We start from the raw sequence: 576,716 nt of genomic DNA, 5'->3' as shown, positions 1-576,716 counted from the left end.
AAATCGGCAAGGAGGATGCAGAGAGGAGGACAGCACTTCCGAAATGATTTTTCTTGAATAAAGTCGCGTAAATGCAGCAAGAGTGGTCGATACATGGCCTAGAGACTCGAGAGTATAAAATTTGCTCTAGTAGTCGCGCAATGTTCGCAAATCTTTTCTGTGTTCCTTTGAGTATCCTCTTATTGGGCCTCTACCAAACATCCATCCGTACGATGCGTGTGATACACGTGTATTGCTGGCATTGCCAGAAATGCGGATCTCGGCTTTTCTCGTCATCGCCGAAGGGCGCATTTACGACCCACACAGATATATGGAAGTTCTCGCAGCCAGACGACAACAATCTGAAAAAGCACAGCCGGGTTCTACGGCCAGGCGACTTTGTTCGTCCGTGACAGAACTGGGCCGGCACGGATGACCAGTGACCGCGACGCGCTCTCCCGAACGGCGGAGAAAACGGAGAGAGAAGTCCGTTCGCCTCTCCGGCCGCTGCTGCCCGTTTTCTCTATACGTTCGCGCACTCCTTCTCGTCCCGGGCCCCTCGGAGACGGGCGCAGAAGAGAACGCCGCCTCATGCTCAAGGTGCACGCACCGAGCCTTTACCGTCCGTCACCGAGTGGAGGAACCGTGTAGTGCAGCCCAAGAAACCAAGCAGCTCGGCAATGGATAGCAACTGCAGTAAGTGCCCTAACTGCGTGCACCCTATCTGATGATCCCCGTGTCGCGCTGTCACTAATTGCCTGCTTCGGAAGTTGCCCTTCATCGTACGCAGCGAGCAAATCACTTACGGAGAAATTGGCATAGGAGAAATTGGTCGGAACACGAAGTGGGTAGGTTTTCTTGCAATGCAAGGAAAATAATTGCTGTTCCTTTGAATGCGACCACACGCATTCAATGGGCAGGTAATTATAGCCACTTTGCAAAGAGCTTGCTCCACCAACCCTGACATTTCGCCTAAATATTCCGCGAACACCAGTACACCAATTTTAGGGTTGCAATTGTTTAGCCGTCGCGTAATAAGTGCGGCCGGCTTCGCGGTTAACTGTGTTGACAGAGCTGCTGTCATAAATTGCCGATGACCTCAACCCTTCAATAGGGCATTTTCATCTTTTCCTGTGCGGGTTTTCACAAAGCTGCCTAGCTATCTTTCGTCACGTTCTGGCTTCATTTTGGCAGACGATAGATTTTCCCTTAGACATTTGCTCCCCGTTACGGTTATTTCCTAAATATCGAAGTTGTTGTAGTTTTTGTATTTCGATGTGCAGTGATAAATTAGTTGCATTCGTTGTAGACGTTCGCTTTGAAAAGTTAGAAACGTGTTCGGCAACTTTCATGTACGCCGCTGGATAAATTACGCACGACAGAATTGTACGCCCATCGCGTCGCACTGACCGTGTCCTCTCGATTAGATAAAAGTAATTAATTTGCTCACTTATTTATTGGGTGGCGATTTTTCAAACAATCATTAGTCATTCAGCAGCGTAAGGCTTATATCAGGCAATCCAAGTAATTGATAGGCCTTTCGTTTTATCGCATACGCCGATAAAACACACTCTCTAGCAGGACGTCTCTCGAGCAGATTCGTCTACTTACACAAGGCCCTTTTATACAATCGGCTTACTTAGAGACAATATTTTGCACATCAGGCTCACTGACTTAATAAACCGTGTCTAAGCGAACATTCTTTTCCCAACGAACGCGAAGTTTCTTTGATGAAACTTCAAAGGCGGCCGCTCGTGGTAGTTGCGATACATTTCACACCCTGGGTGATGGGCCGCAAAGCTTGGGTAGACTGCGTCACACTGGTTAGGCATTCTCCTGTTGATCCTCCCGGTTTTGATCCCGGCCTTGGTGGTTAGACAACGAAAAAATAAGGGGACTACTACGGCCATCTAAATTTCTACTGGAATTTAAGGATTTGCAATAGGCAGAAGAAGTTACAGCGTGCAGTAACATCTCGTGAAGAGCTTTACGAGCAAAACGACAAACGATGATCATCGCCCATCGGGGATAATGTCAGTACCTCTTTTTATATTCCGGCTACTTTACTAATATAACATTTTATAGTCAATTTATTTTCTCGTCTAGTTCGCGCTGTTAATTTGATACACTTTTTTTTCACGACTAAAGTAAAGATTTATACGGTCGGCAGCTGTTCAGTGTCATTGACGGCTGTTCCGAGTTTGAGAACTATTTGAAATTGTGCCCAGGTATCCACATAAGCATGTGCACTGAAAAAAAGTATTTCGTGTAATTTAAACTCAGCCTTATTTAGGGCGCATTATCGATCTTCTTCAAGCTCGAATATACGAAATTGCAAGGCACTCTTGAGCGCGAGATTAGATAGCGCGACACAGGTGGAATTGACGACGTGTACAAGGAACAAAACCAATACGTGTGTGTCCAGCTGCTTCCGATCCGTGAAAAGTACGAGCTGTACGCATTAAAGAAAGTTGCCAAGCTTACAAGCATTGCTTGCAGAACGTATACGGCGACGTGCGTACATCGTCAACGAAGTCTGAGCCCTCCGCGGTTGATAAGTGGCTCAGGCATTGCTCTGGCCGTTTTTCTCAGGAAAACGAAAAACGATGCAGGCAAAATAAAACTGCCTGTCTCTTTGCTATTTCCCAAAGACGTTCATACTGCGTGGCATATATAGGGCCTCCGGAGGCTGAAGCAATGAAAAGAGCTAAACGTTTTGCGAAAAGCACCCCGGCGAACATTATCTCTATGTGCTGTGCCTTCCCCCTCAGCGTTTCTGTAGCGGGCGCGTACGGGAATTTCATGCTCGTTCTAGTCTCCATTGGTCGCATGGTTCCGCTGAGAAGGGGCGCAATAATCATACGGATCAACGCCCATTGCAGGAGTGGGGGCCTTCAGCGGAGTTACTTGTCTCGTACCCACCGCTGATTGTTTGCGGGTGGACTGACCACGTGATAAGGATTCAAGTGAAAACTGATGCAGATCACGCCTCCGACAGTCTGCGGCGAGTCCGTGACTGATCATAGATAGCAGCTGTGCTGTGTTTACGACCGGGTCGCAACACCACCGTGTGTTCCTAATTAAACCAATTAAACCAACTGTGAGATGAGTGGTGCTTCACTGCACTGCACCAAACTGACACCAATTGCCACCACGCGACGTCTCCTACGCGGAACCTCAGTACGACAGTACGACTATACGAGTTGTTTGCGCGGGCCTACAATGCTTCTTTCCAGTCACAAGCCCACCCCCACCGGGAGTGGTGGACAAAGTTATATGCGCGCAGATCAACGCACCACAGCGGGTAGAAACTTTTTTGGCACGAGAGGCAGTTCGCAGTTGTGTGCGCGCGTGCACGGATATTTTCATTGAAGCATGAAATGGAACACTGCTCCCCCTCCCCCCCCCCCCCCCCCCCCTCTAATTCACTCTCATTTACGGACCGGTGATCGCAACTCCTGTATATAGGCGGCCCCTTTTGGTTTGTAGGTACGACTTCGGCTATTTATACTGAAGTTTTGCATGCACTTAAAATTATGGGAGGAAGATTCGTAATTTCTCTTGATTCGTAGATTTCGGCTTAAATGAAAATAGCCCTTGAAAACTGCCGAAAAAAAAGACCTAAATATGGGGGTGATTTGGCGCAAAAAAGTTGTCTCTCGCCCTGTCGTACGCGCCGTTCACCGCTCGCAAGTTAGGCAATGAATTCGCTTCTCTTCGACGCTTATTAGTTTTCTGCACGTATGTTTAACATATTTGCTGCATATTTTAACACCACTATGTTTTATTCCCGGATACACAAAGATTTCACTGACGTCATATCCGCCCCGGAGGTGACGCCAGTACAACGGAGCAAGCGGCCTGTAAAGGGTGCCCCCCCCCCCCCCCCCCTGCACACAGGGTCTTCTTGCGGGGAGGCAAGCTTTAATACTAAAGAGTACGTTATACTTAGGGTTGTTCGTTTTCGAGTTTTATATTTTAACACGAACGTGTTTTATGCAGCGATACTCCAAGATTTCACTGACGTCATATCCGTCACGGAAATGACGCCAGTACACCTTTGCAGAAGCGACCCGGCAGCAGGACGTCGCTAGCCAGGGCACACCCACAAGACAGCCGCCTACCCGCCAATCATGCTCAGCTGCAGATTTCGCTGCACATTTCACTTTTTTTTTGCCGATTCCTATGACATAGAAATTAACCACAGTTTTTTGGGGTAGTTCTGGTGCCTGCCGCGATAAATACTAGTACTGTCGACATGACGGCGTTATCCCCCGTGCTCCCCCTCCAGTACTTCACGTATGCGTGCGACGCTGGATAGTGATCCTGCGCGTTCTGTCTTACTAGACCATGTTACTACTTAAACTGCATGTCGTCACTATAAGCGTGCTAAAATGAGCCGAGAGTTCTTCATATGTTTGCCGTTGCCTCGTCAGTAATTTATAACTAATCGGCGTCATAGTCAGCGAACACCTAAACGTATCGCCTCAAATCGCCAGAGATAAAGCAGATCACTGGCGCTGCAGTACCCGGTTGTGGCCCAGAACGTTAGACCACAAATGCGATTTTCAGCATAGATCAGGTTCTGTATATAAGAAAAGGTACAGCTAAAAAAAAGCTGTCATACTGTGTAATAACGCATACAAGACTTCACTGTTGCCTTCCTGTAAGGACCTGAACCGGATAAATGAACACAAGACCCGTCATTAATACTTCAAGATATATTCTAAATATAGAAAGTGCACAATTTGGAAGCGAGATGGCTGCCCATTTCACAAGTTCTCTATGGCTAATAAAATTAGGGGAAAAATTAATCTGTGCGGGTTTTACACGGCGAAGTTGCACCTGTGCTATGAAAAGCGCCGTGGTAAAAGGCTACCTATTAATTTTGACCACCTGGAGATGTTTAACATACATGGCTGAAATATAGACATACGGGAGTTATTGTTTTTCGCCTTCACCAGAAAAAACGGCCGCCGTGGCTGGTATTGAACTTGTAACCATTGCGAGAGTAACGAAGAGTGTCTCGGGATGTGTTACATGTTCCTGAATTAATAAAGACACCGACACCTTTTCTAAGGGCAGATTTCTAGGCTACGCAGGTGTAGACTTGGCACATCACCCGCATTAAATGAAATAAAAAGTTAAAAAATAAATTGAACGGATGGTAGCCTACAAACCAACCGAATTTCAGAACACGTGAACAATCGTCCTGTTCATGTATTCGGGACCCAGAATACTGACGTGTTCACGGGTCACAAGACAGAAACTACAACGCACTTTTATCATCGAAATGGATTCTGCTCGAATAGAAGAAATGTAGACTACCAGTTTTCAATGTATTTTTTCTGTCTAATGTACGGTATATATGTTTATAACCTTTAGTTGATTCATGCTCGTACCGACAACAACAAAAAAATGTCGCTTCATCAGCATGTCTCCCCCCCCCCCCCCCCCCCCACTCCTGCCAATTTGTTGTTTTCGACACTCCCTCAATTACATCGTACTTATTAAAAATGTCAACTAGAACACACAAATAGCGTGATTTGTTTCCATGCAAGTCAAATTGACACGTGGCCTAATTACAGCAACAAACTTGGGAAATGTAGCTTTGCAAATACAGCATATTCCACTAACAGCGAACCCGGTTTTAACGAAACAGCGGCTATAACGAACAAATCTTCGTTTCCCGTTACCATTTGTATACGCAGGTTTTGTGTCCAGATATAGCGAAAAGCGGATATAACGAACTGATTTCAGTTTCCCGATGAGTTGGTTTTGAACGGGCTCGACATATACCAATACCGTCGCCATTATTAGGCATCAACGAACAGTATTGTTCAATTTTTCGGATTCTGGTTTATATTTTCATGTTTACATTTCACTTTTCCTTGACTGTACATATTGCGTCTCGTGTTGCTGCAAAGCGAAGATATACAAATCAAAGCTATGAAGCATATAAAAGGCTAGCTGTGATTTGAATCGAACAATCCGTCTCCGTGCCATCCCGCTTGGGAGTTCGAGCTTGCCAGCTCACATACGGCGCACCAAGCGTCCACATGAAGCCCTTAAAATAGGCAGCACATTGCCGTACGCGTCTATCAAACAAAACTGAGCTTGGAGTATACTTTCAAGCCATGAGAAACTTCCGGACCTACAGGCTGATGGCCGCCGACACGAGTGCAGCTCCGCCAACACTTTGATTGATAAATGCCTTTTCGCCTCCCGTCATCGCAGCGATCCGACGCGCACAATGAGTGCGCGCGCGCCCGCGCGTACCCTGCGATCAGCCCGAGGGACAAAATGAGCACTGCGCGTTCAGTGAACCGCGACGAACGCCGGCGTTGTTGTTTTTGGCGCGCGCTGCTAACCTTACACTGGCTAAAGCCGCTGCAACCTTTTCGACGCTGGCCTGGGTGATGTCTCGGCTCATAAGCGGCCTTCTTACGTCAGCCGCTTCGGACGGCGCGTTGTGCGCTGACCTGAGATACATCCGGCCTATATAGGCCTGTGACTAAAGTAGAGGGTGCGGGAACTTTAAGGCTGTAATCCGGCTGGGGTCGCCGTTTTAGCTCTGGAAAAGATTGCTGGCTCTCCTTCGGCCTCAAAAACCCACAAAACAGACAAAATGCAGTGAATCTGTAAAATAAATTAGGGGGATGATTATAACTTGCTAAGAAGTTGAGCGTGAGTTCGGTTGTTCTGCTGTTGAACTTTTTGGTGAGCTTTGCGGCCGCGACCGTCACCAGTTAACCAGGCCCCTGAACAGCGCCCTCCGAAGCTCGTTCCGCTCACGTGCCATCGCCAGGAGCCTCCTGTTCGCCCCCATCGCTACCTTCAGCTCTCAAGGCTGCTCGTATTGCACGTGCGACAGCGTTTAAGTTACTAGTTACGCTGACAAAATAATGGAGTTTCGGTACAGCGCTCTGTGCCGTTGCGCACGCTAAACGTTAAATGTTTGCGGCACGCTACGTCGGCACCGCGCCTGACCGCGTGGAGTTTTAGCGGTTTTAGTACAGCGTTTCTCCGGTTTTGCTTTGCGGCACGATAACGTTTATGGCGCCATCTGTTGAACCGAATGGGAAGCGACACTCATCAGGCCGAACGAGCACCTGGAATTTTGCACTACCCAACCAGCGGAACCAAACGCTGTCCCATTAATGCACTGAATTCAAAACGTGCACAAAATGATAAAAATATTCTCCTACATAACCACACTCTATAACGGAAGCATCGAAGTCCCGAGGTTACTTTTTGTTTTGGCGATCGCACACAACGCGCAGAACCAAAGGACCGGGTTTTACGTATTCGACTCGAAAACAATCCAGAAATATGTTTCGAACAAACGCGACGTGATGACGTAACTGCTTGAACTGCGAAGCGGTAATACAATATTAAAATGCGATCTTTTGCCCCCAGCTCGTCGTAAACATAGTAATTACTTCACGCGATTTGCGGGGTCGAACATCAAATCACTTCACTCTGGGGGAAACCGAGAAAGCTTTTAACCGCACTCTGGGTTAAGCCGTCGCTAGGGGTAACTAATGCCGAACTCCCAGGAGGACACCGTCGCCTTCCACAGTGAGGCGAACGCTTCAACAGCACACACATATAGCATCGGACGCCAGCCTGCAGGAGCTTTGTTCGGGCAGTCAGCGGTCGAACGTTAGTTTGGCTCACCGCGAGAGCAACGTGCAAACCACGGGACGTGTTTAAAGACAGGAGCAAACAACTTGTTCAGTAAGATGCAAAGTACTGCTCACAGAGGAACGAAAGCGTTGAGGTACTCCGCTCTGCCTGCCACCATGTAAACACAGGGACACGCAATCGCCTCAACGTACGCTCGCTATTTTGCGGAAATAACGTACGTATCACGAACGTACGCTAAGCGCAAAAATAACGTAGCGTACTGCGCATACGCAGTGCAGTGACGTAACAAAATAACGTACGCTATTTCTTTACGTAGTCCTCCGTTTTACTCTCTAATGTCGAGCTTTGTCAACGGTACCCTCAACAAGTCAGGGCATGCCACGCTGACGTGTCCGGCATTTCCCCGATTTATCTTGCGTGCAAATTTAAAGTTATCTTTAAAATCCGACATCCAGTTCCCTGCTTGGACCAAGAGTTAAACGAAAACGCTGAGCATGCAGCGACCCCGTACGCTGGAAGCTTTTGATTGGGGGCCATAAGAAGAGAAGGAAATACAGGCTTCGATTTCAACTCCAGAAGGTCCTTTAGGCATTTCTTAATTGCCTATACTTGAGTCATTACACTGGTAATGTTCGTGCTGCCATTGGTGCATGACGGTACCATGCGATGGGGGACGCACCGCACTTAGCGGTTCTCGCGCGAACTCACCGGTGTTCCCGTCTCTCCGAATTGTGTTGTGTGTTCAGTGTTGAAGCCGCGCTGGGCCGCTTTGGTCGGGTACTTCGATTGTATTTTTAATGAATAGCATTCCTTGCAGAGTACCACTGCCAGGACAGTGTAACGCCCTGCATTTCTACAAAAATGCAGATTTCGCTCAAGTTTCACCTTTAATAGTTATATTTGCGTAAATGGAGATAATTGGCGGGACAGAATTTTGAAAAACCGCAAAATAAGAAAAATACAAAAAAGGGTGAAAATGGCGAACCATGTGACGCCCTGAATTTCCACAAAAATTCAGATTTCCCGGAAGTTCCACCTTTAATCGTTATAATCCTAAATAGAGATAATTGGTCGGTCAGAATTCAGATTAACCCCCAAACATTGTCTCTAGAGAACTTACACTAGACAAGCGGCATAAGAATGCTACGCATTAGTACAATTCTTTGAATTTCTGCAAATTTTATGTTGGTTGAGTTTACAATTTTGCAGTGTACATGTACGCTGCTTACTTAACTCCGCACTTAACATGTTATGTGTGTGTGTGTGGTGTCTGGAGCCATATACTGCTTCAGACCGTATTATAACACTCGCGCAGAAACCTTTGCAAAGTTACCAATAAAAGAAATCAGTTTCTGTATCGACTATCGGTCGACTATCTTGCAGTTAAGGTCATCTTCTGTAGAAATAAAGACTACGTCAGGTACCAAAAATTATCCTTTCGCACACAATTATACTAAACCCTGCTTATATTGGAATCGCGCATCTAGTTATACCACAAATGTTATTATTTCCACTCACTACTTTTTGTTATAATGAAGTCCGGAACAAATATTTGCGTACAAAAGATTAATTGTTCATGTTATTCTTATTCCTTCAGACTTCGCTGAAGCCGGGTTCAATATTAGCAGCCCCAGACGCGACGTAGCGATGTCCAGCGGGTGCTGACGTTCACCGCACAATAATGCGCCGAAGCCGCATTCAGTATTGCGAACACACTTTCCACAAAACATTTCAACCACTTTGCTTGTATGGCGCAAGTGGTAGAGCTGTCAAATGCGAATATCGCGCAACTAAGGCAACTGCACACCGCTCGCGGGTCAATGTTTTGAAGCAATGTTGAAAACTGGGCCTGATGGTTCAAAATTTCAGGAAATTAAAACCAGCTAAACAAGATGCAGACACGAGAACATAGCAAACAGGCCGATGCAGGACCTCTTAAAGCACCGTCCTGTCTACTCCTTTTTTTCACAATTATTTACCCGGTTTTAATTTCTTCAAATGCTGCTTTTAAAGCCAGCAACCACAATCACATGTGCACGCAGAGCCCGTAAGCCCGCATTCAATCTAGATTCGAGGAAACAACTCGATCGGAACGGAGCGTCCAGGGAAGCAACAGGTGCACCGGCGTGCAGATTCACTCGGAGCCGGTCAGTGGCCCCCAAAACTGGCTCTCGTCGGCATCGCGCGCACGAGAGAAAGTCCCTGAACTCGCGTTTTCTCCAAAGACAAAACGCGCCGTTTTAAATGTTGCGCGCCTGTTTCCTACACAGAGGAAACTTTTCTCCCATTCCCGTTCCTCGGGCAAAGCAACGGAATAAGGAGAGGGGGGCTCGAAATGAAATGACCGGGCGCCCGCTGCGCCAGAGTCAGATGCTCTCTCTCTCTCCCGCTCTCTCCATTCTCGGCCGACCACGCGTATCGCGAGTTTGTCCCTACAAACGCGTAGTCGAGGAGTCGAGGAACCGAGGCGTATCGCACTACTGGGACGGAGTATCTGGGTTACCACGGGACTTTTCTTGGCCGGTCGTATAAGCCGCGACGCGCCCTACAGGCTGCATCTTCTTTTGCGGCTGCGCGGTGTCTGCGGCGATTCCAGCGCGTTGGCTGCGCCCACTCGATGTGGTGCGCCAGCGCGGGCCATGCCAGGCTGGCCCATCCGTCACAGCCGGCCGCACAGGGCGCCTGCACGTGAGGGCGAAGCTCGGTGCCGAGTGAGCCGAGAACACCGCTGGCCACGCCTCCGACGTCTACTATGCGGACCCACGCTGCTTTGGTCACCGCTTATGGTCGAGAGATACAAAGAGAGAAGGGATCCAACGACTCAAAAGGTCCAATCTGGGTCAAGAAGCACAAAGAGTCAGAAGATGAATCGAGCCAAAAGATCCAATTTGGGTGAATAGCTTCGAAAAATAATAATAAAAAAATTGGCGCAGCTAGCACTACTATTGCGAGGCTGGAGAAACAGCAGAGCTGGAGGCCCCCTCCCCTCATCGGAGGCCCAGCTGTTGCACCTCACATGGATTTCCGAACTTGCCGCTGAAAGTTCTCTATGACTTCAGGCCCGGATCGTTTTGTCCGCAGCCTTTCACATCTCTCCCAAAGCGGACCGCGTTAGCACGCGCTAGAACACGCGGCAACTGGCTTCGCGAACGCGGCGTCTGTAGCGCTATAGTGCCTAGAATATCTAGGCACTGTAGTAGCGCGAACTCGGAGTATGTGCTCCCCACTTCAGCCGGGAACGTGAACTGACGAAGAGAGAGCACGCGAGAGATCTCACCCCGAACGCTGGGCAGTGTTCTCGAAGGTCGAGCCGGCGGACGCCGGGCGCTCCTCTCGAGGCGCAGGTTAACGTGCTCTACGTATTCTCCTTGGTATTTTTTCCGAGCTCCTCACGTGGCGAAAGCCCACGTGCAAGCCTGGTCAACGCCTGGCGCTCCTCACGAGGCGCGCTCTCACGTGCGCTCGGCCTTTTTTGTATTTTTTTTTTCTGGTTGCGCTATACGGCGGGACTAGAATAGCGCTGCTATTAAAAGAAGTGTGACGAGTTACGAAATGAGTTAAGAGATCCAATCAGTAAGAAACGCCGCCAAAACGTGCAACTATCCAACGAGTCAAAAACAAATCAGTCGATATTTCCGGCGAGTAAAAAGGTCCAACGAGTCCGGGGACACAGCTCTGAAGTTGAACAATACGGAGAAGAGCAGGGCAGTTGAATCAAAATAATTCACAGCAGAAAAAGAATTAAGAGAATTAAGATACAGAAGACAAACATGGCATGATGGCTTTAAGCGGGGGTGCGAAAGCGATGTGTTGCAGAGCTTGAGTGAAAATGCAACAGTTTCAGTGTTTCAACGTGTTTATTCACACTGCTTTCCGACGCTCGCCGGCTGACTGCGCATGTGTCAGTGTCGTGGTCTTGAAGCTTTCGTCTCCAGATGTTCACGTGCGCTTCTCTCCGGCGTATCAGGCGAAGGAGGGCAAGGAAAAGACGCGTCGCTGTGCTTTGCGTTGTGTTTTATTTCCGAGGAGCGTTCGCTTTGATCTCGAGCGGCCCGAGTAATTATTTTCGCCTTCTGTTGCTGTTGCGGTGAGTGCTCTTGCACCTGCTGCCGTAGTTTTCGTTTCGGATGCGATGGCGTTAGTTCCTGGCACGGCTGACAGGCACAAAAGTCACTGCAGAACAGAAATGGAAGGAATTTTCGAGGGTATATTTTGATTTCAGTGTTCCTGTTTCGGGAAATTTAGTACACTAAATTGCTAAGCTCCATTATTCAAACGTCGTGTACGATAACAACCCCGGCGTGAAATAAAATGAACGCCCACCAATGTGTCCTGATTTTCTCCCGGTACTGATTGATTGATTGATTGTAGGGTTTAACGCGCCGACGCAACGCAGGCGATGAGGCGCGCCGTAGTGGAGGGCTCCGGATTAATTTTGACCGCCTGGGGATCTTTAACGTGCGCCGAAATCTCGTACACACGGGCGTTTTTGCTTTTCGCCTCCATTAGAAAAGCGGCCGCCGCGGCCGGGAATCGAACCCGCGACCTTGTGCTCAGCAGCGCAGCGCCTTAGCCACTGAGCCACCGCGGCGGGTCTCTCCCGGTACTTCCTTAATTTCTCAACTATTAATAAATACGTTAATACTGAACAGGTAGAGAGGGGGAGGGGTCGCCAAAGTTACAACGTTCGGTGCGCGGTAAAATTAAAACTTGCATGCGGACCTTTGGATAAGGAACAGCGTTGGGAAAATAAGGCTTGCGGAAGTTAAAGAGAAGAGTTGGGCTAGCGGGTGCAAATGATTCTCGAAAAATCAAGCTGACCCAAAAGGAGGAAGCGCGCGTTCATAAAAGTTGCGAAGTCAACCGGGTGTCAATGACCCCATTCAGGTCGGGAACAACATTTAGCAGGCATGAGAGGCGCCGAACCGGCGCCTATAACAGCGTGTGGTCGGGAACGAGTTAGGCGTAATTATTTCTGGCGCACCGGCGGCACACGAAGCAAAGAGAGCTTCACAAAAAAAAAAAAACTCCTCTCCGGTCTCATGCACACTAGTTTCAGTGGCCAGATTCGCACAGGGTCCGGTTATCGGGCTCCCACGCAAAAGCCCAGATGCTCTCTGCGTGGGAGTAAGCGATGGCGGCGGCAGGAGGGCGCGTAATGGGATAATTGGGGCTCAGGGCCGCTGCGCGATAACGCACCCTAGCCGCGCAAGGCAGGCCGCCGTTTCGCGCCTCCGCTGCTCTGTAGCAGCACCAGTTAGATAAGCAGACCCGTCCCCGCTGTCCGGACTTACTTTTTTCTTGTCGTTGCTGTGAAACCTGCGGTGATCCCACGCCTTGGTATATTCGTAAGAGTTTCTTTGTCTTTTTTTTTTATCCTGTCTCTGCCGCGTTGAAGCAACTTCGCTTACAGCAGGCGTAGCTGACGTCATATAGCGCGCCTGCCTTTCGTATAGGTGGCGTTTGCCCTGCACACAGTTACGACAACGACGCAAGGCGGCCAAGTACATCGCGAGGTCCCGCATTCGGCGGGCGACTCGGACCCCGTTAAGAGTGCGAGTCTGGGCTAGTTTAGTCATCACCGAACATCGGATACGTCGCACTTAAAGGAGCCCTGCAACACTTTCTATAAGCGCTTTCTCTCTTTTCGTCGCCTCTAGAACCACTGCGGAAGTTAGTTATATCGCCAGCACAGAGAGGCACTGCGTGATTTGTTCGTCGTACTAGATGCGGCTTCCAGTTCTGCTTTGTTTTTGTGTATTTTTTTAAGTTGCTATCGAAAAATGTTCATTGCTGCAACTGAAGGAAAACCAGCCAACAGCCGCTACATGGCCTTAGTGACGTAATTCGTCAAGACGGGGAAAGAGAGAAAATTTTTTTAGCGAGTTTACAAGTTATCTGATGGTCATTGTGCAGTAATTTTTGGCTTATGTACTTCGCGACCTCTAATCTAAGTACTGGGTGCGTTGGGTGACTACGTTCTGCAAGCATTAAGATTTCAAAAAAAAGTTTTAAAAAAGTATTGCAGGGTCCCTATAAGAGGGAAAAAAGCGCGCGTGTTCCTCGGTTGGACGGACATCCTGCGTGGGATCGTGGAGGGGAGAGTGCCGAGGTGTTGGCGTAGAATATCAGCTGCTAAATGATGCGTGAAGCGATGGGGCTTTGCGCAGTGAACGCGAACTCCAGTCAACGTGAGTCAAGTTAAGCCAAGTTCAGTCAAGATAAAGTGAAAAGCAAATTAGCCAATAAAATATGCTGTCATATAAACAAGACATCGTCGTGCTGTGTGTGTGCGTGCGTGCGTGCACGAGGACCGGCACATGCAGTGTTACGTACTGTTATGCTTAACGCAGCTCACTCCAAACGAAGAAACTATAAATTCCAACACATGGACATCCTCGTTGTCATGCTTGAACTTTTCTACAAAGAGCAAAAGCGTCTGCGAACTTAGTCCGTCGCCTCATGTACGCGATCGCTGCACCACAAACAGTGTCTTGCCAGGGTTATAACTCTGGACGGGAAACCCCAGCTATAAAACAAGACTTCCATCAGCGAAACACTACACGGCCGTCTGAAGCGTACGAGATGAAGAGTAAACAACCGCGGCGGTGATGGCAATAATGACTGTGGGAGCCCCATACGATCACCCGTTGAGGTATGGCGTCTACCGTAAGCAACGCACTGGACTTCGAAACCCTCCATACGTTCCCTTATGCGCACTTATTAAGGTTACGTACCCAAAGACCATAGCCTTACTTTATTAAAAAGGCTCATGCAAAGACGCTCTTCCCGTACCGCCATATAACGGGTAAAAAATACATTCAACTTGTATATTCCGATTTCAAATCGATAAGCAATGCAAACAAACAAGGTAATTAAACAAGATAATTACAGGAAATAACCCAGTATAAACACAGTAGATAATTGAGCGCACTGGATAATTGAGATCAGAGCCTGTGGTACTCATGCCGTAATTCTAGAAAGCGGCACCATTTTTCAGCTGCCGGAGGTGGCAACACAGGCAATGTCATTGTGCGAAGCACACGCAGAAGCGCCTGCATGGCTCACGCACAACACAATAATCTGGATTTGAATCGTCTTCCTCCAGATGGACGAACCCGATAAATGAGCAGTTCAGTCGATTTCCACAAAAAGGAGTGTTTTTAGCCAGTGCTTAAAAACACTGAATCGTACCCCTAAACCATCGCGTCAGGATGTAGGGTTGTATGGCTGCCCAATCCTTTCTTTTTTCCTAAACAGAAGAGAAAAAAATTAAAGCCGGGCTCGTCCGGGATTTGAACCCGGGACCTCTCGCACCCGAAGCGAGAATCATACCCCTAGACCAACGAGCCAGGACAGTTTGTGCGAATGGCTGCACCACTTTCTTTTTCCAAAAATTACCGGTAAAAAAAGTACCGGGGTCGTCCAAAATTTGAACCTGGAACCTTTCATTCGCTGCACAGCTCCTGCCGAACAAGCTGGTGCGGATCTTCTATATGGACGTGCCTTTCACTACACTTAGCGAAAAGTCGACACCTTACAGGCACAGGACTCCATCCTGCAAGACTCCCCAACCTCCAGCGGTGGTTCTGGCATTTCTCCGTGGTCGTGCCAACCTGAGCCTATAGAAATACGTTCTTTTTATGCCATTTGGCATATTATAGCACCTAAATTAGAAGAATTCTCTGATACTAAGATGTGCGCGAGCGGATTGTAAATGATGTCTAGGAGAGCGGTAATGTTGTTGGGTGATATCTTGAAATGTAATCGGGTGAACGATGCTCCTTAGAGGAATGGGAGGAAAGTTCGCAGGCTTGTCTATCGGCAACGTTATGGAACAGTACGGTGGGACTGAAGAGTCCGAGTGGAACCCTTCCTGCTTTGCGGTGGGTATAAAGGCATTGGCGAAGGCTTTTGAGGAGTGGTACAGGGAAAATAAAATATTCTTATACCTTTCCCCTAAATTCTGCACCCCATCTATGTCGTGTGCTAAAAAGCTTCGCTGGCCATCCACCGTCACTGAGTGGAATGGCTCATGATTTGTTCAAAAGGCGAAAGCCTTAAATCTCCGTTTCAATCACGCGCGTTGTGAGGTTCAGAAAATAGATGGGTCAAAATAAGTTCCGTGAGAGAGAAGCGTGAGCCCGGGATCGCACAGCAGGAAAGGCAAACAGCAGTGCGGAAGGAAGGTCGGAGGGGGGCTCTGAGAAAGGGCGACGCAGAGCGCGCCGGGAAATGGCGATGACTAGCAAGCGGAACGAGCTTCGGAGGGGGCTGTCCAGGGGGTCTGGTCGAGTGGCAGCGAAAGTGGTCCCAAAATTCGACCGAAAGTTCAGGAGAAGATCAACAGGAGATCCAACTACGCTTTCGTTTTCCCATTCTTGGAAACTCCCAAGCATCCCAGGAATTTTTTTTTTCGCTGAGGAGAAACAAACAAAAAGTAATTGATCGCGTATCCTCTTACTTCACTGCAAGTGTAGACGAAAGACGATAGTCGTCTGCCATTCCTGCCTCGTCACTCCTTGTCGATCCTAGACCACCACGAGAGGAGTTAGACCTTGTCCATAACCAAAAGTGCTAGAGGGGAAAAATGCAGCGCTTTTCTTCTCCTCTAGCTCCTCTCGTGGTGGATTGAATTAAGCGTTGTTCTGTGTCATTCAATTTTCCCGCTTTCCCACTTCTCGCGGGCCATCTGTAAGAACATCGCGCATCTTTTTTTCTTTATCTTTGTTTCTTGCTCCACTCGTGCTGTTCCAGAATTCTGGAACAGCACGAGTGGAAGCTCTGTTATTTTAAAGCGAAGCTTTGTACCTCTACCAGCCAAGGGTTCTGTCGCGACAGTCGGCGTCAACAGAAAACTCCCGCGAACAAATAAAGAAATTACTGGCACCACCAGAAATAAAAGTTGGACCGAATAGAGAACGGGCACGAGAGCCCGCTGTCTTACCAATTGAGCTACGAGCGCACACGGAGACGCGGGAGACAGACGGGGTGCTCACCGGGCACAGCTGCGGGTTTACCCCCTGCGTTCTCGCTGAATGCCACGTGATAGCGTAACGCGACCTCTCGTGCCACTGTGCACTCCTCTCACGGCACGCGTAGCGGCCTCGTGCGCGACCTGCGCATGGGTTAGGAGTTAGTAAATAAAAATTCGTCCATACTTTTCACCTGAATTTTGTGTCACCTCTATTTCGTGTGCTAACAAGTCTCGCTTGTCATCCGCATTAACACAGTGGAACAGCTCTTATTTTTTGTGCTTGCTTTTATCTCGCACCAACTGGAGTCTTTTTGTGCCATTCTTAACGCGTTGCTTTTATTTTCATTTGTCATCGTACAAAACAACTTTAAAAGTACTTTTAACTAAAAGAGCGCGGGTCCTGCCGGTTATGAACTTACACTTCGACTCAAATAAATGTGACTGGGGTTTCCTTTTTGCTGTATAATAGGGGCATTATAAAACTGCTGCCATGACTTACGCCGGAAGTTTCAGTAGTTTGGAACGGTTCAGCTGCATGTATGTAACAGTCAAATCTCGGTACAACGAACACCACATTAACGAACTTTTCAGATTAACGAACATTTAAGAAATCCCACGCTGACTGCTCATAGTTTTAATGCAAAATTATTTCACTACTACGTACTTCAGCATAGCGAACTTTTCAAAATTACGACCGTTTTGTTTAACTCCGTGCCATATTAAGAACACCTCAGTACTACGAACTGATATTTTCAAGGCCAGAGATTCTTAGATTTCAGTGAAACAATTGCGGCAACCGGAGCCGTATGATAGCACACGGCACGGCAAAGCACAGTAAGCGGAAGCCTTGCAACTTGCTCCACAGAAAGCGCAAGCCGATGCGAATGGAAAAGAAGTTTAAAAAATTAAGGTAAAGTTAAAAGCAGAAAAAAAATAAAAAATTGAGGGTGCGCAGCCATTTCAGGCGACGATGGTGCAGGTTTTACGGGTGCCATGAAGCGCGGAGGCATGCGCAGAGGCTATCGGAGGTCAGAAAACCTGGTGCAATGTGGGAGGAGAAAAAATAAACGCAGAAAGGAACTTTTCTTACTTTTTTTTTCGCCTATCATTTTCAGATGCCGCCGACAGGGCAACAGCCCGGCAACGTGATAAGAACGTAAACCGGCTAAATATTTTTTTATCTGTGACTTCCGTTCGCGATGCCGAAGGTGGTTGCTTATCAGCCAACGTGAAGGTTGTGGAATCCTCCTGCGTTGCTCGGCTCGCTATCTCCACCTGTTCGAAACGGGAAAAGGGTTGTTGCTTATCTACACAAGGTTGCAATCCCAACAAATTACTGCGCCCAAGGGCGGGGACCGGGCTCGCCATCTTCAGAGGCGTGTTGAGAGCAAGGGCAGCTGTGGTTATCACGTGAGTGCAAACAGACATCGCCTCCTGTATTTCTACAATGCCAAACGCATCGCGCGCTTCTCAATGCGAGTGAGTGGTACGCCTGCAGTGCCCACATGTCGCGAGGTGGAGACCGAGCTGAACCGCTATCATGCAACAGTAACTGACTTCGAGAGCGGCTTGTGCCTGGTTGCCAAGGCAACCGATGTTCGAGATTGTCAAAGAAATGGCGCTCGCGCCAGCGCTAGAAAGTTCAGAGCCGCGGCGGAGCATGTTTTGCCAACGTTGTCGCTCTCCAGCACGCGTCGCACCAAGCTGAACTGGTCACATGATTGAAGCGCTGGGAATGCTACCGATTGGGGGAGAGTGGCCGGAGTAGGAGAGGGCTTGGTTGGCCGGTCCGGGCTGATGCATTTGGCATTGTAAAGATGCAGGAGGCGATGCAACAAAACACACGAGCTAAAGAGTGCCTATTTCTTTTATTTTCTGTGTCTGCGTTAGAGGAGACAAGGGAGCGCGGGCTGCTTCAGATGGCTGAATCCGTCTTTTTTCTTTCTTCTTTTGCGACCCTAAAACGATGCCCCAGCTGCCCCGTTAGATTATCGTATCCGCCCTAAAACCGCACTATAAGCAGTATTGTGCTTCAGCACACCGCATTATGACTGGTAAGCTTATGCATTGATTTCTATGGGAGGCCTACCGAAGTCCCGGAAAACCCGCGTTATATCCGCCCTATGAGCGGCTATGTTATAAGTGGTGTACACTGTAATTTTTTGTCTTAAATTTTGCGATTTTCACTACAACGACATTTTAGAATAACGAGCAAATTTCCGCGGCCCCCTGAAGTTCGTTATACAGAGATTTTACTGTATTGCTTTTGGCGAATCGTTTCAACTTTTGGCTGGAAGGCTAAATCGAGGAAGAGACACGCCTATAGAATGACAGATCAAAATTTTCGCCTTTAAGTAGGCCAAGAAAGAGTGCAGGGTTTGAAAAAAAAATAAAAAGCCGGGCTCGTCCGGGATTTGAACCCGGGACCTCTCGCACCCGAAGCGAGAATCATACCCCTAGACCAACGAGCCAGGACATACCCGGTCTACGCCTTAACGGCTTATGGTGTTTTTTTTTTAAAGGCATAGTAAAGATTTCGCAGGACCCCCTAAAACTTTCACACTGTACACAGAACCTACAACACGGTGACGGGCTATATGCGCTCACAATGACCTCGCGTCAATTCAAAACTGCTCTGCCCGATTCACATGTTCACATTCGTTATATTTTTATTACAGCGTTTCATCCTTAAAAGCCCAATCTGGATTACCGCCGCATGGCTACCCTTTCTCTGTTTCACAAGCTGTTTCACTCGCCCCTCAACCATGCACCATACGTCACCCCCCCCCCCCCCCCCCCCCCTCCGGCCCAGCCGTGCCGTACCAGCCACCCCTTCCAGTTTCCCGTTACCGCACTAGAACCGGTACCTACACGGAGTTCTTTCTTCGTGCAGCGACGGACTGGAAAGACCTTCCAAACCACATCGTCGCCACCACCTGCCGATCAACCTTCACTTCACCGCGGTCAGTGATAATTTGGGGCAGTGTTCTTTATACCCTGCATATCCACCCTTGTGCGGCAAATAATCTTTATATTCTGTATATCCGCCCCTTATGTAATACCACGTTGCCGGGTTTTTAAGCAAATGAAATATGATATGATGATGAGGATGATTATAACAATGTGCTAAGATATCTGCAATTCCAACGGACATCGCGCTTACGTTTGGCGCCCACGGATACCCGCGGCCCGATCGTCGTCGGTGGTCTCCTACCACCGCGTTAGCACCCATTCCCATCTGCTTTTTTTTATGAATATCGTGTACTGTTCAACGCAAACTGTGCAAAAGACGGTTACAAACTCAAGTTAACACAGCTAACACCAATCTCCTTAAAGTCCGCTTCACTGAAAACACAAATACATTACTAGGAAGACACCTTTTCAGGAGCAACATACGCCATTTTATATCAAAATATGCAGCGCCGGGGGAGAACCAGTGGCTGAATAGAAAGGGTGTGCATACAGAGCGAGAGGAGAACACGTGCGGACAGGCATGGCACGTGCAGAGAGCACCGGCCAGGTAGCTAAGAGAACGAAGGCTTTTCTTGACCTTCGGACGCAAATTGATTGATTGATTGATTAAAAATGTTTATTGATATACAGGGGATGGGGAAGGAGGGAGAAAAGAGAATGAGTTGAGGGTGGCCATCCTAGTCCGTGTGCCTTCGCAGAAGTCCTGGCCCGAGATATCAGGAACTCCTGGTATTCAAGCCGACTGGTGCGCAGCAAGCTCTCGCACTGCTCGAGGGAGCGGGGAAAGGGGTGTGGGAAGTTAGCGGGACAGAGCAGTACGAGGTGGGGCGTTGTGTTACGGGTATCGGGGCAATGAGGGCATTCGTAGGGGCAGCTAGTTGGTGAGGTTCTATGGGGTTGAGAGCGATGGTAGTACGTGTGGGTTTGCAGTCGGCGCCAGATGCGAGCGTCCGCCGTGGAAAGGGATGGGCGAGGAGGGCGAAAGGTACGGCGGGAGGCCCTGTAATGGTGGAGGACGTCCGTGTATGTTTGAGGGAGGGGATGCAGGACCGGGGGGTCGCAGAGCGGTGCGTCGTCCTCCCATTCTGAAAATGCCCGGTGGATAAGGTCGCGGGCGGTGGCATGTGCCACCTCATTCCCAGGAAGGGATGGATGGGCAGGAATCCATACGATGCGCGTCTTGGGTAGTTCAGGCCGTTGAGAGAGTAAGGTTGCTGCGAGGGTGGATATGCTTCCTGACGCAAAGCACCGACAAGCCGCTGTGAGTACGGTTATATAGCAGGAAGGGGCGTGTATTATTGCTAGAGCAATGGCTGCTTCTTCGGCTGGGGTGATGGAGGTGGTGAGGAGGCTAGCCGTAGCGAGAGTTGTGCCATTGGCTTGGATGGCTGCAGCCGCGTGTACGGGGCGAGTGCAATAGCGTGCGGCGTCGTATAGCAGGCCTCTTGGTCCCTGGCGTATTTTGTAGTCAGGAGGCGGGCCCGATGTTGTCGTCGGCCTTCTGTAGATGGGGTGCATGTACCTGGGTATCGGGAGAACGTGCATGGCGCTTCGATGAGCAGCCGACAGGCGTTGTATAGTATCCGCAGTTTGGAAGGGGGGGGGGGGGGGGGGGGGGGGGAGGGAGGGGAGGGACTATCCTAGCTTGGCGAGTACTCGTCACCCGGTTGCTGTGAGTCGTAGGCGTTGCAACCAGTTGTTAATGTGCGCCTCTAAAAAAAAAAAGACGAGGAGTCTCCGCTGTAAAAATGGCACAAGGAAAGCGTTCCGATACTGCTCTTCGATCATATACCATTAGGGCGTCGCCTCTGTACCCCACGTGGGACACAGGGGCGACGCACATGCAGGCAAAATACCCTTGATGAATAGCCCTGCAATTCTTCTAGAATTGGCAAAAAGTGAGCTTATCTGCAATTACAGGCCTTTTGTTTGGTGCGAGGAAGTCTGTGTGATCATAAAACTAGACATACACTGTGACGCATCCAAAGCTGTTGGCTTTCTCACAACCACGCGCCGCAGCGCAACAATGTTTCGTCTAGATACAGTTCGGTGGGTGGGCCGTGGTATCCTCAAGAAACACGAAACCAGCGAAGCACGCCCAAGTTATATTACACCATCTTACGTTACGCTTTCAAAGGCGCAGCGAGCGTGTCAAACAAAATGGAGAACGGAGTGGTCACGCGCGGGCGATCGCCGTATGCACACGCGACTGACTGCTCCGCCGTCTCATTTCAGCATAACGTCGTCTGCGCGAGTTTTCTCCTTCACGCCTGAGCGCCGAGCAGGAGGCGTGTGCGCGTATTCTAAGAAAGGAGTGTCACTCAGCGGGACGGGCGGCGGATGTCGTAATGGTAGAGCGCCTTCGACGGCGACACGGTTTCAAGGCTTTTACACGCGCCGGTCCCTTCTTCCGGCATCACCTCCGGCGAAGAGTCGCGCGGGCGGGCGAAGCTGCGCAGTTCCGTCTCATCGAAAGATAAGCGACACGGTAAAGCGGAAGAGAAGCGACGATACAAGGGCAGGGCTAAGAAGGGCGCGTCGGCAAGAGTCACGTTGATGCACTTTTGAAGATGCGCGCCCTGGAAAGCGATAGCTCGCGCCTAATGGCTCGCTCGCCCGTTCCCAGAAGGGGTGGCGGCGCCCGATGGCGACTTGGCTTTCAATTCAGGGTCAATGAACGGGCCGCCTTCTCCTATCTCGAGCAGTGTGTGTCCCCCGACCCAGTGTGGGACAGCGCGCACGCGGTCCCGTTCCGCCGTGTGTCCCTCCGCAGAGTCGACCGAAACGATGACAAACCGCAGACCCGCGCCGCTGCCTCCGCTGGCTACACGCCGGAGTGCCGCCACGCTCGGTGGTCGCGACGAAAGAGAAACGACCGCCTTGTGTTTCCCGCCGACGACGCTGCCGATGCATACAGCTTCGCTAAAGTCCGGCCAGAGTTGGGTTATACCGCCGCGAGGTAAACTGCAGTGCTTGCAGCGGTATTATAGACGTCAATGTCTGGACACCTTTTGTTCAAGCTAACCTGACAGGAGCCTGTGGTTCATTAGCCCAAGAAATTATGTTGACAACTCTGAGCTGTGAAAAACTAGCAGCTTCTGACAGAAAAATGTGCGTGTTGGCCCCGACGGCGCATAATTATCGATTGGTGCCCTCAATGACACAGTTCTGACATCTCAGAAGCTGACCCCATTTTTTGGCAAACCTGCGGCTTTTGTTTGAGCACATAAAGCGTCCAGGGAAAACAATCTGTTTCATAATACAAGACAACGCGCCGTCGGCACAGTCCCCGTGTGATACCGGACGTCTGCAGGCAAGCTGCTCAAAGCGGTTCAGGCCATCGTCCATATATTCACAAAGTGTCTGTACGCAAAATTGCTTTTGTTCATGGTTGGCCACCGCTCCATTGTATGTCTCACCCTTGCCTGGTGCCTACAATGAGCCCTCTCCTCTTCTTTCGGTTATTCGCAAAACGGGTCTAGCGGAATGATTATGGTCGCACTCGTAAGTTTGTCAACTTCAACTTCGAAGCGAAATGCATTCCCGAAGGGAATCGTACGGCCACTGATGGACTTGTGGCTGGCGCAAAGTGGCCAAACGCGAGGCCCAGAAAGATGACATGGTGGTGGCCGAAGCGCTATCGCGGACGATCGATGAGATTAACTACAGCCGCTTACGGATCGTTGGTCTGAATAACATATTTACGGCTGTTAAAAGTTGACTCGACGCTTGAGAAGATGCGCATGGATAACAGCAACAACTATTTCTCCGCGTCGCCTGTACACAAGGGAAAGGTGCCGTACCGTTAATCACATGTCACCGGACACGGTCACAAGTTGGCTCCGAACGTTGGATTGCGGCTGGGCATGCTGTGATGGTGACACTGACCGGATTTTTGGTAGAAACAGGCACGCCCACAAAAATTAGCTGACGTTGGCACGAAGCTACAGCAGCAACAAAATGTGGCAGTGTGTGACCGTGTATGGCATTGCCAACTACGAAAGACCAACCATACGCAGTACAGAGCAGGTAGCAATGAGTGGGATAAGGGCTTGTACGTGCAACGGCGGAGTTATTACTTGTGCGCGCTATAATTTATGATCCTTCCTTTCGCTTTCAAACGGACAGGGCGTAATTATTGTAATCGCAAGCTTCGAATCATTGAACAGCGCTCTCTATACGTGCAGTGTGAAACGCCGGAGTGCGTGTGGTGATGGAAACTCTAGTTATTAGCTGTAGATGGAAGCTTTAGAAGCCAGTTGTTATAGGCGAAAATCTTATGTAGACCTTTGTGTTTTTTGGAACTTGTTGGTAGGTACAGAGAGAGAAAAAAAAAACTTCTATTGAGCGACGTTATAGGGAAGCGTGGTGGCCGCCGGTTAGAGGTCGGCGGCGACGATGGCAGCTCGTTCCACCAAGGCGATCTGAACCAGTGAACACCCGGGTCGGAGCTACCCAGCGCACCCTCCCATTGCTCGTCACGGGTGATTAAGGGAAGGGATTGGAAGGACAGACCCACGTGGAGTGGGGAAGTGTGGCGTGCTTGCCACATGCGGGACAGTGCGGTGAGGGGTAGAGGGAAGGGTGGGTGAGATGGAGCACTACTCGGCAGGGAAAGGAATGAACCTGCAGAAGTCGCCAGGTGCGCGCTGCTCATTGCTGAGCTGGGCTGGGGATGCGCCGGGGGGTATTTTCGGCGGGCTCGTAGGTACAGAAAATCGTGATCTAGAGAAAAAAGGATCACGATGGCTGCCACGGAGGAGGGTATAGGCCGCCTCCGCACGTGCGATACGAGCTGTGCGATACGAGGGTATTTACCGAGATGAACAGAAGGATCGTGGCAATGGCGAACGAGAGGAACGAGCTTCGGAGGCTGCTGTCCCGGGTGCTGTCTAGTGGCGACGGGCGCGGCGGGAAGTTCGACAGAAAGTTCCGCAGCACATCAACAAAACGTCCAACTAGGCTTTCGCCTTTACGTTCTTAGAAAGTTCTGGGAATTTCACGTAAATTTTCGTTACATGTAAGTGAAGTCGCGTGCGAGCCCGAACACTGCTTATCTGAAATTTGATAGTACGCACCGTTTCTTTTTTTTACATACCAAAATGGGCTGCTCTGTCTTGTCGCTGTGGTGCTAACTTCGTTGTTTATTTACCTTGAGCAGTTATTATAACGATTGCATGGGCTAACTTTGGCGAGTATACCCGCCGCTAGGGCTCGAGTAAGACGTTGTGCTTCTCAGCCCCAGGAGGCTGGTTCGATTCCCGGTCACGACAGCCGCTTTTCTGGTGGAGGCGAAAAGCGAAAACTCTCGTGCGTCGAGTGTTCGGCGGACGTTAAAGATCCTGAGCCCTTCCCTAGCTACGGCGCGCCTCATAGCTTAAGTGTAGCTTCGGAGCATAAAATCCCAAAATTAAAGCTTTTAAACTTTGGCGATTATGCAGTTTTGTGCAAAAGCAAGGCGTTACGCGGTTGGGGCCATGGGGTACTCGGCAAAGGCTGCTTACGCATTAATAGCAATTTTGTCGACATTACAATGAACGTTTGAAGTGCTCTGAAGAGGTGCTGGGATGCTCAATCAAAGCCAACACGACAGCAAGCGAAGATAAGGCCTTCTAGCAGGGCGCTCGTAGGCTCGATAATACGGGCCTATGGGTCATGCGATAAACTCCATGGCATTTATACTCCTCCCAAGCTTCAAATACACTCCAGAGAAAACGTGGCACTTCCAGCGGGCCGCCTTAATTTCTGGCTAACAGAACAGTTCTTGATTTTTTATAGTACTCTTTGGTTCTAAATAGAACGCTATTATCAGGGCGAAATGCTTTCTTGCGGCGTTGGGCGATAACGTATTGACTGCGCTGGGCGCTTCTCCTGTATCACCGGTTAATACTTGCCATGTTGTATACCTATGAAGAACGAATAGCTTGAGAAAAATGTGCAATATTTACGTGATTTTAATGGCCTTGCAAGAAAAAAATATACCCTTTATTGTGAGGGCAATTTTGGGTGAATTTGTGCGTAAATTTTAACGAAAGTGTTAAGCTCTGGAAGTAATGCTCATACAGTTGACGGTCATGATCAGGCCGTTTACATGCCCTGTCCATATATGACGCATTACTGCATAAAAAAATTGCTCGCATCAACAGCAGCAAAAATTATATCAATCTAACCTGATCTACCCGAAATTTTTATCATATGGACACCGGCTCATATGAGGCGGCTCATGCCGCTGCCCGAGCTCATACACATCGGGCGCCTCCTTCTGGGATGTCAGCCAGTCCTTCCATGATCCCAACACGAGAAATAATCCCCAGAAGGTAAAGTAACATCCTGGCCCACTACCGTTTGGGTCGAAGAACCTTTCGCCTCCACATCCCAACATGTCTCGCGAAGACACGGTCATCAACAGACAGTTACAAACTAACACATTTCCACATGGTACATTACTACACTCAATGCATTCGACATTATACACATACACTTGTAAATTCTACATGGAGCCATGCAGTCTCTACCATATGGGGTGTGAGAGCCGCCACACACTATCACTTGCCCCAAATCTATATCACACATTTGAGCAGTGGGAGGTTCGGTTGACCAGTTCCAACCCAAATCACCAACATCTGGTCGACAGGGCGAGACAGGCCGCCAAGATCCAGGGCTTCCTAGATTAAATAGGCCCCCCACCCGGCGGTCAACCCAATAACATTGACCGCTCTATTAACCATTTATTGAGAACTAAGAAAAACTAAGAAAACTAAGAAAAAATGTGTGAAGAAAAAGGGTGTAAGAAAAGACCGCCAACTGAGAAAAAGCGTGTGAGAGACCTCTAACTTTGGAGGTATTTTGTACCTGTTTACACGGGTGGGCTGAACATTTTCTACAAGCCGGGGTATGTTTTTACTTCGCGATGTTTAAAGCAATACAAATTGGCATAATTTATTACCAGTGAAGCTGTTTAAGCTTGAGCTAGTTTCGGTGGCGTTAGCAAAAAATACTAAGAACTGCGCGGGCTGCGCCGCCTGTAAAGGGTGCACCACCGCAGACAGGCTATTATAACAGTGAAGCCGGCTTTCGAGCCTGTTCGAGTGTGAGCACAAGGGGCGCATGCGTATACGCCCCTCTTATTATACCATTTCAAAGGTAGTAGTATTTTTGGGTTTCTAAAAAACAGAAAAAAATGGCGCAGCTTCCACAGGTGGTGCGTGGCTGTAGAAACAGCACAGCTAGGGGTCTGCCTAGCTTGTTTCCACCTAGAATCTGTTTTCAGTGTAAAATCCTCGAAATATCCGGCTAAACTTGGCCTCACCCTTCAGCACTTAGTGGGAACTTGCAGTGGAAACTTAGCAGCACCGGAAGAAGCTAGGTCAACCCCCAGCTCCGCTAGCCTCTCTCTGCTCTCTCTATCTCTCTCTCTCTTGCGACTCACCACCTATTTCACGCCCTTTCAACACCCTACAGAAAGCCAAGCGTGTTGCGGTCGGTGAACACCCTTTTCGCCACAGAAATACAGTCTTTTTTTTTTATTTTAAAAGTTCAAATTGATGCTCCACGTGCCAAAGCTAAACTTGGGCAATGAGGCGCACCGTATATGGAAACGAGCGATCATTGCACGCGAACAATCTTTTAATGCGTAGCATTCTTTGCCGTGTACCCCCACAGCCAGCACCGTGTAACTCCCTGCATTTTCTCAAAAATGCAGCTATCGCGGAAGTTCCACCTGTAATCGCAATAGTACCATATATGGAGATAACTGGTCGCAAGAAATTTAGAGAAACTACAAAATAAGAAAATAACAAAAAATTAAGAAAAAAATTCCCCCGCATTTCCCCGAGGGGGAGAATGTGAAAGTGCGAATGCACGGTTGTCGGCCCGCTTGCGGCGCTTGCGCTCGGCCCCCGCAGCCCACCGCCTCGCTGCCTTCTCTTCCATCTCTTCCATCGGGTTTGTAGTATCACGTGTACACCACGCAGTTATCAAGCCGCTATAACGCCGCTGAGTCGCCAACGCACGCCGCTGACGACGTAGTTTGAATGCGTTAAAGATATAAGGCGCGTCTAACACTGATATCACCGTCGCGGCCGTGGCTTGGTCGGTAGCGCGTCGCGCTGCGGCCCGCAAAGTCCTCGGATCGAAACCTGGCGCCGGATGCTGTTTTTTCTTTAAAGAGCACTGCGGACGCCGCCGCCGACGCCGGCGGTGGATGGTTTGGGGTCGCTTATAAAGAGCATTCGCTCTTAAAATGGCGAACCGTTTAACGCCCTGCATTTCCAAAATAATGCAGATTTCGTGAAAGTTCTACCTGTGATAACTGGTGGAACGCAATTTTGAAAAACTAAGAAAAAAAAAATCATGGAAACTGGCGAGCCGTGTAACGCCCTGCATTTCCACAATAATGCAGATTTCGGGAACGTTGCAAATGTAATAGTTATAATACCGTAAATGGAGATAATTGGTCGGACAAAAATTTGAAAAATAAAAATAAGAAAAATATTGAAAAATTACGAAAAATGTCAAAACGTATAACGCATGGCACTTCCACAATAATGCAGATTTCGCGAAAGTTGGACCTGTAGTAATTTAATGGCGTAAATGAATATAACGATTCGAACGAAATTTTGAAAAACTACTAAAAAAAGAAAAATATAAAATAATTACGGAAAGGTCGAACCGTGTAACGCCTTGCATTTCCGCAATATTGCAGATTTGGAGAAACTTCCAAATGTAATAATTATAACAACGTAACTGGAGATAATTGATAAGGGCAAAATTTTGAAGAAATAAAAAAATAAGAAAATACTAAAAAAATACGGAAAATGGCGAAAGGTATCACGCATGGAATTTCCACATAAATGAAGATTTCGCGAATGCTCCAGTCCTAATAATTATAATAGCGTAAATGGAGATAATTGGTCGGACAGGAGCTAGAAAAACCGAAAACTTTGGCTGTAAAAAACTCACACTCAAGACAAGCGGCATAAGCGGCATTAGTAGATAAATCTCTGAATTTCTGCAGAATTTTTTTTGCTTTTGAACATTTCTCACGAGGTGGAGATGAGGGTATGAGGGAATCTCTTGCACTTCACAGTGAAATTATTCATGCATGCATGGCGTTAATCAATCAAAAGCTGAGTGCTTTTTCTCACCCTTTCAACACCCTAAGAAAAACCAAGGGTTTTGAAGTTGGTCAACACCCTTTTTTCATCACAAAAAGGGTGTACAGCTAAAGAATGGTGTTGAGATCCAAGAAAAAAGGTGTGGTGGCCTCCCAACAGCCTTTTTACACTTGTGCTACACCCTTTTCGGCAAAGGTTTTTTTTTTTTTAATGGCTTGGCTGAATAACGTTTAGTCCGACGGATGTCATTAGCACACTGCGGTACGCTGCGGTATACACCGACAACAAAAGTTGTGTATCTTTCAGATACATCAGAAAGAGGCGTCTTACACCCCTTTATTGGGCCCGAAAGCGTCGGTATGATGTCCACTCGTCACACAGACACTACTAGTTTCCTGTACCCAGAAAAGAGCACCATTGTAAGCCCATCAGGCAGCAGCCGTTTTGCGCGAAACAAACAAATAACGGCGAAGTATCTAAACAAAGCATTTTGAGCATTTCCGCCGTATAAAACTTACCCTTGAGCTACTTTTCTACTGTTAGTTTCTATTGCTGTTTTATTACTATTCGATTCTATTACTTTTCTATTACTATTCTATTCTATTACTTTTCTATTACTATTATATTTCTTTCTACTACTGTTACTTTCTACTGTTACCCTTGCGTTTCTTTTCTACTGAGTCAGAAGGTGAAGGAAGGAAGGGGAAGAGCTTAAAGAGAACGAGGGGTCAGAGGAAGCTTTCGGCCCAGCAACGCCTTGAGAAAGACAATGCCCACGCACTAAGTGCTCTTGCAGCGCTCTAAGCCATCTTGCACTCGTACGGGAACTCCAGATAACAAATAAAAATACACAAAAGCAACCTGTATTCGTCGTGCGATGTGGCAGCCGCTCGCTTGAAGCGGCAAGGAGGTGACTTGTAGCAACGCCTGCCACGCGAAGAGAAAGCTTTAGCGTTGGGTCGTTACCCTGGGGTCAGTTTCCGTAAGCAAGCAGTTAGGTTTCAGTACGGTTAGTATGTCCCAAAATCAAAGCTCTCTACGCGGTGCTTACGCTAGAGTTAGGCTGCCTCGTTAACTGGACCGACGGTGTTCCTCGCAAGCCTGCACGGGACATTGGCGGCGGCGTCGGATTCAGGCAGCGGCTGTTGTGGTTGCGGCGGCCATTGAGCGTGATGAACGAGTGCGCGCAGCAGGACATCCCTATTTGGGCGCGCGTGAGAATTACGGCCGCGGTCCTTGGTGCAGCACGCGCCGCCGGTGCGGCACATGCAGATGCTAATTCGGTCGACCCGTTTCCTCTTTGGGGCGGCACCTTCGACCCTCCACTGTGCGCCGCGCTGCGAGGTGTGCGATGAGGAATTCCGCGCTATCGCGGAGCACGCGGGTCTGAATAAACATCGGCGTCTTCCGCGCTAGCTCTGTATAGTGGCATTGAACTCGGGTGACCACGAACTCTTCTCCGCTGGTGCTTCTGGTGGACTATCTGCGAGGCCTGACGAGGTTTCTACCAGGAAGTGCATAAATATAAACCCGGGAATCGCGAGGCGTTCGCGACTTGTTCGATACGCGGGGAAACGTGTAGCAAGAAATCCGCATCCGGCATACTTCGCACGGGAACATTCTATTCTCGCCTTGTCTAAGAAGGCTCACCGGCAAATGCTATAGCATTTTAAATACTCGAGTTCGAAACTCATATTATACAGATTCTTAGAGTGTTTTTTTCTCTCTGGAAATTCGGTGTTTTAGTTGTTGGTCAATGCTCAGTATTCTTATGAATCTTATCTAAAGGGCGACTGAAGATCAATTGTTCTGAAAGTGTTTCTTTTTTATAAGCGCCCGAGTGGGATCTGAACCCACAACGTTGTGACTTAGGCGTAACGTTTGCCTTTACTGGAACGGGTTCACAATGCGTCCGATCAACAGTTCTATTACACTCGTTACACCTCGTTCGCATCTTCCTCCAGTAGCCCATGGTTTGGTCCACCTCTCCGTCTTTGCGTCACGCCGGCTTCCCCTCTGTCGTCAACCCTCCTGGGGATGCATACTTCTCACAGACGCAACTTCCACGGTGTTATTAGGTCGATTTTAGTGTATGTATTTCAAGATTCCTTTTTTTTTAGTGGGCTGTCTTCAGTAAAACTCAGTTGTTAGTAAGCGCTTGTCCCGTGTAGTTGTTCTCTTTGTCTTGCGTTTTTCTGCGCTTTTAGTCCCTATGTCTCCATACCAACTTGTCCACTTGTCGGTGCTCCATAGTAATTGCCAACACCGGACGGGATACTATTAATGTTGTGGGCCCTTGGTAGGCGCTTTCGTGCTCAGTGGTTCATTCAAAGGGGACATTTCTCTGATTCAGCTCCCTAAGGCATCTTGACTTCGCTGCACAACTCTTGATGACTGCCCTGAAGTGTCCGGAAGGTCCGAAGGGAACGAGCGGAAAGTGTACATATGAGGTCTTGGTAGGTGCACGATCCATTTAATTAGACTCCTTTTTTGCGCTTTTTTCGCCCTGTCGAAAACTCTGTCCAAGAAAACAACATATTTCTTAAAGAACAAGCTCTTTTTCCTGTGTTTGAGATTTACAAAGAGCTTCCACCGCTTGCGAAAGTTCAAATAAACATGCCCGCGTCGATTCCTAGAATAAATTACTATACAGTCGGTGCATATAATCCGCAAAAATGTCTTATGACGTCTTTGAAGATAGCGTACATAGTTTTCTGAAACCGCGCTCCATAATTTTTCAAACTGAGCGGAAGCCGGCCGTTTTTGTCGGCAACAAACGGTTGTACGAAAGTGCTTGCAGCCTTCCTGATGTGGTACCTGCCAATACTTTGTGCACGCAACTATTTGAGAGAACGAGGAGCAACCACCTCTCCTATTTATGCGAACAAAATCGTCTGTAGATTCACAAGTGTGTAAACCGTGCACATTCGGTACGTACCATCGTCCTGGAACACTAGCGATTTGTGACCTAAGTGTCGATACGTTTGGACAGATACTGCGCAAGTCTGACCGACATCACATTTGGAATCGCAGACGCTCCTTTTTCCATTTTCAGTTATGTACCAACAAGCCCGCACCAACACACTTTTTCAGTTCATGTCACGCTCCAGCGCCCAGTCTTGTCACGTTCTTTGTCCCGTTTTAGCGCTGTTTTTCCATTTTCAGTTATGTACCAACAAGCCCGCACCAACACACTTTTTCAGTTCATGTCACGCTCCAGCGCCCAGTCTTGTCACGTTCTTTGTCCCGTTTTAGCGCTGTTTTTCCATTTTCAGTTATGTACCAACAAGCCCGCACCAACACACTTTTTCAGTTCATGTCACGCTCCAGCGCCCAGTCTTGTCACGTTCTTTGTCCCGTTTTAGCGCTGTTTTTCCATTTTCAGTTATGTACCAACAAGCCCGCACCAACACACTTTTTCAGTTCATGTCACGCTCCAGCGCCCAGTCTTGTCACGTTCTTTGTCCCGTTTTAGCGCTGTTTTCCCATTTCCTTTTTTTCGTATGGAATGTTGTGTAGTTCATACGTAGAGCAGTAAAAATCACACAGTGTGAACGGCACTTCCATTACTGCAGCCGATAAGCGCCTGCACATCTAAGTTCCGGGTATTGTGAACAGACGTGTTCGCTATCTGTATCCAGCCAAAGTGGCGGCTTTGTAACTTCCGTCTCTTTTGTCGGGGTGGGCCAGTGTGATGTTAAACTTGGAGTCATCCACACATAATGCTTTTTTTTTTAGGGCTTTGGTCACTTGGTACTTGACCTCGACTCTTGTCCACCGATCAAACACTCTAGCTCTTCCGTTGTAGTCGTCTACCTGGACACCTCTACAAAAATATGTGACAATCCTGTTCCCATGATGCTCGCCGATGCTCTAGTGTCCACTGAGACGTTTACTAATCGTCCACTTACGTCATTTGTGCGTAAGGCAAATTAAATTCAGATTTCATTACGCATACAGTCTCGCTTGAGGTTTTTTCGTGGGACCAGACACCCTCTCTCTTTTTTTTTTTTACTGGCGGCCATCAATAAGAGTTTAGGCAGATGCTTCGTGGGGAGCCAAGTTCACCCACTCGAGCAGCGAAAGATGGGGCCACAGGGGTCACAGAAGCTGGCTGGTCAAATGCTACCGCGCTTAAAATACACCAATGGTAGCGCGCTTATGTCGCCCCGTCGCAGCACGCACGTGTGTGTCAGGACAACAGCGTATCCCCGCAAACGACGCGGATGGTTCTGGAGACTGGGCGGTGCGTGCGGGCACACACGGCGGCCGGGTGACGGAGCGGAATAGCAGTGGTGCAGAGAAGCCCCGCGCCCCGAAAGACGACAGGCTTGTTTTGGCACCTGCGTCGAGCTGTTTGCCCGGGGCCTCGCCGCAGGCGTGTCGCATCCGGTCCCCTCTGCGCTTGGTCGCACCGCAGCCCGCCTCGGATGTCCGCACGGTCCGACGAGCTCGCTTTCACGCGCTGGTCCGGGAGCCTGGCAGAGAAAGGCCTCGGTCCCGTCATCTGTCGACGGTGCGCTGAGCGCTTAGTCCTGCGACGGAATTGTGCCGGGCAGTCCGAAATAGCCGGGATGTGCGTCTGACAACCACTTCCACCGTCATTTTTTTCTCTCATTAAGTAATTGGCTACGGCAAACTCGGCAGTAGGTGGCCTTTCTGTAACCAGTGTGCCCACTCTCAACCTCGCTTGCACTACATTCTGATGCGTGTTCGTTTTGGCGTGCTATACGATTGATTGATTGATTGATTGATTGATTGATTGATTGATTGATTGATTGATTGATTGATTGATTGATTGATTGATTGATTGATTGATTGATTGATTGATTGATTGTAGGGTTTAACGCGCCAACGCAACGCAGGCGATGAGGCGCGCCGTAATAGAGGGCTCCGAATTAATTTTCACCACCTGGGGATCGTTAACGTGAGCCGAAATCTCGTACACACGGGCGTTTTTACGTTTTGCCTGCATCAGAACGTCCTATACGATCACGACGTTAGTGAAAAATATAGAAAAACTCAAGTTGTTCTTGGCCTATTTGAAACACCATAGAACATAGCAATTTAATCGGCAGCACTTGTAACCCCCTGATATCGATTGAGTATTGGTTAAAAAACAGGGAAGTAGAGAATCGAGTGCCATTACAGCCATACCTAGGGCAAAATCGAAAACGAAATACCAGTCCGAGTTACAAAAGAGATACAAGAAGGAATGGGTAAGTAAATTACATTGTCGAGGTGCGTATGTCATTGCCCGATTAGTCGCCGCCATCATCATCATGACCGTCATCATAATCATCATCGGACTGCGTTCACACGTTCATCTACCAGTGATGGACGTGTGGACGGACGTGTAGATGTGGATGGACATCGACCTGCTGCAAGAGCCCCCCACCCATCAGTTCAGCGCACTGCTAGAGTCCACAGGACGCGTAAAGAATCAGGTTACGAAATTCGGCTATACAGTTATGCAATATTAGTGAGACGAAATCGGCCGTATACTTTCTGGCAGTCCGAAAGCGTGCGTGGAAGCGTGCACGGAATCGTGCGTGGAAGAGTGCGTGCGTGAACGGACAGCGCACAAAAGCTCATGAGCTTAGGCGGGCACGTCACACACTATTACAGCAGTGCCACTTGCCTGCGTTGGGTTTAAAGGGACACTGAAGTGATTTGTAAACATTGCAGGATCACGAGCGCAAATTGTAGTCCGGAGTCCCTAGGCCCTATTTCGACCACTCTGAGCGCGTTTACGTGAATTTATTTAGTAGAAAAATCAATTCGAAAATGCTGTCCTCCTCTCTGCACCCTCGCCCATTTTCTGTGGCGTTTTCGTGTGACGTCGGGAGGAGATGAGCTGGCAATTGGCTGCGCTACTGCACGGCTCCCCGGCCTTCAGACAGAGTCAGTCGGTCCAGCGCTTCGTCCGCCGGTCGCCGACGGGTCGTCGCAATTCGTTCGCTCAGTTGAAACGAAGCCAGGACACGTTTGTGAATGGAAGAATGTGCCTTTCTTTACTTTTCGTTAGTTTGTACACTGTATCTAGCTCCAAGTCAAGGTCGCTTCACACAAGCGCTGCACAAGCGCACATGCGACGCTTCGCTGACTGGTACGCCAGTAGGAAAATATAAGGTCTCTTGAAGGCGGGAGAAGAGTCAGCGAAGTGAATATAGGTACCAAGGAAATAAAATCAACTTATATGTACTTTTACCGTACAGCGTAAAACTAGGGTGCGGGAAGCACTTTCTTGAGCTGGGCGAACAAGCACAGCGGTCGGCAGCACGACTACGCATCTGCGAACGCTTTTCCGTCTAAGAAATGCAATTGCTAGACGTGAGATATTGTGGAAACTTGGGGGACGCTTACTGCACGAGCGCAATACAACAAATAGTCACCTAAGCTGCTTGAAACGCTAAAAATAAATGAAAGGGTACACTGGTTATACATTATATACTTATATTTCCACTCTCGCATGTGGCCGTGTGGTCTGGAGCGCCATGTATTTTCTTGCAAGTGTTTTGCGAGTCACGAGTTCGAATTCCCGCGGGTACATTCTTTTTTTTTATAAGTTAACTTTTTCGTTTTCCGCCGATGTTTTCTGTGCTGAGTTCACCTTTTTTGGGGCCGCAACGTTCATTGCTCCACGAACTAGTTCACAGAACGCGCGCAGGCTGACACTGGCGCGCTAGCGAGTTCTCGTTGGCGTGCTGTTGCAATAAGCACCGACTGCTTGCGGGCAGTGGGCACAGGGCAGAATCAACAGACCCTTGGCCTGGTGCGAAAACGCTTTTTACGATACAGGCATGAGTGAGGCAAGCTCCAAATATGGGGGAAAAGCGCATGGCATTTGAGCGTCTGCGGGGACGCGGAGGGCGTTCATCCACTGCGTAGGCCTCGGCTAGTGGTTGCTACGATTCCAAGCCGTCCTGGGAGGCTTATCTTATGCATATTGCAGCCGACAACATGGCAGAAGCACGGGACGACGATTACTGAGGTATTGAGAATGCCCATCCAACGATGCCGTCGGATGTCAAGCACGTTGTTTTACAGAGCCGAAACAGAAACTTGTTTGGTTGCTAACCTTGGGCATCGTCCAATCACGGTGCGTCTCTTCTCGTCGTCACAGCCGTCGTCACAGTTGGTGCGGCCGCCGAAAACCGCGCATGGTAGTTTTTCTTCTTTCGCGCTTTGTAAAATAATTACCGACTTGTCAACTGGATACACAATGAAAAGTGTGCTAATTTGAGCCAGTCTACGCAGTGCAAGCAAAAACGGGAGCTTGACAAATTCACTTCAGTGTCCCTTAAAGAGTCATCCCCTGATTGCATTGTTAAGTGACGTCAGTCAGCCTGAAAGCATGTTCAACAGGCAAACAATATGCTGATCATGCATGATCGGGTTTCGATTTATATCCGATGATGCGGCAGAATCAGTTCATGCAGTGCTAATCTTGTAAGTCTTCTTCCATGTGGTACATGTTCAGCTCTGTTTGCTAACCGTTGCAAATGCAACGTCTTGAAATACAGCGCTAAAACGAACAAGGCGCAGAAATGATGGAATATTTGCGCACAGCGCCTAATCGTAGTAATTTTCGGTTGCGCAATCGACGGACGGTAATTAGGTTTATTTTCCTTTGTTGCCCACGCAAATGGGGATGGAGCAAGGACATAAAAGATGTATAGCAGTAAGGACGTAAGAGTATGGAGGAACAATGAGCAATAGACCGATAGATGGACACGAAATTCAGGGGGTCAGAAGTGCTGGCTCGCTAAATGCCATCGGGTTTTGAACAGACAAGGAGCAACACGTTTATTTCATTATTTTGCCGTTGCGTCGCGAACACGTTCGTCAAGACGGCTATGCACACAGCCTGGCAGCGCAAGGGAGGTTGAAGGTGTGCTCTTTGGCTCCTGCATGCGTCGTCAGTTGGCTTTTTAGGTTGGGTATTTGAGCATGGAAAATGTCCGAATCCAGAACGCGTCGGTGCACAGAAATCCTGGTAGGGAATGAGGGCGGGGCGCGGGAAACGTGGAGGGAGAGCTGCACCGGCGCTAGGTGTCTCATCAAAGCCGTGGATGGGGTTTCGCAGCGGGGCAGTAGCCGAGGCGCGGGAGCGAGTGGAAAGAGTGTGACGTCGGTGCTGCATTAGAGATTCGGAGAAGCGGAGAGGGCGGGCCGCAGCAGAAAAGCGGGGGCAGTGTGGAGAAAGTGTGGTGTCTCACGCGACACAGCCACTCCCGCTCCCGTGGACAACACCGACCGGCAAAAAGCAGCAGTTTCGCGCGCTCTTTTGAACTGCGCCCCGGTAAGTCGCGCTGTTTCGTGAATGTGCGGAACCCAACGAAAACGAAATATCTTCACTGGGTTATTTGCCGCCATATGAATGGTGCGGCCCACCGATTTTTTGAACTGCAGGGGTGCCATGGGTGAAGATGAAATGCGGTGTGCATATGTACATATGCGGCTTGAAACGCTCCGAATTTATGGGTGAAAGAAGGGTGAAAGAAATTCTAATGCAGTTAACCAAATAACACCAGATCTCAGCGTCTTCATCCTCCAACTGTTGCAGCATTGGTACAAGAGAGCTCCGCCGAATGGCTATAACACTTAGGTGAGAAGCTCTTCAACATGATACTTATTCCAAGTAATACCTCCCCTCTCCATAAAAGTTCCACTCCACATCGACATGTAGAGATGGGTGGAACAAAAATCCCTCGGTGGGTGCCAATACGAACCATTTTGACTTCAATATAAATTAACACTGCCCCAGCGTGCCCGTCTAAGGGGTTTTATTTCGGACAACCTGCAGCGGGCAAACTCCTCGTAAGCAATTCTGCTTCGGCCACTCAGCTCGTTGATCGTGCAGCAAATGAAATGGCGCCGCGCGGCTGTTTTCGCCTATGTCTACGCGAAGCGTCAATCGACAATTCTGAAAAAGGAAGCAAGAGTGCAGCCACGCGTATACATGTCAAATTATTATTTTAAGCCCCTTTGTTCTTCTGCGAGCGCGGCGAGATTGTTAGCGCTTGCCGTGTCTCCTTGGCCTCTCACAGCTCTGCGACAAAGCCTTGAGAGAACAAGAGAGGGGCATTGTTTCAAAAGTAAACAAATGCAGTACGCTAGTGCAATAATAGAAAGGAAATTATCAAGGTCAGTATCGCCATATACCTGGCGTAACTCTCGCACGTTTCTACAAAATGAAGTTAACAAAGGCTTGTTTAGGGGCTAGTTGGTACAGTCCAGAATTCAATATTAACGTGTGCTGCATATTTGGGCAAGGAAAAAGGACAGTGAAAAAGACAAAACCAAACGATGGTGCGCAATTTCTACAAAACTCTGGCTATGAAAGGAAAGAAGGGGGTGTTCTAGCAGGGGCGTTGAATCCGTCACGTAAACAATTATTGTGGTGTTTAAGGTTGCAGTTCTTTTGGAACCTTTTTCTCACTAGAATGCCATTTTTAAGAATGAAAGAGTTTTCCCCATAATTCCCAACGTGTTTGTTCTAAAGTCTTTGGGGCATCCGCACCTCTCTGCGGCTTCGCGCCTGAGCCACGACTGAGCCTAGCCGGTCTATAGAAAAAACGCGCATTGAAGAATCATACGGTATACTAATAAAGCGGGGTAGGGTTTATAGCCGAGCATGTATATACCAACTCCAAGGCCCTTCGTTAAGGCAGAACGTCACGTGTCGCCTGAGGCGGAGACGACGTCAGCAGTCCCGTCTTGACAGCGATGCCTGCTATTCTGCTTTTGCTCCTTACGTATGTTTTTTTCGTGAAGCCGTTGATTATGCCCCACCATTTTTTTATTCGCTACGCTCTTTTTCTTTCTTTTTTTTTTCTTCAAACCGTTTAAAGTGACCGGATTCGGGCAATCAAAGCGTTGATGCTGATGCAACGCGCCCGCCGTCTGCCTGGCTGGTCTAGAAGGGGCAAGGAAGAAGCAACGAGCCAGTAAAAAAAGCCGGGGGAAAGTGATTTCTCGAGCGTGCCGGAGCGAGCAGAAAGAGCAACAGACAAGACCCCCTCGCAAACACGGTCGCGCCCCGAGCGCCGCCCATCGGGCTTGCAGCGTGAGGCCCCCCGTTCCCTCACCGCCGGGCCCGCAAGTCTACGCGTCCAGAAGCCGTGCACTACCACGAAGGCTACAGCGTGCCCGACGCCGGATGCTGCGGTCCGCGACGCCCTCGCCGAACGGCCCCGCTGATCGTCGTCAGCAGAGCGGGCCCCCCGCTGGTGCCGTTGCCGCCGCACGTCGTCGCTCGCCTCGACCGCCGCTCAGCTGTGCCTGTGGGAACCGAGGATGCCTCGTGGTCACGCGGATGCTTTCCAGACGACGTCCTGTCGAAATGGACGAATGTCGACCTATCGACTGCTCTGAGGATTGACGACGACGACACGATTGCCGCTCGGAGGGACGTACTACGCGCTACTGCGCAAAGTAGGTGAGCACCCAGGCCGTATACCTATCACCATGGTGTACGTGTCGGCAGAAAAACGTGCCTACATTGACTTCCACCGGAAAGTTGAATTGAACGATTTCCTGGTGTCGGGTGATCGGAAACACCCCGACCAGGTGTTTCCTGGTGCTCAGCGGCACCTGAGCACCAGGTAGCGAGTTCGATTCCAGTTCCTGGTCGACGCTTCCGGCCTCCTGGTGAAAGCCGAAATTTCAAGGACTGATCTGGCGCCCTACGCTCTTGCAGTCCTTGTAGTCACGCTGCTGCTCCAGTTCCTGAAGATCGTAAAATAGAATGGAGACCGCGATGATGATGGATAGCTTTTCAGCTATGTGCAAAATTTTCAGTATTCTGTACTCCACATGCTAGGGGGAATTTATAGGGTAGAGTTGTCAGCACGCATTATGTCGTGCTGGTAACGTAAAGAGTAAGAACCCACCGATGGCTTGGATAACGTCCGAATGCTGTACGCAGGGAAATAGTCGTCCCGGACGCGTAGTACGCGTAGTGTATATATGAAACGTCTCCAGTATATTTTATGACCTCAAAGAAGCCCGTTCACCGAGAAGGCATTGGTGCGAATAATCTTTGCTGCTATGCGCCGCGAATGTTTTAGGACTTGCAACCAACAGCTATACTACCGATCATTTTACGTCAGCAGTGGCGTCGCGTTCAAACTTCCAGGCCGTTGAAGAAATATGAATGTTTTGGCAGGCATGAAAACATCCGCGGAGATAGGATTCAGTAAGTGATTCAAAGCTAACAAAAAACAGTAGACATAGCCCTGTATTCTTTTTTTGTTATTTCTGTGCCGCAATCCAAGAGCGCGTTCAGCGCTCTTTCATGTTCGTCCGTAACAGTGAACGTAATTACTGCGTACGTGCTATGCGTCAAGGTAACTCTTCGCCAACGAGGCCCCGCTATAGATTGCACTAAGGCTGATGTTCTGGAAAATGATCTTCTATTATTAGGGGCGAAGGCCCTTGGTGGCTGGGGCTGTTGGCGTCTCCTGTCGTCGTCGTCGTCATAATCGCCTTTCGTCTCGTGTAGTTACGATACTAAAACACCGGGAAACTCGCTTACGCCTCGCGCTAGAAGGTAACACGTACTAAAAAATACCGGGACACTTGTTTACGCTTCGCGCTAGAGAGCTTCATGCCTCAAAGACAAGAGACCTTTACAGCAACACACAATGGTTTCATCTCAGTTGGCAAAAACGCCAAGGCGCCAAGAATTACACTTACACACTGATGCTTCGCCCCTCCCCCGATTTCACGTTAGCCTGGCCCGGGATTTTTTTTTACTGTATTGACACCGGATACGGTTGCATGTCGTACGTGCGGAGACGTATATGCAACTTCACTCAAATCAACCTGTCAGTGAGAATGCGCTGATCACTAGCTGCAGTGGCGTAGCGGGAGAGTGGCCGGCTGCCACACACGTGACGCCGTGCATTCGTTGTGTATTTCGGGAAGCTGAAATACTAATAGCTCCGTAAAGTGTAGAAAAATAATCCTGAGAATTCCTCCAAGACGTGTGCCATGGTCCAGCCGCTGTCGCATGGCGCGTAGAACATCAAACATGAAATAGTAAAACGTTCTATTCACAGGCGTACAACACCATGCACTGTAAATGTAAAGCAACCAGACGATATTCGAGCAAAATGATTCTTCTGGAGAATGGTAATCCTATAATGACGCAGCAAGCTACAGCACCGACAGTATGTTACTGTCATATATGTTAGTGTCAGTGTTGCGGAATTCCATTCCAATTCCATTCAAAGGAATTAGAACTTTCCGCAATTATATTCCTCTCAATTCCACGAAATGCCAAAATATTGCCCATTCCCACTCCTGGACTGACCAGGAAGCCCATTTCCGTTCCCTTAAATGAACCCTGCAACACTTTTTTCATTTTTTTAAACAACTTAAATGCTTGCAGAACGTAGTCACCCAACACACCCGCTACTTAGATTAGGGGGTCGAAAGTACCTCAGCCAAAAAATTGCTGCTCTATGCCCATCAGATAACTTGGAAACTCGCTCAAAATATTTTTCTCTCTTTCCCTATCTTGACGTTCTTCGACGGCCCGAATTACGTCACTGAGGCCATGTAGCGGCTGTTGGCCAGTTTTCCTTCGGTTGCAGCAATGAACGCTTTCGATAGCAACTTCAAAAATAAAGCCACAAAAACAAAGCAGAACTGGAAGGCGTATCTGGTGCGACGAGCAAATCACGCAGTGCCGCTCCGTGCTGGCGATAACTGTGGCTTTCGCTGTGGTTCCAGAAGCGAAGGGGGGAGTAAAAGCGCTTATCGAAAATGTTTCAGGGTCCCTTGAATTCCTCAACGTAGAAGCTACCTCCTGGTAAGTGCATCGAGTTACCTATGAATGCATCATAGAGGTGACGTTATCAGACGCGTTGCGAACTGCACAAGTAAACATATACGCCTCCAAAGTCGAGGAATGGCAGCTTTGTGGCCTCTCTTGCAGGACAAGCACATTTCTAATTCATAAACAGCCGGTATTCCCAACCCTTCATATTATGTTTGCATGATCATCATGTTGTAATAGCTTGATCTTGCGCTGTGCTAGAGGACGGATACCGTATTTGTACGATTATAACGCGGCCCCGATCGTAATGTGCAGGTACGTTTACTTAGGAAAATTCGAAAAAAAATACCCACTTTGAAGATTCCTAGGCATTCAGAAACAATCCGGAGCCCTCCACAACGGCGTGCCTCATCTCCTGCCTAGCATCGGTGCGTTAAACCTCATAGCCAATCCAATGAATTCCACCACGCAAATGTAAAAGACATGAAACTACGTATACCTGCATGAAGACATTTTATTTGACGCAGCAACTGTGGAAACAAAAATTCTTTGTGCTTCATAAACTTGCTCCTCCATGGCAGCTACTGCTGACATCGAAACTGGAGCGGGGAACATTTAAAGTGTTTGCGATTCCAAGCGCCTTCACCACCTTAGTTTTAGAAGTGACGGGCCGACGGTTCATTCACTGATAATATATGCATTCCATCTGGGAGTCTTCAACTTCCGAAAACGTCTATGACCTGGGCCGGTAAAGCCTTGCATAAAAGTATTGCTCTGCTTTGTTTACGTCAACCACGCATTCATGTCTCCGGGACACACAGTGCACATGATACTGTTCGGCTTTTTCGCTGTAAACAAGTATAATTATCTTGCGCTCAACGGACGCTTCTCACTGGTACCGCTTCGAAGCCATAGTGACTGAAACGAAGAGCTAATTGCAGCAATTGAAATATGTGCAAAAGCTGACTAAAATATGTTAATTGAGGAATGGGTGCACCGAAATTTACTCACGTGGTGTCGACAGATTATTTTGGATTGAATAGAGTGGGCGTTTGGGGGAATTCGTGTCAGTGACAATGCAGGTGGCCGCCTATATACAGATTTTGGTTTTGAGCCCGATTTTAACGCGTGCACAAATTTAAAGCCTTCGTTTAGCAAAAAAAAAAAAAGTGCGCGTTAGTATCGTGCACATTCGGTACGTTGCTGTCGGCTTGTTTCGTTTTGCACCAGCTGTAAGGTGTTACATGGCTATGCACGTCGCGTATCATCACACCGGGGCAATTGCACTGCTGTACCTAGCTCACAGGCACGTCTTCCGTATCTTGCTCACATCTACATGCACTCATAATCCTTAGCTTTGCAGAGCACTGAGAAGAATTGCTGCGATGCCAGCGCGAGGGACAGAAAGTATCGCAAAACAGCGTTGTTTGGCATTCACCGTACGAAAGTCGCCACCTCTTCCACATTAACCTCCTTAATGATTGTCTGGGCATTAACACTACCTGTTTAAGACTGCTCTCGTTCCCTGACGCAAGCTGGCGCATTTTCCCGCGCGTCTCTGATGCTAGTGCAATGCTGGTAAAAATGCATGCCGCGAATCCTTAACGGACAATTTCGGAGCAAACTGTCGCGTTAGTTTTTTTATAGATTCGTTTGATTTGTACCTTGGCGCACACAGAGGGAATCCCAGGTAACCATTTAGCGCACATGACTGCCCAAGAGTGTCCCTCACAATTCTTCATTGTTTCCATGGACCCACCCTTACAGGACACAAAAGTACCACTAAGCAAATATCCTCAGCCGTCAACGCCTTCGGGATACCCCCCATCCCTCAGGATTTGGCGCTAATTTTTTTTTTTATTCATGGGTTTAACACGCCGATGCGACACAGGCGATGACGCGCGCCGGAGTGGAGGGCATCGGATGAAGTTTGACCACCTGGGGATCTTTACATGCGGCGAAATCTCGAACACACGGGCATTTTCGCTTTTCACCTCCATCAGAAAAGCAGCCGCCGCGGCCGGGATTCAAACCCGCGTCCTTGGGCTCGGCAGCACAACGCCTTAGTCACTGAGCCACCATGGCGGGGTAATCACCCAGGGTTTCCTCACAGCCCTAAAACACCTCCCTTGAAAAGAAAAAAAAATATTGCAAGTTCTGTGAAAACTCTACTAGTTCAAGAGCCAGCTTGGCTGTAGATTCTACCTGAAAATCGACACAGCTTGCCTAAAAACCAGCCCATTTCGTTACCATTCCATTCCGGGCAAAAGGAGAATAATTCCATTTCCATTCCATTCCTCTGAGCGTTGGCGCGCCATTCCATTGCCATTATATTCCTGGGTCTGGAAAAAGTGGAATGAATCCGGGGTCACTCCTACTCCGAACTGGTAACTCCGTAACAGTGGTTCCTGGTATGGGCACAGGCTTATCGATACTGATGACAGAGATGGACTCAATGTGGGTGTTTTGTGAAGGGCAGAGTGAAAGTAAGCGCAAAGGGTGACGTCGTAAATTGTTGAATTCCTTAAAATGGTAGACATAAACAGATTAGTCTATGAATATAATTACTGATAACAAAACGCCGCACGCAGAAATAATAATCGCTTAAAGATGTTAGGTGACCAACTAACTTTCTTCAGAGGAGGGAGGTAGAGTTCAGTGCGCAACATTTACCAAACTGAGCTTTCGGCATACATAAACATTATTCGGCGATGTAGACATTTTTTGACAAGTCTCGGCATGTAGTGCTCGAGCTCTGAACAGCGACTGTTCGTGACACACGTAGAGGCGACGAATTGTTGCTAGCGCCGCGTTTTTTGCGAGTACGTCGGCGACGCGGAGTTTGTGGCTTCAAAAAGCAACTTGAGTGACACAGTAGCTTCCTTCAACGGAGGTGCCGCCTGCAATTGCGTTCTAGACTGTCACGGGCCTCACGGCGCCAAGGCGAACGGTTCTCGTCGTCGTCGGCAGGCGAGCAGATCGCGGGTCCGCCGAGGAGGCGGCGGCGGCGGCGGGTCGGTTGTGCAACGGCCGGCCGGCGAGGGCGGCTGCAGCGGGCTGCTGTTGAGCCAAGCGAGAGCAAATCGCTCAGGGAAATCATCACTGTCGCCGCCATCTCTGGGCGCTTCTCCGGTGACACGGGGCCCCGCTCTTCCTTCCTAGCAGCTGCGAAAACGCAACCGAAGGCGAGCACTTTCCCCAGAGCGTAAATCTGCCACGCTGTGTTTCTCGAGCCGTCAATAAGCGCCCCTGAGCGCTTCACCAGAACTGGGGCGCTTTCGCGTGTGTGTGTTCTTTCTTTCGGGCAATAGCGCTTGCTGTGAGCCGGCCACGATCTCAAAGAGGTGGTCTTGTTTTGTTTTTGCGGAAACAGTTACGTCACCAGCAATCATCGTCTGATGCTAGCGCGAGTGCTTTAGCAAGATATCCATTTTCCGCTTAAGGCACGAGCGGGAAATGGGCAGACCTTTCACTTCCACTTATGCCAACGCTTTTTAACACAAATCGAGTTCCGGAGTAATGTCTCTTTGCTGATGGCATATTACGTGGCCTGCGATGGAAGTTGGTAAGACGCATGTCGCTGTAGAACTAGGCAGGATGCTGTATGGTAATGAGTATTTATTTTTTAGCCTCCTCACGTCGTTTCAAATTGTATTTTACCGACTGAAAGACCACTCACTCTGACATGCCGCTCTTTGGCCTCGATGCTCTTGTGCCATAAACACATACATACAAATACAAATGGCATCTTTCCTGGGCGCCGCGGAGCTTAGAGAAGACTTAGAGAAGACATCTCCCGTTTATTCGGGCAGCGACTATATATACTGGGGCACCGTACTAACACCATACAATGTTAACTCTAAGGAACATAAAGTAGCGTGTCTGCATATTATAATAGTAGGAGAGCTACCACTGTCATCCCTCAATATATTTCGCTTTCTGAGATACTTTTCTTTCGTGGTTGTGCATGCTGAAAGCCATAAATGACCGACTGAGCAGAAAATCCGCCGTTAGTGCTACTAGCAGCGAAACGGCATGATACAAGTTTAGGTAATTTGATTAATAATGCTATTAGAAAAATTTGTGACTGGGTGCGAATGGATCCTAGGGCCTCCGAAGTACGAGTCGAAACCGCGTCCCCGACGTCCATGGAGGAAGTAAAATGCCGACGCCACTGTGGCTTCATGACTCTAGTTGACTGTGGCCTTCGACTTAAATAACGGCAGCAACCAGGTGCGCGCAGCTCGACGTACAATGAGCTTGTCGTTGCTTGGTCCATCGTTAGGTGTGACATAAAAAGACCATATGTTGAGACTGAAAAAAGGCCTAACAACATGCCCACTCGGGTGGATTGGCCAGCGACGCTAACAGCCGCTGGCAGAAGCTAAGGCCTATTTATCGATTCCTGTTTGGGTATACCAGCAATTCTCACACCTTCTCTGGAGGGGATCGGCCAATGACGATGAAAGCTCAGGCTCGATTAACGGAGTGCCGTCCGACGGCGCTCTCGCTGGTCGCTGCAGCCATGGCTAGAGTACCGTCCGACGACATTCGAATATTCCAAACTAGGCTGGCACAGCACAAAGCATCTGTCATTGTGGCGTACAGGTTCCGTCTTAGCTTCCTCATGCCAATTGGGCGGGTATTCGATACCGGCCTCCTCCAGTTTTTTTTTTATTCAGTTACAATTTTTATGGATTAGGTTAGTTTTTCGGTGTTTTAAATCATTGTTCTGTGTTTGTTAGGTTATATTGCGTTATCTTAGGTTAGGTTACCTTTCGTTACATTGGGGAGAACGATGTAGTGCCAGGCGCGGCCTTTCTTTCACGAAACGCCGGTGGACATCGCGTCGGACGGCACTCTAGACACAGCATTCGCATATTCCCATTTGTCTGCGACGTCAACTTAACAAACCAATATTCTAACATACACACACAGTGCGATTAACCAGTGACGCCAGGGGCTCGTGGCCGCGATTCATCAGTTCCCATTGGCTGCGTCTGGCCCTACATCGACGACGTTCAATTGGACAATACTGCTATCGCACTCATAACTCATAATAGATGCATGGTTATGGTGTGTGCGTGTGTGCGTGCCCGACCCCTTCTCCAAATAGGTATCATCATCGAGCTACATGTGTCCTCTGGCCCGCCACGGTGGCTCAGTGACTAAGGCGTTGCGCTGCTGAGCACGAGGACGCGGGTTCGATTCCCACTCGCGGCGGCCGCCTTTTTGATGGAGGCGAAAAGCAAAAACTCCCGTGTGTACGATGTTTCGGTGCACGTTAAAGATCCCCAGGTGGTCGAAAATAGTCCGGAGCCCTCCACTACGGCGCGCGCCTCAATGCCTGCGTTGCGTCGGCCGCGCAGCGACCCAGGGCCGGCACCAGCACCTCCGCGCGACGCGGCGACCGGCCGCTCGCTAGCTGGTGCTTGCGCGCATCGCGGGCCGCTGCACATAGCTTGTTATCGCCTGTACGAATGTAAAAACTACGCTACACATGCGAGGAAGGGGATGATGGTGTGTTGAAAAATTGTGCTAGGAATTGTGACTAGCGCTGCTAGTGAAAGCGGCGAACCAAAATCTGCACAACTTCCCTGCATCCGAGAAACAGAAGTCGGCCATGAGCCGTTGGGGGAGTACTGCCCCTTTCTAAAGCTCGCCGCGAGCCAACTTGTTACATTTATACTTCCCTCAGGCTCTCCTATTCTAAGGAAATATTGTGTGACTGTTCCATTCACCAGAGGACTTTCTGGCCCGTACCTGAAGGGGAACAGAACGAGCTCCTCAGGCCGAGCGGTCACCGCAGCGCCGGCACTTCCGAATATGACGTCATCTGCCGCCAGCCAATCGCGAAAGGCAGCCAGGGCTCTCGCAGTGCCCCCGGGCAGGGGTCGTTTATTTTGACGAAAGAAGATGGTTTGGGGGTATTTACACATAAAATAAACATGTTTTTCGAATTCAGCGTCAAGAAAACCATAAAGTAATGCTCCCAACAAAATTTTTTTGAAAAGCTCTTCACCAGCCCTTTAAACCCAACCGTGGCCTCCGCGATCGGCCGGTAGCCGATCGCTGAGGCCACGACCCAACAATCAATCAACCTGTGTCCTCTGCAGGATGAAGCCTTCTCTCAGAAACTTCCAAACACTTTCGGCACGAGTTTACCGTGCCCAATACTTTCCCCCGAATTTCCTTATTTCGTCCCCCTGTCGAGCCCTTCATCACACCCCATTACGTTCACCGTCTACTGGCAGGCACTCCGTTCAAAAGGGCTATAAGCACTGTACTATATCCACATCCACCGGCGTTTCGTAAAATAAATGTCGCGTCTGGCCCTACATCGCTATTCCTGATGTCATCCCCATTTTACATGACCTGCCCAAGCCCACTTATTTCGCTTAATTTGAACGAAGGGACCCGAGTCTGTTCTCCAATCCACGACCCCGCTTCTTTACCCCTAAGTTTTACCCCTATTCTTCATTCCGAGCACATACCAGCCCATGTCATTCCTTGCTTTTAATTTCATTTTATTGATAACTATAATCATCTCTTCTAGTATTTTATTACCTACCTTGAAGGGGGCTTCTCCGTGTCGGATTCTAGCGTTTATTTTTAACCCTGCAACTAAGCTTTCCGAGTACAGTTCTCCGGCTGAAAAGATGATGTCATCCGTCAATCGAGAGTGCAACAACGCTTTCGCATTGGAAGCCACTCGAAGACCCGCAACAGGCTTTGGCGGTCTTTCCCGCCAATGTTTAGTCGACCTCAACTGAGGCCCCAAGCGTAATGAAGTCGCCAAATGTTCTCTTTCACAAAGCCTGTTACAAACGGTTATGTCCCCTCCACGCGACCACCACTTACGTAAGAGCGCGCGTCCCTTGGCAATCCTCTAGCAAGGACAAGACAGGCGAGAGGGCGAGGAGTGGCACAGACGTTCGGCTGCGATTCCTCCGTTGCCGTTTGCGAGCACCAGCCTCGTCGCGCCGTCGATCGGGGTCGACAAGGGCGGGCCGCGTGATGGACGCGGACGAGCCGGAGGACAATATTATTGACGCGACGAGCAAGCCGATCTGGTCTAAACGGCGGCCTTGGCGCCCGGGTCCCGGTGGCCTTGCGGCTTTCTTTGTGCCGCCCTGCAATGGCGAGGACCTTGCTACTCGACTGTTTACTTCCTCGGGACGCGATCAATGCGCGCAGAGGTTTGAGACGAGCAGCAGAGCGGATGCGGTGTCCGTCTTCGGACCATAAAAGAGGATTACCAGCTGCCAGGACTGGCGCGAGTGTGTTGAGCACAGGGTTAGCACTCAACCCCCCCCCCCCCCCCCCCCCCTTCTTCCACTAGTATCCATTTGCGCGCGAAGCAGCGGCTTAGCAACGAGATTGCAGCTCAGGCCATGTCATGGTGAACTGTGCATAGTATAGGCATTCGTGTTTTAGGGGCTCGGGCTGCCGGCGTCTCATGTCGTCGTCGTCGTAACCGTCGTCTCATGTAGCCACGGTACTAAAACACCGGGACACTCCTCTACGCCTCGCGCTAGAACGTAAAGCGTACTAATGAAACGCCGGACACTCACTTACGCCTAGCGCTAGAACACTTCGTGCTTCAAAGACACGAGACTTTTGCAGCAAAGCTGTATACCCCTACCCCCTAACGGTTTCATCTCCGTGGTCAAAAACGTCCAAGCGCCAAGAATACAATTTTGCACTGCATGCTTCGCCCTTCTCCAGGTTTCACGTTAGTGGAGATGGCCGGGGATCTTGTATGTTAAAAATACTCTCATCTCGTCGTCCCACCCGTCCCCCTCTATCCACGCTCTTTTTTTTCTCAGCTTCTCTTCTCTCATACAGAGTATCAGGCTAGGACTTCTACCTCAGGCCGACCTCCGTGTGTTTTCTTTACTTCCACTGAAATTACTCTCTCTCCCAGCATACCATGCAAAGCTATAAGTGGGCGTGCCCGGCTGAATTGCTCTGAAAGGCACTCTGCAACACTTCCGATAAACGCTTTCACTCTTTCCTTCGCTCCTGGAATCATTGTCAAAGCTATAGTTATCAATAGCACGGAGCGGCACTGCGTGGTTGGCTCGTCGCGGCAGAACTATCCGTCTTCCGTTTCTGCTTTGCTTTGTGACTTTTTTCTAAAGTGGCTATCGATTGTGTTTATTGCTGCAACAGGAAAGCAGCAGCCAAGAGCTGCTACATTAATGTAACGACGTAATTCGAGCGCTCAAATAATGCCCAGACTCGGGAAAGAGAGAATAATCTTTTGAACAGGTTTCCAGGTTATCTGATGGGCATAGAGCAGTAATTTTCGGCTGAGGTACTTTGAGACCGCCTAATATAAGCACTGGGTGTGTTGGTTGACTACGCGTTCTGAAAGCGTTGAAAATTTAGAAAAAAATGTTAGAAAAGTGTTGCGTGGTTCCTTGAAGAGTCGTATTTTTTATATGCTAGGGATGTTTTGGTGAATACGGACAAGTTTTTTATTTTCTTTGGCGCCTCCTTTCTGACCCTGTGTTCAGCTCTCGGTGACCGTACGCAGTTGAAAAGGCACATCCGCCAAGACAGTGCGTAGGGAGACTAATACCCCGGCTACACTAAAGTCCGAAATGTTATTTGAACCAAATTTCATTTGACTCAAATGGGGTGCTTCGAATGCCATTCGGAATCCACCGTGCTGCACTACAATTTCGATGGCATTTGAAAACTTTCCCAATTGCTCGCTGTGCTGTAGTGGCGCTGTTGTCGCCCCGTTCCGTTTTCGCACAATAATACAATAATCAAATTTAGGAGCAGTCTAAGGCAGTAAAATGATATCGAATTAGAAGAGACACCAGGTTTGACTAATGTGGTGGCTGTTTGCGTAGTTTAATTTTTTTGAAACTGACCCACTGGTTCTGAGAGTATGAAAATTAAATATGTTGATTTTATATTTTAAGTAAATAAACAGTGGACAACTTTCCACAGCCAAAAATTTTGTTTGTGCGAGAGTGCTAGAAATGTCATTTGAAATCCCAAATGTATCTCTCGGTGCTCATTTGGCTCGAATGTCATTTGAGCCGAATGGCATTTCAAAACCTAGTGTAGCAGCACAACTTGGCATTTGAGTCAAATGACATTTGGTTTAAATGACATTCGGACGCTAGTGTAGCAGGGGTATAAGTTTAAATCGGAAAACAACTATCACAACTACTAGATCTGTGGCACGGTTCATAGATGTAAGAACAGTTTAGCGCAAGGAAATGGGGCATATTTAAGGCAATTAATACACGCAGATAAGCGAGCCTAGCACGGTTTCTTTAATTCAACATACGCGTTGAGAAGGTTGTTACCAAAGAGGAAACAACACCAGAGCATGTAGTCTAAATAACCCCTCCGTGCCTGATGGCGCGGGTTGATTGAGCGCCGTTACTATGAAACCAGAAAGATTTTAGTCGCCCGCTGATGGTTATATAGCCAAATTTTGAAGCCTAATGGTGTGCAGGTTTCGCCATGGTTTGAAGCGCCGGGAATTCGCTAGCCCGTGTTTTTTTTTTTTTTTTTTTCTTACTTACACGCGCGCGCGTTGCAGAAATTACCTAGAATACGAAGAAGGGCGCAACGCTTGGATATACCGGAAAATGTTTAAGCTTGATGCCGAGCATAGTGCGATGTCTGACGCAGCTCTAGCCGAACGCTGGCGGGCTAGGTGAGTGCCAAGTCGTGTCGTGGAAGGGCACTTACCGACCTCCTCACTAACGCTGGGCGCCTGAACCGAGCAGCTTATCGCGCGTGTTTCGCGTTCCACAAGTTTGAACTCAGGATTTTAATTTGAACCAGCGACGCGCGAAAGTGGCTGTAGTAGTCGACAAAGGGGAAGTGAAGCAGAAACGAGGGGTTCTCTCTGATCAGAAAAGAGAGCAAGAACAAAAAATTGGCCGCGTATCTGCTCCTTTAGTTGCAAATGTCGTCAAAAGACGATAGTCTTTATCGACTTTTGCCAAGTAAATGCCTCCCTTCGCTTTCCCGCTCACCTCTTATGTTGCTCCTGTTGCGTCGCGCTCCTCCCAAGGTAAAGACGCCAAAGGTTTGCTTAAATCATTTTAAATTTCCCGCGTTCCACTGCTCCAAACCGGGTGTCTCGATGCCAACGCTGCCGTACGGCGAAGACGCGTGTGAATCGAGGCGCCCTACTTCAACGTTTATAGAATCAACGTTTCCCTAGTCCACGTGCGTTCCAAGCAGAACGTGGAACCTATCTAGTGGAACCTTTCGTAACTCTTGCCACTTGATTTCTTCAAATGCCGCCAGAAGCTATATGGCGCGGGCGACAGCAGGCGACGGCGGAGTGATATTTTTTTCTTCAGTTGATGAAGTATTTAACCTCGCCAAAATCAAACATCTACGATTTTTTATAAAGGAACGCTGCAAAAAGTTCGTCATGGCCACGCTGTCGTTTTTCCCTCCACCAGAAACAACCGGCCCTTCTCCGGGCTCAGTGGCAAAGCCTTCGGCACTTCTATATATGAGCGCACAGCGTCAGATCGGAAGTTCGGAAGCGTGAAAGAAAAGTGCGGGTGAAGCTCGAGAGGGCGTCACTTCGCACCTACGATGTTATTGTTTGCACCCCCTCGCATCCCTACCACGCTCATGTAAGTTTCAGATGATTGAACACAATTTTATTTTATTTTGTATCATTTTGTGGCCCAACCTTTCCTTCTCACATGTCCTATTCCTCGCAGATGCCCATTACATACACATAACAAAAAGCAAGAAACGCAAATGCTTGCGGAGTTGTTAACTAACTAACTAACTAACTAACTAACTAACTAACTGACTGACTGACTGACTGACTGACTGACTGACTGACTGACTGCAACGGCTTACTTGCACGAATGCTTTGCTCTGTGGACAGCCAACGCACTCGCCATTTATACAAGTGCGGCACGCACACACACAGCTGGCTGGCGCCGCATCTTTTCAAAGTGCTACGAGTTGTGCCGCGCCTCCGCCAGATGGCGCCACGGGTCCCGCGACCGAGAGAAGACGCAGTGAAACATCCTCCTCGCGAGGGGCACGATCAAATGCAGAGCATTTCCGGGGGCGCACGACGTTAAGTAGTTTGCGTTACGTTAATGTTGTTGCACTTGTGGCAACTGCTGACGAGAGAGCGCTCGTCAGCAGTAATTTGAATGAGTCAACGATATAAGGCGCGTTCGTAGCGTCCCATTCTGTCGGCTTTGTGGCGCAGTGGGTAGGGCACCATGTACATTGCGTTCCGCCCGCAGGGTCGAGGGATCGAAACCGGGCGCCGGATAGTATTTTTTTTTATATAGTAGGGACAACGACGGTGCGGACTACGGACGTCAACGCGGGTGACATCGTGAGTTACTGAAATGCTCTGCATTTAAAATAGCGGCGCCGAAAAGAGATGAACTAAATAAACAATGAAAAGAAAAACACGTCAGCACCACCATGTGAGTAGCGGTCACGCTGACGGTGTGGCCATGTGGTAGAGGACGCCACCGCCGAGGGGCCTGTGGTGGGCGGATCGGCTGCGTACGTAAAAAAAAACAGTGAAAGGCAGTCTTCTACCTGCTGTCCCGGTGACGGGGTCTGGCCCCTGCAAAGGGGTCAGCGAGTAAATGCGTCCACGGCCGGACTCGACTTCTTTTCCGCGCTCGCGGAAAGGGAGTCGAGTCCGGCCGTGGTGCGTCCAAGTATACACCGGCGTCGGGCTCCAAGTTCCGGTTGTGTCTGCCCGGGTAGCCGTTTTCTGTCTGCGCGTTCGTTCGCTCGGTCCCAAGAGGCATCGACGTAGACTGGGACTCGTGGAAATAAGCACCTAGTAGTAGTCCCATCATAGATACTTATTTTGTCAAACGACATGAACGATCACTCAGGGCGAGTATCATTTGGCTAGAGAGTAAATATAGGCTTCGAAACGCCTGAGCGGCATTCAGGGGATCTCTCTCTCTCTCTCTCTCGCTATTCTGGGGCCAGAGTTCATATGGCAGTTTTGTAACGGATTACGGTGCTACGGAACTGCACAGTATACCTTACCGCCCTCAGTCAGGGGTCCTCATGGAGGTACATTGAGGTCAGGAGGTCCATGAAAGCATTCAGGATCGTTAGCCAAGGCCTCCGGGAAAACCCATTCCTTCTGTTTCAGTCAAACCTTGGAGACGACACAAAACATTCACTCCGCCACGTGACCGCACCTTTGTTCAACTGTTCGCATGGACCATGTTAAGTTGGCTCTTTTGCGCAACACTCAAGCGTCGCAAAAAAGCCAGATGCACAAACGGCGTTCCTAAAACTTGGGTTCGCGCAATTCCAACTACAAGGGCTGGTTGATTTGACAGTATCGCATGTCAACATCTCCTATCTACTTCACCATGTGGACTGCGCCAGTTTTGAAATCCAACAGCCCCAGCACGTTCAGGGCTGAGAGTCACCCTTTCAGCCCTGAGTTTTTTTTTTTTTCGAGCAAAATAAAATTCTGCGTACTGCAATATTTTAGGGCACCACGTAAGTCTACGAACTAGAAGTAGAGCTGGTAGTAAAAGTAATAACTTATTTATTAATGTAGAAATTAATCAGGACATCTGGCAATTAAAAATGTTACGTTGAGCAGAAATTTTTACTTCATGTTTTCCTTAATTTTATGACAACTTGAGCCTAAAACAAAAAATGAGTATGTAGTGCACATATTTTTGTATTTGAAACCTGTGGAATAAAACTATAACCTCTGTTTTTGTAGCCTCAGCATCGTTGTTGTTGTTGGTCCAAAAAAAAAAATGGCTCGTCGTAATTTTGTATTCACTCGAGCTTTTCCTTCTTTGTAGCATCCAGCTCCGCTAAAACGCGACAATGGGTGACGCCTATCGCAATAGGCACCCTTGACGGACAATTCCCCAGAAAACTTTCCGTTTTGGTTTCACTCTGTATTCTCTAGAGGGACTTCTATGTGGTGGCGTCAATTGACACCGCCAGGGCCGAAAGGGTTAAGTTAATTGTCGTTCGTTGATTAGGCCGAGAGAGTTTACGCAGAAACACAGGAACAAGCTGCAAACGATTATCTCTGGTGCGACAGTAGTCGAATAGTTGAACAGTAGTCGAATTTCTCCCTCACTGGTGCTGCAGTAGTCGAACCAGTGAGGGAGAAGTTGTAAAGAGAAGAGGCTAAGCTAAATGCAGAGAGTGATATCGCTCCGGAGAACGCAGTCGCGAGCGTTCTCAAAACACAATCAGTGTATGTGTTATTTAGAGCCCGGTTCCAATCTGCAGGGATGCAATGCAAATACAGCTAAACGGTCAGACCAGTGCTGCGTGAATCCTGCACTGATTTCTATAACAGCCCGTATATGTAATTTCGAGGTCCAACATGACCCTAAGCGTACACTCTTAAAAAAAAAAGGTCGGAGCATTCACTAATGGAATACTAACAAGTTACTTGTCCCAGTATACGCTAGGTACTTAGTAACTGGAGGTATAGTAAATGTAGCACTTGTCATAATTACTAACCGAAGCAGGCAGTAAGAACCACTACCCCAACTAGTAAAGTCCCAGCGATAGCACTTTTCTGAGCTACATGCGTTTACTAACTGGCCATGCACAACCTAGTCATAAGCACGACCTAAATCTAGTGCTACCACTTCCTACACTCAGTTAATTTACTAACCATGCAGTTGTTAGTGCCAGAGCCTACGTACAAAACCGCGGGGTAGTAAGGTTCGTAAGGAGTTAGTAAATACGGCCGTTACTACCTTTTTACGACCTTTTTTATTAAGAGTATAGGTGCCAATTGATGATGTTGGGGTCAGTAAAAAACCAGGGATATTCAAGATAAAGATCGGGAAGAAAAACAGTGGATGTCTACCTTCCCGTGAGACTACAGGTTCGCTCAAACTAGAAGTTTTAAAACGAAATGAGCAAAAATCAAACGCTTCAACTAGAATTTTAGTCTCTTAAATCCTTCTAAGCCGGCTCGCAGGCCGCTCAAACGCTTGCAGCGTTCAGTGTGTTGTGCGGCCTAATCTGAATAAGCCCCCTTCCGAAGCATGCAGAACTCCGCTTGGGCACGCCTCATAGCGCACGTGGCGCTTGAATGCGCTCAATGCAAAACTTAAAGAAACCTGCGGCGAACCAAGAAAAGGTCCTGGGTGTGTCTTTTACTACTCTGTGTCTAAAGGTACGTCGCACGCAACCCGATCCTGCAGAGGCAAAAGGTATACGTCGGAGGTACTCCAACTCTAGAAGCTAAAGGTATATAATACGCGGCAAATGAAACACGAACACGAAAATGTGAATCAGAACACGCAAATAGCGCGATTTCTTTCCATACAAGTTAAAATGACGCGTGGCTTGGTTACAAAAACAAAGTCCGGAAATGTGGCTTTCCGAATATGCAAATAGCGCGCCATCACGTCAGACCACAACGAACAGTATATTTCAATTTTGCGTGTTCTGACTCAAATTTTCGTGTTCGCGTTTTATTTGCCGCGCATTGTACGTCGGAGGTACCAGGATCCTAGAAGCTAAAGTTTATTTAGTGGCCGTGCTTGACAATCATTGATAGCTGTACCTCGCACTCGCTTCACAAGTCACTGGGAAAGCAGTATGCCTTGATTTTGACCCATGCAGCGAAACCGCTGCCGCTCACTGAACCCACAGCTGACGTAGCCATCGCTAGAGCTACGTTTGGTCATCTGTAATTAGTAAGAGGGATCAATCGTTAACACCACCTGTGCCAGAGCTAGTCAGTGAGCGGAATCGGTGTAGCCGTTTGGGTAAAAATAACGACATAGTGCTCGTTTCGTGGGTTGTGAAGCTGGTGTGACAGTGACTCTGACTATAGTCAATTAGCGGAAGCGGTTTTGCCGGTTGGGTGGAAATCATCACAGACTGCTCTCGACGTGAGTTGAGAGGCGGCCGGCGAGCGTGGAGCGCGTCCACTTTTAGACAAAGCGTTTCCACTATTTTCACGGATTGCCCCGCCAGCGAATAATAAAAAAGGAAAATAAAGGAAGGCGCCAAAAAATAATCTGGCTTCAACACTTCCTTACACCGATGTAACCAGGGCGACGCGTCGCGTGAAAACGCACAAAATTACCATTTATCTTATCTTCAAAAGCCCAAGGGAAACATCACTTGGGGAGGGGGCACGAGCATTCGAACCCATGTTATACAAAGATTCGTCTTTATACAGACAAGATAAAAAGGTGGGGATGTAACGTGAGCATCGTTAAGTGGCGCTTGAAACAGGACGAAGGCAGAGAAGACGCACATAACGGCGCTAGTGTGCCTTATCTGCTTTCGTCCTGTTTCAAGCACTACTTCACGACGTATCAACACCAACTAGCTTAACTGTCGATTTTACCTTTTAATGTGCCACAAACACTTACTCAATAATGCCACCCGTACATATATAATGCACGTAAATGCTTCGCAAAAAAACGAAGTAAATCTACACACATAATAAAAACACACAACGGAAATTGGGTGCACTAAAATTAAGAAAAGTCACGCACATATGTCCCCTCAATGTATACTTGCCCTCTCAAGTCTATGTATCTGCCCAATCAAAGGCGGCGGGGGGGGGGGGGGGGGGGTACAGCTTACGGATTGATGTTTAGGGCTGGAAACGATTGCGATGCCATTTGAAAGAAGTAACTTTGGCCTGTTATACAGCGGCGCCGTGGTAAATTATATTCCGCGATTGACAGAGTAGCGCAAGCTCCGATATTTTGTGTGTGAGTGTTCACGACGACAGCGGCGATCTATGCTTATGGCCATTGCTGGGGGGACAGGAGATGTGGTGACGTGGTGACGACAATGACGACAATGGTGACATATTTGATGGCGACAAAACTCAATCAGCATTATAAATAAAATGTAAAAACGATGAACGCATGTGCGAGCGAGGGCGCACGCACGCACACAGGCACGCACTACACGATTTTTTTCCTGAAAGGATTGAGGAATTGTCATTTATTCTGGTTATTTTTCTGAGCCGTCACAAACGATGATTTTATAAGTAACATTCACGCACGAAGAAACGCCAATAAGGCTCTTGACACCTAGTTGAAACGCCTTGTCGCAAAAATGAGCGTCTTCTCTAACCATCGAAACCATGATTGCTGAGCGCAGGTCACGCCAATCGTTTCGCGAACGTTACAAACTGTACACTCACCCGGTGCCCGAGGCGTTGCGATAACAAAAGGGTGAGTCGAGTTCCAAAACTCAAACTGACGTGTGAAATGTGCGGCCATCTTCACGATTCCGGCACCTTTCACCCCACCCCAAAGAAACTTGCCTTCTTTTTTTTTATTTTTGCAGAATACACGCAGAAATGAACAAAAAAAGTTACCCTCAAAAGTTTCGTGTGCAAAGTATCTTTTCCTAGAGCTCACTCGACGGTAAGGGTAGGCTTCACTTCGGAGTGGAAGAACGCCGCGCTTCCTACAAAGTTTTATTTTATTTTGAACAACTTGGCTGGCTTCGCGTCCAGCTGCGCCCAACATCCACAAATAATTTCGCCTTTTTTTTTGTTTCTTTCTCTTCTCAGTTCACGAAGCCATAGCAGCGAGCGTCCTTTCTTGGGGAAACTGAAACTTGTTCCCGTCTTGATACCAACCCGAGAGGGATTCATTTATTATCGTCCCGTGACCGTACAGCAAAGCGTCCGACAAGCCCCATTTCGAGAAAGGAATTGCCCTTCACACCCCCACCCTCTTTTCTTGCCTTGGGGGTGGGAGGCGAGCAGTGTCAGACTGTACGCTATCTTTTCGCGTGAGCTGCGCGACAAAAGTAAATCAAAAGTATGCTCGTAAACTCCCAGCAGCGTCCCGCCTGTAGTGACGGCGATTTTTGTCTCTTTACACTCCGGTCAAACGATGCGTGGTACGCTGTGTTCGTTTCAAGCTCGCAAATAAAGTAAGACAAAATAAAACAAACCCTTTGAGGTCATCTGGTAGCATTCGATATAACTTCGGCGTTCTTTCTGCCGTCCTAAAACAAAAAAGAAAACAACAAACAAAAGCCTTCTCAATGTCCAGCCGCTCGGTCTTCGGAGAGAAAATTACGTTTTACGGAAGCTGTAGCCAATGAATTTTGTGATACTTTCAGTACGGCCTTATTACTGCTGTACTTTCCTCCCAAAAGCTAATGCTCCCTACCCAATCTAAGTACGCCAGTGTTAGCAATACGAGCAGCCTTCTTTTCTGGCTGCGAAAATTCAATGAAGTGGTCTGCATTTGGAATCGATAAGACTATGCGTTGTCTTTGAATGCAAACAAAGAGATGTTGGCGCTTGTTCACAGCCCCGGTTACTTGCTCTAGGAAGAAAAAAAGAATAGAACTATCATCTGGAAACTAAACACCCAGGAAACACAACTAAAGCACTCTAAGTACACTGGGCCAAGAGCGAACACACACTGTATGGTGCAGTAAAGAGGAGACAAACTGCAAATGAATCCAGTCATAAAACAATTGTGTCAGGACACAAAGAAACAACACAAGAAGCAAGACGAGGTAACGAAAACTGTATAACAACCAGGGCAACGGCGACATTCAGAACATAGCACTATAACGGCTATTGATTACAGCGGTAATAGATAGCGGCGGCTTTGAAAAAATGGTACCAAGGTCTTAATAATAACAGATATAGTAGCCACCTAAAAACGTTCTTCTTTTTTCCTCAAAAATTGTGTGGCAGTTCAACTAAATCTGACTTGACTTTCCTAATCTTTGATATCTATGTCCATATTCTACTTTTTCTCTACTTAGACCCATTTACTCCCTATCCGGCACGAACGTTTCCGCTCCTTGTCTTGGAGACACAACCTCTTTCTGCTACCTGCTTCATTAGTCTGTCTGTCTGCCTGCCTGCCTGCCTGCCTGTCTGTCTGTCTGTCTGTCTGTCTGTCTGTCTGTCTGTCCGTCCGTCCGTCCGTCCGTCCGTCCGTCCGTCCGTCCGTCCGTCCGTCCGTCTGTCTGTCTGTCTGTCTGTCTGTCTGTCTGTCTGCCTGTCTGTCTGTCTGTCTGTCATTCGTAGCTTGGACTGCCCTTAGTGTCTTTTTTAACCTTCTGCATCGTTTCTCATTAACGAACCGATTCCTTAAATCGCTCACGAGACACTCAAGTAGGCTTACTCCTCACCCGCTTGCCTTTCGCCTTGTCCTCTTTCGTAGCGGCGCCCGAGCGCGCGGCCGGAGCGTGTCCGGAGGCGTGGTGTCCTGCGCATCAGCATCATCATCATCAGCAGCAGCAGCGGGGTCCCGTAGCGCGCGGGCGCCATGCTTCGCACCGGGGTGGCCCAACCGGCGGACGACGGCTCCTCTGAGCCCCTGCACCAGTCGTCGACGCGCAACGGGGACCTGCTCAGGGCATACCACGAGGAAGACGGCGGAGACGCGTTCGAGATGCCCACGGCGCCTCTCCCGCCCCCACCGCCGCTGCCGCTGCCGCCGCCTGTCCATGACGCCGAGCCGGACTCGAGCCTGCTGCGGCACGGGGGCAGCAGCCTGTCTGAGATCCGTGCGCCCTTCGCCATCCCCGACGACGACTCGTTCGGCCAGCCGCGAAAGGCGTCGGCCGACTCTTCGCAGGGCTCCAACAAATGCAGGTAGGTACACACATAAAGTAATCAACCTCGCTACTTCGGAGCCACCTGACAGGAAATTAACTGACTTCGTTAAAAGCGGTACTTTGATAAAAGCAATATATATATATATATATATATATATATATATATATATATATATATATATATATATATATATATATATATATATATATATATATATATATATATATATACAGAAAGATAGGTCAGCAGTCTACAACGCCAAAGGAGGCATAGGGGTGTGGTTAGGCTCTTTTTCTTTTTCACTACGGTTAATGAAGTAAACATTTTTTTTTTAAATATACAGAAGAAAGAAAGAAAGAAAAACACGCGCCCAGAGTGGGGACCGAACCCACGCCTTTCGATAACATGTCGAATGCCTTACCAATTCGGCTATCTGGGCGACTGTGTTCTCCTTCACTTTCTGGGCTATTTATATTTACTAGAATTGTATCTGACGCTTGAGGGTGCTAGCCAGCGCCACTCTGACTACACGGGGAGAAGGGGACCTTCTTTTCAACCCCCGGGGCGTGACTCAAACGTCTACAGCCTGTCATGAGCGGGTAACTGGCGGGAAGCCCTCTTATGCGACCTAGGCATCAAGGCTGCCAGAACCGAGACCCTCGCTAGGCTTTCGCAGAATAATATAGTAAGGAAAATGAGGGGCTCGTTGAGGAAATACAGAAAGATAGGTCAGCAGTCTACAACGCCAAAGGAGGCATAGGGGTGTGGTTAGGCTCTTTTTCTTTTTCACTACGGTTAATGAAGTAAACATTTTTTTTAAATATACAGAAGAAAGAAAGAAAGAAAAACACGCGCAACATCGAAAAACATCGAAAAACAAAGAAAAACATCGAAAGGCGTGGGTTTGGTCCCCACTCTGGGCGCGTGTTTTTCTTTCTTTCTTTCTTCTGTATATTTAAAAAAAATGTTTACTTCATTAACCGTAGTGAAAAAGAAAAAGAGCCTAACCACACCCCTATGCCTCCTTTGGCGTTGTAGACTGCTGACCTATCTTTCTGTATTTCCTCAACGAGCCCCTCATTTTCCTTACTATATATATATATATATATATATATATATATATATATATATATATATATATATATATATAGAGAGAGAGAGAGAGAGAGAGAGAGAGAGAGGCAGAGAGAGAGAGAGAGAGATTAACTTTATTTTGAAACCTGTGTCCAAAGGACTGCTCGGCTTCTTGTTTGGGTTATAGGGACTATAGTCCCAGCTATAGTCCTGGCTGTCTACGGTCCTGGCGTGTTTTTAATGTGGTTCACAGGTGTGGTACAACAGAGCTCTTCAAGCTCCTTAGGGGGTGTGACCCATGCCTCCCAGAAAGTAGGGCGCTTTGTGGCCGGAATAGGTTGCAGGGAAGATCTCAGGGTGCTTTGTATGTTTGGGCATGTCCAGAGGGTGTGTTCATTGTTGGGGTATTGGTCGCAGTGGGAGCATTTTGGTGTGCCTGGAAGCCCGTCTATGTAGTGTTGTATGTGTTTTGTTGTTAGCGTGCCGGTTTGTGCTCGTCGAATGAGGACAGCGTCAGGGCGGGAGAATTTTCTGGGGTAGGGGAGGGTGGTTCTTTGATCTCTGACGTCCCGTAAGTACTTTCTGCGAGTCTGATGCATTTGTCGGCGGTGCTCTTTTGGGTCATAGAAGCGAGGCCAGGGTATTGGGGTGCCAGGATCATAGAGAGCAGCTCGGGCTAAGGCATGGGCCTTCTCATTCCCCTTTACACCTGCGTGTCCAGGGACCCATATGAAGCTCGGGGTGGTTATGTGTGATGCTGGTGAGTGTGTAGCGCATGTGGGGGTACATGTGATTCTCTCGTAAATTGCGAATGGCCGATTTGCTGTCCGTGATGATGACCAGTTTTGTTTGATCTTGGTATGCTTCTATGGCGTTGACAATAGCCTGAAGCTCCAGTGATGTCGACGATGGTGCGGGTGCGTACTTGGCTACTGCGGAGAGGACGTCGCTATGAAAAGCTGTCGTTCCGATTTTGGTGTCTTTGTTGTACGCAGCGTCGGTGTAAATGACCGTAGTTCCTGGGGAAAATGTCTTCCTGTTGTAGCGTTTTGCCCTTTCAGCGAGGCGACTTGCTTGGTCTGGACCCATATTTTTGGGTATGGGCTTCAAGGTTATGTTGGCTGGACATGACCATGGTGGCGGCTCTGGTGGAATATGCTGGAGCTGCGAGATGTTATGGCCCAGATCAAGGAGGATGAGACGACATTGAGGCGACGTTTGTAGTCTTTGGGTTTGGGCGAGGTGGTGCGTGTCAATCTTCTCACTGAGTGTATTGAGCGCGCCTGTGGCATATAAGAGGAAAAAGTGTGGGGGTGGGGGTAAGTGTGGGGAAAGTGTGGGGGTATATATTTGTACGTGACTTCCAAATAAAGTTAGTTGAAAGTGCGCTCCGTGTTGTCTCTCCTCTTCTCTGTCCTTGTTTTTATGCGCTATGAATTTTTCGTCAAAGCATCACCAACTAGCCCAGAAATCCGTACTCGTGCATATAAGAGGTCATTTTGGGGGAACTTTGGGGTGCCTGTTATGATACGAGTGGCGTTGCGGAGAATTACTTCGAGTTTTGTGTGCTGAGTTTCTGTAAAATAGTAGTAAGGAAGGCAGTACATTATCCGGGAGATAAGTAGTGCTTCCACCACCTTGCAACTTTCATGTTCCTTTAAACCATAATTGCTGAGGGACACCCTATTTATCATGTGGAGGATCTGGTTCGCTTGAGTAGTGATGGTTTTCAGCCACGTTGTACCTGTGCCGTCCTGATCGACGTGAAAGCCGAGGATCCGTATGGAGTGCAAATCCTCCTCGCTTTTCTATGCCGTTTGGGTGGGGACTCATCAGGCTACACCTAAACGGCAAAGAAAAGCGAGGAGGATTTGCTGTCTAGGCACTGCAGTGGGAACTGGAAAAATTCGAGTAAAGCGACCATTTAAATAAAGCGATTTCGCCATAACGAGTGTTTAGTGTATGGTATTCGTGGCGGGACAAGTATAAAGTGCGTGCAAGCGCACAAAAAGGAAGTTCTCCAAGTAGAAGAAGGGGGCCAGTTTTGAAAATTGTAATTATATCGGAATACGGAGGCTATCCGAGGAGTGCGCCAATAGCCTGATATATAAAACTGATAGAAGGAAATAGGAATCGGCAAAGAGAGTAGCATCGACAAAGCAAGGCAAGTCTTCAGAGGAGCTAGAGAGGATTTTCATGAAGAGAGTCTCTCCTTTTTCTGTGCTGCCTTCCTTCTCACGTCCTATCGGGCAATGGAGCGCTGTAGAAACGTGGCCAGTAAGGCCTAAACATTGCGTGCGATAGGCAACGGAAAAAGTAAAAAAACATGCCTCGTCTACATTCTGCCGCATCTCTACGCAGATGTACAATTTTCACTGTCTTTTAATTAGCCTCCTCTGCGAAAATTTCCGACCCACGCAAACTTGTCACATCCATCTCGCCTTCCGTTCGTATCGCACCAGGAGGCGTACGAAGTCGATGACGTGCAACATGGTGAGCGCACTGTACGGGCGGATGGCCGTGGTCATCACGACGGTCCTGGTGCTCACCGAGGTCATGGACAACTCCGTGCCTCTACTTCGCTTCCACGTGAGTATCGCCAAACTGGAAAAACTAAAGAGACGCACGTTGCATTCCTAGGTAGCGTGTTCACATTTTTCGAAAGATTTGTTATCGAGGGAGCAGTTAATCCATGCGCAAGGGAACACGTTGCAGTTACTGCAGAATAACTGCTTCAGAAATAAGGAAAACATGCGTCGCTTTATCGATGTTCTATTATTTCCCGCTGTAAGAACAAGTGTAGCACACGAGAGAGCTTTGACGTAAACATGGGCCCGAAACTTACGCGGGGTAACTGCACAAGTCAGCTGATATTTATTCGCTGTCATAAATATAAACTGTGTTCACCATCGTTCAAGTGCATAGAAGCCAATCACCATCCTATTCCAAGCTGCACAAGTTACAGCGTAGAGGTATTTATGCAGATTTATGCGTGTCTGTAAGAGCGGCTTGGGCAGCTTTATTTACGCACCATCGACAGACTCCAAACGAGTGGTGGGGGAAAACCTCCGTAAGCTTGGTCACCCTAACGTGGCTATTTTATACCCAATGCCGGACGATGGAATGCTGAACCGTTATGGGAAGCGCTACCTAGGAAGAGCTTCTTTCCTCATCTTATCGTTCACTTTCCAAGATCTCAATGCTTTGCCATTTTAGAGGACTGTAACTCCACGGGTTCATGTTGCACTAAGAGTTAGCTTGTGCCACTTCGCAGGGGTGTATAGCAGTGAAGCCGCAGCAACAAATCCGAAACGGGCCATGTTTGTTAGGCGATTGAATCGGGGCGATCCGAGACTAGGCACAAAATAAGTGTATAGAAACTTTCACTAGCTGAAGGCAGGGGTTTGTGAATACATATATTCTATGATCACATTTATTCACTCATTAGTTATGGAGGATAGTGAGAAAGACGCAGGCAGCGATAAACCTTCAAAGCAAGTAAGGCTACGATTACAAGGGGAAATTTCTGTGAGCCAACGAACTGGGCAACTCGTAAATAAGTAACACCAAGAGAGAAACTGAGAGAAAAATAATCTTCACCCATTTCATCATGCCGGTAACATCAGCAAAACAACGCACCTGATTTCAAAAAGCCTCCACGAAGTTCAGCCAGCTACGTTACTACTGACGATAATTGTTAGTATCTATAGGAAAAACAGTAAAGTTTCAAAAAAAAATACTTCGAGCCACTGATACGTAGTGACACCACGGTCATTTAAGGGTTAGTCATCCCGCACACTATGACTGCACACAAACCCAAACTTAGAACTCCGCTTTTGTACGTAGTTTGCCCTGCAGGTCAAAATGAAAGAAAAAAAGATCACAGAAGCACTAGAAGAAATTCTTCCGATGGTTGATCAGGGGATGCGAAGCATGTAATTAATAATCGCGTCAAGACACCTGTCCTGAGTGACCTCTGCTTTCGTTTGAATAAACAAGTATGCATGCTTTGACTAGTATGAGGTTACTTTCCCGAGCTCCAACTCCGCCCAGAGTTGTCTGCTAATGCGGAGCCCTCTGAAAAGGCGCAACCCGTGCCTCCTTTGTCGCCCGAGTTTCCGACAGGGTTGGCGTACGAACGCCCTTTTTCTGCGTGTCTTGCGGCGCAGGGGTACCTGTACGCGTACCTGCTGGGTGGCTCGGTAGTGTGCCTGCTGGGCGTGTACGTGAGCACCATGGTGGACCGGTGCCCCGCGCTGACCGGACAGCCGCACTCAAACTCTTCCCATGACCCCGAGGCCGCGCTGCGCCGCGGCCGCGTCATGACGTCCTGCTCGAGCGTCAGCATCTACCTCCGGATCGGAGTCATCGGTGAGGCGCGTCTTCTACGGCCCAATTAACGATCAGGCACCAACATATCGCCAATTCAGCGCTAGCAGAAGTTCTGGGTCGCTGGTAGAATGAATTCGTCGCTTTATTGGTGTTTTTCAATAATGCGCAATATGCGCGCCAATACCGTTTTTACTGAGCCCCCGCATAAGTCGCGGACATCGAGTTTCATTTCATATGTTCAAAGATAATCGTAGCTTTGAAGTTCATAATTAGATATAATTCCTAACTGAACATGCGAAATTTGTGATACACACACAACATTATTTTTACGAATTCCCCCTACAGCATTAAAATTCTGAAGAAAAAAGCAAGAGTCTTATAAGAGCAGGGTGAGTTTAGGTGACCTCGAGTGGATTTCGAAGCGCTTCTCCGTCAGCACACGTCTAGCCAGAATGCATCGACGACATGTCAGAGGGCCCTTGTAGGTCATCTATTGTGAAATGTTTCAGCACTAACGATATTCAAAAAAGAAAAGAGGAGATGAACCATTCAATCCATCTTTCAATGACATAATTAGCGACAAAAACACTTTCACACAGCTTCTCCTTCATGCACAAAATCGAAGTTAGGTAGTATAGAGCCGTCGTTTTGTGCAGCTTATAGTTACGAGCTGTGTAGTGACGATAAGCGTCGTGACGCCAAGAATGGGTAGAACATTCCTCTTTGGTTAAAATACATCGTCCGCGATCGGGCTTAGTTGGAGCGTCGCCTTCAGCTGACGCATATTATTCTGCTCTCCCTATCTAGCCTAAGGACCATTAATGGAGAGTTTTGGCTTACCGTGTTACCGTACCGTTTCCGTTGTACCTGGACCCAACCGCGCATGCGCATGCGGACACCATGAGGCGGACCACATTTCACCGGAACGAATGCGCGGTCACGGCGAGGCGGGCCAACGGTCACCGGAATTATAAGCCACCTTACCGGAACGAATGCACCCGTGCCCAGTCTGGTCCCGGTACAACGGAAGGTGTACGGTAACACGGTAACACGGTAAATGAAAACTCTCTAATCACTGCACAGTAAAGGTGCAGCTAGTGTACGATTTGCACTGCTGGAGCATCGGGGCGCAACTGCAGTGGAGCGGCCAAGGGCTAACCGTGCTCGTTGTGTCCCCCCTCTTCCTCCGCTCCCCATTTCCCAGTGTTCGGCCTGGGGACGCTCATGTCGTGCGGCCTGGAGATCGCCACCATCTTCACGCTCTCCAAGCCGTGCACCGACCCGGTGAACCTGGCCATGCCCGTGCTGCACGCGCTCTTCACCTTCCTGCAGATGCACTTCGTCTTCATGAACGCGCAGGTCGGACACTCAGCGCGCACGCTCCGCAAAGCGCCCACTCCCCGCGGAGTTTCTGATAATTACAAAGATTATTTCTGTCTAAGCAACATGCCTGCCTTATTCGGGCTCTACTAAGTTATGCTGATTTTTCCCTCGGTCTGCAAACTGGCATACATCATAGGATTTCCGCAATAAGCGTGGAACACACATGGCAGATAACAAAGAAGCTGCACGAAGAGTGGCTATGAGCCTATGGCGCATACGAATCTAGGGCCGCTTAGATGCTTGGCTCTGATAATTGTGGCAAATGTGACCGAGCGCCCGGGTGTACGGAGAGCCCAGCCTAACTACAATGCACCCTGCCCTTAAGTGACCTTAGATTTTCTACAAGCATGCCAGTCGCACACGCGTACGCAGCTCACAACTCCAATGATGCACAGTTATCGAAGCGTCGTATAAGTCAATGTGCGTATCGGATTTGCGCTGGTGTGGAGTTATTAAGTGCAGAGCTCCTATAGGGGCTCGCCTTGTCATCGTAGCTCACTTGCTGGACCCAATTAGAGCCACACGGCGCACTGTCGTCGCGGCTTCCCACACAGGCTTTGAAAGCCAAGCGGTCTATATAGTCACAAGCGTTCGAAACTCGTGAACCGCTGGCGTTTGTCATACATCTCCCCGTTGTTTAGCGCAAAGAAAACTGCAGGTACATTTGAGGCAAAGTATGTGTAATTAACCGCCAGCGCCCACGTTCATTTAGTTAGGAACGCTCGTTGGGTTGGTTTTTGCTATAGTAAGCGAAAAAAAGTGGCATTGCAATGCCGGAACGTGCGGGAGGAAAAGCGAGCACAAAAAGAACAGAACGCCCGCTGGCGCAGTTTCAGGCAGGGGGCGCGCGAGCACTGCGAAGGCGGAAATTTTGAATAGTATTGGGTGGTAACATTGAGCGGATAACAGCGCTATGCAGCCCATTATGACGAATCACTGCTCTGCACTTCCGACAGCCTTCACGCGGAGTGGAACGACGTTAATTTTTTCGACTTATCCGACTTTACTATAAGCTTGATACAGTTTACCAACTAACAAAATGAAGCCGCATTCTTCAGGACACAAGTCTTGTCGGGGCTCGGTATTCACAGCGTGATTGAATCGCGACGACCCGCTGGCGGCTAAAAAACTGATCGCGACCCGTTTCCGTTCCCTGAATGGACATAGCGCAGGGGACCCACAAAGCGGTTGTTATCTGAACGCATTCAAAATTGTGCCAGAAATGTGAAAATGTTTATTAGAAAGGAGGCAAGAAGGCGCGCTGCTCTCATTTTCAGCATCAGATTTGCTGCTGTTATATCGTTTTCTGAAGACAGGCAGCGCAAATGTTCTAGCATTGTGCAGGACACAATGAACCGGAGCAAAGTATTAGCGGTATCGTACGGAACACATGTTAGGTCTCACATTTTCACGTGTTTTGGGGTGGATAAAGAAATGAGGGAAGCTCACACTAACGCGTAAGACTTGAAGGTAGCGGAGCTGCCCGTAACCTAATTCACGACCATCACGAAAGTTTTAAGTCCACGACTGCAGCCGATTTGCTGCTTCTTCGCTACCGCAACCACCTTCACCCCATCATTGTCGCTCCAAGTGTCAGCTTCTTTCAATTTTTTTTTTTTTTGCAAGTAATGATCAGTGGACATCACCTTGGAGGGGCGTACGCTATGACCTGCCTTCCTCGTTCCCAGCAAATGTTGCCACGATTGCGGTGATCGCTGGAGTCTTCCGCGTTCCGAAAAAGCGTTGCCACGATTACGGCGAACCAGATCTCCCTAAGTGGCTATGCTTCGCTTGACAAACGTGTGCAGGGGACGCTGGGCGGTCGCCGCGAGGCACGTACACACGAGCGCTCGGCATTTTCTTGGTTCAGCCAACCGCCGAACGGTCGCCGCTAAGCCCGCGCTCACGTGCGCGCTCGGAAATTTCTTGGTATTTTTAACTGCGGACACGAAAAATTACGATTTGCTAAAGCTCTTCACTGTTAATCATATCTGTCTATCAAAACGCATAGGAAACTGTGGGGCAGTATACGCGCAGTCCATGCTGGCGAAGCAGGATTGAGCCAGTGCGCGGTATGCCAATGCGCATGTGAGCAGCAAATTACACGCTGAAAGTCTACGGTCGTATAAGGAAAGTTGATGTCGCAAATTGCTTACGAAACCCATCGCACGCTGGAGGGTTCCCGTTTCACCCGCTCCAGTTGTCGTAAAAAAAGTTTTCGCGGCGTACCAGACAATGCAGAGTCAAATTTCCCGACGACTATAGTTATAATGTAGCCCTATTTTCACCTGCGGGTCTGCGTCTCTGACCATTATATACTGGAGTCGTTAGTAGTAGTAGTGCATTGCAGAGCGCTGCAGAAAGTGGTGGCCACGAGCCCTCTGTTCTTAGCAATGTTCCTGCCAAACTTTTTAGCCAGTAACGTATCTCCCGAAAGGCTGAAATCCACCCCGAAACTACATTATTTTACGATGTAGTAAATGAGCCGCATTTTCATCCCGGGCGGATCATGTCTATTGGCTGGTTAAAATGAAGATATGTGATGCTTACTTATTGCGTCCGTACACCGAACATTAACTGCACAAAATATTCGGGAATGAGTCGTTAAGAGTTCTGGCAGTCCTAGCGCGGTGAGCTGTGCTCGGTCGATTCCAATGCGCGTACGCACTAGGCATGCTGTTTGCGCAGAGCTACTGGCCGGTGAGAGTGGCTGAGCGCACTGCTTTTTCGGGAATCCCATTTTGTTCATTCACGGAGGGTATAGTTAGTGTAGCGACACCTGGCCCTGGTCTCTGACCTCCCCGCCTCTCTGGTCTCTGGTCTCCCCGCAGGGCGTGGCCCGTTCGCTGGGCTGCCTCCGGCACCTGGTGCTGGTGCACCTGGTGGTGACCAACGTGGCCGTGTGGCTCAAGCTGCTCCTCTGGGAGACGGCCAGCGAGTGGCTGCGCCAGAGCCACGTGCTGCAGGACGGGGAGTCCACGTGGCCGCCCAAGGACTTCAACTTCACCACGCACGTCATCGACGAGCAGGGCGAGCACAAGGCCTACTGTACGTCCCCCTCGCCTGCGCGCGTTTTTCCACACTGGCCGGTTCTTCTTCATCCACTTTTTGGAGGCGGTAAATAGGTAGCACGGCCTTTTGGTGACTGGTGAAACTGGCCGTGACAATCCAGTTTATAGTGAGAGCCTTCATGGTGCGGTCCTGTTCGCGGGCTCCCGCAACACCAGAGCGGGTGGCCCCGATGAGCACGCATACAAAATCCTGCTCAAAAACCGAAACTAAAGAACTACGCACGCCTCATTAGGCTTCCTCTATGCGTGTTTTTTTTTCAGAGTGCCGGCTGTAAGGTGATGTTGGCTGTTGATGTCCATAAAGGTGGGCTTTTAAAGGGTGCCGCACAGCAAGCACACCAATGCTGCAGTGAAGTTGGCAAAGGAGGGTTACTTACGAGGAAAACTAACAGAGCTGGCTGATAATCACACTCATGAGTTACTATAGCTATAATGGTAATTCGTCCCTGAGGAGGTAGGGTAAACTAAGGCAAACCAGCACGATAATTTTATTGTTTGTGTAATTGTCAAGTTATTCCTATTCTCCTCGCCGCGATGACTTCGAGGCTAAGGCGCTGTGCTGCGTGGGAAAAGGTTTAGGGTTACAATCCCGGCTGCGAAAATTGTTTTTCTGATGAAACTGAAACGCAAGCACACTCTTATGCGCGCAATTCCGGCTGATATTATATAAAATAGCTTGAAATAGTCAAAATATATTCATTGGTTACCACTGCGGTGCACCTCACGGCGAAGGTGATGTCCGCCCGTAAAATGTCCATTCGAATTCGATTTTTGAATTCTACTAGCCTCAATGTATAGGGCGATAGAAGCAGGAAATGCTGCCCTGATAACTCCAGTGAGCATAGGCTTGAATGAATCTGTCACCAACCACGCCCATACCTACATTTCTTTCTTTGAATGATAGTGGAAACAAGAGGCTGTTAATACAAAAAGTGGCAATATTTCTGCTTCATAGTGCAAACCATGAGTTAATTCCCACGCGTTTGAAAATTAAATGTAGCCTGGATGTCTTTCTTGTATTTATGTGTATGTTAGCATTTGCTTCCTTAGGAGGGGATGACAAAATACGATGTTCACGAATGCCAAAAACGCAGAGTATTTGAGTTGCACATTGCTAGAGAGGTTGTACATTCTCGTTAATGAGTAGATATTCTCATCAATGAGCCGATCCAATTATCAGTTTCGGACTGAAAGCGGTTTGCCTTGTACGCAACACGCAACTAAATTTTACCACGTATTCCTACGGGATTTCCGGTCCTATAAGGCAACCGTCAGAAACAGGACTGGTAATTCGAGAAAGCCCATTACTGCTTGTGAAATCAGCGACGTCGTCATTAATGCGGACAATTTTGTATGCAGTCACGTCTGACTGCCTGTGGCGGTCCCACGAGGAGATGCCCATGGAGCGCATGCTGACGCTACAACGGTGCCTGCACAACTCCACCGTGGGCGCCATCTGGCAGAAGGCCTCCCCTTTCCTGACGCCCTTCGTCGTCCAGTACAGCGTCGTGGGCGCTGTGGTCGTGTACACCATCTGGGACAACTACTCGTACTGCACCAGGGGCAAGAACCACAACGGCCGCAGGCCCTCCCCCACTTCCGACCAAATCGAGCTTCCCAGCTCCGAGCGCATCTTCGACTGCCAGAGCTCCAGCAAGGGCCTCTTCCTCGGACTCCTGGTTCTCGTGGCCGGCATCATAGTCCTCATCCTCTTCTTCGTGCTGAGCAACGAAAACATGGAAGTGGAAACCCTGTCGGCCGTCACGACGCTCCACTGCGCCGTCCAGGGTCTCTCGGTGATGGCCACGGCGATCGGGCTCTGCAAAGTCGGCGGCACCTACCACAAGCGGGGCAGGTTGAGCCAGCTGAACTCGATCCTACAGGGCATCGGCCTGCTCGCTGTCTACACGTACGGAGCCTTCGGCGTGGTCGCCGGCGCCTCGAACGTGCTGCGCGGCTCCGAGCACCTGCTTCTGCTCCTGGACGGAGCATTCATGGTCCTGTTCGCGAGCCTGCAGTCGCTGTTCGCCCAGCGGCTCGCCATGCGCTGCCTGCCCAAGAAGAACGGCAAAGCGGGGCTGCAGGTCGTCACCTTCCTCATGTTCAGCAACCTGGTGCTCTGGCTGCTGGAGACCTTCACGAGCCACAACCACATCTCCAGCCAACAGCAGCTGGCCATGTACGGCACCGTGTCCTGGGGCATCATCTCCAGAGTGGCCCTGCCGCTGGTCATCTTCTACAGGTTCCACTCATGCGTGTTCCTCATGGAGGCCTGGCAGGTGCCCATCAGCCTGGCCAGGGGAGAGTGATTGGCCCCGGCGCAGCGACGTCACGCGGCCAGCGCGCCTCTGTGTTCCCCTTCTGTCGTCCATTCGATGAACTGTGTTGACCAGCCGGAATGTGTTGAGAGGATATGGATGCTGGACACGGCTTTTTGAACAGAACTGTACGCCTGCCACGAATCCATGCACAAAGTTGACGTCGGAGCAGGGACTACCGTCTACACACGTTGCGCCCCGGCATTGAATGCGCGCTAAGCGTAACATTGAAAACGCAGCTGAGAGTGTGCGGAGCGCCGTTACTTTCGTGCGGCAATGGTAACTATATAAGCGAGTGTATGATGTGGCAACAAACTCAAACATCCCACATAAGCGGGCTTATGTGCGCAAAAATATGCATGCTATCGTTGCTTTGTACAGAGCGTGATAATCGCCATTTTTCTTGCTGCTGCTGACGATGGTTACGCATAGGAATCAAATTTCTTCCTTCTTTGTGAGCTCTTCGCTCACAAAAAAAGTGGAAAGACGCGCAAAATCGACACGGTAAATCTGTTACAGTAGCCAAACACTGCACATCTGGTGCTGATGATTTGGTAAGATCTTTCAGCAGACTATGAAGTCTGCGGAGCAAAGCATGAGGGTTCGGATTTAAGAAGCACCCTTTATAGACCGTAAGTTGCTTCCATCCAGAGCGGCCTCTCCAGCGATGCCACAGACCGTTCTTTGAGCAAGGCTGCAGGATCAAGATGAGATGGCGACCTGCTTATTCCACAAGCCGACCAACGTTGTAATGGTATATGTGTTTTCTCAATGGGCTTTTACTGTGTGACCTGGACGTGTTGTTGTGATGAGACGCTTTATTTTTGTCCCATGTACTGAAGTGCTGAGGTAGCACTGTTAATTCTAAAGCACTGCCAATCGTTTCAGACATTTAAATGAATCAGTCTTGTGGTGCCCATGCGTGTAAAGAAGACTCATCGCAGACGAGGCCACGCGGGGGCTGCAACAGGTCTCTACAAATGCCAAGTGTATCATGCGAACACACAAGCATCTAACAATTGTGCGGAGGTATGAAGTCGAGGCTTGACTAGCGCCGTTTGCTTTGACACATATCTCTCGGTTGACACAAATGGCGTACAAAGAGATGAAGGAAATAAACTATATGCAGTTTCATTACTGGCATCTATCGCATTGAGCCCTTTCTTACTACAATTCAACAATATTGATATTCCTTTTGTGTCCACTGGTGGGCAAGCCTCTGTGGGGCACCACACTGAAACCGGGTGGCTGCATGTACTGTACCCAAGTTAAACAGATACAGCGGTGTGGGATCGGCCTGACGGGAGATGGTTAACACAGAGTGCTCAACAGAAACACGTATATAACTGTGAGTAGTTATCGGCAGGCAGTACAGAACGATGGCGACGCATGCAGCCATCGACTAGGTATGGCTCCGGGACTGAAAGTGCACTCGTGAGTAACGTATCAGAGCCCACCAGAATACGTGCGGAACGGGCAATGTAACCCACACGAGTGAAAGCACAATTTACACCAAAGGACAAGATAGTCAGGACAGTGCCGGCACTCTCCCTTTCCGCTCTATCGTTCTCCCTCTCCCTATTGATTTGCAGTGAAACGCTCCCTCGCGCCGAACAAACTTCCCTAGAACGATATAATCTCATCGCTCGCACGACGCTAAGCGGTCACCGTAAGGTTTCAAGGTCAGGATAGCAGATAAGTGAACACCTATATATTTATCAGCTACTACTTGCAGTTAAAGGATTTTTATGAAGTAGGATGGCGAGATGCTTGGCGTGCGAGTGATGCGCATTGCCTTACATAGAGATACTAAAAATCAGTATCCAGTTGTCGCTCCAAGTATACATGCTGTCTAGGTCTGAATGCAGCGCATGCATTGTTAGCTTTTTTCTCTAAAGTTAATCTTGTATAAAAACGCAATTACGTGTAACGCTGCCGTGTATTACGAGCAATAATGAGCCGAGCAGGGAACCTTACGGAACTCCAAAGGTGCTTATTGAGGGGAACTCGTAGTTGTTGATAGTAACATACTGCTGCTGGTTAAATAAAAAAGAATTAAGCGGGCCATCATCAACTTTAAAGTGACTTAGTTTACAGAGAGGTAGTTTGGGAGCCTTTAACGAACACCTTCGAGAATTCTGAAAAGATGAAATCCACAGTAGAATGTATGGTTATCAAGAATAGCGTGAATTTTGTGCGTGAACGATACACCCGCGTATCTAGTGCTCCCGGAAGCCACATCGAGTTGCACTAAAGAAAAATTTTGACTTGAAATATTTAACCAGATTAGTAGCGCAAATTGCACGTTTAAAAATTTTGCAAGGTGTGTTGGAGTGATATTTTACGGAACTGTTTGTTGCTGGATTAAACATTAGAATGACCTTCCCAACGGCCCAGTCGTCGGGCACACGTCATGGTTCCCAAGATAGATCAAAGGTTTTAACACATTGAAGAATAAGCGTCAATATTTTTGGAAGCTGAGCACGAGGTCGCGGGTTCGATTCCCGGCTGCGGCGGTCGCTTTTCTGATGGAGGCGAAAAGCAAAAATGCGCGTGTGTACGAGATTTCGGGGCACGTTAAAGATCCCCAGGTGGTCAAAATTAATCCGGAGCCCTCCACTACGGCGCACCTCATCGCCTGCGTTGCGTCGGCGCGTTAAACCCTACAATCAATCAATCAATCAATCAATCAATCAATCAATCAATCAATCAATCAATCAATAAATAAATAAATAAATAAATAAATAAATAAATAAATAAATAAATAAATAAATATTTTTGGAAAATCTTTAGGATATTTTTTTAACAGAAAACATTTTTGTCCGCAAAGCGGCACCACTGATATGAGGCGGCCGTCTCCGCGTTGGTGGTTGATCGTAGCAGATAACAGTGTCATCGGGGTCTCCCTTGGGGCTCTGTAGCTGTGATTCCCTTCTTACGCCTGTGTACTACTTTCTAGAATACTGGCACGGGTTAAATATTAGCTATAGTGATAAACATACGTATTACACACTAGATTATGCCCCAGAAATGATAGGCGTCGGTTGACGTGCTGTTAAGTTCAGTTAACAATAACGTAAACACCACCAACCATTTCCTGAATGGCGTGCCTAAATTGTCCCAATCGACCTCAAAACAAACAAACAAAAATTGCGTTTTTTTGGAATTCCTAGTAACTTGGGCGGGTGAGGGTGATAAGGCAGTAGCATTATGGTTCGAAGCAGGGAACTATTTGCGACCCTTGTACTCTCGCTGCCCCAAAAATTCCACCATCCGCTAGCCTTGGCGCTGTGGCTGCCCAGAGATGCACAGGAGCTGCACAGAGATACGGCCACCGCGGGGTGAGGGGGAAACGACGCTGGCGGAGGCCTTGGGATTTGGGGCGAGGGGGAACCTCAACTTCAAGGCCATAGAGGTGACGAAGAGGCGACTGGAGTGGTGGTGGAGGAAAAGCAGGGAAGGGATGGGTACGCAGGTGGAGTAATCATGCGGACGAGAATTTAGAACAGCGAGGGGAGAAAAAAGGGGGGTGGGGGCGATGAGTTTAAAACAGAAAAGAGGGAGAGATGGGAGGGAGGAAGCAAATCTATAGGTTAACCTGGGAGTAGGGCATGTAAACGTAATAAAAAAGGCAAGTTGGTTGCTGACAACCGACGCCCCGATTCAAAGGGAAAGCCACTAATCATCATCATCATCATTGCGGTCAACGGCTGCACTATACACTTAGTGATTTCGTTGACCTAAATTTTCGCCATTGGCTGTATAGCCTTGGTGATTTGGCAGTCCCAAATTTTCCGCCTGCGGATACCCTTTGCAAAAAGGCGGGAAACACTGAATATTCAGCGGTGGCAACACTGGTGGTTAACGCGACGACGCCATGATAAAGGAGGCGTCGCGCAGGAGCGACGTCGCGGTTACGCGTTTTGGCCCATCGCTTCACCATTGTGCAGCCTCGTAAAGCGATTTTTTTGGTTATTTTGTATACGCTACGAGTGCCCTTGCAGCATTATAAAGACAATGCTCACGCACTGCTGCGTACCTCTTTGCAAGTACTAGTTTGTTTACGTGCAGTGATGCTGGGCGAAAGGTAGGTACAATGCGCACCTTTGGCGTCTCCCGTTTTAATTTGGAAATCTCCAGGGCAATGCGTCTTTTTTATACAAGTGCACTGTCTTGAGAGCTGCGTTTCACGTGCCGGCCCCGACTTCCGCCGTTATTAGCGCCGAACATTTAGACAGCAAGGTTGTTTCGGTGCAGGCGAATTCGAGCCTGCGTTCTCTGCCCGCGCTGATCGATGTTTCTACATCTGTGAACCGCAAACGCGCCCGTTTTACTTTTTTTTTTTTTTGAGAACTGCTTTGTGGTACAGTTTCAAGTGCGCATCATGAGTGCCGAAGTTTTAACGCGAACATTCAGTCAGGAGAGTTGTGTTGGTGCAGCCAAAAATTGGAGCCTGCAGGCATGTTTCTCTCTGCTTGTTTTGACATTTCAACGGCAGTAGATCGGGAATGCGGTCTAGAACTTTATTTCTTGCATTTACATTGTGCGAATTCCGTTCCCTCATGGTGTTAACGGCGCATACCGTGCAGCGACCACGCGGTATATAAATACTCCAACTCAATCACAATCCCGCTTTTCTATAAATCTCGGTGTAGTACAAACCACCTGACGCAGTGCACGAATTGTATACTGCTTATGTGATACAGGCGGAAGATGCATCAAGTGTTTATAACTCGCATAACTTATTTGCATGTGTCCATGAGTTCCCAACTGACATACAGAATAAAAAAAAGAGATCGCAGCAATCAAGAGATATGAAGGACAATATGTTACTGTCTGCCAGGCAACGAAAGTTTGCTAATAACATTTCGTGGAGACAAGAGCAGTGTCTTTATGTATGCTTTCGCCCGTTCCGCAAATGGTTTAGAAAGCTATAACAGTCGAAACGTAATCGCTCAGCAAAGAACGGACCCCTCATAGCCCGTTCATAGCGGCCAACCGCCACTACGACGGGGCAGTTGGCCCATCGAATAAACACAATTGGAACCGGACGACTAAACAAGCAGGCAGCGGTGAGGATATTCGTTGTTAGCAACAAATCCTGCGTTCGTTTTGCTGCTGTTAGTTATCCCAGATGACAGTATTCCACGCTGAAATTGTCGGATCTAGTAGGGTTTGTCAGTTGACGAGCTCTTCGAATAAAAGTCCAGAATATGCTGCTCTTCAACCAAACGAATAGCAGCAAGGTTATTTTCCCAACCAGTTCTGGGAAAAACCACTTTACGAGAAGCGCATGCTATATTATTACGCCGCGGTGGACGTTAGCTGATCTGCGTTTGCTGCCTTTTCGCTACTTTCGCTTCCTTCATGATGGCGGAGCACAGTGTTGCCAGAATGGTCTACTGCTCCTCCGCTAGCGCTTGGGCCACTTTGCAAAGGGTCTGTGTCTGTAGGCTTAGTAGTTTAGCTGCCCCAAAATTTCTGCCACCATCTTGGTGCTGTGGCTGCGCCAAAACTTCAGCCATAATATGCGTCATAGCCAGAGTATTTTCGCTTCCAAAAACTTTCGCCATCGGCTGCAGGATAGCCTTGGCATTCGGAAGTAGCAAATGTTACCTCATCGACTTGAATATAGCGTTAGTACATTTTACTGCCCCCAAATTTTTCCTCTTCGGCTGGACTGTAGCCTTGGCGCTGTGGCTGCCCATTCGGCCATCGGCTGGATTATACGCGGACTACTAGCGCTGCGCCCAAAGTTTGGCCATTGGCTAGACTAGTGTCACTAGATAGACTATATAGCCTTACTCTTCCACTGCCCCGAAAATTCGGCCATCAGCTAGAGCGTTGCCTTGGCACTTTCACGTCCCCATAATTTCCTCCATCGCTGGACTGTAGCCCGAGCACTTTCACTGCCCCAAAATTTTCGCCACCGGCTGGACAATAAACTGCCCGAAATTTCTGCGTTTGGCTGGGCTATAGCCTTAGCTGGGCTGCCCCATATATCACCTAGAAGGATTTCGACACCCCCAAAAAAGGTTCCACAACCAAGGGCCCCCTCCCCCCCCCGCCCCCCCACCCAGAAAAATTTTGACGCCTCCCCAAAATCGCAATTCTGGATAAACCCCCGACTATACCCATTATTCAAGTACAGTAGACTTTCGATAAACGAAAAAAACGGAACAGTTGCCTGGAATTTGGTTGGTTTTGTATTCAGATAATGTAAAAAAGCTCTCGGTAATCGGAACTAAAATTTCCGCATCACCGTGTAAACGGAACCAGAAATGCAACTTCTTGTGAAATCCACTGGCATGAGAATCAGCTTTTTACGGTTCCGGCTGTTTCGTTCTTGTTTTTTTTTTTTTTCTTCATCCATGCTTTTTTAGCCTTGTTGGCCTCGTAAGCCTCGTCTCGTAAGTGGTTAGCCGTGTTAGCGCAACGGATGCAACACCGCAGTTCTTGTTCCAGTCGTTCGGTCTCGATAGGCGCCGAGGCTACAGGGCTCACCTCCTGTCGCCTCGTTGGTGCCATCGTTGTGCTATTCGTCCTTCATTACCACGTTGCCGTCTTCTAAATTCGGTGGCTCGTAAGCACTCGCGAAGTTGAGGCCTCTAGCCTCCGTGAAGATGCAGTTGCAAGGACTCAAACAAAAATAATTGACGCATTTTGTAGTAGACAGCGACTCATTGTTGCCAAATCAACTATGTGAATGCTGTGCCTACGCTTCTTGTAGTTTTCTTGCTTTCTGCAAACTATCAGCTACAGTCACTTTCTAGCGGTTAAAGTTCCATGAAGTGCCCTTAGAAGTGTGTACGCACATAAATTTGCACCTTAGAACATCTCTCTCAGTAAACGGAACTCCTGTTAAACGGAACTAATTTTTCCGGTCCCTTAAAGTTCCGTTTATCGAGAGTACTGTACATTGTACCCTTGGCGCTGTGGCTGCCCCGAATTTCCACCATTGGCTGGACTATAGCCTTGGTTCTGTGGCTGCACATTCGGCCATCAGCTAAACGTACGCGGACTATCAGCGCTGCGCCTGAAGTTTGGCCATTCTATATTATTCCCCTGTACCAAAAATTCGGCCGTCGGCTAGAGCATTGCTTTCACGTCCCCAACATTTCCGCCATCGGCTGGACTGTCGCCTGAGCACTTCCACTGCCACAAAAATTTCGCCACCGGCTGGGCAATAACCTGCCTTAAATTTCTGCATTTGGCTAAGCTATAGCCTTAGTACTTTAGTTGCCCCAAAATTTCGGCCATCTATTGAACTATACCCAGGGATTTATACACCCCCTAGAAGAATTTCGACACCCCTCAAGGAAACTTTTATTGTCCATAGTGAAATAGACTGCGTTAAGCGCCCGATGGGGTGGCTCCCTCTTCACGGGTTCCATATGCTTCCAGGGCCGCCTGGCCCCTGTGGATCAGTCGGAGCTGGTCTTCCAGGACGGGCTGGATAGCAAGATCTCCCATCGCTCGTCAAGGGTAAGGGTAGTAGGGGGATTACTTATCGGTAAAGGGGGGGGGGAGGGGGGCTTTGGAGAAATTGCACTCTCCTATGACGTGCCGGAGGGTGCCTAGTGCATTGCAGTGAGGGCATGTGTTCTCGTGTATACATTCTGTTCTGGAGACAGAGGTAGGGAAAGGAGCCTGCATGCCTTTATTTGCATCGCTTGTTCGGCTCTAGTTGAGGAGTGGTGGGGGTGCTGGAATGCCTTCCCACCGTCCCTGTAATACTTGACTATATCTGTGTAACTGGTGATGGGTTGCCATCCCCTTCCCTTCTCCTGGGTGGCCTGGGAGTTGAACGCTCGGGCCTGTTGATGAGCATATTCGTTGCCCTCAACTGAGGAGTAGGCCGGGACTCAAACTAGTTCGATTTTTTGTTTAGGAGGCGTAGCTTTTTCGAGGAGTAGAGCCCACAACCAAGAGCACTTCGGCGATTCCAGGAATTTATACCCCGAACCCACCCGCGCCCCCAGGAGGATTTCGATGACTCCCCAAAATCGAAATTCTGGATAAAACCTCGAATACACACCATTGGCTCTGTGGCTGCCCCAAGAAACTATGTAAACCCGCCGTCAACTCATTTTTTTTAAAAAGCGCATTTCCTTTTCTATAAAAAAAGCTAATAAAAGTACGTTTGACCTATTGTAAAGTGTCAACACCACACAGTACACCCACTTATAACTCAGAGCGTCCTCATTCTCATCCCGTGGTTGGGTGTTGAGTAATAACAAGAGCGAGCAAGCTGCCACTAAACGTGCCGCACCCAGACCTTGCTTCCTCACCTTCTAAGGGCCTGTGACAACACCTCCTAGGAGGATGAATGAAGGCTGGCAGCAGGCGGAGCAGCTCGGGAAGCAGGATCACAACGCTGTTTGGCAGCAGCTTTGGAGAGTTTTGCAGCAATGCACGTCTGTTTGGGAGCAGATTTCTATAGTCAAACATAAATTACTTGCAATTCTTTTATTTCTTTCAACACACTAAAGAAATTTGTTCTTACTCAACATTCGATCAATTCTGAGCTGACCGGCCGCATTTTCAATGGGTTAGAAAATAAATGTTCCCATAATTAAAACATAACAGCTGAAAGAGCAATAACTCAGTAAAAAATTAGAGATAATCGATGATTTGAAAAGTTACATTTAACTTGACTTCAGTCCAATGAAAAAAAAAGAACTACGAGAAACCAATAAAGAAAGAAATTGAGAGAGAAAGGAACTAAGCGGAAACAAGATATGATACACTGCATAACTAAACCCGACTAGACTCCACATAAATTAATAATAAAAGATAATGCTCAAAAACCCCACAGAAAAAGAATTGGCGCAGGTCGCACTAATGGTGCAAGGCTCGAGAAACAATACAGCTGGGGTCGACCTAGCTTTTCCCCACCCTGACAGCGGATACCAGGAGATGGAGAGAGGAAGCAGCCGGACCCCAGCAGTGCGAAGCCGTTTTGGACGGCACCCTAAAGCAAAGACCATTGAAGTATGTACCGTGTTTTATTCAGTACATCAATCGTCGTCTTCCGACGGCGCAGCTGCATAGGGAAGATCCTCTTTTAGCGCGTCCTCAGATCGGTAGACCTCCACTTCTTCGTCGGCTGGTCTGGTGGCCGTCTCCACGTGCGGATTGTGAAGGCTAGACAGATTCATCGCCATGTTGTCTTTGGCGGGGCGAACCCGTGGCGCGCCGGGGGCTACCCGACGACGATGACAAAGGCGGGAGCTCCTCATGTGGTGTAAGCCCATGCGCAAGCATGGACGATGCCGGGAGGTCGCCGCGAGGCGCGCGCTCACGTGCGATAGGTATGTATTTATTTTTTTTAACACGAAAGTGTTTTATTCACGGATACACCAAGGTTTCGCTGACGTCATGTACGTCACGGAAGCGACGCCAGTACAGCGAAACAAGTAGCCTGTAAAGGGTGCACCCCAGCACACACGGTCATCTTGCGGGGAAGCAACCTTTAGTACTAAAGAGTACGTTATACTTGGGGTTGTTCGTTTTCGGGTTTTATATTTTAACACGAAAGTGTTTTATGCCTCGATACCCTAAGAAATCACTGACGTCATATCCGTCACGGAAATGACGCCAGTACACCTTTGCTGAAGCATGGCCTCCGAGATTCCGCCGCGGGGGAATCTCGGGGGAGGCCATGGCTGAAGCGACCCGCCAGCAGGACGTCGTTCGCCAAGCACACCCACAAGAGAGCCACCGACCCGCGAATCATGCTCAGCTGCAGATTTCGCTGCACACTTCACCTTCGTGTTCTACCGATTCCTATGACAGAGGAATACACCACAGTTTTTCTTGCTCAAGCCACTGCGCGACGGTTGTGCCTGATAACTCTTTCCGGGGCCGCCGGGAAGTCGCTGCGAGGCACCCGCTCACGGATTTGTGTCGGTTTAAACACCTTTGCTATTAAAAAAAATGCCCTATCGTACTATTACCCGTTATGTTGACCAAGTAATCTGCATAAAATACCGCGCCTGCTTATCCAAATAATGAATTCATATAAGTGTCTATCAAGCCTTTTATTTTCGAGCGTAAACGGAGGGCTTACTGGAAGCTTAGGGGTACACCCTCCCCCACTTCCTTAAAGGGACCATGCAGACAAAATAAAAGTTTATTTTATTTGAAAGATTTCGTGTTTTATAATGCCTCCAGCGCTAATCCGGCAGCAAACGATTCCGTATTCACTGAGAAATAAGTCAATTTAGGTGAAAATTTTGATTCTGACGCGAAATCGTGTGCTTTCGTGCCGTCTGCCATAAAGCCACAAGGGGGGTAATGAAACGAACTTTCCAGTGCGTCGTTAGGCTTTGCCATGGCCTCCGAGACTCCCCCACGCGCGTTTTGCTCCGGCCGTCCCAATCGGCCGGAGAGAGTGCAAGTTGAAAAGGGGGCGTGGCCGCGTCTTTTGCAGCACCGCGGCGCTCGCCACCGTTGCATCAACCATTCCGCGGCAGCTTGGCGCAAGCGAGGAAACGCGCGTCATCGCAGCTTGCAGTGAAATTGAGTCGAGCAGCCAGGTTTAAAATGACAGGTACAAGACCATAACCAATAACTTTATTATGGTTAACTTAATCACCCGAACGAAGCACAGTCGGTTCTGGCGCTCTATGCTGCGGTTTCGCGGCCTTATTTTGTATTTTTAACATTTTTGGATGTGTATTTACACACGGTGCCCCTGAAAAAACTCTCACGTCCTCACCCAACATTATCTGCAAGAGTGGCGACGTGCATAAACATCTGTCGCGTAAATACAATATTAAGATTGCTTCTGATTGTTATGCTTAATAGGTCTTTCGTAAGCATGCAAGTCCGACACAAGCCAACCGTGGTACATTCAAGGCACCACCGTTCATTGCAATGCGGTGCACTGCTGTTCATTGCAATGCGGTATTTGGGAGGTTTTAGTAAGCGCTTTGTGAACTGAGATAGTGCATATGCGCGGCAGTTAAAAAATGCTAATCATGTGGTCTGCAAAGAACTACACGATACATCATATCATATGAAGCTGCATAATTATCGCGTGATGTGCGGCTTATTTGTCTGTGTTTGCCTTTTGCTTGTATACCTGCGCATGTGCGCGCGCAGGAAACTCAGCTAGGTTAGTGCACTAATCTAGCTGAATTTGGAACTATTAATTGTGCTAACTCCGCTATTTCTTTTATTTTGTAAGATCACTTTTAAAGGTTATTTATTATTGTTGTCTTTTCTGTTTCCAAGTTCTGTTCAATTAATTAGCTCGATTTTAAACATGTTATCTTCTATGCAAAAAAAGGGGTTTAGACGGTTCGTTTTCACGATATTTTTATACGCGTTTTCGTTGTTATTTTCAGCGCTTTTTTCAGTCTTCCTTTTTTGGAAGAGGTGTATAAATGTACATTTCTTATTTTGTAAGGTAGCTTTTATAAATTATCTTCTTTTTTTGGTTCTTTTAAGATTCTGTACGACCAATTATCTCGATTAACGCTATCATAACAATTAATTAAATGTGTTAACTCCACCAATTATACATTTTTCAGCAAATGCGCAGGTCAGTTTTTATTTTTTTATTCGCGTGCCCAGCGTTAATTTTTGTCGGGGCTTTTTGTTCTTGTCTTCGCTTTGCGCGGGAGATGTATAGAACTCAGTTTTAAATTCGTAAATGTACCTTTATAAATTATTTGTAGCTTTTATGGTTTGTAATATCCCGTTCGATCAGTAACATCCATTCGCGCTATTATAACAATTAGATCTGTGAGGCTCGACAATTATGAATTTCTGTGCAAATGCAGGGCGTCACAAGGTTCAACTGTTCGCGCGTTTTTTTATTCACGCTTTTGTCCTTACTTTCGCTACTCCTTTATTTTTGTCTGTTTTGTTTGTCAAGCAGCTGTATAAAATGTTTTTGAATTCGTTAATATCACTCCTATATTTCTTATTTTTCTACTTTCTGTACTTTTGTTTTTTGCTAAATACATTCGACTAATTATCGTTATCCACCCTTTGTAGCTATAATTAAATCATATTAACTCCGCCAATTTACATTTGTGTGGAAATGCAGGGCTGCACATTTGGTGCCGTGCGTGGGGTACTTGGCGGTTCTGCACGTTCGCTCTAGAATCGGGGGAATCTCGAAAGCCCTCTGCAGCCTTGCTTACCGTCAGTTCACCCAGATGGCAGTGCCATACGTAGCCACGGACGATTGTGCACCGTTGCCCTGTTTTTGACCGCATTGGCACATGGCTTGCTTTTGATACGGTAGAAAGTTTCGCGAAACATGGGACATGCTCAACAAACAGGGTCACGTAAGACGCCACATACGCTAATCGCCCGTGTCGTGCAAGGCAGCTCCAAAGTATAGTGTACTAGAATAGGGATTCTAGTACACTGTATCCAAAGCGGCGGACTCCTGTGCAGCTAAAACAAGCATAGTGCACCCAGTACCAACAGAAGTGTGCATCGGTACTTCTAGATTTACGTGTATATTCGTAACTTTTACTGTTTACCCCACCATCGATCTTGCTGCTATAAAAAGAATGTGCCCTAAATGTAAGCGCAAATAGCTTGTTCGGCAAGCTTATAAGCCCTGCAAAATTTGCGTTTGCTTTTGCCGGTCTCGGCCAACCGCACAGTTGGGCCCATATGACATCATAAGTTCTGTTGCGGGAAATGAGACAACTTAAGGACGGCACCGAAAGTTGCCGCTGTGCCAATTATCACCGTAGCCGGATGTTTCTCCCCGCGGCGCAAGTAGGGCGTTACTGGGAATATTTTGAACATGGCGGGAGCCGTTCCCGTGATTTTTTGGACTTAATATGCTTATAAACGACTCCAGTGAGACAAGGCAGACGATATCACGCATTCATAGCAAACCCCTTCAAAACGCGCGCGCACCGACGTCACCGGTCCGGCGCTTTGGCGGAGTGATACACTACTTGAGGTGGTGCCGTTCTTGAGTTGTAACCGAGTATAGTGGGTCCTATTCCCTTTTAGGGGTGAAGCTCCTTAAGTCATGGGTTTGTCCATCCCTTGTCTCGTGGTACGTGACCGCCGCATGCTTTCGGAGATGTCGCAAAGTGGGCCGCGTTGCACGCGCAAGAACCGGCTGCAACCGGCAGCGCAAACTCGGCACCGGGAGCGCGAGCTTGTCTGTGTTCGCCAACGGAGGCGCGAGCGCACGTGCACTGCGAGGGGGAGATCACGCAAGAGATCACGCCACGAACGCAGGCAGTCGTTCTCGGAGATCGAACGAGACGCAAGGACCTTTGCTCGTTTCCTCTCGTCTTGTTCGGGCACAATTTCGCCCTAAATAAAAGTTCTTTTAAATGCAGAGCATTTCAGTAACTCACGATGTCACCCGCGTTGGCGTCCGTAGTCCGCACCGCACCCCTCCCTACTATATAAAAAAAATACTATCCGGCGCCAGGTTTCGATCCCTCGACCCTGCTGGCGGAACGCAAGGTACATGGTACTCTACCGACTGCGCCACAAAGCCGACACAGAATGCGGCGCTACGGACGCGCCTTATATCGTTGACTCATTCAAATTACTGCTGACGAGCGCTTTCTTGTCAGCAGTTGCCACAAGTGCAACAACATTAACGTAACGCAAACTACTTAACGTCGTGCGCCCCCGGAAATGCTCTGCATTTGATCGTGCCCCTCGCGAGGGGGGTGTTTCTGTGTGTCTTTACCGTTGTGTCCCATCCTACATGACAAATTGTGGTGGAGGTGCGGGGTAGTCCTCGATGGCGCGGGGTCTTTCACCAGGTCTGGGCCTGGGAGCATTGACTCCGAAAATAAAAGTTGATTTGTACAATGTACGCGCACACAGTCTCACGTCTTTCTTAATGATGTAATGGGCGAACTTTCACGGGAGAGTTACGGTTACCGATGATCTCCCCCTCTCGAGCTTCGCCCCACTTATCATCATTCATTCCGTGGATATGGCGTGATTTTTTCCCTAATTATATAGCTTATTTCAGCGAAGTGTGCGTTAAAAGTGGCATCAGTATGATTCTAACGAGGCAGTCTTTCGAATGAGCCAAATATGTGTTTGTCTGCATGGCCCCTTTAAGAAAAAAATTCCTGCGGTTTAGTTTTGGTTAACCCTATAGTTCATACCACAAGCTACGTGCAGCACTGTGGAGACCACATTGTTGTCAACAGTGCGCCCACTGAGAGAGCCTAACTCGCCGTGAAGGGGGTCCTGAAAGGACATTCCCACCTCCCCTCTCGGCAAGTGGAACCGCAAGACCCCGGCACCTGTTGCCGCTTCCTTCGCGGTGAGTTAGGCGCCCTGAGGGGGCGGGCTGTTGAAAACAATGTGGCCTCCACAGTGCTGCACCTAGCTTGTGGAATGAGCTATAGTTGATAGCAAAAGCTTCGCTGCCCTGGCTAGACCCAGTCGAGGTGTGGTTGAGGCATAGGTCGGCAGGCTCACTCCCGAATGGACTCACACACTCACCACTCATGAGTGTGTGGTGAGCGAGCCTCACCATCGATTTGGACTGGCAAGTGTGAGTGCGAGCCCCATGTGCAGTGAGCCCCGCTCACCACTCCTGGAGTTCCTAACCACTCCCGAGTGCGAGCGCCACTCACGGCAAGCCCCACTCACCACTCGTAAGTGCGAGAATAACTCACGGGAAGCCCCGCTCAGCACTCATGAGTGCGAGTGCCACTCGCCGTGTGCCCTGCTCACCACTCGCGCCATTTGAGAGGCTTACCACGGTGAGCGCCCTTGTTGCGCTTGTACTCTCGGTTGGTTATTCGCCGCTCGCTGTGATGCTTGTTAATGGCGGGATCGGTTTTAGCTTCGGAAATATGTCGTCACTGAGCTCCTGCTATGGGGCACAGTAAAATTATTTTCTGGTTGCGTGTTGATTTAGGTATATGACGCCGTAATGCACTAATACTGTTCGGTTTCATGACTCACGGAGGATTCGCTGCACACACCCGCATGCGAGAGGAGACGATGAGTGGTGAGCGCGTGCGTGAGTGAATACGAACAGTGAATAGCGAGCGTGAGCACGAGTGGTCACGGCGAGTGGTGAGCGTGAGTGAGTGCGTGAGGAAAAATATATTTGTGTGTGTGCGTGGCGCCCAGTTTAGCCGAGGTATGGGTTGAGATGTGGTTTTGCAGTGATATACAGGCATGTTTGCAATGCATACACTGCTTATGGATAATTTTTTTTCACCTCACGGAGTTGTTTAAGCGTCGCTGCTGTACGAGCAACCACAGCTGGATGTTAGTCTTTCTCCGTCGCACACAGCTCTGCGCCGCACATGGCCTCCTGGCCTTCTTTGTGGCGCATGCTTATCGCTGCGGTGGCCTTGCCTTCCCCTGCAAGGTGGCACCACCGCTTCCGTGCACGTCTCCTGCGTTCCTTTCTCACCTATCTCTGCCCCCCCCCCCCCCCCCCCCCGCTTTCCTCATCGGGCCGCTGCTCCGTGCCGGGCGCTCCGCCAGGTGGGGCCACGAGTCCCACGCACGGCTCCGTTCCCTGCTGGCGTATCTCTCGGCAGAAGGGTTGCAAACTGGGCTAGTTGGAAAGACATTCTTGGATGACACCACCAGCACGAACTTAAAGGGGTCCTGAAATACCTTCCGCCGATGCATGGATGTACATCTACCCAAAGAAAGCAATGTATTTGCAATCTCCCCCCGCAAAAATTTTGTTAAAGCGATGAGTATTAGCTGAGAAATCGTAAATCAAAAACTGCGCATTATCGTCGCTTCGTGTTTCCTCCTCCTTTCGACTTACTCTCCGCTGTTTACGGCGCGCGAGCCTTGCCTCCCATGATGCTGCGCTCCGCAGCGGTGACGTACTTCCGCTATTGCGCTGATCAGACTGTCGTCTGCTACGGGCAAGCTTTGTTGACACCATGAATCCCGCACTCCGCCGCTCAAGGCTGGAAAAGCGAACGAAAAATCTGGCCGCATGTATGCGGCGGCCTCGCCTTGCCCTTTAGCGGTGTACGTTGCTGGCGGCACATGACTTGTTATCGGCGGCGAACTCGCAGCCGCACGGGGAGGGTCGTGCGCTCTAAAGTCCCTCGATCGGCGTTTATCGAGGGACTTTAGTGCGCTCGTTCCCTTGATGCACCGCGCACTGTTTATCCAAAAAGCGCCCTATCAGATGTGGCCCCGCTGGTGCCGGGTCTTATTTTGCGGCGGTGGTAATTCCTGCCGGCGGCATGTGAAAAAGTCGTATTAAACCGATACAGAACCCGTGCACAAAAAGCTTCAATAATGTGACCAGTTCAGCTTGGGGCGACGCGTGGTGGAGAGCGGCGACGTTGGCAAAACATTCTCCACCGCGGCTCTGAGCTTTCTAGCGCTGGCCGCGAGCGCCATTTCATGGACAATCTCAAACATCGGTTGCCTTGGCAACAAGGCCCAAACCGCTTAGAAGTCAGTTACGGTTCTGTGATCCCGGTTCAGCTCGGGGCTCCACCTCGCGACATGTGGGCACTGCAGGCGTATCATTCATTCCCATTGGGAAGTGCGAGATGCGTTTGGCATTACAGGAGGCGATGGTGTGTGTGCTGTGGACGCCTTTGTTTCGCGATGAAATGCGCCGCTGTGCTTCTGCGGGTGGATAGTGCTTCCCATGGTCTGGATTATCTTTCTCGAGCGACGTACGACTCAACCTCGCATGGGGTATGTGCAGTGTGCGTGGCTAAAAGCCATCGGCTTGCGCGCCAGAGTTAAGTGACTTGCTGTTCGGGGTGTCCGTCCCCGTAAAGCGCGTGCGAGGTGAGTACCGAATTTACGACGGGCAGGAGGCAACCCATCCTCTGTCAATCGTGGTTCAGACTTTCAACGCATGTTGTGACGTTGTGTTCGTTAGAAACGCATCTCTGGATTGTTTTGAAGTTGAATAAAATGTATGCGTCAAACCCGGGAATTCGGCTCAGGGCGTTCTCTGCGATTGCACGAAAGAAGTGCCACGGGGCTTCAACGCTTTCTTTATGGAACGTACTCAGGTAACAGAATATCAATGTCGTGTTATGGCCGTGTTGCATTCAATACAAACGGTTAAGCGTTTGTTTTACACTTGTTTCGTTTGTCGTAAAATGCCCAAGCACTCCGGCACTCCGCTGGCAGATAAGCCGGTGAGCCGACGCTGAGCAGACGACTCATCTCTTTGCCGGAAGTGCGTGAAAAAGCCGCCCAATAGCAGGGTGTCTAGCTCATGACGAACATCTGGGAATCGATGATGTAGACATGTGAAGATGGCGGCGTCCAAAAACACGAAGGAAAGGGTAAGAAAAAAACGACAAACTTTGCAACAAAAGTGTGAGCTTTCCGCTGCGCGTAAAAGAGTAATACTTGGCACAGAGGACGTTGACGACCCAATCTAGCGGTTGCGCTAGTTCATTTAGTGTGCTCAAAATGCCTTTCAGGGCCCCTTTAAACAAAGACAAAGAAAGTGGAACACAAGTTGAATCAACATGCATTTGAGAGAGCATGCATTTTCATTAAAGAGCCCCCCGTCATCCAATCTTTCTTCACATTGTATTAAGTGCAGCGGATGTAAACCTAATTTTCCTGCCACTGACATTATTTAGGCCCCACGAACCAACGTCCCACGAAATTATGGAAGCGTTGCACATAGCAGAAAGAGGAGACAATTGTGTCAGCCAAGCAAGCGTCTTCATCCCAGAGATAGCATATCTAGGTGGGCCTCGACTGTAGCAGGTGTCTATCAAGTTGTCTTATCACCGTGGCTTTTGTAAACTTGTTTTGCTCATGTGCAGTGTTTTAAGTTTTGTGTTAAGGGGGACACTGGTCTTGAAGACATTTTTGTTATTTTTGAACCAATCTCCTTGAAATTCGCACATTAAGTGTGTTTTAACATCCTGAGCACAAATATGCAGTCAGTTTTCATCTATATAGTCTAAGTTCAGAGTTTTGCAACATTTTATGTCATTCCATTTCGGGCAATTTTTTAATTATCTGCTTATGATATACTTGAATAATTCTTGTTCCTTTGTGCTCTCGAAGGACCAGGGAGTGCAACTATACCACAGCAGTAATTTTATCACTGTTTCTGCAATTGCTCTGAACTTATGAAATGTCAGGTCATCAATTATCAATGCTTTCGTAAAACAAAAGGCATAAAAAATTGTACTAGTACAAAGAAATTTTATATTTTTCTGGTTTTATTGCACTGTTCAGTTCTTAAGCTTTCAAATACAGCAAGAATGTCTCAAATCTGACCAGTACATCCCAAGATATTGTACCCGACAGTTGACCTCATGGGAAAAAAAGTGGTTTTGAGAAAACAAGGCACAAAGTTCGGAAATGCAGGGAAAAATGGCCATTTAGTCAACTTCAAATGGTGACAGCTTTGTAAATACCTATGGTACAGCTATAATATTTTCCAGATTCATTCTTTGGGACCTGTAGACTGCAAATAAAATTAATACAGAAAATTGATTTTTTTACAAACTGTTGGTCCTCAAGACCAGTGTCCCCCCTTAACTGTTTATATACACCCTTCTTGACATTAAACTTTACATTTTAGACCAGTGGCTGCCCTTGTGTTCCATTTCCTTTGTCTTTGTTTAACTTTGGGCTGTTTTAATCCAAGAATAAGTTTATCTCTCCCCGCCATTGGGCCTCTGCTCCGTGCCGGGCACTTGCGCAAGGGGGCGTGGTTTGCTTTCTAGCTCTCAAGGTCGAAACTGGTCACACCGCGAAGACTGCCCGAGGTAGCGTAGTGTAGCTTTCACTACAAAAAAGCTGTGCTGTACGGCAAGACAGGCCTACTGAGCGGATTACTTGTCGAGAACCTACTTGTGCCAGGGCCACATCTATTGTCGCATCCTTTTCGACACAGCATGGCAGCATTGAACCTTTGGAAATGACAAGCGCACTTGCGCTTCAGATAAAATGGCGAGGGTCTGACTGAATGGTAAAACTACCTTAATCTTTGTTTTTGACAATAAGAGAGAAGATTGCAACGACTGCTTGTGACAACAAATGCATCACAGAACAGCGTGCTGTGCGGTAAAGTACATTTCGGAGCCAAGGTTGCGCATTGCCTTCACCCCAAGTCCACTTCCACCCAAACCTACATGGAGACCAGGAAATTGTGACGTGTGACTCAGAACGTGTCCTGTAGAGAGTCCATCGGAGTGCAACAATAGTGAATGACAGCTCATAGAAATGAGTCCCTACTGCTCCCTGCGCATTGCGACTCGCATTGAACATCATCTCGCAGCTGCCTCACATTTTGCGGCTTCGCTTGGGAGCAGTTTCGGTGAAAAACCGCCTTTTGGAGCAGGATGGCACAAAAAAATCGAATTGCCGCACCGTGGCGCGAGTGGCACAGGTCTTCCAGCCCTGTAAGTGCCACCATGCAGTTGGAAACCAAGGTAAACCTTTTATACAAAACGTTTATTCAATATGAACACTTTTAGAGCAAACTGGAAGTGAAGGCACATTAGCCATTGTCATAAAAAACAACCAAAACACATTACAAACTCCGCATTTTGGCAACACTATTTCTTGCCCCTTTTATTTCCTGGCGGCGGCTTTTGAAGCGGGAACGCTTGACTTGTTGATGTTCCAAAGGAGTCCGATCCTGGGAGAAAAAGCACGCAGTGGCAATGTTAACAGGATTTGCCCTGGTTCACACAAGGCAGAAATTATAAAAGGTGATTGCATTCTTTTTTTATAATTGAGTGCGCCCACCTTTGTTATTCCTTTTATATCGTGCATATTTCCACACCCGCTCGTTGAAAGCCTTCTCTGGTGCCTTCTAGCTTGATTTTTATGCTTGCTATACCCACATTTAGAAAACACCTTTCACTTCAGGTGCCACAATGCTGCTGTGTGCTAAGCACACTAACACAACATATTTTCCAGTCTATTCGTGCAGTACAAGAGGCATCGCCATAAATATTTAAAAATATTGCACACCATAAATTGCAACAGTAAATGATTCAGTGGCAGCCCTTGTATAAATGTAAGTTCTCTTATGCAGCAAAGGCTCAACCCAAAGAACCCTTTTGAAAATACGGTCGAATACGGATATATCGAATTATGTATTGCCTATATCGAACAGTCTTGACACCCCCTAGGAAATCCTGTGCGAAAGTATAGCGCTGCTGTATGCGTGTATCAAACTACCGATCACGGGCACATCCGATATATCGGACGCTGTGCCGGAAGTGCCCCTGCAAGTGTGCTTCTCCTGATGGGCTGGTTGTGATGATGATGATGACTTATCGCGGGAACTGCCGTGCCGGAAGTGCCCCTGCACGTGTGCTTCTCCTGATGGGCTGGTTGTGATGATGATGATGACTTATCGCGGGAACTGCCGGAAACGATCGGCAAGGAAGAGGTGCCATTGCGTCGCTTCCATGGCCTTCAACACTTGCTAACATGCTAGCATGGGAGGCAGCCGCATGGCAGCGAGAACACGGGGTGGTTGGGTGCAGAATGCAATAAAGGAGGAGGGGAAACTGAACGGACGCACTCGGTCTCGGGCATTTCTAACAGCGAAGCTGTTTAGCAAATCGTAATTTTTCGTGTCCGCAGTTGAAATGGCTAGCGCTCGTGTGTGCGTGCCTCGCGATGACCAGCACCTTGGTCCCCTGTGCACGTTTGTCTAGCTAAGCATACCCACTTAGTGGCCAAGACTGCGGTGTCTGCCGGGCACTTTAAAAAATCCAAGAGAATGCCGAGCGCTCGTGTGTGCGTCTCGCCACGACCCCCCAGCGCTTCCGGTGCACGCTAGTCAAGACAAGCATACCCACTTAAAAATTTTTTTTTTTAAAAAAAGGACTCCAACGTTCGCCGTAAATGTGGAAACAATTTCTCGGAATGAAAGACTCCAGCATTCACCATAATTGTGGCAACACTTGCTCGAAACGACAAAGACATGTCATAGCTTACGCTCCTCCAAGGTGATGTGCAATGATTATTTCTCCGAAAAAATGCAAGAAGCTCACACTTACAGCAACAATGACGAAGTAAAGGTCGTTGCGGAAGCGAAGAAGAAGCAAATTGCAATCGTGGACTTAAACCTTCGTGATGGTCGTGAAGGTTGCGTACAGCTTCGCTACCTTCAAGTCTTGCGTGTTAGTGCGAGTTTCCTTCATTTTCTTCTTTGTGCTTGAGTGGATTTCAGTGGTGGATCGCACAGGGGGACCTATGTGGCGGGGTGAGTGTTTGTATTGTTCACAACACACGTTTCGGAACCACGGTCACGGAAAAACGGAAGAATTTGGGTTTAGCGACGAAAGCAGACATTATTTAAAGGGTGCAGGCCGGTGAAACGATGTCGGCTGCATTTGTAGCATCATTTTGGCATTTTGGAGTGCGATACTATGCATCAAACCTGACGTAAAGGCGAAGGCAGAGCGGTCACGGCCCATCCGTTTCGGTGCGTGTTGTGTGCAAAGTAGCTTTGTTGCGCGGCTACAGACGAGAGGTGTTCCGATACCGACAAAGATGGTGCTGAGAGCCTCGAGAGTGAATTTAGAGAGCTGTCAGCATTCCCATGCGCCATTCTGAATGACACAACGGCACACGAGTTTGCAAGTGCTGACAGCGACGTGCAAGCTGTTGTGGACATCACTGATGCCGGAAAAGCGAACACCACTGGCGGCCCTGACAACGCTCTCTTAATCGCCTACTGCTGCTGAGTTGTGTCAGTGTTCAGATTTGCTACTGTGGTGACACAGTGTACAACGATGGATTTTCTTATTTGGACTGAGTTATTAAGCTCAAAGACAGCCTTGTGAACGTTATGACGCACAAGAAGAAACAACCAAATCTCACAGACTTTTTTCATGTTAAATTAAGTGTGGTGATCGTTGCGGTGTGGTTCGAATTTTCTGTTCTGTCAGGAACAAATCGTACGCTACCGCTTGTTGCAACAGTGAAAATCTACCAGTGATGTGCAGAGTTTTCAGACAAGCTCCAGATAGGAATTTCTTTTGTTTTTTTTAATTATCACTATACTGAACTATTTTGTGATCCCCTTCAAGTTCGATATATCCGTGTTCGACTGTGGCTGCAGTGCAATTCTCGTTGAAATTTTGTCATTAATCACATTTGTGATTAATGTTTGTTTCTAAGCTGATGCACAATGTGAGTGAGATCATTTTACATTATGGACCTAAAGACATAAAAATTGTTACAGTTGAACTAAGGACACCATACACTTTTTTTAGACCTGCCAATTGGCTGAAGCCCACAACAACAAAAAAATGTGCCGTCTCATTAGCATTGCTGCAACGGAGCGAAAAATGTTACAGCTCTAAAGAAATGCACAGAGAAGGTTGCCAAGACCCCCAAAAAATGTATTCCAAGAAACCTTCCACGGACATTATTGCACTTCAGCACAGGTGGAGCTTGGCTGTGCGCAGCAAGGTAGAGGTAAGTGAATTTGTAGCAAAATGGCCCAACTGGCGCAACCGGATCACCCCCAGAATCTTCTCTTACACTGAAGCAACATGACACCAGTAACCTGCTCTCCAGCCATATAAGCGCATAAAGCACTACAAAAACACACTGAGGCCGGAGCCAAAGCTAGCCTCAAGCCTTCAGTCAAGTGGACTAAAGACTCAAACAATGGCGGCACTGCAGACGGAGAGCGAAGTGCTGCCAAGCTCAAGCAAGAGGTCAGCTCATGCACGGTGGTTCTGGCACAAGCCACCTGACACGCCGGGCAAAGCAAGAAGCGGAGAGCTGCCCAACGGATCAAAGCAACTCTTACCGCTATTTACCTAAAGGTTTGAATGGGGTGGTCGCTCCAAACATCAGCGACCCGCCGCTGCCCAGGGTGTTCGTACTGCTGCCAAACATCATGGAGCTGCCCAAACCTGCACACAGAACGGTGGCAGGTTAAGAGCATGGGGAGAGACCAGTGCGCTCTCCTAGTTATACCTTCCACAAAGTAGGCAATCAGAAGTGCGACCACACCTAGGTGCATCAAACTCTGGAAACACTGCAATCCCATGACACACCTGTGGCTTTCATGTAAAAAATTATAGGGAAATACACGTTCCACATGGACTGTAATGCCAGTACACACAGAAGCATAAAATGCAGAAGTTGCTTCTATGCAGACTCGTGTTTGAGCACAACAAAAACAATGATAAAAATTGTATACAAATAAACTTGCTTACAGTTAGCACCCGTCCCATCTCCTCTTGCTTTTGACTTGTAACGAACGGAGCTAAAAGTGAAGCACGATTACAAGCACGAAAATTACCAGTGCCTTGGCATTTAGGTTCCTCAATGCAATGAACTTCAAACCAAGGAACAAAGCAGAGTGCAAATAGTGGTGATTTTTGTAACATGCAACAATGAATCTTTGACAATGCCAATAATCAGGCTGTCTGATCATTTACTCATCAGCATATAGGACGTAAACAAAGATTCAGCAGGACGGTGAGTTCGTTTTTATCCATCTCCAGTTCAACAGCACAAATTGAACGAGAACAAAGCAAAGAAGACGACACGGGCGGTGACTCTTAACTAAACTTTAGTTTGAAAGACAGAACTTGTATATATATACTCAGTGCATATACATATAGCATATATATTTTGTACAGGACATCCCATTCCTGCTGGCTAGCTAAGTTGTGCTACCTCCCAGGGTTTTGTATCTGTACGTATACCCAGTGATTTCATTTGATCTATTCACGTAAGTTACGCACTAAGTGTATATGTAAAGTCTCTCTTTGAAAATAAAATTTTGTTGAGAGTGAGGGCCCGTGTCGCTGTTTTTTATTTGCCCTCACCCAACATGCGCTGGTGATCCAAAACAGTAACCAAAGATGGAGAGGAGGGATCAGACACAATTGCTTCAGTGGCCTCACCAGTTAATCCCATTCCCTATCTGTTTCCACACTGTGCAAAAGAACAGAAAGTGTGAACACTTGTTTACTTCTCTTCCAAGCCCCTAAGATAAGTGGATCGAAGACACCCTTTCCGCTTGGTAGCACTGATACAGCGGTCAATGATAGCACTCGCTGTTATGATTACAGGGTGCCTACCAAGTTGACATTTTCAAATTCCCCGAGTTTTCCAGGTTTTCCCCGAGTTCTTTTGCTAAATTATCTGAGTGACATGGAAATTTGTTTTAGGTCAAGATGGGCTCACACCATGTTGCCAAAAGCTTTCACTCTCTAAAAAGCATGTTATATATATATAAAAAAAAATGACATAACATAGCTTGAATGGTAACAAGCAACTATTATTTTCTTAAAAGAAAACAGAACGAAGTGGTTAGCAAAATTCATGGAGAATGAAATATCGAAAAAAAAAAAAATGGTAAGACCGTGCTGTCATGCTGTCAGCTCAAGCACAGTGCCTCAGTGCTGTACTTCACTGCTTCAAAGAGTTTATTCTGGTTTGGATGAGAGACCTGCATCTCGGCCTCGGCGAACCCTGTTTTTTGAGCTCAACTTTTTTCGAAGCAGCGGCAGTGGCACATTCCCTTTCCTGTAAATTCTTTTCTCCCCCCAGCTCTTCCTTCCACCGACCGTTTGCCCCCCACACCATTTGAAGCATCTTCTTGGTCAGCTGCACACTGGCAACTAGGGAGTGCAAATACCAAATAGCAGCTCCCAAATCGAATATTGAATGGAATTAGGAAAAAAAAGCCAAATATCGCATAGAATATCGAATATTTTTTTACAGACCTTGATTTTCCACGTTTTTGTGCAAAAATAGAAGCTACTTCGCATGTTCAGGAGTTGCGACTATCTCTTTACTACTCAAAGAACAATCTTTTAAACTCTCCTTCGCAGCCGTGCAGTCGCCCAACCGCTATGAGGCTCCAGGAATCCAGAGCAAACACAATACACATTTGAAGAGCGACTGACACTAGAGTTGCTTTACTGCAATCATAGCCAATGACTACACAGCACCTCTGAACTCCTAAGCGAGCCCTTTGTAGGCATGAATAATGATGCGAAAACACGGCACAACCACCATCTTGGACTACGATAAGCCCCTTCTTCGGAAGCACAAGACGAGCGTGGAGCATGAATGATACGAGGCGGAAGAAAGGCTCGCACTACAATCAGCGTGCTTGAGCCTGCACTACTCTGTGTAAGGGCGGTTCACTACTGCGGTAACACGATCAGAGAACACCATGAGGCAGAATATGCGGCAAAGAGATGGCTTGCACTGACTGCTCATTGGTTCAACGTTGGAGTAGTAAAACAATTGTCCCCTGGGGGGGGGAGAGAGAGGGCTACATCAATTGCATTTAAAAGCACAAAACCTCGTTCGTATTTAAATTAACGGAGATGCTTTCAAAACACAACAAAAGCGGCGGCGATTGCTTTCGGAAGCTTCACTTCCCTAGCACGTAAACATTTGGTCGCAGAATTTAAAATAGCAACCAGAGCATAGAGAAAAGCTCTTACCTACGCAACTGCAAATTACTGCGTGCTGTGTGATAAAATTCAAGGCCTCTACAAGGCGTGCTCATTGAAAGCGCGATTTGGATGAAGCTTGCCGAGTACACGGAAATAGAGCACACGGTGTAGCAGCCAGCGTGTTAAGTGTGCACCCACATCTCTCACTTTCGCAGAGCCGGGCCCATTCAGAAAATCTACTTGACTATTCGAAAAATCGAATAGTAGATATTCCATTCAAAAACTGAATTATTCACAGGGGCACTATTCTTTCGTATTCAAACATTTGTGCATTCACACACACCTATTGGCAACTCCTCCAGCCGTAGACATGGCATCAAAGATGATTGTTCCTTCTGAGTTTCGACAAGCCAGTCCTTTGCAGCTAATTTGCCCTGATAGAAGCACAAATTCCCCGAGTTTTCCAGACTATTCAAAATCCTTGAGAATTCCCAGTTTTCCCAGTTGGTAGACACCCTGTGATTAGGACACACTGAGCTGTAATCTGCTGTGAAAGGGAGTTGTTGAGCAGTGTCGCACTTGAATATGAGAGACATTAGCCCACTTGTGCTAGCTACGCCCCAATGATAAACTAGAAATGTCCACGTCAGGCCATGCATCTTTGCACTGCTTTTTTTTTTTTCATTGTTCATAAATAATAATTGTAAAAGATGATTTCGGACTCAAGAAGGGCCACGGGAGCTTCATTGGCAAGTAAACGTTAGTGTACACATGCACCATGGTGTGGGGCAGTTTACTGGCATTTCCTTGAAAATATCACTGTGGCAAAGTTCTTAGTTCCCCCTGCTAAATATCCTGTTCCACTGTTAAATATCCTACTCTTTTTAAGCCTACAGTGCCTATTATTAGTTGCTGGATTAGCAGTGTTATACGCTTGCTTTACATATTATTGTTCCATCATGAACAATAGTATGTAAAGGATTTTATCTTTGAAATCTTGACTCAAGGCATGGATTTACATTCCCATTATGTATACATATATATTTTTTAAGCCTGAAAAAAAGAAGCATCTATGCAGATATTCAATGTAAGTAATAATAAAAGAAACAATACCAGGTAGTTCCTGTCAAGAGTATCTGTATGCAGTCAAGCCCACTTATAAGGATACCGTTTATAATAATATATCGGATATAACGATGAAATATGCACTGTCCACTTCTGTATGCTTTCTGTGGTAAAATAAACTGCTTATTGGAATACTCCAGTGCTGAAATTATAACCGATTGAATCTGGTCACAGCGTACACCGACAATGTAAACTGCCAATGGCATGTGCCACGAGCCATGATGTGCCTCGTCCCTTCCATGCCCCCCCCCCCCTCCCCCCCTTCCCCCCCTTCCCCCCCTTTCTTCACAGGAAAACGAGTTGACTGCACCGCTTACAACGAAGAGCGGAGGAGGACGAGAGCAGTTTTCCTTCCGTACCCCCCCTCCCGGTGCCGCTGTTTTGGCATCGTCCCCAATCCTGCTTGCTCGCGTGTTCGGTTGTTGCGTCCCGTGCGTGTCACTTTGAATTCGACTGGGTGTCTCCTCAACTGCCTTCATCTTTCCACAGATTGGACATCACGGCCGATGTTTTGGAAATGTCCGAGTGCCTCACTGAAGTGGCAATGGTTCCGCGGATACCTGCTGTGGACAATGGTGACAGTGAAGGCTCTGACAACGTGGTTGCGCAGCCTGCTCAGGTAGTGTCTTCGGATGAGGCCCAACACGATACAGTCCCTCAGAAACTTCGTTTCTGCTAAGGGCCTTTTTCTCAGCTAGGTGAAGCACCTATAGGTACTCCTGAAAAAGATGTGCGCCAGCTTTGCATGCAGAAAGCAAAACTGACTGACTATGGCTTCTTTTCTGCAAATAAGTAGTAGTGCAACCTTGCTTGCGTGCGAATAGAATTGTGTAAGCTCTGTTTCGTCTTTTTTTTTTTCACACCCCGCTTATAACAATTATCAGTTATAAATGATGGGATTTCCTTGGCACTTGGATGTTGTTGTAAGTGGAATCAACTGTATGCATTAAGCCGGTGAACTCACAAGGGTAATCAAGGTGCTCAGTTTGAAATGAAGCACCCAAATCAATTCTTTGGCCCGTGCTTTTGTATTTGGTCCTTCTGTCGAGTTTCTTTCCTTCCTCTGCATCATGGGAGTTCTGTTCTGTTCTGGTCCACCTGCTGTCCATCTCCTCTGAATCAAGTGTGCACAACTGGGACAAACTCAATTCTCCCCTACAATGCACTTACACTTGTGTCAAATGATTAAATCACTTCAATGAACACAGCATAGTCAACCATAGGAACCAGTAACAATGGCCCGTATGAAGTGAACCATCTCTACATAGCAGGCTTCAAAACAGCAAGAAATGTGCACTGCTAACGGGCACTGCCATAAGCATTGCAAGGTCCGCAAACCAACTTGCCTCCTGTTGTTCCCAGCGATGGCTGATTGCTGAAAGCACCAAAGGGAGCAGTTCCTGCACGATAACAAGAAGGTGCGAATTTTGTGACGCCAAGTTTCCATAATGCCGCCCATATGCTTAGCAGTGGATGACAGAACACCACTTTGAGAACGGTCCAGCTACATAAACGCAATGTTCTCCCGGCCAACATGCTACTCTGAAGAAAATGAGTGGTATTACTCCAGCTTGCTTAGTGCTGATACATCCTGTCTCTGCATGCGTATGAGCACACATGCATGTATTAAAAGTGCAAGCTTCTCCTTGGGTAGCAGGGCATTTAAACATGGCGCATGCAGATGTGGAGAAATTTGGAGTGAAGGGGTCATCTATCAGTGTTGGATATGTGGTGCACCAAGCCAGGTGTTGTGGATGGCCTCAAGTATATGCGCCACACTAAAAGCACAGGGGCGAATGCACTGCTGGTGCTGCACATTGTATGTGCTAATCACGCACGCTGTTACGCTGGTGTCCCAGCACACAGAGCACGTACACTTGAACTCTGCCCCTGTCGGCAATGTGTTCTCCGTGCACATTAGACAGCATTTAAGTGGTCCACGTGATGCTCTACATTTAGCGTAGTCAGTTTAAAAACAAGACCAAGAAGTTGGCTCATACATGGCTCTGGTCAGTACGATGCTGGTGACCACCTCTGCGCATGTGTACAACGAATGCATCCACTTTTCCTGTGCGTCTATGGTCGTCATGGGAGACTTCAGGGTGAATGTTAGACACGACGCCAGGAGGTGGCTGCCACAACTCACACTCGAGACATCTGACACTGTGCGACTCGGTGACGTAGGAACCGTTGCAACACAACTTCGTACCGTAACTTACTCAGCATTCCCGAATGAGCGCACTCAAATGGCTTGAAGATGTGAGGATCAGTAACATCCCGTTCAAGCATGCTGCTCCGCTTGCTTACCTCCCATAGTTGGTTGGCCAGCACGAGCCATAGCCGATGCCATGGCTTGCGCAGCGTCGCTCTTAGTGCTGGAGAACGGTGTTGGGCCGAGGGTGACGGCTGTGCTGCTAGACCAGGAACGGTCGTCCACTTTCTTGCTGCCCAGGTCGCCAGCGAGGCCAGAGCCCTGCTGCAAGCTCAGCTCATTTTTCCGCCGCTGGTTAAAAGACAAGCGCACAGACCCGCTTTATGCACTGCTCCAACAGCACATAGGACTGCAACGTTGTGACATTACAGGGCTTCACAAACAGACTGCAGGTGATCGGCCTGAGTGGAGAATGCGAGCACAGAAGTTGCAGACCTTTTACTCCAAACTTTACAACCACTGCCAACAGATGGCGGTATGAGAGCGGCCAGTAGCCCAAAATGTGCTGGCACAAACAAACAGGTACAGAAGAAAACGCTCAAAATATTCACAACTGTGAGTGTTATTGATTCACCTCTTGAATCTGAAACCGGGAAGATGCTGAGCATGACCTGCACATGCAATCTGTAGAACAGCCTGTGAAATGTAATTCGTAGTTCAGTGTGAACCAGCGATTCGGTCTATCATGTAGATGCAGCCAAACTGATTTATAGCAAAATCTGATTGTCACATCCTACAGTTGGTTTAGTAACCTCACCGCACACTATCAAGAACAACAGTATGGGCAACAGTAACCGTAGGAGGAACAAAAAAAATGCGTAAAGAGACAAACAAAACTCACTTGTATGGCGTCATGTATGGTTTGTAACTGCGCAGCCAAGGACACAAATGATGTGTGCAGCTTCTTCACTGTTGCAGTCAGCTCTGAAAAGCAAAGGTAGGCCCCCTCTCATTGATCAGCGACACTGTAATAATACCACAAGACTACACACGTTCAGACAGCTGCGCAAAGGCCATTGATAGTAAACCAAACAAAAAATTCTCTCTGTAGTCAAGCTGGCAATGTTCCTAGGATTAATGTTCTTTTCACCAATGAACTCTTTCTGCCATTTAACCAGGCAAAATAATGCACAGGCATTTGCACCATGGTGTGCATACGTAGGCGAGAATGCCACAAAAGGCCACCACGCACTTGATAAATGTTTCAATGAACACATACTACCAGTGATAATGGATATGATATGGGGCTGAGGGCTGAGGTGCTGGTATTGGTCAAAATTTGAAAAACTGTATGATTCAAGACATCAGCAACGCATGTTAACTTAATCTTTGCGTAACCCAATTTACAAATCCTAAATTTTCTTTCTTTCCTGTTTATGTATAAGACTGCATGCATGTGGCAGCCAGGGGTACCTTAGAACAGAAAGAAAGAAAGAACACAAACATGCACATACACACATAGTATTACAGTACTTTTAAGCAATGCAGTTTAAGCCCATACGAATATGCTCTGCTGATGACTAATGAAATGCCTGCCAAGTACACATTGAAAAAGCATGCTTCCATTTGCAATTGAATTGATGCATTTCTATTTCCCAGCCTTCTCAAGGTAACGCAGCAAATGCAAGCAGCAGTGCACAAGAGTTCACATCACTGCGTGGCACACACAGGTGTGAACGAGCACTGCATACCTGCTGGTGTGAAAATGAATGTACTGGAGAGGGAGGCAAAGTGCTGCTCCAGCTCTTCAATTTGCTCCTTGTACAGTTTCATCTGCTGGTTGAACTTCTCAACCAGCTTCTGGAAATACCTGCAACCACCACAGAGCGGTACCATGAGACAAACCCGGGCCCACAAAATGCTGAATGGGTGCACACGCATGTTTCCTATGTGAACAGCCTTACATCTAACGGCTATGCAAAGCCTGTTTCCTAAGTGGCTTACTGCAAACACGAGCACAGAGACTTGAACCCATAAAGAACTGGCGAGATGTTCCCTCGGAATATCACAATATAGGACTCTATCAATGATCTCCCAGTGCATGCAATTCCATCGCTGATATGCTCACAATATGGAACACTCCCAATAGAAATGCACCATGGAGACGCACTGTTTACCCCCTAGGTTAGTGCACTCCTCGATAATAATCTAATTTTGCAAAAATAATTTGGAATTTTGTAAAATCTGGGTCGGATACATTTTCCAGTTGGCGTATTCATGGGAGGTTGTGGCCATTACTGCATCAGGGTGGCCAATCCTGCTCTGGTGAGGGAGTGCGTTACCGGCAACATTAAGGGACAAGAAGAGAACGGAGCGGGTCAGGGGACAAACGCGTGTTAGTTAAGGTCATATTAGTAGAAATCAAGAAGAAATGGGCGTAAGCAGGGCATGTAATGCGAAGGCAAGATAACTGTTGGTCATTGATGGTAAAAGAGTGAATTCCTAGAGAAGGCAAGCGTGGCAGAAGGTTAGATGGGCAGATTACAAGAATTTGGGGGGATAAATTGGTCGCAGTTAGCGCAGGAATGGGATAATTGGAGGTCTACGGGAGAGGCCTTTGCGCTGCAGTGGGCGTAGATAGGCTGGTGAGGATGACATTTTGCAGCCAACATGCGAGTGACCGAGACGCGCATCCAGCACGACCCCTTTGTTGGGAAGAGGGTGCGGAATAGTGGCACAGCCACATTGGAGCATGGTGAAGAGGAAAGAGGGAATGAAATGTGCCCTGGAAACTTGCTGGTGCTTGTCAAGGGCCACTGGCCTGATCCTCAACCAGGGAGTCTTCGCATGTAATAATGCCAGCACATACTCGGCTGACTTCAGTCATGCTGGGCCCACTGCAACTGTACCCTGTTGGACAGCTTGGGTTCCCCCTTTCCCAGTATACAAGGCGGTGAAAAGAAGGTTGCTGTGGCAGTGGCCATAACGGCACCCCCTCACTGGCAGAAAACAAACTGAGACAGATCTGGTAATGCTGTGCCCAGCACTTCATTCCAGAAGACAGACCGCAAACGAGAAAAAGAAAAAGCGGCCTTGCTACCGAGTGTAATGCTTATTTAGGCTGCATCCCCATCTGAGTCGCATCATTTTAGTTTCACCAACTAAATCATTGTAGCATCATGCTTCCATTTATGAATTTCTCTTACTGTTTTCTTTTCCTGATATTTTTTTTTCTGGGGGGGGGAGGCATCACCTCCAACTTTTTACCATAGCACCACACTCTAAAGTTTCGTTGAAGTGCAACTACAGTGCTTTTCCCAAGATCTGCAAGCTACAACCACTTCAGCTTTCAACTGGTGTTTCACTGCAGTTTGGTGCTTCACTGCAACGAAGCCACCCCTGGTTACAACCCTCACCCCACATCAAAACCTTCAGTGAACCCTCCTCCCAGAGAAAAGTGGACAGAGTTCTCCAAGATGAGATGCTCCTAGCAGAGGAGCCGTAAACCGAGCGAGAGCACAACTGGTGCCGCTGCACACCCGTGTCCTCCCCATTGCCACAACCCATCCACCATGTCACCATGCTTGAACCGAGTGACTCTGGGACTCACACAGTAGGTGCTGTGTTCTCGTACTGCAGCGACATTGGAGTCTCCTTGGTGTGGTGGGCTATCTCGGCATTTTTCAGGTCCTGAAGAACAACAGCGCGGGTATTAGGCGAAACAACGTCACGCATGCGTAAAAGCAGACTCCCCGAACTGCCCAAGGCGCTCACTTCGGAGGTCTCCCTCTTGAGACGCTCCACAGCGACGGCGTTCCGCTGGATGCCGTTCTCCACAGTGGAGAGCAGCTGCTGCAGGGCCGCTGTCTCCTCCTGCACCTTGGCTATGGTCTGCGAGGGCACCCGGAAGATCTCCTCCCGCACCTCCTTCTGGGTCGTCACATACTTCCTGCAAAGTGGGCCCCACACAAGTGAGTCGTCGTGGCATGTGCCTGGCTAGCATTTACACCACACTGGTTTAGCGCACCCAAGAACAGGCTTTTTGGGCGTCTTTGAGAAACCGTACGAAGCTCAAACATTTCCTACTACGGTTGTCAGTCATCCGGACTACTGACACGAATGTGCCAGAGTTGTTTGAGCATAACATCGGCAAAAGTGTACGAGCCTAACAGCAGGCGTAATGGAGAAAGGCAAATACCAAAATTGCAAAACGTACAGGGGCAGCTGTTTCAAGTATACAAGTGACAGCATTTACCATTTAAAGAGCCATTAAACGGGCACTAAAAGCTGAATAATTTTGTGCTTTTGCTGAGATCACATCTTTCGTAGTTTTTCCAATCTTTGTTCCATGAAGTAGGTATGACACCTTGTTTGATAGAGAATATAAAGTGGACACTTCTCTCTTCCATTTTCCTTGCGGGAATTTGCCTCTCACTGCAGCTCAGCATTGCCAAAGTTAACCACACTCGTTTGTTTCATTCGCAAAGTCTCTGTTAACACAAGAGAAACTCATCTATCATAACACTGAAAGAGGGCCTGTACTAGTATAACAATAACTTTTTGTGATGCTAAAGCAGGTCACGCCCTACCTAACTGCTACCATTGAGTGCTGTTATCTAGGAGGTGTAGAAAATGCCTGCACCGAACTGTGCTAATTGTCCATGACTTCTGCAACTCCCTGTTGCATATAAACATATACAAATGTATGCATTGGCAGTAAGTCGGGTTGATAGCTCTCCCATTCACCTGCATAATTGCTTTTAGCACACATGTCTTATAACATGTTTTATATTATTTACAAGCCAAGTATGTCTTTTAAACGGAAGCTTTCTTAGTGCAACCGATGGCGTTCTGTCAAAAAGCTAATGCATTTCCTTATAGACTGGTTGGGCGACCGAAAAGCTCTGATGAGACCTCTGGACACAAAGCACGTGCGTGAAACGGGGCTTCCTCTGTGCCAAAACGGTTAGTTGACAATTGCGAAAAAACAACGGTTCCAGACAAGACAGTACATGCATCGATCATGAAGAACAGGTACAATAGTATACCTTTACCTCACAAACAACGTATCTGCATACATCTAGATCGTTCGCAGATGCGTTTACTTGGTGTGCGAAAAATCGCTGCATGGGTTCACTCTCCGTTTGCGATTTGGGTATTTGAAGGCTTGGCGATCGATTGGACGCCGCACTTTCTGTGAAGGTAGGACACACTTTTGGTGAAGTTTCTGATGCACTTCTGATGCAGTTTTCATGTTAGAAATCTTTTGCGCTTCTCTCAACTTGCGTTAGGAAAGGATGGTAAAGTTTTTTGACAACATATGCTGACCAAAAGTTCCCACACACATCCACCTCACATACTTGCATGTCCGTACCTTAATGTTTCCCATCTTTTTTTTTTCTTAATTAAAAAAAGCCTGAACACACTCTGCCAAATCCGTTTCCCTATTCGTATCTTGTGGCGCCACAAATCTAAGTGCGAAGAAAGTTATGGAATGGCGATGGCCGTTTTCCCACTTTTCGCACTCTCTCCATCAATCAACAACTATTGATGATACAACAAATGGTATTATTCGTATTGAAAGCACTGTGCTCCGTCGACGTAGGCCAACTTACTTTTATGCATTAGTGTTCCTTAAAACACTTGTAGTCTGTCACATTCTATGCTCTAAAATTTAAAATATAATGTGGTAGTGCCACAAAATACCTGGTTAAGAAATAAACCATGGGGAAAACTCACAAAAAAAGCAGAACTTGTATTGCAAGGGTAAGTATAAATAAGGTTTCAGATGACCATTGAAAAAGGTTGCAATGCCCGAAAAATGTTTCTAGTAGAAAGTACTGTGAAAGTACTGTGACAGACAAAACAGCAATTTGTAGCAGTCTCCCATTTTCGTCACAGATGTCTATAACACATAACACACAAAAAATTTACACATTCCTTACTACTCTATCTGTGGTGGTGTGCAGAGGGCTCTTTGGCGAGACATTTTTATAACCCCTTGTTACTACCGTATAAACCGGATTATAGGTCGAGTGGGAATATAGGTCGACCCCCTACCCTGAGGTGGGAAAAGTTGACAAAAAAAAATAATTCGGCACAGAAGCGCACTCACAATGTCTATATTTATTTTCGACGCCCGTCTGTCACTGCCACTCACTATGCCTATGCCTGCCGAAGTCACTCGTCCGAGCTCTCAAAGTCGTCCAAGAATGACTGCTTCGCAGTCATCTTCCATGCCATCAGGCGCGTTGCTGATGAAGCACTTCCTGAACGCTCGTGTAACCATGTCGTCGGGCAGCGACTGCCAAGAGGAGGACACCCAGCTTGACACGGTCGCAACCGGCCCGTATAGGTCTTTTTGTTGTCGCCGGCTATCCACTCATTGTACAGTTCGCGGAGCCGGTCCGCGCATGGCCTCCGGAGCGATCGTGAGCGAAGTTCCCGGACGAAGTCCGCCACTTTGTTCTCCAACTCGGGGTGGACCGCTTGACGTCCACGGAACGATCAGTTTCGGGGGTTGCACGCGCACAGCTTGGCTTTTTGGCTCCGCCAGTACCGCACACTTTTCTTCGAAACGCCTAACTGGCGTTGCGCCGCCATATTCCCATTCTGCTCGGTGACTTAATCGCCGTAAGCTTAAACGCCGCGGTGAACTGGCGTCAACTGCCGCCACTCATCTCGGAACAGAGACGTACAGAAATGTATGCACGCACGCATAATAGACGAGTAAAAGACGAAAAACTAGAGAAAAGCGAAATCAAATAAAAGCCTGATAGTGCGAGAGAGCAGTCCGACACGAATGGCAATGGCGACGGACTGCGCTTGCACATTGTTGCCAGACAACGATTTACATTCTGCCAATGACCGCTATATAAGACGAGGGGTGACTTTTGTGCGGATTTGTTTGGAAAAAAACTCGACCTATATTCCGGTTTATACGGTATCTGTGCCATAATGTTGCCTAATACTGCTCCAAATAAAATGCAGCAATATTTTTCCTTTACGTACTCCAAGTGTACAAATGTGAAAAAGGTGAGTGCATAAAATTTAGGTGCACGGTTTATTATGTGCTCCCCCTTTTATTTTAAAATACAACTTGCCAACACACAGTACCACCTTTCTCAAATGTTTTAGCCTGATACAAGGCAATTATAAGACCCAACTACGGCAGCACCAACCATAAATATGCACAACACAGTCGGGCATAGAGTGCGGTTAGCGGTGCCCGCAAAATGCAACAGTGACTCACTTGAAGGCCTCGACAGTCTCCACGATGGCAGCCGGCAAGCTCTCTTCCTTCACCGTTTTGTCACTAACAGAAAAAAAGTGCAAGACGAGCAACATCTTCCTCATGCACATAGCATTACGACGACACAGCGAAGACATGGGTAATGTCCGGCACAAAGACATTGGACGCAGTGCATTCGCAAATCTTGCAGTTAACACATGGAGGCCACATTTATCGTACGAGATTCCACGCCTGTCAAAGAGGCTAGTATTTGCGGAAGTATGAGGCCTAATGCTCCTTGTCTGTCACTATGAACAGTACTAACAGGCCCTCGCGTGTGCACAACACAGCCACTAACGTACAATGTGAGCATAAATCATAAACACGAAAATTAAGGGCATAAATGCACACAGGCAAAGAGAACAGCACTCACGCTTTCCCAGCCACAGAGCCTAGAAGAGAGAGAGAGAGAAACAGAGGAAGAAAGTTATAAAATGTTCACTGCAAGGCCTCCTCGTGCCCGTTACAAAACAAGTTTCATGCAGCATGTGCATTCGCACTTTCCCGTGTCACACACCTATAGGAAGGAGCAAAACAAAAAGGAGTTTGTCTGAAACAATGGTTCTCCAGCAGTGCCCACAAAGAAATTTTTAAAATCTTGGAACTTCAGTCTTTGCAGTTTTGTGGGCCTCTTTCCCAGTTTGCTAATGACATAATGCTGCTACACATATTACAAAATTTTGCCAAGTTTCTTCTTCTTTTATTTTTTACCTCGGCTTTGACACCCGCTTTGACAGCAGATCGCATGGTGACATTTCGGGGGTCCACAGGGGTGTTTTGATGCACCCACAGTTGAGCGCCACTGCTCCAGTGCAAGTTGCCCGAGGACAATCTCTTGTCACTAGCTCCTCTTGGTTTGGGCAACACACCATTGGCGTCGGCAGAGGGGCGCAAAAGGGGCACTGGCACCCCTCAAGCCAGAACAGCATGTGCCCCCCCTCCTCCCCACCTCCTCAATTTTCCTCAGCCCCGCCCCACTCAGGCTTGTTTATTTTCCCGCTGACATTGGTGCTCACACACTTTCGACACTGCTGCTCAGAAACATTCAACCACGTAGTTTATTGGGAACCCAATGTCCAAAACGTGAACAAGGGACGTTTCTGTTCATCTTTCTTCAGCCACTGCACAAGTAGACACTTTCCAACAAAGTTGTGTACCAGCCACTGCCTTAACTGTGCAAACTCTGCCTCTAACACTTCACTTCACTTGGTTTCACTTTGAACGAATTTGAGGCCAACCTTGCCCATCCCAGGATTAGCTATGCCTTGCTTTTCTTTTGACAACCCCCTCGCCCAACGGCAGGTGCTGAGCCACTCAAGGGCCATGACAGATGTGTTCGAAAGGCTGGCTTGTGTGCACGTCACTCTTCCGGCACATTCTGGTCAGAAGCTGGTTGGAGCTGGAACGTACATTTACTTTTTTTCGTGCACAGCTTTGATAAAGCTGCAAGGCCATGGCTACGAGGAACGAGGGCATGGTAATTATGGAAACCCGTTCCGCCTCTGCATACACCCACCGTGTTCAGCCCAAAAGGTCACAGGAACCACCAGCACCAACAAAATAAATCGTCGGTCATTTGCAGGGTGCTCGGATGTATTCATTCCCTTATGAAACTCAGGCCCGGTGCCTCTGGGAGCGTCCTGAAGGGCATTTGCTGACTGTCGCAGTTGTAAACTCTTTTGGCCACAATTGCCACCTCTCGCTACCACTTTTCCTCCGCAAGTAGAAGGGGAACTTTGCTGCGTCGCCCAAAGTCGTAATTGCCACTTTCGTTCAAAAGGTGAATTCATGTTCCCTCTCACCCCGCCCCCCTTTTCTCTGCTGATAGGTGGCAGCGACAGGGTGACATCGGCCGCACTAACGCTCAACCGTTCAGCTGGCGTAGCATGCAAAATTTACTGCCTACTCTAGCAACATTCTCACGCAAGCTAAACGCAGCCACAATGTGTACCTCGTAGATTGAGCAGAACAAAGAAGAGGAAAGTCCGGCTAGGGCTCCTCACAACTCCTGTGCACCAAAGGGAGTTTGCACCAGTGAGCTTCGCCGAGCTGTTTCAGACAAGCGTGGTGCCACTGCAAAGCTAAAATATTACCGGAAGCTTCTTAAACAGGGGAAAAACCTGATACCGATTTGAACGTTGCGCCTTGTTTGATAAAGAAAACTTTCCGAACTGGTTAACTATCCAGAGACTCAAGGTATTTACCACAGCTGCTGCATCCACCATCGAAAGACCCTCTCAAAATTGGTTCACTTTCAAATCATCCCTTGTAGGTGAATTCCCTCAGACGCAATACTATGGCAGCTGTCTTTTGCGTTCAAAACCATTACGTACACCAACTTTTTGATTAAAACACTAATCAAAGGTGATATCATTACTAAATGTTGGCATCTGTTGCTTTTTTTGTTTAATAGCATTTGTGGACAACATCCTTGTTCTGCGACGCTCCTATGCAGTCAAACCGTTAGCCTGCGGTACACATGCTTATTGACTAAATTTTTTAGTGTGCTTGTTCTTAGCCTTTGCAAGGTAAAGCGTTCTCAGGTTCTCAACTAAGCGTTCTCAACTAAGCGTTCTCAACTAAGGGTCCTGAATTATAAAAAGTTGCAGATAGATGGCGTTGTGCTTATTTTATTGTATAACAAATGTTCAAACCCAGCCCAAATGAGTGAAAATTTCATTGAAGTGAAAGCAAGCCAGACAAATGGTTCGTTGTGGCTGGAACTTTCCCACAACGAATGAATAACCTAAAATGTTGAAGGAACGAGCAAGGCTTCAAGATGAAGCTCTGCAAATACTGCCATATTGATAACTTTCACCCTGACGCTGAACTTTCGCACCGATCGTGAATGACTATTCCACTATTGTTCCCTCTGCAAATGTAACTGAGCTTGAATCTGTGCATAATGGTAGCAGCACAGACACAGAAGACGACTTTGATTCGTCAGAGTTTCCTACGGTCAGTGAGAGTGTGTCAATTGGCCCCGGACCATCACCAGGTGTGCGCCCTTGAGTTTCTCTTTCTTCTCTTGTTGCTCTATCGCGGGCGCGCGCTATAGTAAACACATCTGGCCCTGTTCTAAAGGCCACAGCTTTAATCAGCCGGGTGTCGACTTCATTCGGGCAAGACCATTTCACGCCGACTGCACAGAGAGTCGAGTTTTCTCCACAAAGACGGCCCGGAGTTGACCTTGGCGCAGCGCTCCGGAGCAGCACGCGGCTGTTCATGTTTATATTTATATTTTTGTATGTAAATAACTTTTAGACTTACACCGCTCATATTTTCAGTATTATTCTATAAGTCTTTTATGGCAAAAGTGTATATATCAAATTGTTTTTATGTCTACCGTGTGCAAAGTAGCATTAAGGTTATCATCAATTTTTTTTCCTGTTTGTTACTTTTTGTTTTTGCAATTTTTTTTATAAAATTCCTAATATGTCTGTTTGAAATTATTACTGTTGGAAAGCCCCATTCTTCTTCTATCATATTATCATAACCTACACTTTTGTATCCATCATTCTCTGTGCAAGAAAAAAAATATTTCCTGGACTACCCAAAAACAACCGGTAGGCACTAGTGTTTATATAATTGTATATATATTGTGACGGGGATGTTCAGCTATGTACTGAGCCGACGGGTATGCGTTAGTGTCTGTGCTGGACAGAGGGACTGATGAAAGCTGAGCAGCTAGAAGAGGAAGTCGACGACGATCGCTCTCGACTTGGTTCGTGCATGAATCTGGACACTCTGCTCTTTCTTCCCCTTGTAAATACCTTTGGTTAATACAATACCTTCCCCGTAACAATATGTAAATAACTTTTGTACTTATAGAGCTCATTTTTGCAGTATTACTTTATAATGCCCATGTCCAAATTGCATATTTCATAATTTTTTTTTAATGTGCACCCTGTGCAAAGTGGCATTGATGTTCCCGTCATTTTGTTTTTCTTTTTGTTCCTTTTTTTTATTTTGTTAATTTTAAAAATAAAATTTGCATCAAATCTGTTGTTTGAAATTACTGCTGTTAGAAAGCCCTATTCTTTCTCTATCGAATCGTATCTTACACTTCCGCATCACTCATTGTCTGCGGCAAGAAAAACATATTTCCCGGAAGACCCAAAAACGACAAATTTTTCCGCGTTCCCCCAAAAGTGTTAAGAACAGAAACGAGCTTTGCCCCCCTCAAGACAAAATCCTGCCGACGACCATGCAACCCACTGCTTAGCCCTCTCCCGTCCTCACAGGCAGTTCGCGGCTGCAGCAGTCATTTTTTGGAAGAAGGTGAAAAGCTTGCCTGGCACGGATGAATTCGGCAGCAGGTCCACCCCGCCGAGGCCCACGGTAGTCGTCCTTGTTGCAGTGGACGGAACAGCTGTGGTCGGAGCTGCCTGGCTGAAGCTTAGCGAAGGGGTGGAACTCAGGCCTCCTGCAGGGAGCCCAGTGGCAACTTGGCGCTGAAGCTGCAGCTAAACTCTTTTTGCATTGTAATTGTAATATACATTGTAATAATAAACATTGTAATATACATAGATCAGTGTCCCACGTGGCGGTAAATTATTACAACGAATAAACACAAACAAAACGCAATCACTAATCGGTCTGCACATGTGTAGTATTTTTGGTTTACTTGGTCATGCAAGGGTGTCACTCAGATAAGCGTATTCTCGGTCATGCAGCACTATTGAGGGCATACTTTGCGTTTTTTGTTTGTGTTTATTCGTTGTAATATAATTTACCGCCACGTGGGAGACTGATGTATGTATATTACCAATGTTTTCTTCAAAATAAATCACCAGTGAGTGCAGCGCTGTCCTGTCTACTTCTCGTTCCTTTTTTGTGCCGTGTTTTTTCTGCGCTGGTTTGTCAATCATAAACAGAACACTGCTTCGTGAAATCAGAATAATTTTTATTTTATGCGGCAGCCAGCATAAACAGAATATGTGCAGCCCGATTTTATTTCAGATTGACTTTCTTGAACAGTCACTTGGAGGTTTCTGGCTACGCACATGGCGGAGAAATCCCCTCAAAATCTGCGACCAGTGCTCCATTTACATTTCGGGGCAAATATACATCTTCCCGTTTGCTTTCACTAGTTTCTTGTGATTCGCCTTCTTGCCTTGCTCTAACTGCTGTAAGAAAACGGTATTCGCTGATGTATTAACCTGTGAAGGGGGCCGGGAATTCATCAGGCGGTATTTCGCATTGAGCGCTGGCCTCCACTGAAACATGTACACTGCGTAAGAAATAATAAAGTGAAAAAAAAAAAAAGTTTAACGTTACAATGAAGCATGCGGTGGTGAAGGGCTATGGGTGAATATACACCACCTTGTGCCAAATTGTACACTAGGGCGGCACAAGTACGGGAGATTCCAAAATCAAGATCAATATTTTCCAATATACCCACCGACCAATTCTTTGACTTGCCTTACAACTCGGACGTTTTTGCTGGAACTGCACACTAACATATAAACATTCTTTGAGACTCAATTTCTCAGACTGCTTAATTATCTAAATAATTATCCATTTTAGTGAATCATCTAAATAATTTGGAACACTACAAATACTCAGTTCTGCATCCAAAAACTAAGACTGTGAGGTCTGGAGAAACAAGAAAATGACTTAATATCTTGAATTACATTATCAGTATGCAATTTAACCAGGACCCAATGGTGCCTTTGTTTTTGGTTAGCACCTTTCATTTTTTCTCTTTATATTGTACAGAGCAATGAGCTGTCTAATCTTTACAATAAAAAAAGAGTGGTATAAAGTCTTTACTGCCTGTATATGCTACTCTCCTACCATAAAATGCATGCAGAGACCGTACTGTGGTGATATGAACAATATTTTCGACACAGACAGTTTCATGTATTGTAAATTCTCTGCTATGGAAATAAAAAAAACTGTTAACGATGCAGTTTGCTTATGACACACAATAAAACCTTACAAATTCTTAATGAATAGTATTTGTACATTAGTTTTGCTACTTTAGTTTCATTACGCCAGTAGTTCCTGTTACAAGAGCTAGAGCACACATCTGCGGCAGGCGATGGGTAAAAGGAGCCATGAAGAGAAAATACAACTTCGTGTAATTTGAAAGAACTAGGATTCAGTATTTCACTCAGCTCCATTACAGCCCCAAATAGGGTTGCCACCTGCCCGGTTTTGGACCGACCTGACCAATTTTTTAAACAGCGGGCCGGTTGCCGGTCCATATCTAAAACCGGCCGTCATTGGCCGGTTTTTTGGCCCTTGTGCCTTGATTATGTCCGTTTTGGCGCTTTATAAGCGTCAATTCAACAACTAACATGATTAATATGTGTCAACAAGCTGCGCAACGACATGCGAGCAGAGAAAATACGCGGGCGAGTGCGCTGCCTGAGATGGAGGGGGACCTAAGGGAGGAACAAAACAATGAAATGCTACCGCCGCGGTCAGTAATTGCGGTTACTTTTCAGTGAAATCACTTTCAGTACAAACGTTATGTTGATTTCTCTCTAAGAAAACACTACAATAAATGGCACTGCGTGTCAAAAACATGGCGTCTTTTTTTCAACACAAATTAAACATTCTATATAGGGACCGGGCAGCTGGACGGGTGGCGCCACCACTCGGCGCTCCCCTCGTCAGTGGAATGAGCCGGTGCATTGGACTACACAGCCTACCATTGTTTTTGTCGTGTTTGCTTCGGTGCTTTGAATGTGTTGGTGGTGTTGTGAGCGTATATGTGCGGTGAAACAAAGTCTAGACAGATGTGTAGGGTTATTAGATGCAGTAATGACTACGTAAACTTGTCGGACGCTTCTAAAGTTGGGTATCGGCTGCAATGGCATGAGCGCATTTTGCAGCGATCTGCGCTTGGCTACACCCGTTCTGAGTACGAATAAAACTACTATTAGTAGTATTATTTTCTTCTTAAATGCACTCACGGCTACGCAAACTTATTGGATGCTTGTAAGATTGGGAATGGTCTACATTGACACGAGTGCTTTTTGCAGCGCTCTGCGCCTGGCTCCGCGCGATTTGAGTAGGAATAAAATTACAGTTGAACCCCTTTATAAGAGACACGTACCGGGGAGCAGTTTCTGTCTCTTATACGAGATGTCTCTTATAAGCAGGGTACCATGTTTTCACTTACTAATCAGACCCTAGTTCAATGTGGGCACCCTATGACTAAAACAATCTCAAAAGAATGCTACAGCATGTTTCAAAAGATTCATTCTAATATATGTTTGGCCCCCAGAATTTATGAAACAGTTCTGAATCTTTGTTTGCTTCATGACTGTATTTACACTGTATATTTTACAACCGATTCTGCAAGCTTTTTTTTCTTTCCTCGTTTGTGGAAGATGAATCGTACATGTTGAGTTCACAAGCCTGATGAATAGGCGGAGCGCACACCTTCTTCCACTGTGTGCTCAGGCTATTCATTATGCTTGCAGGACTCAACATCTGCGATGCTTTTTGATTGGGAGCTATGCCAGTGGGAGAACCCGCATGTGCGATCGCGCTCCATCCAATGGATGGCAGTAAGCTTCAACCACTTCTGTAAGCTGCATTTCCATTGGCAGGGCATCTCATCGTCATTTCATAGCTGACTGAACCACTGTGTGTTTGCTGAAGTTATAATAAATAGCGACTGCAGGCGTCTGTCGTCCACCTGTGCTTCCAGGATGGAAGCAACTGCAATTAGTGACTGGTGGCACTGCGTCTGAAGTTAAAATGTCTATTACAAGCGAGATTATTGATTAAAGTTCAAGGATGACTTGTCCCTTATAACCAATCTTCTACATCCGATGTCTGTTATAAAAGAGGTCGATTTAATGGGAAAGATAGGGCAGCCAACCATGTGGGTCAATAGTGTCTCTTATACCCATTTGTCTCTTACATCAGTGTCTCTTATAACGAGGTTCAGCTGTATTAGCAATATTATTATTTATTTCTTCCCCTTTAAATTATCTTCGCTGGTTTCAATGACTACGGTTTGCACGCCAGCCTTAGCGCTGGGATACGTCGATATGTGTGTTTTAAATAGAAAGGCACCTGCATACGAGATGGATTACCGTGTAGCCGTAGAAATGTTGCGGTAGTTTACACTTTCTGTAACCGTGAGCTTTGTGCCTTCGGTTTTGGTGAGCGACACTGTGACAGCATGGTAGCCTGAAAACCGAAGTGTAAATCCCATATTTCTTGTGGTTATTTCATCAAGAGCCAAAGTTATTCACCAACTCAACATCCCAAGCTACAAACCATCCACCATCCCTCCTCCCCTTCCCGTTTTACCCCCTGCGTAGAATAAAGGCTGGCACCGATAGTTAAAAAAGCTGGCAGCGTTAACGCCAGTCGGTGTTTTTTTAATTCTTAAGTATTCTTTACAGAGTACCTAAAAATCGTGTAATGCCTGGTGAAGACACCAAAAACGCGCGATTAGTTGCCTCAAATATGGGTGCATCAGCCCGAGTCCTCCAGCACAGACACATTTCCGACACGCTGGACAAAGTTTAGATTTGGAGAGGGGGGGCATGGAAGTTCAAAATTAAACAGCAATATCACCTAGCCCCCCGTCTAATGATTATGATGGTTGAACACAAAGCTTTCTTCCTGAAAAATCGAATGGGAAATGCTCAAAGTCAAAGACTCTGCGATCAAAAGACCAAACTGCGTGCTGGTCAAATTCGACGCTCAACTAGTCAAATTTTAAAACCAGAAGGTAACCAAAGAAACCCATACGATAGAGCTTTGCGATAAACCCTCATCGTCGTTACACGAAGGTGTGCATGATTTTTCAAGTGTAGGTGGCAGCTTGTAAACCGACCGCAGCATTCAGTTGTGAAGCTGATTACAGGTTTCGGGCACCCTCCTGTCTTGCGTCGTTCAGCCACGCAGGAATTGGTTTTTGAAAAACTATTTACCAACTAGACAGCAACCATTGCAATTCTTGTAAAGCAATGCTTCTCCACGACAAGCAATAACGTTCTACTATCGTGCGGTATTTATTCTATCAACGATTCCCGATCACTGTAGTAAGAACATTTCTGTGAAATTAAACACGTTTCAGCCGTAGGTAATGAAGTTACGGAAGCGTCGTCCATCGCAATTTCTGTTTTGAGGTAAATCTTAGAAGACACCCCCCAACTTTGTCTTTCGCTTGTGCACGACGTTGACGCCGTTTCGCCATCAACTGCCCAAGGCCAGCGCCGCAGCATTCATAGGTCGGTTGCACACACCGGCTTTGTGGGAGCATTTAGCTGCAGTATACTCCTCGATACGCGAAACTGCATGGAGGCATTAAAAAATTGCATGAAGCAACAAACTTTCACTTCCAGTTTGACTTCCAGCTTGGCGCATTGCGCGTCGTCTGCTATTTGTAAATACTGAGTATGGGCGTAAATCACACACATGGCATGCCTCGTAAAGGTCACATCCACGCTCAAGATTTACCGATCTGAAAAATGCACGTGGGGTTACGTACGCTTTGCAAGCCACACCGCAGAAAAACGACAGAAAGCCATGCAGAGTTACGCTGCGCTGACCGCCACCGGCATTCCACTGACGAGCGGTTCGCCATGGGCGGCGCTGTTCGCTCAAGCGACAGTGGCGCCATACAACGGCCGCCCGGTCCCTATACCCCCTCCCCTCCCGAAGGGTCGGTTTTTTTTTCGGGGAAAGGTGGCAACCCTAGCCCTAAAAGATGTTTTTTTTTAACGAAAAAAAAAGCAAGAAGTATTTAAAAACTTTCAAATTTTGCGCCACAGTGACGTGTTATGAGCAAGAATGACGTCATACGGGCCAACAACAAAACATAATTTTCAGTGCGTTAACTGCACGTTAGTATTCAAGGGATGCGGTCAAATGGAACTAGAGGCCCCATAGGGACGTCCAGTCATGTGTCGTTGCGACAGGTCAGTTAGGTGGCCTCCAATTGCACAAACAAGTTTCCGTGACGTCATAGAAAAGTTGCGGGAAACTGGCTAGGGAGTCGCGACTGCTTCACACGTTTTCTTTAATATCTCCGCTATTTGTGCGAAGATTGCGATGATATTAATATCATTGTTATCGGGACTAAGCAGTCTTCCTAATAAACCCAACTTGTATTCTGTCTTCATGGCTCCTTTAAAGAAGACATCAGTATTGTGTCATGTAGGAGACCTTTGCATAAGACGCCCTTTAGTGCAGCACAGGGCCTTTCGTCCAAATGACCTCCAGCATTCCCACGTGTCAAGAGGTATAAACCCTTTCCCACCCATAAACCATAATACGTAACATGAGTGAATGGTTTACGGAGAGACAGCAGCGCATCGAGAGACCAGCATGCCAAGAAGAAGCTAAATACTGCCCCACCAACCTAGCGACAGGCCCGTAGACGTGGTGCTGGTCTGGCCGAAGACTGCCATCCCCGGCGCCGCTGCCGTCGTCAACGGGGTGCTTCCAAATAGGCCAGCAGTGGTGGTGGTGGCGGTGGTGGGTGCACCGGTTGTGGACGCTGTCGTGGCCGCAGGCGTGGCCCCAAAGCCAACCGCAGTGGGAAGCAGGCTACTCGAGGTGACTGCAGCCGTCATGTGCGTGGACGAGGGAGCGGTGCTGCCAGCCAAAGACGGCGCCGCAGCCGTCGAAGCTGGGACAGTCATGGACGCCGTGGTGGTGCTCGTAGTAAGTGTAGCTGGGGTCTGCCCTGGCACTGATGATGCTGTGAATGCTGCATGGGGGAGACGACAAAAACCGTAGGCCATGCTGACGAGGTGATCACAACAGCTTTCCTGTTTACACTCCTGCACTTGTAAGCAAGAATGACGAAAGGTATCGCACATTTGCAATGCACAGGCAGTGCTATAACCTAATCACATCCCGTTCATCACAGCTTCACTTTGAAGACAACTGTGAAGTACCATTATCAAGAAATGAAACAGCTAAAGGATGAAGAACACAAACGACACAGACATACGCCGGCTTGCAAATGTATATTCAAGTAGATGCAACCCAACTACTTATACATTAAACATGCTTTCATATAAACCGTAGTGTGCCATGTTTAAGCAACAAAGAGCACAGGCTTGTTACTTTAGAGCTTGAGGGTTAAGGATAAAAAAATGCAGCAAATTCTGGCAAATTAAAAAAACCAATGGCTATCAGATTTTCTCCACTACACTGTCCATTGCATCGCAGCACCTCCACACCTCACAGAGTGGTGCCCACGCGTGATGACTTACTGGGAATGCTCATGCTGGGTGCCGTCACGGTAGCTGTTGCGGTAGGGGCGGCTGCCCCGAAGCTTATGGTGGCCGATGGGGTAGTGCTGAATGCCGGAGCTGAGGTGGATGCGGGCACTCCAAACTGAAACCCCCCGGCCGCAGGTGCCGCTGCACTCGTCGAAGGCACTGTCGTCGGCATCGGGGCAGCTTGGCCAAACCCTCCAAACACTGCCGGCCCGGGGGTGGCAGTAGTGGTGGCAGCTGCACTTGTCGGCGCAGCAGCAGCAGTGGTGGTGGCGGAAGTCCCAAAGCCAGGCAAAGCCGTCGTTGGAGCAGACGTCTGCAGCGACCCAAAACCCCCAAATGTGGCAGTAGCAGCCGTAGTTGCAGTAGTCCCTCCCGTTCCGCCTACTCCAAAGCCTGTTGGCGCAGTGCCGGTCACCGTCGCTGTGGCACCAATGTTGCCAAAACTAGGCAGGGATGGAGTGGTGGTGGTGGTGCCAGTGCCAAAGCCAGCGGCAAACCCTGTTGGGGCTGCTGAGGTCGTGGCCGTGGGTGCTCCGAAACCAGCAAACCCGGCTGGTTGTGCCGCAGTTGTAGCCGTTGGTGCCCCAAAGCCACCAAATCCAGCTGGTGCGGCTGTGGTCGTAACCGTTGGTGTACCAAAGCCACCAAACCCGGCTGGTGCAGCTGCAGTTGTGGCCGCAGGCATTCCAAAGCCTCCGAAACCAGCTGGTGCCGTAGAAGTTGTGGCGGCGGGTGCCCCGAAGCCCGCAAACCCAGACGGTGCGACGGAAGCTGCAGTTGTGGCGGTTCCAAAGCCACCAAAGCCAGCTGGAGCGGCCGAAGTGGCGGTAGCAGGGGTTCCGAAGCCGCCAAATGTAGCTGGTGTGGTTGCGGCTGCCAGCGTCCCGAAGCCGCCAAATCCACCTGGCGCGGCCGCAGTTGTGGCTGCTGGAGCTCCAAAGCCGCCAAAAGTGGCTGGCGCGGCTGTGGTGGTGGCCGCAGTTGTTCCAAAGCCAGTGAAGCCTGTTGACGTTGCAGCCGCAGGGGCGGTGCTACCGAATCCGCCAAAGCCGCCCGCCGGTGCTGCGGCTGCTGGGGTGGCCATGGTGGTCGAGCCGAAGCCCCCAAATGCAGTGGGTTGTGTAGTCGTGGTGCCAAAGCCGCCAAAGGCAGACGGCGCTGCTGACGTCACCGCAGTGGATCCGAACGGGCTGCCAAAGGCCGACGGAGCAGGCGTGGCAGCTGCCGCTGTAGGCTGTGCGCCAAATGCAAATCCAGCTGCAAAGGAAGGATCCCTTATGTGGCCACATGCTTTCATTGGTAACCTGCAGTGTAATGAAGCAGTTACCAAAGGCAGTTCAACGTGCCCCGCCACACCACACTCCATGCAACCTTACCTTTACTGTGCAGATGTGGCAATGTAGCCATGCTTGGAAGCTAGCAGGGAAGCTCAGGGCACAGTGATTGGGTAAGTTGGGCACAGTGCATGTTTATCAACACGCAGCATATTCAACTCACCCAGATTTCCTGAACAGTGTCCTAACCCTTCAGCCTATTTTTGCATGTCAGCTATTCTTATTACAGCACTTGTGAGTGCAGCAACCTGTAAGTTCTTTCTTTCTGCTGCACCTTCTATTTTTCTAACTCTTCTCACATGTGGTGCTGCTGAGTTCTTAACACTTTACTGCCCACACCTGTATATTCAAATCGACAGTAGTTTACCGACACTTTCAAGTTCAAATTTTGACGTTTTCTTATTCAAGTTTGGTTCGTTCCGAGCGCGCTCTGAGAGCTGGCGCCATCTACTGTGTAGTAGAGACTCTTACATCCTCTTTGCATTTTTTTTTATTTTTTTTTTTGAGCAGCGTCATTTTTTTTAAGTGCTGTCGGAGTCTTGTGATGGGCGCTCTGAAGATAGGGCGATGATATCGACATTGCGCGCTACTGCGCCGTAGAAACGCTGCTTTTCTGTGATTTGGACAAGCTCACACACGAATTTTTGGATAACATTTGCAGCATTGACTTCGGAACAAATTGCAGTCATCGGATTTCGGTATGGAAAGCGAAAATGCGTAAAACCAGCCCAGACCTCATACCCCTGCTTAAAACACAAGCCCCCAAAAATGCAAAAGTGTCCAAACTGTATATTATGCCACAAACAAAAAATAGTGGAGCAGTAAACCAATCTTTTTCTGCAATGCATGTGTGGCCAACCTATGTTTCACACGTTCGAGGAAGTACTTTCCCCAGTCGCAAGAAACCCACTAGGGCTGAATGTTTCCTTTTTGTAAGTCAGGAAATTTTACAGTTAGGCATTTCTTATTAGCAGGAGTCTTACACTGCTAGTATGTGTATAAAATGCATATCTTCAATTTTTTGTTTTTTCTGTGTGAAGCAACACTGACGTCTCTGCTTATTTTTTGTTTGTCACAAAATTTTTCTGTGCAGCTCGTTGTTTTTTTTCACGTAAATACCCTGTTCGAAACAATTGCCATTGCAAAGGAAATCTCCCCTACTATATTTAGATACTATACACTTATATTTTACATATTTTTTTCAACCGGGAAAATGAATTATTTACTATACTACCCAAAATCACTGCTTTTCCCGTGGGCAGGAAAGTGTTAAAGCACAGAATCAGAAGGCAATGCATGCAAGATACTGATTTCCACAACTTCACCATCACAGCGCTACATACAAATGACCATTACTTTACAACTGAAAATTAAATGCTGCCCAAAATACCAGTCAATGCAAATCATAGATGCACAAATACTGCTTGGCGCCCTTTCACGAAATGCCACCAGTTCAGCTGTGCAGCTTAACCTCAGAATATGGAGTATGTCCACTTCCTTTTGAAGCAGCCAGCAAGCTTCTTTTAAACACACTGGCTGGATTTCTCTAACCGATACGTGTGCACCGAGATCCTGTATTGGTGGCAGAAATTGGTTTCAGGTAACGAAACTGAGCTAAAATTATGCCCTTTCCTGGCTGAATTAACCAGACAACGGAAGAAGGAGAAAAAATTGTCGCAGTTTGCACTAGTGATGCATGGCTGGAGAAACAGCAGAGCTGGCGGCCCCTCTCCCTCCGTCGGGGACCCGGCTGTGGCACCGCACATGGATTTCTGAACTTGCCGCTGAGAGCAGGCCTGAATCATTTCGTCCGCAGGCTTTCACATCTCTCCCAAAATGGACCGTGTCAGCATGCAGCAGAACCCGAGGCAACCGGCTTCGCAAACTCAGCGTCAGAGCTCCCCACTTCAGGAGCGAACGCACGTGAAATTCGAGGAGAACAGCACATGAGAGATCATGCCACGAACGCTGGGCAGAGTGTTCTCGAAGGTCGAGCTGGCCAACGCGAGGCACTCCTCAAGAGGCACACGCTCCCCTGCGCTCGGTATTTTTGCTTGGTATTTTTTTCTGCGAGCTCCCCTTTGTCTAACTGGCGGCTACTTTCTTGCAACACAATTTTACATAAGCAAATTTTCTAAGCTGCTTTTTCTTCGCATTTTATTCCCAAGAAGTGGATGTGAGCAGAAAACCTCTAGGAAGCTTGACGCCCTTTCGCTTCTTCTTTTCCTTTGTCTTAACAAGCTTTTGGTTAAACACAAATTAATGTGAAAAAAAAAAAAAAAAGCCCGTTACAAGCTTGGCCCATTCACGTGTGGCTAGACAGAGCCCTTTACCTGTCTGTGGAGCTGTTGTGGAGCCTGCGATGGCAAAGGGCTGGGCAACACCTGTAAAAGAAAAGCAGCAGTAACCACATGTGTTCTGAAAAAAAATCTATTCAACATGCACCTTAGTTAGCACAAAACCATGCGTGACAATATAAAAACACAAGGGGCATCAGTGAGTATTATATTGGCAGAAAACAACACATAATTATTGTTATTGCTTGCACAAAAAATGTTAGTACAACAAGAGGGATAACTGCAACATACCAACTTGTGGTGCGCCAGCTGATGGTGCACCAAATGAAGTTGGCTGTGCGAAGGCTTAAACGAAAAGCGAAGAAAGAACAGATTCTGTGAGCAGGAGCAAATGAGGAATACCCGTGTGTACAATACACAACATGCCCCCAAAAGTACCTCACTGTTTATTGCACAGGCAACATCAACGGCCATTCTAGTGAGCACTTGTGGACTTGTAAAGGCACCTTGGCTTTGGTGAAACCCTCTTGGAATAAGCAGTACATTCTATTTATCGCATAAAGCAATGGGCTAGTACTGAGCTATACCATACCAGATATGAGAAGTACAACAATTCTGTTAATGAATTTGGAAATTGCCTTGGCACTACTCTGATAGTGCCACTATGCCCTGCAACAAAGCTTTGAACAATTCTACTTCTTTAGCCATACAACAAAAACAAGGTCAGATTCTTGATAACAAGAACTGGTAGAGCAGAAGCACCGGTACATAAAAGTGGATTGAGAACCCGCCGAAACTGAAAATCATTACAATTATCACCTTGAGGGGAAACTTAAATGTGACTTCAAGACACCAGAGAATCTGCAAGTTTGAACACTCATTAAGAAAAATAAACCACCTCTTCATGCAAGTTCCAAACAGTGTTTGGGGATGGGAATAAAGCTGAAGTCTTTTCCTTGCTTGGTAGAGTCCTCAGAGTTGATACCACGGGGCTTTCCGGCATCATTTAGAACGCTTACTATGGACTTTAAGCTTTGACACTTCTCGTGTACTCTCAAAAGAACTCTTAGCGGGCATTTTTCTGCTTTGCATGAACCATATATGACAAGCGTGGCTGCCAAACAAAGCCATTCACCGCAGGAGAGCTAATGAAACCAGAATTGAAACCACTTTTTGAGTCATTTAGCACTAACTGGAGTTGAAAAACACTACAATCAAGCCCCCTTCTCCAGGAGAGAGCGTGCAGCTTTCGTCGCGCTGTCCTCAATCGAGTTGAGACAGAACAATAATGCGCAATTTCTCATCGCGCGTAGTTTCGGTGATAGTGAACGGATCTTCGTAATTCTTGTGGCAGGAGATTGCTGGGACAAGACTTTACTCCAAAATATATTCCAAGTAGTCGATGGTAAGTGCTGCAGGGTCCCTTTAATGTCTTCTCTTTTCTCTTCAATCAAAAGATTCACTGATGCTATATATATTCATTTTTAACGTCCGCCTTTCCTGTTCAATCAATACATTCACTGAGCAGATGTTTCAAGAGTCACGTGATGAACAACAGAATGAGAACAGAAGCTCTCGAAAGAACACATAGAATATTTCCTTTACCGTGAACTCTCATAAGTCCCAAACAATTATAAACGTACAGGTATAATTCAAGCCATGCTGATATTCTCAAGGAGCCAAGCCACAGCACAGGTGGTGGTTGCGATGGTTATTGCAGGTTCGGCAAAGTCGCATGTCTGTTACCTCCTTGTTTACATCATGGCGGCAAGTAGCGTGTCGGCCTTCCATGGCTCCGCTCTTCTGTGGACAGTAATTTGCATCTGATAGAACAAGTTTTTTGCTCCGTCACGTAGAGCTGTCTGCCCGAACAAAGTTTTGCACGCAGACCAACAGTGGCCGAAGCTGTGTGTGTGTTGTGGTTGCATTTGCTTCGCGATGAAACGCGATGGCATGCTCCTGCAGGTAGACTGTGCTTACTACGCTGAAATTATCACTAGCGACGATTCAACATCGCACCGGGTATGCAGAGTGTGCACGAGTTTTTTCGCAAAACCTTCTCGGCTCGCGCCGGGGTAAAGCGACTTGTTTGCACCCGTACACCGCAAGAAGCGAGTGCTACCTTTACAATGAACAGGAGACAATCGATCGCCTGTAAATTTCACACTTCAGCCTCAAAGCGCATGCCGTGACAATGTGTTTGTTCGAAACCATTTCTTGGTTGTAGGGTTGCCACCTTTCCCCGAAAAAAAAACCCGGCTCTTCGGAAGGGGGGGGGGGGGGGGGGGGGGGGGGCGTGGTATATAGAATGTTTAAATTGTGTTGAAAAAGGAGGCCATGTTTTGGACATGCAGTGCCATTTATTCTAGCGTTTTCTTAGAGAGAAATCAGCAGAAAGTTTGTACTGAAAGTGACTGAGAGCATGGTAATTGCTCTATGTGCTTCACTGAATAGTAACCTCAATTGCCGACCGTGGCGGCAGCATTTCGTTGTTTTGTTCCTCCCTTACGTCCCCCTCCATCTCAGGTAGCGCGCTCGTACGCGTATTTTCTCCGCTCGCGTGTCTTTGTGCAGCTTGTCGACACATATTTGTCGTCTTCGCTGTTGAACTGACGCTTATAAAACGCAAAGACGGACATAATCACAGCATGAGGGCCAAAAAACCGGCCAATGACGGCCGGTTTTGAGCACGGACCGGTAACTGGCCCGCTGTTTAAAAAACCGGCGGGGCCGGTCCAAAACCGGGCAGGTGGCAACCCTACTTGGTTGTCTTGAAGTTGAATGCGTCAAACCGGGTCTTTTGATTCAGGGCGTCGTGTGCTGCTATGTTTCTACTACGGTGCGTACTTAGGCAAAATGATATTTGTATCACGTGATGCACGTTTTTAATTCCATACTGGCACCAAGGCATTTGTTAGTAGTGGTTTGGGTGCTCGTAAAAGCTCTGGGCACACTTCTGGCAGATCGGCTGATAAACAACTCGTCTTTCAACAAACATTCAACGAATGGCGCAATAAACATTACCATATCGCGAAGGGAAATATTTAGCATTGCACGCTGTTACAAGTTATACTAACGGACAGCACCACGTTGTTAAGCCGAGTGTATTGGAGCAACTAAAACCCAACCATCTATAACAACAATGCAAATCAAAACAGCATCTCTGTCGTCGTTCTCACTGTGGTTGCGCTGTCCTCTAGAAGTTTTGTAGGTAAAGTAAAAGGCCGCGCGGCACATTCACATTGTTTAACCACCATCTCACGTCCCATGCGGCACCAAGATTGATGCACAGAGTGCAGGCAACGGAAGTGTGGGGCAAGTAACTTGTTTTGTCCTATGTGCTGAGTGCGCAACCAGTGGCTTCTGTGGCCACGATGGTTCACTCGGTAGGTTTTAGTTTTCCTGCTAGACAACACCGCTGTCTCACTCACTTCCGGCAACCGTTGACGTCACACGAAACATCATAAAAAGGCGCGAGGAATGAAATGCGTTTGTCCATTGCGAAATTCCAGGTAATTGAAGCATCTTTTGCCGTCGAATAAACACCGAGAGAGCTTCGGGGCGGTTGAACTTTCGTTTGAGCCAAACTCGCTATTCGCCTTCAGTGTCCTTTCAATAAGGCCACAAAGCTCGTTTTAGCTTTAGAGCCCCAAACAAAACAAAAAATTAAGAAAAATGCCACAGCACTCACCAGATTGTGTGCTTGGTGTACCAAATGAGAAAGGGGCCTGGGCTATTTTATTGAACACACACACACACACACAAAAAAAAAAAAGAAAAGAAAAAGAAAAGATTAATGAGACACAAAAAGCACTGAGTAGCGAAAGGCTGCAGGGCCAGTGTAACTACTGCCATGCCTCACATTACTCAAGTAAACACAACTGTGAAATACCACATTTTTCGAGGTACATTTATGTTCGTGTGGTTAAATAAGCTCAAATTCAAACTTCGTTCCTGTTGATTGGTCAGAACTCCGAGGACAAATACCGATCTATCCCCTTGCTGCCCTTCTACTTGGGTGTGGGTAAGAGGGGGGGTGCACTGATAAGTACTGAACACCCAAGAAGATCCCTAAAAAACAAAGGCGGATTAGGAAGTGGATCGCCGGCCCAAAGGAAATTTTCACTTCTGTGATTCACTGCTCTGACGTACTGCTTTTAACAAATATTTTAATGCAAATCAGTGGCCACTAAAGATGCCTTAGGAAAAGCTGTTTGGTATGAGTACCAACAAAGATTACATCCTTATCCTCCCTTGCTAGTCGCTAGCTCAACTTTATACGCAAGTAGTTCATCCAACTTTTTGAAGGTGCAGATAATTTTTGTGCGTTTACTTCGCATTAAATGTCATTGCAAAATAAATTGCACAAAAGTACTACTCAGGCCACATTTGATATACTTAAGCACTTTAATATGCTAGGTGGGAAAAAAAAAAAAAAACAGAAAAAAAGGGTGGAGGGGTGGCTGGCTTTTGTTACCTGCTGGAGCTGCAGTAGCTGCCGGTTGCCCAAATGAAAAAGGCTGCACAACACCTGAGGGAGACAACAAATGCATTGACGTAGCACAGCATCATTTTTACAACGAGCACAATTATGCAAAACACCCACAGTTGCAAATTCTCATACCTGTTGGCACCGTCGAGGTCCCGAATGTTGGTTGGGTGGCTCCAGCAGTGGTTTGAGCACTGCATGTGTGAACAACAAAGAGCAAGTAAATTCCCAGCTGACAAGCATACCATTTTCCATTAGTTGCTATTCCAAGTTACCCACTATTTGAATCCTAGCGTTGCCTGCACTGGTCAGTGCTGTCTACACTTTGAGTAACCTTGGCCTTTTAGGAGTACTGACATGAAATTTTCGTGTTACCTTCTTTCCACTGCTATGGGTGCCTACCAGCCCACTAATCATAGAATGAATCATTGGGTGGCCAATCACAGAGTAAATAATTATTTGTAGCCTTGTTTACTCGTGTCAGCTTCAGTTTTGATTAGAACACACAGGCGGCCAGACGGGCCGTGGCTGCATGCGTCCCGGCAGCATGACGTCAGTCCCAAAACTGCGATGTGATGCACACTGCGAAAAAGCGTGCGCCAACGGCAGCAAGCGGTTTGGCTATGTCATGGGAGCCCTGACGCCGGCAGTTTGGGGCCAGGAGGAGCAGATGGCGTCACGCTCATGCCAATGTCGAAAGCATATCCGTTCTGAGCTTTCTCATATGTGCGAAGATTAAAATTGATTCAAAATATGTTATACTAAACGGATAGGGTTGAAAATTACTGAAAGATATTTGCCCATACAGAGGAAGCTATTTACATAGTTATGTCAGCTTTGAAATTTCGTGCCCGTACTCGCACATTCCCGTTTTTGTCGTGTTTTAATGGGCACTTCATTCGATGTCCTCATCTGATGTCCTCATCTGTCAGCAAACCACACTTCACTGCGCTCAAATCTACAACGATGTAGTAAGCAAAGAATATGCTTTCCGAAACGTCTGGCCATAGGAGTTTTAGGTTGGTCTTACTTGATTTTACCTTTTATTTGTTCTCATTTGCTTTTGGAAGGTAATAGAGCCTCTTGTGCAGGCAGCTGGTGCTTCCCTCTAGCACTGTGCTAGGCGTCAAGCCGCCGATGGGGTGATGCGTAGTTTGAATTATCCGTGACAACAGCCATTTGTGTTTGAATTAATGGCTTATTATTACACAGGCTTCTATGGACCTTCACTGGACCAAATCCTACAGTTTGAATTATCTGTAAGTTCGAATGACTGAAGTTCGAATTAACGATCTTTCATTGCATCTTTTTCGTAATGTTGAAAGCTGCTTTGCTTGCACCGTTTTGAAAGCTAAGCCGTGAACTATTATCAGACAATGATGACAAGAAGGGCTCCTCTGACTAACCAATTCACCAATGTGCAGCCGAAACTGCTGGACCAAGGCTCTTGGAAGTCTGGAAGTACATCTTATCATGACCTAGGGGCTTAGTAAGGCTGGACGTTTGGGAATTACAGTTATTAGAGAGTAAATGCCGGTAAATTGTGTATTCACGAGTTCCTAATTGTCTTGTGGGCTGCTTCAGACACTGTGCTGATTTGTCCTATACATGCAACCCATGCAAATGTCTAAAAAAATGTTTCGGGTTCCACTAACCAATCTCTATGGAATAAATCTGAATTTATGGTATACTGCGTGTTTTTATGGATTCTTCATAATATGTTTAGTCCATTGATATACAGGGTGTTGTGACGATAATTGGAACACTTTAAAAACTTTTCCTGAGCGAACCGCCGCTCTGTTCGCTCTCAAAATTGCCACGAAGGTCGCATTTTGTGGTCTGTTTTGTTTGACACTGGGAACACCGACGGTACTTACCTGGTTTTCTGAAAATAAATAAAAACAATTTTCGCCTGTGGAAAAATGGCGACTGATTTGGACGTGCGAAGCAGCACAAGTTGATGTTGGAACGACGGAACCACCTGGGGTATGCAGAGCGAAACGCCCGTTTTGGATTCACGGTAGGAAGGAGCCAAATGGTGCAGCAGACGATCAGAAAATGCACCTAGAAATGAGCTAGCAGACTATCAGAAAACCCGGCTTTCGGGCTCACACGTCCAAATCATCCGCCATTTTCCCATAGGCGAAAATCGTTTTTATTTATTTTCAGAATAACAAGGTAAGTACCGTCGTTGTTCCCGGTGTCAAACAAAATAAACCACAAAATGCGACCTTCGTGTGAAGTTTCAGCGCGAACAGAGCGGCGGTTCACTCAAGAAAAATTTTAGAAGTGTTCCAATTATCGTCGCAACATCCTGTATGAAGCTTGTTTGCTGATTCCTGGAAATTAAGCCTTAAGTGAGTAAACAGAGCTAAAATGTTTTTGTTTTCTTTCCACCATTCCTCACTGAGATATCAAGCTCAGATATCAAACTGGTTTTTGCTGATATAGGTAACAAATACAAACCCCTAAAAACTACTTCACAGGGTTTCGCCCTAATCAAACACTACTGGGGGCGAATTGGTATTCGACGTAAAATCCGTGTTTTTACACACTCCTCAATATGTGTTAGGCCGATTGATATATCTTATTAGTTTTAGCTAACAAATGCTAAAAAACCTACTTCGGGATTTTGTGCCAATAAAACCTGTAAAACGGCGAGCGAGATTGTTTAAACCACACACCCAACGACGTCAAAATGACAAGATGCAAATCAACGTCCAGCCCAAATTGGCGGACCTACTTATTTGACATTTCACATTCCTAAAGCTGCATTGTATTTAATTACACCCTTATGTGAGTGTAAAAGGCAAAAAAAAATATGGTTCTTTTCTTCATTGTTAAAAAACCGGCCCTCAGATTCATGTTTAATTTTTAGACCGGAGCAAGTAAACTGCTAGACCACAATGCGGGCAGCACACTTTAGTGGACAGCTAAGCTTGGGGCGCTCTCTCACAACTGCACATCTCCCGCGTGACATCACGCATGCTTTCTAAGTCTTCTGATACAGCTACAACAAAGCTACAACTAAAAGGCAGGTCAAGCTTTGATGTTTACTAGTGAACGAACTCATGTACTTACTTCTGATTGAAAACGAAAGGCGAGGTCTGCGTTTGTGGCGTGCCAAACGTGAAGTTTCTAGTAGGGTCCATTTTCTTGCGGTTGTTGACGACGCAGTACCAGGCTTTCAAAAGGCAATTTCACATTCAGATATGAATTTTCATGCAAACTAAACGTTTGCTACGATGAAACTTGCTCAACCATTACATCCGAACAGCCGCCATTTCCAAACAAGACTCCTGATGCGCCTGTCGCGCCTGTGTTGGTGTACTACAAAAAAAATATATAAAATTAAATAGGTCCTTAAAGAATAAAAAGAACAAATACGCAAAAATAAATCTTTGCAGCAGCATCTTTGGAAACGATAGTAGACTAATGATGCTGTTGACCGGCGTTTTTCCGCTTCCCTCATAGTCACCGTCATCAGCGCCATTGCACATTCAAACGACTTGCGCGGTTACAGGTTACAGTGATTACAGCTCCGGTTTTACGGATAATTGCACCTGAACGCGTACAGTGGCTATTACTATCACCACTATTACAGACAACAGCTGCAGCAGCTCCGGCTTTTGGCTGTTCCACCAGGTTCCGCTGCTCGGGACCGCCGCTTCGTTGACACTGCAAGACGTAGTAAGAGTTTCGGATCGTAGCTTTGACGTACCCGCTAAGCTCGGACCGCACCACAGCGCCGAGATGTCCTCTGCACAGTTCGCCGTCGAGAAGTTGCAACGGGTATTCTTCGTGAAGGAAGCCGAACTGGACAGCATCATTGCCAGGGCGCAGCAGCGCGCTGTGGCAACGGCCGACCTCGACGTCAGCCAGTTTGCCAGCACCATGATCTCACTCGAATCCTCATCGCCGGGCGAGCAGGTCACGAAGATTGAAAGCGACCATGCGCATGACACTGCGTCGACGGAAGCACTGAAGGAGAAACTTTCAGCCGTCATGAAGGACGTTAAAGCCAGGTGCCAAAACCTCTGAAACGGAACTGCTCACTTCGTCGCCGCCGCCGCCCTACTGTGTTGTATATTTAAATCACTACGAAGCACGCTTCGAGAGGTAATAAAAACTACGTTTTATTCGTGTCTTTGGGATCCCGCGGGTACTTTGTTCATACACTTGTGCAGGTACACGTATTACTTTGCAGCATCCAGTGTGTGATCAACATGGCAACAAACGAACAGCACACTCGGTTACCAGCACAAACGGGACGAGGCGATGCTGACTTCTCTTCCGGCCTGTCAGGACAATTGCAAGGTGAAGGGACTGCGCAGTCACTTTAGCCAACTGCTGCTGTTGCGGGTTCGTGCTAAGCAAACCCCCACATCTGTAGGCGAGCCACCACTGACGGCCGTTTCATCTGCTTGCAACGATGCATGGTTAACGCAGTAAACACACTACAACCATGCCTTGCCTTGGCGAATGTATGAACCTACTACGTTTTTTACCCGCATCAGTAGTAGTAAACAAAGCAGCTGCACACCACAAAACCCAATTGCTTTGTTCGAGCGATGAAGACCTGAGCCTGAAGAGCGACTTGAATTTGGGAATATTTGCCACAACCTTTCTAGAGTAATTCAATGCAAGCAGATCAAACGCATACCAGAGGCAACCCTGCACATTATGGAACATCGAGTAACTATGGTGTAACAGAACTCTTTGCATAACAAGTGCATGTTTTCCTTTCAGATAATACGGAGGAAGGTGAAACGGTACTGTATTTACAATATTCCTGCATGCGTACCAAGGCTGCCCACCACACACAATGGAGAAGAACAAATCTTATTTTACAAGCACCCTTCTGGAATGTCTGCAAATTCCTGTGAGAAGCAAGTTGTGTAATGTGCATTTACGACGTTCATGACCACGAGTAAATCAAAGCAGGCTGACAACTGCCCTCCCACTGCCGCTTAGTAAACTAGGAGGACACGACTGCAGTCGGCATATTTTAAACTACTAACAGTTTCTTGAGGCAGTGAACTAAACTTTCTCAGAAGGCATAAAGACCAGGCAAAAATTTAGCATTCCGCCAAAAATGAGCCTTCAAACAGTGAATCTAAAAAGTTTCCTAATTAACAACTCTCCTTTTTTAGGAACCAAAAACTTGCATGGTTATATAAAATCCTGCAGACCATCATACAGTGTTTGCAAGAATAAAATTTTATTAAAAGTGCAGACTAAAGCGGTAAGTTTCAAAATAAGTCAGCAACTAACGCAGGTCTACCCAAACAAAATTCTCGAACTTCACAACTTAAACCCTCTTACTACACATGATTCAAGACATTTTTTTATTACGATACAATAACTTAAAACAATCACAGTATGGGCCAAGGGCTATGCAGACACAAACGCACAACTGTCGCCCCCGGGTGGAGACAATTTGCAACGCAGCGAAATTATTCGCAAAAAAAAAAAAAAAAAAGCGTGCAGTGTCCGACTGCTAGCCCTGAGCAAGGACAGCAGCCCTTGTTATTTGCAAATAGGGCGCTCCGTTTATTAAATGGGTAATATTATGGGGTGGCGGGGAGGGCTTAGTAATTCCTTCCAACCGGCTGCTGCCTGATTATGCCGCCCTTTCAACTTTGGACAAGTGGGCATTGTAGCAACGCCCTTGTCGCTGGCAGTGAGCCTATATCAAAATCCACGCATCCAATTCACACAGCGGCAGCACCACGCGAGGTAGGCTGTGGTGGGATTCAGCCCAGCGCTGCCCTTGCAGCAGCAACATTGAGTGCCTTCGGGTGCAAGCCCAAAATTTAAGTGCTTGGTGGCCTAGACTGGGTGGTCGCCGACTGGAATACGCATCTTCTCGGCGCTGGACAGCCTTGCTGGCATTCCTTCTGGAAGTGCAAAAGACGGACGGAAACAAAAGTTACAATGCACGTAGCTACGTTTCCCTAAGCCATCGGCTTGGAGCAGTGCAACACAGACAAGCACAGTACGGTGGGTGCTATCTTTGTCTGCAGTTAAAATTGATGCACTCAACTGTTATTTCTAAACAGCCTAGTTTGAATGCATGCTCAGTGCAGCACAGGCTTTTAACACCACTGCGGCTGAAAGCTTGGGCTTCTTATACTTGATAAATCAACTGACTGCTGTACGAGTGAGCTGGCTACATGAATGGGGGCTGCCAATATCAATCGCCATAGGCATCATGAGCAATGTTTCAACAAAATGGCAATTTACGAAAAGGCTCAACGTTCCACGTGTGCAAGTAAGACGCTCTTCCGGCTTAGTCACACATAGTAGCTGACAAGATTTATGCCAAGACACAGCTTCACTTCATACGACCTTGAACCAAGAACCAATGTCGCAGGCTATGAGCTTTTAGATGTGCCACTGTAAGCACAGTTACTGCTCTCAAAACCATGCCAACGTGCTTTGGTGTTGAGCCCATTGCAAACCATTTTACTATTCCATGTAGCTTGCACTACAAGAGCTGCTGGTGCATCATCTGGGGTACATTTAATTTTCATAGAAAATCAAAAGCTGTGAGAGTGTAGGAAGTAGATCAATGCTACGAGTTATAAACACTAATACAATGACATAAAGCTCTCCTGCTGCTGTGTACCACTGACAAGCTTGCTTATTAGAACACATGCGCACAAAATACAACAAATTTGTCAGCTTTATGTTATGTGCTGCCAATGCTCTCAAATGGGGTTCGCGACTAATGTAATTCCGACACAAATCAATGTGCCCTGACCACTGTGGAAAGACATCTGGAACAACATGAACGCCCTCCAACTTTAAAAACTGCAGTTTTTATCAAGAGCACCACTGTTATACCCTTCAGCAGAACAGCCTCCCATATCAATCAAAATTGGATTTTATGTTTCCCGCCATAGTATGCAGCCTGGCCATGGCAACAACGCACCGCAACCACGGCAGCCATAGGAGAAGCCTGTCAGCTCAACTGAGAAAATCAATGCATATGTGAAATTTGGACAGGTGCTATTATCAATCCATCTGCCACCATGGCATGTCTACTGCCTGCTAACTTCAGTCCCACTACCACGATTTATGGAGGCAGTCATGCATGCCCTAAAAACCTTGCCTCCCTGTGAAGTGAGTAATTTATGCGTGTGTAATTGCAAGCCACATCCTGAATCAAGCTTATCACATATGTACTATTCTTTTTTTAAACTACTGCCAGGCACGAACACCAGATGCCCATTTGGGCTTTTGTATATTGTGTACAGCATGCCCATCTGGTGCACTGTAGAGACTCCAAGCAAGCTCTACTGTGCGTAAACACCAGCATTGTGGAAAAGTTAGTTCAGGCAGCCCATGGGCTCTCTTAAAACAAGCCCCTCGTCTTGCAAGATCTGCATGTGCGCATCATGGTCGGAGGTGTCAGTGGTGCAGAGCAGAAGAGAGGGGTGAGAGAGTGAGGAGGGGAGCGCGTGCATGCAGTTAGCCACTAGTGGGGGGAGAAGGGGAAGAAGAAGAAGAGGATGAGAAAAGAGCGTGGGAGACGTACATCACGGGGCGCAGCGTTACCGCACGCATAGGTACACAGACAGAGGCGAGGGGCAGCTCAATCAAGCAGTGCTGTGACCTCGGCATTCACGCTATTCCCAGACGCTACAAGAGACAGGACAGGGCCAGTCAGAGCCACCACCACTGTGCACCACAATACAACCGCCCTTCTCCTCCTCCAAACAGCAAGGCCCTGCCTCAGCTCAGCATTTCCCAAGCAGCACTCCTTCGATGCTTCATGACAATACCTGCTATGGGGTGCGTTCAGAAGGACCTCACATAGAATGAAACCACAATGTGGCCTCCTGCAAAGCTAAATTTACAAGACGAGAGCGTAACTTGAGACCAACCAAACAGGGAAAGAGAATTAACGTGCTATAGACTTGATAAGGCAACTGGAGCAAGAATCTTTTTAGGCCACAACTGTAGCACACGATAGTGATTGGTTTTGAATATGCTGCCATATGAAAATACAGGCCACAAAGTTTACAACCACAACGTACACAGAAACAGCTGCAAGTTAATCTCAAAACTTTCGCTGTATCTCATTCACACAGTAAAATGTTCAAATACTGCCCCATGGGTCTGAGGAAAAAAGTGATCCTGTAAGTTGCAACTCGCAGCATTCGAAGTTCACAGTGCACTAAGAGCTTGGCTTGTATTGTGTCAAGACATACCCCATTGGTTGAATGCTAATATGTCTTTAACAGAGACCATAACACAATTGCAAGAGGAGGGCCAAATTTGGCTTTATGGTCCCAAATGTGCTGCAACTGGCAAAGAACAATTCTGTCACCAAGCTACACACACACTGGTTCTGGGGTCCAGCAAATTTGCAACCAACTGACCACGGCCTCCAAGACTTGCATATTACGGGCCAGGAAGCAGGGGACACATTCACAATTAGTTGCAGCTGTGTGCTACGTAGGCATCCTACACCGTTTTCAAAGTCAATGCAAAGCTGGGAAATGGCTGAACATTAGCATAAGGCAAGGTGCTCAATGGACACCAAGTACACGGCATTTCTGTAGGCGAAGCTAACAAACGTGGATGTATTCATGGTGAAACAATGTGTTGTTAAAAAAACTTGTGCATTAACAGCTTACTGTCTGTAGTTTTTGGAGTGCCACCAAATGGTCTCATGAACACTCATTTGGGAAACGCTGTTGAAAGCCATTAAAAAAAAACCCAGCCAAGAGCTTTTGGAAGGTTTTTAATATTCAGAAAAGTAATTGTACCAAAAATATCACTGCATATGGATAGTTTTCTCTTCTCTCCAACAATACTTGTCAAGTGCATTGCTATTCTCAGTGCAGATACCAGTAGCATAAAAAATAATTAACGGACAAACGCTAAATTTGTGTGCAATCATACCATGAAACACAGAAATCCACTGCCAAACAATTACAGCATGAAAACAAAAGTCAACGGTTAAAATTACTAGAGGTAGCAATTCTGGTTTTATAGCTCACAAATCAAGCATGTACAGAATGACAATGTAAAAAAAAAAGCCAAAGAAGCATTTTGAACCCAACATACTAAACAAGGTTTGTTGAAGTTAACTTAAAAGTTAAAAATTTAATAGAATTTAAATTGATGCCGTAAGCAAGCTAAAAAGATGAGCTATAGAATTTGAAATATAGAACAAGCTATTTCTATAAAGCTTTGCAGAAATAACACAATATTTCAGGCCAATGCCTTTACATATTTGACGAGGCATTAACAACTGCTGTGCTCTAAATGTGTAACTGCAGCACAATATTTACACAAAGAGAACATTCCAGGAGAGAACACTATGCAACTGCATTGCTTCAAAGTTTAAATTGTTGCTTCATAGAAAACAAAGCGCAATGTCCCCACCAAAGCATAGTTCACAATATCTTTTGTATAACACTGTGAAATTGAGTAAAAATGTCACTATACCTCATTGGCACACACCCCACAGTCAGTCCTTTGCTGATACAGCACAAGCCATCCCCAGATAACAGCTATTCGGTTAAAAATGTCAAAATGCAGACAAACTGTTAAGCAGAAAGCGTTAAACTTCCTGCAGCTACTTTAAACATTAGAATAATGTGGCGCAAAAAAAAATAATAAAAGAAAGAGGCACATGAGTGATTATGCCAAGGGAGTAGAGAAATGAGAGGTTCAATCAAACGGAGATTAGCACCCTTTAAAGACTGGCAAGAAAAACCGGCAAGTTATCTCATAGAAACACCACAAGGGCCTCACGAGAGAGGCCCAAGATGACTAGGACAGAGGAAGGACTCGCCGGGTGCTACTGACCATCGGATTGGCCGGCTTCTTCGTCCGTTTCTGCCCATCTCTGCCTCTGGTTGAGGAGGCCGTCCGTGTCCTCATCCACTATCTTCTGCGGGAAGGTCACACCGTCTCCCATGCTTCGGGGCACAAGACAACAGGAGGAGGGAAAGCGTTAGAGAAGCCGCCCACCGAGGGGGCTCACACGGCGAGTGCCAGACCAGACACAACACGACATGTGATGGAGAGGAGGAGCGCAGTTAAAGATTAGTGACAGGTTCACCGCACGCAAGACACACCCTAGCAGTGCAGGAGGCACCACTTGGCACAGAGTTGCAGTGCGTAGACCAGGTTACTTCACAGTCATGCAGGCGTTGCCGTTCACACACACAGCTGGTTTGTAGAGATGGCCGCATTGCTGCTCGCTTGAATTCTGCCCATCTCTTCTAGGTGCAAGAACAATGAAGGGTACGGTCACTGGAGTATAAATACGGGCTAGGAGGTTTCGTCATGCTTCAGCCATTTTCAGTACGAAGACTCACCCACAATTGATGGAGTGCACTGTGTGTGTGTGTGTGGGTTGTATGTTGGTGCCTAGACTTCTTTTACGGAAAAATCAATTAGGGACCAGAGCAGATTCTCTTCTCATTACCCACGAGCTGCCACTCCCAGCCGATATTGCAGCTGACTTTCAAATTCTAGTGCATCACATAATTGTTAGAACACTGCATCATTTTTTGCAATGCTATCCTATTGTCTCTTAGTAGCAATGTCTGAATAATTTGCAGATAATACCTGCTAGTTGAATAAATTCACATTACACTTTTACGGCTTGAAAAGTTTCAGTTAAATGTAGTGAATAAAACAAATAAATACTGGCTTTGCCGAACGGACAAGCCGTTACACTGACTTTTTCACGCAGCACCACAATTGTGCAGAAAAGCCAGACTCAAGCTAGGAATCTGAAGAGACTAATTCCTTGCACAGAGACTAGTCATAACACAAAGCACCTCTAACAACTGGGAAAAGGTGGCTGACGATTTCATCCCTGGCATATAGCATACCCACTAAGAGGAACAAAATTCTTTGTTCAGACTTCGCAGAGCCACTCTGCGAGTGGACATGCCATGTTGGATGCCTTTTAGAGCAATGATGTGGCAAGACTGACCACCTAACCAAAAATGGGCAGTACACAGTGCCTTATGCTTTAGCTGAAGTGAAAGCTATGAGCTTGTAACCATTACTGATTATAAAATAGCGTAAACATAGGCAGTGCTATTCACTATGCCTACACTGAACAAAGTACTAATCACTTCAATGGCGAGCGTTTAGTGACCATTCAAATTAAAAAGAAAAACCAAAGTTTATGCATAAATAATGTTTGCGCAAGTGCTTTATGAGAAGCAAATGGCATATTCAAGGAAGGATGAAACACTAAATTGTTTTTTTTTATTCATTTGTGAGAATAAGAAAAATAAAACACCAAATTTCATAGCTAGATGCAAACAAAAAACTGGCTACTAGAACCTTACTGGTGCCTATTAAAACTAAGCACTTGTGCACTAATGGATGTAAATTCAGTCGACTAAAAGGAAGCACTAGTTTTTACTTTATCATTGCTATTATTTTTTTACATTTTATTCTATTATTATGCTATTATATATCATGCTACATTACACTCCTTACCACACCTTTTATTATGCTAGTATTATCTATATTTTTGTTATGCTATTATCTTGACAACACAAGTTATAATGATCGATCACAGCACCTACCACCCTCGTAATAAGGAAAGTTATCTGTGCTCTCTAGATTCGAGAACAGCGCAAAATTGGTTGTCTGACTTTTGGTTGCCTGATTCTACAGTGTCTTTAACACAGTCCTGCAGAAATATGCCACCATCACAAATAATTTCCCTGAAATTTAAATTTAAATTGTTAAGTGGGCATTTCATCGCTTAAAATTACGGCGCGTGTGTCAACAGCATGCAAGTGAAACCACCAGACCTGGGCTCCCTTTCTTTCATTCAGCTCACATGTCTGGGTGGACACATAGCTGCTGATAAGCATGAGCTGATAAACAAAACAAAACAAAAAAAAAAAAAAAAAAAAAAAAAAAAAAAAAAAGCAAAAAAAAAAAAAAAAAAACAGTGCCCACTTAGTTACAAGGCACGTACCACGCGAGCACACTCACACCACAAGTGCAACATTACAGTGGTTGTGACTTGTGAAACAACAAGTTGTGATGCAATACATTGTAAAACAATAAGAAAGAAAACAAGCTGGGTACAGTAATCTCCGTTCCTTTCAAAGCAGCATACAATGCACGGTTTTTAGAGATGCAAGAATAAAAGAGGAAGTTTTTGATACCTGTGTGTGGTTACGGGCACAAACACTCGTGTGCTTACACTTTGTAAGACAGTTTATTCAAACGTTAATCCGCTTATGCTCTTTTATATCTGTCAATCGTGGAACGTTGGCAAAATCCCAGTTTCTTTCTCTCACAAGTCCTTCGCAGTGTTCCTCTAAGGCCCAGACAAAACAAGTTCAAATGAGCATTGGGTAACGCAGTACTGTGTGAAAGCATGCGCAGGTTTCGAAAAGTGCGACAAGTGCAAGCGTGCCAAACGTGCATTTTACACGGAACAGCCGAGTCAATGCAAGCCACCAACCCTTCGTCCAAGAGAAGAGCCTTGCTTTCTCTTGTTGACCGATTTTTTCGCCTGACAGAGAGGGAAGCAGATGGCATGCAGCAAACAGCACTCTTCAAAGCCATGCGCGGTTGGCCGCTAAAGCAGCCGGCAGCAAGAAGCAACTCGGGTTTGCGGACAGATCACATCAGCCACGCAAATAACGACTTCAGCTGAGTTCATTACTTCTATACAAATCAGATGCAAAGATGTTGCCCAGGTACCCCCGTTTCATGCTTGAAAATCCCTTCCAGTAGTACTGGTAATGTTTGAGCAATTTCGTCCCGTCAAATTTAGTTTGTTATGACATCAGTAATGCATTATATGCAAGTTAAAGGAGCCATGAAGAGAAAACACAAGTTTGGTTCATTCAAAAGATTGTCTCGTTACAATCAGACTGACACCACTTTTAACGTAAACTTCGCTCAAATAAGCTACATAATTAGGAAAAACGGGAATGGTCATGCGACCCACCAGCTCATTTCCCGCAACAGAACCTATGATGTCACATGAGCTAAGCTCTGCGATTGGTGGAGGCTGGCAGAAGCAGACGCAAATTAGGTAGAGCTTACAAACTAGACGAACGAGCGATTTGCGCTTAAATTTAGGGCACATTCTTTACAAAGCAATAAGAATGATGGGACAAACAGTGGAAGTTACGAAAGCACGTGTAAACATAGAAGTACTGATGCGTTCTGCTGTTCGTACTGCGCACAGCATGCTTGGTTTAGCTGCACAGCACTACGGGGCTTGGGGTTGTCTCAGACGACACTGGCCGATTGACGCAAGCAACGGTGTCTTACGTGACCCCATTTGTCGAGCGAGCACTGTTTCAGGGAACGAATATTTTCTCCCAGAACAAAAACAAGCCAGGTTTAAATGCGGGCAAAAACAAACCAAACGCTTGCCACGGTATGGTGGCGCCATCTAGGTTACGGAACGTAAAGAAACGCGGGAACAAACCAACACCGCTGTACAGGGTGGAGACAACCTTTGAACGGTCCCGTGCCGCCGCAATCGGGCCAACGGGCTCAACGCGTTATTCTTTTCGTTTCCCACGAGACCTAGCAACGCGAAACAGACAATATGATTCAAACTTCTTCAGTAAACCGCGTTGCGGCGATAATTTTAGCGCGGTTTTGGCACAATGACTTGCTTCGGCGGCGAGCGAGCAACCGAAAATGGCGGCGCCAGCGTATACGTGTCTCTACCCTGTACGGCGGATGCGTGAATGAAGATATTCTAGGCTGCAGAGCGGTCGGTTCCTGTGATGTCATTTGGGACCACGAAAACGCACGATTGAGCGGGAAAATCAAAATTTTAACCTAAATTGTTTAATTTCTCAGTGAATAAAGCACCGTTTGTATCCGGACAAGCGCTGGGGGCACTATAAAACACGAAATCTTTCGAATAAAACCAACTTGCATTTTCTCTTCATGGCTCCTTTAAGTTAAAAGCTTGGCACAACTGAGCACGTGTAGAAACCCCGCCCCACCTCATACATTGGCTTAGCCACTACACTACCTGTTCAAACTACCTGTTCCAGGTAGGCCATTGGTTTTTATAAAGGATCAGTACCACTACTTTACAGCATGATTGATTGCAAAAGCAAGACAGTGATAAGGCGCAGCAAGTAACTGGTTTCTCTAAGAGGGGCGCAAAGCATCAGTTGCTGGCAATTTGTAAGCGGCTAGAATAGAAATCAGCAGCAGCAAGCGCACAAGCAGAAGTTACAGCCATGCAACTAAAGAAGGCAGGATAATGGTCTTGGCAACCGCCCCAGTTCCCCAAAAATATTCACCCACACACACACACACACACTGATGGTCACTAACCAGGCAGACAAATATTTTCAGGCTATACCAAGCATAGTGCGACGCTGAGCAATGAAGCAACCAGGCCTTTGTTGAACCATGTTTTGCACCTCAATATAATATCCTTGTTCACAACAGAAAAACAGGTCATCGGCTCTTAATCTTTCTCAAACGGGTGCCCAAAGCTCCGTGCACTTTCTACCAGAGGAGCAGCCGCTAGCAACGTAACTACAGCTACAGCTAGCATAACCACGGCTAGCGTAGCTATAACTATAGCTAATGTAACCCATAGTTACTTTGAAGCATGAACTGTCCCAGCACTCTTCCCTGCACGCTCCATGCTACAAACATCTGCACTGAACAATAGCAGCGCTGAGAAAGTGGAAAGTCTCTATTAATGGCCAAAGGCTAGCATGCAGGCATTGTGTACTGTAGGGGCTACTATGCAAGGTGTATGACAATTACACTACCGACTGCCCCGCCAAGGTTGGCTCCAGACAAGCCAAACTGCTCTCGCTCGCGAGTTGGCTGCAACAGAAGGCACGCGCCTGGCCTGCTTGCCGCTTTGCTCAGGCCGCACTACGGCCGGTGCTTTGCTAGCAGGCAACGCTACGGGGGCCCCGTCTCTGGCCCTCGGAGGAGGGGGAGAGAGGGCAAGGCAGGCAACGAGAAACGTGTGGCTAACCTTGCCTGCGCCGTGCTCCCCATGGAGTTGTACGAACTGGCCAGTTGGGTGCGTGTTGGATAAGTCACCCCATCACCCAGGCTGTGTCATGCACAGAGAAGAGGAGATTGCAAATGCCAATGGTGCCCTCGTCCAATCGGGCGAATCATGCCCACTTCCCCCCAGACCCTCCTGAAAGACTGCCTGCACACCCTGCCCAGCAAAGTGGGGAGGGCACTAGCATTAGAAATGAAATCCGAGACATTAGAAGAAAAATTTTTGGTGGTCACTTGCAGGCTTGGCTGATCAGCTTCACCTTTGTGAATTTTTGCTCAGACTCAAGCATATTTTAACGTCAACAGGCTGGCTCAAGCTTTATAAATCTCTGCTCTGATTCACACACAGGCATCATTGCGGTGCAATGCCTACCTGTGCTTATCTAAGGGCAGCTCCAAGATAGCCAGAACACACCTTAATTAGTTGTTTGATAAGCCATGTTGCAACCACAAAGCAACTAGAATGCAATAGGCACAGATATATATAAAAAAAAAAGTTCCAATCACAGGCTGACTTCCGGCGCAGACAACTCAAAAACAAGCAGAGGTGACAAGTACATACAAGAAACAGTGAAACAAAAGCGTACATCTATTCGGCAAAGCCTGCAGCATAAACAAGCCGAGAGCCAATGCCGAACACCTCTATGTTTTTTTCCCTTCCTGCAGGACTGTGTTTTTCCCTGGCAGCTTCTTTAACCCTAATGTTATCACCTGTACCGTATAGTACTATGTGACCCATTTTCCCAACTCTTATAGAAGTGCTGCTTCGCTATGGCTAAGCTGCTCTCAGCCCAAATTCCACCTCTCATTAAAGCAATGCTAGCCTGCCAATACACTAGCCAGTGCCAAGCTGTGTGGTCGTTCTACCGTTGCACGTATAGTCCAGCATGCTTATAACGAACACATAGGGGAAATGGAAATCAGTTCGTTGTATCCACTTTCCGCTATATCTGGGCCTAAAATCTATGTACACAAATGGTGACGGGAAACAAAGATTTGTTCGTTACAGCTGGACTTTCGTTAAAACCGGGCTCATTATAAGTGGGCCATACTGTATCATCACTACAATCACAAGCACTGCCGAAGTGACTAGCATTTTCCGCTCAGCTTGAAGCATACCAGTTTAGTACTAGATACGAACTAGAGTTTAGTTTAGTATAGTTTAGTACTAGACGCATACTAGATACCCGACAGTTCTACCTTGTGGTGGGTATGCAAGCGAAACCACAAAACGGTGCCTGGCTGCTTCGTTACCAAGTCACTCTGCACCTATGGCAGCCTGCTCTGTTTGAAATCCAAAGAACAAGATACTACCAGTAAGAAAACAGATGGTTATTGATATTTGCGGTAACACCTTACAATGAGCACCATCTTACTAGCGATATTACAAACGGCATTTCTAGCTCCAGGAATGTGCTATCAGCCCATGCACTTCCACGTTGTCCGGGACTAGGTCCAAGAACGCAGTTTCACGAGCGACAGTAGCAGCTTTTCCTAAAAATGCCTTGGCACTGATGTAATTGCAGTGGTCATCACTTCACCCTGGCTGTTGTGTGAAAAAGCATGTGACAAATAGTGCGAATCCGATTCGAGTAAAAGTCATCTACTGGCAAGGGAGACAGAGTGAAGGTATGCACTTGCACTTATGCACTGCAATAACTTGGTAAACTCAGTCATGTACAAGCTATACAGAGTGCTGTGATCCCTTCTGATTAGTGCAGCCATCATGTGTCCCATGTGTGGCAAACTCGCTCCACTATTGTGGTGCAAAGCATATTTTCACATTCTCACTTTCAGAAAGCAAAGACACAGCTGCACATAAAACACATACGTAATTGGATAAATTTTAAAAATATGCCTAGATAGACAGCTCTGACAGTGCTGCAAAAACCAATGTCCTAATTGTGCGCATGTTGACCTCTTACAACAGCCAATTTTGAAGCAAAACAAACACTGGAGTTACCACCAGCTGCTGGATCTTTCGGTGAGATGTTGACTGCTTGCAAGGCATTTTATAACACCACTCCCACAACTTGTACCGAACAATATGGAAGTGTGTACTGGTTGATCAGCCATAACTGGTTCTTGCAGTGCATACACATAATCTTGTTGGCAGCTATCGTAAGGCACCACCAGAGGTCACGCACTCACAAACGGTTGTCAACAACTGTGACATATCTATGTCAAAGCACTAGCTCTTCCAGCAGTACCAATACTAAAACCTTGATGTTCCCTGTGGGTATTGGTGGTGCAATGTGCCCACACAAGAGAGGAAAAAAGGAGACCATTCCTGCTCTGTAGCACACGTTAAGTCACACTGCTGCATGCACCATCACCCACCCCCTGTCCCCCCCCGGAGCTAGAGTCCCACGCATGCCTCGCAATTCCACAGAGAGAGAGAGAGAGAGAAGGAGAACGACGTGTCAAAGCACCTTGTGAAGACAGGCAGGAACCAGAGACGGCGGTTGTCACCAAATACTTCGGCCACATTGGCCTGGTGGCCAAGACTGAAGCCATGCTTGTCTGGGCCGGTGCGAAATATTGGCGGGCGGAATGCCTCTGAAATGGCAAACAGGGCCCCACATGTAAGTACATTCAAACAATGCTGCAGCACTGTTAGTTACATATTAACCGTTCAGCCAAAGCTTCACACAAATCCTGAGTACAACAGGCATATGGTATGTACATGTAAGATGACTCGTACGTCATCTTTGCAGCATTAAGATGCCTATAAATTGTATTCCCTGGTGTGGTCCACAAATAGGCAACCATGTGTGCGCATTGACAAGCGTCTGTGTTGCTAAGGTGACGCCACCAAATCACTTGTCACTCGTTCCGTCTGGCTCCACTAGATGGCGGAACGTGTCCGTGCTGGCATCCGATAAAGTACAGAACATGACAACAGCAAGAGCTGTTTCATGTTTCATGTTCCAAACTGCGCCCCACCAAACACAAAGTAATACCTTGATTCCAAGTGGCAACCTATGATCAACTATGCCACAACCTATGTGTGGCAACCTATGATCCACCTATCACCAGACACGGTTGAAACCGTCGCACCGCTAGGTAGAGTGGTAAGAAGTTCGAAGCCTATGTACTCGTGTAACTGAGTCATGATAGACCAAGTCACGCGCTTATGTTAGTAAAAGCCGATCGCCCCATCAAGGTCTGTCACCTGTTCAAGGACAACAACAGAAATATTGCTGCCAAAAATTTTGCCGTGCAGAAGCCAAGCTCAAGTGATTTGTTCAAAGGGCGCTTGCAATTCACCAGCACTTGCCCCAACTAATTAGTGTGAGCACTGCCCGGCTCAGGAGACTGCTTTGCATGCACTAGCTGCTACACTACCATCGTAACTAAATCAGTGTATGCCTGAAGCATTCCTTCAAAACCAATATTTGGTTTTTGTACTCAACCATGCATTGGAGGCCACTTGTGTCAACATTCGCAGTTGCAGGCGGCTGCAGCATCGGCATCTTGCGCGCCGAGTCTCTTTCGTTTGCAGCCACAGTTTCATTCTCTGGTGATGTTAGTTCTTGAGAGCAAGGAGAGCGCCACCACCTAATGCGAGTGCGTTTTTTAATAGACCTGTTGACGCCACAGCTGAGAATCGGGTTGAAGCAGGGCAGATAAAACACGCCGATGCTTTTTTTTTTCTGTGAGAAAAATTGCGCCCGCATGCATGGTGCCTGCAATGTGCATGCGGGCACAATGCACATTGCACAGGCATAGCGGGCACAGACATGGCGGTTTCCAGTGTTGCCAAGCAAATAAATCAACCGCTAAACTTTTCAGTGAATACCATCTGTAAGATGTGGCCAACAAGTTGTAGACACAGTAAGTGAATAGGCATTCAAACACTGACAATAGAGGTGGCCAAATAGTTTGGATGACTTGTTGTTAACTGTGACCCTATTATTAAAATACTTGTGTAAGCCGTCATCATGTGTCAAAATCTGTAGTAGAAAGAATTGTGTTAGTATGCGGGTAGTTTGATGTTGATACATATAAGGACAATTCACAATTCCCAACCTCTTCACCTCAAGGTTGTTACAGTCGAGCCCACTAATAATGATCTTGATTGTCAGAGTGAATGCATGATAAGGACACATAGCTGCACTTTTTATGACATAAGCTTCAGCGCAGTTTCTTTTTCCTGCAATATCAGTGTAGCATGGCTTTTGGAGGAGATTAGGATGGTGTGGCTCCTAGGCAGCTTTGTCATGGCAAATCTCACATCGCTGGTGCGAAATTGTGCCACCCCACTGTTCAAGGGAAAGCTAGCCACTACCCTGGAGAAGCCTTGAACCTTTAAGGTCAAGCTTCACTTGAACAGACTTGAAAGAGAGGAGGGAGTAGATGAGCTATAGTTCTGCAGCATTCCTCACCACGTTCACTGTGCACAAAAAATGTACATTACACGGTGAAAATAAATTCGAGACTCAAACAAAGAAAAATGCATTAGGAATAAGTTGGAACAAGCTAGGGTGGCCTGCTATCAAGAAATAGGGCGAGACTCAAGCTATGTACATCCCTTCTGTATAAATGCTTTCTTTCTGCAAAATTTTAACAGCCCATTCAGTTCTTAAAACCTGTGCTGGCACAGCCAATTTGGGCCTTCTGCAACTTTTTGAAAAGAATGTTTGCTGCAAGCAAGATTTCCAAGTGCCCAATTCATTCAGCTGAGTTTTAATCCTTCTGCATTAGGCCCAATGATATCTTGGTAAAGATTTTTCAAATTCATGAGCGAGATACTGCGGTATTCAGAATCATAAATGAATAGTCCTTGTTTTTATTATTACGTTTATATCTTGTCTTATATACAAGTGCAGTTCCAATAGTGTTTAGTTCACTGCCATTTCCACAGTCTGCCACATTCGTCAGACCCTCACCACATCAGACGGTGATTGAGATGAGAGAAAACCAGGGTAACATATCAACCTCGCAGATAACAGGAACTGTATCCTGGAAGCAGGAAGACAGCACTTCATGTCGCCTACTAGCTATTAACAACGGACATCACACAGCGGCAGCAATTGTGGTTCTGCAAAACACTGCTTTTAGGCGTGCTCTGTGGGAAATTCTTTTCTAGTAGCTCACAAAGCAGACGGGCATCTACTACCCCGGAGGCAAAAAAAAAAAAAAAGACACTTCACGGTCAAATTAGAGGCAGTGCACATTACACTATATAAGGAAATACTGCAAGTCATGGAAGACAGCTACATTCTGCAAATAACAAATGCTTTTGAAATAAGCAAGAGACACGCAAAATCAACAACACACCCCAAACTTCATTTGAAAAGGACGACCCTCATGAACACCTGGACAATTCATGACATTTACCTTTCTAAACAGCAAGGTTTACCTATACTTCACACCTACCTTATATTGTACAGAGAATGCTGACAGGTTAGTTCATAATGCCACAGATATACCCGTCGTGGTGGCTCAGTGGCTAAGGCGTTGTGCTGCTGAGCACGAGGATGCGGGTTCGATTCCCGGCCGCGGTGGCCGCTTTTCTGATGGAGGCGAAAAGCGAAAACGCCCGTGTGTACGAGATTTCGGCGCACGTTAAAGATCCCCAGGTGGTCAAAATTAATCCTGATCCCTCCACTACAGTGTGCCTCATCGCCTGCGTTGCGTCGGTGTGTTAAACCCTACAATCATCAATGCCAGAGATATGCTGTTACAAAGCCCTCCCTACCACGAGTCGCCAACATCTTGGTCGACAGGCATGACAAGGGTGGACTGCGGTCTTTAAAACAGATCTGTGTGGCTAACAGGCAGAATTGAATTTTGTAAAAGCTCCTACTGTGCATGGTGCAACCCGTTTCAAAGAAAATGGGGACATCCAGGAAAAGGCAGAAAACATTTCTCATCACGAGCCATTTTCTCTTCTGCAGGGAACAGTTTTCTTTTTGTTGACAGAAATGAACCCATCGTAAATAAGAAGGGGCGAGGTTTTGATAAAAAGCGTGTACTACGCACCAAGTGTGGAGCGGTTCACCAGGACCAGGAAGCAGTGATAGCCAAACAATGAGACCAAGCTGATGGCAAACATAAACGCGACAAAGAATAGGAATAAGATGTGGAAACGCCCCCAGCCTTCCAGGTCGTTCTGAAAGAAAGAAAACAGGCAGAAGGGTTATATTTCCACTTTAGAAGCACCCATTTTTTAGTAATATTTGTTGGCGTATGATAATAGAAATTGTTACGCGTCTTTCTGACCAGATGGGGTTCTCCCCAACTCTTTGTTAAGTAAAGCATACACAATTCAACAGTTATAGGGGAGCTCTGAGTCCACGACCTCGGAAATAAGTTAGCAAAAAAGAGTCACCCTTGTGTACTGCTTATAAATTTGTTTCGATGACTCTATTCGAAGGCATCATAAACTTGAAATGTAGTTGGAATAAAGCAAGTACGCTTTCGATGCACTGAAACATCACAACATGGAAATTTCGAACACAGGAACTGCTGCCACACGCAAGCCCAGTGTAGAAGATAACAATTGAACAATACTAAATGATTAATTATGAATATTGAACAATATCGAACATTGAATAATGAAGATGCCGAGTGCCGCAGTGGTTGCACTACAAACATGAATGCTGTTCACCCAGCAGTTTACAGCCCCCACTGCAATATTCCATTGCTAAAAAAATCGAGAGCACAGGAAAAGCTGGCCCATGCATCAACATGTGACAGTTCCAAGCACTGTAGCAACATCTAATGATAGCAGAAAAAACTACTCTCCTAACATATCTGGCTTTACACAAATTACGAATATGTTGTGGTATAAAACACAGGCAATTAAAGGAGAACATAAAGCTCTGGCTGATGACAGTCGCTAGACCTTGAGGTGGCTAAAATTTTTTGCTCATAGGAATTATGACCTGCACCTCAACACTTAGCAGATCATACTTTTACAACACTAATAAAATTTAAGTGTGACCCTTTTAGTGCAAATACAAAACAAGGTTGACACACTATATTTCTATGGCACACAACTGCCACAGCCACAGGTTTAGGATACCTGCAGTATAGGCAACACTTTTTGGTTCATTACAAAAATTACTCCACGAACGTCCCCACATTAATAAATTAAAACTACTATATATTACACGTTTTGGTTAGAAATGTAATTTGTGCTGTGAGGATAAAGCAGAAATTAAACATTAGAGGGTTTTTGAAACAGCAAAAATCCCAGCGGAAGCACTAGGCCTGGAGCCAGAGCACTGGGACAATACAGTGCGGTGGGGGGGAGCCCCGTGCCGTACCGTCCAGAACTTGATGAAGAACTGCAGCGTAGTGGCGGCCACGTAGAGGCAGTAGATCAGGGAGTAGGCCAGGAACAGAATGAAGTACTTGTAATTGGTGAAGGACACGCAGTTGTTGACCCAGGGACAGTGGTGGTCCATCTTCAGTATGCACCTGGCAGCACGGGGAAGGGCACCATCAAGCCCTCCACCCCACTGGGGCAACCGCATGGTGAACATGCAGATCCGCACAAAAGCTGAGAGTAGTAGTAGTTAAATGGTAGGCACACTCTTGCTTGGGTGCCATTGAGAGAGAGATGGACCAAGCCACCTTTCTGTTGCCATCTTCCCGAGCAGCAGCAAAAGTGGAGAACGTGCCAAAATGAGAGCGGAGAGAGAGTGAATCCTTAAAAGCTGCCACAACATGAAAATTAAACTATCCCCAACGCACAGGGAGAGGAAGGTGAACACAAAAAAGAATTCTGTACCCTGTCACGCTCTTCTCATTTTAGCTTTTGTCTTATTTTATTGAAACATTGAAAGACATGCACTTTAGCCCACCACGGTACTGAAAAATATTGTTTCGAGATGACAAAGAAGCAAGCACTTGGACATGAGCCGGTGGCTTCAGCCCTCCACGACGAAGCTACAGTATAACCTCGTTACAAGAGACACTGTTACAAGAGACACTTGGTTATAACAGACATTTGAATGAAGGCAGTTTGGATGGTTTTCCTATGTTCGCCATGTTAGCAACATTGCATACAAGAGACCTTGGCTACAAGAGACACGTTTTTTGGTTCCCTTGAGTGTCTCTTGTAACGAGGTTTGACTGTATGTGTGAACGCAGCCTGTGCGGGCTCGCCCATGGCCGCTTCGTAAATAATAGGAATAGATCGGTCGTCACCCTCAACCACGGCTCACGCCCTTTGTTCCACCGGCCCATAAAAATGTTGTACAGATGGACAACGACAGCACAAGTATGCAAATTTCATTTACGGAGTGGCGAGACTGTGTAACCAATTGCCACCATTTACTGCATCCTTGGGTAAACACACGAGTGACAACCATTTAGTTCATGTAAATGGCTACCAGGATAGCTAGCCAGTTTCGTTACTTTAACCAATGGCAGGGGGCTGTGAAGACAAGAGAGATTGCAGGTGGGTGATTTATTTATTAACTTCCAGGTTAGTCAATTCATGCTTTAACTGCGGTTCAAGTTTTTATACTATTTAGCTATTCACTCACGTGTGCAAAATGAACCAAGCGTGAGCTTGGATGAAATAATTCCCACATTCATATAAGCCGCTTCGCACAGCATGATGGCAGCATGTTAACTAACTGTAATGATGAAGACACCAAGCCTGCAGAGGTAGCAAAGAAAAACTAAAATACAGCTTGCCTTTCCTTTTTTTTTATGTTAAGTTAGGTAATCTAACAAAAATGTGCCAATTCAAACAGAAATACAATTGCTTTTTCAGTGTATGATAAACTAGCTGTGGCAAGATTACTTGAACACTCGCAGTAATGACGAGCTTCTATAAATAGTGTCAGCTTTGAAAATGAAAATGTGTCCCAGCCACCTTGGGAACAACTGCAAACAGGCACAGAGATGCCTACATTGTGAACTGTGGACAAACTCTTTTGCACCCACAAATGTATCAAGACTATATACGAGATGATTTCAAGTTTACTGTGTTAATGAAATGACGCTAGAGAAACTTAAAATACGACATGCAAGCCTTTTTAGAGGTATTAATATAGCCCACCTGACTAAGTGATTATCGGTACACTTTTAAATGGACGAAAATTTTAAATTGACCCTAACCTAGTGTTGAAAAGACTGAAAGGTTGAAAAACATCAACGCATTTCCTGATACACAGTAAAAGCTTGTGAATTCAAACCACAAGGGGACGCCGTCTCAGTTCGAATTAATGAAAGTTTGAACTAACGAAAGTGAAGAATAACAAAAGTGCACGGCGATATTGTAGCAGTACATGTCAATAATGCATTTTTTGAGGAACTCCGTAATTGCCACCTGCCTTTTGCCTTATAGGGCAATAGCAAGCACTTTTTGCTCTAAGTAGCAGATATGATGGAAGGCCTCCTCTTCACGTTTTTTGAAACTACTATAAGGAGACTGGTGGTATACCATCCGACCCTGACATTGAAATGTACGACCGCACTGGTGCTGCGTCCTCTTCCTCTTCGTCGTCACTGCCAGCGGCAGGTTTTGCGTTTCTGACCTAAGAAATTATGTTCTTATCTGCCATCGCACCACAAAGCACTGCACTTGCGTTCCCACCACCAATGTAGTCCGCAAAGAAAAAATGAAGAACAGCAGGAAAGCAACTGCATTAGCGCACCGTCTATCAGCCTCAGCGATAAAGAAATCGGCTTCCTTCAAACTTGAGTGGTGTTGATACGAAAGTAGAGGTAGTTAGTAACAATAGCATTTTCTTTCGTTTCACGCGTACGTGTTGGCGCATGCGTTGACTTGGTTGTTCACAGAGTGTGTCGGTTTCTTCTTTAAATTTCAGTTGTTAGTCCATCATTGTGTTGTCTCGTCTTTCCTTGTGTTTTGCGTCCTTTTTCGCTGGTTTCCGTTCCTTTGATATATACCAACGGGCCCAGCAAGCTGCACTTCGAATTATTGAAGTGTGAATTCCTGAGCTTTTGCTGTATTTCACTAAACACCAGAATGAAAAAATAATGTGAAATGCTTTGACTAAAGTTTCTTATGTGGGTTAGTGTGTTTGTGGGATAACAGAGGCCACCCATTTTCTTGGTGCACTTACTTGCCACATACTGAGCAGTGGTGCGCTCTGTCTGGCTTGATGAGGTGGCACTTCTCACAGTATCTCACCACTGGAAAATTCACCGCAAAAACAGAACAAATCGTTTAGCCCACAGCAGGACCAGCAAACCATATCACACGCACGCTACACGCACAGTGCCACTAAGAAATGTGTGGAAATTCAGTTCCTGTTTCGATTGCTACATTTCTTTTTAGCTGAAGTGTACCTGTGTATGGACAGCCATCGAACAAGTTGGTAATACACAGTGATGGATATAGGCAATTATTTCTTCATAGTCTTAGCGAGCATGAAGGAACACCATAAAAAAAAAAAAGGGACTTTTCTCTAACCACTAAAATTCTCAAGGGAAACACGATGCAACATCATTATGTTAGCCCGCAATTTCAGCTAAAGCACATTCATTGTGTTCATAAAACAAACTCTGCAAACACACATGCTGAAATGCAAACTGGTTCTCTCAAATGCGGTGAAAAGGGGCCCTTCCACCGCTTGCCTCAGTTTGACGTCAAGTGGTGAAGAAGTTGAGGTTTCATGGCACTGCACCTTTTCAGTTATAATGCGCCACACATGAGGTGAAATGTATCAGTTAAGGCTAAAAAAATACATCAAGATACTATGAAGATTAAAACTATTGTTTTAAAAGCATTCAAAGGTGTAAGTACGTAAAACTGGTGTATAAGGCCAGTGTCTTACAAAAATTCAAAAACTTCAGTAAACTACCATTCATTGGATTGTTGCTAAGTAAGAACATAGGATGTAAAGGAATGCAACGGTAGTTGTTCTACAAGAAGCGAAGTACAAGACAAAGCAAAGAACAGACACATGCATTGTTTTGGCAGCACAGTCCATTAAGATTAGGACCACTATGTAGTAGGCCCTTTGAGGCATTGCATTAGTTCTTCCTCACTAATCACATTAATGAAAAAATACCGGATAACTTAGTGGGTGATTATGAAAGCAGCATTGTCCCCCTGATAGACGCAGGCCTACTGATTTTGGCAGGGCACTGAATCTGGTTCTTGGTGGTGCATTTCGAGGCCACGAGTGTTTTGGTACTCAAACATTGTGATAAGCCTGCCAAAGGGGGGAATGCTATCACAACCTTATCACACTGCAAAGTCTTCCACAACCTGTGCTGTAGACAGACCCCTTGTCTCAGCGCACATGGGGTTCGTCTTCATTGATAGCTGCATCACTTGACTGGTGATAATCTATCGCTCAAGTTTCTGCACTCGTGTGTTGCTTTCCCATGACATGCACTGTTTCGTGCATTTGTTCTCCCTGTTTTCTGCTTGTAGTCTTTCGCTAACATTTTCAAAAATTTCCTCAGCCCCTTGTGTAGTTTCCTGTCATGGGGACGAATCCTATCGAGTGTCGGAAAAGTTATGGCGGGGTTGATTTTTCACACGGTCCCACGTGATTGGCTGCATGCGCAAAAACATAACTCACTGCATATCCAATTACTTGAGATTGTGTGAGACATCAACTCCGTAAAATTTTCGGCACACCTCAGGATTTGGCCCCAGGCACGAGCGGACACCAGCTTTGCCCTGATTACAATACTTCCGAAACAGATGCTTGGGTTCTGTTACAAGACGGCAGAAGTAGTCAACAAACAGAAGCCTCACTGCCTTTCATCCATAACTCCGGGGAGGCACGACATTATAGCTGGGCAGCAGCACATGAATCGGCTGTGAAACAAAACGGGCTCAAATGACAGGCCAGGGCTGGCGACTTACTCCCATTCATGGTCCTACACGAGACGGGCAGATTTCTGGCGAGCCGATCCAGTATCTGTCTCTGATTATCCTCGCTGGGTTCTTTCTCCAAGTGCTCAGCCTCTGCTGGGGGCAGGTAAAACTGGAGAGAGCAAAAATGTGTTAGCATCAAAACGCGCCAAAATATTTTTTCGCTTGTGTAACTTCTGCAGCGAGAGCAGCAGCACCCTGATGTTAGCATTTACTTAAATTAGCAGCAGTTGTTCAGTACATAGATACTAATGAGATGAAAATAAGTGGTCTTACTTGCTTTGGAATGACACCTGGCTCCGTAAATATGGTTTGCCAGTACGACCAAGCAAACATTGCGAAACAGGCATGAAAGCCGATCAAGTAAAATACTGAAAATGAAAAGAATGTGAACGGTTACAAACTTTTTTTTTTTTTGGCGCATATAATGGGTGCTTGTACGCACGCTTACAAAATTATCCGATGAAGTAACGCAATGTGCACTTACTTTTTTGGATTACATTCTCGATGGTAACTGTAAAGGAAAAACGTTTAAAGGAATGAGGGGGTAGCGAAATATGTATCAAGATTCGTAGCACTCGGACATCGTCCAGAGATTCAGAGCAAAACACACGCAGGTTGAAATCTCGCAGAACTTTGTTTAAACACGAGGCTGAAAACACGTGCACATTTCAGGGTGGGGGAAACGCCGGAATAATGCGCAGATGCTTTTGGGAAGGTGAATCGCTCGTAGAAGCGAAAGCAAACACCACACACCTTATCAATGCGTTAAGGCGCGTGAAGTAGTTCACGGCACCTTAACATGTGATCGGCTAAGACGCGCATTTAAGTCTCATGACCATAATCAGGTTACAGTCACAGGAAACAGCATAAATTGGCGCTTCTTGGCGCTTCCAGATGAGCGAGAAACGAAAATGGCTTACACAAACATAGCTGGATGACATAAGCGTAGTATGACCAGGCTACTATGGTCGTGATGAACAACACGGGCAGCCACTTGAAGACACGATAACAGACGGAACACACCGTTCCTTGCATTTTGAATAATCCGGGGGGCATCTTAACCCATCCTAAACGGAACCCTCTGCCTAATGACGCCTGCAATAGGCTTGGCCGAGGCGTACACAACGCACTGACGTCAAAGGATAGCGGCCATTTTCTGCTGCTGATGTCCCCGCCTCGAAATTCTTGAGCCTTGCAAGCGAGCGAATATTTTAACTTTGCTGAAAGCAAAATAACTAAAAAAATACTTTTGTTCTAAGTTATCGGTGTTAGCTCCCCGTTTCTTGTATCTAATTGCGTATTTTAAAAAAGGAACCACAGGCACCCCAGCAAAGTTTTCCAGTCGCTCCGTCGGCTTCTGGAGAGCACATCCGCAGCCGGCAGGAAAGCGAAAGCAGTTCAATCGTTCGGTTGGGTAGGTTTGTTCACGACAACCTTTGGTCAAACAAAGGTCACCGGTGGATCACAGTACCGTGCAAATATGAGTTTCAACAAGCTGGGTGTCAAAGATCTGGACGTTAAAGACAAGAGAGTCATCATAAGGTAAGGTGTTTGGCTTCTCGAGGCAGCTAACTAGAACCGGCGAACTTAAGCCGCACCCCCCTGTCAAAGGGAGCCCATGGATCGAAACAGAGGATGTCAAGAAGTTCATGCCGTGCAGTGATAAATTCAATTAGAGTACTTGTAGGGTCATTTGTGTTGCAGATTTTATCTGTTCGCTAAAATGTTCGTAGTTGGACCTGCAAACTGTTAAACCAGCGATCTTAAGTTATTAAACGCCGCGTAAACGCACAGTTGCACCGCTTCATGGCGTAACAAGAAGCTTAGTAGTAATACAGCTTTTTCCTTGCACTAGTGGGTCTGATAATAGGCAGTCAAACTTGCTGTTACATTGGCGTGACCTTCCGTAACCTTGAGTATTCGATCACTAACCGCACTTCGCGGTTATTGCTTTGTTTAGGAACATTAATTTGATCTATCCGGGGTTCTTGCTGAGGGTATGTTTGCTGGAACTATCCCCCGAACTCACTGAGGCATGAAAGGCGTGTATTATTTGCACCGCTTTGCCGACTGCCCATTATTGACATTTACGTCGCTGTACGTGCGTGATTACTTCATTTTTTAATTAGTTCGCAAATTTTTACGAATTTGAGTCGCGCTATACCTTACGTCGTGCGTACGTGTAGAATAATTATTGTTTGCTTGTGATAGAATGTTGATATTTTTCGTTGGAATTGTGTTTTATCCAAAAAAGGGGGAATGAGAGATTATGGATTGGGGAGGGTCGATTTTGTGTATAGGTTACACTAAAAGTGATCGAGATATGACAGAAATCAAAGCGGTGGCATCTGTCAGTCGCACAATATTCTCATCACTTCTGTGCCAGATTTAGCATCTGCAGCTTTCCGAGACGAACGAACCTTTCTTTTTCATTTTTGCAGAGTTGACTTCAACGTGCCATTAAAGGATGGAAAAATTACGAATAACCAAAGGTAAATATTGTTTACATCCTTTGTATCTCTAATGACACTAGCAGTCGGTGTAACTGGTTTCCCACGGCCATTTCTTTCTTTTTTAGAATTGTTGCTGCTTTGGACACAGTCAAGTATGTTCTCGACAAGGGCGCAAAATCCGTGGTGCTCATGAGCCACTTGGGCCGCCCAGACGGCCATGTTGACAAGAATTACACCCTTGCCCCAGTCGCCGAAGAACTGAAAAAACTGCTGAACAGGTGATGACACCCGCTGCGGTAGCACTACTGTACAGTAGTGGCGTCTAGTTCCGTGTCCGTCGTGACATCTATCCGCATTTGCGCAGGGATGTCAAATTCCTGCCGGACTGTGTGGGACCTGAGACGGAGAAGGCCTGTGCCGACCCTGCACACGGTTCCGTTTTTCTGCTGGAGAACCTCAGATTTCACGTGGAGGAGGAAGGAAAGGGTGTCGATGCAAACGGACAAAAGGCGAGTGGGTGTGCGTAAAAACTAGAGGCTTCAAAGTCCCCAGTGCATCACAATTTCAGCAAGGCATCACCCTCCTGAAATGTATCATGACCATGTATTAGTTGATGCCTAGTTGCCAACTGGCTTCCTGCACATGCACAAAGAGGAGGCAAGAAACAGAGGGAAGAAAACTAGAATGTTTTCCTATTGTGCCGATGCTTGCACCGTACTATGTCCAAAAGGGGCAGAGCAGAAAAATGGATTGTCGTAATCACACACAGAGTACTCGCTATGTGGCATTTGTGTTTGTCTCGTATGAACGGGATGCATTAGCCAGGTCCAATGGGAAATCCTCCATCTGGGGTGCCTTGATGGTGCGATGGCTGAAGAACTCTTTGGTCATTGCAAAACCAGGCCACGGCTGCTGTATATTTGATAGAAGGTAAAATACAATAATGCCTCTGTGCACAAAATTGGGTCACATTGCAGAAAAAACAAATCAAAACGGGTGGTCCAAACTAATTTGGACTGATATCTCTCTGACACATGTCATCAAAGCCCAGGTGTAGGTTTGGCAAGTATTCAACTGGACTTTTTTTGTGTGTGTCTATGTGCTGTTTTGTTGCTGTGCAGCTTTGTTTGCAAATGATGTATTTGGGCACCGCTGCCTGCAAAAACAGGTTCCCATTCACTGCCCGGTGTGAAATTGCTGCTACAGTGAAAGCTCAGTAATTTGATTCTGATTGTAGAGTTTAACACTCCTACGTAATGCAGGCGATGAGGCGCGCCTTAGTGGAGGGCTCTGATTAATTTTGACTGCCTGGGAATCTTTAATGTGCGGGGAAATCTCATATACATGGGCGTTTTCGCTTTCCGCCTCCATCAGAAAAGCGGCCGCCGCGGCCGGGAATCGAACTCTCGTCCTCATACTCAGCAGCACAACGCCTTAGCCACTGAGCCACTGCGGCGGGTGGGATAATTCGTAGTGTGCGATTTGGTCCCGCCAAGCCTCAATAGAATCCTATGTATGAAGGAGTCCGTTAATTCGAACATGAGTAGGTTACGCCATGGATAATTGGAGCTACACACCACCGCACCGGCGGCTTGGTGCCTGACAAAGGGCCAGAGATTACACACACCCGCTGCCTGCACATGAGGCATGGCAGCTTATGGAATGGAGAAAGAAGGTAAACTCGGGTAAAAATAAACTCAAACTCCCATGGCGTGCATTATGGAAGACGTATTTCTTGCAAACTCCTCTTATCTAGAAATTTTCAGCGGATTTTACGACTTCGAGTTAATGAGGGATTACTGTATATATTCTAAAAATACTGCATACTTTCTTTCAGGTCAAGGCATCCCCGGAGGCAACTGCAGCCTTTCAGGCGTCCTTGACTAAGCTTGGAGATGTGTTTGTCAACGATGCATTTGGAACTGCTCACCGAGCTCACAGGTATTGCCTATCGTTATTGCAATGTGCGCCCGAAACTTTTCTCTACGAGGCTGCAGTGTATAGACATGTGCAGTGGTCAAGGTAAAAGCGATGCCAGTCTGAAAAAACCACTGGAAGCCCAATTGGACCTGTCCAAAACACCATTGAACCAATTGGAAATTAGTTGGTTCCAGTTGGTTCAATGGTGTTTTGGATAGTTTCAGTTGGACTTCCAGGGTTTTTTTTTTCTGTTGGGATACATGAGCCTTTAATGCATGTCATTTGTACTACAGTACACAGCTTTGGAATACAGTCTGTTACGTTAACGTGCCGTGGTGATTTGGACATCACCAGACTGTGCCCTTGTGAGCCTCAGTGATGAGAAAAAAACTGTGGTTGATTCCTCCGTCATAGGAATCGGTAGAACACGAAGGTGAAATGTGCAGCGAAATCTGCAGCTGAGCATGATTAGCGGGTCAGCGGCTGTCTTGTGGGTGTGCTTGGCGAGCAATGTCTTGCTGGCGGCTCGCTTCGGCACAGGTGTACTGGCGTCATTTCCGTGACGTCAGTGAGATCTTGGGGTATCTCGGCACAAAACAATTTCGTGTGAAAATCAAAAACCCGAAAATGAACAACTCAAAGTATAACGTACTCTTTAGTACTAAAGGTTGCTTCCCCGCAAGTACACCCTGTGTGCAGGGGTGCACCCTTTACAGGCTATTTGCTTCGTTGTACTGGTGTCACTTCCGTGACGGATATGACATAAGTGAAATCTTGGTGGATCCGGGAATAAAACACTTTCGTGTTAAAAGCGCAGCCTCCGTGACTGTTGCTGTTACTACTGCGTTTCCGTGTGTAGTTCCATGGTTGGGGTGAAGCACGACAAGAGGGCTGCTGGCCTGCTGATGAAGAAGGAACTGGAGTACTTCAGCAAGGCCCTGGATAACCCAGCTCGCCCATTCTTGGCCATCCTCGGAGGGCAAGTAGTAACCATTCGCAGTGGGCCACTTTTCCTCGCTCTTTTTCTGAACAACCTGAACAATTGTTGAAGCTTTTTGACCTCATGACCTTCTCTTTGAAACGAAATGGAAGAATTCAGTCTTCTAGTAGATGCAGTGGCATCTGCTTTGGCACTAATAATCACTATGTTGCTAGGGTAAATATTCTTATTCCACTGCCTTCAGTCATCTAAAGTTGTGTTAGAACATCATGATACCTCTACAAGTACTACCTACAACAGCAATGTACAGTTGTCGGCTGTGTAAGGGAACGCTTATATTGAGTACACCTATTCTTGCTGTTTTGTGTAGCTGACTGTGTCGCTGTGAGTTGTTATCATTATGGCATCACTTTACTGACATTTGCTACTGCACTTTTGTTATGAAACCAACCAATGGGGAACACAAACTGCTACTGTGACCACTAGTGATTCTCAGATCTGTTTGCTTATAGGCTCTCCCTCTCACAGTTGTTAAATGCTGTATCTTTTTCAGAGCCAAGGTCAAGGACAAGATCCAGCTCATTGAGAACTTGCTGGACAAGGTCAATGAAATGATCATTGGTGGAGGCATGGCATTCACGTTTCTGAAAGTTACGGAAAACATGGAGGTTAGTGTGTCCCTTCCCAACATGCTTACTGCTATCCCTCCCTCCTGCGTGTGTTGTCGCTCACGGGCTGGCTCCTCCTTTCCTGACAGATTGGCAAGTCCCTGTTTGACAGCGAGGGTGCGGGCATTGTCCACAAGCTGCTGGAGAAGGCCAAGAAAAACAATGTTCAAATTCACCTGCCTGTTGACTTTGTCACTGGTGACAAGTTTGATGAGCACGCAGCTGTCGGGAAGGGCACCGTAAAGACAGGAGTGCCAGCTGGCCACATGGTGAGTGCATTATTCGCTGGTGCCCTCCGCTTCCCTGTGTGCATTTTTATCGTACAATATGATGTGCGCTTAGCTTCAAGCAAAATTTTGTTTGTCACACAAAACATTGTCGCACAACTTTTGTCATCCTCAGAAAAAAAAAAAAAAAAGAGTGCGTGTGTACATGTGAACACATTTGTCACCTGTCATCGTAGTTTATGTTGTCCCTGTTTAACTTGTCATGTTCAGTATGGTTGTGTTGATGTTTAGTTAGCTTTTCTTCTTTGTTTAGTATTTTTGTACACTTTATGCAAGACTCTTACTGCACGGGGCCTATCAACAGGATGCCCATTTCACCTCTCCCCATTCCTTTTTATTTTTGTTATTCTCGCAACAAAATCCTGAAGAATATTTAAGGCATCTTTCCTGGCATTTAGCCAAATACGGTGTTGCCATAGTTCTGGGATAGCAAGGCCAGCCTCCACCTGTAGTGAGTGATGCAGTCCTGCCAGTACAGTCAGAATGGAACAAAGCACGAACACTGAATGTTTTAATGTGGCTGTGTAACTTTCAGAATTATGAAAAGCAGGGGACAAAGTATGTAGTCTCACGTTTTATTTAAGCATTCAGTATGGTATTGAATACACTATAATCATTGCGTTCTTTCACTATTTCATTCGGGCTTGACTGTTTTTCTTGCAGCACAGTGGATGTATTTGTTGTTTGTTTGCTTTTGAACAGGGCTTGGATGTGGGACCAGAAAGCGTCGCCATCTTCCAAGCGGCCGTGAGGAGGGCTAAGACAATTGTGTGGAATGGGTGTGTACTCTTTTTGGGGCCTCTACTTGCTAAATTCTGTTTAGTTGTTTCCTCGTAATTATGCTAATTTCTTGGAAGCATTGCCACAGAGAGGATCACTTGGTCTTCTTTTTTTTTTGCCAGGCCAATGGGCGTGTTTGAGTGGGACAACTTTGCTGCTGGAACCAAAGGTGTCATGGATGCTGTTGTCGAGGTCACTGGCAAGGGAGTCATCACCATCATTGGTGAGCAGCCTTTTTTTATCTAAATAAATTCAAGAGTATTGAACTGCAGAGCACTTAACTTTTTATTTGTGTGTGTAAATACTAGTACTTTTTTTCTGATCAAGTTTAGAAAAAAATTCCTCTATTTGCTTAACATTACATGGTACGTTGTCTTAGTAACCGAGAGGTCTTTTTTCCATTCCAAAAGCTATCAGTTGTACTTAAGTAGGGAATTTGCAATACTGTGGTCTAGCTTAATTAAATGTGGCTGATGCAACTAGGTTATCCTGCTGTTTGCTTGTCCAGGGAGCCACAACAGAGCCAGTGTTGTTGTGGAGCATGCTTGCTCAAGCAGTCATGAATCAGGTATTCCCTGAAGATTGGCTGAAGGTTGCTTTGTGATAGAAAGAGTGTGCAAAACTTCATAGTTTGCCCCCTACCTCTACTGCACTACTGCTCACAGGGAACAGGCCAGAGAAGCACATTAACCTGAAAGTGGCCTGTTTGCCAGGAGTTCAACTACACACTCCGAGGCTTTGTTTTTTGTTTTTCCTCTCCCTTTTCAAACAACTTTGCAAGGCCCCACATTGTGAGCTGTCGGTTTTGTAACTGTCAAGCCTCGGCAAGTTGTCGGTGGCAAAGCCTTCCCGAGTCCTAGAGGTTCAATTTGGATTCTGTCGTAGGAGCAGTGCCCTAAGCTAAATGCAGGGTGTTTTTATGCATTGTACATGTCCACAAAGTGTGTTCCTCAATGCCATGTTCCATTTGTTGCTGTGTGGCTTCCGTGCCACGCGATGCCCAGATTGGGGCACATTTCTCTAAAGGCGAGCATAGGTTGTGGGACGTCTAGCCTTTGTGGTGGTTTAGCCCGAGTGATGACCCTGGGATGTGGCGCCCCACGCAGGTGGTGGGGACACGGCCACCTGCTGTGCCAAGTGGAAGACCGAGGACAAGGTGAGCCACGTCAGCACTGGCGGTGGAGCCAGCCTGGAGCTGCTCGAAGGTGAGCCCGCTGCGTTTGAGAGTGCGCAGAAAGAACGCCTCTTCCGCCTTCGCGCATTCCGTGTTTACTTCTTGGCAGCATGCCTATCAGGTCGATGCTGTGAATCGCCACTAGCGGAGCGACATTTACTGCAACACTGCTTCACTCAGACTCCACTGACTTTGGTATTTAATGCTTGGACGTCGTGGAAATTTTGGGTTCTAGGTTGGTAACGAAAGCGAGGTCAGGGAATGCATTGTGCCTTGTGCGTCACGTCTTGGTGATGATCTCAGCTGACAGTGGAGGGGAGGGGTGGGTCCAATATGCGAACCGTTGCTGTATATCAAGGGTGCCCATAGGTGTTCCAAGCTGTGTGTCACTAACTTTGTTTTCACCGGGGTGCATTGGTGATGAAAGGCCAACTACTTTCCCATATCATTGATGCATTCCTGGGGGGGGAAAAAAAAACCACTGTGGTAAGAAAATGATGCACATAGTGAGCACGCAAAGCTCAGAGTATCTACTATCTACAGGCATTTTTTCTAATTGTCAGCACTAGTAAAGTTGAGACCAGCTGACTTTATTATCGCCGCATTCCTGCCAGCTGTAGAGTGTCACGTGATACAGAGATGGGTGTTGTGTAGTTATACTTCCTCGCATTCATTTCCTATCATTGAGTCTTTACCATACACCAGGCAAATTTTACATCAATTTCAATAGTGTGTAGGTATTAATTGCTTGGATCATTTCCCCATGTGCCCTCCTTACCTCTCCTGCAAAAGTTGGAAGGTGACTGTTCTTAATATTGTAATGACTGTTCTTAATATCTTGTAGTATTGCTTCTGTCAAAGTTGACATACTTTCAGCCTTTCCTTCCTCCATTTACTATCAGTCTTCCACTTAGAATTTGTCATAGTGTATACCTACAGGAATATTGATGTGAGAAGCAGTCAAACAGCACTTGCATATTGAGCAACTGCCATGTGTACGCATTGAGCATTAAAGGAGGAGCTTTTTGGCTGCTGTGCACAGCATGGGTGCACTTGGAAAATTCATAAATATGCCCAGAAAGGCTTTGTTAATTCAAATATTGGCAAATAGTAGTCTAAGCTACACACAAGTAGTGCCGAAGCCTGTTTTTAGAGTTTAATGTCCTGTATTACTGTAAGGCCATTTGTTTTCAACCAGCTGTGTTTTAAGATGATAGAGCTGCTGGAATATAGGGAAAAAAGGAGCAGCAGAGGAAAATAGAGGAAGTTTTTTTACCATGCGGTGATAACTTGGGAGCGTTTATGCTGTCCCACATTGCCCATCGCATCCCAGTTGTGCAAGCAGTAGCCAGCCTGTGGTTTTTTTCTTCACTGGAATACTGCCCTCTTTAGTGGGAATTAGGAAGGTTCTTAAATGCTGGTAAGCAGTAAGACTAGAGCCACTAAATAAGCTACTTATGTAGTGGCAACAGCTTAAAAGAGTGGATTTGGTATCGATGGAGAAAAGTCGTTAAACTTGGTGTTGTTGACAAGGCTGAAATTGTGTGGTTTTTGTTCATTGTTGTACCGAATTTTTAATTGAGGAAATAACAAGTGGCTCCCACCAACCTTGTAAAATCACATCAAGATGTAGTGCATATACAGTAGTGGTTTTGGCATTTCGCATACACATAGGTTAGCTGAGCCTTTCCCAAAGGTGTTCCCACAATATAAGCCTTGCAAGGAGCAGAGCAGATCCGAGGTATTGATAGGCTGTATATGCCGGCACTGCTGTATCGCTATTGGTGCGTAATAAGTGCGAGCTGTTGAGCACTGGTCGCCTTCAAGTCCTCTGCCTCCTTCCTGACAAAAACCTATTTCCCATTTTGCAGGGAAAGTTCTGCCCGGCGTTGCAGCCCTGTCAAATGCCTAAAACGCAGTCCCTGGTGCATACACCCGTCTCTAGACGTTTTGCCATTGTCTGTGGTGTGCTAAAGCAGGAACTGGAGATCCTCCGAGGCCCTTTAGATGTGCTGCCATTGGCTCTGTGTATTCACACATAAGTCGTTTTCACTGTGACCTAGCTCCGTGCCCCAATAAAAAGCTTCAAAAAGCACTGCTTTTTTCTTTTTTAACGAGCCAATGCCTGCTGCTTCGCTGGTGGTTGTTGGGCCGCCATACAAACTGCACAACAAACGAGCCGTTACCTTTTCAGGCTCTATTTGATGCATGCTTGTTAATTTCGTGGCAAATGCTTCCTTGTACGCAAAGGAAAAGCTTTTGGTGCAACAAGGTGTGCATCGTGGCAATGTGTTTCAGTTGCTGCACCAAATTTAACACCAGGCGCTTGGGAAATATTTCGTTTGCATGCCTTGCACAGGTCAGACGCGTCTGCTCCATGCACAATTGTAACTGCGCATTTGTGAATTGCAAGTGACCACAGCAGCTGTGTGCATGGTCTGCTTTTTTGCCTTTACTGCATTTAAGATACAAAAATTTGCCTCCTGGTATATGCTACAGCTGAGGCTTTTTGAAGAAGCTTGACTGAAGCGAAACACCTTTGCAATGGCAACGGATTTGTATCAAGTTGGGTGGAATAAACTGCCACGATGTGTTGCAATCTTCAGAGCATAGTTGGAATACTATATGCATTCATTCGCCTTTAACAAAGTTCTGCATGCAAGCATACCACACTCGTGGACCAAGTCTGACAGATATTTCCAGGCAGCGAGTAGGTCTGAATCGTGGAGCAGTACTACTAGTTGTGTTACTGACAGAGGTAAAAACAGACAGGAGGATATGATGCCTGGTGCGCACTGGAATTATACTGGGGTTGCCTCTATTATATTTTGTGATTGTAACTGCAGTTTGTCAGTAAATGGTTGGCACAACTAAGACGATTGAGCACGCTAAAAAAAGCAACTCGGAATGACGTACAATAATATTGCATAAAATTTAGCGCTGGAACCAAAGGGTAGGTGTTTGATACCATCCTACGAAGTCGTTGCAAATGAACTGCATGGTGGTATCAAATCATGTCGTCGCAACATTCTCATGCGGCATTTTTATGGAAGAATTTGTGATGAATTTTGGACAGTTGAAATGTGATTTAGCAAAGTTGGTGGGCGGCCAAAATTTTTCGCTCAATTGCTCATTTCATTTCATGTAGAAAAACAAAAATATATACTTGATGACAAAACTGTAAGTGGTTTGCACTATTGTGCCTAGCGGCGCCACCATTGTATCTCGTAGCACTTTGCGCTTCTTTTGCTCCCTCGTCAGCCGCCACCAATTCAGCCTGGAAAGTCGATGGCGTTTATCAGCTGCCAAGGTGTGGGCACAGAACCTTGACTCGGCACTGCCTCCTGCTGACACAAAAGCATCCAGCAGAGTGCAAAAATAAAACTTGAAGCGCCATGGAAACTGCAGGTTCACTTCACACTCTGTAGCACAGGCCCATCTGTTTTCGTGTTCTACCTGGGCAATCACTTGGGGTCTTACAAGGTACAGTCATGGGCAAATGAAATGTCAACCCGAAAATATGAACCAGAACACGCTAAATTGAAAAATACTGCTCGTAGAGGTCAGATAATGGCGTGATATTGGGATATTTGGAAGGCCACATTTCCCAACTTTGTTGCTGTAATTGAGCCATTCGTCAATTTGACCTGCACGGACAGAAATCGTGCTGTGACTGTGTTCTGGTTCATAGTTTTGTGATTGCGTTTCACTTGTCCATGACTCTACATACTTTGAAGGAATTAGGTTGGCCCACAAGCCGTGGAAATAAGATTGCTAGGGGTAGCACTTATGGGTAAGAAAGCTGCAATATGGATTCAGAAACTAACGTTAGTTTAAGCTGGGTAAGCTGGGAAAGTTGATAAGAATTTAGCACAGCCTGGACGAGGATGAAATAAAGGAGACATCAGGTCAAAGACATTCTAGCTCTGATTATACATAAGAGGTGGGATTAGGCAGGTGACAATGTGAACGATGTACAACGATGCACAACCAGTAGATGATTCATTTGATGAAGTGGCTACCAAGGGAGAGAAAATGAAATAGGGGAAGCCTTCAGACCTGATCGAGGGATGAAATGGGAGAATTTAGGCCATAGAATGGACTCTGAAAGCCTGTGAGAGGAGTGGTTGCAAATGTTTGGGAGAGGCCCTGCATTGGACATGAATGGGCTGTGGATGAGGATGATGATGTACAAACAACGTAGCAGTAGTTCTTCTTAATATATGCTGGCTGGCATGGTTACATTTTGTTTTAGTCAAGCTGTTAGTGTTGAGTTTGCCAGGATTTCTTGTGACCCCTTGGTTGGTCATCGAAGACTGCCTCCATAATCTGCTCATATCCACTGAGGGGGATAAGAAGCCGAAGCAGTTAATGGCTTCCGGGAAGTAGCTCATGGCCAACTCATGAGTGCCTCACTCGTATAGGGTGAGGACTAAGGTGAAGTAAAATTTGTTTCTGTTGAAATCCTCAGTGGTCTTTGAAGATTTCATAATGCATGACATTTTTCTTCTTTCTTTACTCCAGATTGCTTCTTTACTCTAAGAGACTGATGACCAGTTTTACTTTGTGTGGGAGCGTGTTCATGAAAATTTCAAATCAAATTAGTTATTTTCATGGGAAAGAAATTGGTTACAAAATATATATCCACATAATAATGAAATTCATTTGCCTAGCTGATATATTTCGTGTAGCTATAGAGTTTGGTGCAGCGCTAACTAACATAAGCAACACAGTCGAAAGAAAGTAATCTTAAAGAGAAAAATTGATCCATCAGTTTAAATATTGCAATACGTTGCAAAAGCTTCCCCTCGTATAGTATTCCGTTGACAGTTCATAAGCACATTTTTATCCAGTAATGTAGGCTGTGTCAAGGGTACTAACCGTCTTCATGGCACAACATGGAAATAGAAGAGTGGAAACGATATACCTAAATGCTTCTACCATGTCTTTTTGTATATGCACCTGCAGCGCTTTGAACAGTGCTGTGTAGAGTACCAACTTGCTGAAACTCACACTTTACACTTGCTCTTTGTACAGAATGCAATAAACACATGGGCCGAGAGAATATACATTTGGTTTGCACAGCAGCTCTGTCTCATAGTTAGTTCCCCTGCTTTGTTGCTCTCCCGCTCTGATATTCATATATCGATGCCATTCGCACTCATGGGAATGCCTGAGAATGGCACTTGAGGTGCGAAACGGACATGTCCAAATGAGTCTTTCCCTTGTAGCAACACCATGACTTGAGATCGGGTTCCCTTTCTCCGCTCCGACATTCTCACGGTTAGGGAGAAAGTGTTTGCAAGAGCAAAGAGCTGCCCAGTGCATGGTGGTTCTTGCTGGCCCTGCAGGCAAGGTTCTCCCAGGGGTTGCCTACCTGTCGGACGACAGCCCGAGTTGGGGCGCTTGCCTCTGCCCCGTGGTTATGGCCAAGCGGTACCCGGCACAGACAGCAATGGTCTTGCTGCTGAGCCTGGGGGTGCTCATAGCCATCTACAGGGCTCGCCGACAGCGATGAGGCAAGCCGCCCCTGCTGCAACCCCCGGCACGCTTTGTCACGCGGCACCACCCAAGGTCAACCAGCAATAACCCCCATCAGTGTTGCTTGTGCCGCAAATCAGTATGGATGTCTCTGCTAGATCAGCGCTTAATTGGAACTCTCATTTGAATGGGACCACATGGGCTACGCACGCAAATAGAAATTCTTTTTTAGTGAGCAACGTGGTGCTACCTAGTGCATGTGAAAATTAATATTGTGGGTTGTATTTGAATAAAGATCACTTAAAGAAAAGTTCAAAAGTTTTAGAAGTACGGCAAGGCCAACATATTTGTAGTTGTGAAGTTTTGTGCATTTACTGTATCACTGTCGACACTTAAGACGGGTTCGTGTTGTCAGTATGCATTTTGAAAGCAAAATTAGCATGGCAGGCTTGTAGACAAGAATTTGCTGAATTAACGTCTCAAGTGGGGCCAGTTGGTTCATTCCAATCAAGGAGATAACGTACTTGAATGGGTGACGGAGGGCACAATATGCAAGACTGTAGTGACTGCTCGTTGTAATTGTGTTGTTTACTAGTTAGTTTTCGGTTCCTGTGTTTTTTGTTTTGTGTAAAAAATGTACTTATTTGCGTGCCGCAATAAATATGCTCAGTTGTTTGTCAACGCTGATCTGCGTATTTCTTGACTGTCAGTCCTTGTTCTTTGTGCGCTCTTTTCCCGTTAAGAATTTGCTTTGAGACAGGAATCGCAGAGAAAAAAATATACCCGGCCAACTAGCGGAATTCTAAACTCCCATCAAGCAGTGTACAAACTCTAGCCGAGAGATCAAAGATGGAGCAGATTATTTATCCGGGCGCTGCACTAAAATGACCACAAAACAGTTTCCATTGACCACTGTATGCACTGCTTGTAATTGATGTGCTCACGAGTGGATGAATTAGAATTGCATCGAGTGAATATAATTTGTATTCCTGGATTTACTCATACTGCGTATATGAATCGAAAGTAAATATGTCGTGCTCTGCAAAGTGCTGTTTGCATTATTTCTTAGCAAATGTGAAGCGGGAAATTGTACGAAGTAAATGTGAGAAGAGGGGTTGCCATTGAGGATGATTGTGCACAGGCATCAATTTATACTCACCTACATAATTTGAGTGGGACCAAAAGTGAGGTCAGGAACAAGGGAGAACAAATAATTGTTTTAAAGCGCCCATGCAGACAAAATGCAAGTTTAGTTCACTCAAAAGATAGCCTCATTAGAATCGTGCTGATACCACTTTTAATGTCAACTTCGCTCAAATAAGCTATATAATTAGGAAAAAAGGGAATGGCCATGCGACCCACTAGCTCACTTCCCTTAACAGAACCTATGTCATGCCAGCCAGCTCTGCGATTGGCACAGGCTGGCAAAAACAAACGCAAATTAGGCAGAGCTTATAAGCTTGCCGAACGGGCTATTTGTGCTTAAATTTAGGGCACATTCTTTTTATATCAGCAAGAACGGTGGGACAAACAGTGGAAGTTACGAAAGCACACGTAAACATAGAAGTACGATGCGTACTGCTGATGGTACTGCGTGCACTATGCTTGGGTTAGATGCACAGCACTGCGGAGCTTTGGGCACGGAGCAAGAAAATTTATTGAGGAGGCACAACAGGGCTTACTCCAGCGGTGTGATAAAGTCACGGCGCTGGGCACGGCACTGATGTGCCCTCTGTCGCGAGGCGCCAAAGGAAAAAGGCTCGCCGGTTCAACGTCAGTCAGTGGATAGCAGGCTGCTGTCATGGGCAGACGGGGCTGACGAATCCCTTGCGCAACTGGACTTTCATTAAAGTCGGTTTGCGGCGAAAGATATCTTCACGTTTCAAACGTCGAAGGGGCTTTGGTTTTTTTTAAACGTGAAATCTACAATAAAAAAAAAAAACATACGGTTGAGAATCTAGGTATGATTAGTTCCAGTGAATGATAGTTATTATCCTCTACACCATTAGTTCATATTTAGGCTGCCCTAACTTTCCCGCCCTGCCTGTGCAACATGAAAAGCGTGCGCAAATCTGAGAAGCCCGCGAGAGGCGAGAGCGGCAAGAGTGAGTGAACCACTCGTGGCAAGACGGCGGCGTCAGCAGACGTCATCTGCTCCGGGATTCCTTCTCGTGCTTCGTTTCAAGCGCGGTACGGCTTGTAACTAGGGCAGTATTAATAACTGCAGCTAAAATGTCCAGCACTTCTATTTATTTATTTTACAGAAAGAAATCGGGCAATTTTCACTATATATTCAGTGATATTATGATTTTTGTACTTCGCATCCATAGAAGAACATGTAAACTATGGCAATGCGCTTGACGCGTCATCTGTTGTGCTGCTCCGCAAGCTGCATTTCTTCCTCGCCCAGGGGCGTCGGAACAGGGGGAACAGGGAATTTTGGTGTTCGAAATGGGCATTCGATATGGTCCATTACCACTGGTGCCACCAACATTTGACGAGCTGTAAAATTAGTTCCAAGTGATGTATCAAAGAACCGCTTTCCTATTGCATTCACCAGGGTTCATAGTATTGGAAAATATATTAAGACTACAGTTTTATGACTAACACTGTTGTGTCAATTGTTTCTCCAAAAATGACTAATTATCACTGATTATCTTGGGAACTAATTGACTGACCGAAATAATACTGGCATATTTGAAATGAGTGGGAAAAAATCAGAAAGGCTGATAATTGTTTCACAGTTTACTTAAAAGTTAAAGAAAGTTGATTTAAGAGCCATGTCCCCCAAAACATCCGAAGAGGTGGGTTCCTGCTTCTCATCCTGAAATGGCAAGCTGTGTTCTGAGCCTGAGCTTCAATTGAAATTATATAGTCAGAAGGGCCCATAGGTCTTACATTCCTGTACCAAATGCACCCACAAGGTGGAAATTTCGCCTTTCTATGCGGCCCAAGGCAGGTACGAGTGAAAGAGAGATGAAAAAGAGAAATGAATGATAGGTAAAAAAAGAGATAAAGGAAAAGGATGAAAAACGGATCCAAGAAATAAAAAAATGCCTGACGATTACTATAATTTGTGTGCAGCGCGAACTGCAGTCTTCTCGGTCACAATGCATAGTTGCTGCATCTCAGGAAGCGATCGCGTGATCAGTGAATGCACGGCGCCGCGCGCTTTTCTGCCATTATCTCACAGTGCGTCGTTGCCGCTGAGCATGCTGTAAATTGTGTTTGGACTGCCTGCCCAAATGTCACGTGGTTCGGATGAGCCACACAACGAGGAGGACATCGAAGGACCGATGTACGTGCAGCACATAATGCGTGCTGGGTTCCTGTGGCGCGGCCTCGGCATACTGCCCTCCCCCTCGCACTTTTGCCATACTTTCCTCCTCTGTTTTCCGTCTGTCTTCGGTGTCCCTTTCACTTACTCGGTTACAAGGCTGGGAACGCCGTCAAAACACAGTAAGTAGCAGACACTTAAGTGCTGTGCGCTACAAAAGTTACGTCCCCCCGAAGAGTGTTCTGGATGCAGACTATGCCAGGGAGAATGGCTTCGAAATTGGAAGCTTTGGACCACGTAGCGGAGATAGCAAGAGACAAGAGTTAAAAAAATGTCACTACAGTGATGCAAAAAATGGCCGTCCTGCCCTATGGACAGAGGCATGATGCAGCGGCATGAATTTTTGAACAGGGCATCGCCAAAGAAGGCGGTACTGCATGCAAACTGAGCAGTCAAGCACGCCCCTACAATGCGGCAACCGTGCTCGCGGAAAGTAGTTATCTACACAAAGGAAAACAGTGAGGGGTGAATAAAACGAGCTTACAGGGAGATAAAACAGATGGTGGGATCCTCCCAAGCATAGCAGCTTCGCGTCTTGCCACAGTCTTTGAATGTTGAATGCAAAATGAATGGATACGTCAGTGACACGGCTGCAAGGAAGAGCAGCAATGTGCCAGTACGCCATTGATACTGAAAGGGTTAAATGTTCCAATGATCGTGGTTTCTGCATTCCAACAATGTCAGCAACGGATAACAATTCCAGCAAAGGTGCAATGATTTACCTTAAAAGTCACTGCCCAAGCAGTGACATCTAGTGGCGGGTGCCAAACAGCGCAAGCGCGAAAAAATCTCATTGTTAAGCCGCTGAGGGTGGTAGGCAGTTATTCATGTACATTTAGGTGCAAACAAGTATTCGAAAGATACTAAGGGCTTGACTGCTGAGCATACCAAATTTCGGGAAATTCTGGTTTCCGTGCGACTCAAGGCCAATGTATTTAAGGATTTCACAATAAAATGAGCTAGTTCAGACACACAAGTAACACGATGCACTTGCTGTTAAGACACTGTGCCCACATGTCTCTGCTCATACAAAATTGTTTAAAAAGGCTGTTCTCAAAGGAAGTCCATGCATGGCCTCATTTCAAGCGTTCTCTGTGCAGTACTTTTTTTTGCAATGGTGTTAATAAAGTGCTCATATATCATGTATGTCGTTTCTGTGCAAAATAAAAAGTGTCCATACTTTGGGAACCCCCGAAGGTAGCTTTAGAATGAGACATCGTGTAGTGTGTGCACAGGAAGAAGAGGGTTTTGCTTGGAATATTTTACTTATCTTGAGCAGGATCTTGCTTGTCTTGGCCAGGAGGGGGCAATCACAATTGTACTCCTGGTAAGTTGCACAACTAAACATCAACACTGCACTTGTAATTTCACGTCAATCCTTTTTGATAGACAGAAATGCTTGTAAGTTACAATTTATTTAAACGTTATACATATACACCTAGCATACGAGACTCCAGATGCGAAAGGTGCTACAACAAGCACTGCACACACAATAGACAATCTCTCAGTCATCCCATTGCAAACTGTGCTCAAGACGTAAGCACATGCCTCAGCCATTTGACACGTTATTAACACACACAGCTACTCAGCACCACAAGTGGTCATCTTGCGTCAAAAGTGTGGGACCGGTGCAGTAGGTCTCATATATAGTATAAACAAAACTTGGCGTAGTATTCACAAATGAGATCATTGTCAGCCAGCAACAAAATTAAACCTTAATGCCTGCTCGCACCAGACCACATATACCTCTCTACTTATATTCATCACAGTTTAGCAGCTCAAAACCTCTCGTGTTTGGGTCCGTGTCAAACAAGTCCACAAACACCGGCAGATCAGAACACAAAGCAATCACTCTTAGTTTGGTGCTGCCAGAGGGGCCACACAATCGAAGAAAGTCTATCTATACTACACGTGCACTCTGCATCAGCAAGATTGTAAAATCAGGGCAATTAAAACTCCAAAAGCTCGCGTGCATCTCCTCTGTTCCTTTTGGAGACTTCTAAAAGCAACGGCAGACACTGGTTCCCCACCCGAAAATGGGCCGCTAGTAACTGCACACCTACTTAATATATACTAAGCCGTGGCCAAATTATTTCACCAACTAACATTCAGCCTAGTGCGTACTCTCACTCAATTCTCGTTCTCCCCACCCCCAGCTACTAGCATCTGGGTGCCTGGGGAGGGACGCGAAAGCGCACGCACTACACAGTCCAGCAGGCCCTCAGACTTCGCTGCTGCACTCGTCGGACGCCCCGCCCAGGGACTCGACGGCGGCCCCCTCGCTGTCGCTGGTGGCCAGGCCTTCCTCCATGGCCAGGTGCGGCATGTCGTCCACAAACTGGGCAGCCCCGCAGCTGGCCAGATCGATGTCGTCGTCAGCACCAAGGGCCACGCGGGCATAGTCGTCCGTGTCGATGGACTTGCAGAAGTGGATGGCGTACTTGAGTTTCTCGCGGAGCACGGCACGACACGAGTAGCGCGGCATCTTCAGCAGAAAGAAGCAGGTGTAGCTCTCAGGAAGGAAGTGGTCAGCGGGACTGTACTTGTCCAGCACCTGCATTGAAAAAAATCAGTACAACCTGTCGGTACTGATCGACAAAAATCGACAACCTATAGCCGGACCTGCCGACATCGTTCTATGTGCAGAGGCAGGAAAAAAAGTACCCTCAGGGATTTGAACTTGCGACTTGTTAAAATAACATACCTAGCACTCCAGACCACTCGGCTACAGGCCAGCGCTGCCGGCGTCGGAAATATAAGGTATATAATGTATAACCAGTTTAAACTTTTATTTAGTTTTATCATTTCAAGCAGCTTAGGTGACTGTTTGTTGCATAGCGCTCATGCAGCAAGCGTCCCCCAAATTTCCACAATATCTCACGTCTAGCAATTGCATTTTTTAGACGGAAAAGCGTTCACAGATGTGTGGTTGCGCTGCTGACTGCTGCACTTGTTCACCCAGCGCAAAAAAGTGCTTCCTGCTCCCTAGTTTTACGCTGTACGGTAAAAGTTTCAGTTGATTTGATTTCCTTAGTACCTATATTGACTTCGCTGACTCTTCTCCCGCGTTCAAGTGGCCTTAGATTTTCCTACTAGCGTACCAGTCAGCAAAGCGTCGCATGTGCGCTTGTGCAGCGCTTGTGTGGAGCGACCTGGACTTGGAACTTGATACAGTGTACAAACTAACAAAGTAAAGAAAGGCACATTCTTCCCTTTACAATGTGTCACGGCTTAGTTTCAACTGAGTGAACAAATTGCGCCGACCCTTCGGCGGTCCGCAGACTAAACGGTCGGCGAGCCGTGCAGCAGCACAGTCAAGCCAAGTCATCTCCTCCTGATGTCACACGAAAACGCCACAGAAAATGGGCAAGGATGCAGAGAGGAGGACAGCATTTTCGAATTTATTTTTCTACTAAATAAATTCGCGTAAACGCACTCGGAGTGGTTGAAACATGGCCTATGGACTCCGGACTACAATTTGCGCTAGTAATCCTGCAAAGTGCCCCTTTAACTCTTTCACTCCAGCGCCATAGGTAATCGGAAGCCGGCTTCCGATGATTTCAAATCTCCCGCAAAATCTGAAACCCGCGCTCCACAGACAACTATCGCCATCTGGTGTGTTCATTGGCAACTTCTCTTTCAGTTTTGGTTTCATTTGTTTATGTGTCGCGTGTGGTGGTGGTGTAGCAAGATATATTTGAACCGAAGGTAGAGGGGATTAGGAGGAAAATGGCGTCGGGTTCGCGCCGCGCTCCGCACAGTCGGACTGCTGTAGCAAGCACTTTGGCAGCTCCTGCTGTTGATTTTTCTGATTCCAGCAGCAGTGATGGGTCAAGCAACGATGTGGGATATTCAGATTTCAGTTTGGACGACGAAGCTCCGGTTCAGGTGCCTCGCACTTCAACAAGCGCTGGCAGGTAATTTCGTTGTGACTCCACGCTGTATTTATAAACAAAACATTCTTCTTATCTGATGACTGCGGTTTTGATTGATTGATTGATTGTGGGGGTTTAACGCGCCGACGCAACGCAGGCGATGAGGCGCGCCGTAGTGGAGGGCTCCGGATTAATTTTGACCACCTGGGGATCTTTAACGTGCGCCGAAATCTCGTACACACGGACGTTTTTGCTTTTCGCCTCCATCAGAAAAGTGGCCGCCGCGGCCGGGAATCGAACCCGCGACCTCGTGCTCAGCAGCGCAACGCCTTAGCCACTGAGCCACCGCGGCGGGTATGACTGCGGGTTTACTTTTGTGTTTAGGGTCTCGACAACGTACAGCCAGGATATTTTGCCAAATGCACCAGGCCGTATCGCGCTATCACCTTCAAGATAACCTGGCGCTTGTGTCAGATTATCGCTGCAGGGCGATGCGCAACGCTTCTCGAGAGTGCTGGATTTTTTTTTCTTGTTTTTTACCACCGAACTGATAAGGATTTTGTGCGAGAATAGAAAAGAGTATGCTTGGATGCACATTTTGCAGAGACTCCTCACCCTTCAGTGCCTTCGCGGCGTGGCACAGCCGTCAGTTCCGCTAGGTTGACGGGCCCTCAAAAATCCAAAACTTGGTGTACACTGTTGATTTATATATTTAATCATAGCCAAGGAACGCAGGTACAATTTGTATATCTTGCAATTCCTGAAATAATTTTTAGTCTCGGTAAAATTTCCGATTTGTGTTTTTCGTATACTTTTCTTGGGGGCTTTTTTCTGATTACTTGACGAAGAAACTGTAAGTAATCATACCTGTAACAAAACTGCTGCTTTGTGTTTGGAAGAGCAATCTATGAGCTACAATTTCATGCATAGCAAGGCTAAGTGCGTCCAGTAGCTCAAGAGAAAAAAAAAAACATTTTGTGGAAGCACTCAAAATCTGCCGTTTTTCCGCCGTAACGAAAGTGTTAACCGCAGATAGTAACAAGGGCAGACCTTACTTCCTGCTTCGAGCGCTTGTAAGCCCTTTCAAGCCATGGTACCAGGTGTTACCATGTTACGATGAGCTGCTTTCTATTCTCCCAGCATCACCCGACGTCCGGCGTCTGCACGCTTCGCTAAAATGCATGCGAAATTGTCCGTCTGTGTTCCATATTACGATGCCTATGCTAGGCGGATATCAGTGTCGACGCCAGAAGTGGCGTAGTCAGCTCGAAAAGCGGACGGCAGATGCAGATTCGGTGTTTTCAGTGCGCCTCGACAACTGGGGACGTGCTTTCGCAAAAGTTGCATCTCTCTCTCTCTCTCTCTCTCTCTCTCTCTCTCTCTCTCTCTCTCTCTCTCTCTCTCTCTCTCTCTCTCTCTCTCTCTCTCTCTCTCTCTCTCTCTCTCTCTCTCTCTCTCTCTCTCTCTCTCTCTCTCTCTCTCTCTCTCTCTCTCAAAAAAAGCAAGCGTCAGTTAGAAAATTGTGTAACAAAGAGAGAAGCTCTTCCGTCAACCCACACGGCGGCTCTACTATGACCGATGCTCCCACAACAGACGTGTGCTCACGGTATGCACGGTAGATGTTAAAAAAAGAAAAGCTTTTGTACTATAAGCACCTGGAATAACCACGCGCTGTGGGTTGAGCGGGAAGAACACATTTGCTGCGAGATGACAACCATCAAAGCAACCGGCAGCGGCTACTGCCCCGCGATACCAAAACAAACAACATGGCGGCTGATGGAAGCAGCCGCGCGTGATTTACTTTTGAGCGACTAACCTCCCACCATCGCGTTCGGAAGTGTACTGAACAATGTGATATGATTTGGGCTACGTTAAAGCTGCGCATTGAATCAAGGGATTCGCTAATACTGATTTTGTTTATTAGAGACGAATAAAACGCTTCTTGACGCGTTTTTGCATGCGATTCGTGAGCGTCGGCGTTGCGCGGGCAACTTTTTCACACCCGCGTCGCAGATTCCACCAAGCGGCAGCTTCTAAGTTCTACGTCGGGATGACGCGTGACGAGCGCGGCAGTGGGAGGAGCCTGACGACTTGCCCCAATGGGGAGGCGCGCTCTTCATGGCGGCAGTTTGAAAGCGCTTGGGACAGCCGGCTGGCACCGCCGGAGATGTTTAGGCTTACCACGGTGGCAGATATTTGATTGGCCCTTTCCCTAGCGGCGCGGGTGATACTTTATAGTGTCATTTTCGACCACATTATCAGCTCCTTTCCCGCACAAACGCCTTCGTTTGTGCCTTCAGTGATATCTTAAAGAGCGGTTAGAAGCGGTCACTGGAGCTACGCGCACCTCTTAGCTGCTGGTGACGCCGCCATGTTGCCGCCGCCGATCGCGTAGCATGCGGGTGGTATTCGTGGCAGCGTCAGCGCGGCGCATTTTTGTGAGCAGAAAACGCCCCACGCGGTTCACACTTTAGACCATAACCATGCGAACGAGGGTGCAAAGCTGTCCCCCCCCTCGTAGCACCCCCCGATTTCTCGTTTCTCTTGCCATTAATAGCGGTAGGTGGTTCGATTTCGATTCTAAGCCGACCCTCCAACATCGGATAGTCAAATTTGAAAAAAAAAGGGTCGACCTACAATCGTGTAAATATGGTAACAGCCGAAGTAAGACAGTATTATACTCGCTCTCCCGTATGACATCAATACGTCGTAATCTGCACATGCATGATGACCGAAGACAACACGTTCCAATGAGCCCAAGCATAAAAGCACAACCACATTCCAGCCCTCCCATGGCTATGGGCTGAAACAGGCAACCAACCTGGCCACAACAAACATGCACCTCGCTTGGGCCTCGGTATAGACAGAGCCCCCCACCAGAATGGGCGTGTCCCTCACCTGCAGCACAAAGTCCCTCCCTCGGAAGTCGGCAATGGCCCTGGGCAGCCGCGTCCGTCCCCACACAAAGCGCAGGAAGAGCGACCGCTCGGCGTTGGTGAACTCCTCCATGACGTCCCAGAACCACTGCACCAGCAGGCTGTCGGGCTCCACACCTTTGTACGTGGCCACAGCCTTCAGCAGCTGGATTGGGATGTCGGGGCTCCCACAGATCTGCAGTGGGGGAGAGGGAACGTTGCGGGGGGAACACCAAAACAAGACCCTGCATGGGCTTTCTTCCTCTTCTGAATTCAAGTGAGAACATTGTCTCAGCATGGAGTGCGTCTAGCTACTAGGTGTGGCCAAACAGCCAATTTTAAACTCAAAGTGGATCTGGAGTAAGCAGCCATTCTTTCGAGATTAGTTATAATGTCCAGGTTATTGAGGCCATGCAGCCTGGCCAGGTATTATAAAGATACGTAGCTTACAGGACATGTGTAAGCAATACATGATTCAATAACTGCATCTGAACTATGGTTCAGCAGTGCCTTGCAAGTGTTCTGGCATTTCTTGTAAAGAATGAATGAATGAATGAATGAATGAATGAATGAATGAATGAATGAATGAATGAATGAATGAATTTAATGCAGAGAGGAGGCCGAAAAGCCCAGAGGAAAAAGGGATCAGGAAAGGCGTCACAAATCAGTTGTAATAAATGTAACACTGTAATGTTAAAGTGTCCTTATAAAAGAAACAAAATACATATAAGAGGATTGTTCATAGATGGGGTAAATGATGTATTAAAAAAATACGAATTTTTTTAACCCTTGACAGCTGCAGCAGTGAATGAAATGAAACTCTGCACAGTGACAGAGTTGTCTTAGCAGTCAAGTATAGTATAACCTTTTTTAAAAATAGATGTGTCATATATAGACATGAGCCTGAGCCATTTCCCCAAGCCTACCAAGCCTATGCTATTGCTGTAAAAACCCTTGCCGATTCATATCCATCAATTGCAGCGCAAAAAATGCATTCGTAACACCTCAAATTTAGCCCACTACACGCAGAGGAGGTTGCAAGAGGTCGTGTACACCAATTTCGAGTAACTTTCACAATTCAGATGATGTCTTACCATGGTTTCTAGTTCATAGCCTGTGAAGAGAGAAAGCATGGGAACTGGGATGACCTTGGACATGCCTTCTCTCACCGCTGCCACTTGTTCGTCAAACTCGTGCAGCCTGCAAGAGAAGAGAATCAGGGGCACTTACACAACACGCACTTTCAAAACATTTGGCCGCACCCACACATCATGCGACGGCCCATCCAGAAAATGGGGAAAAGGTCTAGTGCGCTATTTCTGTTACTATGTATGCCAATGATTTTTAACAATACTAGCACTTTTTTTTTTTTCCCTTTACAGCTCACAGTTGTTTGATATGTGCACACATTCAGAGAATGGTGCATGTGTACATGCTGTTGGTACTGCATGTGTGTTGGTACAGAATGGTGCATGTGTACATGCTGTTGGTACTGTTGGTACTGTTCACACATGGTGTCTGTACTGCTGCATTCCTTATGGCCTGCATTGCTAACATCACCCCACAAAAATGAAATTGCCGTGTTTCTAGCTTACAAATCTATGAGCACCAATGAAGCTGCCGTCAACACTATCAGCAAAAGAAAAGGCATGACTTGATGCAGCCGAACTGCTGCTTCTTTCAATTAATCTCATTTGTGATGTACACACCATCACCTACTCATACTCATACTCAGTCCAACTCTTCGCACTCCAATAAAGCAGTCCATCTATAACAGGACAATAAACTAGCACTTGCCTGTAGTTGAGGGCAAGGCGCACGTATTCAGCACGGTTCTCCACAGTTGTCCTTTGGTACTTTGCACTAAGGCGAACTTCCTGGCCAGTTGCACTATGTGTTGCAAAAGGCATGTCCAGCTTTTGGAAGGCCTCGGGCTCCATATCGCGAATGCACATGAGGCCTGTTGCATTTCAAAGACATACAATTAGCAACTAGAAAAACCTACAAGACCACGAAAAGAAATTTTCACAAAGGCTGGAGAGACAATTCTAACCTGGAACATAGTCTCTGTCAACTTCGTTGAGGTCGGCTGGTGTGAGAGGAAGGCCAACCAGTTGCTTCCACACAGGTTCGGCTAAGTTTAGGCTAAGCGGGCTGCCAGTTCGAATCGCTATGCCCATGAGTATTCCTGAAAGAGGTGCGTCACATCTGAGAACGCCGTTTCAGGCACATGCAAGAATCAGATGCACAAGGAGAGCGAGGGAAAGTGGGTTACCTAGAAAACGAAACATGTTGAGGTGGATAGGCAGCGTTGCTGCCGGATTCAGCAAGAAACAGTCCCGATTGGTTCCAGCTTCGTCGCGGCCATTCGGAGTCAGAATGAGCAGAGGAAGAGAGCCGTTCTGGAGCTCATCACACATCTCGGCAATCGACTCGCTGTAGCCTCCTCCACAGTCGTCCACACTCTCCCCGACAAACTTGACCTTCCAGACGCGGTGAGGCAGCAGCAGGTTTTCCTGGGTCAGCAGTGACATCTTCGACACCATCTGCCCGAACACTGACTTGGTACCATGGGGCCCAGCCAGGCCATTCTTGGACCTCGACCGCTTGACCTGGATTCGGTTCAGCTCGACCACTGGCCCGTGCTGTCGGTCCCGAACCATGGTGGCCTGGACCACTTTCCGGAAGGCGCCCTCTTTTCCTGAGAGCACCAGCAGGCCCCTGAGCTGATTGAGTCCCTCCTGCTGAATTTCACTCGAGCCGGAGAGGTCAAACATGGAGAGCGATGGGCAGAACAGCTCGGAGAAGTGGTAGAGCAGGGCGTAGCGGTTGCGCAGCGTCGGGATGGGGATGTCTTGCAGCAGGTCGTACTCGAGCGGGATGGCCGGCGGCATCCGGCCGCAGGCGCCGGCTGAGCTCGGGTTGCAGGTGGACCAGGCCACGGTGTGCGCGGAGCCACAGGACACCCGGTTGATCTTCTTGCCCTGCAGGGCCGCCACCAGGCGAGGCTTGTGGATGGCATTGACGCTGCCGTCGCCCAGCTGGCCCTCGTCATTGTCGCCCCACGTGTAGACCTCCCCAGCGTCCGTGCAGGCCACACAGTGGAGCGAGCCCACCGCGATGCAGATGACCTTCTTGCCCTGCAGAGCAGCCACCCGCTTGGGGCGGCGCACGTGGTCGTCCGTGCCGTGTCCCAGCCGGTGGTAGTCCCCCTTGCCCCAGGTGTACACTCCGCCGGCACTTGTCAAGGCCACCGAGAACTGGGAGCCGCACTCAACGCGCACCACCCCCATGCCCTGCAGCAGGTCCACGCGAAGGGGCACCTTGCAGCCGTCGGAGCCTCCCCGACCCAGCTTGCCATAGTCCCCGTCGCCCCAGGACCAGACACAGTCATCGTCGGTCACGCACAGGGTCTGGGCGTCCCCACTGCCACAGGCCACGCAGCGGACCCGCCAGCCGGACAGGGCCTCCACCTGCAAGCATGGTCAGGCGATTACATTAAGACTAATCCACACTTGCAAGCATAAAACTGCAGCATTCTCTTTCCAAACTGGTGGGCCAAAAAGGAAGCCACTTGTTGGCAAAGAAAAGTCACCTTCTTGGGCTTGAGCTGGTCGTCGCTGTCTCCATGGCCGAGCCGTCCGTAGCGGCCCTTGCCCCACGTGTAGAGCTCCCCGCTGGCGGTGATGCACGCGCTGTGCGCCCCTCCGCAGGCCACGTCCACGACCTCCTTTCCCCGGAGCAGCTCGATGACGCGGGGCCTCTCGCAGGAGCTCTTGTTGCCGTGGCCCAGCTTGCCGTCGTCGCCCTCGCCCCAGGAGTAGACCTCCCCCTCAGCGGACAGGGCCAGGCAGTGCTTGCCGCCCGAGTTGACCACCACCTTCTTGATGAAGACGTGCTGCAGGCTCTCGAGGAGCGTCGGGCAGGACACTGAGTCAGTGCCCCCGATGCCCAGCCGGCCGCCCGCCCCGTAGCCCGTGGCGTAGACCTTGCCATCGGCGGTGACCGCAAACAGCGTCTGCTCGCCCCCGACCACCTGCACGGGCCGGAGGGCGCTCAGAGCCTCGCAGGGCATGGGCAGCTTGACCTTGGCCCCCTCGACGCCCCCCAGCTGTCCCCGGTGGTTGTGGCCCCAGCCCAGGATGGTGCCGCTCCAGCCCCACGACAGGGTCCAGTCCTCGGGACGCCGGTTCACCCAGTGGATCAGCTGCTCGTCATGCTCCTGCCTGCAAAAGGGGGAGAGGGCAACAGGTGACCACCAAAGTCGGGGAAGGAAAAAAGACGGGGAAAGTGGTACTGCTCCTGTGGTACTGGCATACATTTTAGACAGATCACAAAGGACTGCAGGCAGCAGATGCTAGTGGAACCCTGATGATGTGTCACCCGGCCTCACGACGACCCGCTACTTACGATGGATCACTGTGCACTGTGGTCCCGGCAAACTCCCCATCGAAATAATGCATTAAAAACCCTGATGACATGATGCTCGGGTGCACGCGGCCCGCTTCACACGACAGACTCTGGCAAGGACAAACCGGCGTTTTTCCCATCTTTCACACCACTTGGCTGCCTCTTCCCGACCTTTCTTTATTCTTAACCTTCGTTTGACGCTGCTTGATGTGTGAAGGTCCGCAGGTGGGCCAGAACACTCGCTAAACAGTCGAAATCAAGCAGGCAGGTACTGGCGGACAGGAGTGAATTTTTGACAGCCCGTTGCTGCAGCGAAACGCCAATGCGTAAACCACGAGAAGTCACAGACCAGACAAGTGGCCCGCAGAACCACAAATTCGAAGCTACCATCGAGCCAGTTAATGTGAAAACACATACGATGCAACCGAACACCCGCTTTCCTTGCCCGCTCTATTTGTGTTTCTTCCTTTAACAACGCTCTCTTCCCTTCCTCGCCCTGCTCTCTGCTTATCAATGTCGTTCGAAGCCGTGTTGTTGCGGGATCCACTTCCTTGTTTGCCGCCTTCTTTCCATCGCCACCTTGCAACATCGGTCGTTTCGCTTGGCCTTGGCAGTTTCACACTCCTGCCTTTTCCCCTCTCAATTTGCTCAACCACGTCGGCCTTATGGCCATATCTCAAGCCTAGCCTAGCGAGTGGTGCATGGCTGGCGGGCTAGAGCAGATGCCATGGAAAGGAGGGGGGCACAAAATAGGTGTTTTATTTTTAGAAACTTTGGATTTCAGATAAGAGTTTGCAAATTACACCAGAACGCGCTAAATATAGTATCTTACATAAGTTAGTTGCCCACCTGTTGTGTGAGACCGTCTAACAGGCCAGCATTTACCCATACCCCCATCATACGGCACCCCGGTTATACGGTGCTTTTGCGTGGTCCCTTGCGTGGTTCGAATGCAATTTAATGGACAAAAATAAAATGCAAGCTTCACTTGAAGTGGGTTGAGCAGCGTTAGGACTAGGCTGTACAGCGGCCGGCGCGGTCACGGCTGCTGCTGTAAGGTCACTCGCCCTCGCCAGCATAGGGTGCGGGTGTGCGCGACAGCGCTTACTTCTACGCATGCTTACGTGACTCGCGAGTAGATCAGTAATTATGAGACCATGTAATTGGGCCTTTCTAAGAATGCGTGCCATACATATTTCTTTACTTGCGCTGGTATTAGCCGCTTTCCCAGAACATTCAGTTATTACTAAATACTCGGGAACTTTCGAATATGCATTTCTCGGATTGAATACAGTTTGAATAAAGAAGATATTCGATTCATATTCGAAAAGTAGAATATTCACACACCCCTACTAATAACTGAAATGTCCTCTCATATGTTGTAAGCAGAGTGAGGCTGTTAGATCCACACTCAGCCAAGAACAAATATTGCACTGATCAAACCAAGGAGTGCTTAGAATTCCCCGTTTCCTAAAATCAACGACCAGCAGTCTCGGCGCTGCCCACCTGAAGAGGGAGTGGTGCTCGTGGTCCCTGGAGGAGGCGCCCCCGTCGTCCTCCCCCTGGTCCCCCAGCAGCAGGGCGGCCCCCGGCGCGTCGGAGGGCTCCTGGGCCAGCTCCTGGATGCGCTGGCGCACCTCCAGGCAGAAGCTGGTGGGCAGGGCGGTGCGGTGCACCAGGGCCTGGGCCACCCGGGACGCGGCACAGTAGCGCCGGAACCAGGTCCACCGGTGGCCGTCCCCCGAGCAGGGCAGCGAGTCCAGCCCCAGGTCGCACGCCAGCGCCGCCAGCACCTGGGGGGGAGGCCACAGATGGTTAGATGATCAGCTTACGTGCTCAGAAGGCCCGGCGAAAGACTTCTCCACTGCTACACCGTGTTTGGACTTCGCTATGTGCAACTGTCTCGACGCACACATCAGGCGTACGCTCAAAAAGATTCTGGCAGTGTGCCAGGTTATTGCTGTGGTTACAGCACCTGGCTGCTGCTCTGGTGGAACGGGTTCAAATCCCCCTCAAATACCATTTATGTTCTTCCTAACAACGGCCACCATTCGTGTTGACACCGACGACGGTGACTATGACTACAGACAATTCTCGCATCTGATGAGACATCCAAGGCTTTCACCTTACAAAACAAGTGGAGGAGCCAGATGACCACCGCTGCTGGGTGCACTGTGCAGACCCAACCTGATGCACACAGCAGAGACGCGCATTGCTTTGAAATGCTCTTATACAGGACCTGCCTTTGCTTGACAGGTAGCTCCTGAGCCAATCTCTAGGAGGGCACGCGCTGCTATAGGGCATTGTTTGCAAATCTCACCAGGCATGGACTCCGTGATGGGCACCAAGAACAACACCAGCAACTTGCTTGCATGCAACAATGCTCCATGGAACTTGCACACTGACCCCATCACACCCTACTCAGTTCGATTTTCCTTCTTATGCACCAGCTTGCAGTTAGACATTCTTGCAGACACTGCAAGGGCGTGAAATTGTGGAAACTTTCTACATACGACTGTCGGGGTCCGAAATGGCAAGTCCACCCCTCAGAAAGCAGGTATGACTGCTGCTCTTTTGGGTTGTGTAAGCCTCTTTGCAAACATAAAGTGACCCCCCCCCCTTCCCTCTTCCCCCCCCCCTTCCCCCTTCCCAAAAAAAAATTACATACCCAAAGAATGACCTGACCAAACACATACAGCCATGCTGGCACCCAGAGAGTATGCTTTAGGCAGTCTTAGAGTCAGAAAGGACACACATTTATTCCGAACCCTAACTGGAGGTGTGACATAATTCTTGTAATGCAACACTACTGAGCCTCCCTACACTAGAATTACTACTCTACATGAATGCCTGCAGGTTAGGTGCCAGTTATTAGAGGTGCACAACATACTAGTATGCACTGCCAGCTGACACTCCTCACCGGACAGGCATTAAAGTGCACACATTGCTTTTCATATAATGCAATCTTTCATCACAAAAATTCATGCCATCAAATGACACCTTTAGTAGCCTTTATGCCTTAAGTACTCACAATAATGAAGCTTCAAAACATTTGAACTTAAAGCCCTGCATGTTAACTTTGTTTTGTATTTGAAGGAATAATTTTGATTGCTTTTCAATATCTGGGCACCTTCTCTGCTCCAAATGCAAATAAATGTCAGATTTGGAGGTTTTGTGCACGGAGACAACTTGCATGCATGTGCACTGTTGTGGAAGGACTTGAATCGGCTCCAACCTGATACTGCTTCTTAATGTGCGCTTAATTAAATCTACAGCAGATCCATGTTCTGTCAATTCCACCCAACAGAGCAGCTCCTGCCATTGTCGGAAACCAAGACTGCGAAGTGCACCCAAGTGCAGGTTCGTTTTTTGTACAAAGAACAGTGGGCAGGCCCTCGTACCTTGAAGAAGTTGCTGTGCATCAGGTGCTTCCCCCCACGGACTATCGGGTCCTCGTACTCAAACTGGCGAAGCAGTGTTTCAGGAAGGGCCTTGAGCAGGCACACCAGGGCAGTGTCACTGGAACCCTGCATACGGCGAGACGACCACATCACACTGATGCATCGTGGGAGCTGCTGCGTGCAGCCTCGCCCCCCCGTGTAGTGGCCTACGTACGCCTGGATTCACAGCAGCAGGCTGGTCGGGCGACAGATCAGCACTGCTGGGTGTCTGCACGAGGAGCTGGGACACGTTCAGCGACCGTCCCACCCCAGCCGTCATGAGCTGCCGCAGCTGGTGCAGGATCCACATCCTCTGCGAGGGAGCTGCAACAGAGGTCCAGAGCACTCAGCTATTCAGTCAAGAATACCCACATGGATACAAGAGAAGTTTCATCCAAGTGTGTGCGTATTCTACGACAGCAGCTGTTTGATGCACGAGTATGCTCCAATGGCTTCCGCCTGCCAATTAATGCATTGCAGAGTTAGTGAGACCACATTGGTCAAGCCATAGACATTTCCTACCCAGACCGTCATACGGATGTGTGCTGCTTTCATACTGCATCAAGGCATACAGGCTGTATTTTGAACAAAGCCAAACAACCAAAAATTCTTTCACTTGAATTAACCAGACTGTCTTTGCCTTGGCACACTCCCATTCACACAGTGTGTAAAAGCCCATAGAAAGCGTGGTTTGATTGCAGATTTCATTCACATTTTAGTGACCCTTTCTACTAACTTCATGAATCGTCACTGCACCTCAAATACATAGAATGTTTTTGAAAGGAAGTAGTCCTCTGAAACCGTTTTTATATTTCTCATGCATAGCAATAACAAACTAGGCTTCGCGATTTCAACTTGCAGATTTAGCACGAGCGGTTTGTGGGACTTCATCAAAGTTTGCAAGGGCACATGTCGCACATTTAGCAATGCAGTTTTCCCAAGAGCTTTGGACTATAAGGATACAACTAAGACAGCATAAGCTGAGTTGTAGGCGACGGGTTCTGCGGTACCGAAAGTAGTGCATTCAGAGTAGATAAAGAATCTGGGACCTTTCATTTATGTGTACATCAGAACACTTTTAGGACTTTCTATGTATTTTATGAGAGTATGGGTTTGAATCTTGTGGCCACAAAAACACAGCCAGGCAACGGAAGTGCTTCTATGAATGTAACAACAGGTCTGACACTCCCGAACAGCATAAGCAGGAAAATATTTATTGACATTGACCACTGATCAACTGATTGTCCACAAATTACTGACTGTGATGATTAGAGACTGGAACTTAGGCATGAAAAATCTAGGTTTTAGGCACCTATAATAGTCACAAAAAAGTGTCATGTAGGCATATATAGGCGTGAAGAACTCTAGTTTAGGCATATATCGGCCCAATTCATATTTATTTCAGTGGCGTATTTTAGGACCAATTCTTCCCTAGCAATCGAAAGAGCAGGGAAGTCATGTGCTCTGGGAAATCATGTGCTCTGTACATCACATTAGTGAAGTGTGGGTAAATCACCTTGAAGGGTTCTGGGGAAATCATGTGCTCTGTACATCACATTAGTGAAGTGTGGGTAAATCACCTTGAAGGGTTCTGAGGAGCCATTAACCACTTCTTCAGCCTGTGATGAGTGGACACATGCAGATTGTAGAGGGGTTTTTTCGCTGACAAATGGCGCAAGGTCAAGTTTTTTCAAATTAAAATTTTGGGGGTTTTTCGCGCCAGAGCTACACCTAGGCTATGAGGCGTGCCATATAGTGGATGGTTCTGGAATAAAGCTTAATGTTTGACGATGTGGGGATCTTTAACGTGCGCCAAAATCTCGACACACGGACGTTTTCGCTTTTTGCCTCCATATAGAAAACAGGCACCCTGGCTGGGATCGAACTCGCGTCCTTGGGCTCAGCAGCACAACGCCTTAGCGCTTGAGCCACTGCAGCAGGTACGGCAGCATGGTTATGAAGGATCCCAGTGAAAATGGTACCAACAGTTTCAGCATTAAAAAAAAAGGGGGAGCCACAGTGCCCAGCACTAGACCTTGCGGGCACATTTTGCACTATCACACTGCAAGCAGCCTAAACGAGAAAGAAGAGCGGGAGAGCACCACTCACCGAGGTAGCTGAGCTGTGCGCAGGCAGCGAGTGCTGCGGCCAGGCGTGATGCGATGGCCCGGTCGGCGCAGCTGCGCAGGTCCAGCAGGCAGACGACCAGCTCGACGGAGGGCCTCGACAGGAAAGCGCGATCCGACAGGCCGTCCCCTGCTCCTCCTGACGCACCACCGGGCGACACCACGGGGTGCACGGTGAAGCGCCACCCCCAACCGTTCACCGAGCTGTCGCTGGTGAACTTCCAGTGCAGCTCGTTGCCCGGTATACGCAGCTCGGGGGACCAGTTGCACCACTCGCGGCCTGCAATCATGTACGACGAAGGCCTCATCCACAGTCTTCCAAATGCTCCCACCCTCTGGTCCACGAAGTTCCCTAGTTGCCCTCACATGTTTTACCAGGCCCTGGTAGCCAACCCGGTATTCTACTGGTCTACCTGCTTAACATCACATCTCCAGTGCAACTCTACTTAATCTGAGCTAGGATGTCTGATATCGTTCCCTAACTGATGACACTGGCTTACAATTTATAAGCATTGCATATGTCGTGCCTTTTTTCCATTGCTCTTTGGCCCGACTGAAATTTGCTTTCCAAATGCTTAGTAAAGACTTCAGCTTTCTCCAAGGTTAATATATGCATAGCAAGTTAGTGAATCTCAGCTAACTAAGCACTGTGATGGGCATTCTATTTCAGCCATGAAGCCTAGTCGGCACAGAAGGAAAACAGTCTTTTTGTGACTGTATCTTCCATCTTTTTAAAACTGATCGGGTGGTTAAAAAAAATCCACCGCATTCTTTCTCAAGAAGCGGGTGAGCTCACCGGATCTGGTTGCCACGGTCCTCCCCAAGCCATCCATGATGAAGAGTGGGTCGTTGCGGCGCTCGGTCGAGCACTGCCTGTCAAACTCGACCTGAAGGCTTTCGGCACCTGCGGACAGGCTGCCCTTTAGCTCCTCCGCGCACGGGTGCCCCACTTCAGAAACAAACACGAGGAAGCGACCGACTCCACCGAGCAGTCCCCACCTGGAATCCTGACGTGTCCCGTCAGTGTGGTGTCGTCGGTGTAGGGGTGGCTGGACTCTTGCACCACGGGAAGGGGCACCGAGCGCCTCGACTCAATGTCCGAGGCCACGTCCTCCAGCTCGGTGACGCATATCTCCAGCAGCATCTCTGCCACCTTGGTGGATGGGAACGGGAAGAAGGTTACTTCCAGGCCAGCTGAGTGTGAACAAACTGTTATGCCGTTAGTGTGTGCTTAGGTGCAAGCAACATAGCCTGTATAATATATTCCCTGTCGTGTCACCCACTTTCCAATGGGAAACGAAACGACGCCTAGTTTAGCGGCTCATCTGTGGTGCGGAGTGCAGAAGCGGATGTCCCGCACTTGGGCATGACACACAGCTAGCTGGACAAACCCTGTATAATTTGTTTCTTATAGTTTCTGCAAAGTCGCGCGGCCTCCTGACCTCTTATCACAAAAGAAAGTACGAGAACAGCGTACGCGTGTTCCAAGCCAATGGTAAGGAACCTAGCATACCTGAAGGTTAGCTTGTGCCATTGCCTTGAGAACATCGGCAATTGCGTCCTTGGCCTTTTCACCAGCACGCCCAGCAACGGCAAGTTTCAGAAGGTCGACGAGTGCCCGGGCATCTTCAGCAGTTAACCGTGCAGTAAACTCATCCAGGAGAGAGTGAATAGCTTCCGGCTCAGCTGGTGTCACCTACAGGAAGGGGGGGGGGGAGGAGGAGGTAAGTTCACGGTCAAATTAACTGATGTCCCCACACTCTGCAAGACAAATGGTCAATATCCCAATGGTCCCCCTACAGCAAATTTTTTTTTTTGACCCAAGTTCAGTCATTTGTGCATCACTGCCTGCCTCAGACCAACTTTGCTCTGGTGGGGAACAACCCATCTCCTCCAGTGAGAATCATCGGATAGTGCTCCGCTAGTCCATCCAGATCTTGTTAATATCGGAGGAATTTAGTGCCCCTCCAAACCAACTGGCAGAAGCCACCGTAATGCCACACACCATGCTGGCCTACCTGCTCCGAAGAAGAGAAAGTGGCTGCGAAAACACTGGCAGCTGCCGACGACATCCGCGATGACAGGCTTCCGGAGCTCGGCAGTGAAGGGACGGACGAAATCATTTCAGCCGCCCGGGTCTCACTCTCATCAGACCCGGAGAGGACCTCCTGCACGAGAAGGCACCACGGATAAAGGCACAGGCCACAGAGTCACTAATTACAGCTGCCCTAGGGCAGCTAGCGTAGGTAGCCTGCAATGTATACACTAGGAAGGCCAGCTGAAATGCTAGTTCTCTTCATGAGAAGCCAACGACAGGGATAGCGAAAAGGTGAGAAAGAAGCTGATACAGTAAAATCTCGTTACAAGAGACACTCAAGGAACCCAAGAAACGTGTCTCTTGTAACCAAGGTCTCTTGTATGCAATGTTGCTAACATGGCGAACATAGCAAAGCCAACCAAACGGTTTTAATTCAAATGTCTCTTATAACGAAGTGTCTCATGTAACAGTGTCTCTTGTAACAGTGTGTTTTACTGTGGTGGCACTTGGTGCTGCACACCATGCGAGGGAAGTGTCACTTCTGGGCAACACTGGGGGCTCACTGCAAAAAGGAGTGTGAAGCAGCCGCACATCACTCTTCTTCCTCAATGCAGAAAAAGAAGAAAAAAAAAACAATAATGTCATGATAAAGCTATTCTGCCACATGTTCAGCACCTGTCCCATGGGCAAGGAATGTAGCCAGATGCTACGGTGCTGATGGTGTTTGTTTTGCTCAAAGAAAAATAAATGGCACACCTGTGTTCTGTAATTGAGCACAGTTTGGAGGCCCTTGTAGAAAGAAAAAGGAGGGCTTGATGCAGAGATCTGCTTGGACCTGGGCTGGCCTGTGAGCCTCGACCCAGATTGGCGTGTAGCAAACTTTGGCAACCCGGCAGACTTCCTCTTGGGCCTCGAGCCCCGCTCAGGCGGATTTGTACATTTTGTCAGGTGGGTAGGGCCAGCACTGAAATTTTCGTGGTGCACCGCTGCAGGTGCAATGTACAGAAACTTGAGCCGCATCACAGGGCCCCGAGCAAACGAGCTCTTTGCCTGCTATTTCTACCTTTGTTGGTGACCAAATATGATGGAGTGTAAACGCCCTTTAAGTAATGATAGCCGGAACAACTACGTGGCTCCGCCCTTCGGTTGCTGTTTTTTTCTTTTTCTGTACAGTACTACTAACAGCAACTGTTTCCATCACTAAAACTGCAGTAGGGTTGCAATGGCAAAGCACATATGCAGAGGTGGAAACTAGCCTTCTAGCACCTACTCTGAAATAAGTGGTTAGATGACACCTAGAATTTCACTTCTGGTGCCTGCATTTTGCACTTCAGAGTACAGCACTTTCAAACCTGAAACCAAAGAAATGTGCGAGCGCTGACTACACCTCTGTGTCAGCCAAGCAGGTAGCGAGTGAGAACTAGAGCAACTGTGTGTTCAGTGAGAGCATTTTCTCCAGTGCATTGACATGTTGATGGGTAGCACTGAACAGCTGAAAGCTGAACTTGAAGCAGATTGCCATAAACTAGTGTGAAAATCTGACGTCAAGAATGTTGTGCAGAAAAAGTTTCCCATCCGGTGGACAGGGCAACACTGGCATCATGTGATGCACGCCATGCAAATGCCTCGTTGTTTCAGCAGGTTCAGCAAATGCTGCTGCATTACGCCTACAGAGATACCCGTGCAAGCCAGTCTGTAGAAAGCCCTTAATAAGCAAGCATGAGTGCATTTTTGGAATCTCTGCATGCACATATTCCAGCAAATGCGAAAAAAAAAAAAAAAAAAAATCCCGGGCCATCTCCACTAACGTGAAACCTGAGGAGGAGCAAAGCATGCAGTGTATAAGTGTATTGTTGGCGCCTTGGCGTTTTTGCCAACAGAGATAAAACAGTTGGGGGGTAGAGGTATACCGCTTTGATGTACGAGTCTCTAGTCTTTGAAGCACGAAGCTCTGTAGCGCGAAGCGCAAACGAGTGTCCCGGTGTTTTTTTAGTACGTGTTACGAAGCGCTGCAGCGCGAGGCGTAAACGAGTGTCCTGGTATTTTTTAGTACGCGCTACGTTCTAGCGTGAGGCGCAAACAAGTTTCCCAGTGTTTTAGTACCGTGACTACATGAGACTACGATTACGACGACGACAGGAGATGCCAACAGCCCCAGCCCCTAAGGGGCTTCACCCCTAATTTCTTGCTTAGCATTCCTCACTGAGGATTTCCACTCCTATGGCGTAGTAGATATCGCGCCAATGAGCCATTGCTTTCGTACGTTTTGGCATATACAGTTAAACCTCGATATAACGAAGTCGTACTTGCGGGCAAAAATTTCGTAAAATCGAGGTTTCAATTTTACAGTTAATTTAACCAGTTATTGAGGTTTCAAAACCTTGTCCACCGCTCAGAAACAACTGCTATGTAGTTACCTCTCCACTTAAACCGAAATTTGTACTAAAACTGGCCGCGAAAATTGCGTGAATTAAGAGCTTCAACACTTCGGCAATGGAATTCGGATAGCCGACAGCAGTTCGTGTCATCGTAAAACCAGTGCTTTTTCCGCAACGCCTCATTAAATATGATAGCAGACTAGGTTTCCACTTTTTCTTTTTTTTCATTTCGGTCACTACTAAACGCCGCTGTTAGTCAATTGAACCCGCGTCCATGCCCCGTGAACTACACCCCGGCGAAGTGCTGGTTCGAAGTTACGCCTCTTTTCATCCGTTCAGTGGTAGGCTTAGCGGCGCGGCGTTGAGGGGTGCGGCAGGCCAACAGCGGAAGGGTGCTATAAAGCTTTCAAAAGACTTTTTTCATGCACAAAGGCTCTGCAGTATGGGCGCGTGATGCAACCACGACACTCGAGATAAAGCCATGATTGAGAGTTGAGCGGAGTACACACGGACTGCTTCACTTTGTGGAGCAGCGCTTACATGCTCCCGCTAAAGCGGAAAGCTTACATTAAATATCTTATGGCCAAATTTGATTAAGCAATTACTTTTATGCCCGCTGAGCCCTAAAGAAACCGATTTCTCCGCATTGCAGCTGTCTAATGAACACGTTTTGACCACGTTCGGAGAGCAATTTATTGCCACCAGTACGCGATGTTCAAGCCGTAGTGAAGAAGTCCGTAAACAGTGCTTGATGTTTCTTGACCAGGGTGGGCTTTACGTGACGTTTGTATGCTGACAGCGCTAACAAGGCTTGCTCTTCAACATTCGCGTGCGCCTGCGTGCCTCCGCAGATTGTCGGTGGCCTTCGGTTTCACCGACACTTCCTCAGGCTCTTGTTCAGAACACTTTTCTTTCCCTTGGAGTGCTCATGCTGCTTATAAGACTCATCTAATGATGGACTAACAAAATATTAATGTGGTTATCAGCGAGCACAACCTAGAGCAGCAGCACCGTGAGCAAGGACGCGTAGACAACACTTGAAGTAGACTTCGGCCTTCGGCAGCCTAAGCATAGAGGGCGCTGGCGTAGGCAACGATGGAGACGTCAAAATGGTGGCCGCACTATTACACCGTTCATGACCACTAGCAGTTTTTGAGCAGCTTCTTTCATTGCTTTTAATTGTTGTCAACCGCATAATTCACCGCTTTTCTTTCATTTTAGCCTTTTAAGAGTTTATGTGAGTACCGAATGTTTTCAATGTAGGCTCTGAGAGGCAAAATAAAACGTGCCTCGACCGGAATTTCGTTCTTCCTTTCTCACCATGACTTCGTTATATCGAAAGCACCGCACGAAATTACTTCGTAAAATTGAGAAAAAAATACACGGATGTAGCAAAATTTTGATAGACAACTTGAAAAAATTCGTTATATCGCGAATTTCGTTAAATCGAGGTTCGTTATATCGAGGTTCAACTGTAAAGCCATTGCTGCTAGTCTCGCTCTCTCAGTTGACATTTAGTGCTTGGAAAGTGTGGATGATGCATTCAGTAGATTTGTTCCAAAGCATTCCGTCAACGATGAAGTTACCCTACAGCATCTCACATCTTAAGACCTAGACGTAGGTGTCCTCTATAACGTCTGTATTTCCCCAAAAGAGCAATGTCTGGCTTAGACACCCTCTAGCATGCAGCCACACAACTGTGCCAGCTGCGATTCCTCCCAGAGACTGTCCTCCCCACCTGCTGCTGCGGCCCAGGGGTGAACGGCTTGCCAGGTGGCGGCGGGCTCTCATTCCCATCTGCACTGGTGGTGGCTGCTGCGAGGTGGTCCGCGGAGCCCCCCGCAGCGGCAGCGGGGCCCTCCGCCGGGGCGGGGGGCTGATGAGGGGGCGGCTCCTCCGGCTGGCCGCAGCTGGGGGCCTCGCAGGAGGGCGGCCGCACCGACGACAGCTGGGCGACCCCCGTGTGGGGGAGCAGCGCACTCACCACTATGCTCCTGCACCCACACAAGGGAAGGGGAGGAGGGAAAGAAAACGGTGTCCTCAGCGGTGATGTCTCCGATAAAGGCAGACTTTTCCAGCGAGCAGTGCCACACTGCTCCTCCTTACCTTGCGTGCATGATCTGTAGAGCCTGCAACACCTGGTGCAATGCCTGCTGCTTGGCCTCAGTGCCATCGAGTGAGAGCAGGATCTTGGTCAGGGATGGCCGCGTCACCTTGCTGCGCTTGGACTGGCTGCTGCTGCCTTCCGGGCTGCTCTCACACTCTGTCGACACCTCGGACGTAGGGTCGACCGGACCTAGACAGTGGTGCCACAATCAATAAAAAAAAAACGCCGTGCCAAGTCAACGTAGTCGGCAGTTTACTCAAAATCTAAACGACACAACAGTAAAAGGGTTTAGAGAAGAGCAGCATGGGTGAAAAGAAAAGCGGATGATCTTGGAGTAAGAAAGCAAAAATATCCTCCTAAAGTTTGTGCCTGCAGAGAATCTTGACTAATATAAGTGCTAACCGTAAACTGACTAGCCACAAACAGAAACCCGGGAAATAGACTGCTGTAAGCAGTGGGATGCTCACTATGGTTACATGACGAGCATTACAAATGTAATCACCTGAATACCAGAAAGCACAGAAATGCCACCGTTTGATTCTTTGCCCCTCAACAGCTGAGGACAAAAGGTAAGTTACCGCAACAACAAAGGTACCAGACATGCTCATTCACTCAACCACTCTCTCTTCCTAGCTGCATTACAGTAACATCCCTCCAGGTCCGTGCAGCCAATGGAGCGCACCGACATGCCCACTGACCCAGTGCGGAGGCTCCGAGGGGATCCTTGGCCACGACAAAGAGTACTGGGTTGTGGCCACTGGCCCGTGTCGACTCCGAGGTCATCCACGCGACGCTGTGCGAGGAGCCACAGGCGACCCTTGTGACCTTGATGCCGTCCAAGCCGTGCACCAGGGCGGGCTTGCGGTTTACGGTGGTGTTACCATTGCCCTGCTGCCCGTGGTCATTGTCACCCCACGCATACACCTGCAGCACCAAGAATGGAGGGGCGGCCAACGTTAATCGTGCACGTCTCTGCATGGAACCATGAGCTCTTATGCACACTTCCAATATTAAACCATAAAAAATTATTTGTAGTCAATATTATCGTACACGACGCAGAATTCTTTTGCAAATTCAAATGAAGGATTGCCTGTCAAAGAGCCCCTACTGTATTTGCCTGATTCGAAGGCCTAATTCTAACACGCAGGAAAGTTTACTTCAAAATTTCTAAAAAAAAAGTTTGTTTTGATTGGATTGAATTGTATTTTTGGAGTCGTTTGTGTACACGGAAATGCTTCTGGCTGTTTTGAAGCCAATTTCGGCTTTGAGCTCGATTGTAACGCGCACACAAATTTGAAGGCTACTTTTAGCAAAAAAAAAAAGGTGCGCGTTAGAATCGTGCAATTACGGTACTCCCTAGGCCTGCAAGCACATCTGGTCAGGCAATAAATGGCTTGTGTCAGGAAACAGCTACTTTGCTAAGTTAAGAGAGCAAAGCTGATGCCATCTGTGCAGTTCAAGGCAAAAAACAAAAAAAAAGAAGAAAAAAATTGGAAAGATATAAATGCACTGTGCAATTGTTTCCAGCCTGTTCCATATGTTCTTTGCTTTTAGCAGAATGAAAAGTAACAAATGTCAACAAACAAAAGAAGCAAAAGTAGCATATGTTGCCTCAATGCCTTTCAGCAGTTCTTAGCTTGAAGCTGCCACACAGACAATAAGAAATCTGTTTCTATGGTAATGACGGGCCACATTATAACAGCAGATTCACAGCTGCACAACAGATAGAATAAGTACAGTAAATCCTCATTATAATGAAAATGAAGGGGGGGGTCGTAATTCATTCGTTATAATTATTACTTTGTTATAGCCAATGCCTATTGCTACCGACAATTTACGAGCAAGACAGGATGTACTAACCACCGAAACTCACAGCAGCCTGCGAAATTTAAAAAAAAAAAAAGAAAAAAAAAACTACCAAAGAATCGTTACTTTATTCACACCACACGGCTAATACATGAGCATTCAACAGCACACAAGCTGGTGGCTCATTTCTCAGAGAAGAAGTCCTTGAAAGATTTGTTCCACGTCTCCTTCAGGCAAATGACAGCTTTTCCAGCTGCAGCCGCGATTTTGAGTCTGCCCTCGTCGTCATCGTGAGCACCAGAGAAGTGGTGCAGCAGGTCTGCCGCATTCCTTCAGACTGGCTGGAGGAACACCCAGGCACGCTACCGGAGCTCCGGAGATGTGCACCCTCGCACATGTTGCCAGGTACTTGCAGCCATTCTAGTGCGCTTGAGTTGGCAGCCCCTAGGTAGCACTAGTTTTGAAGTGCCGTATTCGACATGCGACAAAACACGTCACGTGCTACAAGACATTGACATAAAGGGCACCGAAATTGTCCGCTGTGAAAAAAGAAGGTTCGTCATACCCATTGCAAGGAAATTTTAGCCTCATCAAAACGATGTCTTAAGTACATCGGTGCCTATAGGAATTTCAAGGGGAATTATGATTGCTTTGTTACATCGTTTCGTTATAACGAGGTTTTGCTGCATTTCCTAGTGAAAGCACAAAACTTCTCTCGCACATTTGCAGCCCCGAGTAATTTCAACAAATGCAGGACAACAACTGTTCCCCTCTAACACCAGAGACGTAAATAATGTGGCTGGGCCACCCACTTGTCCCTGGTCAGTGACTGCCAGGCAGTGCAGGGCTCCGACCGACACGTGGATGACTTTTTTCCCCTGGAGGCCTTCCACCAGCTGTGGTTTGCGAACATGGAAGTCGGAACCGTGGCCCAGCCGGAAGTAGTCCCCTTTGCCCCTGCACAGTGGGGAGGGGGGGCAAAGAAAAGCGACCTCAATCAGCACTGGGTTCCAAGAACTCGGGATCCATAAAGCAACAACAAAACTGCCAAATGAAGGACCCCCATTCCAATAATATAAGTGCAATTCTCTGGCACTGGCAAAAAAATTTAGGGAAGCTTCCATTCAAGCACAAGATTCGAATGGCGAAGCTGTTGTAGGTGAGCATTGCCAAACACATAGTCAACTTTCAGTATCATCGTTTACTTGCATAGCTGCGGTGCTAGTAATCGTCGTCATATGCACTGAAGAGGTCATCCCCTTCTTCGCGGCGAGTGGTCGATGCGAAGTCATCCTCAGCATTCTAGACTTCCACCAGCTCAACTGGCGAAGCCAGCACTAAGTTCAGCAAGGCTTGAATCACAGCAACGCTGCAGGATTTCTTTATACGTAAGCGCACTGAAGGACACATCACCACACATTTGTACAGGTTTGAAATTGTTTATGTACATGTTGTGGGGACCAGGGTTCTAACGGCGGCCTAGCTCGATCCTCGAGATCCGGCCGCAAGGCTAGCTCCACTGAACACCGCCGCGGATCACCAACTTGGCGTATCGGCAGCGAACAGCAAGGAACACAGGACACAGAATTCGCCCACTCCGACGTTTATTGCAATGCAATAAAGGAGACGTCGGGCGCGTCGTTCTACACCGCCGACCACCTTAGCCGGGCGGGAGAGACAGGCGCGAGGGCGGACAAAGGAAGGGCAAAAAGGAGCGAGTCGTACTTACGGCCGCTCCCGACGATGGTTCGTGTCCAAAAGAGGCCGTACCTCCGTCGCCCACCTCGGACCAGCCCGCCGGAGCTTCCGGCCAAACCTGTCACGTGAGGGGGTCGGCCGCGCCCCCTCGCTCTCACGGGCATCCTCCCGGAGGGGAAGCGCGCGACCGCGGAGAGAGAGGTACCACCCCTCTCGCCTCCGCGGCGGGCCGAGAGGGATAGGCAAGATGGCGGAGCTCCGCAATTCCCACATCCCTCCCCCCTTTGACCAAAGCCGCTCGACCTCGAGGGCTCCGGCGAACGATGACCTCACCGTTAGTTTCGCTGCCTGGCACACCTCCTTGAGCAAGTCCAAGAAAGTCCGATCCCGAACATGCGCAACTGCGCCAGCGTCCGCGTTGCACCGCACTGCCACCACATAGTTCGCCACAATCACCACATAGTTCGCCACAGTCCGCCGGTTGACCTGATTTCGTCGGCCGACCCAAGGTCCGCAGGCCCCGCCGGAGAAGTAGGCTGGGCCGGTTGAGCACAGGGCCCGGGCAGCCGGCTGCTCCCAGGCGGTCACTTCCCGCAGCGGTTCGCCCCGCGCCGACGGGGCGCTTGCCTGCCGCACCGCCGGCGGCTTCCGCTGCTTGCGGGTTCAGCAGTGACCACCTCTGATGCCCGGACCCGGGGTGGAGGCCGCGTTCGTAGTGCTGCCTCCCAGGTGGCCAGTTAGCCCAGCGCTCGGCGATGGCTTTCGCTCGGCGCACCTCGGGCGAGCGCCTCCGCCACCATAGAGAAGGGGGCGCGATCAGCTGACCGCAAGAGCCGGCCCGCCGCGCAGCTCACTCGCTGTACGGGCTGCGGGGTCGTTTTGGCATACAGCTGGGCTCTCGTTCATCCCTGGGGTGGCGGCTGGCCCGGCTGGCTCGCTGCAGGCGTGGCGTGGTGTGGTGGCGTCGTGGTTGGAGGGTCGCTCGAACCCTGGGCGTGCGGGCTTGAACCCTCCGGAGATGGTGGCCCACCTGGTCAGCGACCTCGCCGATCGCGGATGTGGGGCGGTGCGTCGGGAACCTTCCCTCCGCACCTCCTCCCTTTAGCTCGCGACCTCGCGAGCCCGAAGTGGGAGCGTCAGCAGTGGCTTCCTGCCGGCTGGCGCCCTCTGGGGTCACCCCGTGCAACGCATTGCCGGACCTCACGGCGTAGGCTGCGCGTTTCGTTGGCGCGCCTCGAGGAGCTTCCTCTGGCAACCCTTCCTGTGCGCAACTTTGCGCGCTGGAGGGCGGTGACCCGGTCAGCGATCTCGCCGGTTGCGGGTGTTGTAGCGGTGCGTCGGGAACCTTCCTTCCGCACCTCCCTCTAGCTCGCGACCTCGCGAGTACGAAGTGGGAGCGTCGGCAGTTTCTCCCCGTGGAAAGTACTGCTTCAGCTCGCCCACGTGAATGGGGCCGCTTATTCGACCAGACCTCGGGTCTTTCAGCTTGTAATTCAGCCGCGAGATCTTCTCGGCGACTACGAACGGTCCTACCCACTTGGGTGCGAGACCGGCCGCGAACCCTGCGCTGGCATCGCTCAGCGCGTGGTTACGTTTCAAGACAGTGTCGCCCACTTGGTACGCCACGTCTCGATGAGCTCGGTCGTAGGCCGCCTTTTGGTCGACCCTGGCCTTACCGCGGCTGCGGTTCGCCTCCTTGATGGCTTCTGCCAAACGCTCGCGCAAGCGCCGCGCGTAAGCCGCATCTGCTGCTTTCGCGGGGGCTGCGGTCGACCTCCTGGCCAGAACCGTGTCCGTCGGTGTGTTCAGCTCCCTGCCGAACATCAGGAATGCGGGCGTGAAGCCCGTGCACCGATTCACGCTTGTGCGCAGAGCGAAGGAGATCGAGCTCAAGTGCTCATCCCAGTCTTGTTGCCGCTGGGCATATGCCCCAAGCAGTGGCTTTATGTCTCGATTTCGGCGCTCCGTCACGTTAGACTGGGGGTGATAGCACGATGTTGTTTGCTGCCTGACACCCATGGCCGCGCACGCTTCACGAAACAACCTTGATGTGAAATACGTGGCGTTGTCGGTAATCAGCCGCTCCGGAAATCCGTAGCGACAAAACACCTCGGACAGCTTTTGCAGGACCTCCTGTGCTGTCGCTTTGCGCAGCGGATAGAGTTCAGCGATCCCACTGAAGTGGCATGTCACCACGAGTACAAACTTGTACCCTCTCTTGCTGCGCGGCAGCGGGCCCATCAGATCGCACGCCAGGACCTCCCACGGCTTTGTGCTCACGATAGGCTGAAGCAAGCCTGGCGCCTTACCGCCTCGCGGTTTGCGCTCTTGGCAGACGTGGCATGTGCGTACGTACCTACATACTTGTGCCTTCATGCCGGGCCAGGTAGCATACCGACAAAGCTTCCGCCATGTCTTTGGCGCGCTACCGTGGCCGTCTGCGTCGTGGTAGTGTTGCAATGCAGCACACCTGAGCTTGCTCGGGATAACGGCCTTAAAACACTCACTTGAGTCATTTTTGCCGGGCACGTATTAAGTGCGAATGCACTTTATAAGCGACCCCAAACCATCCACCGCCGGCGGCGGCGGCGGCGGCGGCGGCGTCGGCGGCGTCCGCAGTGCTCCTCTATATTTAAAAAAGAAACAGCATCCGGCGCCAGGTTTCGATCCGAGGACTTTGCGGCCGCAGCGCGACGCGCTACCGACTAAGCCACGGAAGCCCCGCTGATATCAGTGTGAGTAACGCGCCTCATATCTTTAACGCATTCAAACTACGTCGTCAGCGGCGTGCGTTGGCGACTCAGCGGCGTTATAGCGGCTTGATAACTGCGTGGTGTACACGTGATACTACAAACCCGATGGAAGAGATGGAAGAGAAGGCGGCGAGGCGGTGGGCTGCGGGGGCCGAGCGCAAGCGCCGCAAGCGGGCCGACAACCGTGCATTCGCACTTTCACATTCTCCCCCTCGGGGAAATGCGGGGGAATTTTTTCAGCAGAGCTCCATCGGCGTCAAGCAGGTAACTTTCCAACTCGCTCGCAGCAATACCAGCTGCATTAGAGCCCGCGCCAGCCGCAATACCAGCAGCTTCCCGGCGCCCGTCATTCACCGGTGTTCGATTTGCCTGAGGGTCCGTCTCTTCATTAAGACTGGCGATCACCTCCCGACAAAACAAGTCCTCCTGCTGAGCCTCGACTAGCTCTTCCCGACTGAACGCAACCTCGAGCGGAACTCCTCCCCCGACGAGATGCACGTGCTCTGAGCTTCCGAAACTTGGGTCCTCCCGCGTTCCGCGCTCTCCCCGCCCCGAGAAGGGTCGCTGACCTACAGCGTCCTCCTCGGCCTCTCCGGCCGGTTGGGTGTCGTCCACCGGCGCCCGTGACAGCGCGTCCGCGACCACATTCGTGGCACCTTTGCGGTAGCGAACTTCGAATTCGAAGCGTTGCAATGTCAGGGCCCATCTTGCGAGCCTCCCGCTGGGCTCACGGAGGCGGGAAAGCCATGTGAGGGCCATGTGATCCGTCTCGATCGTGAATTTGACCCCCTCTACGTACATCTCGAACTTTCGAAGTGCGTAGATTATGGCCAGACACTCCTTCTCGGTGACCGAGTAGTTTCGCTCTGCCGGTGTCAGCGCACGGCTCGCAAAAGCCACGGGTCGCAGTTGTTCTCCATCCACCTGGAGGAGCACTGCCCCTACGCCGAGGTCACTCGCGTCTGTTTGGATCACGAATGGCCTGTTCAGATCCGGCAGTTTCAGCGATGCAGTGTCTGCAACAGCTTTCGCCAGTTGGCGTAGGCTGCTCTCCTGCTCCTCTCCCCACTCCCAAGGGGCGGATTTCCTCAACAACTTTGTCAAGGGTGCTTGCAGGCGCACGCAAGCGGGGATAAACTGGCGGTAGTAGCCGATCATCCATAGGAAGCGCCGAACTCCGGCGACATCCTTCGGCGTAGGAAACTCCAAGATCGCCCGGAGTTTCTCGGGATCGGGGGACACCTGTCCGCGTTCGATCCGATAGCCGAGCAGGCTCACTTGAGCGCTGCATATTTGCACCTTGGCAGGATTGATGGTTATGCCCGCCGCCCTGAGTCGTCCCAGGACGTCTCTCAGGTGGCAGAGGTGCTCCTCGAAGGTGCGGGAGTAGACGACAATGTCGTCCAAATAGGCGAGGGCATACTGCCACTTTGCCTCACCGAGCACCCGGTCGATCAGGCGTTGGAATGTGCTCGGACTTCCGCACAAACCGAAGGGCATACGTACGAACTCGTACAGCCCCCGATGGCAAGTGAACGCCGTCTTGCATTCATCGCCGGGACGCATCTCGACCTGAAGGTACCCCTTGCTGGCGTCCAAAATGGAGAAGTATTTTGCGCCACCGAGATTTGCGACGATTTCGTCAACGCTCGGGAAGGGGTACGCATCCTTTTTCGTGACCGCATTCAGCCGCCGATAGTCGACGCACAAACGCCAGCTACCGTCTTTCTTTCGTACGAGCACCACTGGAAACCCCCAAGGGCTCGTCGAGCGGCGGATAATGCCTGCTTTCAGCAGTTCCTCCAGCGCCTCGTCAGTTGCCTGCCTCTTGGCCGGGCTGACGGGCCGGGGATTGCATTTCCATGGTTGAGCATCGCCGGTGTCTATGCAGTGCTGCACCAACCTTGTGCAACCTGCTTGCTCAGTGAATATCTCGCCGAAGTCACCTAACAACGACAAGACGCGGTCACGCTGCGCTGCTGTCAGCTCGCTAGCACTTGCTAGGAGCGCGCCCAATTCCTCGCCCTGACCTCGGGGTGGAAGGCGCGCAGCGCAGAAGAAATCAGCCGCGGCAGCGGCAACGACCGAGCCCGGAGGTTGCTGCTCGCGCCGGCTACCGGCAGCGCCTGAAGCTTCTGCTTCCCGCGGCGCGAGAGACGTTTCGGCGGCGCGCCCATGCAGTGACTTCTCTGCGGGCGGCGGCTCGGAAAACGGTTTTAGCGGCATAAACGGGCCCTCCCGATAGCCTCCGTTGCCGACGTCCACGACGCGATAACGCTGCGCCGCTGTCAGCTCACTAGCACCTGCTAGGAGCGCGCCTAACTCCTCGCTCTGATTTCGGGCTGGAGGGCTGGCGGCGCAGGAGAAATCAACCGCGCCGGGAGCGGCATCACCCGAGCTCGGAGGGTGCCGCGCGCGCCGGCTATCGGCTGCGCCTGAAGCTTTTGCTTCCCTCGGCGCGCGGGACGTTTCGGCGGCAGCCTCACACAGCGACCTCGCTGCCGGCGGCGGTTCGGCGAACGGTTTTAGCGGCGTAAACGGGCCCTCCCGATAGCCTCCGTTGCCGATGTCCACGACCAGTCCAACCTTGGACATAAAGTCTCTCCCCAGAATGACTGGGACCGTCAGTCCGGGCAAGTGGACGAAACGCATTCGCCGTACACGCTGACTCCAACGCACGACGAGGCGTACGTCACCGCGTGACGTAACATCACCACACGCAAGCTGGAGCGGCAACTTCCGCGCGCGCAGCCGAATAGCTTTGCGCTCGAGATGGGAAACGACCTTGTCCCCTACGAGTGAAGTGCTTGCCCCGGTGTCCAGCAGTGCCTTAAAACTCCGCCCCGCAATTGCGAGGTCGAGAAAGGGCGCAGGCGCGCTGGTCGGAACTCCGACTCTGAATGCGGCGGGCGCGGTGATGTTTTCCTCTCGGGCGCGTTGATCAGCCGCCGGCGACTTCACCGGCGGCCCGCTGCGTTTCCCTGTCCACCTGGGCAGATTCGCATCATGTGACCAACTTGGCCACACCTGAAACAGCGAACAGAATTCCGTGCTGCTTGCTGCGCCGATCGAGGCTGCTCGTACGCTCCGCGGCCAGCTGGCCGCATCCGGTTCTCCGGGGGAGAGTTGTGAGCGGGTGCCAGCAACTGCGGCAGCGCCGATCCCGTGTAGGGAAGCCCACTTGGGCGTGCGTTCGCCGGCCGATCACCTGACCGGTTTGTTGTGTGCACAGCGCGCGGGGCTGCCAGGACCTCCGGCCGTATCGCCTCCGCGTTGCGCAACCCATACGAGTAGGGGTCCAGCGCTCGGTCCCCGAGACCGAGCGTTTCTCGCTGGCTGGGTATCAACGTAGAGCCGACCTCGACTCGTTCGCTGCCCGTAACGCCGCGCCAAGCACAGCTTGGTTCCAGTGTTTCCACCGGAGGCGGCGGTGGCCGATACGCGCGTGCAGCCGCAATTGCTGCTTGCACAACACGAGATTCGGCCGCCAGCTCGTTGAGATCTCTGCACCTGCAGTTCCTCAAGTACAAGGCAAAGGTGGGGTGGCATTGCCTGATGACCCGATCGACCCGCTCCGAGTTCGGGGCATGTGGGTCGGCGTACTCGTAAAGCTCCTGCATCGCACGGACATACTCGATCATCGATTCGTCCGGAGCTTGGGTGCGCATTTCCAACTCTCTACGCATCCGCGGGAGGTAGTCGACGGGCAGGAATTCCTCCCTGAACATCGTTCGGAAGTCATCCATCGTGCGCGCCGTGTGGCCTATCACTCGATACCACCGGGCAGCATGGTCGACTAGGGCTGCGGGCAGAACTCTGTGCAGCACCTCGCTCTCGCTGATGCCGGTCGCCTGCTCGTAACGGCTCAGAGCCAGCAGGAAAGCGTTCGCGCTCACTTGATCGCTATAACCGCTATACGTCGGCATCGGTAGCTGCACCCTGGGAGCGGGTGAGCGCGCCGCCTGCAGCACTTGCTGCATGGCGCTTGCGAGAGCGTTCGCGATGGAAGCTGCATCCACAGTCATTCCTTCGCTTACGGGCGCCTGCGTGCTCACTTGCACGAGAGGCGCGCCGCATGGGGCTTCAGCATTTGCGCAGGCCCGGCGCATGGTGGTTGAAAGCGCGGCGTCACCTGACGTAGAGCGCTCGTGGAATTCAGAACTTCCCGAAATTCTCGTTGCCGCGCGAGCCGCAGCATCTGCGTAGGCCCGGCGCATGGGGGTTGAAAGCGCGGCGTCACCTGACGTAGAGCGCTCGGGGAATTCGGAACTTTCCGAAATTTTCGTTGCCGCGCGAGCCGCAGCACCTGCGTAGGCCCGGCGCATGGGGTTTGAAAGCGCGGCGTCACCTGACGTAGAGCGCTCGTGGAATTCGGAACTTTCCGAAATTTTCGTTGGTGCGCAAGCCGCAGCATCTGCGTAGGCCGGGCGCATGGTGGTTGAAAGCGCGGCGTCACCTGACGTATAGCGCTCGCGGAATTCGGAACCTTCCGAAATTCTCGTTGCCGCGCGAGCCGCAGCATCTGCGTAGGCCCGGCGCATGGTGGTTGAAAGCGCGGCGTCAGCTGACGTATAGCGCTCGCGGAATTCAGAACTTTCCGAAATTTCCGTTGGTGCGCAAGCCGCACTCGCGGTTGCGTAGGGGCCGTGGAGAAGGGGGACCCGAGCCGCTCCTGCGGCTGCGGTGGGCGCTGTTGATGCAGAGCATCGCGGGACCTCCCGGGCATGATCACAAAGGTCAGCCAACAGCATCAAATCCGCCAACTCATAATGCTGTGCCATGTTCCTCGGAGCTAGCGAACCTCGAATTCACTTGAAAACGAGCCCCACGTTGGGCGCCAAAAATGTGGGGACCAGGGTTCTAACGGCGGCCTAGCTCGATCCTCGAGATCCGGCCGCAAGGCTAGCTCCACTGAACACCGCCGCGGATCACCAACTTGGCGTATCGGCAGCGAACAGCAAGGAACACAGGACACAGAATTCGCCCACTCCGACGTTTATTGCAATGCAATAAAGGAGACGTCGGGCGCGTCGTTCTACACCGCCGACCACCTTAGCCGGGCGGGAGAGACAGGCGCGAGGGCGGACAAAGGAAGGGCAAAAAGGAGCGAGTCGTACTTACGGCCGCTCCCGACGATGGTTCGTGTCCAAAAGAGGCCGTACCTCCGTCGCCCGCCTCGGACCAGCCCGCCGGAGCTTCCGGCCAAACCTGTCACGTGAGGGGGTCGGCCGCGCCCCCTCGCTCTCACGGGCATCCTCCCGGAGGGGAAGCGCGCGACCGCGGAGAGAGAGGTACCACCCCTCTCGCCTCCGCGGCGGGCCGAGAGGGATAGGCAAGATGGCGGAGCTCCGCAATTCCCACAATGTTCCGCCATTGCTTGGCACTGTGCTAGTAGTAGTCATCGTCATATGCATTAATATCGTTGTAGTCCTCATGCCGAGCATTAAGTGCGCGGCAGCACTTTCTTTTTGCTAGAGGCATTGCGTGTGCCGGGAACGCTAGGCGGTCGCCGCGAGGCATGTGCTCATGAGCGCTACGCGTTTTCTTGGTATTATTTCCTCAACTTACAGTTTGTACAACAGCTCCACTGATAAAATAGAATCTTATCCCCTCCCCTCAATTCAAAAGAAAGGGCAAAACCCACCAGGTCCAGACCTGCCCCGAGCGGGTCAGGGCAAGCGAGAACTGCGCGCCACACTCGAGCTGGCAGACGCCGAGCCCCTGCAGGCGCTCGACGGCGTGGGGCAGGCTGCAGCCCTCGCTGCCCCCCCGGCCGAGCTTGCCAAAGTCCCCGTCCCCCCAGGAGTAGACCGAGCCGTCCTCGCACAGGGCCAGCGTCTGGGCGTCCCGGCTGCCACAGGCCACCTGCACCACGCGCTGCCCCGACAGGGCCGCCACCTGGGAAGGACGGGGGAAGGCACGCAAATGAGCCCCTCACGTGGGGCTGTGCAAGATACAACCCAGCATACATTTTACACGTGTACTCCCATAGAGAGGAGGGTCCGAGACTACCGTCATCATCTTTACTGCGTGGGCTGGACAGCACAGTATCTCTACCAGGAAACAGAGCGTGGCAACAGGTGGTGACAAGTTGCAAGGGAATCGTGTGCAGTAGTGAGTGGCACAAGATATTCAGTACCCAACTCTAATGTTGGATGTTGATGGATGGGGAACGTGCAGTTAACACACCCAAGCAAACAGGCCCTTGTTACAGCTGGGAGGGAGGGAACAGTGAGAAACCAGCATGGCCACTGAACAACCGTGCGTACCCCCCGCCTTCAACCGGGCACCAGCAAAGAACCAAAACCTAACTTTGCTGGTCACAATGGGTAACTGCATGTGCACACCAACACACAATCGATTGCAGAATGCACCACTCGCCATGCGTGCCCCATTGTATGTCCCCCACATTGTTTCAAGCAGGAAAGGGCCCTCGCAAAACGTCAGCGCCAGGCTGAGGCTCCCCCATGCTCAAAGTGTTTGTCGTTATCACTTGACTTAGCAACCGACAGGCTTTCTCTCCTTACTTTTCCCCTGCTCCCTTTTCAGCGTCCTGTATGCACGGTGATTTTTTCCTCCCCTTCACTTGGCCATCATTTGCTTTCCCAGAAGACCTAAGCGGTGTTAGAAACCTGCACAAGTTCTTCCAGCACTGGGCACATGTAAAGCCACCAAAAAAGTGGCTGCACTCTTGCTAGACAATGGAAAGGCATAGCAGGCATGGCCCATAAGGGTGCTTTTCCGCTAGCTGCAGGGCACAACAGTCCCAGCACCCCTTCCATCTCACCTCCTGACATTCATGGCCTGACCAGCTTACATCCGAACGATTCCTATGCGCATTGCCACACAAACTGGAACACACCTTGCTTAATGCGCACACACCTTGCTTAATGCGCCCTCCTGAGGGCTCATGTTCTCTCTGGCACTCAAACGTTTCCCTTTCCCAAGTGGTGCAACACTAGTCTTGCATAGGTGAAGTGCACAAGAATACCGGTGCACCCATTTTTTCTGTTTTTCAGTCCAGGGGAACCTCTTTGGTGCCGCTCTCCCACAAGGGCACTGACCAAAGAAGTCCCGGGCCATCTCCACTGGCACGAAACCTGGGGAGGGGCGAAGCATGCAGTGTATACGTGTATTCTTGGCACCTTGGTGTTTTTGCCAATGGAGATGAAACTGTTTGGGGGTTGAGGTATGCAGCCTTGCTGTAAAAGTCTCTTGTCTTTGAAGCACGAAGCTCTCTAGCGCGAGGCGTAAACAAGTGTCCCGGTGTTTTTTTAGTACTGGCTACGAAGAGTTTCAGCGCGAGGCGCAAACGGGTGTCCCGGTGATTTTGTAGCACACGTTACAAAGCGTTCTAGCGCAAGGCGTAAATGAGTGTCCCAGTGTTTCACCACCGTGACTACATAAGACAATGATCACGATGACAACATGAGATGCCGACAGCCTGAGCCCCTAAAGGGCTTCACCCCTAAAGTAATCAAATGCATGTAGGAATAAAAACCTTGGGGGTGCTTTTGCCCAACCAAAGGACCTGTAACAGAGCCACCTCTGCAGATAGACCCCCCGAGGGATGCCCAGTCACCTGCTTGGGCCGCAGCTGGGTGAGGTTGTCCCCGTGGCCGAGCCGGCCATACTCCCCGAGCCCCCAGGTGTACAGCTCCCCGCTGGAGGTGATGGCCGCACTGTGGGAGCTCCCACACGAGATGTCCCGCACCCGCTTCGACTTGAGGGCCTCGATGAGGCGCGGCCGCTCACAGCTTCTGCACAGCGGGCAAGGGGGGCGAAGCAGCTTGTCACGCACGCACAGCACTACTTTACAGCGGGCACAGTCGCTGCACTCCCAATCCGATGAAAGTGCCGAGCCATAAAGGGATTGAGGCACCTGATGCCTGCACCCTGGTTTTACTGTTTAGATTGTAGACAGCCATCGGCTCCATAATTGCCCCCCATAAAATGAAAGATCATACACACAGCTGACCACAAACAGATCTCCATTAAACAAGTCACTGCATCCAGCTTCCACACACTGTGCCCTTTGTGTGTGTACAAAGACCTTACATTATTCTCTCTTACAAATGAATCAGATATAGGGTGACTATCAAGGTTTGCAACCCACAGCACTATTCTTGCTTTGTCACCTGCTACCAGCTTCAAAAAAACAGTGCATAGCTGAGCTGTCATCTTTGCAGAGCCGTACCACAGACTTGTCTTCTCTTTCCCGTTTTTGCTATTAGTAAACCTTTCTGTTTACTCAAATCCTAACTATGCTATCAAGGTTAGCACTGCCAGCAAGCGCTCTTTGATTTCACTGCATACGTAACTGCCGCCTTGAATCAATCAATTCGGACACCTATGCTGCATTTGCTGTCCCACTGTTTACCCCTTCCTTTCCTGGCTGTGCAAGCATCTGAGCAAAGCAAAAATGAAATAAACTTCAGATGTTGTTGACACAGAACCTGTTTTGGGGGCTTGTAAAAAAGAATGTTACTGGTTTGCAGTTGCTTATACCAGTAACTCAACCGGCAGCAACCATGATGAAATCTCATTAACCGAAAGGAATCGCGAGTGGTCCACTTTCATTTTGTACTTCATTCCCCGAAAAAATGCATAAGATTTTTTATCAGTTCCCTTAGGTATAGTTTGACATGTGCATTTTCAATTCAGTCCAAGGGCTACAATCTAGCATACAGAGTGAGCGGCGTGCAATGATACGGAGCAGTCACAAAAACTAGACCCAAACGGACGCTTACATCCTGGTGCCATGGCCCAGCTTGCCATCATCACCTTCACCCCAGGAGAAGACCTTCCCATCCACAGTCAATGCCAATGCGTGCCTACCACCTGCAAGGAAAAAAGACCCCAAGTGACCCATCTGCTCAGCTGTAAGGTGTCAAACTGCACACACGTCCCTGCTTTTCCTCTTTTGCACAGAGCTTGGAATTAGGCTTGTAGCAGTTGTATCGAAGGTGGTTTCGGACAACTTTCAATTTCTCTGTGTTGCCGTAGGCTTGATCTAGCGATTCGAGCGGCGTTTAAGTCGTAAATTGCGTTTCCTCACTGTCGCTGCTGGCACCCAGACAAAGCACATTGCTTGCCACGGTCCCAATAATAGGAAGAGCCCACAGTGAATCAGAGGAACAGCAGAAACCCACCACAGTGACAAAGGAGGAAGGGAGCAATACAGTTCAGAGAGTGCTCGCATGCGCAGAGAATGCAGTGTAAGCAAACTCCCTCGGTCGAACGACCGTGTCGGCAGAGCACGAGTGCCTGAAGCATCGCATCACCCACCTGAGTGGACGGCCACTTTCCTGACGACATACTGGCCCAGTGCCGTCATCTGCCGGGGCACCGACACGTTGTTGCAGTGGCCGAGACCGAGCCGCCCATTGGTGCCTTCTCCACAGGCGTACACTTTCCCATCGTGAGACACTGGAACGAGTAGACCAGCAGCTGCGCTGAGCTTCACAGGGTCATCACAAGGCACGTTCAAGGACAGTTACATGCACACACATGGCGTGCCAAGGTGCCTCCCTATTCAGTAAGCACCAATATTGGCCTCGTAAAGGACCATTATGTACGTCTGCATGTGCTTCACCCTCTCCTATCCTCTGCACAGCTTTTAATGAAGCTCCTTTTCTTTGGTCAGGACAAAGCCACACCACAAGAGCATTCAAAGTACTAAATTTCTTCCTTGAGACAACTGTGACAAGCACCACTGAATTGTTTGTGAAGGAACAGTGCATATTAAGATGGATAAAACAGATACTGAAGCTATTTGGAGAGATGTATCAGCCAGTGAAACCCTGCTTTTGATGGTAGAAACTAAATTTAAACTAGTTGTAGCAAGTTTTGAGAGACACATTGCAAAAGAAGCGTTTAAGGGACACTAAAGGCTAAGGGACACTAAGGGACACAAAATGGAATTTTTTTTAACTCAAAGGTCATACGCTTCGTAGCAATCTTAGCTTTTGTTCAACATGCAACGATGCGTTATTTCCTGAGAAATCCATAACGAAAGCTGTCATTTCCCTCTCCCACTTTCCTTTCATTTTTTCGTGACGTAAACACCGCATCAAAAAGTAGGCGCGAGGCACCAATTCAGTCTCTCTAGAGAGTAAACGGTTGGCATTAATATGAAACTATATGGTGCTAGGCGCTTTCAGCCTGGGAACGGTAGCTTTTACGTCACCAAGCCATGGCCAACCTTGTAGAACGTTTCTTTGACCGAGAAGGCTGGCTTTCACTTTTATAATAACAGCACAAGCATAATAACGGTAGAACTTTGCACACACGATTTACGGATTATCAATAGCAGATCACAGCGAACAACAAAGCACAAGTATGGATCATTCAGATAACCCCTGGCAGTAAGTACCCGAATCTTTCATGGGCGATAAGGTTTGAACAGGGCACGCTTCCTGCTGGAGATATTGCTTGTAGAAGCTCAAGCGTTCACCGTGGTAGGTTATTGACTTTGCTAATTGCGCACCAACGCTTTTCTAAAACGAAACTGAAAACATGATGGCCGACTCTGAAGCATGAGGGAAGCAGCCTGCCTCGCAATGTATAACATCTGTAGTCTGTGTTTTTTTAAATTAGGTCAGCTCAAGGAAAGTTCTGATTTACATTTATTTCACGCACTCAACCACTTAGGAACTGTTCATTTGAGGAAAACTTTTATAGATGCTTCTCCAATGAGCTCTTGCTGTTCACAACTTTTGTGACATCCCAAAATGTAGTACCTAAAAGCATATGGAGTATCATCGCCTGTTTTTATGCTTCTGGCATTTTCTGCCTTATTAAACAACTGCTGGTAGCGAAAGTGGTGCATTTAGATTCTCAACACCGTAATCTACCGATACAAGGCGAACTTGTTTCCACCCTTTAGCGTCCCTTTAATAAACACTGATGACAATAAAACCAGCAGCTAGACAATAAAACCAGCGGCTAAGCAAGTCAAATTTCAGAACCTTACCAATAAAGAGGCTCTTTGAGCCTCCAGATATATGCAGTGGCTTCAGACAGGAAATGGCTTCAGAAAACTGTGGCAGTTTCACCTATGAGAAGAAAAAGAATAACAAAAACAATGCTCACACTAAAAAAAATACAAGCAAGATAATCAGTTCAACATCGCCTACAATTTGTTTTAAAATGATCGCGAACACAGCAAGTAGGAACGACAAAGTTCTGAAAAAGACTGAAAAGAAAAGCTAAATGTGATACAAATACGTACTATAATGAAACAAGAAAAAGAAATATCTCGCAGTTTATTTCAGAGGACAAGGCAAAGTCTGATTCTCAGACCCTACATTACAATGCTAACTGACATTGCAAGTTGTAACGTTTATGCCTTCCCATTTTGCGGTCTGAGCAAAGTAAAAACCTCTCCCGACTTCCCAACAGACCATAAGGGCTGGAAACAAACGCCCGAGGCTAGAAAGTGGCCGCTTCATGACAGAAATGACCTGTAAGCTAGGCACGAAAGGAAAAGAAAGAAGTTGCACCTTTTCTTGCACAATGCTAGCAACCAAAAACAAGTGACTCCTGTACCTTTAATAAAGCCCTAAACGAAGAAGGGAAGAAACTGGACACGCACAATCTTCAACAGTTTATACTTGGTGCTTGTACACGAGACTTGACATCACACAAAACGAAGGAAAGCCAAAACTTCCTACCCAGCTCAGAAAAGTTTGCCCCTCTATTGTGTGCCCATATTGCAAAAAATTTAATCCACGAAGAAACACTGTGCGAGAGCCACGAGCCAAAGCACCCACCTTGGAGCCCTTGAGGCCCCCCAGCTGGTCCTTGTCGTTGAGGCCCCAGACGAACACCTTGGTCTGGAAGTCCTTGAAGTTCTCGGAGGGCCGGGCAGTGCGCTGCGACTGCGACTGCGTGCCCAGGGCCGTGTCGTCCGTGTCCTCCCAGTCCGAGGCCAGGTAGGGGAAGGTCGGGGAGAAGTCCTCGTCCTCGCCCCGGGGACGCCCCAGGATCGACAGGCCGTGCACCTTGCAGTCGATGCCGAAGCTGCGGCACTCACGGATGCCGATTTCAATGAACCGGTAGTACTGCGCCCAGGGAGAAGAAGAAGAAGAAGGAACTTTGTGGGAATCGTGGAGAACTGCGGCCCGCGATCCCGAGCCGGCGCACGCTTCGGGAGAGACACGTGCTGAAACCAGTCCGGCGCTCCACTGGTTCATCAGCGGCCCTCCCGAGATGGCACCACCGGTCTGTGCGGGGCATAGGCGCGCAGGCAGCGCAAACATGTGAGCGGGGGAGACGGAGAGAGTCTCACTGGAGGCCCGGTCGGGGCAAGATCGGCGGAACAGAGCGGCGGTGACGGATACATGTATCTCAGGTGGGAACTGTTGTTTGTTGTGCGCCGTGAGTGCCTGCCTCCCGTTTGCGATCACGATGCGGACGGCGTGATTCGTGAACGCCGTCGAGCCTTGTGCTCGCATGCTTTGGGAGTCCCCAAATAAACGGCTGTGCTTCGGCACTACTGTCTACTGTGTTCTCGTATTGGCGAACCTCGCTGGGCTGCCGTAGGCTTGGGAGCCCGCGTGGTTGACACGCCGGGAGCTAGCGTGGTAACCTACGCTGGAGTACTGGCTAGGTCAGCCCTAAGAACCCCACGATATCCCACAACTTTAATGAGCAAAAATAAATTGTGGGGTGGCTTCCTATCCGAAAGGGCAATCCTGGCGCTTGCCACTTGGTCAACCAAGACAACCTGGTCGTCAAGGCTTGAGCTATCCATGGATAACATGTTCCCCCACTGCTCACGGGAAGGGTTGGGAATGGGGGGAATGTCAGGGTTTCGGTCGCACCCCCAGATTATGTGATAGAGTGAGCCTGAAATAGGTGATTTAGTTGTACTGGGTTTGGGAACGTGTTTGTTTGAATTCGCCGTAATGTGTTTTCCTGCGTTTAAGACAAACTGGGTTGAGCGGAGGGAAAGGTCCTTTTACCTAGTGTGTAATATTGTTATTTCCTGGTAAGTCTCAATTGCGTTGGACTGTGCTCCTCCTCTGAGGCCTGGTTGGTGAGTATGCAGAGAAAGGCCAACTAACTTCACCAGTAGTCGCATCGTAGCAGGTCAAATCTGACTCAAGCCAGGTAATGTGGTTTGGAGTAAGAAACACAACTTTGCCTGTAATGAGTGCAACCAAAAACTGCAAGATTTATCCACTGACATGCTAGCAATTGTTTCTCCCGACACATACACAACAGTGGCTAGTAATTTCATTTGTTTCCCATTATTTTGGAAACTTTTGCTAAAACTGTCTCGCAACATATCCATGCTTTATCAGACAGATTTTTTTCTGACTGCTTGCTTATTTGGACATTTTTTGAAATCTCCATTAGGCCTTAGAAATCAGTTGTTGGCTGTACGTCATGACTGTACACCGTTCACAGTGAATGCAATAATACGCTGACTTTTCTGGAATTATGATGACACGCGACAGAGACAGAAATGATGGGAAAAGCACTGCTTGTGGCTTGCCAGCGCCTGTGTTATCTTTAATAACAGGCAAGGATATCCCACTAGGAAAGCTTTTCTGACGCATCATAAAGTTACATGACCTACAATTTACAGATGAATGCTGGAGCTTAAGTACAGGAAACCGGTATAACAGTTTCACCTTAAGTTCTGCATTTTCGAAGAGGCCCCGATCCCACACCTACATCATCCCGATAACGTAAGTACACATAAACTGTGTGGCACCCAAATGAAGATCTCGTGAATACAGGTGCTGCCTACTACTTTGTGAAGGGCTGGAGTGTACAGTCGAGTCCACTTATAATGATACCGTTTAAAACAATATATCGGATATGACAATAAACAACTACGGCACCGCCCACTTTTGTATGCGTTCTATAGTAAAATAAACCACTTATTACAATGCTCCAGTGCCGCGATATCGGATATAACGATTGAATCCGGTTACAGCGGGCACCAAAAATGCAAGCTGCCGCCGGCTCTCCACGCCAACCGAACCGTGAGCTGCGATGGGCCTCGCATCCCTACCACCCCTCAGAAAACGAGCCGACTGACGCTGTGTGGAAAGCAGTTTTCCTTCCCCATCCTTCCCCCCCCCCCCCCCTTCAGGCCGCTTTGGCATCGTCCCTACGCCCGCTCGCAAACTCGCGCTACTGGATGCCGCCGGTGCTGGTGCCACTCACTCGCGTGGTCGCCTACGTTCCCCTTGGTACACTTGTTGTGTCGCGTGCATGCTGCTTTGAATTTGCCTGTGTGCCTCTTCAACTGCCTCCATTTTTCCTTGGAAGGGACGCCAGGGCTGATGTGTTGGAAACGTCAGAGTGCCTCACTGAAGAGGTGATTGTTGCACGAATACAGTGACAACTCTGATGACGCGGTTGCGCAGCCAACTCAGGTAGCGTCTTCGCAAGAGGCCCAGCGTGCATGATACATTCTCACAGGGACTTCGTTCCCGCCAAGGGCCCTTTGCTCAGCTAGGTGAAGCACCTACAGATGCTCTTGAAAAAGATGTACACCAGCTTCGCGTGCACCAAACATTGCTGACGGACTATGGCTTAAGTTCTGCAAATAAGTAGTAGCACGACCTTGCTTGCATGCGAATAAAATGTTTTGAGCTCGGCTTCATCTTTTTATTTCGCAACCCACTTATAACAATTATAGGTAACAACAATGGGATTTCCTTGGCACTTGGATATTGTTGTAAGTGGACTAGACTGTAGGAACCAACCCATACAGCTACCCCAGCCCATTTCACTTGCAGCGTTAGCTTGTCATATCAGAGTGTCAAAATTGAAAATCAGATGCAGATAACAGCAGCAACGAAAGTTACTGGAGTCTATTAGCACTGAAAAAAGAAAAGCGGAGTCTGCCAACAATTCTTGTGCCCTCTCTTTTTTAATAAGGAATTATAATGTTTACCCTCACAGCTCAAACAGGCAGTTCTTAAAATGCCCCAGCACGCTTTCCCTCACCTCTCGCATGTCGGAGAGCAGGGTGATCTGGCTGTCCGTGGACTCCACATGAATGGTCCGCAGTTCGGACATCCAGGTGAGGCACGGTCCACCGCTGACGACAATCAGTGAGGGCATGTAGCTGGAATCCGCTGGGTCGACTGTCATCCACAGACGTTCAATCAACACCCCGGCATGCAGCTCCAACCGGATCCAGTGCTGCCAGAAGAAAGCGGTCACATGAAGGAAAACTGGGAACGCTAACACTTACAAAACAAATGCGATGAAACTTATGAGCGCGTATAAAATTGCATGACAGACAAGAAGACAGTCACAGTTCTGGCTATCAGCTGACTCCTTACTGTAATCTAAGCACTTAAATGCACCCATGCAGCTATTTAGGCTACGATATAGCGTCATGCAAGACACTCCACATTTTATTTGTGCATATCACACAGCCGAGGTGATACACCAGAGCTCTTTCTCAGATAGAGCAACCGAAGTTATACGAATGCAATTATCTTTCTGTTGTGGTATGTCAAAAGCCTTCATTTCCCTTCCAGCCAGTTAAGCATTGTGTCATATTGCTTTTCAACCACTGCAAACTGATCAAACACAAGCTGGCATACATGTAGACATAGCAGAGTGAAGAACATGCTTGAATACTTCAAGCATCATGACAAGTCTAGCACTACTTTGTTTCAGGGCCATCAAAACATCTTCAAGGCTCTTTGCATGCAATGCTTACATAGCAGCGACTCCCAGGGTCAGCCTCCAATGCCAACATCAAAATTGGCACACGACTTAGGTGCAGTTTCACACGGTTGGTGAAAACCAAATTAACAGCCACTCCTCAAAGAGCACCAAAGCACCTCCCTCTCACCCTTCTTCTACCATACCATGTCCTGACTGCCGCCAGGTCTACACGTGCCCAATACCTACAGACATATACCGCCACCCTGCAAAAATGTATCCCCCCTGACAACAGCATCCACTCTTGCAACACGCTGCTCTCCCGCTGGGCATTCACAAACACAGCGGGAATCGATCGCCGCATGTGGTTATGCCTATGTGTGGGAATGTGCAGCATATACAGTATATGCATGTACGCATGCGTGTACACACATTGTTGCTTTTTCCTCCTGAACCCCTTTTCCCCTACTAGGCCAAAGAGCCATTAAATAAAGACTTTTCATTCATTCGTTCACCTCTAACCTACAGACACCAAGGGACGTGCGAGTTGGGTGCAACCCTCAAGGCCAAGTTGGGTGCAACCCTTACCTTTCCACGGGGCCCACAGCTCTGCCAGGCAGAGCGGGTGCCGTCAATGAGGCAGTGGGCGTTGCTCTCACTGGACGACACGGTCAGGGCCTTGACGCAGTGGCCCCACTTGTCCAGCAGAGTGGCGGGGCCGCTGCCGTGCCGGCCCTCGGGGTCAGCTGACCTCTTCTTGCGCGAGCACTCACCAGGGTAGCCCCCATATGTTGGCAGTGCACCTGCCAGCAGCGAGTGTTGATGTTAAAAGAATTCCTCAAGTCATAAAGGCTTAATCCTAAAAGGCTTGCAATGCTAAAAAACACTTTAGTCAATGTCAAGACAACTGAGTGAAAAGCTTTACAAACACTTAGTGCAAGGAATAACATGAAAGATGCAGAAAGAGAAAGAAAAACTTTTTTTAATTGTACGTGCCACAGAATGTGCTCTACATGCTCGGGTCTCTGTACGTATTGGAATATTTGGTTCCGAAATGAAATCAGTTGCAGTAGCGCCAGTCTTGTCTGCCCCTCTTGCGCCGTCTGTTTTGCACTAACTTTTATTGTGAACAACATGAACTAACTAGCCGAGTAGCAGGTTTTACTAAAACGCAGTGGGTTTGCCTATCTTTTTTTCGGTCAATCAGTAATCAATACCATCTACGCAAATGGTAATAATTTCAGTTCACATAAGAACTCAGCTACTCCTCATGATTTGGTAAATGCCCTCGGTAGACATCCTTTGGTCAGCGAGGAAACGGGAAACCACATTACATGTTCAGACACTGCAGGCCGGTACTGGTGCGGTGAGCCCTGGTGTTGTGCGTCGCCCCCTTAGATTGTGGGCCCTACGGTTCACATGTGGGGCTACCGCTCACGGCAGTTGCTTTCACCCATGTATCTGCTGCTTACCCACTCGGGGTATCTCGTTGAAGGGGTGCTTGTGAACCTGGTTAGTCTTGAAGCACCGGTCACAGAAGTTGTAGTTTCGGCAGAAACGGCACTTGAACCGGGTGCCCACGATGGGGCACGTGTCGCAGCCGTCGCAGCTGCAAAATTAGAAAAGAAAAGATTGCCGGCTAAGGTGGACAAACAATGATTCCTCGGCGAGGTAATGCTCAAAAGGGTTAGGTATCACATAATTCTTTTAATTTGATAGTGCCTCAAAAAGCTATACTATGCTCTGGTCAAGTATTCATTAATTAAAGTTTTGAATAATCTTTACAAAAAGTTCTTTTGTCCAGCTGTTTAGAACTAGATTCTTCTTTTTTTTTAATAAATTAAGCTGGAATGCAGCTCTTAATTAAATCATGGCTTTCGCCCCTCAATCAGCTCCTTGCCCCAAAGATTGCTTTTAACTAGGTGTGTGCAAATATTGAAAATTTCAAATATGAATCGAATACAAATAAGGCAAAAAACTGCCTTCGAATATTGAATCAAATATCGAATATATGTGTAATATTCAAAGATGCAAAACAAAAAGTACAGTGGAACCTTGATGTTATGTCCCCTGGTCTTATGACGACCCGCTTCTTACAACGAATCACCGTGGTTCCGGCAAACTCCCACAAAAAACCATGCATTAAAAATCCTGATTATACAACGCTCAGGTGCATGCAGCCCGCTTCATACGACAGGCCCTGGCAGGAATAAACCGGCGTTTTTCCCATCTTTTACACCGCTTACTCCCTCGTCCCGACCTCCCTTCATTCTTAACCCCCGTTTGACGCTGCTTGATGCGCAAAGGTCCGCAGGTGGGCCAGACCACTTGCTGAACAGACGCAAGTAAGCAGGCGGGTACTCGCAAACCGGAGTTAACCTTTGACGGCCCCAAGCAAAAGCAGAACGCCAACGCGCCAACTGCAAGAGGTCAAAGTACAGGTAGCCGGTGGATCACGGATTTGAAGCTCCCATAGAGCCGATGAGCGTGAAAACACACACGACGCAACCCCACCGTGATGACCGAACACCTGCTTTCCTCGCCCGCTCGACTTCCTTTCACAAGGATCTTTCTCCTCCTCTCCCTGCTTATCGGTGTCTTTCAAAGCCGCGTTATCGCTCCGTTCCTCTCTTTACCACCTTTTTTCCATCGCCACCTTGTACTGTCGTTCGTATTCCTTGACCTTGGCAGTTTCACACTATCAACTTTTCCCTTCTCAATTTGCTCGGCCGCATCCCAGTTTATCTCACCCGCACGAGGTGCAGGGCTGGCGGGCTAGCACCGGACGGCATGGGGGTCTAGTGACGCATGGCTGGCGGACTTGCGCAGGCGCCATGGAGGGAAGGGGGGCAAAAAATAGGCGTCTTCTTTTCTTTTTTTTTGAAAATTGTTATTTTAGCCAGAGGTTCGGAAATGACACGAGAACGCGCTAAATATAGTACAGTCTACGCTCGTTACAGCGGATCCGGCAACAACGGACTTTCGGTTACAACAGACCATTTGTGTTGGTTTGTCTGGTACCCATGCATTTTAAATGGAGTCCACTCCGCTCACAACGGACCCGGCTAGAGCAGACTATCGGCTACAACAGACTAAATTTTAGGTGAAAATTGTTTCGACTGAACGTTTATAGCGGACTTCCGCGGGGCCGGCGCCCGGTGTGCTTTTTCGTTTATTTTGGCAAGAAAACTATTATGTCTGGCAACATTGCTGGCAGCCGGGTCGTTGGCGCAGCCAAGCCAAGCCAGTGGCTTTTTTTTTGTGCGACCAGCGGCATGAGCGGCAGGGTAGCTGATTTCACTGTCGGATAAATTAAGCGTAATTAACGCTGTTGAACACGAGGAAAAACAGGCTGACATCGCCAGAAGTACAGGACTGTCTAAGCACAGTGTCCGCTGTACCGTCAAGAACAAGGCCGCTGCCGATAAACGCGACTCCGGTGAGATTGAAAACAGGGCGAAGTGGTGCACTCGGAGGCGAGTCTGCCCTCGTCAGTTTTTTTATGTAATAAAAAACTCGGGTTCAGTGAAGTTCGGCTTTTATTAGTCCCACGCATGCATCGTTCCCGTTCCGTTCGGTGAAAAAGGTAAGAAATGCCTCAAGTAGGGGTTGTTCCCCATCCACTGTGTGCAATCTGCCGGTAACCGTGCGCAGTCCAACTGGTCTAACTTTCGATTTTACAGCTGACCGTCATCAGATTATTTCATTACATCTGTTTGAATGACCAGAATAAAATCGCTAAAAATGTGGAATCTGCCTTGAGGGAACGTTAGGCAGCGATCCGATTTGTTTGACGAACGGTTTCGGGAAAACCTGCCTCGTCGTGAGGGGATTTAAAAGAGCCTAGCTAATGCTGATGGGCACGACTGATGTTTTATAGCTGGTTTATAATTGCGCCTAGTTATATTCTTGCGTTATTTGCTCAGCTCATCTTGCGTCTTTACGCGCTTGACCACATGCGCTGGCCTTTTCGAAGTGCCGGTGCTAAGTATCGGAAACGGTGTTGACGCGATTCTTTGCCCTCGCGCGAACACTGTGCAGAGGTGCTGCAGGCGTGCAGAAAGAACAAAGTGTATGTACTATGCATGCAATATCGGTCAAAGTAGCCACTGTAGAGCTCATAGCCCCCCCCCCGTCAGATACTGCATACTTCGGCTACAGCGGACGTTTTTTTCAGGATTCAGAGGGTCCGTTGTAACGGGCGTATACTGTATATAAATAAGTTCGTACCCCACTTGTTGCGTAAGACTGTCTAACTAGGCCGGCATTTGCTCATATCCTGATCATGCAACACGCAGTCATACAACACTCTCACACAGTCCTTGAAAGTCAAATTATTGGGGTTCCATTGTAACAATAGTTTTTGTAACCCTTTTAAATTAAACTGCTGCATGAACGAGAGATCTGGGGCAATGCACTCATAACAAATTATCACGCAGTTAATTTCTCAACAGGTTCAGAAAGTATGCACTTCCTATGCCCCATGACAACATCTTTGCATAAAAAAAAAATTAAAAAGAAAAGCGCGAAATCTCTTTTTTCGCAAGATAAGGCCTTCATGGCTCCAAGAACTTCATTTATTATCGCGCCAGGAATGCTCTTGCCGCCTTCAAATCTCAACCACGCGTTGGGGCGACGGTGCATCTAAACACAAGTGGCCGAAAAATAAATGTTTAGCGAAAGGCTGTTAGGGAGCGGCAATCCTTTTTCTTGTAGAATGAGGCACACTGCACGGTACTACGTTAGCTGTTCTTATCTCTTTCAAAAGCAGGGGATCTTGATATCTGCAAGACTTTCTTTTTTATTCACACAAGCATTTGCAAAGCTCACGGAGACCCACCCTCCCGCCCTTGCTCCGCAACGGCTGCGTGTGATCTTTGCGCCTTGAAGATCTTTGCACCTTGAAGGTCATTAACCGATTTACCCATCCCAAAGATGTCATTAGCACACCATAGGAGCGACTGGGCAGGGCTCGAGGCTCCAGCAAACTGCACCACTTACACAATGTTTTCGTGAACAATGGAGACTCGCTCCATTTCGGAGACCAGGCCCATCCAGTTGGACTGCTGCGGGAAGTCGACGGTCACATCACGACCACTGCGGCTGACGTCTGCGAGAGGCCCAAGAAAAGGTCGGGACATTCCCAGCTCAAACGACTGCCAACCAAACGGGAGATTGTCCCGAGAATCGCAATCTTTCCAAAAAAGCACGCAGTTCATATGAAACAACTGTTTCAGCTACTATATGCTCCAACTTGGTTCCCACAAATCTTTGCCCATACGCTTGAATTATTTAATAACTTAGATTTCCTTTAATTATGAATTATCAAAAAAGGTGTGAAACAAAACGTTGTAAACCAGCAAATGCTGCCAGCAGATCAAACTGTACCAAGCTTATATGTTATTAGTTGAAATGTGACTGTTTGCACCTGTGACGCCAACTCAACTGACTCCTCTTTAGTCTCTGGATCGCCTCGAAAAGGCACTGCCACATTAAAGTCTAAGCTCTTGATCAGGATCCGCAAAAACTTATCGTATAAGCTATTCATAACATTCACACATTCTCAAGAGCTGTGTTCAGGGTCACCAAACGTACGCACAAAAAAATGACAAACAACCACACCTCGTACTCCTGACGCACAGTGCCAGTTAAATGCCTTTTTATCAAAGTCAAAGGAGCTTTCTTCGAACTCTGATAACAGAACACATCAGCTTTCAAGGGAGTAAAATATTTTTCCCTCCCTCTGTACATTGGTGACTTCAATGTGCAAGAATACCTGAAAAATTAATGCTGAGGCAAAATTCCTATGCACAGAGGTGGAAGCAGGCTCGAGCCTTTCAGAGCAGCTCAGGCAGCAGGAATAATGCTGTTTTGGTGCAGCTTTGGAGCAATAAAAGGGAAGCTTTGGAGCACCTTTGGAGGATTAAAAAGCAATTTTTGGAGCTGTAAAAGTCTGTCTGGGAGCAGATTTCTGCATGCAGATGCCACTTCCTTTGCAATTTCTGTTCTGGTCAACACAGACAACAAAACTTTAAATGGCTCATCACCATCATCAGCCTATCTATGCCCACTGCAGGGCAAAGGCCTCTCTCATAGATCTCCAATTATCTCGGTCCTCTGCTAACTGAATTTATCATTCAATATAAAGCAAACAACACTTTCAAAAACAACAAAAAAACATAATTAAGACATCATAGCTGACAGAGCAACAACTATGAGGAAACTAGAGATAAGAGATGCTTTGAATAGCCACACCTAAATAGACCAGACAAATGAAAAAACTCTGCAGGAATTCAGAGAATTGTCTATTAATGCATAGCATTGTTGTGCCGCTTGTCTTGAGTGTGAGTTCTTTAGTCGATTTTTTTTGTTTTTTTTTTAAGTCCTGTCCGATCAATTATCTCCATTTAAGCTACTATAATGATTGCAAGTGCAACTTCAGCTAAATATGCATTATTGTGGAAATGCAGGGCGTTATACGCTTTGAGATTTCCCTTAAGCTTTTTATATTTTTCTTATTTTTTAGTCTTTCAAAATTTTGTTCAACAAATTATCTCCGTTTATGCTATTATAACGATTACAGGTGGGACTTCCCCAAAATGTGCACTATTGTGGATATGCAGGGCGTTATACGGTTTGCCATTTTCTGTATTTTTTAATATTTTTCTTATTTTTTAGTTTTCAAAATTTCGTTTGGCTAATTATCTCCATTTATGCTATTATAACGATTACAGGTGCAACTTTTAATAAATCTACATTATTGTGGAAATGCAGGTTCCCCATTTGCACTGTTCCCCATTTTCTGTAATCTGTCCATAGTATTCTTATTTTTTTAGTTTTTAATGTTTCGTTCAACCAATCACCGCCATTTATGCTATTATAATCATTGCAGGAAATTCAGAGTGTTTGGTACACAGTCCTGGCTGTGGGGGTACTCGGCAAAGAATGCTACGCATTAAAATAAGTGTTTGTGGTATACTACGTATACACCACCGCTGCTGACATGATAAACAACCCAGAGAAGAATAGAGCTGGATAGGCAAAATATTCCCTTTTGCAGTTCATAATAAAAGTTTTACCTTCATTCTAAACCTAACAAGTCTCTATCAACAAATTAAGAAAATAAACCAATGCTCCTGGTATTGAAGCGTCACAGCTGACATGAGAAACTACAAGAAAAGAAGAGATAGTGATGCACTGTAGTATAACTAAACCTGACTAGACTTCAGAGAAATAAAAATAAATATTCACGTTAACGAAACAACAAAACACAAGGGAAGAAATTATCGTAGCGTATTATTAGCCCACTATTGCATGCATGCTTCCATCTACTGAAAAAAATTCACCGTGACTACGCCACCCTTATCCAGATACTGAACATACCAGTGTTTATCCCCTTTTTTCACCTGTAAACAGCATACCAAGTTATAAAATTAAAAGATTCAAAGTAAAAAAAAAAAAAACACGTTGCTATACAGCTACCCCCTGACTGATTGATTATGAGGCCTGCAAGCCAACCAGCACAGGCGATGAGACGCGCCGCAGTAGGGGGCTCCGGATTAATTCTGACCACCTGGGGATCTCTAACGTGCGCCGAAATCTTGAACACACTGACGCTTTTGTTTTCACCTCCATCATGCAAGCCCCATCTATTGAGCTGATTACTTGCAGATAGCTGCAAACTTGACAGAAGCTCCCCACCGGCTTGGGACAGTGGGGCTCCTGTTATCTCACCCCGTTCGACGCTACACCGCACGGCGGCATATAGGCAACCTTTGGAATGGCAAATGCATTCCCGATACGATAGAATTCCAAGAGTTTCACTGAAAAGTCAAACTACAGTCAAACTTCAATGTAACGAACTTCAATGTAATGAAACCCCCAAGGTAACGAACCACGGAATCTTTTTTAATTTCAAGTGTATGCCCACCATGCATTTTCACCCTCTGCGTAACAGAGTCCCGTTTGCCGAAATTTCAATGTAACGAAGTTTCATGGGCAACTAGGCACGAAATTTTGGTTGTAGGAGTAGATTTTTGGAGGTGCAAGTGCCGATATTGGGTCTCGACAAAATGTGAACGGCGGCTTGGGTCGCCCAACGCCGCATATGCAGCGGGCCACGGAGTACGTGAGCGAGCCCCTTGCCTACAAGCTTTTTGCAAGAAAAGCGGATTGGCGCAGCGTGGCGCAAATGTTGCAGCATTTCCAACCCTGTATATATAGTCTGATTACAGCTAAAATCGACTCAATGAATTAAAATCCAACCGCACAAATGAACCACAGCTTCGAGAACAACCAGACCAGCTAGTTTTGACATCACTGTGCCACATTTTGCCTCTAGCAATCTCGTTTACATGAAAAGGCCTTTAACAGCGCTGTGCAACCGGGACGTAACAGGCTGGCCGAGATTACGAGAGAAAAGAAGGGTGGGGGGGCGAGGGCAGGAAAGAAGCAGCGGAGGAGGAGGAGGAGGAGAGAGAGACCTGGCCAGCAGCCCACCCGGCTCCGTCTCGGTAAACTCACTCAACGCAGAGCACTCACTGGTGACCGTGCCAATGCTGGACCGGGTCACCGAGCCCCACTTGTACTTGGGCTGGTTCACGGTGGGCCGCACGCGCACCCGGTCGCCCGGCCGCAGGCCCGCCTGCTGCGGCTGCTGCTGCGAAGAAGCCGGAGCCGGTGCCACAGCAGCAGCTGAAGCCGCAGCCAGGCCGCCCACGGCCGCCGCTGCTGCCTGCTGCTGCTGGGAGTCGCCCAGCAGCTCCACGTGGATGTATCGCACCCAGTAAACCCCGCCCTTGTGCTGCCAGTCCACCAGCACATTCAGGTCGTGCAGGCCGTCATGGTCCACCTGATGAAGGAGGGGCAACCGATGTCACTACCACCAGCGGCAGCCCCGTTACATGCTTACTGCAAAATGAGCGCGTCTGCCTCAGGCTCATGCCATTTCTATCCTGAATCATCCCAATCCAATCTTGAACCACAATTTTCCCATCTCATCCTTGTCTGTCCTCATTTCCAATCCTGTCCCTCACAGCCATGGCTACATGGCTGATTGCACGTTGCAAACTGCGTGATTCTGCTGTATCTTTGGTGGGTTTACATTATGTTATCAGTAGCAGTAAGTCCGCGGGTGATGCGTCATTATGGGAAATCATTTCTCAGAAGGATAACCAAAGGGAGCAGCCTTGAACACCCGTTTTGATTTCTTCTTTCAGTTTGTTTGGCATTTCCTGTAGCTAGTTCGGGTGCTTTACGGATGTCACAAATCTTATTCATCTTATCTATAGGGTGTAAATGTCATTTGGGCTGGACTTGTTGCCTCTATTTCAAGAAAGACTGGCATCTTGAAAACAGATGTAGGCTACATTGCCCAATCACATGCACAACAAACTGCAAGGCTGAAAGCCATTTTCTGTACCTAGAAAACCACTTGAGCTAAGAATTTGAGTTTTACTCAGAATATCGCTAATGCACGTAATAAAATTTTGTACATCCCACAATGTTTTTTCATTTTAATGTCACTGACATATTTTGCGAAGCTCGCTAAAATTTGGTGTTTGACATATTAAATGTTTCATTTCCTCTTCCTACTAAAGCCCGTCTATTTAGTTTTATTTTCATATATCTTGCATGTATAAAACACACCTGGGTTTTGAAGACAATGTAACTGAAATTCAATATAAGCTGGGCTATGTAGCCTCCCCCTTCTTCAGCACTATTTCACCAGGAGAACAGACTAAGAGCTTGAAATGATAAAATGTACACTAGTGCGTTCCCATCCAGACAGAATGCCACATGACTCTCACCTCTACGACGCGACCGACGTCCCCTTCGTGGACCTCCTCATACGTGCGGCAGCAATGAACCCACATGCCAGGTGAGATCCGATTACGGACGTAGACGGCGTAATCATCATTGTTGGTGAAGTCTCCCCTGCACAGGTAGCCCGTGCTCGGTATGGCCTGCAGTGACACAGAAATGCCCCGCCAATAAACTATTGGAAAAACGACATGAAACTGCCAGTAAGCCACTGTGACCGATTTTGACACGAGGCAAAAGAAAAGATAAGGAAAGGCTGGCTAAGTAAGACATCAATGATACAATTTGCATCAAACATTCAACCCAAAGCAATTGTTTCTTTGCAACATGCTGTTTTGCTACACCACAATATTGTCATGCGGCAACGACGAAGCGCCGTTGGAACATACCACTGTGGTGATGAACTAATGACAAAGAAGAAGTTGTACCCAGCACGTAGCCTGTGCAGGTTTGGTCTCACAGCCAACATCGTGTAAACAGTGTAAATCACTCATCATCTACCGTGGTTCCTGAAGCTTTCATCCTGCTGCCATGTAACAATATACCATGACCCTCTACTCCCGTTTTTCATCTCACAAAGAAGCTCAATGTTCACAAATAACCGAATCTGAGCCCTCACAACTTAGCGATCAAGTAAAGCAGTCAGCTTCTGCTGTGGGAGACAGCAGTACTCTTGTTTAGTAAATTACCTGTACCTCTCAAGCAATAACCATGCTTTATTACGGAAACTTTGGAGTCTGTCTACTGTGCGGTAGTAACTGAACCCATTTGCAAGTTTTCAGTTGGTTGGGATTGCCTTTCCAAGCTCCTCTAAGCTATCCCACAGATTGCAGCTGTTCTTTCGAATATAATGATACTTTGTTTTTTTTTCTTTTGCTGCATTTTTGACACCTACCATATTTACACGATTGTAGGTCGACCCCTTTTTTCAAGTTTGACAATCCAATGTTGGGGGGGTCAACTTAGAACCGAAATCGAACTTTGTGCCACTTGTAACGGCAAGACAAATGAGAAATCAGGGGTGCTACGAGCTGGGGAAAGCCTAGCACCCTTGTTTCTATGGTTATGGTCGAAGCGTAGCGTTTACCATTGCATACGTTCTAGCACCAATAAAGCTGATGCTGACTTTAAAGTTGGGGTTCCCGATCTGTGCGCTTTATCCACCGTACCTAGAGCGGCTAACCTTCCACCGGCGCGTTCGGAAATGTACTGAACGTGATACGATTGTGCCTACGTCAGCACGCGCCTTGCATTGATTCAAGGGATTCAGTAATACTCACTTTGTTTATTAGTAACGAGTAACGTACTAACGAATCAAAGGAAATCGCGAGTGGCCGCTAGTGTCAGCCGCCATGTTGTTTGTTTTGATATCGCGAGGCAATGCCGCTGCCGGTAGCTTCGATGGGTGTCATATCGCAGCAAATGTGTTCTCATGATTGGGAATAAAGTTTCTCGCTCAACCCACAGCGCATGGTTATGCCGCGTGCTTATACAAAAGCTGTTCTTTTTTAAGGGGGGACGCGGCTTTCAACTTCGGAAAAATGACCAAAACATCGTTTTTTTGAAACCCACATATTCGGCTTCTATGTTTCCTATTCTATGCGTCTGCAAAGTTTTTACGCTGAAAAGCGTCGCAAAGTGGCATAAAAAAATACTTTTGTCAGGCGCGGTGACAAACTATCAGCGCAAAAGGGCGAAAAAACGGCAATTTTCGGAGCGCTCTATCTCCGCAACGGTGCCACCGGGCGCGGCCATTTTGATATGGTTAGATCGGCCGAGCGATCGTCTTTCCGGTTCCGCTCGTCTCTTTTATCTTCGTTCATTCACAAACGCACAAACGGCAGAAAAGAAACGACGCACAAACGAAGCTAGAAATAGATGCTGAAGCGCTATTGGTCCTCCGGTCGGGGCGCAGAACGACGACCCTCCTTATTGGATGTCGCGGGCGCAACGCAAGATGGCGGCCGCCTGAGCTGCGTAGCGAGCGGATTGAGTTCATTTTCGCCGCTTCGCTCGGCCGAGTTTCTGTTCAATCTGTGGTATTCAACATCGGACGTTATCGCGATGGGAATGCCAGAGATAACTAGCCAGATTACGGGAAGTTGTGTGGCTCGAAAGGCGGAGGTCATCGAACGCTTCGTGGTGCGCGTGACTCTACCGTCGCCAGACCCCGGAGTTTGACGCGGTGTGCGCGCTTGCGATAGCGGTTCGTGAAGTGAACTTTTAGTCGGATTTGCGATGTTTACACGCTTAGTTATTGCTGTGTTTTGACTGTGGGCTCGCTAGCCTTGAGAAAGAAACGGTCGACGCGTCAAACGCTGCGGCGCGCACGGCATAGCCGACGCGCATTGGAGCATCACATGACTGGGCAACCGGTTACGATTGAACGCCAGTAGTTGTAATTAATGCCTGCGACGTTAGTTTTAATCTTAAAAGCGACCTGACCAGCCATATCAGGTATAATCAAAGCTCGATATGTCGCGGTAAGCGTGCGCTGCGATGCGCGCGAGCCATATCGCCTTTCTTGCGCAACGTTTCCCGTGCACTTGTAATTTTCATGCAAACAGGTTTTGAGTTAGTAATATCATGCAAACAGGTTTTGAGTTAGTAATATAGGAGTAAAAATATGCTCTCTGCGTTAAAAATGTACGTTACTGTGGCAGCATTTAACAGTGATTTTTTTAGGGAAATTATTGATACCATTGCTCAGGGCATACTAGCTGTGCTGCGAGAAATATTGGATGCCTTGAATGTCAAAAGTAGTAAAAAAAATATGCTCTTGCATTGAAGTTGGGAGTTATGCAGAATACTCTACCAAGCTTCAAAGTAGCTCATTTTCAACCTTGTTGTATGCAAACTTTTGGCAATGAACACCTGCACTATGAGTACTAAGTTGCTGTGCCAGGCAAGAAAAACATGAAAAAAAAGCCAAAAATGTTCAAATTTAAGTTAAAAAAATGCTTAACTTGTTGCCATGGTGACAACACTGCAAAAGGAGGTTGTCCAGTGCGATACAGCCAACCAACTAACCTACTTTGCATTGAAAGCCCATTGAAACCCATCTCCCCTCCGTTTGGTTTGCAAAGGGGGGTATGTACTCTTCACGGAGGAGCTGAAAATGATGTTTTCTGGAAAGAGAAAGGCTGAAAAGGCACTCCAATTTCAAGGCAAGGCCTTCCAGAAGCCCCATGTTCAAAAAGACATGAAAGGCTACAACCGTGACGACTTTTGATATGTGAAACCTATGTTGCAACTTCGGAAGCCGTTTTCTCAAAACAGTTTTTTTTGCCACCTGTGTCGCTTGTCCCAGGGATTTCTTCGTGACCGCTGGGTCTATTTTGATTCCGTTTCTTGCATTACATTCCTTGATGAACTGTTCAGGTCGTGACACTTTTAGTTTTCCAGATTTGTTTTTTGTGATTTTTTTATTCAAATAATCGTTCACAGTTGACATGCCTGTTGCACATTAACCTCTAAAAAAATGAAAACTAAAAAACATTGTGTTGTAAAAAAAAAATTCTAAAACTGTCACGACCTCGTCCATTCATTTGGGAATGCAAAGCACTTCGAACAAGTTTTCTATCGTGTTTTATAAGCCGCTCAAGCTCGGTACAAGCGGAACAGAAAGAAAATTTCATACATAAAAAAGTTATCAAAATATTAACTTCAAATTTTTATGGTGTTATCACAGAAGCATTTCCAGTTGCTGTGCCAATTTTCATCAAAATCCACAAAGAAATAAAAAAGTTGATTTTGAAAGCCACGTCCCCCCTTAACATGTACTGCGCGCACCACGAGCGTACGGCTCTTGAGGGAGCATCGATCATTGAGGAAGAGCCGCCGTATGGGGAATATTGGTAGTTGACGGAAGAGCTTCACCTTGTGATACGAGTTTCTAGGCGGCCACGCTGCCGCGTGTTCTTGTGTCACTTCAGTGTTGTGTGACAGTGTCCCATCTGTCATGAGTGCCCAGGGCCATCACCCCTGGAAAATCTTTTCAAAAGATTTTCCAGTGGCGACGCCTGAGCTTGAAGAACTCTCTCGGCGCTCGTTCACAGCAGCGTTCAAACGAGCTGCTTCCTGCGCTCGCATTTTTTTTTTTTTTTGAGAGATGCAATTTTGTGGGGGTCAACCAACATTCGAGTCGACTTACAATCATGTAAATACGGTAATTAGTTTACATCAACCGGCCAAACATAGAAGCCCTGCTCAAGCAGAACATACAACAGTCAAGTGGCAATAACTATTCAGAAACTTGCTGAAAGAAATTTAGCATTTCCAGGCAGACTGAAAATGCTATGTAAAAGCACTGATGCCAGCAAATTCTGTGCTTGATTTATTGTGACCAGTCAGCCTTCGCTGCGGAAGAAAAGCAGTGTAAATATGTAAAATGCCTGCAGAAAAGTGCTGAGCATATTGGCGCACAAAAATTTGATGTTATTCTTCAGACACATAAAATATCGTCTATCCAAATATGCACGTATCCTACACAGATAAAACATATTTCAAAGCACACCAATAAAAAAAAGTACACAAGCTGGGGAAGAAATGCATGTGCATTGCTCGAATGACAAGAAAAGAAAGAAACATTCCTGAACTCTTGCTTGGGGCTGCATCAAACAAATTTCGCTTTGCAAGCTTCCCTCACTAACTTACAAGCTTCCCACAGTTTTGCAGAATGTGTACGCTGCTGATAAAATGAAATGAGATCTTGGAACGGCAAGACATAAGTGCATTGCGCACAAACAAACTCAGAGAGGCACATAACAGCCCTCGTTACCGCCTTTTCTCATTCCCAAACTTAATCTTGTCTACTTAGCGCTGCGCGCGTTTTGCAGAAACAATGAACCAACCAATCCGCGGCTGCAACTGAACGGCAGCAGACTGCCCCCACCTCTGGCAGGGGCCCGCTTCCTTCTCCCACGTAGAGATCATCCGAGAAGGAGTCCGACTCGGAGCAGTTGTCGAGGGAGGTGATGCTCTCGTCGTCCGACACACAGGGCACCTCGTCCCCGTGCTCCAGCAGCCAGGACACAATGGCCTCGGGGCTGGGCATCACGTGGAACGAGCCGGCTGCGAGGGCCGCACAGCACAACACACAGTCAGCTCTACACCCGGCTGTGTCAAAGCTGGGGAAGCTGCATGAGCTAGGGACGTAGTCATTTTATCGTTGTTATTAGAGCCGTCTAAGGTTGCTAACGGCATCCCCTATGCGTGTGTGGGTGTGTGCTCTTTTTCACACCAGTGGAACGACAACTACTAGGGAATGTGGAAACGGATTCTCACTGGTTGCTACAGTCCATCAGCTATGCATGAGCAACGAGCCTCGGGAAGTAGTTAGCACTACAGCTGTCAGTGACAAGGTAGCCTGACCCCGTATTGATAGGTCCACCCAACCAGGACAGTTGAGGGCACCATTCACACTAGGCAAGCCACGACTTCTTTTACTATACAGGGTGTGCACAGAAGCGATTGGTTGTTGAAAATGTGCACACGCAGTTTATAGCTTGTATTCACTGGCAAGGCACGCATGCAGGCAACCGTGTGAGTGGGCTGTTACTGGTTACGTCGGGCTCCACGGGATGGCGGCACTTGTCCGTGCTGAGCACATGATTTGTGTTGGACATTCCAAACTCTACCCACCAAACACAAAGTAATGCCTCGACTACAATGTGAGTGCAATTAATAACATCTCTGTTGACACCACCGTTGAGAATCAAGTTGAAGCGGAGCAGACAACGCACGCCGGTGCTTTTTTTTTTCTTCGGCATACGGGCGCAGTGGCCCAAGCCGTGCCATGTCCGTGGCACATCGGCCTTGTCTGTGGCCATTTCCAGTGTTTCCAAGCGAAGAAATTGACCGCTAAACTTTTCAATGAATACCACCTATAAGCCAGCCACTGTTTAGCTACCCATTAAGCAGCTATCCATTAAGCAGCTACCAAGTGCGACATGGGAAAATGACAGCCTTGAGGAATGCCACCCACCCAGGGCGTTGAGAGCCACGGCCACACTGTGCTTGGAGAAGCCCATCTCCACCAGCTGCTGAACAATGGGCACTGATCCCGGTGCGGTGGCAGCGGTGCCCTGGGGTGTCGAGAGTGACGAGCGACGGGACGACGATCCCTTGGACTTGGCCTTGTGGGACCGACCAGCGGCCTGCAGGCTAGCCGCCCCATCATTGCCCAAATGGTCCGCCCCATCCTCGCTCAGGGGGCTGTCCGCCGACGGCTCGTGCTCCACTGCCTCAGCAGCAGGCTCCACCGTGTCAGCGGCAAGTGGCTGGGCCGACCGCTTCTTGCGTGTCCCCTCCGCTATCAGGAACTGGACAAGGGCGATGGCGGCCGCCTGCAGAAGAGAGCAGAGGTCAGAGAGAGAACTCAGGTGACGACTGGAGAGCCAACGAGGCAAAGGAGTTCCTTTGGCACTCCATGAAAACTATGGTAGCCAATATCTGCAACCAGCAGGCGATGTTTTCTTTTTTGTGTGTGTTTCCCCTGTTTATTTACACCACTGCAGCCTATGCTACTCTGCTTATGGCCTGTCCACTAGCAATGAGCAGAAATCTCGTGTCTAAAGAAACAAAACAAATTTTGACTGCCCCTCAGGTTCACTTATCCACATCAAACATTTGCACTGATAGATCTTCAGGTTTATTCTTTTTGTAGCTTGCCTAAAGGCTTTTTAAAGCTTTTAGGCAGGCTACAAAAAGAATAAGCCATGCAGGAGGAAATATGCTAACCAAACGAGCGAAAGTAACAGTGCGGGTGCCATTGAACAGCCACAAGAATGCAACAGCTGAGCACATAAAACAATGCAATGCAATACTATTCCTTTTTCCTCAGAGCACCACGCTGTAAGCATCAAGCTCCCAATAAACTAGCCCGCAAGCTGACACACACTCCTGTCTTCGCCATTACTCTAGGTGGTACGCTGGGAGCAACGCCCACCTCCAGCTCCTGCCTTCCAAACACAGGCCTCAGGGGCGACGGCTGTGTGGCGGTGGCCATGACCTGCTCAATGAGGGTGGTGGGCCTCATCTCGGCCACGGCGTCTTCCTCGGCCCCAGATGCCGTCGGCTGCTGCTCGGTAGTGGGCGGGGGAGGCACGTTCTGCAGCAGCACCTGCCTGAGCACGGACTGCTTGGAGGCCAGCACCTGGGTGGCGCACATCATGCTCAACAGCAGCTGCTGCTGCACCAGCAGGGACACGTTCACGCCGGATGACACTGCACGGCAGGAGAAGAAGAGGGGGAGGAGGAGGAGGGGGAGGAGGAGGAGGAGGAGGAGGCATCAACACGCACATTCGTAGGTTAGTAAGCAATGCCGCTGCTCGGTGCAACATGACGCTCTTTGGTACATTATAAAAGAATGCGCGAAAAAAGACGGCGAGGCAGAATAGAAGGTACACAGGAGGATGCACTACTAGCAACTGAGAACTCTATGAAGAAACAGAAATATATGCTGCGACAGGCTGTGATAACCAAGCTGATTTACACACACATAGAAATATAAATAAAAGTACATGGACATATAGATAAGAACTATCAGTTGCACAGTTTGCTATCTCAGCACATGTCGCCAACTGGGAGTCCTGTAGGCTGAGCGAAGGGTGGCTAACACACTTCGACCCCTCCCGGCCAATTTCCCAAGCTTCTACAACCTACCCCTCTGCCTAAATGCCACGGGCGTTTTTTTTTTTTTTTTTCTTTGGAAAGGGATTTACACTCTTGCCCTGTGCAGCCCTAGCAGTGTACGACCAGGTGCATATATGGCCTGCTGTGATGTTTGCACAACCGTATGTTGTGCAAACATCACAGATTTCGTTGATTTCATAATGTATCAATCAGGCATCATTGCTTTCATAATATACCAGACGTCACTGACTTCATAATGCATCAATACCAACTCGCCCAACTTTCCACGGTGCTATTCTGTACCTTCGGCTATGCTCGGAAACTGAACCAGGAGGTCAGAGGTCAGCTTGGGCAGGACAGTCACCGCACGGCTGAGCAGGACAGCCCACGTGGAGAGCATGCCATCGTTGAGGGGCAGCTTCTGCAGCTGGAAGAGGCTTTCGCTCGCCTGCGAGACAGGCACAGCCAAAAACGACAGAATGAACAAAGAGAAGGGAAGGCACACTAGCAGGTGGGACACTGACTACCATGACTCGCGTGCACGTTCACGTAAAGGTTGGCCACGTGACCTCAGAGTAATTCAACATTTCAAGCCCAGCGTTGACCCCTACAAACATGGGGCTGCAGAAGAACACACAAGCTGACACTCACAAACCGTTGTTAGGACCTAGTTGAGTGAACCTTAGGCCCACCATTGAGACCTGCACAAATGGGTCTGTATTCCAACAGCTGACTCTTCCGGCTCCCTCGCCCATCAGCAAGCCCCGACCCCAACCCGAACTACTACTCACAGGCACCAGCTGGTCGAGCGAGTGCTTGGCGAGGCTGTTGAAGGAGTGGCAGTGCACCACCAGCTTCCCCCGCAGGGAGATGCCGGCCACCGTGCCCCTGTCCTGCGGGTGCTCCACGAAGCCCACGATCCCGCCCAGGCGCACCCTCCGGTCCACCCCACCCAGCACAGCCAGGGCCGCCAGGGAGCTGGACTTCTTCAGCAGTACCACGTCCGCCGGCTGCTGCTGCAACAGGGGCCATGTCAAGGAGATGTCGGCACCACTGCCCCCCCGGCTGTTTAGTAGCCCAGGCACTGCTTGCGTCTTCATAATTATAAGGCACTGAAAATTAGGCAACGTACGATGTACACAACCTAGAGGTGTCCGCCTACGAGAAATGGCGACACAAGCTTTTGCCAGTGCTGTGGATAAAATGTCGACAAGTGCATTTGAGAATTGTGGGAGTGGCGGCATAGTTCGCCATGCTGCTTTTTTTTTTTTTTTTTTGCTAACAGAAGTGGGAGGTGAGAGCCCCACAAAACACACCAAACATCACATACATGTGAAGTTTGTAGATTTTTTCCCTCAAATATTGTCAGCACAGTCATGAACCAAATCCAAGCCATCATGTTGAGTCACCATAGTGCGTTATTTCAAAGACAAGCTTTCGCACCAAATGCGTGAAAGGAGCCAACACGACGAAGGGTATCTCAACACTCCTATGCTCTTTTTACAACCTGGTGCTTTTAGTGCTACAGTTGAACCCCTTTATAAGAGACACGTACCGGGGAGCAGTTTCTGTCTCTTATACGAGATGTCTCCTATAAGCAGGGAACCATGTTTTCACTTACAAATCAGACCCTAGTTCCATGTGGGCACCGTATAACTAAAATAAGCTCAAAGGAACGCTACAGCATGTTTCAAAAGATTCATTCTAATTAATGTTTGGCTCCAGAATTTATGAAACTTTGTTTGCTTCATGACTGTATTTACACTGTTTTTTACAACCAATTCTACAAACTTTTTTTCCTTTCCTTGTTTGTGGAAGATGAATCGTATATGTTGAGTTCACAAGCCTGATGAACAGCCAGAGCACACAGCTTCTTCCGCTGTGTGCTCAGGCTATTCATTACGCTTGCAAGACTCAACATCTGCAGTGTTTCTTGATTGGGAGCTACGCGAGTGGGAGAGCCCGCATGTGCGGTCGCGCTCCAATGGATGGCAGTAAGCTTCAACCACTTCTGTCAGTTGCATTTCCATTGGCAGGGCTTCTCATCGTCATTTCATAGCTGACTGAACCACTTTGTGTTTGCTGAAGTTATAATAAATAGCGACTGCCGGCGTCTGTTGTCCCCCTGTGTTTCCACAATGGAAGCAACTGCAATTAGTGACTGGTGGCACTGCATCTGAAGTTAAAATGTCTGTTACAAGCAAGGTTATTGATTAAACTTCAAGGATAACTTGTCTCTTATAACCAATCTTCTACATCCAATGTCTGTTATAAAAGAGGTCGATTTAATGGGAAAGATAGGGTGAATAGTGTCTCTTATACCCATTTGTCTCTTACATCAGTGTCTCTTATAATGAGGTTCAACTGTACTGAAGTTTTCAAGCAAGTAGGGTATGCACATGCGCACATGCACTGGCCATAGATTAACTGTACCTCGGCCCCACTGGGAGTGCCGGGGGTCTCGGCAAAGATTCTCGCGAGACCCGCCTGCAGGTGCTGGTTGACCGCCTCATTCCAGGTGGGCACGCAGTGTAGCTCGCGCAGCAGGGACACGCACTCCTCGGCCACCGTGCTCGTGTGGGAGGCCGTGAGCAGAACCCGCGCACGGGCACTCTTCTTGCCTTTCCACCCAGGCTCTGCAAGGACCATTACACAACAACAGAGTAAACGGACTAAACTGCTTAGTAAACTGGGACAACTTGAGAGCAATGTATGCACTGTTTATGCGTAGAAAAATCTCATGAAAACACTAAGCACAGAACTTATCTTCCCTGTAAAGGCATCTAGCTGGGGTTGTATGAGTCGAGGTCATGTGCCACCCGTCCATCTTGTTTCTGACACAATGCCAAAATAAAGATCACAAAACTTGCCACTGTTGTAACTATGTTTGATCGGTGTTACATGAGTTGATGTCATGTGTCACCTGTCTATGATGTTCGTTCCTGCAGGGGCGGATGCGGGCTTGAGCCTTTTGGAGCAGCTCAGGGAGCTGGAATAATGCGGTTTTGAAGCAGCTTTGGAACAGTAAATGGATATTTTGGTGCACCTTTGGAGCATTAAAAGGCAATTTCTGGAGCTGTAGAAGTCCATTTGGGAGCACATTTCTAGGGTCAAACATCATTTATTTGCAATTTTTCATTTCTGGTAAATACAGAGAAACAAAAACTCAAATTGCTTTTACTCAACATTCGATTTACACTGAGGAGACCACTTTATTGACATGTTAGAAAAATATACGTTTCAAGAATTAAAGCATAACAGCTGACAGAGCAATTGCCAAAAGAAAAACTAGAGATAAGCGATGCTTTGAACAGCTGCACCGGACTAGACCTCAGAAAAGTGAAAAATACATAACATAATTACAGCCATGAGAAACGTCATAGAGGAAGAGGAGAGCTCAGTGAAACAGTGTCTCTCGCACCTAAGGTAGAAGGTCTGCCTTCAATCTACACCGAACGAGACTATAGACAAATAAACTGAGAAAGGAAGTAACTAAGAGAAAAGAAACTAAGCGATAATCTGAGCTAAACCTGACTAGACTACAGAAAAATAAAAAATAATTAATTAAGTGATCTCGTTCCCAAAACCAAGAAAGAAATATTCTACCATATTATTCACATAAAATACTTTGCAATTCCATCGTGTTTACCCAAATACATAACGAACCTACAAGTGTTTCTCAACTTGTTTTTTCGAGGGTAAACGGGTAAACAGCGGGCTTACAGGGGGGAGAACGAGGGAAGGGGGAGGGCTTATATGCACCTCCCCCCCCCCTTTTTGGAGGAAACGGGTGGCATCGGGCAAGACACACCTATGGAGCTCATAACTTGCAGATAGCTGCTAGCTTAACAGAATCTCCCTTCTTGCTTGTGCCGGGCGAACGCCTGTTATCTCATCCTGTTCGACATGGTACTGTGGCATCTAGCCTTTGGAATGGCAAGCGTACTCGTGATAAGATAAAACAGCAGAGGGTCTGCCTGAACAATAAAGCTAATTTATCTTTTGCTAACACCAAGCGGAAAGATTGCAATAAGGGTTGACGCCAATGCATGCATCATGGTGCAGGGCGCTGCGTGGTGAAGCTGCATTTCAGGGCAAAGCAAAGTTCGCGCATCACCCACACACCAAGGTCACTCTCAAATCCCATAAAAGAGCGCTGCCACTTAGAGACCGTGAAATTACGATGAGTGACTTCGAGCTCAGAGCTCCAAGTGTTAGTCCTTGAGAGAGCTCTCTGGACTAAGCCACATTGTGAATGACAGTGCACGAATGAGTCCCACCTGCTCCTTTCTCAATGTGACTGGCATTGAACATCACCTTACACTTGCCCCACTTTCGGAGCCGATTTGGAGCAGTTTTGGCACAATACTGCCTTTTGGAGCAGAATGGCACATGTAAAGTGGATTGGCACAGTGCGGCACAAATGGCGCAGCTATTTCACCCTTGTTCCTGACTTGATGGTGTTTGACTGGTGTTATATAAGTCAACATCACGTGCCACCTACCTGTGTCAGTTCTCAAACCCATGCAGAACTTAGATAATGCACAAAATGTCAAGTTGACCCTTCTAACAAGGAAAGCCACTGACTGTTGAAAAGCCAAAGGAATGCAAGGGAGGAGAAATAGTGAGAGAGTCCAATGAAGCTGAGCTACAGGTGTTGCCTCTAAATATAGGGGGCAAACAGTACCAATTCTCAAGGAAGCATTAAACACAACTAGAAATCTGGACCTAGAATACTAGCAACTTGAAAAGCCAACCATGTACGTCACGTTCATTAACAAAAAGGCACAATTCGCACATTGATTTTTGCCAACCAATGTGCACCCTCAACGACAGCAACAGAAAGGAATTTGTCAATTCAACCCACCTGTGGCATGCAACGTCGGGTCGTGGCTGCAGGAAACCAGGACCTTGCCAAGCAGGGCAAACAATGCTTGCACAAAAGAGAACCGCAGCTTGCTGTAGTCATCGGATGTCCAGGAAAGCAGGAGTGTCTTTAGAACCCTGAGTGCTTGAATCTACGGAAAAATGGGGACACCACCACGTCAGTACACTGCTGCACTGGTAATTCAGCGAGCAACAACACTGGATCTAAATAAAAATGCGAGAAAAAATAGGAGACATCCTGATAAACGAACACTGCCCGCCTGTTCACCCGCCTGCACAATCGTTTCTTGTGTGTTCCATCTCTGTGCACGCTCCTTTTCCTTGTGCTTTATTTCTGAGGCATGTGCTATGAAGCCACATGACGCATTGCAGCCAACAGGAGTTAAGGTACCACTTCGATGCTACGGAGAACGCCGACATCTCCGCTCAATGGGCCACTTATTGCCCTCACATTGCTACAAATGGGGTAATAAAGTGCAAGGTGTGTAACCCTAGGCAGAGGTCCACACAAAATTTAGACAGGTACTTTCCCCTAACATAATAACCTCTCAAAAGAATACAAGAGGGACCACAAAGGAGTACTGTGCCAGGGGCATACCGCTTGTCGGAACTCTACGCAGAATTTACATGGGAACTTCCCTCCCTCACGCAGCAACCTCTCAAGAGAATACAGAAGTCTCGCCAGCGGCAGGTGCCAGGGTTCGGGGACCCAGCCACCGTGCTGCCACTACGTACCTGTGTGGGCAGCAGGAGCGGGGAGGCAACCTTGTCCCCCGCTCCCGCAGGCCAGCTGCAGGGCCCCGAGGCCACCCCGAGCAGCAGGGTGACCCAGGGCGGGGAGCTCAGGGCCCGGCACAGGGCCGGGGTGGCACACACCCCCCGCACAAAGCCCAGGGTGGCCCACTCGTGGTGCTGCTCCTCCAGCATCCACTCCAGCCCACCACCCATGGCGGCGGCTGAGGAAGAGGAGGAGGGGTCGCCACCTTCACGAGAGAGCGAGGAGAGAGGGCCAGCAAAGAAGCCCCTTCAACATGTGGGGAAAGTGAATGCACAATATAGCAGAGGGGGCTTGGAGCCACCCTGCCCTCCTTTCTTTGCCTTCCCCAATGGCTCACACAGGTGCCCATCTAGCAAGGAAAGAGGTTACTGGACAATGTGTCTCCAAACAAGATGCTGGCTACCCTGTCAGGGCCACTGCATAGTGTGCTGGCTGATCACAAGAGGCACACATAAGGGCATTTTTGAATTTGTAAAACGCAATTAGAAAACAAACTGAAAGTCATTTCACTAAGGTGAATGCAAATGGTAGTGCTTGTGTGGGGAAAGCACTGCTTGACTGTCCCTAGGGGTTTTTTTAGTTTAGCCACCCCATCGCTGTCATTGACTGACATTGTACAGCTCGAAGAGAGTAACAATGAGCATCGATACAGGTCAAAGTACTATTAGGCCCGTCCACCCCCTGACACTACAGTGAGATGGTAAAGATGATAGAGGAAATCAGGCCACTTACTCCAGAGTCAGTTATATACATGCTAACCTCCTTTCCACACTGCCATCTCTTGTGCATCCTGTGCAGCTACTGTGCTCTCCACTTCCACACACAGCAGCTACTGTGCTGAGCACAGCCAATCAACGGTCTAGCAGCTCCTAGTTCCGAAGAAGTCACAGCGCTGGGTACAGGGGCAATGGACGAATCTATGGAGCCCTTGGAACACTGCCACTGGGCTGCCGGCAGGCATTACTTAGCAACGCTCTTTCTTCTTGCTCGCGGCATTCTTTCGCTCTGTGACCTCGAACAGGCTTCACACTGACGTACGGCTTTACGAGGTGGGGCACCCAGTGTCTTCGAGCTAGAAACCTGCATAAAACTAAGCTTTCACTCAGGAGTGGTGGCCTCACACCGCACGAGCAAGCTTTAGTTGCAAGCGAGGTCTGAAGGGGCACTCACTGCGGCCACATCCTTGGCCCGACGCAATGATGGATCGGAGAAGGCCCGACATGACCGAAATGGCCTTGGGATGAGCAGAGCTGGAGTGCAGGCCCAGGGAGACGCACAGCGCCCGCAAGAGGGTGTAGCAGCCCTGCTGGAGCAGCACAGACGGGTGCTGGGCAGCCGGCACTGTCGTGGTCGCTGGAAAGGCACCAACAGCATGACAAACGGGCAGCAGCGCAGTTTAATTGCACTTAGCCCTTGTCTTCACCCTTCCCTCTCCTTTCTGATACTACAGGATAACCAAGCACAACTAGGTAGGCCAAAAAGGGATATCTATCTAAGTGGCACATACCATCTTCGTCCTCCGAGTCAGAGCTGAGTTCCACCTCGGGCTGTGGAGGCAGTTCGGCCAACTTGAGGTCGTATTTCCCTTCTTTGCCCATGCGGTAGGAGTTGGTGGAGCCGTTGTCCCACTGCACCCGAATCCAGCCGTCCTCACCGAGCTCACCGATCACGCGGCCCTCCCCGGGAGGAGGTCCGTCCTGTGGGCAGAGAAGGAATCTATCAGAGTGGACACGCTGACAGACTTGGGGTGTGCTGAGTGAAGCTTGCAGGCACCAGACGTCGTTCACTAGACCTTTTAAATGATTCGGGCACAAGGTAATAAGCTACTCTCCTAACATTCACTCCTTGCTACTGGCAGCAAAGGAAGTTGTTAAAAGGCAATCTGGAACCCACGACAATGCCCCTTCTTGGTTACAATTTCTTCCACCCTTGTCATTTTCTTTTGCTGATCACTATCAGCACAGTTTGGAAGCAGAAGATCTGCACAGCACATCTGATGCAGCTGCACTCTCTTGAACGTTCATTCTATCTGAACAAATCACTATTGTCTCAGTGCATACTGTGATAATCTGCACAGATTATTATTGATAGCCAAGTGCTTGTTATAACTGCAGCCATTACGAGGGGGCTCATCTGTACACACACACGCACGCACCCCCACCCCCATATACCCATCTCAATACTTGCCCGTAATTACAAGCAGCTAGCACTGAGCCCCCCAAATGAAACATTTTATGTTCCCGTTCTTGCAAATAAGCCAACCCAGAGCTGTGCACCGCACCTGGTCTCCCCACTTCCAGTCCACACCACGGACCACCCTGGTGCCGATCTTCATCATTGAAGCCAGCTCTATGCCGCTTGGCGTTGGTGCTGGGGGCTGCGGCTTCCGGACGGTCTCTTCGAGAACCGCACAGAGGCTGACATTCTTTTCGTGGGGCGTCCGTGTTGGCCTGGGACCTGCAGTACCGTAACAGTGACAATGAGATGCCTGTCACATTTCACCCACACCGTGACTGCAGCACACTCTGTGGCCTTATAGGCAGCCTAAACATAACACGGGTAGCTCGGCTGGGGAAAAGAAAGATGCCCTGGATGCCTTTTACTGATCAGAAAAGAATAAAATGAAGCTGCAAAGAGGAACTTTAGCCTACAAGGTCACCACAAGGAGTACATCAAAATGAACTTAACACACACATAGTGTACACTGCAAGGTAAACTACAGTAATCTTAAACTAGGAAGGTTACCATGCTTACTTGAAAGTAACACGTTTTTTTTTGTTTTTTTTTTTCTAATTTGTGCTAGCTGAAGTCGGCCCTCGCGTTAAAATCGAATAGCGAAATTCAAGTTGCCAAACGAGTGCAATGATGCACCCAATTCTCTTCGACGGCTACAGTTTTGGTCATTTCACGATCAATGTTGGCCACACGTGCCATAGCTACCTGAATCCACTACAAGCCAAGAACGGCTCTCTTTGTTTTCTTTTTCCTGCATTGGTAGTGACAGTGTTGACGGCATGTGCAGCGCTTTGCCTTTGTTTTTGCGTCATACTGTGTGGAGGCCTGGGTAGTTTTCGTTGCCCTTGATTGTTTCGACTTTTCTTTGGCTCCCCTTGAGATGGCAATGTGTTGCACTTGCTACGACACCCATCTCAATAGACATACTATTTTATGTTTTAATGGCTGACGAAACTGACAGCTGCTTAAAGGGGCACTGACACAAAAATTTAGCATCTTGTTTTTTTCGTTGCGATAAGTAGCTAGTGCCCTACTTATAACCTGTAGAAACCTCATTTGCTTCAGCGTGCGACGGTTGTTTAATTAGAGGGATTTTAAATGCGGCCAGTCGCAGTTTCGGTTTCAGCGAGTGCCGTGAAACGATGGATTTTGTGGATTTTGTGTGAACAAAGCTGACCACGTGACCGTCGGAGGGATATCACAGAGCAGAGCCGCCGTAGCACTGTCGAATCCACATCGACGGCAGTTTCTGCGAATGCCCCCACGTACTGATCTCGTGAGGCGCTTAATTAAAAAGCGACCGTGGATGTGACGCAGGCGCTGCGAGTGCAAATGCTACTGCGGCTAAAGAACGACGCGCGACGCTCGAGACGGTGGGTGGCAAGACGCGCGCTGGGAGCAGCCGGCCGGTCTGCCTACAGGTCCGCCTACAGATGTGTTCGCTCAGCACTGCGGCGGATATTCGAGTGCCGCTCTCGTAAGCGGTGCAGATGACAATTTTTAATGCAACCCGCCATCGCATCATTAACTCCTTTCTCATGTAAGCCACCATGGTCGGGACTTGGGGACAATTTCGTGCAGCGGTAACAAGCTATCACTCGAGCTACCTGCGCCGGCCTGGGCCACTTCGCGGCCGTGGCCGCCGCCTGCACAGCGACCGTGCGGCTAGCTCAGTGGGCTTTTCGTGCCTCCGGCGCGTTTTCGCTTCCAATGGTAATAAACAGTAATAGAAACAGAGTGCCTGGAATCGCTGTAGAACTTTGGTCGCGGCCAGCTGCCCGATTAGCTGACGAAATCACGGCGCCTCCGCCGCCAACGATCGGGTCGTTCGTTCTCGAGAGCAGAAGCTCCGCCCTCCGGCCGTCCGATTGGAGCGGCGAGCCGGGCGAGCCCGCGTAAAACGCCGGTAGTGCGGAAGCGGCAAACACAAACTCGTGACGTGTTTGGATGTTGTTTATTTACAATTGCGCGTGGTCCTCTGCTGGCTGCTCGGTTGCGTTTCGCACACTTCAAAATTGATTTTAAATATGTTCTAGGCTGTATTCGCCGCTGATATTTTGCAGATGATGTATATGTGTTCCCACCAATCTATCTCCAACGTTATCTCGCCTTCAAAATTTTGTGTCAGTGCCCCTTTAAAAACTCGCCGTATCGACCATCCGTAGATGGTGGCTCCAGCGGGAGTGACTTTTCATGTGCGAACCCGGTGGAAAAGGTTTCTGTGAGCCTCGCTATGGCCAACACGTCGAATCGCAGAACCGTGTTATCAATTTTGTCATGAAACAGCATGGCTGCCTCATGGAAGTCAGTGTTGAACTGATACAGCTCAAAACAAGTGATGCTCAACTGATGGGCATCCTGCGAACAAAGTTCAAAGAATCACAGTCAGGCATCTAGTCACAGTGTTTAAAAAATAATTGTGCTTTTCCATGCTTTCACTGGCCTTGCGTGGGTACTTTGGCAGTTCTTCCTCCCCTCTTTTTTTTGACGCGATAAAAAGTTACCCCTTGCGTTACCTTCACGGTCTTATTTTTTTTTCTGGATGCAATGAAAAGTCACTCCTCGCGTTACAATTGCAGTCGCGTTACAGTCGAGTATAGTAGAACCCTGTTAATACATTCTGAGTTCATACGACTTCCCAGGGTCTACGCTCTCAAATGTGAACACCAAAAATGCCCCATAGTACGCTTCTTCCGGGAAAGTACGTTACTCCTTAGTGTTTTCTTTTTAAACGTATCAACGAGGTTCTACAGTAAATACGGTACTTTCACCCCTCTTGAACATGTTCACCAACAGCTTCCTCCAACCCCTCAAGATTACTTCTTTAGAACCTGTGACAATGGTGATAGTGCAGAGCCCCAGTGTGAGGCCTCCTCACAGCAAGAGACAGTAATGGGGCACGGGAGTGGGGAAGCTTGTCGGTGGCGGCCCCCACTCACCCAGGACCCGCAGCAGGGTCTGCAGGTGCGCCAGCACCCCCGAGCTGAGCAGCAGGCTGAGGCTGCGGCTCTCGTGCTCCCCCGACAGGAGGCCGATGGCCGACAGCAGGAACCGCGAGGGGGCCGACAGGGCCCCGCTGGACACCGAGCAGCCGCTCTCCATGCTCACCTGGCAGGGGTGGGGAGACCAACGTTGGGAACCCCCAAAGGCAAGGACCTCCCCATGACAACCAAGGTCAGCAGCCCGGCTGCAGCTGCTAGGCAAGTGGTGCTCTCTTTCTGACGAAAGCACAGGCACCAAACATAGCCAGGTACAATGGGCGTGTCACGCTCATTACGGTGCTCTCTGGCAAGCACCACAAACGAGTAGTGTTGGATCTAGCAGCACTTGTGAAATGGTGTGCTAGGTGACACGGAGTGGCCAAACACTTGGGAGGTTACTTGAGGATTGACGTTTCAAGACACACAGTATGGGAAATTGTGTGATGTGTTCAATACTTTCACTGCTAATGAGGCTAAAAAACAGCCTGGTATAGCTGGGGTTACACTGGGTGAGCCAACAGCACACTGTTTGACTTCAGTGCCCTGCCACTGCACTCGCCGTGTTTGCCAGTGAGACATTTCTCATGAACCAAACTGCCATTTTATGACTTTTTCCAGCAGGGTGCTTTGTTTTCTTCTGTTTTTTGCTTGAATAAGTTTTTATAAGTACATAGTTAAAATGTGCAAAATGAGGTGTCGTCTGCCCGCAATGCCCCTGCTGTGCTGACAAGCACAGCGAGCAACAGCATTGCAAGCAGATGACGCACAGCTTTTCCGTTTCTTAAATGCCTTAGAAAAACTTATTCAGGCAATAAACAGAAGAAAACAAAGCGTCAGGTCCAGAAAAGTCATAAAACCTGCAATTTAGTTTTAGGGTTGGACAAAGGAATGGATGTTCCTCGACCCCGAGACGAGGCAAGTCTCCTCTCAGGAGCCAGACCGAGTCGACAAACACGAACAGCTTAACGAGCTCGTGGGGACGCCATCTCCCACCCAAGCTCGGGACACCCTGTCTAGTTCGTGTTCCCTATTATGATTGAGCAATAAAGCCTCGTTTGTTGACATCACCTGCCTCCGAGCGCATCACTGGCCCCTCGCGGTAAGTCGAACAAACCCCCGAACAAATGAAGCCCCGGGACACCACGGTGGGGACTGTGGCTTTGGTTCTCGTGTTCTAACTTGCTAGCTGAGTAATATGGTCCATCTGCAGCCGCGAACCCCCGCATTCTGGCACCCAACGTGCCCACATTTGGGTGCCCCAACAGCCTCTGAGCCCACAATTTCCAAATACAATATTTTTAGAAAAACAGAAATCCTCCGCTAAAAACGCATGCATAAGTGGACATCCATAAAGTTAACAAAAAGGTAAACCTGCAATCCATAAGCACGCTGCTTAGAGGGAAGTGGTAAGTGCTGAGCTGATTTCACTTGCTGTAAAGAACAGACATGACGTGTATATAACCCCCATGTATCATTTGGAGATATTAATAAATTGATTGATTGATTGATTGATAATACCTTGGAGACGAGCTGTCGTGCCGAGCGGCCGATGGGAGGCACGTTCTCGTCTTCTGAGCTGCAGAGATCCAGGAGCAGGGACCTCAGCTCACTGACAGCCCACAGGTTGATTCGGCCTGACGCCAACTCGAGGGAGATGCGCTGGGAAGGCGGTATCAGGTTCAGGTTGGCCAGGCAGTGTACGGGCCTCTCCCTGGATGGAGAAAGCGAAAAAGAACATAAGACATAAATTCCGAATCCCATGACACAAACATGGGGAGCGAAAAACTCCTTCCCATACAGCCACGGGCATTTTGCAGGTACATGCGTGTTTCCTCACAACACAAACATTGGTACAGCAAGTTACCATTAAGGTACATCTAGAGTTCAACAGATTATTTTTTATTTAATCAAGCAGCTGCTGTACTTCAGTAATGAACCCAAAATACATGACCTGGCTCCGCTAACTTATAAAAAAAGCAACTTTACATTTACCGTATTTACTCGAATCTAGGCCGATACTTTTTTTTTTAAAGTTGTTTACAAAAGTCGGGTGTTGGCTTAGATTCGAGGATGCAGCTTTACTGCCATCCCTAGCCACTCAACACCATCTCGTGGCTTCGCGGCCATAGGCTTGCAGCTTGCAGGCATCTTGCAGGTTTGCAGACGCCATTTGCTTGTTTGAATGTTGCAACTCAGCACCGGGCGTTCCGTGCTTGCTTGCGTTTGTCGCCGCGTTACCTCGAGAAGCACCCGTGTTCACGGCCCAATGGCACCCACCAAGCGGTGCCACTACACCGTGGCTTTTTTAAGCGGAAGGTAGTCTTGGAGGCCGAGAGAACTTCAAACCCCCAAGGACAGCGCAAATTCGGCGTCAATGAGAAGAACGTGTGCAGATGGCGGAAGCAGCGGAATGAATTTTTCAGCTGCGCTTCCAAGCAAATGGCCTTCACAGGACCCAAGAAAGGTCGACACCACGAGGTGGAAAAGGAAGTCGCCGACTTTATCCGGCAGCAAAGAGAGGGTGGAATGCCTGTGACGACGGAGATGATACAGGCGAAGGCGAGGGAGATTGCAATCGTACAAGGCATCACACGGACTCAGTACAAGGCCAGCAGGGGGTGGGTCACTTGCTTTATGAAGCGATTCGGGTTCAGCCCACGACGGCGGACGTCTGTGTGTTAGAAGCTGCCCGCTGACTTCGAGGAGAAGCTGGTCGAATTCCAGCACTTTGTCATCAAGAAGCGGGTGGAAAAGGAGTACCGACTGGGCCAGATCAATAACGCCGATCAGACCCCAGTGTATTTTGGCATGCCTGTGGCCTACACCGTGAATGAGAGGGGGCGCAAAAGAAGTGAAAGTCAAAACTGCAGGCCACGAGAAGCAGCGCACCACCGTGATGTTGTGTTGCATGGCCGATGGGAAAAAGCTGTTGCCGTACATTATTTTTAAGAGGAAGACTCTTCTAGCCAGGGAAGTTTTCCCTAAGAATGTCGTTGTGCGAGCCTACGAGAATGGTTGGATATGTGGTGCTCTCATCGAAGATTGGGTGAAAACTGTTTGGCAGCGCCGTGCCAGTGCTCTGCTGTTTAATTAAGGAGTCACTCCTGGTCCCGGACTCCTACCGCGGCCACTTGACAGATGCTCACGTTAAGTCCATGCTTTTGAAGGGTGGTACGGACATTGCGGTAATACCCGGAGGTATGACAAGCCAGCTACATCCGCTCGACGTGGCCATCAACAATCCATTTAAGGACAGGCTGTGGAAGCATCACAATGACTGGCTGACGCTACAAGATCACCAGCTGACACCGACCGGGTGCATCAAGACAACTGGCGAGCTGGGTCGCTGTGGCACGGGACGAAATTCCGGCCGAGGTAATTGTGCGGGCCTTCAGTAAGTGCAGAATTTCAAATGCACTGGACGGAATTGAGGACAGTGCAATGTGGGAAGAGGACAGTGATGCCCACGACGACGACGAGTGAGCATTGAACATGCTACGACAAGCACCACAAGCGTAATAAATTGCATGTTCAAGTTTCAGTCCAGTGCCTTTTTTCGATCGGCTTACATTCTAGGTAAGTTTTTTTTTTTATTTTCTGACCTTCTGGATTTCGGGGGTCAGCCTAGAAATGAGGCCAGCCTTGATTCGAGTAAATACGATATGCATGCCTCAAAATACACTAGCGAGTGGTACAAAAAAGGAAGCAGCTGCAAAAGCTATTTATAAATGCAACCTCCTCAATAATTGATTCCCTTGATACTCAAATATGCATATTTATCTCAGCACTTGTGTCAACACGAAACTAAGCACATAAAATGACTAAGTGCCCCACCACACTGCTGCAGCTAAGATGGACTGCTACTGGTGGGGTCCTAATGCCCAGCATAGCTCTACCACTCATAGGTAATTAGCGGCGGCGATGCTTCAGCACCACATTCAGAGGTGCATTGATTGATTGATTCTAGGGTTTAACGCGCCGACGCAGCGCAGGCGATGAGGCGCGCCGTAGTGGAGGGCTCCGGATTAATTTTGACCACCTGGGGATCTTTAACGTGCGCCGAAATCTCGTACACACGGGCGTTTTTGCTTTACGCCTCCATCAGAAAAGCGGCCGCCGCGGCCGGGAATCGAACCCGCTACCTCGTGCTCAGCAGCGCAAACATTCAGAGGTGCAACTGCAGGATTTTGTTCCATTACTTTACACACAATGACACATTTCTTCAACTACCATCTGCCCATTTTTCCTATTTATTGCAAGACTGGCTTAGTGTGCCAAAAACCAAATTCCCCTTCTTACATTCAACATATTGCAGCAGCAAGAGTGTCCTCTTCAGTTACGTTTTTTACATCAAGGCTATGAAAAGCACACTAAGAATTTGCACTAAAATTCAACGACGACCTAACCTCCGAAGCTTAATGCATGCGAGGGGAGATAACGCAGGCAGGAAAATCGAGTAGCGTCACACAAACCATGGCATCTTCCCGATAGGCAGCAGTCCCTGCCACCCACAGTGCAGCTTGTACTTGACAGAAGGCAGCAAGGATGACTTCTCAAACAGAGCCAGGATGCTCTCCAGGCCCTGCAATCTCGTCTTGGCCCGCTCCATCTGAGACAATGCACAAGGAAAACAAAAGAGTTGTCTCCGAGTGCAGCCAGCGCTCAAACTGAACAGCATCCACAGTAAGCACAAATGAAAGATGAAGCACCAAGGGCAAGTGCTAGATTTTAGCGCACGTATCGAGCTCCATACACTTGCAAAACAGCACTCAGCGTGTGTTGCAAACATTGAACTAGCAGCGAAGAATACGAGAGAGCGTTGGGAACGGCCCACCTGGCAGTACATGGCCTTCTTGATGAGCTCCACGTCAACATCCTGGGTGACAAACTCAAACACCTGGCTCAGCAGCTGGCTGTGGTCGATGGTGTTGTGCCTCAGGAGGCTGCCCACCTCGGAAGACTCACTCTGCAAGGAGGAGGTGAACAAGGGCAGCAGCACTCACCTCGTTGCCTGCTACTAATAATGCACAAGGCAAGGAACAAAGATCGGCAACCACAAAGCACAAACGGCAGGTTGGTACCACACTAGACATGTTGCAAGGCAGATCAGAATTCTACATTTGGCAAAACTTAGAGCGCGACTGAACAAAAATGACAGAAAGACGACAAACAACTTGTGTTTGTCGTCTTTCTGTCATCCTTGTTCAATCACGCTCCAAATTTGACCAAAAATGCATCAACTTGCCCAACACTGTGTCCTACACAAACAATTCAACATGGTTGTCACAGCCCTACACAGGGTGTTAAGGCAATAAATGAGCATCTGTGAGAATTTTTCCTGAGCAAGCCACTTCTCCGTTTGTGTATACAAACTTTGCACAATGTTCTGAACACATTACATATGGGCCACACTGCACGAAACACCAGTATCAACAAGGGACTACACATACGATGCAATGAATGGATTCAGTTTATGTGAGGCGTGCACTGTTCCATGAGAGAACATCATCATACAGTGGACGACCACCAGCTGCTACTGCTGACCTGCTGATGCCGCTGATGAATACGATGATGTCTAAGATGACTTACATAGACACGAGCATAAACGACCACAGGACCAACCTTTCTCAGTGGTGCTCCAGCATTCTCCAATTTCACTTCAAAGCTCTCCAGAGCTTCAGTTTGACTTTCATCAGAAGAATCTTTGTCTTTTGAAGCGGAAGAGTTCTCCTCGGAGAAGCCCTCGGACAAGCTTCCTGCGTAAATTAAAAAAAAACTCACTCAATAAACCTTGGAAGTGAAAAGCTATTACAGAGGGACTGTATATGAATTGATCCCGGAGATTTTTTTTCTTCTCCGACAACAGAATACACTTTGCTGTAAAATTAACTTTCCCATGAATTCCCTGCAGCTCTCAATCTAATGTACAGGGTGTTACATCGATAAATGAATTGCTTTCAAATTTTTTTCCTGAGCGAACCGCTGCTCTGCTTGCGCTCAAACTTCACACAAATGTCGCTTTTTGTGGTCTATTTTATTAATCAACAGGAATGACAACAGTACTTTGCTGCTTATTCTGAAAATAAATAAAAATGGCGGCCACTTTGGACATGCAAGCTGATCTTAGAACTACAGCACCACCTGGAAAAGGCAAAACGAAACACGCGATGGCGATTCCCAGTAGGAAGCAGCCAAATGAGGTAGCAGACGATCATGAAATTTCTTTTGTCGACAGTTCATGATGGCCAGAAATAGTTACATAAGAGCTCGTATGAATCCTGATAAAGCATTCCCGTGGTTCATCGTTGTCAATACCAGTCATCTGGTTTCAGATCATCTGTCGTCTGCTGTGCCAGGTTACCCAGCTTTCCAAAATAAAGCTCCCAATTCTTTGTCCACGTTTATTGCTTTGTTCTCATTTTACTTTTATTATTCTGTGCGTGCGTGTGTCTGCTTGTGACATGGCTGCCTTTTCGTCTGCTGTGAATGATCTCACGACGCCATTAATGCATTATGACTGTGCCCCAATCAATTGTGCTTTGTGTCTTGTGCTCATTCGACTTTGCTGTCCAATTAATATGTTTACACCGTGGATTGGGGGAAGTTTTATAAAACCATTAATTCTAAAGAATTGTGAGCTTAATACCGTATTTACTCGCGTAATCCTCGCACTCGCGCAATCCTCGCACCCCTAATGTGAGCCACCAAAACATGAATTTTTTGGTTCCTCGCATAATCCTCGCACCCCCAACTTTGCAGCGGCGAAAGTTGCCTGCTCGCGAAACCCGCATGGTGCATGCGCTCTCCAATGCGCGCCCTCCCCTGCCGCCTCTCCGTTCGGCGGAGAGCGCTGTGTATCCAAGTCCATCCAGGCGCCCTAACAACCTGCATGGCTACTCCCTAACAGGTGCCCTAACACGCTACTCACACTGTCCTTGAGCCGGTTTCGCGCATGTTTCACGTGCGCGCAACTAGACGGTGTTCGCGCAGCCCGCTGTCGTGTCGTCGTGTCGCCGTCGTGGTCCCGTCGTTGAGCGGCAGCAGTCGGTGAGTCACTCGCGTCAGTGGTGTATAGCTCGCTGCCGTTTTGAGAACTTTTTGATCTATTTGTTTTGTGCTTGGTGCCGCTTCGCCATGAAGAGGAACGCCAGCTACACTGCTGCTTTCAAATTGAAAGCGAAAGAGTATGCGATCGAACATGGCAACTGTGCCGCAGGCAGGCACTTCGGCGTCACCGACTTCAACGTGCGTTACTGGAGTAGGGCACGCACATACGACGACGAGATAGGGTGCGCGCCAGAAAGCAAAGGCGGCAATTTCATGATCGCTGATCGACGGGAGACTGTTTACGTTGTGAATAATAAAATAAAAAGAAATAGCTGCTGTTGGCAACTGAGCTTACCTATACAAAAAACGACCGCTACATATAGCGGGATTGGCATAAGGCAAAATGGCAACACTGTGCACCGGATTTTTTTTTCCCGCATAATTCTCGCACCCCTAACTTTGCATTGACTTTTCCGAAAAAAAAAGTGCGAGGATTATGCGAGTAAATACGGTAACTAATTCTGGCTGAAACTGAAAACTAATTTTTTCTAGCAACCAATTAACTCGCAGCAGTACAAAAATTTATGAAAAACAAACAATTCGATTATTCTAAAGATTAGCAGCAACTCAAAGCCACAGCAGCCCGTAACGTTGCACCATCTGTGAATGGCCCTGGTGCAGCACGACTATTTCGGTAGTGAACTCATACTGCTAGTGAACTTTACACTGGATGAAGACGGAAAAGACGAAACACACGCTAGACTTCAACTTGGTTTATGCCAAAAGGGAACAAGAAAACACGCATATAGGTTCACAAATCAAGAACAAAAAAAAAAACATTAGCCAGTGAAAATGAAATGCTGCAATCTTTGCACTCATCTTATCACTATTTACACCAAAGCACAAACAATATCTGGTCACATTACAGGAATGCTTTTTCATAGTTTCGTTTTGGGTTATGGTGCTTTAATTAAGTGGTGCCCTTTCATCTGGAATACAGAAATATACTCGACAAAAATCGGTTGTCTTTCTCTTTAAAGGGGTCCTGAAATACCTTCTGCCGATGCATGGATGTACATGTAACCAAATAAAGCAATGTATTAGCAATCTCCTCCCGCAAGAATTTTGTTAAAGCGATGAGTATTAGCTGAGAAATCGTAAATCAAACACCGTGCATTATCGTCGCGCCGCGTTTCCTCCTCCTTTTGCTGTTGACGGCGCGAGAGCCTTCCCTTCCATGATGCTGCGCTCCTCAGCAGTGACGTACTTCTGCTATGGCGCTCCTCAGACTGCCGTCTGCTACGGGCAACCTTTGTTGACACCATAAATCCCGCACTCCGCTCAAGGCTGGAAAAGCGAACGAAAAATCTGGCCGCATTTATGTAGCGGCCTGGCCTTGCCCTTTCGCGGTGTACATTGCTGCAGTTGCTATCGGCGGCACGCGACTTTTTATCGGCGGCGAACTCGCAGCCGCTCGAGGAGGATCGTGCGCTCCGTCCCTTTCATGCACCGCGCACTGGCGCACTGTTTATCCAAAAAGCGCCGTATCAGATGTGGCCCCGCTGGTGCCGGGTCTTATTTTGTGGCGGTAGTAATTCCTGCCGGCGGCATGTGAAAAAGACATTTTAAACCGATACATAACCCGTGCACAAAACGCTTCAATCATGTGACCAGTTCAGCTTGGGGCGACGCGTGGTGGAGAGGGGCAACGTTGGCAAAACATGCTCCAGCGCGGCTCTGAGCTTTCTAGCGCTGGACGAGCGCCATTTCTTTGACAATCTCAAACATCGGTTGCATTGGCAACAAGGCCCAAACCGCTCCAGAAGTCAGTTACGGTTGCGTGATCCCGGTTCACCTTAGGGCCCCACCTCGCGACATGCGGGCACTGCTGGCGTACCACTCACTCCCATTGGGAAGTGCGAGATGCGTTTGGCATTACAGGAGGCGATGGTGTGTGTGTTGTGGATGGACGCCTTTGTTTCGCGATGAAATGCGACATTGTGCTTCTGCGGGTGGATAGTGCTTCCCATGGTCTGGATTATCTTTCTCGAGCGACGTACGACTCAACCTCGCATGGGGTATGTTCAGTGTGCGTGGCTAAAAGCCATCTCGGCTTGTGTGCCAGAGTTAAGTGACTTGCTGTTCGTCCCCGCAAACCGAGCGCGAGGTGAGTGCCGAATTTACGGCGGGCAGGAGGAGGCAACCCATTGTCTGTCAATCGCGGTTCAGACTTGCAACACAGGTTGTGACGTTGTGTTCGTTTGAAATGCATCTCTTGATTGTTTTGAAGTTGAATAAAATGTATGCGTCAAACCCGGGCATTTGGCTCAGGGCGTTCGCTGCGATTGCACAAAAGAAGTGCCACGGGGCTTCAACGCTTTCTTAATGGAACGTACTCAGGTAAGAGAATATCCATGTCGTGTTATAACCGTGTTGCATTCAATACAAACGATTAAGCGTTTCTTTACACTTATTTCGTTTGTCGTAAAATGTCCAAGCACTCCGGCACTCCGCTGGCAGATCAGGCGGCGAGCCGCCACTGAGCAGACGACTCATCTCATTGCCGGAAGTGCGTGAAAAAGCCGCCCAATAGCAGGATGTCTAGCTCATGACGAACATCTGGGAATCGATGATTTAGACATGTGAAGATGGCGGTGTCCAAAAACATGAAGGGAAGGGTGAGAAAAAAGCGACAAACTTCGCAACAAAACTGTGAGCTTTCCACTGCGCATAAAAGAGTAATACTTGGCACAGATGACGTTGACGACCCAATCTAACGATTGCGCTACTTCTTTTAGTGTGCTCAAAACGCCTTCCAGGGCCCCTTTAAAGCCGTGCTTGGGGTTCAGATGGTGCAGCGGCATCAGATGCGGAAAGAAAAAAAAAAGACGAGATAAAGACTGTACCTCCGCTTTTAGGTGCCGCTCATTTGAGTGATAATAAACAAGGAATGACTGAAAGGTAGCTTGCGATATGGTTGGATTTGAGCATGTTTTGTTTATCGTGCACATTTTCGCAGCTCCCACAACATATGTTCTAAGCGGTCGACACTGTATATGCACAGGAGCAGCTAGGAACAAAGCGGCTGAAGTTCGAACAAGGGGCACAGTCTTCTCACCCAGCGCATCCTTACGTTTGGCCGTCCTCAGCTGCACGATGAGCTGGTGTGCCGCAGTCTTCCAGTGTGACGAGGTGCCCACGAGCTTCAGGTTCTCCATGACCGACAGCTCCCTGCTGACCGCTGGCCTCAGTTCGTAGAAGAGGAAACGGCAGCGCTCGACCATGGGCCAGCAGACCTCTTTGTAGGACCCGTTCAGCTCTTGCCTGGCCTGGAAAGAAAGAACAAAGCCAAAAAGTTTGCTTGCCCGCCTTGCTGCCATTAGCGTGCATTTGCACACGGTGCAATGGCCTACCTGATTTGAAACAAATGCCATCACTCAAAATTAACATAAAAGAGAGGTCGACCGGGCAGGGTTACACACAGCAACATGTTCACATTCAAGGCTCTCCTCAAAAAAGAATAGGATTGAATGACAAGTGTTCCTTTTTTGCTCTTGTTTCTTTCGTTTCAATTAAAGTGGAAAAGCAAGATCGGAAATAGTTCAGTCAGTAAAAAATGTTTATGACTCAAAAATGTTACAGCGCAGAGGACGCAAAATATGCCCCCCCCCTACCCTCGACATACTGAGCATTCCACCAGGAGAACGGGAGCTTAAACTGACAAGGCTGCCCTTTCCCCAGATAGGGTCTTCCACAAGTGGTACACCTTCCTCAGACTAGAAAGGACAGTGGGATTCACTGCGATATCCCTACCACCAGCTCATGCATCACAAAAAGCCACCAACACAATAACGAGCTGGCGACAGTGCAACGCAATCATTTCGTAATGCAAAGTACCATTTGGACTGTGCTGAGACCTCACAGATGCATCACTGACCACCTTTTCAAGAGATCTTGCAGTTGCTTCTGCAGAGCCCAAACCTGATGAGCTGATTGACACTTTGCCAACAACAATAGAGCAAAGAAAAAAACTGAAGGAATGGTCACACTCTGATGGGTGGGAGTTTTAGAAAACCTGGCAATGCCTTCACAGATACATTCTGGTCCTCTGACCTTTTAAGAGAGTTGGTGCTTTGCAGGCACCACCCCAGTGGCCCGCATCAGTTTAGAACTGTCTGCGAGTACCTCAGCTAACAATTTCTTTTTGATGTCCAAAACGATAGGAACACCAAAGCACCTAAAGAGGTCTTTCCCCTCTGGGATTGAAACACTCACCCAAGCAGCAATAACAAACTATCCAGCCAGTGTTGAAAGGGGAGCATCACCTTGATGAGGGACCACTTGGCCTGCTGCACCATGCGCACTATGTCCTGCAGGACTCCCGGGAGCTGCACCGCTGAAGGCTTGATGGAGGCACCCTTGAGGGCCAGCTGCTCAGCAGTGTTCAGCAGAAGCGCACCGCAGCCCAGGTGCTTGACCGACACCGCCACTAGCAGCCTGCAGCACCCCAACAGAGAAGGCCGTGAATGGCTAGGCAGGGCTGGCTGGTGCCTCAGTGGCTCTTTTGAAATGCAGCTCATAGAAAGGGGGCCTTGCATCCATGCAGTGCAACGACTGAATTCTACTACAGTCGAGTCCACTTATAACAATGCCGTTTATAACAATATATCGGATATAATGATGAACAACCATGACACCGTCCACTTTCGTATGCTTGCTATGGTAAAATAAACCGCTTATTACAATGCTCCAGTGCTGCAATATCAGATATAATGACTGAACGCAGTTACAGTGTGCACCAAACTGCGATCTGCCGCCGGCTCTCCGCTCCGAAGGCATGCACCGCAAGCCGCGATGCATCTCACATCCCTTCCTCAGAAAACAAGAAAACTCTCAGAAAACAAGTCGACTGTGCCGCTTACAAGGAAACGAGGAGAGGGGGAGAGCAGTTTTCCTTCCAAACCCCCCCCTCCCGATGCCACTGCTTTGGCACCCCGCACTGGCACCGCTCGGCACAAACCACTCGCGTGTTCTACAGTGCCTCGATTCACGCCGATCTGTACGGTGGCACTGGCATCGAAATACCCTAGTGCACTCGCCTATGGTTGCCTGTTCTGTCACTTGTGCACCACTTTGAATTTGACTCGGTGCCTTTTCAACTGCCTTCGTTTTTCCGCAGAAGGGATGTGGCACCCCTAGTCGGAATTCAAGGTAAAAAAAAAACAGTGCAGTTCATCAGTGGATCCATATGCAGAACCCACACAAAACCCATTTAACGATGTAGAGCAAGAGCACACTTCCCAAGCCCACTGCCACCCACACCTGCGGGGCACCCACCTGCCGACCTCCTCGATTGGGTGGTCGGCCCCAAAGTCCATGTGCAGGGCCAGGTGCTGCTGCTCGCAGAAGGCGTCCACTGCGCGCAGGAAGCCCCCCACCAGGGGCTCCTCCAGCCGGCCCTCGGCGATGGCCTCCACCAGGCCCTCCTCCGTCCAGGCGGCCGCAGGGCCACCCACCGGCGACGGGGCGGTCGAGGCGGCAGACAGCGACTTGGGCTCCGTGGGCGTCACTCCCGACACTGGAACATCCCGAGGAACATGGACAGCCATTTAAATTTTGGGCCTACCTTACCTTGCGATTTGTTGCTTCTAACTGCTCTACACAAAAATTACTCGAATAGATAAGTGCACATAGGTCCTGCTAAGTGAAAAATTCACACAGAACATGCCTGTGATGACTGTCCACATTCACTTCATCCTCCCTTCTCCATTAGTATTAGTATTTTTCACAAAAGAAGCAAACAAAAAAAAAACAGTCAGTGCACCATGGAAGGCCAGCGAAACCTCCGACACTCAGCTGCCAGCGCACCCAAGGGCTGGTGTGCCACACTGATGCATGATTCCAATGCCAACAAGAAGTACCGTATTTACTTGCGTAATCCTCGCACTCGCGTAATCCTCGCACCCCTAATGTGAGCCACCAAAACTTGGATTTTTTGGTTCCTCGCATAATCCTCGCACCCCCAACTTTGCAGCGGCGAAAGTTGCCTGCTCGCGAAACCCGCATGGTGCACGCGCTTTCCAACGCGGGCCCTCCCCCGCCGCCTCTCCGTTCGGCGGAGAGCGCTGTGTATCCAAGGCCATCCAGGCGCCCCAACAACCTGCATGGCTACTCCCTAACTGGCCCCTAACACGCTACTCACACTGTCCTTGAGCCGATTTCGCGTGCGTGCAACTAGACGGTGTTCGCGCAGCCCGCTGTCGTGTCGCCGTCGTGGTCCCATCGTTGAGTGGCAGCAGTCAGAGTCACTCGCGTCAGTGGTGGATAGCTCGCTGCCATTTTGAGAACTTTTTGATTTCTTTGTTTTGTTTTGTTTTGTTTTGTTTTGATCTCTTTGCCGCTTCGCCATGGGGAAGAACGCCAGCTACACTGCCGCTTTCAAATTGAAAGCGATAGAGTACGCGATCGAACACGGCAACAGTGCTGCAGGCAGGCACTTCGGCGTCACCGACTTCAACGTGCGTTACTGGAGTAGGGCACGCACATGATGACGACGAGATAGGGCGCGCGCCAGAAAGCAAAGGCGGCAATTTCATGATCGCTGATCGACGGGAGACTGTTTACGTTGTAAATAATAAAATAAAAAGAAATAGCTGCTGTTGGCAACAGAGCCCTCATATACAAAAAACGACCGCTACATTTAGCGGGATTGGCAAAAGGCAAATTGGCAACACTGTGCACCGGATTTTTTTTTTTTTTTTTACCCACATAATTCTCGCACCCTTAACTTCGCATTTGACTTTTCCGATAAAAAAAGTGCGAGGATTATGCGAGTAAATACGGTAACAACCAGGCAAGGAAAGGAGGAGCCCCCCTCCTGCCCCTCCGTACCGGGTGTGGCGGCGCTGGACCCCCCTGTGCTGCGGGCCTCCCCCTTCTCCTCCTCGAAGGGGTCATGCGGGGGCAGGCTCTTGAGCAAGCCTCCCCCGCGCAGCAGGCCGCTCTCCAGCCACGGCTGCAGCTGGACCTCCCAGGGCTCCAGGGGGGGGCCGCACGCCCGCTGCTGCAGGTGCACGCCCAGCAGCAGGGCCAGGGTGCGCTCCGCATCGCACAGTGGGGACGACAGGCTGCCCGCGTCCACCGACAGGGGGCACTCCTGGTCGTACTGCGCAGGTGGGCAGGCAGGCAAACGGACAACTGAGGCACACGCCTTGGAGGCCTTGGAAACACAACTGCAGATGCTAACAGACACAAGCATTCGACCATGCATGTGTTACGCTTCCCTTGAGTGGGCTGGCAGAAGGAGGGGTTGTGGTTGATGACAGCGCAGGAAAGGGGGGGGAGATTACAAGGTACCTTCCTCAAGACATCCCCACAGCACTACTTACGTCCACAAAGTTCCCCACGAAGAAAGAACTGAGCAGCTCCCGCGCTTCCTTTGGGTGGCCGGCAGCTTCAAAGGCCTGCGTCGCATCCCGGCCTGCGAGAAAATGCAAAAACTTGCATTTGTAGAAACGTGAATGGGCTGCCGCAACCACAATGCAAAAGAACGTACAGTCGAATCCCGCTACAACGAAATTGACGGGACGTGCAAAAAATTTCGTTGACGAGACAATTCGTTGAGGTGAAACCTGCCCCAACACCGCACGGAAGGGCAAGAAAAATAGCCCCGTATATTTCTGCATCATTGGCAGCCTAATACAATGTTTAGAAAAAGGACTGACGTGCAGTAACGTCGTGTTTATTCAGATAACAAGCATACCAATGGTTATCTGTTTTTTTTACCAGCACTCAAAGAGCGCAATACTGAGGAGAAGGGGAGAGGTGAAAAAATGAAGAAATGCAGGCGCAAAGCGTATTGCTGTAAAACGAGGCGTTTCCACCGAGCTGATTATTTGCAGATAGCTGCTAGGTGGTTGGAAACCCCCCCTCGCTTGTGGCAGGAACGGCGCCGTTATCTTAGCCTCTGACTAGGCACGGCAGCAACTGACCGTGGCAGGCAAGCCGCGCGCACTTGCATTTAAAGCGACTGCGTGCTCGCGACTAAGATAGGATCACGCGGGTTCAAGACTAAACACAAAAACATTATTTTTGCTTTTTGACTTTGAAGAATTGTAGAAGGAAAACTGCAAGGACAGCTGCTCACAACACATATATGACGGTGCTGCGTCAGCAGTAGAGCACATTCGCACGATTTCAACTGGATACGGATTGGCTATAGCTCCGGCTTGGCGAACCTGGCTTGCGCTTCATGTAAAGACAGCCCGCCACATCGTTATCACCATGAAACAATGGCGTTCACGTATGAGTTTGTTTTTGTTTTGGGTGGCAGTGTGGGTGCACCGCTCATGTTTCCGGTGAAACTAAGCGTCCTGAATGTATAAAAAGTTACAGATAGCTGGCGCAACGCTTATTTTATTGTAAAATAATTGTTCAAACCCAGCCCAAATCATCAAAAATTTCATTGAAGCAAAAGCAAGCCAGACAAATGGTTTGTTGTGGCGAGGACTTTGTTGCATTGACTTCTATGGCTAGCTGACGGGGAATTGGAAATATTTCGTTGAAGCGGAAATTTCGTTGAAGCGGACTTCGTTGCCGCGGGATTAGACTGTAGACGGTTTCAGGGTCACTCAAGATCACATCTAGACTGACGCTACTGTTTCTATGCTATGAATGTTAGTCAGATGTATGGCTTACAGACTAGTTGTCCAATGAATTATGTGAAACAATGAAATACCTTCAATATTGTTTTGACAGAAACAGCCTATTTCTTGAGCTTACGAACCCAATAACATGCAAATGTTTAACTAAAATAAAAAAACTCAGGCAAGTTACATTACGGTACAGCAAGTTCTAGCAAAGCAAATTTGCCACAGAGAAATGCTGCACATGAGTAAAGTGACCAGACGTCCTTATTTAGGCAGGACATGTCCCAGTTTTGCGGCTGTGGTCCCGCTGTCTCGGCAGCCTGCTTGTGAAACGGTGTTTTGTCCCGTCTTCAGCCGAAAGCATAGAAGACGTGTATCAAGCCCTGTGTTGTGTTTAAAAAGCTGGAGGATTGGAAGAGCCAAAAGAAACCGTTCAAGGAACTTGAAGAAACACGCACAGCAAACAACAGGACAAAGCAAGGAACACAAAACACAGCACCGGTGGTTTGTGTTTCTTGCCTAACCTCAATGCGCGAGCTTGTTTTCTTGAAATTGCAGTGTACCAACAACCTGTTCAGCACACCCTTCTGCGTTTGAGGAATGGTGGGTGGTTGTTCTTCAGGACTTTGAAACAAATGACGTGCCTTGCTACCATATCAACACGATCCTCGAGTACGCCATGTGCTTGTCAGTCACGAACACACCAGTGGAAAGGGTGTTTTTTTATTAGGAATAAAATGTGGACTGCAGATAAGACACAGCTTCAACTGACGACACCCAAATCAACGCTACTGTATACGAGACGAATTTGCACACGACGTGCGAGTGGTACTAGACACATCAGAAAAAATTAATTGATAAGTGCAATGCATTCAAGCAAGAAGTGTCAGTTAGCGGCCAGCAAAAAAACCTGGAAGGCCAGGAAGGCTGCATTGTGAGATGCAGTACTACAAAGTGCAATTTGTCACACTATGTGCCTAGTTTGTCCATATCCCTCCCCCCCTCCTGCCCCACCTTGGGGTTCGAGGAATATGGTCCCTTTACACACAAGTTTCATGAGCGCCAGCGCTGAAAGGGTGCACACACCTGCAGTGCACACACGTGAAATACGTACGCAAGGCATAGCCCATCCCTCACTACTTGTCTCAACAGGCTTCAATGATACTGGCTAAACTGACCTGCTGCTCAGCGCAAGTTGATTTGATTTTTGGCAGCAGCTACACTTCAACAAGAGTAAGATACGAAAATTCCCCTCCACTCGAGTATTCCATGTTTCGACCCCGCACAGCAATGTGAGAGCAGCAGGGACCACTCACCAGCGTACTTGACAAAGACGTCGGCCCCGCAGGGTGCGGAGGGCTTGAACTCCTGCACGTCGTAGACCTTGCCGCCGATGATGATCCAGAGTCCCCCGTCCCGGTTGTGGTTCTCCACGTCCGCCCTGCGCAGGGCAAGCACCTCCTGGGCGGGGGGGCCGCCGCTGCCCTGGCTCGGCGGGGGCGGCGTGAGCGTGCCGGCCCCCACGCCCGGCCACGAGAGGTCCTGGGCGTCTTCCAGGTGTGCGCCGGGCGCCAGCCGGTTGAAGCAGTCCAGGCTCTCCAGCAGGGGCGACAGCATCGAGGATGCCTCGGCCACGTGCATCACGTCGGGCACTGAGCTCTCCAGCAGCAACAGGGATACCAGCAGCTCCGGCAGGAGCACACCTACACGAGGGCAACGAGGAGAGGATACGAACATCTCCAACATCACAAATGACACCTCCTTGATGCCACGAGGATGATCAGATTACTGTCACTGTTGCCATGAAATGAGAGATTTGAGGAAGTGTCATCAACAGGTATGGCTAACAGAGCTCTGTCAACTCTTTTCACCTCAGGTGAGTATTTGTACCCAGAAGGCACATCTGGGATTTTAAAGCTGCCCTGCCGCCCTTGTCATTTTATTTGCTATTCTTGTCGACACGCAGAAGACCTGCCAGACTTGCAGTGCCCACCTGTCTTAGACACCCCAAGGCTTTTGTTAAAACTCACCATCAATTTGTGACACCCCTGACTCCTTATTTCTGTTTATGGACACGGTGACAAGCACCCAACTGGGAAAGAAAGCTTCGCCACATATCTAAGCTCTGAAATAAATGACGACACTGCTGCAGTTTTACTACCAGCCACAGCCCGTTGGAGTTGGGTTTATTTTCGAGCCACAACACGTAAAGAACAAATGAAAGTAGTTGTCAATGCAAACTAACCACAATCACGCTATAAAAGCAACACTACACCTTGAATTGGCCCTGAGAGACATGGCCTTGAGATGTGAAACTCCAAGTGGGGACCATTAAAAGCAATGAGGAGCCACCCACCTGTAAGCTCTTGCTCAAGTACAGCAGCAGCAAGCGCGAAATGATGCGGTGAAAGCGAGCCCAAGACTGACGCGACGGAAAGGATGTCCTCCACGTGGCAGGCCACAAGGGTGACGTACTTCCAGAGAAGAGATGCGGCCCCACAAATTTCCGTATCTGCGGCAGAGCAATAAAGGAGCAAGTGATTGATTGATTGATTGTAGGGTTTAACGCGCCGACGCAACGTAGGCGATGAGGCGCGCCGTAGTGGAGGGCTCCGGATTAATTTTGACCACCTGGGGATCTTTAACGTGTGCCGAAATCTCGAACACACGGGCGTTTTTGCTTTTCGCCTCCATCAGAAAAGCGGCCGCCGCGGCCGGGAATCGAACCCGCGACCTCGTGCTCAGCAGCGCAACGCCTTAGCCACTGAGCCACCGCGGCGGGTAATAAAGGAGCAAGTGTTTGTACCACGGCAACATACTTTGCACACGAGATGAAAATCAGCGATTTAAAAGTTACAACGGCAATTTTACAGTGCTGAATGCAATGCCCCATAATGACTATTTACTAGGGGTGTGCGAATATCATTTTTTTTAAATTTCAAAGCGAATTCGAATAATAAAAACAAAGTTCGAATCGAATCGAATATTTTTCGAATATTTTTCGAATACGAATACTTATTGTTTTTTGTAAAATTAAAGTTTTCACCATCTAGAGACACAAAAACTGCAACTTTATTGCACAACAAATCATACAAAGTAAAATTAGAAATTACACAATACCATTGCACTCAACAGGTTAAGGTCTGAACTCACTTAAATGTTTATATGGAGAAAGGTTAACTGCTCGACATGTTTGGGGAGCAGTGACAACCTCCTGCTCGTCACGACTCCACCAGATACCGAAAGTAGCCGCTCACTTGAGACACTAGTGGCTGGCATGCCCGAGCCCGTGCACATTGCCGCGCGCTGATACAGTAAAATCTCGATGATACTAATCTTGCGGGACTGCGAAAAATATTCGTATCATCCGAAATTCGTATGAACACACAGACCAAAAAATTGAGCGCTGAAAAAAGTTTTCGTTTATTTCTTCTCTTACTTTCGCGTGAAGAAATTCGTGATTTTTTCTGCTTTTTTTAACCCCTATGTCGCAAAGCAGTCCTTTCTGGAGCACGTAAAGCTCCGCGCTCGTCTCCTCACTCGCTGTGCCCAAGCTCACTACACGCCGCAACAGTCAAGCGTGAACCGCATGGTGCGTTTTTGCACGCGATTCGCTCACCTCGGCTCTTCGAGCGCTGTATTTTCACGCCCGCATCGACGATTTCGCGCCCGCGGTAGCGCCTACCTCGGTCAGAAAATGACGCACGACGGGCGCGGCAGAATGGAGGAGCCTGACTACTTGCGATGAGATCGAGACAGCCGGCTTGGCGCCGCCGGAGACGGTTAGGCTTAGCACCCCGGCAAATATTTTACGGGCGCTTTCTAGCGGCGCGGGTGATGTTTTATGGTACCGTTTTCGCATGCATTATCAGCTCCTTTACCGCACAAGCAACTTCGTGTCTCCCTTGAGCCGCATTTTAAAGAGCGGTTAGAAACGGTCGCTCGAGCGCCCGCGCCACTTCGCGGCTGGAGCCGACGCCATGTTGACGCCGCCGGCCGCGCCGCGCGCAGCGTGGGGGTGGTTTCCCGGCGGTGTCAGCGCGCGTTGGGCGTGCGCAGAGCGTTTTCGCGAGCAGAAAACACCGATACAGTCTGCGAAAGCACGTACCGTTCGCCGTGTATATGCTTCGCAACTTTGCTGCTGAGACACGCTCTGAATTTTTTTTTTTTTAGTTTTGGGTGGTTCGAATATTTCGAACCATAAAAGTGTCATTCGAATCGAATCGAATACCAAAAAATTCGAATCGAATATTCGAAGTTTCGAATATTCGCACACCCCTACTATTTACCTCATGAATCTATTCTGAATTATAATTTTTCACAAACATCCCATAAGGGTTTACATTTGTATCACGCCTAAAAACTACTGCGGGTATTTTTTATGAGTCCTGCATTTGCAGGCTGGTAGGCTTAGCTGCCAACATAACCACCCTCCCTTCTTCCTATATTCACTCTTCTAAAGCTCCCCCAACTAGTAAGATGCTGCCCACACAACTTGCACGCAAGTTATGGTGGCAGGCTCTGCAAATTTTACTCGAGTAAGCATAAAGAAAAATATTTTAACACAAAATTCTGACTAGTAAACCTCTGACAGATAACATAATAAAGCCACTGCAAGGCAGATACAAGAATCTCAGAGAAAAGTGCAAAAAATTTGTCGAGTCTCTCAACAACATAATTAGGCTCCTTTGGTACGAGGCAACAGCCAGTCAGAGCTTTTCAGAACCCCTGTGCCACACACACGTGTAACGTACCATAAGCTGCCACACACAAAAAATGTTGAGTCCGCTGTGCAGCATCGCAAATCAAAGCTAGTGCCCAAGCAGGTCTGAATGCCAGGTACCAACCAATATTTGCCGATGGCCCCTCAATGGGTTCGTCGACGCGCGGATAGAGCTGCCCAAACAGCAGCCTCTGGAACCTGAGCAGCAGGTCCAAGGAGGGAGACCGCTCCTTCTGCTCAGGGCTCAGCTTCAGCGAGCACACAGCCAGCTGGGACGTGGCGCTGGCATTTTCGGGGAAGAAGCTCTGCAGCTTCGCCATGGTCTGCACAGCCGTGTTCCTGTTGGGGGGACAGCAGGACGACACTGACATGCCACCAGGAGCAACCAGGAAGCTTGGGGACACACAATGGGCAAGAAAAACTTGCAGAGATAACTCCTCTCTCAAGAACGAAGTGACATCAAAGGCAAACGTGGTCGTGAGAGATGGGCCCACGCGCACGGAAACCCATTCACACACATGAACGCCCACCACAGACGAACTCACCACACATTGGCTGTCCTTGTCCGTCATGTCCTTCATCTAGGCTTGGCTGTGCCTAACGGTGTGTTTAACATGGGGCACCAGCTAGCTTTCTTTCTTCCAATAATAAAATTTAGTTGCTAGACGGTGTTGTGTGGGTTTACATCTCTAGCCCCTGTTTTGTGAGTGCAGTTCCAACATAAATTACCACAGTCATGAAGCCTATCTGACAACTCCCGTTCCAGGGTAGACCCCCTCCCACGAGTACATTTACAGTACAGGTTGCAGACTAAGCAAGCCTGCGCGAGCACTGCCCACCTGAGCAGCTGCTTGACGAGGTGGAGCAGGGGAATGGCAGCGGACGCATCCTCCGAGACCACCTGGCTCCGCTTGGTCTCCGACTCCAGGACGGCCTGGTCCGACATGAGCTGCTCACCGCTGCTGGTCATCTCCTTGGACAGCGGCCTGTCCGACACGGTCTCCTTCTCCTGCAACAACAGCCAAGCTTCTTCAGGAATGCTTTGTGCGCACTCATCTAGACTCATGCACAGCAAAGCTGCAACACCGCACGCCCTCTTGTGACTCCCATTAACTCAGCTGCTAGCCGTAATGATGGGCAGTAAAGATGGACGACACAGCGCTGTAAGTTGAAAAAGTATCCCCGCAACAGCGTTGAATTGGTTTAGAAGGCTAAAGCCAGCCACTGATTCATAAAACGGCTAAAGAAATAAATACTTTCAATAAATCGATTACAATCAATCAACAACTTCAATTATTCGATGAGCCAACCAACAAATTTCATGTAATCAATAATAACTTCAGTTGCACCCCCCTTATGTTCGTTCTTAAAATTTTTTCCCCTTCTTTTTACCTATGAAGAACGCATAAAGAACCTCCTAAAGAACACCACATGTTATACCTGCAATTTCAGAATTTTTGATTAGCAATTCTACCTGCCTCAGCACAAAACACTATCATTACTGTGCGGGCATCTTTCGTTTATTTGCCCGCTTCCCTCGGTGATAGCGCCTGAGACTGGAGCCACGAGAAACGCTGCACTGACCATGGCATCTTCGATGTCCTGAATTTCCACTTTGATGGCCGTCTGCAGAGAGGACTCGAGGCCCCCGTCTGCCATGAGACTGCCTACCAGCAGGTCCATCATGAACCTCTTGCCAGGCGTTGAGCTGCTTTCGGCCCCTTGGGAACCTGCAGTACGAGCAGAGACAACAGTGCACTTCAGGAGAGCAAAACTAACATGCAACGTACATTACTGCCGCAAGAGCCAATGCACCATGCAGGCAACCCAATAATTAATTAACATAAATTTGCGCATGTGCACGGATGGGGCATTTGCACTTTGGTGATGCAATAGTGAGCTAACATGTTTGTATTCATAGAAATTGTCATTTACACTATGATATAAATAGCCCTTTCCGCAATTCACCTAGCAAAACGGTCTTTAAGGGGGCAGTTGGGTTTTTGGGGCCGAAAACCGGTCAAAAAAAGCGTTTTCTTAAAAATGGCATTTTCGGCCTTCACGGCCATTTTTCTACCAGTCTGTAAATTTCCTCGTGAAAAGGAACCATATTTTGTTGTTATTGCATTATAATAGCATTTTAAAGTGTACTCTACAGCTCAGTTGGTACAGAATTCGATGGTAAAACGGCACTTTTCTTGCACTGCAAAGCTAGCATTTCATCCTCAGATATCTCGGCACCCAGAGCAGGCACAACTGTAATTCTTTTTGCTTCTGATACCGAAATGTGTGGAGAATACAATGTTGGAAACAAATTTTTCAAATGAAGGCTCTGGAAAATTATTATTGTGTTCAATTGGCACCACCTGCGAAGCCATTTCTGGCAGAGCACGGGAGAAGCGAAGTTCCCTATGTTGTAAAATGACCAAAAATAGCCAAATCAAAAATGTTCTTCCTACGTTGCATTCTTTAGTCATTTGTCTGCCTAGCCACGTGGTAATTGCCATTCTGTATGGAGTGGTTATTTTGTAACTGTGACCCAAAATAATGGCTATTAATCATTAATTAACTCGAAATATAATCAACTTACGAAAAATCTAATGGCACATTCGGAATCAGCACAAAAAAATAACAATGCGGTGCAGTTTCTTTAAAATTGGTTGGTAAATAAAAAAAAATAGCTCTAAGATCAGTCTGCCCCCTTAAAAAAATATTGATTTGCTTTAGAAATAATAAAAAATAATGAGCGTAGAAGCCAGGAGGAGACAAAGGTGCCTCGCAGCAGCAAAGGCAGTTTGTCGCAGTGCTGTTGGGTCTGACAAAAGGAAAGGCTGTGAACTAACTATGGCTTCAGTTGGTGAGCAAAAGTGGACGGGGCTGAGAGCGCCTTCACCTGCCGCTGCAGCCGCTGAGCTGCTGCAGCTGCTGAGGAGCAGCAGGGAGAGGGCACGTGCCCGTTCGTCCGGCGTGGGCAGCAGGTAGCTCCAGCCCGCCTGCAGGGCCTGCTGGGCAGCGTGCTGCACGGTGGGCAGCACGTGGGCGCCACTGGCCAGGGACACCACGCGCTGCTTCAGGGAGCCCAGCAGCCGCGACTCCGGCCCCAGCCCCAGCTGCTCGGCCCCCACCCCATTGGCCAGGGCCGCCTGGATCTGTGCGTATACAGGGGGGAAAGGAGAAGGGGAGAGCACCCTACTCAGCACACTGAGTGGACCCCCAAATGAAAAAGCAGTGAGCCTGTTGACTCCTACATCACACAGGCTGGGCCCCCTCAAAGCAGGAAGTACTCCACACAGAACGATTCTTACCCCCCGCTGTGGTCTTTGCAGCTATGAACAGGCCGCTTTTACCCAGCTGGCAAGCTAGAACCCGAGAGCCCAAGCCCCAATCCACAATGGCTGCAAGGCAGCCTACCAGTACGACTGTCATGTCCCCAACTCCCAAGTGGCAAATGCACATTGCGCATTCAACCCGTAAGGTACAGCTTTTCCTCGCTTCGTTTTCCCCCTCATCATAATCGTCTGTCTCCTTCTTTGCATGTCAACAAGAGCAAAGGGTTTCTCTGGCCACAAATTGAGCCCCAACCACCTCGGAAGTCCCCTCATGGTGGGCCGATTCCGGGAGAGGTGTACCTGGAGCCTGAGCAGGTTGAGGGCGGCCGTGGCAATGCACTCCTTCTCCTGCGGCGGTGGCGGCCAGGGCACATCGGTCCCCTCGCAGGCCCAGGTCAGCAGCTCGTCCAGGTGCTCCACGGTCGACGGGCACACGTCCACCACAAAGGGCTCCCTCAGCCGCAGCGTGCCTTGGTCCACGGCAGTCCACACAAACATCTGCACCAGGTGGGTGGGCGCAAAAGGCAACGTTGCAACAAGGCAATAACACCACTGTTGCCTCTCCCTCCACAGCCATCCCGTGCACATTGGAAGCAAAACAGGTGCAGCAAGGGCCAAGTGAACGCCGCCCCTGCGAGCACTATCATCTCATTACACCAGAATTTAGCACGCACACACTGCCGCTCAGACTAATGTCTCCCAGACAATATGAGCCTAACAGATGTTGCCGTCAACTTAAGTGAAGACAAGCGCCCCACCAACTAAAAAAGATCCTACGTCCCTGCTGACTCACTGCAAACTATGCCTGAAAGAATGCCTTCGTGATGGTGCGCTAGGTAAGGAGGCAAGTACACTAGTGCCCATGAGCGAAAAAATGTATTTGAATCGAGTGCTCAATTGCTTCGAGGTACAGAAAAAGTGGAGATTACTAAGAAAGTTAAAAAATTGCGTACATACAAATGCCCGATTCTGCGAGTCTCCTTTTCATGCCATGCTTGAAATAAAAAAATAACAACAACAGCGGAAAAAGAGCAACACTCTTATCAGTTTATCTTTCAAATCACTTAGTAGGCTGAGACCACATTAGCTGCCTACTACAGGGCGATCCACGACAGCTCCACTGCTATGCGGTATTACTAACACTACAACAGCAAAGACAGCATGAAAAGGCACCTAAAAATCTGCTTCAGGCCCTTTCGAAAATGCACCGTACCAGGATGTCACCGCAGGCCACACCGGCGACGATGTTGCCAGCCTGTAGCGTCAGCGGTGAGGGCTTGACGTTGGGCACAGGAACACAGCTGGAGGTGATCCACTCGCTGCTGTTCCAAGTGAACACGCGGCCCTCTCGCGTGACCACCGCACAGCAGGACGCACCGACCGAGACGTTCGTCACCGTGTGCCCTTCCAGGCCCCCGACCACTTTCACGTGGGCAGAGGACTCGTGCTGCCGTCTGCTGTCCCTGTATGGGGAAACAACAGGCCGGTTGCAGGGTGTGCATCCCTCTCTTCCAGCCCCAAGACAACAGGAAAATTTTCACCTAACCAATAACACGGGTAACGGCCTCGAGTGAGAGTGTTGGGTTTATATAGCACAACATGGGCACCCCAGCAGGGTTCATGACAACAGCAAGTTCTTGTGGCAGAAAATTTTGTTAAGTCAACACAGACAAGAACCCCACTGAAATGCACACGGTTAAAATGTTTGAGTTCACCATCAAGACAAACAGGCCAGCCCGAGCAGCTGCCACTGAATGCGGAGACATCTGCAGCTGCGCGGGCCACACTGTTGCCTGGGCCCCTTCACCAAAGCGGTTTGTAGGTGTTGTAAAAGCACACTGCAGTTTCTTCCTTTTCTTTTACCTCAATTAAATGTGCGCTGTGCAGAGTTCAGACTCAGATTTAATAAATTTTCAGACTCAGTTCAGACTCAGAGTTCTGAGTTCAGACTCAAGGTTTAATGAATTTCTCCTCAGGAGGAGGAAAATAATTATTTTTTCAATGTCGTAAAGTTTCCATGCAACAGCACTGTGTATAAATATCAGGGATCAAACAGGATCAGCTCTGGACATTGGCCTTGCCTATCGACTACACATGATGCTGCGTGGGATTTTCAAGCATGTCTATTAGTTGAACCTCCTGAAGAAATCCGATGCCCTGTTCCTTCCTTTCTTTCGGGCAACTTCCAGTGCAACCAATGTTACGGCAAGAGCTAGGCCAGTCACTCTGCAAAAAGCTTCACCATCTATATCCACAGCTTGGTGGTCTAGTCTGAATGCTTCCTTGCTAACTTGCCTTTGCTATAGCTAACTGTTTCCAAGGAGGCTCCCTACTTTAAACTAAGCAATCTGCAGCACACTGAACATGGAAAAATTTTTCAGCTTGACGAAAAGGGTATTTTACGGGAGCAGTGTTTAAAATATTTTTCCCTTAATTTCTTCTCCTTGAATCTTTATCAAAGCAAATCACTGTTGCATGCTGTGAATACTGAATGTTCTACATTATGCATTTATTATGTATGTTGCATTCAAGTTGGATTGGTACCTAGCATTGAATGAAAGAAAGCAAGTCTTGAAATTTAGGCACAGAATTTAGGCCCACACCTTGCCAAAATTGGGACACACCAATGAGCGACTCATCTGACCATTCCCAATGCTACACCACAGCTCCGAGCAGTAGTCGGTAATTGTTGCTATTTTTCTTGGAATGTGGCGCCTAGGCATACTTCGCCCCTGCAGCCCCACTGTTGGAGATCAGTACTGACAGAATCTGTTTCTATTATCTCTTCCTGAACCGACAAGCGCTGGATAGCAACACAAGTGGCAACTGCTCCTTGCGATATCTGCTCCTCTGCCAGGCCACAAAACAAACAAGTCCCATCACTTCCTTATCCTTATCTGAACTGCCCTGACACACTGGAGCTCACCAGTAAAGAGGCTACTCAAAACTTTATGCACCCTGCAGATGCACTAAGCACGCAGAGTTCCCAGTCAAGTAGCCAAGCCACACCAAGTCAAGCCAAACCAACAAGTCAGCGAATGGCAACACCAACAAAGAATGTGCATCAAGCAAATGCACTTCACTTTGCCCCTGCTATGAGGGTGCACGTCTTAAGGGCTAAGGGGAAACACGCAGTTCCCCATTTACTTCCTTAAAAACTAATCTCCTTTACCTCCCATAAGACTTGGATGAAACATGAACTGTGCGTGTATTTTACTGCGATTCCCAAAAATGCAATTGCTTTTGCCCTAGGATGCAGAGTTCTTAGAATATTAGGACAAACATGCTTTCCGTTGGGGGGCCATTCTAACTGTTATTCAGTAAGCTCTGCAAAAAAAGATTAGAAGTTGCCTTGACTGTCCACTGCCAATAACTCGTCATAAATGCAGCTTCTGAGACAATTTTAGTTAATGCGAACAACTTTCAATAGCCTATACAGCTGTCTAAACTGCTCCATTGTTGTGCTTTTTCCCGATACACTACAAAAGCACCCAACTTTAATTAGCCACAACACATTTTGTACAAGGTACAACTGTCCCCTACCACACCCTATTCCTGACCGGCATCTCTGCCCCCTTAACCCTCAGCCCCCTTGCCCCTCACCCGTACCAGACGTAGAGGGTGCTGGAGCGGGACAGGGCGAGGCCGAAGTGGGCAGAGCAGAAGACGCGCGCCACCTCCAGGCCCTGCAGCCCGTCCACCAGGCGCAGGCAGCAGCCTGCCCGGGGCTCCTCCGGCTGCCCGCCCAGGACGGAGGAGGAGGACTTGCCCTCGGCATGGCCAAAGGAGAACACCAGGCCTGCACGTGCACAGGGGGAAAAGGCTGTGGCTAGGCTGGCAAGGCATCCTTGCCCAGTGGTTCGCAAACTGCCCAGTGGGGCTGCTTTGTGCATCACATTGGGAAAGAGTGATGCACATGGGCATAGGCAGCTGGTGCCACTGCCAAAACAGGTTTACCATCTACAGTCACCCAAGTCCTTAACTAGCGTTCGGGAGCAGTGACTTTTCATGCGTCAGCGGCGTATGATGAAAGCCAAGTTGCAAACAGGTCGAGTTACAAACAGGTTGGAAGCCAAGTTGCAAGCAGGCCCATCGTCTGCTAGGCTGTTCCTTCCAGGAGCGCCACAAGACTGGAAATTTGCAGCTCGCACATGCTAGTTAAAGATTTGGCAACTGTACATATGTAGTTGGCCTCACAAGGTGTACTGCAAAATGGTACACGAGACAAGTGACTGAGACAGGTGCACACATATGAGAAAGAACATCCAAGTGGCCACAGGGGCAAACGAGATGGCAAAGTAAAGCAGTACAGAAGGGGCGACAAGAGGAAATGCTGGAGGGTGCCACCATGACTTTGGAAAGATGCCTCTCGGGGGCAGTTAAATGACTACGGCGCTTGACGAAAGGACAAGGGGTGCACACACGTCTCTGTCTCTACTTTCCCCTTCAGTTGTGCCCACTCTTTCACCCCTACATTTGAATTTGACTCCCGCCCCCAGACGCAGGGTAGCTAGCAAACCGGGCTCTACGTTTGGTTAACACACCAGCCTTTCTGTTCCATTTTCTTTTCCTCCTATCTGCCCCAAAAGGGTCAGGCGAAAACCCCCTGTTCAGAGAAACTAGCCTCAGAGTTCCGTCGGCTCTTGCTTTGGATGTAACCAGCGATGCATACGGGTGCCTGGAAGGGGGCTCACCTGCATCAGTGACAACGAGCATGTCCACTCCGCCGTACTCTCCGCTCCCACAGGAGACGTCCACCACCCTGTGGCCCCTCAGCGAGGACACCCTGGCGGGGACACTCTCGCTGTCGCTGCTGGCACCTGCCGTTCCAAAAGTGGGGGAACCAAGAAATTGGAGGAAAAGGCCAAAGGAAAATTCGAGCCAGCTATTTACTATTTCTCAGGGCATAGATAAGTGCAAAACTGCAGCTGAAGTTGAAGGGTAATGCCAAATAGTAACATGAGAGAGTAACATCAAAGAAACACAAGCATTAGACAAAAATAGTACGACTGAAGAGTAGAGAAGATCAAGGAGTAGACCAAAGCAAAGCCACTTGCCATTCTCCAAGCACTGGCGACACCCTTTTCCCCAGACGTACAGTTGGCCACTGGCAGTGAAGGCAGCACAGTGCTTCGTGCCGCACGAGATGCCTTTCACGCCTTTGCCGCTGAGTGCACGCACAACTACCGGTGCTCCCTTGGACCTGCAGGCAGGGCAGAGAAAAACAAGGCATGGCGCTGAAAACAGCTATACAGCTAAGCAGCTTCCTTCAGCTGCTAGGCATCAGCTGCTGTGCAATACACTTGAGTTCACTTGTAACAATACCGTGTATAACAATATATCAGACATAATAAATGAGCAACTACGGCACCGTCCACTTTAGTAAGCGTTCTATGGTAAAATAAGCTGCTTACCGTACTTACCTGATTCTAACGCGCACTGTTTTTCCGGAAAAATAGGCCGAAAAATCGCATGCGCATTAGAATCAGATACAAAGCCGAAACAGCAGAAGCAGCAGAAATTTCGCCCAACCCATCGCCATCACCATCTCAAGATGGCGCCAAAGCTTTTAGCAACGATTTTTCGGACGGAGGAAGCCTAGGCGCCTAGGCTTTTCTATCGACGTTCACACAAATCGTCAAATCGTTCCACTTGCGCGCTTGATAACAGCAATGGCAGCAGCGGCAACGACGGCGCGCCGCTTTCACGAGTGGCTTACAAGCGGCACTCATGCGTTCAAAACGAGTGGCCGGCTGAAGCGTGCGCCTCAGGAGAAGCTCGCAGGATAGGCGTGCGAGGTGTGAGCCACGATCCCATCGACCATGGTTGAACGTTCGCTCAGAAGTGTGGCATCGCGAACGCGCTTGACGGCACCGAGGACGAGATGTTATGGTCAGCGGAAAGCGACAAGGAGCTCTTGGAGAGCGACGAGGAGTAAGATGAGTGAGATTACTTCGGGAAATGAATCAGCCGTTTCTCTCGCATTCGTTTTTCTGGGTAACAAAGTTCCGTACGTGTTACAATCGGAGGTGCAAGTTTTTTAGGTTTCTTTGCCAAAAAAATCGGGTGCGCGTTAGAATCGGGCAAGTACGGTAATACAATGCTCCAGTGCCACGATATCGGATATAATGATTTAATCCGGTTACAGCGCGCACCAAAAATTTGCGCTGCCGCCGGCTCTCCTTGCCGACAGCATGTGCCGCGAGCCGCAATGTGTCTCGCATACCTTTCACCCCACAGAAAACAAGTTGACTACGCCAGTTACAAGGAAGTGAGAGGAGGGGGAGAGAAGTTTTCCTTCCGACCCCCCCCCCCCCCTTCTGGCACCGCTGCTTTGGCGTCATCTCCACGCTCGCTCGCAAACTCAGGCTGACCGGCAGCGCTCATGCGTTCTACGTAGGGGTGTGCGAATATCAAAATTTTCGAATATAAATCGAATACGAATATCGAATATCGAATCGAATATAGAATAATTAAGGGGGGACGTGGCTTTCAAAACCAACTTTTTTATTTCTTTGTGGATTTTGATGACAATTGGCCCAGCAACTGGAAATGCCTGTGTGATAGCACCATAAAAAAGTCAAAGTAATATTTTGAAATCTTTTTTATTTGTAAATTTTTTTTTCTATTAACTTTGTACCGAGCTTGAGCGGCCATAAAACATGATAGAAAACTTGTTCGAAGTGCTTTGCATTCCCAAATGAAGGGAAAAGGTCGTGACAGTCAGAATTTTTTTATTAGAACACAATTTTTTAGTTCTCAGTCTTTTAGAGGTGAATGTACAAAAGGCGTATAGACCATGAACGACTATTTTAATAAATAATTCACAGAGGTAAACCTGAAAAACCAAGAGTGTCACGACCGCAGCTGTTCATCAAAGAATGTAACGCAAAGAACGGAATCAAAATACACCTAGCGGTCCCAAAGAAATCACTACAACAAACGACGTACGTGGCAAAAAAAAAAAAAAAAATGTTTTGAGAAAACGGCTTTCGAGGTTGCAACACAAATATTATTCATGAAAAATCACAAGGGTTGTAGACTTTCGTGTCCTTTTGAACACGAGGTTCTGGGATGCCTTTTGGAGTGCCTTTTGCAGCCTTTTTCTTTCTACAAAACATCATTTTCAGCTCCTCTGTGAAGAGTACATAGCCCAGTTTGCAGACGAAACGGGTGGAGATAGCTTTCAAATTCAAAACAAAATAGGTTAGCTGGTTGCCTGTATTGCACTGGACAACTTCCCTCTGCAGTGTTGTGAACATGGAAACAAGTGAAGCGCTCTTTTTTTTTACCTAAATTTGAATTTTACTTCTTTTATGCTGTAATTATAACCTTGCCTGGAGCAGCAACTTCATACTCGCACGCGCAGGTGTTCATTGCCAAAAGTTTACATACAACAAGGATACAAAGGAGCTACTTTGAAGCTTGGTATAATATTCTGCGTAACCCCAACTTCAATGCATGCACATTTTTTTAGTACTCTTGACATTCAGGGCATCCAATATTCCTCGCAGCACAACCAATATGCACTAAACTATTGATTGATTGTAGGCTTTAACGCGCCGACGCAACGCAGGTGTTGAGGCGCGCCGTAGTGGAGGGCTCCGAATTAATTTTCACCACCTGGGGATTTTTAACGTGCACCGAAATCTCGTACACACGAGCGTTTTTGCTTTTCGCCTCCATCAGAAAAGCGGCCGCCACGGCCTGGAATCGAACCCGCGACCTCGTGCTCAGCAGCGCAACACCTTAGCCACTGAGCCACCGAAGCGGGTTGCACTGAACTATAGATGTATGCATTGATCATAATTAATAGTTTCCCTAAAAATTCAATTTGTTAAATGGTACGATGGTAAGGTACATTTTTAACGCATTGGTAATAATATTTTCCCTAAAAAATTTCGATTTTTTAAATGCTACGAAAGTAAGGTACATTTTTAAAGCTGTCAACGCGTTTTTGTTCCTGACTCAGACCTGTTTGCATGATTACTCGAAGTGCACGGGAAACGTGCAAGAAAGCGATATGGCTCGCCCGCATCGCGGCATTCGTATACCAAAACACGTCATGCTTTGGTTATCCATGAAATGGCCCTTCAGGTTGCTTTTAAGATTAAATCTAACGTCACAAGAATTAATTACAACTACTGGTGCTCAATCGTACCCAATTGCGCAGTCAGGAGATGCTCCAACACGCAGTAACTACGCCGTGCGCGCCGCAGCTTTTGACGCGTCAGCCGTTTTAGCGTGTGAGCATCGTAAATCAGACGAAATATTCACTTTGCGAACCTCTATCACAACTACTAACATAAGCGCGCACACCACGGTTCACCCACCGGGGTAAAGTCAAGCACACCACAAAGCGTTCGATGACCTCCGCCTTTCAAGCATCACAACTTCCCATAATTTGGCTTGTAATCTCAGGCATTCCGATTTCAATAATGTCTGCATTGAATATCACAGCAGATAAAATGACTGAACAGAAACCTGGCCGAGCGAAGCAGCTAAAATGAACTCTGAAAGGCGGCTGCCATCTCGCATTGCCGCGGCGACGCCCAATCAGGAGGGCTGTTTCAGCGTGCGCTGGCCGGAAGGCCATTCGCGCTTCAGAATCTATTTCTGGCTTCGTTTGTGTGTCTGTATTTTTCTGCCGTTCGTGCGTCTGTGTATAAACGAAGATAAAACAGATGGCCGGGACCGGAAAGCGGATCGCTTGGCCGATCCAATCGTACCGAAATGGCCGTGCCTGGTGGCACCGTTGCGGAGTTACAGCGCTCCGAAAATCACCGTTTTTTTCGCCCTTTTGTGCTGACATTTTCTCACAGCGGCCAGCAAAAGTATTTTTAATGCCACTTTGCGATGATTTTCGGCGGGAAAACTTTGCAAACGCATGGGATAGAAAATACAGAAACCGAATATGTTGCTTTCAAAAAAACGATGTTTTGTCATTTTTTTCCAAAGTTGAAAGCCGCGTCACCCCTTTCAAATCAATCCAAATATTCGACAATAGCCGATTATTCGAACCCTCTCGAATATTCAAATTGTTTCGAATACATAGTTTTCAAAGCGAATACGAATATGACAAATCTAATATACGAGTAATATTCGAATTTTTCGAATATTCGCACACCCCTAGTTCTACGGTGCGTTGATACACGCCGGTCCGTACGGTGGCACTGGCATTGAGATACCCTAGTGTGTTCGCCTACGGTTGCGTGTGTGTCACGTGCGCACCACTTCGAATTTGACTGGGTGCCTCTTCAACTGCCTCGTTTTTTCCACGAAAGGGACGTCTGGGCCAATGTTTTGGAAACGTCAGAGCACCTCACTGAAGAGGCGATCGGTGCGCGGATACGTGCTGTAGACAGCGCTGACAGCGATACTCGGACGACAGGTTGAGCAGCCCACTCTTGTAGGGATCTTCGCAGGAGGCCCAACGCATGATACAGCCCCTCAGGGACTTCGTTTCCGCCAAGAACCTTTCATTCAGCTAGGTGAAGCACCTATCGATGTTCTTAAAAAAGATGTGCACCAGCTTTGTGTGACGCAAACAAAGCCCACCGACTATGGCATCTTTTCTGCAAATAAGTATGTAGTACAGTATAGCCCCGTTAGAGCAAACCTGGTTTTAACGAAATCCCAGTTATAGTGAGCAAATCTTCGCTTCCCGTTACCATTTGCATGCACAGATTTAATGCCCAGATATAGCGAAAAACGGATATAACAAACTGATTTCCGTTTCCTGATGTGTTCGTTATAAGCGGGCTGGACTGTAGTAAGAACTTGCTTGCATGCAAAGGAAATGTTTTGATCTCTGTTCTGTCTTTTTCTTTGTGCAACCCGCTTCAGTTATAATGATGAAATTTCCTTGGCATTTGAATATTGTTGTAAGTGGACCAGACTGTACTTGCTAATGACTGTGCAGCCCGCTTTCCTATGATGTGCTCCCAATCTCCTGAATCCTGGCCTGCTAGAGAGATGGTAAAGCCCTATTCGTGATCACTGTATGAATAAAATAGGCTGCAAGAATTTCGAGAGCCTTCTAATCTGTGTTTGGTCAAAACGAAGCTTGTCAAGCAATTTGTTTTCTTTGAATTCCTTGGGTAAGAGGAGAGCACAAATGCATGAACAATCTGCTCTCTACTCACAAGAAATCTCACCACTGCTTCTCTCTATGAGAAACATTTAATAATAGCTCAAAAACTCATTAAAGGCACATTTTCGATTGCGAGGCCTTTGCCAGCATGCATTGTGTGCCATCAGGTTCCATGATCCGCAATGTATGAGGGCCAAGCCAGTGTCCTACAAACTTGCTCTCCAAAAGGTGTAACAATGAGCAGAGGTGAGTGCACTTCAAGCAAACTTGCTGGCAGACTGCTGTTGTGTGCAGTAGAAATAGTCAAGGAAGAAAACACCCAGCACAGCAAGCAGTTCTCCCTAACCAACTCACGTTTCATCGTCTTGCAGAAGAGAGCTGATGTTGCTGCAGCTGAAGACGTCCCCATCGGCACTGAGAGCCAGGAAGCGGTCCTCCCGTGGATGACTAGCAACGGACACTATTCCTTGGCCACCAAAACCCTCTATGGCATGGAGATCCTGCAAGTAAACGCATGACACACACGCTGCAAAGAGAGGCTCTGACGGTATCGTGCTACCACACAGCTTCCGAAAGAATGCTAAAAACACCTTCGCCAGTACCCATGCGCTGCACTACATGCCACTCACATCTCTTGTTCACTATTCCTCCCTGGTAGCATCCTCGTCTTAATTTAAAACTGTACACCCTTACAGGCAGTTGGCTGGGATGGGAGCGCACAGTTACAGAGCGTGTTCTCACACTGAAATCAATCTCACTTTCTCAAAAGATTCCGTTAGTCACTTCACAAATGCAAAAAAATGAGCCGTATGGCACTGAACAGCTTGAGGGCTTGAATTGCCGATTTTGAACCGCAAATTGACACAGCAGAAATGTCAACTAGCACAAGACTTTTGTCCTGTCCCTGGTGACCTTGAGTTTTACTGCTGTGGTTGTCTCTGACCCAGCACCATGTTGCCTGACTCCACCTCATTCATGAAGTGGGGCAAATAGCAAACTCAATTAACAGGCAACATTGGACATGGCCAGCATTCATACACTTTCAGGCTATCCAAAGCCACTGGTAAAAGAATACAGTGAAATAATTCACTGTGCAGGAGTTAAGGCAGGCATTACATAAACGACCCACTTACAAACTCCTCCTGCTGCAGGACAAAAACTTTTCCCGAGCCGCTGAGGACGACCAGGCCCGTGCCCATGCAGCACATCTGTCTGACAGGCAGCTCTGCCAGGTCGCTGAGCACCAGCGGCTCAGAGGTGTCCCAGGAGATCCAGCTGACCGCCAGCACTTCCTGGCTGGGACCGACGGCAGACTTCTGCGAGAGTTTGGGGGCCAAGCGAAGCGTGTCGCACAAAATCAATGCGCGCTCCGAAAGGCACGAGGCGTATGGATAACGAACAGGTCGATCCTGAACAGCATTTGCGACACTGATAGCCAGGGACCCAGTAAACAGCAGAAGTGGCCAACCCGTACGCGAATGCAGGGCCCACTCTGGACTGACCTTTACATTCATTTTACTCTCCAGGGGAGTGTCACCCACACATTTTACTCCTTGGCTACAGTGTACGCAGCTGTCTGCTGTCATACTGGATACAGATACAAAAGATATGTAGGTGCTACAAGAAAACCACTGCCATAGAATCACAGCAACGCATTGCGGTAGTTCAAGGATGACAACACCTAGTATACTAACGCCCTTGGCGACTTACTCAAACCTTCTTGATGCCACTGTGAACAAAAAGAAACGTTACAAGCTCCCGGCACGCTAGCAAGAGTGCATCCCAGCAAGCAGGTGTGCATTTAGCAGTCACGCTTGGTGTCTCTCAGTTTCCAAGCAGCAGTCACGCTACCGCAGCAAGCTTGAATGTCTGTTAGATGGCACGTACAGGGTACCACCCTCTACTGAAGCAGAAGATGAAAACAAGCAACTCACGAGACCGAGGCGATTGACCGGTGGGAGGTAGGGACTAGCAAGCCGGTCTAGATGACACATGATGATCATGGCACACTGCTGAAGGTCTACAGAGAGCGAGTCATCCTCGGGCAGGGCCAGGAGACTGAGGAAGCACTCGGTTGGGTTCACCAAGAAGTTCTCACCCTACGAGAAGAGATCGAAGGAAGACAGGAAGCTGCCAGGCTGCACCCTTTGCAAGATCAATTCGTATGTGCCATCCATGCACTAGTGAAGATGCCAACAGATGGCAAGAACTTTGAGAATGCTTAGACGTGCACAGTCCTTTCAAGATAAAGGTTCAACGATTCAATCTGGCACAAAAAAGAGATGCACTTGATACTCAGAGTACACTGATGTAAAAATGTCACCGCAGTTTGTTGCTGGAAGGCCAAAAGCACTCAAATTTTACCTCGGCCAAATTTATTTTGAATGAACAGTACATACCACCAAATCAACTGGGACACGATTGGTAGCCCAAAGAAATACATTGTTAATAAGTTCGAAACGTTTAAAATAGCTCCGTCACAGACGATGCTGCACCTGCTGGCGGATTGCGCAAACAGCCACGAAGCGGAAGTGACATGCCAGCTGGCTGGGTGCTTGGTCCTCCGCCTAGCCAAGCATATACGAAACTCTCCGAGCAGAACCAGTTGGGTGTCACTACCGTATTTATTCGAAAATAGGTCGAGCACGAATATAGGTCGACCCCCTAAAAATTGAAGTCGCCGAAAAAAAAAATAATATATTCGATTATAGGTCGACCCATACTTTTAAGAAAAAAACTTGAGGAAACTTTTTAAAACTCCCATTTATTTACAACGCGGTCACCTCACTGGTCGGAGCCACACAATGCGTCGTCGTCGGAACTTGCGCCGCATGCGCCGCAGTTCATTACCCACCCCCGCCCCCGACTGGCTTTGAAGGCTGAACGGCCAATCCCGCCTCGCAGCGCTAACTGTTGAGCTTTGGTCTGAATATCTTCGCAGGACACTCGGTGTCCTTTCGCACGCTTGTCTTCCACGTGCAGCCGGAGTTTTTTCTCGAGAGCATCGTGCCTCCCACCACGAAACGCACGACGCAGTCCCCTACAAGCAAAAAGTTCGTCCCGCTGTTTCCGCCATCCCCTGATCAGCTTTTCATTAACGACTAACTCTCGCTGAGCGGCACAGTTGTTCAAGTTCTCAGCAAACAGGATCACCCGCCGCTTAAAGTCCGACGTGACATCGCGAAATGCGCACGAGAAAAACGTTGTGTGCGGAAATCACAACGAAGCAAACACAAAGAAAGCGCATGAAACGGAGAACGGGAGATAGTAGAGACAGCGAGCGAAGCAGGCATAGAGATAATATACTGAAGCAGGCAACGCCGTTCCGTTCACGAGGTGGCTACGCTAGGTGGCGAAAGTCACCTAGCCAAGCCAAAGACACCAAGCCAAGCCAATCTGGCTCTCTAGCCAGTACGTAAGCTCGCTCGTGTCCGGTTCGGCCGCAGGTAATGCGCGATAGCCGGCAGTGACTGTGGGTGGTTTTCTTACGCTGATTGTTTTGTTATTTTTTCCTTTATTTTCTTGCCTGTCTTTGTTCTAGATGCTCCGCGCTGCCGCCTCAAATTGAGGAGCGCCAGGCGCGACGGAGAAACGGATCGCTCGTTGCGCCCGCCATTTTTGATCACGACTATAGGTCGAGGTTCTTCGGTCACGATTATAGGTCGACCCTCAATTTTTAAGCACATTTTCGGAAAAAAAAGGTCGACCTATATTCGAATAAATACGGTAAGTGCACTTCTCCGAGAGTTGCCATGTGCCCAAAGCCGTTGTGCCACTGCGGCCGCTCACACGCTGGCTGCAACGCCACTTCAGCCTGGCCATAATGGCCACACTCTTCCCAATTTTGGTTTCAAAATCACCCAATTTTTGCTGGTCGTTTGCACTGTGCACACGTGTATTTCAGCTGCCATATTTTGTTACTGGCAGCCTTTTTAGGCAGACTATAGGGATATAGGGTTTTAAAAGAGGTCAAATTTTTTGGTGCAGTTGGCCTTTATGTCCACAGATCATGATTTGACCTAGACCGATGTGCAAGGTGGAGAAAGAGTAGAACAGAGAGCCGCCCGTTACCAATAAAGTGATGAACGCACCTGTGCACACAAGCTCATCCTTACCAGTGGCAATACTTCTGAGCTTCACTAGTGTACTCACTACTGTACTTAAAGGGGTCCTGAAATGCCTTCCGCCGATGCATGGATGTACATGTAACCAAATAAAGCAATGTATTAGCAATCTCCTCCTGCAAGAATTTTGTTAAAGCGATGAGTATTAGCTGAGAAATCGTAAATCAAAAACCGCGAATTATCGTCGCGCCGTATTTCCTCCTCCTTTCAACTGTTTCTTCGCTGTTGGCCTCCCCTCCCATGATGCTCCGCTCCTCAGCGGTGACGTACTTCCGCTATTGCGCTCCCACAGACTGCCGTCTGCTACGGGCCAGCTCTTTCGGCTTTTTCATCTCTGTAGTCACCATGGACACAGGCTGGAAAAGCGAACGAATGACCTGGCCGCATGTGTGCGGCCTGGCCTTGCCCTTTCGCGGTGTACGTAGCTGCAGGGCTGCGGTTGGTATCGGCAGCGAACTCTCAGCCGCGTGGGGAGAATCGTGCGCTCGTTCCCTTTGGTGCACCGCGCACTGTTTATCCAAAAAGCGCGGTCTCAGATGTGGCCCCGCTGGTGCCGGGTGTTATTTTGCGGTGGTTGTAATTCCTACTACCGGCGGCATGTGAAAAAAGACATTTTCAACCGACACAGAACCCGTGCACAAAACGCGCCGGATCGGATCGCTTTATCAGCGGCGATGAACGTGAAGGCGAAGAGCAAACCAACGCTGCACTCGATCAGCGAGAACCCGTGTTCTGACAAGCTGCACCCATGTGTTGCATTCAACACTGACGGGAAAGCGTTTGTTTGCACTTGTTTGGATAGTCGTAAAATGTCCAAACACTCCGGCACTCCGCTAGCAGATCAGCCGGCGAGACATTTCGGAAAACATTTGACAGATGGCGCCGTATGCATTAGTGTGTCGCTACGCAAAACTGATGAGACGCTCTACTAAAACTCCCATCGCGGTGTCACGTAGCGGGACGCAAAAATTTAGCGTTTAGCGTATGCAAAGGCCACAAACGCTGTACTAAAACTCTATTAGCAGCAAAATAGCGTGTGTATGTGAAACCGCTTGCGTTTACAAAGCTGCACGCCGAGCGCGTACGTTTCAAACCTAGTGACATCGTTTAAATACACTGGCAAGCACTGTGTAACGTAGTCAGATATCAACCGTATGCTCAGGCGACAAGCAAGAGCTTGTTTTATGTGGGGCGGAGATTGCGCATAAAGGCCCGTTCGCACTTGCGACGAAAGCGAGTGAGAGCGGCAGGAATTCCGTCGCTTTGTCGCGCGACGATCGTTTTTGTCGAATGGTCGGGACAAATTTTGGTTGCGCGACAGAATTCCCGTCGCTTTCGCTCGCTTTCGTCGCAAGCGGGAATGGAAAGTTCTGCCGCTGCCGTCTGCTACGCAGCTCGGAGGTAACCGCGCGATCTGCTCGGGCCGGATGAACGCGCACACTCCCGCACGGCAGCGCCCCAGCGGCAGACGGCCGCGTACATCGCTCCCGGCGCCCGCCTGGAGCCCGCCCTCGGCGCACTAGCCAGTATATTTCAGGCACTATAATGGAGGAAAGATTTTTTGCTTCCGATGAACCTAGTTCTTTGCCCCTGTGTTTTTAAATACGTGAAGTGGTTAGCACGTCGTCCTCACGCAGCTCTGTATCGTCGTAGCATCGCTGATTGTCCGAACGAAGCTTGCAGCTAAGCCAATGCAGAGACAGAAGCTGTGTGTGTGTGTGTGTGTGCATCGCCTCTTGTGTGTTGTGGACGCGTTCGTTTCGCGATGAAATGCGACATTGTACTTCTGCGGGTGGATAGTGCTTCCCATGGTCTGGATTATCTTTCTCGAACGACGTACCACTCAACCTCGCATGGGGTATGTGCAGTGTGCCTGGCTAAAAGCCTTCTCGCTTGCGCGCCAGAGTTGTGACTTGCTGCTCGTCCCCGCAAACCGGGTGTGAGGTGAGTGCCGAATTTACGACGGGCAGGAGGAGGCAACTCATCGTCTGTCAATCGCGGTTCAGACTTGCAACGCATGTTGTGACGTTGCGTTCGTTCGAAACGCATCTCTGGATTGTTTTGAAGTTGAATAAAATGTACGCGTCAAACCCGGGCATTCGGCTCAGGGCGTTCTCTGCGATTGCACCAAAGAAGTGCCACGGGACTTTCTTTATGGTACGTACTCACGTAAGATAAAATCCACGTCGTGTTATGGCCGTGTTGCATTCAATACAAACGGTTAGGCGTTTGTTTACACTTGTTTCGTTTGTCGTAAAATGTCAAAGCACTCCGGCACTCCGCTGGCAGATGAGCCGGCGAGCCGACGCTGAGCAGACGACTCATCTCTTTGCCGGAAGTGCGTGAAAAAGCCGCCCAATAGCAGGATGTCTAGCTCATGACGAACATCTGGGAATCGATGATGTAGACATGTGAAGATGGCGGCGTCCAAAAACACGAAGGAAAGGGTGAGAAAAAAGCGACAAACTTTGCAACAAAAGTGTGAGCTTTCCGCTGCGCGTAAAAGAGTAATACTTGGCACAGGTGACGTTGGCGACCCGATCTAGCGATTGCGCTAGTTCATTTAGTGTGCTCAAAATGCCTTTCAGGGCCCCTTTAATTAAGCCCTGCTCTTTCAAAAAGACAAGTACAAAGTTACCGACAAACTTTACCCCTTTGTCCCACTCTAGGATTCCTTTTATTCTTCCTTAAGAACAACAAGGTATAAAAAAACCAAAGAGAATGCAGAACTGACGAGGGATCAACAAGTGCCACCTACATTTTCAAACGAGCTCTTCTCGACCTGTTTCTGCCTGCAGCAGCTGATGCTCTGGAACCTCTGCAGGAGTGTCACAAGCGGCACGCTCGTCCCGTGTGAAACAGTTCTGAAAAATGACACAGAGAAAAAAAACCACGTGTGAATTACGCGGAAGTACGGCACGGCCATGCTAAGAGGAGTTGAAAAAAAGAGAGGGGAGGGGGGGTTGCAGAAGAGCAGAGAGCGGCTCACCTGTTGTCCAACTCGTACTTGCCGCTGTCCCAGAGCTGCAGGAGCAGCAGCACCCCGCTGAGCAGGCGACCCAGCGTGCCCTGCTGAATGCACAGCTCCAGCAGCAGAGACAGCGCCAGCTGTTGGTCAGGCACGGGCACCTGGCTGCAGCCCCGCGAGTGGCCCACCCCGACGTTGATGTCCCTGGGAGGAACGGGAGGAGGAGAGCTTAGCCACCTCGCCCACACTCAAGGCCAACAGCAGTGGTCAGGACTCTTAGTCGCAGCAAAGGAGGGGAACAGCATGGCTGTACGTCTATGTTCACAAACACCTCGCTGTCCCCAGACTGGTGGTCTAAATTAGCTCAGATCTGTACACAGCAGCATATCCCAGAGACAGAAAACACGCCAGTCTATCACAGCCATCTGGAAAGGACACCGGGGACAAGTCAGTTCTGCGACTAATGTTGAATCCCAATGGCAGATCCGGAGCACTTTCAGAAAAACTTTTTTGCTCCGTTTGGAGCAAACACGTTCCAACGACAAATCGGGAGCAACCAAATCCTGTTCCAATGTCAGATTAAGAGCGCTGTCGTAGCCGAGATCGCTCCATGGAGCAAAAAAAGTTGTTCCCCCAAAATCAACGGAGTCGGCCGGAACTCACGGGGGCCTTCTCTTTTCTTGTGACATTGTTGCCATCTGTTTTCGCTCTACTCCCCCTTTCAAATCGCCAGGTCGCCCACTCCAGCAAATACGCGCAACGGCCACATTCCCATCGGGAAAACAGAGGCCGCGCGCCGTGCCGTGCTCATACTTGCTACTTAACGAAAGCGAGTGTGGCAGCTGGAACTCAAAATCAAATGGCGAGGAGCACAGCTTGAACAACTAATGCACCTTCGGCGTTTACTTTTTATTTTTTTCACCTGCTTGTGAAAAGGCCGATACCGACGAAACTTTTGCCACGGGCACCATTGGACGCCGTAAAGACTACAGAAGTCCCTTTAGGGCAAAAGGCCAATGAAGGGACCTTAGTTGAGAGCAACTGGGCAAGGAGAAAATGCCTGCAGGGGAGCAGACGCTTATCGAAGGGCCCGGCATAAAGGCTGCCGGGAAATTCCTGTTCCTGTCACGCTTCACCATTTGCTCCAGCAGTTAGCATGCGTGTTCCCAAGGCAGTTTGGAGCACCTGCCGCTTGAGAAAGCAAGGTGCTCATTGTCGGAGCTTGGCAACCGCTCCCTATCTGCCATTGAAATTCAACATAAGAGTGAAAAAACTTCAGTTAAGCCCCCACCACTCAGACCCGTTTGGCATGTCACAGCAGTGAAACGTTGAGTAACAAATTTTTGCATAAATCTTTAGGGAATCATTGAGCACCTTTTACTGCTCCTCATTGGTGCATGCAGAAGAAAGATCACAGGGATTCGTGCTACAAAACAGAGCGCCCTGCGTACTGACCCAAGGACGACAGAGCGCAGGAACTTGTCGGCGCGGTCGACGGCCTCGAGCCAGACGGAGGAGAGGGCCTCCTGGTGGAACAGGGTGGCCTCGGGCATGGCGCGCAGGGCCTCCAGGGACTCCCGCAGCAGCTCCCCACACAGCTCCGCGTCCTCGCCCGACCGCCACGCCCGCTTCAGGAAGGCGAAGGCGAAGCTCAGGGCCGCCCGCGACCCCACCCGCGCCAACGCCTGCATCGGCTGCTCCGACGACGTCGAGGGCGGCAGCAGCAGCTTTGCCCTGCAACAGGACACACACCACCGTGGATTTGGGGGAAGGGATCTGGACGTAGTGGGAGGAGGTTGGATGCACAGATTCTACAACTACGTGATGAGTTGACGGGCAATGCCAGTGCACAGTCATCGACAATGAAGGAAGAAACGACAAGGCGATGACCTGACATTACCCTGGCCAAGCTGTGATGTTATGAACTAACAACGAAATAAGGCATGCAAATGAAACTGCACTATGCCGCTGCTGTGAAAAAGATAAACTTCCATATGTGCGTGTTTTTAAAAGGACTGTGTTACCTTGCATTTTCTGTGCCAACACATATGGATTAGTAAGGAGTGGGTCATGGTGACCAGAGTTACTTGATATACGAGTTGCGAAACTCCCCATAGGCCCCATGCATCAAAAAGTGGCCCTACGATTGGTCCACTGTTTTAGATTTTTTTCTGTACAGTGGCGCCATCTGATGGTGACAAAATAAACTTAACAACGTCGTTTGCCGCTCGACGACCTGGGCGAAAATTGGGATGCTTACGTAAATTTGTTGTGCCAAAGAAGCCCAACGTACTCAACCACGCAAGTGTTTTATATGCATTCAAACCAAGAGTAGTAAAAAAATGCGGCCAAGTGGTCAGCGAGATGCGTTATCGATTGCACATTGTCGTCTGCTGCACGTCACCTGCAATTTTTCGGCGGCAGAAAAAGAGTTAGAAATTCACTTTGACAGCTTTACACAAGTTGAAAGGATTTTTTAGAGCCACTTGATCAGCTACTGGATTAGTTTTGGCATACAGTGTGATGTAATCCGAGTGACAACAGCAAATTTAGTACTTCAGATCGGACCGGTGTTGTGACGGAGTGCCCGAACAAGTGCCAATCGGTCGAGGCAGTTGCGCAGACGCAGAAACAATCTAAAAAATAAACCACAGTTAAGAAACTAATGAATAACTTAGGAAAGTACAAAAATAAAAAATTATGCACCTTTAAAACAAAATTTAAAGTTAAATTGTCAGGTTGAATAATTAGTTTGTATTTTTAATAGTGCAAGCGGTGGCCGCGGTGGCGCCACCGCACACACGATCCAAAGCAGGGGGGTCCACGTGCAAACCGTTTTTTGAAGCGGAGTTTCGGAATAGCATACATCGAAGAGCTCTGAAGGTGACAGCTGCAAGGCGCTGTGACATAGCTACACACAAATTCTTGGTCCGGGCCAGGCAAACAATCCATGTCACAATAAAATTGGAGCCACACCTTCTTCCAAAAGAAACTCCCCCCCCACGCAGCCTCACCCGCGGGTGTCGAGGCTCTGCAGGCTGCTGCACGAGGCCGGGGAGTTGAGGTGTGGGGGCTTTCGGCGGCGCACGAGCGCCGTGTAGTACCGCGTAGCCACCGCCAGCTGCTGCTTCAGCCTCACCGAGGACAGGGTGGAGGCGGCCGCTTCCCAGCTCAGCTGGTGCTGCTCGCACACCAGGGCCCTCAGGCAGGTCCTCAACTGCTCAACAGCTGGGGTAGGGACAACAGGGTCGCACACTTGTCACCGCTCCTACTCATTATGCACCGCATGCAACGAAGCTCCCAAGGTGGCACACCCACTGCTGGAGTGAACATCTGATGCCGGTAGGACAAGGCATCTGTAGTTCCGCATGGTGCTGCAATTTGCACTGACCAAATTCACTTGGCTTGACCACTAGATGACTTACTCTTGTTATTTCTTGTCTTCACCTCTTTCGCAGCCTCTTTTGCACCATTCCAAATAAATGTCACATCCTTGCTTTTACTTGACAACAATGAACCGTTGATGTGCCAGGAAGTTTAGCCACCAGTAAGGATCCTCTTTTACTGGTTTACCCAAATATTTTCTCCCAGGAGCCTTGTTTCGTATGACATTTTCTTATTTACCATTACATTTACTCTGGGATGGTGATCAAAGTGACTTCTTGTATTCTCCGAGTGCACCAAGCTTGAAAATTTGTCAGTTGTATGCCCAATGCACTCCAGCAGCCAAAAGATGTCATAAGACGAACCCTCATAAGCTGTCCAGCTATAATGTGCATAAGACTGCCATAAAGGGCAAGGCGGGAAATGGATTATACCTGGGACATAAGTGGGAAGCGATAGGAAAAAGTTAGTGGAAATTCAAATATTGTCTCTTCCATTAGAACAAAGCAAAATAATTCCTTTTGCAGATGCAAATGTTACGCTTGGTTTCACAACCAGCTAGTATTTTTCTGCTGCAAACTCCTCATTTGCTAACTGTATTGTTCTAAAACTCGGGACAATTTAAAAAATTGTTATACTTGTCTGTCTGCACCTTGCACAATGCTAATAGGATCATAGGCCCGTGAACTTGTGCAACTTGCATTGGCATAAAATAATAATATATATATATATATATATATAATCTGTCTGCACACTCACTGGAACATAGTTCACCTGCATGGTTCATATAAACATAGCGCAAGTTACATCACCCGAGCATGTTAAAAACAAAAATGGAGCTTATTTCTACAATTCTCCACTGCAACGTACATTATGTTATTCTTTCACACAGGAGGAATGTCATGAATTGAATGTCTAAGGGCCTATGCAAGTAATAAAAACTGCTTCTAAACCTGTGTGTGCACAAAAAATAATAATAGTTACTTGCATAAACCCAAATAAACAAGTGGTCAGCTATTGCGTTCTAAGCAAGAAGCGTGCTGGCAGGATATAATCGCCTATTAAAAGTAAACGACAGTGTGTGTGAAAAGTGAAAGGTGCTCCACTTTTGCAGCTACTCTGAACAAATTGTCACCATGAGCATTGACTACCAAAAACAGGACATCGAACGTTATCTAAGCAGAGATTGGGGAAATAATACTTCACGTTGGGGCCATATCAGAAAAAAAAAAATGCCCACGCTCACGCTCTCCACATTACTGGCGAGCGAAGTGACACTGTCATTCATTAAGGTGGGATTGCATTCGTAAACAAAATCTTGCAGTAGGTACACAAAGTTTCGCTTAAAGGAGCTATGCAGACAAAATACAAGTGGTTTTAACCGAAAAATTTTGTGTTTTATAGCGCCCCTAGCGCTTTTCTGGCAGCAAATAATGCCGTATTCACTGAAAAACTAACCAATTTAGGTTAAAATTTTGCTTCTCCCGCCAAATCGTGTGTTTTCGGGACGTCAGCAATGAAGTCATAAGCGCACGTATTCAAACGAACTTCCACTCGGTCATTTGGCTCTGCAGCCTTGCTTGCCGTCAGTCCTTACAGATGGCGCTACTATGCTCATCCACTGACCATTGCCCGCCATTGCTTTGTTTTTGATCGTATTTGCACCTGGCTTGTTTTTATTACTGTAGGAAGTAATCGTTTCGTGAAGCATGGGGTATCCTCAACAAACAGGGTCACGTAAGACAACGTCACTTATGCCAATCGATTGGCCAGTGTCATGCAAGACAACTCCAAAGCGGCAAGCTGCTGTGCAGCTAAAACAAGCATAGTGCGCCCAGAACCAACAGCAGTGTGCATTGGTACTTATACGCTTACGTGTATTTTCGTAACTTTCACTGTTTACCGCTCCATTCTTACTGTTGTAAAATGAATATGCATTAAAGCGCAAACAGCTCGTTTGGCAAGCTTATAAGCCGTGCCTTATTGGCGTTTGCTTTTGCCCACCTCAGCCAATTGCACAGCCAGGCATATGACATCGTAAATTCTGTTGTCGGAAATGAGCTAGTGGGTTGCATGGCCATTCCCTTTTTTCCTAATTATGTAGCTTATTTGAGCGAAGCGTGCGTTAAAAGTGGTGTCAGTATGATTCTAACAAGGCAATCTTTTGAACGAATGAAGCTTGTGTTTTGTCTGCATGGCCCTTTTAAGGACACGCACATTACCCTACATCCTGGGATTTAAAAAAAAAAAAAAGAAAAGCATTTTTGAACGGTGCTCACAGGGTTGTGGGCCCCATGCCCAGGCATCGATGAGAGCCTTGGAGGTGGCAAGGGAGCCCCTGGCGCCGTCGTGCTCGGGGGCCTCCCTCTCCGCAGGCGGCACACATGAAGGGCATGGACAGCCCAGGCTGCCCGATGGGGGCACACAGGTGCACCAGGCCGTCCGCTCTGGGGAAAGACAGAAAGGAGATCAGGATACACAGAGTCTGCAGCAAGCACTCTCCCACAGCGCCACCAAGAAACGCAGAAGCTGGACAAGTGAACACATCAGCATGCAGGATTATTTGAATACGCAGTCGCAATGAACGAAGCTATTACTTTTAAACTTGGTTTGAGCGCAACTTTAACTGGCTTGCTTCAACATACTTCCCTGCTGTTACGACCGACAACAGCCATGAACAAAATAAAATGAACTAGCACGCAGTATAATTAACGAAGATGGACAGCAATTTGCTCGAAATTGCATCGCTGTATATGGGCAAATTTTTCTCATTAAAATTCTACAAATACAGTGAATTCTGAACATACCACCCGCTGTTGAACTTTACTGCGCAATTTTTTAGGTAAATATTTCCCGCAAAGACCGGAGCAAATACATGTTTACTTACCACGTCCGCGCAGCAATGCATTACTGTTGACTGCTTGTAGCTCGCCATCTTTAACGAGTTCGTTCCAGGACTGCGTCAATCCCTCATAGGAGAAGATACACTGAATGCGAACAAAAAAAAGAAACACACAGCGGTTGGCTCCTTCTTGGCACACCAGGGGCTGCGTCTTTGTTTTCTGAAAGATTTCTCCAAACCAAAATTTGGTCAATTCCTCTCTCACCTGCAAGTCTCTGGCGAGCCATTTGCTGTCCAGCCGTTGTATTGACTTGACTGCAAACCTAGGATGGCTCTGCATGTTAACTAAAGTGAGACCGGAAAAGCAACCATTAATGCGAAATCATCAACTCAGCATCAGTCAATGAACTCGGCAAAACATTACGTAATGTATGTATTTCATTACAAACGCATTGCTGCAATACCAATTGTTTACCGTAGAGAGATGTATATAAGAGGGAAATTTGCTGTTTGGAGACGCTGACAGAGATATTAAGAAAAATCTGCGCTACAAAGATGCACAAACATCAGAGTTTATGGGCGCGTCTTTCCTTTCACAACAACCTTGTACCCGCACGTACGCAACACCCCTGCAACGCGAATTTCCCTTCACACAAAACGGGTAGCAACTGTAGCCCAGCTAGCAAAAGCTGCGAAAACATTGTCTACTTTATTGTAACTAGCACAGGGAAGAAGTTTCGCGCATATTAGCGGTCGTAGAAAGCTTCTCCAGTGGACGATCTTAGCGCGCTCTGTTAGACGCGTAAGTAGGCTGAACTTTCAATCGGCATCGCGTCGCATAAAGAAACCAGCGTTTTAAAACTAAACATTTGCCTTTGGAGCGCTGAGGTCACATCGACACCATCGAGAACTACAAGGAAAGAAATTTATGGCAGAGCGACTCGCCTAAGGTATAAAAAGTTACTACGCCAACCTTACAGAAACTAATCGATGTCGGCTCGACAATCAGCTGAGGCGACGAGGTCCACTTACATGGCATTATGGATGCCATTTTGCCGTCCCAAGGGCCCCTGCCACTGTCATTGCAGGCCCTCGGGTAGCTTCAAGTGGTATCGGCGCTGCACAAGGTGCCACCGGGAGTAAATGCGAAATAATTCAGCTCTAAACAGGAAAGTAGTTAACTGAAAGTGCGCCCACCATGCGCACGGCTCGCGCAGCAACAGAAAACACAAAACGAATTTGTCAGTGGCTGTTGATGGATGTGCCCGGATTGGATTGACTGTAAACAATGTAAACCACCACTAGCAATTGAAAAATTTCTACTTGCAATTTCCTTCTTGCTTTATTTATAACTACTATTTTGTGTACTATGACATTTAATTTTTGAAGAGTTAAATCAACAAGCCAAGAACGCGCACTTGAGTGTTCAAGTTGCCCCAGGAGTGGTTCTTTTGCGACTTCGCATGTTTATGAACAAACGAATCTACCTTTAATTGCAATATCAATATCATCACAAAGATATAAAAGTAGCGCATGATATCTAATTTTTCTATTTATTTTTTATGTTATGCCAAAAATAATCTAGTTTCTGAGCATAAAATTACAAAGAGGCTATGTATTTTGACTGTGTTGACTACGCCGTCTCGGGTCTTCGTTATTAAATGCACGCGCAAATAAAAAGTGCATATAAAATGATGTTCCTGGCTGTTCCGGAGGGCCAGTTGGATGAATGGTGGCGACTGCGAGCTCCGCCCTGCCGATTTTTTCCGTCGCGTTGATCGGTGCACTGTGACTGCTGTGGACAGCGCGCGTAGCGTTGATGATCCACCATGAACAGCGTGATGGAAGAGGTTTCGTCGTACGCGCTAGACCCGCAGGAGGAGATGCGGCTGCTGAAGGATAAAGTCCGGCAGCTGGAGCTGCAAAACAAACAGCTCCGCAGGAACCAGCAGAGGTCCTTGTCCCCGCCGTGCAAAGCGGAGGAGAACAGCAAGGAGCTCAAGCAATCGCTCAACATGAGCATGTCCGACGAAGCCAACGAGAAGTCCTCCAAGGAAAGCTCTCTCGAGGACCTCGGCATCATCGACGTCGACTCCGCGTCCGACTTCGACGAGGAGACGTGGTGAGCTGCGCGGTTGCGGCGGCGCCTGAATTTGTGTCCAAATTAGGAACTCCCTTTTCATGTGCGACAATCAAGTGCGCGCTCGTTATTATGCGCACTTTCTAAATCGAGAGCCGCGCGGTTACTCCGCCCCCTCAGCTTTCGATGGATGTCGGTCACGGTCCGGTGATCGCATGCGCCGACGATCGCCCTCGCGTAGATCGCCCCCCTCCCCGCTGGACGTGTGTTTGGCGTCGTTGTTGTGACAGATGGGCGCGCGCTTCTCCCTGCCGCAGGCTGGCCGAACCGATGACGGGAGCCTGCGAGGCGTCGCCCAGCGCCCTCGAATGGGTGCGCGGCGACACGAACGAGAGCGGCCCGAGGGAGTTCGCTGGCAACGCTCACCTGTCGCTAGCCAACAAGTTGGACGAGATCGCCCAGTGTGAGTCACCCGCTCGCTCTCGCCCGGGAGTTCGCGGCGGCTTTTAACCCGAAAGTTGCCCATCGTCCTAGGACCTAGACTGCTAGGTCTAGTTCTGTGAGCAAGAAACATGACAAAAAAAAAAAAAAAATGGGCGAGGCATGGAGATGCGGAGCGTTGTTCTCAACTTAAAAGTGCTACGAAACGTAATGTTTGGTATGCTGAGTATTGATAACTTCCCATAACTGCGCAATGAAGAATAAATCCAGTGTGTCCGATCATCGAGGCACGAATATGAAGAGTCGGTAAGAGTTTTACGTGTATTCTAACACTATGGAAGATGCTGTTTCGTGTCGAGTGCGTATTTCTAGTGCACGTAAGCACTAGCTGCTTACGTCTGTAGTATTTACTCGTCACTTTCCTGTTGTGTATTGTGTGCTGACCTGAGAAAACGTGCATTTTCAGTGGCATCAACAGCCCAAAAACTCCGCCAGATGCTTTCTTGTGTTAAGAGCAACTCAGGTTCGTTACGGTCTCAACTTTCCTGTCTTGCTGCTGTATGCTAGCTGCTGCTTGTGTCTATCCTTTGTCAACAGCACCGCGTGCACGTAGCTGGCTGAGATGTTAAGTTGTGAGCTGGCGTGCGCGCGCATGCAATGTGTTCCCCACTGCCTTGTGTTGTTTGCTTTAAATGCTGCTTGCCTGTTGTGCTGCTTGCTTTTTTTTTTTTTTCCGCAGCCTACCAGGATGCCATACTTTTGTTTCTAATCGTCAAACCTAGAAATGATAGTTTATTGCACTTAACTGAGCTCCTTTCGTGTGCCGATTGTTGCTCATGTAAAACTTACTTGCAAAGCAAACGCACCCAGCTTTTCTATTTGGATGCAAACGTGTTCTTCAAAACCTCTTATTTGCATGTCTCTATGACTGTGTGACGTGCAACTTTCATCCCGCCCTAATATAGTGAATCAGAATGGGAAATGAGGGGCTCGTTGAATTAAGGGTTGACAGTCAAGACTGCCAAGGAAAGCAAAGGGAAGAATGTGGTAGGTCATTTATTATCCTTGAAACGGATAGGTTCTTGGAAAGTGGAGGAAAACATGCCTGCTGGGTGGGAGACGCTCGAGTCACGGCCAGGGTGTTAAAAAGAAGGTCCCCTTCACCCCGAGTAGTCAGAGTGGCACTGACTACCATTCCCTAGTGCAGGAAACAATTACCTTAACATAAATACCCGAGAAAGTGGAGGAGAGCACAGCCCTGCTGGTAGCGTAGTGTTCATTGCACCAGATGCGTATTCTGGAGGTCGTGGGTTCGGATCCCAGCCGGCGAGCATTTTTTTCTCCACTTTCTTTTAAAAAATAATGTTTCAAGGATAATAAATGACCTACTGCGTTCTCGCCTTTGCTTTCCTTGGCATTCTTTATTGCCAACCCCTATTTCTATATATATTATACCCCTGCTACACTGGGGTCCAAATGTCATTTGAACCAAATGTCATTTGACTCAAATGGGTTGCTTCAAATGCCATTCAGAATCCGCCGTGCTACACTACAATTTCGATGGCATTTGAAAGCTTTCACAACTGTTCGCTGTGCTGTAGTGGCGCTGTTGTTGCCCCGTTCCGTTTTCGTACACTAATACAACAATCAAACTTAGGAGCAGTCCGAGGCAGTAAAATGATATCAAATTAGAAGAGACACCAGTTTTGACTCTAAATATGGCTGTCTTGCGTTGTTTTTGTTTGTGTTTTTTGCAACTGACCCACTGGTTTTGAGAGTATGAAAATTAAATATGTTGATTTCGTATTTTAAGTAAATAAACAGTGAACAAAGTTTCACAAACAACAATATTTTGTTTGTTTTACGTACGGAAGTATTATATTTTTTATTGCCGATCGAAGACGCTGCGTCCGAGAGTGCTGGAAATGGCATTTGAAATCTTAAATGTCTCTCTCGGTGCTCATTTGGCTCAAATGTCATTTGAGCCAAATGGCATTTAAAAACCTAGTGTAGCAGCACAACTTGGCATTTGAGCCAAATGACATTTGGTTCAAATGACATTTAGACCCCAGTGTAGCAGGGGTATTATATCTATTACACATACAGGGTGTTACGACGATAATTGGAACACTTCAAAATTTTTTCCTGGGCGAACCGCTGCTCGGTTCGCGTTCAAACTTCACACGAATGTCGCATTTTGTGGTCTATTATGTTTGACACCGGGAACAGTGACGGTATTCGGCTGTTTATTGTGAAAATAAATAAAAATGAATTTCGCATATGGGAAAATGGCGGCCGATTTAGGCGTGCGAGCCAGTGCAAGTTGATCTTGGAATGACTGTGCCACCTGGGGTATGCACTACTGGATACGCCACTGCTTGAGGTTAACAAAAACAGTTACATAAGATTAATATAAACTGGTAGCAGGTCGCTTGGCAGTTGTTGTGCTAGTCCAGCTGTGAATTTTGAGATTGGAGGCCTGTTTGTCCCCCAGCTCAACAATGTGTAGCACCCCCTTTTGTCACCCCCACTTTGCTGATGTAAATACGTACATGGGCTTTTGTGACAGCTGTAAAAGTGTTGAAGTATTGCCACTGTAGGTTAGGCTTAGCATGGTTAATATTTTTCATTGACCGCCGCTGGAGGATAGCTGTATGCAGCTTCAGTGTAAAAGAAAATGATATGAGGCAGAATGCAAGCGTATTTTTAATGTTAAAATTTCTGGACTATTCACTTTATGCTTCAAAATGGGTTGATACATGTGGGACGGCCTCCAAGCACCTGTAAGCTTCTCGAACCTGCACACAACTACTGTGTGACTGAGGAGTCTGCCAGGAGCACTGTCATGCTGCTAACAAGCTAATTTCTGGTGCATTACATTCTAGACTAATTCACCAGTAGATTTCAGATTGTGCATGGCAAAGTAGTAGCAACAATACATTGTGATTATAATTGCAACTGCAAGGTTCCATGAAGGATTTGTTGCTATATATGTGGCCCAGCATTTGTCTACTACAAATTTGATGGCTTGGGCTCGCGATGAAAGCAAAAGTTGTGGAGTGCATATGTTGTGGCTAAGTTTGCAAAGCATTCATGTCAAAGCATAAAACATGAATTCAGTCCATGCACGCATTTTGTTCTGTTTCATTCCCCCCCCCCCCCCCTTTTTTTTTTTTTTTCATGCATGAGAAACAATCTTGGTAAAACTTCTGACGTGCATTTGGGCTTTGCAAGAAATGGTTCTCCTGCCCGCGTCTGAGGTCACGTGCTCTCGCAAACCTTTCAGGGCCAAGCAGGACGTTCGACTCGCGTACATTCACACGGCCTCGGCGGAGGCGGCCGGCACTAGATTTGGAAGCGATGCCCACGATAACAGCCGTCGAGACGGGCCCTGTGGAGTTGCCCGCTCCACCATACGTGCCACCGGCCACCACCACGCACGCACCCGTTTCGCCCATCAGAGAAGCGGCCCCTTCCCCTGGCAGCAGCCCCCCAGTGCCAGCACCCATCTCCACCCAGACTATGACGCGCAAACCTGTCAATGTGCACGAAATTGCTCGGCTCCAGGAAGAGAGTGAGTGTGGATGTGGGCACTGCCTTTTTGGTTCTGTGTGGCCAGTGCGTTTGTTCTTCTTCACTCAGAGGAGCTATATCGTGGGAGCAGCTAGTGTCTGGGGAAAAGGTTTAATATACCATTTTCACAAGACAGCTGTTGCCAGGTAGGCTGGTGTGGGTGTCACCTTGTGTCTTTGAGTGTAATGTACTGGTACTTACTGGATTGATAGCAAATTGTGCTTTCCTTATTACTTTGTCACCTAGTTGCTTGCTTGCATACTTTTGCTGCTTATCTCGGCTAATATTAATACTACGTTGTGCTTACTTGCCCTTTCTGGAGCTCTGTCTATTTAAAAAGATGCTCCTTTCCTCGTCAAGCCATTGCATCAGTGCTGCAATGGCAGGATGACCTTTTTAAAACTTTTAACAGCAGAGCTGTTTAGGCTGATACAAATCCGTCCGTCGTAGGCAGAAAACACCGAAGCCTCAAGAAAAAAAATGTGGTTGTTAGGGAGGTCCCAGGAATCTAACTGAAGACCTTTACGCCGTGAAACCGGTAGCCTAACCACTGGGTCACCCCAAAGGCCCGAGGGCAATGGGTTAGAAGCAGTGGGGAACAGTAACATGTGCAGCCAATTCAAGGGGGGGGGGGAACGCTTCCCAGGGTTGGAATCAAACCTGGGTTCCTCGCAATATAAAACCGGCGTCTATCCGACAGCTATCATCGCATTCCAGGTGCACAGCATTTCCTTTGAGTTTGTAGCGTAGCCGTTGGCTTTGAACTTGGCTGTGGGTTCTAGCACAAGCTAGCGCAGCCCACTTTGAGAGAGATGTGAAAGCCTACAGACCTGCCAGTCATGGAGAACCTTCAGCTGCGAGTTCAGAAATAAATGTGAGGTGATGATCTGTGGAGCGGAAACTTGGCGCCTTATCAAACAACTTGAAAGCAAACTTAGGTCAGCTCAACAGGCCATGGAACGAATAATGATAGTAGTAACGCTAAAAGACAGGAAACGAACTTGTTGGATCAGAGAACAAATTATAGTAGAACATGTCACAGTTCAAGTGGTGGTGGTGGTGGTGAAAACGTTTTATTGAGCTGGAACGGAGTTAGTTGAGCCGTTCCTCTCTTGTGGGGGGCGTCCTCAGTCCAGGAGGCCCTGGGCACGTGCGGCCAGTTGCGCCCGGGATATCAGCTGTTGCTGGTCGCCCAGGTCGCCGCTAGCCAGCTGGCCCTCCCACTGCTACAGTTCAAGTAAAGAAGAAGAATTGGACTTGGGCTGGCCACGTAATTAGGCCTATTACAATCGGTGGACTACTAGGGTGGCAGAGTTGACGCCACCGAGAGACGGGTCTAGAAAAAGAGGGAAGCCAATTACTCAATGGAGGGTTGAAATAAGGAAATTCGGAAGCAAAGAATAGACTCGAGTGGTGCGGGACAGGAGCGGTTGGAGAGGCCATCGTCCTGCAGTGGACCTAGTGGGCTGGTGCTGATGATGATGATGCAACAGCGAGGTCTCTGACGAATGGAGAGGGGCCGCCAGCTCTGCTGTTTCTCCAGCCTTACACCACTAGTGAAAGCTGTGTTAATTTTTTTTAATGTTTTTGTGCTGAATTTGGCAATCTTCCTACTGAACCCTTATTACTAGTTTGCGAGGAATCTTTTACCATGTGCGTAACATTTCACACTTTGACAAAAGACTTGAGAAGTTGAAAAAACGAAAGGGAAGTACAGAATAACCTCGTTACAAGAGACACTCAAGGGACCCAGGAAACGTGTCTCTTGTAACCAAGGTCTCTTGTATGCAGTGTTGCTAACATGGCGAACATTGGAAAACCAACCAAGTCGCTTTCATTCAAATGTCTCTTGTAACAGTGCGTCTTGTAACGAGGTTTTACTGTAGTGTGCCATTTAATTGCGTTACGTATGGGCTAACAGCTTAAAGGGACAGACAACCGATTTTTGTCGAGTACGTTTTCTCTATCCCAAATGAAAGGGCATCACTTGAGACACTTTAACCCGAAACGGTTTTGCTGATAGCGCTCTAGAACTTTTGAAATCGGAATTTTTAGATCTACCAGCCATACATGGCCTGCCAAAAGTAATCCTGGCAACCGTGACGGTGTGCCGTGCGGCAGCATACTTTTAACTGCACGTGGGATGAAAAGAGGTATTTAAAGAGTTGTCCCCGGCTAAAACAACGATAATGTGCAGTCGTTCCTATTCCTTTATGTGACTTTTGAATTGCAATTTGAAACTGGCGGAGTTGTTCGGGCTGTAACAAAGCAGTCGCATATGGACACTACATGGTGCCGCCTTTCAGACTTCAGAAAGTTTGGTGCTAAATAAAAATTATTTGGGCCTGTTTATTTGGAAATTTCCTGCAATTGCCCCTCTGCACAATACTCTGGCTTTTATATGAGCTAGAGGACGTGCACTCCCCAAAAATTGGTTGTCTGTCCAATTTAGGTGGACTAAAGAACTTCAGCGATGTTGCCGCATGCTTAATGCTCTGCTTCTAACTAGTGTCCTTTTTACTCCAGGTCTAAGGCTGAGTTCACCTATATCCTCTCCAAAGAGAACATCCAGTAAGTGAATGACTTGCGCAGCAAAATATGGCTCTTGTTTATGTAAATTAAGGGACGAGCAGTATGTTGGGCAGGCAGCAATATTAAGAGTTGTGCACCATGTAATGGATTTGTGTTTTGTAGACAAGATAAAATGTAGCTCACACAAAAATAAAATCGTACACAAGCATTGCCATGCATTAATTAAGTCACATTAAAGCATCTCTTGTGTCATTAAAATGGAACTAGGAAAGTTTGTTAGCGTTGCTGAGGCAAAGCAGTATTTTCACTACAACAAATTTTGTCAATTTTGGCAACTATGGAGTCCTAGATATACCTCGTATGCGACATGCCCTGTGCAGCCACTGCTTCCCTCTTTTAAAGAAATAACATCATTCTGTTAACTTTTCTTTAACCTATTTGCTTCTGCGCGTGCAGCGATCCTTGAGCTTCGTGTTTAGCATGTTTTCTTTTTTTTTTTTTTTTTTTGGATGCAGCAGGTACTGCTCAGCAGTTCTTGTAATGAACTAGTGTGGCATTTCCTCATTTTGAGCCACTTTCTTTTATTTTTTTACATACTGGCACTAAAAAAGCAAGAAGAAAAACTAACTTTTTGGTTACCAAAACAAAAAAAGGGTATTTATGCCCTCAGAGCTTGTTCTTGCCAAACAATAGGTCATTTGTCATGCTTTTTTAAATTTTATATGTGGAAAGAACGAAACAGTGCAATGCAAAATCACACAGGCATTGTTGTGTAAGTAGCCGTTTGTTTTCTTGTAAAGAAGTGCCAGACTTGTAGCACACAGAATTGCGAACAACTTTTATTAAAACACAGTGAGATTTTCTTCTCTTTCTTTGTAGAAAGTAAACAGTGATTTGTTTTTACCACCATGCTTTGGCAGTGCTTGTCTGCACTACCAAATGAAATTGGATCAGAAGAGCTGCAGTTCACTAATCACAATCTGGTCTTTATTTCGTTCTAGTGGCAGTGGGTCTAGTTACGTGTAATTCGTAACACGAGACCCATCACGGTGCCTCTGTGGCTAAACTGCCATGCGGCTGAGCACAAGAATGCGTGTTTAATTCTGGCTGCACTAGCAGTCTTTCCAATAAGGGGAAAAAAAAAAAACACGCCTGTGTGTCGAGATTAAAGACCCCTAAGTAGTCAAACTTAATCCAGAGTTCTTCAGTACGGTGCACTTCATAGGTCAGGCGTAGCTTCAGTGCATAAAGCTCCCAGAATGTCAGTGAGTTTGTAGCATGAGTATTTTATGCATAGCAGTAAATTTCTATGCATTCAAAGATGACAGAGTGCAAAAAGCTAGCAAGATTATAACAAACTGCTAGTAAGGTAGGGCTATCTGACAATTGCATGATGCAGGCAGTTTCACAACTTTGTCAAGCTCCATGAGCAAGAAAAAGGGGTTTCTTTGTTGGTTTTCATTAACAAAAGAATTAATTTCATAAACAAAAGAATTGGATTTTTAAAATTTTTTTATGAAATGATTGTGATACTTGCTGTAACCTAGCTTTTCGAATATTCATTTCAACCTTGATTTTTAATTGAAGCTATGGTCATCAAACACATTGAAAGTGATATGCCTAGTGGTGAGGAAAAAATTACACTTGGAACAGTCTCTTTATATTTAGCCCTTCTGTCACTTCACTTCACAATCATTTTGTGCAGGAAAAGCTGCAGAAACAATATTTTTAGCACTTGTTTTCACACAAGGAATCGCTCCAACTGCATTAGCTTGCCGGGGAAGAGTTAGTCTCTACTGTCCCGAGTAAAGGGACCCTGCAGCACTTATCACCGACTATGCAGTATGCATTTTTGGGGAAACGTCTGTTGTCCCAGCAATCTCCTCCTGCAAGAATTGTAAAAATCTGTTCAGTATCACCGGATCTATGCGAGATGACAAATCGCACATAATCGTTCCCTCTCAACTCGACCTTGGACTATGCGACGAAGGCTGTGTGCCCTCTCCCGGAGAGGGGGATGACTTGTGGCATTCTTTTCAGCGGCCTCTGATATGTTACTGGACGGGGAGTTTTCTCTTTTTCTCTGATACGCGGAATACTCTATTTCCGGTGCCGTGCAGAACAAACCAGGCATCGGTGCCTGCTCGCAAGTGCGCGCTCAGGCTGGTGGGGCATTTTCGAAACAATAAATTTATTGTTGTCTTGTCTGGTTTTTGGTTGGAAGGGAAGTATTGAGTTTGTCACTCCAACTCTGTGCGCAGTCGACACACACACCAAAAAAAACGCCAAAACTGTACGTACAGGTTCAGGCATAGAAGAGGTTGGTGCATAGCGCCACAGCGACAGATCGTCACCGAAAATGCGGGAAATAAACCGTGACATTGGCCAGCAACAGCCAATTAGACAGCCGCCGCTACACTGATGTCATTAAAGTGTACATAATGAGGGAAATTGAAGAGAGCACGGTTGGTTTTCCCGCGCCCTTCATGGCAGTTTCCGAGCTTACCACTTCACGTCCATGTGTAATATTTGGCTGAGAGATTTCTGGCAGTGTAATCTAAATGCCGTTCAGGCTTGTTTACACTCCTCAGAGCATGCTGCAGTGTCCCTTTCAGCACTACCAAGGTGTTAGAGGATCATTGCCTATGTCACTCTCTTTCCAGGTGGTACACATTTTGAAAAGGAAATTTTCTTCCGTCCTCACTCGCAGAATTTTTCTAAGAGAAATTTACCCCAGTTTGGCACATTGTGATTTAGCCAACTGTGTAATGCATCAAATCATTTTGTTGGTGATGCTGAAAGTTCTAGCGACTCCTCAGCTTCTTTCTTCTTGCCTGAAGCAGGCGTTGCATCGTAACCTTTCACGGACCCCTCCTATTTGAGGCATGTTTGATGCGAAGACCCTTGCTCCTTTCAGCCGGAAGTGGTAGGTCCAGTGAGCTGCGGCACGAAGATTCGTACTCTGACGACGGGCAGGACGTTCACCAAGGCAGGCCACACAATGCGGAAGGTTAGTTCACCTCATTGGTGCCAAACATGAGCATGGAAAGTGCATATGGTTTTTCTTGAAAGCAGCCACAAGCCTGCTGAAGTGGCAAAAGAGAGCAGTTGGAAAAGACTCGAGAGGGCTCTGGAATGGCTTTAAAAGGCTCTCTGTGTATCGCTGAAACCTTGAGATTGTTCTGTTTCCGAGTGTTTACATGGCAAACCCTTGGTGCTATCTCTTATCAGAACTTGTATAGCTAAAAGTACAACCTTCAAATGATAGGACTCTTGCACCCCTCCCCCTCCTTTTCCCTTTTCTCGCTCCCTGTCTGTCTGGCCCTCTGCCCTCTGTCTCCTCTCATTGTATTTGTGTATATTTATTCAATTTTCAAATGTATGATTGTGTGCAAGTAAAATTAATGGTGCTGCAAAATGTCTGCTACTGGATGCATTTTAGTTTTGCTGCGGCCTGTATTTTTGTTAGATGATGAGTTTTTGGACAAGCGTTTTACTGTGGGGATACGAAACTGTTAAACCTCACGACAACCTCAAGGACAAGGGTGCAATTTGTGGAGTAGTAAATCATCTTTGAGTTGAGGCCCTTGTTCCTCAACATTTGCATCGTGGACAAGTCTCGTGAAAGCAGCTCTTCTGTTCTTGGTAAACTGCATTCAGTTGTGATGCTTCCTGGGTGCAGAAATCGGAAACCATCCCGGATCTGTGCCAGCGGTGCTTCCTTAGTAAGGAGCCCGCCAAGTACAGTTCTCTAGTTAACATTATGACCAGCTTGCACTTCTTGTTGAAAAGAGTTTCACGTGATGGTGCTTCAGGTGTCAATATCAAACTTCAAGTATTTTCTTCATGGGCTGTATATTGTTTGCAGTGACATCGCGCCATATGCTCATCTGAAATGCTGGGCTTGGACTGTGGGCAAAGCAAGGAGCCGTATGGAGCTCACGCAATGTACTGCTAAACATGGGGTCACGGCTAGATTCCTAGCAGTGGCGACTGCTTTTATGATGGCAGTGAAAAAACAAAGTTCAAGTTTTTGGCCCATGTTCAACATCTCTGGGGTGGCCTAATTTAATCGGCAGCCCTCCACTTAAGCAGGCCTTTAGTAGCTGTGGCATGTAAAACCCCAGTTTGAACCTTGAACTCAGAAATACTGTATGATGCTGTGTACAAGCTGCCTGTAGATGTTATGCTACTGTTTCAGGTAAGCTGAGCCTAGCGGATATTATTTATTCTATCTGTGACATTGACAGGACATTACAGTGAGTAGCACCTAGAACTAGAATAACATTAAGGAGACAGGCTGCCAATTACATTGTGGAAACGGAAAGGCAGAACTATTCAAGTGTGTTATCTGCTACAATGCATAACCAAAAGGCGCTCGCTGCCCCCGTGGAGTGCTACCATCCTCATTCACCTTAGTGAAGCGACTGTCAGTGGTATGCGTGAGCATATATGCCCTAACCTTGGAGATCAGTATCGCGTGTGCATGAAGCTCGACGATGAAAGTTGCCACAACACCAAAAGTGAGGTCAGTGGCACAATTGTCGCAACGGAATAAACTGCCCAATGTCGCGTCCTTGAAGTGTGCGAAAACTTGAGAGAAGTAATTACACAAACAGCGAGGTAAACGATTAGATAAGTGAGGGCAGAGGAGAGAGAGAAAGCATGCCCATGCGAAATGCTTGTTCACATTGTGAAGCTGTCCTCCTCATGACTGGGGCTTTCCCGGCTAGAAAGACCCCCACCAGGGCGGGTATCCCTATCGGCAGGCTCAACTGGCTTTTCTCATTGACACATAGGCACTCCTCATTGGCTTTTCTCATCAGCACATCGACTTTCCTCGTTCCCTTTTGTGCAGGTGATGCAAGGCAGCGGCTGCGCACACCTCCTCTGAGCCTACCCCGACCCATGGAAGACCAGAGCCCATCGCCAGGGAACAGTCCGTACGGCTCCAACTCCTCTCTTCACCAGATATCGCAGATTCCAAACAAAGGTACGCATTTCCTCCTGCACTGGATTGGTTGGTATAGAAAGTGTCTCTCATGGGAGTCCAAAAGGCAATACCAGCTGTGAGTAGGAAGTTTAGTTTCTAGCATTCTAAGGGCTTGTTTCATTCGCACGCGAACTTAAAGCACAAGTGAAGTGGCATCTCCCAGTGTTTAGTGCTGAGCTCCCAGATATACCCTTATTAAATCGTAACGTGCGACCCTGCAGTCCTAAAAATTGGAAGTTAGCTTGGTCCATTGTATGTATGCTTAAAGGTTTCTGTGTACACTGTGAACAAATGTTTCTGTTTGATAAAAAAAGATCTGCTTTTTTGGTGCCTTTCGTGCGTGCTCCTCTACAGGTGCAACGCGAAGGAGCCTGCCGAACCTGAGCAGGGTGCTAAATGGACTGGGCACTCGGAACTCGAGCGTAGTAGGCCACATGTCCAAGCAGCTGCAGCCACCGCTGAGCCAGCGGGGCAAGCTAGGCCAGCCCCCTCAGCCTGAGGTAAGGGTCGAGGCCTGTGGTGAACATAAACCCCCACACAGTCGAGCTAACCCAAGGTTGAGTAACAGTAATGTTGATGCCACTTTTTGGCTGCGTGGGTGGGTGAACGTACACCTCGGCAACTTGTGCACTTCCGTACACTGGGCAGTTATTGCGCACGAATTCTCCTCAAGGCTACGACGCAATAGAATGGCAGCACCGCCATCCTGTAATGCATTGCAAGGTTTGTACAGTCTTTTGAAAGGCCTTTGATTTTGAAAAATAATCTTCTCTAATTATCGCAGGTCCCAGGCCGCTCCGCATTGCCCACATCGGCGCACACCCGGTCCAACTCCGTGGCAGCCGTGCCGGTGCCCACGTCGGCCGGCGCCTCGCCTTCCAGCAGGCCGTCCAAAGTCGGCCGGCGCTCCCTGGGCCTTCCCGAGCGGGTGCCGCACGCGTCGCCCTCCCGCATGCCGCTGCCCTCGCGGCTCGTGCCTCCTGCCCCCGCCCCTACACCTCCTCAGGCCTCCACGGCCACTGCCTCTGCCACACCCCAGCGGTCGGGGCTGCCCCGCCCCTCCCGGATTCCGCCACCGCCTTCAACCAAGAAGAGGTGAGGCCGTTCACCTGGGCCTGCTGCTACTACTGCTGCTGTGAACGCCAGCACAGCATACGTGTGCATTTGGTCCCCTACTGTCGCTTCGAACGGAATCGTGGCACTGGCTACTGCAACACAGCCACCTGCTAACCCTCTCTCAGCAAAGGACTTAGTCTCAAATCAGGCATGAACAGTTTGATGCATGTGCCGGAATTGAGGTGGGGTGAATTGGCAAAGTGTCTTTTTTTTTTCACCGTCTTTGTGAAGCGAGCCGGCCGAATGCTATGATTCCATTCAAATGACGGTTAGGAGTCATGGTTGGCTCCCGTTTCCCTTTGTGCGACTGTATGCGCATTGCTGTGGCTGGGCTTGGTTCTACACTTTTCCTCCTGCCCTTAGCTTTGTACGGCTGACTGTATTCCCTTCTTTGGCATTTGCGATTTAGGTGCCTGGTGTTGATGTTTGTCGTTGCTGCATGTGGCAAGTTCTCTTGTCGGGGCTGCTGACAGTGCACGGGAAAGTTTGCAGATGTGGGCACTAATTGACACCTTTTTCTTAGTTTGAATTGCGCGCTCTCTATTTTATGTGCAAAATTGCACTCTTTCCGGCCCTTGGCCAATCTCAAAACAGGATTTATCGTACAGATGTTTATATTGAACGTAATTGCCAACTTAGAGGCAATATTTGCAATCCGTGCAGTGCCTTGTACGACTTCACAAATCTTGTTTTGCGAGTTACATTTTTCACTCCTTTGTCATAATGCAATCCAAAAGCATCTCCTTTTTTTTTCTTTTGTAAGATAGTATGTTGTCAGTAGCCCTCAACACGGATCTTCCTTTTCCTTTTCTTTTTTTTTTTTTAAGTTTAACCTTTTCTGCATATTCAACGAAATTGTATGTGGATAATGTTTGTCTCTAGCTTGTCTGGAGCCCTTGTTCCTAGTATATTATACGTACATTTGTTGTTCTCCTGCATGTATGCACAAAACATTAGCATATGGAAGGCCAAAATTAAGGCTTTGCTACCGAATTTTTTATTTCTACTATTTAAAAATATGTTCTATAATTTAAAGCTAACCCAAAGGCAAGAATATTTATACTGTGATATGCCTGTGTGGAAAGGCTTGAGGATTAATATCGTTAAAATTTCAAAAAATTTTGCCAAAGTTTGTGAGTAAGAGATGAGCCACTTCGAGGCTTGTAAACTACTACTACAAGGTTTGCAAACTAATGAATAATTGGTGTGTTTTTTCCTGGTTTCATTTCCAGTTTTAATTAACTTTCTTTTCAGACCGAATGAGAAATTTCAGAGTGAATGTAGGTGAGGCTATTAGCATCGATTATTACGGTTGTTTTTAGTTTTTGCTGTAGGTGGTATCTTTTGAGCATCGACTTTTAAGGAAAAGTTACCTGTGATCAGCACACACCGTTTCCAAGATCTTGCAGATTTTTAAGGCTTCTTGGCTGATAAAGCTGCAAACTCTCATTATGACTAAGTAAATGGGATGCAGCAAAAAAAATTTTCAATGTCACAATTTCGTCAAGGTATACACATAGTGGTAGTAACATTACCTCAGGAGCATCAAAACAGTGTAAAAAAAATTGGAAGGTACCGTGAGGACAAAATACAAGCTTGATTCATTCAAAAAACTCCTTTGTGCCAATTCTACCAAGCCAGTTTCAATGCTAACCTCGTACAATTAACCTAGGTACGAAGGAAAATAGGCAAAGCAGTGATGCCTCACCAAGTCGTAATGACTTAAAACAGGGACTGGTTTGTGCAATTGACAGCCGCGAACGGAGGCCACCACTAGGAAACATGACTGTGCCATTGTAGTGTTCCCCTGTTCCGTGTGATTGTGCGACTTCAGTATGAGCATGAAGTTGAAACAGTGATAACTCTATTGGTAGTATTTCCCCAATTACATCACTGAATGTGGCATGAAATGTGGAAGTTTTTCGGTATTTTTTATTTCTTTTTTTTGGCGGAAACAGCGCCGTTGGGGCCAGAATGGAACTAAGTTTCCAAATGCTAGTTCTTTAAAAACAAACGAGGTTGTATTTTGTCTTCATGGTACTATTTTGCCTTCATTATCAAGGCATTTGCTCCGCAAATGCCTTAATAACAAAAAGCTTGGCGGCAGTTTGAAAGATGTTTAAGCTGAGTTTGTTGGCTCTTTTTTTCTGTCTGTCTTTCTATCTAAAAGAGCAATTTTAAGTTGGTTTTTATATTGCATCAGTTGCTTGCTATTACTGCACCTTTATTTTGGCACAATATATTTAAAGAAAGATCTCCTGTTTCTTACTGTTACCTTCTAAGTTTTTTTTTTTTTTCCCTCCAATTCTTGGTCATCTTTCAGTTGTTTGCTGAGCAAGAACACTAATTTGAGCATCTGAACTTACAATTGGCAAAATATTATTACTACATCAAAAACTTGCAGGTGCAGGCCAAGGGAGTTAGTGTTCAGGTGCCCCCCACTTCCTTCTCCACATGCATGGGGGAGCATTGTGATCTCGGGGTATAGCAGAAATGGAGTGGGTCTAAAAGAGCGGGTGTCTGAATTCCTTCCCAAATACTGCGGAAACCTAGCCCTTATCTTGGCTTTCTGCGAGTCATCTACCGGCATAAGGCTTTGCTTGTGAGGAATTCAACAGGCTCAACACAGTTTTCAATTGTTTTTATTGCCTAAATTCTGAAAACATTCCTAGGTTACTTGTAGGATCTCTCTTTACTTTTTTTATCCCCCCCCCCCCTTCACTTTTTCTTTTGCTGTTGCCAATTTCTTCTGTGAACTGCCAACAAGTTTAGAGTAACAAGCTAGTTCACACCCAGATAAAATTAATTTTGCCTCGCAGTATAAACTAAAAAATTTGCTTGAGAAAGAACATTCACATATCGTGGCATAGTACCAAACTCGATGGACCATAATTTTGGAAAGCCTGTGCGTTCTAACAACATTCCGCTTTGATAGAACCAAGAGTGTACAGGGTTTCTTTTTTTTTTTTTTACGCTTTGGCTATTAGCTATGGAAGTGTGATTTTAATTTGTGGTATTGTTCACAAGGAAGCCCCTTCTATTCTGCTTACAACCGGATGATATGAAGGTGGCTGTAGATTTTTACAACTGCCTGTAGTTTCATTGGCTGATATTTTTGTATGTTCAAATGCAATTATGCAATGCATTTGTTTTTTTTATGCACCCCAGCTCCAGCACTGGTGCAACACATTATCAGGGTGAAGTTTAGCTTGCAGCGTGTCTGCTGCAAAAATTGTCGCGTGGTACGATTTCAGTTGGACACCAGAGGCTTCTCTCACATGTGCACTAGTCATGACGAAATTCTCATTTTGTGGGTGAATGCGGTTAAGGGCCATATTAGTGTGCTGCCTTAATGTCACATGAAAATTTATGTAACATACGTATACTTGAAGTGGGTGTCCTGTCGCTCTAACTTCTCCTGGTGTACTATATGTGTTAGTATGGCTTTGGCGACTGGTATGGCTGACGCTGGTGTTGCATCGACAAGGGCAGTTTGTTATGCAATGTGTTTGACCATTGGAATTTGCGGTTTGCCTGCATGTACCTTACTTTTGTAGTTTCTGACCAGCTGCTGGTTGGCCTGAATCTGTTTTTGTACGAGTGCCTTGCTAGGCGCATGCTGCACATGGTAGCCGTATTAACTCTTTCTGTTCTTTTCCCCCCCCTCTCTCTTTCAAACAGAATGTAGATGCATGGAATGTTGTGCTGAGAAGCAGCTTTGGTTGTAAGTTGCTGCAGAATTGGTGCTTTTTTGTGCTTCGAAGAAGCCACCGGGTGGCAGAGAGGTTGCATTTACCCCCGTGTCATGGACTTGCCGGAGTGTAAACAGCAATCGGAGGTGGACTGCATGATGCTAGCACATCGAAAATTCTATATAAACATGTCAGCAGTGCTGTGATTCGTCTCTTCCTTTTTTGTTATTGCAACATCCGAAACTCAAATTTGAAAATTCGCCAGTTTCATGAACAGAATTCAGTACCCCAGCTGTAGAGGTCGCTATTGTTCGCAATACCACGAAATAATTTAATATCTTGCTCTCTTGCCGACTTCATAAAATAAAGCTTGCACAGTATATGCGCAATGAGTGAGCAGCTCTTTACCCCCAAGCACAGAGGAAAATGTCTGCCAGGAAAGGCACTGTGAAACGACTTTATCATTGGCTCTACAACAGTTCCACTACTGTAACTGAACCGCTGGGTGTAGCAACCCATATCTGCTTCCCGTATGCTTCCCATATCTCTTCCAGAAAACAGACTGAAAATAGGGCTGACCATGCAAGAAATCGATTGAGCCGAGAACACGAGTTGTCAGATGCTTCTCATGGTCAATATTTGCGCTGTTTGTGCGAAACATGAAGGATGGGTTTCTTTTGCATCATCGTGCATTTGAACACTGTGTAGACAATAGCAATATATTTGCAGCATTCCTGGTCTGCCTACTAGCGGAATTAATGCTGTTATCGCAAGCCCGTTGCAAGGTCTGAGGACGTGTTCCGCTTACCCTTGCTGTTACTACAGCTATCCTTTTGGGCAAATGGCAGCACCCGTTATTCCCCCTTCCCCCTTTTGCTTTGATGGAGAGAGATCCAAGACAGGTTGCTTGTGTCAATGTCTGTTTCGATTGCACTTCACCTTCAGGTCTGGAATTCCTGCCTTCAGCAGGAATGCTGCACTGCCATCGAGGTGTGCAGAACCGGATGACGACTGGAGTGATGGTTGTTACTGAAATTGCCGGAGCACACGCCAGCCCTGCACTTTCTTTGTTTTTCAACACTTGCGGAGGTTCTTTAATTCCTTCCTTCTTTTTCTTTTTGCAAATGGGTAGTGGTACGCCGTTCGTGTATGTGCTCTTGGTTCTTAGAGGGAAAAAGAAAGTATTTTGACACTGTCCTTGTGTAAAGCCCTCCGTGCAATTTTGTTTTTAAAAGCTGTTGGTTGGTGCGGGAACATTCTAGTAGCATTGCTGCATGTTGTGAAGTGTCCTCTGTTTATATGTCTTGTGGCAGCTGCAAGGTGAAAGAATTATGCAAGTGGTAGACAATGAGCAGCTTTCCAAATCTGCGTTTGTTACTGTCAAATTTCACCAGGCCAGCCCAGTTCCTGTTTGACAGCTGTTTGCCACGAGAAAGGCTCTACGGGTCGAACAAAGGTCAGGATATTCCAGTTATGAAATGGTAATTTTACGAAAAGAAGCACTCTCCTTTATTGTGGGATCGCATTCAATGATTGAAGGTTCCTGACGAGGGAATCTTTGTGCAATTTTAACCTTGGTGTGTTGCTTGCAGAAACGTAATAGTACTTTCGTGTTGTATGCAAAAGCGGCCTTGGAAGCAGGCGGGGCTGTGCATTCCCACTAAGCCAGTCTTCAGCCAAAGTTCTGATATCGCACACATGTCCCGTCTTGCTTCAGTGTTGTCCCCCTCTTTTGGCGCTGCCAAGTGGCATGGCCGCCAGTGCATCCATTCCTTTTTTATTTTTATTCTCTTTACCGTCGAGTGTGTGTACTGGCGTCCGAGCCCAGTGTTTTTTGCTCACGAGTTTTAGTTAACCGCTTTAACCTTCAGTACCTTTGCATACGAGGCGGTAGTACTGCCTAAGTGGAGATACTCCTTGTTTTGGATGGGAGAAGAGACTGACGGTTAGGGAAACTCGGCGCTGCCGAGCTCGGGTGGGATTCTCTGCATTTAGAGCAATATTACTGTGATATATTTATAGCCGCCTGTACAGGACGTCTCCTCCTCCTGCTGCTGATGCTTCCCATATCTCTCTCTCCCCTTCTTTCCGGATTGTGCGAAAGAAAGTGCGGAGAAGAACTTCCCCCGTGGCATGTGGCACTCGGGGGGTGGTGCGAAACCCTGTGCCACTTTTGGGTGTGATTGAGCTCTCCAAGTACAACCCAGAATGCAGCAGGTGCTGTAACGGCTTGCATGTACTATAGTTATGGTGGGGCCTGTTGCGGAAGTGGGCAAAGAATGTCTTGACCTTGGTGCAGCGTGCTTTCATTGCATCTTTTGCAGATAAACACTGTGTACATAACTGATGTTTTTCTATCAACCAATAAAAAAAAAAGAACTGCTTGCAGAAAAGCATGCCTGCCAATGCTTGTGTGAGTTCTTTTATGTAAAACGCCTGTGTGAGTGCTTGCTCATTTTGCAGAGTAAATGTTTTGGGTTTTCTTTCTACAAAGAAAAACACTGTTAACCTATGTGATATTTGTTGCGCTGAAAAGTGACAGGCAGTGATCAGCACTTGACACACGACTTGGTGGAGTAAACAGGCCATAATAAATTCAAAACACCTGCATGTTTACTGGTGCGAGCAGGCCCATTTTGTGGTTCGGGTTTTCTGGAAGAACCAAACTAGTTGTCGGAAAAACCTTTTAGAATACAAGCAGAGTGGTGGTGTTGTTGTTTGCAGAGTTGTAGACAGCAGAAACCTAGGCTGCGTCGACCCTGCCTCTCTGATTGTACAGTTAGCTCCCAGAGTACTGACATAACTGATTAAACTGATAGTTCCCCAAGTGCTGACAGAACCGGTTATACTAATCTGCAACTGACTCTAGATAGAACCAGTAAACTGTCAAGTAGCAACAGATGAATGCAAACAATCTTGTGCACGTGCATCACAGGTTGATACAAAATAATGATGAGTTATAGGGATGGAGCAGCTGGATGGGTGGTACCACCTCTCGGCACTCCCCCCCTCGTTGCTGGAGTGAGCCAGCGCATTGGAATGTGCAGCAAGCCATTGGTTTTTGTCAAGTTTTCTGCATTGCCTTTAATGTTTAGGTGGTGTTCTGAGTGAATATATCGGGGTAAATGAAGTCTAGTCAAACGTGTTGTGTTGGATTCACTACGGAAACTTGTCAAGTGCTTCTAGGCTGATTCATTTCTATCGGCTTGCATCAACAGTTTCCGCATGAATGACGCAACACCTCAATACGATTGGTTCGAAGAGAGCGGAACGTTTGCAAGAGCTTGATTACTGTGTGGTCGTGGAAATGCTGGCAGTTTACGAATTTTTTTTCTGTAACCGGAAGCTTTGTGCCTTCCGTTTCCCATTAGTGACTGCACGGCAGCCTGGAAGCAGACGCTGCGCTCCCGCATCTGTATGTCACATTTTATCAGCAATCGGACGAATCCAACAGTCTAACGTACAACCACACTTTTCCCACATTCAAGAAAATACTGGACCCGATAGACTGCTAAATTCGTGCGCAGATGAACGTCGGCCTGTGCTTCTTAATGCGTAAAAATTCTTTGCCAAGTACCTCAACGCAACAAGTGCATCCTTGTTAAGCTATTTAATCGTTATAATTGTGTAAATGTGCACGACAATGTTTGCTTTTTATCAACGATGAATACCAGCGCCACCACCTGCTTGAACCAGCTGTCCATGCCGGCTTTGCAGGTGCATTTAGCCTCAGTGATGTTCCTCAATGCACCAAACTGAATGCAGACAATAATATGGCATGTAAAATTTGCTTTGTGCATTGCAAAAGTTGCACAGAGTAATTTGCACTTCCAGCTTCACATCGTAGCTTTGTACACTGGGCATCGTCTGCGAGACTGTGGTTTGCTCTCCCTGAATATGTGTGTAGGCTGTCTTTGGCACGCGCGCAAATCGTACATGAGATGCACCGCGTAAAGCCTGCCCTTTTCCAAACATTTTTTTATCTAAAAACCCTTGCAATTATTTAAGCTTTGCAAGCCACACTGTCAAACAAAAGGCAGGGCCCAGCTGACCAGCACCAGCTGTGATGCTCGGCATTCCACTTGGGAACGTTTTGCCACGGGCAGCGTTGTTCATCAAAGCGATGGTGGTGGCCTACAACAAGCACCCAGTCCCCAGGCATTAGTGCTATTGACAGAAAATATTTTTCTCGTGAAATGTTATTAAATGCAGAAGCACTTCACTTCTGTTGCGAGGGCGCTATGTAATTTGGTCCCACTACTACTACTACTACCCACTACTACTATGTAATTTGGTCCCAGAGCTACTCGGAGGCAATCAGCGCAAAAGCCTCGGCGGCAAAAACACCTGCGCAGCCAAAAGAACCAAGGGAGCGGTGAGTCACCATTGTGGGCGACTCGAACATGCGCAGGGCAGAGCAGGTGGTTACAAAGAGGGTAGGGGAAGACAACTGAGTTAAGGCTAGCACGCTCCCTGGAAAGATGGTTAGCGTGGTGATGGAGAAGGCGAAAGAGCAGGGGTGGGACACAATGACAGAGAAGCACCTAGTGGTGATAATGGGGGGGCTTAACCGACGTGCTTCAGGGAAGAGGACGAGGCATAGCAAAGCAGGTGGCGAAGGGGGTTAGTGAACTCCGGGCGATTTCGGACGACGTCCAGATCGCGGTCTGCACGGTGCCGGAAGTTGAGGGCAGAGGAGGCCACGTAGCGAGGGCAGTGGTAGAAGCCAACAGGGAAATTTGGATGCTCACTAAAGCAATGAATTTTGAAGTGGTTGGCCTCAACCAAGAAGTGCTTCGTGCGGGCCGGGGCCGGGCGTTTGTTAGGGACAGAGTGCATTTCACTGAGGGCGTAGCGGAGCCGGTGGGGAGGCAACTAGCTGCGCGGGCGGTAGCTTTTTTAGGGGGGCCAAGAGCATCCCGGAAGCTGGACTAAATAACAGGCACAGTGAAAATGCAGCAGGGACAAGCGATTGCGATTGAGGTAGAATGTACAGCGCAAAGGAAAGTGCCAAAGTTAGCACACAGGGCGCACAAAAGCATAGAAAGGGGCATGAGGTAGCAATGCAGGCGAGCGACGTCCCCCCGGTGACCGACTCTTGTCCCAAACATCGGAAAAGAATTAACCGAAAGAAAAAGCGTGGGGTGACTAAGATTAACTACATAAACATGCACGGTGGCAGATCACGGGAAAAATGGTTAGAGGTTCGCGGTCAACTAGAAAAAGAAAAAACTGAAGTATATGCCTTTACAGAAACTTTTCTTCGAGATTTAGAAGAGCCCCCAGCAATGCGTGAATATATATGGCAAGGCTGTAACAGAACCGTAGGTACTAGAAAAGGGGGAGGGGTCGGCATGCTTATTCAACAGGGAGCCAATGGGCACAGAGTAAACGAAAACTGCGAAGAACATATATGGCTTAAGAGCACGATAGCGGGAAGAGGAACGCTGTTGGGAGTTGCCTATCTGTGGTCAGGGGATGACAGGGAGGTTAGAGAAAAGAATGAAAAACTGGTAGGCTGCATTAAGCGGGACCTCAATCAGTTAAGACAATCGGGAGAGATGATTCTAGTGGGAGACATGAATGCCCACATTGAGGACCTGGACAGATACACAGACCGCAACGGCAAACTCGTACTAGATATGTGTGAAGAACATAATGTCATTGTAGTAAACAGAGAGAATAAATGTGAGGGACAAATTACTTGGGAACAAGGGGAAAAGCAGTCCAGTATAGACTACTGCCTCCTTTCAGAATAAGGAGTGTATGAAAGGTTGACTCTAATGGAAATAGATGAAATAGGTGCCCACAGCTTAGGAAGTGACCATAAACGGATAACTTTGACTTTTGGAAAAATGAAAGGTCAAAACCGGAAAACGGTGTTACACGACTTGAAATAAACGATCAGCAAATGGCTAATATTGCCAAAAGCCTGGAGATGGAAATCGAGAGACAACCTACGAAAGATTGGGAATACAGCGAACTGATTGGTTTCATTCAAGGAAAGATAAGGAACGCGAAAGAGTGCAACTACTGGAAAGGAAGAAGAAAACCTAGAAGCTGGTGGAACAAGGAAATCAAGAAAGCTATATCATAAAGGCAGCAAGCATCGAGAGAGCACAGGGAAGCCACGCGAGTGGGAATGCAAACAGAGGAAATAACTTTGAAATGGAATTGGTACCGCCTTAAGAAGCTGGAAGTACAAAAACTTGTACAGCAAAAACAAACGAGAAAGTGAGCAATGGGTCTCGAATATACGGGCAAAGGATAAAGGCGCACCGAGAAAGTTTTGGAATCATGTAAAGGAGCTAAGGAAAAAGACTGAAGAAGTACGTCATGTCATAAACGCTGATGGCCCGGTACTAAAAGGGGAAGAAGCGGTATTTCACATATGCTCAATGATACAAGAGAAGTTCAGAAGAACGGAGAGAGGACTACAGCATTTAGAGAGTGGGGCAACTGAGGTGCATACAGATAGAGAGCTAAAGTTGGAGAATCTAAACTGGAAAAAAGCCGAAGAAAATGTTCCAGCTAATACGGCAACAGGGACGGATGAAATTCCTATATGGCTGGTCAACCTACTGGGTCCAAAAAGCAAGGCACAACTGATTCGAGCAATCGAAAAAGTGATAAAAACTATGCAAGTACTGGACAATTGGTGTAAGAGCAGGATGAAGATGACATATAAAGGTAAAGGAGACAGGGCTGATGCCAATTCGTACAGGCCTATTACAGTTACCTCAGTGGCATACAGGCTGGCAATGCAAAACATAAAAGCAGAACTACAGGCATGGATAGAGGGGAACAGCATACTGGGAGAACTACAAAATGGTTTCAGATGAGACAGACGCTTAGAGGACAATTTATTTGTCCTAACCCAATGGCTCAGGAGCGACCACTATGGATAGCATTTTTCGATATGAAGGGAGCCTACGACAACGTAGATAGAGAACTTATATGCAGCATACTTGAGCGGGAGGGATTAGGCCAGGACTTTATACAGCTGTTGCAAAGAAGTTACAATGAGAGCGAGGTGCAAATTACCTGGGAGGACCAAAAGTGCACGGAACCGGTAGTCGCAAATAGAGGTTTAAAGCAGGGTTGTCCTCTGTCGCCATTGCTGTTCATGCTGTACATGGCTAGACTAGAAAGAAAGCTTGAAGGCAGTAAAATAGGTTTCAATTTATGTTATAGCCGCAAAGGACAGGAAGTGAAACAACATATTCCGGGACTGATATATGCAGATGACACAGTACTACTAGCAGATAGCAAACAGTGTCTGCAACAGCTCACAGATATCTGCGGGGAAGAAGCCACTGAACTGGGGTTAGAGTTTAGCACAGCAAAGTCGGGAGTTCTGGTTTTTAATGACGACGCCTGTAACGAATCAATATTCGTTCAACAAGCAGCAATACCGTGGGTAACGGAATACAAATATCTGGGAATATGGATAAACGAAGGTCAGGCGTATCTAAAAACTCATGAGGAGCATTTAAGAATGAAAGGTGGAAGAAACGCCTCTATTATGAAGCACAGAGCACTGTGGGGATATAACAGATATGAAGTAGTGAGAGGAACCTGGAAGGGAGTAATGGTACCAGCACTCACCTTTTCAAACGCAGTAGTGTGAGTCAAATCAGAGATTCAATCAGGGCTAGAAGTAAATCAGGGGACTGTAGGTCGATTGGCATTAGGAGCACACAGTAAAACAACAAATGAGGCAGTGCAGGGAGACATGGGATGGGCATCCTTCGAAGTGAGAGAAGCACAGAGAAGAATATGTTTTGAAGAACGACTTAGAAATATGGATGATCAGGGATGGGCGGCCAAAGTGTTACGGTATTTTTACATGAAAAGCATGGACACACAGTGCCGGAAAAGAACCAGAAGGCTCAGGACAAAGTATATGAAACCTGGAAGTGCAGGGGAAACGACCAAGTCAATAAAAAATGAAGTGAAAGAAACAGAGACAATGACCTGGAAAAAGAGGATGGATGCGAAGAAGTCCTTAGACATCTACAGGATCAGGAAGCAGGAGATCACAAGGGAAAAATTCAATAATACCAAAGGGAGTGCATTGCTTTTTAAAGCCCGGGCGGGTTGCTTGCGGACAAAAACGTTTATCCGCGAGCCGGTACAGGAAGAACTATGCACAGGCTGCGGAAATGAGGCAGAAACCATGCGACATATTGTAACGGAGTGCAAAAGTATCCGTCCAGTCCTCAGTGATGGAGCCATCCAGCTTCCGGAAGCCCTTGGCTTTAAGGTTAGCGGAAGTGAATTACACAGCAGTAGAGGTTAGTAAAAGAAGGTTAGAATGTTGGTTGGAAAAGAGCAGAGAACAATCTGGGAAGACATGTGAACAAAGAAGTCAGACTACCACAAAAATTTCGTAAAGTATTTTCTTTTTACTTTGATATTATTTTTTTATTTATCTTGTTTGTAATTTTTGGCGAGGTGATTGTAGAGCGGCGTTGCAACTAAGGCTGCTGTGCAACACCACTTCGTTACAAAGGGGAAGCCACAAAGCATCATCATCATCACCACCACCACCACCAAAAGTGATAGGCTTGTGACATCCTTCAAAGAAGGGCAAGTGGTCTGCACAAAAGGGAAAAAAAAAAAAAAAAGGAACTCAAGTGAATTCTTCAGGATTCTACAGACACGTAGCAGGCAGAGTGTTGTTAGAGAAAGTTTCAAGTGCAAAAGGGAATGTACATGTTAAATGGTATTAAGCGGGGTGGAATGACGAGGGTGCTGCACGTTCCAGGAAGGCTTAAAGGGCTAGTGACACGAAATTTCAAAGCTGAGATAACTATGTACACTTTTCTACTTTTTACCAGGAGATATCTCCCAGCTAGTTTCAACAGTAGCCGTTCAGTATAACATTTTAAATCTATTTTAATCTCTACCCGCACGAGAAAGCCCAGAGCGGGCCAGCACGACATCATCTGCTACTTGCCCCAAACTGCCGACGTCGGGGCTCCCATGAAGCAGCCGATGTGCTGGCTGCGGTTGGCGCACGCTGCTACACCGTGTGTACACGTCATGGTTTTGGGACTGACATCATCCTGCCCAGGCTTGCGGGGATGGTGAAGACCTCGGCCGGTCTGGGTCGCTCACATACACGTCCAGTCCAGCCCGGCAGCGGTGCAACAAGAATGGTGACATCAGGTGCTACCTCCTGTCATGGCGGCCGCTCGGCATTCGTTTTGTCGAAACCAAAACTGACACAAATAAACGGCGCCATAAATGATTGTTTACGCTGTGATCGACCGTCTAATGTGCCATTCTATGATTAGTGGGTTAATAGGCACCCATAGCAGCAAAAAAAACTTAACACCGAAATTTATTGTCACTACACTTTTAAAAATAAGTTACTGTCCACCTGAGTGCAGGGAAATGTGCGACATGAAGGAAAAAATTAACGAACCCCCTTCCTTTAGAAATGGGTGCATGTGAAGCTTGACCTCAGTGAAACACTTCTGCCAAAATCAAAACGCAATGACCGAATGAAAACACAAAACCACTGATCTACCAAAACGAAACCCTTTCATTTCAGTGAGCTTTACCCACGCGCAAATGTTTGGTATATACATTATTGTAGAGCATTCTTCTTCGATTATTGGGAACCTTTACGCTTTTGAGTGGCTGCCCGTTCTTCCGCGGAGCGATCCACGTGCGGCCACCCTTGCTGCGCTAAAAGGTGAACTGCCCCTTGACAGCGAGCGCTTGTGCTTGCGATGTGGCGTGATGCGAGTGACAATGCTGACTAGCTCCCATTGCAACATGATATAGCGCGACGTGCCCGCACCAGAGCCAGCTGCGAATGGCAAGCTTCAACGACCTATCTATAAGCTCCAACAGAGGCAGAGTCTGCACTTTATCCCTCGCCAATGCCCGAGAGGGTACGTGCCCAACACTTCAGAGGCATCATCATCGTCGCTGCCGTCATTAGAGCACATGGTAAATAAAGTTGGCCTTGCCGCAAGGCGTTTTGGCATGCACACCCACCAATGGCGCAAGTCAGCCAATACAACCTTTGCTTGAAAAGGTAAGTTCGTTAGAGGCAAAAAAGGTGGCATGCACCTGCAAGAGGGAGAATATTAATGGAGATGTAGCACGTGGACGACCAGTATTTGCCTCGTCGCCACCTGACGTATGCGTTGAGGTAAGCAACTGTCTATTGTATGAAACGCCAAAATGTGTTATTCAGTGTACTTTGTTGCTGAGCAAACATCCGCCAACCTTAAAGAAGTTCGAAGACGCCTAAGCACTTGTAAGTTACAAGTTGTAAACACGAAGGCATTCATCTAATGCTGCTGAGTGCTCCGAGTAAATAGGTCAAGTTGCAGCCAATGAGAATTTGTGATTCGGCTAAGAGCCTCTTAATGGCAGCTTTCACTGTCTTTGGCCAATAGCGTTGAATGGGTATGTTAGGTGGGTATGTACACATTCCAGCGAAATGGAATTGGGGAAATGGCCGCAAGCTTGTGATGGCAGCTGTCAATACCGGACAATACAATCAGTGTAAGCGGGTATGTCGTCATGCCTATATTTAGCCTTAACAACGTCATTACCTTAATGTTGAGCATAACTACGTGTCAAGCAATGTCAAACACTCGCATAAAGCTTCACATACCAAGTTTTCCAAGTTGAACCCACGCAAAACTGTTTACACAGTACCTCAAAAGGTTAAACAGAGCCAATATTCATCTATAGCCAGAAGAAAGCAATGTGGTATAAACACCGGCGACTAAAAACAGACGGCCAGCTATTGGGTTTTAGTGTTTGCAAGCACGCATAATAGTGTTTTCCACCACGAACTCCATAACAGGGCCAACTGATCCATTTTCGCAATTTGATATGAGCCACAAATAACCTGCCGTCATAAGAGTTCTCATGTTTACAGAAATGTCGAGTCCGGTCGGTGCTACAACATTATGTTGCAGCAAGCAGACTGCTCGTGCATTCATGCTTCCAGCATTCACCAAGGTTGCAAGTTCTCATTCCAGTGCCCATTTTAATGAAGCAGCACATAAAACATACAACAGACAACACAAAAAGTCTGCACATCACGAGTAGTAGTAACTGCAGGAGTAAAATCGATGCTGAAATTCGTGCAAAATGTTTTTATAGCAGTTAATGCTCCCTCATCTAGAATCTTGAGCGTCATGGCATCCAAGTGTAGGCAGTTTTTACCCATGAAGCTTCAGTTGCAACTCCTCCTCCTCCTCCTCTTCCCCCCCCCCAGTTTAGCTGCTATCATGCCCTCATTCTCTGAATCCCTGAAGTGGCAGGCTATCCACCACTTCATGTTCTTTCAATCAAGGATCTCTGCATGTCCAACCAGTGTCTGTAAACACTCCTCTAACAATAAGTCATTACAGCCACCTGGTGGGCCATTTAGGAAGCTTCCATTAAATATATTTTTCCTGCTTGCAGGTGACGCTATCTTTCATATGCTGGTAACACACCGCAAAAGGATGTAAAGTGAGCCTAGCTGGTGCAGATTCATCACATTAGACAAGCACATAAGATGATACAGGCAGGAGTGAGACGACGAACCCGTGTTGTTATCTTCCATCTGTGCTATCTCGTTATCTTCCATCTGTCTTAACTGGTCTACCACAATGTTTTTATTACCAAGTGTTTGTAACTGCCCTTTGCAGTAGAAAACACAAGCACTGACAAACAACACACCTGTGTGCATAACCAAACATAAATGAGCACAATTAAAAAAGCACACACACTGGCACTCGAAGAATACTGAAGGGTCACACGGGCATAACACTTCTCTCTATCCCTTCGCCGTGCTACAGTCCCCCCAAGCTAGTGCTTGCACTTTAATGGGAGTAACACAGCATTATGTAAATGCAGACTAACTGTACTAGCAGGTAAGGCACAGTTGGATAAAATCCAGAAACAGTTATGTCGTAAGGCTCCTAACAATGCACTTCACGAGATCCAAATTGTGTCTTTTGATTTTTTGACAACTTCGAAAAATATCACAGTCCTCGGGTTTAACAGATCAATGTAGACAAAAGATAAAAATCAAAAATACTTCACATGTGCGCAGGAATGAAGCTTTTTTTGTTGGGAGTAGACCGCTAGGGCTGAAATCCTCATTGCCCAACCTACGTAGTAAAAACATTTTTTTTAGATAGATGAGCGAGTACATACTGTTGTGATAATAATATGGTTACTTTGGTCAAAGGTCACCACTGCATATAGACTGCAGATTTCAAAATTGTGTTAAACCTGTGCCTTTTAGACAGAACTTTGGAAGATGGGGTATAAATTTTTCATACCACAATGCTGCCCTGGCGTATTCAAATAGGCGTGTGCTGCCAAAGGCTTTTCTGAACCACTGCTATTCTTGTTCTTATATATTCAACACCACTTTTCCCTTATGGTGCCTTTTTGACGCATTGTAAAGAGAGATCCTCTTTAGCGTGGTGCATTGAAATGTAACACTGCGGTGCAAAGCATAGACTGTGTAGTAGCTTTCCCACAGACTGCACACAAAACAAAAATGTTGGGCTGCAAATGTTGCATACATTTGCAGTTGGGCATGGTACAAAGTTCAAAAAGCAGCGTAAGAAAGGAACTGTCAAGTTCACCACTCGAGGTGCGAGCCATTCCATTGAAAGAATTGGCCCACAAGCTGGCAGGTTAATGAACTCCAGGAAAGAGTTAAGGCACTTGGGATTTGAGTCAAATGCACAGAATAAAACATTGGTATGCAACAGCATTAACCAGTCACAATATATATAACAAAATTTTTGCAGCACATCAGTGTAGAACACACTCCAGTGTTCAACAAATGTTTAACAAATGTGACAATGACGGTGCTATGTTCATGCCTGCGGTGTGACCGCAAGTCATTGCTTGCCCCGTAAATAGTACTATGCAACACTTGTGTGGCAAGCAGTGCAGTGAGTGTAGAAAAAGGCACTAATATTTTGTCTCTCGCAGGAGTGCACACCAAACCTGTTGCTTTCACACTGTGACGATGGGAGAGTCAATCTCAGACTGGTATACACTGCCAGGCCAAGGCACCTAAACGCCGTGAGGCACTGCTTTGAGCAGCACAACCCCTGTGGACGGAACACTCGCTTCGTGTCGGTTGTGCGGGTAGTAGGTGCCCAGATCCTTCTTGGCGATGACGTTTCTGATTGCATAACCCTTGGAGTGGTTCAACCCAAGCTGATCGAGTGGCAACCACACCTGAGCCGAGTAGGACATGTTGTGGTTGACGACGGCTATGGCGTAAGAATGCTTGCCGCTCACTATTGGTGTGATGGGCCTTAACCAGACGCTGACATCCTTGTCCTGCAAAAGAAAGGAGTGTCGCCATGATCACACACTGCCTCGTAAAATGACGCCATGCTTGGACACGACTCTAGCGTGCCTTGGTGCAACAAAGGCAAATGGTCGGCACATCAAAACAATTATCATTATCACTGGTCGAGGCACCAGTAATTTCTTCCCACCCACCCTTCTCGTGTGGTGAAAGCAGGGAAGATGTAGAGAAGAGGAAAACAACGGCACAAAGTGAACAGCCATCCCATCGCGCCGAACTCCCTTAATCCGAACTCTGATGTCACTCGAACATAACAAGGCTTCACCAACTGACACGAATATTTAATTCGTATTCACAATCTCGCATCTCCAGACATTCCTCGTTTTTACGTGAGGTGCAAGTTTGAAGAGAATGAACTTTCACGGGCTGAATATCAACACTGCTGTCGCACTAAACAGCCACACCAAACTTCAGATGACACCTGATGTTAAGTCTTCCTGTTGAACCACGGCGCAAACGACAAGACACAGTACAATAGCAAGAGGACACACGAAGCGCTGACTTAAAGGAGTACTGAAACGAAATTTTTGTGTTACGTTTTTTTTGGCTGCTATGTGTGCCTACCAGCCCACTAATTATAGAATGACACATTAGACGGTTGAGCGCAGCGTAAACATTCATTTACGGTGTCGTTTATTCGTGTCAGTTTTGGTTTCGACAAAATGAACGCCGAAAGGCCGCCATGACAGGAGGTATCATGTGACGTCACCATTCTTGTCGTATCGCTGCTGCTCTGGACGCGCACGCGAGCGAGCGCACACGCCCGCCCAGACTGGCTGAGGTTTTCACCGTCCCCACACGCCCAGGCAGCATGACGTCAGTCCCAAAACCATGACATGTACACACGGAGCAGTGCGCACCAACCACAGCCAGCGCGTCGGCTTCATCACGGGAGCCCCGACGTCGGCAATTTGGGGCAAGTAGCAGATGATGTCATGTCGGCCCACTCTGGGCTTTCTGGTGCGGGCGAAAATTAAAATGGATTTAAAATATGTTATGCCGTAAGGTTGCTATTGAAACTTGCTGGGAGATATCTCCTGATAAAAAGGAAGCATTTTACATAGTTATCTCACCTTTGAAATTTCGTGTCAGTACTCCTTTAAAACAGGATTTCATTTTCTCCAACAACGCCAAATATGAATGAAACTGAAGAAAACAAAACACGAACCAAAAAACATGAAGAAAACACATGAAAAACCAGCATGAATAAACGCAGAGCCAACCCCACAACTAACCATTATTGACACATGTCCTGTTAAGATAGTCTATCTCCTTCTTCGTGAGGGCAATTGAGGCTACACTGATGCAGTTCTCACCCAGGTGTTCAATCCCAGCGGCCTCTATAATTTCCAGAGTCAGCGTGCTCAAGTTTCTGCCGATAACGTGGCAATCTGCAAATAGTGGCTCGCAGACGCATGTGTCGCTGTGGGTGGTAGGATGACCAGATGCTTTATTTTTAGCGTTATTATACAGGCAGTCATTGAGGCATCTTCCGGTTTGACCGAGATACCTCTTTCCACAATTTAAAGACAGGTCATAAACGACGGTTTCAACGCAATCAATGAAGGGTGGGTTGTGCAATCAATGATTGCACAATTAACGCAATCAAACCGGACCAATGACTGCCTGTGGGAGCATCACAATAACGTTAAAAAAAAGCGGCTGGCCATTTTGCCACTCACTGCGACACATGCATTTGCGAGCTGCTGTTTGAAGATTGCCGCACTATCGGAAGAAACTTGAACACGCTGACTCGGGAAATTATAGAGGCCGCTGGGATTGAACGCCTGGGTGAGAACTGCATCAGTGTAGCCTCAATCACACCCATGCAGGAGGAGATAGACTATCTTAACAGGACACGTGCCGATAATGGTTAGTTGTGGGGTTGGCTCCGTGTTTATTCATGCCGGTTTTTCATGTGCTTTCTTCATGCATGTTTTGTTTTCTTCAGTTTTGTTCATATTTGGCATTGTCGGAAAAAATAAAATCCAGTTATAAGTCAGTGCTTCGTGTGTCCTCTTGCTATCGTCATGTGTCTCGACAGCACTGTGATTCAACATGCACCACCAACTAGCCCAAGTTTTCACGTAAAGTTTTCCCTTTGGAGCAGAGCCTGCCTACCTACCTACCAAGCTTATGCTTCAAAAGTACTAGTCACTTGTACTCCCAACTTTGCTGTGGCTGAATAAGACGTACTAATATTTCGTATAAACCTTATTGTTGCCTGCCTGCAAGGTGCTGCTAAATGGGGTTCTGAATGCTTTGACCAGTACATGTTGCCACTGGCCATGCAGTTACTGGTGTTCGTTGCAACGCTACCTTTGTTACATTTGCACTGCTACAAAACTAAACCGGAACCAGACTCCATCTAGGCTAGGCCAGTTAACAGAAGTGATCAGGAAACCAAGTGAGAGTCACGAAAGGGCAACCCACCATGAACTCGCGCTTGCCCTGAATGCCAAGAGGGTCTTGGTTGATGGCGATAATCTCCTTGTCCTGGAGAAGTTTCTTGGCAGTCTCGGAGATCTTCCTCAGGTCATTGGACATGAGCAGGGGACTGGCGAGTATCGCCCACAACGCCATCTGCACTTCAGCCTGATCTTGCGTCAGCCGGAAGTTCCCTATCATCAGCTGCAAAATGAGGGGCAGTTCTGCTCACCACCACCGGCGGAGGAGCACCTCAACCTGTCAGCAAGTATTTCTGGATAAATGACAAGAGGCTCAAACTTTGCCATATGCTCCACTTAACGATAATCATCTACGTTTCACTCTACGAGTACACCAGCACGGCTGCCTATGCATGCGGCTATCCACTCAATGCTACCTGCATTATTTAAAGCAACCATTAAGACAACACACAGCCTTGTTTTATTTGAAGGAGCTAGCCTTCGATACTATAAAACTCACTCAACTTCATTCACACCCCAGTAAATATTGTGTCCAGAAAAAAAGATCATGAATATTCGCAAAATTTCAAACTCATGCTACACAATGTAAGCAGTGGTGTAGTAGGGGCATATACAAAAAACACGGTAAATAACGTGCTAACTACAAGCTATCATTATAGTGACATCATGAAACGAAACCGCAGGCACCAACCACACCAAATAAGTTCCTGCAACATCATAGTGAAGTGAAGGGAAGGGGGGGGGGGGGGCCAGGAAGTGATTGGCGAGCGTTATTCTTTCAAATCTTCTCATCATTCGTTGGCTTAAGTTAACTGTTTGAGGTTTGCATTAAAATTGGCATTACTGTTATTGTGATGCGGCATTCTTTCGAATGAACCAAACTTGTATTTTGTCTTCATGGACCCGCCGTGGTGGCTCAGTGGCTAAGGCTTTGTGCTGCTGAGCACAAGGACGCGGGTTCGATTTCTGGCTGCGGCGGCCGCTTTTCTGGTGGAGGCGAAAAGCAAAAACGCCTGTGTGCACGAGATTTCGGCGCACGTTAAAGATCCCCAGGTGGTTGAAATTAATCCGGAGCCCTCCACTACAGTGCACCTCATCGCCTGCTTTGCATCGGTGCGTTAAACCCTACAATAAATAATAATAAATATTTTGTCCTCATGGTACCTTTAAATGTTCACTGCTGGATGCTTGTCCAGGATGCTGTATTTTCCAAAAACATTAAAGAAAGCAAGATTGTACACTTGGTGCACAGCAAGCATTTTTACCATATCAGCATCATTCCAATGGCCTGGTCCAGCGTACTTGGCAAACACTTCCTGATTGTCTCCAAAATAATTGATCACAGACTCGATCATGAGCCAGTTGTCTCGTATGTCGTGGTAGTTCCTCCAGAGGTTGCAGTCTTTTACCAACTGGGGAAAGTTGGGCTGCCGGAAAATAACAACGGGTTCTGTGAGTGAAAGACATATAAATGGCAGCAATGCAATTAGCGGTTAGAATGCTGAATTTTGCTTAGTAACATGACGAGTTTAGAAGGCGATGGTCCCCTCACCCGGAGAAATAAAAAAAAATAAAAAAGCTGCCATACTGTTTTTACGTGGAATATGAGAAAACAGTCATAATAACAGGCTAACAAAATGCAGAATAAATTAAGTATGAATGATCAAAAGCACAGACACAAAAATACAAATGCAGCCACACAAAACTACCACACTTCGAGATGTAAAAACAAATGAGAGAAAGAGAGGGAGAGGGAAGACGAGACATTTTTCAAGCTTGTTTTCTGGCCGACACTACAGATGAAAGCTACTGAACATTTATACGAAACATTTATACATAATGGGCCTGAGTGTCCCGTGAAGTTGACATTTACAGTCACAAAACTGTATAACTGATGTGACGATGTCTTGTGTTGGTTCACAAGCTATGCCTCCCGACCAGATCACAACCTTTATATGCCCGACAGGCAGTTGACCATCAGTGAGTGGGCAAATTAACTCTGACGGCTCAAAGCCCCCCATCACACTTTTCACAACTATGAGGGGGGTATTGTGTCCTTACAAGTTTCTTCATTTCAACCAGCTTAGAGAAATAGTGTCATGCAGCACTGGCCTGCTGTTGGACAGAATGATACACAATAAATTATACTGCCACTTGTTGAGTGATAATTCGATTACCAAACCATAAGCGTATACGTCTTGAGCTTCGTGATCGCTGCGCTGCCTGCCGCCACTTTTCCGCGGCGCTTACGGGATGACCTCTGAACGGCTGACAGGAGCTCATGCAGTTTTTTGGTACTTTTTTGCTTCTTTTTGCCTTTCCGCACACTAAACAACTTGTTATGGTGGTGTCTGTAAGCAAATAGTACGTTTAGGGTACTTCAAGAAACAGCTGCGTCTTCGTTAAGTGCTTGATCACCAACAGGAGCTATCCGGGGACGTGGTACTGCGTGCGTCTTTGCTGCTCTTACGGGCGTCGGCGACGGCAGCAGCCTATCACCGCTGTCACCTTCACATACGTCAGGCACAATAAATTCTACTGCCACCTCGTTTAGACCTGATACTGGCACAGTGAGAGGTTGGTTTCGTTTTGCAGTGCGGACAACGAATGCAGATTTGTTCCGAATATATACGTCGTAGAAAAATGTGACTCGGGGATGTGATTACCCAATACCTGACAATAACTTGTGCATTTCATGGTAATATAAGCCACGCAAAAATGTTAAGTATATTCCAAGGCTGTGGGTCGTTAAATATGTGCTCACTCCCACCTTATAGTAGAGACCAAGGAGAGTTGATGAAACCACCGAAAAATAAATGTTCTGCAAAGTTCGGCAGAAACAGAATAGCTCGTACAGAAATAAAAACACCAACTGCAGCTTCGAAAATACTGAAGAAGTTCGTCTCAACTGAAGCAAGGTAGGACTAACTACACCAAGTAGAAGCTAGATGCACTGATATTTCCCAAGACAGTGGTGGGGGAGGGGGATGCTTAACTATCATTGTGTACAAGTGAGGAGCGAAATCAAGGAATGAACGTTTTAGTAATCACACACACAAGCTGTGTGTTGACTTTTATTTTGTGTTTCGACTATAACGACCAGATGATCAGTTGCTGGACGCATTTTTTAAAGCATACAGTAAGTTCACAAGCGATAAAAGGTATCATTGGAAGGGTGCGGTATCTGATAAGGCCCTCTGATTTCAGTTCGCACTAGATTCTGCAGGGTCCCTGTGTCATATGACGATATTTTGAAGAAAAGTTTAGTCCCGGACACGGATATAAGCCCATCTCCACGCTGCACGCAGATGATATATGTAGCAAATGATGAATGTTTGCGAGCGCTCACACCGCCACAAGACGAACCAGCATAAAATTTTTTGTTGTGTGCAGATTCCCGCATATGATTTTGCACACATTCCCGCATATGATCCGTCTTACTTATTCCGTAGAATGTTCGTAAAATTTATGCCACAATGGCTTGTTCAGGGTAGTGATTAATATGTGAGATATGGAGCGTAACTGGCGTGGTCAGATATGAGTGCTCCACTAGATTATGTAAGCACAGAAAACTGAGTTACATCCTAGTGTATAGCCGTAACATGAGCATCTGAAGGAACGGCGCTTACAGAGGTGCTCTAAGAAATTTCAGGGCAGTGGAAGTACAATCCGCTCCATGCATATGCCATTTTTGCGAAGCCGGCCTGTGACACACACTTGGCGCTTTTACGGACCGAATGTAATACACTAAGATCGCATCAGAAGCATTTACAGTCTCGTAAATGCACCACATTTGTGAACAAATTGATTGCTCCACATAAATATGTATTTCCAATGCATGCAAATGGGAAATCTCAGTCGCAAACGAGTCGCAAACGCAGCGGCGACAGTGGTGAGCGGGCCTGGGCCTCCCGCAACTACTTCCGAAACGGGTCGCTAGGGGGATTTCAGTGGCGCCCCTACAGGCAGCACTCGCAGCGTATATTGTAGGCACTAAGTACAGAACTGCATTTGCAGTTTCCCCTGCTCAATGCCGGTTCCCCACTCTTTCATTTCCTAGCACTGTTGACCAGCACTCCTAGCACTGTTTTTGTTGTACCAGCAAATTCATGGAGATGCAGCAAGAAGTTGCCCCTGAGGTTTTCAACTAACAGCCCCCACATGCCATATCAGCTGTGGTAAAAGCAAGTGACTTTGAGAAAGAGTTCAAAGACTGCACAGAAAATTGTGCGATGTGGCTAATGGAAAAGAAAATGGAGTGGCTTGGAAGCAAAGCAAAAAAAAAAAATGTTTTTGATGAAACTACATCATTTTCGAAAATTGCTACCAGTGATTCACAGACGTTGGGAGAGCAGCTTGTCACCACATTTGGGCAGCATCTGTGACAAAACTGGTGGCACACACTACAATGTAAACCTGAGTTTTGGGGGATACTAAGAGCACTAACACCACTGCTTTGTGGACAAGTTTGAAAGTGAGCGGGCATAAGAGGAGTGATATATCAGCGTAATGCAGATGTCCCAAAAGTGCAGTGAAACTGTGGTTTCCCTAAAAGCATCGCTTTGTTTCCAAGTCACAAATTTCAATAGTAAAAGTCTAATATAGTCACAGCTAAATCTACCCGTCTATGTCCGGTGTAATGTTCATACTTGTCAACATTGTTGAAGAACAACAAGACATTACGCAAATAGGAGACAACAAATCAATACAGAAGTGATATTTGCAGTGTTCCTTCATAAATTACCACTTCGAAACCAGGCGTTCGTAAACGAGTTGCCCACAAACAAACTGTTCGCATAGCGATGCAGTGAAACATCCCCTCGCGAGGGGCACGATCAAATGCAGAGCATTTCCGGGGGCGCACGACGTTAAGTAGTTTGCGTTACATTAATGTTGTTGCACTTGTGGCAACTGCCGACGAGAGAGCACGGCGATGAGTGCGTTCCAGCCTCGCCGACACCCGCCTTTATCACGCCACGCGCGCGCGATGCTGACGTCACGATCACGCCACAGATGTTGTTGATCCCGCGACGCGCGCGCCCCCACCTGTTGGGCGCGAACCGACCGCGGAGAGAGCGCGCGATGCAAGCGGAGTAGGCGAGGAGGAGCGGGGGAGAGGGCGCACCTGCGAGCGATGCGGACTACTACGGACGCCTAGAACGGGTGACATCGTGAGTTAAAGAAATGCTCTGCATTTAAAAGGCAGTGTCCCCAGACATCATCATCTGTGACAACTTAATCGACCTACCTCAATTTTGTTGACATACAAGTCGTAATAGGGCCAACTGCAGGAATACACTATGGGACGATTGGTCTTGTTCAGGAACTTTGAAAACTTTGTGTAGCCTGGAAAAGGGAATGACGACAGAATGTGCCGTTTAGCATGCCGACAGCTCGGCTCAAAGTACCAGCAACAACAATAGCTCTGATTTCTGGAACATGTGTAAGAGCGACTGTGTTACCTTGGCTCTGCTGCTCCGCTGACGTGTGGCACCCATCCACCTTAAGATAGTCGATGTCCCACGACGCAAAAGTCTGGGCATCCTTTTCCATATCATCGTCTTCAGTGCCAGGAAAACCCATGCACGTCGAGTGGCCGTAGTTTGTATACATGCCGAACTTGAGACCTTTCTTATGAATCTGCGAAAGCAAAGCGTAATTTACAAACGTAAGACGCTGGGAGACCGAAGGCGAGGCAGCGAACTTACGTAATCCGCCAGAAACTTCATCCCACGAGGGAACCTGTTCAAATCGGGCCTCAGGTAGCCTTCGGCAGTTCGACGGCGGTCGGACCAACAGTCATCGATAACGAGGTAAACGTAGCCAGCGTCCCGATATCCATCGTCGGCCAGGTGATCTGCCACTTTCATGAACAGCTTTTCGCTGCAATAACACAGACCAGCGGTTCAGCGAGTTCACTGAGCGCTCTGGACACAGGTCAAGAGCCCCAGCGCTTACCTTAGGCAGTTGTCTGGATCCTTGTAACAATCAACGTTGCACCGATACCTCTCCCAGGACATCCACCCCATGGGCGGAGTCAATGCTTGACCATTGTCAAGGCACTTCGCGAGGTTTACAAAAAGTAGAGATAGTGTAGGAAACAAAAACAAATGCATTCCGAGCGGGGACATGTGCATTCTATGGAACCTGTGCTAATCGATGCGTGCGGGGATTTCTTCGCTGCTTCGTCGACATCAGCAAAAGCTTTTCGTCATTCGAACTGTTCGTAACACACAACTGCCAGCAGCAGCAGCAGTAGTCGTATGTGTATTTGTACTACAACGGCGTAAAACATTACTTATTGAACGCGGCACGATGGCACAACGCCAACATGGCAATCAGCTGGTTCCTCGGCCCTCTCCACACAAGGCTTGAACCGCGCCAGTTCAAAAGTTCTGAATTTGCACTTTAGTTGTCACTAGTTCGATACACTTTAAACCAATTAATGTATGGTGTTTAATTTGTTTTTCTAATTTACATTTAGCCCGGGGCCGAAAATAAAAAAAATCAGCAGCTCTTCGCGGCGGGGTTTTTGAACCGGCAGTCTCGATGGACGGTCCGCGGGAAGTCCGAGGAGTGCATTCGGACCGGACTTATGGAAAGTCCCATAGAAATACATGGAAAAATCGAGCTCCGGATTACGTCTAGGGCAGTCCGCGGACCATCCGGGGGACTGATAATCGAGGAAGCCCATTATTACTACCATAGAGCTTCATAAATGAACAACGCTAACTGCTCCTGGAGGGGTGCTGGTTTGGGCCTCATTCATTGAATTCATTGTCATGCTTCTGCGGATAGATGACATTATAACCACGCCATGCCATAAACATTGCCTTGAGGTGGGTCGAAGAGTCAGTAGTACCGGCAGTACAGTCATATAGAATGAAATCTATGGTACAGAGAACTAGAATACTTTGCGACACGTGAACCCTAGCGGCCGTCATAGAAAGTTGCTAAAAAAAACAGAAGAAAGTCCTATCGGAGGAGTTTCGTTTACGAAGCCCGCACTCTTGTTTCGTCGTATTGTTGATCGGAGATGGGAGGATTGGTGCGCGCAAACCGATCGGGCGAAATCTGAGAAGTATGCTGTGAGGGCCATGCGTCCAAATACATCGCACAAGTTGGCGCTGGAACTACTGGAAAAGCCAGGATGAAGTTTCCGACGTGCTGGAAAACAGCGGCAAACTTGAAGGTGGAGCGCCGCCGCTAAAGTTTGGTACGTGTTGATCCTGCACTTAAAGCATAATTTTATGATGGGTTAGCTGAAGAATCATGCGGGAGCTTCTTATTAAATCTGCAGCTGGCTCACGTAGTCATTTGATGCTTCTAAATGTGCACTTCGCGTGGGAGGCGTGCTCGAGACTACGCCGTGTAGTTTGTCGAAGTTCGTCGGATCTTAATTTGTGTGTGTGTGTGAAGCGTAGTCAGAAATTTCTTAAAAACTGGAGTTGGGAAATAATACAGTCCAACCTGGCTGAATTAATCATCAGTGCTGGAGCGTTAAGGAAACAATTGGTATATGTGCACACAAAAAACCAAGATAAGAACCAGGGGCGTGGAGGGTATACGAGCTAGTGGACCGATCAACGCAAAATTAATGTGCATGCGCGCGTAAAATTGTAAAAGCGCCTGACGAGATGGGGAGAGATATATAAAAATGGTGAGAAGAGGGAAAGGGGTACGTGGCCCTCCAGAGGGTCTTTGTCACCCTATACTAATTCCCTCCCCCTTCCCCACGACCCCCCGCCCCCCCCCCCTCCCCCCCGCGCCTCTAGCTTTTAGCGCCTAGATTATGAGTGGAAACTGATGTTCAAATAACTAAAGCTTTTTTTGGCTTTCACTATGAAATATTTATGTAATGACCACAGGATGCTTAATTATATTATGTTAATTTTATAATTGCCTACAGCCATGCAAACTGAAAGCATCAATTTATAGCGACCGCTATATATTCTCACGGGGCAATATAAATATGTACAAATTTTCCTTATACATTTGCACTTAGTCATTGTTTTGTTCGAGAACCGGATCGCAGCTTAGCACTCGAGCCCAGAAATTGTGCAATAACCGGCATTCTGGGAAAGCAAGCTGTCCACCTCTCAATGGCAACACATGGATGCACTATCCTCTCCTGCTCTTACTCATGGCAAGTTTGAACAGCTTATCTGGAGATAGCCAGATAAAACAGCTCGCCGCCGCCGCCGGCCACAGCTTTTGTGTACTCTAGTGCAGCATTGCTAGTCTGTGCGTTGGATTGGTGGTATGGGCTCCTGTGCGCGAGGGACTGAAAAGGGCAAGTGATCTGCCAAAAAGAGATCGGTAAGGTCCTCGCACCCTGCACCATTTTTTGTTTATCTCTTGCCTATATTTGCTCTTGCACCACATCGATTGATTTATCTTGAGTTGCAACATTTTTTGTGATGCCTCAAGAAATTAAGTGTTTTTCTTGCTTCAAACCAAATGGTTTTATGTTTTCGTAATGCGTGAAAGTGCATGCATGTCCGAATAAATTTATTGATGTGTTCCTTGGGAGGCAAGCTTTTAGGTATTGTAAAAAAGTCACAGATTTACTTAGTTCCACTGCAGGAATTAGGGCTTGTTTGAGGAACCCCTCTGAGTTCCCCCCTTTTTTAATTTATTTGGGAGCAAGGAGGCCTGTTTTTATTTGTATATTGCACTATGAAATACTTCTTCGTAGAGGATTTCTTTGAAAATTTAAGTTTTACGTAGCCATGACTCTGAAAGATAACTACCAGACAATATGATGTTTTCGAAGTTTGTCATCACTTCATTATTCATATAATTTTCTTGTGGCATGTTGCAACGTATGAACACACGAAAATAATGCGTGTGTTGTTGGCATGGGGCTTTCATACCTGCCGCCCTCTGGCAACAAGATTACATCAGCTTACTTACTAATTGCTGCGTATTCTAAATACCGGTAATGTGAGAGCAATCTTTCACCACTGCAAGGTCCCATTTTGGCTGTGGTAGAGCAGTTTGTGGCTCTGGCAAAGAGCCCGAGAATTCGTCTTTCATAGTGGTTATGGGACACGCATTGGTTCTCTGTGTGTGTGTGTGTGTTATATGCAATAGGTGATCAAATATATGAAATCATATAGCAAAATCAGCTAGATTAATTTATAATTACATGACATGAAACAGATGTGTGCAAAAGGGACAGAAAAGTGGGAAAGCAATTAAGTGACCCTATATGGATATATTGCAGTGTCGAGAATACAGACATATTACTTCCGGCTGCAGCAGTTGTTTAATAATGCAGAAAGTGCCACAACTGGAATAATGGGTATTGCCATCACGTACACACATTTTCCCACACCACGATTTTTGATGTATTTTTTGAATGATGAAATGCGATTGCAATGACTAAATGCAAATCTGGAAGCATTTGTTAAGCCCGTACATGGCTTTGAAAAAAACACAAACTTGCTTCCAGACATTACTGACCAGCTGCCTCACTGCCACAGTTGGCTTTGTTTGTTTTGACTGTAATCAGGTGCTTAGTTTTGGCACACAAGTGTAACCAAATGTTTCGTGCGGGCAAACGTGACAGCTGTTGTCACTTCTTAGTTGCAGAGGTCACGAGATTATTTTTGCAATCAACTACGAGTTGAAGCAGGCCATCTCTGCGTATATTTCCAGCACCCTCTTCAAGCTGACACAAACTCACACGCTCACTTGTGTTGTTCCCGCTCATTTGGTAGTCGTTTGGCACATGCTAGTCAGCACACACTTTGTGGTGCGCTGTTTTATTTTCGAAAAAAAAAACTTCAGGAAAATAAATAGCAGGGAGAAATGCCAGCTGCAATTATTTATTCCAAAACAAACACAGCATCCTTCATTTGTCATCGAAGAATTGCGGGACGAGGTGAAAGTTGTGATCTTGCAGTCAAAATAAACAGCTATTCAGTCTTTAGCGTCCCTTCAACAAATGTGCGGTTGACCTGTGAGAAGTGTGCAAGGAGAAACAGTGTAAGACAGCAACACTGATGAAAGAAGAAACCTAAAATTTACCCAAATGAATCAGGTTGATTAAAAATAAATAAAATCAGCATGGCCAACCCTTTGCAACGTGCACCTGTCCGTCCAAAAAATATGCTTGCTTATGAAATCACTGTCTTTTTTTTTTTTTTTAACTACTTCCTGTTCCCGTTTCGGTCAACCCTATTCATTAAGGTTCCTTTGACAATTTTTTTTTTCTCTCCGGGTCTCCACTGCAAACTCACTTCAGTATTAGTCACCGTTGAAAATGACAAAGAGAGAAAATGATACCGGACATGCTGATTAGAGTGATGCACCGTGAGTGAATAGAGGAACAAAAGAAAGGCGTCAGTATGAAGTAATTTCATGACACAATGCTCAATAAAATGTCTTCCATGTCCTGCGGAAGTCAAACGAAGAAACAGATAACATTAATGATAACAGCAACAGAAATATCAGAGCAGTGCACCTAAGAAACAAAGATGACTGTATTGCATTATGTTGATAAGGTGAAATACAGACAATTGGATTTCACTTAATAAAATTAGCGGCTAATCTAAATTGGTGCTCAAGCTTACATTTATAATGGCTCTGAATAAATCTCTCCAATTTACTTGAACTCAAAGGGACATGAAAGGTTATTGCAGTTGATGCAGTAATCACCACTGTGTGCAGTTCTATAATAGAGATGCCCATTTAATACTACTATAGCTGTGAACATGGTATCCTGTGCATGAAATTTTTGTTGCAACACACAGAAATGCAGTATACACTCATTAGTACATATCCGTTCGAGCAAATGTTCAGGCCAATACTACGTATCATGTAAAGCCATGATAAAGCCACAAAGTTAGTAGGGTTGTAAACGGTTTTAATCCACAGTACCTATTTTGTGTGCAGTATTACCTCCTGCTTGGTTTGATTCAGTAAAGTTTCTCTTTTATTTCTTTGCAACATAATTTTCACATCCTCTATCGGCCGTTTGTAATAACATCAAGATTTTCGGCATACATGTACGCATTGCATTCCTGTGCTTCCTCCTGCCTTGCCTTAAATTTGATGTAGGCATTTGGACTTAACCTTTCTCAATGGATTGAAAGATACCAGAAGGCATCAGCTGCGTTACAGCTGCAAAGTATTGAAGATGCATGGCGTCTGTTTTTTCTCTTAACTTGTGTGCTTTTAAAGCTCTCTTTGTATCACTTGCCTCCCCGTAGAAGTGGCCCGTGCTTCCCGTTGAAGTGAGCTTCTGGCCTAATTAACCATACTGAAAAACTTTCATGGTCCCTTTTCAAGTTTTGTCATGTTTAAAATTTTGAAGCAGAAGGTTGTAATTTGAGCATCTCTGAGGTAAAGTTCAAACACAGAGTCAAATACAGAGATTTCAATTTAAAAAGATACAATTAACGTAAGGGGAAAAAAAAAGTCGATTTGCATCACGTTACATGTTTGCAAATCAGTCACTTTGTAAAAAGAGGAAATTGCTTTGTATGGGCATATAGGTGTGAGTGCCTCTATCATCTTTATCATTAAGGTTCTATTGAAAAGCCTACTTTGACAGCACAACAATTGACAAAGCAAATATTGAACAACAACTACGTCAATGGGGTAAATTAGTTTGAATGGTACGCAAAGTTCATGAAACTATATGAATTCATGGAATATTATCGGAGCAGCCTGTTGCCATAAATAAAATAATATAGTCTCCAGCCTCATTAAGCATAAAAAGTGCAATTTAAGTGAACACAAATACATTATCGAGTCTCAGAGTCAGAAATTAGTTTTGTGTCTCGTACCGGTGTGTGAAATACACTTTGTTGATGATATTGAGTATGTGTACCATATAGATGAAATTTCAAGTACTACTTAGCAGCACTCACAAGTGTTAGCAAAAGTCTTCAAAAAAGCTTTAAAAATGTATGGTTAGTTTGTAGGCAGTTGTACTGCATACATGAAAAGTTCTCTTATCATGCTTTAGCTATACTACCAATACTTCATGTATAAACCCTGGCCTTCTTCCAGAGCCTCTCATGTGCCAGGTTAACTGATCAGTATCGTCGACTTTCCCATACATCAAACCTCTATCTATTGTGTTTTACCAGAACCTTCCATAATCTGAGTTAACCAATCAATGTCACATTCTTCATGCTTCCTTGCAACCATTCACCAACCTCAATCATCCCTTTTATGCGTCACTGTTGATTATTTTTTTAATGACTCAAGGCCAACTAATGGCAAAGAGTGCCACGTCCCTATGAGTTGGCATTCTCCCTCACCTGTCAGCCAATCAGCTGTCAGCCAGTCAGCCAATCAGCCAATCACCCTGTTTCTGCCTTTTATCCTTCCTGCCTTCTAAACTCCTCTCCAAGCTTCACTTTTTTGGCTTCACAAAAACTTTGCCGCGACAATATGTAACCTTGGACAACTATAGCCTAAAGCATTTCACATTAAAGTGACGTAGCTGCTGACATACAAGTGCCTCATAGGAATCTTGTGCCTCTAGTGGAATCTAGTGGAATCTTGGAATCTAGTGCCTCTAGGAATCTAGAAACTGAAAGAAACTATCGATAGTTTACTAAAAGTTAAGCAGTTAGTACTATTGCTGATCACCTAAGGCGGTATAATATGCTTCGCTTTGCAGACACTGCAAAGAGACTTACACTCTGGGACTCTTCCCAACCCAAACTGTGCGTGCAAGTAACATTTTGCACCCAATGCTTTGCTGCTAGTATTTGTGGTATGGGGCAGATAAGATACGCACAGGTCAGCATGCAAGTGCGTGCCTGATAACAACTTGCACTTGCTAGGAGTTGAATGCCACGTGAATTGCACTCACATGGCTGTGTTGTATTGTAACAGCACTCTTGCTTTACCCAGCACTAAAGTGAAAAGCTGGAAAAACTAAAAAAAAAAAAAAAAAAGGTTAGTGTGGGAAGTCTGAAAGTAAAGATAGGCATAGACAGTCTGTTGTGCAGCAATTTTTTAATGCAGTAGCATTTCTTTGACCCACAAACATGAAAGAAGCTTCCTCCCCTTCACATCACATTTTCCATTTACCCAATCCCACTTCATTTTCCTTCACCTCACCACTGCTCCCCCCGACCCCACCCACTTCTGCCAGCCTTTTACAGCGACGCTGTTTATGGCTAGGATACAGCGGATCATGTGCGACGATAAACTGAGCATAGGCTTACAATTTTGAGCATATGGAAAAAAATTATAGATGAATAAAAAGGTCACAGGGCTCCCAAATTGTGACATAAGGTTTGTATTGCCCCCAAAGATGTCTTCCCAGCAATGCTTGTGTGCATCGAGGTAAAGCCGACCTTAAGGAAACCCGTGTAAGCTTGTTGCACAGTGAAGCATGATCATCTACGGAGAGGAGTGTGGTTACTGCCCCACTTTATACCCCTGTCCACCGCCGCCGCCTCTTTCCAAAAGCGTGCGTATACTCCTCGCCACGTCTGGCATCTCTCCTACCCCATGACATTGTGGAAGGCTGCTTGCTGTTCGTCGGCCACATGTGTGGCTATGATGAAATGTTCATTGTCTCAACCCACCAACCATGTTTTCTTAGTCTGTGATGTAGAGATCCCGCCCCTGTCCTTATAATCCGACATAGCAAATCCGCAATATAGCTAAACCCCAACATAGCGAATCCTACCAAAGCACCAGTTTCATTGGACTTGTCTTTTTGCAGGGTGGAAAGGCTCTTTATTTTTTCTCACTCTTTTGTCCCTCCTCTATTTCCTTCTGTCTCTCTGTTCCACTCTTTCCTTTCCTATAAACAAAAACTGAAATGCTGGGATAGCATGTCGATGCTGCCAAAACTTGTATGCAACACATTGCAGCTGCTTGCCAGTATCAACAAGCTCAAAGCCCTATTTGGCGTCTTTTCTTTTTTTTTTTTTTTTTTTCTTGTTACAGTGACTCCCTGAGAAGGCGCCAATGGTTTTCTCCAAACACGTGGAATGGCGGACCACCCAGGTAACGGAATGCACGAACCACCGAGTGCTGAGGACAGCACTGTGCCATCATCGGCATCTGGAGGAGACGCAGAAGGACAGCCGTCCACAAATGCAGCCAGTGACCTGAGCAATCAGCAAAATGTTCTGCAAGAAAGTACCCCGCCGCTTCCAGACACATCAGACACCGATGCGACAGCGTTTTCTACTCCACAATCACAAGGTGAAAACAAAACGGAAGTCAAAGCTGACGAAGCTGGCCACGTGCACTCTCCTGCCGAAGTTCGACCGGAGAGACCCGCAAGCCCTGAAATAAGGGTTAATGGAGGGAAGTCGGCAGAGACCTCGGACCCACTCAGTTCATCCACCTCTCCGCAGCAGCCAGTGCCAGAAGTGGGTGCAAGCATGGCAGACAATGTAACAACAGCATTAGACGCGCCGTCTTCAGGGCCTCAAATGGGAGACGAAGTTCCCGTTGCAATGGAAGGACAGGCAGCTCCTGTAAGCCAGCCAGGTGCCCTGGAGCGTAGCCTGTCAGACACCGAGCTCTGTGCTTCAAACGCAGTGAAGGGCATCGATCTCGATGCCGTCTTCGCCAAGTCGCTAGACAGTCTTGCGGTGCCTGTTGGACAGGCTGCGGCAGAGAATGACATTGCGAAGCGGCCACACCATCACAAAGGAGCCATGATGCGGTCACGGACGGTGTCCGTTGTGTCCCTGATCGCTGATCGTAAGAAGGCGGCGAAATTCCGCCTCTCCAAGAGCCAGAAGCTGATCCTCTTCAGCCTTTGCTTGGTCAACTTTACGAGCTATATCAGCTACTCCGTGATAGCCCCATTCTACCCACAAGAGGCAAGTGTTGTTTGCTTTTTTTTTTCTTTTGTTCCCTGTCTTGCAGCTTGCAGTTGGTGTCGAATCTGCAGTGCGCCTGCAGACATGAACATTTAACGGACTCTTTATTGTCCCGGCCGTTATTATGAATAATTTACTCTTTTACTGGGGGTTTGAATGCTTTATCTGTCCCCTTTTCCTATTCTGTTTATGATTAACAGTGTATTTTAAAGGCAACTCTTTAAAGATTTGGCTGCATCTATGTAAACTTCATTTGTTGAATAAAACAACCCCTAAGCATCACAACCCCTAAGTGAACATAGCATCGCAATAAAGACACATTTTGTGAAAATTGAAGGAAAAGAACTGCTCTAACACAAGCCTGCTACAGCACTGCATCATTCATACACATGCCAGAATGGAAGCATGGAGGTGCAGATTTTAGGTGTTAGTTCTAACACAGTTAAAGCTTGTTAATTCAAACATGACGGTTGGAAATATCTTTGAATAAAGGATGGTTTAAATCATAAGGAGTCACCCTAATTTTGTATAGATGACTGAACCGAAGTGCCAACTTGGAGTATTTGCAAGTTTGAATTTAAGCTCGAGGTTTGTCATTGCAGTTATAAGCTATGCAGAAGTGATTGAATGCACGTGTTTTTAAGCTGCACTTAGTGCCACGTGTCTTGCAGTAATTTCTGTTTGGAGCTGATATTTGCAGTTGCGCAGCAAAAGTTAATCGTTGCTCATCCAGAATGGACCTTTTTCCAGTACCGATCCTCCTAGCGGCCGCCACGCCGAACTAAAATTGGCAGCAATGCACGCCCACAAAGTCAAGCTTTCGTAGAACTCGTCCACAAAAAATACCCTGGTACTGTATAGCCCCTTCCGCACAAACCGGTCACCCGGGCCTTTTACGGGAATGTCGCGGCAGCAGGCGTCGTTTCCGTGACTAATTTGCAGTGGTCGAAGCGCCCCTTTTTCTTTACTTTTTTTCATTTCTGTTACTCCCGCTCTGGCTTGCATGTGATTCCAGCGTGGTCAGCCTCAAATGTCTTTGTCCCTTTCCATAGAAAGCCCTTTTTGTGTGCACTTACGAACCCACTTCAAGCTGTTGAAAGAGAAAAAATAAAAACGCGCAGCACTGGACAGCATAGCCTCTCCCCAAACAGAAAGCTGGGGGGCGCCCTTTTGTTTATTTTGCCGGAGGCGCCTGCCAAGAATGGCGGACCGGCAGCCCGCGCATGAGCAGATCGCTACTGGAAAAAGGTCAATTTCTTCGGAAGGCCAATCACATTTTGGATTCCGTACTTTCAGGCAGCTCTCAAGGGAATGCGGGAAGCAGTGTCTGGATTTGTCTTCAGCGTTTATGCTCTCACCATGATGATTTTCGCACCCATTTTCGGCAAGCTGGTGAGTCAAATTTTTCCATCAAAGGAGCAACAGAACCTAACCAATCATTTTTGCTCCGAGTTGACAGTCATTTATTCTAAGTTTAAATCTCCACTCCTATTAACTCTGGCTGACTCATTTTCTGTCATTTTGTTCTCTGCAACCTTCAATAAGTGTTTCCATCTTTGTAAGTTGGCTCAAGTCTTCATTGCCCATCTGAAGGGAAGAAAAAAAAAAACATGCTTGATGTAATTTAATGTGTAACGAGTTAACTATGGCTGCCTTATATTAAACTTTACTTGCGCTAAACACTTTTCCTTCCTCATCCTTGTCAAACATTGCCTTCACTCTTTGCAGGTCCCCATATTGGGCGCAAGGTTTATATTCTTCAGTGGCATTTTGTTTGCTGGAGGAGCAAATATCCTATTCGGGTATCTATTCTTTTCAATTTTATCGGGCAGGATGACTTGAAGGGACCACGAAGATGAAGCGTGCAATTAAGTTTGGATCATAATAACAGTGATGGCAATTTTAACACAAACTTCAAAAACTTAAGTGATGTCAATAATAATAAAAAGAGATGAAGTGGTGGCAATTCACCAACCACTTTCTCGCCCAACCCTTACAATGCTACAGACTTGTTTAAGTGATTGTCGGCCGCCAACCAAAGCCATCACCAAGAACCATGGCCATGCGATTGTAATAATGCCTCTAGTTCTGTTTGATTTTACCACTTGACTGCTAACTTACATGCTAACGCACTCATAACTCTCTTTTTAGCATTTTCCATATTATGACGTCGTTTAGTGAGAAACGCTAAAATTTTTAATACTTCATATCTTTGTTTGGTAAAGACGTCCATCACTAAGGGCAGCAATACAGCTGAGGGAGTTACCAAGCTGTTTCAAATAAAACAAGGCTGTATTTTGTCGTCTTCATGGTACCTTTAAGCTGCTTCTCTTTTAGCAATGCTAGTTATATAGTAGCAGTTACAGTAGTGCTAGTAGTTTTAGTAGCATCTGCAGTGGTGCTGGAGGAACAACTGATAGCAGCCCTGTGTACATGTTATGAATAATGTTGGGTGACTTCCACACTGATTACAGTAGAACCTCGTTGAAACGGATTTTAAAAAAAGACGCGAGGCAGAAATGGACTATCCGGGAAAACGTACTCTCCGGGAAGAACTGTACTATGGGGAATTTTTAGTGCTCACAATTGAGAGCGTAGTAACCGGGAAATTGTATGAACCGGGAACGTATCGTCAGGGTTTTACTATGGTACAGTAGAAGTTTGCTCATTATGATTTCAATTTTTTTAATGAATACTGCATGGCCAATTGGTTATTTTAACAGGACCGAAATGGCATTAGTAAGCTCCGGTAATCACACTCGTTGTGATGGCAGTAGTTCTTGTAACAGTGTGCTGTAGTATTGAGGCATTAAAGGTATACACTGAAGTGCAAAAGACAAGTTGGTCTATATCAGCAGATCACAGTGTCGTGAATACAAATATACCACTCACAGCAGCAGTAGTTTCTTAATAATTCAGAAAATTCCAAAAACGAGGTTCTGCCACCTTCACGTACTACATTTCATGGCATCACAAATCTTGAAGGAAGAAGTGCGGTATCAGTGAACCTTGCCGAATCATTTGTTTGGAACAAACACTGAGGCAATTAAGACATTTAAATGTAAAATAAATGTAATCGGAAACTTTTGCTTGTCACATTCTTTTAAGAGATACAGCTAGCACGCATTATAAAATAGAATGGCTCAGCCCAGGCGGTATGCTTGTTCCAGTTTCGATTTCACTTAAATATTTGGCCTTGCGTACAAGTGCAGTCAGAACATGCATGCATGTGGGTGGACACGAGAGCCGACTGTACCTACTTACTACTAGGACATACTATATATGCAACATTCAGTAGCAAAGTCATATGTTAATGGCGAAACCGGCTTGAATCGAGACAACTGTTCAAGAAGTTGCATGAGTATTCTCAACAGCTGCCCCCAGGCAGCAGCATGTTCTTTAGAAGTTTACCTACTTACTACTAGGACATACTATATATGCAACAGCCAGTAGCAAAGTCATATGTTAATGGCGAAACCGGCTTGAATCGAGACAACTGTTCAAGAAGTTGCATGAGTATTCTCAACAGCTGCCCCCAGGTAGCAGCATGTGCTTTAGAAGTTGCGCCGGGATCAAGCTCTGCCTTGCAACTCTGCCTGGGTGCCATCATACCAAGATGGCATTGAAAAACAACCCCCTTCTGATTGGCTTCCATGAAAGTGAAAGCCAGTGAGAACACATTGAAAAAGATGGTGACAATTAAGTAAAATTTTAAAAATTGCCCCAGCTCGTTGTCGACACTTTGCGAATTGCTTTTCAATGCCACAAAAAAGTAGAAGGAAAACGAGGCACCGTTGGCTCTTCAACAAAAGCTAAAAGAGCTACGAAATGTACAGTCTTTCATTTAATACAAAATGTTATTCAGCCTTTGAGAGAATAGTAGCACTACAATGTTATATTAATACCAAAGACGAATCAACAATAACATACATAGCAATGTTACTTGCTGAAGGTGTATGGTGAAAACGTGCTCCTCGTACAAGTTTCCCCCTCACGCAGCTTGCTCGACATGGTTGATGACACCACTCTCTTCACATCGTTATCGTTTGTTGTACGAATTCTGGAAGCCATTGGAGCAGCAGGTTTCTCTACTGCATCGTATGCAATAGTCCTCCACATCTACCCCGACCAGATCAGCACTGTCTTTGTGAGTATATTGTGTCTTGCTAAAACGGTCCTACAGTTTATGTCAGTGTTTTTGCTTCTTGGCAGTGTTTCACTCCCTACATACAGTTTGCTACAGCACAATACCCTCTTCACGCAAATCCAAGACGGCCACAACTGTAAGAACACCTTCCTCCCCCTAATTACCAATGAATTTGGAAAAAAATCTTTTTTTTTCACATTTATTGCAAAAAACAAGTGCAGCGACCATCACTCGTGTCGCTGCTGCCTCCAACTTCTTTGTCGCTATCTTCCCACAACATGTCATCCTCCGTTCCATCAAGGTCATTAGAAACACCGCATTTCTTGAAAGCGCAGACGACCACATCATCCAGAACAATGCGGCACGAGTCGAAGATCCACCAAGTGAGCTGGGATAGTGATACTCACATCAACCTCCCAGCAGGCATCAGTGCGTGTCCCTCTTGCTCCACTTGCAGTAACACTGTCCTTCACAATGTCCTTCACAGGCTTGTTCAGGTATGCATCTAGCAGTTGCAGTTGTGCAAGGACATCCCTCCCAGGATGACCATAGTCGCATTGGCCCAGGAAGGCCTAGGAAGTCGCATTGGTTGTCTGCTATAAAAGCCTTGTTAGCATCAACAGTGTGCCCCTTGAACGCATTCACAAACAGCACCGAACGTGACCTCAGCAGGGCTACAGGACGTCAAAACCAAACAGTGTGGAGGCGGTCATTGAACATGTCCGCAGTCATCCACCCTTTTTCATTACGGCGGATGATTAAATCAGAAAAATTTCCTCTTTATTTTTGCAATGTGCTCCGGTTGAAGATAATTTACAAGGGAAGCCTTCTACCGTCCACAGTACAAGCCAGCATTACGGTTACCTGTTGCTGCTCATTTCCTGTGGTGCTAACTTTCACGTCTTTAGAGCCAACATTTTGGACAGTGTAGTAAACCGGCACGTCAAAATGCTTCGGCGTTTGATCAACATTGGCTATTTGTCCAAGGCCGTAGCCGCGTTGGTGTTGCAGCGCGATGATTCAACACTGAGATGACACTGACAATTCTCTTTGAAGTCTTCCAGAAACCTTTGACACACTGAAGCCTGGCAGTGCAGCAAGAACCATGAGCGGATCATAAAACGCTTTGCCCAGCCTTTGCTTGCTTCGAAAATTGTGTGACTAATCCCATGCTCATGGGCCAATCCCTGGCTTTCATCTGAATCGTCTTGACGGTGACGGGGACACATCTGTTGCTGACCTTATTCACACACTGAGCCAAATCTTCCTCGAGTTGTGCATGGCGCCCGTATTGGGTTCCCATAACGACTTTCTGCGAACTTGAACACACTGATCACCTTCTGGCATTTCCTGGCTGCCTGTTGTGCACATTCACCTCTGAAACGCCAAAGTGCCTGGCTGTTGCCAGGTTGCTCCCAGTCTCGTTCACAAAAGCGATTTTTTTTTTTTTTTTTGCTTGAACAGTGCTGTATAATGGCGCCTGGTTTCCCTCATCACGAAGCAAGGAAGCACAAGTTCATGCATAACTCGCGCCTCTCACATCAACATCCGCAAACAAAGGAGGCGAGAACAAAGCAATCGATGTGGCACACAGATTCTTATGCTAGCACTCATTTTCCAGCACGTGACATCATTTCGGACCAATCACTTGAAGACACTCCGCTTCTCTCTTTGACTCTTTCCTCTCTCTCCTTTCTTCACGTCCAGAGCGGAAGAAGGGCAGCAAAAAAGTGAAAGTGAATGACAGAACAGTGGCTGGAACCCAGTCAGGCGGGTTCATGGGCGACCTTGAGGGGATTTCAGGAGACCATGGCTAATCTCAAGGGGGGCCCACTAGAAGGGCGCGCGCAATCGAGACCGGCTGTTTGGCGACACTAGATATGCCAGGCTACCGCCATAGCCACTTGTGCACTTCTCGTGTAAGCTTTCATCTTTCGTTGCGCGGACTGGTCTTCTCTCTTGAACCTGATTTCAGATGGCCCTGAACCTAAGGCGACCCCCCAAACTGTGCGCCATATTTTTGGGAAAAAAAAAAACAAAAAAAAAATGTTGTCTTACATTTGCGTGAATACGGTATGTTTACCTGTTTTCTTGGAATGGCTGTCTAGCATTACAGCTTAATAAAAGACAGACACTTATTTCTTCTGGGTAACCCTGATGTGCACGTTTACCTTCACCTTCGGGCTACGAAAAGTTTGAACCAAACTCACAAGAATACTTGTTGCTGTGCTGTAAAGCTCCTCAGTGACTGTTGGTCTGTCGTATACTCTGCCCCTTTTAGGGGATTATCGAGACGTGCGTTGGTGTTGGAATGAGCATCGGTCCTGCAATAGGTGGTGCCCTTTACAGTGTAAGTGTTTTTTCAACATTTTTACTCAGTTAATATTTTGGCACTGCATAAAGAGTGCATCTGAAACACTTACACTTTTCCTAGAGGGCCATTAAAGTTGAAATAAAGTTGCCTATATCAGTAGATTGAAGTGCCAAGAAATACGAATAGTACTACACAACTCGTGGCAGTAGCAGTTACTTAAACGAGGTCTTTTGAACATTGATCTTGTTGTGCAGACGTTTATGGTCACTGCTTAATTCCTGCTTCTTCCCTCAGGTTGGTGGATTTGGACTCCCATTTTACATACTGGGCTCTTGTGTGTTGCTGACGTTTCCAGTGTGCTGGTATGTCATGAGAGGGATTCAAGGTAATCACTGCCACAGGTTTCTGAAGCTGTGCACTTTCACTGTGTTTATTTCATTCTCAGTCATTTCATTCATTCTCATGCTGACCAACTCAATTGGATGTTTGCGGACTGTGAAATTGAAACTCATTTTGTTTAACTAAGAAATCATGTAATTTTGTGGTGATAATGCAATTAAGGTGCTACAGGGCAATAACATTGTGGAAATCAGTGTAAATTGGAGGCAAATGCTAGAATTTTTAATCTCAAAACATTTGTGAACAAATTGCACCCACTGTATTCTCAGATGGCGCTGGGGGTTCAGGTAAGCTCGTGTCACTTATTTATAGAGTCACCTTCACTGTGCAGGCAAAACAGAGCTCATGGCTATGCTGTTGCACAGCATGCGCTTATTTATTGCACGCAAAAATGCCCTGCTAGGTTTAACCAGTTTTGATTAGCAATTCCAAACTTCAGCTTCTTCACGACAGTGTCGAGTCATCGCACAGACTGCTGCCCCACTAAGTCACGGGGCCCTTGCCACATCGTATTGTTGCGCAACAGGCCGTAGTTTAAATCTTCCCCTCTAAATTCTAATTCCTCAGCACTGGCAGTAATGTTTCCCAACAAAAAAACTTCAACGAGGCATGATCTTCCCAGTCTATCCATAAATAAAGCTGCAGTCTTCACGGTTCCCCAACGGTGCATTCTCCCTCCCTCGCCCTTTCTAACTTTCAATTACATTTTGAAACTGTCCGAGTTCCCAATGTCAAGGCACTACTCAGGGTGTGGTGAATTTTATGAAGTTGTTCCCACTCTTGCAATACGTGGGCCAGTGACTGCCCCCCAAGTAGGACTGTCCTGCTGCAGGTTAGCCCTGTTCAGTACTCTTGTGACAGTGCGTAAATATTTCCTTTTGCCCATTTACAGTGCAAGCTGTGGTGACACGGAAGGAGTCGTATTTCACCCTCCTCAGAGTGCCTCAAGTGATCGTTGTCTCCGTAATCCTGGTCATTGGGTCGCAGTCGCAAGGCTTTGTCGAACCAACGCTAGAGCCCCACATGCGGAAGGTAAGCCAACCCTGTTGACTGCTCAGCATGGTGCTCCTGTTTCATGAATGCTGCACAGCCTCAGCTCGCTTTCAACATGGTTGGCTGAAAGACGTGCACTTGTCTTAAAAATCAAGAAATCTTTGTGAGCTCGCGTTTCGCAATCGCATTTCACAGCTGCCTTTTCTTGCACTTATTTCTTTTCTGACTGAGAATTAGAAGTGGGCACAAGGCAGTTATTATTTCTGCTCAAAAGTGCAACCTTTAGAACCATAGACTGAACAGCTTGAGACACTAGCAGTTTGGCACTGTAGTGTATCTACCTTTCTTTTCATGTCCGTGTCGTGTTGCGCTGTGAATTCGAGACTAGTATTGCACTCTAGCAGCTCTTTATTAGTGCTACAGAAGCATCTTTCATTAAATGCATTGGTGGTTGAGGTAAACTGCATTTATTTCGTGGGCAGACACATTTTGGTGTCAGGGGGGCAGGGAAGGAGGGTTGGGAAGGAAGGGTAGCAAGGGAAGCTTTATAAGATGCATATGTGTTACTTTTCCTGTCGTTGTTGGGAGGGCAGGAATCAGTGTTTTCACAGAGTTAATGGAAGTTTTAGGAAAAAGAAAACTGTTCCTTATATCTTTTTTTCTTGTATTTTTTAGCATACATCCTTCTTTCGTACAGATTAAACTAAAAGGCAAATTTAAAGAGCAACATGGCAAAAACTTCTGCAAATCAGATGCTCCAATTCGCTCGAAGTTCCACCATCTTTGTAAGCGGCAGAATGGTGACGCCAGCACAATTGTGGCGGGCCTCTGCGCTTCACACGTGCTTCTCAGTCAAGCCCATCTGATCCATTAGTGACACTTTGGACTTTGTGAGCATGTAAGAGAAGAAGCTGGCAACGTTCCAGGATGAGCTGGCCATGAATGGCTGATGTGTGCAGGTGCTGTTATCTACGAAGTCAGAACTTAAACGCTACTTGTTACTGGCACAATGAGCATGACACGTGGTAACTGCGATATTGCTGTCCTAGCGATTCTCAACAAATGCAAGAGCCCACTTACCCTGCTCAGCAACTATCTCTGCTACTAACACATTGCATTTCTGCCGCTGTCAAAAATAGCAGCAATTCATAAAAAGTGGCAGAAAAAAGAGGAATTCAGTGGAAGCGTCTGAGAATGTTTCATGATACATGAGAAAGCGGTGCTCGTTGCACGTGAGTATCCCTCAAAGGCTTGTAATATTCTTTGTCTATCTGAACACATCCTTCATCTGCACCTTGAAAAAAGTGCACGCCACGGCCGCCAAGGCACTTTTCAATAATTAAGAAGTCTCCTAATTTATGGCTAATTTCAGGAAGTTAATAATTTAGGGTGTCCCTGAAATTGTAGTGCAATATCTTTCTTTTCAAAAATTTCTTTACAGGAGTTTGGTGTGAACACGAGCATAGTTGGCAGCTTTTTCCTAGTCATGTCGGCCATATTTTCCATATGCTCTCCGCTTGTCGGGTTCCTCTGCATGAAAACAGTAAGTTGTGCCTTCAAACAACTTTTTTTAACTATCTGTGTGGCTCATTGTTGACTCGAGTTTATGAAAACTAGCTGTGTGGCTCATTTTTGGCTCAATTTTATGAAAGCAAAGGGCATAAACAAGGACTGGGTGAAACTGGAAGAAGAGAACGAAACATAATGTCGCAACAAACAATTTTGTTTTAAATTCTTCACTTTTTTTTTTTTTAAGTTGTGAAAGGAAGTTTCAAAGCAACTGACTCAGTCTCCGGTTTTATCCTTGGCAACCATGAGAGGCACCTGTAGAGTAGCAAAAGCCACTGCATGCTCTTATAAAAAATAATAGAAATAAAAGAAGCACCTTCAAAATATGAAGCAATTTGTGCCACAGACATCTACAAAATGAAATTGTACAGAACTGTATGAAATGGTATGCCTTTTTCTGCGGTTTGCCATTTTTTTTAAAGCCCCAGCATCACTTCGCTTCAGTTGTGAAGGAAAGACAGAAAAATGGAAACATGAAAGTCGCAGATGAACAAAGTTACTGTCGTAATGCGAAGCTCCGTTGGTTCGCCATGCGGGCATTGAGAAGGAGTTGGTGCCTTGTATTAAAGGGCTAGCACCTCGAGTTAAAGGAAGTAACATCCTATTTGGACTACAACTAGATTTAGTAGATAAAAAATGTACGCTTTTTTTTTAGCACTTTTGCAGATACATAGTGCTGCCTGCTCCGGAAGTAACTATTATTCCGGATAGTTACAAAGAGGCTAAACAAGATGGGCGCAACCACACTAGGAAGTCTCTTAGGGACACAAACAGCGCTCCCTCATCAGAGAAGGATCTGGCCACCCTAGTGTAGTAGCTGGCCCCCACTTACCATGACTGACCAACTCAACTCTCGGCCCTCAGTCCGCAGCACCTGAGAGCACCCGACCACGGCAGCGATCAGGCCAGTGATACAGCAGAGGGTGACGAGAATCTCCGGGTCCAGACAGGCCACCTTTGGAACTTGATCCTGGCAATGTTCAATGTGCGAACCCTGTCTAGTGACAGAAGCCTAGCTGTACTATTAGAGGAGGTCTTGGACATTAAGTGGGATAATATTAGGTTAAGCGAAATTAGAACAACAGGAGAAGGCGTCATGAAACTGACTAGAGGACATATACTGTGCTCACAAGGACATCAAGAAAAGAGAGAGCATGGGGTGGGTGGGATTCTTAATCCATTGAAAAATGTCAAGGAATTCTTTGGCATTAACAAAAGCAACACAGTAGTGGTGATCAAGCTAAACAAGTGATACAGACTTAAGATGGTACAAGTGTAGGTACGTGTCTAGAAGAAGGGGAAGGCCAATAACTCGATAGAGAGGTGAAATAAGGAAATTCGGAGGCAAAGAATGGACTCGACTAGCACAGGACAGGAGCGGTTGGAGGTCGATAGGAGAGGCTTCATTCTGCAGTGGACCCTACTAGGCTTATGTTGATGATGATGGTCATGATTATTATTCATGATTAGATATCAGTGAGATGATGATGATGATTTTTTTTCTTGCTTCACTTTAGCTAAATATTGGCTTATCAGCAGGCCTTTCATACAGTGCTTGAATGTTTGCAGAGATGTACACTGCGCATTGCTATCACCACCCAAGCTTCAAAAGAATGCTAGTTTATGCACAACAAATCTTACTCATACCTTATGTTGTCATTATGCTGCATGTGCCGGTTGGAATTTCAGACATTGTTGTAACTGATCTGCTATTTCACACACATATGCCTGTTTATGCCACACCAAATACGGCTAAAAGAACTGCACTGTAATACACAGCTACAAACCTGAACATGACCTAAACAACAAGGGGCAAATTATTCTGCCCCTAGAAACACCTGTTTGAATGAAAAAGAAATCAACACTCAAAATTGAAACTATGACATTTATGGTGCACCGAGTGTACCGTTCGAAGATTACTTTACTTGCATGCTTCAGAAGGGAATAAGAGGAAAGGAGCAAACTGACTACCTTTCCTTATTTTTGCACCCAGGACCAGCGAATTCCCATCATGATTGTGGGCCTAATTATAATGTCGGCAGCTCAACTATTTATGGGGCCTGCACCATTTTTGGGATTACCAAGGTGAGCCGCATGTTGGAATTTTACACAGTAGCCTCTTCCCTTTAATTGAGAGCAAAACATTTCTCCCGTGGGCCATTTATAGCATGCCATGCTGGTAGACCTTTGAGCATAGCTGTTTGCCTGCTGGCTTCTGATCCAGCAGTTACTTTCTGCTAACAGCTAGTAATCACAGCTTAGCAGCAAAGTGAGTTAGGTCGCACGTACTATCGCAGCCATTTTAGTGTGGGTATCTTCGCATATAAAACTGCCCTTTCATAGTGTAACCAACTCATATCAGTTTGTGTGAGTGGGTTCGAGGTGATAAGTACTTGAGCCCGTAAAAACAAACGTGGAACTTGTATAGTTATTGCTGAGTATTTACGACATGAAGAAAATTTATGCCAGCTGAATGGTAATAAAGTGCCTATGTTCTTGAAGAGTGCAGCCTAAGTTTACATGGCTAGTTCTGATGGCACATGTTGACATCCCCATATGCCACGCCATATCAAGGACGAGGTCTGCTCTCACCACGCCTCTTGGTTCCCACTTCAACACCCTGTTCCCTGAGTGGTGCTCGAGAATAGAGGTTGAAATACAATGATGCGAGAGTGAGCTATAAAATCACTTAATAAGGCATGGAGTATTTACAAACTGCAATTAAACTGTATCACTCAGAACTTTTTCTACAGAACAAATCTTAGTTTAAATCCCTGACTAGAACACCAAGTCTCAGTTGAACAAGTTCTAGTATGATGAAGGGACATTTTTTTGGAAAAATCAGGACGTATGCTGTGCTGCTTATATAATGAATAATAGGAACCCTCTCGTTTACTTTTGAACTAGAAACTAGGCTATGTGCATACAGCATACCTATGCACTGATACAGCATACACGCCACTTCAATAAAGCCTGTCACCGGTCATCTACTGTAGTAAGACTAAAACAAATCTGTGGCAATTTTAGATGTTCCCAATAACATTTCGCACAAAGACTTAAGTAATTTCACTGTTTCATTACAAGAAGCTGCTCTTGCAGGCTACAGTTTAGCGCAGTTTGAGAAATGTAGGCTGGAAGTATTTGCGTTTATGACCAAAGCACATGGGGTCTTCATACACTGTGCAACCATGGCACCGAGTTAATTTTTCTTATAACTCTGCACTACACTATGCAACATGCCATGTCACTCCAATTATGACTTGCATGCATGGCATATAGTAGATGTTATCCTGTCACTGTTTTGACTGCAAAAGCATTTCGCTATGCTATGCTCCAACATTGTGTGTGCATATTTATGCTATTCCAGCAACCTGTGGGCCACCCTGGCCACCGTGAGTGTCCTGGGAGCCTCCTTTGCCTTTGCCTATGTGCCCACAATGGAGAGCATGATACGGGCAGCTGTGTGAGTGCCACAGTTGACCTTGCCTTGTTTGCATCGAGTGAATCCATGCCACCTTTAAAACCAGGGGCTGCTTCTGTATAACTGGGAGAGAACACGTGTTCAGCTCGGACCCTGACGACCAGCTTTGGCTGGTGCAGGGAGCCCAAGAAGCCGGCCAGTCTCAAGGGGTACTCTTCCCCAAGGCTAACTGCTTTGTAGTGACGTTTATTCCTCCTTCTCCTCTGTATAGCCTTCAGTGTCACTTTGTAGCTGCTTGTAAGGATACAGCAAGGTAGGGTACATAGCTACAGCAGGTAGGTAAAGATACACATGCACGCAGTTTCTGTAATGGTGTGCATAAGGATCAGCCGGAGAAGCTAACATCTACTGATAGTCATCCAGTCTGCAAGACAAAATTTTGTGACACTTGGCGAAACCATTGAGCGAGGCTTTACAGATACGTGCCACTAGCCAATGACATAATTTTTCTTTTCAGAGCAATTTCTATTCTAATCACCGGGTGCTCCTGACTCAGCTAGCATATCATTTATGTTCTATGCTTCCAGAATGCAAATTATTCTCCATCTCCCTCTCGTTTTCTTGGTTCACTTGTTTTGTTCGGATAAAATGTAACCCAGGTAAAACTGATTTGCTGAAGGTAAGGCCGGGTTCAGACTGTTGTCGCAACTGTTGTAATAACTTTAAAGAATTAAGTCATTTCACGTCTCAGCCAACCGAACTACGTGACGCACTGTTTTCTTACGTCCATAGATCACGATATGGCTTTTGCGTCGGTAGTCTGAACATAGCCTAAGTATATTTTTTTTCCTTCAAATCCTGTCCCAGCACTGGTGGCATGACTGAAGACATTGGGACGTACGCACTTGTGTCGGGGTGGTGGAATTCCATGTACTCACTGGGGTAAGTAAGTCTTTTGTCTCTTCTTGAAAGAACTGGCTCAGCATTTTTAGATATTCCTTGTGTATGACTCCATGTGCAGGAGTTTAAAAATGCAGACCTTAATTTTTCAAAGCAATAATGCTAATGTTTTTAAACTATGCACTTTGGATGTGGCTATAAGCCGATAAAATGATGCGCTAGCTTATAACTAATATATAACTGATATTTGACCTTCTTATAACTGATATTTGACCTTCTTGTGAATGCGAGACATATACTGTGATGGCTGTTTGATACACCAGCCCCCGCTACAGCCTAAAGCATGACCCTGCTGGCTGCTTTGCGATTGCAGTGAAGTGATTGGCCCATCAGCGGGGGGTGTGCTCCTGGACATCATCGGCTTTCCCTGGGCCAGCACAGTCGTGGCCGCAGGATCTCTGCTCACTGTAAGATTACCTACCAATTTATGTGCATTTGTACACGTTGTTGTTGTTGTTGTTGTTGTTGATCCTGATAATTAATGGCGCATACCCAATCAGGGGATCGGCCAAACAACAGAGGATTGTAAAAATGAATGGTACTCTTATCAATTCACGACATGCCTAGGAAGGATAATTTAGATCAGTTGGTTTTGAGAAGAAGAAAAAAAAAAAAACTGGAAAATTAAAGCGAGGATGACCAATCTCAATCATAAAGAGAATCGTTTAGAATTTTCAATGTAGCGCAGGAGAGCAGTGCATACATCCCGGCGGCAAAACCCCGTTTCGGATGCCCCGAACGATAGCATAGCCGCCCCTGTTAGTGATATCCCCAAACTGCCAAGCGGCACCTCTAGGGACTGACGTCTCAGTCGGGAAAAACGTCGGCATGTCAACAGGTAGTGTTCGACAGACTCGTCTTCGTTGCAATAGCTGCACAGAGCTGTTGGCGCCAGACGAGACCTGTGCAAGTACCTATTTAACTGGGGTACTCGACAACGTAAGGCTGTGATAACCACCTCTAAGTTGCGTGAAGGGCACCATTCAGGTTTCCATGAGAATTTAAGATGATTAAATTCACTTAATGACAGTAAAACCGATTCTTGCTGTTCTCTGAGTTTCAGCATCCAACGGTATCTAGCTGCTGTTATTAAAGGTGTCGGCTCTACGACGTCTACTACAGGACCAGAAAGTGCTATCCTTGCTAGAGAGTCGGCTGTCTCGTTGAATGTGATCCCCGCATGACCAGGAACCCAAAGAAGGTTAATTTCAGTGAAGTGAGGTGGCAGGAGTGACCGAAACGTCCGCAGAAGAGGAGTGTCTTTAGGGGAAGAAAGGGCTAAGCATACAGAAAAAGAATCAGAAATTATGATTGGAGATGTAATTGATACATCCAGCTTTCGTAGCGCCAGGACAATTGCCAGGAATTCCGCGAAGAATATCGGGATAAAATCAACCAGACGAACCGAAAAGGACCAGTTAAGGGAAAGGGAAAATATTCCTATACCGGATTTTTCTTCTCGTTGAGAGGCATCTGTATATATTATAGCACCTGGCTGCATGGAGGCCAAATAACCTTCGAGAAGACGATTGAGCAGTCGGGCTGGTAAAAGTTTGGCATTTTTGGGGAAAATGTTCTGGAAATTGATAGAAAGAGGAGAACTCCTTTCTCTATATGGAATAACCTGATTTATTGCTACACCCAACGGAGAAAGGAGGCTTTGTACCAAAGTGCTTTGTGGACATGAGGACCTGGGCCATTGGTGCACCATAAACGCACCTGGTTCTGCAATAAAGATAAACTGCTCCCTGTTCACCTCAGAGCTATAAGCTCTCAGAAAAGTTTCAACAGTCAGTGTCCGGAACCTATTAAGCAGAGGAGGAACGCGCGCTTCCAAGTAGACTACTGCATTTGCTGCATTCTTAGGCAACCCTAAGCAGCAGCGAAGAGCCTGGCGCTCCAGAATAACCAGACGATGAAGCTTATATGCCGCGGACCCAGCGAATAACACGCACCCAAACTCTAAAATGGGGCGAACGTACATCCTGTATATCATAAGAAGGGTCTCTCTGCGCATTCCCTTCTTTCTATGACTGAGACGTCTTAACATCCCAACAGACACGTCCGTCGCATTCTTTTTCTTCTGTTTTACATCTGGCCTTTGTGAAGTGGACAAAAGACTGCATCCTTTTCCGCAAATATTCTCTCTTGAAATAGCACTTAAATGCTGACAGCACTTTAACAGCAAATACAAAATGTTTCGAGGATTTGTCAGTGGCTAAATCAAAGTACTGAAAGTTGTTTATATACCCACGTAGATTCCACCTGCTGTTCCTTGTTACGCATGTTTTTGCAAGGTTGGTGCACGCTGGGGCTGAGCGTCAAGCAATGAGTGGGGGCCACGCGCCCCCGGTGTGCAAGCAGCCACGAACGCCACGAGCGTGGAATTAAACGGGGCCCCAGTTTTTGGGTGCACGGCATAGCGTTCTGACGTGTCTCGGCTCGTCTCTCTGTCGCGTTCCCGACAATTCCATTCTACAGCACGCTGCTTCCCTGCACAGTTTCTTGTGCGGAGTAAATAATGCATATTTTACAAGGAGTAGCAAATGTTCTGATGATATGATTATTGTCTAAGTAAATCTGCAACTTACAATATTTCGTCACATGCCAGAGCTTTGTGCATTTCCAAATACCTTTGATGTGGAACAAGCATTTGTCTAAGTAAATCTGCAACTTACAATATTTCGTCACATGCCAGAGCTTTGTGCATTTCCAAATACCTTTGATGTGGAACAAGCATGAATTTATCAAAGCAATTCAGCCATTTCACCACGATTCAGTGAATGTAAAAATAGGGAGGTCATCTTATTGTTTTTAACAGAAAAATGGGCACCTTTGCAAACATGCTGCATTGTGTGTCCATAGAAAAATAATACAGAAAAGAATAATTTGTCCCAGTGTTGATCTGCCCCTTGTATAAATTCAATGTGAACATGCATAAAAAGGCATGCTTGAAACTGTGGCCTAAACGGGAAGCCTAGCCAGTCACTTGTGCTTGCACCTCATCAAAAATGTATCCAAAAGTAAAAATGATGGTTTTAGTACAAACTAAACCAATTTGAATTGAAATGTGTTCCGTCTCAACAAGCGACAATGCAGTGACAGGCAGGGTGAAATCGATAGGTGCAACAACTTCTTGATGCACAACACAAGCTCATAATACCTCTGTCTGCTGATCTAATCAATAAAATTTAAAATGCATTGATGGCGTCTGTTTTTAAAATGCAAACAGTTTCTGTTCTTTTCGAAGCATGCGGTTTCTAAATTCACTAAATCTCAACTTTTATTTCTCTCCAAAATGCATTTAATTTAATCAATTCAGTGATTACACAAAGCTTTTGTGCTCAAATGCCTCCTTTATGGCACGAACCCAGTTATGCTTGATCAAACTATAGCCTCAGTTTACAGTGCAAATAAAGGAGAACTGCGAGTTGGGCTTGTTGGTATAGGTCCATGATGGGGACAGCGCAAAACAGCGCTTAGTCCCGTGGTCTTTCTTGTCCAAGTTTTGCTTTGCGCTGTCCCCATCATGAGCAAATAAAGGCCCCACTTTTGTAACACTTGAGTTGATTCAACCTGCCTGAAATGGCAAAATCAGTACAACAAATATACAGCTCTGTATATATCCCGAAATGCTAGCACACTTGGACAGCACAGTACTAGCATGCATGGGCAGCCAAGGAAATCATCGAGGCTGAAGCCCGCATGCCACTGCCAAAGCATGCGCGATTCTCCTCACATGCCCGCCTCCCTGGCGTTCTCGCTCCAGGCCCTCATGGCGACACTGTACTGGTGTTGCGCATCGCGCGTTGAGCCAGAGTCCTACTGGCACCGTGGGGCGGCGTCGTCTTCGGACAGCAGCGACGACGACAGCGACAGCGCCGTCTCCGAACCTGCTGGAGAGACGACTGCCCTACTCGGCAAAAAGAGGAAGGACTTCCACTACAGCTCTCTCTAGCCACTTGTAAATGCTCGCCTCACCTGCAGCTGCGTTAGCAGCACAGACAGTGTAAACCTGTTGTTTTGGGAAGGTGGGGATATGCAAAGCAACACACTTGCTCTTAAATTTGTGCCGCATAGGGAGTTATTACTGAGGATGGCTAAAAGCAGAACACTGCACGTAGGGCACTGAGATAACGCATCGTACTTTTCATCAGTTGTTACTGTAATCACATTGTAGCATTAGCGATAGACAACCTTTGCGTGTACCAGTATGCTTCTTAAACAGTTTATCACCTTGTGTTTTTATATGCGTGTTTTGCCACCTTTTGTCATAGGTCATCACAAGCTTTCTGCATAAGCTAAGCTTTTGAGGCCACCGACTAAATACTTTTTACGCGGTAAATAAAGGCCTTATCAATCTCCACTGCCTATGCTTTTACAGACAAGCATAATCTTGTAAGCTCTTTTCTCAAGAAAAGAGTTTGCAAGATGACATCAAACTTTTAGAGTTAAACATTAAACAAAACTAGCAGTTACTAACAGAGCTTGTATGGTGACTTGCATTGAAAAGAATAGTTGTATTTAGTGGCAATGCAGCGCCCATGCATGTTTGTTTTCTCTGAGGTATTTCCGAGTAGGCAGATCATTGGGGGATTTATGTTGACATGCCTCGAGTAGTTTAGTTTAGTTGCAGTGTTATACTCTATCCTAACGTGTTATTCTGTGAGCCAGATTTTATGAACAGTTGTTTTGTCTTATATAGTGTGCAATTTGTGCTAAAGTCATTCTGTGCGCTGTCCAGTCATTTACAATAAAGATGTGCAGTATTTTAACCAGTTCCAAGCACTTTCACTTCTTCACAGACATGTTTGGAGGAAATGCTTCTTTACGCCTTTATAATAAATTTGTTCTCTATAGTTTGGAGAAAAGGGGAATGTGCAAAACAATGCCAACTTATTTTATAATGTGCTGCTGTGTGACTAATGTGATTTGCACATTCGTTATTGAAGCAATGCAACTTAACCAAAGAATCCATCAGCACAGAAATAGGCAGTCACATGGCTGTGGCACAAAAGTAACGAGCCATAAGAGACTCTAGCAACCTTTTCTTTAAGTGCAGAGCACTTTAGGGACTCGCCTTGTTGTAGCTCGCCCGCTGGACCCAAGTAGAGCCAACACAACATTCCGTCGTCGCGGCGTAACCCAGAGGCCTCGAAAGCCAAGCGGTTTATATAGTCATAAGCGTTCAAAACTCGTGACCCGCTGGCGCTCTCCATACATCTCCCCGTTGTTTAGCGCAAAGAAAACCGTAGGTACATTTGAGGCAAAATATACGTAACCAGCCGGCAGCGCCCGCGTTCATTTAGTTAGGAATGCTCATTGGGTTGGTTTCTACGATAGTAAGCGGGAAAAAAGTGGCAGTGCAACGCCGGCACGTGTGGGAGGAAAAGCAAGCACAAAAAGGACAGAACTCTCACTGGTGCGCTTTCAGGCAGGGGGCGCACGAGCACTGTGAAGGCGGGAAATTTGAATTGCATTGGGTAGTAGCAGCGAGCGGATAACGGCGCTGCAGCCCATTATGGCGAATCACTGCTCTGCACTTCCGACAGCTTTCATGTTGAGTAAGATGGCTGTAATTTTCTGTTCTGCTTCCCTCCCAGTCTCCTCTTCCCCGTACATCCGCCTGATAATGGTAGTGAAGCACTGAACAGTCACTACAATCTGTACAACGGTCTGAAAAACTATGGTGCCTGTTGAAGAATAAAATATTAGTGTGTAAATGCTATAGCATCTCTCCAGGGTAGTGAAAGTTAGGTGTGTAGGACATTTTTCGCAGCCTAGTAATATTACATGAATGAAATCTCAAATAAAAAATTTGGTGGGGGCAAATGCACAGATACAACCAATGAATATGTGCAATACTGGTTAATACCAAATAGTGAATCGTCGTAGATATGCATATTAGGTGTCGCATGAAAAGCTTCGAGAGAGAAAATGAGTCCAGCCAAGAAATTGCCCGTACCAGCACAGTTCAGTCCATCAAACCAACAGATACTAACACATTCAGTTGCAATTATGTGCAGCAATTGTAGGCAGATTTTCTTACCTTCCACTTCTTTTTGTACAAGTGTAAAGGTGTGCTGCCTGACACGAAAACGTGCGACGAACAGGGGAAAAAATACACAGGAGCAGACTTTTTTTTTTTTTTTCTGCAGATTCTTTGGTCTAATATCATGGTAAAGCTTGAACTTTGAAGGTCACTAGACAATGATAACGTGGCTTCTGATGCTTCCTGTCCACTCCGTTCAGCACCGGCTACATAGCACAATTTGCACCTGTACTTGCAAGGCAGCAAAGGACTTTTATGGGCATGTTTGCTGCGAAGCACTACGCCATTGTTGGCTTGCATATTGAAGTAAAGTGTTATTACCCAACGTGCCTGAAGTACCGTATTATTGCAATTCTAAACACCCCCTGTTTCTCAGCACTCTCCCTGCTTTCAGGAAATAATTTAGAAAAAAAAAAAAAATTGCATGCGAATCTAAGCTCTCCCTTTTGCGCAAGGAAGCTTGCATTGCTCTTGCTCGCTCTGTTGTTGAGCTGGAGTTGTTTTAGCGGCTCAATCTCGAGCTTCTCATGCACGGCCAGGCTGGAAGCGGCTCCGAGTTGGCATTGCGCCCAAGTCATTTAAGAAGTGTTCGATTAAAACCGCTTCCACAGAATAGAAGACGACCTGCTGTAGGACATGCTGAGAGCCGCAGCTTGAGCTGAGTGACGGACTCAAGTGGTAGTGACAGTGACCGAGTATCGGATGTAATCAGTGGGTTCGCTGTCTGTACCTATTTCTCTTTTGAATGTTTGCCAAATAAAATGCCTTGTGCCTGTCTCATATAAATACCACAAAAACAAAAAGGGGGGGGGGGGGGGCACGGGGGAAGGGTCACTTTAGATTTTTTGAATCTAAGCACCCCCATTCATTTTGGGTATCGCAATTGGGACAAAAGGGGATGCTTATAACCAAGTAAATATGGTAGTATGTTCTTTACAGCTGTTTCCCAAACTATGCAAAGGTATTCCTAAGCTTCTGGAGACCATGATCTGTTTGTTTGACTTTGATAAATGCCTCACGTCAAGCAGACGGGATCAGATTTTTGCAAGTCGAGGGCATGGAATACAATGGCTGTGATAATCATGTGCTATCAGTGTGCCAAAAAAAATCTGAAGCCATTTACTATCTGCTTGTGGCAGCATCCACAAAATAAACACACGCAGCCATGTTTTCAAGCGTTTGGCAGCAGCACAGATAAACGGGCACTGCCAAGGTTAATTTATTACCAGATGTAAGAGAATATAAATGGCAAGCAAATCGCTTGGCAAAGCTGTGGAAAAAATACAAGATTAAAGCTGTTATCACATACCATAGCGCTTGAGACGACATATGTGAGAAAAGCACACCCCAAAATATAAGAAGAGCATGGGTTTGTAACAAGGGTAAGTATTGTAAAGAACAGAGCTGGCACATAGGCTACCACATATGTGCACATGTATGTATTAAAAAGCGCAAAGACCTGGAAAATGTGTCTGCTTTTGGCTAAACAGTTCATTGCTGCCACTCGAGATCCCAAAAGGAAACATTAGCAGTTGCGATAGAAATGAAATTATTTACACGAATGCGACGTCAGTTTCCTGATTAATTCAATTTTGAAAAATGTGGCCTAGGTTGAAACAAAACTTGGTGAAAAGTGAAAGGTGCTTTCTAAGCCGTCATAGAGATATATTACTAAAATGTTTACAGGCTGTCATGCATGCAATGAAACTGTAATTAAATTTCTAATTAAATTCAGCCATTTGCATCCTGAATAACAACACCCCATTTCCAGCAAATGAGCTACACAGAATGAATTTCACCAGTCCCTGGCATGATTGTGAAATATTTGAGCGGACTAATCAGGGACTTCTGTAGGACTTTGATTACAAGAGAACTGCTACTTTGGGCAAGCGTACTCAATCAACGGTAAATGAGAAGGGAATAGGCAAGGCCAGCAAACAATTCTGCACACGGACAACACCAGGACGTAAAGATGCATACAAGCGACAAAGCTACATTAACAGTATTTCTTTTTAAATGAGGCAGTAACATAAATTGCAGTGCAAAACAAGCTGGAAACTCAGCAGTGGATTCCGGCGAATCAAATGACCCGCCAAAAGGAATACCCTGCGCTGACAACAATAGAACTGCATTTGAAGACAGAGGAGATTTTTAACTATTTTTCACATACAAAAAATATGCATCGTATTTCTATATATGTATATATATATATATATATTTGTATAGATGTAACCACCCTCTCTTTTTTTCTTTCTTCTTGCACAAGCCTATGAACATGCAGTACAAAATGTGTCAAGCTATGTTGGCCATTGCTGTTGTCCATGCAACTCAAGTCGCACGAACGTGCGACCAGCATCTTGGATTCTCAAGAAGCACACAGAGCACTCTTGCTTGGGCAGACATTCAGAAAACTTTCTCACTTCCAGGTATGACAAGAAAAACGCTGCCACCACTAACCTTTTTCTCGCTCAGTTTCCAATGGCATATGAAACAGACCCATCCAGTGGTACTCAATACATTTAGGCACAAAGTTCCTTGTGGCCACAATGCGCGCTTTGCTCATGGACCCTATGATGGTCATGGTGAAACGTGCCACAACAAATGCATCACGAGCTATAAAAACTTAACGTAGATGCCTCCCACAACTTGCCAACGCATTTTCGCTGTCCCGATTTCCCACAGGAATCATAAATTCACCACCTAGCACGACTGACAGATTGACAAAGGAAGCAGATTCCAAATGCAACCGTTCATAAACAAAATACATGTACTGCGAAAACTCGCGCTCGTAATAAGTCAACGGTACCTCCATTAAAGCAGGAAGTTCAAAGTGTAAGAGCGGTCCGGTGTCTAAAACAACCTTCTTCTGCCTTCTGACACTAATCCAAAAGCAATGAATGTTTTCACAGCAGCAAAGTTTGGGCAAATTGAATGTGACCATTGCCGGGCATTATTGTCATTGGCATAGAGGCTAATAACGAGTCAGGTGCGACAGCTGGGTGGCAGTGAGTTTGAAGCGACCACTGAACTTGGAATGCATCCTAGGCTGGAACAATCGGCTCCGCGAAATCACTGACAAGCGTAAAAAAAAAAAAGGGCGCTCATTAGCTGCCACGACAATTGCGCACTGAGCTGCTTTGCAACTGCAACAAACGTGTCTGCCATGCTTTAAACAATGGTGCAGTGCAATTGAGCTGTGCTTTGGCACCAATACGTGGGGTTCAACACTTTTTTTCAAGCAGCGTGCACTAACATCCACCAGGTACACAGCACCCAAAGGCTAAGCCATTGGTGCGTTCAAAACAAGAATTCGTATGTCTAAGACAATGCACCTGCATACACGAGTCAATAAAACACTGGGATTTCATTTGGAATATGATTTAAAAAAAAAAAAAAGCATGCGCAGTTAACAAATCTGGCCATTTCCAGCACTAAGGTGACTGGACGCTCACAAAAAAATACTTGCATCAAACATCAAGCAACAATGTAACTCACAACGAGAACAAGACGAGAAGAAAAGGAGTGCCTGCTTCGACAGAGTCAATGGGCAGATAACCGGTACCGTAAGATCAGCGCATTATATAGCATACTTCGGAGACACTGACCTTCATGCATGTAAAAAAAAAAAAAGCTTAGCTGCGATTAAGCTTAATCTGTCTAAGCTTAGCTAGGAAGAACAAACTCCCATGAGAAACAAACAAAACTGTCCAAGCCTGCCCAATACTGCATCTGATGAGTTAACTAATCTTGATACTTAAGAAGCACGAATGCAACGTTAGGTGAGACAAACTCTGCCAGCTGGTGGGCCTTCCTTGCCATGGTAACAATAAATTCATTCAATGTGGCCTTGATTGAGATGTTTCCATAAAAGGTGGGAGTTCAAAATTCTTCAAAAGCCTAGCAACACATTAAAAAAAAAAAAAAGAAAAGAAAAGAGGCCTGTTGCAAGGCTTGTTCCAAGGACATAATACGATAGATTAAACTCACGTCCACTTGTGCCCAGAATAGGGTGAGTAGCATAGCAACGCAAGCTATAACACGCAATTTTCAGAAAAGCGCCAAATTAGGATGATGCCAGCTGGCGTTTCGTGCATCCTCGCTAGCCTCTGTCCAAACGCGAGTGCTTACAATGATACTAGATCATACAAAAACATCACAGCTACTTTATGGCCGAGCATGCGCCGTATTCCGAGTAAGACTGTGACAAGACAGACATCAACATTGTACACCTGTCCGCAATTCGTTGTCATCCGCACACATCAAGCACACGCACAGAATTTCAAGGGCTGCAAAAGAGCCGGGGTACCAACAAAATTCAGGTCACATTTATAGCTTCCCGCTCTTGATATCGCAGCCCACCTTGGTACAAAAAAACAATCGTCCACTATTCACAGCACGCATTCACGAAGCATCAACGTGTATCATTCCTGTAGCGACGGACACACACGGAGAGCACTAAACAAGTCGGATTCACAATCCGGGCTTGGCAGAAGAAATCAAGCACAGTGCTTCCTTTTTCCACGAGGAATGTTTTGGCAACAGTAGAGGCCGCTGATTTTTTCGGAGTCAGTGAGAAGGCAGTTCGTTCTGCACGTATGAAAACACACACCGACTGGCCCTCCAACAATTTTAAGAATTGAAGCAACAGATCACTAGCGCACGGGGACATTAGCGACACATTGGCATCAGCGCCAAAACCCCACGAGGCAATCTACTGGCCTTTCTGCTCACACAAATTTTATGGCTGCATAATCTCCTTGAGGTGCTCGCATTTTTCATTTTTTCCCTGGCAAGTTTGGCACCTCTTATTCCATCAAGTTCCTAACAATGTTTCATCAAGGCTTGCATAACTTTACGTTTTGAAGTCTAACAATCGCAATGATGTAACTCAATTTTTAATTACTACGCATAGACAAATGTGCGAACTGAATCTCACAGCAAGCTGTAAATGCCAAATTGTAAGGTATAAAAACCTAGTAATAGCGGCAAATTCAAATTTAAAACAACGACGCGCACAAGCTCATTATCTGTGCACAATACAGACAGCCCAACGAAGTGGGAATTTGAGAAATGATGGCTACTAAGAAAATATACCAGGATATTCCTCCACGGGGCCCAAGTCTGCAGATGCGTTTATCTAAGCGATGCACTGTTTGGTGCTGCCATCCATCTACAAAGACACTGCATGGTTACTTCCGTCGACGTACGAAAGTGAGCCTCAGAGGTCATCGTCACCGATTCCTTCGAACGCATCGTTCTCCATAGTTGCCTTGGGAGACGTCACACCACTGTTTCGCTTCGGGTCCTAGAAAAAAAGAGGGTACGAGCCAGACATTATACCAAAGTGTGCAATGCTGCACTTTTGAGGCAGGCTGCGTGTGAAATGCAAAACTAACAGGTTGAAAGCGATGCCAAGCATCATGTTAGGGTAAGTTATTTCTGGCATACGCGTCTAGGGTGGCTCTGAAACTGCACTGTTGCCTTCACCACTTCACGTACCACCACCTCTCCCAACAGTTTCACAAAGCAAGGTGTTAGAAAAGGTGCAGGTTAAAAAAAAAAAAAAAAAAACAAGAAAAAGGATGTTTATGTACACTTTAGTCATGTTATCAAAATGCATTTTTCGCCCAAGCAGGCTGCTACGTGCGATAGACCTGAAGCAGACTCACGCTGTGCTTTCGAGTATGATCTCTTGTCCTAGATTTGGCATCCTCCCGCTACACAAGGACAAACAAGGACAATAAGCAACGCTCATGACGGCATTGTCTTCCACACCAGCACAAGAAAAACACAGCAAAACACTGCATAACATGGGCCACGGCCAGCAACAAAAGTGACCTTACTGCTATTGTAGGACCGGTTTGTTGGTTCGTGTGACTACGACCACAGGCAGTAAAACTCAGAAGTGCTCACAGGGTGCAACACTGGTGGAACACTAAATGGAAATTACCCTTTTGTTTTAAAATACACATTGCACCTGTTACATCATTCTCAATTGACAAATAAATGACAAATAAATTAGGGCTTTCTACACCTCACGAAAGCAATTTCCCTCTTTTACTGGCAGATGTTCAGTAATGTATAACAAATGGTGAGTGTGGAAGCATCGTGTTATCGCAGCCACTGCAAGAACGAGCCCCCGAATGCTTCTGTGCAACTGTTTGCACTAGTTTAGCCTCATTCATCATATGCCTTTTGACCATCTCCGACAAACGACTTCTTCACAGTATGTAGCAGTGCAGCACATGGCCTCTGACAGCAATATCTGAATGCTTTGTGTTTCGCCTTTCTTATTTGCACTGCAGTTGTGGGGCCAAATTTGTACCTGCTTAAAATGGACTCGCTCTGTGCAACCATGATGACTTCCCAGAGACAATGTGCTGATTGTTCAAATACTGTCCCAGGCACAATGCTATCAGCAATCGACAAAAAACGAGGCCGGCAAACAGTCGCAACAAAGACCCTGCCAAGTGCACCTGCACCTCACAAACGCATCTTAGAAAAGGTTCCTTTTTTTTTTTCTTTGAGGAATGGTTTAAAATCAAGGCATGAGTAATATGGCGCACCTTAGAAAGGGTTTTTTTTTTTTTTTCGGTAGGAATGGTTTAAAATCCAGGCATGAGCAATATGGCATAACGACATGGTATTGTGGCAATTGTATCGCTGTTAATTGCAAAAAAAAAAAAAAAAAAAAAAAGACCAGTGCGCTTTCACAAGCCTTGTGGTAGTATTCTGCACATGGTCCCATTTTTCTTGGGTTCACCCTCTTGTTTTAAATGTACTTCAGTTGAGCAGGTGCCAACAATTACATACCTCCGATTTTTTTTTATATCCAGATTTAAAATGGAACAACCATATAGTTCATGTACGTGCTAAACTTCGTCAGGTTGCCTGTGTTATATTCAGCTGGACGTTTCTGTCCAATGTCCCTACATAGACAGATTGCACACGTGCTAACTTACAGTGTTCATACGCTGTTGCATTTGCTCACTTAATTTTTTTTGCAGTGTTTTGGCATACCAATGCGGACAGTATCTTGCATGAAAATTTGAAATCCATTCTGCACAGTATCCCAATAGACATGGATAGGGGTGTATTCTTATTGGCACATATGTAAAATTTTGCGTTGTCATTCGAGACACTGTTGTGCTTAGCACTGCATAATCAAGAGAATTTTGTACCCCTTATTCCTCCATTCAGACACTTTGGCCATGTGACTGGTACTTAGTGCGCACACACGACAATGTGAACATGCTCGAGCCTTTTTGGTTTCTTTCAAGCTTAACAAAGACGAATTGTTTCTAATGACACAAAAGAAAAAAGTTAAAACGTGTATTTTTCAGTTGCATGCTGAATAAAAGAAATGTATGTTCAATATATTTTTTTCTTTTCTTTACTGTACACAATTCAAGCCTTTGACAATCCACACAGGCAAGTGGTACCCCTAAAACACCCTTATTTGGCTTTGGCAGGCCCGAATTAGTGACCCAAAGGTGACTAAATAATGTTTTACTATTATTATAATCATAGTGACCATTTCACTCAAAGCAAATAACAATTTGCTTTGCATAATTTCGAAGCAAATAGAATTCGAACTGCAAATAACGACTTGCTTTGCATAATTCTGAAGACAGTAGAATTCAAACAACTGCAAATAAAGCAACCAGCAGCAGCTACAAACACAGCAAACAGAAACCGACTGGCCATTTCTTATTATGCAACATACGCAACAGTCAAGGGGCACTTCAACAAACAAATAAATCCTCAATGCGCCTGTTGGAATCTAGAGAATTGCTTTGCGTTTGATGCGACGATCAGTAGACCCCAGCAGAATTTTCTTAGCTGTAGCTCCAAATTGGGTTTTAACGCACACCTTTACTGTCATCAAGAGCCAAGCAGGAGCGTAGGAAAGAAACCGCCAGTTCAAAGTTCCTACAATTTCTCGATGAGGTTCCTTTGATGCACATTAGGCTCACATCAACATCACAGCAAAGGGCAGCATGCCTACTGCACCGAAACTGACATGATGGCATTCACATTTCCTCCATAAGCTGTGTCCTGTTTTTTGAGGACGGGGGGGGGGTCTTTTTTTTTGTCTGTGTGGTGCACTCTGTGCTCACTAAATAAGCACAACTAACAAACCTTTAGTTATACTATTTGTTCACGTTGAAATGCATTAAATATGTTCACACGATCAATGCATCCCTCACACTGGCCATTTTCTAATCTGCAGAATGAACACATACATATATTCAACATGAAAAAAGCAGCTCAAATGCATGCTTTATAAGGACACCAGCCTCGCAGGTTGCCACAAATTGTAAAAAAGCACTCCTGCATCTGCCAGTCACTGCACCTGCCTCTTTTCAGTGCAACGAAGTCCCACCTTTGGAGTGGCGTGCTCGTGAAGGAGATAAGATAGGGCTGGACTAGCGAAACTCCAATCACATAAAATGATAAAAGGCAGTACACATGAGGCAGTTAGTACCAGTGGACTGCCTTGCACAGACAATGCACCCCACGCATATCATTTCTCACAGGGGAAAACAGTGCAGCAGCCTAACCTTTACCATTCATCAGTGCCGAATACAACAGAAGAAAGCAACTGCTATTTGTTCGCCCTAATCCCGTTGCTCTGCACAGCCCGACCTATCCCCGAGATCCCACTTCTTCCAAAACTGCAGCGTCTCTGACATCAGAGGAGGGGGAGAAATGGGAGGCCCACCGTCTCGTGCACGATGCCGTCGCTGGACGCGGACCGGCTGACCGAGATCTGGTAGCTGGAGCCGTCGCGCTTGAGGAAGCTCCACGAGCCCCGGCGGCCACTGCCCGGCCTGGGCCGCGGGTTGGAGCCCTGGGGCCGGTCAGCCCCCTGCTTCTTGAGCAGCAGCTCGCCCACCATGCCTTGCAGGCACACGCTCAGCAGGATGGCCTGCAATGAATGGGTGCAGCGTCATGCACCACTCACTCGTGCATAGGAAGGAAATTCGGTGGGGCACTTAAGTATGCTTACGTGCTTTCAAGATGAAATCCTGGTGATACTCATTAACAACTCCTGTACTGCAACACCGCATTTGCATATCTTTGTTCGCATTCACCATTTTTGTCTTTTGATGCCAATTCCTTAGAATGGCTTCTTTTCTGCCACTTCTTGTTTGCGCCTCTTTCTTCGCTGTTGTTTCTTCCACTTACGGCGTGAGGCACACACTACTCGACAACCTCTACATTTCCAATTCAGGGTTTTGTGAATCTACTGAAGAGGGCGCATAAGCCACTCAAACCTCCCAACTCCTGACCAATCGCTTCAGCAAGCATGAGCCGCAAAGAAAGGAACAATAACAACAACCTTTGTTCCACCACTAGCAACGTGCAGCGTTAACTCAGCGGTGATGCATTGTGCCGCTACTGTGGCGACTCAGGTTCAAATCCCATCTCATCACGTATGTCAGGGGTCAGCAACCTGCAGCCCACAGGGCAGTATTACAGTCGAGTCCACTTACAACGATACCATGTATAACAATATACAGTAAAACCTCGTTATAAGAGACACTCAAGGGACCCGGGAAACATGTCTCTTGTAAACAAAAGTTCTAAAAACAGTGCGGAGTTGAACATGACTACTATAAGGCCCCCTTTCATCGCTTCTCTTCTAATTGGTGACAAATTCACTCTAGGGATCCAAAAAAGGTGTCCTTAGTAAAAGAGTGTTTCTTGTAACTGTCTCTCTTGTGTGCAATGTTGCCAACATGTTGAACATAGGAAAACCAACCAAACTATTTAAATGTCCCTTATAACCAAGTGTCTCCTGTAACAGTGTCTCTTGTAACGAGGCTCTACTGTATCGGATGTAACGATGAACAACTACGGCACCGTCCACTTTCGTATGCGTTGTATGGTAAAATAAACCGCTTATTACAATGCTCCAATGCCGCGATATCGGATATAACCATTGAATCTGGTTACATAGCGCACAAAAAAATTTGAGCTGCCGCCGGCTCACCGCGCTGAAAGCATGTGTCGCGAGCCGCGATGTGCCTCGCATCCCCTCCACCCCTCAGAAAACAAGTCGACTGCGCCGCTTACAAAGAAGCAAGAGCAGAGGGAGAGCAGTTTTCTTTCTGAACTCCCTCCCGGCGCCGCCGCTTTGGTATTGTCCCCACGCCCACTCATGAACTAGTACTGCTCGCACCTCATGACACCGGCGCTGGCGCCGCTTGCTCGTGCGTTTACTTACGTTCGCATACTGTGTCACATGTGCACTGCTATAAACTTGGCTGAGTGCCTCTTCAACTGCCTCCAATTTTGATTGATTGATTGGTTGTAGGTTTTAATGTGCCGACGCAATGCAGGCGATCAGGCGCGCTGTAATGGAGGGCTCCAGGTTAATTTTGACCACCTGGGGATCCTCCGTTTTTCTACGGAAGGAACATCAGCGACAATAATCTTGGAAACGCCTGAGTGCCTCACTGGACAGGCGATCGTTGTGCAGATACGTGCTGCAGACAGTGCTGACAGCGATACACGGACCACGTGGTTGAGCAGCCTACTCTTGTAGGGATCTTCGCAGGAGGCCCAACGCATGATACAGTCCTTCAGGCACTTTGTTTCTCCCAGGGGCCTTTCGTTCAGCTAGGTGAAGCACCCATAAATGCTCTTGAAACAGATGTGTGCCAGCTTTGCGTGATGCAAACAAAGCCCGCCGACTATGGCTTCTTTTCTGCAAATAAATAGTAGTACGACCTTGCTTGCATGCGAGTAAAATGTTATGGTCTCTGTTTTGTCTTTTTTTTTGTGCAACCCGCTTATAACAATTATCAGTTATAACTATGTAATTTCCTAGGAAGTTGAATATTGTTATAAGTGGACTAGACTGTATACGGCCCCTGGTGCAACGTCAAGACCCCTGCAAGTAAACATGATTTCTATTGCAGTTTCGCGCTTTATTGTCAATTCGCTGAATTATTTTTCTTTGCCTGCAAAGCTCACCCCCCCCCCCAACCTTATTTGCCATCCAGCCCCCGCTGCGTCGGCTTCTTACAACTCATCCCTCCGTCTCAAAAGGTTGCCGACACCTGAAGTATGTGTTTCAGAGCGCAGCTCTTAAGCACCCGCTCCTGTGGTGTTGTGTCGCTAGCCTCAATGTAGCTGAGTGAACGACGAGGACACCGAAGAGAGACGAGATGGAGCGAGCAGGAAAGCAGAGGAGGAAAGTACCACGCAAGTGTGAGTGGGGCGGTGATATGCTGAAGCTGAGCGAGACACGCTCAGCAGCAGCGATGGAGCATGCTACTCTGGTGTTAGTAGCTATGCGCCGTCACTGAGAAGACTCTGCAGTCCGCGCTGTGCTCAAATTTCGCATTAGGGAGTATCACAATCGTCAGCCAATATTTCACTTTCCAGATAATTTATGGACAATGACTAATAAATGCCTGCGTGAAGCTTAACAGTCATTTGATCTCGCCAACAGCCCGGTGTAACAATCCATGGCGCTCAGTTAATACCCGTGTTACACGTATACGAAAAATGACATTAAGTGCTTAAGGCCTTCAGATAACAAATGTCATTAATTGGGCGTACCGTGCTACACGCGAAAATGCAAAAGCATTAAATGTGTTAGGCATGATGGTGATCATGACCAAAAAGATAAATTCGCTCATATTTTAGAAGTTTTTAACGTAGAGAAAAACACCTTAAAAGGGTTAAAACTGTTTTTTGCGAAAAGAAAATTATGAGAAAAAGAGTTTTCTTAAAAATAATGTGAGCCGTTTCTAAAAGTGGTTAAGTGGTTTCAGCATGCCGTCGCCGGCCAGTGGTAGCCAAATCCGAAAAATTTAACACGAAGAGTAACGCGATGTTCTTACTTTTGCCTCTGTACTAGTGAACTTTGTCTTCTTCAAAACTTCGCCACCAATTGTGCACAAAAAATCGTCTTATTTCGAAGTTCAGCTACATTTCCGCGTCAACACTCTGGTGCTGAGAGTTTCGTTGGCTTCATTTGGCGATCAGCACGTTCGAGGGTAGGCTGATTTAAGGCGTTCGCGAACGTGAATGAGTTGTGCGGAACTCATTAAACCTAAAATGACATAGGAGCGAATGGCATTAGATTTTTGCATGTAGCAGCAAATTAATGGCATTAATTAAGGCATTAAGCATTAATGCCATTTTTCGTGTACGTGTGGCACGGGTATAACATCGCTTCTAGCATTAGAACATTTCTTTGCTTATTTACTTTTTACAGTGGCCACCACTTTCTTGTCCAGACCACAACAACAATAACGGCGCTTTTTTGCAGAATGGGGCACTTGCGGCTTTCGCCAACAGCACTACGTGCACGTGTTAAAATGCTGTTGCTCAACTCCCCAGCGAAAATGGCCCTGGCGAGTGTCCCGATGCATGGTCCTGGGGACGCCCCGTACCTGACTGCTGATCACCGTGATCCACTGAAGCTTGTTCTTGCTCATCAGGTACTCAAACGACAGCTCCAGCCTGTGGTGCTTCCCGTCCAGACTGCTGTGCGAGTTGCCCGAACTCTCACCATTGGCGTGGTCTATCACCTGGTATGAGCGAGTGGGGAAAAGTGCCATGAAAATGAGCGTGCACAAACACCAAAAACTGCTAATGGCGGAGGGCTTAGAAAGTACAAATGAAGGTACAAATGCTAGAGTTTTGCTCCAAGACCTAACGAAGTTGTACACACAAATATGGCACACAAAGTGTGTCCCAGGACTGCTTCTCCTGCCAATTTAATCTACCTGTGCTGAGTCTCTTAATATTAAATACAATCAAGCAAACTGCATTCTTTGTATAGGGCATGGGGCCAGTGCTTTTCCTTTCATTAGGCTACACACACTACCTTATGCTTTCATAGCCCACATCGCAATAAAAACACCGCCAAGAAAGTTTGCACAGCTCGAACACTCATCACACCAAAGTTACTGCTCAGTAAAAACGTGAATTGGATCAACTTTTCAATCAGCAGAGAAGCTGAGACTCACAGCAGTGGTGATGCGCCAGCAACGTATCCTTGTGACTCGGAAGCTGATTTCTTTGTACTGGTCCTGAACAGAACGAAATGGTGGAACATAGCAGGGAGCACAGTTAGGCAGGCTTGTTCTTGTGCACCAAGAGTGAAATGTGCTGACACACACTCGCAGCACACTCTAGAATAAATGAAGACAATGTTGTGCTAGAACTCTCGGCAACACCATCATCCCTAGCGTTAACTCATGATTTGGGAACGTTCCATAATTTTAGCAATGCACACTGAAGTTCATGTTAACTCCATCCATTTCTAACACAACCTCACATTCATTGCTGCAATGTGGCTAAGCAGGTACAAATTTGCACTTTGAAGAACATGAATTACAATGGGGACATGGAGTAAAAGCACAGCACGGTGGTGCATTCACATTTAGAAGGTGTGTTCTGTGTACTGCTTCCTTGTGTCATTGCTGCTGTCACTGTCCTCATTGTTTTTCCAAGTGTTAATAAAATTGAGGCGTGAAATTACTAACCACCTCGATTTTTAAGCTCGTTTAGTAGTTCATGTGGCAACCATGAGGAGCTGTCTGACGTTCTCTCCCCTTTAAAACTTTACGAAGTTGATTTTTTGTCAGAAATAACAAAATCTTTATTTCATGCGGGAAAATACACAGAAAATAGCTGGAGATTCCTCTGGATCCTTAGCCAACATGGCCAGTATGGACCCATAACATAATATTCACAAACAACAATCCAAATAAAATTTTTACAAGGATGAAATGGTACAATGGGAGCGAGAGAAATATATTCTGCATTTTTTAACAAGATGAAGTATACATTGCTTGCATTACAGCCCAAATGCAAAATATGATCACATCAAAGTTAACTCTCTCTCTGCCAAACAGTTGCAGACCAATCAGACAATGGGCACAGGTACGTAGATACACACGGTATGTAGCAGGTGTAGGTAGGTACAAGGGTACACATGGTACGTCGGTACCAAAGGTCTTTCTTTTTCCTTCCTGAAACTCAGAAATGTGCACCACATTTTGTGGGTTCAAAAACGACCCACCCACCGCTTGTTCGAACAAGGGAGGGAAGGACTTGGGGACGACGCACCTGTGCTAGTGCAAGCCTAAAGTTGAGCTCCCGGCCCCCGGCACTGATGAGCACCCGGGTGTCCGGTTGTGGGTAGTCGCAGAAACAGGGGGCAAACTGGAGGTAGCCGTAATACTTGAGGGTGCGCGCCAGTTGTAGATACTGCAACAGCATCAGTCCGACTGTGAGGCTCACCACACTCGAAAGAAAGTACTAGTACTACTGACCACCCCAAACAGGTCAATACTTCCTTACTTCAACTGCTAACTAAAACTTCAAAAGGTGACACTTCCAAGAGTGACAGACATAATACTCCAAAAGGTGAGACTTCCAAGAGCAAATTTGGGAGAGGGAAGGAGGAGGAGTGCGCCCACCTCCCTCTTGGAGCCCTTGGCCTGGAGGGTGGCCAGCTGCCGCTGGGTGTCCTTGGGCACCACCACCCACCCCCGCTCCACGTCACTCAGAGTCTGCACGTAGGCCAGGTTCAGAGCCACCCGGTCCTCCAGCAGGGCGTCGTCCCAGCCGCTGTCCCAGTAGCTGAGACGTGTGAAGAGAGGGGCACGGTTATCGCACCAAGCTGAGCTATGGCGATGGCGATGACTATGCAGGAGGAAGCACCGAAATGCTCGCACAGCATCAATACATGCAAAACTAAAAGCAAGCAGAACACTGCAGCAGTACCCTGCATCTAACGTGACAGACACGTAAACAGCAAAAGAACCATAAGATAATCAGGAATGGCAGGCAGTGACTCCCCCGCACTCAATATTTCTCTCTTTTGCATTTCTTTCGCGACACATGAAACATTGAACAAGATGGCAAAGTGGCTGCTGGTGCTGTGATTTTAACACACAAGAAATCAGGCTGCAGGGTTGGAGTGCCTGAAGCAGCATATAGCCTGTGGTAACCTTCTGATGTAAACTAGAAATACCTAGCACACCTCAACTGTTGCCTCTGCATGCCTCATTACTGCCACAATAGACAACTTGCACTCGACCCTTACCGGTACCATTCATAGACATGCAGAGTGCAGAGCTTACTGCACAGCAACAGGCTCTATGAGCACACAGACAAATGAACAGCCTTCGTTCGCATCCCGACCCCTGAACCATGTTCTGGGAAGCCGGGGAATGTTACGTAGCGTAAAACTGCCACAGCCCCCCACCTTTCTCGCACCCCTTTCAAGTTATCTTTTGTTTCCTTCACTGCGTAGCAAACACAGCAAGCCACCTCTAGGCGGCGAACACACCCATATTAGTATGCGTGGCCTTGTGTGCGGCTACCCAGCATTGAACAGCCAGGCAAGCAATGAAAAGGGGAAGGCAGAAATAAGCATTCGCTCACCTTTTTCTAACAACTACGCAGTAAGCAGAACCAGCAGACGTTTGGGTAAGGTAGGGCGCCTCGAAATTTTCTAGCCTTTTTTGAACTGAAAAAGAAAATAGAAAAGCAAACGCAGCAGGATAAGAAGTGGGACTCTAGAAATATCTTAACGTGCAACTTAGAATTACAGGGCAGAAACAGGTAAATACAGTGAGTGTGAGCGTAATTATAGTGGTGCACCACCTGCTGACATAATTTACACTGAACATGCACTAGGACTGACTTGACTCAGATACAGTATTGTTCATAAACACCACATGGATTGAAATACAGTCAAAACCCGCGATAACGAAATCCCGCGGCAACGAAATATTTTCGCATCCCCAGCGAACATCCATAGACGCCCATGTATTTTATATCTCGCGGCAACGAAACGTTTTTGGAAACTGATCCCGCGTTAACGAAATTCGGTGCAAGTTTGGTCGGCATTTTACGTACCCATTGGAGGGTAACTGTGTCCAAAAAGTGCTCAAGTGCATTTTTTTGGACTCAAAGTGCGTAAACTTCAGTCACAGCATGCTTGCATGGCCGCCGCCATATTTGTTTACAAAAGACTGCGCAGCCGGCGGCCGTGAAGGCAGCGTCGTAGCGGGACCATCAGGGGGCGACACATGGTGACCCAAGTCGCGGCCTTGGCTTGGGCTACGCTAGCCCACTACCGCTGAACAGAGCACGTTCGTTTGTTGTTTGTGTGTGGCGATTGGCATGTTTGCTCTCAGTAAGATGCCTTCGCCAGCCTCAAAGTGGAGGTTTTTATCGCTATGAGATAAGGCAGCCATCATGGCCCAAGTCAGTGGCCCAAGGGAGGATAGCGCCGACGAGTTTGGAAACGCCTGCAGCTAGCTCAACCATTTTGAAAAGCAAGGATCCCACCAGTTTTCAATGGCGCACGTGCGCAAAACAAAACAGTGACAGCTGTGACCTTTCTGGACGTCTAGAAAGCGGTGCTCACTAAGTTTTGTAAACAGTATTGGTGCAACGAGGTGCCATTCTGTGGCAAAGTTCGTAAACAGAAGAAGCTGGGCTCCACTTGCATGATCGGACATACTCGGTGCCGAGGGCCAGGGCGGAAAACGTGCAGAGAAGGTGAACCCACGGAATGTTTTGGATGCGTTTGACATGATCTCGTTGTTCTTGGGCGCGCACGACGACTAGCAATGAACCACTTGTACAGTGATAGCTGACTGTGACGTTGGCTGCAAGGTAAGGCTCACGAAGTAATATAACTGACTTTAGGAAATAAATTTTTGGTTTGTGGCCAATCCCGGTCGTTTATGTTTCATTCTCGCGGCAACGAAATTCCCGCAAAAGCGAATTTTCTTGCTTTCCCCGGCGGTTTCGTTATTGCGGGGTTCGACTGTAGCCAATTTTGGATTGATTTCATATAGAAATTAGCTTTATAAGTGGGATTACTCGTTTTTTTTTTTTTTTTAAGTTTCATCCACTGCCCCCTTACCCTTTCAAAAATTCGTAGAGTTTTTGGGGACTTCATTCAGAGTAATGTGAAAAGTTTAGTTTTCGCCCCACTGGCTGAGGATGCTGCCAGAGCCCAAGGGCCCATGGCCGACAACTACCGTACTTACCCGATTCTAACGTGCACTTCTTTTCTGGAAAAATAGCCCTAAAAATCCCATGTGTGTTAGAATCAGATACGAAACAGAAACTGCCGAAACAGCGGAAATTTCGTCCCACCCATCGCCATCGCCATCTCAAGATGGCGCCAAAGCTTTTAGCAACGATTTATCGGACGCAGGAAGCCTAGGCGCCTAGGCTTTTCTATCGGCGTTCATGCAAACTGACAAATCGTTCCACTTGCGCGCTTGATAACTGCAATGGAAGCAGCGGCAACGAAGGTGCGCCGCTTCCATGAGTGGCTTATGAGCGGCTCCCACGCGTTCACAACGAGCCATCGGCTGAAGCGCGTGCCTCTGGAGAAGCTCGTGGGATGGGCGTGTGAGGCGAGGGGCCACGATCCCATCGACCAAGGTTGAACGTTCACTCAGAAGTGTGGCATCGCGAACGCGCTTGACGGCACCGAGAACGAGATGCTGTGGTCAGCGGAAAGCGAAGAGGAGCTCTCGGAGAGCGACGAGAAGTGAGATGAGTGAGATTGCTTCAGGAGATAAATAGCCCGTTTCTCTCACACTCGTTTTTCTTGCTCACAAAGTTCCGTATGCGTTAAAATTGCAGGTGCAAGTTTTCTCGTTTTTTTTCTTGCCTGGAAAATCGTGTGTGCGTTAGAATTGGAGGCGTGTTAGAATCGGGTAAGTACGGTAAAAGCATAACAGTTGGCAAACTCAACAAAGTTTATTCCCTCTCTCTCTTGAGAACATTTAGCGACACTTTAATACAAAGATCTAAAAGTCCTGCCACACAACCTTTGTGCAACTGTATCATGAAATTCAATTGTACTGTTAGAAGTAAAATACAGTCTGATATTCAGTTAACAGCTTAATAAATGCTATTTACCTTTTCTCCTGCCCCTCTCTAAGCAATAAGATATACACCCAAAGCTTTGCAAGTGCAGGTATATCAGGAAAAAGATGTGAATGCAGTCATTTTTCTGTTTTCATTTTTGCCAATTTGTTGTACAAATGTCCACAGATGGCCCTGAACACTGCAACCAGTAGACAATCGGAAATTTGGCTTGTTCTCCCAGCTCCTCATATACTACATTTTTAAAACTGCAAAGCAGCAGCTTTTTTGGGTGCTTGTAAAGCGTTTAGAATGCCACTTGGAAGTAAACATCATGAAAACAAACAAAAAGTCGTTCCTTCCTAAGAATAAAAAGAACATCTTTACTACACCACCTAGCATTTACTAGAAAAGAAAATCTCGAGCACTAAGGTGTAACACAACCAAATGCATACAAATAGGAAGCAAACTGACCGATTATGTCAGCATCCGACTTCTTCACCAAGAACAATGCAAAGTAGCAAATGAGGTCCGAAGGCAATCCAATCTGTCTCGCCACAGCCTGCAGATAGGTAAAAATGCATTTTGCGGTGATTGGCATGGCAGAACAGGTAACCATAAACACCACTCAAACAGCGGCTCAAAGAGTACAAAATCTGTTTGCCGCCTGGCCCACACAAAAAATTTGACTCTGCACTAAGTTTTAGCTATGTCACCCATGCAACAAACCAACTGCTTGCAAGAATTTAAACCATACTGACTTTTCACAATGCAACTGCAAATTAGCTGGATGACCTGGAAAAGCAATAGTTTGTTCCCCCCCCCCCCCCCCCCCAAAGAAAAAGGACACCTATCTACATGTGACAACCTGGGTGTCAAACCGGAACCGAACTGAACTGAAAACCGGAACCGAACTGGTATTTTTGCTGGAATATTTCATCACTTGCTTATATTTTGTCACATGCTATGCCAGCGAAAGGCTGACAATTTTGAGCAAGATTCTGATGACAACCTTGCAAATTACTTTTTCTATAACACGCAAGTGGTACTGCTAGCACTGCAAACAGCTGTGCAACACCATGTGTCCCGTTAACTAGAAAATGTAATACATCTATCAGTTGGTCTATCAGTGTGATACATATATCAGATGGTCTAACTGTAATACATCTGTTAGTGTGATGGTAAAGAAAAAAATGTTTGAAAGTTTTGCTCTTCTCAAATCGCCTTTGTAACATCTCTGGGAACTCCATAAGTGCACGACAGTTCAAATGCAGAGAGCATATTAGAGCTCAAAACCAAACAAAAAACCAAACATGGTCGGGTTGCCAAAGTTCACCAAGAAATGAAAGCCCAGCCATGTGCTCACAAACAGATCTAGAAACAGCGACACTGCAGAAGGAAAGGGGACTGAGGCACGACCTTACCAGGTTTACCGTGGTGCCAAGATGTGACTTCTGCTTCATACTCTGAGGGGACACGTAGGCAGGCAATGTCCTATACTGCCAAGGCTCAAGACAGAAGATGACGAGGTCAACGAAGTGGCTGTGTCCTTCCGCGCACTATTTTATGACCGCCATTTACATTCTGTGAGCACGTCCATCGTGTCTCTTTGTAAATAGACCCCGTCCCATCAGCCATGGGTTGCCTCGTCACTTCTGCCGCCATGTATCAAAATACCTCGATGACAACTTCCCTGCAGTGCAGCATGCATGGTGTCCATAGCGATCATCCCGCACGCACCTCCATCACAACGTCGGTGGGGTCTGTGGAGAGGACGGAGACGGTGACCTTGTGCCAGTTCATGAGGAACACGTCAAAGTCGACCTCCTTGGGTGGGGCCGCGCCCATGGTCTCCTGCTGCGCCGACAGCAGGAAACCCGTGAAGGCCTCGTCCGTGGACACGCGGGCATCCTGGCTGGCTGCGCAAGGCAGAGGGGCACACAGTCACCACCGGGAGACCTACCACTGCCCATGTCGCTCTTATCTATCCAGAGGCTCGGCGGTCACTCACAATAGCAAAAACTGGGGGAATGGCAAACAGCTTACTCTCGCTCTGGTGCGTCAGGACTTTGAGAAGTTGGTGGAGAAATGGGGGACGAAGAAAGGGACGAATAAAAGATGAAAGTGTGATGGGGGCAGGTGTTAGGAGTTGAAAGTTAAAAGGGGTCTGGTATTAATAAACAAAACCTCTCCAAGGATGGCACAATCTGGTACCCTTGGTGCAATTTGTCAAACAAGGACTCAAACCTACAGTCCCCCATCATAAAGGCGTAAGTAGAGTCCTACAATGCTTTTCTGGTCGTGACACTCCCAATGAAGTTTCCTTTGGGGACAAAGGCTACTACAGCAGGAGCGCCGCCGCCGATCCGAGAGCATCCAGCGGCCACGGCGCGTCCCCCATGAGTGGGGCCGCGCTGCGAAGCAAAATGTGCACTCATTTGTGGCGGCACTTTTTCCATAGAAACACGGTCTTGGTAGTTATGGATTCAATGGTGCTACAAAATGAAGCCAGGATTCAGAAGGTCTTATAACTGCAGCTGTATGGGGAATCAGTATGAGGCAGAACGTCCACTCAAAACGATCGACAGATGTCCAGATTTGATTCTAAGGAATTTCTCAGCAGTGGGGATGCATAGGAGATTTTGCACGAGTTGAAGTTTCGTGATGGTTTATATTCTTCCGCGACCCTTGACTGCTGCGTTTCTCTTAGCCTTGCCCAGCTATATCTCAGAACCTTGAGGACAACCCCAGCACGGCTAGGGAAGCTCTGGAAATGGTGCTGTTCAGTTCTAAAGAAAATTAATGCACGTGAAAGTGGCTTGGTCAATGTGCTCCGTGACGGTGTTCGTAAGCGCTGAAATTACAAACATTTTTCTTTACTTGGTGTCAGGTGGCTATAGTGAGTGATATGCAGAATGACTGTCACCCTCCTGTTGGGACTGTGCCCCGTGCGAAAAGCAGGGGAGACATTTCGACTGTGCGAAAGGAAACTCTGCACGGCTGGCAAATTATTTCCTTGCGGATTCCTCGGACTCAGCTTCTGCATGCTTTCCTGCATTGCGAACAAGATGTTCGGTGAGCTGTCAGTGCATGTGCTTTTTAAAAGCGTGGTGAACATTTGAGATTACTGAATACTGTGAAACGAAGATCACTCTCTCTAGCGCTTGTAGTTATTGATACTGTCAGAAACAAAGTGGGTGTGTGGGATTCAAAGAATATAAGGAAACAACCTTTTGAATATTTTTATTGATTCTTGCAGCTAATTTCCCTGTAACACGGCAAATCTAATTTCATTCAAAGTGAACGACATTAGCTGTTTATCACATTCAGTTTGGCTGTGCGGGTCTACACGGCGAAACAAATATCATTTGATAGTGGCAGCAGTGACGATAAGCCAGCTCGCAAAATTGCAAAATTATTGTTCTGGTGCCTATAGAATGTTTTCATACATATAAGTTTTTTTAAAGCAGAACAAATAATCCTTTTTTTGAAATTAAAGAGAAGAAAATCATCATTCTAGGTGACATAAGATGACATCACAAGACGAGACAAGTTTGCAAGAAATTCGTATCAGGGTTGTGGAACGAGATTTTTTTATGTAAGTACTTGTTTGTCTTTATTTATTTGAGAAACACTATGAAGGGGAAAATACAAGTTTGCAGACAGTTTTTAGAAACAGTACTCTTTGGTTCATTAGTGAGCTTTCTTGTCTAGTGACGCGTCACTGCTGTCGGGGCCAGAGTTACTTGATATAGGAGTTGCAAAACTCCCCCATAGGCCCCATGCATCAAAAAGTGACCCTATGATTGGTCCACTCTTTTGGATTTTCCGTACAGTGGCGCTATCTGTTGGTGACAGAATAAACTATACAACACCGTTCGCCACTCGACAACCTGGGCGGAAAATGGTATTTGGGTGCTTACATAAATTTGCAGCGCCAAAGAAGCCCAGTGTGCTCAACCAAGCAAGTGTTTTATATGCATTCAAACCAAGAGTAGTAAAAGAACGCAGCCGTGTGGTCAGCGAAACGCATTGTCGTCTGCTGCGCGTCATCTGCGGCCCTTCGCTGGCAAAAAAAAATAAAATAAAATTCAATTCGACGGCTTTACGCAAGCTTGCAAAAATTATTTAGAGCCACTTGATCAGCTACTGGGTTGGTTTTGGCACACAGCGTGATGCAGGCTGAGCGACGAGTGACAAATGCAAATTTAGTACTTCAGGTCGGACCTGTGTTGTGCCGGAGTGCCCGCACAAGTGACAATCGGTCAAGGCAGTTGCACAGACACAGAAACAATTGCAACAAAAACCGCTGTTAAGGAAGCAATGAATAACTTAGGAGAGTACAAAAATAAAAAAAATTATGCACATTTAAAACGAAATTTAATGTTAAATTATCAGTTCGAATAATTAGTTTATTTTTTGGGTAGTGCGTGCAGTGGCCACGGTGGCGCCACCGTATGCACGATCCAAAGCAGGGAGGTACAAGTGTGAGCCGTATTTTTGAGGCGGAGTTTCGCAACTGCCTACATCGAAGAGCTCTGGTCGGGGCTACTCATTTGGCCACTGAATGAGCTCCCCAAGCTCGTTTAGCCGCTAAATGCCATTTGCCTCTAACTGTCATCAGCTCTGCCGTGTGACAGGGGTATAACACACACTGGGCCGCTGATTGACCACATCAACAACTACCAAAGGTTTTGTACACAAATAATCCCGTGATCCACACTCTCACTCATAAACTCCAAGGTATTCATCAAAACACAAGCACACCATTAATAAAAACCCATTCTTTCTCAGCAGCGATGGGAGGCCTTCTTGGGATGGTCCAGGTAAATTAAGCTAGCACTCAAACAGCTAGCGATACACACTTAATTACACCATCTGTGCCCATGGCATGTGATGAGGAATGGGATAAAACAGGTAAAAGAAAAAAAAAAAAATAGACGAATACGACAGCGCATACGCATGCTGCATGCAATGCTAACTAACTAGAGGTGCAGACATCAATGAAGCCCGATGACAATGAGCAGACCACACAAGGTCAACGCTTGCCCCCACTAGAAGTGAATAAAAGAGAAGCCTGGTATAGCAGCAACCTCCGCTCCAGGACACAAACACACTATAATGGTAAGCATTCAAAATATGTCAGAGAAAGGCATTACAAACTCTGCAGCAAAACTGTCAGCTCTCTACTGTATGTCAAAAAGTTACACTTGGCACAAAAGCCACTGATAAAATAACCAAATAACAGCAGTTTTTTTTTTTTTTTAGCTACGCTCAACGAGTGTTTCGGATCCCTCTGACCAATGCATGCCCTCTCTTCTGCAAGTTACCAATTCAGTCTCACACAGACACACACAATTCAACAAGGCAGGCAAGTTTTCCTGCACCAAGGCCTTAGGCATCACCAGTTTTTTTTTTTCTTGGCCTTGTAAGAATGTGGTGAAGCCTACCCGAACCTGCCTATTTATTACAGGGTAAACGCACACTCCTGCACTACGCGTGTACACCGAGGTGCAGGCCTGTGTTGGCCCATCGGCCAGCGTTCAGGCTCACCAAGTTGGATGTACTTCTCGAGGAAACCCCGGCGCTCCTCCGTTTGCGTTGGCGTCAGCGGGAGCAGCTTCTTGGGAGGAAACGGAGGGAGTGCCGCTGAGCCAAACACCTTCTTCAGCTGGAGTTTGGGGAGGAAGGAAGGAAAGGGGTTGCCGGTTATGAAGGCCACCCTTGCCAGACTGCCCGGTACACCACTCGTACGACCAAGCCATGTTCTAACAAGACACACCTGTCTCGTGTGTGTGCCTTTCAGTCTTTATCTCAGAATTTCATTCATGCATTGTTCCAGCAAGAAAAATGACAGACAACTGGCTTTGAATATTGCGCACAGAAAATCACACAAAAAAATTACACCATCTTCCCGTAGCGGAACCCTGAGTAGTATGCGAAGCAGCCATGGGGTCCACTGAAGTTCCCATTAGTTTTCAGTTTGTTGTTTCCGTTGACGTTCAGCTTCGCGTGCCTTCGTTGTATCAATAGTTTCTTGACATAGTTTGAATGAGTGAAGGACATAAGGCGCATTCGTAGCACATGCTCCCGTCTCGGTTTGTAGCGCAGTGGGAAGGGTGCCACGTACCTCCCGTTGCGGCCAGAGAGTCGTGGGATCGAAACCGGGCACCGCCTAACTATTTCTTTTTACAGTGGACTGCGCTGATGTCAGCCAAAACGCTGGCGGGGCTGAAGAGACACGCATGCGCAGTAGAGTGCGGACGGGGGACGACAAGGGAGGGAGGGACACAGCCCCGAGCATAAGATGCTCCGCATCTAAAAAACATGCGAGTGCGTAAGCATAGCTACTCACTGAGTTATGTCCCCCCCGAGTTTCTCTACTTTTTCATCAACCTTTACCCTTTTCCATAGAGTCTTTTTCTTCCTCCCTCCGTTACGACAATGAGCCTTCGCCCGTCATCCTTGTTAAGCCAATATTAAAGCATAATTGTAGGTAGCCTATAACGCTGTGCGTGCCTAAGATATGCCACGCAACGACGAACTCATTGTACATCAAGCTCTGGGAAAAGGTTGTTGACGTTGAACCTCAAAGCACGACGTTGGGCTAAGCACTACGCCCAACACCACAGAGGGGAAATAAAAAGAACTGTGTCTACATGTTTCTAAGGAAGTTGCCCACCTGATCATGTAGGCTGTGTAGCTGCTTGTAGCGAACGGCACAGTGAAAGGATCCATTCACATGTATGTTGTATGCCTGCAACACAAAAATTTAGGGAAACATAAAAAAGGGGAACAATTGCATTTGTGAATATGGAGTGGCTGGTATAAGCTAACATCCAATAAATTTCCCAGATATTTTTACCTGAAATACAGGTGTTACCTCAGAACAGCAGCAAAGGAAAGGCAGTTTTGATAAACGAATACCTAGACCTCTTAAAGCAAAACAACTTTGAACTTTTACCTATACTGTAAAAATGTGGCATCCTCTATCGGTCCTAAAAAAAAATGCTTCACACTCCCCTGAACTGGCACAAGCATTTCTTTAGAACGCAGGGAGGGCACCACTGTTCAACATGCCCATCCTGGTCATGTGCAGAGCCTGGAGATACCGCCAGAGACTTTTTAAGACGATAGTCTTTCTTGGGCTACATAAATGCAGAAATTTTGGTCTGTCTGTCTGTCTGTCTGTGACTCGATTCAGCCACCTGCCCAAAGTGAAACAGAAGCTGATTGATTGATTGATTGTAAGGTTTAATGGGCCGACGCAACGCAGGCGATGCGGTGCGTCGTAGTGGAAGGCTCCGGATTAATTTTGACCACCTGGGGATATTTAATGTGAGAAGCTGCGCAATAGTCTTATATACTCACAGCCAAATGTAAACGTCCAAGTCCGGTGGCAATGTTCATACTTGTCAACATTGTTGAACAAGAACAACACATTACGCAAATATAAGGGAGAAAATCAATACATAAATGATATTTGCAGTGTTCCTTTATTCAAAATTTACGGATGCTTGGTTTTTGCGATAGCAATGAAATACTACATCAACTACAGAAAATCGTCACCTGCTGTTGCCCGCGCCACTATAGCTCCTGGCGGCATCTAAGAAATATAACGGCAACAGTAACGAAAAGTTCTACTAGATAAGTTCCACGTTCTGCTTGGAACGCTCGTGAAGTAAGGCAGCGTTGCTCTATAAAGGGACTGCAATAACCCAAATGCAGCCTCATTTGCTGCCTAAAACTTTAGTTATTATCTTAAGATTGCGAAAACATTTTTATGATCTAAAAGGACTTCCGACATCACAAATATGAAGTCAGACAAAAATTTGGTCCATTAGGACGGACACTAGGCCACACGGGCACTGGCTGCCCATATATCAGTAGAACAAGAAAGCTACCTCGATCAGCATGATGTATGGGGCTCAAGTGACTACAATAACGTAAAGTCTGTATGGCTATCATTTGTGATAACAACAAAATTGCACAATTTCGCTCCCCTGTCACTAGCCCATTGAGCCCCCGGGGAGTTGACACGCATAAGCAATACTTTTTTTAGCCCACGAAAGTACGTGCTGCCCTCTCTTTTTTAATTTTTGAAGCTCCGGAAACCTTTGTCTGTCAATAGATGGCGTTAAATGTCGAAAAAACCACAAAGTGCGAGAGAATAAAAAATATTCAGTTGTTGCTCCTGAGCAACATTGTGCATCAAAGGGCTAAGCTAACGCCGCTGCATTAATTTCACGAAGCGCACACTGTGCATGTCTATCAACTGCTTTTTCACCACCTTCTCTAGCTGCTCGATTTCAAAGCACATGTTCACGACTCTTTTTAGTACTGAAACACGGCGTCTTCTCAGTCTTTGTGACCTAAACTCTGCGACTTGTCGCAACTTCGCTTTACTCGAAACCCTGAGCAGCTTGTTCAATAATTTTTTAAAGACTCGGATTTCAAATTACCGCGTTCCTTCACCAAAATATGCAAACCCAGGAACTCGCAGAAGCAAAAGAACCAGGCAGTAATTTTAAGTAGGATGAGTTTGGAACTGCAAGTCCAAAATATTTGCACAGCCTCTATCGGTATCAGCCAGCTACGCAGCTAGCTTTATGGTGTCAAAAATAAAGTTGGGGAAAGTAGCCGTTGAGTTGCCACGCTTTCCTCGTTATAAATAGCTGATTTGGCTGAAATTTGCATTGAACTTGGCATGAGTGCTATCACAAAGAGGCAATCTTCCAAATGGAGCGAGGTTTTAGGTTGTCATCATGGCCCGTGGCAGGAAGACAAAAATACTGAGCACAAAACAGTAGCACGAATTAATTAGTCAGAAACAAAAACAATGGCAATGCTGGCACGGAGTTCGACAAGAACGCGCTTTTCATGTTATACGAACACAGCTTAAGGCTGTTTCCCCTTGTGACATTTTCCTGTGCGACAGTCCCAGTTGCCACTCAATCATACTGTCAGAGACAAAAACCACATGTGACACGGCCTTGAAGTGGGTTAAGGTGTTTTATTGTATGTTTATGTATGTGCCGAGTGCCTACATGCACTTTTTTCTTCATGCTGCTCTACTGTACTTACAAAGGTTGCCGACTAAGTTTCTTCTCCTTTCATGATTGATACGGCCAAGAGTTTCGGCCAGTTGTTTTTCTATGGTCTTTCAGTGCAGACGACCCCAAGGAGCTGAATAAGAATACGCAAGACGCCTGTATATTTAGTTTGTGCACTTTTGTGGTTGTGCATGCCAAATTTTTTCTGAATGTGCGCACTGAGCGGCTTCATAGGTTTCAGTGCCACAAGCCATTGCACTTCAGTATTCCTTTGATTGTCGATGCTTTTCAGAGCACATACACTTCTCACATTGCACAAGCAATAACAAGTACGCGATGTAGAAACAATGTGCATTTGTCGTTTCTCGCACTGCTGCTATCTGCCTCCAATAAGCGGTGAACGAGTCAATGTTTATATAAAGTATACGAGTCTCTATTCAGTTCACTGACTTTTTGGTAACTTGTTACGAGAAGCACGTTTATGCAAAAATATGCTTTATAGGAGCACCCTGTTTCTAAGCGCGCAGCAACATTCCGCTAGTTATACTAAAAAAGCATAAAGTACGATCAAGGCAAAAGCGTATCTTTCGATGCATATCAAGCAAGGAAAAGGTACCAACAAAAAACGTGTTTCCCGCAGGTGGTTCGGCAAGGTCTGGTAACGACTTATGGTCTTAAACTTTCCACCGACGTGCTTGTGGTTTCAAATTGAAACTAGGATAAATTTGGCTTAAATTTTACTCTCTTGATAAGCATTTAGATCATCAATTGGGGAACTGGAGCGGCGCCCTACTTAAATCACTATACAAGTACAAAATGCAGCTAGCACAACGATGCACACCTTTCCTTTACAGACTACAAAACTATAAATCAAGGATTTGCTGCGATGCAGCTGATACAAAGAAAATAGCAGGTGAAGTCGGCCCGCCCCAATACTGATACTACCACTTACGAAAGTAAAAAACAAGAGGAACAAGTTACGACATATGCGGGTTGATTGAACTCTTACGACTCTTCGACTACCTTACAGAACTTCCGTTAGTTATTTGTAAACACCATCTGATATGCTCAGTTGGTTCTCAAAGTACAAACATTCAAACGACAATTTGAAGCTTGTAGCGGGTGAGCTCGAATACGTCCAAAGCGACGAATGTAAACTTGAGAAGAGACCCAACGCGGTTCCGCCACAAGATCGCAAACATTTACTACTCACCACATATGAAGAGCCGCCTTCGTCTTTAAGTTCTTGTGTGTCCGGTATAGAAAAGTGCATTTTTATGCAGGCAGCCGAAGTTCACCAGCGCACATGGGGCACAAAAATATACGTAGCTATAATGTTTTTTTCCCACATATGCTCCGGCCGCCCATACCTTCAAGACCAAACTACGACCACAGGACCCTCCTGCTGTAGTCTTCCGCATCCACTACAGTTTCCGCGTTCGTCCGCACGCTACCGCAAAATAGTGCTCTTAAAGAGATCAGCCTAAAGCAAGTCGTACACAAGATATTCTTACTACGGTGGAACAAAAACTAATTATAAAGCACGCTCCAAGAACTGTTACAAAAGTAACACATAAAAGTAAATTATAATTAAACAGCTTGCTAGCAAACGCAAAACTGCATGACCGCGTAGTTTGAACTGAGTGCTGCTGCCGTACGGACGTGCTTGCATATGCGAGGGCCCGCGGAATCGGCAAAGTCTACGTACCACCGTGCGGCCGCTTCCTCCTGAACTATGTTCTTTGAGCGGCTGTCGTGCTTCTGCGCGTGGCCATGGAACGTTTAGGCCCCGTCCGCCAGGCAGCCGGTCCATGGGCTTCTCCCGAGAAAATCGCGCAGGTCCCGTCCTCGGTAAGCTAGTGAGGAGGTCCATGGACTCCGCTTCTCGTCATTGTAGGAGTTGGCTACTGAAAGCAGCGAACGTTCCAACTTGACGTCCGTGAAGTTTTTACAGCGGACCTTCGCCGTAGCTGTGCCTTCCTACCCATTTCTCCCTTCTATGTAGACCTCTTGTAGCTCCCTTCTATGTAGACCTACGTAGACCTACAGACCTCTTCCCACGTGCGTTACCATTGGCGGATCCAGAGGGGGGGGTCCGGATCGATGTCCTGACCCCCCCCCCTTTAATTTTGGAATTTATACCCCCAATAATCCCTCAGGTTGTAGAAAAAGTCTAGTTGATGACTTTTTTCTATTTCTAGTATTTTTGGTCATCAAAAATTTCGGTGAAAAAATGCTAATGAACTCATACTTCTAGCGAACTTTCCTAACACAGGACGAAGAAGGAAAAGACGAAACGCCCAACTCTCCGCTTTAATAAAAAAAAAAGGCTACTACCCCCGCGTGCTCCTTTTCAACACCATCATTATCATCGTCACTGATAGAAGCTGACCCCCCCCCCCCAAGATTAACCTGGATCCGCCCCTGCTGTTACACGGACACCCGTTTTACCATGCCACGCATCATCAGCATCATTAAACCCTAAACTATCCATGCTTGGTTGTTTTTACAGCCTCGGTTACATATTCTGCTTATCCGCCGAAAACTGAGCGAACAGGCTTATCGGGGTTTTCGACAAATACTGGATACGACATCGCACCACCTTGCCACCTGTTTTCTCAGCAAGTCAGGCGGTGTTGAACAAGCGAACGCGTGCTTTTCAGTTTCACGAAGTGATGCCTAAGCGCACAATATCGGGGCGGCCGAAGATCACTTCTCCGGAAGAAGGAATAAACATTTATTGAACTCCTTAGCCCAGCAAATCCTTTATTAGTCAAATTATAGTTACAGAGAGTCATCGGCTGCCACTTTTTCAGGCAGCTGCTGGTAGATTTTCTTACGAAAATCACCAAGCTCTTCTGATAATCCTTGTTGGCAGCAGTAGCCAGCCATTCCTTAGTGTGTGGTGTGCCCTAATGAGTTAATGGTTGTTTTTTGGCGATCAAGTGGCCCTAGCCCTGCACGATGTGCAGGAAATTGCGCGATCACATGCGGCAAATTGCAGTCACAACTGCTTGCGCCCTTCAGGAACTGGAGGACTAGATGCAAGATGGTCTCGCATAGGAATCCAATGCCCGTGTGCATATATGGCACCCTCCAAAAAGGTATGCAGGGCAGCTCTCCTTCAAAGTTCTTCAAAACCAAGCTGAGCACTCCATCACGCAGCTCTCCTTCAAAGGTCTTCAAACTAAGTTAAGCATTAAAAATATGTTTAGCACAAAAAAACCAAAGACAGTACACAAGAAAGGAGATGGGACAGGCGCTATCCCGTCTCCTTTCTTGTGTACTGTCTCTGGTTTTTTTCCGCTAAACGTATTTTTAAGGATCATGAACGAACTAGCCCCCCCAACAAGTTTTGTTAAATTATCGAAGTTGAGCACTCCATCACGCAATCTGGCAGCCCGTGGTAATGATGCAAGATTCAGGCCGTAAAGTCATACAGGTGTTCTTGCCGAGTCAATCCGCATGTGGAACATCATTGTTCATTCCTTTGGTGGTCGCCAAATTAAAACATGGATGCCCAGGGGAACTAAAATGATCGATAATGGCCTGCTTTAAAATGCGCTGCACACCTTTCAGCAAGCAAGTGGACGAAAGTTCTTCTGGGGCCAACTTGTCCGCAACTTCATTTTCTAACGCTAGAGCCATAAAGAGCGTTGTCAAGTCCACGCCAACTCCGAGCTATCGGAACTCTATGCTGCGAAAAGTTGGTGCATCCTACCTTGTGCTGCAATAGGGCATTACCATATTATGTAGTCCCAAACTGCTGGTGTGGTATGTCGTGTAGAGGGTAGTTTAGTAGCAAGGCTAGAAAAGATGCAAGAAAATGTTGCTGGTTTGCACGCATGTCTGCATGGAGAGCTCTCGTGGTGGGCCAGGGCTTTGGCGTTGCTTGCTCACAATGAGGGCACAGTGAACAGTTTTATAACAAGCATGTCACCGCTTTCATATTATAGGTAGTCCAGCACCATACACAGACACCAGTTGACCCATTCATGTTATTCAAGATTGGTATAATGCCAATGGTAAGCTTTGCCTTGCATCTGTTCTTGCTTGAAATTTGGCGAGGCATGTGGCATATCTGCTTACTTCGCTTCATAACGTTACTGACAGTGGACGGACCCCCTCCATGGGTCTAGATCTGAAGGACTTGTCTTAATATTGCACTTTGAGTGTGCTATCTAGCCATTGAACATGAGTTAAATGCTGGTTAAATTTCAAAAAGATGCCAATCCAATCACATCAATCACATGTAATGTAAATTTTACACTGGGTGACATGGCCTGTTCGTGGTATTACTGTGCAATCTGGGGCCCTATTCTCGACTGTAAAAATTCCCAGGTAAACTGGGAATTCGCCGAAGTTTTTTGATTGGCTTTCAGTTTTGGTCACGTGCTTTTGGCTGACAACGCGGTTGCGTGTGCCTTCGTCATTTTAATGTTTCACGACGTTTACGGGCCCGTTCTAAAGTTTGCCTCATTTCTTGCTACTGAAACTGCATACATTCTTGGCCGGCAATGAAAAACTAGACTAAATGCACCGGGCATGGCAACGTAGGCCTGTCTGCTATTCAACAGTACTGCTTGTAATACACACCCTTTCTGCGATTGGCTGAGAAGGCGTGACGTAATTTAAACAGTTGGCGGGAACGATCACGTCACACATTGGCAACTTCAGCCTGCGTAAAAGTGACGTAATGTTACGTAACAGCTTAAAAATGGCGGCTGCTTTTGCTGCGAAATAGGGCAAAAAATTTCATTGACCTTCGGCGCTGCGAAATATCCATGAATTTGCAGCAGGCGCAGTTTCGCATGACGCGCGGTTTAAAGCATGTTTTAGGTCAGCAATCATGGAGCATACAAATAACGTGCAGTATTTTGCTTTCATGTTTCGCAATAAACTCCTCCTAGTAAGCTGCTGGGTCACATGATTGAACGTAAGAGAAACATAACAAAGAAAAGTGACTCTTTTGTTCATTATAGTGCTGATTGAAATTGAGCGTGACAAATAAGTGAATCGGCGACATCGGTACGCTCTGCGGTTATCAGGCGTAGCTCTTCGCTGTTCTCTGTGTCATACAAGTGATGGACGCAGCAGTCTTATGTGATCACGCCATAAACTTGTAACATAGCAGCAGACGATAGTGTGGCAGCGATGGCGGCCGGGAAGGTGATAACACAACAAAGCTTGCATTGAAGCAGAGAGCTCAACTATGTTACTAAAAGAAATTGAAAGAAATACAAAGATACGGTAAAAAAAGATTGTGTGATGTTCTTTAGCTCAACATCCCCCTTTCGCTCGCTTTTGAATCAACGTTACTCGATCGCCTTGAGGTGTCAACACCAATTTCGACCTGCAGAAATGCGTGTCCCTTGCCAACCTCGGCTACAGTCTTAAATTTTAGAATACATGCCAAGGGTTTTTATGTCTTTTATTGGCAATATTTCATAACTTAGTTGAGATCTTTACGAGCGAAGCGTCAAATTACACTGCATGTCGTCAGAGCTACACGTGCATCACGTCACCGATTGCATGTACGACAGCTTTGCTGTGAAATTTGTCTCTGCACACCATGTCACGATGCATCATCCCTATCATTACACAAAGGAAAACAGTGATGAAAAAATGCTTATTTTAAAAATAAAGGAGAGAAGTTGGCCCAAGACAGATCTTTAGCCAGCTACTTCCTGCTGGGGCAAGGATAAAGGGGGCAATGTCGCCATGTTCTTCCCCCTCATTCAAGATAGGGGCTACAGTCATGCAGAATGAAGATTTTTCCCTCTTGGGGAGCAGGAGGAGTCATCCAACAGGGGCAACAGAACATCACCCACTCCTCTCATTAGTGAGCACTAAACAAGTGTGCGAGACGCTCATCTCAATGTGGCTTTATATAAAGCAAGTCACCAGTCCGTCTTGAACATGCTCGGAGTGACGAGACACACACTGCTCAAAATTTGGAATGCAGTTTATTGTAGAAAAATGCAATATAAGTCTGGACGTACAGATCTTTGCAGCATCCCTACTCCCATTGTTTGGCAACCACCACACTATACAACACAGGCAAGTAGCAAAGCAACTTGCATTAGGAACCACTTGCTCAGCACCAACGTCCTCCTGCGGGAAAGGTTTGAGCATAGAAGCGACGGCAGTGTCGCGGAAATGCGCAAAACATTCAAACGCTGCAACGCGTGTAAGCATAGCGCAAAGCAGGACTTTGGTGCCAAGCTAATTAGGGGAGGGGAGAGCGTTCTGAGTTGTATGCCTTATTGCCGAGTGATTTCAAGTGACTTAGGAACACACATTAAAAGGATCCAGTATGCCGTTGATAGGCTAATTTGTTCCTTGAGTTTCTAGGCACAGCTGACCTAGCAGTCAATGCAGCGGAACTTTAGCCTTACATAGCTGCTCTGGGCTTAAAAAAAGCAATAGATAACAATCTAACAATTACCATAATTTTTTTTACTAATCAGCAGCATTGCTGACAAAGATTCTTCACTTCATCCCTAGATAAAGTAACAAGTCAAAGCAAACAACGTGTTACGACAGGAAGAGTTAGTGACCTGCCGAAAAGCATTTGCTGTTAGCCCACATCAAGCTGCTACATTTCTTAAAATAACAGACCACACTAATTTGCAGTCTAATAACACACACAAAATACACAATAGGCAAACTTGTTCTGAAACTAGAAAAGGCTGACTTAAGAACACACGTGTTCACACCATAATATACCTACTATGTTAGATAAATAATCAACGCATAGAAAATGCAAGCACAGGTTTGCTAAATATCTGTAACAGAAAAAAAAAAAAAAAAGTGCAGCAGAGATCACAACACCCAAACAGGGATACTACTAACAAGCACACTTTTTTTGTGTGTTTATAAAGGAAGCTCGCTCATGGAAAACTTATGAGCGGAAACTGTATAAATATTGCTATAATATGGGGACACGTAGGCAAGAAGTGCTCGCACTTGCCTTCCGTAAAAACTATTTACAGCACGCACGTCAGATCCAAGCAACCATTAGTCCGAAAAAATACGTGCTTAATTAGAAGACAAAAATTAGTTCAAACTCTCAAATGTAGGAGGTAGCGCTGTCCCTAAAGAGAAAAGAAAAAGCCCTCCAGTCCCTTGCAAACACCTGCCTTGCCCAACTTACAAGCACTACTCGCACAGTGAGTGGTGAGGGGAGGCAAAGGAAAGGAGAATGATAAGCGCAGCATTAGCCTTCTCTTCTTACTGCAAAAAAGAAGAAAAGAAAAACGAGGCCAACAGGAGAAAGTAAAACTATCACGAGTGGAATGAGAAACTTCAATTAAGGAGCTGTCACAAAATTAAATCTCAAAACTAGCACGTATTCTAAAATACCTATTTTGCACACAAACAACCCTCACAACAGTCAGAATAAGAAACTTCCAGTTTTACACAAAACTGGCACTTACATCTACAATCAAAGCGACAAAACACACGTCACCCAATTTTCCACATCACATCTGTAATAACGAATTTTTTTGTTTTAATTGAAGACCCTTTTATCCCCTAAAGAAAAAAAGGGGGAAAACTAAAAATAAAAAGAAAGAAATCAACCGTGCAAACGGGGAATTTAACACTTGCTCAATGCGAACAAGAAAAAAGGGAGAACCCTGAAGAAAAAAGAAGAAATCTAAACGATTGGAGGTAAATAATAAAAAAAAAACAACGAAAAAGAAAAAGCTGCCAGTCAGTCAGTGGTCGGAGGAGGGCACGAGGCGCACGATTCCCTTCTGGGCAAGTTCCTGGTCGATGTGCACGTCCACAGCCGTTGACGTGTCGATCAGGCGCACCACGAGCCGCTCGGCGCTTTCCACCCCCGTCCGGTCGTCCCGCTCTTTGGCCACAATCCGGGCCACGAACTGGCGGTCTTTCACCCGGTTGCGGAAGTTGACACAGTCCACCGGGTTCCAGTCCCCGTTGATGGGCGCCACTCCTGCGCACGGTTATTTAATAAGGCACGCAAGTGGCCCCGCAGGCATCGTCCATCAATTTCACCTAGATTCGAGTCTAGAACGTGTGGACCATGTTCTGAACGAGCTTACGTGTCTCGGCAGCTACCAGTAAATACTAACGTTGTTTAGCATACCGACATACATTTTATTATGTAGCATTTTATTCGCTACTTTACACCTTAATACCATGGAACTCGAGACAGGCATTAAACGAAGCTGGCCCAAATGATAAAAACACCAGAACCCACTTGTGCACAAAAATGTGCATCCCCAAAAGATGGCCTCAAATACATTTGCGTTTCACGTCCTTGCTTCAAGAAAAAGAGCGCTAAAAACCACGACAGAATAAACGAAGAACAACGGAAGTCTGACAAGGACATACCGACCATTGTTGACGTCATCGCCATCCAAACTGTCCCACCGCGAGGCCCCCCTTCAAACCAGTTTGAGAAAATAAGGCTTAGCGCTGGATTTTCCACTGCCTCAATACCAGAAACTCTGCACCACAGACTACAGCAGCAACTTGCCTCTGCATTCATTTAGAAGCTGTCCTTTTTAGTCAGACGTACATAAACAAAAGATGGATCGTATGCTTCATGGTTCACAAAGGTGCCAGCTAGAACGTGAACAGCAACACTCGAGCATTGTTTTTCTGTCTTCCGCCTTCACGGACAGTGGCAGTGGCCCCTCTCCTTCGTTTGGTGAGATTCGGGGCAGTAGTAGTAGTAGTGCTCACCGGCCAGGGAAGCCCGTATGGCCTGCGCTGGTAGCTGCCTAAATCGCTGCCACAGCGGCTGCAGCTCAGACGGTTGCATTAAACTGTAGTCGCCGTAGTCCACGAAGTAGACACTGATCATCTGGGGCCCCTGGACCTGCATAAGGGAAGGGGGAGGGAGGTGCAATGAGCAAGGAGAGACACCTATGGCATAGACTATGCTTGCACAAAAGAAAGCCGCCATTTCTTCTTCAGCACCTCACACGATACACACTCCCCTCAGAAACTCATGGAAGGCTCTTGGCTGGGCTTCTACCAAACCACTTGTTTGAGGGCCACAAGCTGCCCAGGTACGGCACGCAGTACCTGTTTTCTCACCACCTTTAATGCTGTCACCCAGAGTGCCAGTAGTGTCTGTGATGAAGATGCGATCACTACGGAAAAGGGAGAACTCCAGCTATTTGGGTTGCCAGCAAAAAGGGCTGACTTTCACCTTCAAAGATTAAAGGCAGGCTTCAATCGTGTTGCTGGCGTGCTCTACTGCTCCGCAATCACATTGTACGTCTTGTGTACTTCACTTTCGTTAGTTCTAACTTTCATTAATTTGAACTAAGGTGCCATCCCCTTGCAGTTCAAATTAACAAGTTTTTACTGTATTGAGTTACATATGGCAACTTACTATCGACCAAATACAGACAACATCCTTAGAATTAATTCTAAATAATTTCCCATATTTGTTTTAGGATGGCTTGGATAAAATGAGTTTCTGCCCCCCCCCCCCCCCCCCCCCCCCCCCCCCCCCCCCCCAATAGAAGGCCATGTGCTAACAGCAGATGGGATTTTGTAATGGTTACAACTTCACAGAATTTTGAGAGAAAAAAATAAGAGAAAAGAAAAGGAAGAAAGAAAGGAACAAAACTCAGCGTACTGATACAGTCGTCTCAGCAGCCAATTTTGTCCCAAGATACCAACATTACATTTAGATCTACACTAACTCCGGAGAAAGTGTGTACACTTTGTTGATGCGACTCGACAGACACACGCAATTTCAGTCAGAACTTAGTGCAAGAAATCTTCGCCGTAAAGAGGCCGTCTTGCCAAGGTGGACGACCAGTAGAGCACTATGCAAGATTTAAGGGCCTCAACAGACTGCGGCGTCCCCCCCCCCCTTAACCCTATTGTCGTCACTGGCGTACCAGTACGTTTTCGCATTTCCCCTATGCAGTGTCAATGACGTACCGGTACATTCTCCATTGTGTGTTCAAAAATTCGCGCCATAGCGCAAAGCGGGCACACCTGGATTGTTTACGCCATCTGTCAAATCTTTCTAGTAGTTCGTATTTTCGCTCGCTAGATCTCTGCTAGTGTATATTGAAGAGTTTGGAGCAACCGCGCCCACCTTTCGTTGCTGGTAGGGCTGCTACAGCGCGCCAGGTTAGCTCAGCGCCCGTTGCCTCTCCAATAGACAGAAACATGACTCAATCATGGCTTTCGCTTGCTCATTGCTGTGCGTTGTGAGGGCTGCTGAAAGTGCTCCCTCCATGGTTACTTTCGCATGGCTGACCGCGCGGGGCCTTCGACTGCGGACAGGAGCAATGGTTCTTCAATTCCAATCTAAATAAGAGCCGAGCTCGGATTTGCATTCTGAGAGTTTTTCAACCAAAGAAGGGGTGTGAGTTCCACAGCATCAGATTCTGATGTTGAAATAATGGGGTCGTCATCCTGGAAGCGTGCACGGCAAACTGAAAATATCTGGAAGAAAGGCTATTTCATACCCACTCTCATTCCCTTCGACGTGTTGCGTTCCGTACGCTATCATAGTCAAATAAATCCCTATGCTCCTTCCCTGATATTCCGGAAACCAGGTCGACACGGCGGTGTGTCATGGCCAGAAACACCGGACAGTGAAAGGGTTAAAACCTATCCACTCTAGGAGTGCGGACAATTTTAAAAATTATTCGTGCCAGGAGTATGGGTAGGGACAGCCCACCAAAACAACGAGCGAAGGCAGCGCCATTTTAAATTTTTTAAAAAAGTTTAAAAATGCATATACAATATAAATTTAAATAAATACTCGTGTTAAAAGGTTTTCAATAAATAAATAAACATTTCAGCAGTTTCAGTAGCTGCAAGGTTTGCAGGTCACGTGTCTAAGACACGTAATGTAGCGCCACGTTTCTACACTACAAACTGTCCCCTTTTAGATTTCGGAAAGTTTAGTGCCACATTAAAATTATTGCTGCCAATTTGTCTATGAATTCACTCGTGGTTACACCACCATATAAAACAGTAGCTGTCATATGAGCTAGGGAACATATACTCGACAAAAATCAGTTGTCTGTCCCTTTATAATTGACTCGACCCAACAGCGGGCGTACCTGCTGCACCAGCACGCGGTACCAGCAGTTGTGCTGTGCGTGGTGTCCCGCGTAGCAGCCGCCCGTGTGCAGCAAGGCCTCGGGCAGCCCCTCGGGGAAGGCACTCGAGCCCTCGGCAGCGTAGAAGCTCTGCATGTCCGCCATCAGGGCCTCCAGCTCGGCCCCCTGCAGCCACTGCTGGCAAGTGAAGTTGAGTGGGTGGGCCGCCTCCGTCACGTTCACGTCCAGGTAGCTGCCGGGCTCGGGCAGCGGGGGCGCCACCAGCGGCCGGCCGACCCCCTCCAGGCCCTCGGCCTGCAGCTCCGCCAGGGCCAGCCCCACCGTGTCCACCGACTCCTCCACGTGGCGGTGGTCGGCAGGAGGGGCAGGGGGAAGGGGGAGGCCAGCCAACGAGAACGCTCCAGTGGCGGGCGCCGGGGAGGCAGGAGCAGACACCGGGGAAGGGAAGCCGCCCACAACGCTGGAGGAGAAAAAGGGCGCGCCGAAATGACAGACTGCCGAGGAAGCAACAGCAGCAGAGCAGCTTCTAAGCTCAAGTGAAAAGCGGGAACAACCAATACGAGCTACTTTTCCCTGTGCGTGCAGAGATGTGGTAGAAGAATGAAGAGGAGGAAGAGTAGCAGCTGCCTCTCGGAACGATCTGCGGCCGTCCTGTTTCTCTTCTCTTCGCCCAACTTTTTCACATTTGGTGCCGAAACCAGACACTGACTACTTTTACGAACGATCCAAAGGACTTGGCCTCATCTCCGCTGTGCCACAAATGTGGGAAGGAATCGTCCTAGAGTGGCCCTCAGATGTCACAGACGGGGAGATGGCCAGCTGCAACCTTCCACGCAATGGAGTGCCTGAAGAGCAAGTGTTCTCCATGAAAGCCCAAGAATACGAAGTTTACCAATGAAGCTCACTCCTTGCTTGATGCCGGCAGCAAGGACTTCGCGAGGCTCACCATACTGCAAGATCGCCTTTTGGCCAGCCATGCCAAGCTCAAAAATCAACAAGGAGCTAGAAGACCATCTTGCAGCGCATGAACGCGATACTGAATTTCAAGAGGCATTGGAGTGCGACTGGATTGTCAACACGTTGGCAGCAATTAGCTGCAAGATCCCACTTTTTGATCAAGCTGTCCAATATGCCCCAGCAGTGCCAGCCATAAACAAAGAGGTCCCATTCAGGCAGGAAATTATGGCCACAACCGGTGCACCTTGTCTACACCAGCCAGACATTCCTGTTTTCCATGCAAGCTCCAACTTTGGACAAGCTTCTGGGAGCAGTTTGAGTGAACCATCCACAGCAGTGCTCTTACGCCCACATCAAAGTTTTCGTGACAGGGGAGGCTGTTGCAGCAATCCCAGGCTTGCCAACAACGGAATTGTGCTATGCGGATGCCATAGAAAATCTCAAGAAGCGATACTGCAACAAGAAAAGGCTAGCAGTATCATTTGTCGGCACTCCCGCCTGTAAAGTCAACTATTGATGTACGGACACTCAGAAGGCTCTACAATGCCACTCAGTTAAAAAACATCCACTGCCTGAAATCTTCACAAGCCAACATATAGTTTCCCCACCATGCTCGTCAATAGGGCTCCCATACGACATCATGTTGAGTTTACTAAAGGGAAGCGACATCTAGAGCTGAACTCCTCATCAGCTGATGGCTCGCCTCCAGCCAATCCATCAGCAGTGGCGCCTGAGTCAGATGACGAGCTCAACGAGCTGCTCACCATCATGAGGATTGAGTTAGGAAGCCGGCAGCAGTGCTGGGGGTCACCTCAACATTTTGCTGGTGACTACCAGATTTGCTGGTGACTATCAGAGAAGCAGCAAACTACCCTCTCCACGACTTCAACATTCCACACGTCGCTGACCGTAGAGAAGAGTGCTTCTCTTGGTGCTCCCAGAAGCATGCACCAGTGACATACATCTTCGACCACCACGAACGAGCACATCACGACAGACAGAAGATTCTTTGTGGACATTTCCTCCTTCCTTTATGAATAAACTTCACTACAATGTTCATACCTTCAACAGCGTAAGCGCTTTCAACAGACTTCTATTTTAGAGGTTAACCACAGCCCCTTTTGGAGCACTTTCAGCAGAATTAGTAAACTTTTACATCCCCCACCTGGCCATCTTGCGCAACCAAACCAGGATATACCGAACTCCAAGGGGATCATGAAAACAGTTCAATATTGTGGGAATTACGGAGGTTCGCCACCTTCCCTATCTCTCTCGGCTCGCCACGGAGGCGAGAGGGGGAGGTCCCTCTCTTTCCAGGCGGCCCGCGCGCTTCCCCGCCGCGAGAGGATGACGGCAGGGGCGCTGCCGACCCCCTCACGTGACCGGTTTGTCCGGAAGCTCTGGGCAGGCTGGTCCAGGGCTGAGGACAAAGGAAGGGTCTCTTTGGATACCAGCCATTATCGGGAGCGGCCGGAAGTACGTGTTGCTCCTTTTTGGCCTTCCTTTGTCCGCCCTCGCGCCTGTTTCTCCCGTCCTGGCGAAGGTGGTCTTGGCGGTGTAGAGTGACGCGCCCGACGTCCCCTTATTGCAGTGCAATAAAAGTCGGAGTGGGCGATTTCCGCGTCTTGTGTGTGTTCCTTGCTGTTCTAGCCTTGCGGCTGAATCTCGAGGATCGTGCTAGGCCGCCGTAAGAACCCTGGTCCCCACAATATATCGACAATTCGAAATATGCTGACGCACGCTTAGCTGTGGTAGCTCAAGTGTGGCAGCACACGCGAGAAGTCATCACCATCGCCTTGTGCCTGTGAATGGGAGTTTGGCACCCATATATTAAATGCCATACTTTGGCATGGGATTTCCAAGGGGATGTTTAGACTGTTCAATATATGCAATACTTCACCATACACAGGTTCAACTCCACCCCCTCTCTCCCAATGACCTCACGGCATCAACACTCATTTATTTCTTGTCCAGCCTCCCCAACCCAGCAGCATTGATTGATGCTGCATCGGCATAGTTAACATTGGCCAATCTACACAATCTCACTCGAACAATAGCGCTCAACCAGCAGGTGCCGTTCTACCCAAAGCAGCTTCCCTTTCCCTCTTCAGCTCACTAACACTCCCTTTGGAAGCAGAAAGAATCGAAACAAATAAGGCTTTGGCAAAGGCGTTTCAGCTTGCATTTGTAATTCACTTCAGCAAGAACGCATAATCGCTGCAAACTGCGCTACTGAAAAATACCGTATAAACCGTACCGTAATTACCCGATTCTAACGCGCCCCCGATTCTAACGCGCACCCGATTTTCCTGGCAAAAAAAAAAAAACACGAAAAAACTTGCACCTCTGATTGTAACACGCACGGAACTTTGTGAGCAAGAAAAACGAATTCGAGAGAAACGGGCGATTTATTTCCCGAAGTAATCTCACTCATCTCACTCCTCGTCGCTCTCCGCTGACCACAACATCTCGTCCTCGGTGCCGTCAAGCGCGTTCGCGATGCCACACTTCTGAACGAACGTTCAACCATGGTCGCTGGGATCGTGGCCCACGCCTCGCACGCCCATGCCACGAGCTTCTCCAGAGGCCGACGCTTCAGCCGACCGCTCGTTTTGAACACGTGAGAGCCGCTGCTGCCGTTGCTGTAATCAAGCGCGCAAGTGGAACGATTTGACGATTTATGTGAACGCCGATATATCTTAGGCGCTAATGCTTCCTGCGTCCGAAAAATCGTTGCTGAAAGCTTTGGCGCCTACTTGAGATGGCAATGGCGATGGGTGGGACGAAATTTCCGCTGTTTCGGCAGTTTCGGTTTCGTATCCGATTCTAACGTGCAAGCGATTTTTTTACCTATTTTTCCGGAAAAAAAGTGCGCATTAGAATCGGGTAAGTATGGTATATACTATACTGAAAACACCGTATAAACCGGTACATCGGTAGTTTTTTCTTTTTTTTTTTTTCAAAAAAAATTCTCACAAAAGTCACCCTCGTCTTATATAGCAGTCATTCCCAGAATGCAAATTGTTGTCCGGCAACAATGTGCACACGTAGTCTGCCAACAAAGTGCAAGTTGCCGTGTAAGCGTTTGCGCATTTGCGTAGTGAGCACAGTCTGTCGCCATCACCCTTTGTGTCGGACTGCTCTCTCACTCTATCAGGCCTTTATTTGCTTTTCACTTTTCTCTACCGTAAAATCCCGAGAGATGCCCCACCCCCGAAAGATAACCCACCCCTGTTTTTGGCACGATTTTCCATTTTTTTCAATAACACCTAAAGATAACCCACCCCTGACAATGGCATCATCCCAGCCGGGGATGACGCCCGTGGAAACAAGGTTAGCTAGTGTGGGTAGGGTGCGATAACAGGTCACAGGTCACAGGAACCTGAAAAGGTGCGGTATATCAACAGCCCTCGATGGATCAGAAGACTGAGAGCTTCATGAGCGGCTCGTTTCGGCGATCCCTCCTTCTGCTGCCCTGCCAACCACGTCGAGCTCCGTGCGTGAGGAGGTGGTCGACCTTTTGTTTGACAGCGAGAGCGACTGTTCGTTCGACGGTTTTGACGACGAATGAATACAGTGCTAATAAACGCGTGTTCGTTCTTTGGCTGCGATACATTTCTCAACTTTTTTTTTACTGCACACCGAAAGTTAGCCCACGTCATATTTTCACTCGATTTGCTCTCGATCTTAGGTGGGCTATCTCTCTGGATTTTACGGTAGTTTTTCGTCTTTTACTCGTCGTGTGTGTGCGTGCCTGCATTTCTGTACGTGTCTGTTTCGAGATGAGTGGAGGAAGTCGAAGTCAGTTCACCGCAGCGTTTAAGCTGAAGGCGATTGAGTCGCCGAGCAGAATGGGAATATGGCAGCGCAATGCCAGTTTGGCATTTCGGAGAGAAGTGTGCGGTACTGGTGGAGCCAGAAAGTTAAGCGGTGCACCCAGAGTTGGAGAACAAAGTGGCAGACTTCATTCAGAAACTTCGCTCACGATCGCTGCCGGTTACAGAGGAGGCCATCCGCGGACTGGCTCCGTGAACTGTACAATGAGTGGATAGCCGGCGAAAACGAAAAGACACCTACGGGCCGGCTGCGAAGACCATCCCGCGCTACCGTGTCCTTCTGGGTGTCCCTCTCTTGGCAGTCGCTGCCAGAGGACATGGCTGCCCGACCGTTTAGGAAGCACTCCATCAGCAACGCGCTCGACGGCACTGAAGATGACAGTGAGAAGCAGTCATCCTCGAACGACTCTGACAGTTCGGACGAGTGACTTCGGCAGGCATAGTGAGTGGAAGTGACGGACGGGCGTGGAAAATATAGACATTGTGTGTGCGCTTCTCTGCCGAATGATTTTTTTAATCTTTTCTCACCTCAAGGCAGGGGGTCGACCTATATACTGGGTCAACCTATATTCCGGTTCATATGGTACTCCTCTACACTTTGCGCGCCCCTTGCCCATCTTCACTCTCTTGACAGCAAAGGATGTGCTGTCAGTGGCCAACAACACAGACAGATCCACATGGTCAGCCCACCTCAGACTTGAAGCAGCCCACTGCCACCCATACTGGCCCCCTCGCATCACCCCCGTAACACAGTGAGTGGGAGCTCACCCATTGGTAGCAGGCTCGGATTTTCTTTCGGGGACAGAGGAGCGGCGAGTGGCCACCAGGGCACGCTTGGGCTTCCTGTCCTCCTGCCTGCACAAGGTCACCCCCAAACGCCTCAGTTGGCAGCCACTCATGTTCTAAACTGGCCAATCAGAACCCACCTGGCCACTTCCAGAGCCACCGCCAGGGAGGTGTTCACCGAAACGAGTTCATTGTTCGGCTCAATCCTCTTGAACATTGAGACGAGCGGGGGGCTTCCGTCCTTGCCAGGCACAACCACCTGAGCAAAAACGCCAATCACACACTGACAATTCCCCAGCATGATCAGAGTTCACTGAACTGTGTATTCTCCTCCCATACAACTCAGTTTCTATTTTTACAAGGTGTACCCACACCAAGGACCAGATCATGCACCGCGGTGGCTCAGTAGCTAAGGTGTTGTGCTGCTAAGCCCAAGGATGCGGGTCCGATTCCCGGCCACGGCGGCTGCTTTTCTTGATGGAGGCGAAAAGAAAAAATGCCTGTGTGTGTGTGATTTCGGCGCACGTTAAAGATCCCCCTGGTGGTCAAAATGAATCCGGAGCCCTACAACTTGGCGCGCCTCATCAACCTTGTAGCGTTGGCGCGTTAAACCTCATAATTATTCAACCCAATCTTTGTCCGGACCACGGTATGTGCATCTGGCAAGAGCAGGCCACTAGTCTGTGCGGGTTGCCGCAGGACTGCAGCACTCACAATCTAACAGCTCGCAGAGACTTTTCTCACTCAGTTTAGTGGGTGAACAGGGTAGCAAGCACAGCAGTCTGGCAACACCTGTACTGCATGGGCAAGACTTACTTGCGCCACTTGAAGATGGTTTACTCAAGACGGCTGTATCAAGGCACTTTGAGCAGCCACTTCCTTCCTCTAGACAGGAGAAGGCGTGAGCTCGCTATAACGGCACATGGTTATTCACTTTACCCAGCTGTGCAGATTACCCTTACTCGCGCACTTCTTTTGACACACGCAGGGGTGAGACAGCCCAAAGAGATTTGGGAGCAGTTTTCGGAGCAGCAAAATTTCGATTTTGGAGCAGAAGAATCTTGATTTGGAGCAAGTAGGGACATTTAATACATCGTCTTGTGAGCTTAAAAAATCATAATTTCAGCAATTTGAAGGGTCAAGTACACATTCCAATCAGTTTTGAATACCCAGAACACTGGAACAGCCTTAAGCGAAAGAATTTTTTAAGAGTATCACAAAGTTCTAACTGCACTACCTTTTTCCTGACTAGTGATATTGTGTTGCGGATGTACGCAACACTGACAACAAAACTGCCGTTAACATTATCAAATTTAAGGGCTCTGCAATTGTGGCGTGTTTTCTTGCCGTTTTAATGCCAAAATTATTATTTTTGTAATCCCAGGCTGCGTTGTATGAACGAGTGTAGTCACGGCAACAGTTGAGCAACTTCGAGATAACGGTCGCATAGCCCAGCCTACCCGTTGCAGTCCGTGGGGCGCACGTCCACCCGATGATCATTTGAGTAGCGTGACTGTTTAGCCACCTAGATTTTGGCATTAAATTTCACTTCGCATACATCAAGTGTTATTAGTCGCGTGCTATGGCAACCATGCAGTCCTGCTGGACAGGTTGCGGCGCCGCAGCACAGCCCGCAACTTTCGTGCCGACCGTTCCCTCCCGGGCCGAGGCTCGCGATCGCGCTTCGAAGCACAGCAACACCTCAGCATTTTATAACACCACAACGAGCCAAAAAGTTCAATTCACGAACCCGATTATAGACGCACGCACCGCATTTCACACTCAAGGACAAACCACGCCGAAGTCGTAGGCCCCACATTTCAAAACTTTTTTTACGAGCCGCGCAACTTCTCTAATCTCGCACCAATCTCAAACCATATCCCCGCGTTAACGTCACTGTTCAGAGCCACAATTGATAGAATGAATAGACTGGAACCCAGCTGATAGCGTAAAATAAACCAGGGTAAATATCGGCGATGCGCAGTGAGCGCGTGAAGTAGGCAGTAGCAGGCAGATCAGGCGGCGGCCATGTTTGTAGCCACAGCGATGCCTAATCGGGAAGGCCGTTTCAGCGAACCCGGACAGAAAGCAAATCGTGTTTTAGAAGCTATCGTTTGCTTCATTTCAGTCTTTTTATGTTAGCCATTTCTGTTGACCGACAATAAAAGCGGTCACCGGGATGCGGGAGGCTTTCGTCCCCGCCGGAACTGACATGAGCATCAAAATCCGTGCCTTTCAGGCTCTTCTGGAGCAGTTCGGCACAATTTTCGCAATTTTCATGCTTTTGGAGCAGCTTGGCGCAGGAAAATGGAATTGTATTAAAAAGGCGCAATATGCGCAGCTGTCTCACCCCTGCACACGTGGAACTTTTCACGCATGGAGAGCTTACGGGCCTTGAACATGGCATCAACATATCCAATTTACTGCTGACACCTTTAGGGGAACCAATGCAACACAATGCAGGCAACACATGAGAGTGCGACTACATAAAGCAGCCAGAAAAAAGAAAATAAGGTAATGGTGGGCGACTCTTCAGAATTAAAAACACATACAGCAGCACTTACCCCACCACACACCAGACCCCAGTATGTGGTTATTATAAAATACCTGCGCTAGCTGATGCAAGGTAACTCTCAAGCTCTAGATAAGAGGAGCTCGGCGCACACCAGGTAAAAATGCCCCCGGGCACGTGCCAAACCCAAGACAGCACACACCTTGAGGAGGAGCCCAAGGTCCGCAGGAACCATCTCTCGAAGAAGGCGCGTTGCTTTGTCCGTCCACGGCCCCACTGCAACGTCTGCTAGCCGGCAGACGAGGGCCTGCGTAATACAGCCCCAAAGATGCATGAACACCTAACAAATTTGAAAGATCAACTGTACTTTAGGCATCAGCACCAAAAGCTAGGCAACACTGACCTGTTCAATTTAAGCACCGACTCTGTGGGGAGTCTGTCCCCATGTCTTGCTTAGAGCTAGTAGGCCGGCGCCGCCATCACCAACAAGGACACGCCGGGTCTTGCGGGCTCTCGCGCAAAACGCGACATACCCTCCTCCCAGCCAACGCGCTGACCTGCCTGTTAGCCACGAGCACCCTCCTCCTCCCTGGGAGCCCCTTCTTTACCGAAGGGCATAAAACTGCACACGGGGCCTTCCCCAAGGCCTTTTCCCATGCACGGTCGAGCTGCCCGGTCGGATCAATTGCGTTCCGTTCTCCCGACCACGAGGCAAGGTGAGTCTCCCCTCAGGAGACAAACTAAGCCGGTGGCCTATGACGGCTTATCGAGCTTGTGAGGACTCCGTCCTCCGCCCAAGCTCGGGACAGCCGCTCCCTTGTACTTAGTGTACATTTCACTGACTGTGGGGTAAAGTGTATTTCCTCGACTTCGCCTGCGTCCGAGCTCATCTTTGGCACCTTCCGGTGAGTCGATTGGACCCACAGCAGCATCCATGCGACGCCACATGGTGGGTTGCGGCTCTGGTGCTCGTGTTCTGGCTGACTAGCCCGGTGATACAGCCCATTATAGCTGCAAACCCCACAACTCACATCGCCAGAAACTGAGATCAAGAGCTGCAGGCTTTGCAAAACCAGATGGTCAGTCCTACTGTGACTCGCTATCAGGCTAATCTTTGACACACACGCACATGTAAACAAAAAAAAAAAAAAAAAAAAAAGCAAAGAAAGAGATCGGCACTACGGTGTTGCAACCTTCAGTGTGCAGGAATTGCAAAAAGCCTGTGATATCTCCCATTACCTGAGCCATGCCGTGAAGACGAGACCTTCTCCTCCCTACGGTGACTGTGTGCCCCTAGTCGCGTGTCACGTGCACCACGGTGGCAGCAGCACTGCTGCTCTCACGTGACTGCTCTGAGTGGAGTTCCGGAGATGGCCGGCTCAGCCGCAATGGCTTAGGTTCCAGCTATCAACTGAGACAGAGGTTGAAACTTTTGTTTCCGTTTGGTTCTCCCGTCTTCCCTGCGCAACTTTCCCGACCTGGTTAGCTGGCTTTGATCGGCGAACACTCGAAGCACCCAGCTAGCCTGACTACGAGTCCAACAAACATTGGTTTGCGCATCCCCGCCTGTGCTCTCTTCCACAGCACCAGTTAGTTGCACTGTGTTGCCAGTCAGTGGAGCTAGCATTGCGACTCAGGCCCACGAGCCAGATTAGGTTGCCCTCAGAACCACTCTCACAAGTGACAGCTGTTGAAATTACTGTACTGTCTGATTGACTGAAAGTGATCTCCTTAACTGAAATTTTTAGTGGCCATTTTGTCGAGCCTAAGCCAAACCCCCTTCGGTATAGATGCATTCACTGGGACTGAAATTACTACACTCTCCAATACATTAGGCCTTGACCAATGAATCTGTGCGCGTTTGCTACTCTATCTGCAGGACTACTATCTGCAGGCCTACACCGGGGCACACCCAACACGAACACACACCCATGAACTTGCCCATGAAAACCATACACCCCGCTCTCGAAACTACAGCACACACAAGCAAAGCCTCACGCACTACCGGCTACCAGGTACACTGATTTGGCACTTACCATTCTTGCGCATAGCAGCGTTACTATCGAGGCTCCAATTAATCAGGCATCCCTCCCATGCCCAACGTCTGTGGCTGACCTTATGAGAGGCATGCGTGGTGCCCCTGTGCCAACTAGGGCGCACTCTTCAGACTGCTCACCTCAGATGGCGCCACTTGTGGCACAAATACAGGTAGTGTGCCTAACTTGATGGTCAGTGCGTCTCAGCTACGTGGCTGTGTCTGTGCCCCCACTGCCATCAGCATGAACAAATGGACAAGTCACGCGCGTGAGCAAAGGATACACACCTGGTGGGGAAAGCTCGAGATTTTTTCTCCAAAGCTGTCGAGATTGTAGAGGTGAGATGCTGCCACCAAAGACTCCCTGCCATTGTCGACAAACTTGGCAAGGACCTGAAACCCACGAAAAAATATTATGAAAACAAGAAAACGCACGCAGACTTTTTGGCATTTGAAAGGTCCCGTAACAATGAGGTTGGCATGCAGATAAGCTACTCAGGTCAGAACTTATCGATGCACCAGTTACTACAATGCGGTGGCAAAAATTAGGGGTTCAACTTGCCACAGCAAAACATCTGGGCTGTGTGGGGCTTGCCAGAGTAGAGGTCGCCAACTCAACATATTGTCACAAGATGACCTCACGCGAGTGGAACATAGTGCTATGGTCCCAACGTCCAAGGAGAAAGAAGCTGTGCGTGGCGTGTAGCCTGTGCAGGCGCTCCCATCGGTGACATATCGTCAATATACATCGATTCACCATCACCCACGGCTTGTCCCATCATTGTCCTACCACCAAGCAGCACTGACCCTTCCAAAACCCAGCAACACGATCACATGGTTCTCTTCTTCAGCTGCAACGCCTCCCTTCCTTGTGCGTGTGCATGTGTCCCTCCTCCTCGTTTTTCCTCACCCAAACTGCTTGTTTCCCTTCACTGTGCCATCCATACCGAAAGATGCCAAATGTTGCGCAATGATAACACGGCTCCAAAACATGCGCGATGACTGTCCATTCCCTGTTGGGGCATGCCCATCGGGATCATAAACAAGGCAACCAGAAAGTATCGACGCGAGATATAAGGTGCAGTGAGATGGTGGTGATTTCACAAGAACCAGAGAATAAACAAGAGCAACTGCACACCCAACATGTGACGTGCACTTGGCGTGGAAGTTTATTTGCGTGCAAAAATTCCTCGGTCCATCTACCCGGTGCTCTACACAAACCACGTTTTACAAACGTTGCCCGTGATGGTTACCCACATGCCACAGTGATGCCCGCTGGTATCCTCATTTCAGGATGGTGCCGTCGGATTGATTCGGCGACCCAACAATACCACAGGCTAGTCTTACTCTCCTCCACAGTAAAGGCCTGGAGATTAACTCTTTCGTTACGGCGGAAAAACGGCCGATTTTAAGTGCTTCCACAAAACGTTTTTTTTCTCTTGAGCTACTGGACACACGTAATCTTGCTATGCATGAAATTGTAGCTTATAGATTGCTCTTCCAAACACAAAGCATCAGTTTTGTTAAAAGTACAATTACTTACAGTTTATTTGTCAAGTAATCAGAAAAAAGCCCCCAAGAAAAGTATACTAAAAACACAAATCGGCACTTTTACCGAGACTAAAAATTATTTCAGGTATTTTAAGATATACAAATTGTTCCTACGTTCCTTGGCTATGATTCAATATATAAATCAACAGTCTACACCAAATTTTGGATTTTTGAGGGCCCGTCAACCTAGCGCAACTGACGGCTGTGCCACGCCGCGAGGGCACTCAAAGGTGAGTGAGTCTATGTAAAATGTGCATCCAAGTACCGTACTTACCTGATTTTAACGCGCACTTTTTTTCCGGAAAAATAGGTCGAAAAATCACATGCGCGTTAGAATCGGATACGAAACCGAAACCGAAACAGCGAAAATTTCGTCCCACCCATCACCATCGCCATGTCAAGGTGGCGCTGAAGCTTTTAGCAACAATTTTTCGCACGCAGGAAGCATAGGCGCCTAGGCTTTTCCATCGGAGTTCATACAAATAGTCAGATCGTTCCACTTGCGCGCTTGATAACAGCAATGGCAGCAGCAGCTCTCACGTGTTCAAAACGAGCGGTCGGCTGAAGCGTGCGCCTCTGGAGAAGCTCGCGGGATGGGCGTGTGAGGCGTGGGCCACGATCCCATCGACCATGGTTGAACGTTCGTTCAGAAGTGTGGCATCGCGAACGTGCTTGACGGCACCGAGGACGAGATCTTGTGGTCAGCGGAGAGCGACGAGGAGTGAGATGAGTGAGATTACTTCGGGAAATAAATCACCCGTTTCTATCGCATTTGTTTTTCTTGCTCACACAGTTCCATGCGCGTTACAATCGGAGGTGCAAGTTTTTTCGGTTTTTTTGTCAGGAAAATTGGGTGCGCGTTAGAATCAGGTAATTACGGTATACTCTTTTGTGACCTCGCACAAAATCCTTATCAGTTCGGTGGTAAAAAACAAGAAAAAAAAAATCGAGCGCTCTCGACAAGCCACGCACCTGAACCCTGCAGCGCTAATCTGACACGAGCGCAAGGTTATCTTGAAGGTGATAGCGCGATACGGCGCGGTGCATTTGGCAAAATATCCCGCCCGTACGTTCTCGAGACCCTAAACACAAAATCAAAACCGCAGTCGTCAGATAAGAAGCACGTTTTGTTTATAAATACAGCGCGGAGTCACAACGAAATTACCTGCCAGCGCTTGTTGAAGTTCGAGGCACCTGAACCGGAGCTTCGTCTTCCTAACTGAAATCTGAAGATCCCACATCATTGCTTGATCCCTCACTGCTGCTGGAATCAGAAAAATCGACAGCAGGAGCAGCCGAAGTGCTTGCTACAGCAGTCCGACTGTGCGGAGCGCGGCGCGAACCGAACGCCATTTTTCCTCCTCCTCCCCTCCCCCTTCGGTTCAAATTACTCTTGCTACGCCGCCACCACACGAGACACATAAACGAAACCGAAATTGAAAGAGACGTTGCCAATGAACACACCAGATGGCGATAGTTGTCTGTGGAGCGCGGGTTTCAGATTTTGCGGGAGATTTAAAATCATCGGACGCCGGCTTCCGATCGCCTATGGCGCCGTCGTGAAAGAGTTAAGGGGGGACGTGGCTTTCAAAATCAACTTTCTTGTTTCTTAGTAGATTTTGATGAAAATTGGCACAGCAACTGGAAATGGTTCTCTGACACTAGCATAAAAATTTCAAAGTGATATCATGATAACTTTATTCTTTATGAAATTTTCTTTTTTGAAAATTGTACCCCGCTTGTACCGAGCGTCAGCAACTTATAAAACGTGATAGAAAACTTGTTCAAAGTGCTTTGTATTCCCAAAAGAGTGGACGAGGTCGTGACACTTTGATTTTTTTATTTACAACACAATGTTTTTTAGTTTTCATTTTTTACGAGTTGAATGTACATCAGGCATGTAGACTATGAACGACTACTTGAATAAAAAATTCACAAAACGGAAACTGAAAAAACCAAAACTGTCACGACCTGAACGGTCTATCAAGGAATGTTCTGAAAAAAACGGAATCAAAATAGACCTTGAGGTTGCAAAGAAATCGCCGGGACAAGCGGCTCAGGTGGCGGAAAAAACAGTTTTGAGAAAACGGCTTCTAAAGTTGCAACACAAATTTCAACCATCAAAAGGCCCCAGGGTTGTAGTCTTTTGTGTCCTTTTGCACATGGGGCTTCTTGGGTGCCTTGCCTCGAAGCTGGAGTGCTTTTGCAGCCTTTCTTTTTCTCAAGGCATCCTTTTCAGCTCCTCTGCGAAGAGCATGCTGACCAATTTGGAGACCCAGTGATGCACAAGACTCTGCGTAAGCACGGCGGGTTCCAGAATTGTATTTGCAGACTGCCACATTGACCGCTGTCTCTGTTGCAATCAACGAAGCATTTTCGTCTTTTGGAAGCAGGGACCAAATCACCGAATGAAGACTCTCAGCAGCGTTTTGTGTCTTCTTTCCCAAGCAACGGCTGAGGAGCTGCGCTTCGGAAAGGCGTTGGTAGACAGGCAGCAAGGCCTCAGCAACATGCCTGGCGAGCTGGTTCTTGTGTGGGGGTGGACGCTTCCCGTGCGCTTCAGCAGCTCGGTATTGGCACCAACTCTGAGCTCCTTGTGGGCAAAGTTTGTGGCGCGGTTGTTCATCTGTTGAAGTAACGTGATAAAATGTTGCCATTACGGCCTTCTGCATTTTTTCTACGGTGTCGTGCTCACGTAGGGCCATGCCATAGTAGGTGGTCAATTTTTTTATCAGGTCTTGGGTCAGGCCGCCTCTACCACCAACTGGTTGTCCCTTCTTTCCCTTTGCGACCACACCACGCAGCGCCGAATTCATTCTTTTTTTCACGTGATTAATACAGTCTTCCTTCGTAAACCGGATAAATCCATAAGTCTCATCTTGGCACAGTGCCAGGTAGGTCCTGCAGTCGCCGTCACAAACAATGTTTGTGTAGCGGAAGCCATGCTTTTCAAGTGAGCGTCTGAATAGAATTAGGGCAGCCTCTACTTCCATTCTGCCAGACTTTACATTTGTGTTCTTCTGGCAGATGTGTGACGCCTTCCAAGAGTCGTAGCTCTCATCGCCTTCTTTGGGGCCTAGTGTACATCCATGGCACCGGTTCGAGAGGACAGCACAGTCGAGGACAAGTCCTGTATAAAACTCTATGACTGTGCCGACACCGATGTGGGACGTGTGGCCACGTGTAAGCCATGTCCCATCGTAGACCACCGTAATGTTGTTGTTGAAAGCAGGGTCCATCTCAAGGTACACCTCGCGCACAGCTGCCGCAGCATCAGCAAACATGTTATCAACAGCTGCCTCACTGGCGGGCCGAAACTCTGATTTGAGATGCTTCTGAAAAGTTTTATGATGCAAGCCTCTATGAGAGACGTTCATTACAGACCAGAAGTCTGTCAGAGCTGTTGCTCCTTTACCTATGCTTTTTACAGCTTGCATAGCTCTGACGTTGATGTCAAAAATTCTGCGACCTTCTATACGCGGTGAAGACCACTCCTTGTCGAGGGTACCACAGAAAACACATGTCAAAAGCATTCGTGCTGCCAACCCATGCCTTGTACCAAGATGAACTGACAGTCCTGGTTGGGAGCACTTCTGGCATAGAGCATTCCTCAGAAGAGAGTTTAGGGCCGTGACTTGCACAACAAGAAACTCGTCCGCTGGTTCTGCACTAGCAAGTGCTTCACCCTCACCTGTAAGTTCCATTTTCCGCGCGGTCGCAGGTGTGGAACTTAGCTTAGCTTGTACTTTCGCGGCGACTTCCTGCGCTTCTTTTGACGACACAAAACGGGGCTGCAGGTGTGCCTGAATGGTCCGCCCGGTGCTCGTGGACGGCACGGAAACATCGCCCGAAGTGTCCAAATCGGACCCCGAAGTACGCGCGCTGCGACGACCTCTTACTTCCAGAGCCACGGGGCACCGTTCGGAAAGTTCATCACGGCGGCCGAAGCTCGTGGACGGCACGGAGAAATCACCCGAAGTGTCGAGATGAGGGGCCGTGATACGCGCGCTGCGACGACTCGCTTCTAGAGCCGCGAAGCGCGGCGCGGAAAGTTCATCACGGCGCCCGCTGCTCGTAGACGGCACGGAGACGTCGCCCAAAGTGTCGAGATGCGACCCCGAGATAAGCGCGCTGCGATGACTTGATGCTTCCGCAGCAGCGGCGAGCCGCACGGCAAGGTCACCACTGCTCCAGGTGCCCGCGGACGATGTAGAGTCATCATCGCTCGAAGCTCCGACATTGGAATCCGTCGTATGCACGATGCGACTTGGTGCTTTCGAAGAAGCGGAGCGCCGCGCAGAAAGATCATCACCGCCTCTCGAGCTCGCAAGCGAAGTTTCGACCGCGTAAGAAGTGCTCGGGAGCGGCTCTTCAATGGCGTCGCTGACTGTCGTAGCTGCGCACGAAGTAATGGCCTCCGCATCCGTAACTGTGTCGGTCTGCTGCACATCGGAAATACTTGAAGCTCTGCTTGAAGCTCTGCTTGAAGCAGTCGACCTCCTCGCTGTCGGCGATTTTCGCTTACGAGTGCCGTAAGAGGTGGAGGTTTTGTACTTCATACGTCGCCGACCCATGGTTAGAAATATCCACTACAAAACAATGCGGTGCGCGTGCTGACGAACAATTCGAAACTTTGCACCACAGCGAGCCGAGAATAGAAGCGCGCGCCTAGCAGACAGCACATCTGCCGCGGAGACCAATCACGCGTCGCGCTGCGGTCACGTGGCGCGCGCCGCCAATCGGGGCCCACCTCGCGGCCTTCGGGCTTTTGCTTTTTATGCTTTTATTTTTGCTCGGAGGAGACTGTGAAGGGGGGGAATTTGGAGCTGGAAAAACGCGCTTTCGATTGAGACCAATATGGCCGCGCTCCGTTGCGTGCTTGCCGAGAGAGCCGGCCTTGAAAAACGCCGTTTTCTTCGCAACTTCGAAGAAACTTTTTGCTACCCGCGATGAGGAAAACAGTGATTTAGGGTACTTCTAGATGGTTTTCGGCCAAGAAAATTTGTATTTATATAGAAGAATAGTTGTAGAATATATTAAAAATATTTCCGAAAAATGGATTTTTTGGCCGATTTCCGCGAGTTGAAAGCCGCGTCCCCCCTTAAATTTACACTACCGAAGGCACTTTTTCTACCGCAGCACGTTTGACTCTTGGGAGGAAAGGCACAACTACCCGATGAAATGAAAGCAACTCGTCAGCACCCACCATTCCTCTGGTCAGGGTGGTCTCTAGAAGGAGGACCCGAGCGAAGATTCCCGAGTCAACCCTGCAGGCGTACAGCTTTGACTTGCAAAGCGACGATGCGGGCTTGAGCTGGTTTTGCTGCACGTGGTCAAAAGAAAAAGAAAGGAAACATTTCGCTCCACGAGCAACCCAGCAATAAATAGCCAAATTATGATCGTGTAATTGTCAGCCAAATTTTTTGTCGAATTTTTTCAAAAGAGACATTTGCAATAGATAATTTTGCGGCATTTGCAAGCTTTTCAAGGCACTCAAAATTTTTTAAGAATTACTGATTGGTGGACACCCTGAAGGGGCACAATGCATTTCATGCCCTACAAATGCACAACCAGACAGAACTCTGCTGAAGCTACACCCATAGCCACTAGCAAAACTGTGGAAAATTGGGTTCCCACAAAAGGAAGGAGACTGGCGCTTCAGTCAACCCGACTCAGCAGTTTAATCAACTGCTGAGCAACTGCCAGGTGCTCAGCAGTGCAGACTGAGCATCTAAGGCCACAGCAGCAAGGTTGGACACATCTGATGCTGTCCACCACTAGCTATGGCAGAACAGGACTCCCGCCATGATGCTACCAGCTGCACACTGCATTTTGTCACCACTCACCGCTATGTGGCTGCCCACGGCCTCCATGTAGCGGGCCACGTACTGCAGCCTGGCGCCCTGCATCTGCACGTACAGGTTGCCGTCCGAGTCAATGTGGCTGAGCACCACTCGTGCGATGGCGTCTGGCCCGGGCAGCAGGGGCGTCTCGAGCCGCTTGAGCATTAGCGCGTTGAGGTTCACGTCCTCCGCAGTAGTGGTGTCATACAGGGTGACAGTCACTGGGAGCTCCCTGTGTGTAGGGGAAGTCCACGGGCGACATGCGTAAGGAATCAACTAAGATATTTTAAAAAATGGCATGCAACAAATGCACTGTAGATGACACTGTTTCACTCAGCCTTCGTTCTGCTGAATGGGGCTTGCAACGGGAAAAAAAAAACAGTCAGTAGTCTGTCCGTTGGCAAGCAACTCATGTTGGTATACACTAACAAAGCAGCGCCGCACAATCGCAGATGAACTCATGCAAGGCGTCTCCCACTGTGCACAAGCTGGCCTCATGACATGACGTGCAATGAAGTGTGAGAATAGCTCAAGAGCAGGCCGCCAGTGGTAGTCACCTCGAGTGGACCTCGGCAATCAGGCACTTGCCCACAACGAGCTCGTTGAGCAGTCTGTTGGCCTGGTCGTCCTCCGCATAGTCCAGGAGCTCGTCGAGCTGGCAGTGGACCACCTGAAAAGGCAGACACCACAACACTCATGCTGTGCCACTGCATGCACCCCAATGGAATTAACCAAAAGTCTCCAAAGTTACCCATATTGTAGCATTATAATTATCCAGCTTATTAAACTGCTAACACCATTTGCTAACGCATTTAAAAGAGCATGGGAATCAAAAGACGGCAAACACTGGTCAGCTTCCATTTGGCTTAGGTGGAGCTGAAACCTAATGAAGGAGCACTGTTAGCATGTAGGCACCGAGAGCCCACGTTCAATTTCAACGTGAACAGAGTCAGTCACAACAGCACTAGGCGGCTTGCTTGCTGGCAGTGATAAACAAAGCTGCACATGGTGCCCTAGTTCCAGTAGCAGCTACTTGGTGCTCCTTAGCTTCGGTGTGACTGGTCACTGCTCTTCTTCCCATGTTTTTCAGTGAAAAATTGCTCTTTTCAGAGCACACCGTACGATGCATGCCGTTTCATTCAGCAGGCCTAATCAGGAAATGTTTCAGATCTGCCCAGCCCTAGATGGAAGTAGTGCACTTGAAGGTCAGCACACTGGACATGTCGTGCAAAGCATGCCATTGCAGTTGCAGTCATTTCAACTACAATGGTATAGAACTAGCCTTGTGCAAATATGTTACTAGTGCTCCTGTTGGCAGACTACTGCTCACCATAGGGCTACCATCATCCCCACATGCTAAATTTACAAGGCTTTTAGTTGGGCTTAATTTATGTATGCAACTTGCCCAAGCAACCATATTGCATTTTTTTTATGCAAAACTATTTCAGCAAAATCGTTACTCTCCAAGTGAAAGGTCACTATTCCCACAAGCCCAGAGAGTGAACACCTCATAAACAAATATGGTACATTTCCAGCTTGTTAGATGCTTCGCAAGAAACACCAATGCTTTGAGAATTGCCATTTTATGCCCAACCAGGTTATAAACTATATTTGTTATAACTACGACTTTTCAACAGCACTTCAATACTGCCTCATGAGGAACTGACCTGGAATGGAAGAGTGAGGAACCTCGGGTCCAGCTCCTGCAGCTTCTCCACTGGCACTATGTCGACGTCTCCGTGGTCGACAAAGAAGCACTCGGCCTACAAAAAGAAGGCAAGTGCGGCAGCCTCAGGCCTCTGACGATGCCAGGCAGGGAACTCCCGCCACCCAGTGGACTCCTCACAGTGAATGAAACAGAGAAGCCTGCCTGCCTCCCTTCACTGGGTCTTGGTTAAAGGGACACTGAAGGCAACAAGCAAGCTGGGCTCAGACGAAAGTTCAACAGCCCCATAGCCCTCTCAGCGTTTATTCGGCGGCGAAAGATGCTTTAATTGCCGAGAAATTACAAATTGAAAATCGCATTTCATTCCTTACGCTCTTTCATGAAGTTTCACGTGACGGAAACAGAGGCCGGAAGCAAGTGAGACAGCAGGGTGGCTTGTCTAGCAGGTAAACTAAAACCTACCAAGCGAACCATCGTGGCCACAGGAGCCACTGGTCGCGCTCACGGTGCATACAACAAAACTTCCCTGCCCTACACGTCCGTTACCTGCCACTCTGTGTGCGTCAATCTTGGTGCCACGCGGGACCTGAGATGGTGGTTAAACAATGTAAATGTGCCACGTGGCCTTTTACTTTACCTACAAAACATCTAGCGGACAGCGCAGCTGCAGCGAGAACGACGACACAGGCGCTCTTGATTCGCATTCTCGTTATGGATGGTCAGGTAGTCGCTTCGATGCACTCGGCTTGACAATGTGGCGCCATCTCTTAGTTTCACTTGTAACAGCGTCCAATGGGTGCCTAGAAACTCCGGTGTGCAAGCACCTAATGGTAGTACGTGTGCATTTGCGCACTATTGCTATGCAGGCGTGCTTGTGCACTTTCATCCGAAAACTCAATACATTAGCGAGCTTTAGTATAGCGTTTGTAGCGAGCTTTAGTATAGCGTTTGCTGCGATTGCGTACGTGCAATGCTAAATTTTTGCAGCCCACTAGGTTGGCACCACGACTTGAGTTCTAGTAGAATGTTTAGACATATTACCATTGCGATATGGTGACGCTTACTGCGTCATGTGTTGAATGTGTTGCGAAGCGATTAGCCCATCTGCCAGAAGTGTGCCTAGAGCTTTTACGAGTGCCAAATCCACTACTATATGGAATAAAAAATGTGCAGAACATGATACAAATATCATTTTACCTATGTACGCACCGCAGTGGAAGCATAGCAGCAAACAACTCCCTGAACTAGAAGACCCGGTTCGACGCACCCATTTTATTCAGCTTCAAGACAACCAAGAATTGGTTTTTAACGAACACATTGTCACGGCATGTGCTTTGAGGCCGAAGCGCGGAATAACGGGCGATCAATCGTCTCCTGCCCATCGTAAGGGTTATGCTCGCTTGTTGCAATAATTCACGGGAGCAAACAAGTCACTTCACTCTGGCGCAAGCCGAGAACAGGGTTCGCACAGGCTTCAAAAGCAAAAATTCAAGGGTTTTCAAGGACTTTCAAGGACCAGAAAACAAATTTTCAAGGTCCCCGTCTAATATTTTATCAGGGATTATTTTATAACTTTTTCAACACAATGCAAAAGTTTTATATTGCACAATACCTAAGCACATTAGTGCACATTTAGATAGGCGCTATCGGGTTCGTGAATGCTCCCCCAGCTCTATTTTTTATTTCATGGTTGGTAGTTAAAGGTTTTTCTTTTTTCTTGGTGTTTTTGCTCAGGCTGTTTGATTTCAAAAGTTCGTTAATGTTGCCTGCATCTCCTGCTTTGTCAGCAAAGTATCAGTTGAAATTAAATCCGCAAGTGTTGCTGCAAGGCAGGATGAACAATGTGCACGTCCACCATTTGCACGTAAACAAATGCAGATGGAGCGTATGAGGCACAGCAAACATGCAAGGAGCGAGCGTCCACAGACTAGATGGAAGGTGCAAGATAGAGAACAGAAGCTGGCTTTCACTGGATTGTATAGTGGCATGAATTGGTTTGACAAGTGCCCGCTCCCAATGTTGCCTTGTAATAAAAAAAGCCCACCAAACTTGTCATTTCACGCAATACACTTAATCTTGATTGTTACAATGTTTGTTTACATTTGTTAACACTTAAAATCCACGACAAACACTTTAAGTTCTTGTGAAAAGACAGGGACATTGATTCTCTCCGGAAAAATCAAGGGTTTTCAAGGACCATTTAAAAATTCCAGGACTTTCCAGGCCTTGAAATTGACACTTCTAAATTCAAGGGTTTTCAACGTTCTCAAAGACCTGTGCGAACCCTGCAAGAAGATTTTAAAAAAAATCGCACACACTCTACATACCTGGTGCGGGGTTGAATCATCACTAATGATAATTCCAACATAGTGCACACAGTCCACCAGCAGGAGCACGCCGTCAAATTTCATTGCGAAGTGAACGCGACTACAACACACACAGATTTGGCCGCTGACCTGGCTGCAAAACTTCATTTTCACAGACAGCACTACCCGAGAGAGCAAAAAACTTGTTTTTTTCAAATGCAAATTACTGTAACTGTGGAAGGTTGACACACTACTCGCCAACATGATGTAAACAAGGAAGTACGCAAGCATCCTAGTGTATGCATGAAAAATGCAAAGAAATAGTGTACGCTAACTTTTCAAAGGGGCCATGAAGACAAAATACAAGATTGTTTGATTCGAAAGATTTCGTGTTTTATAGTGCCCCCAGCACCTGTCCAGATGAAAACGATGCTTTATTCACCGAGAAATTAATCAATTTAAGTTAAAATATTGATTTTCCGCTAAATCGTGTGCTTTTGTGGTCTGCAATGACATCACAGGAACCGACCGCTCTGCAGCCGATTGCGCACAGCCGTGCTAGAGCGGCGGCGTTTGCATGTTTGATTACGTTACTGAACCTAGATGCCACCATACCATGGCGAGCCATTTTCAGCATTTCGTTTGTTTTTGACCATATTTAAACCTGGCTTGTTTTTGACCGTATTTAAACCTGATTTGTTTTTGTTCAGGAAGAAAATAATTATTTCGTGAAACATAGTGCTCACTCGACAAATATGGTCACGTAAGACACAGTTGCTTGCATCAATCAGCCAGTGTCGTCTGAGACAACCCCAATGCCCCGCAGTGCTGTGCACCTAAACCAAGCATAGTGCGCGCAGTACCAACAGCAGTACGCATCAGTACTTCTAAGTTGTGAAAATAGCGGAGCTCCGCCATCTTTCCTATCCCTCTCGGCCCGCCGCGGAGGCGAGAGGGGTGGTACCTCTCTCTCCGCGGTCGCGCGCTTCCCCCTCCGGGAGGATGCCCATGAGAGCGGGGGGGCGCGGCCGAACCCCTCACGTGACAGGTTTGCCCGAAGTTCCGGCGGCCTGGTCCGGGGCCGTCGACAAAGGGAGAGCCTCTTTGGATACAAACCGTCGTCGGGAGCGGCCGTAAGTATGACTTGCTCCTTTTTGCCTTCCTTTGTCCGCCCTCGCGCCTGTTTCTCTCATCCTGGCTAAGGTGGTTGTGGCGGTGTAGAGCGACGCGCCCGACGTCCCCGTATTGCAGTGCAATAACCGTCGGAGTGGGCGAATTCTGTGTCCTGTGTTCCTTGCTGTTCTCTGCCGCTACGCCAAGTTGGCGATCCGTGGTGGTGTTCAGCGGAGCTAGCCTTGCGACCGAATCTCGAGAATCGAGCTAGGCCGCCGTAAGAACCCTGGTCCCCACAAAGTTTACATGTGCTTTCATAACTTCCACTGTTTGTCCCACCATTCTTATTGCTTTAAAAAAAATGTGCCCTAAATTTAAGCACACATAGCTCGTTCTGCAAGCTTATAAGCTCAGCATAATTTGCATTTGCTTTTGCGGGCCCCCGCCAATCGCATGGCCATTTCCTTTTTTCCTAAATAAATAGCTTATTTGGGTGAAGTTTACATTAAAAGTGGTGTCAGTATGATTGTAACGCGGCAATCTTTCGAATGAACCAAAGTTGTGTTTTGTCTTCTTCATGGCTCCTTTAACAGGGAGATACGCAAGCCTTTTAGCATATGCGTGAACAATGCAAAGAAATAGTGCATAAGAACTCTTTAACAAGGAAACGCAAGCCCCCTAGCATACACGTGAACAATGCAAAAAAAATAGCATACACTAACTCTTTGCGTATGGCTGCACACGCTAAAACTCTATTCAAATTGACAGCTCGACAGATGGGTTTCTGCAGTGCAACCTTCGTATATGTAGAGTTGGAGGTAACAGGCATGGGACTATGCCAAACCAGAAATAACCATTGCACGCCACCGGCGCTGCGGCTTTGCAGCTCGTAAATGTCGGCATGGCTTGAATTACACCTCTACATTTATAAATGTCTATGATTTACAAAAGTTAACGTGCAAAGGAAGATTTTACGTGTTTCTTTGAGAGCTTGTGCGTGCGCTCCTCACTCTTTATTTCTCATATGACTCTTCGCCCATCCACTCAGTTGCTGTTCATGTAATCTCTGCTGGGCAACTAATAACCTCATTTTTTTGACAGCGGAGTTGTGCTGGTCATAATGTGTGGCGAGTAGCACGTTGAAAATACCAAGAAGATGCTGAGCACTTGTGAGCGCATGCCTCACGGCAACCACCGACCGTCCCCAGCATGCGCAGTGGCTTTAGCAAAAACCCTGAGTGAGAAAATGCCAGTGTGCCCGTGAGCATGTGCCTCACAGCGATCACCAATCATCCCCAGTAAGAGGCAAAAGAACTGCCGAAAACCCAGAGGAACGCCTCGCGTTGCCTAGCAACCAACCACACCACACCACAGCTCGCGCAACACCTGCTCCACGGAACCTCCACAAGACTTCAGGAACGCCGCACATGCGTCGTGCACCTACGCACCACCACTGCGCATCAGTTGTCAAGCGCTACTGCACATGTAATGCTTGGCATGAGGAACCCGACGATGTCAATGCATATGACGATGACTACTACAGTTAAACCTCGATGTAACGAACTTCAATGTAACGAAACCCTCGATGTAACGAACCACGGAATTTTTTGTAACTTCAAGTGTATGCACACCATGTATTTTCACCCTCTGTGTAACGAAGTCCCGTTTGCCGGAATTTCAATGTAACGAAGTTTCATGGAGAACGAGGCACGATATTTAAGTTGTAGAAGTAGATTTTGGGAGACGCAAGCGCCGAAATGGGGTCCCAATAAAACACGAACGGCGACACGGGTCGCCCAATGCCGCGGATGCAGCCAGCCACGGAGTCTTTGATTAAGTCCCTTGCCTACAAACTGCGTGGCGTGCATACACGGCTGGCGCACTGTTTCTGTCGGAGCTTAATCGTCTACGGCTTAATCGGCATCAGCGTGAACCGCACGCAGCGTTTTCTCCCTGCAAAAACGCAAAACGCGCCCCGCAAGCCACAGGCGCGCTGACGCAGCCGCGGAGACCACCTGCGCGATGCGGGTAGCTCCAGCGACCGCTTCTAACCTCTCGCTGAAACGCAACTCGAGGGGCATATGAGAGGGGCGTGCGAGAAAAAAAGCGGATAACGTGGGCGAAATTTTCATTGTAAAACGTGACACGCGCCGCTTATGAAAGCGCCCATCAAATATCCTCCGCGGTGGTAAGCCTAAGCCACCGGCGTTGCCGCCGCCGCCGCCGCAAGCCGCCGCTTTGCACTTCGTTTGAGTTCGCTCATGCTTGTTGGGTTTCGTCGTCCCAGCAAGCATTTGTGAATCTTTATGAGCCTTGCGCGCGCGTTTTTTTTTTTTTTTTTTTTCACACCGGCGTCCGCGATTGCGTGCAGGCGGCGGGAAGTGACTCGCGCTGCGCCACGCTGCACGCAGCAGTGGGAGGAGCCTGACCAGTTTCGCCAATGGGGAGGCGCGCACCCTATGGCGGGAGCTTCGAAGTGCTCGGGGATGCCGGCTGGCTAGACGATAAGGCCGCCGCGAAGGATATTTGATGGGCGCTCTCGTAGGCGGCACGTATGACGTTTTACAGTGAAAATTTCGCCCACGTTATCCGCTTTTTTTCTCGCATACCCCTCTCGTTTGCCCCTCGAGTTGCGTTTCAGCGAGCGGTTAGAATAGGTCGCTGGAGCTACCCGCATCGCGCGGGTGTTCTCCGCGGCTGCGTCAGCGCGCCTGTGGCTTCCGGGGCGCGTTTTTTCGGGAAGAAAACGCTCCATGCGGATCACGCTGATGCCCGCGTAGACGATTAAGCACCGATAGAAACAGAAACAGTGCGCCGGCCGTGTATGCGCGCCACGTTTTCTTTTTCAGGAAACGCTTCACGGGATGAACACTTCATTATAACCGCGAATTTCAATGTAGCGAAATTTCAATGTAACGAAGTAAATTACGAATTTTACCGACTTCGTTACATCGAGGTTTAACTGTACTGGCACAGTGGAAAGAAAGGTTGTACAAATGCGTGGTGGTGTGTCCTTCATTGCTCACGTATAAAGAAATCCTGCAGCTTTGCTATGGTTCAAGACACGCAATTTAGTGCAGCAAGCTTCACCAGTTTTTTTATATATATATATATTTGGTATATTCGGCAGAGACTGGTATATTTGTTTTCTGGGGATGCCAATCTATCAATTTGTACCAACTTCAGTTTTGTCTTCAGTGTCCCTTTAATTACCTGCAGACTCTCACAACACCACGCAGGGTGCCTTCATTGAGACAGACCTCATGCTCACACAACGCAGACAAAATACAAGTTTGTTTTATTTGAAAGATTTGGTGTTTGATAGTGCCCCCCCCCCCCCCCCCCTTTCCTTGCTTGCCCAGCTGCAAACGATGCTTTATTCACCGAGAATCAACTTAAGCCAGAATTTTGATTCTCCCACTAAATAGTGTTTCGTGACTTCTGCGGTGACATGTCCAGAGCAGGTGTTCAAGCAAATGTTAGTGCACTGTTTAGTCTGCAGGGAACTGTGAAATGCCTTCACCATGCGTCCTCCAGATGGCGCCACCATACATACCGCTTGGGATCGCTGTGTCTGTGCTCACTTTGTTTCTGACTGTATTTGCACCTGACTTGTCTTTGTTACGGTTGGAAGCAATCATTTCGTGACACATTGGGTACGCTCGACAAATAGTCACGCAAGACATTGTCACTTGCGCCTATCGGCCAGTGTCGTGCAAGACAATCCCAAAGCGCCGACCTGCTGTGCAGCTATAACAAGCATTTGTGCACGCAGTACCAACAGCAGTGCACATTGGTGCTTCTATGTTTATGTGCACTTTTGTAACTTGCATTGTTTACACCACCATTTTCACTGCAATAAAGTTAATTGGCATTAAATGTAACCGTAAATAGCTTGTTCTGCAAGCTTATAAGTTCTGCCTAACTTGCGTATGCTTTTGCCAGCCTCAGCCAATCGCACAGATACCCATAATACATCATAGCTGGTAGGTCACATTCTCTAGTAGGTCACATTCTCTGGCCATTCTCTCTTTCAAACCAAACTTGCATTTTGTCTGCATGGCCCCTTTAATATACTTTGAGATGCTAATTTATCAATGCAAATTTACTTAGTGGCAAAATGCAGACGTTTCTGATGCAACTATTAAGACTGCTTTACTCACACAGAATACCTGACAGAACAAATTAACATGTGATAACATGCCGAATTGGAAAGCAGCTACAACTCATCCCCACTAACCACCACAAAACTCTCATTGAAAAACAAAGCTCCATGTGCCTGAACAAAGTGGGCACAAATCACATTAGCAACAGTCATTCGTACTGCTAGTGGAAACGGCTATTATGTCCTGCCTAGTAAGTTCTCAAGGACAGATACAAGTACTTCAGGTATGGCATGGAGATGTGTGCGCTTACTTGCCTTTAACAATCTGAAAGCAGGTGATAAAGCAGCAAGGGCTAAGGCTTCGGTGAGTTGGTGCACGATTACAAAGAGGGGAACAGCGCAACACAGACTAAACACAAGAAGAAAAAGACAACCGCAACCACTTTCTTCTTCTTGTGTTTCGTCTGTGTTGCGCTGTTCTCCTCTTTGATAAAGCAGACCCTCCAAGAATAGTGCATGCAGCTGACAAACACCAAAGCGCATGCCCACAGACCTGCTTCTCCTGCACGCTGAGCAGCTGCACCCGCAGCCAGCCGCCCTCAAAGTTTGTCGTGTACAGGGCGTCTTCTTTGGGATGGGCGACAGGCAACGAGCGGGTTGCATAGAACTCGTCCATGTCATTGCTGAGCCGCTCGTAGTCCTCCTGTGGCCAGCAAAAAGCGCGAACCAGGACAAGGTTTTCCTTGCGCTCTCTGCCATTTGGACAAGCACCAATCTCGTCATACACAGAAACCTAATCAAGGCTCAAGCCAAATGACATTTGCCGCAACTTGCATCGAATTGTTCCTCGGCACATCGGCGAAACTTGGAAGCCGCTACTCCCGTTTCATTTTGTGAATAAAAGAGCCACAACAACACGTGTACGTTGTCATCAAACCTATCTCCAGCAACTGCCACAGGGCCCCAAAAAAGGTCTCAGCCACCAGAGCACGAGCTCAAGTTACAGCTATGTCAATCTTACGAAAGCATTTGGGGATTTGCACCCAAGAACCGCTGTCCTTATGGGAGCACGCAGTTTAGCAACCACAAGGCGCCCTAGATTTCTTCAGAACACCCAGGCTTTGTTAGCACACATGAAAACGCCACCACGCAAGCATGCAGGCACAAGGAGGCTCGACCACAAAACATCTGCACGCATATCTGAAGCTCAGAATTGATTGATTGAGTGTTTGTTTTCCTGCGTTACATTTGCTCCTTTGGAGGCTCTGAAGCTCTCAAGCCTCCAAAGGAGCAAATATAATGCGGGAAAACAAACAGCGCTGTGCCAGCACAGACAAGGGGGCAAATAAGCAGTAGTACAGTGGACATCAAAGAGGATGCGCAACGTCAGCACGTCTCGCCACGCGGGTGTTTGTGTGTGCACGCACACACGTACCGCTCAGCGATAGGCCATGGCCCGAGGGAAGGGAGATGTGCCGCCCCTAAGGGGGAACCGGCGATAAGTGCTGAAGCCCAGTTGATAAAGAAAACAAGATCCATTTGGGCTCGTGTAACGACATAAATTACCAAATGAGGTCCCCCCCACTGTTTGGGCACACACATTGGCGTGTTGCAGTAGACTCGTACTCACGCTGTAGTCCACGAGGCGACAGTAGACATCGGCGGTGCTTGAGGCGTACGTGATGAACACATCCCAGTGGTTGGCCTTGGGGAGGCGCAATGCTTCAGGAACTGCATGTGATGCTGAATTTGGCTCACTCTGGGGCTGCGGCAGGGTCTGGGGCTTGGTCTTAAACAAACACAAGAGAAGCACACAGCTGGTTAACTAGCCACCTACAATGTGCAGTTGTATGGACCAACAGGAGTGCAACAGCCCCCAAATTAGATTTGGAGAAATTTTTGGAGTGCGAAAATCTCGGTTTTGGAGCAGGAAATTACAAATTTGGAGCAGGCTACAGGAAGAAGATACCTTCATTTTGGAGCAACAAAGCCGAAATTGGGAGCAGTTTGATACGAAAGATGTGCAAACAATGTAAAATCGGTTCCGACATGCTCTAGCTTTAGCGGACAAGGTCCTGCAAACCTGACCAATGAATTCTACAGAAAGAGGCAAGGCGTGGTGTATTTGTGCCAATCTGCAAAACAGGTTCATCTAAGTGCTTAAAGTATTTACCAGATCAAGCAACGCAAATAAAAAGAGAATGGTGTAAAAAAAATGCAGCCACTGTGGTGGCTCAGTGGTTAAGGCGTTGTGCTGCTGAGCTCAAGGACGCGAGTTCGATTCCCGGCTGCGGTGGCCACTTTTCTGATGGAGGTGAAAATAAAAAACGCCCGTGTATACGAGATTTCAGCGCACGTTAAACGTCCCCAGGTGGTCAGAAATAATTCGGAGCCCTCCACTACGGCGCACCTCATCGCCTGTGTTGTGTCAGCGCGTTAAACCCTACAATCAATTAATGTAAAAAATGCACATGATCACATGATCAGCACATGCACGGTGGCGTGTGCTACTCTGCTGTTATCTCGTAGTGCATCGCCGCCGCCGGCCACCGTGTTGTTGCAAATTATGTTTGAACCTACCGGTAGCGCAAGTGTCCCATGGTACAGATTAGTCACGCACGAGGAAGCAGCGAGCATGTTGTTGCAAGTCGTGTTTGAACCTCGCGCGCAAATGTCACATGGTTTGAATTAGTGGCGAAGGAAACAGTGTTTGGAAAGGGGGAAGGCAGGGAGGGTGCCCCTTGTGCGGCGACACGTGAAACAAGAGTGAGGTTTGTGCTTCGTGGGGTGCATAATGCTTTCGCGTAGAAATTCGCCGCAATTGAACATGGCCGTGCAAGTGCAGTTGTGCACCATTTCAATGCTAACATGCTGTCAACACACTTGTAGCTCTGTTTTAAGTGCGAAGCACTTCTTAGTCGGACCTACTCCTTCCACCGCCGTCCGTCGCCCGCAGGTGTTATCGCGCCCTCCTCTCCTTAGCAACGGCACGGTAGCGGAGGGAAGGCGTCCATAGCAACGGCGCAGTGACGTCACTACACCATGTGATGGCGCGCGCTCTCGCCGTGACGTCACGCGCTCGCGCCTCCTCTCCCCTCGCTCGGCTGCCGCTGCGCCGTTGCGCGCGTTCGCTGCCCTCTCCCCTTCGCTCGCCGCGCTCGCCCCGCGCCTACTCTCTCTCAGTCGCCTGGCTCGGCGCGGCACACTCCCCTATATATGCAGCAATAAACGGCCAGACCTCCGTGGGTCGGCTCGCGCGTGCTCTCTCGCTCGGCTCCTGTAGTCGCGCGCGCGTCTTCGTCGTGCGTGTGTGTGTGCGTGATTACATACATCTCTCGAACATACACGTTAATTCACCAAGATTTCCGCAGAGGGACAAACGAGGCATGTTAAGCCGAACGTGATCACGAGGGGGTGTTAATGCAACTAACGGGCAAAATGCCACCAAACTTCAACAAACTCCCCCTCATAGCATCACCCCGTGCTTCGCACTTCCTCATACTCCTCTTCGGGGAAATGCGGGGGAATTTTTTTCGTACTCCCCTACTAAGCCACTGCTGACATGTGTCTTTCGGGGCTGGAATGGAGCTGACCGAGTTACCAAAGTGTAGTTCTTTCAAATTAAACAAGGTTGCATTTTGCTGTCATGGTTCCTCTAAGCATGGTCATAATTGATTGATTGCAGGGTTTAACGTGCCGACGCAACGCAGGCGATGAGGTGCGCCGCAGTGGATGGCTCCGGATTAATTTTGACCACCTGGGGATCTTTAACGTGCACCGAAATCTCGTACACACAGGCGTTCTTGCTTTTCGCCTCCATCAGAAATGCGGCCGCTGCGGCGGCTGGGAATCGAACCCTCGACCTCGTGCTCAGCAGCACAACGCCTTAGCCACTGTAAGCAGAGTCATGACCGCGGTACACTTATGAATTGAGTGCTATGGGAGGCCTACCGGTGGCCAGAAAAACCAACAATATATCCAATCCCGCACTATATGCGGTTACGTTATACAGTCGAATCCCGCTACAACGAAATTGACGGGACCTGCAAAAAATTTCGTTGAAGCGAAACTTCGTTGAGGCGAAATCTGCCCCAACAGGCCACGGAAGGGCAAGAAAAATAGCACGGTATATTTCCGCATCATTGGCAGCATAATACAATGTTTAGAAAAAAGAGTGATGCGCAGTAACATCGTGTTTAGTCAGATAACAAACATACCAAGAGTGACGCGCAGTAACATCGTGTTTAGTCAGATAACAAACATACCAATGGTTATCTGTTTTTTTACCAGCTCTCAAAGAGCGTGATACTGAGGAGAAGGGGAGAGGTGAAGAAATGCAGGCGCAAAGCGTATTGCTGTACAACAAGGCGTTTCCACCAAGCTGATTACTTGCAGATAGCTGCTAGGTGGTTGGAAGCCCCCCTTTCGCTTGTGGCAGGAACAGCGCCGTTATCTTAATTATCCTCTGACTAGGCACGGCAGCAACTGACCTTGGCAGGCAAGCCGCACGCGCTTGCATTTATCGCGACTGCCCGCTCGCGAATAAGATAGGATGACGCGGGTTCAAGACTAAACACGAAAACATTATTTTTGCTCTTGACTTTGAAGAATTGTAGCAGGAAAACTGCAAGGGCAGCTGCTTATAACACATACATGACGACGCTGCGCCAGCAGCCATGCCAGCAGCAGAGCACATTCGCGCAATTTCAACTGGATATGGATTGGCTATAGCTCCAGCTTGGCGAACCTGGTTGCGCCTCGTGTAAAGACGGCCCGCCGCATCGTTATCACCATCACACAATGGCGTCCACCTACGAGTTTTTTTTTGTTTTGGGTGGCAGTGTGGGTGCACCGCGCATGTTTTTGGTGAAACTAAGCGTCCTGAACGTATAAAAAGTTACAGATAGCTGGCGCTATGCTTATTTTATTGTAAAATAATTGTTCAAACCCAGCCCAAATCATCAAAAATTTCGTTGAAGCGAAAGCAAGCCAGACAAATGGTTCGTTGTGGCGAGGACTTTGTTGCATTGACTTCTATGGCTAGCTGACGGGGACTTGGAAATTTCGTTGAAGCGGAAATATCGTTGAAGCGGACTTCGTTGTAGCGGGATTAGACTGTAAATGGTCTACACGGTACTAATAGGAGGGAAGCCAGCAATACAATCACTCTACGGGGCATCTCCGACGCTCTAGAATTAGTGATAGTGATTGTAATAGGGGGGCTGTACAAGTTGGAACCCTATCAATAAGGTATTACCACACGCATTTAAAAAATACACTCTGTAGTGCAGACAAGAAGAGCAAGAAGACTTTTCTTTACCTGTGTGCTGTCGCCTGCACCTTTGAAGCTGAGGTTTGCTAGGGCAGCCTGAAAGGCAAACCACCCCAACGTAAGCTCAGCTGCCTTCTTGGGCACGCAATACCTTCAGCGCCAGGTAGAAGCGTCCTCACCTGCACAGCCCTTTGGCAGGTCGGAGGTTCTGCGTAGAGGATGCAGCGGCAATCTTTGGACCTGCAGCAGAATAAGAAGACAACCACCCCATTCAATGGCCAGCAAACTGCATTACCCAAGTAAATCCATCTGCCTAAACATCCACAATCACTGGGAAACTCGGTGTAAGTGCTAGATGAACGCTTGAAGCTTGAGGGATTGCAAAAGGTCGGAGCAAGAAGAGCACGTGAACTGTGAGATATGTGGGAAACCATACCTGCTTTAACAGGTTTCATTCCGTTTTCGTTCTAGAAGGGAAGACTTCATATCACAGATAAAACTGAAGTGGATGTTTGGGATGAACGGCCCCAAAAGGACTGGTGGTTTGTATTACAATCAGAGCCCAATATTTTCCAGTTAGTGTGATCAGAACTCTGATTTCACACACACAGTTTGGACATTCCTGGTCATTTCCTTTGATTAAAAAATTCTAAAGCACTTTTTTTGAGGCAACTTCTTGGCAAAAAAAAAAAAAGCATGGTTGCCAAATCCACATTTCTGGCCAGTACACTTATTAACAACAGTTTAGTCAACGTACGAATAAAATCCATTATCAGCCCTAGAATAACAACCGAAGAGCCCCAGTGATTGCCCAACATTGCAGGCCGATTCTGTAATGTATATTCAAATCCCAATAGCAAAGCTTTTTTTCGTATTTCTTACAATATGCAGTTTTTGTCTTCAGCTGAGTGATTTTAAACAGCCAATGAAAAAGAAGACAGCCTTAAAAAAAGGCCACTAAAGGCTGAAGGAAAGTTTGCTCTAAATGAAATATACGTTTCGTAGCTCTCTCGGCTTTTGTTCGACAAGCTAAGATGTGTTATTTGCCGAAAAATAAGCAAATAAACCTGGTATTTCTCTCCCCTGTTCCATTTTTTCGTGATGCAAACAACAACGTAGGAGCAAGGCATTGGTGCAGTCTAGGCGCTCTCACGCTGGCAGCGGTAGCTTTCCAGTCTTCAAGCCACGGCCAACCCCGACAGCGTTCTCAAGCCGGGGAAGATGGCTTGGACTTCGGCTTTTTACCGACCGAATGAGGAATGCTTTTGAATGCTCGAGCGGCCGGCATGTCCACCTGTACCGGCTTACCAGATCCCATCAAGCTGGCTGCGAGGAGCAAAGGCTCTTCTGAAGCTACAAGCGCCAATTCGAACATCAAGCGTGGCATCCCGGCTAGTGCAGTTCAGGCGAGCGCCTTCCCCTCACCTCGTCTAGCAATCACAGCCATCTCATATTATCTTCTCACATGATCCTAGCGTGAAGTAAACACTCTGATCCCCGGGCAGCCATGTCGAGTAGTCACCACTGGCCACGCTCCTACTGGCTCAAACATAAAGGACAGCGATGCCTGCTTTACGGTTTATCAACAGCGGTTCACGGCGAAAGGAAGACCACAAGGTCAGATCGGTCAGCTAATCAGCTGCAGTAAGTACTGTACTATCGGCGTCAAATGAAAATATGAACCAGAACGTACAAAATTGAGAAATACTGTTTGTAGAGTTAATTTAATGTCTTGCTATTGGTATGTTTGGAAATCCCCTTTTCCCAGCTTTGTTTTTGTAACTAAGCTACGCATCATTTTGGCTTGCATGGAAAGAAATCGCGCTATTTGTGTGTTCAGGTTCATATTTTCGTGTTCGCGTTTCATTTGATGTTGATAGCCCCCTTCGCGGACGATAAGGTTCGAACTGGGCACGGGCATGCTTTACCGATATCAACATCCGTGCGCACAGAATGGGAGATTGGAAGGTCAGGCAGGTCGCTTAACCACCTGCGGTGCACCTTGTTCCTTTTGCCGCTTCTAATGAAGGGACCTTCAGCTGCTTCCTGCCGGGGATATTGCTTGCAGAAGCTCAGGCGCTCACCGTCGTAGGTTACCAACTTCGCTGATTGCGCGTCAATGCTTTTCCAAAACGAAACTGAAAGCAAGATGGCTGACTGAATAGTGAGGGAAGCGGTATACGAGCTGTGAGTTTAAATAACATGAGCTAGAGGAAAACTGACGGGCTCAACCGCTTGGGAACTGTTTATTTCAGGAAAACATTTATAGATGCTTCTCCAATGAGCTCTCGCCGTTCACAGGTTTTGTGATGTCAAAATCCGTCGGACCCAAAAGCACATGGGGCGTCGACACCTGTTTTCAAGTTTATGGAATTTTGTGTCTCATTAAACAACTGCTACTTGCGAAAATGGCTTACCTAAATTTGCAACACCGTAATCTATGAATACAGGTCAACTTGTTTCTACCTTTTAGTGTTTCTTAACATACCTGCCGAGCTACACACTGTCCAGCAATGCCTAGCATGCAAGTGGGGGAAAGCATACGACTTTTCTCACGATGTGGAAGGGCACTGTACAGCCTGCTTACATCCCCCCCATCCACCCCTCTAGCTTGCACGAGCGAGCGAAAGCGAAAGACAGAAAGTGTTTCAGCCAATTTTTTTCAGATCACTCGATAATTGCGAACATTTTTCGGGTCCATGCTAAACAGAACTTGCGAGTCTTGACTACTGCGTTTTTAGCAAAGAAAATATAACGAGGGTTAACACCTACATGTGTTCATATGCAGGTGTAAAAACGTTCATGCTATATATGCAGATGTGCAATGCGTGCTATGTACACAGGCTAAACTAAGAACTCCACAAACTGGCAAAGCTATACAATGCCCGCTAGTAACCACAGCAAATGGCGAAAGAAGTCACAAGTGCAGCCACAAGTGCACAACATCTGCAACTGTGGATGCACAACCCTGATGCCGCAACGGTGACAGCCAGGCTCAGGTCTGCAATGTTTTTTTTTTTGTCTGTTTTTCCCACAGCAACGACACTTCCACAGCAGCAACTCCTGAGGGCAATGTTCCACTGGGCACCCTATAAATTTGTAAATAAAAATCTACTGCCACTATATGGTTGAACATCATTAGTAACTGCGCAAATTATATGGGAGTTTCTAATGTTAACATTAAGTACAAACTGGACACACTTGAGACAACGCCACGACATCAGGACTCGCTAAACGGGTAAAGGGGCGACAATCTCGGAAGTAGCATTAACATTAACATTAATACCGTCGTGAATGTGAAGAGCACGTCGCAATGCAGCTCCCATGTGCATGAAGCTGAATGAGCGAGTTGGACACGGGGAGGTTGACGAGCATTGGAGCAACTCACTCGGGGTTGTACCCTGATGCAAGGTGCTTGACCAGCTCGAGCCAGTTTGTGGGCACAGACTCGCGGTAGCGTTCCAGGTACAAGTCAGGCACAACCGTGCTCCACAGACCATTTTCTTTGGCAGCCAGCAGCTGGGAGGAGGAAAGAAAAAGAATGGGGTCTGCTGACATCACAGCAACACTCGTCTTTCTCCTGGTAAAGTTTATGGCTAGAAGAGGAACATTTCACTAGCCAATACACCATCAGCATGCCCAATACTGCCAGTTGTGCAATCGCAGCAGAAAGCACGAATCCATGGCCATGGTATTACAGTCTTGCATATCATGCACATTTTTTGTTTATTTAGGAATTGGGTCACCCAAGGTCTGTGATGTAAATTCATTGTGTGATGAAGACATTTCGCAGGGAACAAAGTAATAGAAAATCGTGGTCTGCAATCTCTTCTGAATACAGCAGAGTTGTATATTGCCTTAATACTAACATGCGAACTAAAATCAAAGCTCAATAAATATAACGGTACAAAATAAGCACAAGAGTTACACAGAAACTCGACATACACTTTGAAAATTGCCATTAGCAACTTTTTTTTTTGAACCCTAACCACACAAGAACATAGAAGGCAATTTTCTAACCTCTTTGATCCGGCTTACAAAGATGTCGACCTTCTGTGGCGTCGAAACATCCGTCTCAGGCAGCCGGGTTTCAGATTTTGCAGACGGAGATGAATCTGTAAAAAGCGGTCACAGAGCGGTTGCAGCACACCAGAATGACAGAGAAGGCTTTCCCCGTGATCTTAACGGCACGCACATCGGCATGATCGGCTACCATCCCCTATTCAAAGCAGAAATGCTGTAACAAGAAATTATTTTTGCATAAGCTTGCTGTTTATTTGTGTCGAGGGCAACATAATGCCTTTACCTGCATCATTTATTTTTCCCCCACGGTTTCCTTTTCTTTGTTTTGCTGCAACGCCAAGCACAGAAATTTGCAACCTGTGCTTCAACTGGCACAAACCTGCAACGATGCCACATTTTTGGCCATTCACGAGTCTCGCGGTTCCTTTTGTGAGCTTTGATAGACTCTGTTTATGCAAAGGGGACCCACCGAATCTAACAGAAAACATGTTAAGGTAGGACATCACCCTATGTAGAAAAATAGAAAAAAAAAAAAAAATTGAGAACAATTATTATGGCTTGATGATGTTTAGTACCGGGCAAGTGATGCTCTAATGGTATTTCAACGCCCTCAAAAAGCAATTAGAGTAGACAAGCACCCCGCACAGATGACTGACCGGTCGGTCACACAAGCAACTACCGAAAAGCACGCACAACACTGCCCTGGTCAGAGACAAGACCGGACACGAGAACTACCAAAGGTCAGCAAATCAAAACAGTGTAACCTCTACTTTTTATCCTCTTCCTTTCCTCCTACACTTCACCGCTGCTTCAGAAGCACTAAAGAGCAGCTCAAGAATAAAGGAGGAGTAAAAAGGGAACATCCAGCGAAACACAGCACGCAGACATGGTGGCAAGGATACGGTAACAAGATGCAGCGCACGGATAAAGTGATGGGGGATGTGCACGTGAGTATGGTCAGATGAATGGGTGCTCCAATAAGGGATGACTCTCGACAAAAAATATTTACATTACAGAACTTATTTCCCATTTCATCAAGCCTCACAGCCCAGGATGATAGTTCCCTTTCCCTGCGATGAATGCACTATGCGATGATGTGCCCCTACCTTGCACTCACTCATATCCCAGGCGGAAAGTGACCGCGCTAAGCTAAGGCAAAGGGCCAAGTTTCCTGCCCCTCTCTTTCACAAGGCTGTATCAGTGGACACGACATTTCCCTTCAAACCTGGCTTCACGGCGTACTTTCAGTAGTGGGCTTGTAAAAAGCGTGGCGATCAGTTTAGCTAAGTGGCTATTGTGACACCCGCCTCTTTTCCACTGAGCCGCACACAGGCCTGCGGTAGTGACCGCAGCTAACACGGTTTTCTGCACATGAACTGAGCTCTTCGCAACCCCAAAGGACTCACTTCATCATGAATGCATGTATGCATGCATGCATGCACACCCATACAGACACACACACACACACACACGCACAATGATGAGCATCGAAAGGCTTTCTTACCCCCTACAAACTTGTGATGGATATGATCCTTAACGAAAAATTCGTCGATAATCGATGACCTAACCCCGCCACAAAGGCACTCGCTACAGAGACACTCGTTAGTTGCGTGCCCTGAAGATGCTGCATACAACAGAATGGAAAACGGTGATTATTAGTGCAGGGAAAAATGGAATGCGGCCCGGTGACCACCCATCCCTAACGCTTTCCGTAACATACCCAGCGCACAATGACAACCCGCTATCAATGTATTCAAGCCCCATGGCAAAGCTGCTGGGCATGTCTTGCCATTTCCTATGCAGTTTCGGCACGTCGTATGGTTTTTATCCTCACGGCTGCGACTCTTTATTCAGTGCAAGATCGCCAGGACATGAGTGATAAAGACCAGTACAATTGCCGTGAACAATCTTGTGACTGCGTTCTAGCACAATCCCAACAAGGCTGAATGACCGCTGCTTTCAGTTCTAAGAGTGACCCTTACACAAAACCAGCCCAGAGCAGTGGTAAACTGCTTGAACCAGTCGCTAGGGGACGTTTTTACTAATGCTTACAGCGCCGTTCCACATGCTCAGGGTACCCACAATACTTGGGAAGCTGTCGTGTGTGCACTGGAAAGTGTTACGGAAACTGTTGGAAGTGGGCTGGGGCTGGGGAATTTCTCGCTCTCCACACCCCTCCGCCTTTCCACACCAACAGATCGGGTGGCGAGAAGAGAGAGGGAAGGAGGGGGGAAGAACACACCAGGCAGGAAAGACAAGCAAAAAGCAACACAGATGCACCAGCACAGTTCACCACAGAGAACACTGCTATGAAATGTCATAAAATTGGTATTTGTTTTGTTTGTACCATTGGTACTGTAATTTGTACTGCTCTTTGTGCTTTCCTTTAGTAACTCAGCTCCACATTACTAGGTCATACTCTCGGTGCATTACTCAGCATTGTCTCTGTTTGCATCTGTATAACTCTCACCTACCTACGGCACACCCCTCTAAAGGCACCTTGCCACCTGAGACTTCCAAATGAATAAACAAATTACCATGTTCTTTCTTGCGATTTTCGAGCACCCACGTCATTTTTTCAGAGAAGCATTTACACAACCTTCTCTTATCTTCTTTCATGTTTGTGATGCCCGAAGTCCTACTGAGATATAACAAACGCGCCGACACTACGCAGGCGATGAGGCGCAAGGGTTTAGCCCTTCCTGTGGCAGCAGCAGGAAGGAAAGTTTTAGCAGATCTGATGAGCGACTTGAAAGGAATAGGAGTGGGAATAAATAATATGAAGCTACCGGAGAGCTTTTTCCAGAGAATGTTTTTTGCCAGCTTCTTCCACTTCATTACAACGTCCACTTATACTCTTGTCTATAAAGTACGTAGTGTATTTGCCTTCTCAACAGAGCAATCTGCCGATACAAGTCGCCTCATTTCCGCGCTCTACTGCACCATGAAGGATGAGCAAACCAGCTGTGACAGACTAAGATACACACCAAGCAGTTAAAGCAAGACAGGACACAGGGAACAAGCAGTTGTTCAATGAACAATCACTGTTTGGCAGGCCGTTAAATGGAAGATGACAACACACATCCTTTTAGTACATAAAAAAAACTGCCTTTGGCGACTCACAAACCTTGAAAGACACTACGAAGAGATCACCAAGATCTACAAACTTTCTTCACTCACTACAACACCACCGATTGGGTCACTGAGAAGCACCAAAAACAATCGGAGTGTTCACTCTGTGCTACATTCTCAAGTGACACAATCAAACAGAACCAGAGGCTTCACTACAATCTTGTAAACGTGTTTCTTTATCCGAGGTAGATTTTGTCGACAGCTGCCAATCAGACAACAAACTAGTCCCTATGGCATCATAGGGGCCAGTTAGAAAAAATGTCTGAATTCCTGCTCATTCATCGGCATTCTCAAGTACTAGACTTGACTTGTGATGTCCCCACTAAGGTTTGTTATTGTTATTCTGTCACGACAATCTTTCCGTTGAACTGAACTTTGTCTTCATGATCCTTCTGATGTGACGCCCACTACCCACCAATGTGTCGCACGTGAAAGTTACCACCAAGGAGGGTAGGCAGGGAGGTGCAACCGGAGCTCAGGCAAGACAATCACCACAGCAAATGAGGGGGAAAAGTACAAGGCATGTAGTTGCAAATTGTGACACAAAATGAGTAGCACCAAGAGGCCAGGGCAGAGAAAAGGGGCATAGACAGGACAACCTACGATACCTTTGCTTTTTAGAGTGGTGCCACTCTTCAAAATAGCAGACGCTGACAAACAAATCTTTTCCTCTCTGCTATTATTAGGACTCAAACTGTTCGAACTGCCCTCTCAAAGATTTTTTTTTATAACGAAACAATACCAGCGGCTAAACCGCTTGCAATCGTGGAGACCCCGTGCAAATTTCAAGACATTCGTGAAAAGAGCTAATGATGTGTGCAACAGTTCCCCTTGAAATGATTACCAATGCAGCCAGTGAAAGCTATTTAACACTCTCATTGTTAAGTTTTTCCCACAGCTGCTCCTTGCCATTATTTTGGGTCACAATTACAAAATAACCACTCTATACAGAATGGTGATTACCCAGTGGCAAGGCAGAAAAATGACTAGAGAATACAACGTTAGAAGAATTTTTTTGATTTAGCTATTTTTGGTCATTTTACAACGCACTGAACTTCACTCCTCCCGTGCTCTGCGAGAAATGGCTCAGAGATGGTGTCAACTAAACACAATAATAATTTCCCAAAGCCTTCATTTGAGAAATTTGTTTCCAACATTGTATTCTCCACACATTTAGGTATCAAAAGCAAAAAAAATTTACATTTGTACCTGCTCCAGGTGTCGAGATATCCGAGTGTGAAATGCTAGCTTAGCGTTGCAAGAAAAGTGCAGGGTTCGTACAGGCTTCAAAAGCAAAAATTCAAGGGTTTTCAAGGACTTTCAAGGACCACAAAACACATTTTCAAGGTCTCCGACTAATGTTTTTTTCTGGGATTATTTGTAATTTTCCGACACAATGCAAAAGTTTTTTATTGCACAATATCTAAGCACATTAGTGCACATTTAGATAGGTGCTAACGGGTTCGTATATGCTCCCCCAGCTTCATTTTTTTATTTCATGGCTGATATTTAAAGGTTTTTCTTTTTTCTTGGTGTTTTGCTGAGACTGATTGATTTAAAAACATTGATTTAAAAACTTAGTTAATGCTGCGTGCATCTCCTGCTTTGTCAGCAAGAGTATCAGCTGAAATTAAATCAAGCAAATGTTGCTTCCAGGCAGGATGAACTATGTACACGTCCACCATTTTCACGTAAAAGCAAACGTCGATGGAGCGTATGAGGAACAGCAAACATGCAATGAGCAACCGTCCATAGACTAGATGGAAGATGCAAGATAGAGAACAGAAGCTGGCTTTCACTGGATTGTATCGTGATATAAATTGGATTGACAAGTGCCTGCTCCTAATGTTGCTTCAAAATAATGAAAATCTACCGAACTTGTAATTTCACGCAATACACTGAAACTTGATTGTTACAATGTTTTTTTTTTTACATTTGTTAACACCTAAAATCCACGACAAACACTTTAAATTCTTGTGAAAAGACAGGGCCATTGATTATCTCCGGAAAAATCAGGGGTTTTCAAGGACCATTTAAAAATTCCAGGACTTTCCAGGCCTTGAAATTGACACTTCTAAATTCAAGGGTTTTCACGGTTTTCAAGGACCTGTGCGAACCCTGAAAGTGTCATTTCACCATCGTATTCTGCGCAAACTGAGCTGTAGAGTGTACTTTAAAATGCCATTTACAATAAAATATCGTGCCTTATGATGAGGAAATTCGGAAACAGATAGAAAAATGGCCAAAGATGCCGCAAATGCCATTTTCCAGAAAATGTTTGGCCGTTTTTGGGCTTTACAAGGCCCGTAAGCCCCCTTAAAGCCAGTACTTGGCTTTGGGTGCCCCCTTTCCCTGTCACCTGCTTTCCTTTACTGCCTAGTGGTGAAGACAACAGGAAGGAAAGGGAACAAGGTGGCTCACTTTGGTGCAAGCCGAAAGAATGGGCGGCCTTGCGGGCGGCCTCCTCTTCCGCGTCCTCGGGCAATACTTTCTCTTCCGGGTACGAGTAGAAGGTTTGGCTGCCCACTTTCAAGGTTGCCAGGTACACCACGGGCCCCTTCTTGTTGGCCAGGCCTTTGGTCGTCTTGAAGAACACGGGGAGGCCCCGGCTTGCGCCGTACTCTTGAACAAGTTGCCGGTACGACCTAGCCACGGCAGGAGCAGGCGGCACTGCCAAGAAAAAAATTTGCAAATGAGCAAGGGGAAAATGACAAACCCTGCCAACAACCCCGAATTTATCATTGGATAACGAATAGGGAGAGACTGATAGTCAGAGAGGTGGCAGGGCTGTAAATGCCGTGCATGCGATCCTTGCGCTATTCAAAGATCATAACAGTAAGTGCCACTGACCTGCTGCCAACACCGAAAATGGCCGTTAAGCTAGTAACGTGACATGAGCTCCCTTTCTGCTGGCAAAAAAACTACCAAAGAACAGGTACTTTGCTTCACTTTTTTTTTTGTCTCATTGTCTTTCTTTCCCTTCCAGGTTAAAAGATGCTGCTCCAAGATGAGTGTATATGGTAGAATAAAGGTTGACTACTGCGAAGACTCCACGAAGATAGACGACGCAATAAAATGGTGCGGGGACACGAAAGGGTGGGGTAGAACACAGAAGAACAGCCAGCAAGTAGGAATAAAATTACAAAAGCAACAAAGAGATTAAGCTGCCATGAGCATAAGCACATTTCAACATCTTTTGTGACTGTACACTTGTTGATGGCCTGGGGGGGGGGGAATGTTTTGTTAAATCTGGCTCCTAGATATACCCAAATTTCAACAGTCATAAAGCTGTGAATGTCTGCTACTTCGCTATATGAAAGCTGTTACACTGAAGTTTATTCAATCAAGGTAGAACCATACATCAGCTTAAGTTAAGGACTTTCTCTCGTTTTTAGCCCGCGCCACGGAGCAAGAATATATAGGAGAGGAAACGCCCATTGCAGCCGGCGCGATCGAGCGACCAGATAATGTCACAATGATAACTACGGCGACCTACGGAGCTCCGCAGCTGCGGCGGCGAACAATTTGACAGCGGCACCTGGTTGGAACAATTTGACAGCGGCACCTGGTTGAATGTATTAAAAGCAATACTGTTGTTTGCAGCATTTGCCACAAGGCGTGAATCGTATGCGCTCGAGCTGCTGTGCGACGCGGGGACTGAACGCGCGTTTATCTCGGACGTAGCACGCGCGCGCCATAAATTGGCCGGTGCACTCAACTCGCTTCGAGCGCATCGCAGGCGAGATGAGGCCATGCGTTTACAGGTTTTACTTTTTTTTCCGGTTACAGGTTTGTATTTTGGGCTTGGTGCTCGCGCAAGATTGCTTACGCATTAAAAGAAAATGTCCCTTTTATTCGCTCGTACCGGCCGGTTTATATTTGACAGAAAATTAATCACGAAGGCGGGCTCTTCAGCCAACGGAAGTGCAGAAAAGCGCACACACTCTCGCTTCGGCCACGGAATGTTTCGGCGGCCCGGCGAAATGCCGACGCGATGCTGCGGCCGGGTTGGACTGGGCGAGTGTGACCAGAACGTGCGCCGGCCGTGGCGATGACGCGCACTTCCTTCGCTTGCCGCCAGATGCCGGAAACTTGACGTTCGCCAAGTGCTTGTGACGTTATCAGGCTGCCCCAGAAAGCTCAGTTTCCCCTCCTATTTTATTCTTGCTCCGTGGCCCGCGCCAAGCCCACCTGCTCTTTGCCACGTAAGTTGCACCACATGCCATTTTATTCTCCTCTTACTCCTTCACGCAACAAGTATTTCTCTCTACGAACAAACTGCCTTTCTGCAAGCCTCCTGAACTGATCTCGTTAGCTTGTACCCTGGTATCACTGCTGGCACCAAGCTGCTGTGCTACGGCGAACAAGCACAGCAAGGATCACCAGACTACAGGCACGCAACTACGGCGATGATTGTGGGGTTTAGTGCGCCGCAGCTACACCCGGCCAGCGGATTATAATTTATCCACCTGGGAATCTTTAAAGGGGCAGACAACTGATTTTTGTGGAGTGCACGTGTTCTTTAGGTCATATGAAAGCTAGGCGTTTTATACAGTGGGGTAACCATATGGAATTTCCAAATAAACAGGCAGAAAGAATTTTATTTTGGCAATAAACTTTCTGAAGTCTGAAAGGTAGCGCCATGTAGCGTCAAAACGCGACATAAACATACGCGTCCAAAAAACTCAGTCACTTTCAATGCGTACTTCACAAACTGCATAAAGGAATAGAAAAGGTTGCACATTATTGTTTTAGCTGGGGATGCGGTTCTAGATACCTCTTTTCATCTCACGTACAGTTAAAAGCATGTTACCGCACGGCTAACAGTCATGGTTGCCTGCATTCCTTTTGGCAGGACACGTGTGGCTGGTAGATCTAAAAGTTCCGATTTCCAAAGTTGCAAAACCGTTTCGGGTTAAAGTGTTTTACGTGATGCCCTTTCATTAGGGATAGAAAAAATATACTCAAAACACATCGCTATCACCTGCCTGTCCCTTTAACGTGTGCTGAAACCTCAACGCACCAGTGTTTTAGCTCTTTGCCTTCATTAGGAAAGCAGCCACCATGGCCGGGATCCAACAAGCACCCTAGGGCTCAGCAGCGCAGCGGCTTAGCCACTGGACCACTGCAACAGGTCACGCAACTAAGGCAAGTGTAAACAGGGGGTGGGCAGCCTCACCACTTGCAGCCGGTGGCGCCACCGGTGGTATAAAGTTGGGGGAGGCTGGCACGTGAGTAGCTGCAGGGACAGCGGTCACCATTACGGGCGCAGGAGGGGCTGGCACATGAGCGGCTGGAGGGACTGGGGTCACCGTTATGGGCGCAGGGGCGTCGGGCCCCTGTGGTGACCTCAGAGGGGAGCGCCACGGTGGAGAGGGGCTGTGTGCAGCCATGCCATTGCTACCAGCCCTGTTGGTCATTGCAGCCATCACCCCGTTGCTTTGTTGCTGCCATCTAGGAGGCACGTCATCCCGCACGGCATTCGATTTTGCTCCCAGCTGCTTCTGCACAAGGGCGCCAGGCAAAACGGGGCATCAGTAATGCGACTTAAGAGAGTCAGTTTGAACAAGGAACAGGTCATTACTAGTCGAATCTAGGCCCATCACAACAAGGACGGTGAAAATTTGCTAAACTAGGAGTTGCGAATGCTCCCTTGTATTCACGCAAGCCAGTCCATAATTACACATATGGTGGCGAAGCACATGCGTGCAAATATATAAATTTGCGAAACACTCAGTGTAGCGGAAGGACCTATCATGCATGATTAAACCTTGGGTAAAGCTGTTCCACCTACTTACTCATACGGAATACCTTACAGCCACAAATATGAAAGCACGCAGAAAATAAAACTGCTGTAAAATTTCCTGAACCCGATTAACAGCCCTGTCACATGGCAAACCTGATGTCAAAGGCAGATGTGGAAGACACCTAGGTTTGGCCTTCCAGTTTACACAGCAAAAGGAATGTAGTTTGATATCATCTTGCGGTGACAACCGCACTGGCGATGTTCTGCGGCATCTACGCTGCTATACTCGGTGACAACTTAAGAACAGCACCGGAAGTTGCCGCTGTGCCTTATCACCGTAGCCGGATGTTTCTCCGCGCGGCGCAAGTAGGGCGTTACTGGGAATATTTTGAACATGGCGTGAGCCGTTCACGTGATTTTTTGGACTTAATATGCTTATAAACGACTCCAGTGACGACAAACAAACTGCGTGAGACAAGGCAGACGATATCACGCATCCATAGCAAACCCCTTTCAAAACAGAGCGCACTGACGTCACTTTGGCGGAGTGATACACTACACGAGGTGGTGCCGTTCTTGAGTTGTAACCGAGTATAGCCCAGTCTCTCAATGCTTTTCTGGTCATGAAACTCCACTGTAACACTATGGGAGAGCTTCATGCGCTGTTTAAGGAGGCCGCACCGCGGCACTGGCGTTGATTGAAGGGCAGCCGGGGAAGTGGTCGGAGGGCGTTCGGCAGAGAATGGACGCTCACCGCGGTATTAGCTGTGCGCATTCGCTTTACTTCTCGTGGGCCACTAAAATGGAACTGGCATTTCACGAGTGCCGAAAAATTTCGTGTGAACGGTCATGCCGTTAGTGCATTCCTGCCTGCCGGTCTGCCTACAGAAAAAACGGCTACAAAATGCGTAGCATTCTTTGCCAAGTAGCTCCACAGCCAGGACAGTGTAACGCCCTGCACTTCCACAAAATTGCAGATTTGGCAGACAGTCCACCTTGAATCGTTATAATAGTGTAAGTGGAGATTTGGTTGGACTGAATCTTAAAAACCAATAAATAAGAAAAATAGAAAGAACAAAATTCACAAGAATGATTCAACAAAAAAAATATGCATCTTAAAGATCTGTCCAAGAAATCTAAGAATAAACGAACAAAGTCCGCAAAAGAACATAAAAAATATGAATACAACGGGGCAAAAAAGGTGAGCAGTGTATAGTACCCTGCATTTCCACAAAAACGCAGATTTGGCACAAGTTCCACCTTTAATTGTTAAAATTGCAGAAAAAATAGATAATTGGTCGGACAGAATTTTGAAAAGCCAGAAATAAGAAAAAAAAGGAAAAAATTTTTACAAAAATTACCTGACCAAATCAAAAATACGCATCTTATATATCTTCCCGAAAACCGAAAAATTGACAAAAAAATCCACAAAAGAACTTTCCAAACGTGGCTGTATTCAAAATCAGCCATATTTAGCTGTAAGGGACTGACACACTGGACAAGCGGCATACGAATGCTACACATTAGTAGGCAAATTTCTGCAGAAGTTTTCACTGTCTTTTTGACACCGACCTGCGTGCGAGATAGAAGCGTACCATTCCCCGAATAAATTTAGCAAATTGAGCTTTTATTTACTGCCCGTCCGCTTGTGTAAAAAAAAAAAAAAACAATCTTACATGTTGGTTGCCTTGTAATCAAGCACATTGCCGGACTGTAAAAGGAGCTCTTAAAACCACAGCCTTCGTGCTTTGCGGAGATTCTTCTTTACCACCCAGATGACCTTTGTTGTTGGGGGTTAATAGGCCAGAAATAACCTCGCCATATAAAAGTCCTCATCACCATATGCCTGTAACTATGCCAACTAAATATGTAAAAATGAGTGTATAAATGTTCACTGTGAATGGGTTTCGGTGAGTGCACGCGTAACGAGCAATGTACAAAGCCAAGAATTACTTTTATTAGAAATACTCCAACCAGCGTTGCCATTCTAAACTTGAATTCTACAACCAACCTGTTTCCATCAGAAATCAGAGGCACTACTCTCGAGCGTAATCTTGGTTTTATAGTGTTCACAATGCCAAAGCTTTCAGAGTTTTGAAAACGCACACTATTACATCGCACTGCACCTCGATTATGCGTAAAAGGAAAGCATTAAAAAAGGAGACAGAGAGCTAAAAAGAAATAATTGTTCCCCCTACAAACTTTCGCTTTCGCACCGCGTCGACATGTTTCCCCTGCTTTTCGCACACTGGTTCAATCCTAGCAGGTGTCAGAAATTAGTTCTGCATGTCACTCACTACTATATTCACCTCCTTGCGGGTTAAAAGAAAATGCCATAAACCTTGGCGCCTACAGCATGCAAGCACGGAGCACCGCAACCAGGTCAGTTTGGCTTTCGACGTGCGTAAATTTTCACTGGCCGTGTTGTGAAATCGATTTTCAAGGTTGAGAGCTTCAGCTGGACAAGGCGATGAGGAGCGTCGTCAAAGGCCAGGTAAGAATTTACAACATCTTGGAACCCAACTTCCCTTAAAGTCTCCCACGCACGGGGACTTCCGAGAAATTTCTCAGAATGAAACCCTGACAGTAGTCGACAGTTTGAGCATGCGTTCTGCCTGATACGAGTCCCCGTAAAGGCTGCAATTATAAGACGCTCCTGCCAGCTTCATTTTGTAGGAATAATTGAAGGTATAATTACCAACAACGCGTTTCTATTGAATAAGTGCCGCCAAAGTGCGTGGCTGCACACATGGCGCAGCGGCGGCTGCCCAATGCCTCCGACTGCGGTGGCGCCCCTTGCCTTTGTCCTTGCCCTTGCCTTTGTCCCCAAATGAAACTTGGGCAGGAGTTTCACAACTAGAAAAAGCATTGAAGGACTCTTCTGCTAGTCAGGTGAGAGGTACCAATTAACAGGGTTTTTCTGCACTTTTTGTACAAACCGTTTAATTAAACCAGGCATCGGCTCAGTAGTGTTTCAGTAGCACCAACTGCTAAACGTGTGTAAATGCAGAATATAAAAAGAAGAAATCTACAAAAAGGCCTCATTGGCTTCCACAACCTCCAAGCAAACAGTACAAGGTGCTCGTGTAGCATAAGTGCAGCAAACAGTACCCCGTGCTCCCTAGAGCACAGGTATATGGCTCGGCAGAAGCCAACCAATCGGTGCCCAAGCCCCATGCGTCACGGCAGTTAGAGCGGTAGAGCCAACGCACCAGCTGGGGCAAACCCCTTGCCGTGCCCCGGTAAGTCCTCCTGGGGGGCACGTGCATCGGGCTGAGAGAGGAAGCGGTGGTGGCAGGAGATGGCGACGGGGTCCTCCGACTGTCCAGCAGGTTCTGGTACCCTGCAAACCTCACACTCGGCCCAGTCCTCGGAGCAGGGAGACGGCTGGGGCGCTGCGCAGAGGACACGCAGACTGGACACTCCGGCCCCCCTCGATACGGACCACCAGCGAGAGACCAGTACGCAACCACCGCACTTCACGCTTGCCCAGGATATTCCATGAATTTAACTCTTTCGTTACCACGCCTATTCAAATCGATCACCGGTGATCGATGATTTATATTGCCTATTTCGACATCATGTAGTCGTTTCTCGTACACCTAATGCAGCCAGTGATTAGTCTAGGCACTGCCCTTTTAGAATCAGTTTAAATTTTCCCGCTCCGGCGACACTGAGATTTTTGGCGGCGTTTTTTGCGAGCTGAGGTGCGCGTATTTTTGAGGAAGGGGGCGTGGCTGCTGCACTTAAGAAAAAAGGATGCAGGTCATGGTTAGGCTGCATTACCATAATATATTTTTTTTTTTTTTGTCAAAAGGCTTCTGGCAAGTCAAATACCAAATACTGGGGTCAGCTTTGTAATCTGACAGCGTTGAGAGGTGATAATTACTTGAAAATGGCCCCAGCTATTCACTAATGATCTTTGGTTCGGACAAAGGGCAGCTTTATTCCCCCAAAGCTTATTTCTGATGGTCCCCCGCATGTCTAGCAAGTGTGCCTGACATTTTCAACCAGTTTCCGGCAGTTTCGGTTTCGTTTTCGCCTTGCGAAATTCATATTTGGCGCGACTACGCAGTTACCCAACTACAAGCCTCCGTTGCCCGCTACTGCTCCTCAAAACAAGCATGCCGCTCGCGCTTCCACTTTATCTACGCCTTGCTTCTGGGATAAAAGCTTCCGCTGAAAGTCAAACGGTAACACCAAGTCGTCGGGTATCAGTTCAGACGAGGAGAACGCTTCCAATTGGCCTTGAACACCGCCAACTGTTCACCGGCCAGTTTCGTTTTCATATGAGGGTATTTCCGGAGGTCTAGTGTCGCTTCTTAGTAGTACTGTCTATTCTGACAGTCTCCAACAGCCTTGCATTTGTTTCTTTTCAAAATCGTTAGGTGGCGCTGCAATGTAGTAGGCTCGTAGTGCTGAACTCGCTTCACAGCCCGACGGCGGCTTGGTGAAAGCTTGCTGGGCATGATTCTAGCGCATTGTACCTCATTCCTGCAAGCAGGGCTACCATAGTGAGTCAGAACATGATAATAAACCGCAAATGAAAGTTCTGACTGATAAGTGATCATCAGAACGTCAACAAGCATCCACCAAAGAGTTTGGTTCTCAACTCCAAGCAGATTTTTTCACATCGCTTGCTTGCCTTCAATATTGTGCCGGTCATAATCATTGACAAGGTGTTTTTACATCACGTGGAGGCTAATTTGGGCCTTTAATAATGTCACACCACCAGATTTCTTCTAGAGAACTATCCAAAATAGCAAAACTTGAAATAGAGGTTGGGCTTCACCACATGGCACGGGCACCACGTGGGCTAACATTTTCTTTTATATCTGACAAATTGTACTGCGCAACTCAATTTTTTTTCTAGGACAGGTTTTTGAAATGTCTACTTACAAAATGTATATTCTAAATTTTTTCTACTACAGGTGGTTTATTATACACAACTTACTTTTTTCTTTTTTCTTCGATGCGTGGAAAAAAATTTCGAATTCGATAATTTTTTTCGGAATCATTATTTAGGAAAACATTATTAAAACTGGTGTCGTTGGAAAGCGCGTGAAATAATCTGCATTGTATGTCACTGCAATGTGTGTCTAACCAATACGTATAGCATAAAAAATTGTTTTGTTAGACCCTTCAAAATTGGTCAATTTCCCGCGGTTACGAAAGAGTTAATGGGCCACGAAGACAAGTTTGATTCATTTGATTCATTAAAGAGTCTCCTTTGTCCTGGTAACAATCACACAAATTTTGCCAGACCTTCAAACAAATGATGGGAGATATTGGGCCTCCTTGATTATCAGTCCCCGATCGTCTGCAGACTGCCCGGGATGAGATCCGGCACTCTCTTTTCCCACTTATTAATATGGGACTTTTGGTCCAAACACATCAGACTGCCCGCGGACCGTTCAGGACTGGTAAATTGAGGATGCCCATTAAAGGGACCCTGCAACACTCTTCGTGCAGTGCAAGTAAACCTGCGCGACGTTTAGATTAGACTTCCAGGAACACCCGAGCCAAATATTACACGTGCACGTGAAGCGGTAAGCACGCAAATCGCCGTGAAAGACGCGGAAAAACCAACCGCTCTCTCTTCAATTCTCCTCATTATGCACCCCTGGCATGGCCTCTGCGACGTCATTGAGGCCATGGCTGTCCTATTGGCTGTCGCTGATCAACTTCGCGGCTAAATTTTGGCATTTCCTGTGACGATCAGCCGTCGTTGGCGCTGTGTATGAACCTCTTCTATGTCTGAACCTGTCCGCATGCTTTTGGCGTTTCTTTTGTTTTGAGTGCGCGCAGAGTTTGAGTGACGAACTAAATATTCTACTTTCAACGAGCCCACTCGACAACAAACGTTTATCGCTCCAAAAACGCCCTACCAGCCTGAGCGCTTGCTTGCGAGCAGGCCACCATGCCTGCTTTTTTGTGGCACCACACCGGAAATAGACCCGTCCACGTTACGGGGGGAAAAGGACGAAACTCCCCGGCCTGTGACATATCGAAGGCCGCCGAACAAACGCCGCGCGCCGCCCCCCTCTCCAGGAGAGAGCGCGCAGCTTTCGTCGCGTTGTCCGCGGTTGAGTTGAGAGGGAACATTTATGCGCTATTTTTCATCGCACGTAGTTTCGGTGATAGTGAACGGATTTTCATAATTCTTGCGGGAGGAGATTGCTGGGACAATAGACTTTATTTCAAAATACATTCCGAGTAGTCGATGTTAAGTGTTGCAGGGTCCCTTTAATGAAAACAGATGAAGCAGTGGCGAACCCACTCACGTTCCGGAAATTTCTTCATGAGATCACAAAACCTTGTCTGTGCGATTAGCGGCCGCCGACCAAAGTCACTACCCAGAAATATGACTGGGCGGTTGTAGTGTGGCCTATAGTTAAGATTCATCATTTAACTAGATCGGTGGCACGCAGTTAACACCCTTACTACTAGTTTTTTAGTGCTAGCCCACATTATGTCATAGCGTGACTGACTGGAACGGACCGACTAACTGTGGGAATGAACTCGCCTAAGCAATAACTGGGCTATGAGGCCTGCCGTAGTAGAGTGCTCTGGATTAATTTCGACCACCTGGGGATCTTTAATGTGCGCCGAAATCTCAACACAGGCGTTTTCACTTTTCACCTCCCTCAAAAAAGCAGCCACCACGGCCACGATCGAACCCACGTCCTTGGCCTTAGCAGCACATGCCTTGGCCACTGAGCCACCGTGGCGAAGTCACTGTAGCAAGAAATTGGATAGGTTCTGAATATTTGTCGAAACTTTTCCAGTTAAAAAAGCACCTTCCGTGGCTGGAATAGGGCTAACTTGAAGTTAAGTTACCAAAGGCCAGTTTTTTCTAACTGAACAAAGTTGCATTTCGTAGCCATCCACCAAACTGCAATAGTGGGAAACGTTCCGTCCACAGCATGGAAACGCAGAAAACACTTACCACAACAGGCTTGGTTTTGGGAGCAGCCCTCTGGTTGGCCACCAACTGGGACACATGAGCTGTGGATGGGTTGATGACAGCTTCCACAATAGGAACCCCATTGGCCGCTCTACAGAGGCAAAGAATGTGTTTAATTAGGCCGCCCCCAAACAGCTGAGGTTTTTAGAGTGCCCTAATATGGGGCGTTATGCCCGTTACACGTGCACTTTCAATCTGGACTGAAGCTCAGCGAGATTTACTTTTGAGCGCGCTTGATGCCCTTCTGCTGCTACGCGGCCTGTTTCAATCCCAATTGAGAAATTCCACTCTTGTACACTGGATGGTGCCGAAAACAACATTTTGCAGCCGGTGTCGAGCAATTGTACGCATCCCTAGCCACTACTAGCCCTGTGGCAAGACTGCCCATTATGGCAGGGTTGTAGCAACAAGTGTGACACATCATGCTAAGTGAGAGCTCTTGGTATGCATGCAATGATGGCATGATTCCAAAATGTTTTTTTCCCAGACTTCGCCCCAACAGCAGTAGTATGCAACAGGATGGAAAGTTGGGCGAGTTGGTAGGTCGACATGATGTAAAAAATGTGCGGTAGGACGAAATTCACGAGGAAAGGAACAGCACTCGTCCTGTCTGGTTCATTTCCTCGTGTATTTCATCCTACCGCGCTGTTTTTACATCAAGTAGAATGCAAGCTGCACTAGCAATAACCACTGCACTCGATACAGCCACGAGCAGGTGTGGGGATGCCATTTTTGAGGTCAAGTGGGGTTTACCGTGGTGTTGAGAGTGCACCAATACAATTTTATAAACAGAGGCACATATAACTACAAGAGTATTATCACACGCTCATTTTAGTTACGTTACTTGATACGATCTATGGTGTAATTTTAGGCTGTCACCTCCTACGGTTTTGCTCAGCACCGATAAGGTCATCACCGCTCCCACTCTCACTCAAGAAGCTCAATCGCCCTTGGGGAACAAGGATAGAGTCGAGCGCAATCGTGATTGAAACTGCCCATGTAGCAACTCCCGATCCAAATTAAGTTCCAGCAGTATCAGCTCAATTGCAATTAAAATGGTACGCGACGGGTATAATAGACCTGAATATGTAACAAGGCTATCAGCATGCTTGGAATGCACCACCACCTCAAGTTGTAGTCATACAATGTGCAGCCCATCCCATCTGTGTGAAGAAACAGTTCTCAGCCTTGGAAAACTTGACATGCAGCGAAACATGAAGTTCATGACAAACAGTTCAAAGGGACACTAAAGTGTAAACGCAAGTTTGCCTGTATCGGTAGATTAGAGTGCTGTGAATACAAATATAGCACTAGCACCAGCAGCAGTGACTTATTAATGCAGAGTGCCAAAGACGTAGGAATTACGGAGGTCTGCCATCTTCCCCATCTCTCTCGGCTCGCCGCGGAGGCAAGAGGTGGGAGGTCCCTCTCTCTCTCCCTGCGGCTGCGCATTTCCCCGTCGCGGGAGGATGACGGCAGGGGCGCTGCCGAACCCCTCACGTGACCGGTTTGTCCGGAAGCTCCGGGCGGGCTGGTCCGGGGCAGACAACGAAGGAAGGGCCTCTTTGGATACCAGCCATCATACGGAGCAGCCGTAAGTACGTGCTGCTCCTTTTTGGCCTTCCTTTGTCCGCCCTCGCGCCCGTTTCTCCCGCCCTGGCCAAAGTGGTCTTGGCGGTGGTAGAGACGCACCTCACGTCCATTATTGCAGTGCAATAAACGTAGGGGTTGGTGATTTGTGTCCTGTGTTCCTTGCTGTTTGCTGCCGCTACGCCAAGTTGGCGGTCCGTGCCGGCATTCAGTAGAGCTAGAGCACTGCAGCCGAATCTCGAGTGTCGAGCTAGTTCGCTGTAAGAACCTTGGTCCCCACAACGTGAATGCAGGTATCGCTGCCACATACACTTTCCCGCACCACACTTTGTGACATCTCAAATCTTGAAGAGTGAAGCGTGGTACTGGTGAAGCTTGTCTAGGCATTTTGCTGGAACACTCACGCTGCAGGGATATTTAAACAAAAAAATGCAGGCGGGAACTTAATTTCAGCTAGCCAGCATAACATGTGATGCGTCAATCCAAGCTTTTGTTCCAGTTTTTATTTCACTGAGACGTTTCACCTGGCATACAAGTGCTATCAACAGATGCATGCATGCGGATGAACGCAAGAACCTGCCTTGCGTACTACAATCGCCAGTGGCGAAATGATCTCATTTCTAGCACAATCGGCTAGACGCTGGGAAGCAGTGGCAGCAAACTTCATTGCTGGCCTATTTCCCCCAGGCGGCAGCACATCCTCAGAATTATGGCATACAGGGGCGAGGCTTGATGACTGCCTTAGCCTGGATGCCACCGTACCGCAACGGCTTTAAAGGGACAAGTTTGGTCCAATTAAAAGACTGCTTTGTCCCGATAACAATGCTCTATCTGTCAAAAGCTTGAAACAAATAACCAAGGTAAAAGCAGTGGCAACCCCTCGCCACTTTCTGGTGATTTCTCCATGACGTTCCAGAATTTTGAATGAGGGACTCGCTGCTGCCAACATAGCAAACAATTGCGAACTTTTGTCAACTTAATTATATCCAGGTTTAACTGCAAGGAAATTCGGAGGCACAGAATGAACTCGAGCGGTGCGGGACAGGACCGGTTGGAGTTTGATGGGAGAGGCTTTTGTTCTGCAGTGGACCTAGTGGGCTGCTCTGATGCTGATGATGCAACAGCCGGGTTTCCGGCTAAGGAAGAGAGGCCACCAGCTCAGCTGTTTTCCAGCCTTACACCACTAGTGAAAGCTGCACTAATCTTTAGCGATGGCCCACATTAAGCTACCATAGAGCGAATTTTGAAGGTTTTTCTATACTTGTTGCGTTTCTTTGGCTAAAACAATGCCTTCTGCCGCTATGTGAAGACGAGTGAGTTACCAAAAGCTAGTTCTTTCAGATTAAAACAGTTGAATTGGAATTGGAAATAGAAATGAAAGAGAAATGCAAGCTATATTTCCCAGCTAACAAAGCATCGTCGGTTGCCGAAAAAAAAAAAATGTCTACACAAAACACGACCTTTTTGCTAAACCAAGGTGTTATGCACTCTTTAGTGTCACTTTTCAAGATTCAAACTGTTTTTTTTTTTTTTCCAGCGCAATTAGGCAAGGCTTAGCGGAGGGGCTGCACACTGAGACCACCTGTGGTTCTTTAAAAAACCCGAAATTTTTTAAACAGGAGTCTTTCTTGGCGTGTGTTTTTCACATCTAAAAAAGACAGTGGGGGGGAGGTGGCACAGCAAGAAAAAACTGCAGGAAACAGAATTGCTTTTGAGCTAAACTGGTAATTCCAGCGAAACCAGCAGCTCGTAATGTCTATACAGCTTCCCCATGTCTTGTATCGACTTCTGGTGCCAACTAATACATGCCTGAGGTAGATTCCAGAAATTGGATAAAACAAATCTCGTGCGCAAGAAAAAATGCAGGGACACAAGCTGCAGTTTCAGGAACCAACTTCAGACAATACGGACCCATTAAATCGTAAGTATGCCCTTCCGCCACCGAGTGGAATTCCAGAACCTAAGAACACACATAAGCCCTTCATGCTTCAATGGGTCGTTCGTTTTAGTACATTGCACACCACCTGCTTATTTAGTCCGCAGGCCAGGCAATAAGTTGCTGCAAATGTCACCGAAGTAATTAAAAACAATAGCAAAGAAATACAGCCACAACATGACAAGAACTAAAATTAGATACAATGCTGCATAGAAAACAAAAAAGCGGCACTCACTTTCGTATGACAGCTGTGTTAGGTATGCTCTTAATGTAGTCGCTCAGTGTGCTATAGCCGAACTGTTCGTATGGTATGGGGCTGCCTATCAGCACTGTGTATTCTCCTGCGAAAGAAAGAGCTGCTTAGACTTCTTCAGAGACAAATTCATTAAAAAAATGGCAATAAAATGCACTAATTAAAGCCCTGAATGAGAGGCAGACAGGATTCAGGTTGTGCACAACACACTACACCCGCTGTAAATAGGAATTTCTCAATTCAACACTTCGCAGTAATGCTTTGAATGAAACAGCTTGCTGCGATGCCACGAAAAAAAAAAAAAAAAAAACAGTGCAGTTGCAGTCAAAAGTAATTGGAGCACGGGAGCTGTGACCGAACCCCATAGGAGCGCCATGTAGCTGCACCGGCTGTAAACAAAGGCAGCAGAACATGCATGCGCACCTGCCTACGGCGATAGCCCATGTATACTTTTCAACCCACTTATTTTAATGCTTCTTCGAGCGCTATTCGTAGTATACTGGTCTTAGTGACGGCGCTGATAGCAGATGCGGTATCTAGCAGCGTCGCTCACTTTTTCAGCGCATAAGAGCTGCTGGAGAAGCGCCGAAATCGCAGGGATACGAAGTGACAATTTTTCTTTAATATGTTTAGGTGAGCCTGATATCAGCGCCATCGCCAAGACCAGTATGCTGCGAACAACACTCGAAACCGCATTCAAAGAAGTGGGTTAAGAAGTATAGAGGAGCTATCGGCGTCAGTAGGCACGCATGCGTGTTCTGCTCCTTTAGTTTACCGCCTGTGCAGCTACAAGGCGCTCCTATGCAATTTGGCCACAGCTCCTTTGCTCCAGTTACTTCTGACGGCACCTGTACATGCTGTTATTACATTGAAGCCAATGTGAGGGACTATTCCGCGAATCTGTAGCCCGATCCAAACAAACAGCGGAGGACCTCCCATCAGTTAAGCGTTATTGAGAAGCGCGCGTCGCGGCGATAAATTCAGAAACGAAACCATGCATTCACAAACAATAACAAGATGGCGGACACGTTTAGGCAATGCACATGCACCAGCAAATTCAGAGGCCTTAATTTGCATCCCGCGGCACAACGATAAGACAATTGTAATTGCGTTAGTGCTCCTACTGTCTTTATTACTCCATCTCGTATTTTTTTGCGCTATAAACAAGTATTAGCATCTGTTACCTTGCAACTTGGACAGGGGGATTCCACCCTTTTCGCAACTCAAAACCGAGTGCAAAAACGTTTTCACCTCCTGTTCATTCTTGGTGCCCATGTCGAGCTGAAAATAGAACGAGACCTGCTCAAAGAACAACTCAAGCCAGTTATCCAGGCATGTGTACTCCTACACGCGCAAACGAAACTGGAGTGCGAAGCCACGTTTCGCTCGGAACACTGCGTGGTTGGAACACATACAATCAGGCTTTAGTTGTGCCAAGTAGCACAATGCATGGCCGCTTTGCCCGATGCAATGCCAAAAACAGAACTTCAGAGGTCAACGACCGCCAATGCAAAAAAAGTTTCGCACAAAAACAACGTCATCCGTACTTGACCAGCGTTCCGTAATGCATAAACGTCAAACCGCCAATGGAACGCGGAAGCGCACCCGTATGTTGCGCCAAGACACGAGGTCAATGCCACTTTGACAGCGGCGCAGTAACACCTCCAAGTACGCAGTTTGCATTTTAGCGCTTACCGAGTGGTGTCAATCCTTCGTTGCGTCAAAATTTGAGGCGGGTCATAGTGTTATGGTGGCTCCAGCGCAGCAGGTAGGCTTACAGCGAGTATGGTCGGAACATTCGAGGCTCATGAGCGGGGCTCCAACGCTGCGTTCGCGAATTCGTCTTGCTTCGTCTGTCGTTGCGTGAGCGTTCGTTTTCCCTCTCTCTTTACCCTCGTAATTAAATTAGTTGACAACCCGGCGTCGGAGATAGTTCCAGTTGCAGCCCGAACGATTCGAACGAAAAGAAACCCCCGCATCCACCACCTTTTCGCTCCGCCAATCCAGGGACTCCGCCGATCAGGTCAATTAGGATTTTTTCAAATAAAAAAACCTTTAACAATAAATCATACTGTTTGACAATGCGTAAATAAAATTAAAGCATATATGTGCGTATTTAATTAGTTTAGCTGTAACTTCACTTGACACGTAAAAGAGCGGGCAACTTGAATGTTTCTATGCGGTGTTTCACGACACGCCATGCACTCAAGTATGGCAAAAATTGAAAAAAATGTCCAAGAACTCGTTCTCATCGGAATACCTTTAATTAGAAGAGCGAGAGTTCTGTTTAGTTTGCAGTTACGGGCCATGAGAGGGCTGTAAAAAAGAAAAATGAAAGAGGGATACAAATTCGTCTCCTCGTTCAACTTCGAAAGGGAAAGTGTCCTTATCCCATACGACCCTGCGAGTCACAGCAGTAACAGAAATATAGCTAAACAATATTCGAAATTTGGCAGTGGTAACTCACGAAATCCTCCCTTGCAGTCACGCTTCGTAAGGTGCATGGTGGCAAAAAGACATGGTGTATTACTCCAGATGAAAACATTGAAATGGCCAGCATATTACTACTGCCAGCTACACCGGTCCCCAATCGCCGTTATATTCTGACATTACACAATTAATAACTTTCACAGATTCAGGGGCGGATCCAGGTGCCTACTTTGGATTGAAGGGGAAAGGGTACGTGGTTCTATAATGCTGATGGGATGGGGGAGTACGCAACCAGCCAAAATGTCATGATTTGTTCTCAGTTGCCCGCCCAGTGTTTTTTTTTTTTTTTTTTCAACACTATGGAGGCAACCGCGTGACCAGTTTAAAAAAGGCTCCCAGCTGCCGGGCTGATACTCTTTGAAAAAGCGATTCGCACGCTCCCACTAAGGCGGCGGTTATAAGTGAGCGCAGTTGCGTCACAAGGGGGGGGGGGGGGGGGTGCGGGTATCAGCCCCTCGGTAAAGGGGGGGGGGTGCCGCCACTTGCGCCCTTACAATGTGTAATGCCGGCGTCGAAAACTGGAAGACGACTGTAACGAGACCACAGCTTTGGCCTGTTCAAATAACGTCCCCACCAAAATTTGTTCCCTAGTACAATGGAAGAAAGCGAGTAGAATTTCGACATCCAGGAATGTCGCGGTAGTAGATGATGGGCGCGGCTTGAGGAGTTAATTGGCTGAAGGGTGGGGTGAGGCGAACACGGAACGATTCCTGGAGAGGGGGTGCCGTCGGTATGACTGCGACGCCCGTAGGGGTGTAGCGAGCCACGGCCGGACTTGACTCTCCTCCTCCCGCACGCTCGACTCTCTTCTTCCGGCGCGGGGGAGGAGAAGAGTCGAGTCCGGCCGTGAGCGAGCGAGCTTGTTTTATATGGGACGACGGCTAAAAAAGCCCTGTTGGGGCGGCGGACGAGAGCAGTACGGGGTGTTGCAACCGGGTGGGCCGACTCGAGCCGAGCTCTGCCGCCTCCGGCATACGTGTGGTAGCGTGGTTTGATGCGAGCGGCCAGCCGCTGTTGCAGCCGTGAAGAAGTCCAGAAGCCGTACGCTAACGTAACTGTTTACTTCATAGCGAGAGGTGAGCCGAAGCCAAAGAACAAGAGAGAGAGAGAGAGAGAAAGACTTTATTTATGGCCAGCAGGGAGTGGGAGGTCGGGATGCGCAGAGCCTCCACATCCCACCCACGTTCACTACGTCTTCGGGACTAGGCCCCGCCGGCGTCGGCGTGAGCGGTGCGCGAAAGGTACTCGGGAGTTCGTCCCTTTCCCCCCCGTCTGCGACTCGCTCCGCTTCTGCCTGGCGAGAGCAGCCTCGAGCTGCTGGACGGCTAGAGTTTGTGCGGCCAGGTCCGTCGAATATACGGCACTCGTTATGGTGTCCGGCAGCCGGCCGTAGAGGTCGGCAGCTTCCACGGGGTGCACTGCACAGTCCCACAGAATGTGGGCCAGAGTTGCGCGATGTTGCCCGCACACACTACACACGTCACTGGCAAAGAACAATGCCCCGACAGGCGAGGTAACAGTACAGCACTCGAGCAGAGTGACAGCAGTGATTCGCTGCTCAAGCAGGAATGGGATAGAGAGCTTGGGCGGCTTCTATTTATACCCAAAAGCGGTAACGGTCAAAACGCCAACAAGCGGCAACACGCTACGAACGTCACAGACACACACAACACTCTTTCCAGAGTTCCTAAGCAGTCAGTAGCAGCGGCGCGCGCTGATTCCGAGAGAGGGGAGAGAGAAGGACTCCGCTGGGATCGCGGGCCCCCTGTGTCCTTGAAGAGCATTGAGACGAGCCTCACCGGCAGCCGCCGTCTGGCCCGGGCTTGTCGAGGCATGAAAACATGAATCACTGACAAGAGGGGACCTGTTTCAAAGGCGCGCGCAGTGGCTTCGCTGCACAGCTGAGGAGTGATGCGGGAAAGTTCGGCAGCGGGCCGATTCGTAACAGGGGGCTTATGGTAAAGAGAACCAAAGAGTCAAAAGGTCCAAAGAGTCAAAAGATCCAATAATCACGTGACATCCGAGTCAAAAGATCCAACGGGCCAAAAGGTCCAATGTGGGTCAAAAGATCCAAAGTCAGAAGATACAACGAGTCAAAAGATCGAAAGCGAGTCAAAAGATTCAACGAGTCAGTAGATCCAATGGGTCAAAAGGTCCAATAATTCCGAAACCGTGTCAGAAGATCCAATGAATTATGGGAACCTTCGGAGCCACGGCTAGGATATGTAAGTTACAGCAGAGTCCTTCAATGACTTTCTGGTCATGAAACTTCGCCATCACGCTATGGGAGAGCTTCGTTCGCTGCCGCGCCGCGGAGCTGGTGCTGATCAGAGGGCAGCCAGGGGCGTGGTAAGAGCGCGTTTGGCAGGGAACGGACCACGGAGTAAGATAAAACAGACGCTCGCCGCCTTATCAGCAGTGCGCTTTCGCTTTACGTGTCGTGGGCCGCTCAAATGGACTTATCATTTCGTGAATGGCGAAAAAATTTGCTGCGAACGGGCATGCTGCTACTGCGTTCCTGCCTGCTGGTCTGGCTACAGAGCAGCGGCGGCCACCCGATGCCCTCCGATCTGCGGTGGCGCCACTCGCGGTAGCCTTTGTCCCCGTACGAAACGTGGCCGGGAGTTTCATGACCAGAGAAGCATTGAAGGACTCTGGTTATAGACTACGTCATTTTATTGTATTTTCAGTGTCGTTTTGCCGCCCATATCTGAACTTTCACTTATAAATGTAGAAGCTATGCACTTCTTTATTCTTTCTTTATTCAACATATACCTGCAGCGCCCGAAGGCGTTATAGCAGGGGGGTTACAGGTTCGAAAAAAACAAGTTTTCATTCACAGCAGACACTTGTACATTTGAAAGCCCTTTCCACTCATTTATCGTTTTGACAAAAAATGAATTTGCAAAAATTGCAGTCTTAAATTGCACGGCTTAATTCGAACCGAAGTTCGAATTAAGCCGTGGCTAATTTGGACGTTATGAACCCGACCCTGCTTGTTTTTATTTTTCATTATACTCCCAGGTTGTTCTCTTTTCTCGTTACTCTGTCGTTGAATACTATTACATTAGAATAATCTGGTAGTTATTGCTTGTGTAGAATGCGAGCTTCAGTGATGTCAACGAGCCGCGACCCCACGTCGCTCATATTCGGCTACGCTGCGCTGACTTGCATGATTGCTGCTGAAAATATTCCGGACGTATTAAATGTTCTTGCATCTTGCTAATCGAAGTCGATTACACCCACAAAAAAATCAAGAGTCGAAAATCAGTGCTACAATGCTACACTCTAGGAAGCTCGTTACCTGGTTTACAGGCGATCTGAGTTGAAGCACGTCATGACTCATGACAACCTGAAGCTGCTAGTTGCAGTCCGCGTGTTTTTTTTTTTTGTCACTCTCGATAATGTAGTGCCAACCCCTGTTCGTGTGGCTTCGCTTCCAATAGGTGATTTCTCCCTTTTGTAGAGCTAAAAAGGTACAGGGGGGGGGGGGGGGGAGGCTGATGATGACATCTGTCTCGGATAAGAACAAAGCCACGGCCAAATTATGACCAGTATGCTTTGAGGAAGAACACCTAAAATGACAAATGAGCTCTCTTTTCAGCAAATTACATCTATGTATGTTCCATAAAGCATTAAAAATGCGTTTGGTTATTTGAAATCACAAACACACTAAACACAATTTTCCTGGAAACGGTGGTGACGCCGGGATGGAAACGTCCGGCGGGGTAGAGAAAGTTCCCTTGGTAACGCATTGCTAATAAGGCATTCTGTGCATTGCGTGGAAGGGCACATGGATGCAGAATGCCAAAAAATTACCAAGCTCTTTGTCATTGAGTTACAAAGCGACTGGTTCCTTTCCTCAGCGAAGGCGATCAATTACGCAGCTGTTATCACAGGTACTCGAATGGTGAAAAAAAAAAAAAAACTTGCTACCTTCACTGATTTTTAAACAAAAATATGGTGATAATAAGTCGCTAGAAAGAGAACGATAGATGCAAAAATAATATAATCTCAAAGCTACGAAAATTCCGGCAACTATTCCGCCGATAAATAGGGATTCATTTGGTAATGCCGCATAACATTTTCACTGTGTTAAAATAACGCAGACTTACGAGAAATGATTATGATGGTTGGTGTTTACTGGCGCAAGGCCGACGAGGGCAAAGAGCGCCAGAGAAGTTATTAAATGAAAAGAAGTGATTCCCACAAAAGGTAGGTATAAAACGTGTAAACTGGACATAGTAAGATCAATAAAAATAATGGTGATGGCTGGTGTATAGGGCCAGATTTGATTATGCATGATAGAAGATGAGGTTTAAAAACTTAACATCTGACAAATACTTAAACACGCGTTTCACAGAAACCATGGCATCGTCACCCAGAAACAACGATGGGTGTAAGGGAATATGTTGTCTGTAGAGTTCTCTGAAGTGTTTGTGTCGTGTTGTGTCAAGTGCCTTGCATTGTATGAGTATGTGGACTACGGATAGGCCCTCCCCACACCTGCCACACAGGGGTCTTGGAGATCCCGTGAGCAGGTGCGAGTGCGTTACATGCGTATGGCCTATCCGTAACCTAGCTAAGGTAACTTCAATGTGCCTGTTGTGTGAGTCAGTAGTGTATTGTCCCAAGTGTGGTTTTATTACGTGTAGTTTGTTGTCTGTCTGTTCGCTCCAGTCTGCTTGCCAAGTTTTACGGAGTTGTTGTCTAATGTGTGGCTTGAGGTCTGTGTAAGGTAGTGTTGCCATGTCGACTGTGTTTCGGAGTGCAGCATTGGCGGCCATTTCATCCGCCACTTCATTACCGCCAATGCCAGAGTGGCCTGGCACCCAACACACAGTCACCCCAAGGTTTGAGGAATAAGCTACCATAATTGTTTTGAAGACAAATTAATGACATGGTTTTTTGATGACTTTCCGGATGATAATGCACGGACGACGCTCAGCGAATCTGTATAAATGACGGATGTAGGAATATGATGTTCAACTATGTGACTTACAACCAGAAATATGTCATATGCTTCTGCCGTAAAAATACTTGTATTAACATTCATTGTTCTACATACTTCGAAATTGGGACCATGCGCAGCACAAGACACTGCAGTGAACGTTTTAGATGCGTCACTGAAAAACTCTGCAGCCCTGTATTTATTCTGCAGGTGCATGAAATGCTGTAAAATCCCACTTCTTGGTGTCCTGTTCTTATTGTATTGTACGAAAGACAAGTCACATGCTACAGGACGAAGATGCCATGGTGCTACAAGATCAGTGTGAGATGATTTGAATGTGTCTAAGAAGGAGACCTCATGAATAGTCACCTCGTCCCTCACTCTCTGCGAGAAGGGAACGGAAATTGATGGGCGGTTTAAAAAGAGTTTAGTTGTGGACGTATCATTAAAAGCCGGTTTAAAGGGATGGTTATTAATTGCGGAGATTTTGGAGGCATATAGGAGGTCAACATAAGTTCGCTGGTACGCCAAGCACCATTTGTCGCACTCTGCATAAAGACTGTGGACAGGACTGGTACGGAATGCCCCACAAGACAGGCGAAGCCCCAAGTGAAGCACTGGGTCGAGCATTTTAAGTGCTGTTTTTGTGGCTGACCCATACACAACGCTTCCGTAGTCCAACCGTGACCCCACCAACGCGGCATAAAGTCGAAGCAGGAGTTGTTTGTCTGCACCGTATGATTGGTGAGAAAAAACTTTCAAAATATTCATTGTTTTGAGGCATTTTTGTTTGAGTCGTTTTATGTGAGGGATGAATGTGAGTTTCTCGTCAAACATCACACCCAAAAACTTGTGTTCTCTTTTTACTGGAATCGAGTCACCAAAGAGTTTTATGTCGGGATCGGGCAGGATGCCCCGCCTTTTTGAGAATACAACGCAGGTACTTTTAGAAGAATTAAGTTTAAATCCATTTTCATCTGCCAAGCGGGAAAATTTGTTTACCCCAAGCTGGACCTGATGCTCACAAATGGATATGTTACATGATTTGAAAGATATTTGAACGTCATCTACATACATCAAGCAGGATATGGCTGGCGGCAGTGCCTTTCGGAGAGAGTTCATCTTAACTATAATTAAGGTGCAGCTCAATACGCCACCTTGAGGCACGCCATTCTCCTGCACGTTGAACGTTTGAGAGTGCCGTACCGACTCTGACACGAAATGTTCGTTCAGACAGGTAACTGGAAAGAGTGTTCAGCATGTTACCTGTTACACCATAGGATTTTAGGTCTGCAAGAATGCCATAACGCCATGCCGTATCATAAGCTTTCTTGATATCAAAAAATACGGTCATGCAGTACTGTTTGTGTATAAAGGCATCCTTAATGTAAGATTCCAGTGCAACTAATTGATCGTTTGTGGATCGCCCTGCCCGGAAGCCTGCTCTCGAGAAGACCATTGTACTCAAGAAAGTACATGAGCCTCCGGTTAATCATCTTCTCGAAGAGCTTGCACAGGCAGCTTGTCAGGGCAATAGGTCTATAGCTTGCGGGAGAAGAAGGGTCCTTCCCTTCTTTCAGAAAAGCCACAACTATGGCCTCCCTCCAAAGCCTTGGAAGGTGCCCCGATAGCCATATTTGGTTGTATAGGTGCAGGAGTGTCTCAAGGGTGTCTGCGTGTAAGTGTTGAATCATAGTGTATGTAATGTTGTCTGCACCTGGAGCAGAAGGTTTACAAGTGGCAAGAGCAATCTTCAGCTCATGGAGTGTAAATTCACAGTTGTATGCAGACTTTGACTTGTTCTTGTCGCGTATAGGCTTCTTTTCGGCAGATGTTTTGTGTTGCATAAAAGTGTTTGTATAGTGCGCAGAACTAGACACGTGTTGGAAGTGTTGTGCAAGTGTGTTAGCCTGATCTTCCAGAGTGTCCCCTGTCGTGCTAACCAGGGGCAGGCTATGTGTGTGTTGTCCTTTTAGTTGACGTATTCGGGTCCATACCTTGTGGGTGTCCGTGCATGAATTTATGGATGTGAGAAAGGCGCGGCAGCTCTCCCTTTTTGTCTCATGGCGCACACGCTTACCTAATGCCTTCGCTCTTTTGAAAGAAATAAGGTTAAAACTTGTGGGATGTCTACGGAGGATGCCCCACGCCTTGTTCTGGGCCTCCCGCGCACGCTTGCAGTCGTCATTCCACCAGGGCCTTCTCGGGTTGCGCGGGGCCCCAGAGGCCTGGGGTATTGACTTTTTGGCGGCGGCGAGAATGTGCTCCGTGACGAGCTTGGTTGCCTTCTCTACAGGTAAGTGTGTTATGTCTGTGTAGTGTAGTTGAGATGTCTCTGTGAATGTGTTCCAGTTTGCTCTTGCTTCTATAAACTTGCAATGGGAAGGGGAACTGCTAGGGCCTTTATCTATGTATGTTAGTGAGGTAGGGAAGTGGTCACTACCATATGAGTTAGTGCCAACATCCCACTCAAGTGATGGAAAGAGTACTGCAGAGCCAATGGCCAAGTCGAGGTGTGAATAAGTGTTGTGTGCTATATTATGGTATGTAGGCTTGTTTTTGTTAAATAGGCATGCTCCTGTAGATATTAGAAATTTTTCGATTAGGCGACCTCGGGCATCTGTGCGGTGAGAGCCCCAAAGAGTATTGTGTGCATTGAGGTCACCTATAAGAATGAAAGGTTCTGGTAGCTGATCTACAAGGCCCTCGAAATCGGAGCTTGAAAGCTGGAAATCAGGAGGGATGTAGATGGAGCACACTGTTATTAGCGTATTGAAAATTATGGTTCTAATGGCAATAGCCTCAAGGACAGTCTGTAATTGGATAGGGTGGCATGCCAATGATTTTCGGGCAATGATGGCCACACCACCTGAAGATGTACCACCACCAGCCCTGTCCTTCCTAAATACCATGTAACTATTCAAGACATTTGTCTGTTTGGAGTTTAAATGTGTTTCTTGTAGATACATCACACTTGGCTGATTGGAATGCAATATTTCGTAGACATCATCAAGATTGTTAAGGAGGCCTCTACAGTTCCACTGGATGATATTTTCTGTTCCCATTATGTACCTTTAAGAGCTACTGGAATGTGTGTGTGGGTTCATGTTTTGTCTATCGGGGCTTGTATTCTTGGAGCGGGTTTCTTTGGCTTTTCTGTTGGTTTGGACGCCGCAGCCCGTTCCTTGCGGAGCGATGCAGACAGGAACGGTCCGACGTCCATTTCCTCATCAGATGTTCGGGGGGTGTACGTCCGGCGGACTGGGCCCCCTGGACTTGGCACCCTTACGGGTGTCTTTGGTTCCAGCCGCAAGCGCCTCGGGCGGGGCAGGCGGCGGGGCTAGCATGGGCGCTTCTGTGGGCCCTACCGTGTCCATCTCCTCCGTGCCCTCAGGTGTCCCTAGGGCCGGTGGAGAGGACACAGTGAGAGCGGCAGAGCTCCCAGCGGCGATCGCACTCGCCACATTCGCTGGAGTCGCCACACTGGGCGATTCCTGACTACTCTGGACTACCGAAGGCAGTCCGGCAAGAGACGGGGCCCCCGCAGCCTCTACAGGTGTTGTAGAGGCAGCAGGTGGCTGCTCAGCTGGGGGTTGGGACAGCAACACGTCAGCAAGAAGGCTGCACTGTGTTGCCGTGCTGACCAAACGCCGCCCCAACCCCCGGCGGGCGGCGTCTGCGTACGATGTGGCCGAAAGCAGCTTGTGCTTTTGGCACGCTTCTGGATAGGAGATGTTTTCATTTACTTTTATGGGAATTATTTCCTTTTCGGCCTTGAATTGTGTACACGCACGCGAATAAGCAGCGTGCGGTCCGCTGCAATTCGGGCACTTCTGAGTGGTGCTTTCACAAGCTTCTGAGGAGTGACCTGTCTCAGCACAGTTGGCACATGTCAACTTCCCTCTGCATGATTGGGTTCCATGGCCGTATCGTTGGCACCTAAAGCAGCGCCTCGGATTTGGGACATACGGTCGTACGTTGCAGCTAAGAAAACCCACTTTGACCTTTTCTGGAGGCGTTGTGCGATCAAACGTTAGGATTAGATGCTTTGTCGGAATTTCTTGGTTTGCTCTCCGAATTACGATTCGTTTTACTGCAGTTACATGTTGAGGTTGGAGCGTCTCAAGAAGATCTGCTTCCGTCTCAGACTCTAGTTCTTTCTCTGATATGACTCCTTGCGAGGAGTTGAGGGTCCGGTGTGGTGTCACAGTGACAGTCAAGTTGGCCAACGTCGTCTTTTTCAGTAGGTTCTCACTCTGATTTTTCCTTTTTACTTCGACCAGTACATCACCTGATGCGAGTTTCTTAGCATCATAGTCTGAACCAACAACAGACTCAATGCACTTTGCCAACAGAATTACAGACTTCTTTGCAACAGGAGTGGTTTCTGCAGAGTGAATGACAAGAAATTTGTGGAAATGTTCTGGTTTACCTTTAGCTAGTACTTCGGTGCGGCCCCTTTTAGGGGGGCGATCATTGGATTGGGGGGATAAAGAAAAAGCCATGCGATATTGAAAAAAGCAGGGGACGGGGGTACTTCCTTCGCTCGGTTTACCCTGATGCCGAGAGAGGTCCCGGAGCTCCCTGCCTTGTAAACAGACAGGGAGCCCATCCGCCGGAGCTTGACCTGGGCTCCGACGGCCACCGTTTGTGGTTTCTGCCCTTCACCTTACAACTCGTAGCCACGGTAGATTACAGCAAGAGTATGGGGGCTCGGGGTCCGCGGTGTCGCCAACACCGTCACCAAGATTACTCAAGGTGCCCCGTGCGGGGAGACTTACGAGAAAGAACACGTGTAACGAATAGGTACGATTTTTGCGCCTGCAACTGTCACGACGCACACATGTTGCTGCCTAAAACGCGCGCTTGAGTTGTACAGAAAGCTCCGTGTACCGAAAGGCCCTGAAACTAAAATGCCCTATACTAAAAAGACCGGAGCCGGTAAACGACATTGTTAAAGGGACACTGAAGTGATATGTAAACATTGCGGGATTACTAGCGCAAATTGTAGTCCGGAGTCCCCAGGCCATGTTTCGACCACTCTAGGCGCGTTTACGCGATTTTATTTAGTAGAAAAACTAATTCGAAAACGCTGTCCTCCTCTCTTTACGCTCGCCCATTTTCTGTGGCGTTTTCGTGTGACGTCAGGAGGGGATGAGCTGGCAATTGGCTGCGCCACGGCTGCGCTACTGCACGGCTCCCCGGCCGACAGAGTCAGTCGGCCCAGCGTTTCGTCCGCCGGCCGCCGGCGGGTCGTTGCAATCAAGGAGGTTAAAAAAAAATTGCTTGGTCGCAATTCGTTCGCTTAGTTGAAACGAAGCCAGGACACGTTTGTGAATGGAAGAATGTGCCTTTCTTTACTTGGTTTGTTTGTACACTGTATCTAGCTCCAAGTCAAGGTCGCTTCACACAAGCGCTGCACATGCGACGCTTCGCTGACTGGTACGCCAGTAGGAAAATATAAGGCCTCTTGAAGGCGGGAGAAGAGTCAGCGAAGTCAATATAGGTACTAAGCAAATAAAATCAACTGATATTTTTACCGTACAGCGTAAAACTAGGGCGCGGGAAGCACTTTTTTGCGCTGGGCGAACAAGCACAGCGGTCAGCAGCACGACTACGCATCTGCGAACGCTTTTCCGTCTACGAAATGCAATTGCTAGACGTGAGCTACTGTGGAAACTCGGGCGACGCTTACTGCACGATCGCAGTACAACAAATAGTCACCTAAGCGGCTTGAAATGCCAAAACTAAATAAAAGTGTAAACCGGTTGTACAATATATACCCTATATTAGCAAGGCATTTCCGTCCCGCGCCGAGACAAAAAAAAAAAAAAGTGGCCTAGCAGTCTGGGGCGCAAGGAATTCACCCCAAATGTTTTGCGAGTCACGAGTTCGAATCCCCGCGGGTACGTGCTTTTTTTTTGTAAGTTAACTTTTTTGTTTTCCGCCGATGTTTTCTATATTGAGTTCACCTTTTTTGGGGCCGCAACGTTCATGGCTACACGAACTAGTTCACAAAACGCGCGCAGGCTGGCACTGGCGCGCTAGCGAGTTGTCGTTGGCGTACTGTTGCCATAAGCACCGACTGCTTGCAGGCAGTGGGCACAGGCCAGAATGAACAGACCCTTGGCCTGGTGCGAACACGCTTTTTACGATACAGGCATGAGGGAGGCAAGCTCCAAATATGGGGGAAAAGCGCATGACATTTGGGCGTCTGCGGGTACGCGGAGGGCGTTCATGCACTGCGTAGGTCTCGGCTAGTGAATGCTACGACTACAAGCCGTCCTGGCAGGCTTATCTTGTGCATTTTACAGCCGGGCAGAAGCGCGCTACGAGGATTACTGAGATATTGAGAATGCCCATCCAACAAAGCCATTGATTATGTTTTACAGAACCGAAACCGAAACCGAAACTTGTGTGATTGCTAACCTTGGGCATCGTCCAATCACGGCGCCCCTCCTCTCAACGTCACAGCCTTAGTTGGTGCGGCCGCCGCAAACCGCGCATGGTAGTTTTTCTTCTTTCTCGCTTTGTAAAATAATTACCGATTTGTCAACCGGATAAACGATGAAAAGTGTGCTAATTTGAGCCAGTCTACGCAGTGCAAGCAAAAACGGGAGCTTGACAAATTCACTTCAGTGTCCCTTTAATGTGCGCTTAACCACTGGGATAATTTTCTATACCCGTGACGCAAAAATACTTTTGCATGAGAGCAAAATGCATACAGTTGAAAGATAAACTAGCATATGGCTTAGAAATTGGTGCTTAGAACGAATGAATACGCTCCTTGTATGGAAGACGAAGAGGTTACACAACTGTAGTCTTGACTCTTAGCAAACAAAAGTGCACCAAGGTGGGACCCATACGGTGACTAGATCACTTCACTGGTCTTAGCCGCGTCAAAAGATGCAGGTCAGAATGTCTAATATTGGACCTCTTGACACGTTGGACCTTTTGACTCGCCTTAGCCGCGTCAAAAAGGTCCAATACGAGTCAAAAGATCCAACGAGTCGAAAGATCCAACGGGTCAAAAGGTCCAATACGAGTCAAAAGATCCAACGAGTCTAAAGTTCCAACGTGTCAATAGATCCCATATTGGACCTTTTGACTCGATGGATCTTTTGGCTCTTTGGATCTCTTGACTTGGAATCCAGTACGGGGGGAGGGAAGGGGTTAAGGGGGAAGCATCAAAGCCAACGAGACTGGCCATGTGTCCTCGGCGGTTTTCCACGTGGCTTTTTTTTTTTTTTTTACGCGCATGAGATGTGTACGGGCTCATGGTTAATGTTTAGCATTTTCTAGAGTCTTCGCGGTGACGCGTCAGAGACCGTGTACCCCGGTCCGGTTGTCATATTTTCATTTCAGAAGGAAACCAAGCTAGGTGAAAATGACTTGGAAGAAAAATGTGGAAGCTTGAATATTGAGGAAGCGGGGCATGATAATTAAAACGAAATTAAAGTGAGTGTGAAACAGGCAATTAATGTTGGTGCGGAGGAGTTAACTGTACGAATTGAGCCTGTGTCGGGAGGAAGGGCGCAGATGGAAGGGGGGGAGCTCAAGGGTCTAGAGAGACAAATGGGTTGTCGCTATTTCCCGTGGTTGCACCAGATTCCTTCAGTGCTTGCACTAACCAACCAATTCGCGATCCAAGCAATCGCGAAGGATCTGAAATCGGGGGTTGATAGCTCATATTTCATTTTTTATGTCGTTGACTTTCCTTCATCGTGCCCAGCGACGCAGCCAGCACATGGTGATTTCACGAAGATGGCGATATATGGAAGGGGCGTATCCCATGCGGCCCCGTGTAATTAAACTAAATAAACATAATAAACAGCCCGATAACGGTCGAAGAGGTAAAACACGCGATAAAAAAACTCAAAGAATAAGTCACCGGGGCCTGACGGGATTGTAATTAAACTAAAATAACAACGGACGAGTAGCTTGTCGAACAAATTATGCAAAAAAAGAACAGTTATGTAGGCATTTATTTTGTTTACCTAACTGTTAATCAGGCAAATCTACGTTTTTTTTTTTTGTTTCATTCTCCTGTAAGTAAAAGCAATATAGATGAGTATCTGCGTTGCGCACATAAATAAAGCGGGTAGCCTTGTGTTCCGGGTCCGGGCAGTTTATCGAACGCCGTTATATCGAACGCCGTTTTACCATTGAGGCACAGCCATCGAAGCTTTTCGGTGCTTTCGAGAGAGCAAGGACCACCTCTAAAACAATTTCCGAGGAGAATCACTCTGGTAGCATTGCGAGTGGGAGCGGGGAGGTGGCGACTGCCTTCTGTGAGTACTACGGCAAGCTGTTTTCCTTGCGCTCGAAGCTTGACGATCCTCCACCGGATGTCCTTGGTGAGTTGCCCACGGTGCCAGAGGACTTTAGAGTCATAATAAACAGCCCGATAACGGTCGAAGAGGTAAAACACGCGATAAAAAAACTGTCAAAAAATAAGTCACCGGGGCCTGACGGGATTGTTTCTGAATTCTACCAGGTATTCCGTGAAGAGATCAGCCCTGGATTCTGGTATTCGATAATATCCAAAACACAAAAGTGCTGCCACCTTCAATGCGAGGCAGTAATTTGGTCCTCATACCCAAAAAATCCGTCCAAGATATGGTACCGCAACGAGCTAGGCGCAAGATCATCTTCTACTTCTCCGTAGCTTGTTTCCCGAGTCCGAGCGTGCTACTGTCATCTTTCGGCTTGTACCTGGCACATGTCCCAATGTGATACATAGGCTATTCACGAACTCTTCCTCTGCTTAGCCTCTTCAGCTAAAACACCGTAGCTTAACCCCCGCGGCGGAAAGCGCCATCTCGGTGCTATTGGCGGTGAGCACGACCACGGGCGGCGCTGCGGAGCGCGGCCTCCGTGACGTCGGCTTAGGGATTCTCGCATTTGTCGTCTGCTTCACTCGGGCTCGCTCTCCCTGCTGTTTCTTTGCGCTCGGTTGCCGTCTGATGCTTGTCCGCACCAGATTTTGCGTGTGCGTAACTTTTTATAATAATAATTGACCTAAAATCGCATGCAGTAGCTCAAGGGGCGAGTTAAAGTATAGTTTTTGATACCGCTAAAGAAGAAACATTGCCGGCGTCGCCCCATTTCTTGCGAAGCCGGTCCTGTGCGGAGCTCGAAGAGTCGGAGCTATGCGTCAGCGTCTGTATTAAGCAATCTTTCGCAAAAAGGAAACAGCCAGCTGCTAGTAAGCGACAACAGCGAAAATACAAGGCCAAAACAAATTCTAGTCCTTCGGGGCTCTCGGCAGTGGCCTAACTAGATAGGATGGCGCCCAGGACAAATATATTTTCGCGCCCCTCATTTATAGTGATCATTCATATAAATATATTATTATTATCATTATTATTATTTTTATTATTATTATTATTATTATTATTATTATTATTATTATTATTATTATTATTATTATTATTATTATTATTTGGCCGGGTTGTCAGCTCTGACACACTAGGTTCATCTTGGCAGTGCTATTTTTCTTCACTTATCGTCCTGACGTGTGCATTGACTTCACCGAGCTTGTTCTTGTTCCTGGTTATTCGTGTATTGTGCTGATACTGCGACTGTAATTATCGTAGAATGTTTCTTTTTCTGCCGTTTTTATCATTAAAAGTTGCCATATTCACTTCATGCGTCCATTTGAAATTGAAAATGTACGCTTCCCGAATCTTGTAAAAACTTTCTTCTTTTCACTCACCCTTCCGTATAGTTACGCTTATTGTAAGATGTCTTCTTGCAACTGACCAGACATTACAGTTTCTATTGATTGTGTAATGTTGCCTAAAATTACACTATGGTATTTTTATTCTTCTTTGAAGTTGTAGTTTCTTCTTATTTGTTGCTCACTCACTGTTCTTTTGCCAGCTGTTGATGCATTTCATTGCTGTCTTATACCTTGTCTGTGCGCCAGCACGACTTGATTGTGTAAAGTCGGTTGGATTGCACTATTTTATTTCTAATCTTCTTTGCCGTTTTTTGTAGGTCTTTCTTTCTCTCTTTTTTTTTTTTGGCTCACTGAGTGTTTATTAGCACATTGTTGATGTACTACAGTGCTGCATTTTCCACTCTGAGTGCTCCAGCACGAAGGCCTCCGCTGTTCCTGGGCACTATAATAAACATTGATTGATTGATTGATTGATTATTATTAATTATTATTATTATCGTCGTAGTCTATGTTGAAAGAAGGCCATCTGGCTGTTTTGGGAAAGCGAATGAGTGATTTTTTGATTGATGGTTCGCAACAGTGGACTATAGCCGTCTTAGCATATATCATCGGTATTCAATGGCGTGGAATGTATGCAGGCAACCAAGTGTGCGCCGCCATATCTGTGGCCAAGCGTCTGTTGCTAGGCGACGTTGCGCGCACGGCCCGCAGATCAGGCACCCCTCATCTCCGTGCAAGCGTGTGAGTGCGCCCGTGGCCTCCGCGATTTGCTGCCGGCGGCCCGCCGCTGGTAGCCGATCGCGAAGGCCACGGTGCGCCGTCACTCGTTACGTCGGGCTCTGCGGGATGGCGGCACTTGTCCGTGCTAAGCACGACTGTGAAACACATGACTGTATTTCACGTTACGAACTTTTCGCCGAACACAAAGTATTGCGTCGAGTGCACTGTGAGTGCGATTAATAACATCTCTGTTGACGCCACAGTTTAGAATCGGATTGGAACGGAGCAGATGACGCACGCCGGTGTCTTTTTTTTTCTTCGGCGTGCGGCCGCAGTGGCCCAGGCTGCGCCGTGTCCGTGGCGCATCGGCCATGTCTGTGGCCGTTTCCAGTGTTGCCAAGCGAAGAAATTGACCGCTAAACTTTTCAACGAATACCGTCTATATTCATCGTACCATACCACAAGGTTCGAAGTCCACAAGGTTCGAAATAAAAGTGAAAGAAGAAATGGACCTTGTCGGTCACTGGTTCTCATCTCGCTTTACATAAAATGGGACTATGAAATGTATTGCTCAAGTCATTTATTGCAAATTTCATATCTACATTCTATGCCCACATTTTTTTATTAATGGTAATGATGCGTTAAAAAACTCATCCCGGCAATCCCTGTTGTCTCCTCGTCGCATATCACTGCCGTTTGTGACGCCAGTGGTGATGCTCATCGTCAGCAAGTTGCCAAGAAAAAAAATTGGCTACAATCCACTCTGCGAACGTGATTGGAAAGCAAAGCTTTAAACGACACCCACAACAATTGCCCATGCGACGTCACTTGGATTCACACACGTGGCTCTACAAAGAGTGAAACAAGAGATTCTGCCCGCCGTTTCCTAAAATTCGCGGGGCGGCGTCAGGAATCAGCAGCGTCGGCCACGGCAGCTAGGCCTAGAGCGGCAGCTGTAGCCCGGCCGTGAGCCAGCGGAAAGAAAACGGCGAGGAGCGTCTTTCGAAGGTTGAGGCAGCGCAACCTAGCCATCCTAATGTGCTAGCTCGGGGATGAGGCATGGAATAGAACCGCTGCGGCAGGAAATAGAACGCACCCGCCGCGGTGGCTCAGTGGCTAAGGCGCATGCGCTGGTGAGCACGAGGTCGCGGGCTCGATTCCCGGCCGCGGCGGCCGCTTTTCTGATGGAGGCGAAAAGCAAAAACGCCCGTGTGTACGAGATTTCGGCGCACGTTAAAGATCCCCAGGTGGTCGAAATTAATCCGGAGCCCTCCACTACGGCGCGCCTCATCGCCTGCGTTGCGTCGGCGCGTTAAACCCCACAATCAATCAATCAGGAAATAGAACGCAACCGCGCAAACTCAGGAGCGTAGCGCCTTCCATTGAGCATTCGCGGCGTGTATCGTTTTTGATGGAACACGACCATGATGGCTTGGTGTGAATATAAAAGAGGATCCCTAAAATCAACTGCACGTGGTTCACCTGGCGGTTTAAGAATACCTGCAAAGGATCAATCTAATTGCAAGGGTGCAAATTTTAAGAGCGCCGCCCGCCCCACCGCCCGCTTCTGGAATACAAACGAAAACAGAAGCACATGCATACATGCAGCACGCACACCCACTGTATATCATCTGGGGTTGACTTCTGGACTCCGTACATAAGTATTCATACATCGTGGCGCCGCCTCGTGGCAAGGAAAGCAGTAAGGAAAGCAGAAAGGAAATAAACTGCTTGAGCAGCCCAATTGCAGCAAACGAATAGTGCTGAGGGAGACAAGGACGGACAGAGGGGGTCATATACGGGGCCCTATGCCGGGGGGTGCGCGGGGCCCATGTGTGACCCCCTCTTGTCGTCCTTGTCTTCCACACGTCCACCGAGCGATTTGAGGCCCTGGGCCTGACAAATAGTCTGGACGAACTCATCGAGGCTCAACGGCTAGGGCAACTCGTACGGCTGACCTACAGCACAACGGGGCGCCACATACTCGACTCGCTGGGTATAGCTCACCCCCACAGTGCGCCTACTAGTTTCGCGATCCCGTCAACAATACAGGAAAATATTCAGGTCTCTCCGCTCCCGCGTAATATGCATCCTACACATAACAAGGAGCGGCGAGAGGCCAGAGCCCGTGCCCTGCAAAGACGCTTTGCGAAAGTCGAGAACGTTGCCTATGCGGACGCGGCTGATTACGCTGGTCGCGAGGCAATGGCCATAGCGGTGGTCAACAATCAGGGCAACCCCATCGCCTCCTGCTCTATCCGCGCGAGAGACTCGGTGGTTGGAGAAGAGGCAGCCATTGCTTTAGCCATGGTTGCCTCCACAAAAATCAAGACAATCATCAGCGACTCCAAATCCGCAATTCTAAATTTCTCACGAGGACACATATCAAGGGAGGCGTCCGCAATCCTCATTTCTGGTCTCCACCTCAAAAACCTGATAGGCAAGATCAACTTAATTTGGACCCCCGCCCACTCCGGCCTTGCAGGGAACGAGTCTGCGCACGAAGCCGCTCGAGGCTTTACCGACCGAGCGGACGGCCCTTCCGATGCGGAACTCGTCCCAAATCAGGCAGGGACAGGCTGTTGTCGTACAGTGATATCATCGGTCATTACCGTTTAGGCCGGGCCCGCTTCCCACCCGCACACCCATCCCTCAGTAAACGGCATTCGGAGGTCTGGCAACTGCTACAGACCCATTCGTACCCAAATCCCCTAGTGTATAGCTATTGCTACCGAGGGCGCGCTACTCCCCTCAGTGTCATAGAGGTCAGGAACGAGCGGACCTGGCGCACATGTTATGGCAGTGTCCGCAGGCGATCACAAATGGCCGCACAATCACTAACAGTGAGCAGTGGGAGACCGTGCTGCTCAGCTCCAGCCCGGAAGATCAAGTCTGGGCCGTCCAGCTGGCTGAGGACGCTGCCAGAGCCCAAGGGCTCACGGCCGACGACTAAGCTACACAGCTGGCAAACTGAATAAAGTTTACTCTCTCTCTCTCTCTCTTCATTTGGGCGGCGCCGTTGGTGCTCAGTTGAAGCCGTTGCGAAAGGACAGTGTGTCCACGCGGCGCAGAGACAGTCCCGCGCTTGTATACAACTGCTTTCATTCTGAGGAATCGCTTTCCTCTCACCCTTGCGAACAATTTTCTGTTTATTAAAGTTCCATTTGGCTTTTTGTACCACACTGGAACAGCATTACGGCCATTTGTTCTTTCTCTTGCCGATAATGGTACAGTGTTTATGCTTTCATTGTCCGCAAGATGGCGCTGAACACAGTACATCAGTGGCGCCATCATACCAGCCAGTATATTATCTCTATGATACCAGCGCTCCACTGGCTCTACTCTGTCCGTGCGTGGCTATGTCGAGCGACACAAGGGTAAACAACAAAGTAAATAAACATTTAGAGGCATTCATGAAAGCTTCCTCACGCGCATCTACGTCCAAAACTATGCACATGTTAAGCACGCGTTTATCTACCTATGAAAACATTTAAAAAAATACGTAAAGAGATATTTTTCTGAGCCCATACAACGAACACTCATCGTAGTTTCAGCAGTTTTAGGTAGGGTTTTGCTGGACAGTTGTATTTTCTAATACCTGCCTCTACAAACCTGAATCTTCGGGCTCTTGAAGCCGTATATCCTTGGCGTCGCAATATACGCACGAACGTTTCGCCGCGACTTCGAACACACAACACCGACAACGCGCAATGGAGTTTACACGGGTAAAATTCGCTCCTAAAAGTGGAAGACACGTCGCCTGTATTCTCTTCACTACAACTGCTAGGTGATACCAGTTATGCCTTGACCCCGACCTAAAGCTGAAGAAATGAAAACGTTTCCAGCGCCGTTGGGACGCTGCCGTCATCGAATGCTCTCGCGGGGGCCAGGGGCCCCACAGAACAGGACATTCTGGATTGGTGGAGCGATCGGGCACGCACACGCACGCACACGCACATACACACACGCACACGCACACGCACACGCACGCACTCTATCTCTCTCTCTCCCCTGAAGTCGTCTCGTTCTCCTCGTAAGTGGGCTCGCAGGTTTTCGTCTTTCTATTAGATGCGGCGCATCTCTTGCTCTGAGGCATGTCCCTCCTGCGTCGGCGTCGGCGGCGTCCGCTCGCCACCTGCGCATGCGCGACTCTCCTCCGCTCTTCTCTCCGACAGCTGTGCGCAACGCTCTCACTCCGTCTCATTATCATAAACAACAGGTGCGTGCGCGCACTTCTCTCGCTTCGCTCCGCTCCCGTCGTGCAAGTGCGCGCATGCGCGACTCTCCTCCGCTGTCTCCTCTCCTTCAGGCGCTGTGGCTATAAAGCGGGTAGCGCGCTGCGCCGGTTCAGTCAGCGCTCGCTCTCGTGCGACTTCGCGTCACTTTGCTTGACGACTGCGTGCTTGACTCGATTCTTCCGATGAAGACGTGATGGAAGCGACGGTCCCTTCAGCGAGTGGTGTGACACAATCCAATACCAGCGTCACTCCAAACGCTAAAGTAAAATTACGCCCATCGCCCCGCGTATGAGAACACCCGCATGTGATGGAATGCATCATACGCGTTCACAACACGTTTCACCCGATTTAGAGAATCAACCCAATGGAAACGCCAATTGAGCCCCCCGATGCGTCGCATCACATCAGGGTTCCCTCGCGGGAAGATGGGCGTAATTTTTTTATCTTTTAGATGCGACGCTGAGAGCATCTCTTGTCGGCGGCCCCGTCCTTCCTGCGTGCGTCCGTCGTCGTCGTCGGCGTCCGCACTCTCCTCCGCTCACCCCCCCCCTCCTCTCCGATAGCGAACTCTCTCTCGCGAGGGGCATTGGATTGGATTCGATTAGATTGGCTTGGCTTGGCTAGGCTGGGCTTGGATTTGATTTGGATTGGATTGGATTAAAGTGGATTGTGTTGCGTCATAGCCGCGGCAGACGCACTGGCGCCGGCGCGTGCCCAGGTGAGAGCGAACATTCTCTCTCAACATCTGCGGGTGTGCGGCCCAGCACGCTCTCACTCCGCCGGTGGGCGGCGCTGCGCGCGGTGCTGCGCATGTGCAGTACTTTCTCTCACCGCGGTCTCCTCTCCTTCGGGTGCGCTGCGCATATAACCGCTGTGCCGCTCTCCGGCGGCCTTTCGGTCGACGGTTGCTCTCCGCTTGCGCTTGAACCCCCCTCAGCGTCGCATCACACCAGGGTTCCCGCGAGGGGAGGTGGGCGTAATTTTTATTAGGGAGCCGCCGTTGGTGTTCAGTTGAAGACGTTGCGAAATGACGGTGTGTCCGCGCGCAGCGCGGAGAGAGAGAGAGAAATAACATTTATTTACACATCCGGCGTGTGGGAAGTCCCCGGCCTCGCAGGGCGCGGATGTTCCCTATCTTAAGACTACGGCTATTAGAGTCCGATAGTCCCAGAGCCTAGACCTCGAGGATGTTGTGCTCCAACTAGGCGACAGGTACTCGGGTGCCTCCGCGCCCGTTAGACGGGTCGTCGGCTCCCTTTCTCCGCTGCTTCGCCAAAGCTTCCTCAAGCCGCTGGATGGCCCTTCTTTGCGTCTTCGGGTCTTCGGAGCGTATCCACGCTCCCATCTCTTCGGGATACGTGGCGTCCTGGCACTGCCCGTTCAGACAATCCCGCGCTTGAGTACAACTGATTTTTGTGTGATCAATCGCTTTCCTGCAACCATTGCGAACAATTTTCTGTTTATTAAAGTATCGTTTGGCTGTTCGCGAAACATTGCAAATGAATAGCGGCCATTCGTTCTTTCTCTTGCTAATAATTCACACTGCGCCGAATGCCATGCTTCGGCACGTCGTCTTCTCGCGGTATTCAAAAGTTATGCCTTCGTTGTCCGCAAGATGGCTCTGAACGCAGCATATCAGGGGCGCCACCATACCGCCACACGAGGCCCATATATCGCCAGCACGAATTTGCGGCACTGCGGGATCTGCCCGTCGCAGCAGATACGGCTTTCGCTTCTGCTTTGCCTTTTGTGGCTTTCTTTTTAAAGTGGCTATCGAATGCGTTCATTGCTTCCACTGAAAGAAAGCCGGCCAATAGCCGCTACATCGCTGTAATGACGTAATTCCAGCGGGCAAAGAGCTCCAAGACTGGGAAAGAGAAGGAAATCTTTTGAGCAAGTTTCTAAGTTATCTGATGGGAATAGAGCAGTAATTTTTGGCTAAGGTGCTTTGCGACCCCCTAATATAAGCACTTGGTGTGTTGGTTGACTACGTTCCGAAATCATTTAAGATTTCAAAAAAAAAAGTTGAAAAGAAAGTGTTGCAGGGTCCCTTTAAGTGGTTAAACAACGTTTACAATGGTTTCACTGTCTTCTCAAGCAAATCAGGTTATCAACTACGGAAGTGGTCAACATCACAAAACTCACATCGTGCATCTACTTTAGCACGTGCGTGCCGCACTGGAATGACTTTCACCAGAATTTTAACCACGGCCTTTCCTTTTTAGATGCGACTGGATCTCATTCACTCGCCTTGTCCCTCCATACGGCGTTGTTGTTGTCCGTCCACACCCCTCCCCCAATCTCCTCTCCGATAGCGAACACTCTCTCGCGAGGGGCATTGGATTGGATTCGATTGGCTTGGCTTGGCTTGGATTTGGATTGGATTAAAGTGGATTGTGTTGCGTTATAGCCGCGCCACGTTGCGTCATAGCCGCGGCAGGGGGTTCACGGCACGTTTCACGCGATGGGAGAATCAACCTAACGGAAACAACAACGGAACCCCCTGTGCGTCGCATCTACACAGGGGTTCCCGCGAGGGGAGGCGGGAGAAATTTTTTCGTTTTTGGCTAAAGTAAACGCAGTAAATTTGCTTCCATATAATGCTCTTGCAGCCACTCCCTCTCAGCCTACATGAGAAGTTTTATTTTAGTTCCACCGCAGTTTCCTGTGCATTTTTCGATGTCCCAGCATGCTTCCATACACACTAATCAATCAAGGCAGTGCTAAAATTTTTTGGCACACATTGCAAAAATAGTTTCAGTTATAACTAAGAGGGGAGAAACATTCCTACAGTAAACAATATACACTATACGTAGGATATAATATACAATATATAATAACAAAACAATATACAATCGACAAAGGATTAATAATAAGCAGAGTTCATCCACTTGATCTGCAAATATCGTCTGCGTGGGTGACGTGGCAGTTCCTTATTTAAAGACGCGCATTTCATTACGGAATGCGGGAGGCTGTACAGAGACCGTCAGAGACGATGCCGTACTGTCGCCAGCGGTGGTGGGTCCGAACTGGACATGGCGTTCAACTGCAGTTCCGTCGCGGATGCCGGGATGAGACATCGGTCCAGTTTCTGTGGTCATTAAAGAGAACAGGACGCTCTCTGGAGAAACAAACAAATGAACAAGCAAAAAAACGAAAGTAACACAAATCTCTTTATGCTTGTCACATGCGAACGTGCTAGGATTCCGTGCCTGGCACGGGACTTTTATTTCTTTTCTGAAAAAGAGGGGGGAACTATTTTATTGTTTGTGTGAGAGGGGGTACACAAAGAAAATAAGTGCTAGTAAAATGGACGCACGTAAACTGAAAGCGCCATACAATTGCATTTTTGTGACCTGTTAAGCGTTAAATCCGCTAGCTGTGTCTTGCGTTGTGGAGTAGGAAAAGAACCAGTGAATTCTCTGTAAAGCCCCGAAAGCAGTTAGCGCGGATATTAGATGATAAGACTAATTTGCGGCAGTACTGCGGCCGCCTGACCCCGTATATAGCCTCTTGCCCCTGTACAATGTTTGGAACTCTGACGGAAGCATGTTTACAGACACAACAGGGGTACAATGCATCTCGGGGACATTTGAAACCGTAAAATCTGAAATCCCAGGGTTTAAATTTCCGCAAGTGTCACTCTTCCAACACCCTGCAAAGGAAGTGAAATGTTGAAAAGTAAAATACAACACGAAAATATCTATCCACGCTAGGGAAATGACTATAAAATAAAAAAAAACGGCATTCTACTGCAAATGTCGAGTGCATTCACCTCTCAAAACACGAGCGTAACATAACTCAACTGGGACAACCATAAGGCCCGCACACCCCTGTCCCCTGTCCCCAGAGAGTCCGTAAGAGGGCACTCACGGCTTGGTTCTTGATGGCCTCCAGCACTGCCCAGAGGGGCACCTGGAGGGCGCCCGCGATGATGAGGCTCCAGCCGACGTAGCACATGTGCACCGGATATGCCACGGGCCCGATTCGGAGAGAACTGCAGCCGGACAGCATGTTCGTCACCAGGGTTCCCTGTGTACATGGCACACGCGGAGGGCATAGCGAATCCTCAGCGAGCACTCTTAGCCGTACTGCGTGCTTTGCTTGTATGCAAACACGACAGTGTTTTAGTCCCGGATCCACAGACATTTCGCTGACGCCATATCCGTCACGGAAGTGACGCCAGTACAATGAAGCAAGCGGCCTGTAAAGGGTGCACCCCTGCACACAGGGTCTTCTTGCGGGGAAGCAACCTTCAGTACTAAAAAGTACGTTATACTTGGGGTTGTTCGCTTTCGGGTTTTATATTTTAACACGAAAGTGTTTTATGCCGGTTTAAACTAAAATTTCACTGACGTCATATCCGTCACGGAAATGACGCCCGTAAACCTTTGCCGAAGCGACCCGCCAGCAGGGCGTCGTTCGCCAAACACACCCACAAGACAGCGGCCGACCCGCAAATCATGCTAAGCTTCAGATTTCGCTGCGCATTTCGCTTTCGTGTTCTACTGATTCCAATGACAGAGGAATCGACCACAGTTTTTTTTTTATTTATCCCGTCTTGGAATTGTCGTCGCAGTTTTTTCTATCCTAGGTGAAATTTTAAGCAATATGTTCTTAACTCACGGCCAGCACGGTGGGGATGAGGACGCACCAGGCGGCCTCGAGCTTGACGGCCGACAGATCACCGTGCATCAGCAACACGTCCAGCTTCAGGTGCTCCAGCCCTGCATCGGTAGAAAGCTTCGCTTATAACGCTGTCATCAAACGTTGTGGCCTATACGAATGGGCAGGCGCTGTGAATCCCGGCACTATGCAACCGAGAATACCTGCCTAATCACTTTAGTTCGCTTTCTCCTCATAATTGTTTCAAATTTTAGAATTATTGTCAACATTTGCTCCACCATAAACTGTAGCTTATTAACAGTGTCTGTTTAAAACGAATGTAACGTCATGTTGCCAAATTAAAAGAAGAGAAAGAAGAAAGAAATAAAAAAGGCATGGGCTAAAGCTAGCTAAAGAAGATAGTGATTACGTATGAAATTTCAAGTAATTTCATTTAGTGGCGCTAAAAAATCTAGAATTCAATTATGCCATCAAACATAGGGCAGCAACTAGAAAACTAAAGAGAGAAGAGATCTAACGTACTATTTAAAGATGAGAAACTAATGCACTATTCAGTCAAGTTCAGCCAAGGTTAGTATGAACCAAATAACAGTTCAGTGCGGTTTGCTCTTCAAATAGAAGTAACATTTTCGCACTGTTTTGTGTGGGTGAATCGGAGATGGCACGCCTTCTTCGGACTCAAACTGTGAATCGTGCTCATTGTACCATAAAAAAAGAATAGGTGTATAAAACTTGCAATAAGAAAACGTACGAACAGTGCCTGCTACCGCAACCGAACGAAACCCGTAAAGCTGGTTGCAAACAACGAGCAAAGAATCAGATAAGATCGTTCTCTTGCGGTGGTTCTATTGCTTTTGAATTTCACAGGTCGGTGTAATAACAGAATGAACAATAACACAAATATCATTTCACCTCGTATTTAAAGGAAAAAAGTGCAGTTATGGAGAAGATACTTATAGTAGGCACAGGCAAAAGAAACTTGGAAGTGAATTTTTCCTCCCACGTTTTATTTTTGAGCGTACATTCCCGTTCAACTTTCGAGGCAGTTTGAGGAGAGTGTGTGTGAATACACACACACACACAATCTGCACCCCTCTTATGCGATTTTCGTCTGCGCTTGCTGCCGAAGCACTGCAGTTTCAACGGATTTCAGTTCGACAAAGAATATTTAGTTCTTATGATTGGGGCAACTGAGGGAAGCGCAGTTCTCCAACATCTTAATTTCTTAGAAATTTAAGGCATATGCACCTTTTGATTATTTTGTCGCTTCGGTAATTCTCCTGAGAGCCACCAGAAGGCGCTAAGAATATTTTCTCGCATGCAAATGATTTTCGCACCGTATATCCACATAATGGCCAGCAGCTCGAAGAGGGCCACGTAGGTGAGCAGGAAACCGACCACCTGGCTGTCCACTAGCTGCACCAGGTACAGGCCACCCTGCGGCAAGCGCGGGAAAGGCGCATCTTGCTCAGTCGGAAGTTGCTTGCACTAACAGGCGCGAGCGTTCTGCAGGAGGAGTCAGTCGCATAACATTATTACGTTCAATGATTACAAATCTGTATCACTCACTCACTCACTCACTCACTCACTCACTCACTCACCCACTCACTCACTCACTCACCCACTCACCCACTCACTCACTCACTCACTCACTCACTCACCCACTCACTCACTCACTCACTCACTCACTCACTCACTCACTCACTCACTCACTCACTCACTCACTCACTCACTCACTCACTCACTCACTCACTCACTCACTCACTCACTCACTCACTCACTCACTCACTCACTGTCCTTTCGGCAATTAGCGGACGTTAACGCGGAAACACCAACTCGGTGAGTCCCGCCCTTCTCCCCCACAGAGCACGCTGTGAGTGAGTGAGTGAGTGTGAGAGGGAAAGAGGTTCCCAGCCTGCACCACATATGTATCGCAGGGAAAGAAAAGGAAGAGGAGGGGGTAGAAATATGGGTTGAGGTAGTGGTAGAAAGGTGGTTGGGGCAGGAAAAGGCTGGGGTAATGGGGAAGAGAAGATAGATCTACACCATCGACCACCGCCCAGGAACGGGCAAAGCTATCAGCGGGTTTTTTTTTTTTCAAGAAAAATTTTTGTTAGAAACGAAAAAAAATCTGAAAACTCTACAAGTATTAAAATAAAAATAACAAACACTAAACGTTAAGAACACTTTGTTCTAAAAATTGATCTTCACTGTCGACTTGGATGCTTAGTAGACGTCTTGTCTTGTTTGTTCTTGTTCTTGAACTTTACTTGATTCTTTGATTCTTTGATCTTGGCTTGTTGATCTTGTTCTTCATGATTTGTTCGTGACCTGACTTGACCGGGGATATTGATCTGTTACGCCTGATGGTTTGTGATTATGTGTCGAATGGCAGCGTACCGTACCCCAGTGACGAAGGGAAGCCCCAGGAGGAAGCCGAGGACGCAGTAGAGCATTAAGAAGGGCCGCCGATTCCGTTGCACCGCGAGCAAGCAGTCGCCCCAGTGGGTCAGCACGACGTCCGCCAGGGAGATCTGCGCACAGGAACGTGCGAAAGTATGCCCTCTTAGAGCCGCTGGTGCAAAAGCGCAGTCGATCACGGCATTAGACGTCTACTTCCTCCTCAGCGTATGCATTCACCTAAACCCACAACAAGTGATATTTGTGTTTTCAAATTACACAGGCCCCGGTGGAGAGAAGTGCTAAATATTACGGTCATACTGATGAGACCTTTGTGACCCTAAAGGGGTGTTTCTGTAATAAAATGGATCACCTCTCGCACCTGTCAAGTTTGGCTACAATAGGAAATATTTCGCCACGTACATTGGACAGCCCCCTCACCTGCGAATTCGTGCCGGCAATGATGACGAGAACGAAGAAGAGGACGGAGAAGACCCAGTGCACAGAGTACTTGCTCATCGCCACAAAGATCACGCTCTGGCCTGCGTTGCGTACCGTAAAAGAAAACGAAGAAACTAAATTGCCTTTTTCACGATGAGATGTCCCGATAAACAAGTCGCATACATTACGCACAAGTAAATGATCTTCTGATAACTTTAGTGTCCCGTATAATTGCTAACATGCCTGCTATACTTGAAGCGTAACTGCGACTAATTTGTGACATACCGCGTAAAAGCTCACCTACGATCGCCGGAAATGATTTCTCGAAAGCCTTTTATTGGCCTTTGCACTGCATTCTAGCACTGGCCACTCAGCGCAAAAGATTAGCCTTACGCTTTGTGTCGGGTACTGTATTGTTTTGCATTTGTTCAACAAAGTTGACCACGGCTGTCAGCCGCGTGCCATAACCCCAGTTAACAAAAACATAGGAGATAATTGCAAACAATGTGACCCCAGCCTTTCTTAACGCGATAAAAACGTTATGGTGGCAATGTAACCCATGAACAATAGAAAGGGGACATTTTTTTTCGAAGCCCCACGTTTGGTTAAAGAAATACCAATAACGCACCCGAGTACTAAAGAGTGCCTATGGTTCATTCCAGCGATCCCCCGGCAACTTACGCACCATCATCCACACGACAAAGTGCGTGACGTCAGGAGTATTATCGAACTACATTAGCCATCTTTCCTGCGCCTGTGCACTTGCGTACCTGTGAGCACATCTTTTACCGTCCATGTGCTCTGATACATTTCATAGCGCAGGCACGGCCGCTCGATGGAAACAAGGTCTTGTTTCCATCGAGCAGCCGTGGCGCAGGCGACAGCACATTGCGTCTACGTCTAGTACGAACAGTTTCACAGCCGAGCATATTTTCCGTCTGACATGCAAGTCTGAGCGGAGTGGCAGGGCAAATGTGCATGCAAAAAATACGCCCGAGAGCATCGAGCGGCCGTGGCTCAGGTAGCTAAGGCCCGGCCCCCTCGATGGCGCAGTGGCGGCACACAAGCGCTCTGGTACTGCAACCAGCCGACGCGCGAGCCTCAAAACCCGCTCTGCTGAAGCTTTGCGATCTGTTGCATGCATGGCGCACAAATATATGTGCCCTACGTGTGCTGAGCACGTGCCATAGAATACCTCCGTGCACAATGTTCTGGACGGGAATGTTGAGGTTCAGCGCCATCCTGCCCAGCGACGAGAACACGATGGTGGCGTACATCAGGCTGGCTGCCACGGCCATAAGGGTGACCAGGAACACCACCCTGCAACGAGGTGTGTTCGGCCCGTTACTCTGAGCTACCGAGGTCTTAAAAGGTTCGACCTAATTGCAGTGAGTTCATCATACATGTGGGACACGGCCCACCATCGTGACTCCCGCAGTTAACATTAAGTTTATTCAAGCCATCCTGACGTATATCCACCACTGTCCACTTGACTGCAACCATGCTTGGTAAGGGCATTTGCTGAAGGATTCCCAGAAACCTCCGCCAACCTGCTTTCTTAGTTTCTGGCGTCAGAAAACTGTCGTGCGAAAAATTAATGACAGAAGTCGCGTTTGTGCATTTATCCCTAGCCCGCCCTAGAGTCATTGGTGGTGATCTGTCAAACGTTGGACATAGACTAGCGTAATCCTTGCCTCCGGCCTATGTTAGACAGCTTGTTGCAGTTTTAAAAAAAGAGGTTTACTCTGATGCGCGAACAATATATGGGTAAATGAGTTTATTTCTTGCGGCCACAGTTCGTCGTCCCGAATGCCACATTCAAGTGATGCCGTGACCGTGTGTACGGGGTTACCTGTGCACGTTCTCGAAGTAACGGCAGAAGCTGCCGAAGGTGACCACTGGCCCGTAGGCGATGCCTAAGGTGAACAGCGTCTGCTCAACAGCGCGTGTCCAGACCTGCGTAACCAAGAAACGTTTGCTGATGGTGCAATTCCTTCATCATGGACAAGGAAGGAGGGAAGGAGGAATTGGCCGAGCAATCTGCTGCGCACTCCAATCCTATTGTTGTAGGTACAGCTCGGCAAATTGTTCGAGTTTGTATATTACAGAAACAATCCACCAGAATCAGGCCTCCTTTCTTGAGTGTTTAGGCAGCTTGCGGTCGCTAAAGTCCAAAAGCTAATGGGTAGGTAACGAGTCGGCCTTCGTGATGGTTTAGTGCAGTGTGTTTATTCTAAAATCTATAAGATGCTGGTCAGATTTTTTTACTGCCAACACCAAAATGTACATAATTATCAACTCGCGAGAAAACGCCGTATTTTTTGCGAATTTTGTGTTTGCTCACAATCTTCCTGCATGGGGATTCACTAGAAATCTGTCAAACTTGGCTGGCATCATTATTCGGAATCACATTTACATGATTTATCCAGGTTGAGAAATACTCTCATGGAGTCCATTGCAGTGGCAAAACGAATTCGTTCGCCTTGTTATGGATCAGCTGGTTTTATTGTGGAAGCATAAATGGTCCATTGATCGAGCAGCCGGCGTCGGTGGTGTCTGAGGCAGCGAAACGGCTCCGAAACTAAAACGCGACTGCGGAGCATTCTACAGTACGTGCTTCGCGTTAATAGAACTGTTGTGAATCGCCCATCCCGACCCTGTCACCACTCTTTGGTCTGGGCCCTCTCACCGCAGCCACCACTGTTGCGACTGGCCAACCGAGCGCAGTCACCGGTGTAGCGACGTTGCCTTGCTCCGTCCGCTATCGACGCGGCGCAGAGCAGAGCGATGAAGTTCTCGAGCCGACGAAAAGTTGAAGCAACATTTATATACAGTATGTACAAGGGTAACAAAACCGTGACATGGCTCGCACAAAGGCGGCAGCATGCCTCCCTTCGGTGCCTCCAAAATGTGCCGCGCTCGCTGTGCTTCCGGGAGGGTACGTTTTATAACCCCCTGGAGTCTGTTGCAGCCCCGAGAAGTTTGAATCGCTCCAATCGGGACTCTCGCTGGCCGAAGTTTGAAACCCGACGAATGGAGGCGAATCGGTTGCGTCAGCCGAGCTGCCAGGACGGGGAAAGAGAGGGCGACACAGCGGCACTCTCTCCAGGCATGTTGTTCCGCGTCTGCTGCCGGATGCTCGCCCCATGCATGATTCAGCCGAGCCGCCACGACGGGAAAAGGAGAGGCGACTCTGCGCCGATGCAAGTTTGGGCCTGTCGGCCGCGGGCGGTTTGGTCGAGGCACGAATCGGCCACGCTGCCGGCGCGTCACCCCGTGCAGCGAATTTGGGCTGGGCGCTCTGGCACAACAGAACACCAGAAAAAGACCGCACTGCTATAGGTAACGCCTGGGCATCCGCAGGATTACGTGGAAAGTGGAAAGTGCGGCCGGCAGCGACACATCATCAAGCGTGGCAACGCTTCCCTTACCCAGCGGCGCAACTGTCAACCAGGGAGACAGGCTGCTCTTCCTGGCAATAAAATTATCAGCGATATCATTCAGGTTATTCCGCTTTACAGCGAACATGCTACCATTGAAACCCTAAAATTAACCCGCAACGATTTAATTGCAATACTCGAAAACATAGGCCACCGCAAAACTTGAAAGCTTCACTCAGAATGCAAGATTACAAGGAGCACTCAGTGGCGTTCAGTTAGACATACTGTATGGTTCTGCGTTCACATCTCAGAAATATGTGTCGTCAGATATTTTCTTTCATTCGAACCAGTCGAGTAAGGTCGCAAAATTTTGTGGAATTTGAGCCTGACATGTGAATTTGTCCCTCGGGTAAAATCAAACATGAAAACAATGTTACGAAATATTTTCTAAGTGAATCTTCGTGAACGGTGATTACTTTTTTTTTGCGTATGTGTGCCTGTGTTCTATTGTAAATTTGAATGTATTTACTGTAACTTGTCTCATGCACGTTGTAGGATGTAGTATTGTGAAGTGTATTTTGTGATGTATGTGATGTAGCATGTAAGTTCTAGAATGTAGTGTAATGATGTATTCTTTTTGTATCGGCTATGCATTTCTTCTTTACGCTTGACATGGCGGTTGTTATGTCAGATGTTTACCCCACCCCTGTAACAGCCCAATCAGCCAACAGTACCTGGAAATAAATAAATAAATAATAAATAAGGTAGCGGCTTGGTCCTAGGTTTCTATTTTTTTATCCCGCAGTACGATCTTTTACAACATTCTGTTACGGAGAGCCGGGTTCTGTACTTATGTCGCACGAGAGGGGAGTTAACGCACGGTGATGTCGAGCAGCCGCCTCCAGCGTGGTGCAAGCATGAACCAGATTCCGATAGCAGAGCCTTCTTTCCACAAGGTTTCCACCATGAGCAGAACGGTAATTCCGACCGGCAGCAACGTCAGCATTGACAGCCGCTGAGAAAGAAAGAAAGGAAGGACGGAAGGACGAAAGGAAGGAAGGAAGGAAGGAAGGAAGGAAGGAAGGAAGAAGGAAGGAAGGAAGGAAGGAAGGAAGGAAGGAAGGAAGGAAGGAAGGAAGGAAGGAAGGAAGGAAGGAAAACTTAATTACATCACAAAACTTCAACACTTCATTACGCACTGACGATGCTTTCAAGCAGCAATAACGCGGAGGCGTCGGGCTGATGAAACACCTCTTCAACGCACCGCTCGCTTGGAAATTATTTGCGTAGTGTTGCATCACCGTGTTCGAAACAGCACAGAAGATAAACGCGAGGGTCCCTGTACCATTGGTCATGAATACATATGTGGTTATGCGTCATAACTGCACACGTCATTTATATTGGCCTTACTCGCAATGAATTCTCCGAAATCATCTTAGTTCATAGCATTCATATATAACTCCCTACAGGCTCGTTCGTATTTGGAGCTTGCGACAATTACGAATCCCACAGCTGTTCCATGTGGTATACGGGGGCCCGATAGGAAGAGCGTGAATGGAATCCCCATTTCCTTCCTTCCCTCGTGGGCTCCTCTCCACCCCTAGATGCCCTGATCTTCCTAAAGCCCGTCCATATACTCCAAACTATAGGGCAATCTCTCCTCTGTCTTCATTTTCCAAAGTCTTCGAAAAGGTATTGCATCGATACCTTTTATAAGCTATGCATCCACTAATTCATTCCGACCAACACGGCTTCATGCCCGGAAGGTCGGTAGATTCAAATCTTGCCTGTTTTCTAAACGACATCGGCCCTCCAGTACTGTCTCGCCAACAGGTCGATACAGTATATTTTGACTGTAGAAAGGCCTTCGACATTGTTAATCACGATCTACTACTTCGCAAATTGTCCGCATACGGTCTTTCCCTTGAGTTCTGCCAGTGGTTCGGCAGCTACTTAAAAGGCAGGTCCAATTGTGTTAGTTACAAAGGCGCTACTTCCCTGTCCTTCCCGATGACCTCAGGGGTACGTACCTCAAGGCTCGACACTGGGCCCTCTCCTTTTTAACATTTTTGTTAATTACATACACCCCGCTATTAAGCACTGTTCGCTCTCCCAGTATGCCGATGATATGAAGCTCTATCGCACTATTTCTTCACCTTACGATCGTGTACTGCTGCAAAATGACATCAACGCAGTTTCTGCATGGTGTGACTGCAACTATTTAAAACTTAACCTCTCGAAAACCATCGTAATATCATACACTCGCAAGTCTTCCCCACTCACTTTTACGTACTTGCTGCTCGGTGAACCTGTAAAACGCGCTACCGTAGTGCGCGATTTGGGTGTAATGATGGATGCGAAACTGCTTTTTAACGCGCATGTGAACTATCTGACCAACTCCTGTCTCCGTACGCTTGGCGTAATTTCCCGCGCGACCAGGGATTTCACCGACCGATCATGCTTTGTTTCACTGTATCGCGCTCTCATTTTGCCCAAGATCGACTTTGCTAGTGCAATTTGGAATTGTTTAAGCCCTTCGTCCTCCCTTCGACTAGAAAGGATTCAGAAGCGCTTTACTAGAACGGTATTCACCATTCACCTATGAGCCGATATGAGCACGGTGGGCTTCTGAAGATCTTGAATTTAGATGAGCTATCAGCGAGGCGCTCCAGGCGCGACCTGGCTTTTCTGTTTAATTGTATTCACTCGAAGTTCGACTTCCCTTGCCTCGTAAGCTCTGTCCATCTGCGAGTGCCAAGCAGACCACTACGGCCGCATGGATGCTTTGATGTAGACAGATCAATGAGTGTGGCACCAGCCAGCCGGTGCCAGCTCACCTATAACTAGTCTGTTTCTATCTCCTATAGGCGTTTTTTGCAGCGATTTGGTACTGTTTAAGCGCTCTCTGAAATGTATGATATTTTGAATACGCATGCTGTGGAGAGATCGCTCCTGCACTTCTCTCCCTGCTCTCGTGTTTCCTCACATACAGCGCTACCTTGCCCAGGTTCGTACGTGTTCTCCTGTGCATACTCCAGACACGTCCTCCGAGCCTTTACCGTTCAAAAATGTTTGTGTCTCCTTAGATAACACAACACTTTTGTATATATCTATCTGCACTTCCACATTTGCCAATTTTTGATTTACACGCTGCCCATATTTGTACTGTTTGTATTCCTTGTACCCATGCATCTATGTATGTTGCCTGTTCGTATTCTTTGTACCTATGTGTGCGGTGCATCACCCGAGAAGGCCCTGTGCTGTTGGTGAGCACTTCAAATAAATAAATCACGGGCAGAGGCGGCGGACGAGAGCAGTATGGAGGGGCTTTAGATCTTCCGGCGGTCGCTGCCCTCTCACAGTGTTGCCGATTTCATAGACGGGGCTTTTAGTAAACACTTGCCCGTAAAATTGAGGACAATATCAGGCGCTTAAGTGGACTGTGTACGCAGACGTGTGCTTCGAAGATATATCTCGAGCTCTTCAGCAGCAACGTCTGGCAGCGCGTGTTCAGGTCAAAGCTTGAGCAGAAAAGGCAGCCTTTTGATGGTAAACGAATTTCATTGAGAATTTTTTCCATGGCAATTCAGAAAATAGATAAATGCAAAGCGTCTGCTTTACGCCACAGAGGCAACTCCAGATGGACACCAATTCAAAGGAAAATCATAGCGCTTGCGTAGGCTTTTGAATAAATTAATGAATGGATGTCAGACAGTTGCGCAGCTAGCAGAACATAAATATATAACGGGAGCTGGCCTATATTTGGGGCACTGTTGCAAACTAAGCATCAGATCGAGAGACGCGAAAATATAAGAAAATGGCGAGGTAAATTTCGTCGGAAAAGGTAGGCAGAGAAATGGGAGCGCCTCGATTATCCTGGCAGAGGCGAGCGGACGGTTGCGCGGCACGCGGAAATTCACACCGTTCCTGCGCTTGGGAACTTCGCTTAGATCACCGCAGAGTACACAGGTTGGAGGTAAATCATTGCATTGGCTTCCATGATTCGCCGCAACAAAACAACCCTGGCAGTAGTCGCATACCGGTCCCGTGGTGCGCAGTCCAGACACGAGGCACATGAAGAGGAGGACCCACATGAGGGCCAGGCAGAGCGCCAACTCGAACTGCACACCGCCCACGCTCCACGACTGCCGGTGGTGCGGCGACATTCCCACCGACGTGTGGCTGCGCGGGGGAGTAGAAAAGACCGCGACCCATTCCAGTCTGTGAAAGTGGAAGAGGTGACACAGAAAACATTTGTCCCGGCTGGACGCGGTTAAACCCAGCTTGACGGGCCAGAGCGCGCAGTGGAGCGCACACAACTGCATGCACCAGAAGACAAAACAGACGCTGCTCGACGCAGTCGCCAGTGTAGGGGCGAAAGCGCAGTGAACTTGTATGCATCCAGCGCCTCCCCAGTCTAAAACCACAACAGGAATACCGCAAAAACCTAACAAGAATTCCTGTCGTACGACAAAAAACTTTTACTACAAAGCCATCTGTTGTTACGACACACATTTCTGTCGAAACAACACAGTCAATTTTCTCAACGACAAACATTTCTGTAGTCACAACATAACTGCCATTTACGGTATACTCTTCACAATGGGCAATAACATTTAAACCATGTGCACCTACTGATGAAACATCAGGATCACGACAATACAGGAATTCGGCGCGACGGGGCATCAACATCACGAAAGGAATACCACATACGACAGAGCATCACAATCACGACATGACAAGTATACGACAAGACGACAGTACGACAAGCGAGAACGCAACAAACTAAAGAAATTTTTCTTATTTTTTTTTCGACTTTGTATCATTTTTCTGACCGCACGCGCACCTTATCTCCATCTCCACACGCCTTTCATTGGAACAAACAAGCGATTAGGCGCTTTCACTGCGCAACCGCGCGATGCACTGGCTTGACCTTGGCGGAGTTTGAAGGTCAGATAGACGCTACGAGAAATTAGGCGTTTCTGGGTTCGATGTAAAATAATAAGCGTCGCTTGAAAAGCGCCAAATGTATATTACACACTAAATGCCAGCTTAGCTGCGTAACTGCAAGGCTCCCGTTTGCGCATGCACTTATAAACTGCAGAACGCCGAACGCATTCCGCGGAACATAGCCTTAATTACACGCCGGCACCTGTTCCTCGGCTTTGACATTGCTGCAGGTACTGTTAACAGTTTGGAGATTTGCGGCTTTGTCACCATTGACTAGCCACAAATACTTGGAGTGGGAAAGCGGTTAAACTTTGAAGAAAGAAACGCGGACAGAAAGAACGACGACACAAGGCGTTAGCGCAACTATCCTGTGTATGATACCTGTGTAGATTGTCCCATATTAGGGCAGTAAGACGTATACAGGTCGAGGACGCACGCATGATAGTGTACTGCTATAAGATGGAAAAGAATACGCTTCATCAAACTGTTGGCAGCAGAAAGTGATTGGAATGTGTGTATTTCCGATTCGCGATTATATCAACCCACAAAGATGCGCACAGCTAGTGTACCGCCATGTTCATAAGCAACGCCGCCATTTTTCTTACTAATTCTAGAAGGCCTCCCAGGAGAGAACTTACAAGAAGTGCTCGCTCATGCTCTCGGTGACGTTGACGCAATCCATAACAACATCGTCGTATCTGAAGGGCCTCAGATAGTGCGGTTGGTGTGACCGGTTGTGGGGTCCCCGTCGGGCCGATTGGTGCGTAGTTCTTCGGTCTACGACGCCACACACACGCTGCGTCGGATACATACTCGGCTCACTTCAACACACTCAGCTACCACTGCGATGCAACGCGAAATTTCACGGGATAATTCCCTCGTACCTTGTCAATCTTGTAGCAAGTCTCCAGCTGATGTTCCCAGAAGCCGTAGCAGCCGGACAGAGGGGTCAGCTTGAAGTCGGTGAATGCCAGCAGCAGCTGAAGCAGCGACTGAGCTAGCATTGCGTGCATGTAGGCGCTCACCAGGAGGCTTACCAAGCCCGTGCACACCTCCACGCCTGTGTCAGCCGTACAACGTACAACATTCGCAGCGTTTATAACGTAGACGCTCGTGTACAGGCTTCAAGGGCAGCCTGCTGCTGCGAGTGAGGCTCTTCCGATGTAAACAGGAATTTGGTTTTTGCAGATATCGGGAGTAACGACTACAGGCGACAGAACACGAGTACGAGAAACGCGTTATGACAGTGAACATCTCCAGAGCATGCAAGACACGTTGTACCGGTAGTCTAGGTTTTATGTTACCTCAAGCATGCCGGAAATTTCCTTGGCACTAACTTTGGGTTTGTGCGCTCTCTCTGTTTTAAACTTCATGTAGTGTCCCGGCCTCTGTAATGCCTTACTGGCGCTGTTGATATATATATATATATATATATATATATATATATATATAAATAAAAAAGCAGTGCTGACATGTATAAACCGTGCTACCTTTGATAATATCTTGGAAACGTTTTACCAACACATACGTCATGTTCATGCTTTTTGTTAAGAGCATGAACGTCTTCAAACGTCTTCAAACAAGCGACGACAAAAAAAAAAAACGACGCCAGAAAGTCCGTCAATGTTGGCCAACATATGCTGAGCGTATACAAGAAACAGCGCATCTTGCCTCTGGCGAGGGGAACGCATCGCGTGACGGCTCCCGGCCCGAAGCGCGTGTACTGGCCAAGGATGATCTCGAGGTAGAAGAGCGGGTAGCCCACCACCAACAGCATCACCGTGTAGGCCATCAGGAAGGAGCCTGGGGCGGGGGAACAGGGCGTAGGCATTAACTCTCACCTGTGGTTCACGAACACCGTGCACGAGATAAAACACGCCACTTTTCAAGCACAGCGAATACTAGAAAAGTACCGCACGGGGAGGGCAATCTTATGGCACGTAGGCGATCCACCCTATCGCAGACGCCAAGAGCAGGAAACAGACCTAAACCTTCCGCAACGATCCCACACCAAGGCGCTGCCCCTTCCCAAAAACATGCATCCGAACATCCACGCAGAAAGAAGAAAGGCCCGGGTCACTTTTCTTCAAAGTAAATTCGAACATCACGATAATACCGTGTACGTCGATGCAGCGAAGTATGATGACGAAACGGCGGCATTAGTGGTGCCCACCCGTGAAGGGGACATCATTGACTTCATCAACATGCGAAACACCACCACAAAGCACGCGTAGACTGGAGTCCTCCTTCTCGAGATTCGCTGGGGAGAACGAAACGGCCGCGGCCTCAACATCATTACCGATTCTCAAGAGGCCGTGGGAATGCTAGTGGCAGGAAGAATACGACTTGCACTTCGAAGGGTACTTCCGGAATCCCTCGAGATAGCTCAAAACATTAAATGGACCACTGGACACGAGGGACTGCCGTGTAACGAGGCGACAAACAGGCGAGCGTGCGAATTCCCTCACCACCCCTCTGTGACCGGCGCCTTACGATACCCTAGCACCACTACGTACGGTGAACACATACTAAATGCCAGAAAAGAGCGGGCTACGTATCCAATCCCATACCGTGAACTAACGGCAACCGAGGCCCAGATGCTACGTAATATTCAAACAAATACCTTCTTGAATAAATCTTGCTGGGCGAAGATTTTCCGACAACGGCATCCCGACTACACAGACGACTGCAGGCTATGCGGAGAGACTGCTACCCTCTTCCATGCCACGTGGGCCTGCCCACATGTCTGGGCAGGGGCCGAACACCAAAAGGACCCGCCACTGACTTCACGAGAATCAGGGAGGGCCGCCCTCGTCAGCCCCGACTTACAGATCCAAAAGGACCTAATCAGCCGGGCGAATACGGGAGCAGAAGCCACTGGAGACCTGGACAAAGGGTTCCACCTGTGATTCTCCCAGCTTTTTCTCCCCTTCCAACTTTCCACCATCTTTACTTCAGTAAAGTTTATTCAGTCAGTCAGTCAGTGCTAGTGTTCGCACTTTGCTTCTGGACGGACTTCAGCCGTATTTTTGTTAGGGTTCATAATAGCCGTTCCCTAAAACGTAAGCTATGACTCGACAAACATGTTAATGTAAGTGACCGTGCCTCTTATGTCAGTTGGTCAGTGTTGTGTCAGACAAGTCCAACACGTCCGACGGCTGTGTTAGGTAGTGGCAGCCGGCAAAGTGCCGCACTTACTGCTTCGGTGTTTACGTGTTCTTTTGTAACTTTAATGATTCACCCCACAATTCTTACAGCTACAAAAATAATGTGCCCTAAGTTTAAGCGCAAATAGCTCGTCTGACAAGCTTGTAAGCCCTGCCTAAGTTGCGTTTGCTTTTGCCGGCTCCAGCTGCTCGCACAGCGGGTATCATACACACTAAACTTTTTTACACCCTTTTGGGCCGAAAAGGGTGTAAAAATCTTGTCCCATGGCTAACACCCTTGAAAGGTGTTTTGGCAAAAAAAGGGTGTATGGATGAAAAAAGGGTGATGAGCTCAACACCTTTAAAAAAGGGTGTTGAGGATGCTCAACACCCTAAAAAAAGGGTGTGGAGTCTCACACCCTTTTTTTTTAGGTGATGGCATGCGCAGAGGCAACGTCAAACGGCGGAGCGCGCAGCATTCAACACAAACAGCCAATACGTACAAGTTACAGTTGGAACACGGGATGCAAGCGGTACAGGGAGTGCATACTTACTTAGCAATACATGTGCTGTTCTTGCTTTTATACCCAGCAGAGGAAAGCCCCCAGATGGAGTCGGTGGGCTTGTCGCAAAAAACTGATATTTTAGCGCTAATTTTGGAAGTATGGATTTTACTACGAGAATATAAAAATCAACACGTGGATTTGCAAAAACTTTTTAATTACGCGGTAGTTTTTCTGATCCGTAACTTAAAGAATTTTATTAAATATCATACAAATCTTCCCTACCACCTCAACACCCTTCAAAAAGGGTGTTCATTATTTCAACACCCTTTTTCCCAGAAGGATGTAAAGCTACAAATTAGGGTGTTCGAAACTAAGAACCAGGGCGTAAAGAAAAAAAGGGTGTGAGAAAAGACCGCCAACGAAGAAAAAAGGTGGAGAGACCTCCAATTTTCGAGGCATTTTGTACCTGTTTACACGGGTGGACTGAACATCATTTTCTACAAGCGGGCGGGGGTTGTGCCTCACGATGTTTACAGCAATATGAATTGGCATAATTTATTACCAGTGAAGCTCTTTAAGCTTCAGGAGGTAGTTTCGGCAACATTAGCAAAAACATACAAAGAAAAAACTGGGGCGCCTGTAAAGGGTGCACCACCGCAGATAGGGTAATATGACAGTGAAGTCGGCTTTCGAGCTTGTTAGAGTGTGAGCACAAGGGGCGTATGCGTATCCGCACCTCTTACTGTACCATTTCAAAGGTACTAGTCTTTTTTGGATTCTAAAAGGTAAAAAAATTCGGGCAGCTTGCAATAGTGGTGCAAGACTGGAGAAACAGCAACGCTGGGGGCCGACCTACCTTGTTTCCCTCTTGGATCTCCTGAAAATGGGGAGGGGGGGGGGAGGCGGGCACACTGGAACAGACTTGTAAAATCTGGTTAAATTTGGCCTCATCCCTGAGCGGTCATCCTGGCTTAGCAAGAACAGTGTAAACCTTAGCAAACATAACAAAACCTAGCAACACCGGAAGAAACTAGGTCGACCCCCAGCTCCGCTGTTCTTTTTTTGCAACTGAACACCTATTTCACACCGTTTCAACAACCTACAGAAAGCCAAGCGTGTTGCAGTTCGTAAACATCCTTTTCGCCACACGACTACAGTCTTCTTAATTTTGAAGGTTCAAATTGGTGTTTCACGTGCCAAAGCTAAACTTGGGGCATGAAGTGCACCCAATAAGGAAACGAGCGATCATTGCATAAGATCAATTATTTTTTTTGTTGCGTTTGGAAATTTCTTGCGAGTAGAGGAGTATATGAGGGGATTTCTTCTTCTTTACAGTGCTATTATGCATCCGAACATGGCCTTATTCAATGAACAGCTGACCACCTTTTCCACACCCTTTCAACACCCTAAGAAAAACCAAGGGTGTTGAAGTTGATCAACACCCTTATTTTCAAACAAAAAGGGCGTAGAGCTAGAAAAAGGGTGTTGAGACTCAAGAAAAAGGGTGTAAAGCCCTCCCAACACCCTTTTTCCACCTATGCTACGCCCTTTTTGGCTAAAAGGGTGTAAAAACGTTTAGTGTGTATGTTCTGTTGCGGGAAATGAGCTGGTGGGTAGCATGGCCATTCACTTTTTGTATGGCCCCTTTAAGCCTGGTAGATCTGAAAATTCTGCTTTCAAACGTTTTTGGGCCCTGTCAGGAAAAGCGCTTCGCTTCGAAGTGCTTTAAGTGATGTCATTTCATTTGGGATAGATAGCATTTGCTTGCCGAAAATCGGTCTGTCCCTTTAAGCTGTCCCCCGCCTGTTTCGGTGGTAATTGGACTATTTTTTTTATTTTATAGGAGCGTGAAGGAAGGCTAGAATTGAGTGCAGCACCTCCCCCGTTCTCGTACAGGACCTTGGGGAAGCGCCAGATGTTGGCCATTCCGATGACGATGCCGGCACAAGACAGGATCAGCTGCAACTCGGTGGCCCACATGCGGCGCTCGGGAAGCTCCGGCAGGGTGTGTACCTGAGACCGGCACCAATCAAGATTACCGACATTGCCTTTGCAAGACAACTTGCAACTTCAAGCTTATTTGCGATATTAGGCAGAATATACAATTTCGTTCGACGCAAAACATCCCAGCCTTCACTGAGGAATTAATGCTTAAGGGATTCAAATTACCCGCTTGCTCAGTGCCGTCTAAATGGCTTCGTGAGAGACTCGGAGGACCAGTCAAAACCGCCAAGTCGTGAGAAAGTTGATAACGTGTACCAAAAGCAGTGAACCTAGCCGGGCTTTTTCCGTATTGAAGAGACCCTGCAATCACTTAAATCTTAAGCTCTTGAATCATTTAAGATTTAGAAAAAAAGTTGAACAAAGTGTTGCAGGGCCCCTTTAATGAAGCTGGGCCGTGTGGCGGCGTAGCCACGCGCTTCGTTTCCGTTTCAGGCACTGGAGGGTGACTGAGCCCTCAGAGCTCACTGATCAGAGAAAACGGGGCTTTCTAAATGCTGAGTCTGTTTCAAGAGCCACCTAGAGATGGCGCAGCGTCCTCGTCACTCATTGCATTCGCCTTCCCGTGCGTTTGTGCGCTTATTAGTAACCTTTCGCTGTTTTGGATTTCAGCAACTGTGTGCATGAAGTATAAGCCCATATAACTAATTTATTTCCATTTATTTGCTCCACATCGACCAAACAGTAGCCTTACGACGCGTCAGTAGTGCGGGAAAGTTGGCGTTGAAATTGCCGCGAGCAGTCGTGTTTGTGTGCTGCTCTCACGGGTTTTTTAAATAAATATTTTTGTTGATGCCACCACCCCTTAAAAAAGCACCATTAATACTGCAGGATCATGTGAAACAATTACACTTGTGCGCACAAAACAAGCTTAAAAATGAAGCAATTCTATGACATCGGCTGCTTATATGAGCAGCTTATTTTATTTTCACACATTTCAATTGTATGCACTTCATTGGCCCTGCTGTCGATAGTGTTGGTGAAAACAGAAAAACGTTCGAATTTTGGATATGCACGTCCAATCGTGCTGAAAATGACGGTAACAAAAACAGCCTTTGAAAGTTGTTACTTTCAAAGGTGTTCTTTAATAGGAGCCATGCAGAGCGGAAATACTGTGTAATAATGAAGGAATGCGGTAGTTTTTCTCCGGTAATATTCGGTATCATTGCAATAATGAATATTAGGTCAATCGAAACTCAATCAATTGAACGTATACTCTGCCGTCACTGCTAAAATCAAGGCGCATCTTTTGATTCAGTCATGGGCGAAGCGATTTGCTCATTGCTGCGTTTTTCCCAACGGCCTTGTTACTTATTCTTTGCAACAGTTCAGCATTGAGATGAACCTGAGAGATTGCTGGAGCGCGACAGTTAGTCCCGTATTTTTTCCCGTGGTGAAAAAAAAATCTTCCACAAAAGAATACCGGCAGACAAGATGCTCACCATGTGTTCGGGGACATCTGCACCGATTGCTCTGCGCGTCTCCTTTCGAGGAGATCCCGTCGGTCCTTTCCGTGGTGCCTGGGAGATGTGGGCAAAATATAGTTTGGTGTTCGAGTTTGTGCAGCAACGGTACTTCTCTGTTTTATCACTTGCGAAAAGTTAAGCTTTTCAGCTATGACTGCTGCCCCTTCTATTGTAGCTAAAAATGAAATGTTTGCTATAATCGAGACATTTTTGCGCCTATGCAAGTAACAATTGAAGTATAGACGATCTACCTTCTACTTTAAAGTTACTCTCGCCACATCAACCCCGCCGGAAATTCGACATCTGGACTTCTGGCAATTTCTCACTGACGGGCAACAACTTCGCTTGTCAGCAAGACTGCGTCCTCTTGTTCCAGGCTCCCGAGGAGACCACATCGTCCATCCCTCTCATCAACTATCAAGACATAACGCAATATTACTGGTCCGACAGACTACCCGGAACTCTACCTCATATTACAATACAGTGCGAGCACAATCCCAAACTTCCTTTTCTCCGATCTCCTCTTCCCACCCCTGAGCAGTGGGAGAACCTGGTGACCAGCGGCCATCTGGACGTCCAGCAATTCCTGGCATCTAGAGCGAAGGCTTTCTGCTCACATCATGGTGTCCCGAACTAGGAAACCGCTCCCACTTCAGCAAGCTCAACAAACATTTCTATCTCTCTCTCTTCTCTTTACGAAATAAGCTAGATTTGCTACTTCAGGTGCGACGTTGTATGGAAGATTAGAAAATTTGGACGCAGTTTTTTGGCGCCGCAACGTGAGGGCTCTATCAAAGTAGTTAAGACAACATAAAATGTGCGAATAAAACCATAAAAACTAGCAAAGAACTCTGCACAAACTTCACTGCAACTATTAATTACGAAATTTTTGCGATTAACAGACGAGAACTAAAAAGGCGTGCGAGCGTATCTAACAACTGGCTTATTGTTACGGAAAACAGACTTATCTGTGCATTTCCTACCAGTTGTTAGATGCTCTCGCAATTGTAAGTGCTTGTTTCCGCTTGTTTGGAACAACAATTCTATCATGAATCAACTCCAACAATCATGTGATCGCTGCAACGACACGCCGATAGCCGTTCGTGGCTATAAATTGTGGGAATCGTGTAGAACCGCACCCGCGATCCCGAGGCGGCGCGCGTTTCGGGAGAGCCGCTTTCCGATGAAACCGGTCCGGCGCTCCACTGGTACGTCGGCGTCCCCCGAGAGATGGCACCACCGGTCCGTGCGGGACATAGGCGCACGGGAGGCGCGAACGTGTGCGCGCAGAAGACGGAGAGAGTCTAGCTGGAGGCCCGGTCGGGGCAAGATGCAGCGGAACGGCGCGGCGGTGACGGATACACGTATCTCAGGTGGAAAGTGTTGTTTGTCGCGCGCCGTGAGTGCCTGCCTCCCGTTCGCGGTCACGACCCGGACGGCGTTATTCGTGAAGCCTTGTGCTCGCATGCTTTGGGATTCCCCAAATAAACGGCTGTGCTTCGGCACCACTGTCTACTGTGTTCTCGTATCGGCGAACCTCGCTGGGCTGCCGTAGGCTCGGGAGCCCGCGTGGTTGATACGCCGGGACCTAGCGTGGTGGCCAACGCCGGAGTACTGGCTAGGTCGCCCCGAGGAACCCCCATATGTCCCACAAAGTGTACCAGCCATAGACAACAGATATTCATCTGAAACAATAACTTGTTTCTGGGCGAGTTGGTAGATACGTAACGAAAATGTTTAAGTTCTAAAAAGGCGAACACACGAAAGGCGAACGGACAAGTACTGCTATTGCATCGAAGTGCCATGAAATACATAGGATAGCAATCACCAGACGAGCCGTGCGCAGAACTTGACAAGACACATTGTCAGGCTAAGCACGGGAGGTATCAAGCGACTTTAATCCACATTCATTAAGATTAACGTGTCGTTGACACAATCAGTTACTTCTTTTATGTGGCATGCATCGCGAAGTTTATGAGTTGTTCGGTACGGGCTTCTAGGTAGAAACCGGGGCCAAGTAAGCCGCGAACTCTGGGAAAGAAAAATGAACAGAAAGTTTATTAAAAAACAACTTCGAGTAGTTCTTCAGCTGTGTGACACTTCAGGGCATGTTAAAAAAGCACACCTGTCGTAAAAGTAGCACGTAACCCTCAACAACGGTGTGCCACACGCACGCAATATCCCAGGTAAAGTTTCGGCACGCAGAAACTCAATTATGGTCAGCCTTACCAAGTAAGATTATTACATTAGGCAACGCTGAGCCGCGCCACCTCAAATGCGTTGCTCCTGATTTACGATTGATGCTTCCACCCCGTGCCGTTAATCGAACTCTTGGCGACAGAGGAGCTGGGTGCGTGGGCAGTTTCTCCCCGGGCTGTGAAGCCCGCTCTCCGCTTGTGCTAGCAGTCATTTTTATCTCAACGAACACAAAAGAGGAGACAACAGGAGAAAACGTTCAGCGATCAGCACTAAGCGATCAGCTGCAACTAGTCCAACGGTAGGCATTGTTGAACTAAGCCCGCAACCTTGGGTTACTGCTTACCTCGGCATGTTCGGTAGGCCGCACATCGGGCGTTTTAGAGCGGCTCTGTGGTGTCCGAGGAGACCTACGCGCCTCGCCGGCTGCAGCCTTCGTGTTTACTTTGTCCCCCTGCGAAAGATGACATAACGAGAGCTCCAGTGAAAGCCATGTCTTTACTTCGAAAACACGGCTCTTGGGGCCGCAGTACTAACATAAGGTTTAGTCGCTCTGCTCCATGTGCTGCCTAACAACATTCTCTATCTGTGGCATGCGCACAAAAATAAAAAAGAAACCCGAACTTCAGGGCTGGTAAGTTCACACAGCGAATGCCCCGGCGTGGCCAAAACACCGCTCTTCCTCCGAGCGTGAAAATTTTAACTGGGGCATGCTTCAAGGGTCGGTCCTATCTCCGACATTGTTTAACGTAGCCATGGTAGGACTATCCGAGAGGCTCGATAAGATAGAAGACCTGAGATGCACCATCTACACGGACGACCTCACTCTGTGGATCAACCGTGGTAGTGACGGGCACATTGAAGATATACTACAGCAAGCCATAGATGAAATTGAAAACTACCTAGAAGCTTTGGGACTCAAGTGCTCGGCCGAAAAATCCGAGGCACTGTTCCTCGTCCCCGAGTACAAGCGGAAAGCGAGCAGGAACAGCCACAACATAAGACTTAAAGTAGGAGGACAGCAAATCCCCGCGAGGGACAAGATCAGAGTACTGGGGCTTTATGTCCAGGGCACCGGCAGAAACACGGAGACCATACGTTGACTAGAGAATGCGGTGGAAAATGTTTGCAGAATGATGAAACGCATCTCAAACAAGCACGGGGGGATGAAGGAGCCCAACCTCCTCAGGGTGTTTCAGGCCTTCGGTATCAGTAGGATCCTTTTCGTAGCCCCCTACATGAGGCTGACAAAATCCGAGAAGAATAAGTTGGACATAATAATAAGAAAGGGAATCAGATGTGCGCTAGGTCTTCCCCCGAACACGTCAACGGCCAAGATTCTTAGTTTGGGCGTATCGAACACTTTAAATGAACTCATAGAGGCGTCAAACGCATCTCAACAGCAAAGAATGTTGGGCAGCAGGACGGGTCGCAAAATACCCGAACTAGCCAAAGATACACGCGATATACCAAAGTCGATCAGGGAGAAAATTAAGGTAACACCCACGCCCAGAAACATGCATTCCGCGTATCACGAAGCTAGACGAAAGAGCAGAGCCAAAGCCCTGCAAACCAGATACGGTGGAGAGACGGACGTCCTTTACACCGACGCAGCGGCATATCAGAGTAAAACCCCTTACGCAGCAGTAGCGGTTACTGAAAGCGGGGTCCCAGTCTCGTGTTGCACGTTACTGAGTAGGGACGCGACGGAGGCCGAGGAGGTAACCATTGCCTTAGCAATGACCTGGCCGGAAATTAGAACGATAGTGGGCGACTCTAAATCGGCCATCAGAAATTTCGACCGAGGGAGGATCTCCAGCGCCGCTTGGAGTATCCTCGCAAACGTAAAAAAACTTTACAACCGAAGAGGTAACGTTAGTGTGGACACCAGCTCATCGGGGACTCACTGGGAATGAGAAATCACATACGACCGCCCGAGATCTTACAGTCCGGGCGACCGCCGCCAGTGCCGCCTCTGCTGATGTCCAGTCGTTGACCTCAGCCTTGCATGCCGAACCTCCTTCCCAAATGACGGCGAACGAAGGGCCGAGTGACTACACTGAAACCACGCAATATTATAGAATGAAGGAGAAGATAGTACCTCCTGCGGATCTGCAGCTAAGTAGAAAAGAGGAGATTTACTGGAGACGTTTGCAGACGGGAGTTTTCCAGAACCCAGTCCTATCCTATATAGTAAGTGGCATCCCAAAGTCGTTGATTCAAGATTTAAGAAATGTAAGGGTCGAGTGGACCTCGTCCACATGGTGTGGACTTGTCCTTCGTACAAGAAACCGCACCGAAACGTAGCATCCTGGGAGGCACTACTCCTAAGCCGAACCTCCGAAGCCCAGCGCAAGATCATCGGTCTCGCCGTAGAAGCCTCCAAGTCCCAAGGGATACCGGCCGACTGATGGGGGGAGGGAGCACCTAACGCTCCCTTTTTGACTGGTGTGAAGTAAAGTTTTCACTGAATGACTGACTGACTCACTGTAGCGAAAGCTACAGTACGCTACCTCAGGAAGTCTCGCGGAGTGACCAGTTTTGACCTTGAGAGCTAGAGGCCAAATTACACTCCCTTTCGCAAGCGCCCGGATTGGAGCAGCGCCCGATGGCGGGGAGAGATAATCGAGAAGGGAACGGAGAAGGGAACGGAGAAGCGTGCGGGATCCGTGCCGCCACCAGGCGAAGGAAGGCGAGGACGCCGCCGCCGTAGCGATAAGTCAGCGTGACGAAGAAAGGCGACGTGCGCGCAGAGTCGTGTGCGATGGAGTAACATCCAGGAGTAACACGCTACTGTTGCGTCCAGCTTCGCAGCCTTCAAGTCTTACGCGTTAATGTGAGCTTCCTTCATTTTTTTTTTTCGCATCATTTCACGAGACATCAAGTGGTTGGTCTGTGCATTGAACACTGCAAACACTGTCCTGTAGCACATTGCTTTGGCATTTGAGGCCCGTTCAGACAATATAAGCCGCCATTTCGGCCAATTTTTCGCTCGCATGATCTTGTCGCAGTGGTGAGAGAACGATGATGGACCGACATTAACCGAGTTGCTCTCTTCTGTCGCTCGCTTAGTCGCTCAGCTCACTGAGCGTCGCCACGTAAGAACGGGCCACCTTTAGGAGGAGGCAACTGGAAATGATATTCTAACTCACCGCATTAAAAAAAATGTTTTTAGGTTTGCAGGCAAGCGAACAGCTACTAGAGGGATAAGACCCTACTCTAAATTAGTGACGCAGTTCCTCATCCGCTTTGACAGTTGTTACATTTAACGCTCAGCATATAATCTTCACAGTAACAAGGAAAGAATGCGTGCCATGAACTGAAGTGGGCAGATAGCGCCTTGTGGCCCTATAGGAGTGAGTCGTGATGGCGTTTTTATGGCGAACAGAGGTCACGTTCAACGGTTCTGGGCTCACATGGTTTTCGAGCACAAACCCTGCTTCGTAAATTTTTCCCGCGCTTTCCTTATCAATGACGTGGTTCCGATCTATACGTAGCTGGGGCCAACCGCTCCTCTCCTTCGCCGCGCGCTTTTGAGGTCGTGGATTCGTCGTACTTTCCTAACCACTCCTCTTCGTCGGGAGCCCGCGAAATGCTCATGCGAACCACCTTGCAATGTTCAGCATGCGAGCATAGTAGCACGACACACACTCCATGCCCTGCCTCTTGCGCATATCTCAGCGCGTTTTCAAATTGCGCGCCTTTCCCTCACCATGTAGCGTGTCTTTCCCCATCGTGAACTCAGCTCTAGTCACAGGGCATGCGATGCGCGATAAGCAGCCTTTTTTTTTTTTTTTTTTTTTGGCGATGCACACCATTTCCCAACAAAGTTCGCAAATGGCTGCACTGTAAAAAGTTGCACGGTTGCGGACAACTCCCTCTACCCCTTCCGCCCACCCCATTTACTGTTTTTAAGTGCCATTCTCCAACAGAGTTGCTGACGTCTCTTACTACCTATCCACTATGGTGGTGTAGGCCTACTCGCTTCTCTGCCACGCCGACTACATCTCAGACAGTGCAGTCATGCCGGCATGCAGGCACGCGAAATTCCAGTGCGTCGCCTAATTGGGAGCACCGGATGAAGACACACTGGGCCCCCTCGATTATCAGTCCCGGATAGTCCGCAGACTGCCTGAGACGCGATCCGGCGCTCGTTTTTCCCATGTATTCCTGTAAGGCTTCCTGTCCGAGAGCAGTCCTCGGACTGCCCGCGGACCGTCCAGGACTGGTAAATCGAGTGGGCCTACTTTATGTGTCCCCTAGGCCCACTGTCGAGCACAACAACTTAAGGCGCTAAAAAAAAAAAAAAACTAGTAATAGAAGGACACACCTTGTGCGCCAGCTTGACGAGTCGTGCAAACGTCTCGACGAAGTTCCGCGAATTTCCAGTTGCCTGGTTGGTTCCCGTAGGAAACTGATATTTAGAGCTGGTCCCTGCTTCGTGTTGCACTGACAGCCACTTCTTCTTCTCGCTCTTTTCAGCACGAGCAGTGCCTCCGGCATCCGATGGCAAGGAGGGATTCGTTCATTGGTTGGAGCAACGATTGACACATAGCCATTGAGAGGATTGGTAGGAAAGCTGGAAAAATGATTACGCTAGGGTGAATGCTTTTCTGTAAGAAGGAACAAGGCGAAAGACCTTGATGCCCAAAACTTTATTTTTTTTGTTCAGATTGTTAAAACATGTTTATGATATAAAACAACTTCTGACATCACAAATATGAAGTCAGAAAAAAATTTGGTTCATTAGGACGGACACAAGGACACACTGGGAAACACTGGGAACTGGATGCCCATTTATCAGCTGAACAAGAAAGCTACCCTGATCAGCATGATTTATGGCTCAAGTGAAGACAATAACGTAAAGTTTGTGGCTGTCATTTGTACTAACAAGGAAATTGCACAATTTCGCTTACCTGCCACTAGCCTATTGAGCCCCCGTGCTTGATGCGAGTTGACACGCATAAACAAGACTTCTTTTCGCACACGAAAGCACGTGCTGCTAGGTTTTTTTTTTTAATTTTTGAAGGTTCGCGGGAACCTTTGTCTGCCAACATGTGTTGTTAAGTGTCGAAAAAAACCACAAAGCGCGCGAGAAAAAAAATATTGTTTGAGTTGTTGCTCCTGAGCAACATTGGGCACCAAAGGGTTAAGAAAAAAGGAAGCAAGAAACGGCCTAGTAAAATGCAGAGTCCTTCTACTCCGTGAAGAGCGAAGTCCAGCGAAGCTATGCTGGGTTTTAGCTATATTGGGTATTTGCTATGTTGAATTATACGGACAGTGGCACCACCTCTATGTCACAGACGGAGGACGCACACAATGGAAGGGGGGGGGGGGGGGGGAGGACAGAGACAAAGACAGCGCGGCTAAGTCAATCACGGCGCAGGCTCTAGTGCGCCGCACAGGTAGCCACCGAAGAGTGCGCCATCGCGCAATCTCATGGGAGGAAGACACGTCGCGCGTGTCGAGGAGAGAGAGAGAGAGAGAACAACTTTATTGTGTGCCCGGTGGGAAAAGGAAGAAGTTGGACTTGGATATCCTCCTCGGTCCTCTTCCCCCTTTTAGGCGGCAGCCAGGAGTCCTTGGACCCCGGGCGGTGTCTTCAGCCATGTATACAAGACTTTGGAAAGTGGTTGTGGTGGTGGAGGGGAGTACAAAGATGACTGCAACCATACTCCCCTCCGCATATGGCCATGTTCCACTGAGCAACACACAATGTAGGGAAGCCAGCTTACAAAGACCAAGCTTGCGCCGATTTTCCCAAGGTCGACTTCACTTCTGAACAGAAGTGCATTGCTAAGAAGACAATATTTTATATCAATATGCGCCTTCTAATATCAAAATATGGAGGCCATACGACCACTTTTCTCATTTTTATGTTTTTTTTTCATACGCTGAAAATTGTTGGTATGCGCTCGTTCTGTTGCCGGAGACGATCAGCTGGGTCCTAGCCATACGCAGCTTCACTGTAATACAGAGTCAAAAATAAAAATGGATCACGTCTAACACGTTTAAACCTATTCATGAGTGACTTTGCACAGCAGTGTTTTTGTGGAATGTTGCGTTTTCCTGAATGTCACAGCGTGTCGTCTTGGTATACCTACTGAAGTGGAGTCGCCTTTTCACTGGCGCTGAAGGGCATTCGCAGCCGGCGTGCCACCAATAGCGAGACTGAGGAAACCAAGCACCGGCGAAGCGGCCGGCAAAGCAACGTTTTTTTAAATGCAGAGCATTTCAGTAACTCACGATGTCACCCGCGTTGACGTCTGTAGTCGTAGTCCGCACCCCTCCCCCTACACTATATATATAAAAAAATACTATCCGGCGCCCGGTTTCGATCCCTCGACCCTGCGGGCGGAACGCAATGTACATGGTGCTCTACCCACTGCACCACAAAGCCGACACAGAATGGGAGGCTACGAACGCGCCTTATATCCTTGACTCATTCAAGCTACGTCAAGAAGCTGCTGATACAACGCATTCACTACCACCAACTCCCCAAACACTAAACGTTAACGCAATACACCCACCCCCTATGCGACGCATTTACTCGAGTCCCCCTCGCGGGGAGATGGGCCCAATTTTGTGTGTGTGCATTCTGTGTTTCTGTACTGAGCCAGCGCAGTGCTTTCGTATGTCTATTATCCCGGCAACCGTCAGAATTACCGTCAGAAATTTCTCACGGCAGTCGCCTCTCATTGGCTAAGCACGCTACGCGGACATTCTACGGGATAAATATTCCCTACAAAGCCGTGTTTGCAGCTCCCCTTTAGCGCTGTGGTATCTAATACTTGGTTTTAAACGAGTAGGCTCAGGTTCGAATCCGACAATGCGATGTTTCTTTTTTTTAGCTTTCAGAATTTTTCGGTCATCGTGATTTTGTTAATACTTTTTCACTCTGGTTTTTACTATATCAAGAGATCGACGCACAGGACTTCTAGAATGGGCTGAATTACGTTTAATATAGGTTGTGTTCTGTGTCGTTGGGCTGTGTTAGATTAGGTTGGTTGCAGTTTGGCTGGATGTGGGTAGGTTACGACGCGTTCTGTTAGGTTACGCTAGGTTCGGTGAGGTTCTGTTATGTTAGGTTATGTTAGGATGTAATATTATTCAGCACATTTTAGGCCAGCCACCTCTTACGGAAACTGCCGTGAGAACATGAAGTTCCGCCAATGTACGGGAAAGTTCACGTACATGAAAGCGCTTTAGAAACGCAAGACGAGCTGACTCTTCTACAGCATAGTTTCTCACCTCTTGCTTAAAAAGATCCCACTGTTGATATAATGAAAGGTCAGCTATTGCAAAAGTGCTGTGTAAACACTCCGAAATACTTCCGCAAAAGATTTCATCAGCCAATAAGGAGACGTTGAGCTTTCATAGATCCCACTGAGGCAGCACACCACGCGGCTTTGACCTGCCGAAGTAAACAGACAGTGGTCGGCGAATAAAGTAGGGCGCACATTGTAGTCGGGAATCCCAGAAACTTCTTCTGCAGAAATGTAAATTTGATCCAGGTGTGCATTAGAGGTACACTGAAAGCGAGGGAAATGAACGGAACTCCCTTTCCTCTCTGCAACATCCACAAGACCCTGCTCGTGCACTAGATTAGCCAGGGTGGCCGCGCTACGGTCATAATGCACGCCAGGCCTAGAAATATCCTGCACACTACATGCACAATTAAAATCCCCCATGAGGAGGACTTTTCTTTGCGTGTGTATAAAATCCATAAGCGACAGGAAAAACGAGGTACGCTTACGACAGTTCACGGGTGCATAGAGTCAAAAACACGCCACTCGACACCTGCAACGACAAGGTCACAACAAATAAAACGCCCTGAAGTATCGGTGCAACACGAGGAACAGGAAAACCCTATGCCGTTGCTGGTGAATACGAAGCATCGCCCAGACAAGCTTGCTGAGAAAAAAGGCTCTAATGCAGCCGATGTGTCCTCATCTCCGAAGAGTTTTGTCGCCTGAATGGCCGCAATGCTCAAGTCCATCGGTTTAAGGAGGCGCAAAAGCTGGTACTGTCGTCTCATGTTCCTCAGGCCGCTCACGGATTAAATTAGATGGTGCTTGCATTAAATTGGCTGGCACCTGGATTAAATTGAGCGGGAAAACCCGTACTCAAGAGAAGGCGCCACCGCCCCTCCGGCGAATCACTGCTTCGCATTTCGACAGCTTTCACGTTGAGTAGGACTGCTTTAATTTTTTCTAAAAGGTCGCGCATCGTTACAGGGAGGAGCTTCAACAAAGGAGGACAAATAATTCTATACGATTCACGCGTTCTGAAAGCTGATTTTTTTTTCGACGTGTCACTGCGGAAAATAAACGGTCGGCTGGAGTCCACTCAACTGGCTCAATTAAAAAAAGACATGATTTACACGGAAGTGCAGGCTGCAACTGCTTCGTATAAAAATTTCGCGGCGTTGCTGGCGTAATATCGTACCAGAGACATCGGAATAGGCATGCGTTTACACGCGAGTGTCACCCTGGTAAGCTTATGCGTCCTGGCCATGACCACCCATGTGGATCCGGCGAATTCAGAGAACCGGCCAACCCGGTACGACGCCGATCTATTTTGAGAGGAGGACCACGGAGGGTGCTGGCCAGCAGACCGCCGCGCACTTTAGCCACACTGGTATTCAAAAATATTTTTCAGCCCCCAATGTTTGTAAAGAGGCCGAGGAGATTGCTGACAAATAGCCTACCGCATCTTTTCGCCACACTGGGGCGCATTGAAGATGTTGGCGGTATTGGTGTCTTCGAGTGGCACCATAAATTTGAAAACACTCCTCATAAAATACAAGATTCGCCCTGTTTTTTTTTTGAACCTGCTGTGCCTCAACATGGCGAAATGTTTTTCTTTTCGAAGGATGCCAAGATTTCCAACTCGAAATTGGAAGCTCGGTTTCTGCTTTCCCTAGAAGAGACTTAGAATCCTCACAAAACAGTAGAAAAACAATGGATGTGTTTTTAGTCTGGAAAACCAATAGTGATTAAGAAGACCCCTAATCTCCACCCGCAATTGTAGTTACAATGCAATTACTTTTAAGGCTGATGTAATAAATTACTTTAGAGCCGCTCTAAGAAAAATGTGATGTAATTTGCGAGACACATTCGCCTTTAAGCCGATATATCACGAAGGCAATTAAGCTCACTACTCTTCCAAATGACAGTCACTTTGAAAAATGGGCCAGCGCACCGCAGGAGGTTATTCCGTGTCCGATTGGTAACAGCTACGTTAAGCATGAATGATGGCTAATAACAAGGTTTAGCCCGCGCGTGTCAGTTATTAATTCAACAGCATTACGTGGCCCGTTGAACGGAAGGGCCGGCGTTTGCGTCAGCTTCGGAGGCAATCCATATCCCGTGGAGACCCGCGCCTGCTTGAGGCACGTTTGAGAGAAGAAACCAACCTAAAGCAGATCGTATCATAAGTGAAATAGTAACACGACTGGAACTGACCTAGAGAGAACTAAACAACCAGAAATTTCATTCATAATGTACAAATTTGCAATACATAAAATGCGTGATAAAAGGAAATGTGTTTCAGGGCAAACAAACGAATAAAAAAAATAAAAAAAATGAACGGCGCGACTGTGGGGTTTGAACCTGACTCGACCGAATGCTACACAGAAACGGATCCTCTACGCCACAAGATCAGCCGACCCGCGATGATTTAAACAGAACACAGAAAGTGCGTGCTTATATATTTAAACGTGCCCCCAGATGGCGCAGTGCGCCATTGGCGTCCAAGATGCAGCGACACCAACATCGATACCTTTCCGAATTACTGCAAGAAATTCGGCGAGACAGCCACTCTGTTCCACACCACATGGCCCTGCCAAATCTTATGGGGAACAGGCACCTGAGCGCAGCCTAGCACACTGGATACATGGGAGGCGGCCCTGGCACGCACCTCTCAAGAGACTGCGGGACCAACTCAACCTGCTGGAGAGAGCGAAGACAGGAGCATTCGCCACTGAGGCCCTGGACCTAGGGTTCCACCTGTGAATTCCACTACTTTGAGTCGCCTATCCCCTCCCACACTCTTCACATTTCTCAATGATGTTTGCTCAGTCAGTCAGTACCTGGTACACGAGCCTTGGCTGTAGTACGGAATGCACTAGAAGACAGGCAATCATCCAGCAGGCTCTGCCAGACTTCTGAGAGATGCGGCGAACAACGCGGACCGTTTTTTCGGTTTTCTGTCGAGCAGATCAGAGCCGCTGAACTGCGGACCCTGAGGCCGATATCTCTAAGCCCAGAACCCGACAGTGTCAAACAATGGGAATGGTGGTACCATTCAGCTACAGTGCGATCGGAGATACTGCAATGAAGCGACGTCCCCAAGCGTTGACAACTGAAAGTGCAGCGGTCTTCTCTTGAGAGAGGGTTATGCCCGCATACTCACACCATTTCTGGCAGTCTGTTAGTGCCTGCTGAAGGCACTCGGCTTGTCGTGACAGGTCTGGATGGACTGTCCATACAGTAACGTCATCCGCGTGCATGAGGAAATAGAGGGCTTGGATAGTGGTAAGATGCTAGGCTAGCGGCAACAAGACGATGATAAAAAGTAGCAGAGACAGACCAGAACGTTGTGGTACGCCGCGTACTGGTGTAAAGGAGTCGAAACTTCCAGCGTTGATGCGTATGGAAAACGAGCGGGGTTGGATGAAGTGCCGGAAAAAGCTACAGAATTTGTCTGGGAGGAGAGGCGGAAATAACTGAAGACCTCTAAGATAGCACCATGATTAGCATTGTCATATGCCTTGCATATGTCTCTGGCTATCACAGTCCTCCCACGGCGAGAATGGCCTCCAACCAAAACCATGGCTGACAGATACTCCAAGCCATCCTCAGTACCAAGACGAGGCCTTAAAGGAGCCATGAAGAGAAAACACAAGTTTGGTTCATTCGAAAGATTGCCTCGTTAGAACCATAACGAACCCACTTATAACGCAAACTTCGTTCAAATAAGCTACATAATTAGGAAAAAAGGAAATGACCATGCGACCCACCAGCTCATTTTCCGCAACAGAACCTATGATGTCACTCGAGAATGCTCAGCGATTGGCGGAGGCCGGCAAAAGCAAACGCATCTTAGGCAGGGCTTACAGTTTGCATAGTGAGCTATATGCCCGTGAAACATACTGCACATTCTTTTTATGACAAAGAACGGTGGAGTAAACGGTTGAAGTTCCGAACGAACACGCAAGCATGTGCGCCAATGCATACGAAACTACCGCCGGCCGAACTCGACATCTCGCCGTCGCGCAGACGAATTTTCGCGTTCGAGGCTCTTAGGGGCCAACGAACCGTTCCAGCACGTACAGCCGCGACCTTGCTTGGTATCTTAATCTCTTGACAGGAGGTTGGCCGTCATATCGCCAACCAGCAAAGGTAAAAATAGAAACGAGGGGAGTAAGGAAAAGCAAGAAGCGACGAGATAGTGCCAGTCGTCGCAGAAGTTTCGAATGGTGTTGGCTTGCTGTTGTCGTTACGAGCTCGTTTCCAGTTTACAACCACTGAAAACTTCAGTTTGTTCGAGTACTTTACAATGAAATTTCGTTGCTGCGTTTTGAAATGCCCATGTAGTACCGGCAAATCGTCGAGGGGGTGCGACATCCCCGCCGGTGAAGAGATCTCCTTTCATGTGCTGCCCAATGACGAACCTCGGCGAAGCAAGTGGCTACGTTTTGTGAACTTTGCAAACGGAGGAGAAAGGGAGCTAAAGGAAGTACGAGTGTGCTCGCTTCATTTCCGACGAAGTGAATACGGCAGGGACCTTACGTGAGCTCACTCTTGGGACATGCTGGCGCTCGTCGCCGACTTCGTCAAATCGCCGTCCAAGCGCTCTGACATAGAGAAAGAAATACTGCTCTGACCTTGGGGGAAAAAATGCCGTACACACCGCGCATTGACGCTCGTATCTTTCTGGTCGGAGCAGAGAGCTCGCGCGAACGGCTTTCCATACACGACACCGGCCAACTGGCATAAGCGATACTGCTACTGAAATTGAACTATTATTAACCGTAATAAAAATACGGCACATACGTACCAGTCTGTATTCGTCCGTTTCGACGGGGCTGACGAGGCAGCGGTGCCGACGGCAGGGCGTTCGTCTGTTGTGGCTATCGCGGAATGGTCGCTTTCCCGTCCACCGCGTATCCCACAACTCCTGCCGCTCGTGCACTTAGAAGCATTGAGCGTTCAAGTGGTGTGAGGTTGCTAAATGCAAGCCCGAGCTCCTCGGCGAGAGTTTTGTTCTCCGGATCAGGTGATTCCATGACTAGGGCTGCGGGTGCACAAGGTTTTACTAGTATTTTTAAAATGGCCGCCGTCTCGGTTTCAGCACGATTTCCGGTTCCTGTCTGACTCCCGCGTGTGGGTGTTATATAAAGTCAACATACTAAGTATCTGTTTCATGGACCGGCTCGTATGACGCCATTGTTCACGTCACGAAATGTGCAATATTAGCGGGAGATTTAAAATTTTGGCTTAAATTGCCTTATTTCTCAGTGAATAAAGCATCATTTGCTTCCGGGAAAGCGCTTGGGGTACTATGAAACACCTAATCTTTCGAATAAAACAAACTTTTGTTTTCTCTTCATGGCTCCTTTAAACCTATTTGCGCCGGGTGGTAAATTGAAAGGTGTCAAGCCACCACTGACGACGTGTGGCAATTAAGCATTCGCTCTAGCAGCTTGCACAGCGTAGATGTCAAGACGATTGGGCGCAAGTTGCGAAATTTATGTGGTGGTTTCCTTGGCTTTGGGATAGGAACAATAGCCGCCCGAAGCCAGGATTTAGGGAGTTGACCGTACAGCCACACCTGATTTAAGAAGTCCATGAGCATCGGGAGAGCTGAAGTGGACTTTGGCTTTGGACTTTGGCGGTTTGATTGCTTTGATTTGATTTGAGGACTTTGATTTACCTGAGTTTCCACGAAGAAAGCTTCGCTTTTTGATTATCTTTCTCTTAAGAAAGGGGCAGACCTAAGAAAAGCCAAGTTAAAGAAAGTGAAGATCAGAACCTCTGCTGTTTCCCCAGTCTTCGCATCACAATTGCGAAGGTTGCCGAATTTTTAGCAACTCTCCGAGAGGGAACATTTCCCCATGGGCTGAAATTACCGTTATGGGGAACAGCTTTGACAAAGGTTATAGCAGGGACGAAGATTAATCACTAAAAAGGTTGACTTCGGCACAGTTGTGGCTTCGAAAGCAGGACAAGTAATTTCGAATGATTGGCGTGCACTGAAAACGTACCTTACTGACTCTCGACGCGCGACTGCGAAAAATAAACGGTCAGCGGGAGTCCGCTTGCTCATTTAGAAGGTAGATTTACTTGACGCGGAAGTGCAGCTGCTTCGTACAAATATTCGCGGTGTGGTCGACGTAATTTCGTACAAGGCACATGAATATAGGCATGCGTTCGCTCGTGAGTGTCACTCTGGTAAGCTTCGGCGTCCTGGCTCTGACCACCTATGTGGGTCGGGCGAAGGCAAAGAACCAGCCAGCCCGAGATACTGCCGATCTTTTAAAGGTACGAACCAATTGGCTCCTTGTCAGTGCACAATTGAGGCGTTTTGTTTTTCGAAATCAGCCAGATCCAGAAACCGAAACTATGTCAGATAAAACTGCAGTGGCAAGAAAAGCTCGGCAACTTCCCCTGAAAACTTAGGTGGCAAGAAAATAGGTGAGATAACGCCCTGCAGACGTGTACGTAGATCGTAGTTCGTATCGAAAATGAGCCAGATCATGCTGTGGCACGGATCAAAATGAGCCAAATCTATTTGCCCTTTGCTTTTGGCTTGGCTGCTTGCTTTTTGGCTTGACTTGGCTTGCTTTTTGGCTTGCTTTTGGCTTGACTGTTCGGGCTGTTTCGTGGGTATTTTCAGAAGTTTTTTTTTCTTTTTTGAGCTGGCTTATCATGAATTCAAAAGGCATTTAGGAGATTAGTGAAAGATCTGCTCCCAGATGTAGACGACACAGTGAGCGGAATGAGAAGTGAACGAAATGAAACTGAGGGATGTGAAACAAATATTTCGTGTAGTCTCCCCCGTCCTTACGGAGCAAATGTGGTTATATTTATTTTTGTTATCCCATATTTACCATTGTAGTACTTAACTAATTTGGTCTGTATGTGGTCTGCGGTCTAGTATGTAGTCTGTGACATGCCAATTGAAGCATGCTTGTAGAAAAAAGCTCGAGAAATATTGTGGGCAGCAGACGACGCAGGCAGTAGAGAGTGACCTATTATGAGTTCTGCAGGCAAAACAGACCAGGTCAAAGCACTTCGTACGCCACGCACGTGTTATGCGAGGGACAGTCACAGTGTGTGGAATTAAGACGTCAAGATTACCTGAGCCGGAATGTGCGGAACAGTAGTTAGGGCACAGCTATACAACAGCTATGCAACAAGGAACCAGCTATAAGTGGCAGCGATGGCCTTTCTATGCAGGGTGGACGCGTGCTGCCGAGGGGTAGGGGCTCGCTCATGATTCCGTAATGTTGGCAGTGCTTGAGCTACCTGTTTCATTATCCCCAGCTTTGGCCATAGACGCCGGAGTAGAAACGGCAAGCTGCGCCAGGTATGGATGAAGATACACTTGGTTTACCTTTGTTGGAAAGTTGGTCTGACATATACACGGTGTTTTCTATGCTTGCGCAAATACCGATCAGGCAAATATTCCTTCCATGTAATAAAAATACCATCATAGTAGCGGGCAGACAAAACTGGGAACATGGGCCTAGCAGACCGTGTGTAATAAGTCACGAAGCTGGCAAAAGGAAATTACTCAAAAGCTATGCCTCTAGCAGAAGGCTTAGCAGAAGCAGCAGCGGCGATAATAGTGGTGCCGCTATGGAGCAGCAGCGGTATATTGCTGCATACCGGAAGCGAGTGTGAAGATGTCTACTCGACAATCATACCTGCGCTTAGATTAAAAAAATCTATACGGGTCGTTTCAGAGTAAAAGATTCCATGGATGCTTTAGACTAGGCAAACCTTCTCACTCACGCTCCTTTTAGTTTTCAGGTACTTGAGATGTTTGAGTACTGTATCGCAATCTTAGACCAAGATAAAGATGGAGACCTAGATTGCCTGTCTGCTAAGCGCACGGAATTTGACAGGGACGCTGGCAATGCGTCGTACAAGTGGATGTACGGAGGACGTAATGGCCAAGATCGGTAAGACCAAATAGCCTTATGCATCGCATCAATCGTTGTATGCGCACCGCGTGGAACGGCGAAGCGCTTTTTTCAGGACGACGCGCATATGAAGAGAAAACGGTGGTCTAATGACGAACGCGTTATGCGATATTGCGGAGTTCCTGGCCCATTAGACAGCTATCAGAAGGCGTGTGTGGCCGCTGGGTTTCGGTGGGCGGTAATGCCTCGTTCGGAAGCCGCCGCGACAGTTCATCGTATGAAGCGATGCTAGCAAGTGAAAATGATTTTTTTTACCACTTGCGTTTGTCCCCTGAAAAGCAGTTACACCGTTGTAACTGTGCTTCCGTTGTATACCGCTGTAACTGAGTACAAGCATTTCCAGCGTACTACTCAGCATTCCGACGAGTGAGAGTAAAGTCCCTTCATCTGCTTTAGATCAAAAGACTTTAGGTGAGAGTAGCGTGCGCTTAGGGTTCCCGTCAAGAATGAACCAAGGAACAATGTTTCGGCCACTGAAGCCACTTCTCACGGTGGGTAGGAATGAGATACCACAGGGTCTCGCACGGAAGACCTTCAACCCGACCCCCCCAAAACGGCCACCTCATTCTTGCTGGATCCCACTGCGCATGTGAAGGATACCGACTCCTGCTAACTACGAGGGAAGGAAACTTCCTCAGTTAAATACTTCCGTTGCACCTGCTCGTTCCTTTGTCTACCCTCTCTGACACTCCCCAGCATGTCACAATCGTCCCGAATCATACGCTAATCTAGAACCGTGACTCTGCATTTTCTCCTGCCCCTTTGCAGTTCAATCCCCATATTTTCCACACCCTCCTCCTTCAACGTGGCGGACTTAGCTAGCCTCGGACCAACTCACGGACCTGTTGGCGTTGGTGAACCTGGCCCAGGACATTCTCGACGCTTAATGTTGTGTTTGAATAAAGTTTTCCTCCTCCTCCTCCTCCTCCTCCTCCTCCTCCTCCTCCTCCTCCTCTCTGTGCGCTGTGACAAGTAAAAAAAAAGGCTTTCCCACGTAATATTTTAGGCAAAGCTCAATACCCCAGGTGCAAGCCTAGGAAATGCCTTTTAGCGTCCCTCTGGCCTTGAGGAACAGCCAAAATCAAGCAAGCGCCGAGTGCAGTTTCGCGGCACCGACGTAAGAGCCACCGATTGCGCTCTGGTGGCCGGCCGAACCAATTCGCGGTGCCCGCGAAAGGGGCTCGTTGCTTGGTCTCCGCAGAGAAATTCTTCGAAGAGCACTTTGTGAGGGACGAATTCGGAATGGCACGCAATCAAAACTTCTCTTCACGTCGATTCCCACGCACGTATTTGTCATTTTTTTCTTCTCTTGGTCTTTGCAGGCAGTCTTTCACGCTTCATGTGGCTGTGGGAGAAACACCGGGCACATATGTCGCTGTGATGGAAAATGGTAAGTGTGCCAGTGGAAGCAGCCACAGCGCGTATTGAATTAATGGCGGGGGATATTCTGCCTGATCGAAAACATACCACGCAGGTTTGTCGCATGAGTCTCATTATATAACGTCACTGTCGCGGAGTCGCTGCAAAGGTCAACATGAGTCGATGTAAGCACGTTCAATAAAGGATGCGGTGCTACTTTCTCTATGACCGCTGCCAGACCCCGTCGCGAGATAGCGGAGATGCTGGCGATGTTTTTAGGATGAAGCAGTCACCTTCCGAAGACTACAAACTAACTCCTACCCACATAACACATGTCATGTATCCCATTCTGTACCCCGCCATATGAGTCAGTGAGGGAATAAACTTTATTGTGCCCAAAACTAGAGTAGGGGAGGGGCGGGATGGGATGCTCCGCGGGTACTTTCCCATCAGATGGTGGCCAGGAGCCCTTGGGCCGTGGCGGCACCCTCAGCCGATTGGGCGACTCGTAGTTGGGACTCCGCGGCGCGTCGGAGCTGAGAAGCATTGCCTCCCAATGCTCCAAATTATTATTTATAAGTGTCCGTGTTGTGCCTGTTGTACAAATGGGGTGCTTTGCGCAGGCCCAAATGATATGATGGAAGTTAGCTTTCGCTGTGCACCACTGGCAAGAGTCTTTATAGATGTCAGGATAAAGGTGGCTGTAGGCAGCGGTGTTGGAGAATGTGTTAGGCTGTAAAAGCCTCCATGCTACAGATTGCCACCTGCTAAGGGAGTGGTGTGGCGAGGGTACTCGAGGCGGTCTCAACGGTAGGGATTGGTTATTTCCTTATATGTGACTAGCCTGTCCTTGCCCACCCTCCCTCTCCCCCGCCCTCCTATGTTGAGCACACGCTCGGAAGAGTCGAGGTGGCATGCGAATTCAGCCCCCAACAAGGCACCCTGTATACAGGTGGTATGGGAGTGCCAGCAATCCCCAACCCTCACCCCTAACCCCTACCCTACCTTTGAGCAGGGTGTTTAGCAGTCGACCTGCTCCAACCTCTCAGACCAGCGACGATTTGGGGCGAAGGGTCGGGTGGCCAGCACGGTCCAAGGCATCTCGGGCTAAAGAAGCCTCTCACCGGGCGGGTGCACTCGATCAGACAAATAAGGTTTATTCATCATTAATTTAGGGTACAATAGTATTATTATTTGCTCCCAAGAGGCTCACCTGGTTGATTTGGCAAAACAGCTTCTAAAGCGAAGCTTTCAGCTTCTCACGGATGATTTCCGTACGCGAAAACGCACTGCAGAGAAGCCAACTTTCTCTGACGATGATGATGATCGTGGGTGAAGTGTGGAAGAATTGAAGCGCTTCGCTGCGAAGCTTGGCGACCGCTCTGTTAGGTCCCCTCCGCTAAACATTGAGGAGCAGCACGTGGAAGAGGTGACACAGGCGTGCGACGGCGTGACGTATGCAGGCCTAACTTCATGCTGTGACTTGAACGCCGACAGCCGTTACCCACAGCTCGACGTACGATCAGAATGACGCTGCTCGGCATGCTGTAAGGCTGTTAGCCGCAGGACGTTAGGTCTAACGTCACATCTTTGAGTTTTAGCACCTTGAACCGCCACGCACTCGAAAAAGAACTCTATGCCGGGAAAACTGGTTTAAGCTATGCGACGGCCTTCAGGCTACTGTATCGACGAAAAAGACATGGAAACTACTAAGACACATAATCGACCCACTCAAAAGCAGGAACGCCAACGCAAGAGATCTTACAAAAACGATAAACAAATAAGATGGAAACGTAACGCAACTCATCCATGACGTCACGGATAAATACCTCAAGACAGAAAGAAGCAACACGACCCCACTCAGGTATGAGGGAGCCGCCAACACAGAAATGGACGCAGACTTCATTGACCAGGAGTTTGCTGCTGCCATCGAGGAAAGCAATCAAGGCAGCGCGCCGGGAGCCGGGACACCATCACGTACAAACTGCTCAGAAACCTCAACAACAAAGACCGGATGTAACTATTCATGCTAGGCAATGAGGCATGGGAGAAAGGAAAGCTACCCCAATAATAGAAGGACGCAGACGTCCGCTTCATTCCCAAGCCAGAGAAACCGCCACAAGTGGACAACTTGCGGCCCATCTCCCTTACGCCATGAGTAGGGAAGGTGGTGGAGCGCATGATATACAAGAGACTCCAAAGAGATCTAGATAACACCGAACAAATTCCCTCGACCGAATACGGCTTCCGAAGACATGTGAGCACCCACGATGTACTGCTTCAGTTAATGAACCGGTGATCAAGAAGGCAAAAAAATCCTGCACCACGAGCCATCTTGGCACTCAACCTAAAAGGGGCGTTCGACAACGTCACACACGAAAACATCCTCCGTAACCTAAGACAGACGGGCTGCGGAGAAAGAACGTTAAATTATATACAAGACTTTCTGAGCAATCGTACCGCTACGATCAAGATAGGCGACGAAGAAAAGTCACCTCCCATAGCCCTGGGAGACAGAGGAACCCCACAAGGGTCGGTACTCTCACCGCTCCTCTTTAACCTGGCACTTCTCCCACTTCCGAGCCTGCTCCAAAAAATATAGGGAATAGATCACGCCCTCTATGGAGACGACATCACAATCTGGACGTCACAAGCAGGATCGGAGGGGTGGATGGAGAAAACCTTACAGAGGGCGGCAGAGACCGTGCACGAATACGCAAAGACGTGCGGCCTCAGTTGCTCTCCCCAGAAATCAGAACTTCTGATCATCAAACCAAGACGTAAGAACGGCGAAAAAGACAGCATACGTATCACTAACTAAAGTTTGGGTTTGGGCTAGTTGGTTCATAATTAGACTGTGAAACAGCGCTTTAAACGAGGACAGCGAGAGAAGAAGACACAGACACCAGCGCTAGGGTCTGTGTCTTCTTCTCTCGCTGTCCTCGTTTAAAGCGCTCTTTCAAAGTTTAAATACGTATCACCCTAGACATCGCCCACATAGACCAAACCAACCAAGCCTGCATCCTCAGAGTCATCTTTCAAAACAACGGAAAGTCAGAGGCATCGCTCTATAAGGTCGAACAATCGACAGATCAAATCATCAATATGATCAAGCGAGTAGCCAACAAAAGAAGAGGCTTCAAGGAGGAAGATGCCTTGACACTGGTACAAGCGTTCATCACGTCACGCATACTGTACACGGCACCTTACCTCAAACTACTTAAGAAAGACAAGGATCAGCTCAACGCAATCATACGAAGAGCCACCAAAACGGCGCTGGGAATACCAATGCATTCATCAACGCAAAGACTCCTTGGCATGTAACACGGTAGAAGAAATAATCGAAGCTCACCTATCAAACCAAAGAGTCCGACTCAGTCAGACACCGACAGGTCGACAAATCCTCGCCAAGGTAGGATGGTAAAAAGCAGAGAGTAAAGAAAAAGACCGCCTACTTGAAGAATGGGCCAACAGAATAGAGAGTAAACCCTTACCCCGAAACATGAAACCAGGACGCAACGATGGCCGCCGAGCAGCGCGTGCAAAGACCATCGCAAAGGAAATAGACCGAGAAGAAGATTACAGAACGCTATACACCGACGCAACAATACCTAAGGGCATCACAAGGGCCACCCTGGCGATAACAACACGGAGTGAACTCGTCACCTGCGCCTCCATCAGGACGTCCAAGTGGCCAAAGAAACCGCAATTGCGCTTGCACTAACACAACCACAAGTAAAGAAAATAATCACGGATTCCCAAAAGGCATATATACGCCAGCTACAGAGCGGGTTGGGTGCCTCTCGAAGCACTTAAAGTACTGAAGAACTGCCGCACTCCCACCAATGGAAAGGTGGAGCTTATATGGCACACTCCAGGTTGGAGGGCAATGAACTAGCCCACCAACTCGCCCGAGAAATGAAATACCGGATAGAGGAGTCAGAGCCGCACGCCATCACTATAGCGACATAACGCAATACTACAAAGAACAAAGAAAGCGGTTCCCTGACCCACACAAGTCACTGAACAGAGACCAACAATCAATATACAGACAGATACAGCTAGGATAGATCCTTTCCCCACCCTATCCTTCAAAATAAGATGTTTCCTGAACGCTACACCCGAAATTGCCCCTTTTGTAAAAAAGAACTCGGCACGCTCCGCCACATAATCGGAGAATGTGATTTTAACAAAACCACCCCTCAACCATTCCCCCACTGCCCCCTCCCTCACCGAGCGATGGGAGGCCTTGCTGATCAGCCCCACTCTTCAAGACCAAATCAAGCTGGTTGCCAGGGGACAAGAGGCCAGAGAGGCATATGGGTCTCAAGAATAGGGAACCAGTCCCATCGACGACGCCGGGAGAAGACGCCGTAAAGTCGGTTTCAATAAAATTATCTCTCTCTCTCTCTCTCTCTCTCTCTCTCTCTCTCTCTCTCTCTCTCTCTCTCTCTCTCTCTCTCTCTCTCTCTCTCTCTCTCTCTCTCTCTCTCTCTCTCTCTCTCTCTCTCTCTCTCTCATAGTACCTTAACCAACAGGTACTGGTTCACGCCGTGCAACCCAAACCCAAACGTTAGGCCGGCGGAGTGCATACATGATACACGAGAGTTGATGAGGTTACACTAGAAAAAAAGGTGATTACCTCCATAGTATCCCAGACTCGCAGTGGGGAATTGGCCAACCAAAGAATCCATCATAAGAAAGCTTCGCTTTCAGCCATCACCACGTTAGATGAAGGGGTGCATGATTTTTAATCTTAATTGTTTTGGTGAACGTAATCAGAATTTTCAAATCTCGAATGGACAGACAAATCACCGTGCCTATTTTCTGCGGATTTTTTGCAGAAGAAGACAATCCGTTTATAATGGATGTTGTTTATACCGACTACGAGAATTGCGTAGTTGTGCAACTGCCCATCAGGAACAGGGAAGGTAAGACGGCATCCGCATACAATTTAAGGGGTAATTGGACGCTGTGTACCAATTCGCAGTGCAATGCAGAGAGCGCTAAAATCTAGAAAAGTACATTTAAGTAGGTTTGAAAGCCAGTTTGACTTCGTAAATTATAAAAGTGCTTTCGTTCTTGCAAAACGTCCTTGACGGCCTAGAAAGTTGCGGAAATGAATAAACGAAATTTTGCGATGTAATACCCGTGCCACACGTACACGAAAAATGACATTAAGGGCTTAATGCCTTAACTTTTAATGCCATTAATTCGCTGCTACCCGCAAAAATCTAATGCCATTCGCTCTAATGTAATTTTGGTTTAAGGAGTTCCGCACAACTCATTTACCTTCACGAACACTTAAAATCTGCCTACCCTCGAACGCGATGAGCACCAAATGAAACCAACGAAACTCTCAGCACCAGAGTGCTGACGCGGAAACGTAGCTGAACTTCGAAATAATGTGATTTTTTGTGCACCCTTGGTGCCGCAGTTTTGAAGAAGACGAAGTTCACTAAAACAGCGGCAAAAAACAAAACACCGTGTCACTCGTCGTGCTAAATTTTTCGGATTTGGCTACCACTGGCAGGCGATGGCAGCTGATGAAGCCACTTTTAGAAATTGCTCACACCATTTTTAAGAAAACAATGTTTCTCATGACGTTTTCTTTCACAAAAGAAATTACGTCCACCTCCCCTCGCGGGAACCCTGGTGTGATGCGACGCTGAGAGGGGTTCAAGCGCAAGCGGAGAGCAACCGTCGACCGTCGACCGAAAGGCCGCCGGAGAGCGGCACACCGGTTATATGTGCAGCGCGCCCGAAGGAGAGGAGACCGCGGAAGAGAGAGTACTGCACATGCGCCGGCGCCAGTGCGTCTGCCGTGGCTATGACGCAACACAATCCAACACAATCCACTTTAATCCAACACAATCCACTTTAATCCAATCCAAATCCAAGCCACGCCAAGCCAATCCAATCCATTCGAATCCAATCCAATGCCCCTCGCGCATGGAGGAAAGAAAAGGTTAGGAGAGGCCCTGACGTCACATTTGTGAAGCCGAGTCCCGCCATGACTTGAGCCCACGGAGCCCAGCACTCTATCCCATCATACTTTGCTGTCTCCGGTTTGATTTGACTAACATGGCGTCGCCCTGCCCTCCCGCTTCGAAGCGAAAACAGCTTCGTCGCTAATTCCTCGCTGCGATATCATGTTCTAAGCTGTTGATTTCGCCTTCAATTTGCCCATTCTAACCCTCACCCAAAGTTTCAATCGAAAAACGGCCTTCGTTTTTGAGATACAAGGACGATTTTTCAGCTCTTAAGCCTGGCAAAGTAGCGTTTGTCGTTGTCATAGCAACAGGCTCGCGGGATGGCGAACGCAGACGCCTCCGACGGCAGAGTTTTCAAACTGGCCTAATTTAAAAACGTCTGTCGTAGCGACTGCGTTGGTTTGCAAGCGTAGCGAGGCAGCGACATACCAAGCGCCTTAAAAATGTGTCCGTTCTATTTGCCCAAATTTGGCCGCCGCAGTTGTAAACGAGTAAGCAACATTGTCCATGGGCTCAAGAAAAATGACGTAACTTCCTCCACACTTTTCGCAATGCATTGGGATGCTAGGGGCCTCTCCTGAGTATTCTTTCCTCCATGCCCTCGCGAGAGAGTGTTCGCTATCGGAGAGGAGATGGGGTGAGCGGCGGAGAGCGCAGCTCACGCGGCGAGGAGAATGGGGGAGGGGTGGACGCCGACAACAACGCTGACGCCGGATGCAGGGACAAGGCGAGTGAATGAGATGCAGTCGCATCTAAAAGAAACATTTGTAACCCTTGTAAGATGTTTTTCTCTACGTTAAAGACTTCTAAAATATGAATGAATTTCTCTTTTTGGTAGTGATCACCATCATGCCTAACACATCTAATGCCCTTGCGGTTTCGCGTGTAGCACTGCCATTTTTTGTGTGCGTGTGGCACGGGTATTAGGTTCTTTGGGAAAAAAAGTGCTCATGGGAGGAGATAAGGTATCTTCACATGAGTTTCAATTTACTGTGTAAACGAGGAGTTCCCACCTCTTCCAAAATGCACCATTTATAGTTTGTAGCATATGATACGAAGGAATCACTTTTCGTTGCTAAAGAACTTGTGATGCTTTCCAGAGTGCATGTTGTGGGCAAGAGCCGGGACGAAGGATGGCCTTCCGCAGAGCTGCTTGGATCAGTTCGCTGGTAATTGTGAACTAAAGGTCATGGTATTTGACGAAAGCTGTGGCGAATTGTTCTGAACGCACGCCGTTCAGTTACTGACGCTTACAGCAGTTTATCTCGCCGATGACGTTTTTCTTTGCGCAACGCAACGAACAAGAAAAAATAAACCATGTGCACTCGTTTGTGCGGCTCGTTCTTTACTAGAGCGATATATCTGGCTGCGTTTCATGCCTAGTTATATTAAGCGTATCAGCGCGGGCAGCGTATCAGCAAAAGCAGCTGCAATCGCAAAGGTTAAAAATCAGCGCCTTTTACCATACCTCATTACAAGGGCTAGAAAGTTTTCGAGCCATTTCTTCATTTCTAATATTTTACACTAAATTTGAAGCAAAGAGCTCCTTACTCTTTTATTGTTTTCTTATTTTTTGTGACGTCACCGGAACTTCTGCTACTGCAGCGTTTAGGGGGCGGGAAGGCGCTTCGCGCTCGGCAGTAACCTTACAATGTTCTGGTAGTAATGTTACAGGTGTGAAGGGGTGACGTGCAGAACAGGGGCATCAACTGCTGTGCGCCTTGCTCACAAAAGCCCGCTCCCCGCGCGCGGCCCTCATCCACCTAAACAACACCTTTTGCCCGATACGTAGACTCATCAGCACCGGATACATGGACACGACGTGAAAGGGTCGAGTCGGCTGGCGGGTTCAGCTACCTCGCCTCCCCCGCGTTTACATGAACCCCGTCTAAAAAATCGAGGTAAGAGGAGCGGCGGGGCTTCCGGAAAATGAGATACCGTATTTTCACGATTCTAACGGCCACCCTCTTTTGCTAAGCGGTAGCCTGAATATTTGTGTGCGCGTTACAATGGGGATCAAAACAGAAAGAGGCTTTAAATCGACCAGCAGCATTGCCACATGGAGGCCTCCCCAAAATCCAACTCAATCCAATTAAAAAGAACAGTCCGTCAACACCAGGTGAGTGAATTTCGGCGCAATAATTCCTCAATGGCATGCCGCATTCCTTGGTCAGCTGTTGCACATTTCTTTGTGCTGCTGTAATTAGCCCGTAACGCCTAGAATTATGATGATCAAGACACTTTAAATCGCAAACAGCTTTAATTTTGCCCGCTGTAACTTTATTTCCAGCAGGAGCTGAATAAGGAATCTTATGAAGCACAGGCATTTTTAACTTCCATAAGTGCAGCTTGCTGGGCCAGTTGGTACATATCGACGGATGGGAAACTAGCGAAAAAAAGACGCAAACACGAGGTGAGACGAGACAACACAATGCAGGCCTGGTTGTCTCGTTCTTTTCGCTAGTTTCCCATCCGTCTATAGCTTCCACAGCTGCATACGCCAAATAAAATCTCCTTCCAGGCACGTGGTGTCATGTCTTTTTTCATCTGCGCGGTACAGTCAGCGTCAAATTTTTTTTTTTCGAATTTTCCTGCGCGAACTTACTTGCGCGTTATGATTGGGGGCGCGTTAGAACCACGCAAATACGGTATTGCGCTCCTCGTGGCTCGCCGACTCATCCGGACAGACGAGCCAACCTACCCCCTGCCTCCGAGTCGACTGGACTCGCGGCGACGGCTTTCCGACCCAACCCGTCCGCTTATACATGAAATGGGGGAGGGGGGTGTTGAGTCCAAAAAACCGACTCAACGCACCCTCGTCGGGTCAATGTAAACGGGGCTATCGTTTTCTTCGGACACCTTTAAGCAGTCTTGGACGTCTGCTGCCGCCGCTGCGCTGCGTGCGGTCTGCTTATGCAGGCAAATATCATCGGCTCCCTCTTCACACATCCATGGCCGGCGATCCCATTTTTTCCGCCACCGCCAATTACTGCAGACCACTACTTGCTTCCCCAGCCACACCGTGACGAGTCAATCTTGTTTGCTGCATGCGGTGAAGTGATGCGCGGTTTTCTTCTCTGGATGAGGAACATCTTTACTGTTAACAAAGCACCAACCAACCAAAGCACGACCGCCAGGGGGTGGAGTGTTCAGTCCGGGACCCCGTACGCCTTGCCAGCCTGAGCTATACAGGGCGCGCCTCCAGAGCTCGGGAGATTTGGAAATATTCGGTGTGGGGAGAGGGTGCTTTTCCGGCGGAGAACGACCCAGCCAGCCTATTATTCTCTGCGTGACGACATTTCGCCACGCATTTGAGTGTCGGGCAAGACATGGTACTTGGGATAATAATAAGGAACCACGCAAAATGATAACGCACGCGTGTGGACTCCCGCGCTTAGCTTACCCTAGGGGGCCATCGCTTTGGGGGCTGCACCCTTCCACAATCCTCCCGACTGAGGCGCTTCGTTCCATGTAAGCGTCCAGTCGTCGGACAGGCATTGAGTCGTGAATTTTTTTAAACAGGCCATGCAGACAAAATGCAAGTTTGGTTCATTCGAAAGATTGCCTCATTAAGAGTAACACTGACACCGCTTTTAACGCGAACGTCTCTCAAATAAAAAAAAAAGAGAGTGGTCATGCGAAGCAACAGCTTATTTCCCGCACTAGAACCTATGACGTATTAGGGGCCCATGGGCGATTGGCTGCGGCCGGCAAAATTCAACTCAAATCAAACACGGATCATAAGCTTGCGGAACAAGCTATTTGCACTTAAATTTAACGCGTATTCTATTTATAGCAGTAAGAATGGTGGGGTAAACAGCGGAAGTTACGAACGTCCACGTAAGCATAGATTCCCCAGTGCGAACTTCGCGCACTAAGCCGGTTATAGCAGCACAGCCGTCCGGCGCGTTGAGCTTGCACTTGCCATTTGGCGTAAGCGACATTCTCCTCTGTGACTTTGTTTGTCGAGGATTGCCAATGTTTCCGAAACGAGTACTATCAGCTGTAACAAACATTATTCAACCAGAAATCCGGTCAAAAACAAAGCGAAGGAGGACAGCGGTTCCGAGCGATATATGCTGGCGTCATCTAGGAGGACTGCAGCAAACAAGGCGTTCCAGCGATCGCTGAAGCCATAGTCCGCATCATAGGCGTGCGCACAGGGGAGGCAGAGGGGGCGGCCGCCCCCCCCCCCCCTAATAATCTGAAGGGGGGGCGCCAAATTCGCCCCATGCCTTAACTCAATCGAATCTGTCCCGTAGGGTTATGACCACGTGTGTGTTTTCACGATCATGGCAGCCGAAGAACCCTCATGTTGCCTTCCAAAAGCTGTTTAATTTCAGCCCCGGAAATGCGGGGACTAAAATCAATTCGCTGTGAGAAACGTTATCATTTAATTCGCATATTTGCAGCTACTGCGGAGCTTGTCCTCCTACTTGTCCTCGCCAATAACGTGCCTAGTACCAGAGTCCTTCAATGTTTTAGCATTGAAGGACTCTGCTAGCACTGAGCAAAATAGCCGCGTAAAAAGAGTTTCAGAACAGGCAATATTACCTTCTGAAATTCTTACGAATTTCAAAAGCTAGCGTTGGAGCGGTACGCACTGGAACCACGTTGCAGTTTACATATAAGACAGATGTGCACATGTCATATGTTTCTGTGCTTTAGGGAGGATGGAAGTTCTTTCGGCAGCGCGTTGTGAAATGGATGCCGCATCCGCCCTGGGACTTGCTCGCTTTGCCGATGTTACACATGAAAGTGAAGCTTCTGCCCAGACATATTTGTATGCGTTGCGATTCCGTTTCATTGGAATAAAAATTTTATAACAATTGCTCGTCTTTCCACAGCGTTCTGACCGTTAGGCCTTGAGTGGGAGGAGGTCGGGAGTTCCCAGGGGGGGGGGGGGGGGGGGGGTGCTCAGGTAAGACTTCGCCCCTCCCCCCCTATACGAGAACCCTGCGCACGCCTATGGTCCGCATACTTAAGTTCACTTCAGTAGTTTCCTTGGATACGTAATATCATTCGTCACGAAGTACACGATTCAGCGGGAGAATCAAAATTATGGCGGCCCCTATAATAGCGGCACGCTCGAAGGATATAAGAGTTATTAGGCAGTTTTAGCATATCGTTACCGTGTTTGCGTTACCGTTTACCGTGTTACCGGAAGCACTGGCGACGATGAAGCATGTGCCGGTAAGTTACCGTTCGCGGTAACTCTCAGGCTGCGCAGTCTACTCCCGCAAACACGGTAAACGGTAACGTAAACACAGTAACGATATGCTAAAACTGCCTATTAGAGAGTTTTAGCATAGCGTGCTCCGTCCGCTAACGCTACGGCGGCGGGTAGCGGGGCGCGACTGGAGAGAGCAAATTCGTCACGGTGGGGTGGATTAGTTCCGCGCGGCCTGCCTTCGCCATGCCCGCTCTTTCCCACCGCTGAGGGGCAACCTCCTCGCACTCCCCGCGCGCGCATGCGCAGTCCGGTCCCGCTACCCGCTAACCTTTGCGTAGCGTACGGGAGCCGCTATGCTAAAACTCTACGCTACGCAAAGGTTAGCGGGTAGCGGGACCGGACTGCGCATGCGCGCGCGGGGAGTGCGAGGAGGTTGCCCCTCAGCGGTGGGAAAGAGCGGGCATGGCGAAGGCAGGCCGCGCGGAACTAATCCACCCCACCGTGACGAATTTGCTCTCTCCAGTCGCGCCCCGCTACCCGCCGCCGTAGCGTTAGCGGACGGAGCACGCTATGCTAAAACTCTCTATTGTTCACAATTACGTGACGTACCAGGGAACACGGCACAGACCGGTAAAATTACAGCCCCCCCCCCCCCCCTTCCGGCTACGCCCCTGCACATGGGCACACAGGGACGTTACTATTTCACCCACCCGGGCTTCTGGAGAGGACCACAGAGATCTGTGCTGATCAACAGCCTATCCTTTTGCCCGCCTTGGAAATCTTGAGATGCAGCCACCAATGCTTCTACACGGGACCTCGGAGAGCGTTGACCAGCAACCTTTCGCACCCTTTAGCTACACTGAGGTGAAATATTTCAGCCACCGGGGTTTCTAGAGGGGCTGTGTAAATGTTGATAAACACCCTACCGCACCCTTTGGCCACACAGGGACGCAGTGAAGTTGTGGGAGGTGTTGGCATCTTCGAGTGGTACCATAAATCATAAAAACCTCATCATTAAATACAGTAAAGCCCTTCCTTTTTTTGCACCGGTGGGGCTTCAGCATAGAGGAAGACTTCTTTTGGAAGGAAGCCAAGATTTCTGACACGTACAAAACTCTAAGCTCAGTTGCTGCTTTCCCTTGAACAGACCAACAATCCTCACACACAGCAAAAACAGTGCCTGTGTTTTATCCAGGAAAATCAACAGTAATTCAGAATGCCATTACTCCCAAAGTTATTTTAATTGCAAGCACTTGCCTTTTCAGCTTAGGCACGTTATTTATTGCTTTTCGGCCATTTAAGAAAAGCAATTAGTGATGTAATTTATCGTCTTAGCAAAAGTAATTCCCCATATATTACCTGAAATGACCTCGCCATGTGCTCTTAGAGCGAGGTATCATTAAAAAGTTTACTACGTTTCCAAACGCCAGTCACTTTAAAAAGTGGACTGGCGCACCACAGGAGGTTATTTCGTGTCCTGTAGGTAACAGCTGCGGTAGGCAGAAATGATGGCGTGTGGCAGGGCTTCATCCGCGCGTATCGTGCACTTATTAATGCAAGCGCAATGAACTGTCCACTGAGCAAAAGGACCGGCGTTGCTGTTGACGTCAGCATCGAAGGCCGGGGACGGCTCACACGCGAATTCGAAGGATTCCAGTACGAGCTCGGTTCGGATTAACAAATACTGTGGTGTCCCACAAGTATACAGGGTGTCCCAGCTATCATGCACCAAGATTTTAAAAAAGAGTAAAGGCGTAACTCGAAGAAAACCTAGTGCATAATGTTTGCAGTACTGTGAAGAAGCGGAGAGTAATTTTTTCGTTAATGAGACTTAATTAACTAATTGTAAATAATTATCTAACTCGAGAAATACTGTCCTAATCACTAAAGTGTCAATGAGGCACTTGCAGGTAACCACGAGGGGCATCTAACTGCGGTATTTTCAGCGATGAACTAATTGTGTACACATTTATTCTGACTGATAAAAGAAACCCGCGAAATATGAAAAATACCACGTGACGGCGCCTCCGCGCGCACCGTAAAGCAACGCCTTCAAACAGGCTGCCTCTGAGTTAGCCAGAATGAAATAGACAAAAGAAAGAAAGAAGAAATCGCGACCGAGTTTGTTCCTTATCTGCACACACGTCCCGCGAATCTTGTTGCTGCTGCTCCTTCCATGCATGCTATTATCAAGGTGATGCGCTGTCTCTTCGGGATGGTAACACGCGAAGCAGTTGCTTTCAATCAGCTTTGCTTGGGGACGCTGCTTTACAATGCGCGCGTAAGCGTCGTCACGTGGTATTTTTCATATTTCGCGGGTTTTCTTTATCAGTCAAAATAAATGAGTACGCAATTAGTTCATCGCTGAAAATAGTGCAGTTAGATGCCCCTCGTGGTTACCTACAAGTGTCTCATTGACACTTTAGTGATTAGGACAGTATTTCTCGAGCTAGATAATTAATAACAATTAATTAATGAAGTCTCATTAACGAAAAAATTACTCTCCGCTTCTTCACAGTACTGCAAACATTATGGACTAGGTTTTCTTCGAGTTACGCGATTTATCTTTTTTTAAATCTTGGTGCATGATAGCTGGGACACCCTGTATAGAAATAAACGTATACGAAGCTTTCAATGTTGCTTACATCGTCATTTATGTCATTGTTCTGAACCGCACAAAAGAGGTATAACTATTTGAAATGATTGCACGGGCGTCACGGCAAAACTTTGTTGAGACGAAAGTGCTTGTGTCATTTTAAGGCAAAAGCCTTAAGTGCCCCATTATTATTGTCGTTGTTGTACAGTCAAGAAAATAGATGCCGTGGCAAAAAGTAAATCAATATAAAAAACTGGCGAAGCTTGCACTAATACGCTAGTTACACGGCGGAAGTAACCGCAGTTACGTTTAACCGCGTTTACGTTTAACCGAAGTTACGTTTAACCGCGGTTGTCGCCGAACTTTAACCGCGGTTGTCGCAAACTGCGGTTTTGGCTGTTACACGCGAAATTTCACGTGCGTCGACAGCGGTCACTTGGTTGTGAGCGTAACAAAAATAAATTAAACTTTTAACCTCACGATAAAAACAAAAGAGAAGCAATGCAGACAAAAGGAAACATCGTTAAGACAGTTGGTGGTGGTGATTTATGAAGAAGGCAGGTAAGAGAAAAGAACTGGGGATATTATTGAATTCAACGGGGAGTTCACCCTCATACAACCCAGTCCAGGGAAGGGAAAGGGGGTTCAAAGGATAGGAAGGCAGAAAGAGAGGGAAGAAAGAGCTGAGTGGGGTACAGTCCAAGGTAAATATAAATGGTAGCGAAGGTTCGGGCAAAAACCGGTTCAGAACCTATTGCCAGCGACATCAGCATGGGGGCTTATGGGAGTGGCGATTGAAGCGCGACTAGGTGAGGAGGGAACAAACACTAGTAACAAAAAACCGAGTTTTGTTCAACAATAAAACAACAATTATATTTTACGAACTATATTTATTTCTGAATCACATTTATTTAAGCACAGTATGTAAATAATTTCTGAAAATGGTGTTCATTCTCAAAAATCTTTTTTGTAGCGCCATCTGAAGAACAGCACATGTCATTGCTTTGTGATGCAGTCCTTGTAGTGTTCGGAAAGGCGCTCCTAAAGTTCGTCTGCTAGGAAACGCCCCTCGCGTGTTTTTGGTGGTGCGCATTTGCATTCGTTTTTCCTTGTTAATTTGGTGTGCACTTAATTTTTGCTGTGCGTGGAGTTGCGAGGTGCGTTGTATCGTCGGTGAACACGTTTAGTACTGTGCCCGGCAGGCACGGTGAACTACGGGACGATGCTGCCAACGGTTGGAGCGGAGCGCTTTCGTCGGTACCTACAGAAACGATGTGCTGTACAAGTTGCAACAGCAACTCCCGTACACCTGGCGCTTTACTGCACCATTTTCCTCTCATTTCCACAGGTAACGCGAAACTATTGTACTGCTAATATGTGCACGGGGGTTGTGTAAGGGGACGTGGTGGTGCTTCGAAAAAAATGGGTCTAAAGCTTTGTTATGTCACAGTTATCTCTTGATTTCACCTCAGGTTGGCTCGGAGTAAGTGGTGTCAATTACTCTGAGGACATCTCAGCGTAGTACCACTCGAATTTAAACGAGTCGCTTTAATTGTCTATCTCAGTGTCTTCTCTATTGCATTACAACGCTTGTAGTGCTCGTTGCTTCCCGCACTTGTATGCGCAAGCATTATTTCCATCGCAGTACTGTGCTGCGCTGCTGCCAGATCTTTCCTGCTATGTGCTTTTACATACTGCCGTCGCTTTCGTTTGCATTGATCCATTTTTCCTCTTTTTACTTATCTGTTGCGACACTTGCCTAATAATGCAACCAGGAAATTGCAGGCGTGAATGCTGAGTGAACTTCTGTAGAAACCCTTGTCTACTTGATAAGACGCCGGGACAGCTGCAGTGTGCTCGCTGCACTTTCGTGAATCGGCATTCCTGCGGCCCGGTTTTCTACGTCAAGATGCAGTGCCTAGTTCTTTTCTCTTGTTTCGAAGTAGTTCTGCTGTTGACGCTTTCATTGCTCATAATGCTATGTGTTACGGGTAAAGTCAATTTTTCGGCGCGTAAGGAAAATCATAATGCATGTAGTGCCCACGAACATTTTGTACTTATTGTATACGTGCTAATTTTGTGCAGTGTGGTAAATTTGTTTTATGTTCATCCTGGAATAAAATTCAAATGTCTTGATTATAGCATGACTTTGCGTTATTTCTTCTCTTAGAACAGAAGTACACAAACTGAGCAAGCATTATGACCTTGATCTATACTTAAGGCACGCACGCCTACCTGCGTATGTGCGACGCAATTAAACTTAGCAGAGGCGTTGGTTGAAATTGGTATCGGGGTAAGGAGTGGGCACGTTTTTTATATAAAAAGGGGGCCGGGGAGAGTGGTCAAGTGTCATTTTGGGCTCTGTATCCCAAGGCAGAAAAAAAATTCCCGCCGGGGGGGGGGGGGGGGGGGGGGGTACGTTTGCCACCCGCTGCAATCAAAATAAACAACTGATTGCTTTTATACAGCAGTGGAAGGCATCAATACAGAATAAAGGTTCAGAGAAGATGCAAGATGCTTTTATAAACACCGAGGCGAATCATACGACAGTATGCTAAAGTGCGTTTCTCTAGTCACGAGTATAAGCTGGCGTTGACTTCAAGCACACACGCCAAGGGCTCGCCAACTTGCGTCAGATGGTAATGACATGAGCCCTCAGCGATCAGAGTCCTGCTAAGGCTATTTTGAGGTCAAATTTTCCCGCTAATGCCACCAAAATGACGTCACTTTTTGACCGGATCTTGCGTCACATCCTGTTTATTTTTTGTTCCGCCGGAAGTGTTCCCTCCTCACACAGATGGCGCTAAGCCCCATGAGCAGCTTAAGAGCCGCCATTTTCTGAACGTATGGGCTTCTATGGAAGCTTCGCTACCAGTTATATTTACCTTGTACAGTCTATGTAGCGTTCGTCTCGTCCCTCGGCGGCTACAAACGATGCACAAGTCCTGTAACAACCAGGAAGTTGAAGAGGTGCTGAAAGACCTCCCGTCGGAAGGCGTCCGGACCCGTTGGGAAAAGCGGCAGTCTTCTTTGAAGATCAGCTTGTTTGCGACGAATTCACCGGCAGTTCCATTGCAAGAACCAGATTGGCGAATCCGAAGCAAAGATGTCATGTGGGTTCGTGCTACTGCTTGCCATTATGGAATTGGAAGGTGCGCAAAAATGAAGATGATGTATGTCCGAGTCCGGTCTCTTGGTTCGGAGATAGTTGCGGCATTCCTAAGAGAGGCATTATTTGTTTTATTACCTCTGCAGTAATCAGCTCGATAATATGCTTGAGTTGGTCTTCTTCCAAGTGTACCATGCGTGAGCGATCTGACGAAAAACGTGCTTCTGCACCTTGTCGTGTAGCATGAAGAGCATCAGCATAAGCACGATGTAACCGTGCCTGCTTTGATACCGGCGTAGGTTGCACGAAAGATGCCGGCAGTGATAACGGAGCGGCATTCCCTGTAGTACCCTCAGATTGCGTGGTATGTTTCTGCGCAACGCACCGTTTCGCTTTGCCTTCCCTGTCTCCTGCCTTCGGTAATGACCGCCTTTGAATTGGCGGGAAGTCCTCCGGAACAACCACAAAAAGGTTCTGAGGCTGATTGTATACTAGCAGGGGTGGTATACGCAGTCGCGGTCGACGTTTGGTTGCCACGACGAAGCTCGACACGGTCCACGCTCATTTCATCGTGACACTCGGATACGGCGAGCAATGCCGTCTCTCAGGCTTTTGGTACCCTGTTGCCGAGCAAGGCATTTCGAGTATGTGGCTAGGTGGTGACCGCCGCAGTTTCGGCATACTGGTTCTGTAGGACGACAGGCCTCGAGATTGCCATGTGCGGGGCGATCACAGAAGGAGCACCGGCGCTGATCGACGAGGAGACACGAATTTTTCCTGTGTCCGATTTTGTGACAAGTCTCGCATACGAGAGCTTTCGGGTGATAAGGCGCTGCCGGTAGAAGTGTGCTGAATTTTGCGGGGTAGTCTGGAGCTCTCAAATATGATTAGATCGGCTCCGTTCGTGCCCATGGGCCTGGCGCTGATTATCTTGCATGAATAGCAGTGGAGGTCAGCCATAAGCTGTTCACTTGTTAGCCCGTTTGCACGATATATTACACCACGAATCTGGCCGGGGCGAATGGTCTCATATGCCTGCACAGGTGTCGCCTTACCGGAAATGGCGAGAGACTGTAGTCCAATAAGGTGGTCACGGGCATGCGTATATGCGAAACGTATACTGCGAACTGGTTGCTCCGTTCGAGAGGCCTTAACCGAAATCCTTAGTAGAAGTGGATTTTCTGAAGTTCTTCGGCGATAGCTCCGTGCAGCGAACGTGCGGGGAGTGCGCCTAATTGTCCCGGTGATGTAAGCTTGACAATCACAGTGTGCTTAACATTGAGTGGATCGGTAGCTGAAGCTTTTTTCTTTCGCCTGCCAGGCTGCCAATCCTCTTCGAGATGTTCATTGTCAGTCAAAAGATCGTTTCTACCCCACGAGGTTACCGTGGACGCAGAGGCAGAACCCCGCGTTAGAAATTGTGCGTCGGCGTAGCGAGCGTTTGAGACGGTCTGCGAGCGGACAATTGCACTGCCCTTATCTTTGCATGTGCGAGAAGTGCATTATTCTATCCTGGGTAGCTTGGCACATTTCGAAGATGGGAAAAAGTGCGAACTTGTACCTGAGAAGGATAATTTCAAGGCGCATTTTTCGTGGACAGCACCGAGAATGGGTTGGAAATGGGTATCGACGCAACCATTTCGCAGGATTCATCCTCCGTCATGATGCTTTCGTGGGCTTCAAGCCCAGTGGTAGGTTGAGAATCTTGCGACGCGTTATCGGCGTCGCTGCAAAGCGATGTTGCCGCCGCGTCTGGCTGAGGCGGCCTCGGAGCCATGTTGCAATCGGCGGCGGGCGTAGCCGAACAATCGGGTTGGTTTTCTCGGGTGGTATCCGACGGAGGAGAGCTGAAGACGTTGTCCACAGAAGGAGAAGGTCCAGGTGATGGGGGCCCATACATTTTTTGATGCATAGCACAAAAATGGCCGGGCCAAAAAGCTTGAGAAGCTCGGAGCGATGCGAACGTGCGTCCGGTCGAGCCAGCTGCTTGCAGCGCCCCCCGCCAAGCTCAGTTTGTGTTAACCATGGCTAGTGGAGCAACCGCAGTTTCATTAATCCTAATAATCGGAACCCAAATATATTTAGAATTAAAGGGGCTGTGGGCTGGTCAAGCTGCCTGTGAGCAGTTTTTTTCTCGCCGCCCTCCCATCTACTATGTATGATGGCAAAATAAATGATTTGATTTGATTTGATTTGATTTGAAGAAATGCTAAACAAAATAGCAAAACAGGTCAAAATAACGTTAACTTACATTAAACGTCACAGTGGCAATGTCGGTAACGAAATAGCGGACGAAATGGCTAAAATAGCAGCAAAATATGGCGAAAAAATTGACTGGCCTATTTCACTACAATTTATCAAAAAACAGCTCAATATTAAAGGAGCCATGAAGAGAAAACACAAGTTTGGTTCATTCAAAAGACTGCCTCGTTAGGATCATACTGACACCACTTTTAACGTAAACTTCGCTCAAATAAGCTACATAATTAGGAAAAAAGGGAATGGCCATGCGACCCACCAGTTCATTTCCCGCAACAGAACCTATGATGTCATTCGAGCCAGCTCTGCGATTGGCGGAGGCTGGCACAAGCAGACGCAAATTAGGTAGAGCTTACAAACTAGCCGAACGAGCGATTTGCGCTTAAATTTAGGGCACATTCTTTACAAAGCAATAAGAATGATGGGACAAACAGTGGAAGTTACGAAAGCACATGTAAACATAGAAGTACTGATGCGTACTGCTGTTCGTACTGCGCACAGCATGCTTGGTTTAGCTGCACGGCACTACGGGGCTTGGGGTTGTCTCAGACGACACTGGCCGCTTGACGCAAGCAACGGTGTCTTACGTGACCACATTTGTCGAGCGAGCACTGTTTCATGGAACCAATATTTTCTCCCAGAACAAAAACAAGCCAGGTTTTAATACGGGCAAAAACAAACCAAACGCTTGCCACGGTATGGTGGCGCCATCTTGGTTCGGGTAACGTAAAGAAACGTGGGGACAAACCGACACCGCTGTACAGGGCGGAGACAACCTTTGAACGGTCCCGTGCCGCCGCAATTGGGCCAACGCGCTCAACGCGTTGTTCTTTATGATTCAGACTTCTTCACTATATGATTCAGACAATATGATTCAAACTTCTTCACTAAACCGCGTTGCGGCGATAATTTTAGCGCGGTTTTGACACAATTACTTGCTTCGGCGGCGAGCGAGCGACCCAAAATGGCGGTGCCAGCGTATACGTGTCTCTACCCTGTACGGCGGATGCGTGAATGAAGGTATTCTAGGCTGAAAATCGGTCGGTTCCTGTGACGTCATTGCAGAGCCCGAAAACAAACAATTTAGCGGGAAAATCAAAATTTTAACCTAAATTGATTAATTTCTCAGTGAATAAAGCATCGTTTGTATCCGGACAAGCGCTGGGGGCACTATAAAACACGAAATCTTTCAAATAAAACCAACTTGCATTTTCTCTTCATGGCTCCTTTAACCTAAGAAAACATTGGAATGTTGAGTGGCAACAAGAAGGAAATGAAAGCTACACATTCCAATGGATAAAGAATATTCACAAAATTCCGGACCACTTTCAAACCAACTATTACACGTCACAGTTTATCACTGGACACGGTATATTTCCGTTTTATTTTCATAGGTTCGCCATTACAAATAATAACATATGCAAATTGTTCCTACCAGCAGACAGTTTCGACCCCTATTTGCAGGACTGCCCAATAACAAACAAACACAGAGAACAACTTCTTAATATCCATAGAAATTATCTCGTAAGAAGGAAACCAGAGCTAATAAAACATACAAAAACATTAAAAATTTTAGAAAGAATGACAATACTAATTAACGGTAATATTCAACAATACTAACCCCTCAAATATTTTGTCACAATTTCACACACACGCAGAAACAAAGTCAGCGGCAAATAACGCGATAATAACTTTTAGATCTTTTGTATTTATCTGCGCTCTGTAGTGAATCATTTTCTGCGTAATTGTCTTGTTTAATTGCCTTTTCACATTTTTTTTTTATTTTAAATCCAAACATCCATTTTCAATGTATTTAATTTACCCGTTATACCTCGGTGGAACAGGAAGGGCTTCAGTTCATGAGCCCGTTTAATAAAGTCATGTAACGCAGCAAACTTCGGTTTTGTCTAATCGCGGTTTGCCTAAGCGTGGTTAACTGTGCCCGTGTAACTAGGGTATAAGTCGTGCAAGGCTTGAACCATAGCGAAGCTGCAGGACTTCTTCCTACGTGAGCACTGAAGGACACATCACCACTCATTTGTACAAGTTCTAAATTATTTATTTACATGTTCTGTCGTCGCTTTGCACTCTGTAGTCACCGTCATACGCATGATGTCGTCGTGTCCTTCATGCGAAGCATTACATGCGCGGTAGCGCTTGACGACAGCAGGGGCGCAGCGGCGGCACTTACGTGCACCGCGCGCATACGCGGCGTTCCTGGAGTCGCGTCGATGTTCCGTGGATCAGTAGGTGTTGCGCCAGCTGTGGCGCTGTTGGTTGCTAGGCAACGCGATGCGCTCCTTGGGGGTTTTTGCCAGATTTTTTTGTTTGTTTTTGCTAAAGACACTGCGCGTTCCTGGGACGGTCGGCGGTCGCCGCAAGGCACGCGCTCACGAGCGCTCGGAATTTTGTAGCGTGAGCTTCACTGGCCGAGGTTGAGCAGTTTCCCGTGGCTCCTCGAGAGCCGTGCTGTGCATGCGCGCGGAGCAGTGCCGTCACACAGCGCACAGAACGTTGCTCGCTGCCCGGCGTGTCTCACACACCCCACGCGCCCAGCGTCTTCGCCGACCTCGGTTCCGCACGTGGCGGCCAGGTTCGCTTGATGATCATGCGAGGGGTGGCCGGGTGTGGAACCGATGGCTCGTGCGTCGCAGAAACACCGGCGTGCGCCTGTGGAACCAAATTAGCTCTGGGGTGATTGGTTACGCTGCGCCGGAGCCGCTTGATAAATATACATGTGTCACATAATGCGTATACCGTGTGTGTGTAACCGTGTGTGTGTCATTGAAGCAGCAGTAAGCATGATAATCAAGCTAACCCTAGACAACCAGGAAAGCTAAGAATAATCAGCTGAACTACGTATATCCTTACACTACGTATATCCTGGCGTAGCCGAGCTAAGCCACTGGTAACATTTATTTGTTCTTGTTATTTTAACGCGTTATATGCGTTACCCGTTACGCGCCACACATTACCGCCAACTAGCTATACAGCAGCTCCGCTGTTAAGATTAGATCCGCAAGTGCACGCGTCGCTGCAAATATCGTCAAAAGACGGCAGTTATCTGTCGTTCCTGCCGCGCAACTGCCTCTCCTATCTCAATCGCCTACTCCTCATTCTGTTCCCCTGCTGACCCCATCCACCCATTCGGGGTTTGCGGAGGTCCATTTTGCCGCGTTATCACTGCTGGCACGGAATCGGTCGGGACTGTTGGGACTTAGCGCTCGACTAATGAGCGCGAGGCTCGGAGGTAGCCTTGTTTGTATTTTGTGGTTAATAAATTGTTTTCAAAGAGTTTTTTTTTATTTGCTCTCACCAAAATCGACCATACATCTACATTTAATTAAACTAACACTGCAAGCATCAGTTATGTGTTGATGTTCGTCCTCAAATGAGATTAATATTCTCTTGTTGTTGAAATATGCTGACACTATGGAGCATCTTTCTAGATATATTAGAATGAAAATGTTCTGGCCCCCTGAACGTTGCAGCACGTAAGTATAACAGGTACGTAGCAGCCGCGCAGAACCCTGCTTTTAGGGAAGCTGTGGTGTGCGCCAGTTCGTTTTCTGACGCAATTCGCTCCGTGAGGCGAAGAAATGGAAGGGAAGAAACTAATGCGATGTTGTAACAAATAAGTTCTTAGAAGTATCGCCAAGCTTTCGACTTTAAAGTTCGCAAGCAGAATTAAGTGTCCCGAGGATGTTTTTGTTCGCTCGTCACGATGTTCGTCGTATTTCATTGCCACCACGCGTTGCTGCCTTGACTCAAGTATTCGAGACAGCATACCAAGCTTACAGTAACCATCTGTGCCACGTTTCGCGAAGACGTTCTTGTTCGGCGCGATACTTCTTTCGGGCCTAGATGTCCTGGACGCTGCGGGGACATTTTTGAGCCATTTCGCTGGCGCGTGTTCACGGGCTCTCTGGGCGCAGCGTTCGGCATTCATGTAAGGTCCCTAAAAGTAATTTTAGGGACCTTACATTCATGGTGATCATCGTGCCATCTGGTGGTTTTGTGAGAAACCCATGAAGCTCCTTCCCGCCACTGGAGCAGCGGGCAAGGACGGGCTGCTGGGCACGAGAGGCGCATCCGGCAGGGGTAGCAAGCATGCAGCCCCCACAAAGGCCGCGAGAGAGGCAAACAAGTTTCGCTTTTCCAACACAGGTATATGCCTGTTTTGCTAGGCAGCACCAGTTGTAATGCGTAGAGTGCAGCTGTGGATGTGCATTATTGCGGTACGTGTTCGGAGGCATATCATAAGCACTCTGTGCGCTGACCTTGCACAGAGGTGCAACAGTCATCATAACTGGCAGCGCAAAGCTGGATGGAGCAAGCAGCGGCGTTCAATTGGACATACCTGCTTTCCCATTCACAACTCACAGGTAGTGTTGTCCTCGGACTTTTGTGCAACTCTCCGGTGGGGAACATCGGCGGACTAAAAGTTTTTTTTATAAGGTCGGGCAGCGTTACATAAAATTGCTTTTAAAAAAAGAGAAATAATTTTATACGATTCAGGCCTATTGGAAACATTTGACTTCATCTCGACCTGTCACTCAGAAAAAACAGGGAGCTGGAGTCTGCTGGCTTAATTAAAAACGTCGACGTGATTTCGTAGAAGGCACATCAGTATAGACATGCGTTTACTCGCGAGCGTCACCCTGGTAAGCTTCTTCTTCCTGGCCCTGGCCATCGACGTGGATCGTACAAAGACAGGGAACCGGCCAATCCGGTACGCTGCCGATCTATTAAAGGTACGAGACAATTCGCTCGTAGACAGATCCCAATTGATCCTTTTGTATACATTGCAGCGTGTCCGCAGATCATCGCAAACTGCAGCGCATTTCTTCAAATTTGACATTTGCAATAGCCCCATTCTTACCGTCACTTTAGCTGTGTGCGGGATATGACAAAATAGGCATCCTTGATTTTACCAGTCCTGGATAGCCCGCGGGAAGTCCGAGAACTGACCTTGGTCGAGAGGCTTCTTAGGAATTCATGAATAAATTTAGCGCCGGGTCGCGTCCCAGGCAGTCCGCGGATGGGCCAGGACTGATAATCGAGAAGGCCGAATGTATCCGAAGATGAGCTCCATTGCTTCCAAATGCTTCTACGAACACGTTGGCCTGCACGTGCTCGCCTCTTAAGATACAGAAGCAACTCCTTGGGTATAAGGCTTTTGTACACGTTTTTTTTTTCGTTTCTTTGGAAGGGACACGAAGAAAAAAAAACAGAACTCTGCTCAATTTGAAAGAACTATAGCCTTTGGTAACTCACTCAGCTGCATTGCAGCTACAAAAGACGTTCTAGTGCGCATCACTTTGGTGGGCGCTACTGTGGTTTGACATCGGCGTCGGCGTTGTAACCGAGCGAATGAAGACAGAAAGAAAACGGCGGAGGAATTCTGGCGAAAGTGTGAGAAGGAGGCAGTGAGATAAGCTGGGCGGTGGCGACGCGCTGCGAGATGTCGCCATAGCAGCGCGTGCCGTCGTGCGCTCGACGATGATGTGCGTTCACTTCCCTGACGCAGTTCGCGGTCCCTTCCTGAGACGCAGTTCGCGCCGCCGGCGGAGAGGCTTAAGCGCGAGACACATGCACGACTACAGCATGCGATTGGAATGCGACTGATCGTTACGACGGTCGCCACGACTAGTCGTACGCGTGATTTTGAGACAGATGGTCCGATGCGCGCGTGCGATATGTCGTCGGCGTCGCCCCGCACACTGTTTTCTCTTTATAGTTGACTCCCTGTTTAGGCGCACTCCGGATGATTTAGATACGTACAAGAGAAATCCGAGCAGGCAAAGAAAACATTATGAACCTGAAGTAAAAATGAATAATGCTATCACGTTATAAATTGAATTCTATATGTTGAGTAAAGCGGTGCGGGGACGTCTAGCACCGCCTATTCCGCCGGCCAATGCTGTTGGTAGCGCTGTTAACATGTGTCTATCAGGTGTTTGTATTCTCGGCGGAGAGGGCGCGGGTCTGCGGCGGCGGCGGCGGCGGCGGCGGAGAGCTGCTCCCTACAAAATACTGGGAACTGCCACTACCGCCTCATCCAGGCTTTGAAAGAAACTTTCACAGTGTTGTCATTATGACGACAACTTAGGGCTTTCATTGGCTGCGGCCGTACAATGGTCGCAACGATGCTACGATCGCATCTGGCTCGCCAGTCGCATGTCGTGAGCCTCCCCCGGCAAGCGGCGCCAAAACCGGTCCTAACGATCGGTCTTGCTGCACACTGGAAGCGATGTTGAATATGTCTACTTGACATTGAAACCGGAGGTTAGATAAAAACGCCCCAACGCGTCCTTCAGAAGTAAGGTATTACACACTTTCTACGAGGCAATACATCCTGCTCGTGCTCTTTGTTTTCAGCAACTTGAGACGTTTGAGTATGGTTTCGCAGTCTTCGACCAAGATAACGATGGCGACCTAGACTGCCTTTCTGCTCTGCGGACGGAATTCGACAAGGATGCTGGCACTGCGACGTACGTGTGGATGTATGGTGGACGTAATGACCAAGACCGGTAAGACCAAACAACCTTACGCGTCGCAGCATTCATAATCGTTCCACGTACCGCATGGAAGGGCGGTGTGTTTAAAGGACGACCCGCATAAACAGTACAACTCCGCTTACACGTTCCTAGCTGTAATGTTTTCCTGGCTATTTCTTACGTCGTAGTAGAGAGGCCCCACCAATATGTTCATGGACAACAATGTGTCACAATCCCACGTGATAAGTCGTAATACCACGCATTCCGGCTTTATACGTTGCGATTATAGGGCAGCAATATTGCAAAATATAGCTGAAGTGACAAAAAAAATGTGCGGCAAAAGTTAAAAAAATTCCCTCGCACTTCCCCGAGGGGGAGAGTGTATAAGTGCGAATGCACGGTTGTTGATTGCGCGATTACGGTGGATATCGTGATCCTGGAGTGGAGAGGAGGCGCCCAACACCCGCAGTCACTGAGCGGAGAGAGGAGGAGGAGAGTAGCGCCCGCCGTTACGGCGAGGGCTACACGAGCGCCCTCACGCGTCGGAATGCGGAGCGCCCGCTACGCGAGCGAGAGCTCTCCCGCCCGAAGTGGAGAGGAGGCGCCCAACACCCGCATTCACTGAGCGGAGAGAGGAGGAGGAGAGTAGCGCGCGCCCATCTCCCCCCGTTGCTAGGGAAGACGAGGAGGAAGACGAGGAGCGCGCATACCCGCATCTGTTGCTATGCGGACGACGGCGGCGGACGATTCAGGCTCGCTTAAGAAGTGCATTCGCACTTAAAAAAAAAGAACACCGGACTGCGTAATTCCCAGCTTCCACTGTTGGCGCACAACGGAAGCACCGGAAACGAGAGGGCACGGCACAGCACCTGTAAGCTTTGTCATCCCTGTCACGGTCACAATTATCTCTGCCCTGTTCTCAAGGAAAAGCAAACTCGGGACCGTGCCGGTACACCTTGCTGCACGTGTTTTCTGCTAGTGAGTTTACTATGTTTCGGACTTTGTTTGCCTTCGCCACGGCCATTTATGGCGTCAAGAAGCGGAAAGCCCTATCGCTTAAAGACAAACTTGTCATTCTGCGGGTAGTCAACAAGGAACCGATATTGGAAAAAATACGTATCGCGATAGTGTTTTGACTGCTACTGTTGACTTTAAACTCAATTGTTGAACACAATCGAACTGGACGTTGTACGAGGTTACGTGAACCACTTCTGCGATGAAACCAGCCACAAGGTGGTCTGTGAATTGGAGAAAGACAATGGCATTCCACAGGCCCGGAAGAAGCGCCAGACTTGTATTAGAGATGTCTTTAAACCTTGAAAATGCCAAGTAAAGGTATCTTGTGTTTGAACCATGGCTTCGGACTTCTTTATAATGCTTAACTATAGAGATACATGTTCTTGCCATACTGAGGGCATGCATGTTCGTGCTATACGTTTCCCGGCCACTTTGAAATTATCCTTGAAAGAGAAAATGTATAAGCGGGGCTCTACTGTAAAAGGAAAGTGTCGAGTTCTAACGGCGAAAGCGCCATGCGACGTTACGGTGTTCCGAGCTCACTCAGTAACGATCAGGAGGTCGTCAAAGATCACGAGCGTGCGACCATTCAGTTTCGCTATGCTGTAATGCCTCGTTCAGAAGCCGCCGAAACAGTTCATAGTAGGTAGAGAAGTTAGCAAGTGAAAATGATTTCTTTTTGGCCACTCGCGTTTGTCCCGTGAAAAGTAGTTTCACTCAGCGTGTAAACGAGACCCCTTCGGCATCTCGGCGCTGCAGGACAATGATTGGCCGAGAAGCCAGGACACACAAACAGTAAGAGCCTAGTACCCTGCTATCTTGAGCTACAATGTCCCATGTTATCCGCGCACCTGAATGTTAAGTTGAATTCTATAAGCATTCCCAGTGCACTTGTCAAAAATTCCAACGTGTGAGAGTTGCGTGTACTTAGGGTCACCGCCAAGAGTGAACCACGGGATAAAGTTGCCGCTACTGAAGCCACTTCTCTCGTGTACCGAAGGCCTTCAATCCCACACCGCAAAACGCCCGCCTAATCCTTGCAAGATCGCAATGCGCCTGTGAATGACGCCAACTCCTACAAACTACGAGGCCAGAGAACTTCTTCTTTGTGCAATGTGACGACCTCAGAAAAAAGGCGCCCCCTGTGCAATATTTTTCTCCTGATCTTTGCAGGCAGTCTTTGACGCTTCGTGTGTCTGTTGGAGAAACAACGGGAACATTTGTTACTGTGATGGAAAACGGTAAGTGGCAATGGAGGCCTGGAAAGACGGAGTTCGTATTGCAGTCATGCCGGCGAAGATATTCTGCCTTGTAAAAGTGCATTCTGTGTTGTAGTTTCAATGTGCATCGAGAGTAATGGAAAGCCACAACCTACATTCAATGTTCAAGATCGCAAGGTTCTTTAGTCTGTTTCGAGCACTCATTTGAGCCAATTCAACGAAGGTAGACGGACCGAGGTCCGCTTTCCAGAAGTATAGTTCTTGCATGTGGCCTAAAATTGGTGATTTTTATGCTACTGGGGCGAAAACATTTTATTGCGAAAGTATCAGTTGACTCGATATAGGTCGACGATCGGTTGGATCGTCGCCGCCTTAACGAAGACATGGCAGGCAAAATCGGTGTGTTCTAGTTTGAATGTGCATCGTGAGTAATGGAAAGACACAACCTACATTCAATGCTCAAGATCGCAAGGTTCTTTAGTCTGTTTCGAGCACTCATTTGAGCCAATTCAACGAAGGTTGACGGACCGAGGTCCGCTTTCCAGAGGTATAGTTCTTGCATGTGGCCTAAAATTGGTGATTTTTACGCTACTGGGGCGAAAACATTTTATTGCGAAAGTATCAGACATGGCAGGCAAAATCGGTGACTTTTATGCTACTGGGATGATGAAATGTTTATTCTTGCGGAAGCATCGGTTGACTAGACATACGTCGACAATCGGTCGCATCGTCGGCGCCGTAACAAAAATATAGCAGGCAAAATGGCCAACGGGGTGAGGAGGAGGATGAGGAATAAACTTTTATTTAAGAGTAAGGTGATTGTGTCAGGGGCACCCGCCCGGTGAGAGCAGTTCTTAGTCCAGGACACCTTGGAGTCTACCGGCCTTCTTCGCTCTCTCCACCAACGTTTGCTGGTCGGAGAGGTCAGAACTGGTCAGCATCTACACCCACTGCTGAAAGGAGGGATTGGAGAATTAAAAAATGCGAAGCTTGGACTAAGTCGCGCAAGGATTGAACCACAGCGAAGCTGGAGGATTTCGTTCTATGTAAGCACTGAAGGACACACCACCACGCATTGCATTAGGTTTAAAATTGTTTATTTACGCGCTCCGTCATTGCTTTTCACCGTGGTAGTAGCAGTCATCGTCATATCTCAGATTCTCAGATTCTCAATATTCTCAGATTTACGCGGAATAAGTTTGACGGTGATTAGCATGTCTTAAAACTCAACGTCAGGGCTACCTAATGTTGAGCCTACATAAGTGTTACTGTAGCGGTTGGCCAAGGCTCTCAGTCACAGTGACGGAGAGAAGAACGGGAACGCCAGAAAAAGATGATGACGATGATTATAAAAGGACGCGTTATTTCCAAATCGATTCGCCGATGTTCCCAGGCACAGTAAAGGAGAAAAGAGAAAGACACAAATGAAAAAGCCATCGATGTGTGGTTTCTTGAGCGAGTTGGAAAACGATGGCGACAATATGTAAGCACAGGAGGTGCGAATGACACGCAAGGAAGACGATAGTGGCCCCGTGTACTTAGTGTCCACTGGTACGTGTGTCCTTTGTTGCAACTGCGCCTATTTTCTCCATGATGATGATGGCTACAAAGGTGCAGGTGTTTTCAGCATCTGCCGCGGTAAGCTTTTCACGCACTGTGCTGCATCACCTAGCGGCGCACCAGTCCCCAGAGATCCAGGGCGCTATCACGTTGCCCAAAATGCCGACAAATATGTCCGACAATGAGACGCAAAGGTTTTCGCGTTCTCCAGGTCAAGAGGAAAGCTTAGGTGTCCTCGGAATTTTTATTCTTTCTTAAGGCTACACTTATATTACCTTTCTCTCTCTGAATAGCCTTACCCGGTTCACTTGGCAAAACTGCTTTTAGATGCGACGCTCAGAGCATCTCTTGTCGGCGGCCCTGTCCTTCCTGCGTGCGTCCGTTGTTGTCCGCGGCGTGCGTTCGTTGTCCGCAGCCACTCTCCCGCTCTCCTCTCCGATAGCGAACACTCTCTCGCGAGGGGCATTGGATTGGATTCGATTGGATTCGATTGGCTTGGCTTGGCTTGGCTTAGCTTGGCTTGGCTTAACTTGGATTGGATTGAATTGGATTAAAGGGGATTGTGTTGGATTGTGTTGCGTCATAGCCGCGGCAGACGCACTGGCGCCGGCGCGTGCCCAGGTGAGAGCGGGTGCGGCCCAGCGCGCTCTCACTCCGCCGGTGGGCGGCGCTGCGCGCGGTGCTGCGCATGTGCAGTACTCTCTCTCTCCGCGGTTTCCTCTCCTGCGGGCGCGCTGCGCATATATAGTGCCTAGAATATAACCGGTGTGCCGCTCTCCGGCGGCCTTTCGGTCGACGGTTGCTCTCCGCTTGCGCTTGAACCCCCCTCAGCGTCGCATCACACCAGGGTTCCCGCGAGGGGAGGTGCGCGTAATTTTTCACTCTTGTTTCGGTGAAGGTTAATCGGGATTTCCAAATTACAAATGCACAGGCAAGTCAACGTGATTGTTTTTTTACGGATTTTTTGCAGAAGAAGACAATCCGTTTATAATGGATGTTGTTTATACCGACTACGAGAACTGCATAATTGTGCAACTGCCCATCAAGAACAGAGAAGGTAAGGCGACATCCGAATACAATTTGAGGGGTAATTAGCCGCTGTGTTCACATGGCAATATTGAGAACGAGCGCTAAATATAGAAAAGGCTGTGGTTGATTCCCCTGTCATGAGAATCAGTAAAACACGGAAGTGAAATGTGCAGAGAAATCTGCAGCTGAGCATGATTTGCGGGTCCGTGGCTGTCTTGTGGGTGTGCTTGGCGAGCGACGTCCTGCTGGCGGGTCGCTTCGGCAAAGGTGTTCTCGCCTCATTTCTATGACGGATATGACGTCAGCGAAATCTTGGGGTGTCGCGGCATAAAACACTCCAGTGTTAAAATATAAAACCCGAAAACCAACAGCCGTAAGTATAGCGCACTAGTTAGTACGAAAGGTTGCTTCCCCGCAAGAACACCCTGTGTGCAGGAATGCACCCTTTACAGGCCACTTGCTTCGTCGTACTGGCGTCACTTCCGTAACGGGTATGACGTGAGCGAAATCTTGGCGTATCCGGGAATAAAACAGTTACAAAAATTGAAAACTAGTTCTAATTCGCCAGTTTTAAAGGTGATTTTTGCACTTGCACGGCACCCTTCAGTGCCTACAAAGTTGTGGAAATTTAGAAAAGACAAAATATTACGATCTTAGGTTCCTTGAGAAAGAGAGTGCACACAAGGCGAGATAAGATATCTGTACATTATTTTACCTATTGCATAATCGAGGAGTTCCCAGCCATTCTAAGATACACCATTTAGTTTGTCGCATATGATACGAAGGAAAAAATAAATTAACGTACTTCTGATGCCTTCCAGAGTGTATGCTGTGGGCAAGAGCCGGGACAGAGAATGGCCTTCCTCAGAGCTGCTTGGATCGGTTCGCAGACACTTGTGAACAAAAGGCCATGGTATTCGACAAAAGCTGTGATGGATTGTTCTAAACGCATGCCGTTCAGTTACTGACGCTTACAGCAGTTTATCCCGCCGATGACGTTTTTCTTTGCGCAACGCAACGAACAAGAAAAAAATAAACCATGTGCTCTTGTTTGAGCGGCTCGTTCTTTCCTAAAGCGATATACCTGGCTGCGTTTCATTTCTAGTTATATTAAGCGTATCAGCCTGGGCAGTGTATCAGCACAGGCAGGTGCAATCGCAAAGGTTAAAAATCAGCGCATTTTACCATGCTTATTAGAAGGGCTAGAAAGTTTTCGAGCCATTTCTTTATTTCTAATATTTTACACTACATTTGAAGCTAAGAACTGATTACTCCTCTGTTGTTTTCTTATTTTTTGTGACGTCACCTGAACTTCCGTCACTGTACGTTTAGGGGACGGAAACACGCTTCGCGCTCGACAGTAGCCTAAAAGGGAGGGGTTAAGAAATGGTGACGCGCAGCTGTGCGCTTTACTCACAAAGGCCCTGTCCCTGACCTAAACCACACATTTTGCCCGATACGTACATTCATCGTATTCTTCGGTCACCTTGCGGGAGTCGTGGACGTCTGCTGCCCCCGCTGTGCTGCGCGCTGTTATGCTTAGACAGGCATATATCATTGGCCCCCTTTTCTTTGCCCATCAGTGGCCAGCGGTGCCACTTCTTCCGCCGCAAATTACTGCAGACAAGTACTTGCTTCCCCCGCCACACCGCGACGAGTCAATCTTCTTTGCTGCGTTGAAGTCGTGCGCGGTTGCCCTCTTCCGAGGAGGGGGACAACATCTTTATTTAACAACATGAGTGTTCGAGCTAGTTGGTACTCCATAGTGCAAATTTAAAGCGCAACAAATTTAGACAAAAGACGAATGTCCTTGTCTAAAGAGCGCTTGTCCTTGTGTCGTTCGTCTTTTGTCTAAATTTGTTGCGCTTTAAATTTGAACATCTTTATTGTGTGCAGAGCACCCACGGAGTCTCCCAGGAGGTGGAGTCCTCAGTCCAGGACCCTATACGCTTTGCCAGTCGCTACAGCACGCTCCACCAGCCGAAGAACACGCGTGAGCTGGACAGGGCGCGCCTCCAGCGCTCGGGATAGTCGCAAATATTCGGTGTGAGGAGAGGGTGCTTTTCCCGTGGAGAACAAACCAGCCGGCCTTTTATTCTCTGCGTGGTGACATTTCCCCACGCATTTGAGCGTCGGGCAAGGCATGGTATTTTGGAGAGTGATAAGGAACCACGCAAAGTGATAACGCACGCGTGTGGACTCCCGCGCATAGCCCATAGGGGGCCATCGGTTTGGGGGCTGCACCCCTCCATAATCCTCCCGACTGAGGCGCTTCGTTCCATGTAAGCTCCCAGCCGTCGGACAGGCATTAGGACATGAATGTTTCAAATAGCGACACACCCGAAGAATAAGCGCTTTTGTTTACAATTACGCGACGTACCAGGCGTAACAGGGAACACGGCACCAACCGAAAAAAGTGCAGTGACGTAGCCGGGGGGAGGGGGGCAGCGTAGCACCCCCTCCCCCCGGCTACGTCACTGCACTTGGCCACACTCGGACGCTACTATTTCGCCCACCCGGGCTTCTGGAGGGGACCACAGAGAGTGCTGACCAGCAGCCTATCCTTTTGCACGCCTTGGTCATCCTGAGCCTGCAGCCATTGCAGCCACCAGTGCTTCTACAGGAGACCTCGGAAAGCGTTGACCAGCACCCTTCCGCACCCTTTAGCTACACTGAGGCGAAGTATTTCAGCCACCGCGGTTTCTAGAGGGGGCCGTGGAAATGTTGACAAACAGCCTACCGCACCCTTTGGCCACACAGGGACGCAATGAAGATGTGGGAGAGGTTGGCATCTTCGAGTGGTACCATAAATCCTAAAAACCTCATCATTAAATACAGTAAAGCCCTTCCTTTCTTTGCACCGGTGGTGCTCCAACATGGCGGAAGACTTTTCTTTTGGAAGGAAGCCAAGATTTCCGACACAAAACTCGAAGCTCAGTTGCTGCTTTCCCTTGAACAGACCAACAATCCTCACACACAGCAAAAACAATGCACGTATCTTTAGCCGGGGAAAGCAATAGTAATTGAGAATGCCATTACTCCCAAACGCAATTGTAATTTCACGCACTTACGTTTTAAGTCTAGAGACGTAATTTATTGCTTTTGAGCCATTATGAGAAAAGTTATTGGTGATGTAATTTATCGTCTTATCAAAAGTAATTCCACATCTATGACCTGAGCGTATACGTTGCCACATGCGCTCTGTAAGCGAGGTATCATGAAGGCAAGCTCACTACGCTTCCAAACGCCACTCACTTTGAAAAGGGGCCTGGCGCACCACAGGAGGTACCCCGTTTCCGATTGGCGACAGCTGCGGTAGGCAGAAATGATGGCGTGTGACAGGGCTTCACCCGCGTGTGTCGCTTATTAATGCAAAAGCAATAATTCAAAAGCACTGGGCATTTTACTGAATGCTTTCGCGTTCATCTAAAGGCTGGCGTTGGCGTTGACGTCAGCGTCGGAAGCCGGGGGCGGCTCCCACGCGAATGCGAAGCATTCCAGCACGAGCTCGGTTTGGATTAATAAATATTGACGGGTCCCACGCATATGTTGCAATCGCCGTAAATCGAAGCTTTCAATGTTGTTTACATCGTCATTTATGGCGACGTAAACAACATTGAAAACTTCGGTTTACAACACTGACGATGATTTACATCGTCAGTGCTTTGAACCACACAATGGAGTTCAAATAGAACCGCTTGAAATGACTGCACGGACGTCATGGCAAAACTTTGTTGAGACTAAAGTGCGTTTGTCGTTTTAATGATAAAACCTTAAGTGCCCCATTAATCGAAAAGTGACGTGGTCGTGCGGTTAAGAAAGTGACTCCCGCAGCAAAGAGTAAATAAAAAAAAATGGACGCGCATGTGTACGCGTCGCTGCAAATGTCGTCGAAAGAAGACAGCCTTCTACCGCCCCTGCCACGTAACTGCCTCTACTGTCTCATCCACCCACCTCTCACGATGTTCCCCTCCTATCTCAGACCACACATTTGAGGTTTGCGGAGTTCAATTTTGCCACGTTCGGATTGCTGTCACTGCATATGTTGGGACTGTCAGGACTGAGAACTGGGTCCACGAGCGCGAGGCTCGGGCGCCAGCCTTGTTTGTATTTTGTGGTTACAACCTTGTTTTCAACGTGTCGTTTTCTTAATTATCCCTCGCAATAAAACGAGCATACATCTACTTTTCTTTTAATTAAAAGAACACTGCAAGCATCAGTTATGTATTGACGTTATTCGTCAAATAAGCCTAATATTCTCTTTTTGCTGAACTGTGTTGACAAATATGAAGCATATTTCTAGATCTATTCGATTAGAAATGTTCTGCCTTTATAAAGATTTCCACCAAGGATTCTTTCAACTTGAACCGGGTAGCTGATTCGGGGGACAGACAGACAGACAGACAGACAGCAAATTTTCTCGTTTGAGTAGCCCAAGAAAGACTGCCGTCTCTAAAAATTCCCCGCATTTCCCCGAGGGGAAGAATGTGAAAGTGCGAATGCATGAGTTGAATTTGCGCGGTTCGGTAATGTTCGCGAAAGAGAGATCACACACACACACACAACTACAAAGAAAGAAAGATGCATTTATTCACAGACACCTATTTGTGTTGTCGTTGTACTTGATTGCTAGAGCGGATCTCAGCTTTGAAATTTCGTGTCAGTACTCCTTTAAGCGGGTGCATTAGCCCTTCTCACGCCCGATTCCTGGCCAATCCCCCACGTGGGTATGTGCCATGTCAGCGGCCAGGCAGCGCGCGCCCATCTCCCCCCGTTGCCAAGGAAGACGAGGAGATTCCTGGCCAATCCCCCATGTGGGTATGTGATGCGGACATCGCCGGTGGACGCAGGTTCAGGGTCGCTTAAGAAGTGCATTGCACTTAAAACTCGTGTGTGATCCGAAGGGATTTTGACCCCGGCCCTCACAATAGCACCCCAGTGCCGACCCCCTCGATAGTAATCTCCGATTCCAAAGCGGCCATTCAAAATTTCGCCAACGGCCAGGTTTCGCCACAGGCATCCAAAATTCTCAGACGCCACCCACCCGACTCCCCGGTGGAAATTGTCTGGACTCCGGCGCACGCTGGTCTCGCGGGTAATGAGGCTGCCCATAATACGGCTCGAGGGCTCACAATCCGAGCCGGGGCAAGCCTCGAACCCTATCACGGGGCCAGATCCGCCAGAGACAGACTTCTCACGTACACAGAAATAACCGTGCATTACCGCCTCGACCGCCGTAGGTACCCCCCGGCTCACGTCAAGCTAACTAATTCCGAAGAACACACGTGGCGTCTCCTTCAGACGAACACGTTCCCCAATCCCGCTATACTCCACCGAATCCACCCTTCATTATACCCTTTCCCAGAATGCCCTGCATGTGGAGCCCTCGCCACCCTTCCCCACATCTTTTGGGGGTGTCCTAAAGGTCCCTTTCCGCTAATTTCCTCCGATGAGCAGTTGGAGGAGGCGCCGGGGAGCTAAGACATAGAGGTGCAAACCTCCTTGGTCACCAGAGCTGCCGATGTCGCCGCCCGGCACAAGCCAGCGGCCACAACCGTCCCCTGAGCCACATGAAGCTCAATAAAAATGTTTTCTCTCCTCCACCAACCGTGTTCGTCGTGGTGGAGCACTAAACTGGCGCACACCCACTTACTGGGATTGGCCAAAAGATTTTTGTTCCTCATGAAAATGGATCAGATAAGGCAAAATAGGAGAGCAGAAGGAAGGATTTAGTATGTTGATTAGTTTTTTTCCAAATCTCAAGAGAGATTGGGAAAAAAAGAAAGAAAGAGAAACGAGAAAGTGGAAGAAAAGTCAACCTGATCGGAATGGTTTTCCCACGGAAGGCGAGCCGTCTCCGAACTGAAGTGGATGGCGTTGCACAAGTCTCCATGGCAGTGGTCCAGCTTCGTTCCCTAAACGACAAAAGCCCTGGCAGAGTCAATGGCAGTCTAAGGCGTCGCAGTGGAGTCACCAGCAGCCTTCTCCGATTATTAGAAAATCGGCGCCAAAAAAGGAAGAAATCTTAATTAGATTGAATTTCGTGACAAAAGTAGCACAAGGGAGACGTTGTCAGGTCCACCCGGTATAGGCATTCATTAAGTGAGGGGACACCACAGCGAAAGGAGGTCAGCGATACTTCGCACGAGCGAGTTTGACAGAGTTTTCTTTTCCAGCGGAACCTGAGGTGTTCGGGTTCAGGAGAAGTGTACAGCCTGTGATCAGACACGTCTTGAGCCAACAGGAATTGGCGATAAGAGCTAGCAACACGCAAGCGAATGGGGAAGCACCTTCTACAATCGGTAAAGCCAATACCATTTTTGCTAACATATCAGCGGCTTCATTAACAGCTAATCCACAGTGGCCAGGCAGCCAAAGAAGCCTAACTTCCCGCACATGAGTGGAGACGCAGGAATAAAAGAAATGGCAGCATCTCCACTCCGCGGATGATGGCGAGGGTGCGGAGTACGGGGACTCGAAATGACATCCAAGTTGCGCCCCGAGTGACATCCGATTTGCGCCCCGACCGTCATTCGATTTGAGCCGTGAGTTGCACCTTGATTATTCCCTAAATATGTGCAACTCACGGCTCAAGTCGAATTTCGCTTGGTTTTCGCTGATGGTGGTGTGCGCACGGATGGGCGCGGACGGACATTGGGAGGTCCTAAGGTACTCCGCACCGTTACAGGCGAGGGAGTAAGCCGTTTGACTCCCGGGTACTAACTCACGGTCGTAGCCCAATGGGGATTCTGCTTCCGGTTACGCTCGTGAGCGGCCGCAGGATGCTTGGCTCCGCTGGAACGGTTAGTCCGACCATGACTGGTCGCGGAAACAGGCTTTTTAAACAGGACGCTGACGATTACCCAGTCTCGCTGCCTACGTTACTGAAAGGACGATGTGTTTTGAACACAGTTTTAAATGCAGAGCATTTCAGTAACTCACGATGTCACCCGCGTTGGCGTCCGTAGTCCGCGTTCGCATCGCTCCCCCTACACTATATAAAAAAATAATACTTGCCGGCGCCAGGTTTCGATCCTACGACTCTGCGGGCGGAACGCGAGGTGCACGGTACTCTACCAACTGAGCCACAAAGCCGACACAGAACGGAAGGTTACGAACGTGCCTTATATCCTTGACTCATTCAACCGTCGGCCAGAGGTGCGCCCTCTCCCCCGCGTCCTCCTCGCCTTCTCTCCGCTCGCAACGCCCTCTCTCGCCGCGTTCGGTTCGGGCGCACAACAGGTGGGGGCGTGCGCAACACCCTCTCTCGCCGCGTTAGGTTCGCGCGCAAGAACAGATGGGGCGCTCGCATCGCGCTCTCTCGCCGCGGTCGGTTCGCGCTTAAACCACATGTCGTTCGCGCGCGCTGCGGTCGCTAACATCTGTGGCGTGATCATGACGTCAGCATCACGCGTTCGCGTGGTGGCGATTTCGGCGCTATAACACTCTCTCGCGAGGGGCATTGGATTGGATTCGATTGGATTGGCTTGGCTTGGATTGGCTTGGATTGGATTGGATTAAAGTGGATTGTGTTGGATTGTGTTGCGTCATAGCCGCGCCACGTTGCGTCATAGCCGCTCCACGTTGCGTCATAGCCGCGGCAGGGGGTTCACGGCACGTTTCACCATCGACTTCATCGACAATGTCTACGCTGGAAGACAACAATTACAACAACAACAACCAATACGTAATCCATACGACTTGCAGGCGCGCCCCCCCGCAGAAATGCTCTGCATTTGATCGTGCCCCTCGCGAGGGGGATGTTTTTTTATTCATGCTGACGTACGTGATCGGCCTTATCGAGTGGAAGAATTCCGGGACATGTTGGCTCATCTAACTCTGCTCCCCGAGGTGGTTGCCTTGGGGGCGTATCAGATGAATTATGTGTGGGCCGTCACCTTCAAGGACGACGCCGGGGTTAAGAGGATGCTCTCGTGCGACGACATCAGGGTCAAGGAGCGCCGGTGTATCGTCATCGACCTCGCAAATCAAGACGTGCGCCTCAAGATACACTGGCTCCTTCACAATGTTCCGGACAACGACGTTCGTGCGGCGTTGGCACCGTACGGCCGAGTCATTGACGTGTCCCGGGAGCGCTGGCGCGTCAGGGGCGTGCAGGACAAAGGCTCGACGACGCGGTCGGTGACGCTCAGGCTGAACTCGGGCGTGCGAGCCGACGACTTGCCGCACCAGCTCCGGGTTGCAGGTGAGCAGACGCTCGTGGTCGCACCTGGCAGGGCCCCGCAGTGCCTGCGCTGCTCCGGCACGGGGCACATGAGGCGGGACTGTAAGGTGCCGCGCTGCACACTCTGCCACCGTTTCGGGCATGAAGCGAGCGAGTGCATGCGAACGTCCGCGAAGGTGGCCGGACGGCGAGGGGACCCGGAACGCGCCGAGTACATTATGGACGAGGGGGAGACAGAGGAGGTGGCAGCAGGGGGCGGCAACGATTCTGTGGTGGCAGCTGCACCGCAACAAAAGGAGAACTCTGATAAAAAAGTGCAGGCCCTGGTCGAGTTTCCCGCCTTGGCCAGTGCCATGCAACCCGAGCAGAGCGACATCCAGACGGGTGATGCCGAAGGTGGAGGCCCGGTGAACGTCGAGGACAAGGTGCCCGGTGCAAAAAATTTCCTTCCCCTTCAGGGAGCGGACTTCTCAAATGGCCAAAACAGACGACTGGGCGAGTTGGTACATTGTCTTGCTTGGTAACAGCGCAAATAAAACAGGACACAAAAGGAAGAAGGAACGGACACAGCGCTGTCCGTTCTCAAATGGAGACGACGACGACCAAGCTTTGCCGAAAAGGCCGCGCCAGGAGAAAGTGGGGATGCAAAGAGGTGGGGACGAATCTGGACCTGTGAAGGTGTCTGCAATGGGGACTTCGTCGAGGCGCTCGAGCTTCAAGCCAAAGCCGAGCACGCCCTACGACAGAGGACCATGCCATCTGCATAAACATATGTATGCCCATCTAGTGAATAGGTATGAAGCTCAAAAGCACATTGAATAACACTGGGGAGTTAACAGACCCCTGGGGGATTCCACGCGTCTGCTTATACTTAGAAGAGGCGTAGCCATGGTGATTACAGAAAAAAAAAACTGTTTTCCAGAAAAGCCGCGACCCACGCGGTGATGTACCCCGGGAACGAATAACTAGCTATAGGATATCTAGAAGAATGCCATATTTCACACTGTCGTAAGCTTTTGAGATGTCAAGAGTGACTAAAGCTGCGATCTGATTATTCAGTCGAGCCCAGCGGATGCGTCTTTCTAAGTCTATATTTGCGCCAAAGCTCTAAACCAATTCATCTGCAGTTAAGTAAGCTGTTGAAAGTTGACACTAAAAAAATTGTTAATACGGAGAAGCAAAACGCCCTCAATTACTTTAAAAAGAGGGGATGTCAGTGATATTGGCCTGACGTTATCAATTGTATATCCAGGCTCCGGTTTCTTAAGAAAAGGCAAAATCTTGGCCAAACGCCATTCAGGAAGTTCCGCGCGTTTTTAAGAGAAATAGTAACTACAATGAACAGATCAGCAGGAGCTTCATTGTACAACAACTTAATCATCGCTGTGGTATAATACCGTTTGGACCAGGCGCAGATGCTGGGAGTCAAGAAATCACACTATCTAGTTCGCCTATAGAGACCTCTGCAAAGTCAGCCGTGGCGACATTTCGACGGCCTGTCGACGGAATACTTGTCGCAAACCGCAGCTGTATATCACAAGCTATGTTCTCTAAAAATTCAACGGTTTCTTCTGGCGTGCCGATTCGGAACGCCAGAAAAAACCGTTCGGCACACGAATAGGGCATGCCAGGGAGGGTGCGTTCGGAGAGGGGGAACAGGATTTCCTGGTCCAAATAAACTTAAATAACGGTTGCCTACGATTTTGTTGTGATAGGGCTGAAAATTGGATAAAAATTTCCTTCGCACGTGATACAATTCCCTTAAAAGTTGCTTGGTAAAATTTAAAATATACCCAGTTGGCTGGACTCTGATTGTGGAATAGCTGCTGCCAAGCAGCTTTTCGACGTCGGAGGTCTCTAGTACATTCTTCATTCCACCAAGGGCTATGAGTTGCTATGGACTAATGAGGCCGTAAATTTTAATCGAAGTATAGAATCCTTAATAGCTACGAGAACGCTTTCGGTCCTGTTGTTCTGCTCCATATGTCTAAAAGCTGAGATTGCATTCCACAGATCCGAGGAGAACGTAGTAACATTTACAAACAAATGTACTCTGTCGCTTGATATTTTCGCAGGGCAGACGATTTAAAAAAAATGACACCATCTTCCCGTAGGGGAACCCTAAGTAGCATGCAAAGCAGCCATGGGGTCGATTCAAGTGCCCATTAGTTTTCAGTTCGTCGTTTCCGTGAGGTTGAGGTACGTAGCTACCGTTATATTTACAGTTTGGTTTCCATGGTAATTACCACACTTTTCACTTACCGGAACTACGAAATGGGAAATTGCGTTGAGCCCATGGCTGTTTCGCATACTACTCAGGGTTCCCCTACGGGAAGATGGTGTAATTTTATTAGATGCGACGGGGCTATGTCCCTCCCTTGTCGTTGTTGCGCCGTCCACACTACTGGTCACCAGGGGCCAGGCGGCGAGAGCAGCATATGGATTCCCGTGAACAGGGAACCACCTCCGTCCAGTGTGGAGTTCGCAACGAACGACTCTTAAAGTTTCTTCTCTCTCTCTCCACACCCCCACTGCGCATGCTCGGCTTGCTGAACGCCCGGTGGTGTCTTACCCTTTAATGGCTCCTGGAGCGACAGTGTTACCGGTGTCTTCCTGGGCCGGCCCGAGATGAGTCGAGCATGCGCAGTGGTGGTGTGGACGGCGCCACAACAAGGGAGGGACATAGCCCCGACCATGAGATGCTGGAGCGACAGTGTTGCCGGTGTCTTCCTTGGCCGGCACGAGACGAGCAGGCTTCCCCTTAAAGGGCTCCTGGAGCGGCAGAGTTGCCGGTGTCTTCCTGGGCCGGCGGATGGATGGACGACGGACAACGGACGATGGACGACGGAGCCGAGAGCAAGAGATGCTTTGCATCTAAAAGTACAGGGGTAAAGTTTGTTCCGTCGGTGGTGTTGGTTGTGTCGTCGTGGAGGAGGTGTGAGGCACCCGACGACAAGACGAAAGAGGTAGATGATGAAGAAAAGTCTATTTACACGTATGTACAAGTATTTACAGAAGACGTTGAAGCACGAACACAAGACAAGTCGCACACCGGGTTAAAAATTAAAAGGCGCCGCAGAGCACAGGGAGTGTATCGCGGCACGATGACGGGGGCCCGGAGGCCAAAAAGGTGCCAAACCGCCGCACGGTTGGCTGAAGAGGAGCGTAGGGTTCTGGCGCCCATAAACCGCCACGGGAGCTAGTCTTCGTGCGACCGCTCGCAGTCGCAGCTCTCGATAAACTCATTGAAGTTAGCGCCTTCGGGCGCCGAGCTGTCCCCTTCGATCGGTTCGCACTCAAAAGCAGTGAACTATTTGAGGGCCTTGACCTCCGCCTCCCCCTCTTCCCCCCCCTTCCGTCCTAAGGCAAGAATGGCAATCCCCCGATGCATGCTCAGAGAACCAATATCCACAATGAGAGGGGAGACATAGCCCCGTCGAGGACCATTATACGGTCACTGTTCGTCTCACAATCAACTGTTGACCACGAAGATACCAGCACTGAGGTCGAGACTGAGGTGGTCAGTCTCGGTGTAGGACACACCGAGACTGACCACTTATAAAAGTTCGACATGTCGGGTATTATCCCCTGCCCATTCCCACAGACGCTTCCCTGGGGCGGTGTCAGTCCTAAATCGGCAAGACACATTATGCGAGTTGCCTCCCCACACAACCACAGCTTTCTGGCTAACCGAAAAGACCGCATCCAAAGGTCTCACTTCGGAAAATCCGCGGGGAAAATACGCGTTTATCAACGACAAGGGCCGGCATCCCGGCAGAAGCAAATCAATGTGAGGAATCTCACATTCTGAGGACAAGGAGTCTAAAGTCTTAAACGTATTACGACGGAAGTTAATATATACCAATATCAGTAACCCGCCACCGCGACCTTGACAGTCCAGGCGGTAGGTTCTGTAGTTATGGAACATAAAACGTGCCGGAGGCCAACCAAGTTTCTTGTAGAAGGATGATTTGAGGTGAAAATTTAACGGCTAAAGAATAAAGATCTGAAGAAGAGGAACGAATCGAGCGGTAAATCCATTGTAACACTTTGAGAGAAGCCATGATTAGTTGATGTTAGCCTCAGTGACTGCTCTAGTTAGGATGTCTTTTGGCGTGTTGTCGCGTAGCTGGGCTTTCCTATTTTTTGAATTCGCAGAAGGACCTGGTGAAGGTGACGTGCCTCTTTTGTTGGAAAAGGTCACATTCACGTCCTCCGTCGATGTTTAATCACACGAATCGGGAGGCAGCGGAACTGTGGAACAATCGATATGTGGGTGGCAAGCGTCCTGGGAAGCTATTGACGACGGTCGCTTCTCAGTAGATTGGGTGTCCGGGGTTATCTTACTTGTGGAGGGAAGAACAGCTGGCGCCGGTGCTGCACTCGGCGATGGCGCTCCTGCAATCACTGTTGGTTCATTAGCCGTGGTGTTGGTATGGGAGGGCGTTACCAAAGAAGCTGCATAGGCTGGGGAATTGGAAAGCTCTGGGGAGGAGCGGCGGGTGCTTGAGGAAGGTTCAGTGGTGGATGAGCTGAGTTTGGATTTCCCTGCTGCATGAAAGCGAGCATGCCCTCAAAAGCTTGTAACAGCTTATAATACTGCGACAACATCATTTTCATTTGAGCTATCTTCGCACGGGGCCAGCGATAGACACAAGTTGTCGTCGTTGTTATTACTTTATACGCACTTGGGGGATTGGCCAGAAATCGGGAGCGTTGAAGCACAATGTGCCGGCTTTACAAAATTCACAAAACCATGAATATCAAATGTAAATGTTGTCTAATAATGCGTGCCGCGTGCCGCGTGACCCCTGAACGTGGTATTTGTAGGCACCGGACACTGAAGTTTTCCCGCGACGGCAGCGCGGCCTCTCGCCGCCGCTTAACAACTTTGGGTCGGTGGATGTCGCAACCGGCCGTTCAGCGCACGTGAAAGCGCGCGCTGCGCGCGCGGTTCGACGCTGTGTGGCGTAAGTTTTTTAAGAAACATAGTTGGAATGGCAAGTTGCAGTGTCCTAAAGGATCAAAATGCCGCACAGAAGAATTTGTGGCAGCGCCGCTACTGCTGCGTGAAGGACTGCGCCACAATCGCGAAGGGCAGCCTGGCATCGTTTTGTACAGGTTTCCCGGGAAGCCGTGGGAGAAGGAGCGTCGTAAGGAATGGATTTCTGCTGTGCGAATACACGCGAAGGGCCATAAAACTTTAAACGTTTGGTTTCAGTGTTTCATACACATCGCAGACTTCGATATTTGTGAATCGCATGCCGTGGTTTTTTGCATAACACAAGGTATTAAAATTTCCGCCACTATTGTTTTATCAGCAGTAACTTTTTTTAGAGACATTCACGGCACCGAATGGACGCCAAAAGGCGACGCAAGAATATGCTCACAGCACTTCGTGTGGGGTGCCAAAAGCAATGTCAAGACGCATCCCGCCTACTGCCCTACTTTGTTCCCCGAAGTGCACAAAGTTCGGCCTCGCATTCCAATCGAGAGCGTGGCAAGATATCAAAGGCAAGGTGGCATTCACACGCGTTATTTGACTCCTTTATGTGTTTTTATTTTATCAGGTTTTTATTTTTTAACCAGTGAAGGTGGAGGAGGGAGAGATACTTTAATGGAGAACTTTGAGCCTGAACAAATTCAATCAAAATTAGCGGCTAAGGCGACTCTAACATTACTCACAATAAAGAAGCCGAAACTAAACGCAATCTCCGTAAAGAACCCGCAGCTCGATCCGACGCATCAGCAGATTTGAGACTGGGTGTAACTGGGTTTTGGTTACTTTAATCATCAGCTAATAACGTTCAGAATGCGTTGTTAATCAGTGCCAGCACCAACCGAGCTGAAGGAGGGCCACAGAAAAAGTAACTGTAGTGTGGTTGAGCAAACAGAGAAAACAACAACACAAACACGCCCCTGTCGTGGAGTGCCGTTGTATACGCTGGACTCACTTTATTAGGCCGTGATACGCGAAAAAATTGGTACTGACCTGGAGAGAAGCGCTGTAGATACGCTTCCCTTGCTGAGAATGACACTTCGCAACGATGTCTGTCCCGTCAATTTCTTTCACGGCGTACGCGTGCCCGGCAACGTTCAATTACTGTCCCTTCTCGCGCACGCGAGGCCGAAACTAGTAGTCCCGCCCCGTAATTGTCCGGAAACCGCACAGAAGCACTTGAGACACGGGGAAACTATTCGCCGGAACAGTTTTAGAGCACGAGGCATCTTTCAAAAACAATTGCAAAATCGCAAGAACGAACAACCGAGAGGTGTCGAACATTTGAACGCGCGGCCGCCGCCTGGCTCTCACCGACCCATATTTTGCTCAAGCTTCCGCGGGGTGGCGCTCGGTGTACTTGCAGTGACCGGTCCTTGCGCAAGCCGACGCAATTCGCGCCGCAAGAAGGAGGAACGAAAGCTAAGAAGCGACGCAAATGCGATGCTGCAGCAAATAAGTTGTTTAGAAGTTTCGCTAGGCTTACACCTACAAAGCTCGTAAGCAGAATTATGTTTCCCGAAGAGGTTTTTGTTCGCTCGTCACTTCTAGGCGAAGTTCTCACGATGCTGGTCGTATTTCTTTGCCACAACGCGTTGCTGCCTTGACTAATGTATTCGAACCATCATACCCAGCGTGCATTCGCGGTCTGTGCCACGTTTCGCTGTTCGAAGACGTTCTTGTTCTGCGGGACATTTATTTCGTGTTTGGACTTCGTGGACGTTGCAGGAACATTTTTGAGAAATTCCGCCAGCGCGTGTTCACGTGCTCTTCGGACGCATCGATGGTTGTGGCATTCTCGGAGATTCGCGTGACATCTGGGGGCTTCGTGAGAAACTGAGACAGCTCCTTCTCGCCACTGGAGAGGCGGGCGAAAAGGGGCTGCCGGGCACAATCGGCGCATTCGGCCAAGGGATCAGCAGCCAGCAGCAGCACCTCGAAATGCCGCGAGAGAGGCAAATAAAGCTTTGCTTTAAAAACACAAGTACAGCTCTGCGCATTTGGGCAGCCCCACGTGGAAAGCCGAGAATTCAGCTGTGGACGTGAGTGCGGCACGTGTCCGGCGGCGCATCACGCCCGTTGTACGCTGACCTCGCACAGAAGCTCAACATCCCCAATTACTCGCAGATCAAAGCAGGAATGTCCAGTCAGTGGGGTTTAATTTGACATTAATGCTTTCCCATTCACAACTCGCACGAAGGATTGTCCTCCTCCTCCTCCTCATCATCATCATCATATCTACGCCCACTGCAGGGCAAAGGCCTCTCCCATTAATCTCCAATTATCCCGGTCCTGCGCCAACTGCGACCAATTTATCCCCGCAATATATACACTATTGTCCTCTTACTTTTGTACAACTCCCTGTGGGGAGCACTTGCGAGCCAGAGGTTTTTCTATGTGTGTGCATCGTTACGTGAAACTGCTTTAGCAACGGACAAGTAATTTCGTACAATTCGCGTGTACTGAAAGTAGCTGACTTCCTCTAGACGTGTCACTGCGAAAAATAAACGGTCAGCTGGAGTACGCTGGCTAATTTAAAAAAGATACACCTGCCTGACACAAAATTGCAGCTGCTTGGTCGGGCCGTAGTCGACGGGATTTCATACAAGGCACATCAGTATAGACATGCGTTTACTCGCGAGTGTCACCCTGGCAAGCTTCTGCGTCCTGGCCCTGGCCATCCGTGTGGATCGGACAAAGGCATAGAACCGGCCAATCCGGTACGACGCCGATCTATTAAAGGTACGCGATAATTGGCTCCTTATCAGAGCACAATTGATCCTTTCCTATTCGCAGCCTGTCCGCAGAGCATCGCTGAGTGTTAACAGCGCCATGTCTTCATATTTGTTTTTACAATAGCTCCATTTTTTCGCTCCCCTTAGCTCTGTGCGTGAAATGGGATATTGGGCACCCTCGATGAGCCAACCCTGAATAGTTCGTGGGCAGTCCGAGGACTTCCCTCGGACTGGAGTCTCCGGAATAGCCGGTATTCAATGGCGTGGAATGCATGCAGGCAACCACGTGTGCGCCGCCATATCTGTGGCCAAGCGTCTGTTGCTAGGCGACGTTGTCCGCACGGCCTGCAGATCAGGCACCCCTCTTCTCCTCCAAGCATCCAACCGTGTGAGTGGAGTGCGCCCACGGCCGGGCTAGAGCAGCGGCGTGCGCGCGTTGGTGGCGGAACTTTACGTCGAGACTGGGCTGCATTGTTCCCGCCGCCGCTGCGAAGGCCGTATCAACGCATCGCGCGCCGCCGCTCTAGCACGGCCGTGGTGCGCCGTCCCTCGTTACGTCGGGCTCCGCGGGATGGCGGTACTTGTCCATACTAAGCACGACTGTGAAACACATGACTGGGTTTCACGTTAGAAACTCAACCTCACCGAACTCTAAGTATTGCCTCGAGTTCAATGTGAGTGCGATTAATAACACCCCTGTTGGCGCCACCGTTTAGAATCGGATTGGAACGGAGCAGATGACGCACGCCGGTGTTTTCTTCGGCGTGCGGGCGCAGTGGCTCAAGCCGCGCCGTGTCCGTGGCGCATCGGCCATGTCTGCGGCCGTTTCCAGTGTTGCCAAGCGAAGAAATTGACCGCTAAACTTTTCAACGAATACCGCCTATACATAAGTAAACCGATCGTCGGACAGCGTCCCGGGCACTCCGCGGACGGTCCCTACCTGATAATTGAGGATGTCCAATGTATCCGAAGAAGTGCTTCATTGCTACCAACTATGTCTTCGAACACGTTGGCCTGAAGTGCCCACCTTTTAATATAATGAAGCAATTTCTTCGGTATAAGCCTATTGAACACCTTTTTCCGGTTCCTTTAAAACGAACATGAAAACAAAATACAACTCTGCTCAACTTGAGAGATCTATGGCCTCGGGTAACTCATTCAGCTCCATTACAGCTACGAAATACGTTTTTAACCAAAAATTGTCAAGAAATGTTAAAAAAAGGCTTTACAATTTTGCGCTGCAGTGACGCAATATGGGTCGGAATTACATTAGATCGGCCAGCATTAAAAACGCAGTTATTGGTGTGTACGTTAGAATTTAATTGACACCATCAAAAGTAAATAAAGGTCATGTCCTTTGGCGGTGGCTTAAATCGGCGGCGTTCAAATGCACAAACAAGGTCCTTTGACGTCTCTGGGAAGTAGCTAAGGAGGCGCCACTGCTCGATATGTTTTCCTTAATATCTCGATTATTTGTTTGCAGTTCGCGATAAAAATTGGATCACTGTGATCTGGACAAAGCACTATTTTCAATGAAACAAACTTGTATATTGTCTTAACCGTCTTCAGTAATAACTATGGTCTTTTTTTTCGGTCAGCTTCCTACTTTGGTTACTGAATGTCATTAACCGGAACGTATACACCTAGCCATGAGAGCAAAATGGGGCATGTAAGCCAGTGTCAACTGAGCGGGTAACTACAACTGCCGCCCGGCCCAGCGAGCTTTCAACTGAACCGACTCAGCACCGTATTGGACGGTGCCGTTGGGTATTTCTCCCAAAATTCTCGTCGACTAAGGGGCCGGAAATATCGGGTGAGAGTCGTTTTGTAACGTATGAAATAGCACTTAACTCATCTATTTGAATAGCGACAGATAAGCGGGAACCTTAAGGACAACACGGGAATCAGCGTGCTCGAGAAATTTGCTACTCCATGTAAGAGGGAGCGTGGAGTCCTGGATAAATTTCTGACCACCGCGGTATGCGCACCATTGCGGGTGGTTAGATGGGCGGGCAGTGAACGAGACTTGGTACGCAAGAAACTGTCGGGCGCAGTAAAGTTTCGTCGCGTACGCATGCACAACACAGAGGAACGAGACCGGAGGCCCGTGGTTGGGTGTTTATACTTTGAGTGGGGGCAAACTATTGGCCCAGAAAGTGATGGGAAACGTACAAGGGAGATAAAAACGAGACTTCAACGGGTGCTGAGCAGATGGCAGCATTATAGCGTGAGAGAAATTCCCTGCCCAAGATAACAGCATCAGGACAATTTTGTTGCACGATGAATTCAACAGTGCACATGATGTTCTGAGTAACGATACGGGCCCTGCACGACAACAAGACGAGCTATTGGCTTAATGTACTGTGGATTGGCGGGGCACCAACAGTACCCCTAAAGGCGGCGCTATACCTTTTCGACTTTAAGGGCACACGTCGGCTTGAGTCGCAAAAACAGCAGCTCGTGCGTAAGTTAAAGCAAACGGAGTGGGCAACGTTTTGGGGTGAAAAAGGAGGGCTTGTACGCATCGCGGACGAAGCAGCTATTGCGTCCGGAACATTTGCTGTTGTCCTCCTTGGTAACTGTACGCTGTGAAATTATTTAGATATATACCCTTGAAGGGAATTTCCACTGTTTATAACTACCACCTTTGCACCCTAGCAGAAACACAAAATAATATTTATAACGTCCATTTTATAACGGCCTTATAACCCGAAATGCGGCGTGTAAAGGTGCTAAGGGGAAAGTTTTTCTTACGGCTGTAAATAATTTTGCAGCTTAGAGCAACGTATAGCCCCACGGGGGGACAGCGAGCGGCGACGTCGGGATGGTGCAGTAGAATCGATAGTTAGGCTAGTTGGTTCTTGCGCTTCGTCAAATAGCGCTTGAAGACAAGGAGTAAAGATGAGACACGACGGCCGTGAATGGCGGTCGGTACAAGGGGTGTGGCTGATGTAAACTTGCGCCTTAAGGGGACATAGAATGGGATCTGCGGCATGCCATACAGAGGGGCGCTAGCGTGCTTGTAGAAAGAATCTCAGTAAATGTTGTTGGTGAGCAGCATACCACGGCGGGAGTGGCGAGCAACAGGGAGTTCTGCAGGCAAAACAGCCTGCGTGGGCTACAGCGGGCAGAAAACGTCGAGATTCAACTTGAGTCGGAGTGTGCGGCACCGTTGTTCGGGTATACAGTAGGAGCGGAGGCGGCACTGTTGGGGACAATAATGAAGCAGGCGCAGCGGGGCCCTCCCTATGGAGGCAGCACCCTCGACAGGGGCAGGAACTCGCACCCGCTGATTCTGAAAAGTTGGTAGAGCTTGAGCTACCCCGTGTCTGAGCGTAGGCGCCAGAGTAGAAAGGACTATGACATGCATGGATGGAGGGACACTTGGTTTAACGTTGTTGGAAAGTTGGCCAGGTTTAACATTGTACCCTGTTTTCTCTGCGCAAGTACCTATTTTACTTACATTTAATAAAAATATCACGGTAGCGGGCAGAAAAAAACTAATATGTACTAAGTATACCGTGTTCAATAGGCCGCGACGCAGGCAGAAGGAAACTAGTTAAAAAAGCTATGCCTCCAGCAAGAGGCTGAGCAGAAGCAGCCATACCGACCATGATGGCAGCTGCAATGCAGTGGTGTAGCCACACAATAACGCAGCGGTGATAGTTGCTGCATACCACAAGCGATGTTGAGGATGTGTATGTTGGTAGCGACCCCCCCCCCCCCCGCCCGCCCCCCCCCCAGACAATAGGAGAGTAAAGTGGAAGTCTGGACCTGTTGGTTCATGATGTTCAGGAAAAAAACCAGTGAAAGCACGCTGTAAGGGAGCCCTATACACGCGCCTTTTTTTAAGAGCAAATCATTCGATATTTTTTTTATGAATCAGAACATACGTGCACCCGTGCTACTTTTTGCTTTCAGGTACTTGAGATGTTTGAGTACTCTATCGCAATCTTCGACCAAGATAAAGATGGAGACCTAGATTGCCTTTCTGCTCAGCGTACGGAATTTGACGAGGATGCTGGCAATGCGACATACGTGTGGAAGTATGGAGGATGCAATGGCCAAGATCGGTAAGATCAAACCACCGAATGCGTCGCAGCCTTCATGATCGGTATACGTATACCACGTGGAAGGGCGAATCTCTTTAATTTAAGAACCACCTGCATATATAAAAAAGAAAGTGGCGAGTTCTAGCGGCGGAAGAGCCATGCAACGTTACGGTGTTCCCAGCTCATTCCGTAACGATCACAAGGCTGTCAACGATCACAAGCGTGCGACCATTCAGTTTCGCTTCGCTGTAATGCCTCATTCAGAAGCCGCCGCAACAGTTTATTATAGGAAGCGAAGCTAGCAAGGGAAAAGGATTTCTTTTTGGCCATTCGCGTTCGTCCAGTGAAAAGCGCAGTTACACCGTTCTAGACGCGCTCAGCGTGTTAACGAGACCACTTTGGCATCTCGGCCCTGCAGGACACTGCGAGAGCGAGAAGCGAGGATGGACGCACAGAAATAGCCTAGGACGCTGCTATCCTTCGCTAAAATTACCCCTGTTCTCCGCGTACCGGAATGTTACCTTGATTTCTATAAGCATTCCCACTGCGCTTGTCAAACGTTCCAACGTGTGAGAGTTGCGTGTGCTGTCGCCGCCAAGAGTGAACGACGGGATGAAGTTCCCGCTACTGAAGCCACCTCTCTCGTATACCGAAGGCCTTCAATCCCACACAACAAAACGCCCGCCTAATTCTTGCAAGATCTTCATGAGCCTGTGGAGGGCGCCAACTCCTACAAACTATACGAGGCCAGATAACTTCCTCTCTGTGCATTGTGACGACATCAGAAAAAGGCGCCCCCCATGCAATATCTCTCTTCTGATCTTTGCAGGCAGTCTTTTACGCTCCATGTGGCTGTTGGAGAAACACCGGGCACATATACTGTGATAGAAAATGGTAAGTGTGCCAATGGAGGCCAGCAAAGATGGAGTGCGCATTACAATCATGCCGGGAAGGTATTCCGCCTCGTAAGGGTACACTCTGCGCTCCAATTTGAATGTGAAACTTGAGTCATGGAAGGCCACAGTTTGTTTTGTATAGTCAAAATGCCCCGAAATACAACTTGGTTAAATTTGAAATAACTACCTTTTGGTAACTCACTCAGCTCCATTCAAGTCACGACAGACGTTTTTTTAAGCGAAAAAGCGCAATAAATAATGAAAAACTCGAATTTTGCGCCAAAATGAAGTAATGCGGGCAGGAGTGACCAGCGCTAACACATTTTTATTACTTTTTTACCTACACGTTCTCCTTCAAGTAATACGATATTACAGAACTGGAAGCCCCACTGCAATGACCCAATTATGTTTCTTGGTGGAGGCTTTGGTATGTGGCAGCCAATTGCACAGACAAGGTTCTGTGACGTCATAGAAAAGTTGCCGGAAAGTGGCAAGGGAGTCACCACTGCTTCACATGCCTTCTTAAATACCTACATGATTTTTTCCAAGTTTGCGATAATATTGGTATTTATCGGGAGAACTCAGTCTTTTTAATGAACTGAACTTGGATTTTGTCTTCACGGACCCTTTAACGTTTTCAGAGCCCTCAAACGAGCCAATCCTGCTTGAAGCCTGCTTGGCCAGAAGTACAGTTCTTGCTCGAGACCCAACAATTGGTAACTTTTGGGCTACTGAGCCCTAAGAACTGTTATTGCGAAAACATTACTTGACTCGGCAGGTCGGAACTCGGGCGTCGTCGGCTCCGCAGCGGTGCTTTGCCGGCAGAAGGGACAAATGCGCGAAAAATAGAAGTAATTGAGTTGAGCAGATAACTAATTGAATTTGGGTTCGAATGCGAGTACGACACGAGGCCTCCGGAATACAAGACGAGCGCTCATCCCCTACGACGGCTCTATGGCGTATTCTTAGTACCGTGTATTAGAGACACGTACCGAGGCTTACACGAGTAATTGAGCATGATAATTACAGATGTTGCAATTAGGCGATTAGCAATGCACGCTCCCGCTACACTGTCATCAACGTCGCATATTTTCGTTATTCCGACGCTCTTTTTCTTTATTGTGAGCGTGCCATTCCGACACGGTCGAAGCGGGGTTTTGATTTTCTTATTCAAGGGTGCAGTCGTGTTACCCCCTCCAAGAGCTCTACCCTGTTGATTTGGCACAACAGCATTTTTACTCTGGTTTTGGTGAGCATTATTCAGAATTTCCGAAACACGAATGCAGCGACAAATAAAAATGTCAGTTTTCTACGGATTTCGTTTCAGATGAAGACAATCCGTTTATAATGGATGTTGTTTATACCGACTACGAGAACTGCGTAATTGTGGAAATGCCCATCAGGAACAGGGAAGGTAAGACGGCATCCGCATACAATTTAAGGGGTAATTGGACGCTGTGTATTCATTCCCACTGCAATACAAAGAATGAGCGCTAAAATATCGAAATATTATGCAGAAATTCAGAGAATTGTCTAGTAATGTGTAGCATTCTTATGCCTCTTGTCTTGAGTTTGAGCTCTTTACAGCCAATTTTTTTTTTCAAAGTTTTGTTTGACCGATTCTCTATTTACGCTATTATAACGATTACAGGTGAAACTTTCGCGACACCTGCATTATTGTGGAAATGTAGGGCGCTATACGGCTTGCCGTTTTCCGTAATTTTTTTATATTTTTCTTATTTTTTAGTTTTTCAAAATGTTGTCCGACCAATTATCTCGATTTACGTTATTATAACGATTACAGGTGGCGCTTTCACCAAATCCGCATTACTGTGGAAATGCAGGGCGTTACACGGTTCACCCTTTTTCCTACTTTTTTATATATTTTTGCTTATATTTTTCAAAAAACTTTGTGCGGCCAGTTGTCTCCATTTAACGATTGCAGGTGGAACTTCCGCGATATTTGCATGTTTGTGGATATGCAGGGCGTTACACTGTCCTGGCTGTGGGGGTACTCGGCAAAGAATGCTACGCATTAAAAAAAAACACATTTAAACGAGAGCCTGAAAAACCAGTTCCAAATCTTAAATTCCAACGGTGATTTTCGCTATTACAGAACAAACACCCTTGACTACCTAAGAAGTGGCAGGGATTGTCGAAAAGACAAAATATTACGATCATGAGTTCTTTAACAAAAAGAGTACATATAAGGGGAGATAAGAATAACATGAGTTCCAATTACTGTATAAATGAGTAGTTCCCAGCCATTCCAATATACATAATTTAGTTTGTCAGATATTCTCTGACAAAAAAGAGGAGAGAAGTCTGCGTTGCTAAACACCTTTTGATGCCTTCCAGAGTGCATGTTGTGGGCAAGAGCCGGGACGGAGAATGGCCTTCCGAAGAGCTGCTTGGATCGATTCGCAGATACTTGTGAACTCATGATCCTGGTATTCGACGAAAGCTGTGATGGGTTGTTCTGAACGCAAGCCGTTCAGTTACGGGCGCTTACGGTACTTTATCCCGCCCAGGGTGTTTGTCTTTGCTCAACGTAACGAACAAAAAGAAAAGAAATTAAGTTCAATGGCTTGTACGGCTCGTTCTTTCCTAATGCTATTTATCTGGCTGCATTTCACGCCCAGTTATATTAAGCGCATCAACACGGCCAGCAAAATTCAGGGTGGGTAAAAATCATCATGATGAGTGCAATAGATGTGCTGCAAGTACTAGAAACCCCATGCGGCGGTTTAAGTCGCACTCGAAGGTGACGCTGTAAAACTATATACAGAGACACAGATAGCCTTCTTTGATCGCGAACTTGGTTTTTTCCAAGAAGGCAGAGTTAATATTCTTGGCCAATGGCACGACAAGACGACGTTCACAGTGGGATTAAAGGGACCCTGCAACACTTTCGATAAGCCCTTTCTCTCTTTCCTTCGCGTCTGGAACCAATATGGCCTCGAGGACATACCGTGGCGCCACCTACGAGTGACGTCACTTGTAGGACGCCGGGTTATGCTGTCGTCTGCTATAACACATTTCCTGTGCTTATGCGACCGCACGTTTTTGTTGTGGCCACCTCGTGCCACCTCCTCGCGGTTTTGATGCAAGCAAATTACAGAATAAAGTTGTCTACCGACCAAATAATCCGGGCAAGCAATCAGTGACTCGTTTGTTCCCGACGACACCACCGCGGCTGGGTAGTTGCTACCATCGCAACCGACAGCTCGTACGCGGCCAGCTAACGCCAAAGACGATGCAATTATTGCCGAGAAAAGTACGCTGTTAATTCATTATTAAATACTTGCGACGTGACATGCCCGAAACTGTGTGCGCAAAGAAAATAGACCTCGTAACAGCGACGGAAACGTGCCGCTCAGTTGTGATCTCACCATGCGTACTGCGCGCATTGCCTGGTAAATGAATGACTACGTGAGACCAGTGAGCGGATTGCTTCGCCGCACATGCTTAAAAGTGCTGATACGATCTGCACTTTGGCTTAAGCAGTGCCTATTTCCCCTCCAATGTGTTTTATATATTTATGCCCTAATTTGAATAACGATCACTAGTACTCTGTATGCTGATATGTTTACTTTTCGCGACAACTTGTCCGCAATGTACGAATGGTATTAACGCGAGTTTTCAACGCCTTCTAGCGGGTTTAGGCGTGGTTACGTTTATTTTTAATTAAGACCTCTGCAACACGGGCGTTTGTCTGTTTACAATGAGCCCACGCCTTTCTCTAGCAACAAGTTCGAGAACTCACGACTGGTCACACAAGGTGCGGTTGTGTACGAGGCGAAACATGTCGTGGGGTAATGGGGAGTTTAAGAATAGCGGAACCAAGCGTTGCAAGGCCCCCAAGAAGTTAGGGGAACCCAAAGCAACACGCTTGCGCGCGGCGAGTTTTAGAAGAAGGTCTTCTCCAACAGCTATCTCGCCGCCGGTTTCGGATGCGCGGAGTCCGATGTTGGGAACCGCGGCAGATATTTCATCGCCACTATCGTTGCAGTCGAGAATGACAGTCTCTAACACAACTTTTCACCACACTGTCACCCCCTTTCTTGTATGTTGAAGTTTGTATCAGCGGTGACTGCCATTTAAGCGATCGATGATCAAAATAACTGCCATGGCCTCAGCCGATTTTTGCGGGCAGGTATCGCACCCATCGGCCGCACGCCGCACCGTGCGCGAACGGGCCGGCGGTGCCAGGACCGGCGTCCGCGGCCGGTCGGCGTAGATCGCGGCAGATATTTGAGCATCGCTTTGAAAACCACAGCTGATGACACTACGTAGCACAATTCTTCACCACACTAACATCCACTTTCGCGAATGTGAAACTCCTTTTCCGCGATCAGTGTGATTTTAAAAAGCGGCAAGGTGTTGCTGTCGCGACCTGCGTCGGTTCGAGCCGCCGGCGGGCAGGCACGGCGGACGTGGGTGCGGAGCGTTTCTGCGAGCAGTAAAAGCTTAATGATTTCCTGCTTCATTTATTTCTTGCGAACGACAAGCTAAATCTAGATACTTAGCTCGGTGATCGTCGTAGCCGAGCTAAATGTTGACCGGCGAAACGAGCCGCAGCTTACGTTTACACCGGGTTCGGTCGCATACGTCCGCATACACCACCACGCTCAAGTCGTTTCCGGGCAGCCTGCCATGGTTGACGCGGTTATAAAGTCCCCATGAGGTCAAACTACGCTTCACGCACTGATAATTAACTTCAAACGCCCAAAATTAACACGAAAATACACTTAGAAAGCGCGTCCTAAACAAAATGTCACGCGCTGCAAGCCAAATACGCAGCAAGGTAGGAACGGGATCCTACAAGTGACGTCAAAACGATTGCAGCGCCGGCCTCTCCAGTGGTGGCCCTCGCGACCAATAGTTATCGCCAGCACGGAGCGGTACTGCGTGATTTGCTCGTCGCACCAGATACGCCTTCCATTTATGCTTTGTTTTTGTATTTTATTTTTAAGGTTTCTATCGAGAAGCTTTCATTTAAGCAACTGAAGGAAAACCGGCCAACAGCCGCTACATGGCCTTAGTGACGTAGTTAGAGCCGTCGAAGAATGTCAAGACCGGGAAAAAGTGAAAAATCTTTTGAGCGAGTTGACAAGTTATCTGATGGGCACAGAGAAGTAATTTTTGGCTGAGATACTTTGCGACCCCCTAATCTAAGTACTGGGTGTGTTGGGTGACTACGTTCTTCAAGCATTTAAGACTTAGAAAAGAGTTGAAAAAAGTGCTGCAGGGTCCGTTTAAGGTTGTTTTTGGGTGTCTCTAAGCCGTGTTACGTGCTGTTTAGTGGCAAGCTTCCGCTCACGCTGATGTTCTTTAGAGTCTCAAGAGCCATGTTTGTTGTAACGCCAAGATGGCCACATGATGATCTGCGGGCAGGAGCTTTATAAAGGCACTGCTGATTAGAATAAAACTTCCGGGGGTATCCGCTAGGTCGATTACGTTTTCTTTTCGAGGTAAACCTTAGTTGACAGATCAAGAGTACATGGAGTTCAGTGGCGCCAAAGAACCGGTGCACGCCGTGCATTGTAATGTCCCGGATAAAATATAAGGAAGATCGACGACATGCTCTTTAGGGATGCTTCAAGCCCGTTTCTGTAGCTTTGGCGCGTGCAGTCACTAGTCGGCGCCAACTCTCCACACTAAACTTTTTGCAGCCTATTATTATATAAGTGCATAACTATCTTGAACCATTGCGACCATCCCCGAAAAACGTTTGGGCAGAAAGAGTTGTTATAAGAGCGAAGGGTGTTGCCGTATGATATTTTGAGATAAGTGTGGTGAGGTAAAAATTTCACTGCGCTGTACAAACACCCAATGTGCATTCAAAGTGACCGACACACTCACAATTATTTCCAATACTGTATAAACAAGACATCAATTTACGGAGAGGGAGTACTTACGTTACATAATATAACGCCTGCTTTCTGCTTTTATAATCAATTAATCAGCGGGCTCGTTGCAAATATCCGCGTTTTAGCGCTAATTTGCGCGGTATGTAACTTAATTGCAGTATATACAAGGCAGTGTGCAGGCTTACAGAAATGGTTCAATTGTATAGGCGAGTTTAAAAAATGGTGTAAGATATATATATATATATATATATATATATATATATATATATATATATATATATATATATATATATATATATATATATATATATATATATATATATATATATATATATATACTCGCACCCGTGCTACAGGTGCGAGTCCGTCAATGAGTGGATGTTCCTCACCGCCCAACAATGAGCGTTCTTTGCAAACTCAGTCTTGGTTCTCCATATCGCATCTGCAAAACGTATATATTCAGAAATTGAATGCCTACTGCGAACGTCCTTTCTTATAGCATTGGACGTTCGGCTGTTATTTTAACGTCCCGCGGAAACCCGTGGTGCCTTCGGAGGTCGCTCCACAAATTGCGTGAGTAAGAGAACTATGAAAAGAATTTTCAATTCTGTGTTTACTGGGAACATGAAATTAGAGTAAAATATTTATTGATTCTTCCAACTTTCCTCGGCGAACGCCGGCTGAAAATACAGAAATTTCGATATTTGCCTACTCATGCGTAAGCATTCTTACGCATTTAAACAATGTCAATAATCATGCATTTTTTGTAAAATGAAGGCGTTACACGGTTGGTGCTTTTTCGCGATTTTCCAGTATTGTTTCGGTTTTTTGTGGGGGGGGGGGAGGGTTTTTTTTTCATTTTGCTTCATGTTGTGAGGATGGTGCGGAACATATGTTTGTTGTATTTTGTTTGTTTATTTTTAGTTTTACTTTCATCATTTTTTTGTATTTTCTAGTTTTTCAAAGTTTCCTTCGGCCAATTATCTTCATTTACAATTAACAGTGCTAACTTTGCCAACGTGCATTTTCGTGCAGATGCAGGGCACTGTGCAATGGGTGCGTGTTCACAATTTTCAAATATTCGTGTTTAGGTCTGTGTTTGGGGAGATTTTTATTTTTGTATCCACCTTTGGAGGGCACTGTATAACACTCGTATTTTGCTAATTTCTTTTTG

The 576,716-nt window shown here is 47.7% G+C and overlaps 12 protein-coding genes, 1 long non-coding RNA gene and 2 other non-coding genes across 32 annotated transcripts; 5 read left to right on the top strand and 10 right to left on the bottom strand.

Moving 5' to 3' along the window:
* The first annotated feature begins 651 nt into the window (after window positions 1-651).
* LOC144174556 (proton channel OtopLc-like) lies at window positions 652-73,377 on the top strand. Of its 3 annotated transcripts, none has more exons than XM_077703324.1 (7): window positions 652-675; window positions 59,659-60,092; window positions 63,593-63,719; window positions 65,300-65,501; window positions 66,667-66,821; window positions 69,677-69,893; window positions 71,276-73,377. In XM_077703324.1, exons 2-7 carry the CDS (start codon window positions 59,764-59,766, stop codon window positions 72,223-72,225), a joined length of 1,980 nt encoding a protein of 659 aa, XP_077559450.1. In that variant the 5' UTR covers window positions 652-675; window positions 59,659-59,763; the 3' UTR covers window positions 72,226-73,377. The 3 variants fall into 3 exon arrangements, with proteins under 3 accessions (XP_077559450.1, XP_077559449.1, XP_077559448.1); XM_077703323.1 differs by lacking the exon at window positions 652-675 and adding an exon at window positions 38,746-39,135; XM_077703322.1 differs by lacking the exon at window positions 652-675 and adding an exon at window positions 38,746-39,139.
* On the bottom strand, window positions 14,910-14,981 carry Trnap-cgg (transfer RNA proline (anticodon CGG)). Its single transcript has one exon. It is a non-coding gene; the product is annotated as a tRNA-Pro (tRNA).
* Window positions 19,006-19,077, bottom strand: Trnap-cgg (transfer RNA proline (anticodon CGG)). Its single transcript has one exon. It is a non-coding gene; the product is annotated as a tRNA-Pro (tRNA).
* Window positions 73,378-91,620: 18,243 nt separating the features above from the next.
* LOC144174552 (uncharacterized) lies at window positions 91,621-130,784 on the bottom strand. Of its 3 annotated transcripts, none has more exons than XM_077703314.1 (19): window positions 130,572-130,784; window positions 127,626-127,684; window positions 127,479-127,532; window positions 126,693-126,734; window positions 123,293-123,346; window positions 123,038-123,088; window positions 119,362-120,627; window positions 118,500-118,850; window positions 112,452-112,583; window positions 108,531-108,549; window positions 108,119-108,181; window positions 104,641-104,815; window positions 104,477-104,556; window positions 102,618-102,736; window positions 101,768-101,850; window positions 101,022-101,217; window positions 100,061-100,114; window positions 94,973-95,078; window positions 91,621-91,828 (listed from the first exon to the last, which is right to left on the bottom strand). In XM_077703314.1, the coding sequence occupies exons 1-18, from the start codon at window positions 130,640-130,642 to the stop codon at window positions 94,975-94,977; spliced, it is 2,973 nt and encodes a 990-aa protein (XP_077559440.1). In that variant the 5' UTR covers window positions 130,643-130,784; the 3' UTR covers window positions 91,621-91,828; window positions 94,973-94,974. The 3 variants fall into 3 exon arrangements, with proteins under 3 accessions (XP_077559440.1, XP_077559438.1, XP_077559439.1); XM_077703312.1 differs by having other exon boundaries at window positions 94,983-95,078; XM_077703313.1 differs by lacking the exon at window positions 123,293-123,346 and having other exon boundaries at window positions 94,983-95,078; window positions 130,572-130,782.
* Window positions 130,785-131,601: 817 nt separating this feature from the next.
* LOC144174555 (palmitoyltransferase ZDHHC20-B-like) lies at window positions 131,602-155,623 on the bottom strand. 4 transcript variants are annotated; one of them, XR_013323492.1, is made up of 12 exons: window positions 155,262-155,623; window positions 154,826-154,852; window positions 154,615-154,709; window positions 154,330-154,450; window positions 152,570-152,639; window positions 149,792-149,945; window positions 148,503-148,632; window positions 144,947-145,073; window positions 142,480-142,560; window positions 137,319-137,431; window positions 135,034-135,137; window positions 131,602-133,390 (listed from the first exon to the last, which is right to left on the bottom strand). XR_013323492.1 is itself a non-coding variant. In XM_077703320.1 (11 exons), the coding sequence occupies exons 1-11, from the start codon at window positions 155,395-155,397 to the stop codon at window positions 133,323-133,325; spliced, it is 1,122 nt and encodes a 373-aa protein (XP_077559446.1). In that variant the 5' UTR covers window positions 155,398-155,618; the 3' UTR covers window positions 131,602-133,322. The 4 variants fall into 4 exon arrangements, 2 of the variants coding, with proteins under 2 accessions (XP_077559446.1, XP_077559447.1); XR_013323493.1 differs by lacking the exon at window positions 142,480-142,560 and having other exon boundaries at window positions 155,262-155,622; XM_077703320.1 differs by lacking the exon at window positions 135,034-135,137 and having other exon boundaries at window positions 155,262-155,618.
* A 59-nt stretch (window positions 155,624-155,682) lies between these two features.
* On the top strand, window positions 155,683-168,729 carry Pgk (phosphoglycerate kinase). 2 transcript variants are annotated; one of them, XM_077703318.1, is made up of 12 exons: window positions 155,683-155,883; window positions 156,783-156,833; window positions 156,920-157,072; window positions 157,159-157,303; window positions 158,632-158,735; window positions 159,574-159,693; window positions 160,208-160,322; window positions 160,412-160,591; window positions 161,312-161,388; window positions 161,512-161,612; window positions 162,496-162,594; window positions 167,915-168,729. In XM_077703318.1, exons 1-12 carry the CDS (start codon window positions 155,822-155,824, stop codon window positions 168,079-168,081), a joined length of 1,374 nt encoding a protein of 457 aa, XP_077559444.1. In that variant the 5' UTR covers window positions 155,683-155,821; the 3' UTR covers window positions 168,082-168,729. The 2 variants fall into 2 exon arrangements, with proteins under 2 accessions (XP_077559444.1, XP_077559445.1); XM_077703319.1 differs by lacking the exon at window positions 167,915-168,729 and adding an exon at window positions 164,435-164,658.
* A 4,048-nt stretch (window positions 168,730-172,777) lies between these two features.
* On the bottom strand, window positions 172,778-293,328 carry Herc2 (E3 ubiquitin-protein ligase HERC2). 5 transcript variants are annotated; one of them, XM_077703307.1, is made up of 74 exons: window positions 293,101-293,328; window positions 292,334-292,413; window positions 292,114-292,213; window positions 291,506-291,673; window positions 288,857-289,070; window positions 287,298-287,576; window positions 285,864-286,046; window positions 285,633-285,738; window positions 280,685-280,849; window positions 279,884-280,066; window positions 279,105-279,250; window positions 273,715-273,860; window positions 273,352-273,477; window positions 272,267-272,456; window positions 269,871-270,120; window positions 268,958-269,155; window positions 268,222-268,477; window positions 266,913-267,058; window positions 266,168-266,337; window positions 265,453-265,667; window positions 262,962-263,117; window positions 261,922-262,308; window positions 259,346-259,437; window positions 258,849-259,122; window positions 257,295-257,535; window positions 256,283-256,454; window positions 255,076-255,286; window positions 250,533-250,666; window positions 249,745-249,876; window positions 249,383-249,519; window positions 246,429-246,621; window positions 244,869-245,037; window positions 241,976-242,151; window positions 241,202-241,391; window positions 240,865-241,047; window positions 239,652-239,899; window positions 238,897-239,047; window positions 236,463-236,665; window positions 234,821-235,045; window positions 234,333-234,477; window positions 233,344-233,621; window positions 232,381-232,741; window positions 231,289-231,467; window positions 226,382-226,537; window positions 225,096-225,423; window positions 221,574-221,682; window positions 218,045-218,181; window positions 217,161-217,375; window positions 215,901-216,098; window positions 212,702-212,992; window positions 211,903-211,984; window positions 210,216-210,356; window positions 209,678-209,768; window positions 208,510-208,687; window positions 206,572-206,825; window positions 197,289-197,433; window positions 195,369-195,594; window positions 194,670-194,859; window positions 194,302-194,557; window positions 190,166-190,315; window positions 189,661-189,843; window positions 189,147-189,300; window positions 188,944-189,051; window positions 188,131-188,427; window positions 186,197-186,345; window positions 185,983-186,108; window positions 184,088-184,374; window positions 181,767-182,397; window positions 180,447-181,644; window positions 180,225-180,359; window positions 179,969-180,131; window positions 179,266-179,371; window positions 178,155-178,367; window positions 172,778-173,935 (listed from the first exon to the last, which is right to left on the bottom strand). In XM_077703307.1, the coding sequence occupies exons 1-74, from the start codon at window positions 293,117-293,119 to the stop codon at window positions 173,603-173,605; spliced, it is 15,207 nt and encodes a 5,068-aa protein (XP_077559433.1). In that variant the 5' UTR covers window positions 293,120-293,328; the 3' UTR covers window positions 172,778-173,602. The 5 variants fall into 5 exon arrangements, with proteins under 5 accessions (XP_077559433.1, XP_077559436.1, XP_077559434.1 ...); XM_077703310.1 differs by having other exon boundaries at window positions 225,114-225,423; XM_077703308.1 differs by having other exon boundaries at window positions 234,821-235,042.
* Window positions 293,329-293,770: 442 nt separating this feature from the next.
* LOC144174553 (uncharacterized) lies at window positions 293,771-311,668 on the top strand. 3 transcript variants are annotated; one of them, XM_077703315.1, is made up of 10 exons: window positions 293,771-294,190; window positions 294,466-294,611; window positions 295,056-295,112; window positions 297,876-298,163; window positions 300,689-300,733; window positions 303,612-303,704; window positions 305,553-305,687; window positions 306,042-306,187; window positions 306,472-306,782; window positions 311,441-311,668. In XM_077703315.1, exons 1-10 carry the CDS (start codon window positions 293,898-293,900, stop codon window positions 311,526-311,528), a joined length of 1,602 nt encoding a protein of 533 aa, XP_077559441.1. In that variant the 5' UTR covers window positions 293,771-293,897; the 3' UTR covers window positions 311,529-311,668. The 3 variants fall into 3 exon arrangements, with proteins under 3 accessions (XP_077559441.1, XP_077559443.1, XP_077559442.1); XM_077703317.1 differs by lacking the exon at window positions 311,441-311,668 and adding an exon at window positions 310,485-311,381; XM_077703316.1 differs by lacking the exon at window positions 295,056-295,112.
* Window positions 311,669-322,095: 10,427 nt separating this feature from the next.
* On the bottom strand, window positions 322,096-333,112 carry LOC144174550 (alpha-N-acetylgalactosaminidase-like). The gene is made up of 7 exons (XM_077703306.1): window positions 332,228-333,112; window positions 331,978-332,152; window positions 331,732-331,909; window positions 331,518-331,615; window positions 327,535-327,696; window positions 326,295-326,492; window positions 322,096-323,830 (listed from the first exon to the last, which is right to left on the bottom strand). Exons 1-7 carry the CDS (start codon window positions 332,404-332,406, stop codon window positions 323,558-323,560), a joined length of 1,263 nt encoding a protein of 420 aa, XP_077559432.1. The 5' UTR covers window positions 332,407-333,112; the 3' UTR covers window positions 322,096-323,557.
* A 131-nt stretch (window positions 333,113-333,243) lies between these two features.
* LOC144174547 (MFS-type transporter SLC18B1-like) lies at window positions 333,244-359,666 on the top strand. Of its 2 annotated transcripts, none has more exons than XM_077703302.1 (14): window positions 333,244-333,485; window positions 340,199-341,092; window positions 342,389-342,480; window positions 342,817-342,890; window positions 345,088-345,235; window positions 347,517-347,585; window positions 347,844-347,934; window positions 348,841-348,980; window positions 350,383-350,484; window positions 352,504-352,595; window positions 353,878-353,973; window positions 354,799-354,873; window positions 355,205-355,298; window positions 358,661-359,666. In XM_077703302.1, the coding sequence occupies exons 2-14, from the start codon at window positions 340,243-340,245 to the stop codon at window positions 358,847-358,849; spliced, it is 2,112 nt and encodes a 703-aa protein (XP_077559428.1). In that variant the 5' UTR covers window positions 333,244-333,485; window positions 340,199-340,242; the 3' UTR covers window positions 358,850-359,666. The 2 variants fall into 2 exon arrangements, with proteins under 2 accessions (XP_077559428.1, XP_077559429.1); XM_077703303.1 differs by lacking the exon at window positions 333,244-333,485 and adding an exon at window positions 334,429-334,588.
* A 4,148-nt stretch (window positions 359,667-363,814) lies between these two features.
* Window positions 363,815-389,287, bottom strand: LOC144174549 (sorting nexin-17-like). Of its 2 annotated transcripts, XM_077703304.1 has the most exons (13): window positions 389,087-389,287; window positions 385,503-385,577; window positions 384,374-384,491; window positions 380,561-380,739; window positions 379,295-379,382; window positions 376,367-376,451; window positions 375,397-375,559; window positions 375,044-375,184; window positions 373,939-374,001; window positions 373,360-373,497; window positions 369,669-369,875; window positions 366,613-366,660; window positions 363,815-366,248 (listed from the first exon to the last, which is right to left on the bottom strand). In XM_077703304.1, the coding sequence occupies exons 1-13, from the start codon at window positions 389,144-389,146 to the stop codon at window positions 366,162-366,164; spliced, it is 1,452 nt and encodes a 483-aa protein (XP_077559430.1). In that variant the 5' UTR covers window positions 389,147-389,287; the 3' UTR covers window positions 363,815-366,161. The 2 variants fall into 2 exon arrangements, with proteins under 2 accessions (XP_077559430.1, XP_077559431.1); XM_077703305.1 differs by lacking the exon at window positions 366,613-366,660.
* A 4,533-nt stretch (window positions 389,288-393,820) lies between these two features.
* On the bottom strand, window positions 393,821-456,579 carry LOC144174545 (tudor domain-containing protein 7-like). Of its 2 annotated transcripts, XM_077703299.1 has the most exons (24): window positions 456,273-456,579; window positions 455,762-455,858; window positions 454,560-454,665; window positions 450,781-450,889; window positions 447,044-447,226; window positions 443,265-443,589; window positions 440,507-440,755; window positions 434,951-435,045; window positions 434,319-434,449; window positions 431,110-431,170; window positions 430,979-431,026; window positions 427,289-427,447; window positions 426,212-426,361; window positions 418,136-418,231; window positions 417,026-417,138; window positions 416,472-416,700; window positions 415,832-415,948; window positions 409,363-409,467; window positions 407,242-407,346; window positions 404,668-404,786; window positions 404,510-404,596; window positions 398,949-399,408; window positions 396,592-396,727; window positions 393,821-395,836 (listed from the first exon to the last, which is right to left on the bottom strand). In XM_077703299.1, exons 2-24 carry the CDS (start codon window positions 455,850-455,852, stop codon window positions 395,595-395,597), a joined length of 3,516 nt encoding a protein of 1,171 aa, XP_077559425.1. In that variant the 5' UTR covers window positions 455,853-455,858; window positions 456,273-456,579; the 3' UTR covers window positions 393,821-395,594. The 2 variants fall into 2 exon arrangements, with proteins under 2 accessions (XP_077559425.1, XP_077559426.1); XM_077703300.1 differs by lacking the exons at window positions 454,560-454,665; window positions 456,273-456,579.
* On the bottom strand, window positions 412,487-415,311 carry LOC144174546 (uncharacterized). Its single transcript, XM_077703301.1, has one exon. It carries the CDS (start codon window positions 415,197-415,199, stop codon window positions 412,746-412,748), a length of 2,454 nt encoding a protein of 817 aa, XP_077559427.1. The 5' UTR covers window positions 415,200-415,311; the 3' UTR covers window positions 412,487-412,745.
* Window positions 456,580-479,591: 23,012 nt separating the features above from the next.
* Window positions 479,592-498,090, bottom strand: LOC144175256 (sodium- and chloride-dependent glycine transporter 2-like). The gene is made up of 14 exons (XM_077704351.1): window positions 497,988-498,090; window positions 494,130-494,261; window positions 493,343-493,518; window positions 493,097-493,254; window positions 491,549-491,690; window positions 488,389-488,523; window positions 485,981-486,084; window positions 485,324-485,448; window positions 484,129-484,229; window positions 483,693-483,821; window positions 482,625-482,724; window positions 481,288-481,388; window positions 480,535-480,693; window positions 479,592-479,752 (listed from the first exon to the last, which is right to left on the bottom strand). Exons 1-14 carry the CDS (start codon window positions 498,088-498,090, stop codon window positions 479,648-479,650), a joined length of 1,770 nt encoding a protein of 589 aa, XP_077560477.1. The 3' UTR covers window positions 479,592-479,647.
* Window positions 498,091-568,543: 70,453 nt separating this feature from the next.
* Window positions 568,544-571,066, top strand: LOC144173280 (uncharacterized). The gene is made up of 3 exons (XR_013323214.1): window positions 568,544-568,794; window positions 569,603-569,667; window positions 570,997-571,066. It is a non-coding gene; the product is annotated as an uncharacterized LOC144173280 (long non-coding RNA).
* Window positions 571,067-576,716: the final 5,650 nt, after the last annotated feature.

This window comes from Haemaphysalis longicornis, unplaced genomic scaffold, assembly GCF_048455015.1.
Source record: "Haemaphysalis longicornis isolate Haplotype H1 unplaced genomic scaffold, Haemaphysalis longicornis Haplotype H1 scaffold_3, whole genome shotgun sequence".
NCBI classification, from domain to species: Eukaryota; Metazoa; Arthropoda; class Arachnida; order Ixodida; family Ixodidae; genus Haemaphysalis; species Haemaphysalis longicornis.
Note: the sequence above shows the minus strand (reverse complement) of the source record. Positions and strands in the feature narration are given on the sequence as shown.

Coding starts and splice junctions, on each gene's coding strand:
- LOC144174555 (XM_077703320.1), bottom strand. CDS start 155,397: ATGCCCCCCGGATTATTCAAAATGCAAGGAACGGTGTGTTCCGTCTGT. Junction 145,074..148,502: donor GGTGAACCGCTCCACACTTG/GTGCGTAGTACA, acceptor TTGCCATTTCAG/AGGCATTCCGCCCGCCAATA. Junction 142,561..144,946: donor TTCCTGCCTGTCTTCACAAG/GTGCTTTGACAC, acceptor TGCATGACACAG/CCTGGGTGATGGGGTGACTT.
- Herc2 (XM_077703307.1), bottom strand. Junction 265,668..266,167: donor CTCGTCAAGCAGCTGCTCAG/GTGGGCAGTGCT, acceptor TCCCCCCAACAG/GAACACGGCTGTGCAGACCA. Junction 255,287..256,282: donor CCAAGTGGTCCCTCATCAAG/GTGATGCTCCCC, acceptor CTTTCTTTCCAG/GCCAGGCAAGAGCTGAACGG.
- LOC144174552 (XM_077703312.1), bottom strand. CDS start 130,642: ATGGACCCTACTAGAAACTTCACGTTTGGCACGCCACAAACGCAGACC. Junction 104,816..108,118: donor GAGACTGTCGAGGCCTTCAA/GTGAGTCACTGT, acceptor CCCACTTTGCAG/GAAGTATGTGACGACCCAGA. Junction 101,851..102,617: donor ATTCATTTTCACACCAGCAG/GTATGCAGTGCT, acceptor TTTGCTTTTCAG/AGCTGACTGCAACAGTGAAG.
- LOC144174545 (XM_077703299.1), bottom strand. CDS start 455,852: ATGGGCACCAAGAATGAACAGGAGGTGAAAACGTTTTTGCACTCGGTT. Junction 440,756..443,264: donor GGCGCCACCGGCTGCAAGTG/GTGAGGCTGCCC, acceptor TTTTCTTGGCAG/TGCCGCCTGCTCCTGCCGTG. Junction 417,139..418,135: donor TCCTCACTCTTCCATTCCAG/GTCAGTTCCTCA, acceptor CTGCCTTTTCAG/GTGGTCCACTGCCAGCTCGA.
- LOC144174556 (XM_077703324.1), top strand. CDS start 59,764: ATGCTTCGCACCGGGGTGGCCCAACCGGCGGACGACGGCTCCTCTGAG. Junction 63,720..65,299: donor TGCCTCTACTTCGCTTCCAC/GTGAGTATCGCC, acceptor CTTGCGGCGCAG/GGGTACCTGTACGCGTACCT. Junction 65,502..66,666: donor CCTCCGGATCGGAGTCATCG/GTGAGGCGCGTC, acceptor CCCATTTCCCAG/TGTTCGGCCTGGGGACGCTC.
- LOC144175256 (XM_077704351.1), bottom strand. CDS start 498,090: ATGTGGGCCACCGAGTTGCAGCTGATCCTGTCTTGTGCCGGCATCGTC. Junction 488,524..491,548: donor GACTGCGCACCACGGGACCG/GTATGCGACTAC, acceptor TTTCTTTCTCAG/CGGCTGTCAATGCTGACGTT. Junction 480,694..481,287: donor TCATCCCCACCGTGCTGGCC/GTGAGTTAAGAA, acceptor CCATGTACACAG/GGAACCCTGGTGACGAACAT.
- LOC144174546 (XM_077703301.1), bottom strand. CDS start 415,199: ATGGGTCGGCGACGTATGAAGTACAAAACCTCCACCTCTTACGGCACT.
- LOC144174553 (XM_077703315.1), top strand. CDS start 293,898: ATGAACAGCGTGATGGAAGAGGTTTCGTCGTACGCGCTAGACCCGCAG. Junction 294,191..294,465: donor GACTTCGACGAGGAGACGTG/GTGAGCTGCGCG, acceptor TCCCTGCCGCAG/GCTGGCCGAACCGATGACGG. Junction 295,113..297,875: donor TTGTGTTAAGAGCAACTCAG/GTTCGTTACGGT, acceptor CAAACCTTTCAG/GGCCAAGCAGGACGTTCGAC.
- LOC144174549 (XM_077703304.1), bottom strand. CDS start 389,146: ATGCACTTTTCTATACCGGACACACAAGAACTTAAAGACGAAGGCGGC. Junction 385,578..389,086: donor AAGGCGGCTCTTCATATGTG/GTGAGTAGTAAA, acceptor TTTGTGTTGCAG/GCATACAACATACATGTGAA. Junction 384,492..385,502: donor TACACAGCCTACATGATCAG/GTGGGCAACTTC, acceptor CCCAAACTCCAG/CTGAAGAAGGTGTTTGGCTC.
- LOC144174547 (XM_077703302.1), top strand. CDS start 340,243: ATGGCGGACCACCCAGGTAACGGAATGCACGAACCACCGAGTGCTGAG. Junction 345,236..347,516: donor ACCAGATCAGCACTGTCTTT/GTGAGTATATTG, acceptor TGCCCCTTTTAG/GGGATTATCGAGACGTGCGT. Junction 352,596..353,877: donor CCATTTTTGGGATTACCAAG/GTGAGCCGCATG, acceptor ATGCTATTCCAG/CAACCTGTGGGCCACCCTGG.
- LOC144174550 (XM_077703306.1), bottom strand. CDS start 332,406: ATGCACATGTCCCCGCTCGGAATGCATTTGTTTTTGTTTCCTACACTA. Junction 332,153..332,227: donor GATCCAGACAACTGCCTAAG/GTAAGCGCTGGG, acceptor GTGTTATTGCAG/CGAAAAGCTGTTCATGAAAG. Junction 326,493..327,534: donor ATTGGAATGATGCTGATATG/GTAAAAATGCTT, acceptor CTCATTTTGCAG/CTGATGATAGGGAACTTCCG.
- Pgk (XM_077703318.1), top strand. CDS start 155,822: ATGAGTTTCAACAAGCTGGGTGTCAAAGATCTGGACGTTAAAGACAAG. Junction 157,304..158,631: donor TCGATGCAAACGGACAAAAG/GCGAGTGGGTGT, acceptor ACTTTCTTTCAG/GTCAAGGCATCCCCGGAGGC. Junction 161,613..162,495: donor GGGAGTCATCACCATCATTG/GTGAGCAGCCTT, acceptor CGCCCCACGCAG/GTGGTGGGGACACGGCCACC.